Source organism: Alosa pseudoharengus, unplaced genomic scaffold (genome assembly GCF_046254945.1).
Source record: "Alosa pseudoharengus isolate Yale_2024_CS ecotype anadromous, Long Island Sound unplaced genomic scaffold, YU_APseudo_1.1 YU_APseudo_1.1_scf_12, whole genome shotgun sequence".
Lineage (NCBI taxonomy): Eukaryota > Metazoa > Chordata > Actinopteri > Clupeiformes > Clupeidae > Alosa > Alosa pseudoharengus.
This window is the reverse complement of record NW_027468587.1, coordinates 38,944,667-39,439,604: the sequence shown is the minus strand read 5'-3', so window position 1 is coordinate 39,439,604 and position 494,938 is coordinate 38,944,667. Positions and strand designations below refer to the sequence as shown.

At 40.8% G+C, this 494,938-nt stretch overlaps 3 protein-coding genes and 1 long non-coding RNA gene across 5 annotated transcripts; 3 read left to right on the top strand and 1 right to left on the bottom strand.

Moving 5' to 3' along the window:
- Nucleotides 1-20,679: 20,679 nt before the first annotated feature.
- kirrel3l (kirre like nephrin family adhesion molecule 3, like) lies at nt 20,680-71,428 on the top strand. The gene is made up of 15 exons (XM_076281323.1): nt 20,680-20,737; nt 42,129-42,281; nt 42,381-42,530; nt 44,096-44,253; nt 53,958-54,108; nt 54,206-54,311; nt 55,223-55,371; nt 56,627-56,754; nt 58,164-58,290; nt 58,792-58,892; nt 59,972-60,170; nt 60,741-60,848; nt 60,972-61,072; nt 61,271-61,357; nt 70,952-71,428. Exons 1-15 carry the CDS (start codon nt 20,680-20,682, stop codon nt 71,426-71,428), a joined length of 2,253 nt encoding a protein of 750 aa, XP_076137438.1.
- A 5,375-nt stretch (nt 71,429-76,803) lies between these two features.
- Nucleotides 76,804-306,279, bottom strand: st14 (ST14 transmembrane serine protease matriptase). Its single transcript, XM_076281226.1, has 19 exons — nt 306,020-306,279; nt 304,070-304,217; nt 303,561-303,724; nt 282,069-282,139; nt 272,203-272,372; nt 253,758-253,793; nt 242,290-242,518; nt 241,940-242,079; nt 240,261-240,364; nt 239,930-240,039; nt 239,461-239,591; nt 224,586-224,690; nt 209,105-209,212; nt 204,672-204,785; nt 203,926-204,045; nt 88,425-88,590; nt 83,098-83,372; nt 82,205-82,341; nt 76,804-79,099 (listed from the first exon to the last, which is right to left on the bottom strand). The coding sequence occupies exons 1-19, from the start codon at nt 306,041-306,043 to the stop codon at nt 78,938-78,940; spliced, it is 2,514 nt and encodes an 837-aa protein (XP_076137341.1). The 5' UTR covers nt 306,044-306,279; the 3' UTR covers nt 76,804-78,937.
- Nucleotides 306,280-311,490: 5,211 nt separating this feature from the next.
- Nucleotides 311,491-482,390, top strand: aplp1 (amyloid beta (A4) precursor-like protein 1). Of its 2 annotated transcripts, XM_076281227.1 has the most exons (16): nt 311,491-311,699; nt 338,090-338,269; nt 379,229-379,352; nt 393,444-393,556; nt 399,498-399,673; nt 403,867-404,105; nt 406,633-406,760; nt 409,272-409,346; nt 409,666-409,824; nt 409,913-410,041; nt 410,529-410,628; nt 444,846-445,007; nt 450,232-450,299; nt 473,458-473,523; nt 474,360-474,503; nt 479,351-482,390. In XM_076281227.1, the coding sequence occupies exons 1-16, from the start codon at nt 311,646-311,648 to the stop codon at nt 479,447-479,449; spliced, it is 2,016 nt and encodes a 671-aa protein (XP_076137342.1). In that variant the 5' UTR covers nt 311,491-311,645; the 3' UTR covers nt 479,450-482,390. The 2 variants fall into 2 exon arrangements, with proteins under 2 accessions (XP_076137342.1, XP_076137343.1); XM_076281228.1 differs by lacking the exons at nt 450,232-450,299; nt 479,351-482,390 and having other exon boundaries at nt 474,360-474,450.
- Nucleotides 356,845-362,837, top strand: LOC143119606 (uncharacterized). The gene is made up of 2 exons (XR_012986308.1): nt 356,845-357,877; nt 361,568-362,837. It is a non-coding gene; the product is annotated as an uncharacterized LOC143119606 (long non-coding RNA).
- Nucleotides 482,391-494,938: the final 12,548 nt, after the last annotated feature.

The window sequence follows — 494,938 nt, the reverse complement described above, 5'->3', positions numbered from 1 at the left end:
ATAATTTGGAAAAATAATAGTTCGCAGCAACATATGAAAAAAAGAACTATACACTAGTTCATTTTTTGGAACTGTGAACTTAGTTCAAACTTAACTTTGAACTAGTTCACGTAGAAAGTGAACCTTCCCAACACTGGCCATTTTTATCTAATTATATAATGTTTCTATAGTTCAAAATTATATATTACTCTGTTTTTACGTGGTTAAAGCCACCGCACATCCAAATAAGTGCCCTTCATGACCCACAGGCAGTCCGTCTCCATACAGTAGGTTAACATAGCAAAACTGATAGCCCCTATTTGCATCTTTCTAAAACTGCTTTTCCATGTCTCAGCTGCATAAAATATAGTATAAAAACAGATCTGTTTCGACCTCACTCTGACCGTCACTACAGTCTAAAAAAGGAATGATCACCTTCGTTCTGCCTATCACCGAGACCATATGTCAACAAAGTCATGCCCATGACCTCCGGAAGCAGAACGACTCGAGCTTGTAAATAGCGGAGATTGCTCCCGGTTCAGTCTCCTACCTTGATCGCCTCATCTGAGACCTGTGAGACGTGAGTACGTATTTTCACTGCTTTCTTGCTTTGACTGTGTTCGTTAGTCTGCATGTGGCAGTAACCTGTGTTTTTTTCGGGAAACTTTGTTTAACTTTGTTTAACTTGTTGACGCCTTTCCTGAGTTCACCCCATACCGCGCGGTATGTGAGTGTGAGCCTGCTGCCTGCGTTTGCGCACTGCTGCGGGCCACCGTTTCGGTGTTATTTTCCCTTTTGTGTGTGCCAGGTTTCCGGGTTGTTTTTTGTTAACTACTGTGTACCTTATCTGGCTGTTCACAGCTAGTGGGGCTTGGTGTGAGCCTGCTGGGTGCGTTCGCGCACCGGAGTGGGCCACTGTTATTATTTCTGTTTACTGCTCTGGCAGCCGGAACCTGTGTGGGCCTGATCAGCGCATATGTGCTCGGCCGCTTAGGCGCTACTGTTACTGTGTGCTTCTTGATAGTTTTGTTGTTGTGTGCTAGGCTACTTGAAAAGGTAAGTTTAGCTGTTTGTGCCTGCTAGGTGCAGTCTTGCACGAGGTGCGGGCTGCTGTGTGTCTCTTTGCCAGTTGTCCACTAGTGTACGTCGGCGTGTGAGTTCACGCACTGGTGACCGCCTATTATACCCCGTCGCCGCTGTCCGCAGCTAGCTGGGCCAATGTGAGCCTGCTAAGCATGTCCGCACGCTGCTTCAGGCCACCCGTGTACTGGTATTACACCACTGGTGTATCTCTTTTACGGGCTGCTGCTTGCAGACCCGGTGCATTGAACTGCCAAGGTAAGTGCCTTATTGTATTGTATTGTATTGTATTGTATTGTATTGCATTGTGTTTTTCTGTGGTAGGCTATGGCGGCACACTACTGCAGAGTCTGCAGGGCCACGATGGCCCCCAATGACGGGCATAGAGAGTGTCCCGCATTGCCTTGGGGCCGCCCACCTCCTGGATGATGTCGACAGCCCCTGCAGCGCAGCCTGTGACCTTCCTAGGGAGGAACGGCTCCGCCGGGCTGACCAGGCATGTGGACACGGGCGTGAGGGCAGACGGGACAGGCGGCGCTCACCCGACCGACCGTCCCACTCGCATAGGCATGGCCGTAAGCATACGCACAAGCGTAAATGGGACCAGCAACATGAGTCCCCTTCCAGGCATGGTCAGGTGGAGGTCCCTGGACCTGCTAAACGCCCGGCTCCAGCTGCCGTGACCAAGAGTGGTGGCACGGAGTCGCTTCAGATTCTCTCAGCTCTCCAGGCTCTGGCTAGGAGGATGGACTGGCTGGAGGGTCTCCAGGGCACGCCATCCTCTTCTCTGCCCCCTGGCCAGGAAGGTCTCTCCTCATCCAGGCCTGAGAGCCATGGTGCGGATGTTGATCTGGGTGATGTGGATGTGCTGTCACTCCATGCCCCTTGCTCTACGATTGATGATGTAAGCGGGGACGGCCTCCTGGAGGAGCTACATTCAGACATGGTGGAGCCAACTGATGAATCCACGGTGCCGGGGGAGGTCCCTGTCGGCTCCTTGATGTCACGGGTGTTGAGTGCCTCCAAGATCCTGGGTCTTCTGGCCCCTATGCCAGACATGGCTTCCCTTGGGGGCGTCTGGGAAGGCGTCTCGCACAATAGCCCACCACCCTGTATACCCGTGGCAGAGGATTACACGAAGGTGCTGCGGACGGCATGGGGTAAGTCGCTACAGCGCCCCCAATTCAATCCAGGTTGCCGTCAGCTGGCAAAGGCTGCCTATCCGGCCGACTCAGGGCTGGGAGATATGCCACCGGTCGAGCAGTCCATCGCCGCCTGGACTTCCCTGGGGCCTGCCAATGCCTCTCCCAATCCATGCTGCCAGCGTAAGGAGTGTGCCAAGACGGACCGTCTCATCACTCACTGCTTTGACGCATCAGCACGGCCAGCCCGTATGGGCAACGCCCTGGCTATCACTCTGGCGGCTCTGCAAGGGCCCTGGTGGATGCCGCACTGTCAGCCCACTCCCAGCTGACGCGTGATGTGGGGAGTGCTATGGCCTCTGCGGTGCTGTGCCGTAGACAGGTGTGGCTTGCCCAAACCTCTCTCCCTGATGCCATCAGGACAGACATGTTAGGTCTCCCCGTGGTGCCTGGGCATGTGTTCCATCCAGACTCCCAGGGGGTGCTGGACAGAGTGGAACAGGCTGGCGCTTCTAGAGAAACTGGTCAGCGTGTGTGCCACAGGCGGGCTCCGGTTCCCCACAGGGCAGCATCAGGTAAGTATGGCCGGTGGCAGCCCGCCCGAACACCACAGGTAAGTATCAACTATGCTGCCCCACGGGACCGGCGCTTTCGTGCACCAGACCAGAGCTCAGCCCCAACTCCCTGGCCCAGAGGACAGCGAAGACCTCGACGGGGCGCAGGCAGAGGTGCAGGCCGCGGTGGCGGTTCTGCCTAGGGATCCGGGGCTGCCCGTCGATTGCCCTTCCCAGCTGTCCAGGACCTCCTGGGAAGGGATTGTGCCAGACTCTTGGGTTGTGGCTACGGTGACTCACGGTTACCGCCTACAGTTTCGACGGCGGCCCCTTACGTTTTCAGGGGTCAAGATGACGTCTGTGAAAGACCCCCTTTTAAATTCCGTGCTTGTCAAGGAGGTCCAGGAGTTGCTTCTGAAAAGGGCTATCTCAGAAGTACCGCCGCACGCACAGCACACTGGGTTTTATTCCAAATATTTTATTGTGCTCAAAAAAGACAGAGGTTACCGGCCGGTCCTCAACCTCAGGCCCTTGAACCAGTACCTCAAGGTGCTGCCATTCAAAATGGTCCACACTGGAATAGTGATTCGGTCCATCCAGGAAGGGGAGTGGTTTACGTCTCTGGATCTAAAAGACGCGTACTTCCACGTCCCTATCTGCCCAGCACACAGGTCCTTCCTCCGCTTCGCCTTCCAAGGCAGGGTGTTCCAGTTTCAGGTCCTCCCATTTGGCCTTTCACTGGCCAGCAGAATTTTTACTCGCGTGGTGGCAGCCGCACTAGCCCCCCTCCAGGCCCGGGGCCTAAAGATCCTACCGTACCTGGACTACTGGCTAATTTGTGCCCCATCTCAGGTGCAGGTGGTGCACGACACCGAAGCAGTTCTGACCCATATCCAGGCCCTGGGTTTCACGGTCAACTGGAAAAAAAGCAATTTGCAGCCCCGCCAGCAGGCGGATTTCCTTTGTGTCCTCCTCAACTCGGTCAGCATGACGGCGTCTCTTACTCCACGGAGGGCAGACAGCTTGACCGAGGCTCTGACAGGCTTTCGGCTGGGCAGACTGGTCACCGCCCACAAAGTCCAGAGGCTGTTGGGCTTAATAGCCGCGGCAGCTGCGGTACTGCCATTGGGCCTGCTGAAGGCACACCCCCTGCAGTGTTGGTTCAATGCCTTTCAGCTCCACCCGAGAGACAACAGGCATGTGAAGTTGCGGGTGTCTCCTGCTTGCATCCGAGCCCTGCGTCCTTGGAGGGACAGGAGGTTCTTGCTCCAGGGTGTTCCACTGGGGGGCCTTCCTCACAAGAGGCAAGTCATCTCGACAGACGCTTCTCTGACAGGCTGGGGAGCTGTCTGGGAAGGGCTGTCAGCGAGGGGTGTGTGGCCTCCCTCCTGGACGTCAGAGCACATCAACGTCCTCAAGCTGAAGGCCATCCATCTCGCCCTGCAGAGGTTCCTGCCAGGGTTGCGAAGCCAACATGTTCTGGTGAGGACAGACAGCACCTCGGCGGTGTATCATGTCAATCACCAAGGCGGCACGAGGTCCCGGCAGTGCCTCCAGGTGGCGGAGGAGTTGCTGTCATGGGCATGGCCGCGTCTGGCTTCAGTGAGGGCAGTATTCATTCCAAGCGTGGAGAACAGGGCGGCCGACATTCTCTCCAGGACCGGGCCACTCCCGGGGGAATGGAGATTGAACCCAGAGGTGGTCAGCCAGGTCTGGGCTCAGTATGGGACTGCACAAGTGGACCTGTTTGCGTCGGCGGAAACGACTCACTGCCCAGAGGGGTACTCTCTTGTGGGACAGGGAGGCAGTTTGGGCCTGGATGCTCTGTCACAAGACTGGCCGACAGGCTTGTTGTACGCTTTTCCTCCATCCCCTCTTGTACCTCAACTCCTGCAGAGGATCAGGGAGGGCCGACACACAGTTCTGTTGGTTGCTCCACGGTGGCCGGCGAGGCCTTGGTTCCCCGACCTTCTCCGGCTCCTGCAGGGTCAGCCATGGCAGTTACCCTGTGGGGCGGATCTTCTGTCCCAAGCAGACGGGCAGATCTGGCATCCGAACCCAGGTGCCCTGCGCCTGTGGGTTTGGCCCCTGCAGAGTCCGTCATTGAACAGCTACCTGAGTCTGTGCAGGAGACTCTGAACAACGCCAGGGCTCCTTCTACTAGAGCTTGCTATGCACTCAGGTGGAGGATCTTTTCGGATTGGTGTGCCAGCTTGGGTCTTGAGCCAGCGGTTTGCCCTGTGCCACAAGTTTTGCGCTTCTTGCAGTCCTATTTGGATCGAGGCAAGGCGGTCAGTACTGTGAAGGTTTATGCCTCGGCCATTTCAGCCTTTCACCAGGGTGCGGATAACAGACCCTTGGGTAGGCATCCACTGATTGGTCAGTTTTTAAAAGGGGCCCGCCGGTTGCGTCCAGTGCGCACTTTGCGGGCACCGAACTGGGATTTGCCCACTGTTTTAAGGTCACTTACTGAAGGCCCGTATGAGCCCATTTTAGATGCAGATCTGCGATCTTTGTCTCTTAAAACTTGCTTTCTCCTGGCTCTTTGTTTGGCCAAGCGCATCGGGGAGCTGTGCGCCCTCTCCATCAGCGAAGACTGCCTAAGGTGGCAGGCAGGGGGCACTGGGGAACACACTCAACTTTTTGTCTGTTATGGAGCGGCGAAGCAGGGGCTACCGCTTTCCAAACAGCGGCTGTCACATTGGCTGGTTGAGGTTATTTCCCATGCCTACCGGGCTTTCGGGTACAAGGGCTCAGTCCACCAGGAGTATGGTTACGTCTTGGGCTGCCCTTAAGGGGGTACCAGCGAGCGATATCTGTGCAGCGGCTTCATGGGCGACGCCTTGCACTTTTACCAGATTTTATAGGGTGGACGTCACTCGCCCAGCTCCGGTTGGCGACGCTGCCCTCATGTCCGTGACCGAGCGAGGTTTTAATGGTTAGCTTAGAGCTCCTCGCGACTTTTTTGGTATGTGTCATCCCTTTTTTAGACCGTAGTGACGGTCAGAGTGAGGTCGAAACAGATCGTAAGTTACGCATGTAACTATGGATCTGTGAGACCGAGGGATGACCGTCACTATCCTTGTCGCTCGGACCATCCTGAGGCGCTCAAGGTAGGAGACTGAACCGGGAGCAATCTCCGCTATTTACAAGCTCGAGTCGTTCTGCTTCCAGAGGTCATGGGCATGACTTTGTTGACATATGGTCTCGGTGATAGACCTTAGTGACGGTCATCCCTCGGTCTCACAGATCCATAGTTACATGCGTAACTTACGATGTGTGTGCATTGTCTTAGAATAAATGGGGTTTACTGCCTGGTCGGGATGAATGAAACAGCTGTTTCAATCGTCCCACCATAGACAGATAGTGGGAAGTAATTCAACTCCAACTTATATTTTACTGTACACCCTACTCTAGAAACCTGGGTGTCATCTTTGCTTTAACAATCAAATTGCTGCTTTGGTCAAGAACAGCTTTTTACCAGCTCAGTCATCACTAAAATGAAACCCTTTCTGTCATTTAACAACCTGGAGAAAGTAATTCACAATTTTATTATATCAAGGCTGGATTACTGTAACTCAGTCTACCTGGGACTCCCTCAATCACTGACCTCTCGCCTCCAGCTGGTACAGAATGCGGCAGCAAGACTGCTGACTGGATCCAAAAATGATCACCCCCATCCTAGCCTCTCTCCACTGCTGGTTGTCTACCCAACACAGAATAGCTTGGCCCCATCCTACATTGCAGATTTCATTTACTGTATCACCACTCCCTTAGATCCTGCTGTAGCATGGGTCTACCTGCATGTTCCACGTACCAGACTCAGGCAGAGAGACGATAGAGCTTTTGCTGTGGCTACGCCACGCTTATGGAATCAGCTGCCACCTTCCATCATAGACGCTCCCTCCATCATTAGTTAAATCTAGGCTCAAAACTCACCTCTTCTCCCTGGCTTTTCCTGCCCTTTTATGATTGTTATATCTGTGCTCATGAGAGAGGAGAGGGGGGGGGGTTGTACGGCGTGGCACATGAGAAGTCCATGACAGCACTATGCTATAGCAGCATAACTAAGGCATGGTGAGGGGTAGTCGACACCAGCGCAGGTATGGTCAGTGGCCACCATCTCACACGCGACTGGGGTGCCTGTCAGATGAGGATTCAGCAGGGTGGTCCATTCCAAAATCCCCGAGATGGGTGAAGTTCCACACCGCACCATACCTAACTAAGGGAGGTAGTAAAGAGGTATGTTTTAAGTCTAGACTTAAAAATAGGGAGGGTGTCTGCTAATCGAATTGAGGAAGGGAGATTATTCCAGAGGAGGGGTGCGCGATAGCTGAAAGCTCTGCCACCTACTGTCGTTTTTGAGATTCTTGGAATTACAAGAAGGCCAGTATTCTGTGATCGTAACGGTCTGGGCGGGTTATATGGGACTTTAATATATTCTGGTGCCTGGCCATTAATGGCTTTGTACGTTAGAAGTAATATTTTGAAGTCAATGCGACTTTGAACAGGCAGCCAATGTAGAGATGCCAGGATAGGGGAAATATGTTTATATTTTTTAGTTCTAGTGAGTGTGCGAGCAGCTGCATTTTGTATAAGCTGTAAGATCTTTAGACAGGTATTATTGCAGCCAGCATACAGAGCGTTGCAATAATCAATCCTTGAGGTTACAAAAGCATGGATTAATTTTTCAGCGTCTGGTAAGGATAAGGACTTCCTTATCTTTGAAACGTTCCTTAGGTGATAGAATGAAGTTTTTGTGATAGGTCTTGGTCAATTGTAACTCCTAGATTTTTAACACTTGTGGATGAGGATAGTCGAAGATCAGTAAATGTAGCCTGTGATGAGGATAGGATATCCCTCATCTTTTTAGGACCTCCAACCATGACTTATGTTTTATCGGAGTTCAAAAGGAGGAAATTATTTGTCATCCACGTCTTTATATCTCTTATACATGTGTCAAGTTTGGCTAACGGAGTTAATTCGTCAGGTTTTACGGAAAGGTATAGTTGTGTATCGTCTGCATAAGAATTAAATTTAATGCCATGTTTCCTAATTTCAGAGCCTAGGGGAAGCATATAGAGAGAAAATAACAGGGACCCTAGTTTTTTCTAGAAAGTCTGCATTCATTTTTTCAGATAGGCCGCGGCTGTAGTATTCAGCTAAATTGGGTACTGCATATTGTAATGTCATTGTAAAAGTAATTAGATGGTGGTCAGTTAAGGTCGGGTGTTGTGGCAGAACTGTTAACTGTTCTATGCTTATGCCGTATGACAAGACTAGTTGTGTCCTTTGCTCTTATTTTGATGCAGGATGTATCTCCGTGTACTGTATGTTGCTAGGAGACGCATTTATGTTTAGGCTCTTGAAGAACGTTAAGTAAATGCTGAAACGCACGCTTGTTCCCGCCGTCCTTTATTACACAAAACATTACAAAATTGGCGACAAGATTACGACTACTTTTCTGTTACGATGACGGCTAATGTTCCCTTCACAACCTTCTTCTTACCATGCCCGGGTGAGCCTGCAATGCCTTTTTAAAACGTGGAAGAAAATCTTCGAAAACTACCTGTTAGTGATCAATGCGACTGGTTATGAATGGCCGGTTGCAAGGAAGAGGGCAATACTGCTACACTGCCTTGGCTCGGAGGGACAGAGACTGTTTTACTCACTGCCGGATACAGGTATTACTTACGACACTGCTTTGGCTGCATTGGACAAATACTTTACCTGTCTCCATACTACCACAAAGTCTCTATGTGCGCCACTTCAACCACGTTCAGCTGACTCAGACCAAAGTCAGGCTTGTGTCTTATTCAAAAACACACATCCCTGTCCTTGGCTGCATGTCCGCGAATGTGTCCCTACATGGCCGCACAGTTGCATGCACATTTTACATTGTGACCAACGGAACTCCACTGCTTGGGCGAGACCTCATAGCATCACTACAGGTGCGCATCCAGCACAACAGAGTCCTGCCTCCTACTGCTCCTGTGCTGGAATGTGCCACTGCCACACCTACACCTACATCTACACCATCCATCATCAGCTGTGCAAAGAACTTTGTTCATCTGGTGAAAATTGATGGCACCGTCAAACCAGTGCGCCAAAAGCTCCGCCGCCTGCCTCTGTCGGTTCGAGATGCAGTTACACAGGAACTGAACAACCTACTGGCAGCGGGCGTAATTGAGCGCATTGATGCTTCACCCTGGGTGTCACCAATCGTTGTCACACAAAAAAAATCAGGCAAAATACGCCTGTCCACTGATCTGCGTGAACCAAACAAGGCGGTGATCATTGACGCACACCCACTGCCTCACATGGATGATCTGCTGTCCAGCTTAAAGGGTGCCACCATCTTCTCCACAATTGACCTGGCTAGTGCGTACCACCAGATGCCACTACATGAACAGAACCGTGACCTAACAGCCTTTATTACCCATGAAGGCCTGTTTTGCTACTGTCATGTGCCATACGGGCTTGCTTCAGCTCCTGCCGCTTTCCAGAAAAGGATGAGCGTTGTTCTGGATGGCCTGTCGGGGGTGCAGTGCTATCTGGATGACATCATCATTCATGGATGCGGCATGCCTGCTCACGACAAGGCTTTAGCTGCTGTACTGCATCGCCTGAGAACTGCTGGCCTACAACTGAACAATGACAAGTGCCGCTTCCGCCAGCTCAAACTGCCGTTCCTGGGACACATCGTGTCAGCGGATGGACTACACCCTGACCCTGAAAGCATTCAGGCCATCGCTGACCCACCTGCACCTACGCCATAACTCTTCGCTCCTTCCTCGGACTGCTCTCATGGCACTCCAAGTTCCTGCAGAACCATGCCACTGTGGTGGAACCAATGCGAGCATGCCTGAGAGGGCCTGACAGTGCTTTTCAATGGACTGCTGAGGCACAAGCTAGCTTCGACACTGTCAAGAGAATGCTGATCGACAGTCAGGCTCTAGCTCTGTTTGACCCTACACTGCCTACAATCGTGTCTACAGATGCCTCCGACTACAGCCTAGGAGGTGTGCTTTCACAAGTGGGCCCAGACGACGTCGAAAGGACTGTGGCGTATGCGTCCCGAACTCTGTCTGCTGCTGAACGCAAATATGGCACAGTTGAAAAGGAAGCCCTTGCATGCGTGTGGGCTGTCGAGCGATGGCGTACTTACCTCTGGGGACGCCGCTTTACTCTGCGAACCGACCACCAGGCGTTGACGACCCTACTTACCACCAAAGGAGTCGGCCGCGCCGGTCTCCGTGTGTCAAGATGGTCTGCGTGTCTCATGTGCTACAACTACTGTACGACATCATCTACCGCCCAGGTGCCGAAAACGCCGAAAACGCATGTCCCGCCTTCCTCTACCTGCTGCTCCAGAGTGCTCTGCTGCATCCTCCGACTCTGATGACGACACTGATCCTGAGATGGTTGCTCTCCTCTCTGCTGCTCGTACTGCACTGTCCGCCACCGACCTCGACTCTGCCTGCTCTTCATGCCCCGAGATCACTAAACTCCGGCTCCAGATATCGCGTGGATGGCCTGCTTCATCCAAAGGCCTCGACCCTGACCTCCTGCCATACTACAAGCTCCGCACAGAGCTCTGCGTCATGGACGTGTTTGTGTTCCGCGATTCTCGGCTGGTTGTACCCACTACACTACGACCAGACCTGATCTCCATTGCACACGAGTCCCACCAAGGGGTGGTACGGACAAAGCAACGCCTACGTGAACTGTACTGGTGGCCAAAGATTGACACAGATGTACTCACTGCCATCCGCTCCTGTCAATTGTGCCAGCTGAATGACAAAACAGCAAAGCCACATCCAGCTCCGCTACAAACAGTGCCTCTGCCAGACGGCCCATGGCAGAAAGTTGCGATGGACATTGTTGGTCCGTTTGAACTTGCTCCCCTAGCCTGCAGGTATGCAATTACTCTCACTGACTACTATAGCAAGTGGCCATAGGTCTCCTTCACACAGAACATTACCACTGACACTGTTCTCACGTTCCTGTCCACAGTGTTCAGCCGCCATGGCAACCCCCTGAGCATTGTGACCGACAATGGTGTTCAGTTCACCTCTGCTGCATTCACCGCTTTCCTACAAGACAGACAAATTACACACAACCGCTCCTCTCTCTACTACCCTGCTGCCAATGGGCAAATTGAGAGATTCAACCGTGTGCTCAAGCAAACAATCCAGCTGGCCATACAACAGCATAAGCCATGGAAGCCAGCTGTCACTGACTTTTTACATGTCTACCGTGCTACACCCCACGCCACAACTGGGACTTCACCTTTCCAGCTCCTTTGTGGTCGTCCCATGCGCACAAAGCTGTCTGTGCTACCTCCTCCTTCCTCTCCTGTGTCTGCCCCAAAAGACACTGACATCAGTCACAGGGTTAGCCAGCGCCAGGCGAAAATAAAGGCCTACACCGACGCCAAGCGCGGCACTCAGCCCCCTGCTTTTCAAAAAGGGGACAGAGTGCGTGTAAAAAACCCACTACACGTGCCTAAGGGTCACAGGAAGTTCAGCGATCCTCTTACCATCAGTGCAAAAGTTGGTGAGAGCTCATACAAGCTGAGCAATGGTAATAAGTGGAACGCCTCCCACCTTACCAAGTTTCCTGACACCACACCAACTCCAAAGCCTGTGGACGAGGACACTGATTCAGCCAACCATTCCCCAGAACCCAGGCCCATGCGAGAAATTCGCCAGCCTACCTGGCTGAAAGATTATGTCACTTAAATGTGGACTGCCTATTGTTATGCATTTTGTTATTGACCTTACTTACCTTCCAGGTTACCTACTTACCTCCAGTGAATTACCAGTTCAGTTAATTTACTCATTTAATCTTTACTTACCTTTAGGGTTGGGTACCGAAACGCGGTACCAATAGGGCACCGGTTCCGACGTAAACGGTAGTAACCAGACCGAATAAGAACGAACATTTCGGTGCCTGAATTTTTTTTACCGCCCCCTGGTGTTCCGGTGTCAACTTGCGTGATGTCAGTACCGCTACTCAGCACACTTGTTGATCAGAACTGGTAGGTGAGAGGATCAGTGAAGATGCCGAAAGCAAAACGCTCAAAGGTTTGGCTGCATTTCACTTCTAAGGATGCAGACTCTGCTACATGCAACAGATGCCACAAAACATGTGCATGCAAGGGAGGTAATACGTCAAATTTAATGAAACATCTGGCGACACATGGAATTTATTTAAAAGCTGAACAGTGCACCGTCTTTGAAAGCCTACGTGATGCAAGGCCAAGCACTTCAGCAGCCGCAGCCAGTGTCGGTGTTACCGGATATACGGTTTCTGAGATTCTGAGTTTCCAGGGCGGAGTTTAGCGTGAATATTTATGAACGGAGGATGTCGTGCGCGAGTGCCTAGACGCCCATTGCTGAAGCGTGAATGAAATGGAACTGAAAATGTTGTCAAAGAAAGTAGAAGACCACGGCCTTTTAAAACGTTTTTGGATGTTGTCATGTGTTATTAATGGAAAGTATGACTATGTCGTGTTCGAGTTTAGATGCAATTTGGCGTCAATGTTGTTATCTTGTGTCGCAGCCAGTCAAACAAAACTTTGTGTCAGATTCAGTGGGTCGCTTACCATTTAGGATATTGGCGATTTTTACACAGTAGGCCTTGATGGTAGTCTTAGCCTAGCTAGGCTATTATGTTTTTTATCGTTTTGATTGTAGCCTAGGCTCTGTGCATCTGTAGTGACATGTTAGCCCAGGTAGCAACATAGCCTACATCAAATTGACCCACTGTATAGCCTACAACACAAATGTCTGTGCAATAAATAGCATGTTATACACGCCTGTGTGTGTCCTAACTCTGAACAAATGGCATCCTAATTGCTCTCATGCACATGTGATATGTAATTCTGAGACATAATCTATAGGAATTACTACACATAACTACACACAAAAAGTTGTGAAAATAATTTATTGTAGCCTATTAGTTATTTACAGCCAGGGCATATAAACTGTCCTTCAGTGTCAGGCCAGTTTACACATTCAGTGGTAGGCCTGCCAGCCCTGGCAGCAATCACATTTTATCTTCAAGACAAAAAAACATTGAGTTAAGCTTAATACTGATGTCAAGCCAAAGTTGAAAAAATATATATATTACCATACCAAAATACCCACAGAGTATTGTGTGCAAGGATAAGGATATACAAAATAAAGTTTGGGTAATCAGCCTTCAAAGGGCAGAAATGGGGTGCCCTGTCTATCTATTGTAGAGCAGTTTATTCTTTTCCATTTTAATTTTACATAGTAAGAGGGAGTCTGGCCAAGTTAGCCTAATATTCTTAGGGAATAGAACATAACAGCAGATTTGGTCGAAAATGTAAATTAATAGGCATGCATATAGAACAGCATGATATGAGCCTGTCTGGCAATACACGAGTGGAGTGGTGTGTTTCTCTGTTCCTACCTGAACAGTAAACTTTCAAAGCGATAAGACCTGCTCAAAATGCCATTAACTCTATTAAGAGGGCTTTCAAAATGATTTTGGAAATGTTATTTTAAGGTAAAAACTCCTCTGGGGTCCTTTATGCATCACATGACTAATTTGGGGTTAGAAGGGCCAGATTACTACCTGTTAAAATCAGTCCATATGTAGTCATTCACCTCAATCTGATGACTGATGAACTTTACGTTATAGCCCCCCCCCCCCATCATCCTCATTGAGCACATAGGTTCTTGTAAAGTACTACTTAATTTGTAACCATTAGCCATTCATACCCATTCACCACACCATAACCCATTAATCTTGTGTATCTGAAGGACTTCTCTTACAGAAGGCATCATCCATGTAAAGCTAGACAGTGTTTGTAAGGTAATAAAGCATATTGACTTAATGCAGTTATGACCATGATTGTATAATGCAGTTATGAACATTATTATTAATTATTATTATTATTATTATATTTATTATTTATTATTTATTATTTATAATTATTTATTATTATTATATTTATTATTATATTTATATTATTATATTATTATTGCATAATGCAGTTATGAACATGATTGTATAAAACAAGTTTTATTATTTCACAAGACTCCAAGATATCAGATAGATAATGTCAGATCAGAAGATAATGCAGCACAAGTAAATTTGTCAAACTAGGCTAACATGTTTATGTAGGCAGGCAAGCATGCATGACCAAACCTCGAAACTCATTGGACATCACACACAAAAACAGATGATGTACTAACACTTTCAAGACATCTACCATGATGTCCCACTGACATTACAACCTTAAGTGCTAAATAGCCCATTTAAACAGTGCTAAATGAAAGTAATGATAATTTTATAGGCTGTAGGCTAGCCTGTCTAAGCTACACAAGATCAAAACATAGACGCCAAATTGCCTAATCGTACACTTACTCGACCACCAGTGGTCGTCGAAATTGTCACGTTTTTCCACAATATCCCATATCAACATTTAAAAATGTGTTAAAATTGCTGTAGTCTTCTAGCTTCTTTACCAACATTTTCAGTTCCATTTGAGTCACGCTTCATGAATGCTCTCTAGGCGCGCGCACGTCAACCTCCGTTTATAAATATTCACGCTAAACTCCACCCGACTCCACCCATGGAAACTCAGAATCTCAGAAACCGTATATCTGGTAACACCGGCCTCGTCGGACAAATTGAAGAAAGTCCCAGCCCTGCCAGTGTGGTGGTGGACATCACCGATGATGATGATGACAGCAGCAGCCTTTCCTCTTTGGGTAAGTCTAGTAATTTAATGCCAACCGCAAATCATGCATGTCAGTCTAGCAAACATCATTGCCATTCAACAGCGTGAGTGAACGTGTACTATGTCCACTCAGTGTCTGCTGACTTTCTGCTTAATTTGAAACTTATAACAAGTTGTGTATGTATGCAAAATGTTTTAACTAAGTTTCAACACCAGATTTAGCAGGCGCAATTTGCAACTACACAGGGACGCAACAGATAGGTTAGCTAAAGATGGTAGGCTAGCTGTTGCTACATGACCTGTGTTCGAGGTTACACCTGGCTTACACTCGATATACGACGCTATACTGTGTATTAAATATTTCTGCTTAGTGTCAGATATTTCTCTGCTTAAAGTAAAAGTCATAATATGTGAAGACAAAACGTTGAACTTCAGTGTTTTACATAAGTATTAAGCGGCGCAATGTTTAGTTTAATCAGAAACGGTAGGTTGGTAAGGTATAGTGTTTGAGGCTATATCGAGAGGGGGAGGGGGACAATTGTTCGAGGCTACTCCTATACCTGTGTTTGAGGTTATATCGATAGGGGGAGGGGGACAATTGTTGTTCGAGGCTACAGCCTACTCAATCCGAGGCTACTCCTATTTATCGAGAGGGGGAAGTGGGGTATAATTGTTATGAGCTGTTGAGCAGAATAGGCTGTTAGTAGTAACTTGAAGAGTTAGGTCTTTAAACAATTGTGTTATAAACAATTTTGATATATTTTTATTTCTGGGTTTACCACAGTGACTCCTTTCACCCTGGCTAAGAAGGCTGCACTAACCAAAGAAAAGGTAGAGGAAATCCACAGGGCAGTTACCAAATTTGTGGTGATGGGGCTTCATCCATTTTCCACGGTGGAATCGCCATCTTTCAGGTGAAAATGTGGGCTATATCAAAATAGAATTTCCTTGATGCATGTGTAGGCCACACCTCTGTACCATGAAGATATTCTGTGTACAAGACTAATGATATCATGTGTATTTTTTTTATAAAGGGAGATGATCACTGCCCTCAATCATAGATACCAACAACCATCCAGGGATGACATTTCCAACAGGTTTATACCTGCATGGTATTCTGTTATAAAACAGAATGTCATCGAACAGCTGGCGCAGGTCATCAAAATTGCAATTACTTGCGATGGATGGACCAGCGTGGCACAGGACCACTATCTAACAGTGACTGTCCATTACATTTACAAGGGCAGCATCCAGCAGAAAGTGCTGAGCACTGAAGCAGTTTATGAGTCCCAGACAGGGCCAGTGGTGGCAGAGGAAATCAACAGTATTCTTGAGGAGTTCAAGTTGACTGGAAAAGTCATAGCTGCCACAGTAGACAACATGGATGCTGCCCTGAGAAACTTGAAATTTTTAAAAGTTGGGTGCTTTGCCAACACACTCAACCTGGCAGCACAGAAGGTGTACGGCATCCAAGCTGTAACTAGGTGGTGTGCAAAGATTTGCGCAGTGGTGGTGTGGCTGAAGCGCTCCACCATGAGCAAAACTGTTCTGAGAGAAAAGCAGCGACTCCTCAGTAAATAGCATAGATATCATTTTAAATAGATCTTGAAAAGTAATACTTTTAAGTATAAGCTATTGTTTATTGTAATTCAAATGTCTGTGCTTTAGATTTGCCAGAGCATAATGTTACCCTCGACGTGAGGACTGGAATTCTCTATACCTCATGGTGGAGCGGTTTGTGGAGCAGTTCCCTGCAATCCAGGCAGCTTGCCTTGATCAAAGGCTAAGGAGGCCAATGGAGAGGGACAGGTGAGGTGATGGACAAGAGGGTCACTTGCAACAATATCAATTTACCTTTTGTTCTTAACATTATTGTTTATTTTCCACAGACTAGAAAGGCTTACAGAGAGTGATTTTGAGAAGGCAGAGGAATTCATGAAATGCATGAAAGTCTTGTACACCTCAACCCTCTGCGTGTCAAGTGACAAGTCCCCCACATGCAGCCAAATCATCCCAATCCTCACGAAGCTGAAGGCACACTATTCAACCTCCGATGATGACAATGTCTTTATGGCTGCTATAAAAGAGAAGGTCTGGGGAGATCTCGAGAAAAGATATCAGGTACTTTTCATTTGCAGCCAATATTTATGTTCACAAAGAAAGAAGGCAAACTACACCATTTTCCCCATTAGACACTAAACCATGTTTTCATTACAGGATCAAGACATTCAGAACTTCCTTCAGGAGGCCACATTGATGGATCCTCGCTTTAAAGGAAGGCTGGAAGTTGGTGTTGCGGAAGCCTGGGATAGGCTTGAGAAAGCAGTGATTGACAATGCTACGGCAGCTCAGGTATTTTACTGCATGTTTGTCAGAGACAGTGTACTAATTGCTCATCTTTTTTCATATGCACTATGTCCATGCCCATGTTACAGTTTCTGTAATTAAGCATTGCTGTTTTATGGGCAATCTGTTTGTGTCTACAGCTTCCAATAGAGGACCCTCATCAGAGTACGGCAGGTGAGGAGGAGGACCAAGGAGGCATCCGGTAAGTTCAACCATATACTATCTATCTAGTCTAGAATGAATAGTTGTTTTTTTGTGCTATACTAAACTTGTTTGTATTTTCCAGCCAAGAGGAGCTCACAAGATGTCAGCCTTGGAGCAGTTGTTTGAGGATGAAGACAGAGAACTTCTCCATACAAGTCAAACAACAAGCAGTGCCCTCTCCATCACAGAGCAGGTCCAGAAAGAGATGGAGATATACAAAGGCCTGCCAGCTATCCCATCTGGACAAGACCCTGTGGCCTGGTGGGCGAGTAAGAGGGATACCCTCCCTAATTTGTTTGTCCTGTCAGAGGTGTACCTGTGTGTGCAGGCCTCATCAACCCCCTCTGAGAGGGTTTTCTCCTGTGCTGGGCATGCTATAAGCCAGGAGAGATGCCGCATATTGCCAGAGAAGGCCAATATGGTAATATTCCTGCAGAACAATTGTTAAAAAAACTGATGTAAAGTGTCCTCACCAGTCACAAAAGCCTCTTTAAAGGTGCAATACTGTTGTGCAATATCTTGTTCTATATTTGTGTTTTATATTTGTATCTATTTTAATCTCCAGTATTATTATATTGTTTGATACAATATTGTTTTATCAATGTGAATTTTTATTTTATATTGGTTTATTTATTATTACCATATGGTACTTGTATTTATTTTGTTTAAAGATTTAAGTTAATATTGTGTTCAATTTGGCCCTGGAAATAAAAGGGTATTGTTTTTTGACAAAGTGTGTTTGGTTTGTTTTTCTTAAGTACCGGTTTGAGAACCGTTTAGGCACCGGAACCGTTTAAAAAATACCGAGTAGGCACCGGTATCATATAAAACCCAACCGATACCCAACCCTACTTACCTTCCAGGTTACCTCCAGTGAATTACAAGTTCAGTTAAATTACTCAATGCTTCTTTACCCTACTTATGTTTACCTATTTGCAATTGTGTTTACATTCATTTAAGTGATGTTTCAATCTTAATGGGTTAGTTTCATTACCCATGCTGTTATTCCAGAAGTGTTTCATTTCCCCTAATACTTACCAAGAATAAGCTAGTGAAAAATACTACTTGAGTGATACTTGAAATTCTCCAGTAGTCTGAGGTGTGTATGCGTTACTTCTTTTTAAAAAGGGGGAAATGTTGTGTCCTGTGCTCTTATTTTGATGCAGGATGTATCTCCGTGTACTGTATGTTGCTAGGAGACGCATGTATGTTTAGGCTCTTGAAGAATGTTAAGTAAATGCTGAAACGCACGCTTGTTCCCGCCGTCCTTTATTACACAAAACAGTACAGGGTAAAAAATGTAGGACTAGAACTTCAAAAGATTTAAACTTGTGTGTAAGCTTGGGAGATGTGAGAAGACTAGATTGATAAATTGTAGCTACTCCCCCTCCCCTGCCAGTGTGGCGTGGTACATGATAATTAAGATGAGAGGGAGGTGTAGACTCATTTAATGGAAGGTATTCGTCTGGTTTAAGCCAGGTTTCAGTAAGGCACATAACATCTATATTAGAGTTTAGATTCTCTGCCTGAGCCCGAACTTGACCCGGCCCGACCTGACCCTCGGGCCGGGTCGGGCCGATATTTCCAGCCACTATCCTCGGGCCGGGCCGGGCCGGGTCCTTGATCAAGCTTGCTTTTTTTTTCTTTCTAATCATTAGCCTACTTGGGTGGGGAGCTAAAGCTATGCCATAGTCAGACTCAGAAATATTTTATATATATCAAAGTAGGCCTAAGTAACAAGTGTATACAAAGTTATACAAGTTAGGCTCAGAGTTACAAAATGTCAATTGTAATGTCATCTGCGCAACACGTGTCATGCGCAGCTTCTCCACTCGCACACATCACACCGGGCCTGCTGTGCTGTATTGTGTAGCTTAAGTGCAACGTGAAGCTTGAAGATGTAAAGAAAAAAAATGAAAACAGGAGAAATAACTTCGAGGAAGTTTGGAGAAAAGTCGGAGGTATGCATTTGTCAGGTATGCTTTGTTGCGTGCATTAAGTGCGCACGATGTTCACCTATGACAGCAAAAATACAAGATGAACATGAAGCAGGCTTGCCATGGCAGAAATAATGATAGCCAGCCTTCAATGTCCTCTTTTGTCATCTCAATGTCCTCTAAACGGATTTCTGTAGCTCAAACAGCTCGGAATTGTAGTTGAGAACGTCAGTTATAATGGCCCACGTATTTAAAAAAATGTCGGGTTTAAATCGGGCTCGGGCTCATAATTACAGTTAACGTGTCGGGCCGGGTCGGGCTCGGGCACAATGTGCACGGGCTCGGGTAGGGTCGGGCTTGATTTTTTGGGCCCGATCTAAGCTCTAATCTATATGATTGTCTGTAATAATTTCATTAAGGCAGTTTTATTCGACAATGATCGAATATTGAGTAAAGCAAATGTAAGTTGCGTTTGTGGAGGAATTTGCTTAGCCGAAGAAGTTTTCATCGTAATAAGATTGCTACGAATAATTCCCCTTGTGGGTCGAATAAGAGTTGACAGTCTTGGTACAGACACCCTCTCTATTTGGCTATGTATGCCCTGTATATCCTGTATATCTGGGTGGCTTTTAGGATGGCAGAGATCTGTGTAAGACATTATCTCTGCTTCCTGGACCTCTGGTTCGTCAGGAACTAGCCTAGCCTCGGTTAAGTGACGGTCTATGTTCCTTGAAAGGAGATAAGCACCCCTCGAATTGGGATGGATAGGCTACCGTCTCTTTTCAATAGTCCAGGTTTCCCCCAGAATGAGCTAAAGTTATCTATGAAGCCCACATTGTTTTGAATCGCCTTTGACTACTTCAGAGTGGCTGCCTACAGGCATGCACAAACATGTCCTTAAAACAACCCTTCGTTTTCAAAACTTTGCAACTCACCGAGTGGTTAGTGGTGTTCGTTGATGTTCCAAAACAAGTAGCATAGCGAAATACAGTTTCTGTCTGTTTTATTTGGCATTTTGTAAAATCCCATTGATTTCTGTTGGAAGACTCATTGCACATTGATATTACTGCGCCACCGTCTATGCTTCAGGCTCAAATATTGAGCGGAAGTTTATACGCAGTTGTGAGGTGTCGGAAAAAATAGTTCCACCTTAGCAAATAACATGGCTGGAAATCATACATTGCGCCGATATAAATTTCAGTGTCCACCACTCTAGTTCATCCAAAACAAACTAGAAAAGGGACTGCTAAATACCGGAATTATCCTTTAATGAACTACAGAGCTAGTGAGCGCTGCGAATATCCCGCTCCTTGCTCAGGTGGCTGTTCACTCGGCCGCTCCTCCGCTCAAATTCGCTTCAGGTCGCTCCGCTCAATTTCGCTCCCCGCTCCACTTAAAATCCTCCCGCTCCAGTGAAATCACTCCACGCTCGCTTCAATCAAAAAGAGGGAGAAATAATCTACAAGCTGAATTGTCACCTTAAACAGAAAACTTAAATACCAAAGAACTAAGAGCAATGGCAATATATTTCACTCATGTCTGGTCAAAGAAAGCATCCGAGTGGGGCTAAAAAAAGAAAGTGAAAGGATCTAAAGGATATAAGAAGATTAGAATTACTAAAGAAGACACCAAAATTAACAAATATGTGGAGTGCTTCCACAAATCCACAAACTAGCCAGCCTGCTGAGGATGCCCCCCCCACCTCACCACCACTAGCCATGACTAGCCAGACTTTGCAGACACAACTGATGCTGATCGAGAAGTGGAAGAGCCAAGGTACCAGTTCACAATCACAAGTTTGCATATTGGTTCTGTTGCTTTGGACATCAAAGCGCTGATGTGTTAGTGCATGTGCCTTCGAGTGTTCGTGTGCGTGTCATGTGCGTCTAGGCCAGAGTTTCTCAAACTATGGGCCGCGGAGCCGCAGAGTGAAATTATGCCCGGTGCTTCATCTGATAATTTGCTGTGCAAATGATCAAAGAACTGCGGATCGACATAAAAAGAAAACAAACGTTTTTGCAATCAGGAGGAAATACTTTGGTGTCATCAAACATAGAGGCATGCAATTAAGTGGTGGTATGAGCGTTCATTCAATGCATGCGTGTGCGCGTCTGCACGAAAGAAACTGAAACCACTCGATAACGTTGGTAGCAAAGCTCTGCTTCAACCTGTTGGAAGGATATTTAATTATGTAACTAATGACATTTAATAGAATGATGTGGATTCTTGCAACTTCCATAAAAACAGAGCAGAAACTATTTAATACACTATCTAGCATTGAGTATAGTATAGGGCAATTCCATAGAAAATTGTCACATCCATAACGCCAGTGAAATGCCTTGGCATTTGTATGATGTGAAGGATAACATTCATTTTTTGTGCATTTTTTCTCATGTACATTCTTCAGCCAAAAATAGCAAATGCTCAAATTTCATGAAATCATTCACATCATACCATACCATCACATTTTATTGGCGTTATGGATGTTACAAAAAACATAATTTTCCATGGAATTGCCCTATAGTCAAATTTGAATATAACGTAGCCAAAAGCTATTAATTAGTCTTCCTGTTAAATATCTCCAGATCAGTGATTTATGCCTATGCTCCACCATTTACCATATACAAAAGCTGGTATTGTGTTTCCTGAATCCTTTGAATGTCATTGAAAAGCATGTCAATATTTTTCTTTTTGCCAACCAGTATATGATGCTTGCATGAGGGAAACAACCCAAAACAATGGCACCCATATAATTGCTGTTGTTTTGAGAAGTATTTCTCATGCAAGCATCATACTTCAACATACTACAATTATGTTTTACATCAGTAAAGCAGTCCTCTGGTGTGCATAACAATATGTATAACATGTATAATAATATAGCATAACAATAATAATTGTGATAATAATAATCATAATGATAATTTGAAGGTCTGCCATGACCGGGCCTCAGATCAAAGAAGTTTGAGAAAGGTTGGTCTAGGGCCTCCTCCTGGCACATAGCCCCGGGCCTCACAACTCTTTAATACGGCACTGCTCGTGGTGTGAGCTGTATTGGAGCGAAATTAGAGCGGAACAGAGCAACCACTCCAGGTTCTAAATGAAAAAGCGCTTCGCGCTCCAACAAAATTCCATCCAGTCTGGTCCTCGCGCTCCGCTCACTAGCTCTGATACACTACGGCACTCTATTGTATATATCTACGGGACTTAAGTCAGTGTAAACTGTATTTTAAGTGTGCTTTATAAATAAATTGTACTTACTTGCTTTGGATTGTCCAATTAAGTGCAGATATTTTTATCAATGTCTGTCTTATTTCTTAACCTTTTATCTTTTTACTACATACCTGATTGATAAAACAGATGGAGGTGGTCTAGAACATGGCACCATGTCCATTGATATGCAAATGAAGGTGACACATCGACTGAACCAGGGGTTCATTATCCTCTGGTGGCCCCCAGTGGCTACTCACAGCTAACTGAAATTAGGCATAGGCAGTCCTGATGGGCCCCCAAGATCCTGGGTCCTCATGCATATATTCCAGACTTTTCAAGTGGCCTCTCCCCCTTGCGGCCCTGGTAATCAGTCCCACTTTTACCCCCAGTTTGACGCCCCTGGGCCATGCACAACCTATATGAAAATTCAAAATAGACAACATATAGGAAAATTTAATTCCTAGGTAAATCAGTAATTTCCAAAACTAGTACTCATTTGCATATTTAGTGATGTCATACCTATAAATACACATGTATTACAAATACAAATATAATATGTTTGATGGATGACCCATTATATGACAAGGTCACAAGCCATAGACCCACCAGAAAAATAGGATCAAGTAGGCTATTTCCCATCATCATGTTATATCTTGCAATTATGACCAGCAGGTTGTCAGTTATCCTTTCTCCAATCTACCAGCAGCTGTTCTAACAACAACTGAAATGTTTATTACCCCCCAAAGCAGCTCATACTGCAAATGTTTCCCATCACTAATGCATGGTCAACAAGCAACTATGTAATTGTGTCAGCATATGGACCATTATCCATTGCCTCTAAGGGAATCCTTCCAAACACCAGCATTTGAGAACATTATGAAAGTGTTATTCACAAGTGTATATTTAGTAGATATAATGATTTAAAAAAAAAATAGAACACATATGTCAAAGACAAATCATTTCAAATCAAAGACACTGTGCTGTAAGTGTCACTAGATGACTTTTGGTTTGCTCTTCAGTACACCAGATAATTTCATCAGGGCTTTTTGCTTTACAGATTAGTAATATGACAGATTAAATATGGATTAAAAGCGATACTGATGACAGGGATCAAATTACTGCACTACTGGAATTCTGGTCTGACATAAACTGAGCTTTAGTCACTTAAATAATTCATCACCATCTGAGCATGTTTTTCCACTGGCTCATGACCCATTTATAATAATTCCTCTCATCCAATATGCACATTATAGAATCTCTCTCTTTGCAGAGAATTTCAAGCATGAACCACCAAATCAGTGTGCTTTGCTTAATGACACTTTGTTCTTTGAATTGTGTTTAAACATCTTTCTTTTTTAGATATATGCAATGCAATTACAGTAAAAATGGTATTGCAGTGGGCGATGGGTAATGGTATTGCAGTGAGCGTGAATTGGTTACTCGTGCTGAAATATAGGCCCACATGTAGGCATATGAAAGGAGCACTCCAACAATGTTCACTTTGAAGCTTTAATGCTGGCTACTACAAAAAGGGATGGTTGTACTCTTGCTTTCCATCCATGTCTGTTCACTACTCTCTCCTGCTGTTCTACCTCCATGCAACAATATCTCCTGCCTCAATAGGCCTTAAGCATTCTTTCTATTCCATTGTACCAAACAACACAAAGAATAGAGAGTGTAGTTTTGAAAGAATTTTGAATGGACTGGTGCAAAGGCTTGCCTGCATGTCGTGGACCTGCATTACCATAGGCTAGCTTTACTGGCCTTTAACCACAAGAGCTCCAACCACATTGTGCAAGGTTAAGTAAATTATAGAATTATGATGACTCAAAAGGTTTAAACAGGAAAAAACGTGTTAATTACATCTCATTGACATAGCCTCTGTATGCCGTGTGAGATAGAATACCAATGTCATGATGATTAGCCATTCACAATGGGAAATACTGGCTCTGCTTGGGCTGCTGCCAATAATTTGAACTATTTTGCACCTCTCACAGAGATATTTTTTTCTGGAGACAATGAATAGAATGTGAAGAATAGTAGCCTACTTTCAAATGACACCAAAATATTTAGTGAAGTTAAGAAGTGAAGAAATAAACTATTACAAAATGGATAAAATAAGGGAAGAATAGGCTACCCTACTTTCAAATGACACCAAAATAACTAGTGAAGTTAAGAAGTGAAGAAATAAATAATTACAAAATAGATAAAATAAAATAAGAACAGATAGTAAATAAAGCTGTATGATTTAAAAATAAATAGAACATATGAAAATGACTGAAGTTAAAAACTTTAGGTACTGAAGGAAGAAGACATGAATCTATTCGATTCTTCTTCACTGACTTCTCTTTACCTCTTTCTTACCATCTATTCTCCCTCTGCCAGAAAGCTGGGAACTCTTCCACATGTTGCCTGTCTGGGTTGTAGATGGGCAACAAGGGGGTGGAGCAAGCATAAATGGATAAAAGGTTCATTATTCTCTTCGCTCCACAGGACTTTCCTCTTTATGTCAGTAAGAAAAGAGGTTTCTAAAGCAACGAGGTAAGGTCTCTTCATGCCGTGTGAACTGACAGCTTGTTTGGACATTTGTTCCTGAAAGTGGTTAGGTCAGTGTGTGAGAGAGAAGAACTAAAAGAAAAAAGATAGAGAGACAGCAGAGGGACTAGATTCGGATTGGGATTGGTCTAATGGAGTTCCTAATCAAATGCAGTTATCTCTCTACCCTTTTTACCATATTTGACAGTTATTGAGTGAGAAATGGGTGAATGTGCAATTTACCATGTGACGTATGGACAAGCAAGTTATAGAAATTATTGTGGGCACTAGTGCATAGCCTCTCATTGAACTTGGCTCTCAAGTGATATACTGTGTTGCTTGATAACAGGAGATGCTGAGACTCAGTTTGAAACAACTTTTTGGGTGGAGGATAAACAAACAAAAATCAGAATAAACTGTTGAAAACACTGTATAACTGCTGTATAAACAGGCAATATGGCACTCTTGATTGTGAATTTGGTAAAGGATACATGCTGTAGGCCGAATGACAACAGTGTGCATATCCTCAACAACCCCACAATCATGAATGCCATATTGCTGAAGTATTTTGTGAGGCTGACTTTGGGTTGTTTGTAGGGACCTTCTCCACAGTATCACATAATTGTGATAATATTTCAAGCCCTGGCTTAAGGTAGTGATTTACACATAGCCAGCTTGCCCAAAAGCTATTGCTATATGCTATTTCAATGTAAATCCATATTCTGGTCTTACTCAAAACTACTCTGATTAACATTGTTTTGGTCCCGAACGAAAGTTTACACTGGTTATCATCCAAAAATAGACCCTAGGTTGTTCTTAGACCGGAGTTGTCCTTTATCTTACAGTCCTGCAAGACCACTCAGATCCCCAGGCTCTGGCCTCCTAGCTGTTCCAAAGATGAGAATCAAGGTACAAGGGGTTAGGCAGCGCTTAGTAACAGTGCCCCTGGCTTTTGGAACAGTCCGAGTTGAGAATCACAAGCATTTTAGACCTATTTTTCTTTTTACTAGTTCTTTTCACCTGTAGGCTGAGAGAAAGTGGAATAGAACATTATGTCCAATATTCCAATATGTGGTTTAATGTTCTGCATTTCTCATTAGTGGGTCACTTTGATACTAAAAGTATGATTCTATGTAATGACTGTATGATATCTGTACTGTCCCTGTGTATATCTGTGTGTGTATTTAGAAATAAGCGGGAATATTATGATTCAGTGTAGTCCACGTGAGATGGGATGACCAATACCATCTCCCGTCAGCCTGGAAGGATACTTAAACCCTAACTATTTCCTTGTCTAGTTAGAGCAGCTGATGGATCTTTAGATGAAGTCATGATGTCTCTCCCTTGATGCGCATCATTGTAAATAAACTCTGTTCCTGATTTTTCATACTATTGGTCTGACTGGGTCTCTATTAAATCTATGGTATCAAAATTACCATCAAGGCCTACCTTTTTTTTTACCATATTATGTTACCTTTATTTATTTTTGTTTTATGGAGTATTATTTCTACTCTATCTATTCTTTTCTTTTATATATGTATTTCATTGTCCTTTGTGTTATGATCTATATGTTTTACCATAATTATTCCCTTAGCCTTTTAGCCTGATCTATTTATTTCATGGTTATTTTTTTATGTTTCATCATATTTATATCTTGTCTTTAATATTGTATTTATGTATTTAATAATACTTTTTACTCATTTAGTTTACTTGATTATTATGTTTTATACCATAAGTCATGGTCCCTCCATTTGGAAAGCATCTTGTATCTACATTGCATGAAAGGCGCTATGCAAATAAAACATTATTTTAATAATAGCCTGCAAGCACTGGCAAACTGGGTCAGACTGAATTACTATTTGCATGCATTCTACAGCTTCGTATGCAGCTCAGCCAATCATAACCATAAACCAGAACTATCAGTTACAGTATAATAGTATTTTGAAACTGTTTCTCTTTTATGTTGAGTAAAGTGTATCTTGATCCAATTTAAATAGACTAGGTCTAACCAGTCATGATGGCACCACAAATAACAGGCTAAATACTAGTTCATGTTTTGGCTTCCCCAATTTTGAAAGTCAGGTGTCGCTACTGATCTCATCCGTGCCATATTGCACTTTAGGTATGTACATGTAAGCCTATGTTTGTCTGTAACTTATTTTGCCTGCTTTGGCAAAAGTAGGCTATGGGTGGTGTCTGATTAATAAGGTAAGAACATAATGTGTCAAGCTATTTATTTGTGCAACACTTTGCAAAATATAAAACTTGTTTTTCGACTGAACTTGGTAGCTCCACCTATTTCTTTGGTCACGGGCTGCCAGGCCTTTATGCAGCATTCTCTTTTCTCATACAAAACCTTTTCAGACAGCTGCAGTTCAATCCTTGAAGCACAGCTGCAAGGATTCTCACAAGGAACAAAGTCATCTTTTTAACCCATTCTGAGATCTGCATAGTCTTTCCCAGTCTACTGCAGATTTTTAAAATAGAACTGCTTGCAGGTGAATCTGAACATGTTAGGACATTCTTACCACAACAACACAGTAGCCCAATCTCCTGCTTATAGCCTCACCTTAAACCTTCACTTCACATTTAGTCAGAACGTTTAAACTTCAATCAACTTTTATGACTTGACTGCTTTTAGGCTATTTAAACATATGCATTAAATTATATTTATTTATTTGGCAAACATTGTTATCCAAAGCAGTGTGTGTGTGTGAGTGTGAGTGTGTGAGAGAGAGAGAGAGAGAGAGAGAGAGAGAGAGTGGCGCGCGTATTTCCGTCAATGATAGATTATTTCAAGGGCCAGAGGTCCGAGATCAGGCTACAATTAACACGCGTATCCTACCCTGCTCTCCTTGTCACACCACCACACATCTCGTCAACTCAGCACTGAAAGAGCAAGAAGTTCGATTCTCGGCCAAACCGCATAATTCAACGTTCCACGTTCACCGCGCACTTCAGAACAGATTATTCTTAGAGTGAATCAGTCGACGAAGGGAAAAAATACGAACAGTAGACAGAGGAGCGAGGGGGGATTTCATGGCCATTTTCGCATCTGGTGCAGAAATAGTAGGGTTTTCCGCACTGTAACGCATTGCAGGATGGAGGACTGAAGTGGGAACAACCAGGAGGTATTCTCCGAATAGTTGACAAACCCTACAGCCTGAGAGTGAACTGTTCGAGGAATATAGCCTATTAGAAAATTATAATCGATCGCAATGGCCTGAAAAGTTATAATAGACGGACAAGAAAGCATTAATGGTAGCCCGATGCTAAGAGTTCGTGAATGCCATAGACTGATCATTGCCAGCACCCCACTTGCACTTGCCGCTCGGACAGTCTCTGAATTTCAACGGAGCATACATTTCATTGCTGACTAAGCGGAGTGGAAATTATGAGATTCGGTCTAATTATTTGCCTCTTTGGAACAGGTAAGATATATTCTAGTTAGCTAGTTAGGCTATGATGTTAATATCGCAATAAAAAGCGTAATATCATTGACTGCTCTATGGATTGCGGTAGGCATATCAACATCAACATTTGTTGTGGTGTGTATATCTATAAAAGACGATAGCGCATAGGCCTTTTGTGTGTTCGTAACTTAGAGGGATGTGAACAATAACATGTAAAGCTTGTATTTTGAGTTCCCTTGAAGTTTGCTCTACCACAGCCTGCTCACGAGGACACGGGCAGCCTACGACCTCGCGATTGGTCCCGGTACGGACCGGTAGGATATTTCTATTCTGGTCGCGTTTATCCAAGGCTATTGAAAACAATGAAGAGAGATCCATGCAAAAGACGCGCTCCTGTTTCATTAGCTGATATCCCTCCTTTTTTAGTAAGAACTGCCTCCTGACCTAAAATTAAGATCTATCTTAATTCTTAGAGAATAACAACACTGATTACTAATGGTGCATATATATCTTTTTTTTCCTTAGACCTTATTGTGATTAATTGTAGGCCCAGATTGCGTGAATACAATTAAACCCCCTGCAACAATAAATCAAATAAGGATAATGCAGGCTACAAAAATATTATGTGTAGACTGTCGACTCTTCACATTACAATAGGACAGGCCTACTTGGTGTAAGCTTTTTTTTAATCACCTTTTCAGCGCTGTCATGCAGTTTTTTTTTTGTTTTGTTTCACTGGTGTGGACCACCCTGTTCAGGCCGACACAAGTACTGGCGAACATATCATTATTGATAATAAGGGTCTGTGGATATAAAAAAAAATATGGAGTTTTACCATTGAGTTTGACATTAAGAATTGCTCTTTTGGGTGAGACATAAATAGCCTAGTAGGCTAGAGCGAGATGAAGCTGCCTCATAATTATATTATGTTTTATTGATTCAGTTTTTTTTATTTTTTATTAGCTTAATGTAATAAGAGTTTATTATGAATGCTGTAGCAGCTGATGTGCTAGAAAATGGGATAGCCTATACTGCACCTGGTCATTTCACACACAAAATTCTGCCTTGATGCATTTATTTTCTCTGTCATTGGTTATCTAGCATTGTATGTAGGGTAGGATGTGTGCTGCATTCTTATTATATGTATGTATGTATGTATGTATGTATGTATCATGGGCGTAGGTTTAGGGTGGGACGCTAAGGACTAGTCCCAATCAATATTTTAAGATGACAAAATTGTCCCCACCAATATTTTAGCGAACTCCAATGTGCTATTCGGACCTTTCCGACGGCCAGGACGTCAGTAAAATTTGATTGGCTGAAACCGAAAGGGGGTTATCTGACACGCACAACAGCGTGTGTATAGCCTAGGTCTACTTCACTTTGTGGTGACACTGCCAGAAAAGCGAGAGAGTGTGTTATCAGGGATGTCTACCAATACATAGCCTAACCCAAAAAAAGCCAGTGTAAAACATTTTAATATTCCCTTTGCCCTTAAGCATGCAGATTTTGCCCCCTTTCGTGCTTTGTAGATCAGCTGTGCAAAGAAGATAAGGGACATTCGAAGCTTTTTCATTATGCAGAGTCTAAGTAGGCAAAATAACTAGACATACAAACTGGCAACTGGTGACAGGCTTTTAAATGCAGATTTTACTGTGCTGTTAGCTGTTAAGATATTACCCAGGATATTGTCACAGCTAAACCTAGTTTTTGTAATCTTTCAAGCTAAGTTAGGAGTCATGTTGAATAAGGATGTGCCGCACAGACAGTTGCATATAGCATCGAATAGAAGATACCATGTCACTAACTGTTACAGTAATTGGGCTACCAATCTTGCAGTCTCAATAAACAATGGATCCGAGACATTTTCCTGTTCCTATATTCTGTTTATGTAGGTGCATTTCCATACTCATATAAATGAACATTGCAGACACATCTCTTCTATGATCTCATCCCAGAAAGATATTCTTTGACTTGTTAGTTTTTTGAACATTTATTTTATCTAATGACATAGCAAACATAATGAATTCAATCCACATATCTTTGCTCTTGCAAAACGATTTTCCACTAGCCTAAAACTGTGAGACTGAAAGCTAATTGCGTTCACGTTCTTCTTAAAGTGACAGACTCTCAATTATGATTTTGATGATATTAAAGACAAGTAAAGCCTTATCATTTAAATATCAATATGAATTAAAAAAATATGAAATAGAAACATATGACAACCATCACTTTGTGTGTGTGTGTGTGTGTGTGTGTGTGTGTGTGTGGTGTGTGTGTGTGTGTGGAGGGTCGATCGAATTCTATGATTGCCACTGATGTGAATGATCACCCAAACCAAAGCAAATTTTGAAAAATCGCAAAAGTAGTGAAATCGAACATGTTGTAGATTTTTATTCACATAATTACAGTGCATGAAAATGCACTGTTCCGTTATCCAAAGTCTTCTTCTTCTCAACTATGACTCCCGCCAACTGTTTCCTCTGCCCACAACTGTTTCTAAATAAAAGTTTGTTTTGCATTTTATGTTCATGTTTGCATTTTCATGCACTGGTAATTTCCTCGAAATTACATTTTCTAGTTACTAGGTTGTTGCCTTTTCTATCCGGAAGGTGGCAGTTCAGGATAAGAAATGAAGCAGTTCAAGTTTGGGTAGAAAATATTAAACTAAACAGTAGGAAAACGAGACAAAGAAAAGCAGCATAGCCTACAAGTGCAAACGGAAATGTAATGTGTGAAGTTATTGGAATGGAAATAAATGTATCCACCTTCAACATATTTTTGAAGACATTTTGTTTCAAGTGTGCAACAAATGTAGTCAATTTAGTAAGGGAGTTTGTCAGTTAGTTAGTTAGTCGGTCATAGGGTCGGCTAAGAAAATACTAGGCTACGTTAGCAAAGTTAACTTTGACCAGGCTGGCAGCTAGCATTATTATTATCAAGAGGTGTGCTGCTAACTTGTACCTCCATAATTGCTTTGCATTGAGGTGATACTTCAGACTTCTAACTCCTACGAACTCCTATGGTAGGCAACGGAAATTCCTTACTGCAGACATAGTAGATTGATGCTCCTGTCAACAGGATTGGTCTGGGCGTTGTTTTTAAAAGGTAGCCTAGGCTAAATGTTTCAATCAAAGCAGTGCTTTCTCCTCTGCCTCCTTCACTCATATAGTCAGACCGCACTGTGTCAAATGTCACTATGAAATGCGATTAATCAGCGTTAATTTTTTTAATGTGTTAATATTTCTGTAATTAATTAAGCGAAATTAACGCATTATTTTGACAGCCCTAATAGATCATTACTATCCTCATTAAGCATAGGCTAATGGTAATAATAAACATTAGTATCAACATCAAATATACATATGAAAATAATGAGTTTCATATTAACAAAACCATGAACATCAACATACAAACCATACCTCTGTAAGAAAATGAATTCATTAAATATAAGGTAAACAGATCAGTCTTTAAACATGTCTTGAAAGTCCCCAAACTATTGCAAGAATGCTGAACACTAGGCAATTAATTCCACCAATAAGGAATCCGAAAAGAGTCTTGATTGTGACCTCTTAGCATTAAAGGAAAATTCCGGTTAATTTTTGCTTGATCCTTGTTTATCGAGGTCACTGAGTAGGGCTACTGTGGGTATGAAATCAAATGAAAATAATCGGTTCAACCTAGCTCAAGTTACTGCAGCCAACAGCTAGAGCTGTGAGGCAGCTCAGAGTTCATGCCCCCAAAGTGTAGCACTGTAGCTGCCTGGCAGCTGTAGCTGTTGTCTGCAGCAATTCAAGGTAGGTTGAACCGATTGTTTTCGGGGGGTTTTCCATACTGACAGTACTCGGTGACCCCGAGAAACAGAGACCTATGTGAAAAATCGCCAGAATTCTCATTTAATAGATGATCAACATAGCAGACACTCGACAGAGGACCGCAGTGGACAGTTGAGGATGTAGAGCTGGATCATGGAATTCAAGTAGCAGGGAGCAGATCCTAAGTGTCCTATAGGCCAGAGTGAGGGATTTGATTTTAATTCTACTCTGATATAAAATGAATGGCAGCTGGTCGCCTTGCCTCTGTCTCTTGTACCTTATGTGACCAAGGGGACAGTCAGCAGTGTTGGGATCATTACTCAAAAAAGTAATTATTTACTTACTTCTTTAAATTGTATTGAAAATACTTTACATGTTACTCCTTATGGAAAGTAATGTGTTACTTGTTACTTTACTGCAGAGTTGGTTTATATAGCCAGGGTGCAAAATTCAAAGGCTTAGGCTATGTTGTTAATAATTTCAGGTTCGGCATTGTTCACTTACAGTAAAAGTAGCCTACGTCTACTTTCACTCCTAATTTTGGCACCTTTGCTGAATTTACCTTTAGTTTAGTTTTATTTGACTGTTGTGTATGACTTTAAACAGGGTGTGTGAAGCACTGGGCTTCACTCAGCATGATACTCCAGCTTCTCTAATGCTGATGTTTTGACAAGCATATTTTGTTCTTCCATCGCAAATGACTCCTCTACCTTTCCTGCCTGCATCCTTTCTGTTTTTGTTGTTCAAAAGCCGTTTTATACTACGTCCTTGAAGTCTGCGATTGACAACTTGATTGACAACATTGTGATAAGTAGGCTAATAACTTTGCAGAGTTAACTTGAATGCATACATTTTGAACAAAGTTGTGTAGGCTATGGCACACCAGTTGTAGTCTGCATGAACAGTCCACTAGTGTTTTGATTTGCGAAGGGGAGGTGCGGGCTGAAGCCAACCTGCGGAGAGTGATGCAGGGGAGAGAATGCATGCTCTCCCCTACCCACATCTCTACAATGAAATCATTTATCTAGGCTAATCTATATTTAAAATTCAGTTCAGTTATTCAGTAACTGTAATTAATTACTGAAATTTGAATTGTTACCTTACTTCTTTAGCCTACCCAATTAAGTAATTAAATTACAGGAACGCGTTACTTTGTAACGTCTTACCCCCAAAACTGTCAGTTAGTGTAGCAAAAAGCAAGTATGTTGGCTTTCTCTGTAATGACCCACTGCTTAAAACATTTTTGCTTAGCTCAAGAGATATGTTTTCCTTAACCAAATAATCAGTGTTGATATACACCAATGATAACCCAGATAACTTTCAATCATGTAAAGGTTCTCAGCTACATTACCCCCTCTCCCTTACCTCTCTGTTTGCTTGCCCTTACATTCTAAGCTGTGTGATTGTTCTAAGCTGCTTTTAGTTTGAAGGAATTGGGGTAGGGGTGGGGGAGTGGAGTCCATTTTGATTAGGATTTAAAGAAATCCTCCCAGCAGATTACAGAAAGAGTAGTTTTAAGACATGAACACTGCTTTCTCTTATACACTATAAAGGTTGAAGAGATTTACTAGGTCAGATGGATCACAGACTTATAAAAAGGAACTGTAGAATATGTTTATTACAACGAAAGAGAGGAGAATATATGTCTAAGACCCAAGTGTATCCAGGTACATTGATATGAACAAATTTCAGTGATGACAAATTCAAACATCCAGGGACCCTTTCCCAAAAGCAATATGAATTTATAGTCCACAGAATCCAGCTTACAAATCATTACAGGTTTTTTAACCATTTCTTTAAAAAGCATCAATTCTCATAGATCTATTAGGTACTAGGAGTAGTCAGCTTGTAGTCTACAAGAGAAGGAGTAAATAGGAGTAAAATAGCCTTGGACACCACACAAACACACACACACACTAACCAATAGCCTACTGGTTCTTACCTTCAGGCCACTGATACAGATCACTCACCTTCAGGACTAAGAGACCATGTCAAGTTTTGTGCCTGCATCCACCAGACTCATGAATGTTTGAACACTATTATTTAATTGTTATTTTTGTTATTAAACATGGTGTGGTCAAAAATTCCAGGTACTCTCAAGTGTGAGAAAATACTGCAGGTTTATTCACAACGCCAGGGGCAAGTTAATCTACCAGCAACAGCACATTACAGTAGGCCTATCAAACCCAAAGTTCTTTAGGGCAAGGCCCCATATAATACATGTTAACTTACTTACTTACTTAGCCTGACGAGCCAGACCCACATTAAAATGTAGGGTCTGGGCACTCACCGTTCGCAGCGCTCAGTCCGAGGGGCAGGATAATCGGTTGTCTTTCAAATTCCCTCTGCACGCAATAGGACAGCGCTATGAGTCCTATGCGTTTTCCCACCAGCAGAGCTAGTTGGCTAGTTCAAACTTTTGCCAACTTAAAAAAAGCTTAACTCGTGTCACACTGTTCGCCAACAGCAACATCCATCTTCTTTGTTTTCAAGTAGCAGGGGATTCAAGCCAAACCGTTGCAACTCTGCCATCAGTCATTATGTTAAGCCCGCCTGACGACCATGGGCGGATTATGAACCTTCGGGCCCCTGGGCCCATATGTATTAAGGAACCCCCCACTAATAGTCGCCTATGTGGGAGGGGGGGGGTTGGGGGTCCTCTGCCAGAACATTTTTAATTTCTAAATGTGATTTCCTGTATTTTGGTGCATTTTGGGGATGGCCAATACTAAATTCAATCAGATTCATAGCCTACATCCTGATTTGTTGATATTGAGGCAATGATTCCATGCAAAGGCTTGGGCTTCAGGGCCCCCTGACCTCTTGGGCCCCTGGGCCTGGGCCCGGTAGGCCCGTGCAGTAATCCATCCCTGCTGACGACTCTATACACGATTTGATTGGCCTGATAGAAGTTTAATTTTTCGAGCTCACAAGCCAATGGAGAGTTGCTAGACTAGCCCTGGCAGCAAATTTAATTTGCTGCCGCTAGGGTGCGTATAGATTTCTAGGCTATCACTTACTGCTATTGCATTATATTTTGTTAATTATCCAAAATTTCTACCACAGTGGTATGAATGTCATTCCCTATGGAACAATGTCAATGACTGTTGCCTCACGTTTAGATGAGCAAGGCACAAGCAGAAAAAAGTGAGGCTTCTAAAAATGCAAGATGCTCGGAGATAAGAATAGTTCTTTTAGAGGGAGAGCAGCTTCACAGAAGAGAACTTCTGACGGCAAATTTGAGGAAAAGTTGGTAAACCACCCTTCTTACCTAATTTGAGGGTGCTGATTCTGAATATTTTGTTTACCAAGCTCAATTCTGAGTTCTAAGCTGCATAATCAGCATTTAAAATAGCGATTATTTTTGCTTATTTTTCTCTAAATTGGGTTGATTTCAAAAGTAATCACTAAAACCAAATAAAACTGTTCTCTAAATACATGTTTGAGCATTAAAGAAGCCATACTATAGTTTATTAACGTATTTAATGGGAACATGATTACAGTTAACATGTAATAAACTCGGAAATTCTAATCAAAACACAACCATATTTTTATTGCTAACATAGTGAGTCACTTTAAACACTCTGATGTTTAATGCATTTCATCACAATAACAAATTGCACAGATAACCTTCAACTCAGAATATATCCTACAGTACATATGAACTTAGATAGCGGGAATAAGCCTAATGCAGAACTGCATCTACCGTCAGCAACAACTGACAAGTAAAAAACATTTTACTTATAGTAACACTAGATTTGGTATGTGTGCTTGCCTCCATATTAGAGCTTGATAATGTGCTCTTCTAATATGCCATTGAGCAGCATCACTTGTTGGTGGTAGAGCCTCCGATCCTCGACATCTAGAAAACAGAGTGGCTCTGGCATAGTGTTGTCATGATGAAAATTATGACTTCGATACAATACCTGCCATAAATATCTTGATACTCGATACTGAAACGATATCCAAATCCTAAAATATCTGGAAAAGAAAGGACGCAGGCCTCCTCCAAGTGTATTGAGTCATTTGTGTTGAATTTGGTGCACTTTTGGTCAATTCTGGTCAACTTCTGGTCAACTTCTAAACTTCCTACATAATTGTGTGTGATTAAGTCCTTTATTGTTTGTTATAGCTCATTTATATTGTGTGATGTTTTGGCAATAAATTACCTTTAAATAGCCAAAGTAGGCTAGATCAAGGTCAGTGTTCAAATTACTGCATGCAAATCACTTACTGTAATGCTATGCAGAAGAGCCTAATCTTTAGGCCATCTGATGTAGGCTACCCTAGGCCTTCCTGTGTTTATGGGATTTCTTTGACAGTTGCAAAGGGAAAAAAAGTGAAGATAGTCTTCTTTGCTCCCAGTGTAATTTAATAAGTACGTTTCAACCACTATTTGGGTCTTAATCAGATAGGCCTACACCATTATTACATTACATTACATTACATTTGACTGACGCATTTTTAACCAAAGCGACTAACAACATGGTAACAGTTAAGTTTTAAAGCAATTCTCTCAACAATTTTAGGACAATTTAAAAACGAGTACAGTAAGAATAAGTGCATCAGTGAGTGCTGTTTTTAAACAGGTGAGTGTCAGTTCAAGACGGGTGGTAAGTGCTAGGATCAGCAAAACTTGTAAGTGGTGCTATGAGAGGAGATGTTCTCTAAAGAGCTGGGTCTTCAGGAGTTTTTTGAAAATGGAGAGGGGTGACCCTGCCCTTGTAGGAACTGGCAGTGTGTTCCACCAACGAGGAACAACAGATGAGAAAAGTTTGGATTGGCCTGAGTGTATCTGTTGCAATATCTGTGTGCATTCCTACATTAGGTATATTTCTTTGATAGTCAACATCATTTGCTACCACATAACAAATACCAAATAACAATACAAAAGTTTCTTATAAACTTTCCTGCATACTTCTTAAATGTGCTGCAGTCAGATGGGTGTCCTAAAGACATAACTAGATCTTGAGCATCTATTACCAGTGTTGAATGAGCAGTTTTTGCAGTGATCACTACTGGACATTCCACATTGCTAGACAGCACTTGAGTGAGGATAGACTTATTTCCACTTCACAAATAACCATCGCTATCTGCAATAGCTACAGTCCAGGGACATTAATCAGTTCATAGCTGAGGATTTGTCCTAGGTCCACTTCCCTTTCAGCATCATATGCAGTAAAGATGCACTGGAGAATGTTTTTTTTTTTGTTGCACTATAAAGGATATCTTGTCTAAATTTTTTGCAAATAATGCAATCTCCATAGCACTCTTCAGCAACCATCAAACAGGCACATTCTTCCATTTTTTTTGCATGGCTGGAATTTGAATGATAGGAAAGAGCACCAGTGAGATTAGGCAAGCACAGTCGCCTTTACAGTAAAAGAAAAATACAGTGTAAATCCTCTGTAAAGACTGACAACTGTTCATAATAGTTAGTGACAAAGTACTTTCTACAGAAAAATGAGCAGTCACCTACTATTCTATCAATTTATTATTAAAGAATCTATTTTGCTTGTAAACGTCATACTGAATTTTAGCTATTATTTCAATTTATATTTTAATTTTAGCCTATTTTTATTTGCTACTTGAGGGTCATTGGGGTAATTCCTGTCCTGTCCTACAATCTGATACATAAAGAGTATATTAATGCCTTATTTTTGCAATTCCTATGATATCTGATGGCAAAACCAAAAAGTATGTGAATTATGCTAATTATGCTAATTAGCAAGCTTAAAACTCAGAATTGAGCTTGGTAAACAAAATATTTGAATTCAGCACCCTCAAATTGTGTGAAATAGCCCCTTTACCGACTTTTCCTCAAATTTGCCTGAATTTGAATGTTTGTTAGCTATCTGCTCTCCCTCTATTTTGAGGTTGTCTTTTTTTTGTTTTTTTGTTTGTGTTCAACAATGGGTCAGCTAAGGGAGCTAGCTATTTCGCTAAATATACTGTATCATAGCAACAACATGTACAGTACTCACTCAGGGTACATTTGTAAATTCAATCTGACACTCTGAAAGTAGAATAACGCTCTGAAGTTTGAAAAAGATGAGCGTTCTGTGAATTTACAAACGGTTATTTGGGATTACAGACAGTATGGTTTACAATATGGACGCCACTACAGCACTTGTGAAACAGGGTTTATGTGTCATTCAGAACTAAATTCCACTAATGCAAGAGCTTCTTGACAATGATGATGAGGAACACTGTGTGAGCAATTATTTTAACCTACTAAATAACAACAGTTAGCTTGTAATGTCAACTCGAAAGCATTAGCAGTAGCACTAGCCTGCTACAATCTATTCTCTTTCAACCTATGGTGTGACATCACGCTCTGCCACTCCGTCTCTTCAGCTGGAGTGCCCAGAGGAGAGTACGTTCTGGATGCTCGAGAGTGTGATGCTCTGAATAAAAGAACGATAATTCCATCCACTCTCCCAATTTACGAACGGTTAAAAAGATTCAGAGTGTGCTCGGAGCGCTCGGGGTGGCAATTTACGAACGCACCCTCAATTTCCATCTGGAATATTTGTAACACTCACTACTTTGGAATACTTGTGTTTTGGAGATGAAAAAAGCTTGTCAGTGGCATACGTAGGCCTATCAATTCTCAGTGCAGCAAAGATAGACGTTGACTAGACAATGCTATTTTAAAATGTAATTTCCTGGTGGCTGTTGTATCCCAAGATCTTTGGGTTCTGAATGAATATGGTTACATACCTTACATACATTCTGGACTTCTGGTGTAGTTATGGCAAACTATTGGTTCTTTTGGTTTTTATGGTTCTTTTCTTTGCTACAAGTTTGCCTGAATGTGTGCTGTTTGTAGCAAGTTTGCTGCAAGTTCATATTTTTTACATTTCTGGCTACAGGAACATAAGCTACAACAAGTAAAACAGTTGAGTAATAATTGTAATTATAGAAATATCAGAATTAGGCAAATTTGTCACCAGAAGTTCACTAAAAGTTTGCCATTACTGGCACACTGTGATGACAAAACTGGCGATTGCCACTAGGCCTACTGGCAAATTTGTCATCAGAGGTTCACTGGAAGATTGCCTGGCTTTACTGGCTAACTGTGGCAGCAATTCATTGGCCAACATTTTCCAGTGAACTTATTTGTTTGCCACAAATCACCCACAAGTTTGCCGCAACCATTTTGTTTTTGCAAGGGAGTGTGAATGGTATGAGGAACTTTAGTGCCTTTTGTGGCTTCTTCTCCTTGGTGAATGTTCCATTGTGTGTATAGGCTAAAAGCTCTCTTATTTTAATTTCCAGTGCCTCTGTCTCTTTTGCCACTTTCGCTGTTGTGAGTTGGTTGGGCAGATCTTTTCTGTGGGAGGAAGTTTGGCAGCACAGGGGGATCTGGACTGACCTGAGAGGGGAGTTTAGTTCTTTTGTGGTTCTATGAGTTCTGTGAGTGAGAACAACTGCTTTTGAAGACACTGTAGTGTATTGTCTGTTACTGTCTCTTATATCTCCTCTGACTGCTGAGACCTTTCTTTTGTAGCTGTCCCTTTCCTCTTCAGCAGGTCAGCTGAAGCAGTAACTTTCTAGCTGCAAGTCTTTGATCAGCATTATAAAATATGCCATTTCTCTTGTATTGTGCCTCATTCTCTGCGTGTTGCTTTGAAACAAGTTCTCTGAATTGGATTGAATAACTCAATCTCAAAGTGTTATTTTATAATATCTAGCAAGAGTTGTAGACAGAGGCTGGACATGCTTTGATGGACCGAGGTCATTTTCCTAACGAAGAGCATTCTCCTCTGAGGACTCACACATATTGTTTCTTTTATGACTCTTCTGTATGTTGCTTCATGGCCTGTGTTTTAAAAGTAGGGAAGCTTGCTTGAAACTGTCTTATTTTATCTGGATGGATTTGCTATATTTCATATTTAACTATACGCTTTCAGTAGGAATACCCGTGGGACCAGTGTAACAGCAAGAGTAGAGGACACTGATTACCAGGTAGCAAAGCCAAAGCTTGTGTTAGTTTTTTTCTGCATTTTATATTTTGTATAATCTATTGCTTTTGTTAATGTTAAGGTCTTGTTTTAACCCTGCTTGTCTTGTCATGATTGGCCACTGAATTTAGCAAGTGGAGGACATCTAAGTTATACAGAAAAAGACAAGTAAAAACACACATGAGGGTTAATGGCAGTATTTAATATGGTTAAATGCAGATTTAGGTAGAAAATTATTGAGGTGGTGTACATTAACTGAGTGATGTTGATTGAATGAATCTATATAAACTTGGAAAACCCATTTTTCACAAAAGTGAACAAAAATAAGCCAAGGTGGATTGTCTGTGAAAGAGGGTGGCCCTGCTCGAGAGAAAATATCCACCTCTTGGGTCCATAGACAAGCAGCTTTTAAGGGGCTGTTAATCTTGCATTTAGTGGGATTGGTTGGAAAGGAACATGCCTATTAAAAGGACAACACAGGGTGACAATAGCCTTTGACACAGCACCATATGTTACTCTACACCCTCCCCCTTGCTTGCCTGTTTAAAATGCCCCCCTACTTCTGGGGGGATCTGAGAAGCTCTTTTCATCGGAAGTTTCAACCATCATTACTGATACCACTCTGATAGCCTACTTAAATACATTCAAAGTGACGTAGAAAGACAGAGCTGTTTAGGGACATTTTCAGAAATGGTTCTTATGAAACAACCTGTCCCCAAAACCCATAATCTTATACACTGTGACACTACCAGAATATTTCCAAAAATACTTTGTCACTTGGGAAATATTACTGTGTACACACTACACTCTTATTAAGTTGTCCAGTCAAGCAGTACCTAAGAAGACAGGAAATATGAGCACTCACTTCACTATGTGTTTTGCATCCCTGTGCAGCAAATTACATTTTCATATAAATTAAGATTAGATAAATTTACACTATAATGTCCCCTGGATTAAGATCCAGGTTCAACATCAGAATAGATTGGTGTACAAAATGTACAAAATGACCTGATGGCCCAGGGAAAGAAACTGTTTTTAAAAGCCTGTTAGGGGGCAGAGGTTGATATTCTTTGTGCAAAACATGCAAGGTATCATATGATATGGTTAGGGCTGGCCTGAGCATGCTTCTAATAGGGTTTCCTGAAAGGAGTGGGCCACAGGTAGGCCAATACTCTTTTAGCCAATTTTTATTTGATTATATAGTTAAGTTTTATTTTTCACAGATACAATAGGTTGCTGCCGTACAGCTCTACACTCTGAATTACTGATTTAAAAAACAAGGGCATAATCTGGCTACTGGCTCCAAAAGACCTACAAAGAAAATACATTTGCTGCTGTATTTTTTTGCAATTTGCAAATAAATTCTATATGAGGGACCAACCAGAGATTATCGTCTATCATGACACCCAAGTATTTGTATAAAGAGACTTGCTTGATTTCAACATTATGAATTGTTAATGGGGACAGCTGTCAGTATAATATAATTGCTTCTGTATTAACAGTGTTAATGATAACAGTGTTTTTGTCACACCAATCAACTAACCAGTCAAATAGTCATCTGAATATTTTAAAATAATCTTATTGGGCATGCTGATACAGTCTGCTGTGTACAGTGTACATAACAGGTGAACTAATGCAGCCTTGAGGTGTGAACTCTTTCTTAAGTTTTATAGTTTTCTCCTACACTTTTTTACTTATTTAAAAACGATAGCTACTTTCCATAAAATACTGTTGATTTTTTTATACCGGTTACAATGAAGGATGATTAAACTATGTTTCCTTCCATTTGACAACCAAATTGTGGACTGAGATTGTTTTTTTTTTTATTTTGGTAAGAGGGCTCTCAACCACTCATAATAATATTTCTCTTCTCTAAGAGAAAATTAAAAATAACACATTGACGAGTCTCATAACTTACTCACAAAATGGGTACTAACAAAATAAGAACATGATGCAGCAGATCAAGACTCTCTGAATTTCTGAAATACAGTATCTAATTTTTCTCTACCAATAGCAGTGTTGGTTACGGATACCTTACCTGATACCTACCTGAGTGCTGGTCTCCATGCCATGGTATATACACCCAGGTATAGTCAGGTTGATATAGGTGTGATTTAGATGTCATTTCAACCTGTGTCAATGTTAATGGCCATTGAGGGGTACCTGGTTTGCTTCTTCTGATGGTGTGCCTCTGAGTTTGACTCATTTTGAGTTTCTCTACCCCCAGCTACCCATGCTGCATACTTCTCTCAGCAACCACAGGATGAGATTGTGGTTGCTGGCCAGTCTGTGACCCTTCCATGCGTTATAGTTGGATATCAAGGCATGGTACAATGGACCAAAGATGGACTTGCCCTGGGTGGGGAGCGAGATCTGCCTGGTATGATCTAATTATCTCATCCTCATCAAAACAGCATTTTAGAGGTGCAAGCTGGCCCATTTATATTATAATAATGGACTTACACATTTCTTTCTACAGGTTGGACAAGATATTCCCTGATGGGTGACCCACTACTAGGGGAGCACAGTCTGTTAATTCACTCAGCGGACCTGGCTGATGACGCAACCTATGAGTGTCAGGCCACACAGGCAGCAATACGCTCCCATAAGGCAAAACTCACTGTCATAGGTAAGAAAACTTTGATGTTAAAAAGGTAAAAAGTGTTGGTATTTTATCTGAGTTTCACAATGAAAATAATGAGGAAAATCCAATGTTGAGGGGAAACAAGCATTTATTCTGAGAAGAAAAACATATTCTGAAAAAAGAAATATTCTGAACAGAAACCCATGTGCCACAATTATTGGGCTGCCTGTATTTAATTCTTTGTAGAACTCAATAATGTAATAATTTCCCAATAATGCAATAACTTCCTATAATGTAATACAAATGTTCTCTTTAATTCCATCAAAAATATAATAAAACCTGATAATGTAATGATATCCCAATATTGTAGGTAATAACTTGGTCAATGTTTTGGCAGCATGTCACAGTTCTGGCCCATACATTATGTGTCTACCTTTTCTCATGAGGGCAGAGAAGTTGTGTAGGCCTAGCTTGGATGAAAGCCTAGCACAGCTAGTAACATAGCAAGAGGCTAAAAATTATAACATTTAATTAACATTAACCTATTTAATTACATGTGTAGGCTAATAGGCTACTTATAAACAGACACCATAGCTGCATTAATCTTTTACTTCTCTCTTCCCCTTCTTTGCTCTTTTTCCTACCTGATGGCTTGACCTTTTCTTGTCCTGTGTTTATTTGGCAATCCAGAATCAAATCACCTATCCCTCAACACCGTCAACAAATTGTCAAAAGGAAACATTCATTTGGGTGTGCAGATTCGTTTTGTATTATTAAAGTGCATGAAAATGCACTGTTCTGTTATCCGAAGTCTTCTTCTTATTACAGTGAATGGAAATGCACTGTACTGTTATCACTGGACTTCGTATTATTATTACCATGCACGAAAATTAATTATGGTTATGGTTCTGGGATTTGGCAGACACCTTTGTCCAAAGCGACATACAAATACAAAACAATATAATACTTAAATTTAACAGGGAACCATTTAAAATGTTGGTCAGACTACATTAAGGAGAATATCAATAATAAACAACAAATGCCAATCAACAGCCTATTGAAAATAAACAATACAATACAAAACCATAACAAGAAACGCTTAATAAACTGCTGAACAGATATGCCTTTAGACCCCTCTTGAAAGACCCAAAACTATCACAGGAACGGAGAGCACTGGGCGACTCATGCCATCAACAAGGGACCACTAAGGAAAAGAGTCTTGAATTTGACCTAGCGTTTATGGCTGGTCGACACAACATACGCTCATCAGAAGACTGCAGTGGGTGGTTGGGGATATACATCTTGATCATTAAATTAAGATAGCAGGGAGCAGTCAGTGTCCTATAGGCCTAAGTGAGAGATTTACATTTAATTCTGGCCACTATAGGGAGCCAGTGGAGTAACTAGGAGAGGAGTTACATGTGTTCTCTTTGGCTGATTGAAGACCAGACGTGCTGCAATTACTACAACAGAATCCAAACCTCAGACATCCCAACCTTAGAGTCATGCCATGTACATGTACACACACACAGTCCCACATGGTGTACATTAATATCCTACTGAAATATGCAAGGTATTCTGTTGACATAGAACACTTCTGTGTCCTGTAGTGCCACCAGCAGACCCAGTAGTGGAAGGAGCCCCTTTGCTCAGACTGAAGGCCCATACCCCATACAACCTCACCTGCCGTGCCTCAGGGGCCAAACCTGCTGCAGAAATCACATGGTACCGAGATGGAGAGATCCAGCACACCTCTTTTTATTCCAAGGTAAAGAGCTATTCTGCAATTGTATCAAAGTATCACATCACTACGATCACTAGGTTTGTAATGGTAGAAACATCGTCGGGACATATCTATTTCTTCCAGCAAAAGGTTACATTGATTATAGGATCTGTTTCCTATATTGAATGGGCATTTAATGGCCACCTCTAATAAGTCAGTCCCTATTTTATGATATTGCAATTGCAATAATTTAACCAATCCCCACAAATTGTGGGTGACTTGCCGCTTTCTCCAACCACCACAACTTTTCCACTAATCTGGCAAATCACCAGCTTCCTCAGAAATTTCGTCAACCACAGCAGTCCCTAATCCAAAAGTTACAGTCAGATGTCACCACACTCACTTCCTTGTTTACGGATGATTCAGACTGGAAATGCTTCCAACGCGCTTGTGTGGAAAAATAGGCCTTTCCTATTTCCAGCATGCACACATTTTCAGCGCGGCTCGAACCACATCCGACACGTGCGTGTCATGCACGCAGTGTGCACGCTCCAACCTGTTAACATGGGCGCCGAAATGAAAACAGACAGGAAATGCAGCTGACACGCCGTCACCACACATGCAGTGTGAATCAGCCGTTAGTGTTGTGAAGAAGATGCAGACATGGGACACAAACACCTCAGTCTACCAACAAAAATAGCTCCCATGCACTTTTTTTTATTCTGCTGACTTTATGTTTCTGTTTATCCAGAGTGACTTACATGAACACTACATTAGTTAAAAATATTAACAATAATTAACCATAATAGTAATAGTAATAATAACAACAATGCCAATTATAATAATACCAACAATACCAACATATCAACAATGGAAACTAGAAATTCAATTCCTAGGAATTACCAGTGCATGAAAATGCAAAACATATGGTGTAAAATATAGTGTTAAAACAGATGATGTAGAGATAATTACAATGGTTTTGCTTAGGTATGTGTGTTGCTTTGGAAACTGAGGTAGTAGTAGGGGGGCCTATGTGTCTAATTTGGGGGCTTGTGGGATTCGCATGTTAATTTTTGGAGAGTATTATATCTTTGTTCTAGGGGTTCTTAAGAGTAAAAAAAAACATGTCTCCATTTTTTTTGAAGGTTTTGAAAAACCCAAATCAAAGGTCAAATTCAGAAAAGGTCAAATTTGGTGTTTTGTCCATAAACCTCACATTGCTGGTATTATAGCATAGGGTTTGGTGCCAAAAAGCAAAGATATTCTACAAGGTAGTGTACAAAAGTGGGCCACATAAACAATACAACATTATAAAACATTTTAGGCTGATGATTGATCTCTTTAACAAGAAATTGTGCCTAAAATTCTCAAAATTGTCTGCTAAAAAAAGAATACTTCAATATCAATACTATCAATTCATGCCTATTAGTGTGCTTGAGTGTAGGCCTAGCCTGCTATGTCAGTTCTTGCCTACACCCATTCAGAGCACAAAGTGCAGAGATCTCTGTTAAATCAAGTTTAATAGTATTTTACATAGTACCAGCTGAAGTCTGTAAGGCCTTCCGTAGCCTATGTAAGTGTGAAGAAAAAAAAGGGTAAAGGATCAGATAGACAAACAGACAGGTGTGTGTGTGTGTGTGTGTGTGTGTGTGTGTGTGTGTGTGTGTGTAAGAGAGAGAGAGAGAAAGAGAGACACTACCAGTGACAGTTGGCTGTTGATAGCTGGCAGTGATAGAATTTAGAATATCGAATAACCTGAAGCACAAAGTGCTCTGTTCTTCATGGTTGGTGATATTGGTGACCTTCTAGCCTTCTACATTTGAGCAAGCACATTTTCATAGTTCATGGTGGCACAGTCTAGTTAGGTTATATTCTGAGGTGTGTCTTTCTGTTAGTCAGGTGATGGCACACATATTCTAAAAGAAACAGATTTTGGGCTATGTATCCAGTGGCAGATATGTGTGGACTGGTGAATGACCCATCACTAGACATATGCCAAATTTCTTGTTTTTGTCCATGAGAGAGTATGGAGATGGGTATGGAGATTGATCACAAATCAGCCAACGATTACATTGTTACAGTGCAGTTATTTTACAACAGAACAAAACAGTTTGGCAAAGGAACTGCTACAAATCTGAGCATCTGCAGCATGCTAAGATTCACTACTAGAAATCATGTGAAGCAGGCAGGGCCGGAGTGGGGCCACTTTTCAGCCCGGGAGTTTCAGGGCCAAGACCGGCCCATTTTTTTAGTGGTGGTGGAAATTGGATAAATAAGGCAACATTTCAGCTCTTATCCTGTAGTTTTTATTATAGGCTACAAATATTCCACTATTCCACAAGGATAGGTTGATAAGTTAACAAAAACAGGAAGGAAGAAATAAAGCATTTGAAATGTAGGCTATCCCACAATTACACTAAGAGGCATAGTGAACTACTGTATTGTTTACATGTTTTTTTCTGCATGGGTCAACTATCATGTTGTTGTTTGGTGATTTGCTCCTTTACTACACCCACTTCTGAGCAAACAAGGCATATATGTTGATCATGTAGCCTACTGCTGTCATATAGCCTACTGCTCTTTCTTACATAAAATAACTTTAATTCATATGGTTAACTCTATTATCCTTTCTACTTGTCCCTGTAGTCATAGCTAATTTCGGGCTCATCATTTTCAGCGGGGGACTGGCTGATCTGCTGCTCAGAGGCTACTTTTGTTTTTATGCCTAGGCTATACACAGATCAAGCTTGAGTTGTGTTATCAATATTTGCATAATATTTGCAAAGTCTATGAATCGCCATATTGGATGATACAAAAAGGCTCATATTTTAATTCATTTAATGTTACTTGCGAATAGGTTGACAACGCTACAACGTACAGTAGGTTATTAGCCCAATTACGCCGTTATAATCATGGCTATCTCTCTTTACCAGTTGCCACTTATGTCTGTCCTCTTCAAAAAAAATTGGAAGTTTGGCACATTTGGCAGCATTTTCTTCCAATACTTTTCGTCTTTTTTTCCTGGCCTTTTCAGTCCCTCATGGCGTCTTTCTACCATCCATCCTCCCTGACGCTTATCACTACGGTAGGGCCGGCCCGGCTGGTAGGCTATCTGAGAAAACTTTTTAGGAAAGACGGGCTATATGGACCCAACCAATTAACTTTTCTTGGGAGGGGAGAACAACCCATGCAGAGGCTGCGGTGTTAGGCATAGAATGCGAACGTGTGTAGCCAACTTTAAGAGAAGATAGATTAACGTGACAAATGTCAATATTTTTCCCTCGACCGGCCCAAAAGTGAAGCGGCCCACCGGGAATTCTCCCGATTCTCCCGATTACCCACTCCGGGCCTGGAAGCAGGCAGGACTCAGTATCTTCAGAAAAGACATGGTAGACCATCTTCTGAGCCTGCAGCAACACCTGCAACTGCATCAAGTCCATCTAGAGGGACTTTGTACACTTACAGTATTCAGCAGCAGCTGCTGCCAGCATAGATAAGTGCTTCTTCTGTCAGAAGCAGACAAAAGAGCGTCTTCATGAGGTGTCCTCTTTCAATGCAGGCAACCAACCAAGAACTATAACTAATATTTTGAAGTCAATGACTTTTAACAGGTAGCCAGTGTAAAGATGCTAGGATGGGGGGAATATGATCATATTTTTTTGTGTGTGCAGCTGCATTTTGTATAAGCTGTAAGCTCTTTAGACAGGTATTATTACAGCCAGCATAATAGCATTGTATTAGCATTGCAATAGTCTATCCTTAAGATGACAAAAGCATCCATAATTTCTCGGCATCTGGTAAGGATAAGGACTTCCTTATCTTTGAAATGTTCCTTAAATGGTAAAATTAAGTTTTGGTGATCTGTTTTATGTGATTACTTAGTGCTAGGTCCTGGTCAATTATAACTCCTAGGTTTTTAACACTTGTGGATGAAGTCAGTGGAAGATCACTACAGTGATGGCCAAAAGTATTGACCCATTAGCATGGGTGCCAATACTTTTGGCCATCACTGTATATGTAGCCTGTGATGTGGATAGGATATCCCTCATCTTTTTATAACCTAAAACTAGTGATGGGCAAATGAAGCTTTGGTGAACCACTGAACCACAGGAGTGAGTGTAAACCTAGCGACACTAGCTGAAAAGCAAAAAGATGGCCGCCACACATACATTTTTCAACATAAAAGTCCTTAGCAAACCAATATTTTTGGTTACATATACTGGTTTGGGTAAGGACTTTTATGTTGAAAAATCTACATGTGGCAGCCATATTGGATTTTTTAATTAGTGTTGCTAGCTTCACACTGCTGTGGTTTAGTGGTTCACCAAAGCTTCATTTGCCCATCACTACCTAAAACCATGACTTCTGTTTTATCTGAGTTCAAAAGCAGGAAATTATTCGTCATCCATGTCTTTATATCTCTTATACATGTGTCAAGTTTGGCTAACAGGGTTAATTCATCAGGTTTTATGGAGAGGTAAAGATGATATATGTATCATCTGCTAAACAACAGGGGCCCCAGTACTGAGCCTTGAGGCACTCCATATTTTACCATAATCTGGGTAGATGGTTTATTATGGACCTGTACAAATTCTTGACGGATAGGAAGGTATGATCTAAACCAGTGTTTCTCAAACTTTTTCAGATGAAGGACCACTTAACCAATAAAACAGAAACGCACGGACCACCTAGGTTAAAAAAAAAAAAAAAAGATTAGATCTACTTCAACAGTATATTAGCCTACACAATAGGCTACTCACTGAACCACCTTGCTTATTGTGTTCATATGATTTAAACTGACTTATTTTACATACACAGTGTTGCAGAACTGTTTGGATTTATATACAAGTTGGGTCAATATAGCAGACAACTCATCTATATCATATTTTACCAGGTCTGCTTGTGGACCACTTGGGATAGCTTGCGGACCACCAGTGGTCCCCGGACCACACTTTGAGAAACACTGATCTAAACCAAGCGAGTGCTGAGTCTTTGATGCCTATCAAATTTTCAAGCCTAAGTAGTATGTCATAGTCTATGGTGTCAAAGGCAGCGCTGAGGTCCAGGAGGACCAGTATCAGGGCTTGAAAACAAAATTATTTTTCAAACGTTCCGTTCCGAACGGTTCAGGTAGGCCTATGTTTAACGTTTTCGTTCTTGCATGCGTTCCGCCACCAACATATCGGTCCTGAACCGGTTCGGAACGCCAAATATAGTTTGTTCTTAAAGTTCCGGCAGTGTTTGGTGGGCCTATCAAGTCTATTTTTGTGGACTTTACCTTAGAATAGACGTACTCATTATTTCCCCTTGATTTAGCCTATACCGTAGCTATGCCCAAAAATAATAAATCACAGGCGGCATCCAAAAACATTCAGATGGGCTATCCATCCCATAGCCTACAGACTTACTGTAGGCCTAACCTATGCCTATAAATAATTTCTTATCAAAAATATTTCTGGATACGTGCTAAACTCCTTAAGTTTTATCCACATGGAGATCTTCAAAGGCTTGCGCTATAATTCCAACCCTGTTTATAAACGAACCTGTCTGTTGCTGACAAGGCCTATCTCAAATTTCCCGTTTAACTCTTCTACATAGAATAGGCTATAAACATTTCAAATCCCGACTTTAAAACGACAAGGCATGGACAGGCAAAATAGGCTATTACGCATAGGCTACAAACAATTTCCAAATCAGTTTCAGTAGCCTACGCTACGAGCTGGCCTAAGATCCGAAGTGGCAGACGGAAAGGTTACATTACAACAGCAAGACAAAATATACACATTTGGACCAAAGGTCCATTTATTCGTTTTTTTTTTTTTCAAACTGCAGAAATCAAATTATTAGGCTATTATATAGAGAACGAAAAAAAAAAACGTTATTAACTGGTTTTGTGGATTTCAGAATAACGTTTCTGTTCCGGAACAGTTGAAGACCATTTTGTTTTCGTTTCCGCTCCTCGTAAAATTCCGTTCGTTTTCGGTTTTCGTTTTCGTTCCTTGAACCGGTTCGGAGCCCTGACCAGTATCGATACAAGGCTAGATTTTTTGAGGGAGGGCTTAATAACAGATGTCTTAAATGACTGCGGTACATGCCCTGATAGCATTGAATTATTTAAAATCTAGAGCAAAACATTATCCAGGAAGGGGAGAGCAGTCTTAAGAAGGATTTTGATGAGGAAATTGTGAAGGTGAGATCTAATATGTTGTGTATATGTAAATTAATTATATTGTTTGAGGTCTCATCTGTGATTCTGTGATTTTGCCATCTTTCAGTATGTGTATTTGGTGAAACTGATTGGTTATTGATCTTATCTCTAATTGTTTAACATAATAATCATAATACTGACATACAATCATACTGTTGAAAATAAGAAAATGACTGTTTTGTGAACTTTATTCAACATAGCCAGTGATTTAGGAAACATGTATGGTGTTAATTATAGTGAAATATACAATTTCACAAAAAAAGGGTTAAAACAGGTTAAAAAAATGGAGACATCATTTTTCTCCATGTTCAATGACCTCTAATGACAGTCCAACCACTCTCCAAAAATTAACATTTCAATCCCACAGAAACCACATAGGCCCCCTTACTATAGATGTTAAAAAACAATATATAGCATGTGTGTATGGCACTTACATTGACCAGGATAAATGTTTCTAAGGTAGTGAAAAAGCCCTTAAAACAGTCTAGGGTTCTAAGGGTTAATTTCTTAATTCAGAGCCATGTTACTTACAGCCAAGTACTTGGAGTGGATATCAGAAAGAAATATAGTTTGGCCATCAGTATGAGATCAAATATATACATACAATATTTGTAGTATTTATTATTGTTCTTTGAGTTAACATCATTTGAATAAAACTGATTAAGTAAGGTGCATTATCATAATATTTGGCATTGACCTATTTATGGAAAATATGTTGGAGTGGCCAACAAACTGACCTGTGTATCAGTGTTGGCTTTGCACAATTTATTGCCATTATTAAAATAGGCTATCCTAATCTTCAAAACTTTTTGAGTAGTTTTCAAATAGTAGTGCCACCCCAGTAAAAGTCTGGACCCAGCTGCCCCCCCCTATAAAATAATCCTGGCTACGCCCCTGGGTAACATGGTAACTGCCCATGATAGCGCACGTCTGTTTTGTGGTGAAATATTTCCGCCTGGTAAAAGCAGGTGTTTATCCAAATTAAGGTTAAATGCGTCAAGATGAGGAACTTTCAAAGACAACAGAATTGCTATTCAGAACACCAGTTTTGCGTCTTCGTACTTTATCCAAAGCAACCTTAACTTACGTTGAGCTTTCGAATGTCTTACTTTCGCTTTCAAGTTATCCACTAAACTTGCCTGTTTGCTAGATTTGATCAATCTTCCATAGCCTACCACAAGTAGTTAGAGTAGAACCACTGCTTTTCATTATCTCCCTGCTTGTTGACATCTTGTATTGTATTATTTCATGATCGCTTGATTCGTTTTAATGTTGTTATCAGCGAACTTCATTCAACTGCGCTTGTGATTGAAGTATGCCTTTCAGTTGTGGATGCTAGTAAATTGCAGTAGAGGGTGGAGAAAGGTTAGTTACCAGATGAGCTGCTGGTTTGATAAATACTGCGCACAATGAGGAAGCGCAGCGTACGCTATTACTGAACATGCATAAACAGACGCAGCGTAAAGTGCACTAGTGTTAGTAAATCTACCCCTTAATGCAAGGCCGTAGTCATGATGTCAACATTGGGGGGGACCAAATCTGTGGTGGGGTCTGAGGGACCCCCAAACAGAATTTCAATAGATTTCCTACCATGCAAAAATATTATTAAAAATCACAAACAAGTCGTTAGTTAGATCAGCCAATTAGGTTATTCCAAACATTTGACGGACACAGATGCCCCCCCCCCCCCCCCCCCCGTGAGTTTTGTGAAAAGAGAATGGTGGAGAAGAAGCAACTTCACTGGTCCATCCTAAATATCTTATGATAACCTCTATATTACACAGAATGTGGTTCTTTGACTTATTACTTACACCTGAAGCCTTAGACTCATAGGTTTGGAGCCTAATAAGATTTTGTCTTTTAATTTAGATTTTATTATGCTGGCGGCTAATCACACAATTTTAACATAGTTTGAAAGGGACAGGATTCAGGAATAGGCTACTAAGACAGGCCCCTCTTCTGTCTGACTCACCTCATGTTACCCCTGTATGCATTATAGACTGGCTTCTGACAGAAATGACGTTTTGTGCCAACATGTAGAAACACTAGGTCTACTACAGCCTTTAATTGGTGAATGGAGGTGCATATTCCTTTCTTTGGTTATTGTCCGCGATTCACATTAACTGTAGGCTATCACGTATTGTAAACGTCACCACATTTGATCACGTTTTGCCTGCATGGATGCGCGATTGAGTGCACATCTAAATAATATGCAAGATGCAACAATCATTTCTAAGAGGCCTATACATGGTAATTTCTGGCATTACTACTAGCATATGAATGCATTATTTATGTGAAAGAAATGACACAGGCTTGCACAAATTCATCATTTAAAATAAAACGTTTCACTTTCACTATCATTGCGAGAATAGGCTACAATATGGAAAATGTTCCCTTTCAGTCTGATCGGCTCCAAACATGTATGGGATTTCCTTAGCCTGTGCTACACCTTTCCAAGAAGTTTTGTGAAAATTGTACCGGTAGCTTTTGCGATATTGTTGACAGCCCTACCTCACCGCAGTAGGGTGCAGTAAATGGAAGATTTTGATAGCGCACGCCACTAACAACGAAAAACGGAAATCACCAGGACAAACCACTCAGGGGTGTAGGCTACTCTGGAACCATAGGTCACTAATTTGTGCGTTATTTACGTTTGATTACATTTCAGATACGTGTTGGTTTCCTGTAGGCCTAGTATAGCGCTTTATTCTTTCTTTATTTTTCTATGTCCGAATATTGGGGGGGACATTTTGGTCATATTTGAATATTGGGGGGGACACGTCCCCCTCAATATCTATGGTGACTACGGCCCTGCCTTAATGTCTTATACAAGCAGGCTGTATGAAACATTGGCTAATTATCTTCAGAATTCTACAACTAAACAATTAAATCTGATGATGCCTCCACCACCATTAACAACAGTGACATAAAGATTCCAGTCATTCAACTTTTTCCTGTTTTTGAGTTATCATATCCTTTTTGACAGTTTTGTTTTCTATGCAAGCTTGAGTTCTAAAAAAGCGCATTCTTCTTTGTAAATAGATACAGCAGCTACAGGACTTCTTAAAATGAGAAAAAATCCAACCTTTAAACAAATAAATGTTATTCCTTAAAATACAGGGGGCATAAGTACCTATTTTAAATTCGCATAGAGGCAGGCAGATTTTTATTTTTAAAGGCCAGTTATTTAATGGATCCAGGATACTATGCCTCCTGATAAAGTTCCCTTGGCCTTTGAAATTAAAATAGCCCCACCCTTCACCCTAGAGATTGACATGGTTTTATTTCAGTTAGCCTAAAAGCTGGTTTGATTTGCATTGAGAGATGATCTTATGGAAAGTACTCCACCCCATCTCTAGGGATGGTGAAGGGTATGTGATGATGTGGAAGCAAATGCATGGTGGACATTAGATGGGCATTAGCTTGCCAAAATCTGTGGCAGGATAGAATACAGAGTATGTAAGCATTCAGCATGTAGGTCAAAGATATCATCAATGTAACTGTTGTTAACATAATATTTATGTATTTGACATTGTTGTAGACCTTCATGGATGATGGAAAAAGGGAAGTAGCGATTAGTCTACTATCCATCACTCCTGAAGATAAGGATTCTGGACGCACCTACACTTGTCGTGTGTTGAACTCTGCAGCACCAGCTGGACGACAGACTTCGGTCACAATCAGTGTTCAGCGTAAGTTATGTTTTTGACCAAATGGCAAGTGCCTTCACATTGAAACAGCAGTTAGTGCTTTCAAATTCATTCTAGTTTGGACATTTCCTTCTCACAGACCCACCATCAGTGACATTGTCTGTCCAACCACAGACGGTCTTAGAGGGAGCTAAAGTTATATTCATTTGCTCTGGATCAGCTTATCCTGAAATCACTGGATACAGGTAAATACAGTATTTTCAACAGCAATCTGTATGCTAATTATATCTGAACTCAAACTAAAGATAGTGTTGTGACTTGATTGATATCCATGCAACACATGTCTGAACCACCACAATCTTGAAAAACAATCATAAACATAAATACTGACAAACATAAATATTGAACCATCTTATCTTTGGCCACAGAAAATAGTGCATATAATTATACAATCTCTGTAGTTTTAGTGTAGTTTTTGAGTACTTAAATAAACATGAAGTGGTACATTGCTTTCCAAAAGATATTAGGTATTAAGGATAAAGAATTATAATAAATTCATCACCCCAAGCTGTGAGAAATTATTGTACATTTAGTTTACGGGTTTTAATCAACACCTGGATCAAACAGTGTTTAATCAGTACCTGGAACTGGTCTCGGGAACAAATCAGTGTCTGCTAAAAAAACTGAATTAATTAACTGAAACTAAATGAATCATGAGGCTGTGTTATTAGCAACAGTTGTTAGAATAGTAACTGCTCTACGCTATTTAATGCAACGCTGGCAAGGTAGTGGAATATACATATTGTACCAGCATCTGATTAAATAGCCACTTAATTTAGAAAATGGGTAATACTTTACTTGGACAGTCCGCCTTCAGAGACTTAACAGATCATCTGTTAAGATTCAAGTTTGGTATGTAAAATTGTTGAGCAATTACTTTACATCACCTTAACCAAATCCAATCCATAAACTTAAACTTAACCATAAATTGAAGTGTCAACAGATAGTTTGGTGATAATCTGAGCATCTGTAGATAGTCTGTGGGTGGACTATTCAAGTAGAGTGTGACCAGAAAAGGTTTTTCTCTTGACTGTTGTGTCAGATTATGCTGATTCAAGTAAAAATGCAAACAATGGTTATTGTCTAAATAAATTAGATGGTCGAAAGCAGGCATTCCTATTTCTGAGGCAAATGGAGACAGCCTGGAGGTAACAGTGGATCCCTCCTTTTTCACTGATCCTGTCTCCTGTGAAGTCTCTAATTCCGTTGGCAGCACCAATGTCAGCACCCTGGTAGATGTCCACTGTGAGTTAATATTTACTATTGATCTTTTGTACATCCCATGCACGGTAACACTTTATTTTAAGGTTCACATGTTAGCCACTAATACATACCTAATTACTGTAATGCCTGTATTAGTGACTTGTGCTGTAAGGCAACATTAATCATTTGTTAGGCGTGTATTCACAAATTTCTTGTTCATGACGAATTAGGCCTTTATTCTTGATATAATCTTAATAATGACCTAGTAAGCCTTGATCTCTACTTAATGATTAATAGTAAGTACCAAAAGAGAATATGTATAACCCACTAGTATACTGTCTGAATAAATCCGGAATAGTGGGAGAACAGTTGTAGAATAAGCAAGGATATGGCTCAACCTCATTGCTGTATTTCACTGCCAACTACTAGCAATGAAGGGTAAAGAATGTTTGTATTGATCAGGGGTTATAGTCTCTAGACTGTTCCCAACATGTAATTTTTATCAGAGGGAGAGCAGAGAGCAATTCATGACTAGTAAGTACATACTGCATAGGTATTACTGATGATAATAATAATGTGCTTGCTGCTAAGGAACCAGTTTCCACTTTAGAATGGGAGCCAATCTCTCAGTTGATAAGTGCTGTTTGACACAGCAACATGGGCAGGGAAATACAGCAATGAGGTTGAGCCATATACTTGCTTATTCTACAACTGTTCTCCCACTATTTGGGATTCATTCAGACAGTATACTAGTGGGTTATACATATTCTCTTTTGGTACTTACTATTAACCCTTAAAGGAGTACCGTCACACCGGTGTGATGGGAATGTTGAGAAATGAACGTTCTAAAGAATATCTGGGTTCATTGAATTCAACATAGAATTTTAGAACCTTCAATTGTTGCGGAACTTAGAATGTTCAAAAACCTACACCTTTAAGGGTTAATCATTAAGTAGAGATCAAGGCTTACTAGGTCATTATTAAGATTATATCAAGAATAAAGGCCTAATTCGTCATGAACAAGAAATTTGTGAATACACGCCTAACAAATGATTAATGTTGCCTAACACATGCCTTACAAGTCACTAATACAGGCATTAATTAGGTATGTATTAGTGGCTAACATGTGAACCTTAAAATAAAGTGTTACCCAATGCACATGTTAGCCTTTGAGGTACATTTATTAAACCTGTTATGTTTATATTATGTTTATATATAACAAAATATGAGATGGTCAACAAGATTCCTCAAATTCCTAGGTGATTTGACATGGATTGACCCAATGTAAATCTTTCAGTCGGCCCCAGGCTACTCTCTGAGCCAAAGCCCATGATTGTGGACATAGGAATGGAGGCAGCCTTCACCTGCTCATGGACTGGGAATCCACCTCTCACTATTGCCTGGACTAAACGAGGATCCAGCGTGGTATGTTTATGTACTGAAATGTCTTTATATTAATTTTCTGACACACCAGCTGTGATATACCATTATAACCTAATTCAAATTTATATAATAATATGACGTTTCCAAGGCAAACGGAGCTTCATATAAGGAGTGACTCATTACATATTGTGTTTGCACTGCACTATTGTCAACATTTGCCCAGACTTGTTCTTGAATAGGGGGCAGTGCTTTAAAATTCAGTCGAGATGCACCGATATGGAATTTTAGGGCCGATAACGATAACTGATGTTTATTGGTTTGTTGTGGCTCATACCGATACGATAACCGATAATATTACTCTTGAAAAAAAATTGTGAAAAGTGATTTGGGGAAAGCATTTAATAAGCATAATTTTATTGCAGTAATTTTACCTACCACCAAAAGATGGACATAACTCATAATAGTCCTCAATAGTACGGCAGTCAACAACATAACAGTAGCCTAGCCCTACTGTATGTGTGGCTCCTTTAAGTGAACCTGACATCAGTGAATTTTGAGTGAGTGGCTAGAGAGTTTGAATCGTTTTCATTTACGACTAAACGCTCATAAACGGCTCAGCTTGGAATAAGCTACAGTATAGCGACCAAATCAGTGTTTGTGAGGGAAACTTAGGTTTAGTTTCAACTGCGGGTAACTGAATAAAGCTGCAACTACTCAGACTGTATCTTATGTCCGTCTACTCTGTTGCGCACAACCTGCTGCAGCAGAAATGAAAGGAGTTAGCCCCGAAGGTTATAATAACTTATTATGATGACCTGTCTGGAACTAAAGCACGAATGGTTAGCATATTTCTAGGTAATAATACAAAACCCAAGCTAAAGTAATGCAAATATAACACTAAAACACAACTTAGAACTAGGCCTAGTTATGTACTCGTCCCACTAACGAGTTTGTTTATTGTTTCCCCGACCAGCGCGGTAAAGTGCAAACACACCAGCACAAGACGGCTCTAGATAGGGCTGAGCTCCGCTCTGTTAAGGTTAAATGGCGGATCATTCACGAGAGGATTTTGAGATGCACAGATTCTCAAATGAACGCATATCCACAGATTTTGTTACAGTGGTGAAATACATTCACACCGCTGACATTATATTGAGGAAAAAGTATAGCCAACCAAGCTCAAGTAGCTCAGTGTAGCCAGACGGACCTTAGGCCTAAATTAGGACTTTAAAAAATATCGGCGCAAATTATCGGCCAGAGTTCTGTTATCGGACCGAATAATATTTTCATTTTTTCACTTATCGGCTAATAATATATCGGACGCCGATATATCGTGCATCCCTAAAATTCAGTATTGTGGGTTATAATACATTATTTTTTGTATTTGTTAAAGAACTGTAATTAACCTAGTCCTAACACATTTATGTTCTTGTTGGTTACCTTATATACAGGTCCTCAGTAATAGTAACACGTTGCATTTGAAGTCAGTCACTCAGGAAGATGCAGGAACTTACACATGCAAGGCCATTGTTCCTCGTATTGGTGTGGCTGAAACAGACGTCACCCTCACTGTCAATGGTCTGTACTTTCAACTATCCCCTTGTGTTGCTTTCTGCTGTCTGTTTGTAATTGTATCACTTAAAACATAATTGTGTTTGTGGTTCATTGCTGTGAGAAAACAATAGGCTATCACTGATAATATGCACGTTTTGCTGCAAGTGTGATTTTGGTCCTATCATTTACAATATTACATAAAGGCAACAGAAAAATCTTCATATCTAATTGTATTAACATTATTGAAGTGACTTTGACTATGACATCTGCTGTGAAGTGACTCTTGGGTAGACTGCAAATAATCTAATTTCCCCCAAAGTTCTTCTTTTAACTTCATGTAAATGAAAACAACTCAAGAACCGTTCAATGTGTGTGCTTGGTACGCAATATTGATGGTATAGGCTGGGGAATGCTGCACCATCAAAACATTGATATGATTAAAATGTGTTTGGGCTGCCATTGTTGCCAATACAACACGGATAGCTGTTTATGTTTCACAAACTATGCTATGTTCTATGTGCACAGGTCCACCTGTTATCATAGCTGATGCTACACAGCGTGCTGTGAGGCACACCAAGGGCAAGCTGGAGTGTTTGGTGAAAAACAGTCCCCCACCAGAAAGAATTGTAAGTTAGTCTAGTATGCATGTATATACTTTGCCCTGTAGTGAAAACAATTTTCATTTATTTATAGACAATAAGACACTTTGGTAAACCACCTTCAACCTCATTTGGTAGGGAATGTCAACAATGTAAGTATTAAAAAGCTTGATTCAGGGGTGATGAAGTAGCTGCAGCACACTACTTAACATGAAAATGTGTTTTTGTCAGACCTATGTCTTCAGGAAATAAGGAAAGGACACACATTTACTCATCCATTTTCACACTTCTTGGTTGAATAAGTCAAAGAGTAACCTGATATCATGGTTCTGATGTTTCCAAATACCAGATAAGCTCTCCCTATTCAATTATGACTGCCACCATTTTAAGTTAAAAAATTTCCCCTTGACTTAAAGGCTAATCTAAGAATGTGGTAATATTATGATATCAAATAAAACATAGAATATGTCCTACACTGAAAAAATAGATAGCCTATACATGTTGACCCTTCAAATGATAAAGATAAGTGTTTAAAAGTAAAGATAGTGAATTTACCTGAATATAGCCAAGGGCCCATAGGGTAAAGCTCATGGTGCAGTCATGGAATCTCAGTCAAGTTTGTAACAGAACTAGATACAAATATCTAGTTCATAATGATTGTTTGACACACTGTAGACTATTCATGTTCCAGCAACATGTTTTGGTCCAAAACTAGCGAGTTAAACCATAAAAAACCCATACAAAATCTTAAAGAACCATCAACAGCAGCACAGTTGCCACTGATAAAAGATTGCTAGAATACCAACAGGTGCCTTTTGGCAATATAGTTGGCTGTGAAAGCTTTTGTTACATTTTTGCAGGGTGGTCCATCCTGGACCAAAGACCTACATAATGCATAGCCTGGACGGCTATTGGTAAATACACATGTGTTTATCTGTCCTTCATATGGCCATATACTATCAAAATAACTTTTTAGTGATACCAAAACTAGCATAAAAAACACATCAAAGTGGCAAATTGCATACTGTTGTTTTAGTGTTCTCTTGTTTTAAATGTATTAAATGCTATTTACAATAATTCTCAATTAATTAATGTATCTCTTATAGGTATGGACATTTGGAGATTTGAGTCTTGGACCAGGATCTTATGACCGATTCACGGTGCAGACATTAGAGAGGCCAACTGGAGTTCTTTCTACACTGGTCCTGTCAGAGACCCTTGCTACAGATTTTCAAATACACTACAACTGCACAGCTTGGAATCGTTTTGGTATGGGTGCTGCAGTTGTCACACTTGAGGAGCAAGGTAGATGATTCTTTTGAGACCAAATTCAATTTGAGATTATTTTAGCCAGACTCACTCTAGTACTCTGACTCTTGGCTTTAGACCATCAAATGAAGAATTTAGTTGACATGTGTAGAAGATATTGTTCTTCACAGCACCAAACGTTTCACATCACTTGTTTTAAAAAATGTTGTGTTGATATATGCTTTGTGCGGATTGTGTACAACTTGTGATCTTGCTAAAGCATTGAATCCCCTTGAAATGAATCACCATTTTCTGAATTAGAAAGCATATTAACAGATTTGCCATATCAACATTTATGCTTCAAATGCTTAATTACATCTACAAAGAGACAAAGTGATTCAATACTTTAGGAAAGGCCACTCCTCAAAACTAAATATCTTAGGATGGCATCTACAGTACCAGTCAGAGAGGCCACAAAAAGTCTAGCTATCACTCAACCCATGTAAAATCAATGGTTCTCCACTTTATACAGTAATTTGTAATCCAGAAATGTGATTACAGTGATCATTTTAGGGGGGTTGCATATGCTTTCTGCTTTGACAATTAACATCTCCAACTTTCTGACAGATGCCTTCCCCATGGTCATTATGATTGGGGCATTAGTAGGTGGGAGCTGCATCCTTATCATCTGCTCAATCACTCTTCTCTCAATTTGCTGCAAACGCTCCATCACAGGTAATTCAAACTAAGTGTTATAAACATGAATGTTCCCATAATGTATGATTTGCTGATATTTTCCTTGCATAAAAACCTTTTAAATATCATATCTTTGCCCAAATGTATTTAACTATATCTCAGGCCAAATGAGTACACAACTTACCAAAACTGACCTCAGAGTCCAGATAGGACATAACGATGACATCAATGCACGAGTAAATGGAGATTTGAAGGAGCCCACAGTGAGTGTCTATCTTGCTGCATTCTTCATACCAGTGTGCTTTATGCACCACATTCACTTATGGTATTGTGACTAGTATGCTTACAACCTACAGCACTGTTAACCCTTGTGACATTCCTTTCAACCATGCATTATTTTCCAGATATCTTTATTTCCTCTTGCACTGTAGTATTATGTTCATTGTGGTATTACTTCCTAGGCTCCACTCAGCAGTGAATCTCCTGCAACATCTCACACTGAACACAGTGATCTGCTGGATGAGGATGACGAAAGATTTGACTTAAAGGTAACACAAATCAAATCTCTAATTTCGTAAACTTTATACTTTTTGAGATATTAAAAAAAACAAGATTATTTTTCCCCATAGACTTTGTATTGCCCATTCTGACATCATAATAGGCCAATTAAACTGAGTTGCACCCATTTCAACTGCCAACTGCTCAACATCTAGGCCCCCTTTCTTTCTGTCTCTCTGTCGATTCAACAAGGAATATTGATACAAAACCCCAATTCCAACATTTCATCCAACATTCTCCCCATCCATCGACTTCAAACCATTCATCCATCCATTAAACTATCTGTCTATCGATATCCATTAAGCTATCGGTCTATTAACACCCATTAAACTAATTGTCTATCGACAACATCCATTAAACTATCTGCCTATCATCCATTAAGCTATCAATCAACATCCATTAAACTATCTATCAACATCCATTAAACTATCTGCCTATCGACATTCATTAAACCATCTGTCTATCCACAACCACTATATGTCTATCAACATCCATTAAACTATCTATTAACATCCATTAAACAATCTGTATAAACATCCGTCAGCATCCATGTCCACTTAAATTCCTATCTAGCAACCTCCATAGGAACCAACATAATTATCCTAGCAACAACCTAGTAACCATTACCATGTCAACCTAGCAACAGCTATAGCAACCAACATGATTACCCTAGCAAGCAGCATATCAACCACGTTATTTAGCATAGTAACCAACATATTTACCCTAGTAACACCATAGTGATATCTCTGTTCTTGCATTATCACTTTTAACTATATATTATATTTACAGTGCATGAAAATGCACTGTACTATTCTTCCTAAACTTTTTCTTATTATTCATCCCGACCAATTTGTACGTTTAATTCATCTTGAATAATCTGACGTACAAACTTGGTTCAAACACCATTGCGTAGGTTTTCTAAAGGCCGGGACACACCAACCTGACGGCTGACTGTCGGCAGAAAAGCAGTCGGACTGAACAGTCAGCTCCCGTCTCCCCGAGTCGGTCAAAAAAGTGCCGACGACGACGAGCCTACCTTCTGCGCGTGCGCAAGACATAATACATTTCCATAATAGCAGGCGGTGCTAAAAGATTCAGAGCCGAAAAGATTGTCCAGAGATTAATCAAAGGATTCGCCAATGGAACGAAATGGCACTCATTTCGGACATCTCTGATTAAGCAATAAGAAAATATAAATATATATTGTGTACTATTTTATTATCATTGCTTGTGTGTGATGCCAATGAAACACTCTTTCGGACACGGAATAAATCATTTATTTTGCCAGTTAACCCTTAGAACCCTAAGCTGTTTTTAGGGCATTTTCACTACCTTTATTCATAAGGATTTATTCTGGTCATTGTAAGTGCCACACACATATATTATATATTGTTTTTTTCAGGAGAGTTTAGGCTATTCAGATCTGCCATCATTTCATGTATTAATACTAGCATTGATTTTATTTTGATTTTTAAAGAATTAAAATATAAAAAGTGTATTATAAAAATTCTTATATTTCGACATGTATCTCACCACTGCAAGCTCACAGCTCTACATGCATTTCATGTGTGTGTAGGGCAGACTGTCCTGAATCGGGCAATATAATTGCCATGTTGGAGGGATACTCTGGGGCTGAGCAATTTACAGAAATATTTGCTGTGTGATTTACGGAAATAAATGCCATTTTTTATTTAGTGATGAAAAATGACCTTTCTGCGCTCCATATCTGTGACACATCTGACCTGACTTGACCCGAGGTTGCGTGTTAGCCTGCGTGCCTGTGTGTATGCAGTCATAATAATTCTCAACTCTTTACTGCATTGCCATGAACAAAGTAAAGGCAAAAAAGGTGTTTATTTGTTGAACAAATTGGGATGCAATGTGAGCCTTGAATTGGATGCCATGCAGGAATTTGCTAGGATCTCAAAACCAGAATATGAACATGCTTTGCCATAGAGAAACACATGATAGCATTGGATTATAAACATGCTTTGCCACAAGAACAGACACAAACATGGGGTAAGTCCAGCTATATGAAGTTATTATTTTGCTGTCACTTCATCTGTTTTATAACCCAGAAGGATGTACTTGGTATCAAATGATAGCTCTGAGTCTCCTCTTTCATCTGACATGCGTGGCATATCTATGCGATCACGGGTCTGCGAGTAATTCAAACGAGAGTAATGAGTGTGCAGCGTTGGTTTGTGTACATGACGTTATTATTTTGCAGTCACTTCGTCTGGTTTTATAAGCCAGAAGGATCGATAAACATGGTACCAATGGATAGCCCTGTGCCCCCTCTTTCATCTGATATGCTTGCCATATCGATGCGATCACGGGTTCGCGAGTAATTCAAACTAGAGTAATGTGTGTGCAGGTGAATGCAGAGAAGTATAGACTGTAAATATGATGCAATTTGATTTAATTTCATGATTTTTTTAAATTTTCATACTTGATCGTACGGACAAGTGTGTAGTCTCGTTGGAAAGCCCCACTTCTGCTCTGTCGTGCAATAAAGGTTTCATCTCGCTGCGATGAACCGTTCCGGAGCAATGTAACAGAGAAGAAAGGGTGTGTTTTTTGACGCACTTTGCGTCAATCGGGTTCTAAGGGTTAACCGAACTAGCTAGCTAGGTAGCAACTAAGGACTTTGTTTAAACTTGTATGTTGTTGCAAACTAACCTGAAATAACATACGTTCAGCAACTGTGTGGTAGTCTACTAGTTCTAACAAAAATATGTTAGGATAGTTTATCAAAATGGGTTCATAACTTGCTGAATGTAGGGCTAATGGTCATACTAATCCGATATAATGCTTGGTCAAGGGCTAGCACTCCACCAATCAGATTGGTCATTGAGGCCGATTGCCACTGGCCGATTCGACATGTCAAATCGACCAAAATGAACGCCGACTCCGACTGACGACGGCACGGGACACACTGAACCGACTCGAGTCACCAACCTTGCCCGACTGCCAATAATCTGGTTGGTGTGTCTGGGCCTTAAAGGACATTTCCGCAATGTATTTGTCATTTCTAAAAACGTTATACTTTTCGAAATATTTGCCATAAACGTGCGAAAAGGTCCCATTGAAAATGAATGGTGTAACTTTCATGGCTTTAAAATAGTGGCATCATAATGCTGTGTTCTCAACGGCCCCTTTTCTCTCTCCCAGCCCTTGGAACGGGACACAGCTTCTGTGTATCTTACTCTGTTCAACCACATTAAAGGAACACGCCACCCAATGTCAGTAGTAATATATGTTCTTACCTTAACTTTCACGAGTTGAGTCATACCTCTCCCGTGTCGGTACGTGCACTCAAACGCTCTGGTGCGCGGCGCGAATGTGTTAGCATGTTGCTATGCTAGCGGGCTCAGACGTAGCCAGACGTAGAAGTAATCAAAAACATCCACGTTTTCCCGACTTAAATACAGTTACACGAGTAGTTGATTAAAATGTCTACGGTCAAACAACATGAAACGTGGCGATTTTCCAAGCGAATAAACAGGAGAACTACAATGTGTGGCGCAATAGCACTTGGGAGTACTTCGACCTAGCGTAGTAATATTAATTAACACCTAATTGTAGATCCTATCCACCACAGAGTTTAGAATCCATGCTTGATCAGCCTCCCCCTCCCCTCTGAGCGAGAGAGAGGCACACACACCGTGTACCCCGGTCTTTCAGTGTCCCGGGAATCCTTGACGGAAATTTGGACATGTGAAAAATGTTTTTTTTTAAAAATCTGACTAAACCTAGCAGCTTCGCTGCGCGGCGGTCATAATAATAGCCCATCAGTGCATCTCTAGTGTGTGTGTGCCTCTCTCTCGCTCAGAGGGGGGGGGGGAGGCCGATCAAGCATGGATTCTAAACTCTGTGGTGGATAGGATCTACAATTAGGTGTTAATTAATATTACTACGCTAGGTCGAAGTACTCCCAAGTGCTATTGCGCCACACATTGTAGTTCTCCTGTTTATTCGCTTGGAAAATCGCCACGTTTCATGTTGTTTGACCGTAGACATTTTAATCAACTACTCGTGTAACTGTATTTAAGTCGGGAAAACGTGGATGTTTTTGATTACTTCTACGTCTGGCTACGTCTGAGCCCGCTAGCATAGCAACATGCTAACACATTCGGGCCGCGCACCAGAGCGTTTGAGTGCACGTACTGACACGGGAGAGGTATGACTCAACTCGTGAAAGTTAAGGTAAGAACATATATTACTACTGACAATGGGTGGCGTGTTCCTTTAAGGGCTTGTGAAGTAGTATAATATAAGTATATTACACCTTCCATAACATTGCTCACCATCTGTCTGGCTACATCCATCTCTCCATGTATCTATATTTATTCACAAAACTTTATCCCTCCTTGCAACCAGTACGATTTTATCCAGGATTGCTCATCACAAACAAATATGTTTGACTGGTCCAAATGTAGGCTACTTCTGGTAACTAATAGGCCACATCTGGCACATTAGTCCACATCTGGAACAAAGGGCTGAATTCTTTCATTTGCGTGTAAGCCCTTTTTTACGTGAATTTTTACGAGATCTCTAGTTTCTTTTGCGAGATCTCGAGTTTCTTTTGTGAGATATTGACTTTCTTTTGCGAGATCTCGAGTTTTTTTTTGCGAGATCTTTACTTTTTTTTGTGAGATCTTGAGTTTGTTTTGCGAGATTTCGCAAATCCATCAATGCATATGAGAACCACTAGAACTGTTCCGGAGAGCTTTAGCCACTGAAATTAGGTTGCAGTTCCTTATTTTGCCATCTGCGTTGGTCTGAGGTTGCGTTCCACACTGACTGACAAGCCAACCTAGTCAGGGTGCGATTTGTGAAAAAATCTGAGGGGGGATGCGTCATCGCTGCTACACATCACTCCACCATAAGCCTCGATTTCAATAGTCAATTAGAGGCAGTAAAAATATGAAGTTTTGTTTCCTTTTCTTTAACTTGTTTAGCTGGATTCTCCAGTGCAGTGAACAAGCCGCTGCATTCTGCAGTGAGTCAAGACCAGAAGTTAACGTTACCACACACGCACAGTGATATAGTCTTTTGATTTTAGACAGGGCCGGTCCTACGTTATTCTGGGCCGCCAATGCGCTGAGGCTCAAGAATCAGTCAAATTGCAAACAGCCGGCAGCTAATTGTCAGGTGTGATGAAATGCGTTCGTGTCATTTTTGTTCAATAAGTTCCACTTTTCATGTCATGAATGTAACATGCCTATGATAAGGCTTTGAAGTTGTCCAATATGGTCAATCTATTGTCTCAATTGTGTTTCATGTGACACACCGAAGCTACATTCATGCATTGTTTTGCTCCAGTTGAAAATGTTTCTGCGTAATTTGTCAGCTGTGATCAAATGCCTTCAATAGATTTCACTTTTATGTCATAAATATAACATGCCTATGATTAATGTTTGTATGGCCACCCATTTGAACATTTCTGGCTACGCTACTGCTACCGAGAACAGAATCTCTTAATCTCACATCTGACACTTGCATGGGCTAACGTAGCCTACTACTCCCCATGGGGGAGGGGTAACTTTTGACTTTTACATTTTTAAAAAGTAAATCGTTATCAGCCAATATAAGACCAGAAACAACAAGCAACAACGCTTTAAGCTGGTAAGTGAGACACATCAATGAATGCACTTAATGCAGAATCACCACAGAAAGCGTTTATTTGATTATTTATTTATTTATTTTTCTGCCCCCCCCCCCCTCCTGTCCAGGCCCGGTGCGGTTGCTCCCGTTGCAATGAGAATATGTGATTCTCATATGCATTGATGGATTTGCGGGATCTCGCAAAACAAACTCAATACCTCGCAAAACAAACTCAATATCTCGCAAAAGAAACTCGAGATCTCGCAAAAGAAACTCAAGATCTCGCAAAACAAACTCAATATCTCGCAAAATAAAGTCAAGATCTCGCAAAAGAAACTCGAGATCTCGCAAAAGAAACTCGAGATCTCGCAAACCTAGTCAGTGTTTGTCCCAAGTACATACTGTACCTTTTCTCATTTTTTTTTTTTTTACCTTCGTTTTTTTTTTTTCATGTCACCTCCTGGGCTCCGTAGTATTTCTTAGGAAACCTATTTATTTTAATGTTGATAACCACAGTTTTACTCTTTTTTAAAAGTCCTTTATCAATAGTATTCTCTCCTATTGTATTGTATGCTGGTATGGACATTCAAAAATCACACATAGGAACAAATTGGGGAAGATTGTTAAAACCTGTGGAAAAATCATTAGTAAGCAACAGGTAGACCTGTACCAACTATATCTGATCAGATTGGCACAGAAAGCAGACAAAGTTTGCATGGATACAACCCATCCACTTTCAGTGGAGTTCATGCCGCTCCCTTCTGGTCGTAGATATAGATATCCTAATGTCAGAACCAACCGAGCAAAAAACTCATTCATTCCCATGGCAATAACCCAATTAAATAAGATGTGGAGAGGGGTATGACAGGAGGAATATATATATATATATCCGGTTTGCCCTGTCGGGACTTATTTTCCCAATAATGACCGGCGTTCTATACATTATCCCGCTTATTATACGGCTATTTGCCAAAACTAAAAAAATAAACTCCACAATATGTCTCTTTACACTTATTTGTTACCGTTTCGTCGTGGCTTTTGCTGAGAAACAAATAGTTCGCAACACACGCTGAACTTGAATCAAACATTCTTTAGAACACAGCTGATCAACCGTCTGCTTTCACTTTTGAATGAAGTTCCAATGCAAGAAGTGACCGGACTACTTGCGGAGTGATATGAAAAACTTAAATCAGCAGCACAAAACCTGTTGCCATTGACAGCGGTAATTATATGTTTGCAGCGGTAATTACATGAAAATATTTTACCGTAGAACGTTGGGAAATCCCGGTCAAGTCAATTGAGCGTTCTACTACGGTGCGGTGGTAGTGTAGTAGTGTGGTAGTGTAGTGGTTAAGGAGCTGGGCTAGCATGCAGTAGCCTGAAAGTTGTCGGTTCAATTCACGGCTTCCACCGTTGTGCCCTGACATATGTAAGTCACTTTGGTCAAGAAGTGTCTGCTAAATGTAATGTAATGTAATGTAATGTAATGTAATGTACTAGCATTGTGAAGAGCCGTATAATAAGTGCTAGATAAATAGTGCTTTAGATCAGTGTTTCTCAAAGTGTGGTCCGGGGACCACTGGTGGTCCGCAAGCTATCCAAAGTGGTCCGCGAGCAGACGTGGTAAAATATAATATAGATGACTTGTTTACAATATTGAACCAACTTGAATGTAAATCCAAACAGTTCTGTAACACTGTCTATGTAAGACATGCCAGTTTAAATCATATGAATCCTCTGACACAATAAGCAAAGTGCAAAGACAATAAGCAAGGTGGTTCAGTGAGTAGGCCTATTGTGTAGGCTAATATACTGTTGAAGTAGGTCTAATCATTTTTTTTTTAGCTAGGTGGTCCATCCGTTTGTTTTTTATTGGTTAAGTGGTCCTTTGTCTGAAAAAGTTTGAGAAACACTGCTGTAGATGTCTGGTTCAATGTTTGTGTTGTGGATTATGTGTCAACATGCCTGCACTGTAAAACAAATTGCCTCTCGGGGACATTACATTTTTCTAAGTCTAAGTCTAAGACTGCAAGGTCCCAAATTGAAACGAGCGATAGGCTAATGGTCCTGAATTTAAGGATGTTTCAGAATGCCACGTAGCTCGACAACGAGTGGCAGACAGAGCGACATGTCACTTATGCTACCAAAGACTGTTTTTGAGTCACATCGTTGCAAATCTCATATGATGATGCATCTTTCTACAAAATGGTTTGTCTTCTCTATCAGGAATTTATTCAATACACTTAATAATAAACATATAGCCTTAACTCCAAACAGCTGTAAAATTTTCACATGCAGCCAGGCCTAAATTCTGCTTATTAGCATAGTAACCACTATGATTACCCTAGCAACCCATAACAACCACTTCATTTAGCATAGCAACCACCATATATACCCTACCATCACCCTAGCAACCATCTTAATTACCCTAATTACTAAATCTACTCTAAACAGACTCCAGCTGGTCCAAAATGCTGCAGCCAGATTACTGACTGGATCTAAGAAACGTGACCACATTTCACCTGTGTTGGCTAAACTGCACTGGCTTCCTGTGGAACAAAGAATTAATTAAAAAATTCTTCTGTTTGTTTTCAAAGCTTTACATGGTTTAGCAACTCAGTATTTATGTGATCTTTTAATTCCTTACTGTCCTCCTAGACCTCTTCGATCATCTTCCCAGTGTCTTCTTTGTGTTCCTTCTGCCTCTCTTAAATCCAAAGGTGACAGAGCTTTCTCTGTCTATGCTCCCCAGCTTTGGAATAGCCTTCCTGATGTTGTGAAATCCTGCCCCACTATTAGTAGTTTTAAATCCAACCTAAAGACCTACCTCTTCTCCCTAGCTTTTAACACTCCCTGACTCCCTCACCTCTCCCTTTTTTTTATTTGTTTGTATGTATATGTATCATTGTTATTATTATTATTTTTATTATTATTATTATTTTTTTTTTTTAATTATTATTATTATTATTTTATGTAAAGCACTTTGGTGCAATGCTATTGCTTTGAAATGTGCTATATAAATAAATTTGACTTGACTTGACTTGACCCTAGAAATATTGATACAAGGTCTTTCCATACAACTTTCTTACTTCAAACCAGTCATCCATCCCTTAAACTGTCTGTCTATCAACATCCATATTAGACTATCTCTCTATCAACATCCATTAAACTAATATGAACATCCATCAACCTACATGTGTAATACAACTACTACCTAGCAACGTCCTTAGCAACCAACATGATTACCCTAGCAACCAGCATACTAACCGCTTTAATTAGCATAGCAACCACCTTGTCTAGGAACGTTTTCAGACCCTTGCAAGTTTTCCACATTTTGTTATGTTTCAGACTCATCTTAAAATGGATTCAATTAATTTTGTTCCTCATCAATCTACACACAATACTCGTGTATAAAAAATAAAAGACTGAAATATTCCATTTATAAAGTATTCAGACCCTTTGATATGAGGCTTGCAATTGAGCTCTGGTGCATCCTATTTCTATCAATGGTCTATCAAGTTGATTGGAGTCCACCTGTGCCTGGATCTCATTCATAGTGACCACTGGGTCCTTGGTTACCTGTCTGGCCAAGGTCCTTCGTCCCAGATTACTCAGTTTGGCTGAGCGGCCAGATCTGGGAAGACTGTTGGTTGTTCCAAACTTTTCCATTTGAGAATGATGGAGGTTACTTGACCGTATTTACAACCCCCCCCCCCCCATGTTGAAGACACAGTAACGCCCCTGGTAGTGGATACACAATGGGGGTGATAGGAATAGGAAGTGATCAGGAAAACAGAGGCAGACACAAAGAATAAATGCTAAACTAAAGTATTTAAAGAATGTGTTGTTTTATAGTTTATAAATAGTACGGCCTGCAGAGAAGGTCTAAGCAGGCCCTGATGGTCCACCCCCACTGCTGATGATTTGCTTTCACCTTATCATTATTGTCTACTTTTGCTTCTCTCAAAAAACAGGACCCCACAAATGGTTATTACAATGTCCGGGATCATGATGACATCAAAATTCACAGCAGCAACTTCTCGGAGTATTCCTCCACCCTGCAATCTGTGTACCCTTCAATGCCCTCACAACCAACTAGTCTGATGTATGGCCAGCAAGACATCTATGACTACTCTCATCAAGGCACACAGAGACCCTATAGGCAGGTGTCTGTGCAGAAGACACAGAATAATGCAGAGTCTAATGTCTTTATCACTGATCCCCTGTGCAATGGTTCAACTTTCCATCCTGCTACAAATGGGCGAGCTTTCACTAGCTACATGAAGCCCAACATTTCCTATGAAAAAATAGATGTCTATGAACAATCTGACCAAGCCAGTAAAGTTTCTAGCTCTTCACACCTATCATATGCTTCCTCGCATATTTCTTCACAGCAGTCTGACTACAGTAGACCCTCACAACAGCACCAGCGCATGCAAACACATGTGTAAAATTTGTATTAGTGTCTCCCTAAAAATATGATTGTGCTGAAGAAGTTGCAGTTGACTGAAGAATATGTCATCCTTAATTCAAATGGATTACTAGGATACCAGGGGAATATGAAAATATGTACATACTGTAAACAGAACTTTGAAATAAATGAAAATTGACAACAGGTATCAGAATAAGAGAAGAATAAGAAAGTAAGAGAACTTGAAGCGCTTAAAATAGTTCTAGAAAGAATGTTCTTTTTGGCACAAATTGGATGAAAGTGGCCCAAGCCTGTTGTACATGTTATGAACTATCAATGCTTTGTTCTCCAATGCATAAATAAATAACTATTGATAAACTATTGGCTTGAGTTTGAATGTGTTATGTATAGTTTATATCTAAATTAAAGATGATGATGTTAATACTTGAAAAATACCAATACAGCAAGGTGCCCTCATCAGGGTCCAGCAATGTTGTGTACAGTAGGTGGCAGCAGAGACAAAGCTCTTCCTCTTTACAAAATCATCATCCAGAGGTCCTAGGTCCCCACTCATGCATTCTCCTCTTTGACTCATCCCACTATTTTTCAGATCAGGGGACTGAGATGGCCATGGCAGAAACTTGATTTTGAGTTCAGTAAACCATTTTTGTGTTGATCTGGACATGTGTGGTTCATTGACCTGTGGGATGATCCAAATCATGACCATATCTTGGAGAGACTGAGAGATTTGTTTTGAAGATTTTTCTTGGAGTTCATGATACCATGCACCCAACTGAAGTTCCCAGGGCTATTCGTGACATAGACCCACAATATCACAGACCCTCTGCCATATTTAACATTAGGCACAGTTGTTCAGTATAGTCATTGTACACCAACCTTGAGTGTTTGTTGCCAAATATCACAATTTTCATTTCATCTGACAATAGAATGTGATTACAGAAAATGTTCCTGTTGTATGCAGTGACTCCAGCAATGTATATTTGTAATTAAATGACAGGAAATGCTTTTACCTGGCATACCGTAAATAATCTATTAGTACAGATGTCACTTTTGAAGATTATTTGGAGACTTGGTGACTCAAAGATCTTTTTTCTGTAACTCTCAAACAATGACCCTTATGGAATTCTTTGCCTCTCTTACCATTCCTGTCACTGTACATGGGGGCAAGATAAACATGGGTCTTTGTTCAAGCAGATTTGTCACATTTGATTGGAACTTTTCAATTATTGTTTTAACTGTAAATATGGGCATTTTTAACTGAGTACCTACTTTTTTTGTAGTCATTGCCTGACTTACGAAGGTCAACACACTTTCCTTTTATTTGAATTGGGTGTTATAGAGGTATTCTTTTTTCTCAGAATAAAATTATTTCAGCAAAAGATGATTTTGATTTTTTGATGATTTTATACCTGTGTTTTGTCAACTTAACCAGAGGTGCCAATAAATGTGGAGAGCACTGCAAGCAATTGCACTGTAATGAAATAAAAAAAAGAATTTGCACAGCTATGTGAAATTTTACAAAAATGTGTTACCCTTTACAGAGGTGTTACTTAATGGTTAATTATATATTTAGTATAAGCCATCAGATAACAATAATTAAAGGTGCTCTAAGCGATGGCACACGTTTTTTAGGCTAAAACATTTTGTCACTTACTGCAAACAGCACCTAACTGTCCTGAATCACTGTAAAACAACGCGATCTCTGTGGACAGCCCAGGCTCTAAGAACGGCAACAAAAGCAACCTGGGCAAACCTAGCCCATGAAAACATAACAAACTGTTCCAGCAAATCACAGACGAGATGCATGTTTAGGAGAGTTACAATTGCACTGGAGCAGCATGGGAGGGAGGGGGAGGAAGTAGCGAGCTAGCTCTCTGTTTTTTTTGAAAGTCAACAGAAGTGACGTTGCCCAGCATCGCTTAGAGTACCTTTAATTACTTACAAATAGTTTATAAGACACTCAAAACGCATTGTATGCACTGTGTAATTTATGCCGTACACAGTGCATACATACGTGACCAGGGTTGGGTAGTAATGGATTACATGTAATCTGGATTACGTAATCAATTACAAAAATCAAGTAACTATAATCAGCCCAGATTACAATAAAAAAAATTGTGTAATCAGATTACAATTACATTGTTGGGGATTACCTGATTACATTTTATCATGCAAACAATGCAACTTTTTTATGATAGCCTAGCTATCTTTTAATTTGACAAGCTTCGGGCTTGCCGGTTCGATCCCTGACCAGTAGAAAAAATGTGGGCAGGGGAAGTGGTTGAGCACTGCTCTCCCATGCCCACATCCACGGCTGAAGTGCCCTTGAGTAAGGCACCTAACCCCTCACTGATCCCCGAGCGCCGCTGTAGCAGACATCTCACTGCTCCCGGTTGGTGTGTGCTTCACCTCACTGTGTGCTTCACTAATTTACAGATTGGGAGACCAAATTTCCCTCACGGGATCAAAAGAGTATCTATACTTACTTATTAACTTATTTTCTATTGGGGCAGGTCTCTCGGCACACTGCCTGATCTTTTTCTCCTAATCTTAATGCAGCCTCTTGTTTTAGTGTTACCGTTTACTTTGAGAAAGTCACCAGGTCCCCCTGGTTGAAAAACATCCCAAAGGAATAATTTTCTCACCCCCACAATTGAAATGGACATGGTGTCATTCAATCTCAGGCCATGTCCCTGGGTCAAAAAAATCCAGCGAAAGCTAAATTCATTGTCATGCATGATGACTAAGTGATACATTTTGGGATGGGGTGAAAATTTCAACCACCAAAACACCACTGCCAAAGTCGAGAATAGCTATAGAAATGTATTAGTGTGGGGTGTTTTTCAGACAATGGGACCTGGTGACCTCAAAGTAACACTAAAACAAGGGGCTACATTAAGATTTTTGGAGGAAAAGATCAGTTAATTCACACAGGAATGCTTTACTCAGAGCAAAGAGATTTCTTAGATGTAATGAAATAATAAAGGGAAAAAAATAGAATGAGAATTCTATCATCAATTCAGTGGTGGTGTCTTTTACTTACATGTAAGCGACATATTTATTGAAGTAATCTAAAAGTAATCCTAAAGTAATCAGATTACGTTACATGTTTTTGGTAATCCAACTGATTACAAAAATTGCCATGTAATTTGTAGTCAGTAATGGATTACAAGTAATCTGACCCAATCCTGTACGTGACTTACAAACTAGTTGTAATTGACCTACGAATGAATATTAAATAGTTAACTAACCCTTTAATAATACCTTGTAAATGGTTTGTTAAAACACCTTATTATTAAGTGGTACTCAAAAACATGCTAATTACAAATTCATGCAAATTTATTAAGACACTGCGGAACATTCCACACTAACCACATACAGTAACTGTAGTAACCATCATTCATTGTGATGTGTAAGCACCAGGGCTTTTATGTCCCTTGTAGTTAAGCTATAGGAACTAATTCAAGCACCAGAGAGCATTCCTAATTCTCCGCTATCCACCAGCAGAACCTCTTTTTTTCCTGTACCCTCTTCCTTTACTTCCCTTTTCACTTTCCTTTCCATTACATTCTACAACTGAAATCTTAATACCTAATGTATCTTGCTTAGATTAGTATTTATTAGGCTCACATGTATATTTAATAATGTCACAAGTCCAGTAATCTATGCATTTCAAGGTTTTGATTGTGCTTGGTTGTTGTTGATTAATTGCTATAACTTAATACAATAATGCCGTTTTAAAGAGTTTGTGATTGTTAAAACAATCAGGCGTGAACTGTTAATCAATGCTACAGGTAGATTAAAGTCGATATAGGACCACAAATGTCTGCTGATTCTGTTTTTTTTCCACTGTTGTCATTAGCCAATCATTGATTAATACATCACTCCGTGCCATGGATTGTCTACCAACAGTTTACCAACCATAATTCAGTTGAAAGTTGATGTTTTCACTGCATGTCTTGGTGTCGGTTTGTGTTTGTTGTCAGTGCACACCACATTTTTTTTGCCGAATGTACTATAATGTGGCTCTCAGTAGCACATGAATAAACAGCATTTTTCTTTCAGTTTAAAGAAATTATTTAGGTCTCATGTAAAACAATCAAAACTCCAGCAACTTATTCCAATAATGGTTTTAATTTAGGTTACATGAAATGCAGTTTTTTATTATGAATTATTCAACATGATACTGTTATGCAGGTTTGATAAGCAGGCACACAACCAGCATAATTTTATACATATATAAAATATTGCAATGCTACTTGTAACTAGATCAATATACTGCAATATCACTGCTTCAAACAATGACATATCTAAATAAGCCGAGCAGCAATATTTAGAGACATTCATTACACTGAGAAACAGTCAGTACGTTTACATGCACAATTAAGCCAAGCTACAGTTATAGCTCGGCTAGGTGATTTGACTGAACTGCTGTCCGTCTCTGAGTATACTGTACATCAAGGGGAATCACTTTATTGACCAAAGTAAAGTGACTTATTCTGCTATACGATTTGCCCCTTCCTTTTCACAAACCCCAAAACATTCCAAATTAGCTTTGTTAGCATAAATTAGTTAACATTTTTGTATGGACATTCTGGGGGATGTAAATTCATATATGGACACTCTGGGGGATGTAAATCCATGAAAGAAGGTTCAACTTATGAGTATGTACAGTAGGTAGTTAGGTTGCTAACTGAACTAAAAAGACTGAAGACAGTGCCAACTGTAGTGTTAGCCAGAGGAACGCATGCTCAGAGTGCACAGGCCAATTTGAGTCCAATTGATCGTATACATGCATGAGTTATTCAACCGTCTATCGCATTATCTGGGTTTTTAAGTTTGGCTGAAAGAACTTCAATCGGACTAACATGTTTACATGCATGCAAGTCCGGTTTTGGTTGGACTAACACAATAATTCAAGTAAACGTACTGAGTGTTATCAATACCGGACATGTTCATGGTATGCATGAATAATAAGGTACTGCACAGTTCAAAGCAAAGACAAACAAAGACACTAAAGTTGTATTGGTATGTGAGAACAACTTACATTTGGAAACATAACAAAAAAAATGGTAACACTAATATCAGATTAATAACTTCATTGTTCTTGCTAAGGTTGATGGGAATCATTTAACAAAGAAGGGGTGGCAAGGTTGTATACAGACCCTTTGTCATCATTTCCATTCCTGGTTGAACTTTGTTTTACCTTACATGATTCAGTTAGATAAATTGAATTCTGTGTCACACTGTTGATATGAACTTAAAGGATAATTCCGGTAGCACTTTGAGTCCCTTTTCTTATTTTTTTTGGATGAACTAGAGTGGTGGACACCAGAATTTTGACGATGGGTCCTGTCTCGACTTTCTGACTCGTTTTGAATAGCCTTTGACTCTTTCAGAGTGGCTAGCTATGGGCATGCACAATCATGTTCTTAAAACAACCCTTAACGTTGGTTTTCAAAACTGTGCAACTCACCGAGTGGTTAGTGGTGTTCGTTGATTAGTAAAAACAAATATATCGGCGCAATGTATGATTTCAAGCCATGTAATTTGCTATTGTGGAACTATTTTCTCAGATACCTCACAACCGCGTATAAACTTCCGCTCAATATTTGAGTCTGAAGCATAGACAGTAAAAGAAGGTCTCGCGGAAAGACTACAACCAAATGTAAACAGACCCCCTTTCTGTTTCCTGTAGCGCATTAATATCAGCGAGCAATGATTCTTCCAACAGAAATCAATGGGATTTTACAAAATGGCAAATAAAACACGACAGAACCTGTATTTCACTACGCTACTTGTTTTGGAACATCAACAAACATCACTAACCACTCAGTGAGTTGCACAGTTTTGAAACGAAAGTTAAGGGTTGTTTGTGCATGGCTAAAGCCAGCCACTCTGAAACAGTCAAAAGTGATTCAAAACAAGTCAGAAAGTTGAGACAGGACCCATTCTCAAAATTTCGGTGTCCACCACTCTAGTTCATCCAAAACAAACCAGAAAAGGGACTCAAAGGGCTAAATACCGGAATTATCCTTTAAGATATCAGTTGTTCACAATAAACTTTGTACGTCCAAAGGGAATGATAACCTGCATGACCATACTTTACAGCAGACACACGACATAAGCTATCATACAATTTTGTATTGAAGAAATAGTCTACTGGTAACACAAGGTAACTAGCAAGTAACAGAAATGTTGGGTTGAGTTAAGAAATCCGCAATTTGAGGACAGTGGTTGCAACATTACATCATACTACCGAAGCTGAATGTCAATGTGATAGTACCATTGTCTTTTACAAACATTCCATCACCAGAGTTGAACACTTTTTAATGAAAGCCAAATATGGATCATTCTGGACTATTTTGGCGGTCAAAAACGAAGCGCAAAGTTTATTCTTATCACGACGCAAAGCTTATTCCTATCTTACACTCAAATTTTTCACCATGCGCTTCACTTTTATTAAGCCTTGCGCCCAGGGGTGTGGCAGAAGGTGTGGTCTGGCACATGACCCAAAAATCGCTATCTTACACCCTTTAAAAATCATTACGCCACTGACCAAGAAAAACCTGGTCTATAGCGAAAGGCGCATCTAAAGCACAGCTGTGAAGATGCGCTGTCATGAGATGTAAGCAGCCCTTAGCAAGCAGTCCCAAACAACTTCTCTGCAGGATAAATAGCCTTAGGATTTTTATTCAGTCATTCTAACATTATTGGGGTAAGTGTTGCTTTTTTCAGACTATGATTTCGATGGTAACCCCTTGTCAGTCAATAGTGAAAGTAATTAACTGTGTATAACTGTTTTGTCGTTGACTATGAGACGACGAAGTTAATTTCACTTTGCCAATAATAGACGAGTGTAGATGTGTGTAGGCTATACTCGGTCTCGTGTGCAGATTCCTTAAAATGCGCCGCTGACTATCAAAATACTGATGCGCTGTTTAAAGTTGCACTGCTTGCTGTTAAAGGGAATAACAGATGTCATTCTCATTGGTTTAAAGGATGTTACACCCAAAACACACCCATGACTGATTAAGAAACATAAGAACCGCCTTTTTGTGCCAAGCACCCGTCGTTTGATAACAAAACCACCCTGAATGTGGACTGGACACACCCCTAAATGTATTTAAGCTTTTCACCAGTGACCATACGTTTTAGATCGCCAAGATAGAGCCCTCTATGTCAAATCAGAATCAAGAAAATAGTTGCTGCATCGTCTGAGATTTTGCTCAGAGTTTGTCTACATAATGTTTTAAGTTCCAAAGCTAAGACCTGTCTTCATTCTTAAATATTCTATCTTAAATATTTTAATTTTCAATTCCCAATGTCCCATTCAATTCCCAATTCCCATTTTTGCAGCCTTGATTTTTTATCATTTTTACTATAATGACGTTAATGTCTTAAAAAGTATTATGCCTAAACTTACAAAAACAAGTATATACAGTAGTAACCTGAGTGTATTTTTGCTCTTTTTTCCAAATCTATATGGAATGACCCATATATGACCTCCAACCCAAACACCTCTGCACTAGATACCTGTTTTTTCATGGATCCAGTCCCGCAGTTTAGTTACACGAGTATACACACCAGGCTTATTGCGACGGGCACAACCTTCACCCCAACTCACAATGCCTGATTGGAACCACTTTCCAGCCTCTGAGAGACACACCAAGGGGCCACCCGAGTCTCCCTGTAATGAGGGGGGAAAGAGTTAAACATATTATAGAAAAATTCAATCACTGCTTTGTACAGAGGTACGTAAAGTATCCAGTTCAGCTAAGTTACCACTCAAGTAATTTTTTTTATTTGAAGACTACAGAAGACATATAGAAAGTCTTTTTTTCTAAATTTATGGTGATTTTAAGGTTGAGGGTGTTCAATAATCTACGTTCACATAGTGTAGATGCATGCATTTGTCTCTCCAAAGTATGTCGTTTTGCAGTTGGACACATCGCTCAGTGCACATCAATTACTTAATCAGAGTTTATGAAATAATATGTCATTTTTTCAGCCAGCGCTACACTCTGGGGGCATGTTCATGAGCCCCCATGTTCATGCCCCTAAAGAGTAGCTCTTTAAATGCCTGGCTTCTTTAGCTGTTTAAGTTTTTAAGTTTACTGGCAAGGACATGAGTCAAACTTCATGTAGTCCTTACCAGGACTGGAGTTAGCTAAGCTACCAATTACTCTATATTAAATGAAGCTTCATTATACACAGAAAGCAAAACACGGCAAAAGTTGTTTATTTCATCAAAATGCCCTGCATATGCCAGGACATTGTGCATGCACACACACACCTGCAAGTATCACCCCTCTCCTTCACATTTGAGGAGTTTCATTTTGTGTCATGTGTAGGGGTGTCACGATATCATTTTTAAGTTCACAATCACAATCTCAAACTTCAAAATCAAATGTAGAATCGACGATGCAGCCACACCCCCATGTCACATCCAGCATGCATGCCAAGAGGGAAAAAAACAGACAGCTGAGCCGCTCCAAAGTGCTTCACAATTAAGTGTTTAAGCGCAATAAACAAAGGAATGACCTAAGGCAAAAAGAAAAAAGAAAAGGGCTACAAGACAATGACTGTAGGTCATACTTAAAAAAGGAGACACTAATCAAAGGCAAGTGAAAAGAGGTGGGTCTTTAAATGGGACTTAAAAATATTCAGAGACTGGGCTGCACGGATGTGGAGGGCAGTTCCAGAGTCTGGGGGATGCCACTGCAAAGGCTCTGTCCCCCTTGTTTTTTTTGCCCGGACCTGGACACTTCCAACAGCAGTTGGTCAGCTGACCGTAGTGCTCTGGAGGGGATGTGGTGGTGGAGAAGATTACTTAATCAGACAGGCATGTGGGGGCCAGACCATGGAGGGATTTGTAAACACTCAGTAGAAGTTTAAAGTCAATGTGGTAGCGGATGGGGAACCAGTGGAGCGATGCGAGGACTGAGGTGATATGTTCGCGCTTTTTTGTACAGGTGAGGAGTCGGGCAGCTGAGTTCTGAACCAACTGCAGGCGGCGGAGCTGTGGTTGACCAATGCCAGTGTATAGAGCATTGCAGTAGTTTAGTTGAGATGTTATGAAGGCATGGATGACTCTCTCTAGATCACTCTGGTGCAGGTAGGCTTTGGTCTTAGCTAGGGTTCTCAGGTGGAAAAAGCTTTTCCTAACTACTGCAGTGACCTGCTGCTCGAACTTGAAGGCACTGTCAAAATTCACGCCCATATTTCTGACAGAAGGCCTGATGTTAGAGGCGAGAGGGCCCAGGGCATCGGTGGAGAAGGCCGGAGAAGTTTTGCCAAAAACAATTATCTCAGTCTTACTCTCATTGAGGTTGAGGAAGTTTGCACCCATCCATGCCTTGAACCCAGCCAGACAGTCAAGCAATGGATGGATGGTATGGGTGTTCACAACTCCAGAATGGTTCAGTCCATGTGGTTGTGTTAATTGTCTGTGACTGCCATGCCTATTTAAGGGCTGGCTCATTTCTTGTTAGAGACTAAGGGCTGTATTTTGGGCTCCAGCGCATGGCGTAAAGCTCGTTATTCACCCACGCAAAGCTTAATTCGGTATTTTGCACGTTTATTTTTTAAACATTGCGACCAGGGGTGTGGCAATTAACAACCTAGGGAGGGGCCTGGCGCGTTGTCTAAAAATCGCTATCATACACCACCTAAACCTGGTCAGAAGTCAATGGCGAGTTGTTCATATTGTAGCGTCGGCGCAAAAAGACAGTGTTAGCGTTCTCCTGCGAAAAGCATGCTGGGATACGTGAGCGAACAATAGGGGGGTTTATGTCGTTATTCTCCTAAGTTATAAGTGTAAAGTTGGTGTCTTTATCGTAACATGTTTCCCTTTTAGTTATCCCTCATGTGTGTTCCTTTTCGTGTGGGGGGCTGGACCTCCCCTGTTGGTGTAGTGCGTGTGATTTCTTGACCTGCTCTGTGTGCACTGTGTTCTGTGTCTGTGTCCCTGCCCTCGTTCTCAAGCCATTAAAGCTTACATTGAACAACGCTTGGTGTCGTGTGCGATCAAACGTTACACTGGTGACAGAAGTGAACAATGGAAGCCTCCAATGCCGGAACGCGTGGCGGAGCTGCCCCTGCCCCGGGAGTTTTCGTGAGGGCAGGCGACCTGACCCCGGGGTGGGGGCCGTTCGAGCTCCTGCCAGCCCTTATAAGGGCTCCCAAGGCTCGCACCAAGGCTCGCCGGAGGAGGGAGAGAAGAAGAGGCGCAGTCATAAAGGCTTGGCTCCGCGCGGAGGAGGAAGCACCAGGAGACCTCTGCCCAGGCGAAGAGGTCGCCTACTCGAGCTGCGAGGAGAGGAGGAGGACGAGAGCGAGTTCCTGAGAATTCCGTTGAATGCCAAAATACTGATGCATTTATTTGACATATCGCGCTTTGCGCCATTAAGGGGAATGCCAGATGTCATTCTCATTGGTTTAAAATGATGTTACGCCCCAAACACACCCATATGACTGATTAAAAAACCTAGGAACACCTTGTTGCGCCATGCGCTCCACTTTTGATAACGAAACCCCTCCCAATGTGAACTGGACATCCTACTAAATTTGAATAGATTTTTGACGAGTGACGATGCACTTTAGAATGTCATGATAGGGCCCTAAAGGAGGGACCAGGAAGAGATATTTATGCACTGTAAATATTTCAAATAAGAAGTTTAGAAATGTCAGAAGTTCAGATGGTAAAAAGTGCCCCAAAATGAAAAATCATATTGAGGCATTTATATATTTATTATCACTATTATTTATTATCACTATTACAACAAGAACAAACCTGGCAGGCATCCACCCCTCCTCTGAGAAATCCACTGCACATCATTCTTGAGGTGACCTGGCCCTCTGTCACCACATTACACACTGTGTCATTAATTATCTTGACCTCTGCTTTTTGCAGTACTTGGGCAAGGAGTCCTATAAAAAAGTAATACATAAACACAGGATGGTTTTAATTTCACATACTGTATCCTATATGAGTGAACATGAACTCAAATATCAACTTCACATAATGTTTAGGTTTTATAGCATTCTCAAATATATTTCATGGTTTATGGCTATGTGCCTTTCTTACAAGCCACCCAAACTTTTCATTGTATGGTACACAGTCATCTTCTACAGGATTACTTCACCAAATACACAGAATAAATGCACCTGTTATCCATCTGGCTTGTGTGTCGAAAATCTGTTGGCTAATAGCTACTTAGCTGAAATATATCCCTAATACCTCAATCCTGTTGCACACCCACAGTCAGGTCCCTCACACCTTGGACCCCTAGTTAATGTTTTACCAAATAATGCTAAAGGGTCCTATATCCTGAAATTACAAGGAGTCTGGCTTGTTCAAAGAAGTATGACTTTTATGACCAATTTAAAACATCAGAACATTTCATCCAAATCAATCATGACTGCTATCTAAAATGGCTTGTGCCACAAATGTATCTCTCCCAATCATATTAGCATTTGTCTCAGCATAACTGAGATTGTAAAAATGGAGTGAACTGACCCAATCTCTGCCTCTACACCTCTTAAGTGTACAGGATTGATTGTGAACATGAAAAGAATGACATGGATTCCAGAGACAGAGACGTCTTAACAACTGAAAAACCCCACAATAAACACAAACTGCATCCTGCAAATTTGGCTAATTTTAAGAGTCCAAGAGAAACCCACCTCCTTCTCGTAAGGTTCCCCAGCCTGTAACCCAGCAAGGTGTACCTGCTGAGAAAACATGTGATTTGGCAGGCAGACAGATAGGGTGGATCAGGTTAGTGAACTTCAGTGGCTGCTCTAGTTCTAGCAGAGCAATATCATAATCAAATGTCATAGGATTGTAGTCAGGGTGTGGAATGATGGTCTTCACTTTACGCAGTTGCACATCCTTATCAGTGACCTTGAACTGATCCCGAAGACCACTATATGTCAGCCAATCTCCTGCATTATCATTCCTGTCATGAAGCAGAAAGCCATGAGAGAGCAGTGAAAGACTGGGTAGTTCAGAAAATAACAACTCCTGTGTCCTCTTGGTCCCTTACAACCACAAAGTCTTTCAGGAAATTTGATATGCCTAATATTTTTTGTATTTATTTTCTCCCCATACTGTTGATCTCTGATCAATGAAGACACTACATACAGTATAGGTTAGCTACATATTTTAAGAAATCATCATCAGCTTCATGTTGTTTGGTATTGTTCTATAAGTTTAGAGTGACATCCACACTACTCTGTTTTCATCATAATACAGTGTTTTTAGATAGATAGATAGATAGATAGATAGATAGACAGATAGATAGATAGATAGATACTGTATTGATCCCCAAGGGAAAATTCAAGATAATTAAAGAAATTCAAGATACGACAATACGATGCATCTACAATGCCATTTCCAATTGCAAGACAGAAATGTTTTTCGACCACACCACTGCCTTCATACATAAATCACAAAACCATACACCTCTGTCAAGTCCAGCATTCCCATCTTACTGTTGCTAGGTCAGACAAACAACGGCCAGGCAGTGGTCGATTCCCATAGAAAAGCCTTGAAAACCTATAGACTTAGTAGGTATTAAAACTTGTAATTCTGATTCTTAGAAATCATACATAAATACAGTCAACAAGTATGGGTACAGTGCAAAAAATGACCATCACATAAAATCAGAATACTGCTGAAAATTGGGAAATCTTTCCAATATCTGACAACAGTTACTGCCTGGGAGCAATAGACAGTGCTTACGGTTTGTTTAGCGTGCCCATTCCTGGTAACACTTTATAATAACTACACACAATTCATCATTTATTAAGCCTTTGTTACTTATTAGTTAATGGTTTGTTCATCATTAGTAATTCATACATAATTTTCCGGTTCCGGCGCCGACGAGGTAGCTCCGTGTCTTTGTGTTTTTCTTACCGTCTTTTGTTTACTTTTTACTTTTTTTACTTCGAAACTTTTTTTTGTTAGTTTTCTTATCTTTCTTATCTTCTACTGTCTTTATTGTACAGTGGAGTTTAGTTATATGTTTATACTTATACTTATGTTTACCATTTCTGCTGTAAGTGCATGTTGTGTGTGATGTCTGTATGCTACTGAGACCCTTGAATTTCCCCTTGGGGATAAATAAAGTATCTATCTATCTATCTATCTATCTATCTATTTATCATCAGTAAAGCATTTGTTCACACAGGTATTGTTTGTTCATAGGTTTGTAAATAAGCCTATATCTAAAATATGTTTATACATTATTGTTAATACTTAATAAATTAAGCAATAATATGTTTTTGATGAAGTAATATTTCCATTATTTAACAGTTGTTACACATTCACTAATGATTAGTTAGGGTGAGGATACATATTTTATAAACCACTTCCTAATATTATAATTCATGCTCACAAAATATCATTAACTACTGTAACCACTTGTAACTCCTGAGTTAATCATGAATTATAGTATTAGGAAGTGGTTTATAAAATATGTATCCTCACCCTAACTAACCGTTAGGACATGTGTATGTAACAACTGTTAAATAATGGGAATATTACTTCATAAACAAAATATTATTGCATCATTTATTAAGTATTAACAATAATGTATATATATCACTGCGCCGGGATTAGTGTGTGCTTCACCTCACTGTGTGTTCACTGTGTGCTGAGTATGTTTCACTAATTCACGGATTGGGATAAATGCAGAGACCAAATTTCCCTCACGTTATCAAAAGAGTATATATACTTATACTTATACTAAACGTCTGTATATAAATTCATACACAACAAATACTAACAACATGCTAAGCCTAACATGCAAGCCAAAATTTGTGTGTCCAGCTCAGCTTCAACCATTTAATGTAGAAACTTTGTAACGTAGGTCTTGAAAAGGACACTTAGGCATTTTTTGTTTTTGTAAACTTGATACTTTTTGAGATATTAATAAAAAACAAGCTTATTTTTCCCCAAAGACTTTGCATTGGCACTATGACATCATAAAGGGCTAATTAAACTGATTTGCACCTGTATCAACTGCCAGCTGCTTAACTAAGCCTCCTCATAGAGCCAATTAAACTGATTGCACCTGGATCAACTGCTTTTTTCTCAACTAGGTCAACTCTCTCTGTGTCTCTACACAAGGATATAAGGCACATTCCATCCAACTTTCTATCCATTCATCCTCTTCAAACCATTCACTCATCCACCCATTAAACTATCTATCAACATCCATTCAACTTTTTGTCTATCAACATCCATTACACTATCTACATTAAACTTTTAAACTATATACTTTGTCTCAGGCTTTAAGCATACAATCTGACTCTCTTAAGACTACCGATCCTGTTCAACTATGTCCTCTGCCCAAAATAAATGTCCTCACTACAATAATTCACTATTAAATAATTGAACTATTTAAATTACTCAACTATTTAACTGTTCAGCCATCTCAACTGTCAGTTGTCATCAACTTTGACTCCCACCAACTGTTTCCTCTGCCCACAACTGTTTCCAAATAAAAGTTTGTTTAGGCATAAAAAAAAAAAGGTTTGGTTCCTGTTGGTTGTCAGTTGAGGCCATGGGTCGGTAGGGAATTTTTTTTTTTTTTTTTCCAGTGGCAGTAAGGGATAGGTAGAAAATCAATCCCACCAGGATTTCGCGAGGTTTTTTGAGACTGTTGCGACCTAAAATGCCTGGATGGAAGTTGCGGTGATTTTAGCTGTTTCTTGTGGAGAAATTGCGGGAGGAAGTGAAAATTGCAAAAATAGTTTAAATTTAGGGCAATTAAGGTTGTAAGACCAAAATCACACTGATAATCTTGATGCTTATTAAAAAGGATAATCAAAGGTAAACAGTAAGGATTACAGAAAATCAAAGTAGGCCTACTTTATTTGTGAAAATGCTTTGACTGAGGTAATTCACAAAGCATTATAGTAGAACTGTCCAAAAAAGACAGTCACCTAAAGAGATGGCATCATGTCATATGTTTCAATACATTCATATATTTTGTAATTCATATTAAGTTCATATCTTTTTAATAATTCATAGTCTGTGGCCTGCATAATTACTAATATCCAAGTAAGTATCTAGTAATTTCATATTGATTTAAACTATTTGACTACACTTCTGTTTAATGTCATTACATTGGTGGTGTACGTCTAATTGACTGCCTGCCCCTTTAAGGACGTGAGAGTAGCCCAGCGTTTCTCAAACTGTGGGTCGCGACCCACATGCCAGGTGGGGCGCGAACTGAGTTTTTTTATTTATTTTTTTATCTGTAGCCTGGGCCCAGGTAGCACCCGATGCGCAATGGACGCACTGTGTTATTCACAGGGAAGCGCTCGTGTCAAGGCAGCTTAGTTAGTCCCGACCTACATGAGATTTTGAACGTTGTTGTGAGAGTGGTGAATTTCATCAAAACCGGCCCTTAAAAGCTATTATTATTATTCTGCATTCTGTGAAAGGTGCTATACAAATAAAGCTCATTATTATTATTTATTATTATTATTATAGATGACAAAATGCCAATGTAACCTGCGTTGTGTTGAACCTGCGCGATTCAGCCCTGCACACGCCCGGACTCGAACCCGCGAACAGCAGCACCTCGGATCGGGAGGCGAGCGCGCTAACAATTGAGCCAATAGCCCAGGCTACAGGCTCGCATGCCAGCAGCACTCTTGAGGCGTCGGGATGTGAGGTTTACCAACGTTCCACACGCACAGCTAAGCTAGCTGGCATCCGTTACACCAACAAAGGGTCAATTGTCAACAAGATAAAAAGACAATTCACACTATTGTAAAATGCAGTTCAATTGCACTAAAAATGCTACCAAAGATGGCAAAATCAGTAAAGCTTGTACTTCGTTCAACCATGTTGCTTTCACCGCCAGCATGTGGAAGTGGAAGTGGGTCATGGAACATTGCAGGGGATTTTTTTATTTTCTTCTGGAAAAGGGGCACCTGGCCATTATCACAAGATCTGAACACAACAAACCAGGGAAGGAAACATCAGACTGACCACGTCCAATCATTAAGGCCCTGTTTACATGACAATGCTCACGGGTGAAGACATCAACACATTTTTATCAGATGTGCCTTTCGGCGTTTTGAGGCTTAAAAACGCAAAAAAGTGAGACCAAGAGAAATGTTAAAAACGCTCCACTGTCACGTTCCCGTCTAAAGGGTAAAAACGCAAAAGTCTGCTCCAATCTGGTAATGGTTGCTCTCATCACGTACACGTTTACGTCACAGGCATGAGCCAGTACAGGAAAATAACAACAGAGCTCAGAATTTCACCACATATGCTAAGATCTAGGTTCTATAGGAGTTAGGAATGTTAATTTTGGGCACGTTTTCATGATCCTCAAACCCTTCTGACCATTCGCCTTATTCACCCAGCGGCCATTACGAGGCTAAGGGGTACACTTGCCATTACACCTCAGTCCAGCAGATGGTGGTGGAAATGCACTCCGTTTGCAAACTGCAAAAAAAAACTCACTGAAGAAGAACAGGCCAGTGAACCCTTCTTTTTTTCGGTGAGCTTCTAATGTAAAGAAAGTCTTTAATTTTCAAACCAAAACAGAATAGTGTGGATGTAACTTAAATCATGCAAATGGTTAGATACATTAGATAAGCGTTAATCATTGGTGCCTGTCAAATGTAATGGCCCATCAAGCTGTCATTTGAAAGGATAGAGACTGCATTGCAGTGCCTGCAGTTTTAAAAATCTGGGCAATTTTCAGCAAGATTCAGCTGTGTACAGAATACTACTCAATGCTGATGGGACTATGGCATTCAAAGACAGGAGTTTTGAATGTCAGATTTACTTTCAAATTACATACACTTGACAGAGGCCTAAAATGTTGTATACAATGGCCTATTTCAGCAACCTGCCAATGGTGACTGACCTCATCTATTTTACTCATTAATGTGGATTTTAACTCACCTGACCTCAAGCACAACAAGTTGAATTCCAGCCCTTTATCCCAATTTAAAAAGAAAAACAAGCCATTGTTACTTACTGGAAGCAGTGGGCAGCAGACAGTAGCCATGTGTTTGATATAATGGAGGCTCCACACACATGTGCATTTGTCCTGAAGTGCAGGCTAACCTGCCAAGGCCACTCTCCAATATCTGCATCTTGCCCACCCACAATGCGGTTATGTTTGTATGGCCGGACTCCGCAGTCTACAACAAAATATCACAATGAGTGTCCCTAATTACAGGTTTAGTCTGATTTTAAAACAAGTCAAGTCAAGTTTATTTATATAGCGCATGTCATACACAGAGGTCATTCAATGTGCTTTACATAAACAAAAGCAAACAGTAATAGCAAATAAAAACAGAGAAGGGAAATAGTCAAAGAATAGTTGTCGCACAAGGTAAAATAATTTAAAAAATAAAGAATAACTAAAAAGACAAAACTTAAAGACACAAGGTAGAATAATTTAAAGGGACACCAGGCAACGTTTTCGTGTTAATTACTCATCTTCGTAAGTTGGTATATGGTTAAATGACTCATTACAGGGCGATTAAAGACTCTCTCGCCCGGCCCTACTGCCTGTTGGAAGAATATCCCGCTTGCAAGTTCAGTGTATCGTACCCGCCGACCGAAGCAGGATCAGTTTACATCCTGCATCCACAGCACAGAGGCAGGCTAACGAAACGCTAGCCATTGTTGCAAACGTGTGTATAATGGCAGAGCCGGCGAAGAAGCAGCGAAAACCCTTGACGGAAGATGTAAAGAAAAGGAAAAGAGCTTCAGACCGAGCGCGGGGGAGTTTCGTAGAGAAAAAGCATCAGGCTTGCCTGGTGTCCCTTTAAAGGCAGATTCAGAATTTGTAACTCAAAATATTCAAAATATTGCAACATATTCTTGTTTGCAGTAACAGCCAAACATTTTAAAAAATGGGGTCGGTAGGTAGGTCAATATTTTTTTCAAGATTCAAAGTATAAAAAAAGTAACATTTTGGTCATGGTGATTAAGTAGGTATGAATTTCAACAAATTTGCGTATCGTGACGTCACTGACTGTGTCTTCAACCCGTGCCTTCAGGCGCACCATTGCAAACCTCATTCTGATGCAGGTTATATAGACTGCAGGTTATACAGACCAGCCTTTCTCAAACTTCTTTGACCTGAGGCCCGGTCATGGCAGACTTAGGGGTCATAGGGCCCACCTACACATACCTAACCTCTCCCCCCCCCCCATCAAATTATCATTATCATTATCACAATTATTATTATGCCTATATTGTTATACATGCTCTTTCACTTCAATGTTTTTAAAGTGCTGTTCACAAAAACTTTGTGAAAACATGCACATCAGAGGACTGCTTTACTAGGTTACGGGGTTGCTGGCGAGACGCCGCTCCGTCTGGCATCGTGTTTTTGTTTGTTTTTATGTAATGTTCGTAATTTTATGTAATGTCACGTTTATTTTTTGTTTAATAGTTAAATGTTTTCTCCCTTTATTAGGGCCCGAGCACCGAAGGGCGCAAGGCCCTATTGTTTTTGTAAGGATTATTATTATTATTATTATTATTATTATTATTATTATTAGGGCCCGAGCACCGAAGGGCGCAAGGCCCTATTGTTTTTGTAAGGATTATTATTATTATTATTATTATTATTATTATTATTAGGGCCCGAGCACCGAAGGGCGCAAGGCCCTATTGTTTTTGTAAGGATTATTATTATTATTAGGGCCCGAGCACCGAAGGGCGCAAGGCCCTATTGTTTTTGTAAGGATTATTATTATTATTATTTTTCACTATTATTGTTATTCCACTTTTTTGCTTTCCTGTTTTTGAGGTGGTTAACATGGTTGAAAACTCTTGAAATTTGGCACACACGTCAGGTGTCACGCATCGCAGTTAGGTACAAGAGCTTGACCCCGGGCGTGGCCCAGGGACTCGTTAGCGCCCCCTTAGGTGACTGATCCCGAGGTTGGCAAATATTTTGAGGTGGTTAACATAATCGAAAAGTCTTGAAATTTGGCACACACATCTAGTGATACAGTGAATAGACAGGGATAAAAGCTTGGCACTGGGCGTTGCCCAGCAACTCCATAGCGCCCCCTTATGTCACTGTGACTTGTGGTTGGCATATAGTTTTAGATACACACACCAAATTTGGTGGGTGTATGTAACTCCCAAAACCAAACAACTTTTGTATTAACATGTCATTAGCCACGCCCACAGGAAGTGAGGTAATTGTGATTTTGTGCGTTGTGGACATGATCAATTTTAACATACTCCTCCTAGACGGTTGATCCGATTCATGTCAAAGTTGGTATACATGACGCTGAGATGTTCCTGATTATAAATTGTGAAGCCTTTTTTTGATATGTTGTAATTTGACGAAATGGCGAAATTATTAATTTTAATACCCTTCCACATGAACAATAAATGTGTCATAATTCACCATGCATGGCTTGAAATGTTTTAAATTTCACAGGTCATTAAAGACCATGTTAATGATAATATTCACATGCCCATAATGCATGTTTGGCATAGCGCCACCACCTGGCAACAGAAAGAATGACAATTATACTGATTTAGTATGATCAATTTGAACATACTCCTCCTAGACGGTTTGTCAGATTCATTTGAAATTTGGCAAACATTATGCCAAGATGTCGCTGATGTTAAATTGTGAAGGGATTTTTGAATGTTGTAATATATTTGATATGATTTTAATATCTCACCACATAAACAGGAAATATGTCATAAATCACAGTGCATTGAATGAATGGTCTGAAACTTTTCAGGTTAATAGATATCATGATTATGATCATATCCAGACACCCAATGGGCCTGCCTGGCATAGCGCCACCACCTGGCCAAGCAGGAAATGTGCCAGAAATGGACAATGCCTTAAGTGATTGATCTGAAACTTTATAACATATCAGATATCATTATTGTGATCATATTCACATTCGTAATTCACAGGCCTAGCATAGCGCCACCATCTGGCCAAGCAGGAAATGTGCCAGAAATGCTCTATGCCTTGAATAAATGGTCTGAAACTTCTCATGTTAATAGATATTATGATTATGATGATATCCAGACACCCAATGGGCCTGCCTGGCATAGCGCCACCACCTGGTCAAGCAGGAAATGTGCCAGAAATGGACAATGCCTTAAGTGATTGATCTGAAAGTTTACAAAAAAGTTGGATATCATTATTGTGATGATATTCACATGTGTAATTTCCATGCCTAACATAGCGCCACCATCTGGCCATCCAAAAAGTGTATCAGAAATGTTCTTTGCTTAAAATGAATGGTCTTAAATTTCTCAGGTTAATATATATTATGATTATGATGACAACCAATGGGCCTGCCTTGCATTGCGCCCCCACCTGGCCAAGCAAGTACATGTGGCAGAAAATAAAATACAAAAACAAATAGCACACGCATCAAATATGTACATTTCACAAACGCACCACGTCGGTGCTTTGTTGGATTCCGACATGTCACGGGTTGCGGCCCGCAGGTGCTCGGGCCCGCCATTGCCGCTTGCGGCTATATTTATTATTATTATTGTTATTCCACTTTTTTGCTTTCCTGTTTTTGAGGTGGTTAACATGGTCGAAACCTCTTGAAATTTGGCACACACGTCAGGTGTCATGCATCGCAGTTAGGTACAAGAGCTTGACCCCGGGCGTGGCCCAGCGACTCGCTAGCGCCCCCTTAGGTGACTGATCCCGTGGTTGGCAAATATTTTGAGGTGGTTAACATAATCGAAAACGCATGAAATTTAGCACACACATCAAGTGGTACAGTGAATAGACAGGGATAAAAGCTTGGCACCGGGCGTTGCCCAGGAACTCCATAGCGCCCCCTTACGTCACAGTGACTTGTGGTTGGCATATAGTTTTAGATACACACACCAAATTTGGTGGATGTATGTAACTCCCAAAAACAAACAACTTTTGTATTAACATGCCATTAGCCACGCCCACAGGAAGTGAGGTAATTGAGATTTTGTGCGTTGTGGACATGATCAATTTTAACGTACTCCTCCTAGACGGTTGATCCGATTCATGTCAAAGTTGGTATACATGATGCCGAGATGTTCCTGATTATAAATTGTGAAGTTTTTTTCCGATATGTTGTAATTTGACGAAATGGCAAAATTATTAATTTTAATACCCTTCCACATAAACAATAAATGTGTCATAATTCACCATGCATGGCTTGAAATATTTTAAATTTCACAGGTCATTGAAGACCATGTTAATGATAATATTCACATGCCCATAATGCATGTTTGGCATAGCGCCACCAACTGGCAACAGAAAGAATGACAATTATACTAATGTCACATGATAAATTTGAACATACTCCTCCTAGACGGTTTGCCAGATTCATTTGAAATTTGGCAAACATTATGCCAAGATGTCACTGATGTTAAATTGTGAATGGATTTTTGAATGTTGTAATATATTTGATATGATTTTAATATCTCACCACATAAACAGGAAATGTGTCATAAATCACAGTGCATTGAATGAATGGTCTGAAACTTCTCAGGTTAATAGATATCATGATTATGATGATATCCAGACACCCAATGGGCCTGCCTGGCATAGCGCCACCACCTGGCCAAGCAGGAAATGTGCCAGAAATGGAAAATGCCTTAAGTGATTGATCTGAAACTTTATAAAATATCAGATATCATTATTGTGATGATATTCACATTCGTAATTCACAGACCTAGCATAGCGCCACCTTCTGGCCAAGCAGGAAATGTGCCAGAAATGCTCTATGCTTTGAATAAATGGTCTGAAACTTCTCATGTTAATAGATATTATGATTATGATGATATCCAGACACCCAATGGGCCTGCCTGGCATAGCGCCACCACCTGGTCAAGCAGGAAATGTGCCAGAAATGGACAATGCCTTAAGTGATTGATCTGAAAGTTTACACAAATTTTGGATATCATTATTGTGATGATATTCACATGTCTAATTTCCATGTCTAACATAGCGCCACCATCTGGCCAACCAAAAAGTGTATCAGAAATGTTCTTTGCTTAAAATGAATGGTCTGAAATTTCTCAGGTTAATATATATTACGATTATGATGACACCCAATGGGCTTGCCTTGCATTGCGCCCCCACCTGGCCAAGCAAGTACATGTGGCAGAAAATAAAATACAAAACCAACTAGCACACGCATCAAATATGTACATTTCACAAATGAAACACATCAATGCTTTGTTGGATTCCGACATGTCACGGCTTGCGGCCCGCAGGTGCTCGGGCCCGCCATTGCCGCTTGCGGCTATATTTATTATTATTATTGTTATTCCACTTTTTTGCTTTCCTGTTTTTGAGGTGGTTAACATGGTCGAAAATTCTTGAAATTTGGCACACACGTCAGGTGTCACACAACGCAGTTAGGTACAAGAGCTTGACCTCGGGTGTGGCCCAGAGACTCGCTAGCGCCCCCTTAGGTGACTGATCCCGTGGTTGGCATATATTTTCAGGTGGTTAACATGGTCGAAAACGCATGAAATTTAGCACACACATCAAGTGGTACAGTGAATAGACAGGGATAAAAGCTTGGCACCGGGCGTTGCCCAGGAACTCCATAGCGCCCCCTTACGTCACAGTGACTTGTGGTTGGCATATAGTTTTAGATACACACACCAAATTTGGTGGGTGTATGCAACTCCCAAAAACAAACAACTTTTGTATTAACATGCCATTAGCCACGCCCACAGGAAGTGAGGTAATTGAGATTTTGTGTGTTGTGGACATGATCAATTTTAACGTACTCCTCCTAGACGGTTGATCCGATTCATGTCAAAGTTGGTATACATGACGCCGAGATGTTCCTGATTATAAATTGTGAAGCCTTTTTTTGATATGTTGTAATTTGACGAAATGGCGAAATTATTAATTTTAATACCCTTCCACATAAACAATAAATGTGTCATAATTCACCATGCATGGCTTGAAATGTTTTAAATTTCACAGGTCATTGAAGACCATGTTAATGATAATATTCACATGCCCATAATGCATGTTTGGCATAGCGCCACCAACTGGCAACAGAAAGAATGACAATTATACTGATGTCACATGATCAATTTGAACATACTCCTCCTAGACGGTTTGTCAGATTCATTTGAAATTTGGCAAACATTATGCCAAGATGTCGCTGATGTTAAATTGTGAATGGATTTTTGAATGTTGTAATATATTTGATATGATTTTAATATCTCACCACATAAACAGGAAATGTGTCACAAATCACAGTGCATTGAATGAATGGTCTGAAACTTCTCAGACCATTATATCATGATATCATGATTATGATGATATCCAGACACCCAATGGGCCTGCCTGGCATAGCGCCACCACCTGGCCAAGCAGGAAATGTGCCAGAAATGGACAATGCCTTAAGTGATTGATCTGAAACTTTATAAAATATTGGATATCATTATTGTGATGATATTCACATGCGTAATTCACAGCCCTAGCATAGCGCCACCTTCTGGCCAAGCAGGAAATGTGCCAGAAATGCTCTATGCTTTGAATAAATGGTCTGAAACTTTTCAGGTTAATAGATATTATGATTATGATGATATCCAGACACCCAATGGGCCTGCCTGGCATAGCGCCACCACCTGGTCAAGCAGTAAATGTACCAGATATTGGTAATGCCTATATTGGTTGATCTGAAACTTTGCAAAATATTGGATATCATTATTGTGATGATATTCACATGTGTAATTCAAATGCCTAATATAGCGCCACCATCTGGCCAAAAAGTGTATCAGAAATGTTCTTTGCTTAAAATGAATGGTCTGAAATTTCTCAGGTTAATATATATTATGCTGATGATGACACCCAATGGGCCTGCCTTGCATTTTGCCCCCACCTGGCCAAGCAAGTACATGTGACAGAAAATAAAATACAAAAACATATAGAACACGCATCAAATATGTACATTTCACAAACGCAACACGTCGGTGCTTTGTTGGATTCCGACATGTCACGGGTTGCGGCCCGCAGGTGCTCGGGCCCGCCATTGCCGCTTGCGGCTATATTTATTAGGGCCCGAGCACCCGAAGGGCGCAAGGCCCTATTGTTTTTGTAAGGATTATTATTAGGGCCCGAGCACCGAAGGGCGCAAGGCCCTATTGTTTTTGTAAGGATTATTATTATTATTATTATTATTATTATTAGGGCCCGAGCACCGAAGGGCGCAAGGCCCTATTGTTTTTGTAAGGATTATTATTAGGGCCCGAGCACCCGAAGGGCGCAAGGCCCTATTGTTTTTGTAAGGATTATTATTAGGGCCCGAGCACCGAAGGGCGCAAGGCCCTATTGTTTTTGTAAGGATTATTATTATTATTATTATTATTATTATTATTATTATTATTATTAGGGCCCGAGCACCCGAAGGGCGCAAGGCCCTATTGTTTTTGTAAGGATTATTATTATTATTATTATTGTTATTCCACTTTTTTGCTTTCCTGTTTTTGAGGTGGTTAACATGGTCGAAACCTATTGAAATTTGGCACACACGTCAGGTATCATGCATCGCAGTTAGGTACAAGAGCTTGACCCCGGGCGTGGCCCAGGGACTCGCTAGCGCCCCCTTAGGTGACTGATCCCGTGGTTGGCAAATATTTTGAGGTGGTTAACATAGTCGAAAACGCATGAAATTTAGCACACACATCAAGTGGTACAGTGAATAGACAGGGATAAAAGCTTGGCACCGGGCGTTGCCCAGGAACTCCATAGCGCCCCCTTACGTCACAGTGACTTGTGGTTGGCATATAGTTTTAGATACACACACCAAATTTGATGGGTGTGTGTAACTCCCAAAAACAATCAACTTTTGTATTAACATGCCATTAGCCACGCCCACAGGAAGTGAGGTAATTGAGATTTTGTGCGTTGTGGGCATGATCAATTTTAACATACTCCTCCTAGACGGTTGATCCGATTCATGTCAAAGTTGGTATACATGACGCCGAAATGTTCCTGATTATAAATTGTGAAGCCTTTTTTTGATATGTTGTAATTTGACGAAATGGCGAAATTATTAATTTTAATACCATTCCACATGAACAATAAATGTGTCATAATTCACCATGCATGGCTTGAAATGTTTTAAATTTCACAGGTCATTAAAGACCATGTTAATGATAATATTCACATGCCCATAATGCATGTTTGGCATAGCGCCACCACCTGGCAACAGAAAGAATGACAATTATACTGATTTCACATGATCAATTTGAACATACTCCTCCTAGACGGTTTGTCAGATTCATTTGAAATTTGGCAAACATTATGCCAAGATGTCGCTGATGTTAAATTGTGAAGGGATTTTTGAATGTTGTAATATATTTGATATGATTTTAATATCTCACCACATAAACAGGAAATGTGTCATAAATCACAGTGCATTGAATGAATGGTCTGAAACTTTTCAGGTTAATAGATATCATGATTATGATGATATCCAGACACCCAATGGGCCTGCCTGGCATAGCGCCACCACCTGGCCAAGCAAGATATGTGCCAGAAATGAAAAATGCCTTAAGTGATTGATCTGAAACTTTATAAAATATTGGATAGCATTATTGTGATGATATTCACAAGCGTAATTCACAGGCCTAGCATAGCGCCACCATCTGGCCAAGCGGGAAATGTGCCAGAAATGCTCAATGCTTTGAATAAATGGTCTGAAACTTCTCAGGGTAATAGATATTATGATTATGATGATATCCAGACACCCAATGGGCCTGTCTGCCATAGCGCCACCACCTGGTCAAGCAGGAAATGTGCCAGAAATGGACAATGCCTTAAGTGATTGATCTGAAAGTTTATTAAATATTGGACATCATTATTGTGATGATATTCACATGCGTAATTCACAGGCCTAGCATAGCGCCACCATCTGGCCAAGCAGATAGTGTGCCAGAAATGCTCAATGCTTTGAATAAATGGTCTGAAACTTCTCAGGTTAATAGATATTATGATTATGATGATATCCAGACACCCAATGGGCCTGCCTGGCATAGCGCCACCACCTGGTCAAGCAGGATATGTGCCAGAAAATAAAATACGAAAACAAATAGCACACGCATAAAATATATACATTTCACAGATGCACCACGTCGGTGCTTTGTTGGATTCCGACATGTCACGGGTTGCGGCCCGCAGGTGCTCGGGCCCGCCATTGCCGCTTGCGGCTATATTTATTATTGTTATTCCACTTTTTTGCTTTCCTGTTTTTGAGGTGGTTAACATGGTCGAAATCTCTTGAAATTTGCCACACACGTCAGGTGTCACGCATCGCAGTTAGGTACAAGAGCTTGACCCCGGGCGTGGCCCAGGGACTCGCTAGCGCCCCCTTAGGTGACTGATCCCGTTGTTGGCAAATATTTTGAGGTGGTTAACATAATCGAAAACGCATGAAATTTAGCACACACATCAAGTGATACAGTGAATAGACAGGGATAAAAGCTTGGCACCGGGCGTTGCCCAGGAACTCCAGAGCGCCCCCTTATGTCACTGTGACTTGTGGTTGGCATATAGTTTTAGATAAACACACCAAATTTGGAGGGTGTATGTAACTCCCAAAACCAAACAACTTTTGTATTAACATGCCATTAGCCACGCCCACAGGAAGTGAGGTAATTGAGAATTTGTGCATTGTGGACATGATCAATTTTAACGTACTCCTCCTAGACGGTTGATCCGATTCATGTCAAAGTTGGTATACATGAAGCCGAGATGTTACTGATTCTAAATTGTGAAGCCTTTTTTTGATATGTTGTAATTTGACGAAATGGTGAAATGGTTAATTTTAATACCCTTCCACATAAACAATAAATGTGTCATAATTCACCATGCATGGCTTGAAATGTTTTAAATTTCACAGATCATTAAAGACCATGTTAATGATAATATTCACATGCCCATAATGCATGTTTGGCATAGCGCCACCAACTGGCAACAGAAAGAATGGCAATTACACTGATATCACATGATCAATTTGAACATACTCCTCCTAGACGGTTTGTCAGATTCATTTGAAATTTGGCAAACATTATGCCAAGATGCCGCTGATGTTAAATTGTGAATGGATTTTTGAATGTTGTAATATATTTGATATGATTTTAATATCTCACCACATAAACAGGAAATGTGTCATAAATCACAGTGTTTTGAATGAATGGTCTGAAACTTCTCAGGTTAATAGATATCATGATTATGATGATATCCAGACACCCAATGGGCCTGCCTGGCATAGCGCCACCACCTGGCCAAGCAGGAAATGTGCCAGAAATGGAAAATGCATTAAGTGATTGATCTGAAACTTTATAAAATATTGGATATCATTATTGTGATGATATTCACATGTGTAATTCACATGCCTAGCATAGCGCCACCATCTGGCCAAGCAGGAAATGTGCCAAAAAATGTTCTATGCTTTGTATGGTCTGAAACTTCTCAGGTTAATAGATATTATGATTATGATGATATCCAGACACCCAATGGGCCTGCCTGGCATAGCGCCACCACCTGGCCAAGCAGGAAATGTGCCAGAAATGGACGATGCCTAAACTGATTAATCTGAAACTTTACAAAATATTAGATATTATTGTGATGATATTCACATGTGTAATTCACATGCCTAGCATAGCGCCACCATCAGGCCAAGCAGGAAATGTGCCAAAAATGTTCAAGGCTTTGATGGATTGATCTGAAACTGTGCATAATATTGGATATCAGTATTGTAATGACATTCACATGTGGAATTCTCATGCCTAGCATAGCACCACCATCTGGCCAATCAGGAAATGTGCCAAAAATGTCCAATGTTTTGACTGATTGATCTGAAATTCTACACAGAATTAGATATCATGTTGATGATATTCATATGTCTAATTAACATGCCTTGCATAGCGCCACCAATTGTCAAGAGAAGGAATGTGTTTTTTCCACTTCTGTTGGATATCACAATCAAATGCATCAGATTAATCAGATTATGTGAATAGTCCATCCAAACACCCAATATGCATGTAGGCGTAGTGCCACCAGCTGGCAAAAGTCAGAATTGTTTTTGGAATTTATTAACAAAATATTAATTAAATATCATTATTTTGATGATATTCACATGTGTAATTTCCATGCCTGACATAGCGCCACCATCTGGCCAACCAAAAAGTGTTTGAGAAATATTCTTTGCTTGAAATGAATGGTCTGAAATTTATGAGGTTCATTTATATTATGATTATGATGACAGCCAATGGGCCTGCCTTTTATAGCGCCCCCACCTGGCCAAACAAGTAAATGTGCCAGAAAATAACATGCAAAAACAAATAGCAAACGCATCAAATATGTATATTTCACAAACCCACCACGTCGGTGCTTTGTTGGATTCCGAAATGTCATGGGTTGCGGCCCGCAGGTGCTCGGGCCCGCCATTGCCGCTTGCGGCTATATTTAGGGCCCGAGCACCGAAGGGCGCAAGGCCCTATTGTTTTTGTAAGGATTATTATTATTATTATTATTATTATTATTATTATTGTTATTCCACTTTTTTGCTTTCCTGTTTTTGAGGTGGTTAACATGGTCGAAAATGCTTGAAATTTGCCACACATGTCAGGTGGCACGCAACGCTGTTTGGTACAAGAGCTTGCCCCCGGGCGTGGCCCAGGGACTCGCTAGCGCCCCCTTAGGTGACTGATTCCGTGGTTGGTATATATTTTGAGGTGGTTAACATGTTCGAAAACGCATGAAATTTAGCACACACATCAAGTGGTACAGTGAATAGACAGGGATAAAAGCTTGGCACCGGGCGTTGCCCAGGAACTCCATAGCGCCCCCTTACGTCACAGTGACTTGTGGTTGGCATATAGTTTTAGATACACACACCAAATTTGGTGGGTGTATGTAACTCCCAAAAACAGACGACTTTTGTATTAACATGCCATTAGCCACGCCCACAGGAAGTGAGGTATTTGATATTTTGTGCGTTGTGGACATGATCAATTTTAACGTACTCCTCCTAGACGGTTGATCCGATTCATGTCAAAGTTGGTATACATGACGCCGAGATGTTCCTGATTATAAATTGTGAAGTTTTTTTTTGATATGTTGTAATTTGATGAAATGGCGAAATTATTAATTTTAATACCCTTCCACATAAGCAATAAATGTGTCATAATTCACCATGCATGGCTTGAAATGTTTTAAATTTCACAGGTCATTGAAGACCATGTTAATGATAATATTCACATGCCCATAATGCATGTTTGCCATAGCGCCACCAACTGGCAACAGAAAGAATGACAATTATAGTGATGTCACATGATCAATTTGAACATACTCCTCCTAGACGGTTTGTCAGATTCATTTGAAATTTGGCAAACATTATGCCAAGATGTCGCTGATGTTAAATTGTGAATGGATTTTTGAATGTTGTAATATATTTGATATGATTTTAATATCTCACCACATAAACAGGAAATGTGTCATAAATCACAGTGCATTGAATGAATGGTCTGAAACTTCTCAGGTTAATAGATATCATGATTATGATGATATCCAGACACCCAATGGGCCTGCCTGGCATAGCGCCACCACCTGGCCAAGCAGGAAATGTGCCAGAAATAGACAATGCCTTAAGTGATTGATCTGAAACTTTATAAAATATTGGATTTCATTATTGTGATGATATTCACATGCGTAATTCACCGGCCTAGCATAGCGCCACCTTCTGGCCAAGCAGGAAATGTGACAGAAATGCTCTATGCTTTGAATAAATGGTCTGAAACTTCTCAGGTTAATAGATATTATGATTATGATGATATCCAGACACCCAATGGGCCTGCCTGGCATAGCGCCACCACCTGGTCAAGCAGGACATGTGCCAGAAATGGACAATGCCTTAAGTGATTGATCTGAAAGTGTACAAACATTTTGGATATCATTATTGTGATGATATTCACATGTGTAATTTCAATGCCTAACATAGCGCCACCATCTGGCCAACCAAAAAGTGTATCAGAAATGTTCTTTGCTTAAAATGAATGGTCTGAAATTTCTCAGGTTAATATATATTATGATTATGATGACACCCAATGGGCCTGCCTTGCATTACGCCCCCACCTGGCCAAGCGAGTAAATGTGGCAGAAAATAAAATACAAAAGCAAATAGCCCACGCATCAAATATGTACATTTCACACACGCACCACGTCGGTGCTTTGTTGGATTCCGACATGTCACGGGTTGCGGCCCGCAGGTGCTCGGGCCCGCCATTGCCGCTTGCGGCTATATTTATTATTATTATTGTTATTTCACTTTTTTGCTTTCCTGTTTTTGAGGTGGTTAACATGGTCGAAACCTCTTGAAATTTGGCACACACGTCAGGTGTCATGCATCGCAGTTAGGTACAAGAGCTTGACCCCGGGCGTGGCCCAGGGACTCGCTAGCGCCTCCTTAGGTGACTGATCTCGTGGTTGGCAAATATTTTGAGGTGGTTAACATAGTCGAAAACGCATGAAATTTAACACACACATCAAGTGGTACAGTGAATAGACAGGGATAAAAGCTTGGCACCGGGCGTTGCCCAGGAACTCCATAGCGCCCCCTTACGTCACAGTGACTTGTGGTTGGCATATAGTTTTAGATACACACACCAAATTTGGTGGGTGTATGTAACTCCCAAAAACAAACAACTTTTGTATTAACATGCCATTAGCCACGCCCACAGGAAGTGAGGTAAATGAGATTTTGTGCGTTATGGACATGATCAATTTTAACGTACTCCTCCTAGACGGTTGCTCCGATTCATGTCAAAGTTGGTATACATGATGCCGAGATGTTCCTGATTATAAATTGTGAAGTTTTTTTTTGATATGTTGTAATTTGACGAAATGGCGAAATTATTAATTTTAATACCCTTCCACATAAACAATAAATGTGTCATAATTCACCATGCATGGCTTGAAATGTTTTAAATTTCACAGGTCATTGAAGACCATGTTAATGATAATATTCACATGCCCATAATGCATGTTTGGCATAGCGCCACCAACTGGCAACAGAAAGAATGACAATTACACTGACTTCAGATGATCAATTTTAACATACTCCTCCTAGACGGTTTGACAGATTCATTTGAAATTTGGCCAACATTATGCCAAGATGTCGCTGATGTTGAATTGTGAAGGGATTTTTGAATGTTGTAATATATTTGATATGATTTTAATATCTCACCACATAAACAGGAAATGTGTCACAAATCACAGTGCATTGAATGAATGGTCTGAAACTTCTCAGGTTAATAGATATCATGATTATGATGATATCCAGACACCCAATGGGCCTGCCTGGCATAGCGCCACCACCTGGCCAAGCAGGAAATGTGCCAGAAATTGAAAATGCCTTAAGTGATTGATCTGAAACTTTATAAAATATTGGATATCATTATTGTGATGATATTCACATGTGTAATTCACAGGCCTAGCATAGCGCCACCATCTGGCCAAGCAGGAAATGTGCCAGAAATGCTCTATGCTTTGAATAAATGGTCTGAAACTTCTCAGGTTAATAGATATTATGATTATGATGATATCCAGACACCCAATGGGCCTGCTTGGCATAGCGCCACCACCTGGCCAACCAGGAAATGTGCCAGAAATGGACAATGCCTTAACTGATTAATCTGAAACTTTATAAAATATTGGATATTATTGTGATGATATTCATATGTGTAATTCACATGCCTAGCATAGCGCCACCATCTGGCCAAGCAGGAAATGTGCCAGAAATGTTCTATGTTTTGAATGAATGGTCTGAAAATTCTCAGGTTAATAGATATTATGATTATGATGATATCCAGACACCCAATGGGCCTGCCTGGTATAGCGCTACCACCTGGCCAAGCAGGAACATGTGCCAGAAATTGGCAATGCCTTTATTGATTGATCTGAAACTTTACAAAATATTAGATATCATTATTGTGACGATATTTACATGTGTAATTCACATGCCTAGCATAGTGCCACCATCTGGCCAAGCAGGAAATGTGCCAAAAATGTTCAAGGCTTTGATGGATTGATCTGAAAAAAATAGCACACGCATCAAATATGTACATTTCACAAACGGACAACATCGGGGCTTTGTTGGATTCCGAAATGTCACGGGTTGCCGCCCGCAGGTGCTCGGGCCCGCCATTGCCGCTTGCGGCTATATTTATTATTATTATTGTTATTCCACTTTTTTGCTTTCCTGTTTTTGAGGTGGTTAACATGGTCGAAAATTCTTGAAATTTGGCACACACGTCAGGTGTCACGCAACGCAGTTAGGTACAAGAGCTTGACCTCGGGTGTGGCCCAGAGACTCGCTAGCGCCCCCTTAGGTGACTGATCCCGTGGTTGGCATATATTTTGAGGTGGTTAACATGGTCGAAAACGCATGAAATTTAGCACACACATCACGTGGTACAGTGAATAGACAGGGATAAAAGCTTGGCACCGGGCGTTGCCCAGGAACTCCATAGCGCCCCCTTACGTCACTGTGACTTGTGGTTGGCATATAGTTTTAGATACACACACCAAATTTGGTAGGTGTATGTAACTCCCAAAAACAAACAACTTTTGTATTAACATGCCATTAGCCACGCCCACAGGAAGTGAGGTAATTGAGATTTTGTGCGTTGTGGACATGATCAATTTTAACGTACTCCTCCTAGACGGTTGATCCGATTCATGTCAAAGTTGGTGTACATGATGCCGAGATGTTCCTGATTATAAATTGTGAAGTTTTTTTTCGATATGTTGTAATTTGACGAAATGGCAAAATTATTAATTTTAATACCCTTCCACATAAGCAATAAATGTGTCATAATTCACCATGCATGGCTTGAAATGTTTTAAATTTCACAGGTCATTGAAGACCATGTTAATGATAATATTCACATGCCCATTATGCATGTTTGGCATAGCGCCACCAACTGGCAACAGAAAGAATGACAATTATACTGATGTCACATGATCAATTTGAACATACTCCTCCTAGACGGTTTGCCAGATTCATTTGAAATTTGGCAAACATTATGCCAAGATGTCGCTGATGTTAAATCGTGAATGGATTTTTGAATGTTGTAATATATTTGATATGATTTTAATATCTCACCACATAAACAGGAAATGTGTCATAAATCACAGTGCATTGAATGAATGGTCTGAAACTTCTCAGGTTAATAGATATCATGATTATGATGATATCCAGACACCCATGGGCCTCCCTGGCATAGCGCCACCACCTGGCCAAGCAGGAAATGTGCCAGAAATGGAAAATGCCTTAAGTGATTGATCTGAAACTTTATAAAATATTGGATATCATTATTGTGATGATATGCACATGCGTAATTCACAGGCCTAGCATAGCGCCACCCTCTGGCCAAGCAGGAAATGTGCCAGAAATGCTCTATGCTTTGAATAAATGGTCTGAAACTTCTCAGGTTAATAGATATTACGATTATGATGATATCCAGACACCCAATGGGCCTGCCTGGCATAGCGCCACCACCTGGTCAAGCAGGAAATGTGCCAGAAATGGACAATGCCTTAAGTGATTGATCTGAAAGTGTACAAAGATTTTGGATATCATTATTGTGATGATATTCACATGTGTAATTTCAATGCCTAACATAGCACCACCATCTGGCCAACCAAAAAGTGTATCAGAAATGTTCTTTGCTTAAAATGAATGGTCTGAAATTTCTCAGGTTAATATATATTATGATTATGATCACACCCAATGGGCCTGCCTTACATTGCGCCCCCACCTGGCCAAGCGAGTAAATGTGGCAGAAAATAAAATACAAAAGCAAATAGCCCACGCATCAAATATGTACATTTCACAAACGCACCACGTCGGTGCTTTGTTGGATTCCGACATGTCACGGGTTGCGGCCCGCAGGTGCTCGGGCCCGCCATTGCCGCTTGCGGCTATATTTAGGGGTCCGAGCAGCGTAGCTGCAGGAACCCTATTGTTTCTGTACCGTTCATTTTTTGGCCAAAATTCTGTAAAAGTCATACTGCAGCCTAAACCGTAACTCCAAAACTCTTGAAATGTTCAGGTATGGTTACCAGTACCCCCCTCTACCCATAACCCAAAATTTGGGGTACTGCACCCAAAGGTGGCGCTATTGAAAAAAAAAGTTAATTATGCTTATTTCTCCTTACCAGATTCACCTAGACTCAAAATTCTTTCAGAATATTAATCTCTAAACTCAGATGCATCTTTTTGGCCCTGGTCTTATGGTCTACAAATGTTTACTTTTTCCACAATTTCATGGAAAAGCCAAACATTATAAAAAGTTTCACACTCTTCAAAAATAATCGAATCTTCACCAAAATTCTCACAGACAATGTTTAGACCAAGCCTCACAAAAGTTATCGCTCAGAATTTTGATATTTTGTTCCATTTCAGAGATATAGGCCAATAAAGTTAGACCACTTAGGCCTTTTTTCCTAGATCACCTATATTCCTATAAACCGTAAGTCCTAGAAACTTGACATTTTCAAGTATTGTTACCAGTACCCCCCACTACCCATAACCCAAATTTGGGGTACTGCACCCAAAGGTGGCGCTCTTGTCAAAAACGCTTATTTCTCCTTACCAGATTCACCTAGACTCAAAATTATTTCATCATATTAATCTCTACATTCAGATGCATCTTTTTCACCCTGGTCTTATGCTCTAAAAATGTTTACTTTTGCCACAATTTCAGAGAAAAGCCAAACATCATAAAAAGTTTCACAGGCTTCAAAAATAATCAAATCTTCACCAAAATTCTCACAGACAATGTTTAGACAAAGCCTCACAAAAGTTATCAAAAGAATTTGGATACGTTGTTCCATTTCAGAGATATAGGCCAAAAAAGTTCGACCACTCAGCCCATTTCTCCTATATCACCTATATTCCTATATGAGTAATTTTTTTTCTTTTTTCTTGGATAACAACCATACAACCATCATTAGGTGGATACCATTAACAGTGCACATTTTCAGATATGTACTCTTTTTTATAAAGCCCTTAATTCTATTGTCAAATGTATGCTAGGAATTTTCTTGATGTTGTGTGTTTGCCAACACACATTTTCACCATTTGAATGTGACTGTTGAATGTGTATGATTGTCAGTGGCAGAGTGGGATAATGCCTAGTGCTGGTGTTTGTTAGGTTGAGAGTTCGAATCCTGCTAGAGCTTTACGCTCAAGATGCACATGCTATTGGTTATTGAAGATTCACACTATTGAACAGCACCTGAATGACATCAGACAATTAACATTCACACTCATTAGTTGCCAAGAATCAGAATGCCGACACACTCTATGACATATAGGGGAACTTCTTTGTTTACTATTTTTCCTTCATCATTAAGTCTATCATATTTATATTTCATCCATTACTGTTCTTCTCTATAAATGTCTAATTGCCCCAGAATATCCAAAAGTTTTCAGGTGTACTCTTTCAGGAAAGCCCTTCATTTTATTGTCAAATGTATACTTGGAGTTTTTCTTGTGTGTTTACCAACACACATTTTCACCATTTGAATGTGACTGCTGAATGTGTATGATTGTCAGTGGCAGAGTGGGATAATGTCTAGTGCTGGTGTTTGTTAGGTTGAGAGTTCGAATCCTGCTAGAGCTTTAGGCTCAAGATGCACGTGCTATTGGTTATTGAAGATTCACACTATTGAACAGCACCTGAATGACATCAGACAATTAACATTCACACTCATTAGTTGCCAAGAATCAGAATGCCGACACACTCTATGACATATAGGGGAACTTCTTTGTTTACTATTTTTCCTTCATCATTAAGTCTATCATATTTATATTTCATCCATTACTGTTCTTCTCTATAAATGTCTAATTGCCCCAGAATATCCAAAAGTTTTCAGGTGTATTTTTTCAGGAAAGCCCTTCATTTTATTGTCAAATATATACTTGGAGTTTTTCTTGTGTGTTTACCAACACACATTTTCACCATGTGAATGTGACTACCCAATATGTAGGATTGTCAGTGGCTCAGTGGGATAATGCCTAGTGCTGGTGTTTGTTAGGTTGAGGGTTCGAATCCCCGGTAGTGCTTTAGGCTCTAGCTCGAATACTATTGGTTATTGAAGATTCACACCATTGAACAGCACCTGAATGACATCAGGCAATCAACATTCACACTCATCAGTTGCCAAGAATCAGAATGCCGAGACACTCTATGACATTCAGGGGAACTTCTTTGTTTACTATTTTTCCTTCATCAAGTCTATCATATTTATATTTAATCTATTAGTGTTCATCTCTACAAATGTCTAATCGCCCCTCCATGCTTGGAGTTTTTCTTGTGTGTTTACCAATACACATTTTCACCATGTGAATGTGACTGGCCAACATGTAGGATTGACAGTGGCTCAGTGGGATAATGCCTTGTACTGGTGATCCTTAGGTTGAGAGTTCAAATCCCACTTGAAGCATTAGTGAGTTGTGGATGTTAGCATACTACAATAGAATGCTGTTGGGTTGTGGAGGATAACACACTATAACATTACTGCTACTTGTCAATATGGACTTGTAGTGCAAGGCAAGTATTACTGTATAATTATAAGCTGTAGCCTATAATTATTTGTTATTCTTATAATATTTGTCATTTCTTATACATATTTAGTCGGCTCTTCCACTTGACAGAACAACTCTATATCGGTTAAGGATGTCACGCATGAAACAATGCTGCAGAAACACGAAAATATGACTGAGTTAAGTAGGCTATAATTTTCAGTTCCTGTTTATCTATTGCACAATGGGTAATAATTTAAAGGAATCATGTTGCAGTCTTGTAAATAGTGACCCTGCAAGATCCCTAGTCATTGCAAAATCATAGTCTGTGACTTAAAACTCTACTACTTGTCTTTAGATGTGAGAGGGTCTGAGACTGTAGTCTTTCAAAAATCTTTTCCAAATCTTTACAAATCTTTCCAAAGTTTACCCGCTGGGAAACCCTGTAGCTCCGGAGCAGGGGCTCAGACCAGGATAAATTGTTTGCTCGCCCTCAGTTTGCTCTTTTGTTCATCTCAACCCAGCACTCCAGTGTGTCCTGCTCTGTGTGCGTCTTTGAGTTAACGTAAGTCATCACTTTAATCACCCTCACTATGACTTTTGTGATGTTTATCAGTTTGTAGAGTAGCTCTGCCATCATGTGTAAAGTTAAGGTCTTTGTTTGTTGGTTTGGTGTGTTGGAGTCCCATGTGAGAGATGATTAGGTGATGTTGGTTGACTTGGGATGTCAAGTATTGTTTAGTTTCACCTTATATAGCCATATGATTTCAGTTTATTGTTCAAATGTCAATTGGTTTGTTTGTGAGTTGGGATCTGTACTGATTTACCCCATTTCACTGATTACTCCATTTTCTGTTTGTTTCCTCTTTGATGCAGCACACATACAAGTAAAGAACAAAAGAACAGATGAATTGAAACTCAAATAAAGTTAACTTGTGTTGCACCGAAACCTGCCATCTCCGTGTCATCACTCCATACCATTGAGCCTTCTGAGTCACACCATTGAACAGCACCTGAATGACATCAGGCAATTAACATTCACACTCATTACACACTGCTGGTGTTTGTTAGGTTGAGAGTTCGAATCCTGCTAGAGCTTGAAGCTCAAGATGCACATGCTATTGGTTATTGAAGATTGACACCATTGAACAGCACCTGAATGACATCAGGCAATTAACATTCACACTCATTAGTTGCCAAGAATCAGAATGCCGACACACTCTATGACATATAGGGGAACTTCTTTGTTTACTATTTTTCCTTCATCAAGTCTATCATATTTATATTTCATCCATTACTGTTCTTCTCTATAAATGTCTAATTGCCCCAGAATATCCAAAAGTTTTCAGGTGAACTCTTTCAGGAAAGCCCTTCATTTTATTGTCAAATGTATACTTGGAGTTTTACTTGTGTGTTTACCAACACACATTTTCACCATGTGAATGTGACTGCCTAATATGTCGGATTGTTAGTGGCTCAGAGGGATAATGCCTAGTGCTGGTGTTTGTTAGGTTGAGCGTTCGAATCCTGCTAGAGCTTTAGGCTCAAGATGCACATGCTATTGGTTATTGAAGAGTCACACCATTGAACAGCACCTGAATGACATCAGGCAATCAACATTCACACTCATTAGTTGCCAAGAATCAGAATGCCGACACACTCGAAGACATATAGGGGAACTTCTTTGTTTACTATTTTTCCTTCATCATTAAGTCTATCATATTTATATTTCATCCATTACTGTTCTCTACAAATGTCTTATTGTCCCAGAATTTCCAAACGTTTTCAGGTGTTCTCTTTCAGGAAAGCCCTTCATTTTATTGTCAAATGTATACTTGGAGTTTTTCTTGTGTGTTTACCAATACACATTTTCACCATGTGAATGTGACTGGTAAAGATGTAGGATTGACAGTGGCTTAGTGGGATAATGCCTTGTACTGGTCATCCTTATGTTGAGAGTTCAAATCCCACCTGAAGCATTAGTGTTCAAATACAGTTGGGTTGTGGAGGTTAGCATACTAGAATAGAATGTTGTGGAGGTTAGCACACTATAACATTACAGCATTACAGCTACTTGTCAATATGGACTTGTAGTGCAAGGCAAGTATAACTGTATAATTATAGGCTGTTTATCTTATTGACTCCGACACAGAACCCACCACCACAAATGCAATTCAATTCTGTGGGAAACACTGCCTTCCATTATCAAACCCTTCATCTTATCCACAACAAATAAATAGTCCTGTAGAATCAAGTATTGTTAGAATACTGTTGGGTTGTGGAGGTTAGCACACTATAACGTTACAGCACAGGGTAATCCTAATTTTATGGATCAAATTTATTCCAATCTAACTCAAAAGTTTTGAACAACACAAAGGTTTTATCCAGATCAAAACCAAGAATAGATTATGTGATCTAATCCAATTTCAGGATCCTTGTTTCCTTTTGAACAACCCATTTTCAAGATTTGATCCAATCCGATAGCCGAAATCCGGTAACTGAAATCCGATAACCGAAATCCGATCACATTTCTTTTGAACAATTGTGCCCAAACAATCAAAGCATATGTAAAACTAAAAAGCTATGCTACATCATGTTCGTTTTGCTCGGACCCCGTAAATCACCGCTTGCGGTTATATTTATTGGGGGCCAAGCAGCGAAGCTGCGAAGGCACCCATTGTGTTTCTATGATTTCTTATTATTATTATTTAACATCTTTCCTCTGCCATTGAAGTCTATGGCAGCCCATAGAACCGTCTGGTAAAAAGTTGTGAAATTTGGCACACTGATTGGGGACAGTCTCATGATTAATTTCACCAAGTTTCATACCGGCACCTTGAGCGCTCTAGCGCCACCAATAGGCCAAAGTTGGACGTGCGTGAACGCACGTAACTTTTGACCCGTTGACCCGATTATCAAAACTGAGGTATCGTTGGAATCCTTGGACCAAGCCGAGTTCAACGCACTCTATGACGTCAATTTCCGCCATGATGGATTTTCCGCCATTTTGGATTTCATCAAAAACACTAAAAAGTTTTCACAGGTCACAAATTTTGTCCAATCAACACCAAACCTGGCACACATGATCTTCAGACCAAGCCTCACAAAAGATACTCCTTTTCGTCTTCGGAACTAAAACCGTTCGCCCGTAACAGCCAATCAAAATTTGCGGCGAAGCCGCCAAACAGGAAGTGAGCTCATATCTCAGCAACCCTTGCATGTATCAAAGCGGAACTTGGTGCATGGACTTAGGACCCAATCAGGGGGAGGCTCAAGAAATCTGGTGACCTTTGACCTCTAGGGGGCGCTGTAATTTAGAAACATGCCTTTTGGCCTGTAGCTGCAGTTGTGCTTAGAATTAAAACGCACTAGTGGTGTCTGGTAATACTGTTGGAGGTCCTTAGGCCGACCAAAGCCAACTTGTGATGTCATCATAATTGATTCGGCCGCCATATTGGATTTAATCAAAAACACGTAAAAATTTTCGCAGGTCACAAATTTCAATGGATCCTCACCAAAATTGGCAGAGACCATCTTCAGACCATGCCTTATCAGTGTATCGCTTTTCGGAACAATTGACAGTAGCATTCGGCTGTAACAGCCAATCGAAACTTGCGGCGAAGCCGCCAAACAGGAAGTGAGCTCATATCTCAGCAACCCTGCCATGTAGCATAACCAAACTTAATACATAGGTTCAGGACCCCATTAGGAGGACGCTCAAAAACTTTGGTGACCTTTGACCTGTAGGGGTTGCTGCAATTAGCAATATTGCAATTTCATTTGTAGTTGCTGATGTGTTTAATCAATCTTTTATTTTTTGATGTTAAACTGATGACATGTTCCATCCAGTTCATTCTAATGCGTGTGTGCAAGGGCGGGGCGGGGCAGGACGGGCCGGGGTGATTAGGTGGGGGGGCTGGCTGGCGGAGGCGGCAGCAATACTCAGCCCTGTTTCAGCCCTACAAAGTCAGTTATGTTTTGATGTGACACTTGTTGAAAGTGTTGATCGCGGGTGCCAGCTGAGTTCTATCTTGTCGCCGTGGCTACTCCGGCCTATTCTGCTTGGCCCCCTCATTGCTGCTTGCAGCTATATTTGGGGGCCAAGCAGCGAAGCTGCGAAGGCACCCATTGTGTTTCTATGATTTCTTATTGGGGGCCAAGCAGCGAAGCTGCGAAGGCACCCATTGTGTTTCTCTTTGTTCTTATTATTATTATTCCGCCATGGAAGTCTATGGCAGCCCATAGAACCGTCTGGTGAAAAGTTGTGAAATTTGGCACACTGATTGAGGACAGTCTCATGAATAATTTCACCAAGTTTCATACCGGCACCTTGAGCACTCTAGCGCCACCAACAGGCCAAATTTGGACATGCGTTCACGCACGTAACTTTTGACCCGTATGGCCAATTGTCAAAAATGAGATATCGTTGGAATCCTTTGACCAAGCCGAGTTCAACGCACCCTATGACGTCATTTTCCGCCATGATGGATTTTCCGCCATTTTGGATTTAATCAAAAACACTAAAAAGTTTTCACAGGTCACAAATTTTGTCCGATCGTCACCAAACTTGACACACATGATCTTCAGACCAAGCCTCACAAAAGATACTCCTTTTCGTCTTCGGAACTAAAACCGTTCGCACGTAACAGCCAATCAAAAATTACGGCGAAGCCACCAAACAGGAAGTGAGCTCATATCTCAGCAAACCATTAATCTATCATAACCAATCTTTGTACATGGACTCAGGACCCAATCAGGGGGACGCTCAAGAAATCTGGTGACCTTTGACCTCTAGGGGGCGCTGTAATTTAGAAACATGCCTTTTGGCCTGTAGCTGATGTTGTGCTTAGAATTAAAACACACTAGTGGTGTCTGGTAATACTGTTGGAGGTCCTTAGGCCGACCCAAGCCAACTTGTGATGTCATCATAATTGATTCGGCCGCCATATTGGATTTAATCAAAAACACTACAAAGTTTTCACAGGTCACAAATTTTGTCCGATCGTCACCAAACCTGACACACATGATCTTCAGACTAAGCCTAAAAAAAGATACTCCTTTTCGTCTTCGGAACTAAAACAGTTCGCGCGTAACAGCCAATCGAAATTTGCGGCGACGACGCCAAACAGGAAGTGAGCTCATATCTCAGCAACCCATAAATCTATCATAACCAAACTTAGTACATGGACTCAGGACCCAATTAGGGGCACGCTCAAGAAATCTGGTGACCTTTGACCTCTAGGGGGCGCTGTAATTAAGAAACATGCCTTTTGGCCTGTAACTGCAGTTGTGCTTAGAATTAAAAAGCACTAGTGGTAACTGGTAATGCTGTTGGAGGTCCTTAGGCCGACCCAAGCCAACTTGTGATGTCATCGTAATTGATTCGGCCGCCATATTGGATTTAATCAAAAACACGTACAAGTTTTCGCAGGTCACAAATTTCAGGCGGATCCTCACCAAAATTGGCAGAGACCATCTTCAGACCATGCCTTATCAGTGCATTGCTTTCTGGAACAATTGACAGAAGCATTCGCCCGTAACAGCCAATCGAAATTGGTGGTGAAGCCGCCAAACAGGAAGTGAGGTCATATCTCAGCAACCCTGCCATGTATCATAACCAAACTTACTACATGGATTCATGACCCCATTAGGAGGACGCTCAAAAACTTTGGTGACCTTTGACCTGTAGGGGGCGCTGTAATTAAGAAACATGCCTTTTGGCCTGTAGCTGCTGTTGTGTTTGGAATTAAAATGTACTAGTGGTGTCTGGTAATACTGTTGGAGTTCCTTAGGCCGACCCAAGTCAACTTGTGATGTCATCGTAATTGATTCGGCCGCCATATTGGATTTAATCAAAAACACGTACAAGTTTCCGCAGGTCACAAATTTCAGCGGATCCTCACCAAAATGGGCAGAGACCATCTTCAGACCATAACCTATCTATATATTGCTTTCTGAAACAATTGACAAAAGCTTTCGCCCGTAACAGCCAATCGAAATTGGTGGCGAAGCCGCCAAACAGGAACTGAGTTCATATCTCAGCAACCCTGCCATGTATCATAACCAAACTTACTACATGGATTCATGACCCCATTAGGAGGACGCTCAAAAACTTTGGTGACCTTTGACCTGTAGGGGGTGCTGCAATTAGCAATATTGCATTTTGATCTGTAGTTGCTGATGTGTTTTATTGATCTTTTATTTTTTGATGTGAAACTGATGACAACATGTTCCATCCAGTTCATTCTAATGCGTGCGTGTTTGCAAGGGCGGGACGGGGCAGGACGGGCTGGGGTGATTAGGTGGGGGGCTTGCTGGCGGAGGCGTTGCAATACTCAGCCCTGTTTCAGCCCTACAAAATCAGCTATGTTTTGATCTGACACTTGTTGAAAGTGTTGATCACGGGTGTCTGCTGAGTTCTATCTTGTCGCCGTGGCTTCTCCGGCCTATTCTGCTTGGCCCCCTCATTGCTGCTTGCAGCTATATTTATTGGGGGCCAAGCAGCGAAGCTGCGAAGGCACCCATTGTGTTTCTATGATTTCTTATTATTGGGGGCCAAGCAGCGAAGCTGCGAAGGCACCCATTGTGTTTCTATGATTTCTTATTGGGGGCCAAGCAGCGAAGCTGCGATGGCACCCATTGTGTTTCTATTTGTTCTTATTATTAGGGGTCCGAGCAGCGTAGCTGCAGGAACCCTATTGTTTCTGTACCGTTCATTTTTTGGCCAAAATTCTGTAAAAGTCATACTGCAGCCTAAACCGTAACTCCAAAACTCTTGAAATTTTCAGGTATGGTTACCAGTACCCCCCTCTACCCATAACCCAAAATTTGGGGTACTGCACCCAAAGGTGGCGCTATTGAAAAAAAAAGTTAATTATGCTTATTTCTCCTTACCAGATTAACCTAGACTCAAAATTCTTTCAGAATATTAATCTCTAAACTCAGATGCATCTTTTTGGCCCTGGTCTTATGGTCTACAAATGTTTACTTTTTCCACAATTTCATGGAAAAGCCAAACATTATAAAAAGTTTCACACTCTTCAAAAATAATCGAATCTTCACCAAAATTCTCACAGACAATGTTTAGACCAAGCCTCACAAAAGTTATCGCTCAGAATTTTGATATTTTGTTCCATTTCAGAGATATAGGCCAATAAAGTTAGACCACTTAGGCCTTTTTTCCTAGATCACCTATATTCCTATAAACCGTAAGTCCTAGAAACTTGACATTTTCAAGTATTGTTACCAGTACCCCCCACTACCCATAACCCAAATTTGGTGTACTGCACCCAAAGGTGGCGCTCTTGTCAAAAACGCTTATTTCTCCTTACCAGATTCACCTAGACTCAAAATTCTTTCATCATATTAATCTCTACATTCAGATGCATCTTTTTCACCCTGGTCTTATGCTCTAAAAATGTTTACTTTTGCCACAATTTCAGAGAAAAGCCAAACATCATAAAAAGTTTCACAGGCTTCAAAAATTATCAAATCTTCACCAAAATTCTCACAGACAATGTTTAGACAAAGCCTCACAAAAGTTATCAAAATAATTTGGATACGTTGTTCCATTTCAGAGATATAGGCCAATAAAGTTCGACCACTCAGCCCATTTCTCCTATATCACCTATATTCCTATATGAGTAATTTTTTTTTCTTGGATAACAACCATACAACCATCATTAGGTGGATACCATTAACAGTGCACATTTTCAGATATGTACTCTTTTTTATAAAGCCCTTAATTCTATTGTCAAATGTATGCTAGGAATTTTCTTGATGTTGTGTGTTTGCCAACACACATTTTCACCATTTGAATGTGACTGCTCAATGTGTATGATTGTCAGTGGCTGAGTGGGATAATGCCTAGTGCTGGTGTTTGTTAGGTTGAGAGTTCGAATCCTGCTAGAGCTTTAGGCTCAAGATGCACATGCTATTGGTTATTGAAGATTCACACTATTGAACAGCACCTGAATGACATCAGACAATTAACATTCACACTCATTAGTTGCCAAGAATCAGAATGCCGACACACTCTATGACATATGGGGGAACTTCTTTGTTTACTATTTTTCCTTCATCATTAAGTCTATCATATTTATATTTCATCCATTACTGTTCTTCTCTATAAATGTCTAATTGCCCCAGAATATCCAAAAGTTTTCAGGTGTACTCTTTCAGGAAAGCCCTTCATTTTATTGTCAAATGTATACTTGGAGTTTTTCTTGTGTGTTTACCAACACACATTTTCACCATTTGAATGTGACTGCTGAATGTGTATGATTATCAGTGGCAGAGTGGGATAATGCCTAGTGCTGGTGTTTGTTAGGTTGAGAGTTCGAATCCTGCTAGAGCTTTAGGCTCAAGATGCACATGCTATTGGTTATTGAAGATTCACACTATTGAACAGCACCTGAATGACATCAGACAATTAACATTCACACTCATTAGTTGCCAAGAATCAGAATGCCGACACACTCTATGACATATAGGGGAACTTCTTTGTTTACTATTTTTCCTTCATCATTAAGTCTATCATATTTATATTTCATCCATTACTTTTCTTCTCTATAAATGTCTAATTGCCCCAGAATATCCAAAAGTTTTCAGGTGTACTTTTTCAGGAAAGCCCTTCATTTTATTGTCAAATATATACTTGGAGTTTTTCTTGTGTGTTTACCAACACACATTTTCACCATGTGAATGTGACTGCCTATTATGTCGGATTGTTAGTGGCTCAGAGGGATAATGCCTAGTGCTGGTGTTTGTTAGGTTGAGAGTTCAAATCCTGCTAGAGCTTTAGGCTCAAGATGCACATGCTATTGGTTATTGAAGAGTCACACCATTGAACAGCACCTGAATGACATCAGGCAATCAACATTCACACTCATTAGTTGCCAAGAATCAGAATGCTGACACACTCGAAGACATATAGGGGAACTTCTTTTTTACTATTTTTCCTTCATCATTAAGTCTATCATATTTATATTTCATCCATTACTGTTCTTCTCTACAAATGTCTAATTGTCCCAGAATTTCCAAACGTTTTCAGGTGTTCTCTTTCAGGAAAGCCCTTCATTTTATTGTCAAATGTATACTTGGAGTTTTTCTTGTGTGTTTACCAATACACATTTTCACCATTTGAATGTGACTGGCAAAGATGTAGGATTGACAGTGGCTTAGTGGGATAATGCCTTGTACTGGTCATCCTTATGTTGAGAGTTCAAATCCCACCTGAAGCATTAGTGTTAAAATACTGTTGGGTTGTGGAGGTTAGCATACTAGAATAGAATGCTGTTGGGTTGTGGAGGTTAGCACACTATAACATTACAGCATTACAGCTACTTGTCAATATGGACTTGTAGTGCAAGGCAAGTATAACTGTATAATTATACGCTGTTTATCTTATTGACTCCGACACAGAACCCACCACCACAAATACAATTCAATTCTGTGGGAAACACTGCCTTCCATTATCAAACCCTTCATCTTAATAATAATAATAATAATAATAAGCTTTATTTGTATAGCACCTTTCATACACAGAATGCAGCTCAAAGTGCTTTACATTTGAAGCATGTAACAAAATAATAGTCAGTCAGTCATTATCAATCACATTTCTTCATTGCTGGGGCCGTTTATGATCCACTCAGCAACATATCAAAAATATAGAAAATGACATGTCATAAGACTGGCAGCCTTAACCCTCTTACCCCCCACAAGCACGCCATATGGCAACTGTGGCAAGGAAAAACTCCCATATTCCAGGAAGAAACCTTGAGCAGAACCTGACTTAATAGGGGGAGCCCATCTGCTTCTGGCTGGCTGCGCCCTCCAATAGCAGCAGATGTAGAATAATCTGAAAAAGTAGTCTACAGGATAAGACGAGTTAACTAAAAGCTTTCCTGTACAGGTATGTTTTCAGATCTTTTTTAAAAATATTTACTGAACTCGCCTGCTTGATGTACAGAGGCAGGGTGTTCCATAGTTTGGGGGCATAATGGATAAAAGCAGCTTCTCCACTTTGTTTGTGGAGCACTTTGGGTACGATTAAAAGATTAGAATTGGATGATCTAAGTTTCCTTTGTGGTTGATAAGATATTAAAAGCTAAGAGATATATGAAGGTGCTGTGCCATTCAGAGCTTTGTAAGTAATTAACATAACCTTAAAATCAATTCTATAGGAAATAGGGAGCCAGTGCAGTTCAGCCAACACAGGGGTGATGTGTTCTCTCTTCTTAGTCTTAGTTAAAAGTCTAGCCGCAGAGTTCTGTATGAGTGCCAATTTCTTTAGATGTTTTTTGGGAAGACCAGTGAAAAGTGCATTGCAGTAGTCTAACCTGCTAGTGATAAAGGCGTGAATTAGTTTTTCTGCATCTTGTTGAGTTAAAAAGGGCCGCACTTTGGCAATGTTTCTCAAGTTGTTTGTGTTTATCCACAACAAATAAATAGTCCTGTAGAATCAAGTATTGTTAGAATACTGTTGGGTTGTGGAGGTTAGCACACTATAATGTTACAGCACAGGGTAATCCTAATTTTATGCATCAAATTTATTCCAATCCAACTCAAAAATTTTGAACGACACAAAGTGAAGGTTTTATCCAGATCAAAACCAAGAATAGATTATGTGATCTAATCCAATTTCAGGATCCTTGTTTCCCTTTGAACAACCCATTTTCAAGATTTGATCCAATCCGATAGCTGAATCCGATAACCGAAATCCGATCACGTTTCTTTTGAACAATTGTGCCCAAACAATCAAAGCATATGTAAAACTAAAAAGCTATGCTATCATGTTCGTTTTGCTCGGACCCCGTAAATCACCGCTTGCGGTTATATTTATTATTATTATTATTATTCCGCCATTGAAGTCAATGGCAGCCCATAGAACCGTCTGGTGAAAAGTTGTGAAATTTGGCACACTGATTAGGGACAGTCCAATGATTAATGTCAGCAAGTTTCATGATGGCACCTCAAGCACTCTAGCGCCACCAACAGGCCAAAGTTGGACTTGCGTTCACGCACGTAACTTTTGACCCGTATGGCCGATTGTCAAAAATGAGGTATCGTTGGAATCCTTGGACCAAGCCGAGTTCAACGCACCCTATGACGTCATTTTCCGCCATGATGGATTTTCCGCCATTTTGGATTTAATCAAAAACACTAAAAGGTTTTCACAGGTCACAAATTTTGTCCAATCGACACCAAACCTGACACACATGCTCTTCAGACCAAGCCTCACAAAAGATACTCCTTTACGTCTTCGGAACTAAAACCGTTTGCCCGTAACAGCCAATCAAAATTTGCGGCGAAGCCGCCAAACAGGAAGTGAGCTCATATCTCAGCAACCCATTAATCTATCATAACCAAACTTTGTACATGGACTCAGGACCCAATCAGGGGGACGCTCAAGAAATCTGGTGACCTTTGACCTCTAGGGGGCGCTGTAATTTAGAAACATGCCTTTTGGCCTGTAGCTGCTGTTGTGCTTAGAATTAAAACGCACTAGTGGTGTCTGGTAATACTGTTGGAGGTCCTTAGGCCGACCCAAGCCAACTTGTGATGTCATCATAATTGATTCGGCCGCCATATTGGATTTAATCAAAAACACGTACAAGTTCTCGCAGGTCACAAATTTTAGCGGATCCTCACCAAAATTGCCAGAGACCATCTTCAGACAATAACCTATCAATATATTGCTTTCTGGAACAATTGACAAAAGCATTCGCCCGTAACAGCCAATCGAAATTGGTGGCGAAGCCGCCAAACAGGAAGTGAGCTCATATCTCAGCAACCCTTGCATGTATCATAACCAAACTTACTACATGGATGTATGACCTCATTAGGAGGACGCTCAAAAACTTTGGTGACCTTTGACCTGTAGGGGGTGCTGCAATTAGCAATATTGCATTTTGATCTGTAGTTGCTGATGTGTTTTATCGATCTTTTATTTTTTGACGTGAAACTGATGGCAACATGTTCCATCCAGTTCATTCTAATGCGTGCGTGCAAGGGCGGGGCGGGGCGGGGCAGGGGTGATTAGGTGGAGGGGCTGGCTGGCGGAAGCAGCAGCAATACTCAGCCCTGTTTCAGCCCTACAAAGTCAGTTATGTTTTGATGTTACACTAGTTGAAAGCGTTGATCGCGGATGTCTGCTGAGTTGAGTTTATCTTGTCGCCCTGTCTACTCCGGCCTATACTGCTTGGCCCCCTCATTGCTGCTTGCAGCTATATTTGGGGGCCAAGCAGCGAAGCTGCGAAGGCACCCATTGTGTTTCTATTTTTTCTTATTATTATTATTATTATTCCTCTGCCATTGAAGTCAATGGCAGCCCATAGAACCGTCTGGTGAAAAGTTCTGAAATTTGGCACAGTGATTGGAGACAGTCCAATGATTAATTTCACCAAGTTTCATGTCGGCACCTCTAGCGCTCTAGCGCCACCAACAGGCCAAAGTTGGACTTGCGTTCATGCACGTAACTTCTGACACATTGACCCGATTGTCAAAAATGAGGTACTGTTAGAATCCTTGGACCAAGCCGAGTTCAACGCACCCTATGACGTCATTTTCCGCCATGATGGATTTTCCGCCATTTTGGATTTAATCAAAAACACTAAAACGTTTTCACAGGTCACAAATTTTGTCCAATCGACACCAAACCTGACACACATGATCTTCAGACCAAGCCTCACAAAAGATACTCCTTTTCGTCTTCGGAACTAAAACCGTTTGCCCATAACAGCCAATCAAAAATAACGGCGAAGCCGCCAAACAGGAAGTGAGCTCATATCTCAGCAACCCATTAATCTATCATAACCAAACTTTGTACATGGACTCAGGACCCAATCAGGGGGACGCTCAAGAAATCTGGTGACCTTTGACCTCTAGGGGGCGCTGTAATTTAGAAATATGCCTTTTGGCCTGTAGCTGCTGTTGTGCTTAGAATTAAAACGCACTAGTGGTGTCTGGTAATACTGTTGGAGGTCCTTAGGCCGACCCAAGCCAACTTGTGATGTCATCATAATTGATTCGGCCGCCATATTGGATTTAATCAAAAACACGTACAAGTTCTCGCAGGTCACAAATTTTAGCGGATCCTCACCAAAATTGGCAGAGACCATCTTCAGACCATAACCTATCAATATATTGCTTTCTGGAACAATTGACAAAAGCATTCGCCCGTAACAGCCAATCGAAATTGGTGGCGAAGCCGCTAAACAGGAAGTGAGCTCATATCTCAGCAACCCTGCCATGTATCATAACCAAACTTACTACATGGATTCATGACCCCATTAGGAGGACGCTCAAAAACTTTGGTGACCTTTGACCTGTAGGGGGTGCTGCAATTAGCAATATTGCATTTTGATCTGTAGTTGCCAATGTGTTTTATTGATGTTTTACTTTTTGATGTGAAACTGATGACAACATGTTCCATCCAGTTCATTCTAATGCGTGCGTGCATGCAAGGGCGGGGCAGGACGGGGTGGGACGGGCAGGGGTGATTAGGTGAGGGGGGCTGGCTGGCGGAGGCGGTGGCAATACTCAGCCCTGTTTCAGCCCTACAAAATCAGCTATGTTTTGATGTGACACTAGTTGAAAGTGTTGATCGCGGGTGTTTGCTGAGTTCTATCTTGTCGCCGTGGCTACTCCGGCCTATACTGCTTGGCCCCCTCATTGCTGCTTGCAGCTATATTTATTATTATTATTCCGCCATGGAAGTCAATGGCAGCCCATAGAACCGTCTGGTGAAAAGTTGTGAAATTTGGCACACTGATTAGGGACAGTCCCATGATTAATGTCACCAAGTTTCATGATGGCACCTCAACCGCTCTAGCGCCACCAATAGGCCAAAGTTGGACGTGCGTTCACGCACGTAACTTTTGACCCGTATGGCCGATTGTCAAAAACGAGGTATCGTTGGAATCCTTGGACCAAGCCGAGTTCAACGCACCCTATGACGTCATTTTCCGCCATGATGGTTTTTCCGCCATTTTGGATTTCATCAAAAACACTAAAAAGTTTTCACAGGTCACAAATTTTGTCCAATCGACACCAAACCTGACACACATGATCTTCAGACCAAGCCTCACAAAAGATACTCCTTTTCGTCTTCGGAACTAAAACCGTTCGCCCGTAACAGCCAATCAAAATTTGCGGCAAAGCCGCCAAACAGGAAGTGAGCTCATATCTCAGCAACCCATTTATCTATCATAACCAAACTTTGTACATGGACTCAAGACCCAATCAGAGGGACGCTCAAGAAATCTGGTGACCTTTGACCTCTAGGGGGCGCTGTAATTTAGAAACATGCCTTTTGGCCTGTAGCTGCAGTTGTGGTTAGAATTAAAATGCACTAGTGGTGTCTGGTAATACTGTTGGAGGTCCTTAGGCCGACCCAAGCCAACTTGTGATGTCATCGTACTTGATTCGGCCGCCATATTGGATTTAATCAAAAACACGTACAAGTTTTCGCAGGTCACAAATTTCAGCGGATCCTCACCAAAATTGGCAGAGACCATCTTCAGACCATGCCTTATCAGTGCGTTGCTTTCTGGAACAATTGACAGAAGCATTCGGCTGTAACAGCCAATCGAAATTTGCGGCGAAGCCGCCAAACAGGAAGTGAGCTCATATCTCAGCAACCCTTGCATGTATCAAAGCCAAACTGGGTGCATGGACTCAAGACCCAATCAGGGGGACACTCAAGAAATCTGGTGACCTTTGACCTCTAGGGGGCGCTGTAATTAAGAAACATGCCTTTTGGCCTGTAGCTGCTGTTGTGCTTAGAATTAAAATGCACTAGTGGTTTCAGGTAATACTGTTGGACGTCCTTAGGCCAACCCAGGCCAACTTGTGATGTCATCATAATTGATTCGGCCGCCATATTGGATTTAATCAAAAACATCAAAACGTTTTCACAGGTCACAAATTTCATCTGATCTTCACCAAAATTGGCACAGACTATCTTCAGACAATAACCTATCAATATGTTGCTTTCTGGAACAATTGACAAAAGCATTCTTCCGTAACAGCCAATCAAAAATGATGGCGAAGCTGCCAAACAGGAAGTGAGCTCATATCTCAGCAACCCTGCCATGTATCATAACCAAACTTACTACATAGATTCATGACCCCATTAGGAGGACGCACAAAACATTTGGTGACCTTTGACCTGTAGAGGTTGCTGCAATTTGCAATTTTGCATTTTGATCTGTAGTTGCTGATGTGTTTCATCGATCCTTTATTTTTTGATGTGAAACTGATGACAACATGTTCCATCCAGTTCATTCTAATGCGTGCGTGCAAGGGCGGGGAGGGGCAAGACGGGGTGGGATGGGCAGGGGTGATTAGATGGGGGGCTGGCTGGCGGAGGCGGTGGCAATTCTCAGCCCTGTTTCAGCCCTACAAAATCAGTTATGTTTTGATGTGACACTAGTTGAAAGTGTTGATCGCGGATGTCTGCTGAGTTCTATCTTGTCGCCATGGCTACTCCAGCCTATTCTGCTTGGCCCCCTCATTGCTGCTTGCAGCTATATTTGGGGGCCAAGCAGCGAAGCTGCGAAGGCACCCATTGTGTTTCTAGCTTTTCCTATTATTATTATTACACACTCTTTCCTCTGCCATTGAAGTCTATGGCAGCCCATAGAACCGTCTGGTGAAAAGTTGTGAAATTTGGCACACTAATTAGGCAGTGCCCCATGATTAATTTCACCAAGTTTCATGTCCGCACCCCGAGCGCTCTAGCGCCACCAACAGGCCAAAGTTGGACATGCATTCACGCACGTAACTTCTGACCCGTTGGCTCGATTTTGAAAAATTAGTTATTCTTGGAATCCTTGGACTAAGCCGAGTTCAACGCACCCTATGACGTCATTTTCCGCCATGATGGATTTTCCGCCATTTTGGATTTCATCAAAATCACTTAAAACGTATCAGAGGTCACAAATTTTGTCCGATCGACACCAAACTTCACAGATATCATCTACAGACCATGCCTCATTAATGCATTGCTTTTTGTCTTCAGAAATATAACCGTTCGCGCGTAACAGCCAATCGAAATTTGCGGCGAAGCCGCCAAACAGGAAGTGAGCTCATATTTCAGCAACCCATTGATCTATCATAACCAAACTTAGTCCATGGACTCAGGACCCAATCAGGGGGACGCTCAAGAAATCTGGTGACCTTTGACCTCTAGGGGGCGCTGTAATTAAGAAACATGCCTTTTGGCCTGTAGCAGCAGTTGTGCTTAGAATTAAAACACACTAGTGGTGTCTGGTAGTACTGTTGGAGGTTCTTAGGCCGACCCAAGCCAATTTGTGATGTAATCGTAATTGATTCGGCCGCCATATTGGATTTAATCAAAAACACGTACAAGTTTTCGCAGGTCACAAATTTCAGCGTATCCTCACCAAAATTGTCATAGACCATCTTCAGACCATGCCTGATGAGTGCATTGCTTTCTGGAACAATTGACAAAAGCATTGGTCTGTAACAGCCTATCGAAATTCGCGGCAAAGCCGCCAAACAGGAAGTGAGCTTATATCTCAGCAACGTTTTCATGTATCAAAACCAAACTTAGTACATGTACCTCAGACCCCATCGGGAGGACGCTCAAGAAATTTGGTGACCTTTGACCTCCAGGGGGCTCTGTAATTGGCAAAAATGCATTTTGGCCAGTAGTTCCTGATGTGCATTATTCTACAATGGAAGTCAATGGCAGCCCATAGAACAGTCTGGTAAAAAGTTATACAATTTTGCACACTGTTTGGGGACAGTCCAATAATTTATTTCACCAAGTTTCATGACGGCACCTCAAGCACTCTAGCGCCACCAACAGGCCAAAGTTGGCGTGTGTTCACGGACGAAACTTTTGACCTGTTGACCCGAATGTCAAAATGAGGCATCATTGGAATCCTTGGGCCAAGCAGAGTTCAACACACCCTATGACGTCAATTTTTGACCTCTATGTTTAAATCACAGCAAGAGTGATCATATCTCAGTCGATCTTTTATTTTTGATGTGAAACTGATGACAGCAAGTTCCATCCAGTTCATTCTAATGCGTGGGTGCAAGGGTGGGGCAGGGTGGGACGGGCAGGGGCGATTGCGGCGGTGGGTTGGCTGGGTGAGGGGCGACGACACTCAGCCCTGGTTCAGCCCCATAAAATCAGTTATGTTTTGATGTGAAACTTGACCTTGTAACTCAGCCAATCTTGGGTTGTATGGCATGGAACATGCTGTGACTGCTTAAGACTATATGTCTGATGCAACGGCATTGACTTACATGGCAAATCTGGCCTGCTGAACTGCCTGCTTGGCCCCCTCATTGCTGCTTGCAGCTATATTTGGGGGCCAAGCAGCGAAGCTGCGAAGGCACCCATTGTGTTTCTACTGTTTCTTATTATTATTATTCCTCTGGCATTGAAGTCAATGGCAGCCCATAGAACCGTCTGGTGAAAAGTTGTGAAATTTGGCACACTGATTAGGGACAGTCCCTTGATTAATGTCACCAAGTTTCATGATGGCACCTCAAGCACTCTAGCGCCACCAACAGGCCAAATTTGGACGTGCGTTCACACACGTAACTTTTGACCCGTATGGCCGATTGTCAAAAATGAGGTATCGTTGGAATCCTTGGACCAAGCCGAGTTCAACGCACTATATGACATCATTTTCCGCCATGATGGATTTTCCGCCATTTTGGATTTAATCAAAAACACTAAAAAGTTTTCACAGGTCACAAATTTTGTCCGATCGTCACCAAATCTGACACACATGATCTTCAGACCAAGCCTCACAAAAGATACTCCTTTTCGTCTTCGGAACTAAAACCGTTGGCCCGTAACAGCCAATCAAAATTTGCGGCGAAGCCGCCAAACAGGAAGTGAGCTCATATCTCAGCAACCCATTGATCCATCATAACCAAACTTAGTACATGGACTCAGGACCCAATCAGGGGGACACTCAAGAAATCTGGTGACCTTTGACCTCTAGGGGGCGCTGTAATTAAAAAACATGCCTTTTGGCCTGTAGCTGCAGTTGTGCTTAGAATTAAAACGCACTAGTGGTGTCTTGTAATACTGTTGAAGGTCCTTAGGCCGACCCAAGCCAACTTGTGATGTTATCGTAATTGATTCGGCCGCCATATTGGATTTAATCAAAAACACGTACAAGTTTTCACAGGTCACAAATTTCATCGGATCCTCACCAAAATTGGCAGAGACCATCTTCAGACCATGCCTTATCAGTGCATTGCTTTTTGGAACAATTGACAGTAGCATGTGGCTGTAACAGCCAATCGAAACTTGCGGCGAAGCCGCCAAACAGGAAGTGAGCTCATATCTCAGCAACCCTTGCATGTATCAAAGCCAAACTTGGTGCATGGACTCATGACCCAATCAGGGGGAAGCTCATGGAATCTGGTGACCTTTGACCTCTAGGGGGCGCTGTAATTAAGAAATATGCCTTTTGGCCTGTAGCTGCTCTTGTGCTTAGAATTAAAATGTACTAGTGGTGTCTGGTAATACTTTTGGATGTCCTTAGGCAGACCCAGGCCAACTTGTGATGTCATCGTAATTGATTCGGCCGTCATGTCAGATTTAATCACAAACATCAAAAAGTTATCACAGGTCGCAAATTTCATCTGATCTTCACCAACATTGGCACAGACCATCTTCAGACCATAACCTACCAATATATTGCTCTCTGTAACAATTGACAAAAGCATTCGCCCATAACAGCCAATCGAAATTGGTGGCGAAGCCGCCAAACAGGAAGTGAGCTCATATCTCAGCAACCCTGCCATGTATCATAACCAAACTTACTACATATATTCATGACCCCATTAGGAGGACGCTCAAAACATTTGGTGACCTTTGACCTGTAGGGGGTGCTGCAATTAGCAATATTGCATTTTGATGTGTAGTTGCTGATGTGTTTTATAAATCTTTTATTTTTTGATTTGAAACTGATGACAATATGTTCCATCCAGTTCATTCTAATGCGTGCGTGCAAGGGCGGGGCGGGGCGGGGCAGGCTGGGGTGGGACGGGCTGGGAAGATTAGGTGGGGGGCTGGCTGGCGGAGGCGGTGGCAATACTCAGCCCTATTTCAGCCCTACAAAATCAGCTATGTTTTGATGTGACACTTGTTGAAAGTGTTGATCGTGGGTGTCTGATTAGTTCTATCTTGTCGCCGTGGCTACTCCGGCCTATTATGCTTGGCCCCCTCATTGCTGCTTGCAGCTATATTTGGGGGCCAAGCAGCGAAGCTGCGAAGGCACCCATTGTGTTTCTATGATTTCTTATTATTATTTAACATCTTTCCTCTGCCATTGAAGTCTATGGCAGCCCATAGAACCGTCTGGTAAAAAGTTGTGAAATTTGGCACACTGATTGGGGACAGTCTCATGATTAATTTCACCAAGTTTCATACCGGCACCTTGAGCGCTCTAGCGCCACCAATAGGCCAAAGTTGGACGTGCGTTCACGCACGTAACTTTTGACCCGTTGACCCGATTGTCAAAAATGAGGTATCGTTGGAATCCTTGGACCAAGCCGAGTTCAACGCACTCTATGACGTCAATTTCCGCCATGATGGATTTTCCGCCATTTTGGATTTCATCAAAAACACTAAAAAGTTTTCACAGGTCACAAATTTTGTCCAATCAACACCAAACCTGGCACACATGATCTTCAGACGAAGCCTCACAAAAGATACTCCTTTTCGTCTTCGGAACTAAAACCGTTAGCCCGTAACAGCCAATAAAAATTTGCGGCGAAGCCGCCAAACAGGAAGTGAGCTCATATCTCAGCAACCCTTGCATGTATCAAAGCGGAACTTGGTGCATGGACTCAGGACCCAATCAGGGGGACGCTCAAGAAATCTGGTGACCTTTGACCTCTAGGGGGCGCTGTAATTTAGAAACATGCCTTTTGGCCTGTAGCTGCTGTTGTGCTTAGAATTAAAACGCACTAGTGGTGTCTGGTAATACTGTTGGAGGTCCTTAGGCCGACCCAAGCCAACTTGTGATGTCATCATAATTGATTCGGCCGCCATATTGGATTTAATCAAAAACACGTACAAGTTCTCACAGGTCACAAATTTTAGCGGATCCACACCAAAATTGGCAGAGACTATCTTCAGATCATAACCTATCAATATGTTGCTTTCTGGAACAATTGACAAAAGCATTCGCCCGTAACAGCCAATCGAAATTGGTGGCGAAGCCGCCAAACAGGAAGTGAGCTCATATCTCAGCAACCCTGCCATGTCTCATAACCAAACTTACTACATGGATTCATGACCCCATTAGGAGGACGCTCAAAAACTTTGGTGACCTTTGACCTGTAGGGGGTGCTGCAATTAGCAATATTGTATTTTGATCTGTAGTTGCTGATGTGTTTTATTGATCTTTTACTTTTTGATGTGAAACTGATGACAACATGTTCCATCCAGTTCATTCTAATGCGTGCGTGCATGCAAGGGCGGGGCAGAACGGGGTGGGCCGGGCAGGGGTGATTAGGTGAGGGGGGCTGGCTGGCGGAGGCGGTGGCAATACTCAGCCCTGTTTCAGCCCTACAAAATCAGCTATGTTTTGATGTGACACTTGTTGAAAGTGTGGATTGCGGGTGTCTGCTGAGTTCTATCTTGTCGCCGTGGCTACTCCGGCCTATTCTGCTTGGCCCCCTCATTGCTGCTTGCAGCTATATTTGGGGGCCAAGCAGCGAAGCTGCGAAGGCACCCATTGTGTTTCTATCTTTTCTTATTATTATTATACCTTCTTCCGCCATGGAAGTCAATGGCAGCCCATAGAACCGTCTGGTAAAAAGTTGTGAAATTTGGCACACTGATTTAGGACAGCCTCATGATTAATTTCACCAAGTTTCATACCGGCACCTTGAGCGCTCTAGCGCCACCAACAGGCCAAAGTTGGACGTGCGTTCATGCACGTAACTTTTGACCCGTTGACCCGATTGTCAAAAATGATGTATTGTTAGAATCCTTGGACCAAGCCGAGTTCAACGCACCCTATGACGTCATTTTCCGCCATGATGGATTTTCCGCCATTTTGAATTTAATCAAAAACACTAAAACGTTTTCACAGGTCACAAATTTTGTCCGATCGTCACCAAACTTGACACACATGATCTTCAGCCCAAGCCTCACAAAAGATAGTCCTTTTCGTCTTCGGAACTCAAACCGTTCGCCCGTAACAGCCAATCGAAATATGCGGCGAAGCCGCCAAACAGGAAGTGAGCTCATATCTCAGCAACCCATTCATCTATCATAACCAAACTTAGTACATGGACTCAGGACCCCATCAGGGGGAAGCTCAAGAAATCTGGTGACCTTTGACCTCTAGGGGGCGCTGTAATAAAGAAACATGCTTTTTGGCCTGTAGCTGCTGTTGTGCTTAGAATTAAAATGCACTAGTGGTGTCTGGTAATACTGTTTGAGGTCCTTAGGCCAATTCAAGCCAATTTGTGATGTCATCATAATTAATTCGGCCGCCATATTGGATTTAATCAAAAACACGTACAAGTTATCGCAGGGCACAAATTTCAGCGGATCCTTACCAAAATTGGCAGAGACCATCTTCAGACCATGCCTTATCAGTGCATTGCTTTCTGGACCAATTGACAGAAGCATTCGGCTGTAACAGCCAATCGAAATTTGCGGCGAAGCCGCCAAACAGGAAGTGAGCTCATATCTCAGCAACCCATTGATCTATCATAACCAAACTTTGTACATGGACTCAGGACCCCATCAGGTGGACGCTCAAGAAATCTGGTGACCTTTGACCTGTAGGGGGTGCTGCAATTAGCAATTGCCTTTTGATCAGTAGTTGCTGATGTGTTTTATCAATCTTTTATTTTTTGATGTGAAACTGATGACAACATGTTCCATCCAGTTCATTCTAATGTGTCCGTGCAACAGCGGGGCGGGGCGGGACGGGGTGGGACGGGCAGGGGTGATTAGGTGGGGGGGCTGGCTGGCGGAGGCGGCAGCGGCATTACTCAGCCCTGTTTCAGCCCTACAAAGTCAGTTATATTTTGATGTGACACTTGTTGAAAGTGTTGATGGCGGGTATCTGCTGAGTTTAATCTTGTCACCGTGGCTACTCTGGCCTATTCTGCTTGGCCCCCTCATTGCTGCTTGCAGCTATATTTATTATTATTATTATTTAACATCTTTCCTCCGCCATTGGAGTCTATGGCAGCCCATAGAACCGTCTAGTGAAAAGTTGTGAAATTTGGCACACTGATTAAGGACAGTCTCATGAATAATTTCACCAAGTTTCATACCGGCACCTTGAGCGCTCTAGCGCCACCAACAGGCCAAATTTGGACATGCGTTCAAGCACGTAACTTTTGACCCGTATGGCCGATTGTCAAAAATGAGATATCTTTGGAATCCTTGGACCAAGCCGAGTTCAACGCACCCTATGACGTCATTTTCCGCCATGATGGATTTTCCGCCATTTTGGATTTAATCAAAAACACTAAAAAGTTTTCACAGGTCACAAATTTTGTCCGATCGTCACCAAACTTGACACACATGATCTTCAGCCCAAGCCTCACAAAAGATACTCCTTTTCGTCTTCGGAACTCAAACCGTTCGCCCGTAACAGCCAATCGAAATATGCGGCGAAGCCGCCAAACAGGAAGTGAGCTCATATCTCAGCAACCCTTGCATGTATCACAGCCAAACTTGGTGCATGGACTCAGGACCCAATCGGGGGGAGGCTCAAGAAATCTGGTGACCTTTGACCTCTAGGGGGCGCTGTAATTAAGAAACATGTCTTTTGGCCTGTAGCTGCAGTTGTGCTTAGAATTAAAATGCACTAGTGGTGTCTGGTAATACTGTTGGAGGTCCTTAGGCCGACCCAAGCCAACTTGTGATGTCATCATAATTGCTTCGGCCGCCATATTGGATTTAATCAAAAACACGTACAAATTTTCGCAGGTCACAAATTTCAACGGATCCTCACCAAAATTGGCAGAGACCATCTTCAGACCATGCCTTATCAGTGCCACGCATTTCGGAAAGATTGACAGTAGCATTCGGCTTTAACAGCCAATCGAAACTTGCAGCTAAGCCGCCAAACAGGAAGTGAGCTCATATCTCAGCAACCCTGCCATGTATCATAACCAAACTTACTACATGGATTCATGACCCCATTAGGAGGACGCTCAAAAACGTTGGTGACCTTTGACCTGTAGGGGGTGCTGCAATTAGCAATATTGCATTTTGATCTGTAGTTGCTGATGTGTTTTATCGATGTTTTATTTTTTGATGTGAAACTGATGACAACATGTTCCATCCAGTTCATTCTAATGCGTGCGTGCAAGGGCGGGGCGGGGCGGGGCAGGACGGGGTGGGACGGGCAGGGGTGATTAGGTGGGGAGCTGGCTGGCGGAGGCAGCAGTAATACTCAGCCCTGTTTCAGCCCTACAAAGTCAGTTATGTTTTGATGTTACACTAGTTGAAAGCATTGATCGCGGATGTCTGCTGAGTTCTATCTTGTCGCCCTGGCTACTCTGGCCTATTCTGCTTGGCCCCCTCATTGCTGCTTGCAGCTATATTTATTTAACATCTTTCTTCCCGAATGGGAGTCTATGGCAGCCCATAGAACCGTCTGGTAAAAAGTTGTGAAATTTGGCACACTGATTGGGGACAGTCCCATGTTTAATTTCACCAAGTTTCATGTCAGCACCTTGAGCACTCTAGCGCCACCAACAGGCCAAAGTTGGACATGCGTTCACGCACGTAACTTTTGACCCGTATGCCCGATTGTCAAAAATGAGGCATCGTTGGAATCCTTGGACCAAGCCGAGTCCAACGCACCCTATGATGTCATTTTCCGCCATGATGGATTTTCCGCCATTTTGGATTTAATCAAAAACACTAAAAAGTTTTCACAGGTCACAATTCTTGTCCAATCGACACCAAACATGACACACATGATCTTCAGACCAAGCCTCACAAAAGATACTCCTTTTCGTCTTCGGAACTAAAACCGTTCGCCCGTAACAGCCAATCGAAGCATGCGGCGAAGCCGCCAAACAGGAAGTGAGCTCATATCTCAGCAACCCATTGATCTATCATAACCAGACTTAGTACATGGACTCAGGACCCCATCAGGGGGACGCTCAAAAAATGTTGTGACCTTTGACCTCTAGGTGGCGCTGCAATCAGCAAAAATGCATTTTGGCCTGTAGCTGTTGATGTGTTTGGAATTAAAACGTACTAGTGGTGTCTGGTAATACTGTTGGAGGTCCTTAGGCCGACCCAAGCCAACTTGTGATGTCATCATAATTGATTCGGCCGCCATATTGGATTTAATCAAAAACACGTACAAGTTCTCGCAGGTCACAAATTTTAGCGGATCCTCACCAAAATTGGCAGAGACCATCTTCAGACCATAACCTATCAATATATTGCTTTCTGGAACAATTGACGAAAGCATTCGCCCATAACAGCCAATCGAAATTGGTGGCGATGCCGCCAAACAGGAAGTGAGCTCATATCTCAGCAACCCTGCCATGTATCATAACCAAACTTACTACATGGATTCATGACCCCATTAGGAGGACGCTCAAAAACTTTGGTGACCTTTGACCTGTAGGGGGTGCTGCAATTAGCAATATTGCATTTTGATCTGTAGTTGCTGATGTGTTTTATCGATCTTTTATTTTTTGATGTGAAACTGATGACAACATGTTCCATCCAGTTCATTCTAATACGTGCATGCAAGGGCGGGGCGGGGCAGGACGGGCAGGGGTGATTAGGTGGGGGGCTGGCTGGCGGAGGCAGCAGCAATACTCAGCCCTGTTTCAGCCCTTCAAAGTCAGTTATGTTTTGATGTTACACTAGTTGAAAGCGTTGATCGCGGATGTCTGCTGAGTTCTATCTTGTCGCCCTGGCTACTCCAGCCTATTCTGCTTGGCCCCCTCATTGCTGCTTGCAGCTATATTTGGGGGCCAAGCAGCGAAGCTGCGAAGGCACCCATTGTGTTTCTATGATTTCTTATTGGGGGCCAAGCAGCGAAGCTGCGAAGGCACCCATTGTGTTTCTCTTTGTTCTTATTATTATTATTCCGCCATGGAAGTCTATGGCAGCCCATAGAACCGTCTGGTGAAAAGTTGTGAAATTTGGCACACTGATTGAGGACAGTCTCATGAATAATTTCACCAAGTTTCATACCGGCACCTTGAGCACTCTAGCGCCACCAACAGGCCAAATTTGGACATGCGTTCACGCACGTAACTTTTGACCCGTATGGCCAATTGTCAAAAATGAGATATCGTTGGAATCCTTTGACCAAGCCGAGTTCAACGCACCCTATGACGTCATTTTCCGCCATGATGGATTTTCCGCCATTTTGGATTTAATCAAAAACACTAAAAAGTTTTCACAGGTCACAAATTTTGTCCGATCGTCACCAAACTTGACACACATGATCTTCAGACCAAGCCTCACAAAAGATACTCCTTTTCGTCTTCGGAACTAAAACCGTTCGCACGTAACAGCCAATCAAAAATTACGGCGAAGCCACCAAACAGGAAGTGAGCTCATATCTCAGCAAACCATTAATCTATCATAACCAATCTTTGTACATGGACTCAGGACCCAATCAGGGGGACGCTCAAGAAATCTGGTGACCTTTGACCTCTAGGGGGCGCTGTAATTTAGAAACATGCCTTTTGGCCTGTAGCTGATGTTGTGCTTAGAATTAAAACACACTAGTGGTGTCTGGTAATACTGTTGGAGGTCCTTAGGCCGACCCAAGCCAACTTGTGATGTCATCATAATTGATTCGGCCGCCATATTGGATTTAATCAAAAACACTACAAAGTTTTCACAGGTCACAAATTTTGTCCGATCGTCACCAAACCTGACACACATGATCTTCAGACTAAGCCTAAAAAAAGATACTCCTTTTCGTCTTCGGAACTAAAACAGTTCGCGCGTAACAGCCAATCGAAATTTGCGGCGACGACGCCAAACAGGAAGTGAGCTCATATCTCAGCAACCCATAAATCTATCATAACCAAACTTAGTACATGGACTCAGGACCCAATTAGGGGCACGCTCAAGAAATCTGGTGACCTTTAACCTCTAGGGGGCGCTGTAATTAAGAAACATGCCTTTTGGCCTGTAACTGCAGTTGTGCTTAGAATTAAAAAGCACTAGTGGTAACTGGTAATGCTGTTGGAGGTCCTTAGGCCGACCCAAGCCAACTTGTGATGTCATCGTAATTGATTCGGCCGCCATATTGGATTTAATCAAAAACACGTACAAGTTTTCGCAGGTCACAAATTTCAGGCGGATCCTCACCAAAATTGGCAGAGACCATCTTCAGACCATGCCTTATCAGTGCATTGCTTTCTGGAACAATTGACAGAAGCATTCGCCCGTAACAGCCAATCGAAATTGGTGGTGAAGCCGCCAAACAGGAAGTGAGGTCATATCTCAGCAACCCTGCCATGTATCATAACCAAACTTACTACATGGATTCATGACCCCATTAGGAGGACGCTCAAAAACTTTGGTGACCTTTGACCTGTAGGGGGCGCTGTAATTAAGAAACATGCCTTTTGGCCTGTAGCTGCTGTTGTGTTTGGAATTAAAATGTACTAGTGGTGTCTGGTAATACTGTTGGAGTTCCTTAGGCCGACCCAAGTCAACTTGTGATGTCATCGTAATTGATTCGGCCGCCATATTGGATTTAATCAAAAACACGTACAAGTTTCCGCAGGTCACAAATTTCAGCGGATCCTCACCAAAATGGGCAGAGACCATCTTCAGACCATAACCTATCTATATATTGCTTTCTGAAACAATTGACAAAAGCTTTCGCCCGTAACAGCCAATCGAAATTGGTGGCGAAGCCGCCAAACAGGAACTGAGTTCATATCTCAGCAACCCTGCCATGTATCATAACCAAACTTACTACATGGATTCATGACCTCATTAGGAGGACGCTCAAACACTTTGGTGACCTTTGACCTGTAGGGGGTGCTGCAATTAGCAATATTGCATTTTGATCTGTAGTTGCTGATGTGTTTTATTGATCTTTTATTTTTTGATGTGAAACTGATGACAACATGTTCCATCCAGTTCATTCTAATGCGTGCGTGTTTGCAAGGGCGGGACGGGGCAGGACGGGCTGGGGTGATTAGGTGGGGGGCTTGCTGGCGGAGGCGTTGCAATACTCAGCCCTGTTTCAGCCCTACAAAATCAGCTATGTTTTGATCTGACACTTGTTGAAAGTGTTGATCACGGGTGTCTGCTGAGTTCTATCTTGTCGCCGTGGCTTCTCCGGCCTATTCTGCTTGGCCCCCTCATTGCTGCTTGCAGCTATATTTATTGGGGGCCAAGCAGCGAAGCTGCGAAGGCACCCATTGTGTTTCTATGATTTCTTATTATTATTTAACATCTTTCTTCCCGAATGGGAGTCTATGGCAGCCCATAGAACCGTCTGGTAAAAAGTTGTGAAATTTGGCACACTGATTGGGGACAGTCCCATGTTTAATTTCACCAAGTTTCATGTCAGCACCTTGAGCACTCTAGCGCCACCAACAGGCCAAAGTTGGACATGCGTTCACGCACGTAACTTTTGACCCGTATGCCCGATTGTCAAAAATGAGGCATCGTTGGAATCCTTGGACCAAGCCGAGTCCAACGCACCCTATGATGTCATTTTCCGCCATGATGGATTTTCCGCCATTTTGGATTTAATCAAAAACACTAAAAAGTTTTCACAGGTCACAATTCTTGTCCAATCGACACCAAACATGACACACATGATCTTCAGACCAAGCCTCACAAAAGATACTCCTTTTCGTCTTCGGAACTAAAACCGTTCGCCCGTAACAGCCAATCGAAGCATGCGGCGAAGCCGCCAAACAGGAAGTGAGCTCATATCTCAGCAACCCATTGATCTATCATAACCAGACTTAGTACATGGACTCAGGACCCCATCAGGGGGACGCTCAAAAAATGTTGTGACCTTTGACCTCTAGGTGGCGCTGCAATCAGCAAAAATGCATTTTGGCCTGTAGCTGTTGATGTGTTTGGAATTAAAACGTACTAGTGGTGTCTGGTAATACTGTTGGAGGTCCTTAGGCCGACCCAAGCCAACTTGTGATGTCATCATAATTGATTCGGCCGCCATATTGGATTTAATCAAAAACACGTACAAGTTCTCGCAGGTCACAAATTTTAGCGGATCCTCACCAAAATTGGCAGAGACCATCTTCAGACCATAACCTATCAATATATTGCTTTCTGGAACAATTGACGAAAGCATTCGCCCATAACAGCCAATCGAAATTGGTGGCGATGCCGCCAAACAGGAAGTGAGCTCATATCTCAGCAACCCTGCCATGTATCATAACCAAACTTACTACATGGATTCATGACCCCATTAGGAGGACGCTCAAAAACTTTGGTGACCTTTGACCTGTAGGGGGTGCTGCAATTAGCAATATTGCATTTTGATCTGTAGTTGCTGATGTGTTTTATCGATCTTTTATTTTTTGATGTGAAACTGATGACAACATGTTCCATCCAGTTCATTCTAATACGTGCATGCAAGGGCGGGGCGGGGCAGGACGGGCAGGGGTGATTAGGTGGGGGGCTGGCTGGCGGAGGCAGCAGCAATACTCAGCCCTGTTTCAGCCCTTCAAAGTCAGTTATGTTTTGATGTTACACTAGTTGAAAGCGTTGATCGCGGATGTCTGCTGAGTTCTATCTTGTCGCCCTGGCTACTCCAGCCTATTCTGCTTGGCCCCCTCATTGCTGCTTGCAGCTATATTTGGGGGCCAAGCAGCGAAGCTGCGAAGGCACCCATTGTGTTTCTATGTTTTCTTATTGGGGGCCAAGCAGCGAAGCTGCGAAGGCACCCATTGTGTTTCTATGATTTCTTATTATTGGGGGCCAAGCAGCGAAGCTGCGAAGGCACCCATTGTGTTTCTTAGTTTTCTTATTATTATAAATCCTCTGCCATTGAAGTCTATGGCAGCCCATAGAACCGTCTGGTAAAAAGTTGTGAAATTTGGCACACTAATTAGGCAGTGCCCCATGATTAATTTCACCAAGTTTCAAGTCCGCACCCCGAGTGATCTAGCGCCACCAACAGGCCAAAGTTGGACATGCTTTCACGCACGTAACTTCTGACCCGTTGGCTCAATTTTGAAAAATGACCTATCCTTGGAATCCTTGGACTAAGCCGAGTTCAACGCACCCTATGACGTCATTTTCCGCCATGATGGATTTTCCGCCATTTTGGATTTTAGTGAAAGTGAAACTAATTTTTCACAGGTCACAAATTTTGTCCGATCGTCACCAAACTTGACACACATGATCTTCAGCCCAAGCCTCACAAAAGATACTCCTTTTCGTCTTCGGAACTTAAACCGCTCGCCCGTAACAGCCAATCAAAATTTGCGGCGAAGCCGCCAAACAGGAAGTGAGCTCATATCTCAGCAACCCATTGATCTATCATAACCAAACTTGGTGCATGGACTCAGGACCCAATCAGGGGGACGCTCAAGAAATCTGGTGACCTTTGACCTCTAGGGGGCGCTGTAATTTAGAAACATGCCTTTTGGCCTGTAGCTGCTGTTGTGCTTAGAATTAAAACACACTAGTGGTGTCTGGTAATACTGTTGGAGGTCCTTAGGCCGACCCAAGCCAACTTGTGATGTCATCGTAGTTGATTCGGCCGCCATATTGGATTTAATCAAAAACACGTACAAGTTTTCGCAGGTCACAAATTTAATCTGTTCTTCACCAAAATTGGCAGAGACCATCTTCAGACCATGCCTGATGAGTGCATTGCTTTCTGGAACAATTGACAGAAGCATTGACCTGTACCAGCCAATCGAAATTTGCGGCGAAGCCGCCAAACAGGAAGTGATTTCATATCTCAGCAACGCTTTCATGTATCAAAACCAAACTTAGTACATGTACCTCAGACCCCATCGGGAGGACGCTCAAGAAATTTAGTGACATTTGACCTCTAGGGGGCACTGTAATTGACAAAAATGCATTTTGGCCAGTAGTTGCTGATGCGCATTATTTTGCAATGGAAGTCAATGGCAGCCCATAGAACCGTCTGGTAAAAAGTTATACAATTTTGCACACTAATTGGGGACAATCCAATAATTCATTTCACCAAGTTTCATGCCGGCACCTCAAGCGCTCTAGCGCCACCAACAGGCCAAAGTTGGATGTGCGTTCACGCACGTAACTTTTGACCTATATGGCCGATTGTCAAAAATGATGTATCATTGGAATCCTTGGACCAAGCCGAGTTCAACGTACCCTATGACGTCAATTTCCGCTATGATGAATTTTCCGCCATATTGGATTTCATCAAAAAAACTTAAATGTCTTCACAGGTCACAAATTTTGTCCAATTGATACCAACCTTGACAGATATCATCTACAGACCATGCCTCATTAATGCATTGCTTTTTGTCTTCTGAACTATAACCATTCGTGCGTAACAGCCAATCGAATTTTGCGGCGAAGCCGCCAAACAGGAAGTGAGCTCATATCTCAGCAACCCCTTAATCTATCATAACCAAACTTAGTATATGGACTCAGGACCCAATCAGGGGGACGCTCAAGAAATCTGGTCACCTTTGACCTCTAGGGGGCGCTGTAATTAAGAAACATGCCTTTTGGCCTGTAGCTGCTGTTGTGTTTGGAATTAAAATGTACTAGTGGTGTCTGGTAATACTGTTGGAAGTCCTTAGGCCGACCCAGGTCAACTTGTGATGTTATCGTAATTGATTTGGCCACCATGTTAGATTTAATCAAAAACATCAAAAAGTTTCCACAGGTCGCAAATTTCATCTGATCGTCATCAACATTGGCACAGACCATCTTCATAACATACCCTATCAATATATTGCTCTCTGGAACAATTGACAAAAGCATTCGCCCCTACCAGCCAATCGACATTGGTGGCGAAGCCGCCAAACAGGAAGTGAGCTCATATCTCAGCAACCCTATCATGTATCATAACCAAACTTACTACATATATTCATGACCCCATTAGGAGGACGCTCAAAAAATGTGGTGACCTTTGACCTGTAGGGGGTGCTGCAATTAGCAATATTGCATTTTGATGTGTAGTTGTTGATGTGTTTTATCAATCTTTTATTTTTTGATGTGAAACTGATGACAACATGTTCCATCCAGTTAATTCTAATGCGTGCGTGCAGGGGCAGGGCAGGGCAGGACGGGGTGGGACGGGCTGGGGTGATTAGGTGGGGGGGGCTGGCTGGTGGAGGCGGTGGCAATACTCAGCCCTGTTTCAGCCCTGTTCATCCCGGGTGTCTGCTGGGTGTCTGCTGGGTGTCTGCTGAGTTCTATCTTGTCACCGTGGCTACTCCGGCCTAATCTGCTTGGCCCCCTCATTGCTGCTTGCAGCTATATTTGGGGGCCAAGCAGCGAAGCTGCGAAGGCACCCATTGTGTTTCTACTGTTTCTTATTATTATTATTCCTCTGGCATTGAAGTCAATGGCAGCCCATAGAACCGTCTGGTGAAAAGTTGTGAAATTTGGCACACTGATTAGGGACAGTCCCATGATTAATGTCACCAAGTTTCATGATGGCACCTCAAGCACTCTAGCGCCACCAACAGGCCAAAGTTGGACGTGCGTTCACACACGTAACTTTTGACCCGTATGGCCGATTGTCAAAAATGAGGTATCGTTGGAATCCTTGGACCAGGCCGAGTTCAACGCACTATATGACATCATTTTCCGCCATGATGGATTTTCCGCCATTTTGGATTTAATCAAAAACACTAAAAAGTTTTCACAGGTCACAAATTTTGTCCGATCGTCACCAAATCTGACACACATGATCTTCAGACCAAGCCTCACAAAAGATACTCCTTTTCGTCTTCGGAACTAAAACCGTTGGCCCGTAACAGCCAATCAAAATTTGCGGCGAAGCCGCCAAACAGGAAGTGAGCTCATATCTCAGCAACCCTTGCATGTATCAAAGCCAAACTTGGTGCCTGGTCTCAGGACCCAATCAGGGGGACGCTCAAGAAATCTGGTGACCTTTGACCTCTAGGGGGCGCTGTTATTAAGAAACATGCCTTTTGGCCTGTAGCTGCGGTTGTGCTTAGAATTAAAACGCACTAGTGGTGTCTGGTAATACTGTTGGAGGTCCTTAGGCCGACCCATGTCAACTTGTGATGTCATTGTAATTGATTCGGCCGCCATATTGGATTAGATCAAAAACACGTACAAGTTTTCACAGATCACAAATTTCAGCGGATCCTCACCAAAATTGGCAGAGACCATCTTCAGAACATGCCTTATCAGTGCATTGCTTTTTGGAACAATTGACAGTAGCATTCGGCTGTGACAGCCAATCGAAACTTGCGGCGAAGCCGCCAAACAGGAAGTGAGCTCATATCTCAGCAACCCTTGCATGTATCAAAGCCGAACTTGGTGCATGGACTCAGGACACAATCAGGGGGACGCTCAAGAAATCTGGTGACCTTTGACCTCTAGGGGGCGCTGTAATTAAGAAACATGCCTTTTGGCCTGTAGCTGCTGTTGTGTTTAGAATTAAAATGCACTTGTGGTTTCAGGTAATACTGTTGGACGTCCTTAGGCCAACCCAGGCCAACTTGTGATGTCATCATAATTGATTCGGCCGCCATATTGGATTTAATCAAAAACATCAAAAAGTTTTCACAGGTCACAAATTTCATCTGATCTTCACCAAAATTGGCACAGACCATCTTCAGACCATAAACTATCAATATATTGACAAAAGCATTCTTCCGTAACAGCCAATCAAAAATGATGGCGAAGGCGCCAAACAGGAAGTGAGCTCATATCTCAGCAACCCTGCCATGTATCATAACCAAACGTACTACATAGATTCATGACCCCATTAGGAGGACGCACAAAACATTTGGTGACCTTTGACCTGTAGAGGTTGCTGCAATTTGCAATATTGCATTTTGATCTGTAGTTGCTGATGTGTTTCATCGATCCTTTATTTTTTGTTCCATCCAGTTCATTCTAATGCGTGCGTGCAAGGGCGGGGAGGGGCAGGACGGGGTGGGACGGGCAGGGGTGATTAGGTGGGGGGCTGGCTGGCGGAGGCGGTGGCAATTCTCAGCCCTGTTTCAGCCCTACAAAATCAGTTATGTTTTGATGACACTAGTTGAAAGTGTTGATCGCGGATGTCTGCTGAGTTCTATTTTGTCGCCATGGCTACTCCAGCCTATTCTGCTTGGCCCCCTCATTGCTGCTTGCAGCTATATTTGGGGGCCAAGCAGCGAAGCTGCGAAGGCACCCATTGTGTTTCTATTTGTTCTTATTATTATTATTATTATTATTATTCCGCCATTGAAGTCAATGGCAGCCCATAGAACCGTCTGGTGAAAAGTTGTGAAATTTGGCACACTGATTAGGGACAGTCCAATGATTAATGTCAGCAAGTTTCATGATGGCACCTCAAGCACTCTAGCGCCACCAACAGGCCAAAGTTGGACTTGCGTTCACGCACGTAACTTTTGACCCGTATGGCCGATTGTCAAAAATGAGGTATCGTTGGAATCCTTGGACCAAGCCGAGTTCAACGCACCCTATGACGTCATTTTCCGCCATGATGGATTTTCCGCCATTTTGGATTTAATCAAAAACACTAAAAGGTTTTCACAGGTCACAAATTTTGTCCAATCGACACCAAACCTGACACACATGCTCTTCAGACCAAGCCTCACAAAAGATACTCCTTTACGTCTTCGGAACTAAAACCGTTTGCCCATAACAGCCAATCAAAATTTGCGGCGAAGCCGCCAAACAGGAAGTGAGCTCATATCTCAGCAACCCATTAATCTATCATAACCAAACTTTGTACATGGACTCAGGACCCAATCAGGGGGACGCTCAAGAAATCTGGTGACCTTTGACCTCTAGGGGGCGCTGTAATTTAGAAACATGCCTTTTGGCCTGTAGCTGCTGTTGTGCTTAGAATTAAAACGCACTAGTGGTGTCTGGTAATACTGTTGGAGGTCCTTAGGCCGACCCAAGCCAACTTGTGATGTCATCATAATTGATTCAGCCGCCATATTGGATTTAATCAAAAACACGTACAAGTTCTCGCAGGTCACAAATTTTAGCGGATCCTCACCAAAATTGCCAGAGACCATCTTCAGACAATAACCTATCAATATATTGCTTTCTGGAACAATTGACAAAAGCATTCGCCCGTAACAGCCAATCGAAATTGGTGGCAAAGCCGCCAAACAGGAAGTGAGCTCATATCTCAGCAACCCTTGCATGTATCATAACCAAACTTACTACATGGATGTATGACCTCATTAGGAGGACGCTCAAAAACTTTGGTGACCTTTGACCTGTAGGGGGTGCTGCAATTAGTAATATTGCATTTTGATCTGTAGTTGCTGATGTGTTTTATCGATCTTTTATTTTTTGACGTGAAACTGATGGCAACATGTTCCATCCAGTTCATTCTAATGCGTGCGTGCAAGGGCGGGGCGGGGCGGGGCAGGGGTGATTAGGTGGAGGGGCTGGCTGGCGGAAGCAGCAGCAATACTCAGCCCTGTTTCAGCCCTACAAAGTCAGTTATGTTTTGATGTTACACTAGTTGAAAGCGTTGATCGCGGATGTCTGCTGAGTTGAGTTTATCTTGTCGCCCTGTCTACTCCGGCCTATACTGCTTGGCCCCCTCATTGCTGCTTGCAGCTATATTTATTATTATTGGGGGCCAAGCAGCGAAGCTGCGAAGGCACCCATTGTGTTTCTATTTTTTCTTATTATTATTATTATTATTATTATTATTATTCCTCTGCCATTGAAGTCAATGGCAGCCCATAGAACCGTCTGGCAAAAAGTTCTGAAATTTGGCACAGTGATTGGAGACAGTCCATTGATTCATTTCACCAAGTTTCATGTGGGCAGCTCTAGCGCTCTAGCGCCACCAACAGGCCAAAGTTGGACTTGCGTTCATGCACGTAACTTCTGACCCGTTGACCCTATTGTTAAAAATGAGGTATCGTTGGAATCCTTGGACCAAGCCGAGTTCAACGCACCCTATGACGTCATTTTCCGCCATGATGGTTTTTCCGCCATTTTGGATTTTATCAAAAACACTTAAAAGTCTTCACAGGTCACAAATTTTGTCTGATCGACACCAAACCTGACACACTTGATCTTCAGACGAAGCCTCACAAAAGTTATTCCTTTTCGTCTTCGGAACTCAAACCGTTCGCCCATAACAGCCAATCGAAGTTTGCGGCGAAGCCGCCAAACAGGAAGTGACCACATATCTCAGCAACCCATTCACCTATCATAACCAAACTTAGTACATGGACTCAGGACCCAATCAGGGGGACGCTCAAGAAATCTGGTGACCTTTGACCTCTAGGGGGCGCTGTAATTAAGAAACATGCCTTTTGGCCTGTAGCTGCTGTTGTGCTTAGAATTAAAACGCACTAGTGGTGTCTGGTAATACTGTTGGAGGTCCTTAGGCCGACCCATGTAGACTTGTGATGTCATCGTAATTGATTCGGCCGCCATATTGGATTTAATGAAAAACACGTTCAAGTTTTCGCAGGTCACAAATTTCAGCGGATTCTCACCAAAATTGGCAGAGACCATCCTCAGACCATGCCTTATCAGTGCATTCCTTTTTGGAACAATTGACAGTAGCATGCGGCTGTAACAGCCAATCGAAACTTGCGGCGAAGCCGCCAAACAGGAAGTGAGCTAATATCTCAGCAACCCATTAATCTATCATAACCAAACTTAGTATATGGACTCAGGACCCAATCAGGGGGACGCTCAAGGAATTTGGTGACCTTTGACCTCTAGGGGGCGCTGTAATTAAGAAACATGTCTTTTGGCCTGTAGCTGCAGTTGTGCTTAGAATTAAAATGCACTAGTGGTGTCTGGTAATACTGTTGGAGGTCCTTAGGCCGACCCAAGCCAACTTGTGATGTCATCATAATTGCTTCGGCCGCCATATTGGATTTAATCAAAAACACGTACAAATTTTCGCAGGTCACAAATTTCAACGGATCCTCACCAAAATTGGCAGAGACCATCTTCAGACCATGCCTTATCAGTGCCACGCATTTCGGAAAGATTGACAGTAGCATTCGGCTTTAACAGCCAATCGAAACTTGCGGCGAAGCCGCCAAACAGGAAGTGAGCTCATATCTCAGCAACCCTACCATGTATCATAACCAAACTTACTACATATGTTCAGGACCCCATTAGGAGGACGCTCAAAAAATTTGTTGACCTTTGACCTGTAGGGGGTGCTGCAATTAGCAATATTGCATTTTGATCTGTAGTTGCGATGTGTTTTATCGATCTTTTATTTTTGGATGTGAAACTGATGACAACATGTTCCATCCAGTTCATTCTAATGTGTGCGTGGTAGGGCGGGACGGGGTGGGACGGGCAGGGGTGATTAGGTGGGGGGGCTGGCTCGCGGAGGCGATGACAATACTCAACCCTGTTTCAGCCCTACAAAATCAGTTATGTTTGATGTGACACTTGTTGAAAGTGTTGATCACGATGTCTGCTGAGTTCTATCTTGTCGCCGTGGCTACTCCGGCCTATTCTGCTTGGCCCCCTCATTGCTGCTTGCAGCTATATTTATTATTATTATTTAACATCTTTCCTCCGCCATTGGAGTCTATGGCAGCCCATAGAACCGTCTGGTGAAAAGTTGTGAAATTTGGCACACTGATTGAGGATAGTCTCATGAATAATTTCACCAAGTTTCATACCGGCAACTTGAGCGCTCTAGCGCCACCAACAGGCCAAAGTTGGACATGCGTTCACGCACGTAACTTTTGATCCGTATGGCCGATTGTCAAAAATGAGATATCGTTGAAGTCCTTGGACCAAGCCGAGTTCAACGCACCCTATGACGTCATTTTCCGCCATGATGGATTTTCCGCCATTTTGGATTTAATCAAAAACACTAAAACGTTTTCACAGGTCACAAATTTTGTCCAATCGACACCAAACCTGACACACATGATCTTCAGACCAAGCCTCACAAAAGATACTTATTTTCGTCTTCGGAACTAAAACCGTTTGCCCGTAACAGCCAATCAAAATTTGCGGTGAAGCCGCTAAACAGGAAGTGAGCTCATATCTCAGCAACCCATTGATCTGTCATAACCAAACTTAGTACCTGGACTCAGGACCCCATCAGGGGGACGTTCAAAAAATATGGTGACCTTTGACCTCTAGGTGGCGCTGCAATCAGCAAAAATGCATTTTGGCCTGTAGCTGCAGTTGTGCTTAGAATTAAAACGCACTAGTGGTGTCTGGTAATACTGTTGGAGGTCCGTAGGCTGACCCATGCCAACTTGTGATGTCATCGTAATTGATTCGGCCGCCATATTGGATTTAATCAAAAACATTAACAAATTTCCCTAGGTCACAAATTTCATCTGATCCTCAACAAAATGGGCACAGACGATCTTCAGACCATGCCTTGTCAGTGCATTGATTTCTGTAACAATTGACAGAAGCGTTTGCCCGTAGCAGCCAATCGAAATTGGTGGCGAAGCCGCCAAAAAGGAAGTGAGCTCATATCTCAGCCACCGTAGCATCTATCAAAACCAAACTTAGTATAAGGACTTGTGACCCCATCGGGAGGACGTCCAAGAAATTTGGTGACCTTTGACCTCTAGGATCGCTGCAAACAGCAAAAATGCAAGTTGGCTTGTATTTTTTGACGTGCTAGGAATGAAACTTGCTCTGACAGCTTATGGCCATATGTCTGATTGCAGCATCGAGCTAACAGCATTGAGTTGCCGTGGTTACTCCGGCCTACTGCTTGGCCCCCACATTGCTGCTTGCAGCTATATTTGGGGGCCAAGCAGCGAAGCTGCGAAGGCACCCATTGTGTTTCTATGTTTTCTTATTGGGGGCCAAGCAGCGAAGCTGCGAAGGCACCCATTGTGTTTCTATTTGTTCTTATTATTATTATTATTCCGCCATGGAAGTCAATGGCAGCCCATAGAACCGTCTGGTGAAAAGTTGTGAAATTTGGCACACTGATTAGGGACAGTCCAATGATTAATGTCAGCAAGTTTCATGATGGCACCTCAAGCGCTCTAGCGCCACCAACAGGCCAAAGTTAGACTTGCGTTCACGCACGTAACTTTTGACCCGTATGGCCGATTGTCAAAAATGAGGTATCGTTGGAATCCTTGGACCAAGCCGAGTTCAACGCACCCTATGACGTCATTTTCCGCCATGATGGATTTTCCGCTATTTTGGATTTAATCAAAAACACTAAAAGGTTTTCACAGGTCACAAATTTTGTCCAATCGACACCAAACCTGACACACATGCTCTTCAGACCAAGCCTCACAAAAGATACTCCTTTACGTCTTCGGAACTAAAACCGTTTGCCCGTAACAGCCAATCAAAATTTGTGGCGAAGCCGCCAAACAGGAAGTGAGCTCATATCTCAGCAACCCATTAATCTATCATAACCAAACTTTGTACATGGACTCAGGACCCAATCAGGGGGACGCTCAAGAAATCTGGTGACCTTTGACCTCTAGGGGGCGCTGTAATTTAGAAACATGCCTTTTGGCCTGTAGCTGCTGTTGTGCTTAGAATTTAAACGCACTAGTGGTGTCTGGTAATACTGTTGGAGGTCCTTAGGCCGACCCAAGCCAACTTGTGATGTCATCATAATTGATTCGGCCGCCATATTGGATTTAATCAAAAACACGTACAAGTTCTCGCAGGTCACAAATTTTAGCGGATCCTCACCAAAATTGCCAGAGACCATCTTCAGACAATAACCTATCAAAATATTGCTTTCTGGAACAATTGACAAAAGCATTCGCCCGTAACAGCCAATCGAAATTGGTGGCGAAGCCGCCAAACAGGAAGTGAGCTCATATCTCAGCAACCCTTGCATGTATCATAACCAAACTTACTACATGGATGTATGACCTCATTAGGAGGACGCTCAAAAACTTTGGTGACCTTTGACCTGTAGGGGGTGCTGCAATTAGCAATATTGCATTTTGATCTGTAGTTGCTGATGTGTTTTATCGATCTTTTATTTTTTGACGTGAAACTGATGGCAACATGTTCCATCCAGTTCATTCTAATGCGTGCTTGCAAGGGCGGGGCGGGGCGGGGCAGGGGTGATTAGGTGGAGGGGCTGGCTGGCGGAAGCAGCAGCAATACTCAGCCCTGTTTCAGCCCTACAAAGTCAGTTATGTTTTGATGTTACACTAGTTGAAAGCGTTGATCGCGGATGTCTGCTGAGTTGAGTTTATCTTGTCGCCCTGTCTACTCCGGCCTATACTGCTTGGCCCCCTCATTGCTGCTTGCAGCTATATTTATTATTATTACGCTTCCGTCATTGAAGTCAATGGCAGCCCATAGAACCGTCTGGTGAAAAGTTGTGAAATTTGGCACACTGATTAGGGACAGTCCCATGATTAATGTCACCAAGTTTCATGATGCCACCTCAAGCACTCTAGCGCCACCAACAGGCCAAAGTTTGACGTGCGTTCACGCACGTAACTTTTGAGCCGTGTGGCCGATTGTCAAAAATGAGGTATCTTTGGAATCCTTGGACCAAGCCGAGTTCAACGCATCCTATGACGTCATTTTCCGCCATGATGGATTTTCCGCCATTTTGGATTTAATCAAAAACACTAAAAAGTTTTCACAGGTCACAAATTTTGTACGATCGTCACCAAACCTGACACACATGATCTTCAGACCAAGCCTCACAAAAGATACTCCTTTTCATCTTCGGAACTAAAACCGTTCGCCCGTAACAGCCAATCAAAATTGGTGGCGAAGCCGCCAAACAGGAAGTGAGCTCATATCTCAGCAACCCATTGATCTATCATAACCAAACTTAGTACATGGACTCTGGACCCCATCAGGGGGACGCTCAAGAAATCTGGTGACCTTTGACCTCTAGGGGGCGCTGTAATTAAGAAACATGCCTTTTGGCCTGCAGCTGCTGTTGTGCTTAGAATTCAAATGCAATAGTGGTGTCTGGTAATACTGTTGGAGGTCCTTAGGCTGACCCAAGCCAACTTGTGATGTCATCGTAATTGATTCGGCCGCCATATTGGATTTAATCAAAAACACGTACAAGTTATCGCAGGGCACAAATTTCTGCGGATCCTCACCAAAATTGGCAGAGACCATCTTCAGACCATGCCTTATCAGTGCATTGCTTTCTGGAAAAATTGACAGAAGCATTCGGCGGTAACAGCCAATTGAAATTTGCGGCGAAGCCGCCAAACAGGAAGTGAGCTCATATCTCAGCAACCCTGCCATGTATCATAACCAAACTTACTACATAGATTCATGACCCCATTAGGAAGACGCACAAAACATTTGGTGACCTTTGACCTGTAGAGGTTCCTGCAATTTGCAATATTGCATTTTGATCTGTAGTTGCTGATGTGTTTCATCGATCCTTTATTTTTTGATGTGAAACTGATGACAACATGTTCCATCCAGTTCATTCTAATGCGTGCGCATAAGGGCGGGGCGGAACGGGTAGGGAAGGGCAGGGGTGATTAGGTGGGGGAGGGCTGGCTGGCTGGCGGAGGCGGTGGCACTACTCAGCCCTGTTTCAGCCCTGTACAAAATCAGCTATGTTTTAATGTGACATTTGTTGAAAGTGTTGATCGCGGGTGTCTGCTGAGTTCTATCTTGTCGCCGTGGCTACTCCGGCCTATTCTGCTTGGCCCCCTCATTGCTGCTTGCAGCTATATTTAGGGGTCCGAGCAGCGTAGCTGCAGGAACCCTATTGTTTCTGTACCGTTCATTTTTTGGCCAAAATTCTGTAAAAGTCATACTGCAGCCTAAACTGTAACTCCAAAACTCTTGAAATTTTCAGGTATGGTTACCAGTACCCCCCTCTACCCATAACCCAAAATTTGGGGTACTGCACCCAAAGGTGGCGCTATTGAAAAAAAAAGTTAATTATGCTTATTTCTCCTTACCAGATTCACCTAGACTCAAAATTCTTTCAGAATATTAATCTCTAAACTCAGATGCATCTTTTTGGCCCTGGTCTTATGGTCTACAAATGTTTACTTTTTCCACAATTTCATGGAAAAGCCAAACATTATAAAAAGTTTCACACTCTTCAAAAATAATCGAATCTTCACCAAAATTCTCACAGACAATGTTTAGACCAAGCCTCACAAAAGTTATCGCTCAGAATTTTGATATTTTGTTCCATTTCAGAGATATAGGCCAATAAAGTTAGACCACTTAGGCCTTTTTTCCTAGATTACCTATATTCCTATAAACCGTAAGTCCTAGAAACTTGACATTTTCAAGTATTGTTACCAGTACCCCCCACTACCCATAACCCAAATTTGGGGTACTGCACCCAAAGGTGGCGCTCTTGTCAAAAACGCTTATTTCTCCTTACCAGATTCACCTAGACTCAAAATTCTTTCATCATATTAATCTCTACATTCAGATGCATCTTTTTCACCCTGGTCTTATGCTCTAAAAATGTTTACTTTTGCCACAATTTCAGAGAAAAGCCAAACATCATAAAAAGTTTCACAGGCTTCAAAAATTATCAAATCTTCACCAAAATTCTCACAGACAATGTTTAGACAAAGCCTCACAAAAGTTATCAAAAGAATTTGGATACGTTGTTCCATTTCAGAGATATAGGCCAATAAAGTTCGACCACTCAGCCCATTTCTCCTATATCACCTATATTCCTATACGAGTAATTTTTTTTTCTTGGATAACAACCATACAACCATCATTAGGTGGATACCATTAACAGTGCACATTTTCAGATATGTACTCTTTTTTATAAAGCCCTTAATTCTATTGTCAAATGTATGCTAGGAATTTTCTTGATGTTGTGTGTTTGCCAACACACATTTTCACCATTTGAATGTGACTGCTCAATGTGTATGATTGTCTGTGGCTGAGTGGGATAATGCCTACTGCTGGTGTTTGTTAGGTTGAGAGTTCGAATCCTGCTAGAGCTTTAGGCTCAAGATGCACATGCTATTGGTTATTGAAGATTCACACTATTGAACAGCACCTGAATGACATCAGACAATTAACATTCACACTCATTAGTTGCCAAGAATCAGAATGCCGACACACTCTATGACATATAGGGGAACTTCTTTGTTTACTATTTTTCCTTCATCATTAAGTCTATCATATTTATATTTCATCCATTACTGTTCTTCTCTATAAATGTCTAATTGCCCCAGAATATCCAAAAGTTTTCAGGTGTACTCTTTCAGGAAAGCCCTTCATTTTATTGTCAAATGTATACTTGGAGTTTTTCTTGTGTGTTTACCAACACACATTTTCACCATGTGAATGTGACTGCCTAATATGTCGGATTGTTAGTGGCTCAGAGGGATAATGCCTAGTGCTGGTGTTTGTTAGGTTGAGAGTTCGAATCCTGCCAGAGCTTTAGGCTCAAGATGCACATGCTATTGGTTATTGAAGAGTCACACCATTGAACAGCACCTGAATGACATCAGGCAATCAACATTCACACTCATTAGTTGCCAAGAATCAGAATGCCGACACACTCGAAGACATATAGGGGAACTTCTTTGTTTACTATTTTTCCTTCATCATTAAGTCTATCATATTTATATTTCATCCATTACTGTTCTTCTCTACAAATGTCTAATTGTCCCAGAATTTCCAAATGTTTTCAGGTGTTCTCTTTCAGGAAAGCCCTTCATTTTATTGTCAAATGTATACTTGGAGTTTTTCTTGTGTGTTTACCAATACACATTTTCACCATGTGAATGTGACTGGCAAAGATGTAGGATTGACAGTGGCTTAGTGGGATAATGCCTTGTACTGGTCATCCTTATGTTGAGTGTTCAAATCCCACCTGAAGCATTAGTGTTAAAATACTGTTGGGTTGTGGAGGTTAGCATACTAGAATAGAATGCTGTTGGGTTGTGGAGGTTAGCACACTATAACATTACAGCATTACAGCTACTTGTCAATATGGACTTGTAGTGCAAGGCAAGTATAACTGTATAATTATACGCTGTTTACCGACACAGAACCCACCACCACAAATACAATTCAATTCTGTGGGAAACACTGCCTTCCATTATCAAACCCTTCATCTTATCCACAACAAATAAATAGTCCTGTAGAATCAAGTATTGTTAGAATACTGTTGGGTTGTGGAGGTTAGCACACTATAATGTTACAGCACAGGGTAATCCTAATTTTATGCATCAAATTTATTCCAATCCAACTCAAAAGTTTTGAATGACACAAAGTGAAGGTTTTATCCAGATCAAAACCAAGAATAGATTATGTGATCTAATCCAATTTAAGGATCCTTGTTTCCCTTTGAACAACCCATTTTCAAGATTTGATCCAATCCGATAGCTGAAATCCGGTAACTGAAATCCGATAACCGAAATCCGATCACGTTTCTTTTGAACAATTGTGCCCAAACAATCAAAGCATATGTAAAACTAAAAAGCTATGCCATCATGTTCGTTTTGCTCGGACCCCGTAAATCACCGCTTGCGGTTATATTTATTATTATTATTAGGGGTCCGAGCAGCGTAGCTGCAGGAACCCTATTGTTTCTGTACCGTTCATTTTTTGGCCAAAATTCTGTAAAAATCATACTGCAGCCTAAACCGTAACTCCAAAACTCTTGAAATTTTCAGGTATGGTTACCAGTACCCCCCTCTACCCATAACCCAAAATTTGGGGTACTGCACCCAAAGGTGGCGCTATTGAAAAAAAAAGTTAATTATGCTTATTTCTCCTTACCAGATTCACCTAGACTCAAAATTCTTTCAGAATATTAATCTCTAAACTCAGATGCATCTTTTTGGCCCTGGTCTTATGGTCTACAAATGTTTACTTTTTCCACAATTTCATGGAAAAGCCAAACATTATAAAAAGTTTCACACTCTTCAAAAATAATCGAATCTTCACCAAAATTCTCACAGACAATGTTTAGACCAAGCCTCACAAAAGTTATCGCTCAGAATTTTGATATTTTGTTCCATTTCAGAGATATAGGCCAATAAAGTTAGACCACTTAGGCCTTTTTTCCTAGATCACCTATATTCCTATAAACCGTAAGTCCTAGAAACTTGACATTTTCAAGTATTGTTACCAGTACCCCCCACTACCCATAACCCAAATTTGGGGTACTGCACCCAAAGGTGGCGCTCTAGTCAAAAACGCTTATTTCTCCTTACCAGATTCACCTAGACTCAAAATTCTTTAATCATATTAATCTCTACATTCAGATGCATCTTTTTCACCCTGGTCTTATGCTCTAAAAATGTTTACTTTTGCCACAATTTCAGAGAAAAGCCAAACATCATAAAAAGTTTCACAGGCTTCAAAAATTATCAAATCTTCACCAAAATTCTCACAGACAATGTATAGACAAAGCCTCACAAAAGTTATCAAAAGAATTTGGATACGTTGTTCCATTTCAGAGATATAGGCCAATAAAGTTCGACCACTCAGCCCATTTCTCCTATATCACCTATATTCCTATATGAGTAATTTTTTTTTCTTGGATAACAACCATACAACCATCATTAGGTGGATACCATTAACAGTGCACATTTTCAGATATGTACTCTTTTTTATAAAGCCCTTAATTCTATTGTCAAATGTATGCTAGGAATTTTCTTGATGTTGTGTGTTTGCCAACACACATTTTCACCATTTGAATGTGACTGCTCAATGTGTATGATTGTCAGTGGCTGAGTGGGATAATGCCTAGTGCTGGTGTTTGTTAGGTTGAGAGTTCGAATCCTGCTAGAGCTTTAGGCTCAAGATGCACATGCTATTGGTTATTGAAGATTCACACTATTGAACAGCACCTGAATGACATCAGACAATTAACATTCACACTCATTAGTTGCCAAGAATCAGAATGCCGACACACTCTATGACATATAGGGGAACTTCTTTGTTTACTATTTTTCCTTCATCATTAAGTCTATCATATTTATATTTCATCCATTACTGTTCTTCTCTATAAATGTCTAATTGCCCCAGAATATCCAAAAGTTTTCAGGTGTACTCTTTCAGGAAAGCCCTTCATTTTATTGTCAAATGTATACTTGGAGTTTTTCTTGTGTGTTTACTAACACATATTTTCACCATTTGAATGTGACTGCTGAATGTGTATGATTGTCAGTGGCAGAGTGGGATAATGCCTAGTGCTGCTGTTTGTTAGGTTGAGAGTTCGAATCCTGCTAGAGCTTTAGGCTCAAGATGCACATGCTATTGGTTATTGAAGATTCACACTATTGAACAGCACCTGAATGACATCAGACAATTAACATTCACACTCATTAGTTGCCAAGAATCAGAATGCCGACACACTCTATGACATATAGGGGAACTTCTTTGTTTACTATTTTTCCTTCATCATTAAGTCTATCATATTTATATTTCATCCATTACTGTTCTTCTCTATAAATGTCTAATTGCCCCAGAATATCCAAAAGTTTTCAGGTGTACTCTTTCAGGAAAGCCCTTCATTTTATTGTCAAATGTATGCTTGGAGTTTTTCTTGTGTGTTTACTAACACATATTTTCACCATTTGAATGTGACTGCTGAATGTGTATGATTGTCAGTGGCAGAGTGGGATAATGCCTAGTGCTGCTGTTTGTTAGGTTGAGAGTTCGAATCCTGCTAGAGCTTTAGGCTCAAGATGCACATGCTATTGGTTATTGAAGATTCGCACTATTGAACAGCACCTGAATGACATTAGACAATTAACATTCACACTCATTAGTTGCCAAGAATCAGAATGCCGACACACTCTATGACATATAGGGGAACTTCTTTGTTTACTATTTTTCCTTCATCATTAAGTCTATCATATTTATATTTCATCCATTACTGTTCTTCTCTATAAATGTCTATTTGCCCCAGAATATCCAAAAGTTTTCAGGTGTACTCTTTCAGGAAAGCCCTTCATTTTATTGTCAAATGTGTACTTGGAGTTTTTCTTGTGTGTTTACCAACACACATTTTCACCATTTGAATGTGACTGCTGAATGTGTATGATTGTCAGTGGCAGAGTGGGATAATGCCTAGTGCTGGTGTTTGTTAGGTTGAGAGTTCGAATCCTGCTAGAGCTTTAGGCTCAAGATGCACATGCTATTGGTTATTGAAGATTCACACTATTGAACAGCACCTGAATGACATCAGACAATTAACATTCACACTCATTAGTTGCCAAGAATCAGAATGCCGACACACTCTATGACATATAGGGGAACTTCTTTGTTTACTATTTTTCCTTCATCATTAAGTCTATCATATTTATATTTCATCCATTACTGTTCTTCTCTATAAATGTCTATTTGCCCCAGAATATCCAAAAGTTTTCAGGTGTATTTTTTCAGGAAAGCCCTTCATTTTATTGTCAAATATATACTTGGAGTTTTTCTTGTGTGTTTACCAACACACATTTTCACCATGTGAATGTGACTACCCAATATGTAGGATTGTCAGTGGCTCAGTGGGATAATGCCTAGTGCTGGTGTTTGTTAGGTTGAGGGTTCGAATCCCCGGTAGTGCTTTAGGCTCTAGCTCGAATACTATTGGTTATTGAAGATTCACACCATTGAACAGCACCTGAATGACATCAGGCAATCAACATTCACACTCATCAGTTGCCAAGAATCAGAATGCCGAGACACTCTATGACATTCAGGGGAACTTCTTTGTTTACTATTTTTCCTTCATCATTAAGTCTATCATATTTATATTTAATTTATTAGTGTTCATCTCTACAAATGTCTAATCGCCCCTCCATGCTTGGAGTTTTTCTTGTGTGTTTACCAATACACATTTTCACCATGTGAATGTGGCTGGCCAACATGTAGGATTGACAGTGGGTCAGTGGGATAATGCCTTGTACTGGTGATCCTTAGGTTGAGAGTTCAAATCCCACTTGAAGCATTAGTGGGTTGTGGATGTTAACATACTACAATAGAATGCTGTTGGGTTGTGGAGGATAACACACTATAACATTACAGCTACTTGTCAATATGGACTTGTAGTGCAAGGCAAGTGTTACTGTGTAATTATAAGCTGTAGCCTATAATTATTTGTTATTCTTATAATATTTGTCATTTCTTATACATATTTAGTCGGCTCTTCCACTTGACAGAACAACTCTATATCGGTTAAGGATGTCACGCATGAAACAATGCTGCAGAAACACGAAAATACGACTTTGAGTTTAGTAGGCTATAATTTTCAGTTCCTGTTTATCTATTGCACAATGGGTAATATTTTAAAGGAATCATGTTGCAGTCTTGTAAATAGTGACCCTGCAAGATCCCTAGTCATTGCAAAATCATAGTCTGTGACTTAAAACTCTACTACTTGTCTTTAGATGTGAGAGGGTCTGAGACTGTAGTCTTTCAAAAATCTTTTCCAAATCTTTGCAAATCTTTCCAAAGTTTACCCGCTGGGAAACCCTGTAGCTCCGGAGCAGGGGCTCAGACCAGGATAAATTGTTTGCTCGCCCTCAGTTCGCTCTTTTGTTCATCTCAACCTAGCACTCCAGTGTGTCCTGCTCTGTGTGCGTCTTTGAGTTAACGTAAGTCATCACTTTAATCACCCTCACTATGACTTTTGTGATGTTTATCAGTTTGTAGAGTAGCTCTGCCATCATGTGTAAAGTTAAGGTCTTTGTTTGTTGGTTTGGTGTGTTGGAGTCCCATGTGAGAGATGATTAGGTGATGTTGGTTGACTTGGGATGTCAAGTATTGTTTAGTTGTACCTTTATATAGCCATATGATTTCAGTTTATTGTTCAAATATCAATTGGTTTGTTTGTGAGTTGGGATCTGTACTGATTTACCCCATTTCACTGATTACTCCATTTTCTGTTTGTTTCCTCTTTGATGCAGCACACATACAAGTAAAGAACAAAAGAACAGATGAATTGAAACTCAAATAAAGTTAACTTGTGTTGCACCGAAACCTGCCATCTCCGTGTCATCACTCCATACCATTGAGCCTTCTGAGTCACACCATTGAACAGCACCTGAATGACATCAGGCAATTAACATTCACACTCATTAGTTGCCAAGAATCAGAATGCCGACACACTCTATGACATATAGGGGAACTTCTTTGTTTACTATTTTTCCTTCATCATTAAGTCTATCATATTTATATTTCATCCATTACTGTTCTTCTCTATAAATGTCTAATTGCCCCAGAATATCCAAAAGTTTTCAGGTGTACTCTTTCAGGAAAGCCCTTCATTTTATTGTCAAATGTATACTTGGAGTTTTTCTTGTGTGTTTACCAACACACATTTTCACCATGTGAATGTGACTGCCTAATATGTCGGATTGTTAGTGGCTCAGAGGGATAATGCCTAGTGCTGGTGTTTGTTAGGTTGAGAGTTCGAATCCTGCTAGAGCTTTAGGCTCAAGATGCACATGCTATTGGTTATTGAAGATTCACACCACTGAACAGCACCTGAATGACATCAGGCAATCAACATTCACACTCATTAGTTGCCAAGAATCAGAATGCCGACACACTCGAAGACATATAGGGGAACTTCTTTGTTTACTATTTTTCCTTCATCATTAAGTCTATCATATTTATATTTCATCCATTACTGTTCTTCTCTACAAATTTCTAATTGTCCCAGAATTTCCAAACATTTTCAGGTGTTCTCTTTCAGGAAAGCCCTTCATTTTATTGTCAAATGTATACTTGGAGTTTTTCTTGTGTGTTTACCAATACACATTTTCACCATGTGAATGTGACTGGCAAAGATGTAGGATTGACAGTGGCTTAGTGGGATAATGCCTTGTACTGGTCATCCTAAGGTTGAGAGTTCAAATCCCACCTGAAGCATTAGTGTTCAAATACTGTTGGGTTGTGGAGGTTAGCATACTAGAATATAATGTTGTGGAGGTTAGCACACTATAACATTACAGCATTACAGCTACTTGTCAATATGGACTTGTAGTGCAAGTCAAGTATAACTGTATAATTATAGGCTGTTTATCTTATTGACTCCGACACAGAACCCACCACCACAAATGCAATTCAATTCTGTGGGAAACACTGCCTTCCATTATCAAACCCTTCATCTTATCCACAACAAATAAATAGTCCTGTAGAATCAAGTATTGTTAGAATACTGTTGGGTTGTGGAGGTTAGCACACTATAACGTTACAGCACAGGGTAATCCTAATTTTATGGATCAAATTTATTCCAATCTAACTCAAAAGTTTTGAACAACACAAAGGTTTTATCCAGATCAAAACCAAGAATAGATTATGTGATCTAATCCAATTTCAGGATCCTTGTTTCCTTTTGAACAACCCATTTTCAAGATTTGATCCAATCCGATAGCCGAAATCCGGTAACTGAAATCCGATAACCGAAATCCGATCACATTTCTTTTGAACAATTGTGCCCAAACAATCAAAGCATATGTAAAACTAAAAAGCTATGCTACCTCATGTTCGTTTTGCTCGGACCCCGTAAATCACCGCTTGCGGTTATATTTGGGGGCCAAGCAGCGAAGCTGCGAAGGCACCCATTGTGTTTCTATTTGTTCTTATTATTGGGGGCCAAGCAGCGAAGCTGCGAAGGCACCCATTGTGTTTCTATTTGTTCTTATTATTATTATTATTATTATTATTATTCCGCCATTGAAGTCAATGGCAGCCCATAGAACCGTCTGGTGAAAAGTTGTGAAATTTGGCACACTGATTAGGGACAGTCCCATGATTAATGTCACCAAGTTTCATGATGGCACCTAGAGCACTCTAGCGCCACCAACAGGCCAAAGTTGGACGTGCGTTCACGCACATAACTTTTGACCCGTATTGCAGATTGTCAAAAATGAGGTATCGTTGGAATCCTTGGACCAAGCCGAGTTCAACGCACCCTATGACGTCAATTTCCGCCATGATGGATTTTCCGCCATATTGGATTTCATCAAAAACACTTGAAAGTCCTCTCAGGTCACATATTTTGTCCGATCGACACCAAACTTCACAGATATCATTTACAGACCATGCCTCATTAATGCATTGCTTTTTGTCTTCGGAACTAAAACCGTTCGCGCGTAACAGCCAATCGAAGTTTGCGGCGAAGCCGCCAAACAGGAAGTGAGCTCATATCTCAGCAACCCATTCACCTATCATAACCAAACTTAGTACATGGACTCAGGACCCAATCAGGGGGAAGCCCAAGAAATCTGGTGACCTTTGACCTGTAGGGGGCGCTGTAATTAAGAAACATGCCTTTTGGCCTGTAGCTGCAGTTGTGCTTAGAATTAAAACGCACTAGTGGTGTCTGGTAATACTGTTGGAGCTCCTTAGGCTGACCCAAGTCAACTTGTGATGTCATCGTAATTAATTCGGCCGCTATATTGGATTTAATCAAAAACACGTACAAATTTTTGCATGTCACAAATTTCAGCGGATCGATCCTCACCAAAATTGGCAGAGACCATCTTCAGACCATGCCTTATTAGTGCCTTGCTTTTTGGAACAATTGACAGTAGCATTCGGCTATAACAGCCAATCGAAACTTGCGGCAAAGCCGCCAAACAGGAAGTGAGCTCATATCTCAGCAACCCTTGCATGTATCAAAGCCAAACTTGGTGGATGGACTCGGGACCCAATCAGGGGGACGCTCAAGAAATCTGGTGACCTTTGACCTCTAGGGGGCGCTGTAATTAAGAAACCTGCCTTTTGCCCTGTAGCTGCTGTTGTGTTTGGAATTCAAATGTACTAGTGGTGTCTGGTAATACTGTTGGAGGTCCTTAGGCCGACCCAGGCCAACTTGTGATGTCATCGTAATTGATTCGGCCGCCATGTTAGATTTAATCAAAAACATCCAAAAGTTTTCACAGGTCGCAAATTTCATCTGATCTTCACCAACATTGGCACAGACCATCTTCAGACCATAACCTATTAATACATTGCTCTCTGGAACAATTGACAAAAGCATTCGCCCGTAACAGCCAATCGAAATTGGTGGCGAAGCCGCCAAACAGGAAGTGAGCTCATATCTCAGCAACCCTGCCATGTATCATAACCAAACTTACTACATATATTCATGACCCCATTAGGAGGACGCTGAAAAAATTTGGTGACCTTTGACCTGTAGGGGGTGCTGCAATTAGCAATATTGCATTTTGATGTGTAGTTGCTGATGTGTTTTATCAATCTTTTATTTTTTGATGTGAAACTGATGACAACATGTTCCATCCAGTCAATTCTAATGCGTGCGTGCAAGAGCAGGGCAGGGCAGGATGGGGTGGGACGGGCTGGGGTGATTAGGTGGGGGGGGCTGGCTGGCGGAGGCGGTGGCAATACTCAGCCCTGTTTCAGCCCTGTTGATCCCGGGTGTCTGCCTAGTTCTATCTTGTCACCGTGGCTACTCCAGGCTATCCTGCTTGGCCCCCTCATTGCTGCTTGCAGCTATATTTATTATTATTATTATTCCGCCATTGAAGTCAATGGCAGCCCATAGAACCGTCTGGTGAAAAGTTGTGAAATTTGGCACACTGATTAGGGACAGTCCAATGATTAATGTCAGCAAGTTTCATGATGGCACCTCAAGCACTCTAGCGCCACCAACAGGCCAAAGTTGGACTTGCGTTCACACACGTAACTTTTGACCCGTATGGCCGATTGTCAAAAATGAGGTATCGTTGGAATCCTTGGACCAAGCCGAGTTCAACGCACCCTATGACGTCATTTTCCGCCATGATGGATTTTCCGCCATTTTGGATTTAATCAAAAACACTAAAAGGTTTTCACAGGTCACAAATTTTGTCCAATCGACACCAAACCTGACACACATGCTCTTCAGACCAAGCCTCACAAAAGATACTCCTTTTCGTCTTCGGAACTAAAACCGTTCGCCCGTAACAGCCAATCAAAATTTGCGGCGAAGCCGCCAAACAGGAAGTGAGCTCATATCTCAGCAACCCATTAATCTATCATAACCAAACTTTGTACATGGACTCAGGACCCAATCAGGGGGACGCTCAAGAAATCTGGTGACCTTTGACCTCTAGGGGGCGCTGTAATTAAGAAACAAGCCTTTTGGCCAGTAGCTGCAGTTGTGCTTAGAATTAAAACACACTAGTGGTGTCTGGTAATACTGTTGGAGGTCCTTAGGCCGACCCAAGCCAACTTGTGATGTCATCATAATTGATTCGGCCGCCATATTGGATTTAATCAAAAACACGTACAAGTTCTCGCAGGTCACAAATTTTAGCGGATCCTCACCAAAATTGCCAGAGACCATCTTCAGACCATAACCTATCAATATATTGCTTTCTGGAACAATTGACAAAAGCATTCGCCCGTAACAGCCAATCGAAATTGGTGGCGAAGCCGCCAAACAGGAAGTGAGCTCATATCTCAGCAACCCTGCCATGTATCATAACCAAACTTACTACATGGATTTAAGACCTCATTAGGAGGACGCTCAAAAACTTTGGTGACCTTTGACCTGTAGGCGGTGCTGCAATTAGCAATATTGCATTTTGATCTGTAGTTGCTGATGTGTTTTATCGATCTTTTATTTTTTGACGTGAAACTGATGGCAACATGTTCCATCCAGTTCATTCTAATGCGTGCGTGCAAGGGCGGGGCGGGGCGGGGCAGGGGTGATTAGGTGGAGGGGCTGGCTGGCGGAGGCAGCAGCAATACTCAGCCCTGTTTCAGCCCTAGAAAGTCAGTTATGTTTTGATGTTACACTAGTTGAAAGCGTTGATCGCGGATGTCTGCTGAGTTGAGTTTATCTTGTCGCCCTGTCTACTCCGGCCTATACTGCTTGGCCCCCTCATTGCTGCTTGCAGCTATATTTGGGGGCCAAGCAGCGAAGCTGCGAAGGCACCCATTGTGTTTCTACTGTTTCTTATTATTATTATTCCTCTGGCATTGAAGTCAATGGCAGCCCATAGAACCGTCTGGTGAAAAGTTGTGAAATTTGGCACACTGATTAGGGACAGTCCCATGATTAATGTCACCAAGTTTCATGATGGCACCTCAAGCACTCTAGCGCCACCAACAGGCCAAAGTTGGACGTGCGTTCACACACGTAACTTTTGACCCGTATGGCCGATTGTCAAAAATGAGGTATCGTTGGAATCCGTGGACCAAGCCGAGTTCAACGCACTATATGACATCATTTTCCGCCATGATGGATTTTCCGCCATTTTGGATTTAATCAAAAACACTAAAAAGTTTTCACAGGTCACAAATTTTGTCCGATCGTCACCAAATCTGACACACATGATCTTCAGACCAAGCCTCACAAAAGATACTCCTTTTCGTCTTCGGAACTAAAACCGTTGGCCCGTAACAGCCAATCAAAATTTGCGGCGAAGCCGCCAAACAGGAAGTGAGCTCATATCTCAGCAACCCATTGATCCATCATAACCAAACTTAGTACATGGACTCAGGACCCAATCAGGGGGACACTCAAGAAATCTGGTGACCTTTGACCTCTAGGGGGCGCTGTAATTAAGAAACATGCCTTTTGGCCTGTAGCTGCTGTTGTGCTTAGAATTAAAACGCACTAGTGGTGTCTGGTAATACTGTTGGAGGTCCTTAGGCCGACCCATGTCAACTTGTGATGTCATTGTAATTGATTCGGCCGCCATATTGGATTAGATCAAAAACACGTACAAGTTTTCACAGATCACAAATTTCAGCGGATCCTCACCAAAATTGGCAGAGACCATCTTCAGACCATGCCTTATCAGTGCATTGCTTTTTGGAACAATTGACCGATCCCAAGCCCCGCCCCCTTTTACTATGTCACAATGAGGACTTTGGAGGACCTCGGTCAACCTCGGTCAATTTTGAATTTTCTAGTGTCCGTTCTGTATGACAATACGCCAGTTATGCGAAGGCTATAATGCTTCTTTTGTGAGTAGCCTAAGAAACTAAATAACTAAAGAGCTCAAAAAGGTTCAAAGATAAGCCTGAGATACTTGTAGAAGTGACATCCGATATCCTGACCGTGTAAAACGTTAACACACATAGGCCTAACTTTGCATAACTTTGGATAGGCTGCTACTTTTCAGTAGCCTAAAGAAATCTGAGTGTGTACGAAAATGTTCCCTTTATTTGTGTTCATAACTACACACAAAAACATAACTAAATCTGGTTTCCACTGATGAAACGACAACATAAGCCTACGCAAAAAAATATACCTACCTTGCAGGAACTGAACTCGCACATTCATACGATTGGAAGACGCGCAAAAGGCTACACCTTCAATCACGTATCGCCTTACACACATCAAGAACATACTTTCAGCTTTGCTACATTGCCATGTTTAACTTGGGATAGAAGACTGTTGACAGAAATAGGCTAATGAGTTTTCAACAAACGCAATACTAGCCTACTGCGATGCATTATTGATGGCTGAACGAGAGATAGACAATGTCTTCTAAAGATCGAATCATGTGCTGATTCAAAACTATGCCTTGCTATAGGCTATGCAGTCTCGAAATTGCCAATATTAGACCTAGCCTACTACATTGCCCACGTTTAAATTAATTATAGCATAATGATGAAGTCTAGTGCAAGACAAACCACGTCTGCAAACTGCAGATAGCCTATGCGTGGTATGGGTTTGAACTCGGATTGGGTTCTTTTCAATACACTTGTATCATGTTTATTTGAACTCTTCCTTCTAAAGCAGCCATTCAAAAAAATAAGTAGACTCTCGGCCTACCGAAGAGAAGCTTCTCTCCACCTCCCCAACATGAGCTGCTTAACAGGCTACTCTCCCAAGTTGCGTGAACTTGGATCTGCAGCACTTGGTCCCGTCTTACTAATCCTCGAAATATGGTTAGATTTTGTTATGGACACGTCAACACCATATGTTCGCACAGACCTGTTTATTGAATCAGAGTCACATCTGCAGCAAATAAGGTAAACTACCTGCTCGGGATAACGTGCTAATTGTTTATCCAGCATCCCATTAAGATCCACGACACCGGGTTTTTTTGTCCTCAATTTGTGGTGTTCCACCTCGTTGATGACAGCGGACATTGTGAATGTGTCCTTCTGCATACTGAAGGCCTTTCTGACCTCTGTTTTTTGAATATATCAATATTACTTGACGCCCAGAAATCCAGCATACACTGTTGCACTAGGCTAAATGGGGGTGCTGCGTCCCCATGTTGAACACGCGTTCTCGCACACTTTCCTGCAAACTTGTCCGACTTAGCAACAGTAACTATGGGACTGACAATGGGAGGAGGGGCTTGGGATCGGTCAATTGACAGTAGCATTCGGCTGTGACAGCCAATCGAAACTTGCGGCGAAGCCGCCAAACAGGAAGTGAGCTCATATCTCAGCAACCCTTGCATGTATCAAAGCCGAACTTGGTGCATGGACTCAGGACACAATCAGGGGGACGCTCAAGAAATCTGGTGACCTTTGACCTCTAGGGGGCGCTGTAATTAAGAAACATGCCTTTTGGCCTGTAGCTGCTGTTGTGTTTAGAATTAAAATGCACTTGTGGTTTCAGGTAATACTGTTGGACGTCCTTAGGCCAACCCAGGCCAACTTGTGATGTCATCATAATTGATTCGGCCGCCATATTGGATTTAATCAAAAACATCAAAAAGTTTTCACAGGTCACAAATTTCATCTGATCTTCACCAAAATTGGCACAGACCATCTTCAGACCATAAACTATCAATATATTGACAAAAGCATTCTTCCGTAACAGCCAATCAAAAATGATGGCGAAGGCGCCAAACAGGAAGTGAGCTCATATCTCAGCAACCCTGCCATGTATCATAACCAAACGTACTACATAGATTCATGACCCCATTAGGAGGACGCACAAAACATTTGGTGACCTTTGACCTGTAGAGGTTGCTGCAATTTGCAATATTGCATTTTGATCTGTAGTTGCTGATGTGTTTCATCGATCCTTTATTTTTTGTTCCATCCAGTTCATTCTAATGCGTGCGTGCAAGGGCGGGGAGGGGCAGGACGGGGTGGTACGGGCAGGGGTGATTAGATGGGGGGCTGGCTGGCGGAGGCGGTGGCAATTCTCAGCCCTGTTTCAGCCCTACAAAATCAGTTATGTTTTGATGTGACACTAGTTGAAAGTGTTGATCGCGGATGTCTGCTGAGTTCTATTTTGTCGCCATGGCTACTCCAGCCTATTCTGCTTGGCCCCCTCATTGCTGCTTGCAGCTATATTTGGGGGCCAAGCAGCGAAGCTGCGAAGGCACCCATTGTGTTTCTATTTTTTCTTATTATTGGGGGCCAAGCAGCGAAGCTGCGAAGGCACCCATTGTGTTTCTATGATTTCTTATTAGGGGTCCGAGCAGCGTAGCTGCAGGAACCCTATTGTTTCTGTACCGTTCATTTTTTGGCCAAAATTCTGTAAAAGTCATACTGCAGCCTAAACCGTAACTCCAAAACTCTTGAAATTTTCAGGTATGGTTACCAGTACCCCCCTCTACCCATAACCCAAAATTTGGGGTACTGCACCCAAAGGTGGCGCTATTGAAAAAAAAAGTTAATTATGCTTATTTCTCCTTACCAGATTCACCTAGACTCAAAATTCTTTCAGAATATTAATCTCTAAACTCAGATGCATCTTTTTGGCCCTGGTCTTATGGTCTACAAATGTTTACTTTTTCCACAATTTCATGGAAAAGCCAAACATTATAAAAAGTTTCACACTCTTCAAAAATAATCGAATCTTCACCAAAATTCTCACAGACAATGTTTAGACCAAGCCTCACAAAAGTTATCGCTCAGAATTTTGATATTTTGTTCCATTTCAGAGATATAGGCCAATAAAGTTAGACCACTTAGGCCTTTTTTCCTAGATCACCTATATTCCTATAAACCGTAAGTCCTAGAAACTTGACATTTTCAAGTATTGTTACCAGTACCCCCCACTACCCATAACCCAAATTTGGGGTACTGCACCCAAAGGTGGCGCTCTTGTCAAAAACGCTTATTTCTCCTTACCAGATTCACCTAGACTCAAAATTCTTTCATCATATTAATCTCTACATTCAGATGCATCTTTTTCACCCTGGTCTTATGCTCTAAAAATGTTTACTTTTGCCACAATTTCAGAGAAAAGCCAAACATCATAAAAAGTTTCACAGGCTTCAAAAATTATCAAATCTTCACCAAAATTCTCACAGACAATGTTTAGACAAAGCCTCACAAAAGTTATCAAAATAATTTGGATACGTTGTTCCATTTCAGAGATATAGGCCAATAAAGTTCGACCACTCAGCCCATTTCTCCTATATCACCTATATTCCTATATGAGTAATTTTTTTTTCTTGGATAACAACCATACAACCATCATTAGGTGGATACCATTAACAGTGCACATTTTCAGATATGTACTCTTTTTTATAAAGCCCTTAATTCTATTGTCAAATGTATGCTAGGAATTTTCTTGATGTTGTGTGTTTGCCAACACACATTTTCACCATTTGAATGTGACTGCTCAATGTGTATGATTGTCAGTGGCTGAGTGGGATAATGCCTAGTGCTGGTGTTTGTTAGGTTGAGAGTTCGAATCCTGCTAGAGCTTTAGGCTCAAGATGCACATGCTATTGGTTATTGAAGATTCACACTATTGAACAGCACCTGAATGACATCAGACAATTAACATTCACACTCATTAGTTGCCAAGAATCAGAATGCCGACACACTCTATGACATATAGGGGAACTTCTTTGTTTACTATTTTTCCTTCATCATTAAGTCTATCATATTTATATTTCATCCATTACTGTTCTTCTCTATAAATGTCTAATTGCCCCAGAATATCCAAAAGTTTTCAGGTGTACTCTTTCAGGAAAGCCCTTCATTTTATTGTCAAATGTATACTTGGAGTTTTTCTTGTGTGTTTACCAACACACATTTTCACCATTTGAATGTGACTGCTGAATGTGTATGATTGTCAGTGGCAGAGTGGGATAATGCCTAGTGCTGGTGTTTGTTAGGTTGAGAGTTCGAATCCTGCTAGAGCTTTAGGCTCAAGATGCACATGCTATTGGTTATTGAAGATTCACACTATTGAACAGCACCTGAATGACATCAGACAATTAACATTCACACTCATTAGTTGCCAAGAATCAGAATGCCGACACACTCTATGACATATAGGGGAACTTCTTTGTTTACTATTTTTCCTTCATCATTAAGTCTATCATATTTATATTTCATCCATTACTGTTCTTCTCTATAAATGTCTAATTGCCCCAGAATATCCAAAAGTTTTCAGGTGTACTCTTTCAGGAAAGCCCTTCATTTTATTGTCAAATGTATACTTGGAGTTTTTCTTGTGTGTTTACCAACACACATTTTCACCATTTGAATGTGACTGCTGAATGTGTATGATTGTCAGTGGCAGAGTGGGATAATGCCTAGTGCTGGTGTTTGTTAGGTTGAGAGTTCGAATCCTGCTAAAGCTTTAGGCTCAAGATGCACATGCTATTGGTTATTGAAGATTCACACTATTGAACAGAACCTGAATGACATCAGACAATTAACATTCACACTCATTAGTTGCCAAGAATCAGAATGCCGACACACTCTATGACATATAGGGGAACTTCTTTGTTTACTATTTTTCCTTCATCATTAAGTCTATCATATTTATATTTCATCCATTACTGTTCTTCTCTATAAATGTCTAATTGCCCCAGAATATCCAAAAGTTTTCAGGTGTATTTTTTCAGGAAAGCCCTTCATTTTATTGTCAAATATATACTTGGAGTTTTTCTTGTGTGTTTACCAACACACATTTTCACCATGTGAATGTGACTACCCAATATGTAGGATTGTCAGTGGCTCAGTGGGATAATGCCTAGTGCTGGTGTTTGTTAGGTTGAGGTTGAGGGTTCGAATCCCCGGTAGTGTTTTAGGCTCTAGCTCGAATACTATTGGTTATTGAAGATTCACACCATTGAACAGCACCTGAATGACATCAGGCAATCAACATTCACACTCATCAGTTGCCAAGAATCAGAATGCCGAGACACTCTATGACATTCAGGGGAACTTCTTTGTTTACTATTTTTCCTTCATCATTAAGTCTATCATATTTATATTTAATCTATTAGTGTTCATCTCTACAAATGTCTAATCGCCCCTCCATGCTTGGAGTTTTTCTTGTGTGTTTACCAATACACATTTTCACCATGTGAATGTGACTGGCCAACATGTAGGATTGACAGTGGCTCAGTGGGATAATGCCTTGTACTGGTGATCCTTAGGTTGAGAGTTCAAATCCCACTTGAAGCATTAGTGGGTTGTGGATGTTAGCATACTACAATAGAATGCTGTTGGGTTGTGGAGGATAACACACTATAACATTACAGCTACATGTCAATATGGACTTGTAGTGCAAGGCAAGTATTACTGTATAATTATAAGCTGTAGCCTATAATTATTTGTTATTCTTATAATATTTGTCATTTCTTATACATATTTAGTCGGCTCTTCCACTTGACAGAACAACTCAATATCGGTTAAGGATGTCACGCATGAAACAATGCTGCAGAAACATGAAAATACGACTTTGAGTTTAGTAGGCTATAATTTTCAGTTCCTGTTTATCTATTGCACAATGGGTAATAATTTAAAGGAATCATGTTGCAATCTTGTAAATAGTGACCCTGCAAGATCCCTAGTCATTGCAAAATCATAGTCTGTGACTTAAAACTCTACTACTTGTCTTTAGATGTGAGAGGGTCTGAGACTGTAGTCTTTCAAAAATCTTTCCCAAATCTTTGCAAATCTTTCCAAAGTTTACCCGCTGGGAAACCCTGTAGCTCCGGAGCAGGGGCTCAGACCAGGATAAATTGTTTGCTCGCCCTCAGTTCGCTCTTTTGTTCATCTCAACCCAGCACTCCAGTGTGTCCTGCTCTGTGTGCGTCTTTGAGTTAACGTAAGTCATCACTTTAATCACCCTCACTATGACTTTTGTGATGTTTATCAGTTTGTAGAGTAGCTCTGCCATCATGTGTAAAGTTAAGGTCTTTGTTTGTTGGTTTGGTGTGTTGGAGTCCCATGTGAGAGATGATTAGGTGATGTTGGTTGACTTGGGATGTCAAGTATTGTTTAGTTGTACCTTATATAGCCATATGATTTCAGTTTATTGTTCAAATGTCAATTGGTTTGTTTGTGAGTTGGGATCTGTACTGATTTACCCCATTTCACTGATTACTCCATTTTCTGTTTGTTTCCTCTTTGATGCAGCACACATACAAGTAAAGAACAAAAGAACAGATGCATTGAAACTCAAATAAAGTTAACTTGTGTTGCACCGAAACCTGCCATCTCCGTGTCATCACTCCATACCATTGAGCCTTCTGAGTCACACCATTGAACAGCACCTGAATGACATCAGGCAATTAACATTCACACTCATTACACACTGCTGTTGTTTGTTAGGTTGAGAGTTCGAATCCTGCTAGAGCTTGAAGCTCAAGATGCACATGCTATTGGTTATTGGAGATTGACACCATTGAACAGCACCTGAATGACATCAGGCAATTAACATTCACACTCATTAGTTGCCAAGAATCAGAATGCCGACACACTCTATGACATATAGGGGAACTTCTTTGTTTACTATTTTTCCTTCATCATTAAGTCTATCATATTTATATTTCATCCATTACTGTTCTTCTCTATAAATGTCTAATTGCCCCAGAATATCCAAAAGTTTTCAGGTGTACTCTTTCAGGAAAGCCCTTCATTTTATTGTCAAATGTATACTTGGAGTTTTTCTTGTGTGTTTACCAACACACATTTTCACCATGTGAATGTGACTGCCTAATATGTCGGATTGTTAGTGGCTCAGAGGGATAATGCCTAGTGCTGGTGTTTGTTAGGTTGAGAGTTCGAATCCTGCTAGAGCTTTAGGCTCAAGATGCACATGCTATTGGTTATTGAAGAGTCACACCATTGAACAGCACCTGAATGACATCAGGCAATCAACATTCACACTCATTAGTTGCCAAGAATCAGAATGCCGACACACTCTATGACATATAGGGGAACTTCTTTGTTTACTATTTTTCCTTCATCATTAAGTCTATCATATTTATATTTCATCCATTACTGTTCTTCTCTATAAATGTCTAATTGCCCCAGAATATCCAAAAGTTTTCAGGTGTACTCTTTCAGGAAAGCCCTTCATTTTATTGTCAAATGTATACTTGGAGTTTTTCTTGTGTGTTTACCAACACACATTTTCACCATGTGAATGTGACTGCCTAATATGTCGGATTGTTAGTGGCTCAGAGGGATAATGCCTAGTGCTGGTGTTTGTTAGGTTGAGAGTTCGAATCCTGCTAGAGCTTTAGGCTCAAGATGCACATGCTATTGGTTATTGAAGAGTCACACCATTGAACAGCACCTGAATGACATCAGGCAATCAACATTCACACTCATTAGTTGCCAAGAATCAGAATGCCGACACACTCGAAGACATATAGGGGAACTTCTTTGTTTACTATTTTTCCTTCATCATTAAGTCTATCATATTTATATTTCATCCATTACTGTTCTTCTCTACAAATGTCTAATTGTCCCAGAATTTCCAAACGTTTTCAGGTGTTCTCTTTCAGGAAAACCCTTCATTTTATTGTCAAATGTATACTTGGAGTTTTTCTTGTGTGTTTACCAATACACATTTTCACCATGTGAATGTGACTGGCAAAGATGTAGGATTGACAGTGGCTTAGTGGGATAATGCCTTGTACTGGTCATCCTTATGTTGAGTGTTCAAATCCCACCTGAAGCATTAGTGTTAAAATACTGTTGGGTTGTGGAGGTTAGCATACTAGAATAGAATGCTGTTGGGTTGTGGAGGTTAGCACACTATAACATTACAGCATTACAGCTACTTGTCAATATGGACTTGTAGTGCAAGGCAAGTATAACTGTATAATTATACGCTGTTTATCTTATTGACTCCGACACAGAACCCACCACCACAAATACAATTCAATTCTGTGGGAAACACTGCCTTCCATTATCAAACCCTTCATCTTATCCACAACAAATAAATAGTCCTGTAGAATCAAGTATTGTTAGAATACTGTTGGGTTGTGGAGGTTAGCACACTATAATGTTACAGCACAGGGTAATCCTAATTTTATGCATCAAATTTATTCCAATCCAACTCAAAAGTTTTGAACGACACAAAGTGAAGGTTTTATCCAGATCAAAACCAAGAATAGATTATGTGATCTAATCCAATTTCAGGATCCTTGTTTCCCTTTGAACAACCCATTTTCAAGATTTGATCCAATCCGATAGCTGAAATCCGGTAACTGAAATCCGATAACCGAAATCCGATCACGTTTCTTTTGAACAATTGTGCCCAAACAATCAAAGCATATGTAAAACTAAAAAGCTATGCCATCATGTTCGTTTTGCTCGGACCCCGTAAATCACCGCTTGCGGTTATATTTATTATTATTATTATTTAACATCTTTCCTCCGCCATTGGAGTCTATGGCAGCCCATAGAACCGTCTAGTGAAAAGTTGTGAAATTTGGCACACTGATTAAGGACAGTCTCATGAATAATTTCACCAAGTTTCATACCGGCACCTTGAGCGCTCTAGCGCCACCAACAGGCCAAATTTGGACATGCGTTCAAGCACGTAACTTTTGACCCGTATGGCCGATTGTCAAAAATGAGATATCTTTGGAATCCTTGGACCAAGCCGAGTTCAACGCACCCTATGACGTCATTTTCCGCCATGATGGATTTTCCGCCATTTTGGATTTAATCAAAAACACTAAAAAGTTTTCACAGGTCACAAATTTTGTCCGATCGTCACCAAACTTGACACACATGATCTTCAGCCCAAGCCTCACAAAAGATACTCCTTTTCGTCTTCGGAACTCAAACCGTTCGCCCGTAACAGCCAATCGAAATATGCGGCGAAGCCGCCAAACAGGAAGTGAGCTCATATCTCAGCAACCCTTGCATGTATCACAGCCAAACTTGGTGCATGGACTCAGGACCCAATCGGGGGGAGGCTCAAGAAATATGGTGACCTTTGACCTCTAGGGGGCGCTGTAATTAAGAAACATGTCTTTTGGCCTGTAGCTGCAGTTGTGCTTAGAATTAAAATGCACTAGTGGTGTCTGGTAATACTGTTGGAGGTCCTTAGGCCGACCCAAGCCAACTTGTGATGTCATCATAATTGCTTCGGCCGCCATATTGGATTTAATCAAAAACACGTACAAATTTTCGCAGGTCACAAATTTCAACGGATCCTCACCAAAATTGGCAGAGACCATCTTCAGACCATGCCTTATCAGTGCCACGCATTTCGGAAAGATTGACAGTAGCATTCGGCTTTAACAGCCAATCGAAACTTGCAGCTAAGCCGCCAAACAGGAAGTGAGCTCATATCTCAGCAACCCTGCCATGTATCATAACCAAACTTACTACATGGATTCATGACCCCATTAGGAGGACGCTCAAAAACGTTGGTGACCTTTGACCTGTAGGGGGCGCTGTAATTAGCAATATTGCATTTTGATCTGTAGTTGCTGATGTGTTTTATCGATGTTTTATTTTTTGATGTGAAACTGATGACAACATGTTCCATCCAGTTCATTCTAATGCGTGCGTGCAAGGGCGGGGCGGGGCGGGGCAGGACGGGGTGGGACGGGCAGGGGTGATTAGGTGGGGAGCTGGCTGGCGGAGGCAGCAGTAATACTCAGCCCTGTTTCAGCCCTACAAAGTCATTTATGTTTTGATGTTACACTAGTTGAAAGCATTGATCGCGGATGTCTGCTGAGTTCTATCTTGTCGCCCTGGCTACTCTGGCCTATTCTGCTTGGCCCCCTCATTGCTGCTTGCAGCTATATTTGGGGGCCAAGCAGCGAAGCTGCGAAGGCACCCATTGTGTTTCTATGATTTCTTATTATTATTATTATTATTTAACATCTTTCCTCTGCCATTGGAGTCTATGGCAGCCCATAGAACCGACTGGTCAAAAGTTGTGAAATTTGGCACACTGATTGGGGAAAGTCCAATGATTAATTTCACCAAGTTTCATGCCGGCACCTCGAGCGCTGTAGCGCCACCAACAGGCCAAATTTGGACGTGCGTTCACGTACGTAACTTTTCACCCGTAGGCCCGATTGCCAAAAATGAGGTATCGTTGGAATCCTTGGACCAAGCCGAGTTCAACGCACCCTATGACGTCATTTTCCGCCATGATGGATTTTCCGCCATTTTGGATTTTAGTGAAAGTGAAACTAATTCTTCACAGGTCACAAATTTTGTCCGATCATCACCAAACTTGAGACAAATGATCTTCAGACCAAGCCTCACAAAAGATACTCCTTTTCGTCTTCGGAAATCAAACCGTTCGCCCGTAACAGCCAATCGAAATATGCGGCGAAGCCGCCAAACAGGAAGTGAGCTCATATCTCAGCAACCCATTGATCTATCATAACCAAACTTAGTACATGGACTCAGGACCCCATCAGGGGGACGCTCAAAAAATGTGGTGACCTTTGACCTCTAGGTGGCGCTGCAATCAGAAAAAATGCATTTTGGCCTGTAGCTGTTGATGAGTTTGGAATTAAAACGTACTAGTGGTGTCTGGTAATACTGTTGGAGGTCCTTAGGCCGACCCAAGCCAACTTGTGATGTCATCATAATTGATTCGGCCGCCATATTGGATTTAATCAAAAACACGTACAAGTTCTCGCAGGTCACAAATTTTAGCGGATCCTCACCAAAATTGGCAGAGACCATCTTCAGACCATATCCTATCAATATATTGCTTTCTGGAACAATTGACAAAAGCATTCGCCCGTAACAGCCAATCGAAATTGGTGGCGAAGCCGCCAAACAGGAAGTGAGCTCATATCTCAGCAACCCTGTCATGTATCATAACCATACTTAGTATATAGATTCATGACCCCATTAAGAGTAAGCTCAAAATATTTGGTGACCTTTGACCTGTAGGGGGCTCTATAATTAGCAATATTGCATTTTGATCTGTAGTTGCTAATGTGTTTTATCGATCTTTTATTTTTTTATGTGAAACTGATGACATGTTCCATTCAGTTCATTCTAATGCGTGCATGCAACGGCAGGGTGGGGCGGGACGGGTGGGACAGGCACGGGTGATTAGGTGGGGCGGGGGCTGGCTGGCGAAGGTGGAAGCAATACTCAGCCCTGTTTCAGCTCTACAAAGTCAGTTATGTTTTGATGTGACAGTTGTTGAAAGGGTTGATCGCGGGTGTCTGCTGAGTTCTATCTTGTCGCCATGGCTACTCCGGCCTATACTGCTTGGCCCCCTCATTGCTGCTTGCAGCTATATTTATTATTATTATTCCTCTGCCATTGAAGTCAATGGCAGCCCATAGAACCGTCTGGTGAAAAGTTCTGAAATTTGGCACAGTGATTGGAGACAGTCCAATGAATAATTTCACCAAGTTTCATGTCGGCACCTCTAGCGCTCTAGCGCCACCAACAGGCCAAAGTTGGACTTGCGTTCATGCACGTAACTTCTGACCCATTGACCCGATTGTCAAAAATGAGGTACTGTTAGAATCCTTGGACCAAGCAGAGTTCAACGCACCCTATGACGTCATTTTCCGCCATGATGGATTTTCCGCCATTTTGGATTTAATCAAAAACACTAAAAAGTTTTCACAGGTCACAAATTTTGTCCAATCGACACCAAACCTGACACACATGATCTTCAGACCAAGCCTCACAAAAGATACTCCTTTTCGTCTTCGGAACTAAAACCGTTTGCCCATAACAGCCAATCAAAAATAACGGCGAAGCCGCCAAACAGGAAGTGAGCTCATATCTCAGCAACCCATTAATCTATCATAACCAAACTTTGTACATGGACTCAGGACCCAATCAGGGGGACGCTCAAGAAATCTGGTGACCTTTGACCTCTAGGGGGCGCTGTAATTTAGAAATATGCCTTTTGGCCTGTAGCTGATGTTGTGCTTAGAATTAAAACACACTAGTGGTGTCTGGTAATACTGTTGGCGGTCCTTAGGCCGACCCAAGCCATCTTGTGATATCATCGTAATTGATTCGGCCGCCATATTGGATTTAATCAAAAACACGTACAAGTTTTCGCAGGTCACAAATTTCAGCGGATCCTCACCAAAATTGGCAGAGACCATCTTCAGACCATGCCTTATCAGTGTATTTTTTTCTGAAACAATTCATAGAAGCGTTCGCCTGTAACAGCCAATCAAAATTTGCGGCGAAGCCGCCAAACAGTAAGTGAGCTCATATCTCAGCAACCCTGCAATGTACCATGACCAAACTTACTAGATGGATTCATGACCCCATTAGGAGGATGCTCAAAAACTTTGGTGACCTTTGACCTGTAGTGGGTGCTGCAATTAGCAATATTGCATTTTGATCTGTAGTTGCTGATGTGTTTTATTGATCTTTTATTTTTTGATGTGAAACTGATGACAAGATGTTCCATCCAGTTCATTCTAATGCGTGCATGCGTGCAGGGGCGGGACGGGGCAGGACGGGGTGGGACGGGCAGGGTTGATTAGGTGGGGGGGCTGGCTGGCGGTGGCAATGGCAATACTCAGCCCTGTTTCAGCCCTACAAAATCAGCTATGTTTTGATATGACACTTGTTGAAAGTGTTGATCGCGGGTGTCTGCTGAGTTCTATCTTGTCACCGTGGCTACTCCGGCCTATTCTGCTTGGCCCCCTCATTGCTGCTTGCAGCTATATTTGGGGGCCAAGCAGCGAAGCTGCGAAGGCACCCATTGTGTTTCTATGATTTCTTATTATTATTTAACATCTTTCCTCTGCCATTGGAGTCTATGGCAGCCCATAGAACCGTCTGGTGAAAAGTTGTGAAATTTGGCACACTGATTGAGGACAGGCCAATGATTCATTTCACCAAGATTCATGCCGGCACCTTGAGGGCTCTAGCGCCACCAACAGGCCAAAGTTGGACGTGCATTCACGCACGTAACTTTTGACCCATAGGGCCAATTGTCAAAAATGAGGTATCGTTGGAATCCTTGGACCAAGCCGAGTTCAACGCACCCTATGACGTCATTTTCCGCCATGATGGATTTTCCGCCATTTTGGATTTCATCAAAAACACTAAAAAGTTTTCACAGGTCACAAATTTTGTCCGATCCACACCAAACCTGACACACATGATCTTCAGACCAAGCCGCACAAAAGATACTCCTTTTCGTCTTCGGAACTAAAACTGTTTGCCCGTAACAGCCAAACGAAATATGCCGCGAAGCCGCCAAACAGGAAGTGAGCTCATATCTCAGCAACCCTTTCATCTGTCATAACCAAACTTAGTACATGGACTCATAACCCCATCAGTAGGGCACTCAAAAAATCTGGTGACCTTTGACCTCTAGGGGGCGCTGTAATTAAGAAATATGCCTATATGCCTGTAGCTGCTATTGTGCTTAGAATTAAAACGCACTAGTGGTGTCTGACAATACTGTGGATGGTCCTTAGGCCGACCCAAGCCAACTTGTGATGTCATCGTAATTGATTTGGTCGCCATATTGAATTTAATCAAAAACATGAATAAGTATTCGCAAGTCACAAATTTCAGCTGATCCTCACCAAAATTGGCAGAGACCATCTTCAGACCATGCCTTATCAGTGCATTGCTTTCTGGAACAATTGACTGAAGCATTCGGCTGTAACAGCCAATCGAAATATGCGGCGAAGCCGCCAAACAGGAAGTGAGCTCATATCTCAGCAACCCTTGCATGTATCACAGCCAAACTTGGTGCATGGACTCAGGACCCAATCGGGGGGAGGCTCAAGAAATCTGGTGACCTTTGACCTCTAGGGGGCGCTGTAATTAAGAAACATGTCTTTTGGCCTGTAGCTGCAGTTGTGCTTAGAATTAAAATGCACTAGAGGTGTCTGGTAATACTGTTGGAGGTCCTTAGGCCGACCCAAGCCAACTTGTGATGTCATCATAATTGCTTCGGCCGCCATATTGGATTTAATCAAAAACACGTACAAATTTTCGCAGGTCACAAATTTCAACGGATCCTCACCAAAATTGGCAGAGACCATCTTCAGACCATGCCTTATCAGTGCCACGCATTTCGGAAAGATTGACAGTAGCATTCGGCTTTAACAGCCAATCGAAACTTGCAGCTAAGCCGCCAAACAGGAAGTGAGCTCATATCTCAGCAACCCTGCCATGTATCATAACCAAACTTACTACATGGATTCATGACCCCATTAGGAGGACGCTCAAAAACGTTGGTGACCTTTGACCTGTAGGGGGTGCTGCAATTAGCAATATTGCATTTTGATCTGTAGTTGCTGATGTGTTTTATCGATGTTTTATTTTTTGATGTGAAACTGATGACAACATGTTCCATCCAGTTCATTCTAATGCGTGCGTGCAAGGGCGGGGCGGGGCGGGGCAGGACGGGGTGGGACGGGCAGGGGTGATTAGGTGGGGAGCTGGCTGGCGGAGGCAGCAGTAATACTCAGCCCTGTTTCAGCCCTACAAAGTCAGTTATGTTTTGATGTTACACTAGTTGAAAGCATTGATCGCGGATGTCTGCTGAGTTCTATCTTGTCGCCCTGGCTACTCTGGCCTATTCTGCTTGGCCCCCTCATTGCTGCTTGCAGCTATATTTGGGGGCCAAGCAGCGAAGCTGCGAAGGCACCCATTGTGTTTCTATGATTTCTTATTATTATTATTTAACATCTTTCCTCCGCCATTGGAGTCTATGGCAGCCCATAGAACCGTCTGGTGAAAAGTTGTGAAATTTGGCACACTGATTGGGGACAGTCTCATGATTAATTTCACCATGTTTCATACCGGCACCATGAGCGCTCTAGCGCCACCAATAGGCCAAAGTTGGACGTGCGTTCATGCGCGTAACTTTTGACTAGATGACCCGATTGTCAAAAATGATGTATTTTTAGAATCCTTGGACCAAGCCGAGTTCAACGCATCCTATGACGTCATTTTCCGCCATGATGGATTTTCCGCCATTTTGGATTTAATCAAAAACACTAAAAAGTTTTCACAGGTCACAAATTTTGTCCGATCGACACCAAACCTGACACACATGATCTTCAGACCAAGCCTCACAAAAGATACTCCTTTTCGTCTTCGGAACTAAAACCGTTCGCCCGTAACAGCCAATCAAAATTTGCGGCGAAGCCGCCAAACAGGAAGTGAGCTCATATCTCAGCAACCCATTTATCTATCATAACCAAACTTTGTACATGGACTCAAGACCCAATCAGAGGGACGCTCAACAAATCTGGTGACCTTTGACCTCTAGGGGGCGCTGTAATTTAGAAACATGCCTTTTGGCCTGTAGCTGCAGTTGTGGTTAGAATTAAAATGCACTAGCTGTGTCTGGTAATACTGTTGGAGGTCCTTAGGCCGACCCAAGCCAACTTGTGATGTCATCGTACTTGATTCGGCCACCATATTGGATTTAATCAAAAACACGTACAAGTTTTTGCAGGTCACAAATTTCAGCGGATCCTCACCAAAATTGGCAGAGACCATCTTCAGACCATGCCTTATCAGTGCGTTGCTTTCTGGAACAATTGACAGAAGCATTCGGCTGTAACAGCCAATCGAAATTTGCGGCGACGCCGCCAAACAGGAAGTGAGCTCATATCTCAGCAACCCTTGCATGTATCAAAGCCAAACTGGGTGCATGGACTCAAGACCCAATCAGGGGGACACTCAAGAAATCTGGTGACCTTTGACCTCTAGGGGGCGCTGTAATTAAGAAACATGCCTTTTGGCCTGTAGCTGCTGTTGTGCTTAGAATTAAAATGCACTAGTGGTTTCAGGTAATACTTTTGGACGTCCTTAGGCCAACCCAGGCCAACTTGTGATGTCATCATAATTGATTCGGCCGCCATATTGGATTTAATCAAAAACATCAAAAAGTTTTCACAGGTCACAAATTTCATCTGATCTTCACCAAAATTGGCACAGACTATCTTCAGACCATAACCTATCAATATATTGCTTTCTGGAACAATTGACAAAAGCATTCTTCCGTAACAGCCAATCAAAAATGATGGCGAAGCCGCCAAACAGGAAGTGAGCTCATATCTCAGCAACCCTGCCATGTATCATAACCAAACTTACTACATAGATTCATGACCCCATTAGGAGGACGCACAAAACATTTGGTGACCTTTGACCTGTAGAGGTTGCTGCAATTTGCAATTTTGCATTTTGATCTGTAGTTGCTGATGTGTTTCATCGATTCTTTATTTTTTGATGTGAAACTGATGACAACATGTTCCATCCAGTTCATTCTAATGCGTGCGTGCAAGGGCGGGGATGGGCAGGGGTGATTAGATGGGGGGCTGGCTGGCGGAGGCGTTGGCAATTCTCAGCCCTGTTTCAGCCCTACAAAATCAGTTATGTTTTGATGTGACACTAGTTGAAACTGTTGATCGCGGATGTCTGCTGAGTTCTATCTTGTCGCCATGGCTACTCCAGCCTATTCTGCTTGGCCCCCTCATTGCTGCTTGCAGCTATATTTATTATTATTATTCCTCTGCCATTGAAGTCAATGGCAGCCCATAGAACCGTCTGGTGAAAAGTTCTGAAATTTGGCACAGTGATTGGAGACAGTCCAATGATTAATTTCACCAAGTTTCATGTCGGCACCTCTAGCGCTCTAGCGCCACCAACAGGCCAAAGTTGGACTTGCGTTCATGCACGTAACTTCTGACACATTGACCCGATTGTCAAAAATGAGGTACTGTTAGAATCCTTGGACCAAGCCGAGTTCAACGCACCCTATGACGTCATTTTCCGCCATGATGGATTTTCCGCCATTTTGGATTTAATCAAAAACACTAAAACGTTTTCACAGGTCACAAATTTTGTCCAATCGACACCAAACCTGACACACATGATCTTCAGACCAAGCCTCACAAAAGATACTCCTTTTCGTCTTCGGAACTAAAACCGTTTGCCCATAACAGCCAATCAAAAATAACGGCGAAGCCGCCAAACAGGAAGTGAGCTCATATCTCAGCAACCCATTAATCTATCATAACCAAACTTTGTACATGGACTCAGGACCCAATCAGGGGGACGCTCAAGAAATCTGGTGACCTTTGACCTCTACGGGGCGCTGTAATTTAGAAATATGCCTTTTGGCCTGTAGCTGATGTTGTGCTTAGAATTAAAACACACTAGTGGTGTCTGGTAATACTGTTGGCGGTCCTTAGGCCGACCCAAGCCAACTTGTGATATCATCGTAATTGATTCGGCCGCCATATTGGATTTAATCAAAAACACGTACAAGTTTTCGCAGGTCACAAATTTCAGCGGATCGATCCTCACCAAAATTGGCAGAGACCATCTTCAGACCATGCCTTATCAGTGTATTTTTTTCTGAAACAATTCATAGAAGCGTTCGCCTGTAACAGCCAATCGAAATTTGCGGCGAAGCCGCCAAACAGGAAGTGAGCTCATATCTCAGCAACCCTGCAATGTACCATGACCAAACTTACTACATGGATTCATGACCCCATTAGGAGGATGCTCAAAAACTTTGGTGACCTTTGACCTGTAGTGGGTGCTGCAATTAGCAATATTGCATTTTGATCAGTAGTTGCTGATGTGTTTTATTGATCTTTTATTTTTTGATGTGAAACTGATGACAACATGTTCCATCCAGTTCATTCTAATGCGTGCATGCGTGCAGGGGCGGGACGGGGCAGGACGGGGTGGGACGGGCAGGGTTGATTAGGTGGGGGGGCTGGCTGGCGGTGGCAATGGCAATACTCAGGCCTGTTTCAGCCCTACAAAATCAGCTATGTTTTGATATGACACTTGTTGAAAGTGTTGATCGCGGGTGTCTGCTGAGTTCTATCTTGTCACCGTGGCTACTCCGGCCTATTCTGCTTGGCCCCCTCATTGCTGCTTGCAGCTATATTTAGGGCCCGAGCACCGAAGGGCGCAAGGCCCTATTGTTTTTGTAAGGATTATTATTATTATTATTATTATTATTATTATTATTATTATTATTATTATTGTTATTCCACTTTTTTGCTTTCCTGTTTTTGAGGTGGTTAACATGGTCGAAACCTCTTGAAATTTGGCACACACGTCAGGTGTCATGCATCGCAGTTAGGTACAAGAGCTTGACCCCGGGCGTGGCCCAGGGACTCGCTAGCGCCCCCTTAGGTGACTGATCCCGTGGTTGGCAAATATTTTGAGGTGGTTAACATAATCGAAAACGCATGAAATTTAGCACACACATCAAGTGGTACAGTGAATAGACAGGGATAAAAGCTTGGCACCGGGCGTTGCCCAGGAACTCCATAGCGCCCCCTTACGTCACAGTGACTTGTGGTTGGCATATAGTTTTAGATACACACACCAAATTTGGTGGGTGTATGTAACTCCCAAAAACAAACAACTTTTGTATTAACATGCCATTAGCCACGCCCACAGGAAGTGAGGTAATTGAGATTTTGTGCGTTGTGGACATGATCAATTTTAACGTACTCCTCCTAGACGGTTGATCCGATTCATGTCAAAGTTGGTATACATGATGCCGAGATGATCCTGATTATAAATTGTGAAGCTTTTTTTTGATATGTTGTAATTTGACGAAATGGCGAAATTATTAATTTTAATACCCTTCCACATAAACAATAAATGTGTCATAATTCACCATGCATGGCTTGAAATGTTTTACATTTCACAGGTCATTGAAGACCATGTTAATGATAATATTCACATGCCCATAATGCATGTTTGGCATAGCGCCACCAACTGGCAACAGAAAGAATGACAATTATACTGATGTCACGTGATCAATTTGAACATACTCCTCCTAGACGGTTTGTCAGATTCATTTGAAATTTGGCAAACATTATGCCAAGATGTCACTGATGTTAAATTGTGAATGGATTTTTGAATATTGTAATATATTTGATTTGATTTTAATATCTCACCACATAAACAGGAAATGTGTCATAAATCACAGTGCATTAAATGAATGGTCTGAAACTTCTCAGGTTAATAGATATCATGATTATGATGATATCCAGACACCCAATGGGCCTGCCTGGCATAGCGCCACCACCTGGCCAAGCAAGATATGTGCCAGAAATAGACAATACCTTAAGTGATTGATCTGAAACTTTATAAAATATTGGATATCATTATTGTGATGATATTCACATGCGTAAATTCACAGGCCTAGCATAGCGCCACCTTCTGGCCAAGCAGGAAATGTGCCAGAAATGCTCTATGCTTTGAATAAATGGTCTGAAACTTTTCAGGTTAATAGATATTAAGATTATGATGATATCCAGACACCCAATGGGCCGGCCTGGCATAGCGCCACCACCTGGTCAAGCAGTAAATGTGTCAGAAATGGACAATGCCTTAAGTGATTGATCTGAAAGTTTACAAACATTTTGGATATCATTATTGTGATGATATTCACATGTGTAATTTTCATGCCTAACATAGCGCCACCATCTGGCCAACCAAAAAGTGTATCAGAAATGTTCTTTGTTTAAAATGAATGGTCTGAAATTTCTCAGGTTAATATATATTATGATTATGATGACACCCAATGGGCCTGCCTTGCATTACGCCCCCACCTGGCCAAGCGAGTAAATGTGGCAGAAAATAAAATACAAAAACAACTAGCACAAGCATTAAATATGTACATTTCACAAACGCACCACGTCGGTGCTTTGTTGGATTCCGACATGTCACGGGTTGCGGCCCGCAGGTGCTCGGGCCCGCCATTGCCGCTTGCGGCTATATTTATTATTTATTATTGTTATTCTACTTTTTTGCTGTCCTGTTTTTGAGGTAGTTAACATGGTCGAAAACTCTTGAAATTTGGCACACACGTCAGGTGTCACGCAACGCAGTTAGGTACAAGAGCTTGACCTCGGGTGTGGCCCAGAGACTCGCTAGCGCCCCCTTAGGTGACTGATCGATCCCGTGGTTGGCATATATTTTGAGGTGGTTAACATGGTCGAAAACGCATGAAATTTAGCACACACATCACGTGGTACAGTGAATAGACAGGGATAAAAGCTTGGCACCGGGCGTTGCCCAGGAACTCCATAGCGCCCCCTTACGTCACTGTGACTTGTGGTTGGCATATAGTTTTAGATACACACACCAAATTTGGTAGGTGTATGTAACTCCCAAAAACAAACAACTTTTGTATTAACATGCCATTAGCCACGCCCACAGGAAGTGAGGTAATTGAGATTTTGTGCGTTGTGGACATGATCAATTTTAACGTACTCCTCCTAGACGGTTGATCCGATTCATGTCAAAGTTGGTGTACATGATGCCGAGATGTTCCTGATTATAAATTGTGAAGTTTTTTTTCGATATGTTGTAATTTGACGAAATGGCAAAATTATTAATTTTAATACCCTTCCACATAAGCAATAAATGTGTCATAATTCACCATGCATGGCTTGAAATGTTTTAAATTTCACAGGTCATTGAAGACCATGTTAATGATAATATTCACATGCCCATAATGCATGTTTGGCATAGCGCCACCAACTGGCAACAGAAAGAATGACAATTATACTGATGTCACATGATCAATTTGAACATACTCCTCCTAGACGGTTTGCCAGATTCATTTGAAATTTGGCAAACATTATGCCAAGATGTCGCTGATGTTAAATTGTGAATGGATTTTTGAATGTTGTAATATATTTGATATGATTTTAATATCTCACCACATAAACAGGAAATGTGTCATAAATCACAGTGCATTAAATGAATGGTCTGAAACTTCTCAGGTTAATAGATATCATGATTATGATGATATCCAGACACCCAATGGGCCTGCCTGGCATAGCGCCACCACCTGGCCAAGCAGGAAATGTGCCAGAAATAGACAATACCTTAAGTGATTGATCTGAAACTTTATAAAATATTGGATATCATTATTGTGATGATATTCACATGCGTAATTCACAGGCCTAGCATAGCGCCACCTTTTGGCCAAGCAGGAAATGTGCCAGAAATGCTCTATGCTTTGAATAAATGGTCTGAAACTTTTCAGGTTAATAGATATTATGATTATGATGATATCCAGACACCCAATGGGCCTGCCTGGCATAGCGCCACCACCTGCTCAAGCAGTAAATGTGCCAGAAATGGACAATGCTTTAAGTGATTGATCTGAAAGTTTACAAACATTTTGGATATCATTATTGTGATGATATTCACATGTGTAATTTTCATGTCTAACATAGCGCCACCATCTGGCCAACCAAAAAGTGTATCAGAAATGTTCTTTGCTTAAAATGAATGGTCTGAAATTTCTCAGGTTAATATATATTATGATTATGATGACACCCAGTGGGCCTGCCTTGCATTACGCCCCCACCTGGCCAAGCGAGTAAATGTGGCAGAAAATAAAATACAAAAACAAATAGCACACGCATCAAATATGTACATTTCACAAACGCACCACGTCGGTGCTTTGTTGGATTCCGACATGTCACGGGTTGCGGCCCGCAGGTGCTCGGGCCCGCCATCGCCGCTTGCGGCTATATTTAGTATTATTATTGTTATTCCACTTTTTTGCTTTCCTGTTTTTGAGGTGGTTAACATGGTCGAAACCTATTGAAATTTGGCACACACGTCAGGTATCATGCATCGCAGTTAGGTACAAGAGCTTGACCCCGGGCGTGGCCCAGGGACTCGCTAGCGCCCCCTTAGGTGACTGATCCCGTGGTTGGCAAATATTTTGAGGTGGTTAACATAGTCGAAAACGCATGAAATTTAGCACACACATCAAGTGGTACAGTGAATAGACAGGGATAAAAGCTTGGCACCGGGCGTTGCCCAGGAACTCCATAGCGCCCCCTTACGTCACAGTGACTTGTGGTTGGCATATAGTTTTAGATACACACACCAAATTTGATGGGTGTGTGTAACTCCCAAAAACAATCAACTTTTGTATTAACATGCCATTAGCCACGCCCACAGGAAGTGAGGTAATTGAGATTTTGTGCGTTGTTGGCATGATCAATTTTAACATACTCCTCCTAGACGGTTGATCCGATTCATGTCAAAGTTGGTATACATGACGCCGAGATGTTCCTGATTATAAATTGTGAAGCCTTTTTTTGATATGTTGTAATTTGACGAAATGGCGAAATTATTAATTTTAATACCCTTCCACATGAACAATAAATGTGTCATAATTCACCATGCATGGCTTGAAATGTTTTAAATTTCACAGGTCATTAAAGACCATGTTAATGATAATATTCACATGCCCATAATGCATGTTTGGCATAGCGCCACCACCTGGCAACAGAAAGAATGACAATTATACTGATTTCACATGATCAATTTGAACATACTCCTCCTAGACGGTTTGTCAGATTCATTTGAAATTTGGCAAACATTATGCCAAGATGTCGCTGATGTTAAATTGTGAAGGGATTTTTGAATGTTGTAATATATTTGATATGATTTTAATATCTCACCACATAAACAGGAAATGTGTCATAAATCACAGTGCATTGAATGAATGGTCTGAAACTTTTCAGGTTAATAGATATCATGATTATGATGATATCCAGACACCCAATGGGCCTGCCTGGCATAGCGCCACCACCTGGCCAAGCAAGATATGTGCCAGAAATGGAAAATGCCTTAAGTGATTGATCTGAAACTTTATAAAATATTGGATATCATTATTGTGATGATATTCACATGCGTAAATTCACAGGCCTAGCATAGCGCCACCTTCTGGCCAAGCAGGAAATGTGCCAGAAATGCTCTATGCTTTGAATAAATGGTCTGAAACTTTTCAGGTTAATAGATATTAAGATTATGATGATATCCAGACACCCAATGGGCCGGCCTGGCATAGCGCCACCACCTGGTCAAGCAGTAAATGTGTCAGAAATGGACAATGCCTTAAGTGATTGATCTGAAAGTTTACAAACATTTTGGATATCATTATTGTGATGATATTCACATGTGTAATTTTCATGCCTAACATAGCGCCACCATCTGGCCAACCAAAAAGTGTATCAGAAATGTTCTTTGTTTAAAATGAATGGTCTGAAATTTCTCAGGTTAATATATATTATGATTATGATGACACCCAATGGGCCTGCCTTGCATTACGCCCCCACCTGGCCAAGCGAGTAAATGTGGCAGAAAATAAAATACAAAAACAACTAGCACAAGCATTAAATATGTACATTTCACAAACGCACCACGTCGGTGCTTTGTTGGATTCCGACATGTCACGGGTTGCGGCCCGCAGGTGCTCGGGCCCGCCATTGCCGCTTGCGGCTATATTTATTATTTATTATTGTTATTCTACTTTTTTGCTGTCCTGTTTTTGAGGTAGTTAACATGGTCGAAAACTCTTGAAATTTGGCACACACGTCAGGTGTCACGCAACGCAGTTAGGTACAAGAGCTTGACCCCGGGCGTGGCCCAGGGACTCGCTAGCGCCCCCTTAGGTGACTGATCCCGTGGTTGACATATATTTTGAGGTGGTTAACATGGTCGAAAAGTCTTAAAATTTGACACACACATCAGGTGTCACACAAAGCAGCTAGGTAAAAAAGCTTGGCCCCGGGTATGGCCCAGAGACTCGCTAGCGCCCCCTTACGCCCCCCTTAGATGACTGATCCCGTGGTGGGCATATACTTTCAGCTACACACACCAAATTTGGTGGGTGTATGTAACTCCCAAAAACAAACAACTTTTGTATGAACATGCCATTAGCCACGCCCACAGGAAGTGAGGTAATTGAGATTTTGTGCGTTGTGGACATGATCAATTTTAACGTACTCCTCCTAGACGGTTGATCCGATTCATGTCAAAGTTGGTATACATGATGCCGAGATGTTCCTGATTATAAATTGTGAAGCTTTTTTTTGATATGTTGTAATTTGACGAAATGGCGAAATTATTAATTTTAATACCCTTCCACATAAACAATAAATGTGTCATAATTCACCATGCATGGCTTGAAATGTTTTAAATTTCACAGATCATTGAAGACCATGTTAATGATAATATTCACATGCCCATAATGCATGTTTGGCATAGCGCCACCAACTGGCAACAGAAAGAATGACAATTATACTGATGTCACATGATCAATTTGAACATACTCCTCCTAGACGGTTTGTCAGATTCATTTGAAATTTGGCAAACATTATGCCAAGATGTCGCTGATGTTAAATTGTGAATGGATTTTTGAATGTTGTAATATATTTGATATGATTTTAATATCTCACCACATAAACAGGAAATGTGTCATAAATCACAGTGCATTGAATGAATGGTCTGAAACTTCTCAGGTTAATAGATATCATGATTATGATGATATCCAGACACCCAATGGGCCTGCCTGGCATAGCGCCACCACCTGGCCAAGCAGGAAATGTGCCAGAAATGGACAATGCCTTAAGCGATTGATCTGAAACTTTATAAAATATTGGATATCATTATTGTGATGATATTCACGTGCGTAATTCACAGGCCTAGCATAGCGCCACCTTCTGGCCAAGCAGGAAATGTGCCATAAATGCTCTATGCTTTGAATAAATGGTCTGAAACTTTTCAGGTTAATAGATATTATGATTATGATGATATCCAGACACCCAATGGGCCTGCCTGGCATAGCGCCACCACCTGGTCAAGCAGGAAATGTGCCAGAAATGGACAATGTGATTGATCTGAAAGTTTACAAACATTTTGGATATCATTATTGTGATGATATTCACATGTGTAATTTTCATGCCTAACATAGCGCCACCATCTGGCCAACCAAAAAATGTATCAGAAATGTTCTTTGCTTAAAATGAATGGTCTGAAATTTCTCAGGTTAATATATATTATGATTATGATGACACCCAATGGGCCTGCCTTGCATTACGCTCCCACCTGGCCAAGCGAGTAAATGTGGCAGAAAATAAAATACAAAAACAAATAGCACATGCATCAAATATGTACATATCACAAACGCACCACGTCGGTGTTTTGTTGGATTCCGACATGTCACGGGTTGCGGCCCGCAGGTGCTCGGGCCCGCCATTGCCGCTTGCGGCTATATTTTACGTTATTTTTGATAGTTTTCGTGTTATTCTCTTAGTCCTTTTAACTGCTTTCAAGTCGGCTGATGTTGTTAACGTCTGTCCATTGGGAGCTTGCTATGGCTAGCTTTTGCCCTGGGCCTCTTACATCCTTCCCATCCATCTGTGAGCCGGTGCTGCACTTCACTGTCTGGTCGAGGGGATTTCTCGGGACAACAGCTGGAGCTACTCTGAGAAAGATCTGCTGAGGTCGCCGAGCTGTTTCTGACTAGTGAGCTACTATGCCAACTGCCTGGAGTCTGGATTGAGCAGACTAACGTCGTTGAAGAACTCTGCATTACGGACCAACAAACAGTCGCTGTTAAAAGTCCACCGAGTTGCTGATCTACAAGATCGCCCATGACTTCGGACTGTTATGCTTCCAGTGACTTCGGACTGTTATGCTTCCAGACTGCCAGTGAGTGTAAAGAACTTTGTTGGCGTTGCATGCATCGGTTGTGGAGACACAGCTGTGCGAAGTTTCACGCGAGTCATCATTGCCCTTGCCCTTGGACATTTTCAGCCGGTTAGAAATTGGACTAATTTTATTTTTAATTTTTATTTATTTTATTTATTAATTTGTTTGTTGTCTGTCTTGTATGTCTTGGTGTCACGGGTACGCTGGCGACTACGCCGCTCCGTCCGCTATTGTCTTTGTTAGTCTATGTGTCAATGACAATGTCTTAGCCTATATGTGGAGCGCTTTGGGTTGCACTCTGTGCACGTTAAATGCGCTATACAAATAAAACTGACTTGACTTGACAAATGTAAGAAATAATTATTAGTTGCATTGCTTTTGAAATTGTTGCATGATGCTTGCATGACAAAACAACAGCAATTATATGGGTGCTATTGTTTTGGGATGATTCCATTATGCAAGCATCATACACTGGTAGGCAAATGGAGAAGAGATGTTTATTAATGAAATTTAATTTGAATGCCTGAATGTAAGGATTTAACAATTTAAGCACAGCTCAGCTTTAGGAAACTCAAATAGCCTAGATGCATGCTTAGCATTTTTTGATCATTAAGACTCCTTTCACAAACTTTTACTCAGCTGTATATCCTCTGATTTTAATATTTACCTATATCTAGGCAATATTTGTAACATTTATTTTGTATTTGGCCTGTTATGAAATCATGAAGAACGATTTAAACACATTTTGAAACCTAAAGACCAAAGTTGGAGACATGAATGTAGACCTTGCTGCAGATTACATTTTTAATTTAACCGGAATACTCTGGAACGGCTTACTGTACAGGGGACTGCTTTACACCTTTGTGTTCGGTAAGGTCTGCTGTTTATTCTGATATATGGTTTGTCATGTGTTGAACGAAGGGTTTGTGAAGTATTCCACCGAGATGAATGGGTAGGGAGATTGGTGTAGCACCGTATGTAGATGTTATGATTAAATTTAATTATATTATTTACTTTTCTCGCGAACCGTTCATCACAGCAGTTAGCGGCTAACATCGTTTAAAAGCTGAGAAAAAGCTCTTTCATGTGATGTGATACATGTGTGTGTGTGATGAGTAGGGTTTGTGATGATTAGCGATTGCGAGTATTTCAACTCAGAAGAATGGGTGAATTTGGACGCACTTTCTGTCTTGCCATGCGCTGTCATTTTCTCCACTGTGTAAGACTGAATTAGTTTGCGCTGTGATGCTAAGATTATTTTGACAGGCTATAGGCTAAATAAAAATCGCTATTAAATGGACGCAAAGCAGAATATTGAAAGAAGGGGGCACCAAGGCCAACGCAAGGGGCAAAGACATGGCCACCGTGAATGAACATAAAAAAATGCGTTGGTCTCGAGGACTCGGTCTCCCACTATGGTCCGAGACCGAGTCAAGACCGAGTCTTTGAAGGAACAAGTCCGAGTCGAGCCCGAGAAAGCAGAAATCGGTCTCGTTACCGGTCTCGAGTCCGAGACCGGACTCGAGTACTACATCACTGGTTTCTCTCACGCAGACGCGCACACACATGCATTGAATGAATGCTCATACCACCACTTAATTGTATGGCTCCAAGTTTAATGACATCGAATTAGAAAGTATTTCCTCCTGATAGCAGAAACGTTTGTTTTCTCTTTTCTGTCGGTCCGCGGTTTCTTGATCAACTGCGCAGCAAATTATCAGACAAAGCACCGGGCCTAATTTCATTCCACGGCTCCACCAGGAGCCTCCACGTTGCGGACCCATAGTTTGAGAAATGCTGGATAGACCACAAAAAATTTAAAATCTTTGACAAGGTCACTGTTAGACTAGAGGGGAGAAGGGATGGGAAAAGATCTGGACACAGTTCTTCCAGAACTTTGTGTCAAGTTAAAGTGTTGTCGAGATGTTTGTGTGAATGAAAGGAAGCTTATAAGCCACAGTGTAACATGCGTAAACCAATGGTGTAGATTAGAGTAAAAAAAAAGAAATTGGTCGGTCTTAACGCAAGTTTACAACTGGCAAGTCGGTCGGACTAAAAGGGGAAAAAAAATAATATTTGGGTCGGTTCTAAATTGACAGGGTCGGTCGGGTTACGGCAAACAAAAATATTTTTAAGGATGGCCTGTAACACCCACCAACGTAATAACTTCCCACCAACGTAATAACCCACCAATGTAATAAAAATCTGCACAAAATCTGCACATTTTAAACGTAATAATCCTGCCAACGTAATAATTTCCCACCAATGTAGTTGTCAACAATTGTCACCATGTAAACCATCTCATGACCATAAAACATGGACCCCCCCCCCCCCCTTTACCATTTACTTATACCTCTACTTATTATTCATCACCTTTACAAGGAGCCATGCAAAGCTACATGGACACCCCTTTGTGTTCTTTTGTTATTGTTATTACTTGTCTCAAGTAAAGTATGTAAGAAAGTGATTATATCGATAGCTAATGTCATTATAGTGTTATGATCGATCACCCAGAAGATATAATCTTTTCTGAATGGCTGGTAGGGTGGCTATGAAGTGGTAAAAAAGTTAATCAACATTCCATGTCAATGCTGTTTTGAATGGTAACTATATAACAACCACAGTAAACAAAGGTTTAACCTGGAAGCAGGCTCTGCCTCTGCCTTGTCCATTACTTCTTTAAGTAATACACCTCAATTTATTAACATAAGTCAGAAGAGTAGAAACACTGCAGCTTTACTGATTGGCCCCCAGTAATAGAAGGCATGGGTACATTCACAGCTGCTTGGCCCCCAGAAAAAAGGTAATGAAAATAACTAAAGGTAGAATACAATGATATCCTGTGCAGTAATCTGCTTGGCCCACACTAAAGGTGTTGAATGTATGTAAGGTAAAAACACAATGGATGCCTAATCAACTTTGCATAAAGAGTCTGGGACCTGTCCCTATACACAGCCCCTGTCCCTATACTACATTTAAAAACTGTTTACTATACGGTTCTAGGGCTGCTACAAACTGCAATTATGGCATTTATTTAAGTGAAACAATAACAAAATTTAACCACAAGTGGTGATTGTTGGGGTCCAAGCAAAATGGCAAGAAGTGCGCTTTAGTAGAATGAAGGTGGGGGCTGTAGCGCCCCCTATTGACCGAATTGTTCGAAATTTGGTGTGCATCCAGAAGACGTATTATTTATCATGTGTACCAAGTTTGAAAAAGATTGAACCTTTACAAGATACAATATAGGTAATACAATCATTACAGGCCATGTCCCAAAATTGGATTGATGTGTAACTTTCAGACGGAGTGACAAATCAAAAATCGAAAAACACCAATCTATTTAGCTTGGTCTGAAGATGATGTGTACCGAATTTTGTAGGAATTGGATCAACTGTCAAGGAGGAGATAGATTAGTTGGTGGGAAAATGTGAAGGATGGAAATGGGTGTGACTGAGTTTATTGGATGCAGGACATCTAAAGGAACAAATGGAAAGAAGATTTGTCACAAATTCCATACGGTTCTGGAGATATGAGCAAAACTGTAAATTTGCTTATTATAGTGCCCCCTATGGAAAGAAATGGGTAATTTCTGTTTTGTGAGATCATGCATTGATTTGGGACCTATGGTAAAAATGTACTGTCTGTGCCTATTATAGTTATGGCTGCAGACACTAATGTAGTGCTCTCTATGGACAGAATTTTATGAAATTCAGTGTGCCGCCAAAGAATGTTGTGTTGATTATGTGTACAAAGTTTGAATAGGATTCGACCTTTAGAAGATACAATATAGGTAATAGAAACGTTATAGGCCATGTCCTAAAAGTTGATTGATTGACTTTCAAATGGAGCGACGAATCAAAAATCAGAAAAAGCCAATAGGCTTTGTCTGTAGATGACATGTACGGAATTCCGTGGGAATCGGAACAATGGTCTAGGGAGAGATAGAATAGTTTCACTTTTGAGATTTTTGAAAATGCCGCGAAATTTGTCCAATGGACTAGTTGCACGAAAGGCTCTCTATGACCTCCTTTGTTTCCTGTGGTGTTTGAACCTGCTGCTATTCTGAATGTAATTAGTGTCTATATGGACCCGGTTGGGTGTGGCACCAAGTGAATCAGCACGTTATGATAAAGAAGGACGCGTGAACAACTAGTCCATTGTCCATTACATATGGTTCCTGAAATACGAGCAAAAACGTAAATTGCTTATTATAGCGCCCCTATGGACGGAATTCGGTCATTTCTTCTTTCTGAGATCATTACATCTTCTTTGTGACATCATTACATGGTGACATTGCTGACAACTATACACTAAATCATTGATTTATTACATTGGTGGGAAGTTAATGTAATAACTTTTTTAACTTCCCACCAACGTAATAACTTCCTGCAAACGTAATAATTACGTTGGTGGGAAATTTGGTTATTACATTGGCAGTAGGCAAAAGTTATTACGTTGGTGGGAAATTATTACGTTGGTAGGATTATTACGTTTAAAATGTGTAGATTTTGTGCAGATTTTTATTACGTTGGTGGGAAGTTATTATGTTGGTGGGTGTTACAATGGCCTTAGCAGAAGGCATCTGAGAACAGTTTGTATGTAGGAAATTTATATTCACAATACTTAGGCCCACTAAAATATAATAAATATTATTTTATTGCATTTGTACGGAGCCCTCCGGGTGACATGGGGAAAAAAAACATGGGTTAAAAAAAAAAAAAAAAAAAGTAATGGGGAAAAAAAACATGAAGAAAAAAAAAACGATGCACTTTTGCGGGATCTCATTGCGGGATCTCGCAAAGTTTTGCGAGATCCCGCAAAAGTTTTTTTCTACTTTTGGAACTTGCTGGGCTTCCTACTTGACCCCAATAGGCCCACAAACCACTACAGTGCAGAAACAGGTGCCTTGGTGCACGCACCCCGCTTTCACTTTGACTCCCTGCATTGTGACAAAAACTGTCAGTCAGACAGTGAATTTTGGTTTACTAAATTAGCATAATGTGGTAACAATTATCATTTCAATTCTATCTGAAATCTGCTCACTGCAGACGTTACAATGCAGACCCAAGCAGCAGCATAGCCTTGAAAGACGTACACTTTGAATATGATCAGAGCGGCTCTGGTTCTTCACCTAACTTGATGTGATTGGCTGGATGACCGTTCAATCAAATCAACAGTGTCTCTGTGTGTGCGTTATAGATACGGTTCCAACTCTTTACGGGAGCAAACAAAAAGTAAACAAAAAGTGTGGGGGATAGAATCGTGTTCCAGCAAAACTGTGTACGTTATAACACCCACATCCCCCACGCTTGCTACGCGCCTGGTGTGTGCGTGTCTGCACGCAGGTGTCTCCCTCTCCCTCCCGTGTCATAGGCCTATGTAATGTGTCCAGAAATCCCACAAAACGCAACAGTGATAGAGCAATCATAGTATCATGATACGATTGCCACCTGGCGGTAGTGGTTTGTGGGCCTATTGGGGTCAAGTAGGAAGCCCAGCAAGTTCCAAAAGTAGAAAAAAAGTTTTGCGGGATCTCGCAAAACTTTGCGAGATCCCGCAATGAGATCCCGCAAAAGTGCATCGTTTTTTTTTTCTTCTTCATGTTTTTTTTCCCCATTACTTTTTTTTTTTTTTTTTTTTTTTTTTAACCCATGTTTTTTTCCCCATGTCACCCGGAGGGCTCCGTACATTTGCATTAATTGTTTAGAGTAAAAAAAAAATTGGTCGGTCTTAACTCAAGTTTACGGTCGGGTTATGGCAAACAAAAATATTTTTAAGGATGGCCTTAGCAGAAGGCATCTGAGAGCAGTTTGGTCTTAAGTCTAGATTTAAAACTGGCTACAGTTGGGGCCTTTTTGATGCCATCCGAAAGTTGGTTCCAGAGCTGAACTGTTCAGGTATAGGTCCTGCTCCATTTACTGATTTATAAACAAGCAGTAGTGCTTTAAAGTCAATTCTGTGACTTACTGGAAGCCAGTGCAGGGAATTGGAGTAATGTAGTCAGTTATTTTAGTTTTTGTGAGAAGCAAGAAAATTGGTGTCATTAAAGGTTGGTCATTAAAGTCATTAAAGTGACATTATGGGAACAGCTCTTAGCATTGCAAGCCTAACCCAATACAGTATCAATGGGCATGTTAGCTAAGGTTGCATTTTGATCACAAGGGTCCTTATGCTCTATTCCCTACTCTTTACCCACTGCACAGGGTGTAAAATTCACAGGGAACTCAATTGCTAAAACAGTTTCATTTGGAATGCACTGCTAGTCATAAAGATGTTTGAATTCACAAGACATGTCCGTTCAAAAAACAGTGGAGTGTAGTTAGCTTGCTAGTTTGCTAACTTGCCAACGTCGAATAACTTACACAACATTTCAGACATGTTTTGGGATTACAATAAAGGCTTTTTTTAGAATGTACAGTGTCTATTTGTCGCTAACTTGAACAAAATCCAAGCATTAAAACGGCAAAAAAATTATGTTCATCTGCAAATGTGGCCGTCTTGGATACTGAAGTCTGGCGTCATTGAACTTCTGGTTAAGGAGCTGGAAGTGGGAAGCGGGCTGGTGTCTATATAGATTTCGGGGATGTTACAAAGGTACAGACCAGAGCCAAATAAGATGCAGCCGCCAAATTGTTGTCATTTATTAGCTTTGTTGCGATTCGCCTGTTTTACGCCGGCAGTTCCGAGTTATAAGATTTCCATACGAAGGAGGTGACAATGGGATTTTGAAGTTCCTTGTATGTTAATTTTACATACCGAACTTCTGTTATTCAACTATGCCAAGGTAAACTCGGTTTTGCATTATTTCACCCCTTTAATTATATCTTACTTTGTTTTTACTCATTTCTATCTTTTTAAAAAAATATATATTAATATATATATTAAATGTTGCTATTTCTACTGATGATGTAAAGCTTGGTATGAAATGTGATGCCTTGCAATCTATGACCCCTTTAAAAGTACATGTGATTTGTCTCCAGGCCAAAGTGTTTTGAAACAAAATATACAATTTAATTTTTAATTTAAAGATCTCAACAATGCCTGATTCCCCTACATGTAATGGAAGGCCGTTCCAAAGATTCAGTGGCGGCTGATGGTCTTTCAAAGAGGGGAAGCTCATTTTCGGCCTACATCATAAAAAATTTCCATTTATTTATACGTAAATTTTGCCCTACGTTCCTTTTCAAGAAAATGCTCTGTGACCCTGTCGTACCAACTACGCGTCTTTTCCAGTGACTTGACCAGTGTCCTCTCAATGGATAGCAGAGTGGGTGTAGGACTTGGGCCACTTTAAACAGGAGAAGCCCCTTTCTACACCTGCAGATGTAGCTCCAATTGTTGCCACTAATGACAACAGTTTGTAAAGCTGAGGCATTGCACTGTCCAACTCCCCTTTAGAGAACACCAAGTAATCACAGCTTTCCCCTGTTACCCTGCAAGTCCTGATCTGAATACATGTCAGACCTCAGTCTCTCTGAATCAAAGTGATGGCCATAACTTTTCAGGACACTTTGGAAGGCCTCCTCTGGAAACACTTGTCATCAAAATCCTGCCCATGCAACTTAATCTTGCACATGCACTCACATGTTCATTGCTCTTTTCATGCCTTTTATATGCCCTTTTATTATTAGACAGATTGCCAAACCCCACCTTTGACCAAACAACACATCCGTGGGATTGTTTCATCAAGAGGCATGGCCACCCATACAGAAAAATAACATTCACATGCAGCTTGAACATATTCCAGTTTAAGATCTATGTTAAATAAATATATTTCCATCTATGTTAAATAAATACATTGCCATGTATTTACCAATATATTTTAAAATATGACTAAATATTCAATATTGACCACTTTCTTATATTGTCTGCATATCATATAGTCAGCAGACTTATGCAAGATATCCAAATATAGCCTATGTTGGGTTCACTTGCATATACTGTACATTATTGTAGCCTACTATTTATTAAATATATTGTAGCCATCTATAAAAAAAAATCTGGATGCAGCTGCATTATGTTATTATATTTTTCCCTTGATTTTTCTGTATGGACAGCAGTAAATTTCCATTGTCACAGCACTCTCAGTCAGCCAGCTAACTTTGTCATACCAGGAGAGCTGAAAAGACCTGGGGCCGGTTCCCCAAAACGTTCTTATCGCTAAGTAGTTCTTAACCTATTCCTTAACCTCTCTCTTAACGTTATGGCATGATTCCCGACACGTTCGTACGCTAAGTATATCTTCTGTAAGTCACACTTTCGTAAGGTTGGTCTGGACCATTCGTAAGCTCTCTCTTAGCGTTGTTTGAGCTCTCAAGGTGCTAGTCGCCGCCACTGTGCAGCAGTCTTTAATCAGCGCAGCGCAGTACAAGTCAAACTATGGTACAGTATGTTGATGATGTTGTGGCTCAACGATGATTTTATGTTATGGACATTTTAAGACTAATAATAAAATATGTTCGCAATGGATGCAGGCCTATTTATGAAGTTTACTTTATTTGGTATCAGAACTACTATGGTGGTAAGCCTAGGCTAGGCTATTTCGTAATGTCATTAAAGCGTTCAAATTGGCAATCACTTTTGATAATTAAAAACTGGCAAAGAATTTGCCTCTAAATGGCTAAGATCTATAAATGGGTAAGCATGGTGGTGTCCAGTAAGCGACCAACTAGACCTATGGCAGCGATCCAACGTGTCCTTGTATTGAATCAAAAACGGCGCCGGCCGCGGAGCCGTGTAGTCCATGTCGCTCCATAGCTCTTTTTTGTTGCTGTTGCACAAGTTATTCCGAAAGCTGGAAAACAGTGTCACCTTGTGCAAGCTCACCTCGTCCAGCACAATTTCAAGTTCCTCTGACGAGAAGCTTGGTGTCCTTTTTTTACGCTGCTTCCCCACCATACTGTAGGCTATCTAACTCTCTGTTCATTGTAGATAGGTTGCTTTTTATTGAAAACATTAACCAATGGCAATCAATACCGCATTAAACAGAAGTAACTGCAGCTGCTTGCCAATCAATTCTAATTGTAAGGTACCTTACCATTAATATAAAAGTGTATCACATAATTTTTAGAAGTCGTTAAATCCATCAAGAAGCGGCACAAGTGGCACAACGGGATAAGGAGGGTGAATGATTAGCGAGGGATACCCGGTTAGTCTACCCGTCACAACATATCGTGTGAACATATTAGGCCTACTGCCAATTTGATAATTTAGTTAATAGTTTATATTTTACTGATAACTTAAACTATGTTCAAATAAATCTTACTGGAATAATTTGAGGAATGTTTTATTTGCATAGAACGTGTTGTCTTTCTTAACGCCGTCATGCACCTTCGCGTGAAGTAGAAAATCGATTCCTGAGCAATCGATGCCAACTAATTCAGCACCTTCACTTGGGACAGCGCCTTTGTAACGTCGAACGTAAGAGGCAGCGTGTTAAGAAGCTTCCTAAGGGACACTTCGGGGAACACACTTAGGAACATAAACAACTTTGGAAAGATATATCTTTTGAGTCTTCTTAGCAGGCTAAGAGTGAGCGTTATCGGGGAACCGGCCCCTGTTACTTTTCCCTATCTTTTGCACTAAATCAATCGTATGTGCTGATCTGCCCTGCTGTTTAATTTTAAGTTTCTCCATTTAAGGGAGACTTTCAAATGGCTTCGCCAAAATCAGGTGGACAATATTAGAATGGTCTACCATTGTGTGCAGTTTGTTAGCTGGCTAGTTCACCCCTACGACACTAGCCTAGCCTACTGAATTAATGAATGAACGAACGATCTAGCGAAACAATATTAAACTCGAAGGAGGAAATGTGGGGATTAGGTTAAACGGAAAAAAGAAATGTGGTGTATAAGTGTTTGAAATGTACGATAAAAATTGGATTCTTAGCGCGCTAAGAAGACTCAAAAGATATATCTTACCAAAGTTGTTTATGTTCCTAAGTGTGTTCCCCGAAGTGTCCCTTAGGAAGCTTCTTAAAACGCTGCCTCTTACGTTCGACGTTACAAAGGCGCTGTCCCAAGTGAAGGTGCTGAATTAGTTGGCATCGATTGCTCAGGAATCGATTTTCCACTTCACGCGAAGTTGCATGACGGCGTTAAGAAAGACAACACGTTCTATGCAAAAGAAACATTCCTCAAATTATTCTAGTAACTTTTATTTAAACATCGTCAACTCTGTTCGTTTGTTTTTGTGATTGTGTCTTTACGCACCTTTTACGCCTGACGGAAACTGATCAATCTGACCAACAATTAACGTCGATTTGACACTATTTTGCTGTCTGGGTTTGCAAATCATTCATTTAGAAAATTTAAGTTGCGCTATTTGTTATTATAATCACAGCACGGCCTTACTATGTTATCATTAGGCTACCATATCATTAAATTATCGCAATTAATAAGTCATCATAATCATCATAGTCAGCATGGCATGTCACAGCCTACCTGCTCCACCACTGAGTTCTTATCATGTAGCCTCAACTAGGCTCGCACTCTCCACCTGCTCACTGTCCCTTGCTCTGTATGCTTGCTTACATCCTCGTTCAAACTCAACGAACTTCAACATGTTGCTGACATATGCTAGCCTACTTGCAATATTGTATTTTTGAAGCTTCTACATTGGTGTTAATTTTGCACAATTGTCACTACCGGCACCCGCCGCAATTTCATGTAGGCAACTTCGATTAATTTTTGATGCGCTCACAGAATCCTGGCTCTGAGCCAAAATGGGAGGGGTGGGGTCTGATGTGAGCTATTATTGGATCAGTCCAGTTTCAATATTGAAATGTAACCAATGGGCCGCTGATTGTCCTTCCTTTGGGCCGATCGTTGTCCAAAATAATTAAATTATATAGCCTATTCTATCGGCCCAAAAGGTGTGTCGGCCCACCAGGAAAATGCCTGGTATGCCAGATGGCCAGTCCGCCCATGCCCGACGCTCCAGTGCTGATCCTTGGGGATTTTAATCATTGTTCTCTTCAGAAAACCATTAGGGACTTTGACCTATATGTTAAGTGCCCTACCAGACTCAACAAAACGCTGGACTTGTGTTATGGCTCCATCAAAGGAGCATATAAAGCTATTCCCCTTCCTCCACTTGAGGGGGCCGACCATAATTGTATTCAGCTTATCCCATCATACTGCACTGCACTGCAGAGGGGAAAAACGGTCACCAAGTGGGTTAAAGTCAGGACTGATGAATCCATACTGAGTCTGCAGGGCTGCTATGAGTGTACAGACTGGGAAATGTTTAAGCAATCCTGTTCGGACATTGACGTTCTCACAGATGTTGTCAGTTGTTATGTCACCTTTTGTGAAGATAATGTTATTCCTGAAAAAACTGTAAAGGTGTACCCAAATAGTAAACCATGGGTGACAAAAGCACTCAGGGCACTCCTATACAGGAAAAGACAGGCATTTAGAGCGGGGGACCTTCCAGAGCTTGAAAAACTAAAAAAGGAAGTTAAACATGAAATCGCAAGAGCAAAGCGGAGCTATAAAGAGGACCAACTGGGGAACAATAATTTAGGCTCTGCTTGGGATAGCATGAAAACCATAATCGGAACAAAGGAAATAAGAAATTCTAAATTGGTGCTGGATGGGTTCACATGTGATAGAAAGCTGGCACAGACGTTGAATGAGTTTTATCTGAGGTTTGACACACCCACATTTAAGGATGCCATTTTAGAGCAAAAAAACTACCTAATGGATAGTGCCCCAGCATGAGATTTGCATGATTTGCATGCCGTAGTAGATACCTTCAGACACTCAAAGGTTAAGAAGAGCCCCGCACCTGATAACATAGGGGGTCGCCTACTCACTTCGTGTGCTGAACAACGGTCCAATATTTTATTACATATTTAAGCTCTCCCTGAGCCAACAGAGAGTCCCCAAAATTTGGAAAAATTAGACTATTGTTCTAGTGGCCAGTCGCCCTAAGGTTTTAAATGATTTTAGACCAATTGCCTTGACCTCATTGGTGATGAAATGTTTTGAAAAACTAATGAAAAGGGTGCTCCTTATCAAAACAGAGAATCTATTGGACCCACTACAATTTGCCTATAGGGCCAGGCGGGGGGTTGAGGATGCTACAGCCACTCTGCTTAATCTGATACTTACAAAGCACCTTGAAGGTAGCAACACTCATGCCAAAATTGTATTTGTCGATTTTTCATCAGCCTTTAACACTATTCAACCACACATTTTAGTTGATAAGCTGTTAAGTAATTCTGATTTAGATTTCAGTTTAGTGGGTTGGATTTTGGATTTTTTAACGGACAGAACTCAGAGAGTAAGGGTGAATGGGGTACTTTCAGAAGAGATACTGTCCCCTACAGGGTCACCACAGGGTTGTGTCCTGTCCCCTCTTTTATACATTTTACTGTCGCAGCCAGCATACAAACAGACATATTTTAAAATTTGCAGATGACTCAGTTATTGTCAGTCTTTTAAATGGAAAAGAATCTGAGCATGGTCCTGTTTTAAACGATTTTATAGCCTGGTGTGATAGTGCCCACCTTCACTTGAATGTATCCAAAACTAAGGACATGGTCATTGATTTTAGGTGCAACCCTCCCCTACCCAGGTCACTGCTATAAACGGTCAACCTGTAGAGGTAGTGGGCTCATATAAATACCTGGGAAGCATAATTGATGACAGGCTAAATCTTAACATAGAGAATATCTGCAAGAAAGGCCAACAGCGACTCTTCTGCCTCCGTAAAATGGCAAAATTCAGTGTGGATAAAACCATTATGAGAATATTTTATAAATCATACATTGAATCTGTTTTATCTTTTTCTATAATATGCTGGTATGGAAATCTGAATGTAAAAGATAAAGCCTCACGTGCCAAAATAGTGAAGGTCAGTGGCAAAATCATAGGTGCTAAGCAAAGCAGCCTATCAGACCTGTACAGTAGATTTGTCCAAAAAAAGGCAGAATCTGTTTTATCAGCAAATGGTCATCCTCTTCACTCCGAGTTTCAGTTGCTACCTTCTAATGCTAGCTTCAGATTTCCTGCAGTTAAAACCAATAGATATAGACATTTGTTTGTTCCCAGTGCCATTTCTCTATTGAACTCAGATTTTGGAGCTCTGGGCTGACATCATGGTGTTTTTTGGTGCACAGTGTGAGATATGATTTCTTGCTGTATGAAGGAACTCCATGGAGACCAGAAAGTGTTTCCTGTTTTTATTGTATTTTTTTTTTTTTTTTTTTTTTTTTTTTTGCCTGTATACACACTGCACTGCTTATCTGCATGTATGTTTTCTTCACCCATTGGGTGTTCATGTTGTCATGTTGTACTTTTTGTCCCATGTTGTCTATGGATGTCTTGCTGCAAACCAAATCGCCCTTAGGGGACAATAAAAGCTTTAAGTAAAGTAAAGTATAGTTTAAGTTATCAGTCAAATAATTAAATTATCAAATTGTCAGTAATATGTTCACACGATATGTACAGTAGACTAACCGGGTAGGCCTATCCCTCGCTAATCATCCACCCTCCTTATCCCGTTGTGCCACTTGTGCCGCTTCTTGGCATGGGTTTAACATTCTAAAAATTATGTAATACACTTTTATATTAAAGGAGAATTCCGGTGTGATTTTGACCTAAAGTGTTTTGAAACATGATACCGAGTGTGAACGTATGTCTCATAGCCCATCTCGGCTTGTCCCCTGCACTCCGAAATCTGGCGCTAGTTAGCCGATGCTACCAACAAGGCGGTCAATGGTGGTGCCTCGGCATCGGCATAGCCATGCAAATAAATCACTGTTTTACACCATTTACGAGGCTCAATATATCTCCATACTTCATTGGTAGACTTCCAAGGGCCCTGACATTTAAAACGAGACATTGAAAACTTTGAAAAAGCACTGGTAGTTTACTTACAAGACGATTTATACAGACAGTATCTTCTCGAAGTTTAGCGTTTGCAGCCATCTTGAATTTAGTCACGATAAGTCGAGCGACGAGTAAGAATGAACAGGTATGATAAGGGATCAGATTCCAAAAATAATTTCGTGGAAATGCATGGATTCCAGTTGCTGCTACTGGAAGAAACTGTAATCCATGCATTTCCACAGAATGGCTAGGCCTTTTTATTCAGTTATTAATCATCTTCCGTCCTTCTCACTACTTGTGTAGCGCACGCATTCTCCGACCTGTCACCTGTCACTCATCATCGGAAGGGAGGTGTTTGGAATCATGCCCCCGTTACAATCATCAGCCAATCAAGGTGGTCACGCTTGCCCATTTACACAAATTAATGGTCGAATATTACTGATGATCATTGTTATTTAAGAACATGCAGTGTGCGTAGGGCACCAAAAACATCTTGCTCGTAAAAAAGCATCATACCGCATATTGTGGTGGGTCTGTTATTTACTGTAGGCTGCGCAAACCACAGGGCAAGCCTGCATTCGAGGCCTTCTGTTGAAGAATTTTATATAAAGCCTGCGCTAACAGTAATCCTCCTGCCCCTGATAGGCCTACCACAGCTGTGGATATGTGTGGAATGTTCAAGTAATAACACAATCCAATGTGTGTCTCAATTGTCCCCCGCTGACCACCTCACACATTTCTCTAGATTTTGCAACGAATTTACATGACACAATGCCATAAAATATGCCAGTTTTAGGACACAGAATAATGTTTGTAATGATACCAGTTAGGCCTACGTTTAACAGTAACAAGTGTAATGAGCTATTCATTGTCGAAGGTGCATGGTCAAGTGAAATTCTTACTTTGGAAAACAAACATTTGCCGATATCATCGCCGATCATCAGAATATTGCTCTGGACTGCAGGTAACTTGTTAAGCCAGTGGTTCTCAAACTTTTATTTAATTCCCCACTTTGATCAAGGGGCATGACTGATGATAGTGGAGATAACGTGTTATCCCAAGGCCTTTGCCAGTCAGCATCTCCGACGGTAGTCTACCCAATTAAAAATATAAGTTTTCGATGTCCCAAACGGAGAGACATAGGCTACTTTATTGTTTTTAACGATCTCTATGCTACTCACAAAAATGTAGGCATGGGGACATGATGAAGTAGGCTATCCAACTGTCGTGTGTTAAATTATTGTGATTACGAGCCAGTGGTTTTCAAACATGCACATCTAACTAAATGCAACAGGCTCATATCGTCCTCGCATTCGTAAAATGAGGACCAGTGTTTTGTCAAATTGCAAATAGCTATTCGTTTTAACGAATTTTTATGATAGTATGCTTTTTGTATAAGCTTCTATCTTAATCTTGGAATATTGGGACAATTGTTTATTGTACAGAAAAATAAAAATAACATGTTAAGCAGTCAATTCACTACATTGCAGTCAAGAAGTAGGGCAAATTAAGACACTGTTTTTATTTGCGTAGTTGCATTGCCCCCAACACTGACAATAACATAGCAGATTTCGATTTTCGCTACCACCGTGTAGTCAAGCCTTAAGCCATACCCAAGTAGCCTTAATCGAGGTAATGTTTAATTATGCATGATTTATTTTGTTATTGAATTCGTAGGCTGGGATTCCTCTCGGTAACAATTATGTTTGGTAGCCTCCTGCTTTTTCAGAGGGGGCGGCAGTCAGGCTACTGACAGAGCGATGTACAGTGGCAGAGCGACGCACAGTGGCTGAAAGTGGTACTAAAGCTTCACACAGCTTCACGCCTCGTAATGCGCGACTGAAGTGGCCATTTGAAAGCGATGCCCACTGTATTTGACCATTAACTTTTTGACATTTTAGGAGAAGCTGAGCTTCCCTTGCAGTCTTAAAGAAATCGGCTCTAGTGCAAATGTTCTTTGACTGGCTGTTCTTATGTTAAGCCCGCCTAACAACTCTATACACGATTTGATTGGCCTGATAGAAGTTTAATTTTTCCAGCTCACAAGCCAACGGAGAGTTGCTAGACTAGCCCTGGCAGCAAATGTAATTTGCTGCCGCTAGGGCGTGTCTAGATTTCTAGGCTAAGCGTAGAGGGTATGCCGGTACGAACATAATCTTCATAACAAGGAGTCTGAATTCTCCCCTTGGGAAATACTCTGTTTACAGACTCTTCCTTGGATCTGCAGCTAGAACTTTTTAAAGAGGTCTTTCATAGAATTGGGCCTAACCTGTGTTGTTAGTGAATTTTTATTTCACTTCAGCTTAGGGATACACATTGAGGCAAAACAAGAATTTGCATTTGTGCAAAGGTGTCAAGAGAAAAAAGTAGACAGTGAAAGGTTCTCTGACTTACTGCATCCCTCCTCATCAGATCCATCGGCGCAATCCTTGTCGTGGTCACACTCAGCATTTATCTTGTTCACACAGGTGCCGTCTTGACACTTGAAAGTAAAGTCTGTGCAAATCCCTGAGGCTGTAGGAGTAATTTATACTGTCAATATGAGAACCTACAAAAGGATTAAAATAGTTCCCTCAAAAAGACATTATAAAGTAATACAGTAAAACAATAAATTGTTGAGAACAGTGAATTCCAAAGCATGCACGTTCAGAAAAAAGCAGCAAGTGCAACATTGTGTGCAACATCATGCTTATTTTGTATTCAATATTAAAATCAAGATTATTGAGCATGTGTATAACTTGACTTTGGAAACATCCTGCATTAATTGAATTTAAAAAGTCTAACAGTGGATTTCTGAGACTTAATAAAAGCTTAACTCGTGTCACACTGTTCGCCAACAGCAACATTATCTTATTTGTTTTCAAGTAGCAGGGAATTCAAGCCAAACTGTTGCAACTCTGCCATCAATCATTATGTTAAGCCCGTCTAACGACTCTATACACGATTTGATTGGCCTGATAGAAGTTCTCACAAGCCAACGGAGAGTTGCTAGACTAGCCCCGCTAGGGTGCGTCTAGATTTCTAGGCTAGAAACAAACATGTTTTATGGCAGTTTTATGAACTCTCATTTTTCAACAAAGGAAAGGTAAAAATGGGTTTCCATTCTATGTCATCTTTAATTTCAAAAATACTTCACTCACATTCTTTACAGGATGCTTCATCACTACTGTCTTCACAGTCTTTCTTGCCATCACAAACGCCACTCTGCTGAATGCAGGTACCATCACCACATCGTACCTCGCCCTTACCACAGCCTGGAGAAATTAGAAAATTTTTCCCTTTACATTTATTTATATATAATTGCTGCACATTTCCTTAAGCATCTTAAAATAAAATACAGCAGGTAAAGCTGCATCTAATATTGTCTGATATTAAGACAAATGTACCAATTTTTCTCTATGAATACATTAGCTTTGGTACACTCACAATGGAATAAGAGGAACAACAAAAAACAAGGCATGAGGATAAAACAATAAACAAGATTTCAGCGAACTGAAAACATCTCTGCTTATGACAGTGATAGAGGCAAGGCAAGCAAAGTTTATTAAAAGCTCATTCCATGTTAATTCAATAATGTTTTGGGGAATCCCATACACATCCCATACAAAAATGTTATCCATGAGGCACCCTGCATTTTAAAAACAAAATCAGGCCAAAACTGTTTTAGATAGGGTACAGCCAGTTTCCTGAGGAGAGAGGTGTGTGAATTTGTGTGGATCTGTCTTAATTATTCTTCAAATTTTAAAGTCCATGGGCCGTATCATGACAGTCAAAAGCGCATCGTCACTCGTCAAAAGCTTATTCAAATTTAGTAGGATGTCCAGTCCACATTGGGAGGGTTTTCGTTATCAAACGTCGAGCGCATGGCGCAACAAGGTGTTCCTAGGTTTTTTAATCAGTCATGGGTGTGTTTGGGGCGTATAACATCATTTAAACCAATGAGAATGACATCTGTCATTCCCTTTAACAGCGCAAAGCGTGATGTCAAATAAATGCATCGGTATTTTGACATTCAACGGCACATTTGAAGGAGGCTGCTTGCGAGACCGTATGGAATAGTCATTCCACTAAACCATGCTTTACTAAAACCTAGCATAGCCTTCACACATTTGCACTCCTCTATTATTTGAATTCATTGACAAAGTGAAACTAACTTCACCATGGTGTCAATCAACGACAAGACAGTTATATGCAGTTACTTTCACTATTGACTGACAATGGGTTACCATCGAAAACATAGGCTGGAAAAAGCAACACTTACCCTAATATTGCTCAAATGATTATCCAGCAGAGGAGTTGCTTATATCTCGTGACAGTGCGTCTTCAGCTGTGCTCCATACGTGTCTCTCTTTCCCCTAATCACTTTTAACCGTCATTACCAATTTGCAAATGATGCTGAATAACTACAGTACTCATCATGAGATGTACAGTATTTCGTAATATCTTTATTCTAATTATGTTTCCTATTGTAATCGTGCAATTTGTAATGTTTTGCTTGGACGTGGCTGGTGTGCGTTCATGGATGATAGGTGCACCCGCCAATATGACTGTTGTCAATGCGCTCTTAAAATAACATATAAACAACTCGCCATAGACTTCTGACCAGGTGTAGCGATTTTTAGACAATGCGCTAAGCCACTCCCTAAGTTGTTAATTGCCACACCCCTGGGCGCATTGTTTAAAAATTAAACGTGCAAAATAAGGAATTAAACTTCGCGCCGGGTGGAAAACGAGTTTTACGCCATGCGCCAGTGTGCAAACCACCTAGCAGGCTCAGACCTTTCATGCTAGTACATAAGTATAGGATAAAAACAAAACAATTGATCCAAATGCTGCCCCTCAAAGATGACTAGAATTTAATTTGATATTTATTGATGACTATACAGAAGGCTGTTGATTTTTTCCTTACAGTGATACCAAAAAAGTGCTGGGGTTTGAAAAATGGCCCACTCAAATTCCAATCAAAATCTGATTTCACCAAACCCTACAGCGATGTGGAAATATAATTACTTTTCTTTATTATTCTACAATGCCCTTTCTTTATCAATACATAAACTTACTCTAATTTCCCATTCTAAATATGGGTCAAATTCACCAAGTGTGAATAATCATCATATGTGCATAATCTAAGACCATGTTTTTAGTTTCAGTGGAAGCAGCAGTTTTTCTTTTGGGGTGCCAAACAGAACCTACAATGACCTATAATGGTTTCCAAAACATAGACTTTACCTGGGCCCAGGTAAATTAATGGTCACCCAAGTATAATTGGCGATGTATTTTAATTTTTTACATTTGTTTTCATTCAAAAAAGAGATGTTTTTTCCTATTTGTTGCACAATGTAGCGATACTAGGAAGGTATCATGATGCCCTCCTGTAAAAAAAAATTCCCGACGTTTCTAGAATCGCAATAATAGCATTCTGTGTCTGAGTGAAGCGCACTGCTTCCACTCTCACTGGTCCTTACACACACAGAAGGCATGTCAAGCAAGCAGCCTTGAGTGAGCGAAGGATATACGTCTTCAGCTTAAAACAAAAGTCAAGCCAACAGGTACAATGAGGCCTGTCTGTAAAAGATGTTTCAAAAGTCATTCAAAGGGAGGTAACACATAGAACATGCGGTAACACTTTATTTTAATGTGTCGCTGTTACAGTGTACCTACCTAATTAGGTACAGTGGTACAACCTGTGTAACAACATGTACTATCAGGTACTATCATTGTACTTGCATTATGTATTTGTGGGTACCTACATATAGTTGTTACATTGTAATACTGAGTGATTTTACAAAACTTTGACAATTTGCCTAAATTTTCATCAGAGGCAAAGAGCTGACCTGAGACCTGCTGGATGGGGTAAATCTGGTCATGATAGATTTGATATACAAACCATTCTTAGCTCCAGTCAAGGCCTCATTGTCTTCAGTGTACATGTAACAGCTGTGCTGCTACAACCTTGTTACTCTTTGATACAGTGGAATAAACCTATTAAGTGTACCAGTTAATTACTTACATGTATGTTGTGTCATTGGTGTCTTGGAACATGTCTGCCATTACCCTACGTAGCACATGTATCAACTGTGTTGGTACACATGTATTACTCTTTGATACAGTGGCACAAACCCATTAAAATGAAGTGTACCAGTTAAGTACTTACATGTACAGTACATATTGTGTTGTGTCATTGGTGTCTTGGAACATGTCTGCCATTACCCTACATACTGTAGTACATGTATCAACTGTGTTGGTACACATTTATTACTCTTTGATACAGTGGAACAAATCCATTAAAATAAAGTGTACCAGATAAGTATACATCCATATTACATGTATGTCCTCATTCTCAAGTCTTGAAATGTGCTACTACAGGTAGGCATAAACAGACCAACTGTGTTACTTCATGAAATAATAAGTCATGTAATAAGTGTGTACCAACACAGTTGATACATGTGCTACGTAGGGTAATGGCAGACATGTTCCAAGACACCAATGACACAACATACATGATGCATGTAATATGTAATTGTAAGTACTTAACAGTACACTTCATTTTAATGGGTTTATGCCACTGTATCAAAGAGCAATAAGTGTGTACCAACACAGTTGATATATGTACTATGTAGTGAATTAGTAGACCTGTTCTAAGACATCGAAGACACAACATACATGTCATATGTACATGTAAGTAATTTGCCTCTGATAAAAATTTAGGCAAATTGGCAATGTTTTGTAAAAGCACTCAGTATCACAAACAATGTAACAACTATATGTAGGTACCCACAAATACATAATGCAAGTACAATGATAGTACATGTTGTTACACAGGTTGTACCACTGTACCTAATTAGGTTGGTACACTGTAACAGCGACACATTAAAATAAAGTGTTACCGAACATGCTAAGCAAGCATCTCACAGACAGACCCAACCTTTTTAAAGAGTTCAAAGAACGGCAGGTTAACGGATGTGATAGAAAACACCATTACATGATCAGTGCCAGGCTTATTCGCTCAGTTATAGGCTATAGGCCTAGCCAAAGTGAAATAAGTGAGGTTTATTCTGTGATTAAGCAAACCTTCCTTTTTCACTGAATTTTGACGAGGCATAATGACTGTGATCATAGTGTGATGAAATGCAATGTTCACGCTAGTTAACTTGCACACAATCTATTTACTTTTTCGGTGTATCATGTATCATGGCATGTAGCCTGCATTTCTTCAATAATTATTTCCTTGATATAGGATAGGCTACCCAAAATGTGCACAGTAAAGTCCATAGCCTACCACATAAGTGTACTGAGTCCTAATATCAGCTATAGCCTAGTTAGGCTATGTGGTAACAAATACATACACAGGAAAAGAACACAATTAGACAAAACGTGACTTATTTGTGCTGGACTGGGCGGCGGTCATATTTTGTACCGCTCTGCGGTACATCAAGTTATATACCAATGTCAGTTATTCTTCTTATTTCTTTTCATGAGTGTTTATTAGAGTAGCATCTGTTCAAATATCCACTGCCATAAATGAAAGAGGAAAAGTTAACATAAGGAAAAGAAACCCATTAAGAAAACTTACTGCACTGCAACTCATCACTGTTGTCTCCACAGTCATTGACCCTGTCACATACCCAGTATTTCGGCTTGCACATTCCATTGGCACAGGCAAATTGATCCTGTTCACAGTCTGATCAATAAAATGCATTGTTATTATTAGTAGTCTGTTCACAATCACACATGCACGCACAAGTACCAACAGGAAAAACAGCACAGTCTGTATATGCAAGCTACTTGATTGTGAAATTATATGCAGAAAATTATGTGCCAAGAAAACATGTGCAAACAGCCTGCAGCCTATAGCAAAAGGAAATAAAAATGAGTGTGTATTGTAGTATTGTAAGGGTATAATGGGAATGTACATGTACTGTATATAATGTCACCTATATCTAGCCATGAGTGTTCTAGATGTCAGTTTATGGTCTTGGTTTCACTTTGCAACACTGTGCTGTGCTGTGCATACAACAGAGCTATCAGAACTCTGTTGTTAACATCCAGAATAAAGAACTATTCTTTCGCAAGCCAGCCTCAAGTTTTACCTGCTTTAAAGTACATTGGATCAACTCGGTCCACGGTGTCTCCATTTGGAATTAAGGAGACCTTTTTCAATAGCATTCTTCAGAGGAAAACAAGTGTTGCCAGAAGCACCCAGTTTTGTTGCTACACACATTTTTTCATTTCTATAGATATATAATAATATATCTTATTATTTTTATTATTATTATTATTATTTTATGTAAAGCACTTTGGCGCAATGCTATTGCTTTGAAATGTGCTATATAAATAAATTTGACTTGACTTGACTTGACTATAGGTAGTGAAAAATTGCTAAATTTAAAGCCTGAGGGCCCTATCATGACAGTCTAAAGCGCATTGTCACTAGTCAAAAGCTTATTCAAATTTTGTAGGATGTCCAGTCCACATTGGGAGTGTTTACGTTATCAAACGTCGAGCGCATGGCACAAGGTGTTCCTAAGTTTCTTAATCAGTCATGGGTGTGTTTGGGGCATAACATTATTTAAACCAATGAGAATGACATCTGTCACACTCGCCAATATGACTGACAATGCGCTCTTAAAATAACATATAAACAACTCGCCATAGACTTCTGACCAGGTTTCTCTTGGTCAGTAGCGTAATTCGTTTTAGGTGGTGTTCAATAGCGATTTTTAGACAATGCGCTAGGCCACTCCCTAGGTTGTTAATTGCCACACTCCTGGGCGTATTGTTTAAAAAAATAAACATGCAAAATAAGAAAATAAACCTTGCGCCGGGTGGAAAACTAGTTTTACGCCATGCGCCAGGGTGCAGGGTGCCGTGGCCCACTGGTTAGCACTCTGGACTTGTAACCGGAGGGTTGCCGGTTCGAGCCCCGACCAGTGGGCTGCGGCTGAAGTGCCCTTGAGCAAGGCACCTAACCCCTCACTGCTCCCCGAGCGCCGCCGTTGAAGCAGGCAGCTCACTGCGCCGGGATTAGTGTGTGCTTCACCTCACTGTGTGTTCACTGTGTGCTGTTTGTGTTACTAATTCACCGATTGGGTTAAATGCAGAGACTAAATTTCCCTCACGGGATCAAAAAAGTATATATACTTAAACGCTAAGTTGGAAACACTGATACTTCTTCTAATGACATCTTAACATAGCATACACAGTAACCTATGGTAGCAACCTATATAGTCATAGAACCCAGACAGATTTGTTGAGCTCATGCCATGATAAAGTCTCTTAAATGACAACATAATCTTTTAAGTCATCATAATGTAACCCACAGGGAAAATAAATATGCGGATATAAAGTTAAATAGATAAATAGATAAGTTAATAAATATGCTAATACTTAAATATGTAAAACTACATTCAATATTTAAATAGTTGTTGAGAACTTTCAAGAGTTTATTTGTAGGCACTCTAACCCATAGAACATTAAGACTGGCTTACAGCCAATCACAGTTCATACAGGGGTCCCCGGGTTTTTGAGTAGTGCGTGAGTGTTGGAATAATAAGACGCCCTGGGAGTAACGTTAGTCAGGCTGACTACAGGTGAAAGGTCTCAGATGTGATGAGATTATTTTGTAAATAAGCTATTTTTTTTTGGTATGCCAGTTGTCTATTCGGGAACTGTGTGTAACGAGTTTGTTTGTTTTGTAATAGTGTAAATGCAATATCATTCTGCTTTAATCGCCCCTATCTTCAGTTAAGATGTTCAGAACTGCACCAAATTGTATGTGTATGATTGACCTGGCATTCTCTGGGGGTATGCCAAGTTTCGTAGAATTTCATCCATGGGGGGGTCTAAAGAAATTTAGGTTATGTGTACATTTAGTGACTGTACACTCATTGGCCTGTAGATGGCGGTGCACACATATACACATGCACACACACACAGGCACACACATACTATCGGTATTAGAACGGCAGATACATAATTACAAATTCAGTAGGATTAAAAGAAAGCCAAATATTCATCATCATCATCATGGCTGCATTTCCAGTATTGGCGATACGTAGTCGTTTGTCCACTAGATGGCGCATCGTTGCAGTGAGACGTAATTTTGTTGGAAGTTAAAAGTGGGTTGGAAAAACAATGGACGCTTCCTACAAGGACTGTAGTTTACCGCAGAGAACGTCTAATAAGGATAGGACGATGTTCACATGAAATGTAATTCCCAATTCTTCTTGAAGCCGAAATAAATCTGAGAATGTTTATCGGTCATAAATGTTTTACTGCAGGTACGTTAATCTTATAATATCAATAAGGACCTAGGTACAATAATGTTACCGTTAGCGTTGGTTGAGTGATGGAGGCCAATTTGATTGATTGCATTTGTAGAAAACTATAAATGCGGTTATACCAAGCAAATTGATAGCAGCACTGTAATTGTATCTTTCGACTGTCATTTGTTGCACGTGCTACAAAAATCATTCTGTGCAATGGAAGATTTACCAACGTTACACCGGTCTGATACAGTTTTGCCAATACATGCATGAGACTGAGACGCCTGTTTATTTGTTTTTAAGTGCGTGTAGGGTGTGAGAGGGGAATCGATGTGCTTTGATTCCAGCTTGGTAGTTGTAGTCTGTGAGATTAAAAAGCACGTGTGTGTGAAGTATCCAAACAATGAAACCTTAATTTCATTATGGCTGCTTTAGCAACACACCTTAAGCTACTGTGTAGAGGGTCCCATTTAGAAGTGGCTACTTCATTCGCGCTTTCCTTGACTCATGGAGCTGCGTGAATTTTATTACAACTTTTCGCCACGATATGGCAGTTTAAGTCCGCTTGATACTGTAAGGCGTAAGCCATTGGTTTCCAAAGGAGATTTTATTTGTGTCGCCAGCATAGCCTATTGACAATTTATGTTGTAAATAGGCCTACCTTATAGGCCTACCTGTAGCTTAGGGAAGCTAACAGCTTTCTATTAGGATGTAGTTTGTTAGTTGGGTAGTTGACGTGACATGGCTTTTTCACCGTCACAGAAGATAAAAAATCATTTATTTCACATTTTTATCATTTAAAATACTGTAAATGATTAAACATTTTCTTTTTTACATGCATTTTTTGTTTTAATACCCGAGTTATTTTTTATTTTTTTAAGTTTTTTTGTACTTTGGTGTGACACCCCTAAATTTAATTTTTTAATCTAAATTTGTATTTTTAACAGCAGGACTATGTAATATTAAGCAAATGCATGATGCCAATTGCTAATGACAGTTCAGCTAGTATTAGCATGGTTATTAACTGCCACAAAAGCTTAAATGTCCTTTGGTGTGACAGGAAATGTCATTTGGTGTGATACTTTGGCCTGTCACACCATAGGACAAAGATGTCACACGATAGGACAATACCTCCTTAAGAAGCTATTAAAACAAATGAATAAAGTTTGTTAACATACTTTTCATTCTTTTTTGACCAGTTTTGATGATTTTAAATTCAATAATGACTTAAGTTAAAATGTTTATTGCTGTTTTTTTGGAGACTACATAAAATGTTCTGAAGTGTTACTAAAACAACTGTAACATAAAGTACATAAATATAAAACTCTTTTTTTTAGAACAGAAAGAACTGAGAGAGAGATGAGTGCAAAAGAGAGTTCATAATTGAGTATACATTACATTACACTGTTGATCCATTCATCTATATTCTATCATTATTTCTAACAGATATCATGAACAGAAGGCTCTCTGGGAATTGGATACATTCAACATTAAAGGTTGTATCAGCGATGTCAGGCCCAAAAAAGGCCCAAACATAAATTATCACATTCATCTAATCTTTCCTAACAATCCGCTAGCTGTCTGCCCCATAAGCAGGCCGTCAAAAAAATTGCGTCTCTGTAGGCAGCCTAGGCTCCGAGATCTGTACACAAAAACAATTGCTACCAACAAGGGTTGGCAACCCACTCAAAGGCAAAATAGAGTGTTTCAACCAATAACCAACAAGATGCGCGCTTAGGAGAGTTTTAATTGCACGGGAGGGAGGGGGAGGGAGTAGCGAGCTAGCTCTCTGTTTTGTTTGAACATCAACAGAAGTGACGTATCCCCGCTATCGCTGATACAACCTTTAAAGCACTAGGAAGGAAGAAACAAACCGAATTGAGGAAGATTTGGAAGGAATCCAAAAAAGAGGCAGGGCAAAGGAAAAGGCATTACTTGACATTCTTAACACAACACCACAGTCTCCTGACAGTGTACTGGAGGAGCCAGAGGAACCTCCTGCAGGACCTTTGGCCAAACCTCCCTATGAACTTCCAGTGTTGCCACTAACAAATAGAATTTCATTGTAGATGACTGTGTAAAGTATGATTAAAAACTGCTCTTAGAATATATTTTAAATGGAATGGAGTACATGAATGTTATGCAATGTTTTTAAAATGGAATTTCCCTGTTGAGGATTATGGGCCCTATTTTGGCGTTTAGAAACAGATGGTCAGAGGCGCAAAGTTTCTAGACATTATAGCCAGTCTACAGTCACTAATTTAATGGCGTGATTTTGTGATCAAACGATGGGCGCTGGGCACAAAAGGGTTGTTCTTATGTTTCTCAATCTGTAATGGGTGTGTTTTGGGTGTAACATCCATTAAACCAATGAGAATGGTATGTATCATTCCCTTTAACAGCAAGCAGCGCAACTTCAAACAGCGCATCGGTATTTTGATAGTCAGCGGTGCATTTGAAGGTAGCTGCTGGCACGCGAGACCATATGGAACAGGGATTCCACTAAACCTTGCTTTACTAAAACCTTATTTGTGACTAGCAGAGTATAGCCTATATGCATCTACTCGCCTATTATTTGAACTATAGGCAAAGTAAAACTTCACCATAGTCTCGTAGTCAATGACAAAACAGTTCAACACAGTTAAGTACTTTCACTATGGACTGACAAGGGGTTACCATCGAAAACATAGCCTGAAAAAAGCAACACTTAACCCAATAATGTTTGAATGACTGAATAGAAAATCCTAAGGATATTTATCCTGCAGAGGAGTTGCTGATTGCTGATCTTGTGAAAGTATGTCTTCAGCTGTGCTTTATATCCGTTTTTCGCTAGACCAGGTTTTTCTTGGTCAGTGGCGTAATGATTTTTAGATGGTGTAAGATAGCGATTTTTGGATCATGTGCCAGACCACACCTTATGTCGTTAATTGCCACACCCCTGGGTGCAAGGTTTAATAAAAGTGGAGCGCATGGCGAAAAATTCCTCTCTTTATTGAGTGTAAGATAAGGATAAGCCTTGCATCGCGCGTTGCGCCACCTTAGAATCTGTAGTAGTAGCGCAGGGTGCACCATAGGGCCCTTTATCTTCACTGTTACTGTTTAACTAATTAATTTTGCTGTTTGACAATGTCACAGTATTGTTTTGAAATTACATTTTACTGAATTTCTCAAAGATATTATGCATCAATGTTTCCTTATTGATGGATCTATAAGAATCAAAGTTACTTTTGGTGTGCTACGTGTTTTGCACAGTTTATACTGTTGAAAAATAAAAAACAAATGTCCTCCTTTATCAATGTTACAATAAACACTTCATATATTCTGACTCTCTTTATGCAATGACTATCTTTGTCCTTTGGTGTGACGTTTTGTCCTATGGTGTGACAAACATAAAACAACAGAAAAATAATCTTAATTTCAAAATATCTTTTAGAAAAAGTCAGGTTTGGCATTAGGGGAGTTACAATAATATCTCCTCTTTGATAGCTACAATTTCAAACAGTTATGTAGGGTTGGCGAAAAAGTTTTATTGACATTCATAGGAAAAAGTTAATCAAGTTCATCTATTCATGTTGAAAATGATTCTAATTAGTATTTTGATGTAAAATAAATATCACTTTAAGAAATTAATGTTTTAATAATGTGAACAATTCTGTCTGAGGTATTTTTTATGTTATTTAATATAATTTCTTAGTACTTTTTTAAATGTCACACCATAGGACACATTTACAATGCAGTTGAGTGAAAACGTGAAAATAATATGTTAAGTCATTGACAAAATGAGTGACCAGTACTATTTTCTGAAACTGCAGTTGTCATACTCCATAAATATATGTATTTTTTTTTTTAAAAGTGATGTTTTCCAAAAAAAGTACTTTTTCTTGGCCATTTGTCAACTACCCAGTTACAGTTTTGTCATAACTCCCTGATGCATTTTTGCATTTAGAATAGCCAGAGCGTGGATATCTCAATCGGAAAATTAAACAATATTGGGCGCCTATGGACTAGGCTGGGTGAACCCAGCCTGATCTGCCCGCTATTTATTTTTTGATTTCTTAAAAGATTGAGCTTGGTCTGGTGAAAGCCAGACTAGCCATGGACCTTAGTTACACAATGCAAGGTAACATGAATCAGCCTATATTTGCACGAACAATAACGGACAACAGCTCTTCAACTTTGGCCCGTTAAAATGTGTATGAACAGTCTAGCGACGCATTTCATCAAGGCCCATTTGGACATGTCAGTTATTTGCACCACTGGTTAGATGTAAAACAGCATTTTGTTTCAGACTACTGTTACTTAATTTGTGCATTGACAATAACGTTTCAGATTACTGTTACTTAATTTGTGCATTGACAATAAAGTATCACATGAACTAAAGATGACTAAAATCTTATGTAGAAGAAGAAACATTAACAAAAAATCCATCCATCCAAAAATGACCTTTGTTTTTGATAGCTGTTGAAACCGCATGGAACTGACAGAGATGTTTTTGTTTATAAATAAATAAATAAATAAATAAATAAATAAATAAATAAATAAATAACATTATGCTGATACCTTTTGCTTTTCCCAAATACAATGTAGCCTACAGGTGTAAGTGACCTTTCATCAATCCAGTTGCAATGGATGAACTGTGATGAACTGCCCTACTTGTGATTGTTTAGAGATTTTAAAGGTTTTATAACAATGCTACAACTTCTTTGGCTATTCTACAATCTATTCACCTTTTCAGCGCCAGTAGGCTACTTGCTGTGCAGCCGCACACACACACACAGGCATGCCAAACAAGCATACACAAAAGTTTCAAGAGTGGGGGATGGAGTAAAAGATGGAGACAAATTGAAGTGTGATTTATTATCGCGGAACGGATGTACAGGACTGAGCGGCGGTCATATTTTGTACCGCTATGCAGTGCATCTAGTTGTACATTAGCTATACATAATTTATATATTCATTGTTAAACATACAGTTATATTTCACATTTATATATTTATTGTTATTTATATAACTCCCATATCCTTACTTTTGTTAGTAGAAATAAAAGAACAGCCATTGATATTAAAACTGTGGTATTTGTCTTGATGAGGGGATATTTATTAATTGTTCAGAAATGCTCATACTGGGAAATTTGATTTAACTAAGCATTAAAAGTATTGACACAAAAACGAGAGATCCACCTTAACAGAACTCAGGCCTTTACCTTAGATGAAGCTACAGGTAAAGGGTGTTACAATAATACCAGACTTCCTGGTCCCCTGGTGTAGATAATTAGTAAGCTAATCATGACAAGTCACTCGCTTGCACTCGCTTAGTATAGCCTACTGATTTCGCCACTGACGTGAGTGGATCATTGCTCATTCTTCAAATGGTTTGGTTGAGCAGCATTCAGTGAATCTACCATGCTATATCCCAAAGGTGACATTTAAGTGCTTCGACAGAAAGAAAAACGTTATTATCATACTGCATTTCACTCATGTACAATTTGTTATTCAACATACTTTATAATAACACTAATCATTTCACAGAGGGTTTTTTTTTTTGGGGGGGGGGGGGGGTGATGGTGTGTCAGCTCAGCTGAAACTAAATAAATTGTTTAGCATTATAAGAGACTGCTGTTTATTAAGGGGCTATTTATAAGAGACTGCTGTTTATTAAGGGGCTATTTATTATAGGTTTGATTGGTTCCTTGTCAAGATTGTTGATAAAGCCCTGTTAAAACAAGCTTTCATAAGCCTATATAGTCTGACGTGTTTTGGGCTATCTTTTAACGTGGCCACTTGTTCAAATGTATAGACTATTTCTTTACGCAAAGGCTGACTGTCATTAGCTCTGAATGACAGTGCTACTGAAGCACAATTAACCTTATTTTAAATATTTAAATGTATATCCCTTTCACTGCAGCCTGAATTTTTTGGGGAAGATCTTGTTTTCAGTTGGTACTAAAGTTATGTTTGAACTGCCTGATTATGTTTTTTGATACTGACTGATGGAACATTGAGGTCTGGAGGACACTTGTTTGTTTATTAAGACGTTTTTAGAACAAGTGTCGGGAACTTTCCTGGGTCATTCCACGTCAATTGAACCAGGGCCCACGCACTTAGGTCTCAAAAAATTCTGAAAAAATTATCAGGTGTACCTATGTTACCCAGGAGACACACTGTAAAACTAGATGTACCGCATAGCGGTACAAAATATGACCGCCGCTCAGTCCTGTACATCCATTCCGTGAAAATAAATCATATTAATGAATTTGTCTCCATCTTCTACTCCATCCCCCACTCTTGAAACTTTTGTGTATGCTTGTTTGGAATGTGTGTTTGCACACATTCCGCACACAAAGTGGACAGCACAGGACACAGCCCTGCCCTGAATACATCTCAACGTGCGCTCTAAAACATCTGGTTTAAATGGAGATGTAGATCATCACGGGTGCGTTAATAAATCTACATTGCGGCGAGTTGACACAAATTATTCACTTTGACGAATTTATGTACTTTCAGTTACTTTACTTTGAGCCATGCTCTTCCTTACTTGAATCACCTTTGAAAATAGATAGAGATGCACCGATTGCAATTTTCTGGGCCGATACCGATTTCCGATTTTTCATAGAGTTTGACCTGCCGATACCGATTTTAGCCGATTCCGATTTCATTTCTTCTAACCATTTTACAGCACACACACAAATAGTTATTTTCTATCTTTTCTTTGATAGAACATGTTAATATAGACGTGTAATCAACTTATCAATGATGAAATGGCTGTTAAAAAAAATGGAACCGGTGAGCAGACAGATTCTTTTTCAAGTCTAACTTCAGATGCAGTATCAAATTATGGATTAAGTTAAGTTATGGAACACCCATTTTATGCTTCTCACATCCAATATCCAACTAAAGATTTAAGAACAATTTTCATGATACATTTGAACATACTACCATGTAGCATATTTTCATATGCGTTGATGAATTTATGGGAGGGCGAGGGAAAAGTGGTAGCAGCCTAGGCTATCACGCAAACACAGGGGAGAAGTGCTAATAGCGATTAGGTGCTCCACCATATGAAAACAGTGCACGTCTGTTTTGCGGTGAAAAAATTAAATCCAAATTCCGGTTAAATGCATCAATTAGGCTATAGAAACTTTCAGAGACGGCTGATTCAGTATTCAGAGCATCTGTTTTCTTCATTGTAGGCTACTATGTCAAAAGCAACTTTAACGTTTCTTTGCCTTTCTAATAGGCTATCGTTTGTTCACTTTCACGACATCCACTTCTCAATCTGCTAGACTAGGGACATAACCCTAGTCTACGTGCAGTAAATAGTAAGACTATTTTAAGTGGAGTAGAACTACTAGGGCTACTGTATGTCGCTGCTTGTTGACATCTTATTATGTAGCCTAGCCTATGATCGCTAAACTTTGATTATTTTTAATGTCGCAATCGTTTATCTCCGTTCAGCAGGCTTGTGGGTCAGCTGTGGGCACACAATTAGCGGCAGTGACGGGCGGTGATGAGCGATGTTTACGTAGCCTAATGAAGTGACAGCTTAGTAAATTCCATGCAGTAGGCCAATGGTAAAGCACAGCGTTTGCTGCATAGAAAAACTCAGTAGCCTATTAGCGCTTTCTTTGTAGCCCTACATCCAGCCCTGAGTGTTGGCCTGGTTGCTAGCTTCTTCAAACTTTGCAAACTCAGCTGGGTGTTGTTACAATTGCGGCGCACGAGTGTATTTGACCGGCATAAAATCGGCATGTCCCAGACTGACCGGCCGGTCGCCGGTCATGGCCGATCACGTGAAAATCGGCCGATTCCGGTCACCAGCCGATCTATCGGTGCATCTCTAAAAATAGAGGATTGAAGTAGCCTATATGGGTGTTTGGGACTGAACATTGACTCAGATGCTTTTTGAGACTTTGAGCAGAAATGTCCCAGCCCGGTGTTTAGGATGCATCATAGACAGGTTATCTTTCAGGTAGCCTATATATTTTCCATTAAAAAATCATCACGTAGCGAACGTGTTGTGGCTAACTCACTTAGCTCCTATTAGTAGCCTAGGTTATGGTCATAAGCAAATGAGATGACAGTCGAAAGATACAATTAGTGCTGTTATCAATTTGCTTGGTAGCCTATAAACGCATTTATGGCTTTTCTACAAATACATCAATAATCAAATTGGCCTCCATCACTCAACCATGCTAACGGTAACATTATTTTACCTACGTTCTGCTATTGATAGGATTAACGTAGCCTACCTGCAGTAAAAAACAAGCATGTCCAATAAACATTCTCAGATTTATTTCGGCTTCAAGAGGAAATGGGAATTACATGTCATGCAGAAATCATCCTACCCTTAGACATTCTCTGCGGTAAACTACTGTACAGTCTTGTCCTTGTAGGAAGCGTAGTGTCTTTCCAACCCACTTTAGATTAACTTCCAACAAAATTACGTCTCACTGCAACGATGCGCCATCTAGTGGACAAACGACTACGTAACGCCAATACTGGAAATGCAGCCAAATTATTATTATGATGAATATTTGGTTTTCCTTTAATCCTACTGAATTCGTAATTATGTATCGGCCGTTCTAATTGCCGATACTGATGGTATACGTGCCTGTGTGTGTGTGTGCGTGTGTATATGTGTGCACCACCATCTACAGGCCAATGAGTGTACAGTCACTAAATGTACACATAACTTAATTTTTTAGACCCCCCCATGGATGAAATTCTACGAAACTTGGCATACCCCCAGAGAATGTCAGGTTAATCATACACATAGAATTTGGTGCAGTTCTGAACGTCTTTACTGAAGAGAGGGGCGATTAAAGCAGAATGATATTGCATTTTCATTTTTTATCGGGGGGGTGCAAATCACAAATGAGTGATTATGGGCTAGGTTGATGTGGGCCCTTGAGACCAACATACCATAAAAATTTCTTCATCCTCGGTGCCACGGTTCAGGTAGTTATTTAGGAAAAACTGCATTTTTTGGGTTTCGGGGGGCCCAGCGCGGAGGGGGAGTGGCCCCCGGGGGGACCAAACTAAATTTTTCCGTAAAAGTCTAGTGGGGCTACATACCCACCAAATTTCATGTGTCCCGGTGTTTCGGTGCCCCGAGTATCGTTGACCAAAATTTCAGGAAGTAGATGAAGGGAAAAAAAAAAAAAAAACTTTGACAATCCCTATATGACTGCTTCGCTAGCGGCGGTCATAATTACTCTTATGTAAGATCAATACTTTCCAAGATACAGCCAGTTTTACAGGGGGAGGGGGGTGTCGATTTTGGTCGGCCTCTTTTTTTTGTCAAAGTTCACAAGCCCCACAGCGCAAGAACTAAACCATGTAGGAGGCTCAAATTTTGCATGCTGGTACATAAATAGGAATAGTATGTAGCAAAATCGTCACGTTTGGTCTGGATAATCCTGCATGGTCATAGCTGTCCCTCAAAGTTGATACAAATTGTATTGGACTCTGTTTATGCCTTCAGAAGACATATTTGTACTCAACATAGGCTCTTGATTTATTTTCTTTACTGAGATAAGTAGAAACACTCTCACAAAAAACAATGAACAGAAAATAAATTCCTTCAGGGTCTGAACAGCAGACCTTACAAGTCTGAAAAATCATTTTGGTTCTCATTTTCAGAGCACCCAAACACCTTGTGGGAATATGCAAAGATTTTTTTTATATTTTGTTCTTTATTCTCCATGATCCGTTCTTTTTAAAAACATTTGACTTGTCTTATGCAAATCTTTCTTTTTCACTTTCCACCCTGAACATGGGCAAAATGCACCATTGAGATCAATATGTTTTGTATAGAGCTACCACAGGTTACTCTATACAACCACAGGTGGCACTGTGGTAACTCTATATAAAACATATTGATGTCAATGGGGCATTTTGCCCATGTTCAGGGTGGGAAATAAAAAAGAAAGATTTGCATAAGACAAGTGAAATTCACGCATACGATCGATTTGACAGCACTCGCAAGTCTGAAGAAGTTACCCTGCTTTGATGAGAATGTTTTGTGTATTTACATAGGCGTTCATTGGGCTAGCCTACATGGGTTGATACGTGCGGAAAAGTCCTGTTTGCTGTTGAACTTGCGCCTTACCTCTTCTATGTTGATTAACAAAGCCATAAATTATGGCCCATAATGCAGCTTACTTCAATGATTCTGTGAACTGATCTGTAGCTATCCTCTGTCATTCAGAGCTCCGGAAAGTTCCCAGATATTTTGAAACACCTGTTAGCAATCTCTGATGGCAGAATAGCCTATTCAATGGCTACCCGACAACATCTCAGTGCAAATTTCAAAATTGTTTGTCTATTTATTCCCACGGTTCAACACACGAGACGACTGAACGCCCAGGTGTTGTTACTATGTGCACATTAGCCTATAATACTAGAACATAGTTTGGCTGCAATGGCTTTATTATTTTCTGCCAGTTAGTGCATTTTCCCTGTGTATAAGTTATACTACATGCATTATTGTGTTTGACACTGAGGATAGCCTATCTGAGACGATGGTTTGCTTCAAATGAGTTAGCCTACGTTGTGAAATTGAGAATGGCACTCCTTTAGTCTATCTTTGTATTGTGAAATTAAAATTAAATATGGAATATTACAATCAATAATATGTTGAAATGAATTAAAAGGAATCAATTTCTATGAAAAATCTCTGTCTATTGTGTGCGTGTGTCTAGGCCTAGCCTTCTCGTGCGCATATAGGCTACTACGCAAAAGCGCCACTCGCGCCTAGGCTATTTAATTGTATCGCCTTGTTAGGCTATGCGCCAACTTTTTATGAGATAGAGAGACCCCCTTAAAGACAAAAAGATCATTCGGGCCCTGCTTTGGACCCACAATGGCTGCCTTGCACTACTCCACTTGCACTACTCCACTTGTACACTTGCACACCTTGCACACTTGTTGTTCTGTTGTCCTGAAAACACAACACACTTCTGCTGCTCTTACATAACTTGCACCACTATGCCACTTGCTTACTTAGGTCAAACAGAACTACCTCAGCCATTTATTGGCCTGACTTTGCACTATTATATTGACTGTCTATGCACAATTTCAACCCAATTTTGCTGCTCTTATTTCTTCATTGTATGTGCCTTCTTATTTACTTTTTATTGTTTTCTTGAATGTTATGTTTGTCTGTGGACTTAATTGGTAAAATATGTCTTGTCTTCACCGTGGGATAGTGAGAAACGTAATTTCGATCTCTTTGTATGTCTTGGCATGTGAAGAAATTGACAATAAAGCAGACTTTGACTTTGCTGTTCAGACCCTGAAGGGATTTATTTTCTGTTCATTGCTTTTTGTGAGAGTGTTTCTACTTATCTCAGTAAGGAAAATAAATCAAGAGCCTATGTTGAGTACAAATATGTCTTCTGAAGGCCTAAACTCCAATAAAATTTTGATCAACTTTGAGGGACAACTATGACCATGCAGGATCATCCAGACCAAACGTGACGATTTTGCTACATACTATTCCTATTTATGTACCAGAATGCAAAATTTGAGCCTCCTACATGGTTTAGTTATTGTGCTGTGGGCTTGTGAACTTTCACAAAAAAAAGAGGCCGAACAAAACCGACACCCCCCTCCCCCTGTAAAACTGGCTGTATCTTGGAAAGTATTGATTTTACATAAGAGTAATTTTACAGTGTGTCTCCTGGATAACATAGGTACACCTGGTAATTTTTTTCAGAATTTTTTGAGACCTAAGTGCCTGGGCCCTGGTTCAATTGACGTGGAATGACCCTCCTGTATTATGCGCCAAAGGGCATGTAGTAACTTACTTTGAACTAGGCTACCTCAATATTAAGTGATCTTCTCAGTCAATTGTGTTATTTTTTCTCATTAAAATAAAATTCGGAGTAACAGAGACAAAGGTTTTTCCCCATTTTTGTTGGCCTAGCCTATATTTGGCAAACTCAGCTGGCAATATAATTGACAACCATAAATGAATCTCATCATAGGCTACCTTCAGCCAAACATTTGTGACTTTCTTAGACTACAAACTGAATGTTCTGTACTGTAAGCCCAGGCCTATAGCAAAAATGAGGAAAATCATTCAAAAGATCAAAAGTGCTGCCTACAAGACCCGCCCTGTTCAGCTTCTGATTGGCCTGTAACATTTGGCTAGTTAGGATGAGAGCTGCCTTCCTCTCATATCATTGATAGGTGAACTCAGTCGACTCAAACTCGGACATCCGGCATGGTGCCAGAATACATTAAGCCCTGATTTCTTATGTGATATATGTCCTGTCCTGCTGATAGACAGATGCCTACAAAGCCATTTGCTCTCACTAGCTGATGTTATTTCACATTTGATGCTATAACTGTAACAAAAGTAATTATTAACTTCTGAACTGTGAGCATTAGAATTATAAAGCTAAATATTGTATACTGTATATAATATAAATATTGTAGACTTTTCCCAGAAATAACACAAGAGGCCATAGGTAGAACATTTGACATACACAACATTTCTCGCCTAATCACGGTTAGGACATGTTAGCGTACTTTTCTACACAAAACTACACTATCTGACTCAGGGACTCTCAAAAGCAGAGGAAACCTATTCCAAGGGTAAACAATCACCAACGCTCAATACTGTATATTTATTATTACAATACAATAATAAAATCAATACTTCACTTAATATTCTAATTTTTAAACACATTCCATATTCTACCATTAACACAGTATCAGCTAACAAGAAGCTTAAGCCAAACAACAGTAAATGTATGTGCAAGTTGTAAACACTCTTACTTACGGCATGTTCGTTCATCACTCATATCTCCACAATCATTCCAACCATCACATTCCAGACCTTTATCAATGCAGATTCCTGAAGAACAAGCAAACTGTGCAGGGCATGCTGTGGGACATGTAAGAAATAGAAAGACATTAGGCGTAAGGAAGGACAGAGGAACAAGCACATGCTTTTGCTAGTTCATATTATTTCATAATTTCCATGTAGAGAAAGTGATTGTAAATCTGCTAGTGTAAAGTTACAGTGGTCGCCGCTGGAGCAAGGTTGGTGTCGTGAAGCTTTGCGCACACCCATTTCTGCCCAAATAGATGCCTGATAAGTGCCAAAAAGCATTGCAATATATTGAATATGATTGACCCAACACTCTGGCCAATCGCTGCCTCCATTGTCAGCTTGCCATAATTTTTCAGTTGTCTGTCAGCTTACGATAGCTTCATGATAAACAGTGTAACTCATACACATAATTTGTTTTACATTCATTTTGTGAGGTACATTATTTTTTGTAGAGGAGGAAGTTTTGTTGAGGATTATTGTGTATACGAATCATATGATACATATCTTTGGCTATAATGTTTTCCAGACTGATCGCATGAGCACAGGAGGGGGGGTTGCGATCTATGTCAAAGTATCAACTGTTTCAACTGTTTATGCGTCGACTCGACCAGCAAACCTAAGTCCTTGAACTGTCTGCAATAAAATTAAAATTCCCAAACGACGCTGACCTGACAGAAGTAGGATGTTACCGCCCACGATCGGCGTCACCTGAGACTGCTACTGTACCCTCCTTGCAGAAATCCGGCACAAATTCTCTGATAACGAGTTAATTCTGTTGGAAGATTTAAACTGGTTATCTACTTCTTCTAACGCACTCAAGGACATTTGCGACACACTTGACGCAACTGATATCCTCTCCCACTCGTCTAAACCAAAAACACATGGATAAAATCAACCTTGCTTGATGTGATTCTAACAAATGCCCCACATAAATATACAGCTATTGGCATATTATGTAATGATATTAGTGATCATTGTACTATTGCCTGTGTTAGAGACTGCAAGCTTCCTAAAACTAAGCCACGATTTATCTTTAAGAGGAATTATAAACGCTTTAATGAACAAGCCTTCCTGCATTACCATAGTGATTTGAAATTTGTGTGTGAGATGGTGGATGTAGAATTGGCATGGGATTTCTTTAGAAACACCTTCCTGTCCTTAATTGATAAGCATGCACCTCTGAGAAGGTATAGGATTAGCGGTAAAAATAACCCTTGGTTCAATGAAAATATTGCATCTGCCATCACAGAAAGGGATAGAGCATGGACTAAAGCAAAACAAAACAAGGACACCAAGCACTGGACAGTTTATAGGGCACTAAGAAACCAATGCACCAGGTTGATAAAAAATGCAAAAAGTGGTCACTATTTTGAATTAATAAATCAAAACGTAAATGACCCTAGAAAATTCTGGAAGCTGGTCAAATCAACAGCTAGAGAGGTTACACCTCCAACTCTTCCAGAATTCTTAAAAATAAACCAAAAATGAAATCACAGGGAAACAAAACATTGTGGATGCCTATAATATTAATTTTATCAATGCAAGGGTAAATACTCAATCCAGTATATCAGTACATTTTGAGGAGCGTGCACTTTCAACTACACGTGACTGCACAAAAATGCTATTTTTCAACGATTCTTGCCTCCCAAGTTCATAAGGCCCTTTCAACCCTGGACTGTAAAAAGTCCTCTGGACCAGACCAGATAGAACCATTTTTCTTAAAGACGGCAGCAGTTCTGATTGCTGAACCCATTGCCTCAATTTTTAATCTTAGTTTATGTAGTGGGTCTATTCCCAGCTCCTGGAAGTTGGCTCAGGTCCTTCTGTTACTAAAATGAGGTGATCCTTCTGCTTTAGATAATTACCGCCCCATATCCAGATTGTCCGTTATAGCCAAAGTATTCAAATCCCTTGTAAATTAACAGCTAAAAATCTTTTTATCTGATGCTAATATTTTGAGTTCCACACAGTCTGGCTTTAGGCAAGGTCACCGTACTACAACTGCTGTAACAGTTCAACATCACAAATGACATTATTACTGCCTTGGACCACAAAAAATCTTTTCATTGATTTATCCAAGGCATTTGATACTGTTGATCATGATCTCTTATTGCAAAGGCTGTGTACTTTGGGCTTTAGTGACTCTGTATTGGCCTGGATTTCTGACTATTTAACTAGGAGAACACAGTGTGTCTCCTTAAAAGATTGTCACTCTGTATCTCTGGGAGTAAAGACTGGTGTCCCACAAGGGTCAATCTTAGGTCCTATTTTGTTTTCTCTGTATATAAATAATATAGGTATGGGTTTAGACCCGGCCAAGGTACACCTTTATGCAGATGATACAATCCTTTATGCTATTGCTCCCTCAATACAAGAGGCAATGGATACCCTACAGACTGCATTTAATTCACTACAAATGTCTTTAGTCAAGTTAAAACTGGTATTAAATGCCAAAAAAAAACTAAATATATGACTTTCACACGGGCATGGTCAAATTCTGACCGCACAATAGGCCCTACTGTCACTGGATGGCACTCATATAGAAGGGTAACCTCCAGGGTAGGAATTTCACGGCGGCCACGACGGCCATGGCCGTCGTAGCCCCTTGCTTTGGCCGTGACGCCCCTTTGAAAATCAGAGGTTTACAGGCCACGGTGGCCTTGGTGCCCCCTTCTTTCAATATTCTGCTTTGCGTCCTACTAATAGCGATATATATTTAGCCTATGGCCTGTCAAAACAATCTTAGCATTCACAGCGCAAATTACGCAGTGGATAAAGTTAGCGCAAGAAAGAAAGTGCGTCCAAATTCACCCATTCTTCTCAGTTGAACTAAGTAGCCTACTCATCACACAGACATCACAAGTAAAGAGCTTTTTCTCAGCTTTTAAACGATGTCATCCGCTAATTGCTGTGGTGAACAGTTCGCGAGAAAAGTAAATAATATCATTCAATTTAATCATAAATTCTAGCCTTAATGATCACAAAATGCTAAGCATGCATCTAGGCTATTTGACTTTCTTAAAGCTGAGCTGTGCTTAAATTGTTCAATACATGATTTCATAACAGGCCAAATATCAAATAAATGTTAAATATAGCCTAGATATCTGCAAATATTAGATGATCAGATGATTTACAGTTATATGTAATGCATCATGTTTCATGTTTTTGTAATGTTTCATACAGTGATGCAGGTCTACTGCAGTGAATAGGCTAAATACAACTTTGATCATTTTTATAGCCTACTACTGTATAGTTAACGTTGGCCTTAGTGCCCTGACATGTGGCCTTTGTGCCCTCCACCAAATATGCCCAACTGAAGGCCAAGTGGCCTTGCCCCCAGAATGTTGAAATTCCAAGCCTGGTAACCTCCTATAAATACCTTGGCATCTGGCTTGATGACAAGTTATCTTTTGATGTCCATATACAGTGGGGAGAATAAGTATTTGAACCCATGCTAAAGTTGACTAAAAAGAGGAATATAAAATAATCTGTTAGAAATTGATCTTAATGCCTTAATTAAAAAAAAAAAATGATTAGGACTTCCGGTAATGGCGGGGTGCTGAGAGGCTGCGATAGACCAACCCTCCTGATTATAACTCCTTGAAAATTTAGTACTGATTTCGACAGATTTGTGACAATGTCACAAAGGAGGAAGAAGACGACTGCTCAAAAACAGCAAAAGCAAGAAAAAGACACCGAAATACGAGAGCTTTCTGAATCTGAACACGAGGAGGAGGAGGACGGCGAGTTTGAGTCTGAATCTCTTGATGATAACTCCACAAGTAACCCCAGCACTTCGGATGTCATGAATGCAATAAAAGGAATGGAAAAGCGAATTACAGTTAAGATAGATGGGGTAGGCTATTAGAAAGGGTTAAAGAAATAACCGAAAGAGTTGAAGAGGCGGAAGGACGCATTTCGGGGGCAGAGGACGAAGTAAACCAACTTAAAACTCGCATTACCACTTTACAATCCGAAGTGAAGTTGCTGCTAGAGAAAACGGACGAGATGGAGAATCGGAGTCGGAGAAATAATGTGAGGCTGGTGGGCTTGCCGGAGAACGAAGAAGGACGAGATGCGTGTACGTTCATGGAAAGTTGGATTCCGTCAATCCTAGAGATGAATGATAGGCCTACCGCGCTAGCACTGGAGATAGCACAGAATTGGCCCACGGCCTCAGGCAGAGAATGACGCCAATGCTAGGCCAATTCGCCCGAGAACTCTCATTATGAAGTTTATCAACTACAGACAAAAGGAAGAGGTTTTGCGGGCGGCCAAAGCTAAAGGGACAGTACCGTGGTAAAGTTGGTTTTATATTGGACGTTGGATATTCGACACATTCGAAAAATCTATTTAGCACTGACTACGAGGGTCGAATTTGTGTCAAACCAACTTTAATGTGTTTAAACAAGGCCTGCCTATATAACACAAAGCTTCTTTTGTCCAAAAACCCATGTTTTGATTTTATGAATTTTTTAGGCTGATAAAAGATTTCAATCTATTATGCGGCTTCACCTTTTGACTTACCCATACTAAAACACATCTCCTGAACTCGGCTTAGTGCCCTTTCTAGTACACAAAGCTTATTTTTCCCTAAAACCTACTCTTTGATTTTATACAATTTTTAATGTTGAATGTTTCAAATCTATTATTTTTTAATGTAAAAAAAATGCTTTAAATGCTTTAAATCTATTATGCGGCTTGACCTTTTGACCTAACCATGTCAAAAGACATCTGTTGCACTCAGCTAACTGCCCTTCATAGTGCACAACACTTCTTTTTTCCAGAAACTCACTCTTTGATTTTATATTAATTTTTTACTATTCAAAAATGCTATAAATCTATTATGCGGCTTGACCTTTTGACCTACCCATGTCAAAACACATCTGTTGCACTCAGCTAACTGGCCTTCATAGTACACAAAGCTTATTTTTTCCAAAAACTCTTTCTTTGATTTTATATTATTTTTTTACTATTCAAAAATGCTATAAATCTATTATGCGACTTCCCCTTTTGACCTACCCATGTTAAAACACATCTGTTGCACTCAGCTAACTGCCCTTTATAGTACACAAAGCTTATTTTTTCCAAAAACTCACTCTTTGATTTTATATTAATTTTTTACTATTCAAAAATGCTATAAAAAAGAAGCGTTGTGCACTATGAAGGGCAGTTAGCTGAGTGCAACAGATGTGTTTTGACATGGTTAGGTCAAAAGGTCAAGCCGCATAATAGATTTAAAGCATTTAAAGCATTTTTTTTACATTAAAAAATATTTATAAAATCAAAGAATAGATTTTTGGGAAAAAGAAGCTTTGTGTACTATGTAGGGCAGTTAGCCGAGTGCAGCAGATGTGTTTTGACATGGGTAAGTCGAAGGGGGAAGGCACATAATAGATTTATAGCATTTTTGAATAGTAAAAAATGTATATAAAATCAAAGAGTGCGTTTTTGAAAAAAAGAAGCTTTGTGTACTATGTAGGGCAGTTAGCCGAGTGCAGCAGATGTGTTTTGACATGGGTAGGTCAAAAGGTGAAGGCACATAAAAGATTTATAGCATTTTTGAATAGTAAAAAAATAATATAAAATCAAAGAGTGCATTTTTGAAAAAAAGAAGCTTTGTGTACTATGTAGGCCAGTTAGTCGAGTGCAGCAGATGTGTTTTGACATGGGTAGGTCAAAAGGTCAAGCCGCATAATAGATTTATAGCATTTTTGAATAGTAAAAAATGTATATAAAATCAAAGAGTGAGTTTCTGGAAAAAAAGAAGCATTGTGCACTATGAAGGGCAGTTAGCTGAGTGCAACAGATGTGTTTTGACATGGTTAGGTCAAAAGGTCAAGCCGCATAATAGATTTAAAGCATTTAAAGCATTTTTTTTTACATTAAAACATATTTATAAAATCAAAGAATGGATTTTTGGGAAAAAGAAGCTTTGTGTACTATATAGAGCAGTAATCCGAGTTAACCAGATGTGTTTTGACATGGGTAGATCAAAAGGTCAAGCCGCATAATAGATTTATAGCATTTTTGAATAGTAAAAAATTTATATAAAATCAAAGAGTGAGTTTCTGGAAAAAAGAAGCATTGTGCACTATGAAGGGCAGTTAGCTGAGTGCAACAGATGTGTTTTGACATGGTTAGGTCAAAAGGTCAAGCCGCATAATAGATTTAAAGCATTTAAAGCATTTTTTTTACATTAAAACATATTTATAAAATCAAAGAATGGATTTTTGGGGAAAAGAAGCTTTGTGTACTATATAGAGCAGTAATCCGAGTTCACCAGATGTGTTTTGACATGGGTAGGTCAAAAGGGCAAGCCGCATAATAGATTTGAAACATTTAACATTAAAAATTGTATAAAATCAAAGAGAAGGTTTTAGGGAAAAAGAAGCTTTGTGTACTAGAAAGGGCAGTAAGCCGAGTTCAGGAGATGTGTTTTAGTATGGGTAAGTCAAAAGGTGAAGCCGCATAATAGATTGAAATCTTTTATCAGCCTAAAAAATTCATAAAATCAAAACATGGGTTTTTGGACAAAATAAGCTTTGTGTAATATAGGCAGGCCTTGTTTAAACACATTAAAGTTGGTTTGACACAAATTCGACCCTCGTAGTCAGTGCTAAATAGATTTTTCGAATGTGTCGAATATCCAACGTCCAATATAAAACCATCTTTACCACGGTAGGGACAGTAGAATATAAGGAGCAAGCAATCCGATTCTTCCCCGACGTCACTGCGGAAACACACAAGAAACAGAGGGCTTACGATGGAGTGAGACAAAAGCTACGGCAGAGGGGAATCGATAAGCATCGTGTCGTCTTTCCTGCGAGACTGCTCCTCACCTACGAAGGGAAAACCGTGCTGTATGACCCTCCTGCTGAGGTAGAGCACTTCGTGGAAGGACTGGGTAGGCCTAACTGAGGAAGAGAGGTGTTATTTAAAACTGACTTTGCCATATCCTGAATTTTGACCGCAGTTATATGTTTAAAGTAGGCCTATGTTTAAAAAGTTAATTGCAGATGGACTATATCATAATCACTTCAGACAGCTGAAGATTTTTTCTAGTTCTAGTATCAGCAGATTTTTTTCTCTCTTCTTCAGTCTTCAATCTTTTTTCAACAAGGTGTCTGATGGATAGCCTTTTTGTGTTGTGTTAATCCAAAAGAGGGATAATCAGACTGAAGCCTAGTTTGATTAACAGAGTGTACCTACTCTGAACAAAGTTTTGAGTTATTCTCGGATTGAGATAAGCTAAGTTAAAATAGGCTATCTGCATGTTTAAGGCCTGTGAAATTTGAAGTTCACTTTGGTGAAAATATGAGTAGAATGATACAACAAGGAAAAGGGTCGTGTCAAAAGTAGTAAATTGAGAGAACCAATCAGTAGTTAGCTCCTCACAGATGTGTGGATCTAATGTACCCATACAGGGAGCAAACACAGAGGGGGGAGGGGGGATACATAATGGATGGGTTTGTGTGAAGGGATTTAAAAGGTTCAGTGTCAGAGTTTTGGTTTGTGTGGTGCTTATTATGTTATTGTGCGTGTTTTTTGTTTTTAGTTTTAGCTTCTCTTTGGTAGGTTTATCTCATGATATGAAAGAGGTGCAAAAGGTGAGAAATTACAGTAAAAACTGATGTCTGAAACTGAAAAGGTGAAATTCATAACGTGGAATTGTAGGGGGATGGGTAGCCTTAAAAAAGTGAAACAAGTAATGGACAGAATCAAATTACTTCAGGCAAAAATAATATTTTTGCAGGAAACGCACATGACAACAGGGGAAACCATTAGAATACAGAGGAGATGGCAGGGTCAGGTCTTTTCATGTTGTTATGCCTCCAATGCCAGAGGATACTCGTTCACAAAACCATCCCCTTACAAGTTGAAAAAGTAACAAAAGATCCAGTTGGTAGATATATTATAGTTGAGGGCTTTTTGTTTGGAGGTAAAGTTAATTTAATTAATGTGTACGGCCCTAATGATGATAGTCCTGCTTTCTTCAGTGATTTGTTTCTCTCAATATCAGGTTTAAGAGGACAAAATATTATGGCAGGTGATATGAACTGCACACTGGATCCAGTGAAAGATCGCTCAACTGGCTTAGATACTACACATGCTAAATCTAGGAAAATAATAAACAAATTTATGAGAGATTTAAACATGTTGGATATTTGGAGACACCTTAACCCTAGTTCTTTGGTTTACTCATGTTATTCTGGGACACATAAGTCATACTCGCGCATTGACTACTTTTTGGTATCAGCAACACTGCTTGCAAACATTACAGATTGTACATATCATACCGTGGTAATATCTGACCATGCTGCTGTATCATTAACATATAATGATAAAAGGATGACCAACACACCTCCTAAATGGCGATTGCAGGCAGGATGGCTACAAGACCCTTCATTTGTAGAATTTTTGGGTAAACAAATAGACTTTTATTTTGAGATAAATACATCTGAAACATCCGCTTGTATAAGATGGGAGGCGTTCAAAGCCTACATTAGGGGTCAGATTATTGGATTTTGTAGCTCAAAATCCAAACAATCTAGGAAAGACATAAGGCAGTTGGAAAGACAGATCAGTGAATTGGAAAGGACTATATATCAGAATAGGGTAGCAAATAAAGATGAACATGATAAATTACTTCTTTTAAGGGCCCAATATAACGAAAAATCAGCAGTAAGAGCGGCAGCAAAAATCATTAAACTAAAACCAAATTTCTACGAACATGGAGATAAAGCAGGGAAATTACTTGCTTGGCAAATTAAAAAAAGACAAGAGGAACAGGCTATTGTTATAATTGAAACACCATCAGGAAATATTACAGATCCATTAAAGATAAATGAAGCTTTCAGAGACTATTATAATAATCTATATAGCCCAGATATCTCTCCTAACAATGAGTTACGAACACAATTTTTAGATGACCTTGATTTGCCTCGATTTCAGAGGAAGATCTGCTGAATCTTGAAGAGGGGATTAGTGTAGAAGAGATATCATTAGCTATTGATGCAATGTCATCAGGAAAAACGCCAGGTCCAGATGGCCTTCCCATAGACATATATACAGTAAGAAATTTAAAAAAAAATTGATAAGTCCCTTTTTAGATATGGCAGTAGAGGCGTTTGAATCGGGCCTTCTTCCAGCATCAATGAGACGAGCACTAATCACACTGTTACCAAAACCAGGAAAAAGCAATACAAAATGTGAAAACATGCGCCCAATAAGTCTTCTTAATTCAGATACTAAAATATTATGTAAAGTGTTGGCACGAAGATTGGAAGCAGTATTACCTAATTTAATAGGAGAGGACCAAAATGGTTTTATACAAAACAGACAAAGATTTCATAACGTAAGAAGGCTTCTCAACATCCTTCATAACCAGCGGAATGCGCAAGACACTGCTGTCTTGTCACTAGATGCAGAGAAGGCCTTCGACCGTGTAACGTGGCCCTATCTATTTGATCTAATGGTTAAATTTGGCTTTGGGGTGAAATTTTGCAAATGGGTTAGATTACAGATTCTCTGTAATGACCTAGTAGCAGAGGTGCTTACGAACAATACAGTGTCGAAACCCTTTAATATATCAAGGGGATGTCAGCAGGGATCGCCTCTCTCTCCTCTCCTCTTTGTAATTTCCATAGAACCCTTTGCCATTGCAGTTAGAAAAAATATGGTCATTGCTGGAGCTAAAGTTGGTCAGATGGAACACAAAATTGCTTTATTTGCCGATGATGTTCTCCTCTTTCTCAAAAATCTTAGTCATTCTATACCGGCTCTTTTAGAACTTATAAGAATATTTGGGAAGATATCAGGATAAAAAGTAAATCACTCAAAAAGTATGTTAATGCTACTAGATAATAATGATAGAGTACAATACCAGAACAATCCTACAATGTTTAATTTAACTGATACGTTTACATATCTGGGAATACGAATTGTACCTAAACTTGAGAACATAGTTTCTGTAAATTATGAACCATTATTTGAAAAAATATCGAATTCTATTGATAGTTGGACATTACTACCCATATCCTTAATTGGTCACATAAATGTTTTAAAAATGAATATTCTGCCCAAATTACTGTACTTATTTCAGAATATCCCTCTACCACCCCCAAAGCACCTTTTCATGAGACTTAATAAGTTATTCACTAATTTTTTTTGGAACAACAGGCGTCCCAGACTCCGCCTTTCACTTTTGTACTTGCCTTATGACAGAGGGGGGCTCCAGTGCCCTAATGTGCAATGGTACTATTGGGCTGCTCAGCTCAGAACTATAATGTTTTATTTTTCCACAGAAGGTACCCCATCGTGGGTTAATTTGGAATCAGTTGAAGTCACACATGGTCTGACCTTAAAAAGGTACATATATTCAGCTAATCTTAAATATCACAGGAAAAAATGCTCAAACCCAATTGTTCTTAATATGATTAATGTATGGCATGTGGTGAAGAAATATTTTGGAATTCCTAATAATCTGTCTTGTTATAGCCCCATTTGGGGTAATACAGACTTCAAACCAGGAAGATTGGATGCAGGGTTTAAAAGTTGGGCAGATAAAGGGATAAGGTCCATAAAAGACCTGTATTCTTCAAACAAACTTATGTCCTTTGAGGAAATAGTTAATACATTTAATATACCAAAAAAAAAATTCTTTAAATATTTACAAATAAGAAACTTTATTTTTGTAGCCCAAAAGAACTCTTTAGACATACCAGTACTAAACAGCTTAGAGACAGAAATGGTAAAAGACTGCTATGCAAGAGGCTTAATTTCACATATATACAGAATTATAATATCAGGATCACAAGAATCATCAGTTAATAAATTAGAAGCCTGGAAGAAAGACTTAAAAGAAGATCTGTGTTTGGGTGATTGGACAGAGGCATGTAAGGAAGCTCAAACGCAAACAATAATTGTAAGATTGAAATTATTGCAATATAAATGGTTGATGTCGGCAACTTAAGCGCTCTAGCGCCACCAACAGGCCAAAGTTAGATGTGCGTTCACGCACGTAACTTTTGACCCGTATGTCCGATTGTCAAAAATTAGGTATCGTTGGAATCCTTGGACCAAGCCGAGTTCAACGCACCCTATGACGTCAATTTTCGCCATGATGGATTTTCCGCCATACCAAACTTCAAAGATATCATCTACTGACCATGCCTCATTAATGCATTGCTTTTTGTCTTCGAAACTAAAACCGTTCGCGCGTAACAGCCAATCGAAGCCAAACAGGAAGTGAGCTCATATCTCAGTAACCCTTGCATGTATCAAAGCCAAACTTGGTGCATGGACTCAGGACCCAATCAGGGGGACGCTCAAGAAATCTGGTGACCTTTGACCTGTAGGGGGCGCTGTAATTAAGAAACATGCCTTTTGGCCTGTAGCTGCTGTTGTGCTTAGAATTAAAACGCACTAGTGGTGTCTGGTAATACTGTTGGAGGTCCTTAGGCCGACCCAAGCCAACTTGTGATGTCATCGTAATTGATTCGGCCGCCATATTGGATTTAATCAAAAACACGTACAAGTTTTCGCAGGTCACAAATTTCAGCGGATCCTCGCCAAAATTGGCAGAGGCCATCTTCAGACCATGCCTTATCAGTGCATTGCTTTCTGGAACACTTGACAGAAGTATTAGGCTGTAACAGCCAATCGAAATTTGCGGTGAAGCCGCCAAACAGGAAGTGAGCTCATCTCAACAACCCTTGCATGTATGAAAGCCAAACTTGGAGCATGGACTCAGGACCCAATCACGGGGACGCTCAAGAAGTCTGGTGACCTTTGACCTCTAGGGGGCGCTGTAATTAAGAAACATGCCTTTTGGCCTGTAGCTGCTGTTGTGCTTAGAATTAAAACGCACTAGTGGTGTCTGCTAATAATGTTGGAGGTCCTTAGGCCGACCCAAGCCAACTTGTGATGTCATCGTAATTGATTCGGTCGCCATATTGGATTTAATCAAAAACATGTACAAGTTTTCGCAGGTCACAAATTTCAGCTAATCCTCACCAAAATTGGCAGAGACCATCTTCAGACTATGCCTTATCATTGCATTGCTTTCTGGAACAATTGACAGAAGCATTCGGCTGTAACAGCCAATTGAAATTTGCGGTGAAGCCGCCAAACAGGAAGTGAGCTCATATCTCAGCAACCCTGCCATGTATCATAACCAAACTTACTACATAGATTCATGACCCCATTAGGAGGACGCTCAACAAATGTGTTGACCTTTGACCTGTAGGGGGTGCTGCAATTAGCAATATTGCATTTTGATCTGTAGTTGCTGATGTGTTTTATCAATCTTTTATTTTTGGATGTGAAACTGATGACAACATGTTCCATCCAGTTAATTCTAATGCGTGCGTGCAGGGGCGGGGCGGAACGGGGTGGGACGAGCAGGGGTGAATTGGTGGGGGGGATGGCTGGCGGAGGCGGTGGCAATACTCAGCCCTGTTTTAGCCCTACAAAATCAGTTATGTTTGATGTGACACTTGTTGAAAGTGTTGATCGCGAGTGTCTGCTGACTTCTATCTTGTCACCGTGGCTACTCCGGCCTATTCTGCTTGGCCCCCTCATTGCTGCTTGCAGCTATATTTATTATTGTATTTGGGAGTGTGAATACATAATGTCTTTCTGGAAAGGGGTGAGGGATATGATCAATAAAATTACAAGTATCAATCTAACATTATCAGCAAAAACATTTGTTCTGCACTTATACCCTCTAGAAATGCCATTGAGAAGAAAGGAATATGTTTTCCTTGACATGTGTTTGTTGCAAGCGAAGCGTTTAATTGCTTTATTTTGGGGAAAAATCCAAGCACCAAATGTAAATGACTGGCTGAAAGAAAGGGCAACTAACATGGTCATGGAAAAAATAACTTATATAGTGAAAGGTAAAAGCAACAAATTTGAGGAGATATGGTACCCATTCTTGTCCTTTCTGGAAGAGGGTGGAGGTAATGGGATGTCAGATGTGAGTAATACTAATACCGACTGAGAAGCTTTTTATTTTTTATTTTTACTTTTATCTTTATTTTAGGTTTTGTTTTTTCTGTTATATTATTGTTATTTTAATTTGGTGTATGTTTGGATTGTATGGTATTTTTATTGTGCTGTACTTTCTGTGTTTAATGTGTAATTGTATGAAAGTTAAAATCTAATAAAAAATATTTTGAAAAAAAAAAAAAAATGATTAGAAATCCAACCCGAACACCAATTTTAGTGAATGAAGAATGTATCGTAAATAAATAAATGTTCTTCCTTAAAATACAGGGGTAATAAGTATTCAACCCCTATGTTAAATTCCTATAGAGGCAGGCAGATTTTTTTATTTTGTGGATTATCTTATTTTATGGATCCAGGATACTATGCATGCTGATAAAGTTCCCTTGGCCTTTGGAATTAAAATATCCCTACATCACCACATACCCTTCACCATACCTAGAGATTGGCATGGTGTGTTTTTTTTGTTTGTTAAGTCTATTAGCTGGTTTGATGTTCATTGAGTTCAATGCAAATCGAACCAGCTAATAGGCTAACTGAAAAATACACCATGCAAATCTCTACACTACTGCACGACTACATTAAGGAGAATATCAATAATAAACAATGTCAAATTAATCAACAGCCTAATGGAAATTAAAAAATATTATACAAACCATAATGCATAAGAAGCGCTTAAAGAACTAAGTGCATGTTGAACAGGAATATCTTTAGACCCCTCTTAAATGACCCAAAACTATCACAGGAACGGAGAGCACTGGGCAACTCATTCCACCAACATGAAACCACTGAGGAAAAGAGTCTTGAATTAGACCTAGCGTTTATGACTGGTCGACACAACAGACGCTCAACAAAAGACCACAGTGGGCGGTTGGGGATGTACGTCTTGATTATTGAATTAAAATGACTAGGAGCAGATCCAGTCAGTGTCCTATAGGCCAAAGTGAGAGATTTAATTCTGGCTACTATAGGGAGCCAATGGAGAGTAACTTGGAGAGGAGTTACATGTGTCCTCTTTGGCTGATTGAAGACCAGGCGTGCGCCAGCATTCCGAATCAGCTGTAATGATCTTATTATACAAGCGGGTAAGCCAGCTAATAATGAATTACAATAGTCCAGCTTGGAGATGACCATGGTCTGGGAATGAAATGTCTCACCTAAGGAAGTGGTGTAAATAGAGAAAAGCAAGGGTCCTAATACTAATCTCTGAGGCACACCTGTGGTGAGGTCATGAGACTTTGATACCTGTTCCTGCCAAGACATGTTGAAAGAACGCCCTTTAAGGTAAGATTCAAACCAGTCAAGAGCTTTCCCAGAAATTCCCAGTTCAGATAGTATAGAAAGGAGAATGTCATGGTTAACAGTATCAAAGGCTGCAGATAAATCTAGTAGAATTAATACTGATGACTGAGCAGAGGACTTAGCTACTCTCAATGCTTCAGTCACAGACAGAAGAGCAGTTTCAGTAGAATGACTTGAAACCAGACTGCATGAAGCTTGAAGACCGATTTCCTTTATTAAGGCATTAATGCTCTTACTTAAGGGTTTTAACACTGAATTTCATCTACAGGTCTCAGATTTACACATTTGTTAAAGTCCCCACAACAAATTAAAATCCCCTGATTTTCCCTTTGTCCTTAGAACTTCAAATAATTTATTGGGAGAGCATAAAGTCGTGGCTACATTTGTTGGTACCCTTGCAGATAAATGAAAGAATGATTTTCCTTAAAATAAACACAATTTTCTCATGTACAGCTGCAAAGAACTGGACAGATTTATTGGTATTATTACAAAATCCATCGTCACTTACGGTTGCCAGGGTCATAAGCATTGAACTCTGCTTGAAATCCTTTGTCTGTGTAAGATTCATCGGAATGAAAGTAAACTTCCACTTTATCTGATGTGCTTGTGAGTGACAACGTAGACCGCTCTCCACAATATCTGTCAAAAAAGAGAAAAATCACAAAATATTGTTACGCCAGGCCATCATTGAAACTCCTATCTGTTCTCAATTTGTCTTAAGAAAATTGTTATAATCGTTATATTAAAAAATCCTATATTTCCAGTCTTAAACTGTGTTATGCTGTTTTGCTCCTGACATTTACTACATCTACATCTACTGTTTTCACCATTAGTGCACTTTTTTCCAGGGCCAGAAATGTTTCCCCCCACATGTTGCCATGTTTATCTGCTTCATGACCTTGTACCCAGTTACAGTCATCAATCTCCAACTTCTTTCATGGCCTTATTATGATAAAGTGATTATACTGTGCTCTTACTTTATGCCCAAGACCTCCACATAGTCTTTGTGACAGACTCGAATGTCCACTCCTGGCTCTTTCATACGAAACATTGTGAACGTCAAACGCACATTCATACCTTTAGGCACCTGCAAAAAAAAATATCACTGTAGCCAGTCTCTTGAAAGTCAATACATTGCCACCTTTACCATGGAAATATCTGAAGATGATTTCAATTGACATATCATTTTGATAAACATTCATAATGAACAGTGCAAATTAAAGTTTTAGAGAATATTCAAATTGAACTCAAATTGAAGAGTGTGAGAAAATAATCAAATTTAACTTAGAAGGCTGGACGCTAACTTACTGAAATGGTCCATTTGCAGTCTATGTCTGGTGGATAAAAACTGGGAAAGTGAGGTGAGGTGAAGCTACCACTGGTGTTGGTAAAAGTTCCACCACATGTTTTGGCTGAAAAAATGGACCCAATGAAACAAATCAAATACAATTTCACCGTGAAAATACAGCGATAATAAAAACAATTGTTTTCATTAACTACTAACTCATCTTCAGCTGTTTGTTCACAGTGATGGCAGCGAACAGGAAACAGGTATGCCGACTTCTAGTCAAAAACGGAAGTTCGTCACTGTGCTAGTGCACAGAGCCTGTTTTGGGGCTGTCTCCGTCCTTTATCAAGGCTCAGCGTGATTGGGTATGGGTTGGAAATGGACATACAGTAGACAGCTGGTGGTGGCAACCGTTTTGCTGCTTTGGCAACAATTCACAGACATTTCACAGACACTGGCTCCTCTACAAGACAGCCACATCCTAGCCAGGTTGTGAGCATGTCCTTTTCCCCCACCAGTTACGTTTGCTCCCATTTAATTAACTTAGCTCCCATTTAATTAACTTAATTTAGTCAAAAGGAGCACATTACAATAAAACACTCACATGATGTTGGAAACACTAAATATGCCCCTCCTACTACAGGGTTCAGGTCTTATATGTCCTGACCTCCCTCAGGGCAAAGTCTCAGTGCAATATCCTTACTGACACATCTAGTCAGTGCACCAAATAAACACCCAGCTGTCTAGCACACAGTGGCTAGCACTCCCCCCAATGGTCACTGGAAAGTGGGATTGTATCACAAACACATCAGACCAACTGCTCAGCCTCCCTGTGGCAGACAGGTACAACTACACCCTGTTTTTTGCAAAGGTTACAATTACATTACCTGTAGTTAGTTACCATGAGGGGACAAAGATAGCTACTGGATACATGGCTGTGCTGAAGCGGGGAGGGTAGGGTGCACATAGCATAACTGTAACTCGATCCCATGTATTTGTAGTACTATGGACTGGGAGACGGGTGTTCTATCAAAGAGGCTGAAACCCATATAGTTTCACTAAAATAAACAAATTGTAATTGTTTTAGAGGTATACTATGAAGTTTCAGGTATTTTTGGCGACTGTAGAGCTCCACCTAGAGTCGTGATCTATTTATATTTTACTCTGCTGTTGTAAATGGCCTACTTCTCATGGTTTGTTCCACCTGTAAACAATGAAATGCTTTTGTTGTGGAGGCGAAGGATTAACAACAGGCAAAACTATCTCCAAAGAGCTACAGTCCCCTCCATAATTTTTGGAACACATGCTAAAGTTGACTAAAAAGAGGAATAAAAATCATCTTTTGGAAATTGATCCTAATGCCTTAATGAAAAAAATGAGGAAAAATCCAACCTTTAAGGACACCAATTTTCACCAATTTTTGTGAATGAATAATGTATCGTAAATAAATAAATGTAAGTGAACGATTCCCCTATTGCAAGTTCGTTATAAAGGTTATATAAATGTGAAATTCTTAATAGTGTACCTTTAATTGTTTTTGCAAATAAGGGTATATTTTGGTCAGAATCAGCGAGATGTCAGAATTGAAAAATGTGGGTGCAAATTTCGTTCATTTCTACAGTAATTTTATGAGCTAACTCTATCTGCCTTGACTGTGCTCAAAGTAGTCTCAAAATATTTAAGACAAAAAGACACATACTTGTGGTTATGGGAATGACAGATAACTCTCCTTTGAAACCTGGCCACTGCATATTGCTGTCAGTGATGAAGTTGATCAGTAGAATGTTGCTTGAGGAAACCACTTGTAGCTGGTTAGTGGGAGGTCGCTTGCCACACTGCCTGTTAGAACCATGTGAGAACCAAATGAAGACCAGTAAAAACCTGACCACCTTCCTTTCAACCCTTACAAGACAGACATCTGAAACATTTTTGAAAGTCTGGAACAAATATTAGTTACCATTAGTAACCATTAAGTAGCAATAAAACATCTTTAGTAAACATTTCTTCTGATGAAGTACACACTTGATATGTTACAGCAGAATTACTGACTTGGTGATGGCTTGGGAGTCATCTGGGCTGAGTGAGTCATAAATGAATACAAAGTCATTGGTACAGTCATCCTCCACATGGAAAAATGGGAACTTTACAAAAATGGCAGTATCTTTGGGTGCTCGAATCTGCCACTGACAGCGTGCATGGGCTGGGTACTTCTGTGGAAACCCTGGCGACTGGAATTCCTTCACAGAATAGTCGGCTTCAAGGCGGTAGAAGCACTCCTCTGGCAGGGAAAGAGAACCCTGGTGGGTTAGTCTGGTCAAATTTGTAACACACTTCAACCTAAATCACTATTAACACAATATGTAACCAAAATGTAAAGATGCAGAGGATACACAACCTGGGGTTTTGGTGTGACTACAGTGATTAATATATTCATTAAAAGAGGTTATAAAGTCTATATATCTTTTCATGTCGCTATGTTGTATTGGATGGTACAACAGGGTTTCTGCCAGTTCAAAAAAGTAAACTTTAAGACCTACATGGCGTAGGAAAAAGTACAGAAAATCCCAGAATTACTTTCAACATTGAAGTTTTATTGCAGCGTGCCAATAACTAGAAAATTAAGATAGAGCTAGAACACACGGAATCAACTATGAAATAGCTGCGAACAGCAGTGAATGGGGTCCAAGCAGTTTATGAATATTACATTTTTGAGGCACAATGGCAACGGCAGGCCCAAGGAGTTTTGAGAATTGAGATGCTAAACTTGGGTTACTCCTGCAATGCTTGGAAATTGAACCTGCATCTCCCATGTTGTTATCTACACTGCTAACCACTGCACCAGCAAGCCCTACACTAGAGATGCAACGATATGGAATTTTAGGGCTGATAACGATAACCGATATTTATTGGTTTGTTGTGGCCGATACCGATAACCGATAATACTCTTGAAAAAATTTGTGAAAAGTGAATTGGGGACAGCATTTTTTAAGCATAATTTAATTGCAGTAATTTTACCTACCACCAATGATGGACAGAACTCAATGGTACAGCAGTCAACAAAATAGCTGTAGCCTAGGCCTATGTGTGGCTCCTTTAAGTGAACCTGACGTCAGTGAATTGCGACTGAGTGGCCAGCGACAGTGTATGAATCGTTTTCTTATGGAGTAAACGCCTAACGCACATAAACGGTTAAGCTGGGGAAAAGCTATAACAACCAAATCAGTTTGTGAGGGAAACTTATGTTTAGTTTCAACTGCATGTAACTGAATAAAGCTGCAACTCCTCGGACTGTATCTTGTGTCCGTCTATTCTGTTGTGCACAACCTGCATCAGAAATGAAAGGGGTTAGCCCCGAAGGTTTTGATGATGATATACTGATGATGACCTGTCTGGAACTGAAGCAGGAATGATTAGCATATTTCTCTGCAATAATACAAAACCCAAACGAACGAAATACAGTTATTAGGGGTTTGCACGGCGTGTCATCAGATCTGGACGTCGCCATATTGGAGATACTCGCCTCATTAGAAAGCATTAGGCACTGAAGTAAATCCCTAACATTGTCAAGGAAAATGGTTAATTATTGCCGTGTTTAAGGTTGTACCAATAGGTCAGACTGGAAAAAACATCTGGTGTAGGTATCGACTTCCAAAAGTTATTAAAAAACCAGGGAGAAAGGAGAATAATGCCAGAAGTTATCAGAGGAAGGGGGGCGTTTGTGGTTGAACTTGGTACTTCGTCTCCCTCACCCAACTCATATGGATCTGCGCTGCCAATAAACCGTAATTTCTCGAAATATCGCGCCTTTTCTTGTGGTCCAAGTCCTGCCCTATATGCCTTTGCATCTCAGACGCATTTTGATGAGCTTTTCTGTTGTTTAAAAACGGCTACAATCACGTAAGATATCCAAAGTGCATAATACTCCATTGTACTTCATTCACTGAGTACCGCCAATATGGCCGCGCATGCTGGGTTACCATGGTTACCTGACAGAACGTGACGTCCATGCAAACCCCTAAAAGGGCTGTATAAAGTTGTCCAAATCAATAGGTCATAATTAGGCGTTGTTGTTGTAAAGATATTGCAAGTAGATGTTGTTATGTCCAATGCACGAACAAAACCGGGAAACAGACAAATATTATCAAGGCTTTGAATGTTTCTGTGTGTGCACGGGGTGTCTGTAGATCGGTGTTGCAGGTGCCCCTGTGGTCATGCATGCACCCTTGAAAAAAAATCTGATTGGGAGTTATAGATTATGAATTTTGTGGCGCCATCAGCCATCACAGCCAATTAAACTTTACAGCCGCAGCAACTTCAAAGATCACTGGACCAAATGCTTCAGACATGAAAGACATAAGCAGTTTATCAACAAGGCTATCACGATTTTAGAACTGTTACATTCATGACGCTTATGCTAATGTTACAATGTTAGGCTACGCACGGCTGCGTCAGGTTGTAACAAAGGTAGGTCCTAGGCCAGTGGTCTCCAACACGGTGCCCGCGGGACGGCTATGAGGCGCCCCCAGCGCACCTTCTAAAAATAGTCAACAGGTCGCCTGCAGATCACGCTCTAAAAACACGCTCTATTGTGAAGTTTTCAATCGATATTTAAGTCTAGACCAGAACCATTTTAAGAATGTATGTAGCCATACATCTGTAACATTAAATTGATATTGGTGATATCTTAAAAATTGTAGCTGCGTTAAATTTTAGCCTGTCTTTAAACAACAACAGAAGCGGAGCGCATACACGCTGCTCGCACGCATAGACAGTAAAGGGGGGAAAACTAGCTCGTCTGGTGTAGCCAATGGAAGCATATCTTTGCAAAAGTTCTGTGGCCATTCCATGTTCGTCAAATACGGTTCTTGCATGATTGTTCAAGAACTAACTGAAAAACAATTGCTTTAGCTCACAGGCCTTTTCTCCTCCGTAGGCTACTGCCGTATAATAGCGCTGAAAATGTGGCATGCATGACTGAGCAGGACTGTGCATTACCTTTTTTGTCAGATCATGGAGAGATTTCAGGTGTGCAATAACTTTAAAAAGAGTTTTCATATGTTAGGGTGGTGTGGGCGATTACTATTGAAATGTTAAAACTGAATTGTCCACTGAAATCAGAACTTAAACAACCCCTGAATTCATAATGGTGGGTGGGTATAAATTGGGTACAAATTTTAACCCAAATTATTAATTGCACAAAACGATTGTTTTTTTTTGTTAAAAAAAAAATAGATTAGATTCCCCATGCAAACTTTGAAATGAACAAACTGAACAAAAATGTTGGTAGTGTTGCATAGGCCTACACAATATTGATAATTTAAAAGTACAAATCTCCGCCTATATCTCCGCCTATTATTTAGGAGGACTACCCCCGCAAAAAAGGGGTGACGGTATGTTTGTTTCAAATGAGTAGCCCTCCATATGATTTCCATATGATTTCCATATGATTTCGGGTCTTCAGGTAGCCCTCATTCCCAAAAAGGTTGGAGACCCCTGTCCTAGGCTATTTTTTTACAGTCTACTGTATGGTCCTAGGCTAGCCTAGGCCTACATATCGCTGGTAATTTTTTTTTTTTTTGCCTTTTATTTGGACAGGACAGTGGAGAGTGACAGGAAGCAAGCGGGAGAGAGAGAGATGGGGTGGGATCGGGAAATGACCGCAGGTCGGATTTGAATCTGGGTCCCCGTGGGCACTCGGACCCGTATATGGTACGGGCGATGTAGCCTGCTGCGCCACAGCACCCCCAGGTACATTTTTAACAAACTAGAATATGGGCCCTATCATGACATTCTAAAGTGCATCGTCACTCGTCAAAAGTCTATTCAAATTTAGTAGGATGTCCAGTTCACATTGGGAGGGGTTTCGTTCTCAAAAGTGGAGCGCATGGCGTAACAAGGTGTTCCTAGGTCTTTTAATCAGTCATATGGGTGTGTTTGGGGCGTAACATCATTTTAAACCAATGAGAATGACATCTGTCATTCCCTTTAACGGCGCAACGCGCGATATGTCAAATAAATGCATTGGTATTTTGGCATTCAACGGCGCATTTGAAGGAGGCTGCTTGCGAGACCGTATGGAATAGTCATTCTTAAACCATGCTTTACTAAAACCTAGCATAGCCTTCACGCATTTGCACTCGTCTATTATTTGAACTCATTGGCAAAGTGAAACTAACTTCACCAAGGAGTCAGTCAATGACAAGACAGTTATATGCAGTTACTTTCACTATTGACTGACAATGGGTTACCATAGAAAACATAGGCTGGAAAAAGCAACACTTACCCTAATGTTGCTCAAATGACTAAATAAAACAACATTTATCCTGCAGAGGAGTTGCTTATATCGTGACAGTGCGTCTTCAGCTGTGCTCCATTGTCTCTCGCCTCTCCCCTAATCACTTTTAACCGTCATTACCAATTTGCAAATGATGGTGAATAACTACTCATCATGAGATGTACAGTATTTCGTAATATCTTTATTCTAATTATGTTTACCATTGTAATCGTGCAATTTGTAATGCTTTGCATGGACGTGCGCTGGTGTGCGTTCATGAATGATAGAAGGATGGTGCGTGCACCTGCCAATATGACTGTTGACATGCGCTCTTAAAATAGCATATGAACAACTCGCCATTGACTTCTGACCAGGTTTAGGTGGTGTATGATAGCGATTTTTAGACAATGCGCCAGGTCCCTCCCTAGGTTGTTAATTGCCACACCCCTGGGCGCAATGCTTAAAAAATAAAGGTGCAAAATAACGAATTCAACTTCGCGCCGGTGAATAACGAACTTTACGCCATGCGCTGGTGACCGAAAATACAGCCCTATATGTTTTAATTCTTTCATGGAGTAAACATGTATGACTCCTTTCTGGCCAAATTTCACAGCTTTCACGTAACAGCTTTATGTACTGTAGGCTAAATTGAGTTTGAACGGAGAGAATAGAAAAGTGTTGACTGTGCCAATTCTCCCCTACTCTCGCATAGTAAACAAATGGAATGTTGGAACATTGCACTCCCCAACACATACGCGAAAGGTCGGTTTTGCTTCATCTTTTGATGATACGTTTTGAAGTTTTATTTTGAAAACAGAAGATTAGCCTACTTAACATAACTGTGGTTCTCTGAGAAATGCCATAAGATCCAAGACCAAGAAGAGAGAACACATCACCCATGTGTTGGATGAACTGCACTGGCTCCCTGTTTCCTATAGAATTGATTTTAAGGTTATGTTAATTACTTACAAAGCTCTGAATGGCATAGCACCTTCATATCTCTGAGCTTTTAATATCTTATCAACCACAAAGGAAACTTAGATCTTCCAATTCTAATCTTTTAATTGTACCCTAAGTGCTCCAGAGTGGAGAAGCTGCTTTTATCCATTATGCCCCAAAACTATGGAACACCCTGCCACTGTACATCAAGCAGGCAAGTTCAGTAAATATTTTTAAAAAATATCTGAAAACATACCTGTATGAGAAAGCCTTTAGTTAACTCATCTTATCTTGTAGACTACTTTTTCAGATTATTCTACATCTGCTGCCATTGGAGGGCGCAGCCAGCCAGAAGCAGATGGGCTGCCCCTATTAAGTCAGGTTCTGCTCAAGGTTTCTTCCTGGAATATGGGAGTTTTTCCTTGACACAGTTGCCATATGGCGTGCTTGTGGGAGGTAAAGGGTTAAGGCTGCCAGTCTTAAATGTCTGTGTATAAAGTCAAATAATTACGACATATGCTAAGAACATGCTAAAGCTGGCTGCTTGGAAGCCGCATCAACAGGGCCTAAGCATTTGTTAGCAAAGCCTTTATATATCTATGGTAGTATAATATTATATCTGATATGTTGCTGATTGGATCATTAACGACCACAGCAACAAAGGGGAATGACTGACTCTTCTCTATAATTGTGTTACATGTTATTTTCTAGGGCTGTAACGATACACCAACCTCACGATTCGGTTTGTATTTTTTTTTGGGGGGGGGGGGGGGGCTAGACATTTTATTAAATAACATTTTAATAGCCTCCCTTAGAACACCAGAGGATTACAATATAAAATATCTATTATTTTATATCCTGATATCAAAATATTTTTCTGAATGACTGATATTTATGACAGCACACTTTATGCAGATTAGCCTATAGCCTAGGCCTACTATTTTTTATTACAACTCTACCTCTTTAATTCAGCTGTCTGGTTGAAGCCTGGAAATATTGTGAACAAAGTAGCATATAGCTTAGCCTATCATAGTCTACTGATTGGACTGTTCAGTTTCCCCATGTGTGTTTAAGTTTCAAGGTAATACTTGTTCTCCTTGGGACAGGCCCTTTTGGGAAACGTTGGTATTGAGATAATCAGTCAACTTCAGTGCAAGAGTTTTAAACAAATATGTGCAGCATGCTAATGATGCTAAGCGGATTTAATAGTAATTTAGCTAGTCGTCTATGCGTCCTTGCTTTCACGATTGTGAATGTTTTATTTAAGTCGTGCGTGTTCATTGAGCAGGAGAGGGAGGGAGAGTGAGAGGGAGGGAGCGCGAGAGAGAGCGGGGCAAGGAGAGGGTGTTCTATATTGTTTGGTAAAGTTGCACACATAGTCTACAATGAAAGCAAGGAGAGGTATGAAATTATTATTTATTTATTTATTTGTTTTTGGACAACGTAGGCTACCGATAAGTAAAGCGGGAGTTGTGGGTTGCTTTTGCACTGCATGAAACACTAGAAAGGGTGTGTCGCGATTCTGCCTTTTCACACCACGACACAGTATCATGGATATGAATGTCGCGATTTCGGTTTCGAATCATAAATCGTTACAGCCCTATTATTTTCTATATTTCTGATATGTTGCTGATTGGATCATAAACGGCCACAGCAATGAAGAAAAGTGAAAGTGATTGATAATGACTGACTGACTATTATTGTGTTGCTCCAAATGTAAAGCACTTTGAGCTGCATTCTGTGTATGAAAGGTGCTATACAATAAAGCTTATTATTATTATTATCATTATTATCATTATTATTATTATTATTATTATTATTATTATTAAGATGGTCACATTACAACATTACATACTATGTGCATGTGCAGGCCAGACGTCTTAAGCTGACTGCATAACGTGATTATTTCTGAGATTCTGCTACATTTTCAATCAGGAATTGTGCATATGTCATGGTTAAAAACGTCAGAATCTCAGAAATAATCACGTTATGCAGTCAGTTTAAAAACTCTGCAGGCGGGTACATGAAGTCGAATCCCCCAAATGTTTCACAGATTTTTTTTTTTTTTTGCGGTGATGACGGTGACGAGCTCAGACCCGCGGTAGGAGTCATGTGACCGCCGTATTGCGGTAATGCGGTCACCGTCCCAGCCCTAACCCACATACACTCCATTAGACCCACCCCCTCACCCCCCCCCCACACACACAAACATACCATACCTCCCTACCTCACCCCACACCCACCACTACACCCCTCACACACAACCTACATACACACAGGTACCACCCCAACACACACCATTACCCTACACACACAGACACACCTTTACACCCCCCCTTACACACACCATACCCCCCCCCCACACACACAGGTACATCCGTCAACACAGACACCATTACACCCCCCCCACACACACACACACAGACACAAACATACCATACCCCCCCCCCCCCACACACACACACAGGTCCCCCCTCCAATCACACACACACACCATTACCCCACACACACACAAACACACTTTACACCCCCCCCCCACACACACACACACAATACCCCCCCCACGCACACACACACCATCCATATTTCCTCCCACACACCTACACACGACCCCTCCCCCATTCACACATACACAACCTGGCACACAAACACATATATATGAACACACACTCACACACACAAACATGGCATGAGATGCAAGAGTAGGGCATGGAGTAGGAGATGGAGATAATGTACTTGCGAGAAGTGCAGGACTGAGTAGCGGTCATATTTTGTACCACTATGCAGTACATCTAGTTACTTTACTATCTTAACTAGTTTTAATTTAATTTCAATTGTTCATATAGCCTGTTTTAGCATAGAACACCTGTTTTTACATAAAAAAGAACATTTACCATTTAATCGAATTTTACGTTCTAAGTCTTGTTTGGGGGTAAGAAAAAGCTTAGGAAAAAAATCTACCTTGGTGAATTAATCATTCATGCATGAAAGGGTTAATTACTTTCACTATTGACTGACAATGGATTACCATCGAAAAAATAGCCTTGGAAAAAGCAACACTTACCTCAATAATGTTCGAATTACTGAATAAAAAATGTTTATCCTGCAGAGGAGTTGCTTACTGTACATCTCGCGTCTTCAGCTGTGCTTCATATTTGTCTCTCATCTCTCGTCTAATGACTTTTATCCGTCATTACGAATGTGCAAATGATGGTGAATAACTACTCATTGTGAGATGTATTTCGTAATATCTTTGTTGTAATTATGTTTCCCATTGTAATTGTGTAATTTTTAATGTTTTGCATGGATGTGCGCCGGTGTGCGTTTGTGGATGAGAAAAGCATGGTTGGGTCTTGTGCACCCACCCATATCACTGTTGATAATGCGCTCTTAAAATAACATAAACAATCATAAACATAAACATAAACATGCCACAAACTCGCCATGGACTTCTGACCAGGTTTCTCTTGGTCAGTGGCGTAATGCGTTTTAGGTAGTGTATGATAGCGATTTTTAGACAACGCGCCAGACCCCTCCAGGTCGATAGTTGCCACACACCTGCGCGTTGCTTAAAATAAGAGTCATGCAAAATAAGAATTGAAACATTGCGCCAAGAAAATAACTCGTTTTCCGCCATGCACCAGGGCGAAAAATAGGGCCCAGAGTCCCAAATCTTTGGAATGATTTACTTGAGGAAATCAGGTTAGCTGAGTCAGTGTCCCCTTTTAAGTCCCTCCTCAAAACCAATCTTTATAGGAAAGCCTATCTTAGTTTTGCTGAATCTTGATAACCTGTAAAAAATGTATTGATCTTATTCAGGGGCGCCTGCAGGAATTAATGCTATGGTACACACACCCGACCCACAGCCCCCCCCACGCAAAAAAAATAAAAAAATACGCGTGGACAATATTTGTCCGTTTCCCGGTTTTAGCCCCGTGCATTGGTCAGCAAAAAATTTGCCTACATAGCATAACAACACCCACATGCAATAATACAACAACAACGTCTACTATGACCTATTCATTTGGACAACTTGATACAGCCCTATACAGGCTAAAGTTACCTTGTTTTGTTCTTGACGTCTGGCTTTAAACAGCTGTAATGCAGTCTAACGTTCTGACAAGCACACCAATTGCCTACCTTGTTCTTGCCCATCTGGAATAACTCCTCTAGCTTTGCTGCCTCCATAATTTCTGTTTAAACTTGTAATATCCATCATGAGTATTGAATTAGTGAATTAGCTCAACATTGTGAGCTGATAACCATATATTGATAGATAGCCGAGTAAAAGAAAACAACAAGTAGCCTACGTGCCTGCATGGCATGCGTATTGTGTCTCCTGCTCAAACAAAATGTGTGCGCGTTAATTTTGATAAGTGTTCACTAAGTTACGTAATAGAAAATTGTAAATAGCCTGATGGCAGCTAATGGGATACTGTGCATAGTTGGGAAGGTATGGTGGGCCAATTTGGTGTGAATGCATTACACACACACAAGGGAAATTTTCTCTCGTTGTCGAGCCTGATGGTACGCACAGTGCGTACGGACGTACACCTGCAGGCGCGCCTGATCTTATTTCATAATTGTCATACTCTATGGCTTTTGGCATTATACTGTATTGCGTTGTGCATCTAATTGTAATTATTATATATTTTTTGAAAGTATTACTTTTGGTACTTTGTAACTTGGTTTTTAATGTCACATACATAATTTAGCCTTGGATTGTAAGAGTGAACTTAGTAAATATTTGTTGTATATATTCTATGATATTACGAAATACTTCCTCTTTAGCCTGGCGGGGCCATCCTATATCATTGAGATGTATAGACTGGCATCAAATCATTCACCTCGCTTAATCCAAGGGGCGGGCAGAGAATTGTCTTTCAAACTGCCTAGGCATGCAATAGGCCAGCGCTACGACCATATCCGTATCCGGTAGGCAAAACGGCAAACACATCCTTCTTAGAAAGGAATGACTTAAGTGCATTGTGTTGCTCAATGTGCAGAAAAGCACAAGTCCAACTCCTCCAAAGTTGACGGCAACGCCGATTCAAACAACCGCTCTTCGTTCGCCATAGCCACCTTCCTTGTTGTTCACCGTCAATGGACTGTCGTTATCCTGTTAAGCCCGCCTTAAGACTCTCTAACGAAATAGAGCGCTGTGATTGGAGAACATCCACAGTGTTAAGCCAACAGAAATTCCTATGGTTCGATACTAGACGTACAGGCTGAGCAAATTAATTTGCCGCCGCTAGGGTCCGTCTAGATTTCTAGGCTACTTCCTCTTCTTAATAGCCTGAAATTACTGTTAAAGGAACCATATGTAAGAGTGTGGTCAAAACTGGTACTGCAATCACTTTCCAAAACACATGACATGACAAAACACAACATCAACATCAGTTGAGGGCTGCACTTCACTTTTGAAATGACAATGTCCTGGCCGGACTGCTGTTGTCAGTGATATAAGTATTTGAAATGAACATGATTTCTTAATGTCTAGTGACATATCAGGGCCATTTTATGATTAATTGAAATACATTTCTTACATACGGTTCCTTTAAACATTTTATCTAAAGGCATCTTTTCCCCCTTCTATTTCTGTTAGATGCCACTCATCAACTTGGACATCTACATAAAGCAATAGGTCAAAGCATGAGTTGGTGAAGGCTTTTAAAAAAAGCAATGCATTTTGGGGACTTTCACGGATGTCCAACTTTGACCTGTTGGTGGTGCAAGAGTGCTCAAGCACTTTGGCCCTTCACTGGCCTAGAAATCTAGACGCACCCTAGTGGCAAATTTGCTGCCAGGGCTAGTCTAGCAACTCTAGCAACCGTTGGCTTGTGAGCTCAAAAAATTAAACTTCTATCAGGCCAATCAAATCGTGTATGGAGTCGTTAGGCGGGCTTAACATAATGATTGATGGCAGAGTTGCAACGGTTTGGCTTGAATTCCCTGCTACTTGAAAACAAATAAGATAATGTTGCTGTTGGCGAACAGTGTGACACGAGTTAAGCTTTTATTAAGTTGGCAAAAGTTTGAACTAGCCAACTAGCTCCGCTGGTGGGAAACCCATGGGAGCGCTGTCCTATTGCGTGCAGAGGGAATTTGAAAGACAACCGATTATCCCGCCCCTCGGACTGAGCACTGAGAACGGTGAGTGCCCAGACCCTACATTTTAATGTGGGTCTGGCTTGTCAGGCTATGCCTTCACAGCTTCACTACTTGACCTCCAATTATGCTTCAAGCTGCTTCAAGTGGTAATAACAAGTGGTTATTTGAGGAGATATAAAAGAGAGCTACTTACTTGCTCTGGGGTTCCTAGCCATCCTAGGGTCTGTGACTACATAAAGCATAGAGAAAATGACAAAGAGAAATAAATATGTAGGTAATTGAGATGTGGCAAAAAGTTGAAATACAAACAAAGGTACAATTGTATTTCATTGTATTATACAACAAAGGTATCAATTTGTTGACCAATCGCTCAATTTGGTTGACCCATCTTGACTTGACCAATACATAGAGGGGCAAATGTACTGTTAAGTTTTTTTCAGGCCCGGTGGTACTAAAGCTTGAATATCTTTAGGGCTGTCATCAATTTTGCAAATGCAAAAAAATTTAACTTAACGCAAGAAACGCAATGCAAGCAAATGACGTTGGCCCATGGAGAGTGAATGAGAAGTGCCTCCATCAACATATTCAATGGAGCAGTGTGAGTGCACCGAAACATAACATGTGGAGGAGGTGGTTGATCCGAGGGATGGCTTGCGTCCCAATCTTTGTTTCGCGTCCACACTTTGTCTTTGTTTACATTTGCCTGTTTTCATTTAAATTTCAATTCCAGATTTGCACCCCAATCATTTGCATGATTGTATTTCTGTTTCACCGTGCCTTTGTGGCCATGCATCAAATCATCCTAATACAACAAAGGCAAGGTAAAAACAATTTTACATTTTTCTATATCTGCTACTCCCCTTACCTATCTCTCTTCTGCCCCTGTCACATCTCCCACTTCTGTCCCTACACTGTCCCACAACTCTTCAAAGAAGACCTCCTCTCCAAGCGATTATGACAACCTCACACACCTAATATGCACTTACCACACTCTTCCCCTCTTCCCTCATCTCTCTCCACTTGCCTCTCTACTAGGTGTTGTGGTAAAATAAGAGGTGGGTAAACTATGAATTCTGTGATCACGGTGAGGTGGACTGCACCATGCAGTATCGGATTTTTGAAAAAGGCATTCAGAACATGTTTGATGATGGTGGAGGTTATTGTCCAATGTTTATAACAATACCAATGGTATTAAATGGTTCCTAGAGTGTTGAGGATTGTACACATTATGAATGTGGATAATACAGTGTGATTTTTGAATGTTAAAAGTTGCAATTGGTGAATAAACTCTTTTGAGAGGTGGATAATAAACTCTAATAAGAGGTGGATAAACTCCATTTCTGAAATTTCAGAGGTGGATAAACCGAATATATATAACCGAACGACTAATTGAGTAATGCACCACACCGTTACCTTACCTTCTATCCGATATAAGCCATCATCATTCATATGGACACATATCAGAGACAGATTGAAACAAACTAAATGTATTTGGAAAGTTAACTAAAGCCATGAAGCCTAAGAAAGTTAACTAAAGCCAAATAACAGGCCCTGATGATTGCTCTGCAAATAGGCTAAAATAAATAAACAACATGTTACATTTATATAGCGCTTTTCTCAACACTCAAAGTGCTTCACATAGAAAGGGGGACCTCACTAACCACCACCAATGTGTGGCCCCCACCTGGGTGATGCACGGCAGCCATTATGCGCCAGAACGCTCACCACACACCAGCTTGAGGTGGAGAGTGAGGGAGCCAATTACAGTGGGGGATGATTAGGGGTCCGGATTGAATGAGCTAGGTTGGACATTTAGCCACCGGGACATCCCCTACTCTTTGCGATAAGTGCCATGGGATCATTAATGACCACAGTGAGTCAGGACCTCGGTTAAACATCTCATCCGAAGGACGGCATCTCCTACAGTGTCCCCGTCACTGCACTGGGGCATTGGGATCAATCTTTTTGGCCAGAGGAAAGAGTGCCACCTACTGACCACTTCCAGCAGCAACCTAGTTTTCCAAGGAGGTTTCCCAAGTACTAACCAGGCCCACACCTGCTTACTGTAGCTTCAATAATTCAGCTAAGACAAGGTATTTGTCTGGCTGCTGGATGTACCCTATTTCAAGTCAGTTTTATTTGTATAGCGCATTTAACATGCACAGAGTGCAACCCAAAGCGCTCCACATATAAGACATTTTCATTGACACATAGGCTAACAAAAGACATTAGATGCCGGACGGAGCGGCGTAGTCGCCAGCGTACCCGTGACACCAAGACATACATTTAAAAAATAACAAACACAAAAGATGCCGGACGGAGTTAATAAATAAAATTAGTCCAATTTCCAACCGGCTGAAAATGTCCAAGGGCAATGATGACCCGCGTAAAACTGCGCACAGCTGTGTCTCCACAACCATGCAACGCCAACAAAGTTCTTTACAACTGACCAACCCGGTGAACTCACTGGCAGTCTGGAGATAACGTTAACGTTAGGTCTTGTTAGTCTGAAGATCACTGGAAGCATAACAGCCCGAAGTCATGGGCGATCTTGTAGATCAGCAACTCGGTGGACTTTTAACAGCGACAGTTTGTTAGTCCGTGATGCAGAGTTCTACAACGTTAACGTTAGTCTGCTCAATCCAGATTCCAGGCTGTTGGCATGGCAGCTCACAGGTCAGAAACAGCTCGGCGGCCTCGGCAGATCTCTTGCAGAGTAGTCAGCTGCTGTCCCGAGAAATCCCCTCGACCAGACAGTGAAGTGCAGTCCCCGTAACCTAGCAACCTTTTTCAACTGATGTCCCCTATTTAAGTGTGTTTAATTTTTTGTGTGCACACTTTTCCCTACTGGAAAGAATTCAAAACTACTTTCACCCTTGCTTTTACATGCAAATATAAAATAGAAACCACCTGTGAATAACCAAGAATGTTTTAATGCAGATCCTTACTTCCAGGGATTGGACTGCAAATTTAGCCTAGCCTACTGCATCATACTGGTATGATTTAAAAGATCACAGGGTGAAAGTGAGAATTCATAAATTCTTTTAGAGTGAATTTCTAAATATGGAGATATATATTGTATATTGTGAAATAGACTAAAATATCGCAATATTATTTTTTAGCTACAGTATATCGCCTACCCTAGGTGAAGCTAGATATTCAATGTACTACTCAACCTCCTTTCCTCCTTGGAAACTCTCCTCCATGAGCCTACCCCAGACCCTGTATTAGCAGGTCAACTTTGATAAAAACCACCGTACTTCACATTCAGTTTGAACTTAAGTGGCACATGTAACTAGGAAGTGTGTGAGAAAAAAGAAACGGAAAAAAACAGAACACAGAAATAAAACATTTGGCAGACTCTCTAATGCTAATGATAGCCAAATGAAGAGTTTCTGAACCACCAAATCTTTCAACACAATTGTATCGAAAACAAGGTTTATTATGACCGCCGCTAGCAAAGCGGTCATATAGGGATTGTCAAAGTGTTTTTTTTTTTGTCATCTACTTTCCTGAATTTTTGGTCACCGAACCACCGGGGCACATGAAATTTGGTGGGTATGTAGCCCCACTAGACTTTTACGGAAAAAATTCGTTTCGTCCCCGGGGGCCACTCCCCCCCCCGTGCTGGGCCCCCCGAACCGCAAAAAAGCAGTTTTTCCTAAATAACTACCTGATCCGTGGCACTGAGGATGAAGAATCTTTTATGGTATGTTGGTCTCAAGGGCCCACATCAATCTGGCCCATAATCACTCATTTGTGATTTGCACCCCCCCGGTAAAAAATGAAAATGCAATATTATTCTGCTTTAATCGCCCCAATCTTCAGTTAAGATGTTCAGAACTGCACCAAATGTTATGTGTATGATTGACCTGGCATGGGGGGGTCTAAATTCATTTCATTATGGCTGCTTTAGCAACACACCTTAAGCTACTGCTTGACTCAATGGTGAATTTTATAACAACTTTTCGCCACGGTATGGCAGTTTAAGTCCGCTTGATACTGTAAGGCGTAAGCCATTGGTTTCCAAAGGAGATTTTATTTGTGTCGCCAGCATAGCCTATTGACAATTTATGTTGTAAATAGGCAAGGGCGTCAGTTTGTTTTTAGAAGTGGTGGGGACTAGGGGTGGGCGATATATATCGTCTGCAATAATATCGTGATTGTTGTTTTAACGATGTGCAAATTTACATTATCGAGTATTTAAATTACTTATGGGGAAAAAACACTCGAAATCACGCACTGAAGACTCATACATTCCCAGGAGGTAGGCTATGCGGTGCAGCAGAGCAAGTGCCACGTGATCACTAGTGGGTCACAACATTGTCCCACGCAGCTTAATGTTTATTTTGTGTTCAACTTCTGTTCAAGTAGCATTGGGAGCATGAGACAGTCACGTTTTTTCCTACACGGTATTATATGGAGAGAAAACCTTAGCCTTTGAGTATTTTAATAGTCAGTTGTAAACAAATAACTATTCTCATGTAACTCTTTTGTAAATGGATTGAAGTTCGCTCTAAATATCTACGTTTACCGATTATGCTAACCGTTAGCATCTCTATGGGATTTCTCATACATTAGCCATAAGCTAATGCATTAGTTTCTATTCTGTAACTTGGAATGCTAGCCTACGTGATTGCTCTAAAACAAAACATAGAAGGAAATAACTGAGATGTAGGCTACTCTGTTGGTCTGCTCTTAGTTTTACAGTGAATCCTATGTAAAGGTTTGAAAGGAACTTCAGCTTCAGACTTTCTCTTGTGGAAAACTGTTAGGCCTATTCATCTTCTCTAATGTAGCTGGCTAGACCATGTCATTGCCACACACACAAGTGGGGGCAGAATTGGAAATGTGTCATAGAGTGACAATGCATTGGTTGATTTGGTTAAAAAGTCACAGGTTAGGTTATTGGTTATTATTGTAATGATGCTATTCATAAATAATGAGCTGTAAAGTAACTTAGACTTTAACAAAAACATTTTTTTGTTAAACTAATTATCTAATTACTAATTATCGTTATCGTCAAAATCACAAAAAATATCGAGATATTATTTTTTTCCCATATTGCCCACCCCTAGTGGGGACAATAACCATAAGCTTGAGTGTGGTTTGAAAAGTGCGGGGTACCCTTATGTAAGCTATTCATCCATTCAACGCTGCATTACAATATGCTCAACAGTAGTGTTGCGCCGGTTAAGGTTTTTTAACATCCGCACCCACGACCACCCGACCCGTCAGGAGAGTCGATCTGCACCCACTCGACCCTCAAAAATATGCACTGATTAACTACCCGAACCTGACCCGAACCGACAAAAAAAAACAATGTGCCTATAGCCTAGGCTATCCTTTGCAGTTCATATTGAGGTAGAGACAATGCTTTCTTATTAACTAAACACTAAAACAAGAAGAATTTGCACTGTAGGATATGCTTCAACAAAAGGCCTTTTCACACAGAGATCACGCTAAATTTGAGGGAATAGGAGACGTCTTTTTGCCACAACGTGTGTCTGAAAACGAGGGGAAAATTTGCAGGCCTGCTGATCTGTTCACATGATGCGGCATTTTGGGGAGCCAGGAGGCAGGATCAGCTATTAATGTGACGTGCAACAGGGGCGTGTAGAGTGATAGTCGTAGGCCTTATTATGCGTGGGCCTTCAGATGCAGCAGGTGTGTGATTTCCAAAACCATGACGGGAGAACCAACTGCACTTTGGTTAGCTTGCATTTGCTTTGCTGTTGCTTAGAATGTTAGATTCTTGCGATAGATGTCTTCAGACAATAAAAAGTAATTTGGAAGGGAAATTGAAGAGAAGAGTTGCCCCCTGCGTTGGCCGTGATTCCCCTTTGAAAATCAGAGGTTCACAGGCTACTGTGGCCTTGGTCAGTGGCGCCGCCAGCCGTAATCCTGTAGCCTACGCACTGTGCATACAATTTATTCATGAAATCATTCAATATTACAACAATAAAAATAGCTTGTGTGCTGTCTTAATTGAAACATGCTTCACGCACAAATGATAGCCTAGGGCAAAGAGAATGGACATTGTTGTGTATGTTACTTTTTATCAGAGACACATGGAGACGCAGCTTGCATGAAACTAGTAGCTTCGTTTAATAAACAGCACAGAGTGGTGGCAGCAAAACAGGCATAACCAATCAACATAGGATCTCATTCTATAGGCATTACTAATCGCCAACTCTTACAGAACTGACTACTAAGACACCAGTGGGTTACTCAAAACACTACAATTCCTCCCTCCTAGATAGAAACTAATAAACGCAATGACATTTTAAGCTAGGTCTTAACATTACACTTTTGTTTCTTTTTTTTCATCATATAAACTTTAAGCACCTGGAAAACGACTGTAATGAACATTGTTCAATGTTAAGACATTTGCAATTAGATGTAACTAAGTAGTTATTCTTCTATCAGTCTTTGAGGGGGCCTATGGACACGAGTGGGGTAACATCCCTCATCGCTAGGCGTGTCCGCCTGATTTCCCACAGGGGCACTGGTGTCGGTGGAAGATGAAGGAATAGGGACAGGCTGACAGTCCATTGATGGAGAGGGCTCTGGTGGTGTTGTGGGCCTTCCTGTTTCAGCAGCAGTGGACACCATGGACAAATCTTCATCCGGAGTCAGTCCTTCAACGGTGTAGGACAGGGGGCCATGATGTTCTTTTACTGTAGCCAGGACCCATTTGTGGTCTCCTCTGTAGCTCCTTGCCAATACACTCTGTCCAATGCAAAGTGTCACAGTTTCCCTCCACAGGGTCTCTGAGCCTGTTGGAGTTGTCTGTCTTGGACAGTGCGTCTTCTATTTGGCTGGAATAGATCCAATCTGGAACGAAGATGACGCCCCAGGAACAGCATGGCTGGTGTCTGGTTGGTGGTGGCATGTGTAGCATTCCTGTAGGCGAACAGGAAGTTACTCAGTTTATGGTGGAGAGTGATATTGTCATTCTGCATTGCCCTAAGGACTTGTTTCAAAGTCTGAACGAACCTTTCTGCTTGACCATTGGTTGCCGGGTGCCAGGGGGCTGAAGTGATGTGACGGATCCCATTTCTTCTCAAAAATGTCTGGAAGTCTTCACTTGTGAATTGGGGCCCGTTATCACTGACAAGTTGCTCTGAAACTCCAGTTCTGGCAAAGAGATCCCTCAGCACTGTAATTGTTTGACTTGTTGTGGTGGAGTTCATAGTGAAAACTTCTGGCCATTTGGAACATGCATCCACCACCACTAGGAAGTTTGTGCCCATGAAGGGCCCTGCAAAGTCAACATGAATGCGTTGCCATGGAGATGCAGGCCATTCCCACTGGTGAAGTGGGGCATGTGCCGGTTCGTTTTGCACCTGTTGGCAGCCCGGGCATTGCATTGCTACACGCTCAATATCCTGGTCAATTCCGGGCCACCACATAAAGCTCCTTGCTAGCGCCTTCATTTTCACCACTCCCAGATGGCCAGAATGGAGTTCTTCTAAAACCTTTGTTCTGAGGCTACTCGGTATGATAACTCTTACCCCCCACATGACACAGCCAGCATTCAAGGTAAGTTCACTTCTACGCTGATAGAAAGGAGCTAAGGTGGTTTTGTGGGCTGCTGTCCAGCCAGCTTGCGTGGCTGTGTAAACCTGAGACAATGCCTTGTCACGTCTAGTCTCAGCCTGTACCATTTCTGCTGTGACAGGTGGGCTTTCAATTTGGCCGAGGGTGAACATATCTAATGCGTAGCAGTCATCCTGTTTGTTTTTGATATCTTCCAGAGGCAAACGTGACAGTCCGTCCGCGTTCGCGTGGTCCCCAGTCCTCCGGAACTCTATCTTGTACTGGTGTCCCCCGAGAAACAATGCCCAGCGTTGCATACAGGCTGCAGCAGTCACTGGAACGCCTTTTTGAGGACTGAAGATGGACAAGAGTGGCTGATGGTCAGTAATGAGAGTAAATTCTCTGCCAAATAAATATTGATTAAATCTTTTTACGCCCCACACCAGACTCAGTACCTCTTTGTCAATCTGGGCGTAGTGCTTTGGTTAGGGATCAAGATGCGAAAGCTATTGGCCGTTCACTGCAGTCATCCATAATGTGAGACATCACTGCCCCAATGCCGTATGGTGAAGCATCGTAGGCTAGCCTAACTGGTAGAGAAGGGTTGTAGTGGGTCAGGACTGTGTCTGATGTCACAAGGGTCTTTGCTTCTTTGAAGGCATGTTCACAGTCCCTGGTCCACACCCATTTCCGTCCTACCTGGAGCAGCTCGTTCAGGGGATGGAGCACCATTGCCAGGTTGGGCAAGAATCTGTGATAATAGTTCACAAACCCCAGAAAGGATCTCAACTGTGAAACATCTTGAGGTCGAGGGGCCTTTAACACTGCCTGGACCATTTCTTGACACTTATGTAGCCCATTCGCATCAATGGTGTGTCCACAATACGTGACGCTGGACTTGAGGAATTTACATTTGTCTCTCCGTGCCCGGAGTCCATAGTCTTCCAGCCTCTTCAGGACCTGTCTCAGGTTCTCTAGGTGCTCAGTATCAGTGGCCCCCGTGACAATGATGTCATCGAGGTAGCATTGTGTGCCTGGTACTCCTTGTAACACCTGGTCCATGGCCCGTTGCCATATTGCTGGTGCTGAGGCCACTCCGAACACAAGTCTAGCATTAACTAACTAAAAAAAAAGGAAATTCCGCCTATTGGCTTTTTTTGTTAAAACACTCATAAGAGCCTAGAAAATAATCCAAATCTTATTATTATTCATATTTTGACTCATTATGTGATTTTGCTCTTCATTTTGGTTGATTAAATTCAAGATTTATGTGCTAAAAAAAGCTAATTTGAGTTTTCAGAGCAACATGTTATGGCAATACCTGAATGCAGACCTTATTGATCATTACTATTCTACCCTCCTTACTTTCAATTGCGAGTTGAAATGAATGTTAAATTATGACATACATAGGTCTGCAGTACAAATGTTCTTTAAATTGTAGCTGAAACGAGTACAAAGGATCTTTAATCTATTCATTGAATTCATCATCAGAACAGGAGCACAGAGGATGCCATCTCTATGGCACTTCACTCTGCCCTGTCCCACCTTGACAATAGCAACACCTATGTAAGAATGCTGTTCATTGACTTCAGCTCAGCGTTCAACACCATCATCCCCTCCAAACTGATCACCAAACTCAGTGAACTGGGCATCAATACCTCCCTCTGTAACTGGATTCTGGACTACTTGTATTGCATTCATTGTGTCTACACTTGAGATAAATAAGTTTGGTTTTTCTTTTATCACATATACATATATTGGTAGATGTTTTTTCTTTACCTTGACATGTTTCGACGTATACTTCCATCTTCATCAGAAGGTCACACGGTGGAGTAGTGTGACGCATTTTTATCAGCTGATGTTGTTACGGAGGTGTGATCCACCTGTCAGTTTTTTGACAGGTGGACCACACCTCCTGCTGTCAGTCAGCCGCCCCCCAGGACGGCACTCCAGGTATGGGAGAGCATATATGCTCTCTCATCTCTGTTCATTGTCTTTGGGCTCCGCTTTCTTATTTCAATCGCCTCCTTTATCCAGCGGTGGTATCGGTTGTTCTCCTGCTTAATGACTCTGGCATGCAGGAGGTGTGGTCCACCTGTCAAAAAACTGACAGGTGGATCACACCTCCGTAACATCAGCTGATAAAAATTCGTCACACTACTCCACCGTGTGACCTTCTGATGAAGACGGAAGTATACGTCGAAACATGTCAAGGTAAAGAAAAAACATCTACCAATAAATGTGTATGTGATAAAAGAAAAACCAAACTTATGGATTCTGGACTTCCTAACCAACAGACCTCAGTCTGTTAGGTTAGATAATCGCACCTTCTCAGCCATCGAACACCAGTGTACCACAGGGATGTGTGCTGAGCCCTCTCCTCTACTCCCTCTTCACCTACGACTGCACATCTGTACATGGCTCTAACGTCAAGTTTAAAGATGACACTACGGTGATTGGTCTCATCAGCAACAACGATGAGATGGCCTACAGGGAGGAGGTCCAGCACCTAACATCGTGGTGCACTGATAACAACCTGGCTCTCAACACCAAGAAGACCAAAGAGCTCATTGTGGACTTCAGGAAGTCTAAAGCCAGCACACACACACCCATTCTCATCAACAGGACTAAGGTGGAGCATGTCACCAGCTTCAAGTTTCTGGGTGTCCACATCTCTGAGGACCTCTCTTGGACCCTCAACACCTCTACCCTGATCAAAAAGGCTTACCAGCGTCTCTTCTTCTTTCTGAGGTCCATCTGTCTCCTCAGATCCTGGTGAACGTCTACCGCTGCAACATCGAGAGCATCCTCACCAACTGTATCATAGTTTGGTATGGCAACTGCTCTGCCCACGACTGGAAAGCACTGCAGAGGGTGGTGAAAACTGCCCAACACATCACCGGTTCCTCACTCCCCTCCATCGAGGCCGTCCTGGGCAAGCGATGCTTGCGTAAGGCACACATCATCAAAGACTGTTCTCTCCCCAACCACAGACCGTTCACTCCACTCCCCTCCGGGAGGCGTTACAGGTCTCTCCACATCCGAACCAGCAGGTTCAGAGGAAGCTTCTTTCCTGCGGCTGTCACCCTACTGAACTCTAGCTCTGCATCCTGGTGACATCCAACCAACTAAGCCCCCATCACCCCCTGCCCCGCCTGATTCCTCCTTGCCTGTGCCTGTTGAGGTGTCCACGACCATGGCAACCTTGACAGGGACAACAAGGAGGCGGACATCCCGTAGCCCCACAACTGCACTACCCTATCCCACCCATCTATTTATTTACAAATGTACATACTGTAATTACACTTATACTGTACATAGCCATATTCCACTGCTTTTCATCCTGCACATACACTTATTATTAATACTATTGTAATGTTACTGTTTCTGCACTACAATGGTACTTTTACCACACTGCATATAGTTGTACATACTGTACATATCTTTCTATATGGTTCATACTAAATATCCATATTTATTCAGTTTTTCTGTAATATATTCTTTTAATACGCTGCATATATCTATATTGTTCTTACTACTACTATAATGGTACCGCCACTACATTGCACATACCTGTACATGTTGTTCATACATTGTTCATATTACAGTACATAGCCATATTTATTCTGCTCTTAACTGCTAATACACTGCACATATTTATATTTAATTTATGCTACTCTAAACCACCTTCTGCAAAACAACTGTATACTACTGTCTACACTGCACTATATTTCTTGTCCTGTCTATGCACCACCTGCCTATACTGTGTACAGTATATCACATTGCACTTTTCTGCTTTTTTGCACTTCTGGTTAGACGCAAACTGCATTTCGTTGTCTCTGTACTTGTTCTCTGCACAATGACAGTAAAGCTAAATCTAATCTAATTTAATCTAAAAAAGTATCTGCCTCTGCTTTGCCTCTTTACGGATCATGCTATGAATAGCAGCAGCAATGTCTGCATAAGTTGAGACATTGTTATTGACCTTCTGGACCAGAGACATTCCATCAATGATTGTTGCTGTATTATATTCATCTGGAAGATTATCTGATAGTGATGCAAGTTTCTGCAAATGCTTTGCAAGTGCTGCTTTAGAGGTTTTCCTTGGGGTCCCCTCAGGTGTCGCCAAGGTCCAAGAGGGTGACAAAAGACTTCTCTCATGTCCAGTCTTTAACATGATGGTCTTGCCATGTGCCTGTGTTTTCTTTTTTGACTCATGCTCGTAAATGTCTTTAATTTTTGCTTTGTCAATGTATCATGGAATTTGTGCTTAGGTGTATCTGACTCCAGCCTCTATGTCATGATCTTTGCCTGTAGTATGAGCCTGAATCAGATCATCCCTAACCTCTTGTGTTGCTTTGCCTGCTGTAGATATGCAAATGAACTCATGTTCCTCTGAAAATTGATTGATCCAATTTCATTGTTTGTCTCATCTCATCAGAACTGTGTAGAATTGTTAAAACTGTTGTAAATGTATGTACTTGTAGATCTTGGAAAATAGTTATTATTTCTTTTCAATGGAAATTATTATGAACGCCGCGCAGCGAAGCGGCGGTCATATAGGTTTAGTCAGATTTTTTTTTTTTCTTTTTTTTTCTTTTTTCTTTTTCGCATGTCCAAATTTCCGTCAATGATTCCCGGGACATTGAAAGACCGGGGTAGACGAAACTTGGTGGGCATGTAACCCCATATGGATAGCATGGAACCATCATTTTTCGTTTTGATCTGTAGCCCCCCCGCTGGACTGCACCCCCCGAAAGGAGGGTAGGGCAGACACAGTTTTCTGTGAATATCTCGAGAACCGTACGGTTTAGGAGAACCATTTTTTTTTGTATGTTGATCTCAAGGGGCCATGTCAACCCATTCCATAACCACTCATTTCATGTATAGCGCCACCTAGTTAAACACAAAAAAGTAAAAATGAGGTGTTGTAATCGCAGGTATCTGTGACCTAACATAGTCCAAACTGCACGAAATTGGAAGTGTAGGATCATTATGACACCCTCTGAATGCACGCCAAGTTTCGTGGAATTCCGTTCATGGGGGGCCACACAATAAATTAATTTATGTTACTATACACCAACTGGCCTGTAGGTGGCCGGAGACAGTTTTCTGTGAATATCTCGAGAACCTTAGGGCCTAGGAGGTCCACCTTTTTTTGTATGTTGGTCTTAAGGGGGCATGTCAACCCATCCCATTACCACTTATTTCATGTATAGCGCCACCTAGTTAAAAATTAAAAAGCAAAAAATTAGGTGTTTTCATCACAATATCTCTGGCTGACAAGGTCAAAACTGCACGAAATTAAAAGTGTAGGATCATTATGACACCCTCCGAATGCATGCCAAGTTTTGTGTACTTTCGTTCATGGGGGGCCTTACAATAAAATAATGTATGTGTACATTTAGTGACGTACACCAACAAGGATTCCCGGGACACTGAAAGACCGGGGTACACAAAACTTGGTGGGCATGTAACCCCACATGGATAGCATCGAACCGTCGTTTTTCGTTTTGATCTGTAGCCCCCCCGCTGGACTGGACCCCCAGAAAGGAGGGTAGGGCAGACACAGTTCTCTGTGAATATCTTGAGAACTGTAGGGACTAGGATGACCATTTTTTTCCGTATGTTTGCCTCCAGGGGTCATGTTAACCCATTTCATGTGCACACATGTGCACAAACAGATATACACACACACATACATTCACAGTAATCATACGTATGACACATACTCACACAGTAGACATATGTACGCTTGCATGCACAGGTACATACGCAGGCACACACACAAGCACGCACACACACACACACACACACACACACACACACACACATAACATAAACATGTACATGCACACATGCACACAATTCAAGAATTTCTCAGAATTATGAACAGGCAAGATGGAGGTGGGGTTGTATAAAATGAATTTAACATGTGAAATCTATGAACTAATCATGTTTTGGTACTTGTTGTCTAGCAGATACCAGTGAGAATTGAGTGTGGATAATGCAATTTAGTGAGACAGTTAGAATCATATAGGCCTTTCAGCGTGATTTCTTTTTGTGGAAAAAATGTGCTGGACTGGGTGGCGGTCATATTTTGTACCGCTCTGCGGTACATCTAGTTTTAACATCAGATGAAAGACAATTTTAAGTATGATGATAATAATAATAATAATGATAATTGTACATAATGATAACAATGTGTAACGTATGAATATTTTCACCAACCAGTTCATCTAAATCTCATTCCCACATTCTTACTAGTCAAAAGTACAACTGAAATGTATAATGTAGATCATTTTAGCACCTGTGATGCAATTACCATAATTTCCCAACTATTAGCTGCAGCTTATACATTGATTTTGCTAAATTTCTTCAGCTATGAGGTTAATACACGGGGGCAGTTAATATCGTATATGGTTTTGTTTCTTTCAACTTCATAAAACACTGTCCTGTGGCTTATACACAATACGGCTAATACACAGAAAATTACTGTATGTATTTCATGTGCCCTGGACATTATAAAATTATAATATTTATGTTAAGCTGGGTACATGTGGTGATGTGAACAATTTTCATATGGTATTCCTTGAATGTAAAGGTAATATGTGATTGGTAATCATGATGTTTTGATCTCTTGGAATATCTCTTATTAAATACTAATTTACTGAATTTTGGGGTGTTTCCGAATAGTACATTTACAAATAGTAAATAGCATAGCAATGCAGACCTATGTAATCATTTGTATTTCAAGTCTGCTGGGAGGTAGGAAGGTATAAATACATTGATTAATGAGGTAGTGGGCATTTCAATTAGTGCTGCAACACGTTGTGTCTCTGAAAACGTAGATTTGCTCATTATTACACATAAATCTTGAATTTTATCAACCAAAATTAAGGGCAAAATCACATAATGATTCAAAATATGTATGCCAACATCAAACACCACATATGCATCAGTAATAATGAGGTTTGGATTATTTTCTGGGCTCTTATGAGTGGTTTAACAAAAAAAAGCCAATAAGCGGAATTTCCTTTTTTCAAATCAGAGGTCAACTTTGAAGGCCTGTACAGCCACAAAGCTACAAGATCCAACTTGCTATCATACCATTTTATACTCCAGAGATATGTAGCTTTCAGAAAAATATAGTGAGAATTTGCCCCCCCAAGTGGTAGTGACACGCCCCTTTTTGGGCCTGTGGCTCATGGACTATAATAGAGGGAGAGCAGATAGCTAACAAACGTTCAGAAAAAGTCCTGTTGGCAAATTTAAAGGACAAGTTCGGTATTTTACACTTAAAGCCCTGTTTTCAGATAGTTTATGATTAAATAGAACGTTTAGGATTGAAATTTGGATACATGCTGCTGTCCTGAGAATTTTCGGTTTCTGTGGTAGCGCCCCCCCTCCTCCAGAACGCTGCATAGGTGCACTGGAACAATCCTTCCTAAAACGCATTAAACTTTCGTTTACAAAGACGTGAAACTCACCGAGTGGTCAGGGGTGTTCACTGATATGCTCACACAAAAATCGTAGTTTTTGTCCAACTCCATTGACTTGTATTGGATGTGCTGTGAGGTATGGTATTACTGGTATGGGGTTGTTTGTATTTTTTCTGTAGTCTAATGCAGTCGCGGTATCGTAGGCTACTACGCTATCCAAATTATTGTCACGTCCAACCATTGCTAATGCTAAAATGTCTTGGAACTTGCACGATGTGAATGATAGCCTACGTGAATCATTACGTTTTCATCATGAAAGTTCCACAGCCAAAAAAATAGTAAACGAACAAAATCATGTAGCCAAATTATTCATGTAGGCTAGAGTTAGTGTTAGGCTTATGATGTGAACATGACAGGTTATAGACATAACAAATAAGTTCATTTTCCACCTGTTACAAACGTTACGTTACAAAATGTCAACCTTACCCCAAGTTCTTCCAACTCTGTCGTCTGCTGTATTTCTCAGGCGAAAGAGCTTTTTGGGCGATTTCTTTCGACCTCCAGCGAAGTTCAGTAAAATGCAGACCGCAGAGACACAGTGATCAGCTTTCTGCAGATTCTCAACAGGTGTGCTCACATCCAACCCCAGAAATTCCAGCCACAACTTTAGCCTTTCTGGATCGTTGAAAGGAAGTCTGTGACAACTTTTTTTGCTACGAATTTTCCCGCAATTTGGAACTGCACAAAATCGCCTCATTTTTAGCTGTCTGTTGCAAAATACTTCAATACAGCGATCTTCTGCTTCTTCTGTGTATTAAATGAAATGCCAGTGGTTTGCTTGTAATTGGCAAGACGGTGTAAGGTGCATTATCGCCACCAACTGGGCTGGAGTGTCTATTATTCAAGCTCTCAACGGAAGAATGTACGGGTGTGAGGCGTTTGGAAAAATAGCTCCACAGTTTTACAACGCATGGTAAACACCTGTTGGAAAGCATCTTTTGCAGCGATTTTTGTGTGAGCATATCAGTGAACACCCCTGACCACTCGGTGAGTTTCACGTCTTTGTAAACGAAAGTTTAATGCGTTTTGTTCCAGTGCACCTATGCAGAGGTTCTGGAGGAGGGGGGGCGCTACCACAGAAACCGAAAATTCTCAGGACAGCAGCATGTTTCCAAATTTCAATCTTAAACGTTCTATTTAATCATAAACTATCTGAAAACAGGGCTTTAAGTGTAAAATACCGAACTTGTCCTTTAAATTTGCCAACAGGACTTTTTCTGAATGTTTGTTAGCTATCTGCTCTCCCTCTATTATATTAGGCCCACTGCTAGATTTTGACAGGAGCTTGCGATATCGCTTTAAAGTACTTGGGCTCACGCAAGCTGTCAAACACTGTCCACTCGCCTATGTGGTACCCCTCTGGTTTATACATCCAGTGTTTATCATATGTTAGCTAACTGTATCTGGATGTGTTGCAATCAGAGCAAGACGCTAGAGATGGCGCATGACATACAGTGATGCCTCGTATAAAAAAAATAAATTAAAAAAACGCTATTTAAGCACCGAAATGAGGCACCGAAATCCAAGTTGTTATTCGATGCAGTTACTACCGTTTGCGTCGGCAGCGGTGCCATATTAGAACCGTGTTTCGGTGCCCAACCCTATGTGTTAGGCAGCATTATTGTCCTTTAGGCCTACGTGGGTTCAAGCCTCCTGACCCCTTACTAACCGACCCGCACCTTACGCTCCACTGATGCCCACCTTCTATTCACCCCCACTGCGCATCTCTGTTCCATGAGCCTTTAGCGTGGCTGGCCCCAAACTCTGGAACTCCCTCCCACTTGCCTACGTCAAAGCACTTCCCTGTCCACCTTTAAATCCATGTTAAAATCTCACCTCTTCATTCTTGCTTTTCCTTTCTACTCATAACCATGCCTCCTCCATCCCACTCGCTCCTCAATTACTGTTTTATTTTATTTTATTCTACTTTTGTTGGCAATGTCTGTCTCCTGCTGAATGTATAGTGTGTTTTATTAAGTGTACGGTCTACTTGTACTGTCCCTGTATATGTTGCTTTTATGTCTATGTTCTCTTGTATACTGTCTCTGTTTGATGTCTTTATGCTACTCTTATGTCTATGTCCTCTTGTCTTATTGTACAGTGTCCTTGGGTGACTTGAAAGGCGCTTTAAATAAAATGTATTATTATTATTATTATTATTATTGCTGCTCCGTTGTCGAAACTCAAAATCAAAAGCATGACAGAGGAAGAGGACACCACTAGGCTACTTCAGATATTAGTGCCTTTCTGAAGAACGGATGCCAGTTAGCATAGCTGTGTTACAGTACCCCAGTGGTTCCCAAACTTTTTTTCCCACGTACCACCACCTACATCCTGACTTGGCTCGCGTACCACCACCATCCGACACATAAAAACGTAATGCATTCTATTGACGCATTCCAGGCATCATGTTTAATTAGCCACCCTACATAACAAATAACAAAATCAAAATGTGCAACTGGTCTATGAGCTCTCACACTAAAAAACAGGGTGGTTAAAAAAATCATTTTTAACACCTTTTACGGACGGGAGCGGGACCTAATTTTACAGATGCGGGCGGGAGCGGGACAAAAGATTACACATTATTGTGGGAGCGGACAGGAGCTGGACAGAATGTTGCGGGAGCAGGAGGGCGTGGGACTGAAAAATCTGTCCTGCGCAGAACTCTATTTTGTGTTTTACCAAGTCATGCATTGCTGGTATTAGTGTCTGGTGTGATGTGTGTGTGTGGGAGTGTGTGTGTGTGAGTGAATGAATGTGTGGGTCAGTCAGGTCAGGATGGCATCTTCTGGGAGGGCGGCAAGAACAATCATTCATTTGTGTCTACTGGTCTTCTTGTTAATTTGCACGTCAAGTCAATCTTGAGAGGAGAGTGGGCTGAGTGTGCAGACATGTGTATTAGCTGCTGAGAATGTCTCACACACAGTGTTTGTTGACAAGGGGAAGGTCTCCCTACTGGAGTGGGGGAGTGGAGAATAGTGCACAACTAATACAGTTACTAGACTAAAGTCAATCACACCACAAATTGCCTCAAAAAACATTTCTAGGGCGTCATACACTTCACTGATGCACTTCACTGATAGCAGCAGCAATAATTTATGCAAGTTGTGTGCATGTCACCATTCAGCATTGAGGGTACGCGAGCTGGGCAGAAGCACTTCCATAAAGCAATTCAAATTTACACAATTCTTAAAAGCAGCACTAAGGTGCCTTTATTATTTGTAGTAGACGCATAATAAGCTAGATTACTAATTATCTAATGTTTCTCACAACATCATTAATTAAAAAATAAACACCCATGAAGGGGGCGTTATCAATAACAGTGTCAATAGGAAAAGGAAAACGCAAAAGTAATGTAACGAATAAAGAAATAATGTAAGGGATTACATTTTTTTCACAGGAGCAAGTAATGTTTAATTTTTTATTACTTTGTTTGAGTAATGACCCCAACACTTATCACAAAACGTAACATTTTGCTGAATAAATGTATAATTTGTTTATAGTTCACAGATTTCAGAGCAAAAACATCCTTCATAAAAAAAAAAAGACATTAGCCTAATATTTCATAAAATCTACTTTGATCATTATACTTACATGACACTGTGATATCTGTGATAGTCAAATTCTGCTGACTTTGTTTGCCTTGCTGACGGATGTTTGAACGCAGTATTTCCATCATACGCTCCTCTGACACTTCAGGAAGAATCTCCAGCTCTTCAGCGGGAATATCAAACTGGACCCAGTGATAAGCCGTAATACCTTCGCTAAAATAAATACATCATGGGATTATCATAGTGGTGAGCATTATGTCATTATGAATCATTAAGCAAGTATACATTTCAAGTGTCATATTAGAGGTGCACTGAAAAAAGAACATTTTGTTAAAATTGTTTAATTGTAATGTGTAGGGCAGACCAGGCACAACTAGAAATACAATTCCAAGGAATAAGCAGTGCATGAAAATGCAAAAAATGTAAAATGTAAAATTAGCCTGGCTAACGCCAAACCTCATCTCATTGAGATGGGGTCTGGGAACTACATGTACATTTTCTCGTATTTGAAACGTGGTTTGCGAATGCCCAGAGCCGTTTATTGGGCGCTACGAATGTCTATCAAATGCGTCTGTACGTAGCTCATAACCGCTTTGGTGTGTCGTCATTGTCTTGCTGTCCCCCCTCCGTTCTGTGATTGGTTTCTTCGTTGAGGTTAAAACGAAGTCCATGGAATCCAGGCTGCCTAGCAGCGTGAATAAAATTGCGCGCATAAGGCAGCATGGGGAAACCCAGGCTAATGTAAAATATCATATATAGTTAAAACAGATAATGCAAGCACAGAGATAGTTACTATGGTGTTGCATATGGCGTTATTTAGCTGCCTTAATTATGTGAGAGCATAAATAGTGAAAACAAGCGCAGATTCAGGAATCGAGAGCATAAATACATTAACTGAGGGGTGAAAAATCATCAGTCATCACCACTGTACAAATCGTATCGCTCACCGGCTCGGTCTTCTGCTCACTCCCGCTTTGAAACTTTCTACGCTCTCTGTGTATTTTTTCCAACCTGAAACACGTCATGGATTAAAGCTTGATCAGACGATTGATACCCATCAATCGATATGGCGAGTTCAAGTACACCAGATGCTTCTGCTTCACAAAAACAGGTGCTAGTGCTATTGATGTTAAGTTGAATTATATATTATTAAATACATTTAGTCACATTAGCAGTTTCAATTCGCAGTTCAATCGACACACAGGGTGATTGTCTGATGGACCCTTAATCCATGACGTGTTTCCGGTTGGAAAAAAATACACTGAAAGCGTAGAAGTTTCCAAGCGAGAGCGAGCAGAAGACTATGAAAATTCTGTTCGATTTTTGAGACAATGTTCATTAAATCGATTGTAAAATCGATTTTCCATGTCTAAAGACGTTTCCATTTTCAACGCCAAATATAGGCCAATCCACGGACAACTAACAGGCATTAGGACGAACGTAAAGAGGGTGCTTGAGACGCACAAGTCAGCAATATTTCTGATGATTTATTGGCGTAAAGTTTCGTGCACAATGACAAACTCGCATCCAAGAATTCAAGGATATTGTCGCACACAGGCAGAAGGTTGCGGTGCTCAACCTGTTGTTACTCTTCAGGCTACCATTTGGAGTTTACGAGATGGAAACGAAAGGGAAAGATTTAAGATGTTTAAGATGTCCATTTAAATTGTAGCCTGAACTCTTCCATGTTTTACATCCGAAATAGAAGAAATGTGAGGAGACTGCTATTAACTGTAAAGAATGCATCTGCAATGGAAACACGAAACACAATCGCGGGAAACACTGCTAAGGTTGAGCGATGTTAGATCAAAAGCAGCAAATGTGCATCTTGTCTGCTGAAGTCGTTCATTTTTCACACAAGATAAATAGAGTAGTGCAAGTAACAAACTCATTTAAATGTCAGTAATTGTAACTGCGTTACTTGATTTAAAAACATACTTCATTACATGCTTGTTACCACTAAAAGTAGTGGAATTACAGTAACTTGTTACTTTGTAATGCGTTACTCCCAACACTGGTCACCAGTGGTTCACCTCCTATCTCTCTGGAAGGACACAGTACGTACAAATGCTGAGTTGCAAGTCTGAGTGTAGTACTGTGACAAGAGGGGGTCTGTCTCTGTTGTTCATTATCCACCTCCTCCCCAGGGGCGGAGCTACGTGGTGGCCAGGGGGGGCCACGGCCACCACTGGTCAAAGCTTGGCCACCCTGCTGGCCCCCCCAGCTCCGTTCAGTGAAAAGTAAAAAAAAAAGATTGCTGCCGTTTTCAACGGTACTTTGAAAGGAAGTGTAGCCTACGGTTCTAATCAAATCGTGAGTAGGCCTAGTGCAGCAGCAGCAGGGGACAATTCAAGTCATCTGTTAAAAACACTTGACAGTAGACTACTACTTACTTAACCTCAGTGACAACAGGTGAGTTGATGATGACTTGGAACATTAATGTTAATAAAATGTTAAAATGTGACACGAATCATAGCAAAGTGAGCTGCGTTGGGCTGTTCTTGTTAGGTAGGCTCTGACATTGACGTGTGAGGCTGATCAAAAATAAGCGGATGCCCGCGGTAACGCTGTTACAAACATATTTTGATAATATTCGGGTGAAATGCAAGCATATTAGGCACATATCTCCGGATGGCTCCAATAAAAGTAGGCTAATAGTGTCTAGCCTAGGCTACTTTATAAAAACATAATTTGCTGACTGCGTGTGGTTCTTGCCATAGCTGGTCAGGCAGAGCAGGCTGCTGCGTTGCCTGAGTTCTTTGTTAGCCTACATTGCTCCGGTAATTGCAACGAGATGAAACCTTAACTGCGTGACAGAGCAGAAGTGGGGCTTTCCAACGAGACTAAACACTTGTCTGTGCGATCAAGTATGAAAATACAAAAAATCATGAAATTAAATCAAATTGCATCATATTTAGTTCACCTGCGCACCCACACTCTCGTTTGAATTAGGCTACTCGCGAACCCGTGATCGCATAGATATGGCATATCAGAAGAAAGAGGAGGCACAGGGCTATCCATTGGTACCAAGTATATCAATCCTTCTGGGCTTTAAAAACAGACAACGTGACTGAAAAATAACATCATGTACAAAAACCAACGCTGCACAGCCATTACTCTCGTTTGAATTAGGCCCTACTTACGAACCCGTGATCGGATAGATATGCCACGCATGTCAGATGAAAGAGGAGACACAGAGCTATCATTTGATACCAAGTACATCCTTCTGGGTTATAAAACAGACGAAGTGACATCAAAATAATAACTTCATATAGCTCGACTTACTTACCCCACGTTTTTGTGTGTTGTTGTGGTGGCAAAGCATGTTAATAATCCAACGCTATAATGTGTTTCTCTATGGCATAGCATGTTCATAATCCGGTTTTAAGATCCTAGCAAATTCCTACATGGCATCCAATTCAAGACTCACATTGCATCCCAATTTATTCGACAAAGAAACACCTTTTTCCCTTCACTTTGTTCATGGCTCATTGTTCTTGTTTGTGTATGGCACTTACAATGACCAGGATAAATGCTTCTAACTAAAGGTAGTGAAAAAGCCCTTAAAACAGTCTAGGGTTCTAAGGGTTAATGTCTTAATTCAGAGCCATGTTACTTACAGCCAAGTACTTGGAGTGGATAACAGAAAGAAATATAGTTTTGCCATCAGTATAAGATTAAATATCTGCATACCATATTTGTAGTATTTATTATTGTTCTTTGAGTTAACATCATTTGAATATGACTGATTAAGTAAGGTGCATTATCATAATGTACTTTTTATAGCATTGGCCTATTTATGGAAAATGTGTTGGAGTGGACAACAAACTGTTCAGGTTGTCTGTGAATGGACCTGTGTATCAGTGTTGGCTTTACACAATTTATTGCCATTATTAAAACAGGGTATCCTAATCTTCAAAACTTTTGAGTAGTTTTCATATTGTAGTTTTGATTCCCAAGTGCCACCCCAATAAAAAGTCTGGACCCAGCTGGCCCCCCCTATAAAATAATCCTGGCTACGCCCCTGCTCCTCCCATAAGCTCTACTTATCTACAAAATCCACTGCCACTCTTCCGTCAACTGTAATTACTCCCTGCCTCCATGACATAAACTTGTGGATGACACAAAACTACCTGAAGCTGAATAGCAGTAAAACTGAGCTGCTAGTAGTTGGCTCCAAATCAACTCTTGCTAAGATGGAACCTTTCACCCTTTCTGTAGATGACGGCACCATCCCTTGCTCCAACCAGGTCAAGAGTCTTGGTGTCATACTGGACAATACACTCTCATTTAGTGCGCACATAAACAGTATGTCTTGAAGTGCCTTTTTCCATCTAAGGAACATTGCATGGCTTCGCCCAGCGCTCACCCAGCAGAGTGAAGAAGTCCTTGTCAATGTGTATATGACATCCCACCTTGACTACTGTAATTCCATCTAGTCTGGAATCCCTAATAAGCTATTCCACCGGCTCCAGCACATTCAGAATTCTGCAGCGGGGATTATAACATGCTCCAAATCCACTAGCATGTAACAACATGTAACAACATTGCTTATGCAACTGCACTGGCTTCCAGTTGCCTACAGAATACGTTTCAAAGTCCTGCTCCTGGCATACAATGCCCTACACAATTATACCCCCACCTACCTCGCTGACCTCCTGGAAGTTTACACCATTGCCCGCTCACTGAGATCCTTCTCAGCAAGCCTACTGCATGACCCTAGTGTGAACCTCAGCACCCTGGGAGAGAGGGCTTTCAGCTACATCACCCCCAAGCTGTGGAATTCACTGCCATCGGACACTGTGACTCAATTACTGACTTTAAAAACAGACTTAAAACATATCTCTTTAAGATGGCTTATGGACTGACTGACTGACTTTTATTTTTATTTTTATGAGATGACTATAATTTTAATGACTTTTTTTGTTTGTGAAGTGACCTTGGGTGTCATGAAAGGCGCTTTAAATAAAATGTATTATTATTATTATTATTATTATAGTAGATTTTTGTCTGTTTTATTGCCGGAGTACACGAAACTTGGTGGGCATGTAGCCCCACAAGGATGACATGGTACCACTCCCCACCCCCGCTGGACTGGACCCCCCTAAAGGAAGGTAGGGTGGACAGTTTTCTGTGAAGATGTCAAGAACCGAGGCACAGATACACACCAGAGGAGGCTCCTTCATTGAGGAAAGGGAGGAACATCCTCCCTAACATTTCAGAGAAAAATAAAATATATATAAATTGAATTACTAATCTGATAAATTATTGTTAATATTACTATTTTTAGCACTTTGAATGAACAAAATCGTTCCCCTAGGTCAAAATGCCAACAGCACCCCCTATCGCAATTGAAAATTACTGTATGAAGGAGCTTCCTCCTCAAGCCCCTCATTGAAGTCCATTTTAAACGCCTCGGACCCTAGCGGCTCGTGAATCACGTCGTTTCCAATGGCCAAGGGAGGAAGCTCCTCCGTACAGTAATTTTCAATTGCGATAGGGGGTGCTGTTTTTAGCGGCAACGGTGGAAGAACGTTATCTGCAGTCATACAGCTAAGAATCTGTTGAACGGAAAGCTTGTTTTTTGCTTGTGAAATGAACAGTACAATGGAATCAGAGGACAATGTCCATCTTTTATACATTCAAATAGAGTGCGAAGGTTAGGATCAAAGCAGGAAGACCAGTTCCAAAAAAAGATGGTAAGGCTAGTGTTACGGCTACTGAATGCTACATAGTATGACAAATACTCATGGCTAACTGTAACGTTAGCACAGAAAACAATCAGCTATATAGTAGGGGGGCCTATGTGTCTAATTTGGGGGCCTGTGGGATTCGCATGTTAATTTTTGGAGACTATTATATCTTTGTTCTAGGTGTTCTTAAGAGTAAAAAAAAACATGTCTCCATTTTTTTTGAAGGTTTTGAAGGACCCAAATCAAAGGTCAAATTCAGAAAAGGTCAAATATGGTGTTTTGTCCATAAACCTCACATTGCTGGTATTATAGCATAGGGTTTGGTGCCTACAAGGTGTGCAAAAGTGGGCCACATAAACAATACAACATTATAAAACATTTTTAGGCTGATGATCTCTTTAACAAGAAATTGTGCCTAAAATTCTCGAAATTGTCCGCTAAAAAAATAATACTTTCTATATCAATACAATCAATTCATGCCTATTAGTGTTCTTGGGTGTAGGCCTAGCCTGCTCTGTCAGTTCTTGTCTACACCCATTCAGAGCACAAAGTGCAGAGATCTCTGTTAAATCAAGTTTAATAGACTTAATAGACTTTTACATAGTACCAGCTGAAGTCTGTAAGGCCTTCCGTAGCTTATATAAGTGTGATGAAAAGAAAGGGTAAAGGATCAGATAGACAAACAGACAGGTGTGTGTGTGTGTGTGTGTGTGTGTGTGTGTGTGTGTAAGAGAGAGAAAGAGAAAGTGAGACACTACCAGCATGGATGGATTATGAACTTTCAGGCCCCTGGGCCCAGATGTATTAAGGGCCACCCACTAATTGTTGCGGGGGACATTTAAACATTTTTATTTGATGTGATTTCCTATATTCTGGTGCATTTTGGGGATGGCCAATACTTTAATTCAATCAGATTCATAGCCTATATGTTGATATGATGTGTTGATATTGAGGCAATGATTCCATGCAATGGCTTGGGCCCCCTGACTCCTTGTCTCCCCTGGGCTTGGGCCCGGTAGGCCCATGCAGTAATCCATCCCTGACTACCATTGATAGTTGGCTGATGATAGCTGGCAGTGATAGAATTTAGAATATCGAATAACCTGAAGCACATAGTGCTCTGTTCTTCATGGTTGGTGATATTAGTGACCTTCTAGCCTTCTACATTTGAGCAAGAACATTTTCATAGTCCATGGTGGCACAGTCTAGTTAGGTTATATTCTGAGGTGTGTCTTTCTGTTAGTCAGGTGATGGCACACATATTCTAAAAGAAACAGATTTTGGGCTATGTATCCAGTGGCAGATATGTGTGGACTGGTGAATGAACCATCACTAGAGACATATGCCAAATTTCTTGTTTTTGTCCATGAGAGAGTATAGAGATGGGGATCACAGATCAGCCAACAATTACATTGTTACAGTGCAGTTATCTTACAAGAGAACAAAGCAGTTTGGCACAGGAACTGCTACAAATCCATCTGTAACAGTGAGCATCTGCAGCATGCTAAGATTCGCTACTAGAAATCATGTGAAGCAGGCAGGACTCAGTGTCTTCAGAAAAGACGTGGTAGACCATCTTCTGAACCTGCAGCAACAACTGCAACTGCATCAAGTCCATCTAGAGGGACTTTGTACACTTGTTCAGCAGCAGCTGCTGCCAGCATAGATAAGTGCTTCTTCTGTCAGAAGCAGACAAAAGAGCTTCTTCATGAGGTGTCCTCTTTCAATGCAGGCAACCAACCAAGAACTATAAGTAATATTTTGAAGTCAATGACTTTTAACAGGTAGCCAGTGTAAAGATGCTAGGATGGGGAAAATATGTTCATATTTTTTGTGTGTGTGAGCAGCTGCATTTTGAATAAACGGTTAGCTCTTTAGACAGGTATTATTACAGCCAGCATAATAGCATTGCAATAGCATTGCAATAGTCTATCCTTGAGATGACAAAATATTAATTTCTTGGCATCTGGTAAGGAGAAGGACTTCCTTATCTTTGAAATGTTCCTTAAATAATAAAATTAAGTTTTGGTGATCTGTTTTATGTGATTACTTAGTGCTAGGTCCTGGTCAATTATAACTCCCAGGTTTTTAACACTTGTGGATGAGGTCAGTGGAAGATCACTATATGTAGCCTGTGATGTGGATAGGATATCCCTCATCTTTTTGAACCTAAAACCATGACTTCTGTTTTATCTGAGTTCACAAGCAGGAAATTATTCGTCATCCATGTCTTTATAGCTCTTATGCATGTGTCAAGTTTGGCTAACGGGGTTAATTCATTAGGTTTTATGGAGAGGTATAGTTATGTATCATCTGCTAAACAACAAGGGGCCCCAGTACTGAGCCTTGAGGCACTCCATATTTTACCATAATCTGGGTAGATGGTTTATTATGGACCTGTACAAATTGTTGACGGTTAGGAAGGTATGATCTAAACCAAGCGAGTGCTGAGTCTTTGATGACTATCAAATTTTCAAGCCTAAGTAGTATGTCATGGTCTATGCTGTCAAAGGCAGCGCTGAGGTCCAGGAGGACCAGTATAGATACAAGGCTAGGTTTTTTGAGGGAGAGCTTAATAACAGATGTCTTAAACGACTGTGGTACATGCCCTGACAGAATTATTTATAATCTAGAGCAAAACATTATCCAGGAAGGGGAGACCAGTCTTAAGAAGGTGAGTACAAATAGGGTTTAGTTGTAGATTTTGATGAGGACATTGTGGAGGTGAGATCTAATATGTTGTGTATATGTAAATGAATTAAATGTTGTTTGAGGTCTCATCTGTGATTCAGTGATTTTGCTATCTTTCAGCAATGGACTATGTGTATTTGGTGAAACTGATTGGTTATTGATCTTATCTCTAATTGTTTGACATACAATCATAATACTGACATACAATCATACTGTTGAAAATAATAAAATAACTGTTTTGTGAACTTTATTCAACATAGCCAGTGATCAATATTTATGGTGTTAATTATAGTGAAATATACAATTTCACAAAAATAGGGTTAAAACAGGTAAAAAAAAATGGAGACATCATTTTTCTCCACATTCAATGACCTCTAAAGACAGTCCAACCACTCTCCAAAAATTAACATTTCAATCCCACAGAAACCACATAGGCCCCCTGACTACTGCTGGCCTGTCACAAACGTGGACAGTTCATTTGGTGATAAAACATTTTTGGATAGTTTTGCGTTGTTATAATCATCCAAGTTATGCCTTAACTAAACAATTGTTAAATAATGTTCTTGTTGTTAATATGTTCTTGTTACTAACTGTATCTTTGGATGGTAACATTGTTAATGAATGTTTCAGACCATGATGCATTCCTGTAATGATGTCTTCAATAACATTTGCCTTTCGAGTATAAATTCCCACTTAGCTTACAACCTGTCTTTAAATTATAGCGATTTGGCTTTAAAAACAATAGCATGTTACAAAAAACCACATTTAAGGTCTATTTTTAATGGTAAATAGTTACATGGTTTTATAAAACAAGTGTCTATTTTTAGTATTAAAGACTTTTCTGCAAATGTATTACATTGAGCAAAACCTCCATACTTTCCATAATTTTGCACATCTGGAAAACAGTATTTCATAACTAGACACCTTCCCTGACTTCCCAGACCTACATTTACATTTAGTTACATTTACATTTATTAATTAAGCACTATTGTCCAAAGTGACTTATTTAAATTATATTACAAAGTTCATTGTCCCTGGAGGAATTTGGGGTTAAGTGCCTTGCTCAAATGCACAATCATGGTGGAAGCCAAGAATTGAACCCACAACTTTTCTGACTGCTGCATGCTAGCCTAGCTCCTTAGGTCAGACCCCCCTGAGAATGTCAGAACAGCATTTATTGCACAACATTGCCAGTTAAAATGCTACATAATACATACTGCTGCTATAAATGTGTCTGGGTAGGCGGCCTACATACTCTATTATTCACATATGCCACTAACATCAATCAAGCGGACATTCCTTCCTCCGTTATTTTTTTAACCACCGGCCGCCACTGATACACACACATCACTTATGTTTTTCTTGGACAACAGCTGTAGTTGCATTTGGTATGATGTTGGCTTGAGAACGCCAAATCATATCATACAACAATGAGTTAAATTATTTGTGATCTGTAACACATTACAAAAGCACTACAATAATTACAAGACATTGTCTTACAATACCAGGAGAATTTGAGCCCTACCTGAAGGCTGTAATGATTGACTTGGTGAAGAACTTTGCAAGGATTGGGTCTTTCATGTATGTTTTCTCCAACTGAAAATGTAGATCACAAAAGAAATAAGAAACAATGACATACCATACCATTTTTTGCTGGAAGGTCTGTATGCTGCTACAATAATTATCACAACGCTATGGCATCAGATCATACTCCAACCCAACTCATATATTTATCAGGGTTCATAGTTATAAGCTTTAAAGTATATTTGATTAAATTGTGTGTTAAATAATATTTATAAGCCTCTAAAACTGTTACTGGGGAATTTCCCAATACTCTTTCAGTAAATATTGAAATAATAGACTGTTTGAATGAAATGTGTGCAGTGTCAAATGTTTTCAGTAAATTGTCACATGATCAGAGCTGTTAACTTCCTGGTTGCACCTTGAGAAGAGGATGACTGCTTCACAGCTCCCGAATAAAAGGTTTTTAAAGTATATTAAAATAAACATAGGAAAAATATTTTTGTACACATGGTCTTTAAGTTGTCTAGTTATGATATATACAGTTGTAATTATTCAAATGGTGTGTTTGCAGAATGAGTAAACATGTTAACGGTCACAATAGTGACCGGTGGGATACCTACACACACACATACACATACACACACACTCACACACAGATACACTCGCTCACACACACACACACACTCACACACATACACACAGATATACACACTCGCACACATACACACTCACACACATACACACATATACACTAACACTCACACATTTATTCTATGGTCTAATGACATAGAAAACATAATGAATTGCATCCACATAGCCTAAAACCACGTATTTCTTACAGTGACAGGCACTCAATTACACCTACACATCACCAATGTGCACTCAATTAGACCTACAGTACACACCACATTAAAGATAAGTGTAATAGTTTAAAAATCAATATGAAGTATTCAAATGACTAAATATGTTTAGCTACTAGTAATTATGTAGATTATAAAATACTATACATTATTAACTAAATACATTTTATATGAATTTCAAAATATATGAAATAGAAACATGACATAAGCCATCATTTTATGTGTGTGTATGTGTGTGTGGAGAGAGTCAAGCAGAATCTAGGACCTGGGGCACTGGTGTGAATGATCACACTACAGTATATTCAATATTACTGATGACGTCAAGGTGGTGGGGGCCCCCCAAATCAAATACATTTTTTAAAAAGTATCGAAGAAGTATTGAAATCGCAATTCTTGACTTGGTATCGGTATCGAAAATTAATTTTGGTATCGTGACAACACTATTGCACGCGGCATGCACTTTGCTCGCTGCTTTCACACACCCACCTGCAGATACACACTTTTGATCCCGTGAGGGAAATTTGGTCTCTGCATTTATCCCAATCTGTGAATTAGTGAAACACACTCAGCACACAGTGAGGTGAAGCACACACTAATCCCGGCGCAGTGAGCTACCTGCAACAACAGCGGCGCTCGGGGAGCAGTGAGGGGTTAGGTGCCTTGCTCAAGGGCACTTCAGCCGTTCCTACTGGTCGGGGTTCGAACCGGCAACCCTCCGGTTACAAGTCCGAAGCGCTAACCAGTAGGCCACAGCTGCCCCTAACATACATACACGCACACACACACATATATATACACACAGGGTAGGAATTTCACAGATTTTTGGAAATGGCGGAAATTTGTCCAATTGTCTATTCCATACGGTTCCTGAAACACGAGCAAAAACGTAAATTTGCTTATTATAGCGCCCCCTATGGACAGAATTCGGTTATTTCTTCTATCTGAGATCATGCACTGATTTGGGACCTAAGGTGAACATTTGGTGTCTGTACCTATTACAGTTATGGTTGCAGATACAGTTTTGTTGCAGAAACATAATTTCATGATAGGTTTAAAAATCACAACAAAAACAATAGGAGTCCCGCAGCTTCGCTGCTTGGACCCCTAAAAAAGACAAGGGGTGTCTACAGTATGTAGCTTTGCTTGGCTCCTAAAGGTGATGAATAATAAGTAAAGGTATAAGTACATGGGGTGGTCATGTTTTATGGTTTTGAGATGGTTGTTGACAACTATACCCTTACAACTGATACAACAGATGTAATAACTTTAACTTTCCACCAACGTAATAACTTCCTGCAAATGTAATAATTATTACGTTGGTGGTAAATTTAGTTATTACGTTGGCAGTAGGCAACAGTTATTACATTGGTGGGAAATTATTTCGTTGGCAGGATTATTATGTTTAAAATGTGCAGATTTTGTGCAGATTTTTACTACATTGGTGGTTTATTACGTTGGTGGGAAGCCTATGTTTTTGATGGTAACCGATTGTCAGTCAATAGTTAAAGGAACACGCCACCCAATGTCAGTAGTAATATATGTTCTTACCTTAACTTTCACGAGTTGAGTCATACCTCTCCCGTGTCGGTACGTGCACTCAAACGCTCTGGTGCGCGGCTGGACTGTGTTAGCATGTTGCTATGCTAGCGGGATTTGCCGTAACTAGCCGTAGAAGTAAACAAAAACATCCACGTTTTCCCGACTTAAATACAGTTGCACGAGTAGTTGATAGAAATGTCTACGGCCACGCAACATGAAACGTGGCGATTTTCCAAGTGCATAAACAGGAGAACTACAATCAAGCAATTTACAAAAGATTCACTGAACAAAAATGCTGATGTGGTACATGAAAATTTAGCTATAAATGTGGAGAATGCAATGCAATCAAGCATTTTGGACGATATATTGTCACAAGCTGGCAGAATAGGCCGATGTGCGTTTGGAGACTGTTTTGCGAGACAGAGACTGAGTTTGCTGCTCATATTCTGGGGATAGGCTACAACATAGCCAATGTACGACTTTAGCCTTTTAATATATTTGCTGCATTGGATCAGTCTTTCTAGAACAGGCAAGGGCTTTCTAGCCTCACGTCAGCAGCGCTGCATCACCCATAGCCTACATTAAAACAACCAGCGGATGGTGGGCGGGTGCGGTTTTGAAAATTGGTCAAAAAACTTTGGTGCTGATGGATGGCTGATGGATGATAAGTTTTGCTATGCAGTTATGGTTGAAATAATAGCCCATCAGCGCATCTCTAGTGTGTGTGCCTCTCTCTCGCTCAGAGGGGAGGGAGAGGCTGAGGGTCGATCCAGCATGGATTCTAAACTCTGTGGTGGATAGGATCTACAATTAGGTGTTAACAATACTACTACGCTAGGTCGAAGTACTCCCAAGTGCTATTGCGCCACACATTGTCCTTCTCCTGTTTATTCGCTTGGAAAATCGCCACATTTCATGTTGCGTGGCCGTAGACATTTCTATCAACTACTCGTGCAACTGTATTTAAGTCGGGAAAACGTGGATGTTTTTGATTACTTCTACGCTTAGTTACGGCAAAGCCCGCTAGCATAGCAACATGCTAACACAGTCCAGCCGCGCACCAGAGCGTTTGAGTGCACGTACCGACACGGGAGAGGTATGACTCAACTCGTGAAAGTTAAGGTAAGAACTGTTCCTTTAAAGTAACTAATTGTGTAGAACTGTTTTGTCGTTGATGGACACCACGGTGAAGTTAGTTTCACTTTGCCAGTGAGTTCAAATAATAGACAAGTGCAAGTACGTGAAGGCTATACTATACTAGGTTTTATTAAAGCATGGTTTAGTGGAATAACTGTTCCATAGGGTCTCGCGTGCAACCAGATTCCTTCAAATGCGCCACTGACTTTCACAATACCGATACACAGTTTAAAGTTGTGTTCCGTGCTATTAAAGAGAATGACAGATGTCATTCTCATTGGTTTAAATGATGGGTAACACTTTATCTTAAGGTTCACATGTTAGCCACCAATACATACCTAATTAATACCTGTATTAGTGACTGTAAGGCATGTGTTAGGCAACATTAACCATTTACCATCAATAATAAAGGCCTAATTCGTCATGAACAAGAAATTTGTGAATACACACCTAGTGTATTCACAAATGTCTTGTTCATGACGAATTAGGCCTTTATTATTGATATAATCTTAATAATGACCTTGTAAGCCTTGATCTCTACATACTAATTAGTAGTAAATACCAAAATAGAATATGCATAACCTACTTGTATACTGTCTGAATAAATCCCAAATAGTAGGAGAACAGTTGTAGAATAAGCAAGTGTATGGCTCAACCTCATTGCTGCATTTCACTGCCCAGGTTGCTGTGTGAAATAGCACTTAATAACTGGGAGATTGGCTCCCATTCTAAAGTGGAAACTGGTTCCTTGGCAGCAAGCACATTATCATCAGTAATACCTCTGCAGTATGTACTTATTAGTCATGATATGTCAAAATATGGTCCCTGTTCTAAAGTAGAGGCTGGGAGGGTGTTAACAATAGAAAAGAAGATGAGAAAAGTGACAGCACTGACAATGTTTATTTAACAAGTTCTGTAAATATGTTACATTGTACTCTCAATGAGCTCACAAAGCACAAAAAGACTAGCAAAAGCTAGTTTTAACTAGAACTGACAGGATAAAAACACGTCTTTTAAACAAATAAAAAGGGCAAAAGAATTGTCATCCAACACATCTGTGGTGGTCTTCACCACATATCATACCTACCACATATCAAAAACTTGTACACAGCAGGCCTATTTGCCTGAAAACTACAGTAGCAGTAAAGAAATCACTAGGTTTTATTAAAGCGGGTAGCAGGAGGTGTCCACTACAAAACAACAAACTGATCTTGATAAATTAGGTCTCAATCACTCGTCATTCACTCTCATCGGCAGACAACACAACCCACTCGCACGTAATTTACTTCTCCTCTGACTAAACTTACTAGACGTCTTAGAACCCCCTATTCTATTCCCTCCCCTTATCAATCGCTAACCTATCCGAACCCCTAAATATTCCCTCCCGGACACCTCCCCCCAATCAAAACACATCAGAACTTATTGACACATTCTATGACACAGAAGGGAGAGGGAGACACAGACACTCTCGCACGCACACACACACACACACGCGCACACGCCGGGAAAACAGAAGACACAGGGGAACACAGGGGAAAGTCCAACACGGGGCAAATAGCCTCGGCGCTACACTGCCCCCCCCTTTAAGTTCCTCGCCCTCGAGGAAAAATGGCCTCATCAAAGCATCGAGGCGGGCGAAGCCCTCTCCTGGGCCTCAGGCTATACGCAGGCTGATGTTGCTGGAGCCGCTGCGGTGATGTACCCGGAAGCACAGCACCAAGGGGCGACACAGGAATGTCGTCCGGTGCTGCCGGTCTTCGGTGGGCGCGTGATCTCCATCTCCTCTCCCTCCACTCGGATGAGATGGTGCTGGACATGTCCGCGAGCCGGTGAGCTGAGCGTCTACGAGCCCTCTCCTCCCTGTGGTCGTCAGGCGCAGGCGAGAAGGAGCACGCTGCCGCTGGACGGCCCTCACCTGCTTGTCTCCGCTGGGGCCGACACCCGTGGGCCCTCTCCCCCCTGTGGTCTTCAAGCGCAGGCGAAGCGGGGTTTGGCCAGCACAATCCCAAGCCTGGTTGAACCTGGTTGCCTCCAGGTCCACCTGGCGCTGCGTGTTCAGCTCCTCCAGGTGTTCCTGGAACACTCCCAGGGACCAGGGCAACGGGATGACAGACCTCGCCCTCCTCTGAGGTTCCCCACCCATCCCCTGGCGCTGCGTGTCCAGCTCCTCAAGGTTCAGGGCAGTTCACCCCAGGGGAACGACGCGGACTTCCACGGACAAACGGATTACGATCCCCTCGGTACGGAGCCAGCCTATCACGGTGAAGGACCACACACCGCGCTCCAGGTCTTTTACGGATGCGATATGTCACTTCCCCAACTCTCTCTACCACGTACGCAGGCCCGTCCCACGCTGAGTCGAGCTTGGGCGACAGTCCTTTTTTCCGTTTTGGCCCATACACCCAGACCAACTCACCCACAGTAAAGTCACGTCCTGCACTATGGTGGTCATATGCTCTCTTCTGCCGAATTCCAGCTTGAATGGCTTGATGGCGTGCAAAGTCATGAGCTAGCTGGAGTCGGTCCTGCAGTTGGTGTGCATACTCAAGCCCTGCAGGGGCATCTGGAGCATCTGGGGGTAGGCCCATGAGGAGTGAGGGTGGGGTCCGCAGCTCTCTACCAAGCATTAACAGCGCTGGAGTACAACCTGTGGACTCTTGGACTGCAGTGCGGCTTGCCATGAGGACCAGAGGAATCTGCAGGTCCCAATCTCTCTGATCCTGCTGCACACACAAGGCTAGCTGTTCGGCAAGGGTGCGGTTGTACCTCTCGACAAGGCCGTCACTTTGAGGGTGGAGAGCAGTGGTTCGAGTCTTCCGAATGCCCATCCGCTGACAAAAATCTGCAAAGGTGCGGGACTCAAAGTTCCGCCCTTGATCCGTATGAAGTTCTGCAGGCACTCCGAACCGAGCAAACATGCCTCCAAGGAGCACCTCAGCTGTAGTACACGCGTCTTGATTGGACACAGCGTACGCCTCGGGCCACTTGGTGAAATAATCCACAGCCACGATGATGTAACGGTTTCCCCGGGGTGTCAACGGTAAGGGCCCCATCACATCCACAGCTATACGGTCCATCGGATAGCCTACCCTCCTCTGCTGAAGTGGAGCATGGGAACGGCCCACGGGTCCCTTACGGGCAGTGCATGCGTCACACCGGCGGCAGTAGGACTCTACATCCCTCCTGCACGTGCTCCAATAGAACTGTTGCCGCACACGCTTCAGTGTCTTTTTCACCCCAAAGTGACCCACTCCAGGTTGCCCATGCATGGCTGCGAGGACCAATCCGCAGCTAAACATCAGGACAACAGTCTGCCATTTAGGTAAACCTGTTGCAGGCTCCACCCAGCGTCTCTTCAGCACCCCGTCATGTAGGGCCAACCCATCCCGCATGGACCACAGGCCCCTCACTGTGAGTCCATGAGCAGCTACATCTTCCCAGGATGGGCGCTGTCCAGCCTCCACCCAGCTGATCACAACCTGGAGCTCTGGATCTTTACGTTGTTCGGTAGCCCAGGACATGTTGGAGGCCGGTAGTATGGCTCGGCACTGAATGGCTAGCAGTTCATCCTCTAACACGTCAGGCAACGTGCCCTCAGCGCTACCAGGTAGACGACTGCACTGTGGACATGCAGCTGAACAGCTCCTCCTGGACAGCCCATCAGCATTCTGGTGGTTTTCTCCCTTCCGGTGCTGAATCTCAAACTGAAACTCCTGTAGCTGTTCTATCCAACGGGCGACCTGACCCTCTGGCTCACGGAAAGAGAGGAGCCAACGCAGGGAGGCATGGTCAGTCCGGACCACGAAAGGAAGGCCACACAGGTAATGCTTGAAATGATGAACAGCTTCGACAACGGCTAACAGTTCTCTCCGGGTCACACAGTAGTTGCGTTCAGCTCTGTTGAAGGACCGACTGTAATACTCAATGACCCTCTCTCCATCTGCTGTCACCTGGGATAGGACGGCCCTGAGGCCTACATTGCTGGCATCCGTGTCCAGGATGAAAGGGAGCTTCGGGTCTGGCGCCACAAGGATTGGTGCACTACAAAGAGGCAGCTTTAGATTGTCAAAAGCACGTTGTTGCTCAGGCCCCCAATGACATTTCTGTTCCTTCCGAGACAACTGGTGGAGTGGGGCAGCCACAGTGGCAAAGCTTGGAACGAAGCAGCGGTAGTATGAAGCCAGACCCAAGAAAGACCTTAACTGTCGTAGGTTGCAGGGGGCTGGCCAGTCACGAACAGCTTCGGTCTTCCGGTGTTCAGTAGCAACCCCCTCTCCAGTCACGTGGTGTCCAAGGAAGGTGACAGCGCGTTGCATCAGTCTGCATTTCTCTGGGTGTAGCTTCAGGCCGGCTTGGGCTATTCTTGTGATGACTGCATCTAGATGACGCAGCGCAGACTCAAAGTCCTTGCCATGTACGAGCAGGTCATCAAGATACACAAGACACCTTTCTTTGGGAATTCCCTGCAGCACACGCTCCATCAGCCGCTCGAATGTTGCGGGCGCATTACAAAGCCCAAATGGCATGGTGTTAAACTGCCACAACCCTGTCCCCGTAGTGAACGCTGTCTTTAGTCTGGCATCAGCAGCGAGGGGCACCTGCCAGTAACCAGACCGGAGGTCCAACGACGAGAACCACTTCGACCCACCCACCTGATCCAGGGACTCGTCAATCTGGGTGTGAAAAATCGGCCTTGCAACCCACGTCCACACAGGATGGTGGCGACAAGGACACACTGAGGTTGGGCGGTGATGGGGTGAAGACACAGCAAACAGCAAACGTGGATTGTGGTGAAAAGTGCAGATTTATTTACAGTGCTATAAAAAACGTGTTCCGGCACAATGCCAACAAAAAATACTTTTCCGAAAAATAAACAAAAAAAATCAACCAACCGGTTTCTCAATTCAAGCACAATTCGCAGATTCACCAATACTCTGTATCCAACCTCTCAGCAAGCTGATACTCTCCAGACTCCCACCCTGAGGGCAAAAATCCCTCGCTTTAAATACAGCCGTCTATCACATCTAATTGGTAGATACCAATATAACAGGGTAATATTCTCTGTACGATGATCATCCCTTATAAATAGATCGATCACAGACATACATGGAACATAATCCAACCTAGTTTCCATATTATACAATAATAACATTTGAATATATGTATAATTAAATAATAATTACACTACAGTGCAGATAATCACTTTATACTGCAACAATAATTTCCCCCCACTCAAAACAACACTTTCCCTGTCCCAAACAGGGAATAAAATAGCCATTGCCCTGGGGATCGTGTTTCTTGGGGAAACAAAGTGATGTAGGACCAGGAAGTGTAAGTAAGAGCTATCAGTGTATTGTTAATGTTTGTGTGCACAATGTATGGACTAACGGAATGCAATCGGTTATGGAGCAGAATCGACGGGTACCACGTCGTTCGCTATGATGTTTGCAGATGTTGGGTGAGTAACAGAAAGATGTGTAAATAACGATCGCGCATGAATGAATTGCGTCGCGGTTGCCGGCACCGCGTGTAATTACAAACATTTGAAACTAAGTGCGTGTGTGCGTGTAAGCGTGTTTGATCGTGTAGGAGAAGGTAGTCAGTTTAAATGTCGCGGGGAATGTCAGGCGAGTTGGGGAAAAGGAGGGGCTACCTTTTCACACTGGGGTAGTGGATATGAGTCCTTAACAGTCACCTCGTTGAGCCGCCGAAAGTCGATACAAAACCGCCAGCTGCCATCCTTTTTTGGGACCAATACAACCGGAGAAGCCCAGGGGCTGTCAGAGGGCTCGATGACTCCAGCAGCCTTCATTTCCTCCAGACACTGTTCTGCAGCCAGCTGTCGAGAATGGGGCAAGCGACGTGCACGTTGACGGATAGGGGTTGCATCACCAGTGTCAATGCTGTGCTGAATCAACGGGGTCCTACCAACATCACCGGGGGTTGCAGCAAAAACAGCACGATGATGGTCCAGCACAGCCCATAGCATCTGTTTTTGTGACTCATCAAGGCCTACGCTGTTGTCCTCCCACAACTGATGGATGGTGTGTCTCTGTGTCGGTGCATCAGTGACCAGTGCTGGAGGCTCAGGTTCCACTACAGCAGGAAAGGGGCGTAGGGGAATTGGAGTCTCGGACCCAGAGCAGGCTGCTGAAGACGGCACAGGAAGGTCTGGGGTAGTGGGTATGGTCTCAGGTGCTGGCGGGTCAGGATTCTCAGCCGCATGGATAACGCCAACACAGTTAAACAGTGGTCGAAGGGGTGAGGGGCTGAAACAGATGGGCGCAGTGTTTGACTCTCCAAGTCTGAGGCATGCTGCCCCTAGGTCAATGACAGCCGTTGCAGCATGAAGGAAGTAAATTCCAAGGATACAGTGCTCAGGAAGTTCAGCAACCCAGACGCGTATGAAAAAGCATTGTCCAGCCACCTGGATCTCCGCCTCACACTGGCCGACCATAGGCACACGCTCGCCGGTGACGGTAGTTAAAGGGACACTGGGGGGTTGTAGTGCATGGTTCACTAACAAGCTGGGGTGGACTAGAGTGACGGTGGAACCAGTGTCTATTAAAGCTTTAACTGGATGACTATTTACAACAGCAGATACATGACAGCACTCGACTAGGCCACAATCAGATGAAACAACACTGACGGGAGACTCTACACTGCACACAGGACCAGGAGACACTCCCATTACTCCGGTCCCTTCCCGTTTCCCTGCTGTAAAGAGCCAACAGCTGAGTCCAGTGTGGTGCAGTCCCGGCGCAGGTGGCCTCTCTTGCCACAGCGCCAGCAGAGGTAGGCCTACGAGCAGATGGAGGATGGCTACCATCACCTGGACAAACGGCAAAGGCCCTAGGACGGCTAACCCAGCTGTTCGCGGTTCTTGCTGGCTGTTCGTCAAAAATCCCTTCAATGGCATGGGCCTGCTGAAGCGCCTCTTCGAGAGTGGTGGGTTGCTGCAGCCGCAGTTGTTGCCTAAGCCTCTCGGGTGTCAGACCACGAATAAATACATCCAAGGTGAGGGCATCTCTCACTTCCACATTAAAAGATGGATAGCTGCACTGAGCTAAGTGCTGTAGGTCAGCCATGAAAACACCCAGTGTCTCCTTGTCCTGCCGCACACGTTCCTGGAACTGCTGACGGCGTGACACAGTGGGAGTGGTGTCACCAAACCGACGAGACAATGCCCTGTGTAGCACATCTGCCTGGGTCACCTGGCTGCCGCGGACGTCAAGAAAAACCTGCAGCGCATCCCCCTCCAATGCAGCTGCCAACTGCCCCACTCTATCCTCTTCACTCCAGCCATTAGAGTTAGCCATTAGCTCAAACTTTTCACGAAAGGCTTCATAAGAGGTACGGCCATCGTATCTGCCCAACTTCAGGAAACTTCTATTATGCACAGGTTCAGGTGCAACCAGAGGGGTCAGGGGGACAGACGGCCCAGTCTCTGTGGCTGTAGCATGCCCGCCGGTAGAATGACTGACCCCCCAGTGAGGCCCAGTCACTGGGGAGTTAGCACACTGATGGGGTGAAGGTCGAGTGTCTGGCAACTGTGTGGTGTTATCTCTATGTGTATAAAATAGACGGGTTGCCTCGTCGGAGCCTTTTTGCAGAGTGTTTGCCGCAATGCTAGTGTGTTCGGATAGGAAATTGGCATGCATGCTAAGGGGCTCAATATCAAGGAGCTGGTGGGAGTTGCAGGCGTTTGGTATTGGACACATAAAACTGGGTGGTGTGGGAAGTGAAGGAGCAAAAAGGGCTTCTGTAGAAGAGGACTCGACTTTATTTAGAAGGCAATTGGGATGTGAATCAATTAAGCAAACAGTATTGCTGCTACCGGAGTAGCGACTAGTTTCTCCGGCTAGCCAGTTAGCTTCCGACAGCGCAGGGCAGCCACCACTAGCGCCGCTAGCCACTATTGGCGTACTAGCGAACCGGATGTTTTTATTGAATACTTTCCGGTTGATCTCCTCGCCGTTGCCAGTAGCAACAGGAAAACGAACGTGAGTGTCACTGTCAGGGGCACGAACGTTAGAGTCAGGGCTTAATGAACATTCGGTTCGTAGTAATGGCAGAAAGGGGTTATTGTGAGACCATCTAGCAATAGCTCTCTGTCCCTCCGGACCTCGGTGGTCCTGACCATGTCGGGGCACATCCTTATCAGGGTCCCTAGTCTGTCCAAGTAAAGGGAACGACCTTACCAGCCCAGCGATGTCATCCATTTTCGGCAGAGGTAACGATTCCACTTCCAGACACCAGTGTAATGCCGAAAAGAAGTTAGGAGACGGGGAGGCTGAGATACCGTTCCAAACTCCGGTAATTTATTTGTATAGAGGATGTACAGGCTAAGGTACGGGTAGCAGGAGGTGTCCACTACAAAACAACAAACTGATCTTGATAAATTAGGTCTCAATCACTCGTCATTCACTCTCATCGGCAGACAACACAACGCAACACAACCCACTCGCACGTAATTTACTTCTCCTCTGACTAAACTTACTAGACGTCTTTGAACCCCCTATTCTATTCCCTCCCCTTATCAATCGCTAACCTATCCGAACCCCTAAATATTCCCTCCCGGACACCTCCCCCCAATCAAAACACATCAGAACTTATTGACACATTCTATGACACAGAAGGGAGAGGGAGACACAGACACTCTCGCACGCACACACACACACGCGCGCGCACACGCCGGGAAAACAGAAGACACAGGGGAACACAGGGGAAAGTCCAACACGGGGCAAATAGCCTCGGCGCTACACTATGCTTTCCCCAAATCAATTTTTTTTCAAGAGTAATATTATCGGTTATCGTATCGGTCCACATACGATACACACAACAAACCAATAAATACACGGGTTTCCCGTTTACCAACAAAACTAGATGCGCGCGCAGCCGCGAGGCAGAAGACGCTTGGTGGCCGTCCACAACGTTATAAACTTAACCTAAATAGTCGGCTGCTGTAAGCTACAATCGGATTTTTTTGTATACCCCTGTTGTCTCAATGATAATAACATCTCATTTCAGACTATATTTCAAAGTTTGACGTTCATTTGGATTATTAATATAACATCGTATTTTGTCATTTTTGGCGAAGACATGCATTCCGTTAGGGATATTGAACATATTTCTCTAGCCATCGTGATTTCGAATTGGTGCAGTTTTCAGCATAAAAACTGATTTTATTATTTTGCTCTTTTGCATTGCTCTATGCTGTTCTGTGGTGCTTTCTGCCTCTTGGTTGCGCACGCAGGTTTTCGTGACGTTCCATAGAAATCCATGTATATCGGTTATCGTTATCGGCCCTAAAATTCCATATCGGTGCATCTCTACAGAATATGAAAATGTTTGTCAAACAGGGATGTTTATTTTATTTTGACTGGAGGAGAATTGCCCTTATTGATGATGTGGATTTAGCCCTGACCTTCTTACAGAACAGTTTTCTTGACATTCTTAACCCTTAGAACCCGATTGACGCAAAGTGCGTCAAAAAACACACCCTTTCTTCTCTGTTACATTGCTCCGGAACGGTTCGTCGCAGCGAGATGAAACCTTTATTGCACGGCAGAGCAGAAGTGGGGCTTTCCAACGAGACTACACGCTTGTCTGTACGATCAAGTATGAAAATTAAAAAAAATCATGAAATTAAATCAAATTGCATCATATTTACAGTCTATACTTCCCTGCGTTCACCTGCACACACATTACTCTAGTTTGAATTACTCGCGAACCCGTGATCGCATCGATATGGCAAGCATATCAGATGAAAGAGGAGAAACAGGGCTATCCATTGGTACCATGTTTATCGACCCTTCTGGCTTATAAAACCAGACGAAGTGAATGCAAAATAATAACGTCATGTACACAAACCAACGCTGCACACTCATTACTCTCGTTTGAATTACTCGCGGACCCGTGATCGCATAGATATACCACGCATGTCAGATGAAAGAGGAGACACGGAGCTATCATTTGATACCACGTACATCCTTCTGGGTTATAAAACAGACGAAGTGACAGCAAAATAATAACTTCATATAGCCTGACTTACCCCACGTTTTTGTCTGTTCTTGTGGCAAAGCATGTTTATAATCCAATGCTATCATGTGTTTCTCTATGGCAAAGCATGTTCATATTCCGGTTTTGAGATCCTAGCAAATTCCTGCATGGCATCCAATTCAAGGCTCACATTGCATCCCGATTTGTTCAACAAATAAACACCTTTTTTGCCTTTACTTTGTTCATGGCAATGCAGTAAAGAGTTATAGAATTATTATGACTGCATACACACAGGCACGCAGGCTAACACGCAACCTCGGGTCAAGTCAGGTCAGATCAGTTCGTGTCACAGATATGGAGCGCAGAAAGGTAATTTTTCATCACTAAATAAAAAATGGCATTTATTTCTGTAAATCACACAGCAAATATTTCTGTAAATTGCTCAGCCCCAGAGTATCCCTCCAACATGGCAATTATATTGCCCAATTCAGGACAGTCTGCCCTACACACACATGAAATGCATGTAGAGCTGTGAGCTTGCTGTGGTGAGATACATGTCGAAATATAAGAATTTTTATAATACACTTTTTATATTTTAATTCTTCAAAAATCTAAATAAAATCAATGCTAGTATAAATACATGAAATGATGACAGATCTGAATAGCCTAGACTCTCCTGAAAAAAACAATATATAATATATGTGTGTGGCACTTACAATGACCAGAATAAATCCTTATGAATAAAGGTAGTGAAAATGCCCTAAAAACAGCTTAGGGTTCTAAGGGTTAACAGACATGCACCTATTCGTAAATTTAGAATTAAGGGGCGGGACAACCCCTGGTTTACTTCTGAGATTTCTCATTTGCTCCATGAGAGAAATGTAGCCTGGGCTAAAGCAAGGTGGTCAGACATTGACACTGACTGGCTTGTTTTCAGGCAGTTGCAAAACAGATTCACCTCACTCTTCAGAAAAGCTAAAGCTGAATTTTACCTATCTGAAACCACAGAGAATCTAAATGACCCAAGGAAATTCTGGAAAACTATTAAGTCATTATCTGCATCTACTAAACCAACAGGTTTTCCATTGTCTTTGGTTAAGAATGGTGTGACTATATCTGACAAAGTAGATATGTTAAATTGTTTTAATGAGCATTTCACTTCATCTGGGTTCTTGTTTGATTCTGTTGCCCCTATAGTGTTGGAGCCTGTAAATGATACCTTTACTACTACCGACAACACTTTCAGTCTTAGCTCCTTCTCTGTTGCTGGTGTTCATAAAGCCCTGAAACAATTAAATCCTTGAAAACCTGCGGGCCCTGATCAGTTAGAACCTTTCTTCTTGAAATTAGCTGCAGATATCCTAGATGAACCTTTGACTCAACTTTTTCATCTTTCACTGGTCACAAACAAAATTCCCAAGGTATGGAAGTCTGCTTATGTTTTACCACTTTTACAAGGAGGTGACCCAACCTTGCCTAATAATTACAGACCCATTTCCAAACTTTCAGCATTGGCCAAAGTGTTGGAATCCTTGGTTAGTAAACAAGTGAAAGAGTACTTAAATGCTCAGTCAAATTTATCTAAGCATCAATCTGGTTTCAGGAAAAAACACAACACTACCACAGCTGCTACAAAAGTAGTTAATGACATAGTCAAAGCACTTGATAAGAAACACTGTGTCTCTCTATTCATTGATCTTTTCAAAGCATTTGACACTGTTGACCAAGGCTTTGAACCGGTTTACGGAACGAAAATGAAAACCAGAAACTTTTGATGTTTTGCTAGGTACAGAAACGAAACAAGAAACTTAACTCATTGAGTGCCAAAAAAGTAATATTATGTTTTTACTTCCCATGCGTTGAGAGCCAAAAACGTAATATTACGTTTTTAACTTTTTTTTTAAATTACGAAACTAGACACTCTAACACGCCTTATATGTGATTTTGGGAACTCTGTGATGAAAAAGAAATATATGACAATCGAAAACTCATGAAAACGCACAATCTGGACATTTTATCTGGACATTTTATCATAACTCGGTTGCCGCTTTGGGTCGAATCAGTGACGCATGCACGTCAGTTCAAAACCAGGCCATTTTCGTGGGTCTATTACTAGGTGGCAGTCTCGCCAGGTCTCGCTGATCACTTCCCGGAATGTTTACACAAGTAAGTAACAGGCAACACTTCATATTTCATGAAAGACGTTATATCTCCATTTCTAGAAAAAAAACAGCGATGAGTTTGCTCTCCCACTCACTTGATATAATAATCCTAGCCTGATTTAGCTAAGATTATTTTTTTTAAGGCTATTGACAGTATATTCTGATTTACAAGATAACAAAAGCAGATACCCATAAATCCCTCTGTAACCCCCCCCCCCCCCCCATCTGGAACCTGGATTTATCCAATGCTCAGATTAAGTTTTTTTAAAATGTATGTTAGTGCATACTTAATTAGATAATGCCTAATTTGCATATATTTCTACACGCCTCTGTTCCTGAGAAATCCCAAGCTAAACAGTGGCTAGTTTTCATCAAAATCGCTGTTTTTTTTCTAGAAATGGAGATATAACGTCTTTCATGAAATATGGCCTGGTTTTGACCTGACGTGCATGCGTCACTGATTCAACCCAAAGCGGCAACCAGATTGTCCAGATTGTGCGTTTTCATGAGTTTCACGATCGTCATATATTTCATTTTCATTCATCACAGAGTTCCCAAAATCACATATAAGGTGTATTAGAGTGTCTAGTTTCGTAATTAAAAAAAAAAAGCTAAAAACGTAATATTACGTTTTTGGCACTCAATGAGTTAAAGGATAATTCCGGTATTTAGCACTTTGAGTCCCATTTTCTGGTTTGTTTTGGATGAACTACTGTAGTAAATGATATAGCTACTGTTGTTGACAGTAAGAAACATTGTGCAGCTTCGTTTATTGACTTGTCAAAGGCTTTTGACACTGTTAATCACAGGTTACTTCTTGAAAAACTAACTTTGGTCTAGATGAAGTTTCCTTTAAATAGTTTCAAAACTACCTCTCTAATAGAACACAGTGGGTAGATGTGACAGGATCAACCTCAGAGCCATTGAGACTAAATAATGGTGTTCCACAGGGCTCAAATTTGGGACCATTGTTGTTTACATTGTATATTAATGACATCTATGCTTCAATAGAAAAATGTAAAGTGCATTTCTGCAGATGACACCTGATGAAATCCTTTATGCCTATGCACCATCTGTAGAGCAAGCAGTGTAATATCTTCAATGTGCATTTGATTGTGCGCAGAAATCCTTGAAAGATCTTAAACTGTTTCTAAATGAAGCAAAAACAAAATATATGATCTTTACTAGATTGAGAAAGTGTGACCTTGATGCCTATAACATTTGTTCCCTAAATGGGACACAAATTGAGCAAGTTTCTCAATACAAATATCTGGGCATTTGGCTAGATAACAAACTATCATTTAGAACACATGTGCTTGATCTCACAAAAAAAGGTCTAAATTAGGTTCACTTTACAGGATTAGGTCTTGCTTCTCTTTAGAAAGCAGAATGACCATTATTTAAGCAACTATAATGTCAGTCCTAGACTATGGTGACATTGTGTATACAGTATGCATGCAGCCCCTTCCACTCTGAAATCACTTGATGCAGTTTACCACAGTTCACTACGTTTTATAACTGGAGATGGGTTTAAAACTCATCACTGTAAATTATACCAAAATGTAGGATGGTCTTCCCTCTATGATAGGAGGGAAAGGCACTGCCTCCTTTTTGCTTATAAGGCATTACTGGGAAAGTTACCTTTTTACCTAACTTCTCTTCAGAACATAAAATCAATCTGCCACAATACACGCTCACAGGGTTTTATATCTCTTCAAACTCCTCAAATTAAATCTGAATTTGGTAAATTAGCTTTTACATTTTTTGCATCTAATAAATGGAACAAATTGCAAGAGTATATGAAATTAGATAGGTTTGTGTCACTAGACCAATTCAAGGGCAGGCCTGTCGCTAGAAGGCAAGCAAACCAAGCAATTGCTTGGGGCCCCGAGCTGGCCAGGGGCCCCAAGACAACGACTGGTTAAGAATAAAATGCAACGACAAACTGTGAGCGCCCCTTTGATAGTCAATGCAGTAAAGTGCAACGACACTGTTACCGGCAAAACCGGGATCCCCCTCAAGGGGACCCCTCTCAGTAGTCGCTGACAGCAGCCAGCCAGCCTGCTGCTGCGAAAATATAAAACCTCGGCAGTCATAATGAAGCGGAGTTATGCGTCCGAAAGCCAGAAGAGAAAGGAAGACGATGACAAGAAAAAACAAGATAGTGGTAAGTACACTGGATAAAATAGCTCTACTTGTCTTGTACAAATGGTGTAATGTCGCAGCAGGAAGGCTAGCCTAGCAAAAAATGTTTATGTTAACTACCTGCCTGAAGGCCCATGCTGCTTGTAACAAACTAGAACAGTTAGCGCAACTTTTTTTTCCGAACGGACGGAATATGGTTACATACTGTAATATGTTTATTAACGGGATAAGGAATACGCAGATCTGTTCCAGAATCACTGTTTATCGTATTTAATGACATAACATTGCTATAGCTTTGTAATAGGTTTTGATGAAAGTGGCATAGCTTCTCTGCTATACTAACTATTCGACCGTGATAATCTATTTACCAAATGGGGGTTAGGAAAACCACACTATAAATTCCGTGCATCAAAGCAGACTGGAACTTTCATGTCTAGTAGTATTCATGCACGCCAGCTTTTTACTGTCTTTAAAGCACCGGGTGCGTACGTCTGTCTAATTCTCAAACAGCAGAATGCTTAAATGCTATGTTAAGCTACAAGTAGGCCTAGGTCAATGTATAACATTAGCTTGGGATGTTTTTACAGTAAGCATTGGTAGTTGTGAAAGCAGCTGCATCCCTTCTAAATATCAAAATATGGAAATGCTAACATATCTTTTCTTTCTCCCTCAAGGTGCTTTGCTTAAATTTCTCAGCCCTCAGGCTCTTCCTAAGGATACCTCCACTGATGAAGATGGCCTGAAAGGTTAATCTTATGTGTGTGTACTTGTATTTATGTTGGATTTTTAAATTTCTATACAACCTGCACTCTTTATAGTTTGAACAATGCATCCTTTTTCTGCATAAGATGGCAGTGTTTTATTTTCTCACTTTGTGAGAACTGAATAATGTGAGTGTGTGTGTGTGTGTTTAAGTATGTTGGATTTAGTGTGCACATTTAGTGTGCACTTTTTTACATTTATATTGGATTTTATGGTACGGTGGTGTTTTTGCAAATGTTCTAATGCACAGTATATATATGCAACTGCAGTATTTGCACTGTCAAAATGTTGTATTTATATAAACTGTGGGTGAACTTAAACTTTATGGCTATGCGGTGGTTCCTGTAGGCTTTGCATGCGGGGGGGGGGGGGGGGGGGCCTCCATGTCCATTTTGCTTGGGGCCCCCAAATTCTTCTTCTAACGCGTTTAATGCAGCTTCAACCGTTTAACGTAGAAACTTCATTCAAACTATGTTACGTAGGTCTTACTTAGGACATGGGTGCTTTGTATTTTTCAGCTTTGTAACTTTTATACTTTTTAAACTATTAATTAAAAACTGTTCAAAATTTCCCCATAGACTTAACATGGGCTGATGACATCACAATAGAGCCGTTAAGCAATTAGAATCCTGTGGCAGGTGTTCAGGCCACCTGCATCAACTGCCATTCTCAGGCTTTAAGCATACAAACTGGCCCTATTAAGACTACACATCCTGTTCAACTGCTTCCTCTGCCAAAAACTGTTTCAAAATAAAAGTCCTCACTACAATATTTCACTGTTAAACAATTTAACCCTTTAAACTACAAAGCCATTGTAACTGTTACTTGTCATCAACTATGACTCCTACCCACTGTAGCTAGTTAGCTAAGTTAGCTAAGTCACATGGTTAGCATAGTTAGCATGCTAGCATGTTAACATGCTAGTTAGCATTTTTAGCAAAACTGCTACAAATGATTAGCTAAGTTAACTAAGTCACATGGTTAGCATAGTTAGCATGCTAACATGTTAACATGCTAGTTAGCATTTTTAGCAAAACTGCTAAAAATGATTAGCTAAGTTAGCTAAGTCACATGGTTAGCATAGTTAGCATGTTAGCATGCTAGTTAGCATTTTTAGTAAAACTGCTAAAAATGATCAGCTAAGTTAGCTAAGTCACATGGTTAGCATAATTAGCATGCTAGCATGTTAGCATGCTAGTTAGCATTTTTAGCAAAACTGTTAAAAATGATTAGCTAAGTTAGCTAAGTCACATGGTTAGCATAGTTAGCATGCTAGTATGTTAGCATGCTAGTTAACATTTTTAGTAAAACTGCTAAAAATGATCAGCTAAGTTCACTAAGTCACATGGTTAGCATAGTTAGCATGCTAGCATGTTAGCATGCTAGTTAGCATTTTTAACATAACTGCTAAAAATGATTAGCTAAGTTAGCTAAGTCACATAGTTAGCATAGTTAGCATGTTAGCATAGTTAGCATAACTGCTAAAAATGATTAGCGAAGTTAGCTAAGTCACATGGTTAACATAATTAGCATATTAGCATGCTAATTAGCATAGTTATCATAACTAATAAAAATTATTAGCTAGGTTAGCTAAGTCATATGGTTAGCATAGTTAACATTTTAACATTGTTAGCATGCTAGTTAGCATAGTAACTTGGTTAACATTATTATCTTTGTTAACATAGTTAGCATAACTGCTAGCAAAAATTGGAGCCATTCCAACTGTTAGTTATCGTCAACTATCTGCCTAAATAATTTAACCATTTCAATTATCAACCTATTTAACTGTTCAGTCATTCCAACTATATTAAACCTTATCTACCAAGCAAATAATTTAACCATATGAACTCATCATATTTTTGCATTTTCATGCACTGTATTTCCTTCAGGAAATGCTTTTCTAGTTATTATTATTATTATTATTATTTGATTTTTGTTATTATTATTATTATTATTTGCCTTTTGTATCTTTTATTGTTCTTGTTTTGTTATTTTGATTATTGTTTTTGTATGTTTTGTATCTCAGGTCTGTGTATCTCAGGTCTCTGTAAAAGCTGTGGGCGGTGGTAGTGTAGTGGTTAAGGAGCTGGGCTAGCGTGCAGTAGCCTGAAAGATGTAGGTTCAGTTCCCGGCTTCCACTGTTGTGTCCTTGAGCAAGGCACTTAACCCCAAGTTGCTCCGGGGACAATGTGATCCCTTGTAATATAGCTGACATATGTAAGTCACTTTGGTCAAGAAGTGTCTGCTAAATGTAATGTAATGTAATAATGTAAAAAGAGCTTGATGCTTAGTCAATTTCTCCCTGAATAAAAAACGGTTGATGATGATGATGATGATGAACTAGAGTGGTGGACACCGAAATTTTGATGATTGGTCCTGTCTCGACTTTTCTGACTCGTTTTAAATCGCCTTTACTGCTTCAGAGTGGGTGCATATGGGCAGGCACAAACATGTCCTTAAAACAACCCTTAACGTTCGTTTTCAAAACTGTGCAACTCACCGAGTGGTTGCATTGTGGTGTGTATTGTAGTGGTTGTATTCTCCATGATCCCTTCTTTTTAAAAACACCAATTTCACTTGTCTTATGCAAATCTTTCTTTTTTATTTTCCACCCTGATCATGGGCAAAATGCCCCATTGACATCAATATGTTTTATATAGAGTTACCACAGTGCCAACTGTGGTTGTATAGAGTAACCTGTGGTAGCTCTATACAAAACATGGTTCAACTTTCAAAGTGCAAGGTGAGTGTATTCAATTGTCAGTTTAGGCAAACCACTGCGTTGTGCTTACCACTGCCGCTTCGTCATTTCTAGTGTGATCCCTGCCTTATTGTCATATATTTCATACCAATGTAACAGCATTCTAGGCATATGAATTTACTCACAGTTTCTTCCAAGGTGTTAGCCGTAATTTCAAATTCTCTACTGGTGGGATCTTCTAGAGTATCCATATATGGAATTCCAGACAACTGCATATGACCACTGAAGACCCTCGCCACTGGTTTCCGCTTCTGGCTTAAGGTGGCATTTTCCTCAGAATCATGTTTACCTGATCACATGCATGTATGTCAATTAATGATTAATAAGTAGGGCAGAAGGTCAGCAACCTGTCAAACCTGAACTATACCTCAAAAGTACCCTTAGTGGAGCCTTTATGTCAAGTTATACACTTATGCACTTTACTTTATACACTATTGTTTTTTAACTATTAACTGTTCTTTTATGCTTTTGTTCATGTAAAGCACAATGAATTACCTGTGTGTGAAATACGCTAAACAAACTTGACCTGAATTGGCAATGACAGCTTTATCCTACATACTGTAAGCAATAACAAACTGTAAGACTGTAAAACAATGACAACAGCAGAACAAAAAGCAACACCAAATTTGCTTACCAATGAAAATCCATAGTAACACCCCTACAACAGCCGCAATAACCAGCAGTGTAAGGATGACACCCAACACCACAGCTACCTTCCTCTTGGGTGTCACCTTCTCTTGATTGGTCAGAAAAGTGACATGCTCATGTTGTCCTTTAAACCCCTAGAGTTGAAGAAAAAATATAGACAGTATATGTTTGTCATGAACTTAATAATTGGCATAAGTGCCACACTCATTGTGTAACTCTTCAGGGCTTTATATCCATTTTTGGCATCACATCTCCTCCCAGGGATTTGGTCGTATGGACAGTTTCTCAATGCCAACACGTTTGCCATGATCCTGTGTAGTGGTCTTGTATTCAGATTTCCACATAAATAATGTATGAGTTATCCTACAATGATATATCCTCCTGTAACATGCATCATGAATGTAGGAAGACTTGCAAAGGTATATCAATTAACAGTGTCATGTTCACACATTCGAGTTGCTTCGCGCAATCACAGCCTTCTTAGACCACCTCATTATCAGCTAATATATGGGAAGCATGCATGCTGTTTACAGATGATCCTTTATACTTCATGCAAGTAGAACCTCTGTTTGATAAAGAGTGTCCATGAAGATGATTAAAATGCTGCCCAAGATTCGGTAAGCAAATTGCCCAGAACTGTCTTGTTACACTGTCTAAATGACAGCCAGTAGACTGACAAGGCAAACATCAGGGCATGTCAGCTTTTTCTGCAAGTCGTTCTATTTGTGACATCAATGGAACCCTGCGAAATTATTATTTGATTGGTCGCATGCGAAATTTCGCATCAAACGAGAATGTTCCGGAAGTGTTTTTTCATGCCATCCTCGGTGTGTACAGACTAATTAGAATACATGTGTTAGGCTATAGCCTGCGTAATTTCGTGCGAATATTTCGTCCGAAAAAGCGGACTTGGTACACACGTGCATTATGTCTGTGATTTGCAGGTGTGCCATTCTACGTGTTAGGGCGGCTACATCATTAACCACGATGGTACGAACCAGAGCCCTAGAGAGAGATCTATCTATAAGGCTCTGGTACGAACTACAAAAGTTTGTAATCTACCTTGGTTCAAAGTTCAAACCAAAGATTCTAGAGCTCTCCGCAGTAAGTTTTCAACTATAGTTCAAACCATACTACCCAAACTATGTTGGTCCGACAGTTTTGGGTAACCGTCATTACTATGTTGGTTAGTTAACCAATGCATCGTACACGTTAGTTCAAAGCTAACCTCTGTAGATGTAGGCCTACGGGAAGCACAGCCCTGATTACAAACGCTTAATTAACCTTTAAGGGCTGAGCTACACCAGGTACGTAACTGAAGCGTTCCGTTCGCGTTGCGTCTGCTGCAACAATTAGCTTCCATTATAATCAATGGAAGTAGCTACACCAGACGTGACAGTGGGGCTTACGTTCGAAAAAAATAGACCATTCATCTAAAATGGATTTTACGCGTCGCGAACGGAACGCTTCAGTTACGCGCCTGGTGTAGCTCAGACGTAACGCGTGTTGAAAACTTGTGGGCCTAGTGCGTAAAGCTTCACTTCATTATAGCTCACGTTGGCTACTTATTGCGCTTGCGCCGTTTTCTTACAGAAAAATTATACAGCCTACAGAAAACGAGGTAGACTCAGTAAAACATTATAGTCTAGGTCAACATAGGGCTAGTGACCAGACACATTGCCTACGGACAGTTCTTTAATCCTAGTCTACTGGACAATGCTATTCCCAAACATTTTAGCCCAGTGCCGCATTAAATCGGCCCGAGCCCTCTTGAAAGGTTATAGTCAAAACGACAACCTACAACGACGGAATGACATACTTTGTTGGTAACCTATTTCATTGTAGGCTAGGCTACGTAATATTTCTCTCCCAATAACAATAACCTAAAGTAAAGGCCGTTTTTACATAACCATTTTGGTTAGTTTTCGTAGCCTACCTGATTATATTGTGCAGAGCTCATTTTCCTTGTAACGTTAGCTGAATCCAAGGTGTGTGCCCAAGACCTGGAAAAGTAGGCTAGATGACTTAGTTGATACTCTATTCATCAACAAACAACCGTTCAACCAACAAACTGGGTAGCGTGCACAAGTTTAGCCTATTTTAACTTAAGTAAACCGAATGGGCATCTGAACAATCTTCCTGTTTCAGTTCCACGCCCAAAGCGAGGCGGCTGAGTCTGGTCCTTAGGCAAGGTGGGACAAACACAAACAGGTATAGCAAGATTCTTCACTTTGGTGTAGTCTAGTAGGCTACAAACCTAATCCATTGGATTTAGGCATACGGTTTACTGGGGTTAAAATGCAATAATTTGACTCAAAAACATGTTACTAGGCCCTATCTTTTTAATGTTTAATTGAAACATTAATCTGGCCAATTTAACCAAGGAACTTTATAGGCTAGGCTAGTTGAGAAATATTGTAAGCTATAGGCTATCATGATTAGATTGAGGATAATCAATTCTAGTTAGTGAGTTTGATCCAACCGATCCAAACATGCATCATGAAACTACATCAGAAGTAGACTAAACTGATTTAGGGAGACTAGCATGTCTTGATGTGGGTGGGGTTGATTTGCACAATTTTGGGCTGTTTGGCATAGGCTGTTAGTTGTCAACAGTCACGCCCCTCCTATAAGAGAGCTTATTATACAGTAAGTTACCCATTCATTTCTCCAATCGACCTTGGGAAAAATCTGTAGGCCAGTGGTGGGGTCAGTGCCAGGGTTGGCAGTGTGCAATTTTTATATCTTTCATTGTTTTTTCAAATAACCTAGTCTATACAGTACTGTATGCCTAGCCAAAACTAACCCACATGAATGATGATAGCCTGCATGGAAAGAATCAACAAGTCTCTACAGTGAATAAGTTTCTAACATTAATCACAAGTAGGCTACCTTGCTGTAAAACTAGTAATACCACTTCCCAGTGTGTTGACTGGACTTTACATCTTTACATTACTGTATGTTAGTCTCTGTTGGTTTGTCTTTTATGATGACATTAAAATCCCTACATCTTCAGTAGCTGTGCTAGAAAACATGGCCTATACTCTCAGTGGTGGAGCCAGAAATGTTTCCTAGGGGTGGCCAGCAGTGACAAAAAGTGGGTATGCACAATATGTGGCGCATAGGGGCACAGCACCATGGGGGCGCCAAAACGATGGTAAAAAAATAAAAATGAATAGAAAATATTTTTTATATTTTCTATATGTAGCTGCTGTTGTGTGTTTCTCAATCATTTCTGCATTTCCTCAATGTTAACATTTTAGAGGACTAACAGGCTAGTAGGCACCTTATCTCATAAGATTCCATCATAGAATTTTGACATAGAAGAGGGAGCGGGGGCACCGCGAGCGCTGAGCGAACAGGTAGGCTACCAGTAGGTAGTTGTGGTCTATGGAAAAAGATGGATAATGCAAAAAAGCTGTCGGGCTAAAAATAGAAAAAGAAAGAGGGAAAAGTGTGTCAAAAAACACACACTTTCTTCTCTGTTACATTCCTCTGGAACTGTTCATCGCAGCAAGATGAAAGCTTTATGTTTTGAACTCTGCCTTGGATTATTTTTGTCCTGGATTTTGCATTTGCCTTTTTGCCTGCCTGTTGAGTTTGAAGACTGCAATTTGTGTTCCATGAGGAATTGATACCTGTGTCTTTCTCATTAAAAGAAAACTTAATCACTGATCTGAGCTGCCTGCGATTGGGCACTTCTGACTGACATGGTGGGTTCCAGGTGCCCCGATCAAGTGCTATGGACTAAGGCAGCAGAGGAGGCTTTTGAAGACCTCAGACAAGCTTTGGGTAATTTTGTTTGTTTGCCAAAACTAATTGCAACATTTGACAAACAAATTGTCCAAGGCATGGAGGAAGATAATACATGTCTATAACTGGTATTATATCTCATCTAGAGGGTATATGCTTTTAGAAAATATATAGTTTAGGGTGTTTAATCTGTTTTCCCTGGACAGTATAGGCCAAAATGTATCCACTTTACACTAGATTCGCCTTTACAGAATAAAGGGCAATGTATTGTGCATCAGGGTTGTGCACAATTCGAATTGCAATTCTGCTTCCTGTTTGCTACCTCAATTGAATTGCAAGTGAAATTCAAGAATTAAATTGGAATTTAAGAGCCAGTTTCAATTAAATTCTGGAATTTTGCACAAGCCTGTTGTGCATGGCATGGAGGAAGATGGGAAATGTCTTTAATGGTGTTATATCTCCTCTAGAGGGTATATGCTTTCAGAAAATATATAGTTTAGGGTGTTGAATTTGTTTTCCCCGGACAGTATAGGCCAAAATGTATCCACTTTACACTAGATTTGCCTATACAGAATAGAGGGCAATGTATTGTGCATGGCATGGAGGAAGATGGGAAATGTCTTAAATGATGTTATATCTCCTCCAGAGGGTATATGCTTTCAGAAAATATATAGTTTAGGGTGTTGAATTTGTTTTCCCCGGACAGTATAGGCCAAAATGTATCCACTTTACACTAGATTCAATGTATTGTGCATGATATGATGCATGATCACTGATCAAATTGCTATTTTCTGACAGGATAAGCACAACCATGCAGGTTCTCTGAATCTCAAGCTCTTAAGCCTAGCATCTTAATGCTGTATTCACAGCACGGTGAATGACAAACGGTGACAAAATGCTGTTGTTTATGAGTTCATAGGTTATTTATCAAGGATATCACGTTTTATATGTTATTATGATCACTCGCATTACCATGGGGTTACTGTGTAGGTAATGCTACGGTTAACTTAACATGCCCACCATTACACTGGAGAGAAGTTAGAAAACGTTTTAACTTTTTTTTATTCTCCCGAGACCCTAGCTACTTATAGTCTAGGTCAATTTTTAAAAGAAATTAACCCTGAAGGCAAATCATGTTAATTTTTGGCATACAACATTATTTTTTGAAAATAATACAACATTATTTTTTGAAGGGTGCTGAATTCAAATTTTCTGTATGCCAGGCTCAGAAATGTCCCATAATGCCTCAAAATGGAGAAATCCAATATGGCCACCGCCGCCAGGTCAAAATCGAATTAATCACTTATCTTTTGGACTGTACAAGGTAAAAACCTGAATGTAATGTGCTTTTATAGGTTTTCACATATAGGGAATTCAATGCCATGCTCAGATTTAAGATCAAGACAAGAGAAAATGCTTGAAATTAAAGTACATGGTTAAAATAATTCATGAATAATTCATGAAAAAAGAGGACCATGAAACAGGTTGATGGTGTTCTGAAGAATTTACTTGAAACATGTTTAGAAGCAAGGTTGATTACCATATTTTAACTATCTATTATTTATCTTATTTTAACTATTTATTTAGTATTTTAAGAAAATGCTTAAAACTCTTAAGCTAAAGGCTTAGCTAAAGCTAAAAACTAGATTTGCCTACTAATGAAATATTGTACCTCAGCCTATTGTTTTGATGTCCAGTGTGCTATGATGACATGTTTGCCCACTTTGTTCAAACTTTGTAACGTAGGTCTTGAAAAGGACACTTGAGGAATGTATATTTCACTTTTGTAAACTTTATACTTTTTGAGATATTAACTCATTGAATGCCAAGCTGTTTTCGGGAGCTTTGTCCTAGAGTGCCAGCAATCTAGACCATTGTTGATGATTTTTGTACAGCCACAGCATATTCTGTGTTATAGCTATGAACACGTAGAATAGCTAGATTAAAAGGTGAGACTTTAAGCTCTCGGTGGGTGCAAACCGTGTATTTCTACACGCCTCTGTTCCTGAGAAATCTCAAGCTAAACAGTGGCTAGTTTTCATCAAAATCGCTGTTTTTTTCTAGAAATGGAGATATAACGTCTTTCATGAAATATGAAGTGTTGCCTGTTACTTACTTGTGTAAACATTCCGGAAAGTGATCAGCGAGACCTGGCGAGACTGCCACCTAGTGATAGACCCACGAAAATGGCCTGGTTTTGACCTGACGTGCATGCGTCACTGATTCGACCCAAAGCGGCAACCGAGTTATGATAAAGTGTCCAGATAAAATGTCCAGACTCATGTGCGTTTTCATGAGTTTCACTATCGTCATATATTTCATTTCCATTCATCACAGAGTTCCCAAAATCACATATAAGGTGTATTAGAGTGTCTAATATTACGTTTTTGGCACTCAACGCATGGGAAGGAAAAGGCACTCAATGAGTTGATACAAAAACAGCTTATTTTTCCCCATAGACTTTGCATTGGCACTATGACATCACAATTGACTAATTAACTTGATTTGCACCTGTATCAACTTCCAGCTGCTCAACTAGGCCAACTCTCTCTGCGTATCTCCATTCTACATATAAGGATAAGGATATAAGGCACATTCCATCCAACTTTCTATCCATTCATCCTCTTCAAACCATTATCCACCCATTAAACTATCCCATCAACATATATTAAACAATCTGCCTATCAACATCCATTCAACTTTCTGTCTATCAACATCCATTACACTATCTACATTTAACTTTTAAACTATATACTCTGTCTCAGGCTTTAAGCATACAATCTGGCTCTCTTAAGATTACAGATCCTGTTCAACTATTTTCTTCTGCCCACAGCTGTTTCAAAATAGATGTCCTCACTACAATAATTCACTATTAAATAATGTAATTATTTAAACTCCTCAACTATTGTTTTGCATTTTATGTTAATATACAGTATGTTTATATTTTCATGCACTGGTAATTTCCTCGAAATTACATTTTCTAGTTGAATCTGTAGTCACTCTCTCTCTCTCTCACTCTCTCACACGCACACACACACAGGCACGTTAGGCAAAATCAGCTCCGTAAGACACAATGACAGATCTACTCCACTGATTATACAAAAATACAACCTTAATTAATCCTTCAGGGAATATTCCCAAAAGGTTCCCTGACAATTGCACAAAACTATACCTTTATGGAACGTCAGTTAAAGGATTAAAAAAAATGTATCCTTAATATAACCATCAGGGAACGTTCCCAAAAGGTTCCCTGACAGTTGCACCAAAACAGCTGTGAAGGAACATTCTGGGAACACAATATATTTAGAGGACGTTCCCAGAACGTATTTTAAAGGTTTATTTTGTGTGACCTTCAGTTCCCGGAACGTTACATGTTTGCTAGGTAGACTTATATGTCCAGGCTGTTTGACGGAATCATTCACTTTTTTCAAACACATTTTCCTTGGAATGCAAATCCCTTAGGCTACTTGTCATTTAATTCTTCCTTATTCTTTCACGTAGCGTGGGCTCCACGCAACACTTCGAATCGGCACCCTATCTGCAGTTCATTTTAAGCGCGCCCTTAGCTCCCTCTAATGTCCGATAGGAGTTTCTCGTCTATCAGTGTGAACATCCGTTCAGGAGTCCATTATGTGGATCCATTGTCACCGACATGCAGGCGGCTACTCTGAGTAGCCTACGCCTCAGCCGTAGCTAGAAGGACCAAATTAGAGACTCGCATCACAATCACGCGCAGCATTTTGAGGATTAACTGATTCAACCTTCAAGACAACAACGCAAAATCTTAAACGAGCAAAGAGATCCGAAAAATGTCACCCATACTGCTGATGTTATTGTTCCATCGTATCACAGCAAATAACGAGGTAGGTTATGAAGACTGTTTTCACCGACTCTATCGCCTATTGCGAACAGGCTATTCAGTGTTAATTTTGTCATTACAATTACACCGTCACACATTGTAAACAAATTTAATTTGCGGCCTATGGGCTATTCTGTCATCCAAACGGCCATGTTATAGGCTTATTTAGATTATTATTATAATTCAGAAAGAATGTAGACACAAGCTGATAGGAGTGGCACAACCAAATGCTTAATTGACTCAATGATCTGACTGATGTCAGAGATTAATTTAATTAGGCTAGGATAGCCTACTGTATGGGAAATGGCTTTGAAGTGAGGGCAGCATTTTGAGATTCTAAATTCCTTTAAACAAGAAATGCGCAGGCATCCATTTAATGCAGTGAATTTAGACACAGACTCAGTCGTCTGGCATCAGGAAACCTCTACTGCAATACTTTATTGTCTTGGCTGTAGCATTTTCTATTACATTTTCATTTGGTTTGTTGATGACTACATATGTGATGGCAGGTATATGTAGTAGTAGACCTATTTGGGAAATGTCTGGGAAATTAAAGTTGTATGTTTCTGCTGACAAACATGTAAACACCTCTGGACTATGTGAATATGATGGTATGATAATGAAAACACAGTAGGCTTTCTAGAAGCACTTCTCTGTTTCAGTCCGTTATCCTATTGTAACCTGATAATTCGTGGGTTTGCAGAGTTCACACTCTCCAGTCTCTCAGACGTGGGCAAGACGAAGACAGGTTACACTTCGGTTATATAACTTCTTTTATTCACACAACCAACTTAGACAGACAACCAGCCTAACGTGCGCTCACTTCTCTCCAGCTACACTCTACATTCCAAAACGTCCGGTGGGGAAACCATTCACCCCCGGAACCAAAACACCCAACTCTCAAATGTATGGGGAACTAAAATCCTAATACGTTAATCATTCACCATTACATTAACAGAGGAATGGAATAAGACTGAATGAAATAGATAGATAGATAGATAGATACTTGACATTAAACAAAATAATAATATAATAAAATCATTGTTTACAGTCGTCCCCTGCTAGGAAATGAAATGTCCCCATTTCAAAACATTACAGTATTAACAACACTCAATCAGAACATACAGAACACTGTAAATAACATTCCAGTAAATGAGTGCAAATATGGGTAATAGTAACATAAAGTACATGTATTCAAAGGCAATGAGTCATTGAAACATTAAGATGGCAATTACCTATTATGTTACAAATTGGCCATACTTAGATGGTGGACGTATTATACGACCCCTGCAGTTGCTGACTTGTGGAGGTAATGGGATAGATGGGAGAGCTGAATCAACGGCTCTAGAATCAACATCAACAGAAGGGGTTTGGAGAGGGCCAGGGGATGCTACCGACCTAGAGACAGTATCAGGATAGACATTAACTTGCAAACTACTATCAACATCAGAACTGATAGATGGCCTCTGAGACCTTGATGGCAAGCCTGGAGGAGTAGGGGGTCGATACGGGAGAGCCCCCGATAAGGCTGTGAGGGTAGGCCGGTCAGAGACAGGTACTGTACCCATCCCAACAGTGTCTGAGCTACCTGAGCCGCTACCTGAGCCATTAAGTGACTCCTCTGATAACTTCCCCTTATACGCCTTTAATCTGTTGTGATGAATGACCCATTTCCTAGAATCCTTTTCTTAGGATCAGTGATTTCATATGTGACACCAACACTGTCCCCTTTATCTATTCGTCTCAGTATGAGAAGCGGCCCTTTCCATCTGGGTGCCAACTTGTTCATACGCTGTTCTGGGTCATCTAGAACAGTGTTTCTCAAACTTTTTCAGACCAAGGACCACTTTATCATAAAAAAAAAAATCGCGGACCACCTAGCCCGCGGGACAGTCAAAAACCTAAAAAAAAACCTTCTTAAACAGCCTATATTATGAACTCATTTGTAATAATTACGTTACTACCAAAATTACCACCAAAGACCTTGAACATGATGTATGTGATCTGAATTTCTGTTAAGGTTCAGATTAAACATGTACAGACCTATTGCCTTTGGTTGTGATGTGATGAATAAAACGTCAATCGGTGGGCAGATGAAGAGGATTTATTTGAAAAAACAAATGCTCACAGTGAACATAAATGCTCACTGTCATAGCAATAGTAGAGTTGAACTCATTGTGAACTAGTTGAACTCATTGAGAACTCATTGTGAACTAGTTCAAAATGAAAGGAGTTAGCTATGAAGGTGAATAGCCTTTTCATTTTTAATCTGAATGAAACTTTGCACTGCTAATAAAAGAACACATTGCAAATAAGCATAATAGCTTTACAAATGGCAATCAACGCACTCATCGTTGTCTAATTTTTAATGGGATGAATGGTGCTGCTTATGAAGCATCATTGACTCAATGTCTGGCTCCAAACTGGAGAGTTTCAATCTCATACTGGGGGCTACATTGATCCTGTTGCGCTGCTTTGTTTTTAAACCAACCAGTGTGGAAAATCCAACTTCACAGTTGTAGGTGGTTGAAAACGGCATTAACAGTTTTAAAGCAGACTCAGCCAGCTCAGGATGTTCAGGTTGGAGATGGACCCAGAAGTCTGCCAAGCATTTTTCTCTAAATGCCATCCTGAGTGCCCCATCTGATGCAATGTCCACAAGACTGTCAACCTCCCTTGCTGATAGTTTGGAACTGACACGCTCAATGTGAGATTTGTCTCCAAATGGATTTCTGATCCACTCAAAGTCCCCATCTAATTCTGGAAAGTATCTTCCCAAGTCTGTGTGAAGGCCTTGCAGATGTTCTTTGAAGGCTGCAACGGTGTTGCCATCCAGGACCTGTTCGGCTGCGAGGAGAAAATCCGCTAGAGTTGGGAAACAGTCAAATTCCTGGCGATCAAGACGGACACACCACAACTCCATTTTGATGCGTGCAGCTTTAATTTTGTCCTGCACAGTAAAGATCGTGACTGCTTTTCCCTGCAGTGCTAAATTCAGATTATTGAGAGTGCTGAACACATCGGCAAGGTAGGCTAATTTTGCGAGCCATTGAAAATCATGCATTCTGTCATGAAGTTCATTTTGATGCAGAAATAACCGGACCTCATCGCGCAGTTCAAAGAGACGGGTGAGAACTTTCCCACGCGATAACCAGCGAACTTCAGTGTGAAAAAGAAGTTTTGTGTGCTCGCTCCCCATTTCTTCACACAGAACTTTAAAAAGACGTGTGTTCAGTGCTTTGCTTTTAATTGAATTAACTATTTTAACGGACTCGTCCAATACTGTTTTAAGACAGGGTGGCATTTTTTTCACTGCCAGTTGCTCTCTATGGATGCAGCAGTGCGTTGATGCGGCAGAAGGAGCAACAGCGCGTACACGCGCAACCAGGCCCTTGTGTTTTGCTGTCATCGCCGCTGCACCGTCAGTGCAAACGCCAACACATCTCTTCCAATCAATGTTATTCTGCACAATGAAGGTATTTAGCGACTCAAAAATCGCTTCTCCTGTGGTGTTGGTTGGTAGGGACTGGCAGAAAAGAAAATCATCCACCACAGCACCAGCATGTATATATCTCACAAAACAGAGAAGAATAGCCTCATTACCAATGTCCGTGGACTCGTCCAGCTGCAGAGAAAACAGATGACTCTGGCGTAGACGCGTCACCAGCTGATCTTGGACATTTTCAGCCATGGATGTTATTCGGCGCTGGACTGTGTCATTGGACAGAGGTACTTTGTTAAGTTCATCACTTGCTTTCTCCCCCAGTATGATGTTGGCCATAACCTTCGCAGCTGGTTTAACTAAAGTCTCACCTATTGAATGAGGTTTGCCAGCTTTCGCGATAAGTAGGGAGACCTTGTATGAGGCTTCGGTAGCCTTCGCATTTTCCCCAGGCACAAAAAACTGCGTGGCTTCCTTTCTCATGTGTCGCTCAAGCTCTTCACATTTTCTCTCAAAAAATGCCACAGGTTTGCAGATGTAATCTTTGTGTTTTGTCTCTAAATGCCGCTTGAGTTTAGCAGGTTTCATTGCTTCATTGGCCAATATGTCATAGCACAGAACACAATGCGGCTTTGGATCTTCAGCATCTCCAGTCCAGAAAAATCCAAATTTTATGTAGTCACTATGGTATTTACGTTTAACTTTTGCACACGATGTTCCACTATGTTGTGCTAGGTCCTGCTGCAAGCTAGGCCTACCCTGGGACTCGATGTTCACCTCGTCACTTACGTTGGATGTTTCTTCAGCTTTTCTTTTAACTGACCCCGTCTTCAGCCACCGATCCATTTGTCTTATTGTTAGTAGGCTAGGCCTATACCATTTTAAGTCACTCGTAACGTTAAAGTTCTAGTTCTATGTTTCTTTCTTTGATAGACTATTTTGTGGAGCCTAACTAGTTAACCTAAGATACACAGGGCAACTTTTTGGGCAATGTTGGCGGGAAATCGGGCAACATAATTTCTATTAGGACGATTTGGATACTTAGTTTTTAAAGTAAAACAAGTACTCAACACTATTGTTTGGAAGTCAGGTGGGGTTGATTTTCAAACACACAATATACAATATAACACAATATAAAATCTTTTTTTTTATGACATCCTCCCGCGGACCACACTTTGAGAATCACTGATCTAGAAGTACATAGTCTCCTGCTTTGTGAGGGTGGAACACCACATTTTTGTCATACTGCAACTTCTAATGAAGTTTAGCAGCAGCAGACTTCTGAGCTGCTTCCCTAAGAGCAAGAGAAAGATGTGTGGTCAGATCACTGACATAGGCAGCAGGTGTACCTGGAGTTGCAGATGTTGCCGTAGGACCACAATTTAACAAAATGTCTAATGGTAAGTGTGGCTCTCTCCCATGGGCCAAGAAAAAGGGTGAGAATCCAGTACTGGAATGGACAGTGGTATTATATGCCAGTTCCACCTGTGGTAAATACTGAACCCATTCAACTCCACTCTGAGACAAGTATTTCGACAATTGGTCCTTGAGCGTCCTATTGAATCGCTCCACCATGCATCGATGCACCATGCATCGATTGAGCATGGTATGGGGAAGTACGCGTTTTCACAATTCCAAGCAGGGAACAAAGCTCTTTTATCACATCCGATTCAAATTGTCTGCCCTGATCTGTGTGTATTGATTCAGGAATACCATGATGCCTAACGTACTCCTCAAAAATACACTGTGCTACCGTGGGGGCACGTTGATCTATAACGAGTAAAATAGTCTTCAATGACCAACACATACCGATGTCCCTGTGATGTTATAGGGAGCTCAGTTATATCTGCGGCAACTTTCTGAAACGGCCTGTCAGAGCAAATGGGCTGCAAGGGCGCTTTCTCTAGCCTAGAAATCTAGACGCACCCTAGCGGCGGCAAATTAATTTGCTCAGCTTGTACGTCTAGTATCGAACCATAGGAATTTCTATTGGCTTAACACCGTGGATGACGGCCAATCACAGCGCTCTATTTTGTTAGAGAGTCTTAAGGCGGGCTTAACAGGATAACGACATCCTGCGACGGTGAACAACAAGGAAGGTGGCTATGGCAAACGAAGAGCGTTTGTTTGAATCGGCGTTGGCGTCAACTTTGGAGGAGTTGGACTTGTGCTTTTCTTTGAAAGTAGATCAACACAATGCACTTAAGTCATTCCTTTCGAAGAAGGATGTATTTGCCGTTTTGCCGACCGGATACGGATATGGTCGTAGCGCTGGCCTATTGCATGCCTAGGCAGTTTGAAAGACAATTCTCTGCCCGCCCCTTGGATTAAGCGAGGTGAATGATTCGATGCCAGACTATACATGTCAATGATATAGGATGGCCCGCCAGGCTACGCTTTCTCATAAGGAGTTGGGGAACCCCGTTTTTGGCATGGCAGACATTCACTACAAAACCTATAAATGTCTCGTGACATGTATGGCCAGAAACAGATTTTTTTAGCTTTTTGCAGAGTGCGTTCTGAACCTAAATGTCTACTGAACTCATTGCCATGAAGAGCTTTCAAGGCCGTTGGTACAAGCTGTTCCGGTAAAACAACCTGATAACCCTGACCAGCATGAGGATGGGGTTTGAACGCACAACAAAGTATGCCATTCCGAATACTGAGCTTGGGGAATTCATGCCAGAGTTTACTCACTACTGGAGTGGAGTCTTTTAAAACTCCTATAGGCGGTCTCCTTTTGCCCTTCTCTTTCCAAAATAACACAGTCAGCAGTGAATTATCAGCGAGCTGCTGTTTCCGTAACTCATCCACATCAATGGACAAGGAAAGGCAAGTATTCGGAACCCCCAGAGCGTCGCTACCCCTTTCACCAGTAGATGTCGCTGATTCCCCGGTAATGGTGGAGGTTAAGACACACTGAATAGTTTTAGTTTCAGTCTCAATGCTAGGCAGTCTGGACAGGGCGTCCGCATTCGCATGCTGTCTGCCTTCTCTATGAATGATTGAGTGGTCATAAACATCTAGTTCAAGAATCCAACGACCTCGCCTACCAGTTGGATCACTATCAACCTGGGTTTTCTGAAGACTAAGTAAATGCTTATGGTCAGTGATTATCTTGAATGGGGACCCCGAGAGAAAATGTTTGAAGTGTCTTACAGACCACACTATGGCCAACAGTTCCCGGTCGTACGTGGCCCATTTTTGCTGAGCAGAGGTAAGTGTGTGACTCGCATACGCAATGACATGTTCTCTGTTGTTTTGCTTTTGAGCTAGCACTGAACCTATGCAAGTCTGAGAAGCATCTGTGTAAAGCAAAAATGGCTAAGAGAAATTGGGGTGAGCCACAATCGGAGGATTAGTTAGTGCATGCTTTAATGACCGAAAAGCATCCTCACAGTCATGAGTCCAATTGAATAATGATCCCTTCTGGGTAAGAGCATGCAGAGGTGATGCAAGGCCCGAAAAGTTTCTCACAAAACGCCGATAATACGAACATAAGCCAACAAAGGCTCTCACCTCAGTGGTGGTTTTTGGCGTGGACCATTCACAAACCTTTTCAAGGTTCTTTGCATCCGGCTGAAGGCCCTGACTGGATACAACGTGACCTAGGAAAGTGACCTGGCATGTGCAAAATGTGCAAAATGGCATTTGTTTGGCTTCAACTTAAGGCTGGCTGAGCGGAACCGCCCAAAGACCTCCTCTAGACTTTTATGATGCTCTGGAAAAGTCTGATTGAAGACTAGGATGTCGTTAAGATAAATTAAACATTCCTTCCAATGAAGGCCACGAAGCACCAGCTCCATCAACCTTTGAAAAGTAGGAGGAGCGTTAGTTAGCCCCATTGGCATAACTTTAAATTGGTAAAGGGCACTTCCAGTAGTAGAAGCTGATTTCTCTCTGTCTTGTGGATTGAGTCCATGGTGCTGAACCAACAGGACCCTGATAAGCTGTCTAATGCATCTGCTGGACGTGGCAATGGGTAGGAATCTTTTACAGTCACAGCATTTAGTTTTCTAAAGTCGATGCAGAACCTATAACTGCCATCTCTTTTCTTCACAAGAACAATTGGAGAGGACCATGGGCTTACAACTATGTCCTCCTCCAGCAGGTTTTGGACCTGCTTGTCAATTTCAGCCCTCATATTAGGGGATGTTCGATAGGCCCGCTGTCTGATCGGCTCTGCATTGCCTGTCCTGATAGTATGCTGAACTTTATCTGTTCTGCCATAATCTCTCTCATGAGCACTGAAGATGTCTGCATATTTGAGGATTAAACCCTCTAATTGCTGCTGCTGCTGACTATCGAGTGCAGTTTGACTGAGGTCAACTTTAGGGAATGCCCGAGGTTGTGTCTGCATTTGGGCTACGGTAGCTTCAACTAATGAAAACTCTTCCCCAGACTGATTGACAACTGAGTGAAATTCTCCAATGTGTGTGTGACCCGACACATGACAATCATAATTAGTAGGGTTCATGACGCGAATGCAAGCTACACCACTTTTCACAGAGGTCAATGTGCGTGCTACCAACAGACTGGGCATGTTACTGTATATGTGTCAGGTTCTAAGATACCAGTGTAATTTGGACTGTATTTCGGCTCACAAATTCGACTGAAACTAAGACATTCATTTGACTTTGAGCAGGAATTGTCACAGGTGATAAAGTCACAGCACTGCATTTTAAAGGAGCTGTCTGTGTGCAACACAGCAATGGAACAGTCCAGTTCCAAAGTTTTAAATGCTTTGCTGCCAAGTCAATCACTGCATGATGTTTCTGCAAAAAGTCCCACCCCAGGATTAAAGACTGGGTAGCATTGCATACTACCTGGACATTATGATGAAAACATTCCTCACCTAGCCTGATGGTGACAGAGAGCGTACCCAGTGTATCTAAATAATCTCCCGTTACTGACTTTGCAAGGACATACGATTTCTGAACTGGCCTTCTCTGTAAAGCAGGAATTGACATTTTCAGGGCTTCACTAATTAAAGAAATCTCAGAGCCTGTATCTAGAAACACTTTCACAGCAGCGTCCTCAAGAACTGCAAACACATAAGATGTTTGTGTGATGTTTGTAATGTCTGATTGAATAGTCTGTGGGGCCACACTGTCCTTACCAGCAGATACCTGGCCCATAGTACCTGCTAGCGTGCATTTCCCTGATGAATGATGTCCCCGTCATCGAAGCTCACATGCTGTTCACGCTCTCTGGACGATGGGCGCGTGGTGCGAGGCGAAAACCTGCTGGGTGATCTGCTGTCAGCTCTCCTCGGCCTGGCCTGGATCGATGGACGGCGGGAGTCATACTGACCCGGGTAGCTGGATGTCGGGCTGGGACTACGCCAGTAGTCAGAACTGGGGCGGTGGTAGTAGTCACTGCTGCTTGAAGATCGTCGTGGAGAAGATGGAGGGATAGGTGAGTACCTACTGTCCCGACGTCCTGGTGAGGTGCTGTAGTGGGTGTAGTCACCTCGTGGCAGGGATGAACGATAAGGTCTGGGGCGCTCTGGAGATGATGTTGGAGAACCCCAATCCGCCTCTCTCTCCCTTGTAGTTCTGGTCCAGTCAGGAGAATACTGCCTGTCTCCATGAGTCACCCTATGGGGAGGACTGTACGGCAGATAACTCTTCCACAGCTCTCACAAGCTCAGGCGACGCACTGGACTGACATGCTGTACGTTTTGCTGACACCATAGCCGATATTGCCTCAGCTGGGGAGGTGGCAACTGAAGTGGTGACTGGTTGAGAGCTAGATGGGGCTGAAAGCCTCAATGCCTCCTGAGCCCGCTCCCACTTACAGGCAATGTCCAATGCTTCCTCTAGGGTCGTTGCCCCATGTTCATGACATTTTGTTTGAAGAACTGGATCCAAACCAGTGACAAACCGCCTGAAACATTCCATGGTAATGGCAGGCCGACCATAATTTGGAAAAGCTTCTAGCACCAGTCGTGTGATTTCAGCTGCATATACTTCCAATGGCTCTTTGGCCAAACGTGGTCTGTCATTGATGAAGGTTTGAAAGTGTAGCAAAAATTGTTTCCTCCCAAAAACGTCATTAAGCTTGACAATACATTCATCATAATTCCCCTTCACCACTTCTGGCAGAGATAACCAATATACTAGTGCATCCCCACTTAGCCTTGTGGGAAGAATGGTGGCTAGATTTTTGTCGTTGGTCATCCGTGCATGCTTTCACGGCGAGTTCTAGTCGAGCTTTCCAGAGCGAAAAACTTTCTTTAATTTTCCCATCTCCGTGGAAACATGGCGGGAGCTCGACTCTATAATTCTCCTAGTATTCTTAGCATCATCTGCTTTACTAGGTCCAGGCAAAGGAACATCCCACTCGTCTTGTGACATTTTCGAATCGGGCAAAGTAGAAAAAAAATATATGGCCGGGAAGGCTATACTGTCCAACGTAGAAAGAACAGTCAAACGTGCAACAGCTCGTCTAAAAATGTTCTTTTTGTTGTTGTTGCAAGTTAAAGTCCACTCACCAAGTAGGCTAGCTATAGCCCTACAACTTCGTGAAGAACAGCAACGACTGCTATCGTAGTTTGCCTTGGTTGTAGAAGGCGCCAAGAGGATGAATTGCGGCAAGAGAAAAACACCGCTGCCACCAGTATGTAACCTGATAATTCGTGGGTTTGCAGAGTTCACACTCTCCAGTCTCTCAGACGTGGGCACAGGGCCGGAGTGGGGCCACTTTTCAGCCCGGGAGTTTCAGGCCCAAGACCGGCCCACTTTTTTAGTGGTGGTGGAAATTGGATAAATAAGGCAACATTTCAGCTCTTACTATCCTGTAGTTTTTATTATAGGCTAATATTCCACTATTCCACAAGGATAGGTTGATAAGTTAACAAAAACAGGAAGGAAGAAATAAAGCATTTGATATGTATCCCACATTTCCACTAAGAGGCATATTGAACTACTGTATTGTTTGCATGTTTTTTTCTGCATGGGTCAGCTATCATGTTGTTGTTTGGTGATTTGCTCCTTTACTACACCCACTTCTGAGCAAACAAGCCATATAGGTAGATCATGTAGCCTACTGCTGTCATAGCCTACTGTTCTTTCTTCCATAAAATAACTTTAATTCATATGGTTAACTCTATTATCCTTTCTACTTGTCCCTATAGTCATAGTTAATTTCGGGCTCATCATTTTCAGCGGGGGACTGGCTGATCTGCTGCTCAGGCTACTTTTGTTTTTAGGCCTATAGGCTACTGCATACACAGATCAAGCTTGAGTTTTGTTATCAATATTTGCATAATATTTGCAAAGTCTATGAATAGCCATATTGGATGATACCAATTCATTATTAATTTAATATGTTACTTGCGAATAGGTTGACAACGCTACAACGTCCAGTAGGTTATTAGCCCAATTACGTCGTTATAATCATGGCTAGCTCTCTTTACCAGTTGCCACCTATGTCTGTCCTCTTCAAAAAAAATTGGAAGCATGGCACATTTGGCAGCATTTCCCTCCAATACTTTTCGTCTTTTTTACCTGGCCTTTTCAGTCCCTCATGGCATCTTTCTACCATCCATCCTCCCTGACGCTTATCACTACGGTAGGGCCGGCCCGGCTGGTATCTGAGAAAACTTTTTAGGAAAGACTGGCTATATGGACCCAACCAATTAACTCTTCTTGGGAGGGGAGAACAACCCATGCAGAGGCTGCGGTGTTAGGCATAGAATGCGAACGTGTGTAGCCAACTTTAAGAGAAGATAGATTAACGTGACAAATGCCAATATTTTTCCCTCGACCGGCCCAAAAGTGAAGCGGCCCACCGGGAATTCTCCCGATTCTCCCGATTACCCACTCCGGGCCTGCGTGGGCAAGACGAAGACAGGTTACACTTCGGTTATATAACTTTTTTTATTCACACAACCAACTTAGACAGGCAACCAGCCTAACGCGCGCTCACTTCTAATCCAGCTACACTCTACATTCCAAAACGTCCGGTGGGGAAACCATTCATATAACCATATAAACTATCCACCTATTTAACTGTTCAGTCATTCCAACTATATTAAACCTCATCTACCTAGCAACCAATATAGTTTGTTTTTACTCTGTATGATATTTTACCTCATATTTTTGCATTTTCATGCACTGTATTTCCTTCAGGAAATGCTTTTCTAGTTACAGTGCATGAAAATGCACTGTACTGTTCTTCCTAGGCAACTTCTTCTTCTACTTCTTCTTCTTCTTATTATTCCGCTTACCAATTTTTCTATACGCAATTTCTCTTGAACAGTTTAACTTAGAAACTTCATTCAAACTTTGTAACGTAGGTCTTCAAACAGATCGGGTTGCTATGTCTTTTCAACTTTGAAACTTTTATACTTTTTAAACTATTAAAGAAAAACTTTTAAAAAATCCCCATAGACTTAACATTGCCGATTATGACATCATAATACGGCCATTAAGCAATTAGAATCCTATGGCAGGTGTTCAGGCCACCTGCAGCCTCAGGCTTTAAGCATACAATATGGGTCAATTAAGACTACACATCCTATTCAACTGTTTCCTCTGCCCAAAACTGTTTCAAAATAAAAATCCTCACTACAATAATCCACTGTTAAACAATGTAACCCATTAAACTACTGAACTTTTTACATTCAACTTTTAAACGGTCTACTTTTAAACTATCTATCTATTAAACTAGCTGTCTATCAACAACTTTTAAACTATCTACATTCAACTTTTAAACTTTTAAACTATATACATTCACTAGCTGTCTATCAACAACTTTTAACTTGTCATCAACTATGTCAACACTTTTCATCAACTATGACTCCTACCCACTGTAGCTAGTTAGCATGGTTAACAAAGTTAGCATGTTAACATTGTTAGCATTTTTAACAAAACTACTAAAAATGATTAGCTAGGTTAGCTAAGTCACATGGTTAGCATGCTAGCATGTTAGCATGTTAGTTAGCATTTTTAGCATAACTGCTAAAAATGATTAGCTAAGTTAGCTAAGTAACATGGTTAACATAGTTAGCATGCTAACATGTTAATTTACATTTTTAGCAAAACTACTAAAAATGATTAGCTAGGTTAGCTAAGTAACATGGTTAGCATAGTTAACATGCTAGTTAGCATAGTTAGCATAACTGCTAAAAATGATTAGCTAAGTTAGCTAAGTAACATGGTTAACATAGTTAGCATGCTAACATTGTTAGCATAGTTAGCATATTTAGCAAAACTGCTAGAAAATGTTAGTTAAGTTAGCTAAGTAGCATGGTTAACATAGTTAGCATGCTAGCATTCTAGTAAGCATTTTAGCAAAACTGCTAAAAATGATTAACTAAGTTAGCTAAGTAACATGGTTAACATAGTTAGCATGCTAACATGTTAGCATAGTTAGCATAACTGCTAAAATGATTAGCTAAGTTAGCTAAGTAACATGGTTAACATAGTTAGCATGTTAGCATTGCTAGCATAGTTAGCATGTTTAGCAAAACTGCTAGAAAATGTTAGTTAAGTTAGCTAAGTAACATGGTTAGCAGGTTAGCATTGCTAGCACTGCTATAAAACATTAGCTAAATAGCATGGTTAGCAGAATTAAAAATCTTAGCATAACTGCTAGCAAACATTAGAGCCATTCCAACTTTCAGTTATCGTCAAATATCTACCTATACACAGCCATTAAACTATTTGAATATCAACATTCATTAAACTGCTAGAAAACGTTAGCTAAGTAGCATGGTTAGTAGGTTAGCATTGCTAGCACTGCTATAAAACATTAGCTAAGTAACATGGTTAGCATAGTTAAAAATCTTAGCATAACTGCTAGCAAACATTAGAGCCATTCCAACTTTCAGTTATCGTCAAATATCTACCTATACACAGCCATTAAACTATTTGAATATCAACATTCATTCAACTTCCAGTCTGTCAACAACTTTTAAACGGTCTACTTTTAAACTATCATTAAACTATCTATTAAACTAGCTGTCTATCAACAACTTTTAAACTATCTTCTGTCTATCAACAACTTTTAAACTATCTACATTCAGCTTTTAAACAGTCTACTTTTAAACTATCAACTTTTATTAAGCTATGCAACCACCATGTCTATCCTAGCATCACCGTAGTAACCATCTCTGTATTATCTGTTTTAACTATACATGATATTTTACATCACAACTTTAGCATTTTCATGCACTGGTAATTCCTTGGAATTGCATTTCTAGTTATTATTATTCTGCTTACCACTTTTTCCATACGCAATTTTTCTTGAACAGTTTAACTTAGAAACTTCATTCAAACTTTGTAACGTAGGTCTTCAAACGGATCAGGTTGCTATGTCTTTTCAACTTTGTAACTTTTATACTTTTTAAACTATTAAAGAAAAACTTTTTAAAAATCCCCATAGACTTAACATTGCCGATTGTGACATCATAATACGGCCATTAAGCAATTAGAATCCTATGTCAGGTGTTCAGGCCACCTGCAGCCTCAGGCTTTAAGCATACAAGGATACAAGGATACAAGGAAGTTTATTGTCACATGCATACAGTTACTGGAAGTAAGAAATGCAGTGAATTTATGTCTGGTGTCAGCCTATTTGTGCATTAATGGGGGGGGGGTAAAAAGTGCAGTAGAAGAGGGGTTTAGTAGATTTAGTGGCAAGAGCTGCATAAAAAAGGTGGGGGAGGATTGGGATTGGGTGGGGGGCACCAACCAAGAAGCAGATGGGCTCCCCCTATTAAGTCAGGTTCTGCTCAAGGTTTCTTCCTGGAATATGGGAGTTTTTCCTTGCCACAGTTGCCATATGGCGTGCTTGTGGGGGGTAAGAGGGTTAAGGCTGCCAGTCTTATGACATGTCATTTTCTATATTTTTGATATGTTGCTGAGTGGATCATAAACGGCCCCAGCAATGAAGAAATGTGATTGATAATGACTGACTGACTATTATTTTGTTACATGCTTCAAATGTAAAGCACTTTGAGCTGCATTCTGTGTATGAAAGGTGCTATACAAATAAAGCTTATTATTATTATGACCGCCGCTAGCGAAGCTAGCGAAGCGGTCATATAGGGATTGTCCAAGTTTTTTTTTTTTTTTTTTTTTTTTTTTTTTTTCCCGTCATCTACTTCCTGAAATTTTGGTCAACGATACCCGGGGCACCGAAACACCAGGGCACATGAAATTTGGTGGGTATGTAGCCCCACTAGACTTTTACGGAAAAATTTCGTTTGGTCCCCGGGGGCCACTCCCCCTCCGCGCTGGGCCCCCAGAAACCCAAAAAATGCAGTTTTTCCTCAATAACTACCTGAACCGTGGCACCGAGGATGAAGAAATTTTTATGGTATGTTGGTCTCAAGGGCCCACATCAACTTAGCCCATAATCACTCATTTGTGATTTGCACCCCACCGGTAAAAAATGAAAATGCAATATCATTCTGCTTTAATCGCCCCTCTCTTCAGTAAAGACGTTCAGAACTGCACCAAATTTTATGTGTATGATTAACCTGACATTCTCTGGGGGTATGCCAAGTTTCGTAGAATTTCATCCATGGGGGGGTCTAAAAAATTAAGTTATGTGTACATTTAGTGACTCTACACTCATTGGCCTGTAGATGGTGGTGCACACATATACACATGCACACACACACACAGGCACCCACATACTATCGGTATTAGAACGGCCGATACATAATTACAAATTCAGTAGGATTAAAAGAAAGCCAAAATAAATATTCATCATCATCATCATGGCTGCATTTCCAGTATTGGCGATAAGTAGTCGTTTGTCCACTAGATGGCGCATCGTTGCAGTGAGACGTAATTTTGTTGGAAGTTAATCTTAAATGGGTTGGAAAGACACTATGCTTCCTACAAGGACAAGACTGTAGGCTACAGTAGTTTACCGCAGAGAACGTCTAAGGGTAGGATGATTTCTGCATGACATGTAATTCCCATTTCCTCTTGAAGCCGAAATAAATCTGAGAATGTTTATCGGACATGCTTGTTTTTTACTACAGGTAGGCTACGTTAATCCTATCAATAGCAGAACGTAGGTAAAATAATGTTACCGTTAGCATGGTTGAGTGATGGAGGCCAATTTGATTATTGATGTATTTGTAGAAAACCATAAATGCGTTTATAAGCTACCAAGCAAATCGATAACAGCACTAATTGTATCTTTCGACTGTCATCTCATTTGCTTATGACCATAACCTAGGCTACTAACAGGAGCTAAGTGAGTTAGCCACAACACGTTCGCTACGTGATGGTTTTTTAATGGGAAATATATAGGCTACCTGAAAGATAACCTGTCTATGATCCCGTGATGATCGATCTACAATCTCCATTTAAACCAGATGTTTTAGAGTGCACGTTGAGATGTATTCAGGGCAGGGCTGTACCTACACATATTTGTTGCACGTGCTACAAAAATCATTCTTTGCGATGAATGATTTAGTACCAACGTTACAAGGGTCAGATACAGTTTTGCCTATGGCTATTCCGTGAGACTGAGGCGCTTTTTGTTTGTTCGAAGTGCGTGTTTAGGGTGTGAGAGGGGAGTCGATGTGCTTTGATTCCAGCTTGGTAGTTGTAGTCTATGCGATTAAAAAACACGTGTGTGTGAAGTATCCAAACAATGATAACGCTTTCATTATGGCTGCTTTAGCCACAGACCTTGAGCTACTGTACAGTGGGTTGGGTTCCGTTTAGAAGTGTCCACTTCATTCGCCCTTTCCGTGATTCACAGCTACGTGAAATGTATTACTACTGATATGCAAAACTATTAACTTTTTCGCCAAGAGGTGGCAGCTTGATACTGTAAGGTGTAAGCCATTGGTTCCAACGGAGATTTTATTTGGGTCGCCAGCATAGCCTAGCGACAATTTGTGTTGTGTAATAGGCCTAGCATAGGGCCTACCTTATATAGCTTATAGTTTGTTAACAGTCACGGTTTTGTCATAACTCCCTCTATGCATTTTTGCATTTAGAATAGCTCTAAAACCGGGGGGGCGAACACGTCGCAGGGGGGGCGCCAGTGCGTGGATATCTCAATCGCAAAATTAAACAATATTTCTATCGGGCGCCTACCATGGACTAGGCTGGGTGAAAATCAAAAGATTGCGTCAAAAGATTGAGCTTAACCATTGACCTCATGGTTGCAAAATGCAAGGGAACATGAATCAGCATATTATTTGCACAAACAATAACGGAGAGTAGCTCTTCAACTTTGCCCGTTAAAATGTGTATGAACAGTCTCGCAACGCATTTCATGAAGGCCCTTTGGACATGTCAGTTATTTGCACCACTGGGAAAAACGGCATTTTGTTTTAGACTACTGGTATTTCATTTGTGCATTGACAATAAAGCTGAATATCATTTGAACTAGATGACTAAACTTATGCATATGTAGAAGAAGAAACATTCACAAAAATCCATGACATGACCTCTCTTCTTGATAGCTGTTGAAAACTGCATGGAACTGACAGGGATTGTTTTGTTTAATAATAAATAAATAAATACATTATGCTGCTACCTTCTGCTTTTCCCAAATACAATGTAGCCTACAGGTGTACCTTTCATCAGTCCAGTTGCAATGGATGGACTGTGATGAACTGCCCTACTTGTGATTGTTTAGAGATTTTAAAGGTTTTATAACAATGTTACAGATTTTTTGGCCCAGAAACAAATCTATTCACCTTTGCAGCGCCAGTAGGCTACTTTGTGTGCGGAATGTGTGCAAACACACATTTCAAACAAGCATACACAAAAGTTTCAAGAGTGAGGAATGGAGTAGAAGATGGAGACAAATTCATTAATATGATTTATTTTCGCGGAATGGATGTGCAGGACTGAGCGGCGGTCATATTTTGTACCGCTACGCGGTACATCTAGTTATTATTATTATTAACAAGGAGCACCCAAGAGCAACAGGGGCAAGGAAAAACTCCCTTACCAAGGAAGAAACCTTGGGCAGATCCACGGCTCAAGGGGCTAACCCAACTGCCAGGGGTCTTGGTGTGTGTGTTAGGGGGGTGACAGGGGAGATGGGATAGTGTGCTGTGTATGTGGGGAGAGGGCAGTGTGCAATATGTGTGTTGGAGAAGCTTCCTCATGAGACAATGTGCTGTGTATTGGGGGGGGGGGGGGCAGTGTGCTGTAAGTATGTTGGGGATGTGTGTTGGAGAAGCTTCCTGATGAAATAATGTGAAAGGGGGGGGGGGGGGGGGCAGGGACTTACTATTGCAAGCAGAGTACTGTATGTATGATGTATGTGAGTGATGACAGTGAAGATGTGTGTGTGGGCGGGAGGGGAGTGGAGCAGTGACTGTGTGTGTGTGTAGTGTGTGTGTGGGCAGTGTGCTGTAAGTATGTTGGGGATGTGTGTTGGAGAAGCTTCCTGATGAAATAATGTGCTGTGTATGTAGGGGGGGGGGCAGGGACTTACTATTATAAGCAGAGTACTGTATGTATGATGTATGTGAGTGATGACAGTGAAGATGTGTGTGTGGGCGGGAGGGGAGTGGAGCAGTGACTGTGTGTGTGTGTGTGTAGTGTGTGTGTGGGTAGGTGTGGGTAGGTGGGCAGTGTGCTGTAAGTATGTAGAGGATGTGTGTTGGAGAAGATCCTGAAGACAATGTGCTGTGTATGTGTGTGGGGGGGGGGGGGGCAGTGTGCAGCAAGTATGTAGAGGAGGCTTACTGTAGCAAGCAGTGTGCTGTATGTATGTGAAGTGATGACAGTGATGATGTAAGTGTGTGTGTTGGGGATGGGGGGGGTGGGGGGGGCAGAAAGGCTAGGCAATCAAGGACATGGGTAGATGGAGGAGAAATCAAAAATGATAAATAAAAAGTTCTGTGGAGATGTGCAAAAGTTGGAGAAAGTCAGATATGTGTGTGTTTGTGTGTTTTGACGTGTGATGAAATAAGAAAATAAATAAAAGGTCTGTAGCATAGGGAGAGGGATGTAAAAGTGCTAAAAGTCTTGTAGGTGTGTGTGTGTGTGGGGGGGGGGGGGTGGTTCATGAGTGCTGAGGAGTGAAGGAGTGAGGAGTGCAAAGTCAGTATAGTGTGAGTTCAGAGTTGGGAAATGTTTGAGAGTGCTGAGGAGTGAATGTGTGCAAAGTCAGTATAGTGTGAGTTCAGAGTTCGGATGGCCTGGGGATAAAAACTTCTCCTAAGTCTCTCAGTTCTGGCTTTGTGACTACATAGGCGTCTTCTTGATTTCAGCGGTAGGAATAATCCATTGTTAGGATGAGAAGAGTCCTTCAGAATCTTTTGGGCTCTTAGGAGTACTCTTCTGGAATAGATATCTTGTAGAGCTACAATCTCTAACTGTGGAGTTCCCATACCAGGTGATGATGCTACCAGTTAGAACACTCTCAACCGCTGAAGTGTAGAAGGCCTTCATGATGGATGTAGAAACTTTGAATTTCCTTAGCTGACGAAGGAAGTAGAGTCGTTGTCTGGACTTCTTCAGAACATATTGAGTGTTAACAGTCCATGTTAAGTCTTCAGTAATGTGGACACCAAGGTATTTAAAACTTGTGACTCTCTCTACAGGTTGCCCGCTGATCATTAGTGGGGTGTAACTGTAGTTCTGCTGCTGCCTTCTGTAATCCACTACCATTTCCTTGGTTTTATTGATATTCAGTGTCAAGCTGTTAGATTGACACCACTGTGCCACCTCATCAACCTGATCCAAGTAGAGCTGTTCATTGCTGTTACTAATCAGGCCCAAGATCACTGTGTCATCTGCAAACTTGATGATGGAGGTATGACTACTGTTGGCTTTGCAGTCATGTGTGTAGATGTTGTACAGCAGTGGACTCAACACAGCCTTGGGGAGCACCAGTGCTGATGGTTAATGAGTCAGATGTCAGACCCCCCACTCTAACCACTTGTGAACGGTTGGTGAGGAAGTCAAATATCCAGTGTCACAGGGTGGTGTTCAGTCCTAAGGCCTTCATCTTTGTGACCAAGGTGAGAGGTACTATCGTGTTGAATGCTGAACTAAAGTCAATGAACAGCATCCTCACATAATTCCCATTCCCCTCCTCCAGGTGAGTTAAGGTGGTGTGCATGAGGTTTGAGATGGCATCCTCTGTAGACCTGTTGGCTCTGTAAGCAAATTGGAGGGGGTCGAAGGAGGCAGGGAGGGATGAGCAGATAATGTTTTTCACAAGCTTCTCAAAACACTTCATAACTGTAGACGTCAGGGCTACTGGGCGGTAGTCATTCAGACATGATGGACTTTTGTTTTTCGGTACTGGAACAATAACAGACTGCTTGAGGCAAGTAGGAACTGTCTCTTGAGCCAATGATGTGTTAAAGATATAAGTGAACACAGGAGCTAACTGAGCAGCGCAGGATTTCAAAACCCTGTTAGAAATTCCATCCGGTCCAGTAGCTTTTCTACAATTAACCCTCCTAAAGGCATTGCTCACATCGACCTCAGAGACACAGAAAGGTGCATCCTCATTTGCTTCACATGCTGCAGCTAGTCCAATATAGTCTGTGTTTTTCATGTCAAAGCGAGCATAAAAAGCATTAAGTTCATCAGGGAGGGCTTTACTCACATTCATCATAGGAGGGGACTTTCTTTCAAAGCCAGTGATGGTTCGGAGTCCTTTCCACACTCGTGCTGGATCACCCTCCAAGAAATCAACTTCAACTCTGTCTCTATAGCGCCGCTTAGCATCTTTAATAGCTCTATGTAAACTATAAGATGCTGCTTTGTAATCCGTCATATCCCCTGAAATAAGCCCAGCATTATAAGTCATGGTGCGTGTCTTTAATGCCGTTCTCACTTCTCTATCCACCCATGGCTTCTGGTTAGGGAAGCTTCGGATCTTTACAGTTGGGATGATGGAATCAGTTACTATATTGATGTAACTCAATGATACTTCCGTAAACTCATTGATGTCAGCAGAGTTCGTCTTGAACATCTCCCAGTCAACGTTGCTAAGGGCGTCCTGTAGCCTGGCTTCCGACTAGTCAGTCCAGCGCTTGACCTCCTTCGTCACTGGGGGGTCCGTCCGACTTCTCTGTTTGTACATAGGCAGTAGGAAAACAGCGGCATGATCTGATTTTCCGAAAGCTGGTAGAGACTTTGTAACTGTTCTTGAACTGTGTGTAGCAGTGATCCAGTGTGTTGTCACCACGTGTAGGGAAGTGAATGTGTTGAATAAATTCAGGCATGGACCGGTTCAGATGTACTTGATTGAAATCACCGGCCACAATAAGCGCAGCTTCAGGGTGCGTGTGTTGTTGTCTATTTAACACTTCTTGCAATTCTGAAACCGCAGCATCTGTGTTGGCTTGTGGAGGAATGTAGACAGCGTTGAATATTACCGAAGTAAACTCACGGGGCAGGTAGAAGGGTCGACAGACGATCGCTAGATGTTCTAGATGAGGCGAGCAGGACTTTGAGAGAACGGTGATCACACCACTTGCTGTTCACTTGCAATCTGGGTCAATTAAGACTACACATCCTATTCAACTGTTTCCTCTGCCCAAAACTATTTCAAAATAAAAGTCCTCACTACAACAATCCACTGTTAAACAATTGAACCCATTAAACTACTGAACTTTTTACAATCAACTTTTAAACTGTCTACTTTTAAACTATCATTAAACTATCTATTAAACTAGCTGTCTTTCAACAACTTTTAATTTGTCATCAACTATGTCAACACTTGTCATCAACTATGACTCCTACCCACTGTAGCTAGTTAGCATTGTTAGCATAGCAACAATGCTAGAAAACATTAGCTAAGTTAAAGCTACATTGTGTACTTTTTTTAGTTAATTCTTAGCAAACACCCATTTGTTCTTTCAAAAATATGTGCTCATTCATGTGTAATTATTTCCACCTACTAATCAAAGTATTCTCGTAAGTGTAGAATCTGCTATTCCAAATACATACGCGCGAGTGGCTGAATCCATGTTGCGCCTCCATCTTCGAAATACATTCGCCAACGAGAGACATTCCTGGAAATTCAGCTCCGCCTTTCGCGCTTGTAGGCAACACTCATTGCATGATTAGTCTACTCGCGACTTCCGGCAGATTTGAAAGTCTGTTGAAGATGGAGGATTACACCTATTCTCGAGGACATGAAAAGGAGTCGCCAAGGAAGCAAAAAAGAGAATTAAAACGCCAACGCGACCGGAAAAACAACAGACCAAAGTCAATATTGGAGTGGCTTTTCTAAGATGGAAAGAGCTCGTGAGGAGCAAGGATTTTAAAAGGGCCGCCGCCGAAGTTGCCTGCTTTCTCCTCGACAGGTAATTCGGCCTATTCGTGTAAACATACACAGTCTATGGTGTAAATTCTTTTCATATAGTTCATATTCCTTTTATAGTTGCATGGTTGTCCATAACGCTAGAATGACATCTGGGATACTTTTCCTCGCGTCGATGAAAAAGGATTGTCTATTCTACGTTGTAATATAAATCTGCTATGACGGATCACAGGCAAAGGGCACTGTAAATTGTAGTTATTTTTTATTGCTTTTGCTTTTGCTTTGTAGCCTAAATGTATCCTAATCTGATAATGCTAGGGTAGCCAATTCCAAGGGTGACGTTCACATCCTGAGGCCTGTCCTGTAGTCTTATTAATTGTAGACGTAGCCTACTAATTACTAAATTGTCTGAAAGTTTTTCACCATATGAGTGTAGCCTACACCTCAGAATGGGGGAAGGGTAGACTAGTCTAGTCCATTACACTTGTGAATGGAGCAAGGTAGACAGCCAGCCCATTGAGACTGATCATTGAGGGTCTAAGTCATTATCATGCAGAACAATAAAATACGGACAGAACTGCTTCTTTGCTGCATCTACCAAAATACATCTTTCCTCACGGTCATAAAATGAATGTACTTTGTGGTTAAAGTGAGACATTCTAACATGTACTGCTCTTTTTTGTCCAGCTATGAGAGAGAACTGAGAGCAGTCACATCAACACCAATGAAGGGAAAGTCCTCTAGTATTAACTACTCCAGAAGTGTCCAGCATTTCTAGTGGGACAGACAGGTCAGTCACTGCATGAAAACAATTGTTGATTCTATGTGATTGTTGTTCGAAAATAACTGAAAGTATATCTTGGTGTTTACCATTTTATGTACTGTTATATGTTGTGAAACGCTCTGCTTATTCATTTCAGATGAGCATCTTGGCGCAATTGCAGAAGCCCCTAAAATTAAGAACCTTGAACAGAGGTAACCCATCAATGCTCATAATGTCTATACCCTAACCCTACATGACATTCTCTATTGTATATTTTCATGATCTAAGCATTTGTATATATTTTTTACAAAGCCGACATGACATGAGCATCGTGGAGGAGGATGTGGATGAAATTCAATGGTCTTGTTATGTGATGCACGTGCATGCCTTCATTGTAACCTCGCCTGTAACTCAGTCTAGGCAAAATAGCACTATACAGATTAGTAACAATATGTTGAACTATATAAAATGGCGTGTATGTCTAACGACACTGCATGTCTTCCACAGGATCAGCTTTCCAGGAGACTGCAAATTTAGAATGATGGCCCATGTTGCTTCAAAGGCACCATACAAAAAGGGTTCATGTGTAAATACCATAATTTGTTAATTTCTGTAAATAAATATATTGCAAATAACATTGTTGACCATGGTACTGTCATTTGGTGTTTCAAAATGGTAAATTACCACAACTCCTTTTTTAATTATAAGTTTGTGGATGTAATGTATAAGAGGTACAGCATGAACAGTCTCTTATCAATTCTAAAAGTTTTTATTTTCATGAAAGCAAAATATAGCGATGTACCGGTGTAAAATAAATTAAATACAGTTTTAAAAGGAACAGGCAGTACAAGAACACTAATACAAAACTATTTACAATAACACAACATTACAACATTATAGGAAGGTGATATAAATTCCAGAGATGTCCCTGAGGGTCAGGGAATTTATCCCTTATCCTACACACACAGCTTGGGATCACTCTTCTATTACCCTGTCCTAGAGACCCATGCTGCCAGAAAATGAAATGTCTGTAGGTAGCATATCTGAACTCTATTGTCATCACCTGGCTCTCTTACATGGCCTAATGCTGTGATGTCTGTGATGTACTGCCTGTGAACCTGGAGAAAACCTTCATCTAGGCAGTGCTGTGTGTAGTGAGGCAGAAGGCTCACACAGGTGGCAGGGTTTTGTCCACAGCATTTTCTCTCCTGATCGGTTGGCATGTCTCTGCAGTGTGTACAAGTACACCAAGGCATCCCTGGCACAGGTGGGGGGACGACATGTCTGCACTGATGCATCAAACACCAGACCTGGCTGCCTCACTAGCAACTGTGTGGTGAGGTTCCTGTGCTCTTGCAGGCTCATTCCATCCACAAGAAATAAGACGCAAGAAATAAGATCAGATAGGCTTGTTTAGCTAGCAAATTTAGATTGTTAGCAGAGTAGTAGTAATAGTACTCTGTGTCATTTTTCAAGTGTTCACACAAAATGATGAATACTGTGTATGGACAATGAAAAGGTGAAAATGTTGTGCAACATTTTCTATAGACCATAACGTAATTATGTGTCGTGATTTCACTGGCAGACAACTCGCATCATGCAGTTGACTGGCAACAGCTAGAAATTGCTACATATAAACAATCAGGGTTCCTACGCAGTATGGAAAACCTGGAAAAGTATGGAATTTGATTTTAGTAATTTCCAGGAAAATGACCCAGCTAAATGGACGAATATTAAGTGTCATTTTTTAATTCACTTCAGTTGTCCATACCTTTGTTTTTTACTGAGTTATCCCAAACCAGATGTGGCCGCAATGTCGAGAATATGGTCAGAAAAATCTACCGAGAAGTTTGGAAATTTGAGTATGGAAAAAGTATGGAATTTTGAAATGGAAAATGTGTAGGAACCCTGAACAATGGAGATACAAACAGGCAGGAAAGCTACACCAAGCGCGTAACTGAAGCTTTCCGTTCACAACGCGTAAAATCAATTTTAGAAGAATGGTCTATTTTTTTTCTGGTGTAGTGGCAGCAGACGCAACGCAAACGAACGTGCCTGGTGCAGCTTCCGAGCTAATTTCGGTGTCATTGACATTGATACTGTTCAGAGAAATATATTAAAAACACAAACCTCCGTTGCTTCTCTCCTTTGTCTTTGAAGTTCTTCCACTCTCTCCTCGTCATCTTTGGAGTCTTACTTTTTCTTTGCCTAGGAGGTCTCACCGATCCTCTGCCACCGGCTCTTGGCTTTTCTTTACCTTTCCCTCTTCCTTTACCTTTCCCTTGCACCTCCGTTGCATCGACTGATCTCTGACTCTGCTCACTGATAAAAATAGTAGGCTACGCTGTAAACATTGCCTTTACACTATTAATCTCGCACATACAGAATAACGATAGCACTGATAATGTACTAACATTAGCATGTATTCGTTTGGGAACCTGATAGCTGATGCTAGCAATGAAATAGTAGCCTACCAAAATAAAGAAAACGTAAAACTATTAGGCTATTCACTTTACATAGAGGTCATACCCAACATGTTTACTGGCTATTTAACTAAATGCAATGTGTAATTGTTTTCTAAAGTAACCTCATCACTGGAAGGAACACTGGACGAAGTCATAGTACTGGAAGCCATGTTAACCTTGGCATGAAACGGCCACCGTAGGAGTTAAAATGCGCTCGGAATGGGAGGGGCTAGAAAGTAATATTCAGTTGGTTGTTATATAGAATTTCACCGCTAGATGGGAGAAGTTCTTACACAAGGTAGCTTTAACTAAGTAGCATGGTTAGCATAGTTAGCATTGCTAACATAGTTAGCATTTTTAGCAAAACTGTTAGAAAACATTAGCTAAGTTAGCTAAGTAGCATTTAACATAGTTAGCATTGATTAGCATGTTAGCAAAACTGCTAGAAAACATTAGCTAAGTTAGCTAAGTAACATGGTTAACATTGTTACCATAGTTAAAATTGTTAGCATAACTGCTAGCAAACATTAGAGCCATTCCAACTTTTAGTTATCGTCAAATATCTACCTATACACAGCCATTAAACTGTTTGAATATCAACATTCATTAAACTTTCCGTCTGTCAACAACTTTTAAACTATTTACATTCAACTTTTAAACAGTCTACTGTTAAACTATCATTAAACTATCTATCTATTAAACTAACTTTCTATCAACAACTTTTAAACTATTTACATTCAACTTTTAAACGGTCTACTTTTAAACTACCATTAAACCATCTATCTATTAAACTAGCTGTCTATCAACAACTTTTAAACTATCTACATTCAACGGTCTACTTTTAAACTATCAACTTTTATTAAGCTATGCAACCACAATGTCTATCCTAGCATCATCGTAGTAACCATCTTTGTATTATCAATTTTAACTATACATGATATTTTACATCACAACTTTTGGATTTTCATGCACTGGTAATTCCTTGGAATTGCATTTCTAGTTATTATTATTATTAATAATAATAATTTCATCAATTAATCCATTCAAAATATAATCTATACATATTTATATTTAATTCCTTTCCTTGTAGCCTACATGTCTTTGGGACATCCTCTCTAAGTCACACAGACACACACACATATACACACACACACACACACACACACACACAGAGAGAAAGAGAAAGAGAGAAGCTGAAGTACTCAGTCACAGTTAAAATCATAGTATGGTTGTAGTCACTAGACATGTAATTTTACTCTGTGGGTGAGATGTTGGGTTTGGTAGTTCAATATCAGTGTTAGGATAGGTGGTCATGTACTCTAAGCGCAGGAGTTTTGCATTACAGACAAAGCATTACCCTCTTCTTTATAAGTCCAAGATTACAGGTTGAAGCACATGGTGAGACGTTGTGGGCTACAGGACTGTTCCATATTTTTATTTGTTTAAATGCTTGTCATTCACGTCTATCTCTCTTTTTTTGTGCCCCATCATTCCAGGTACAGATCACAAATGATGTGGTGGGCCCAGGTCAGCCACTGATGGAGCCACAGATTGCCATGTTCTGTGGACGGCCACTCTTACACATGAACCAGGCAAATGGCCAGTGGGAACCTGACCCTCAGGGTCGTCAAGAATGCTTCACTGACTATAGTCAGATCCTGTCCTACTGCCAGGAGGTATATACTATTTTTAGCATATATCTGCTCATCTTCCATAGTTTCTCATTTCCTTCTAAAGTTCCTCATTTTCTTCTCTAAATGTCTGTCCTCTCAGTCGTTAAACCTTCTGCAAAAAGAACATCAAGTATGAATCGCATTAGCATTAGAATTACATCTAATACATTAAGGGTTTTCCCATCTTCAGTGGTTTTCAGGTTTTATTGTGAAGCATTTTACACAAGAAATTATCATCTTATTCCTCCACAGCAAGAAGGGATTGTTAACTGAAATCCAATCAGGTCACATGAAATAGAAGTTTTGCACAGATGTACAGTGCCTATAAATAGTATTCACCCTCTTGGATATTTTCCCCTTTTTATTGCTTTTATAAATGGAATCTTCGTCCATTTAATTTGCCCCCTTTTACAATAATGTACTCTCTTTAATGTCAAAGTGAAAGCAGGTTTCTACAAAGTAGGCCTAATATTAACTAGAAATCCAATTCAAAGGAATCACCAGTGTATTCAAATGTAAAAAAAATGTGAAATATTGGGTGCTATGCTAAATAAAGCAATTTATATGCTTGTCGTGGTTTGTAGGGTGTTGCTATGGTAATTAAGATGGTTGCTAGGGTATTCATAGTGGGTACTATGCTAAAGTGGTTGCTTTGCTGGTTGCTAGGGTAATCATGTTGGTTGCTAAGCTGGTTGCTTGGTTGACATTATGGTAGTGGTTGCTAGGTTGTTGCTAGTGTAATTGAGATGGTTGCTAGGGTACACATGGTGGTTGCTATGCTAAATAAAGTGGTTGGTATGCTGGTTACTAGTGTAATGATGTTGGTTATTATGTCGGTTTTCTTGGATGACATTTTAGTAGTCATTGCTAGATTGTTGCTAGGGTACTTTAGATGGTTGCTAGGGTAGATATGGTGGTTGTTGTGCTAAATAAAGCAGTTACTATGTTGGCTCCTAGGGTAATGAACTTGGTTGCTATGGCGGTTGCTAGGTTGACATAGGGTTGCTGGGTTAATTCAGATGGTTGTTAGGTTTTTGCTAGGGTAATCATAGTGTATTATAAATGTAGGTTAAAGGAATTATCCGGAGTAAAATGCACTTTAGATCGATTTCCGGATGATTGGGGGTACATACGTTGAGTTGACATCAAAATTATGTCATTCGGATGTGTTTTGAGAAAGTTCGATTGTACCGTTTTCAGTCACAACTCATAGCCTGGAAGTGAGCGGGGCATTTAATTGCGCCGCTACAAAACGCTATTTCTATACCTCTTCTACAGTTCCAAACAACAACAATCAAGCCAGTACCTTTCCGGGAATGTTGCCATCTTTGCCGCCACCTTGAGCGGAAAGTCCGTAGGAGTCTTATTGCTGTGTAACACGCTCTGGAAATTCACAATTTCGTCGCCGTTTTAAAAAAAAAAACATAGTCCAGTCCATACAACTTCATTTCAATTTCGAAAGAAATACTGGACTATGTTTTTTTTTTTTTTTTAAACGGCGACGAAATTGTGAATTTCCAGAGCGTGTTACAACACACTCAGCAATAAGACTCCTACGGACTTTCCCCTCAAAGTGGCGGCAAAGATGGCAACATTTCTGTAAAGGTACTGGCTTGATGAAATTCATTCTGGACTCTCTATTCGACCACATAAAGACCTCGGGATACTTCAGTTTGGCTTTAGGGACCCTCTACTCACTACCACGTAAGTGTTATGTTGTTTGGAACTGTAGAAGAGGTACAAAAATAGCGTTTTGTAGCGGCGCAATTCCACTTCCATGCTACGAGTTGTGACTGAAAACGGTACAATCGAACTTTCTCAAAACACATCCGAATGACATAATTTTGATGTCAACTCAACGTATGTACCCCCAATCATCCGGAAATCGATCTAAAGTGCATTTTACTCCGGATAATTCCTTTAAGTAAGGGATAACGGCCGCCGAGGTGTCCTGTTATACGGAATTAATGGACGAGGGCGAGGGGCAAAGAACTCCCTGACGCGCAGCCTCCGCCTGAGTCCATTAATTCCGTATAACTGGACACATCTCGAAGGCCGTTATCCCGCTTATCACCCGGTTGCCACTGTAAAGCAAAGGAAACACGCGGTTCCGTTTAAAAAGAAGCTCACTAGTTCATCTTGTTCTACAACTTTCGTTGGCCCTATAACAGCGATAGCATGGACAGTTAGCTTGTTTACAGTTGATTCCATTGTTGCAAAGCCTGCCTCCAGGCTCAACCGTCGTCCAACTATCGTTGTTATAGTTAACATTCATAAGCATTGATATGGAACGGCAATTAAACTTTTTTTACCAGATCTACTTCATAGTTATTCAGAATTAAAAGCCACCCTGCCAGCCAATCAGAAAAGAGTATTTCTTCTCTCCAGGTGATAAGCCTTTATATTTTATGCTGCTCTATGAACTCATGGGTCATGACTGATCACAGCCATAGGCGCTGATTTATGTTTCCGTCGGTGGGTGCTCAAACAATTAAATGCCCGATACCAACGCCCATGTGTATTGTGGCCATACGGTTTTTGAGAAGTAGCCTAATGTACAGTGGGCAGTGCTTCGACTTGGCCAGCTTTCCTCGCGGTCCGTGCACGGGATCACGCGGCATCACACGACTTTAATTTGTATTTTTCCAGTGACGCTGCAACGACGCTGCAACAACCGGCAGAGGTCTCAAGTGAGCAGGGTGTCTCGTAAAAAGAAATGGAGCTGGAAACCCCTACAGACTTCACTACAGACTTTAGCAGACTGGTTTAGAAATAATTTAATAGCCAGAAATATGCCTGCCCTGCCCTAATAAAGAAATATTTGGTTAACTGCGAGTGAATCCCGTTTGCAGCCGTAGAAGAAACGCAGGACAAATTAAACATTCTGGTTTTCTCCGAGTGCAACGATGATAGACAGACATCATTTGGACAAAATATAGAGCATATTAACCTCCGTTGCTCAGCCAAATGCCTTCCTGTTACGTCCTGTTATCATGGAGTTACAGGCGATAAACGATTTTTGATGGTCACAAGTTTACTTCATTAGCGTTTTTTTTTTTTTTGATTATTAAAGAGTGTTTTTCATTTAAAAGCTTGACTTCATGCTTATTCAGAAGAGCATTTAGTGCTCTCCCCAATCCCAGACGTTCACATTGCATGTTTGTTTGTAATGGATGCAACCGCGAGATACGCTTGTCATAGGCGCCGATACCGTGGGTGCTCCGTCTCTCGGGCACCCACTGAAAACATTGAGCACCCACGTGTGCCAGCTTACAGTCCCGGCTAAATTTACATTAATTTAAAATCAAACATGGCAGTTTATGTTAAATTCAGCATCTCTCATAATGTGATTGGATATGTTGCTGTCAATTCCCTACTCCATATACTAACCACCAATGAGAGCGTCTCTCGTATGAAAATTCCTGACACTTCCCACCTGAAGAATTAACGCAAGGCTTTGTCGGGTCTTCAGCCCCGAATGTTAAAAATCTATATAGCCCTGAATATCATTTTAAAAGTAGTCTGACAAAGCTTATTGTTTTGTGACACAGCTAAACACTGGTACCTCATAGAACGTCTATAACATAGCCTAGGTGGTCGCAACTCACAAAAGTAAAGCAGATAGAAATAACTCACGCAAATCTAGCCTACAACACGCAGACAGCTTCATGCGCAGGGGAGAGAGCGCACGCGCACAGGTGCTTTATGATTGTTGGCTTCTGATGGTATCTTGCTAATTCACTGAACTGCATTAGGTGACACAAATGGTATTGCCTTTGTCTTATAACTCCTTGTCTGAGCGACTACCAGGACTATGGTTTTTAAAAGTCAGATGTTCCCTGACAAAGACATTCGAAAATTAAGAATGTTTATTGACTTGAAAAATACACAAATTTTTGCAAACTCCCTTCATTCAACCCTTGAAGACATCGCGGTCTAGTGCGCTTTGTAGATCGTTTCTCGTACCATTTAATTTCTCAGAATTTAGGTCTACTAGGCCTACAATAACGTCATCACCAAATACATCTTTTATTTTTAGTTTAACCACAAAGAGTAGCATAGGCCTACTGTGCACAGTGCACTGACGACTGTAGCAGCCCAAGGTAACCAGTTGTTGTAGATGAGAGGCAACCCCATTGTTTCAGATAGCCTAGGACAACATGTTACCTGGGTGTTGTCTATTAAATTATGGTAGCCTACAATAGTTAATTGATTCGCATAACATATTAGTTGGCTCAAAGAGTAGGGAATCAGGATGGAGAGAGTCACGCGTGTGTTGCTTTTGCGGGATCGAATCCAGTTTAATGCTAGTTTTCAAAACATATATTTTTTTACATGTCTTTTGTCCGAGTGGCTGTAATGTAGCCGAGCGCTCATGGCATATGAAAAGCGACTTCAAACCGCCTAAAACAACTTGTTTGTGAATGTCTGACAACTGCTGCAGCGCATGCACGCGCAAGGAAACCAGTAGGTGGAGAAACCAGAAGGCACACAACACCGGAACGATTTTAAGGCTATTTCGCATAGGCTACCCAATGGTGCTATTTCACACGCTTTATAGCGACCCCCACTCACCGGGGTTAGGTGGAAGGTGTTAATAGACGATTGGCGTAGCCTACAGTGGACTAGGGCTGTCAAAATTGCTCAAAAATGACGTTCGAATATCCCCTCTAAAATAAACACATGTATTCGAATATATTGGAATATATAGGCTACATTATTTGCGCAGAGAATTCATATGATTTAAACTGGCATGGCTTACATAGGCAGTGTTGCAGAAATGTTTGGATTTACATACAAGTTGGTTCAATATTGCAAACAACTCATCTATATTATATTTTACCACGTCTGCTCGCGGACCACTTGGGCTAGCTTGCGGACCACCAGTGGTCCCCGGACCACACTTTGAGAAACACTGGTCTAGAGGACTCCTAACTCACTAAGACCTACTTACTGTAGGCTGCGCAAACCACAGGCCTTTTTTTTGGGCAAGCCTGCATTCGAGGCAGGCCTTCTGTTGAAGAATTTTATATAAATCCTGCGCTAACAGTAATCCTCCTACCCCCGCTACCACAGCTGTGGATAGTGTGGCATGCTCACGCTTTATGTCTCCTTCTTGCAAACTAGGCCTATAGCCCAACCATTTACGTCTTCAAAAAATAACAACTTGCCAGATATGCCTTCATCATATCTTTGGGCTTCATTCAGCATTTTGTTCTTCCACTGGAAATGACTCTTATACATTTGCTGCCTGCTGCATCCTGTTTGTATTGTTTAGAAAATGTTTGACGTCTTGAGTTAATGCATTAAACATTGTTTGCTGGTAACCAGCCACAAATAGCCTACAGATTCTTGTGTGCGTACATTCTCTATTCTCTCCAAAATGTGCCCGTTCTATAGGCTGGCCAAGTGCGTAATTCTGCGGCATAAAGCAGATGTATTTGTTTATTGTACAGAAAAATAAAAATAACCTGTCAAGCAGTCAATTGACTACATTGCATTCAATAAGTAGGGCAAATTACGAAACCAAAACGTTGGTCATAGTTGTCTAAGCCTCTGCTGTGAGGCCAAACCCATGAACAAAGACGCATTGATATCTGCAATAGAGTTTTTTTTTGGCGAAACAAGCTCACAGCCGAACGAGTCATAGCACTGAAGGGAGAGCAGGGCCCGAATTATCTTTTTGTCTTTAAGGGGGGTCTCTCTATCTCATAAAAAGTTGGCACACCCCGCGCATAGCCTAACAAGGCGATACAATTAAATAGCCTTGGCGCGAGTGGCGCTTTTGCACAGTAGCCTATATGCGCTCGATAGGCCTAGACACACGCACACAATAGACAGAGATTTTTCATAGAAATTGATTCCTTTTAATTCATTTCAACATATTATTGATTGTAATATTCCATATTTAATTTCACAATACAAAGATAGACTAAAGGATTTACTCTGAGTGCCATTCTCAATTTCACAACGTAGGCTAACTCATTTGAAGGAAACCACCGTCTCAGATAGGCTATCCTCAGTGTCAAACACAATAATAACTTATACACAGGGAAAATGCACTAACTGGCAGAAAATAATAAAGCCATTGCAGCCAAACTATGTTCTAGTATTATAGGCTAATGTGCACATAGTAACACCTGGGCGTTCAGTCGTCTCGTGTGTTGAACCTTGGGAATAAATAGATGAACAATTTTGGAATTTGCACTGAGATGTTGTCGGGTAGCCATTGAATAGGCTATTCTGCCATCAGAGATTGCTAACAGGCAGTGACTGACTGGGATTAAAAAACGGCCCTGGCATTTTCACCAACCAGCGGCCCACACGGGGACGCGCACGCGCGTGCATGTGCCCGCAACACACATAACACGTTTCACTAGTTCACATTCCTGAATTTACATAAAATCATAATACATAAAAGCATAATAGAAAAGCATGTTTGGCGAGGTCTCTGGCCATGGTCCTGAAGGGCTTCGCGGAATCGTGCCGGAGTCGACTGCGCAGGCAGGAGTCGGGCAGGATTCCGCCATACACCCCCTTATTCTTTAACTATGGAAGACGGGAGGCGTAAGGGGAGGTGGTGGGTTGCGAGCGGAGTAACACCGATGCTGCAACTTCGGCAGGTAGACTGCGAATAAATAACCTGACTGATTGAAGAAGGAGGCGTGGCAAATTCCGTCACGCTCCTCCCGAACTTCCGTTTGTAAAACGCCATTTCACTAGTTCACATTCCTGAATTTGCATAAAGACATAAAAGCATAATACATAAAATCATAATAGAAAAGCATGTTTGGCGAGGTCTCTGGCCATGGTCCTGAAGGGCTTCGCGGAATCGTGCCGGAGTTGAATGCGCAGGCAGGAGTCGGGCAGGATTCCGCCATACACCCCAAAAATTGCATTTGAAGATGAAGGACCCTATGGCAAGAACCACGCTGAGCAAATTCAATGGGAGTGCGCGAGGTGCGCTTCCTCAGATCAGAGATTTGATCTGATATATGAGTGATAGGCGTCGGAGGACCACAGGCCGAGAGTTTTGAGGGCTTGATCGGACAGACCGTTATTTGCAGCAGTGGTGGCTGCACCAATCCTAAAGAATAAGTTGAGTAACGGTCTGCTGGGATTCCGACTTGCGTTAGAACAGCTTTGAGCTGCATTTGAAAACAGAAGCAAGTGACGGAGCGTCCGTCGTCTGTATCAAATGGGGGATCTAATGGGGATGCGATAGAGGAACGACTTGAATTAAGACAGCCAGGGGCGCCTGTCGTCTATGGCAGATGGAGGTCTAATGATGATGCAAATGCCAATCTATGAGTTGACATGCAAAACAGCAAACTTGTTTGGCAAGATCCCTAACCAGGGTGAAGGAGTGCTTAGCGGATTGGTCAGACCACCAGCCGCGGTGGTGGCTGTACCAATCCTGAAGTAATGGGAAGCTTGAGAGCTAACTTTACAGGCATGCACTTGCACACATAACATGCACTTAACATGACATGCAGGGCAATGAGCTAGCAGTTGCAGAGCTCGGGGTCAGTGCAGGGGAGTACAGCTTGCAGTTGCAGAGCTCGTGGGTCAGTGTAGGGGAGTACAGCTTGCAGTTGCAGAGCTCGGGGTCAGTGCAGGGGAGTACAGCTTGCAGTAGCAGAGCTCAGGATCAGTGCAGGGAGTACAGCTTGCAGTAGCAGAGCTCGGGACCAGTGCAGTGGGAATAGAGGACTGATGTAGTTGCTGATGCTCATGGCATGTGATTCGAAGATTTGTGAGTGATTCATAAAGTTAACATTCCAAATTACGATCTACAATTCTGCTGTTTGGCAAGATCCCTAGCCAGGGTCATGGAGTGCTTTGCAGGGATCTTGCAGGAGTGTACTGTGCTGGCAGGAATCAAGCAGGATCCATGTCATGTGATCACCCCAAAAAATGCAACCCAATTGAAAAGACCCTGGCTAGGACCATGTAGGTTACAGATAAGGTGATATGAAAGGTATCTAAGGCGCCTAGAGTATTCTACTACTCGGGTAGACCGTTATTTGCCTGAATGAAACCCAAACGGTCTGTGCCAATACCAATATGCGTTGGTAGATATCCGAGTTGCCCTTAAAACCAATGAGGGTTACATGTGCAAAAAATTTCAAATATATGCTATAAGAGGATCTTAGACATTACATAGCATACACATGGTCTGAATATAAGGATAGTTACTGAAAGGTGATAAATGGGTGTTACAGGTTTCTGCTTTGCTGTATTAAGTTTGTAGAGAACACTGAGCTACCTAGCATTATGGTAGCCAATCTAGAGAGTAAATATGAACCTGTAGCAAACACTTTAATAGAGGCAGTTTGCATTCAAGAGCATAAGAAGAAATTTAGAGAATGAGAGCAAGCGGCTAGGCTGGAGTAGGTTAGGCATTGACACGTAGATTAGTACAAGTGAAGAGCCTGAAGAGCCATCTTGAAGCTAAAACTGATTAATGGATGTTAAGAAACCCATGCTTGGCAGAGTCTATGGCTCGGCCAAATTGCTCTGGGGGGATCGTGCAGGAGTCACTGTGCAGGCAGGAGTCAGCAGGATCCGTGTATACAGCCCAAAGATGAGGGCAACTAAGGCACCTTAAAAAATGAAGCAAAAGGGTTTGTAAAGAGCAAAACATGAAGAGCGGAAAGAGAAGATTGACCTGGGTGTGATCTGGAAAACATTGTTAGAAGGATGCGGTGACCAGTGTTTCCCACAGAATTGAATTCCAATTGTGGTGGTTGGTTTGCAGAATTAACTTGAATGGAACAGTTTATCAAATTAGCACAGCGTAGTTATGATGCTAACCAGATTTAAGCACAATTTAATACAACCTGGAAAATCATTGTGTGGTGGTCAATGTTGATATTGTGGTAGGCCGCTACAAATAAGTCAATGTATGGGAAACACTGGGTGACCCCGGGTGGTGGCACCAATCCAGGGAAAGAGGGGTGAGGGAGAACCAGGGACGCAGTCCCTGGCTGGGGAAGAGACACAGGCACGAACGCGGTTCACGCCGGTGGGAGATGATGGGGAAAGGGAAAAGGTAGCGACGCGGTCGCTACAGGGGAGGGGGAGGAGGTTGCACAGCACCCTGGGTCTGCAAAGAGAAGAGGCTTGATTAGCTGGAATAGAGAAAAGAGACCGCAGTAGTGGAAGGCAAGGTAGAGGGCTGCACGCGGGCACCCATAACTTGCTGGGTTGACAAAGCATGTTGCATGGACAAAGGGAGAGATGCCGGAGGAACGGAGCTCCACACTACGGCGCAGGTGCTTGGCTAGCAGGAGGGAAAGAGAAAAGGATTGAGCTCAACACTCTGACTGAGGACAAGTTTCAGGAGAAAATCAGGAAAGTGTTGGCCTTGATTTGAAATTGTTTAAGAATGTATATTTTAGCCAACACCTATCAAGCAATTCAAATGAGCAAATTACATTTAGCCACAAAGTACAATGGAGACGATAGTAGTCTAGTAGTTGTAGGCTGTTGCTTACAACATGCTTTGATGATACAGGCCTAACACCCCAGGATAGTGCATATAATTACATAGAGTTGTGATAATTGAGTTTGAGTAATCCAGGGATAGCAATACCGCCAATTTAGCAATATGAGGTGCTATGGAAACCAGGAAGTAATTAAAATTGTAGCTAACAGCAAGAAAAGTGGTGAGCAGCACATTATTAGAGAGGATTCCAAGGACCAGCAGAGCTACACGCTGGTGTAGGTGCTTCCATGGTCAGCTAGGAGTGTAACAGAGCAAAGCTACACGCTGGTGTACCTGTGCTCCCATGGTCAGCTAGGGAAGGCTTTAATATGCTGGCACTCTCAACACAGGCGAAAAACTCCAAAACACTTTAAAGGAGAAAAAAATTCCTTCCTTGCCCTCTTAGCAATGAGCGACAGAGCAACAGCTCCTGTGTATCAGCTGCCTTACGGCCAAAGCCGGCATTGAGGTGGGGGTAAAAGCGGCAAAACAGACCTTAACTCCGCATCACACACACTGGGACTCCATATTTGTGCATGGATCAGAATGATACCAGATTGTTGCGGCACAGAATCTGGCCGAATGACAGTTCAGCTTGGTGTTCATTAAAGGTTAGCATCATGAACAGCGCAATGCGTTCAATACTAATGCATATTAAACTGTTCTTATCACAAATCAAATTCCGAGATAAGACTCTTTAAACAGGCAAAGTGGTAGCAGTCAGCAACATGTAGATGCGTTAGCTGTAGAACGCAGCTGAGTTTGTTAGCTGTTTGTTATGTAGGTCTACTACTTATCTTTAATGAGATAGAAACTCGTCACAGCAATTGAGACTTTAAAGTTATTATTGAAATCATGTAGCAGGAATTAGCCTACAAGCTAAGCTAGAACCCACTGCATAGCCCACGGTGACACACACTGACTAGCAGGAGTAGGCTAGTCAGTAGCCTACTAAAATCAAAACAGTAGGCTAGGTAATTTTAGCTAATGTTATACAATTACCCTTGGCAAACGGCAGCAGTTTGTAGCTTAGTACCAACTTCATGTGTAGGCCTAGGCTAACCATTAGCCATCTGCAATGAGGGAAGCTAGTTGCTTGCTAAAACAAACAAAGTGGCAAGAGATGTAACGTGTTAGAAGTTACAAGCTGGGACCCATGCAAATCACGGAATACAGGCACATTGGCTACTGAAGCAAATTTGAGTGACAAACAACTTAGGAGACAACACGTTGGTTAACACAATTCCAAGCAAACTTTACCAAAGAACCACGAAGGACTGGAAGCCTGATTTATCAGAAATGTCACGTCTATATAAGCCGCTTGCAATGTTCAAGTGTGATTCACGGGATATTTAGCCTAAACTGACTTCAGTTCACCCTATGCCTCTAGACAAGAACTCCGTGAGCCTGTAACTATTAACACAGCCAATGTGACCGAAAAGTTGTTAGCTAAAAACAAGTAAGGCATAGCTAAACAAGTGCCTTCATCTAGTAGGCTATAGCCTACATGTTTGTGACACGTATCTCAACATTCAGCAGGAACGAGTGGGCTTTACAACAGTTCTAATACAAAGCAACAAGATAAGAACTACCTCCCTGCAGTAGTTTCCCATGCAACCTAGACCATGAAAGTCTGTAACAGATAGTGGGCAGCAAGTTCTGTTTGAGACAAGCGAGCAAACCGGTAGTCACTGCGAGCGGAGTAACACCGATGCTGCAACTTCGGCAGGTAGACTGCGAATAAATAACCTGACTGATTGAAGAAGGAGGCGTGGCAAATTCCGTCACGCTCCTCCCGAACTTGTAAAACGCCATTTGTAGCCCCATAGACCTCTGAAGTTCGCCTACAAAAAAGATCCAAAACGGCCATCTTTGCCCATATAAGGAGATCCGGTTGTTAATTGAAGCTAACTACCTATGGCAAATTGCATTGCAAGTTATCTCTGGAGTAGCAAACATCTAAGTGTGCCGCCTTCACTTGCCGGAGATCACAGTATCCACTCGAAGGCAGAGGACAAAAGTGTGTTCAGGAAAACGTCTGCATTTCAGACTTTTTCATCCCCACGAGACTTTAACAGGTGCGATTATTCAAAATCCCCATGTTATTTTCCCATAGGAAAAATCGCCAGATACCGGATGTCAAAGATGGCAGCTTTTTTGTAGGCGAACTTCAGAGGTCTATTGGTGATGAACTCTAACTTTAATATGCATAAAGACTGAACCAAGAACATCGATATATCAATGCACAACTAGGCTACAAAAGAATAGCCTAGGCTACATGGATTTCTATGCAACGACACGAAAACATGCGTGCGCAGGAGGCAGAAAGCACCATAGAACAGCATAGAGCAGTGCTCTCCATGAAAAGAACAAAATGCGTTTTTGTGCTGAAAACTGCACCAATTCGAAATCACGATGGTTAGAGAATGTTCAATATGTTCAATATCCCTAAAGGAATATGTCTTCGCCAAAAATGACAAAATACGATGTTAATGCAAATGAACGGCAAACTCTGAAATATAGCCTGAAATGAGATTCAAAAGAGATGAGAGTTATTATCATTGAGACAACAGGGGACCAGGGGTATATAAAAAATTCCGATTGTAGCTTACAGCAGCCGACTATTTAAGTCAAGTTTATAACATTGTGGCACCAAGCGTCTTCTGCCCCATGGCTGCACGCGAATGTAGGCCTAGTTTTGTTGGTAGGCTAAACGGGAAACATCAGAGCAGCCGCTCCACAAACGTGTCTTAATTAACGTCATGCAGTTAACAAGGTGCGAATTCATAGGAGCTTGCTCTTCTCCGCAACCCTGTCTATCACGTCATCAGCATCCAAGTTCATTATAGGACCTCTTTCTCTGTCGCCATCAGCATAAAAGCCTGCAAATTATCCTGTGACAATCGTGTCCTTAGGAAATTCTTGATGAATTTAAGAGTGGAAAAACTCCGTTTGCATACCACTTGAGTACATGACAGTGTTAGTAGGAATTCATTTGCTAACCATATATAGGGCCTAGTATAGGCACAGGTAAAGAGGTTTAACTGCTGGAGAAGGAAATAGCAACAGATTGCACAATTCTTGCAGGTAGCACATTTCTTGCTCACCAGGTTTATTTCTGTATCTTGTATCTCCGCGGCATCATCAAAGTCCGACGCTTTGACTGTAAACTCGTTTAGAGGAGACTTTTTTACGACGAACATAGAAGATCGGCGCAAGTTCAACAGCAAACAGGACTTTTTCGCACGTATCAACCCATGTAGGCTAGCCCAATGAACGCCTATGTAAATACACAAAACATTCTCATCAAAGCAGGGTTACTTGCAAACTTGTTAAGTTGCAAAATACTTATTGCTAATACTAATTGCTTTATACTCAATACTTGACCAATGGCTATTGCATCTGTCTATTGAAAGTGAGAATGTGGCATGTGATCTACTGTGTAGGCTTCATAAAATAAAATAAACAGATTGCTAATGGCCTACAAGCTGATCTGGGGTGCGTTTCCCGTACAACTACGGAGGTTAGCTTTTTACTAACAGGATGCATTGTTCAACTAACCAACATTCCCAAAACTGTCGTAGCCTACTTACATAGAGCTGCACAGTCCCGCCCACAGCCAATGCCGGATGTAAAATTCAATGCAATTTCTCCATTGACAATTGCGGTGTAAGACATAAAAACTTAACTGCACGTGGTAGACTTAAAACCAGCTACGGTTGTACTAAGCGATTGTATATGCTCCTATAGACACCAAGAGTTCGTGGGGCACTAACCTTGTTTTGAGATAAATGCCTTTTATTCGCGATCTCTTGGATAAGTACTTCATTACCCACAATCCTGAACAATCCCACAATCCCACAGTGATGCCTCTGATTGGTGGAAAGGCCGTTATGGTCATAGTTTGAAACTTTCTCAGCGGAAAAATATTGACAAACATGGCGGAGTTTTTTACTGCCTATGGCGAAAATCTTAATGTGATTAAAAACTTTCTTGACGAATATTGGTACTTGTATCAACAAGGATTGGGGTTTATACATCACACGAACTTAGTCAGGGCCAATACACTATCAAATAGACCACTGTAAATGTTAGTTTAAACACTCAAACTTTTCAGGTAGGCTAGCACTAGCCGACAGGCTAACCTTTAGCATTTCCGACATTGTATGTCATTACATAATGCAGCTAACATTAGCCTACATGCTGCAACACAGGTATGAAATATATTATGTTTTAGTGAGTGTCCAAAGGGGTGAAAGCCACTTTAAATCGGGTCACATTATTGACTGTTGTGTGTCCGAGAGTCAGTTTGTGGGTTTTGTAAGGGTCAGCAGCATGAGGGACAAGACCTACAAAGTTGTGGTGAGTTAAGCAGGGAGGTTGGTAACTTTAATGCTGCTAGCAGTGCTAGTTAACATTAGCTAGGCCACTGTAGCCTTCATACTGTATGATTCAAATCAATCATTAACCTAGGAATACTTCGTGCATTTAATGAACATTTTGTGTAATAATTCACGGCAAATTAATAAACTGAATATGGTGGTCCAAGAGCAGACCATGCACCAGTCCATGCATCAGCCCGACTGAGCAGTGATGACAGCATAGGATGAGTCAGATAACGTTATGAAGCACTGCCGTTAACGTTAACCGCTTTCACACACGATATAAAATACACGATGATAAATATAAAATTCAATATCAAAACACTATTATTTACACGATTACTCCTAAAATAACTGCACATTCACTATATAAAAATCACTGTTTGGAGGAAAGGGTTCGCCTGCTGTCGCCGGTTTTGAAATGATTTCGCGCGGTTCGTGCATTGCTTATATTATTCAGTGAGGAGCGGTGGTTTATGGGATGAGTAGTTCCTTCGCTCGGAAATGAAAATATGTACACAGTCTTGTACCTTTGACTTTTTTTGGATTTTCTCTTAGTTTTTTCACTCGAAATGATATGTTGTATGCTTATGAGTTATGCCTTAGCTGGTTAGCCTAAGACATGCTGTAAAACTCTTTAGATACGGATTTTTCCAAACGTCAATGGGACAAATGAATGGGAATCTTACATCCGGCACCTAACCGCGTTTTCGCTGTGGGCGGGACTGTGCAGCTCTATTGATGTATCTCAGAATAAAGGAATGTCCACAACATTAGTGATGTTTTTTTTGTGTGTATGAATGTATTTTACTTAACTCATTGAATGTAGCTGGATACTCATGAACGCATATAATAGCCACAATAGGAGTAATTTTAGCAACACCGTATTTTGTGTGGCCCATAACGACCCAGTGGATCATGAAAATGTGCCAAAATTCACATTCCTTGCTTGTTGTTGGTACATTAATCCCATTCAGATTGCCACTTATCTGAGATGTAAGAGTTCAGTATAGGTTTAAGGTCTGGGGCAGGGATTTGACATTCTGTGACTTCTTCATTGAGGGCTTGCTTAGCAGTAGGGATGTAACGGTATGAAAATTTAACCTCACGGTTATAGTGACCAAAATTATCACGGTTTTCGGTATTATCACGGTATTTCTAAAAGTGTGTTCAATATGTTCAGAAAGCACTGATAGGCCTACACAAGCTGAAATAGTTTCAAAAAGTGTCCTGTTCACTTTTTTCTTCATGTTTGGCTATGTGCTTATAGCTTAACTTACCCTACCATAACTTGGAGTTTGCTATTTCTGTTATTTGGATGCAATGAGTGAGACTGAAGTAAGCGTTCAAAATAAAACTTTAGGCTACTGTATTCTCCTGATAACGTGAGTGGAATGGATTTAATGTGGACACGAACATAAAAAGACGCAGAGTGGCTACATGATACAGTGCACATTTTGTGGTGAAAAAGTTCCGCCTTTTAAAATCAGGTGTAGCCTAATCCGAATCGTAGTTAAAACCATCAATTAGACAACAGAATCAGTAGGGTACCAGTTTTGTTTCATTGTACCAGGCCTACTGTATGTCAAAAGCAGGCTCGGATGAAGCTGGGAAGGATTAAACACACGGTTTCCACACCGCGGTAATCAACCATGATAATCATGATGTTTGAAATGAAAACGGTAATTATTATCGTCAACATTTTTATCGCGGTTTACCATTATACCGGTAATCGTTACATCCCTACTTAGCAGCACTGTCCGCTTTCTCATTTCCCCTCAGACCAACATGGCCTGGGACCCAGCAAAAAACTACACTCAAGTTCTGGTTCTTTAGACGTTCTAGTTGATCAAGCTCAGCTTTGGTTGTACTTTTTGCGTGACATTAAGACAGCCTACTGGAAAGATTTTTAATTGCAATTTAATTGAATGCAATTTACTTTTACGATTAAATAAAATTAATTTATCCCTCACACATAGTTTTCTATTTATTTACAAATGTACATAGGCCTACTGTAATTACATTTATACATAGTTATTCTACTGATCTTTATACTATTCATCCTGCACATAGACTTATTCTTACTACTCTTATAATGTTGTTTCTGCACTACAATGACACTGTTTCCACACTGCACATATCTGTTATATATTTGTCATATTGAATATCCATATTTATTCTGTTTTATTATATTCTGTTAATACATTGCATATATCTATATTATTATTTCTACTATTATAATGTTACTGCTACATCTACATACATTATTCTACTTATTGTATGAGATAACTGCTAATACACTGCACATATTGATATTTAATTCATATTACTCTAAACCACGTTCTGTAAATCAACTGTATACTACTGTCAGTCGTTCTAAATGGATGGTTGCTATGGCCAAAGGCCAGTTATCTCTTCCGTTGTCAAGCGGGCATATCCTAACTTTATCTTATTTTAAACATCTCTATTTTACTTAGCCTACTTCCATACAGTGAGTCCCATTAAGAAGTGGCCACTTCATTCGCGCTTACCGTCATTCACGCAGCAACATTATTAAGTTAATCTGTCACCATATGCCTATGCCAACGTTTGCAAAGAGGAGAATCTTTTAATTTGATTCACAATGAAACGTTACATTTAATGTACATGTAATCAATGAGTAGGCTAGTTTTGGTTGTTGTTGGTGGTGTTACTGCATCCCTTAGTTATGCCTACAATGCAGAATTGTTCCCTCGTGATTGTTAGACGCATTTCAAAACATTGCGACGTGAAATGCCACCACAAAACATTGTTTGTGAATCGGTCTTATTAGGAGTCCTCGCTTAAGCTGTCACAGACTCAGGCGCTACTTTTAGGGCTAAAAGGCTTCCTGAATTACTCTTAGTAAAAAAAACAGGAGTCCTAAAGTTACGAGTGACGAAGTTACGAGTACAAGCATCTAATATCAAATGACCATGGCATTACGCTAAGCAACATAAATCTCATAACGTTACAACATAGCAACATCTCCTCCCTATGACCTAGCTAGCTAGCTTCTAGCCACACAAGAAATGAATGATCTTAAAATCTCCGCTTAGCATTCTAATAACAGAAGGGGCACATTTATGTGGACCACTACAACATGACTCATTATGTCTGTAACGTTAACTGTATAAAACACTTACTTTCATAAAGGAAGCACACCATCCAGCACATACACATGGAAACCGATATTTTAGGTACTTGGCCACAAACTAAAAACGTGTCTCTCTGAAGCTCTGTTCTAGAATCTTTGCTCTGAAGTCTGTCCCCGTTGCTAAGCAACATCAAATAAACGAAATGACAGTCAAGTCAAGTCAAGTCAGATTTATTTGTATAGCGCATTTAACATGCACAGAGTGCAACCCAAAGCGCTTCACATATAAGACATTGTCATTGACACAGACTAACAAAGACAATAGATGCCGGACGGAGCGGCGTAGTCGCCAGCGTACCCATGACACCAAGACATACATTTAAGAAATAACAAACACAAAAGATGCCGGACGGTCTTCCAGTATGAAATGTGTACGTGTGATTACGAATGGATTCATTCATTCATTCATTCAACCTTTATTTATTCTCGGAGGGTCATTGAGGGAAGCCCTCATTTTCAATGAAGCCGAGATTACATAAACACTACAGATAACAAAAAGACAAAAGATGCCGGACGGAGCGGCGTAGTCGCCAGCGTTCCCGCGACATCAAGACAAACAAACAGATTTACAAAATAACAATTGACGCACAAGACAAAATATGCCTGATGGAGCGGCGTAATCGCCAGCGTACCCGAGACACCTAACGGTAGACATACAAGACAGACAACAAACAAAAATGAACAAGTAATACAATAAATAAATAAGAAATTAAAATAAAGAAAAGTCCGTGTTAAGTCCAACTCTAGCTGTGTAATCGCTGGGGTAGAACTTCGGTAGATGAGATGGCTTGTTGACACGACAGAGCCAGTTGGCCTACGCTCTGGTGAGACGCGCTCATCAGACCATCGCTGTTGACAGGCACCAGGAAGATGAATTGAGGAGTTGAACCTGAGTGAAGGGACACAGGGATACAGGATACCATCCTCTGATGTCGGCTTGATGACAGTGCGGCCGGACGATGTAGCGTTTCCTGCGTAATATCCCCGTTGCCCGGCATAGGTCGAGCACATTTTCGCTGATACCCAGCTAACACAGTTACGTCGCCGTTACGTGGCGGTTACGTAACTTTATTACCAAACATACGTTGCCGCCACGTAAGTTCTAACGTTGCCGACACGTGCGGGTGAAAGACGCGATTACGTTGCCGCAACATATCTTGGCAACGTTTCTCGCACGTAACCTCCACGTAACCGCCACGTCGCGGCAACCAAAAGACATACTGGCGACATTGTAGCAACCTTCCTGAGAAAGGTTGCCATAATGTCGCCAGCACGTTAGGGCGGATCTGCATGTGCAGTCCTCATTTGCCCATAGAATCCACAAAATCTAGTCACATTCATATACCTGCATTCTGGCTGGTGGCTGTTGCTAATGTTGACCCCAAGCCTATTCAAGACAGCTGCACTAACAAGTATCAATTCATGACTGCCACGCACAAAATCTAGTTGAGATAGCCTAGACAAGCCACATTCATATTTTACCTGCATTTTGACTGTCTGTTGCTAATGTTGAGCCTATTCAAAAGAAAAGACAACTGTACACTAACAAATGATATTTTATTTAAAATAATGTGGAAATTCAATTTTGCGATGGTCTTCCACCTGCTGTTCCATCCGACCCTGTGAAGAACAAATAAAAGAGAACAGGTGAGTGCATTTATATTAATTTTACATTCAGTCAACAGTCATTTTACATTTAGTCAAAACTTAAATAGGATATGCTAATAGCTGGTTACGCTAGACTTTTTTGCTGCTGCTGGGTCATTCCTTCGCCCCTTGCACTTGTAGCCTAGATCAAGTGTGAGGATGCCGGCGCCGACGGTAGGCTACCAAGTCGCGGGAATAACGGAGCAGTGCACTGGAGATGCGGATGGTGTTTCTGTATTAATATTATTATTATAACTGTGCGTTCAGATAGCCTACCCGGCCGTAAGTATTGATACTGCTCCTTTGTTAAGTTTAGTTCATACTGTTATCAGTCTGTGCTCGTTAGAAGCATTGAGGATTGTAAATGCGTTGATATAACGCGAGTGTGAGAGTGAAATGGTCGCGGTATGATCCGGTATATGGTATGCACATTTAATGTACGACGTCTGACAGTTACTTTATAAACATGGAGATAATCTTGTGTTGATTCACCAGCATATTGCAGCTAAACTGTAGGCCTACAGTTTACATTGCTGCTATAGCTGTAATGTTAGTGAACCATGATTTCATGCGTTTTTGGCTATAAGCTTAATTGTTTTGGAGTTTTGTAGCTTGTTGCACTAAGATGTCTCGCCTAGAATTGGGCTATGTCTACACAAAACCATCGGGTGTATTTCCTCTTACCGCTTTTAACGATAGGCCTACCGGTAAGGAAAAAACGGCTAAAAGTACTGTAGTGCATATGCCAGACCAGTCGATGGCGCCGCGGGCCGTGCAGAGGCTTCACATTTAGGCCTAATTCGCGTAGAAGACAAAACATTGTTGAAACAGTTTGTTAAGCTGTCGCATGAAATAAGGAGACTACATGCAATTCGGTTTTCAATTCAGCTGTTAAAGTACTAAAGTTAATTTTCAAGGTATGTGACTTATGTGGAATTTCAAATGCTTAGGCCTACGTATTGCATTAGGTCTGAGCACTATTGGAGAAAACATTAGCATGCGTCAGTCAGTCATAGGTTGTAGTAAGCTTAGCTAATGTTTAACTAAGTTAAGCTAATGGTGTGCTTCAGTAACTTGGCCACAAAAGGCTGATACATTGTGCACATAAATCATGACACACAAACCTCTTGCAACATTAGCTAGCCTCCTAGCCTTAGCCATCATAGCTGCCAAAAATGTAACAATTTCGTAGGCAACCACAACTCCACAAATCAACTCAAGCGACTGAGTGAGCAGGCAGTCCGAGATAACTGGTTAACTTCCCGCAAAGCCGGAAACATTGCAGACTCACAGACCATGGGACTCAGATTGGAGCGGCTGAGTAGCAATCCGGGTTAGTCGGATCAGCCGGCCGGTTAGGCTACGTTGAGTACGAGTCAGTCGAATCAGCCGGCTACGTTGTCATGAGTGGATCTGCGAGAGCGAGTAGCTCCTCCTCGAGGTGAAAAGCAATTCCACAACAAAAGCCATTTCTTTCACTTCTGAAATAACATTCAATGTTCTGCATGTAGCCTAGACATAATTAGATTTAGTGAATAGATGTAGCATATTAAAATGCAATTAGGTCGTGCAGACAGTCCTAACTGCACGCTCATGGAGCTGCTTGAGTAGCCTATCTACCCGGGTCAGTCGAGTCAGCCGGGCGGGCCGGTTAGGTTGTTATGAGTGCGAGTCAGCCGAATCAGCCGGCTACGTTGTCATGAGTGGATCTTTAGAGTAACTCCTCGTCAAGGTGAAAAACAAATCCACAACAAAAGCCATGATTTCACGTCTGAAATAACATATGTTCTGCACGCATAGCCTACTTTAAAATGCAATTAGGTCGCGAAGACAGTCCGAAACATTGCAAGCTCTGTATGGAGAGTAGGCTAGTCGGATCAGCCAAGTGGGCCGGTTACGTTGTTATGAGTGCGAGTCAGCCGAATCAGCCGGCTACGTTGTCATGAGTGGATCTTTAGAGGAGCGAGTAACTCCTCGTCAAGGTTAAAATAAAATCCACAACAAAAGCCATGCTTTCACTTCTGAAATAACATATATTCTGCACGCATAGCCTACTTTAAAATGCAATTAGGTCGCGAAGACAGTCCGAAACATTGCAAGCTCTGTATGGAGAGTAGGCTAGTCGGATCAGCCAAGCGGGCCGGTTACGTTGTTGTTATGAGTGCGAGTCAGCCGAATCAGCCGGCTACGTTGTCATGAGTGGATCTTTAGAGGAGCGAGTAACTCCTCGTCAAGGTTAAAAGAAAATCCACAACAAAAGCCATGCTTTCACTTCTGAAATAACATATATTCTGCACGTATAGCCTTCTTTAAAATGCAATTAGGTCGCGAAGACAGTCCGAAACATTGCAAGCTCTGTATGGAGTTGCTTGAGTAGGCTAGCCTACCTGGGTCATTTGGATCAGTCGGGCGGACCGGTTACATTATGTTGTTATGAGTGCGAGTCAGTCTAATCAGCCGGCTACATTGTCATGAGTGGATCTGTAGACGAGCAAGTAGCCTAGTTTCTACTCGTGTCAAGGTGATAATAATAATAGGCCTAATGAGAATAGTAGTAGTAGTAGTAGTAGTGTAGTAGTAATAATAATAATATTAACAATAATAATAATTTATTCACTGCAGGGCATTTCTACGTTCCTGTTTCTATGTCTACATTGAAAGTCAATTGCAAAGGCTAGGTTAAGACAATAAATAAACAGTCTGGCTCAAACTGCTTTCTTTACCGTGAGTGGGTGGAGGTTTTGATGCTATTATATTAGGCTATTTTATATTATATTATATTATATTATATTATATTATATTAGGCTACCTAACATGATATATATATATATATATATATATATATATATATATATATATATATATATATATATATAGCTATGATTAATAGGCTAATAATATTAGTTGCCTAGTAATACCTATTAGAATAGATTCCTAGTAGCCTACTATTAGTATAGTAGTGGTAATAAACATTGTAGCAGAGTAGCATTAGACCTAGGCAAATTTTCTATTGTTAACAAAACAACAACAAATAATTAATTATTATATAGGCTACCCTCTCTGTCAATAAGATCAAAGTTTCTGAACATGAGCACCAAAAAGATGAACAATGTGTGGATGCACTTTGACCAGGAGAGCAAAACTCTTAGGCTAAATGCAAGTACTGCAAAAACCTGGTTTCAAATCATGGAGGATCCACATCCAACATGAGAAGGCACTTAACGAAATGAAGCACCCCACTGCACTGTTTGAACGTAGGACTGAATTTCTTTGTGATTTAGCAATACTGACTCAAGTGACTCAAGTGACTCGTTCAACCCGGATCAGTTTAGTGAGTGACTCAGAATAACCTGGATCCTTAAAAGGAATCGAGTTTGACAGGCCTAGTTTTAAGACCTCAGCTATCAGGAGCTCCACCTCTTCCAGCTCTGGCTTCCATTTCATGATCGCTTCTGTAATAAGATTGAATTTGTGATCAAATTTCAGGCAAACGCTTACAGATATTAGACACTTTATTTTTCTGAAAGCATACGAGTCCATGAACCACAGGACAGGCCCAAAAATGGGCGTGTTACCAACACTCAGGGAGAGATGAAGTGCACAGCTAACTGTCTGTATCATAGAAAGAAAACTGATAAACTCACCTGCACAACAGGCCATAAAAGTAAATAAAACACTCAGTAAATAACGTTAGTACATGCCATTTCCCTCGCCACTGACTGTATCGCCATGGCAACACCAAACGGTCTCACAAAACGCTAAGTTAATGTAACGTTATTTAACCGTAAAATAATCCACGAAATGTCAAAAGATAGGGAATAATCTTAAACACATTTCCCTTTCTAACATAAAAACATCAGAAAACAATAAAAACACTTACAGAACTAAGCTGTATTTGGGTAATGGTGATGGTTTTATACAGTTAGCAGCTAGCATGTTCTGTAATATCTTCATTGAACTCAGTAACTTATTACAGATAGCCTACACTTTAGGAAATAAAGTGAAACTCACCAAAACAGTCTTCAATACTATTGAAAGCACCACGAAATTGTCGCTTAGATGTGATAGAACAGACTCGGTTTGGTGATAGAAAAGACGTGAAAGGTGTTTAATAGTTCGGTGCTGTATGTTGTCCCATGATGAATGATTTTGCGTCTTTTCGTTTTTTTCCGTTAGGTGAACTTGCTCGCGTCTAACTCATACTAGCTCGTGGCTAGGAAGGCGTCTTAAAGGGGCAGCAACATTAATTTAAAAGTGGTGATCAAATAAAGTTGAAGGCTTTTGGTAACAAGTGTATTTATTAAGAAATGTCGTATATATTTATTACTATATATTAATTTGTATGTTAATTTAGTCTGTTTATTATTCTATTTTGAACCATTCAGTTGTGACCAAGCATGGAGATTACTTGGTCACACTTATCTGTGAGCTACAGGCATAAAAACAAGACCAATTTGTCAAACCCAGCTAGTTAGACACAATTGTTCTTTTATAGCTGCCCTCGCACACTTTTTCATTTCGCTGGATATTTTATTCAACTGTTTCTCAGCATAATGTATGTATGTGAACAGAAAGTAAGACACTTACCTTTTTTTTTCCTTTTCCAGGAACCGAACTGAAGATGCTGGGATCCACCATTTTAAAGACGACTTGAGGCAAAAGGACATCTTGACAACCCTCAGCTGCAACAGCAGAACCAGCCCCTCTGCGGCTTAAGGACAACGTCAGCTTGATAGAAAACTGGGGGCAGTTACCTTTGGGGTCTAGTGTTTCCCTGTCCCTTATATGCCTTGTGAATCACTGTTTTAAATCGGAGATGCTGACCACAGTCTTTGTTTGTTGTTTCCGATAGTATTTTGAAATAGCCTCTTATATAGTTCTGTTAATTGGGCAAAATGTCCTGCGTGAGAGTGTTCCTAGTCTACCTGTTCAAGTGGAAGCATTTGATGGGTTTACTTTCTTTCTATGTAGTGCTACTCTGTGTGCTACTTTGTGTGTTTTGTTGGAAGGTCTGTGGAAAATTGTGTTTATAAGGCTTAGCTTGACCTAGGACCTTGGACCATGGCGAGTTTTAGGGTGTGCAAGTGAGTTTATGCTGTGTAGCCATCTTTTTTTGGTGGTCTTGGTCCTTTGTAAAATAGAAACTTTTTTTTATTTTGCCCTCTGTGTGGGGTTGTTGAGGTGCCAGTAGCTGTCCTCTGAAATGGAAAACAAAAACAAACAAAAAACCCTCACAACAGCATTGGTGTTTTGCAGAACTTGCATAGAATTTGTGACATGATTGACATAAAGGTTTTTAGCATGTATTCAACATTAGTCGGAGTACTAAAACGGAGTACTAAAATTCAAGATCAATGACTGTTTTGAGGTGACTGAAACAAAGTACAATCAAGATTCCTGTTAGGGAAAAATAATCTTCATGGCCATTCTTCATGACATTGCAGTATGTTGTCATTTGTGCTCTCATCAGAGTATTATCATTGCAATTTTTCATACAGACACAATATTTTTTACTGTAATTTCTCTGTGTTTGATTACAAAATGAGTATTGTGGAGTTTTGGGGAGAAAAGACTGTTATTGTGGCCAGTAATTGGATAACAAGAGGGAGATCTAGACAGCATTAACATTAGGATTGGATTCTGATTAGCAGTCACTGTTTTAGCTACTCTCCACCTCAGCCGCTCCAAGGCCTTCATGCTCTGTACTGGTTGACTAATGCCTACCCTGCAATGTGGTTTGTTAGTACATCACTTCAATCTTTGAAACGCATGAATTTGACTTCAAATGTTGTTTTAATAGAAATAATTGTCGTGATTTATTTATGTGGTCCTTGTATATGCATTTAAAATAAATGCTTCATCAATTCAGTATTTGAATATATGTCATTGCTATTTTTTCAACTGGGTCAGAGTTTGTGGAACTGAGAATTGTTATGTAGTTCTGGATTAATCCTAGTTGAGCACAAATAGTTTCTGTGGGAATTGAGTCATCCCTAGGTAGTGAATAAACAATACAAACCAGTGGTTAATTTTTCCAGCTCGAAAATAGTTTGACTTAGATGAAAAAATCTGTTATTTTATAGCATGTTAGCCTATGGGTTTTGCTTTGCTGTCTGAAGGTGAGCCCTTTATTGTCACTATAAAATGGAAATACAAATTCTAAACTAGAAATTGTCATACATATCCAGCATAGCATTCAAACCTAATCTTTGTGCTGGACATGGAAACAACCTTTAATACTCATATGGTGTAATTCTGAACTTTGACGTATCACGGTAAGTAAATGACCACAACACTATGTCGCCGCAACATTACTTGCGTTACCAAGTGGCAAAGTTAGCAAAATTACCAAGCCACTACGTTGCGGCAACGTAATTTGTTTACTTAATGGCAACTTCCTGTAGGCAACGTTGTGGCAACGTAATTTGTTTACTTAATGGCAACTTCCTGTAGGCAACGTTGTGGCAACGTCACTTACACTACCAAGAGGCAACGTTATCAAAATTACCAAGCCACTACGTTGTGGCAACGTCATTTGTTTACTTAATGGCAACTTCCTGTAGGCAACGTTGTGGCAACGTAATTTGTTTACTTAATGGCAACTTCCTGTAGGCAACGTTGTGGCAACGTCACTTACACTACCAAGAGGCAACGTTATCAAAATTACCAAGCCACTACGTTGTGGCAACGTCATTTGTTTACTTAATGGCAACTTCCTGTAGGCAACGTGGTGGCAATGTTGCCACAACGTTGCCAGAAAGTAATGTCGCCATGACCAAATGGCAACTTATAGGCAACGTTGCCATTTGGTCGTGTGTTAGCTGGGTAGCCGCGTTGAAAGATGACAACTGCAAAAGTTGTAGGGCAGTGTATCGTAGGGCCAACATGTGTGTGGTTTGCAATTAGAATAAACAAGAAATAACATTTCCAATAATTTCCCATGATAAATTACATAATATTTGCACCTTCCTTCCTTGTGAAGCTCACATAATTCTAATGATGTCACCGTATGTATGTGAAATGTAATACAACGTTGCCACCTAGCGTTCGATGTATTTAACATTAACGTGACATGTCCGGCTTGTACTGTCGTCAAATCCATGCTTTGAGGAATACAATCTTTTTTATCATAGTTCCCTCTTCAATTAGCGATTACCAGCTCGTTTTTGTAACAGAGATAGCTGTTTATTGTCCCTAGGTTTACAGAAACACCTATTCATATTAATATGTAGCCTATGGAGTGCTGCCGACCACTGTTCATTACGGCCCAGAATGCCTTGCATGTCTTTATAACAAAACAACACAGTAAAACCTAAATGCCCGTAAACATATGCATTTGCATACTTGTAAAATTTTTACAGTGCATGAAAATGCACTGTACTGTTCTTCCTAGGCTTCTTCTTATTCTTCTTCTAACGTGTTTAATGCAGCTTCAACCGTTTAACGTAGAAACTTCATTCAAACTATGTTACGTAGGTCTTACTTATGACATGTGGGCTTTGTATTTTTCATCTTTGTAACTTTTATACTTTTTAAACTATTAATTAAAAACTACTCAAAATTTCCCCATAGACTTAACATGGGCTGATGACATCACAATGGACTAATTAACTTGATTTGCACCTGGTATCATCTTCCAGCTGCTCATCTAGGCCCCATCAAAGAATCAGTTCAACTGATTGCACCTGTATCAACTGTTTTCTACTGAACTAGACCAACTCTCTCTGTCTCTCCATTCTACAAGGATATAAGACACATTTCATCCAACTTTCTATCCATTCATCCTCTTCAAACCATTCACTCATCCACCCATTAAACTATCCATCAACATCCATTAAACAATCTGCCTATCAACATCCATTCAACTTTCTGTCTATCAACATCCATTACACTATCTACATTTAACTTTTAAACTATATACTCTGTCTCAGGCTTTAAGCATACAATATGGCTCTATTAAGACTGCCGTTAAGCAATTAGAATCCTATGGCAGGTGTTCGGGCCAGCTGCATCAACTGCCAGTCTCAGGCTTTAAGCATACAAACTGGCCCTATTAAGACTACACATCCTGTCCAACTGCTTCCTCTGCCAAAAACTGTTTCAAAATAAAAGTCCTCACTACAATATTTCACTGTTAAACAATTTAACCCTTTAAACTACTGAACTTTTTAACTGTTCAGCCATTGTAACTGTTACTTGTCATCAACTATGACTCCTACCCACTGTAGCTAGTTAGCATGGTTAGCATAGTTAGCATGTTAGCATGCTAGTTAGCATTTTTAGCAAAACTGCTAAAAATGATTAGCTAAGTTAGCTAAGTCACATGGTTAGCATAGTTAGCATGCTAACATGTTAGCATGCTAGTTATCATTTTTTATAAAACTGCTAAAAATGATTAGCTAAGTTAGCTAAGTCACATGGTTAGCATGCTAGCATGCTAGTTAGCATTTTTTTATAAAACTGCTAAAAATGATTAGCTAAGTTAGCTAAGTCACATGGTTAGCATAGTTAGCATGCTAACATGTTAGCATGTTAGTTAGCATTTTTATAAAACTGCTAAAAATGATTAGCTAAGTTAGTTAAGTCACATGGTTAGCATAGTTAGCATGCTAACATGTTAGCATGCTAGTTAGCATTTTTTATAAAACTGCTAAAAATGATTAGCTAAGTTAGCTAAGTCACATGGTTAACATAGTTAGCATGCTAGCATGTTAACATGCTAGTTAGCATTTTTTACAAAACTGCTAAAAATGATTAGCTAAGTTAGCTAAGTCACATGGTTAGCATAGTTAGCATGCTAGCATGTTAGCATGCTAGTTAGCATTACTATTAAAAATGATTAGCGAAGTTAGCTAAGTCACCTGGTTAACATAATTAGCATGTTAGCATGCTAATTAGCATAGTTATCATAACTAATACAAATTATTAGCTAGGTTAGCTAAGTCATATGGTTAGCATAGTTAACATTTTAATATTGTTAGCATGCTAGTTAGCGTAGTTACTTGGTTAGCATTATTATCTTTAACATAGTTAGCATAACTACTAGCAAACATTGGAGCCATTCCAATTGTTAGTTATCATCAACTATCTGCCTAAATAATTTAACCATTTCAATTATCAACCTATTTAACTGTTCAGTCATTCCAACTATAGTAAACCTTATCTACCAAGCAAATAATTTAACCATATGAACTCATCATATTTTTGCATTTTCATGCACTGTATGTCCTTCAGGAAATGCTTTTCTAGTTAGAGTGCATGAAAATGCACTCTACTGTTCTTCCTAGGCTTCTTCTTCTTATTCTTCTTCTTCTTCTAACGCAGTTAATGCAGCTTAAACCGTTTAACGTAGAAACTTCATTCAAACTGCGTTGCGTAGGTCTTACTTATGACATGTGGGCTTTGTATTTTTCATCTTTGTAACTTTTATACTTTTTAAACTATTAATTAAAAACTGCTCAAAATTTCCCCATAGACTTAACATGGGCTGATGACATCACAATGGACTAATTAACTTGATTTGCACCTGGTATCATCTTCCAGCTGCTCATCTAGGCCCCATCAAAGAATCAGTTCAACTGATTGCACCTGTATCAACTGCTTTCTACTGAACTAGACCAACTCTCTCTGTCTCTCCATTCTACAAGGATATAAGACACATTTCCTCCAACTTTCTATCCATTCATCCTCTTCAAACCATTCACTCATCCACCCATTAAACTATCCATCAACATCCATTAAACAATCTGCCTATCAACATCCATTCAACTTTCTGTCTATCAACATCCATTACACTATCTACATTTAACTTTTAAACTATATACTCTGTCTCAGGCTTTAAGCATACAATATGGCTCTATTAAGACTGCCGTTAAGCAATTAGAATCCTATGGCAGGTGTTCGGGCCAGCTGCATCAACTGCCAGTCTCAGGCTTTAAGCATACAAACTGGCCCTATTAAGACTACACATCCTGTCCAACTGCTTCCTCTGCCAAAAACTGTTTCAAAATAAAAGTCCTCACTACAATATTTCACTGTTAAACAATTTAACCCTTTAAACTACTGAACTTTTTAACTGTTCAGCCATTGTAACTGTTACTTGTCATCAACTATGACTCCTACCCACTGTAGCTAGTTAGCATGGTTAGCATAGTTAGCATGTTAGCATGCTAGTTAGCATTTTTAGCAAAACTGCTAAAAATGATTAGCTAAGTTAGCTAAGTCACATGGTTAGCATAGTTAGCATGCTAACATGTTAGCATGTTAGTTAGCATTTTTTACAAAACTGCTAAAAATGATTAGCTAAGTTAGCTAAGTCACATGGTTAGCATAGTTAGCATGCTAACATGTTAGCATGCTAGTTAGCATTTTTTACAAAACTGCTAAAAATGATTAGCTAAGTTAGCTAAGTCACATGGTTAGCATAGTTAGCATGCTAATATGTTAGCATGCTAATTAGCATTTTTAGCAAAACTGCTAATGGGTCATTCTACGAAACCGGTGCCTTTTGCGTCCGGTCCATTTCATGAGCTCTCAACAATGTAAAAATGTGTCAAAATGTATTTCAAAGGATCAAACCTGTTCATTTAAGTGTTATGAATTACATAATGCATATTTCAATGTCATTGTAAATATAAATCCTACACTTTTTAGTCATCTTTACCAAGGACATGGCCAATTTCCCCATGTCCGAAAGTCACATATGGAATTCGCACCTAATATATTAATTAGAACATTTCATTTTTTAACCAAATTTTCATTAATGTCATGATTAAAAATATGCTCTTGATACTATACTATATGTTTTTTTAAAATAAAAGTATGATTTCCTATACAAAAATCATGATTTATGCCCGTCCCGTAGTTTTACATACCACCCCATAACGCTTACATGTTCTGGCTATTACAAAGACACTGTTTCTTTAAGTGACCTCACAGACAGCAGATGACATCACTCAAACCCTTGCAGGAGCCAAGGTCTCAAGCAGGCAAGTTCCCACACAATTTGATATGATTTATTTGCTCTTTTTGGTAGTTAGATAGGGTCCGTTAAGCTTAACCTTACCACCCCATAACGTATAATAGATAGGGAAACTGTTAAATTAGGATTTTTTTTTCAACTGTAATGTAAAGTGAAGGAAATTTTAAACTGAATGATATATTTGCTATCTTAGCTAGTCAATAACAGTGCTAGCTGCAGTCATTCTGAGGTGAAATTTACCACCCCGTAACATACCACCCCATAACACTTTGTATCGTTATGGGGTGGTAAGGGGAATGTAGAGGGGGTGATAAGGGGAATGCAGAGTGGTTGCCATTGCCATTTAGATTACACAATTCATAAAAATTATATTTATATATAGTTTTACATACTGTGATGACTGGGGGAAACCTCTGTTCTTTCTGCAGTGAGCCCTTAGCAATAAGTCCATAGCAACCAGCTAATCTGTTGAATGCTGGTTCATCAGTATGCATTGGTCACTGTTAATATTTTATGACTATATTGTATGCCAATGTTAGCCTACTGGAGACTATTGTGGTGAGAAATAATTATTAAACAGCTTAACTAGTTGTGATGGACTTGTTGGGAAGGGCTAACTACAAGCAGAAAGGAGGTTTCTGTGGTCATCACAGCAAATGAATGCATTTCAAAATGTAGACTACTTAGCTTTTTTGTGTATCTAGTGACAACCCAGTCATGAACTCTCTCTCTCTCTCTCTGTCTCTCTCAACTTGGCACACACACCTAGTCAGTGTAAATAATTATGATAATTTTCATAATTTGCAGACAATTATGGCTCCAATGAGCAATGCTGAACGACAGCGACTGTTCCGTGCTCGCCGCAATGCCGATCCAGAGAGGAGGCAGCAGTATCTAGAGATGGAGCGGCAAGGAGACGAGATGTCGAAAGAGGGAAGAAGTTGTTGATCAAAGACCTGAGTGAGAGGGACCAACGACAGTTAAGGAAAAAGTGGAAGGAACAAAATGAGGCCCCGTCCATTTATTAGGGAAGTGCGGTGTAAGTTTAAATGTTACTAACGAAGGTATTATAGCAATATTATAAATCTGGCGACGGAATAGCCTAGAACTTGGGTAGGCCTAGCGTTTAGTAGCCTATGCACTTGCGGTGATAGCCAAAACTAATGTGAATCGCGGACTATCCTACAACCAAAGAAAGTAAAGGAGATTATTTGTACCTGCGTTAGCCAAATAAAGGACGGGACTGCACCCTTCACAAACCGTAAAAATGAAGTTTATTAGTTTTACAGTTGACTACAGTTGACAGTTCACTATCAGTCCACACAAACAATTCTGGTTTCCTTGCACTAGCCATTTTCGTCGTAGCCTATTATGTCTGTTTGTATAGCCTACAGCACGCAAGCTTTGGTCAATTTCTGTAACAGAAACAATGCCACCTCTAGGCCTGGGATATAAAGTAACGTGTTGAGTCGTGTTGAGATGGATCCGTTTGGACGCAAATATTCTTGATACGGTTCCAGGGAAGACGGAGGAAAAAAAGATTGGTTTGGTACGTGTGGACTAGCCCTGGAAAGCAGGCAAAGGCTAGCCTGGAAAATCCAGACCCTGATAATCATGTAATGGCCCAACTCGAGGGGTGGCACCAAGCATGCATTTGAAAATCTCACTGCACGCAATTGGATAACACCAGACCAATGTTTACTCTGAATGATTACGGACTTCGACGCAATTGGATAACACTACGATCAATGTTTCCAACGTTGCAACGCTGTCGACATCAGTTTAGCTCGCCTCTGGCCCGCCTATGTCAGATACGATTTGATTGGTTCTACGGGATGCAAGGGGAAAAAGTAACGTGCATCATTGCTCATTGCCAGAGTGCCTCGCAGAGACAATTCCATTGTGCTCTTGCGAGAACTCTGGATTTCCAGGGTAGGCGAAGGCTAGAATGAAGGCTTTTGACACCCCTCCTGAGAGTACTTTATCTTTTTCAATGTACTCAATTTTATGATCATATATCAAAATGAATGTACTCAATCTTCTGAAATCTATCCATGTTGAATGCACCCAGTATTACATGACATAACATGCATTTTGAACTTCATATCAATAAATATGTTTATATATACTTTGGATCTTGACTTATTACGACATTAACAGTCCACACATATGTCCAGAACTAATCAAATTATTGTTAAATTATGGAAACAAACAAAATTAACCACCCCGTAACAGGATTTACCACCCTGTAACATGACTTACCACCCCATAACATGTGTGTTTTTTTAAAAAAATACTAGAGAGTGAGTGAAATAGCCCATAAATAAATGTTTGATCATAGTGTGATGAAGTGGGCCTATTTACACATGTAGCTTTAATTTGACAATAGGGAGTAAAATAGCCAATATTGTTCAAAACACCAACCAATGGGCATGCGGAATTCACAGTTTGAAGATTAGAATCTAAATTCTGCAAATCTCCAATTAAAAAAGAAACCTATAACTTTTAATATCAAATTAAGGACATTTTTATGACAGGAAAACATGAAATGTTCTGAATTCAATGTATTCATTATGTCTAAAATGGAGCGCATCTTGTCCGTTACGGGGTGGTAAAAAAAAAGACACCTGGGCTACAATAAAAAGGAAAATATTAATAGGGATTTATGCCTGAGGTGGGAAAATATTTTTTTATGCAGGTCATATATGTCTTATATCATGTGGATGTCTTAAAATATGGTTTGTCCTACATGATTTTTAAAAAAAATGTCAAAGTGAAAAGGCACCGGTTTCGTAGAATGACCCTAATGCATTTTCATGCACTATATTTCCTTCAGGAAATGCTTTTCTGTTATTATTATTACAGTGCATGAAAATGCACTGTACTGTTCTTCCTAGGCTTCTTCTTATTACAGTGCATGAAAATGCACTGTACTGTTATTCCAAGGCATTTTATTATTATTATTATTATTATTATTATTCTTCTTCTAACGCACTTAATGCAGCTTCAACCGTTTAACGTAGAAACTTCATTCAAACTATGTTACGTAGGTCTTAATTAGGACATGTGAGCTTTGTATTTTTCAACTTTGTAACTTTTATACTTTTTAAACTATTAATTAAAAACTAATCAAAATTTCCCCATTGACTTAACATTATGATTATGACATCACAATACAGCCGTTAAGCAATTAGAATCCTATGGCAGGTGTTCGGGCCACCTGGATCAACTGCCAGTTTCAGGCTTTAAGCATACAAACTGGCCCTATTAAGACTACACATCCTGTTCAACTGCTTCCTCTGCCAAAAACTGTTTCAAAATAAAAGTCCTCACTACAATATTTCACTGTTAAACAATTTAACCCTTTAAACTACTGAACTTTTTAACTGTTCAGCCATTGTAACTGTTACTTGTCATCAACTATGACTCCTACCCACTGTAGCTAGTTAGCATGGTTAGCATAGTTAGCATGCTAGCATGTTAGCATGCTAGCATGTTAGCATGCTAGCATGTTAGCATGCTAGTTAGCATTTTTTACAAAACTGCTAAAAATGATTAGCTAAGTTAGCTAAGTCATATGGTTAGCATAGTTAGCATGCTAGCATGTTAGCATGCTAGTTAGCATTTTTTACAAAACTGCTAAAAATGATTAGCTAAGTTAGCTAAGTCACATGGTTAGCATAGTTAGCATGCTAACATGTTAGCATGTTAGTTAGCATTTTTTACAAAACTGCTAAAAATGATTAGCTAAGTTAGCTAAGTCACATGGTTAGCATAGTTAGCATGCTAGCATAGTTAGCATGCTAACATGTTAGCATGCTAGTTAGCATAGTTAGCAAAACTGCTAAAAATGATTAGCTAGATTAACTAAGTCACATGGTTAACATAGTTAGCATGTTAGCATTGCTAACTACTAAAAATGCATTAGCTAAGTTAACTAAGTTAAGTATTGTCCACCTATTTAACCGTTCAATCATTCCAACTTTATTAAACCTTATCTTCCAAGCAAATCATTTAACCATATAAACTATCCACCTATTTAACTGTTCAGTCACTCCAACTATATTAAACCTCATCTACCTAGCAACCAATATAGTTTGTTTTTACTCTGTATGATATTTTACATCATATTTTTTGCATTTTCATGCACTGTATTTCCTTCAGGAAATGCTTTTCTAGTTATTATTCTTCTTCTAACGCACTTAATGCAGCTTCAACCATTTAACGTAGAAACTTCATTCAAACTATGTTACATAGGTCTTACTTAGGACATGTGGGCTTTGTATTTTTCATCTTTGTAACTTATATACTTTTTAAACTATTAATTAAAAACGAATCAAAATTTCCCCATTGACTTAACATTGGGCCTTTATGACATCACAGCAATTAGAATCTTCTGCCAGATGGCCAGGCCAGGTGGCCAACTGTCAGTTTCTCAGGTTTTAAGCATACAGTCTCATTCTAAAAGACTACACACCCTATTCAACTGCTTCCTCTGCCAAAAACTTTTTCAAAATAAAAGTCCTCACTACAATATTTCACTGTTAAACAATTTAACCCTTTAAACTACTGAACTTTTTAACTGTTCAGCCATTGTAACTGTTACTTGTCATCAACTATGACTCCTACCCACTGTAGCTAGTTAGCATGGTTAGCATAGTTAGCATATTAGCATGCTAACATGTTAGCATGCTAATTAACATTTTTAGCAAAACTGCTAAAAATGATTAGCTAAGTTAGCTAAGTAACATGGTTAACATAGTTAGCATGCTAGCATGTTAGCATGCTAACATGCTAGTTAGCATTTTTAGCAAAACTGCTAAAAATGATTAGCTAAGTTAGCTAAGTCACATGGTTAGCATAGTTAGAATGCTAGCATGTTAGCATGCTAGTTAGCATTTTTTACAAAACTGCTAAAAATGATTAGCTAAGTTAGCTATGTCACATGGTTAGCATAGTTAGCATGCTAGCATGTTAGCATGCTAGTTAGCATTTTTTAGCAAAACTGCTAAAAATGATCAGCTAAGTTAGCTAAGTAACATGGTTAGCATAGTTAGCATGCTAATACGTTAGCATGCTAGTTAACATTTTTAGCAAAACTGTTAAAAATGATTAGCTAAGTTAGCTAAGTAACATGGTTAGCATAGTTAGCATGCTAGCATGTTAACATGCTAGTTAGCATTTTTAGCAAAACTGCTAAAAATGATTAGCTAAGTTAGCTAAGTCACATGGTTAGCATAGTTAGCATGCTAGTTAGCATTTTTAGCAAAACTGCTAAAAATGATTAGCTAAGTTAGCTAAGTCACATGGTTAGCATAGTTAGCATGCTAACATGTTAGCATGCTAGTTAGCATTTTTAGCAAAACTATTAAAAATGATTAGCTAAGTTAAGTAAGTTAACTAAGTTAAGTAAAAATGATTAGCTAAGTAACATGGTTAACATAGTTAGCATGTTTTAGCATAACTACTAAAAATGAAAACATTAGCTAAGTTAACTAAGTTAAGTATTATCCACCTATTTAACCGTTCTATCATTCCAACTATATTAAACCTTATCTACTAAGCAAATCATTTAACCATATAAACTATCCACCTATTTAACTGTTCAGTCACTCCAACTATATTAAACCTCATCTACCTAGCAACCAATATAGTTTGTTTTTACTCTGTATGATATTTTACATCATATTTTTTGCATTTTCATGCACTGTATTTCCTTCAGGAAATGCTTTTCTAGTTCTTCTTCTAACGCAGCTAATGCAGCTTCAACCGTTTAACGTAGAAACTTCATTCAAACTATGTTACGTAGGTCTTACTTAGGACATGTGAGCTTTGTATTTTTCAACTTTGTAACTTTTATACTTTTTAAACTATTAATTAAAAACTAATCAAAATTTCCCCATTGACTTAACATTATGATTATGACATCACAATACGGCCGTTAAGCAATTAGAATCCTATGGCAGGTGTTCGGGCCAGCTGCATCAACTGCCAGTCTCAGGCTTTAAGCATACAAACTGGCCCTATTAAGACTACACATCCTGTTCAACTGCTTCCTCTGCCAAAAACTGTTTCAAAATAAAAGTCCTCACTACAATATTTCAGTGTTAAACAATTTAACCCTTTAAACTACTGAACTTTTGAACTGTTCAGCCATTGTAACTGTTACTTGTCATCAACTATGACTCCTACCCACTGTAGCTAGTTAGCTAAGTTAGCTAAGTAACTTGGTTAGCATAGTTAGCATGCTAGCATGTTAGCATGCTAGTTAGCATTTTTAGCAAAACTGCTAAAAATGATTAGCTAAGTTAGCTAAGTCACATGGTTAGCATAGTTAGCATGCTAGCATGTTAGCATGCTAGTTAGCATTTTTAGCAAAACTGCTAAAATGATTAGCTAAGTTAGCTAAGTCACATGGTTAGCATAGTTAGCATGCTAGCATGTTAGTTAGCATTTTTAGCAAAACTGCTAAAAATGATTAGCTAAGTTAGCTAAGTCACATGGTTAGCATAGTTAGCATGCTAACATGTTAGTTAGCATAGTTAGCAGAACTATTAAAAATGATTAGCTAAGTTAGCTAAGTCACGTGGTTAGCATAATTAACATGTTAGTTAGCATAGTTAGCATAACTAATAAACATGATTAGCTAGGTTAGCTAAGTCATATGGTTAGCATAGTTAACATTTTAACATTGTTAGCATGCTAGTTAGCATAGTTACTTGGTTAGCATTATTATCTTTGTTAACATAGTTAGCATAACTACTAGCAAACATTGGAGCCATTCCAACTGTTAGTTATCGTCAACTATCTGCCTAAAAATTTAACCATTTCTATTATCAACCTATTTAACTGTTCAGTCATTCCAACTATAGTAAACCTTATCTACCAAGCAAATAATTTAACCATATGAACTCATCATATTTTTGCATTGTATTTCCTTCAGGAAATGCTTTTCTAGTTAATAATACTCTCCCATCATGATATTTAACAATAATGAAAAATTTAATTTGAATACCGTCAATGTGAAAACAACTCTATTATGTAAACTATATAGAGCTACTGTTCTCCTTGCTATTTCAGTTCGTAAGTCCATACTATCCCATGGCAGAGCAAGGATTTCATGATTGGGCAAGGTTGCCCTGAGACATTGTGGCTGTCCAGAGATATTGTGCATACTTGGAAGGCATTGTGATAGACTTGCAACTGCAAAGGCAAAAGGTGATAGTTACCAAATACCTTTGGGTGGTATGCCGAATACTGGAAACTTTTGGAATATTTCTTTTCTTTTAGCTTATGCACCCTCACATTGGAGTCCCGAGTTCATAAACAAAATTTGGTATCGATATGTGACAGCGTTCCTGAGATATGGACGACTTCCTGTTTCGGAGCTTCGCCGCCGATTTCGTTTGGCTGTGACGGGCAAACGCTTTTGAAAATCAAAAATCCTTTCTGTAACTTTTGTGAAGCTTGGTCCAAGGATCATGTACGTCAAGTTTCGTGAAGTTCGGACCAAATTTGTGACCTGTGAAACTTTAGTTTCGCTTTCTATTCAATCCAATATGGCGGAATAATGACAAGGGTCAGTGACATCCTTTTCAATTTCCACACTACACCGGTTCCGGCCGGACATTCTAGAGTTGGACCGGTGGCGATATCTCAAAAGGTCTAGGAGCAGGAGCTGACGAAAAATTGGGGTTACAGGAATAAGAAAACTTAAGAAGAACAATAAGTGTGCTGCTTTCAGCAAGCACACTTAATTAAATATAGCTGCAAGCAGCAATGCGGGGGCCTAGCAGAGCGCTATAGCAGGAATGGCGTTGCCATGGCATGAGCAAGCACTCATAGCAAGAGGCCAAATTACACCTATGTCCTTGTGCGTTCTCACAATCAGCTACCATGTCCCTCTACCAAGTTTGGACTTCATACACCAAAGTGTTGCTGAGATGTGAGCTCAATTTCTTTATTACAGCACCCCTAGAGGCCAAATGAGACCACTTTCCTTGCATGTCCTCACAATCAGCTAATATGTCCCTGTACCAAGTTTGGACTTTGTACACCAAAGCGTTGCTGAGATACAAGCTCACTTCCTGTATTACAGCGCCCCCTATAGAGGCCACATGATGCCAATTTCCTAGTGCGTCCTCACAATCAGATACCAAGTCCCTGTACCAAGTTTGGACTTCATACATTAAAGCATAGCCGAGATGTTAGCCCACTTCCTGTTTGGTGGCTTCATCGCCATATTTGATTGGCTGTCACGGGCAAACAAAAATGAAATTAAAAGATCTGACAAGTATCGTTTGTGCGGCTCGGTCTGAAGATCATCTCCGACAAGTTCTGTGAAAATCAGATGAAATTTGTAACCGCTGAAACTTTTCGTAGAGTTTGGACTAAATCCATAATGGCGGAGGTCCAATATGGCGGAAAGTGATAGGATAGGGGTCGATGAACTCTGTATGGTCAAAGGATTCAGACACTACCTCAATTGTGAAAATCAGACAAAAGAGTCAAGGATCACGCGCATGAACACATGTCCAGCATTGAACTGGTGGTGGCGCTAGAGTGTTCAATGTATATGCATATAAATTGCTGTGAGTGATTGAGACAGTGTCCTGACTAATGGTATCGAGTTTTGTTATGTTAACTCAAAGTGCCACAGAGATGTTAGTCCACTTCCTGTTTGGCGCTTCATCACCATATTTGATTGGCTGTCACGGGCAAACAAAAATGAAATTGAAAAATCTGACAAGTATTGTTTGTGCGGCTCGAGCAGAAGATCATCTCCGCAAAGTTCCATGAAAATCGGATTAAATTTCTGACCGCTGAAACTTTTCGTAGAGTTTGGACTAAATCCAATATGGCGGAGGTCCAATATGGCGGAAAGTGACGTAATAGGGGTCATTGAACTTAGGTCGGTCCAGGGATTCCAACGGTGCCTGATATGTGAAAATCGGACGCACCGTTCAATGGTCACATACGTGAATGCAATCCAGGTTCGACCCATTGGTGGCGCTAGAGTGTTGGGCATAGAGTTCTGTAAATTGGTGAGAGTGATCATGGGACAGTGCTGAATCAGTGTGCCAAATTTTATAACTTTAGACCCAGCGGTTCAATTTTCGGCCAGATTTTGACCTGTTGGTGGCGCTAGATGGCTGGGTTTAGAGGTCCGTAAATGAGTGTGAGTGGTCAGTGGAGTGTCCTGAAACTTTCTGCCAAAAAATCTGAACTTTTTAGCCAGGCGTTCTATGGGCTGCCATAGACTCCAATGGCAGAAGTGTAATAATAGGAAAAGCTAGTAACTCAATGGGTGCCTTCGCAGCTTCGCTGCTTGGCCCCCAATTACTATGTTGGAATTTATAAGCAAAATATTCATACAAGTTACTGGTTTGAGGTAATGGATGTGTACTTTCTGGTAAAATCAGTGTATTATCAACCATTTTACAATGTTTTAAAGCCATCTGTGATTCTTAAATGTAAATATAGCTGCAAGCAGCAATGCGGGGGCCTAGCAGAGCGCTATAGCAGAAATGGCGTTGCCACGGCATGAGCAAGCACTTACAGCAAGAGGCCAAATTACACCAATGTCTTTGTGCGGTCTCACAATCAGCTACCATGTCCCTCTACCAAGTTTGGACTTCATACACCAAAGTGTTGCTGAGATGTGAGCTCACTTTCATTATTACAGCACCCCTAGAGGCCAAATGAGACCACTTTCCTTCATGTCCTCACAATCAGCTAATATGTCCCTGTACCAAGTTTGGACTTCATACACCGAAGTGTTGCTGAGATACGAGCTCACTTCCTGTATTACAGCGCCCCCTATAGAGGCCAAATGATTCCAATTTCCTAGTGCATCATCATAATCAGGTAACAGGTCCTTATACTAAGTTTGGAGTTTGTACACCAAAGCGTTGCTGAGATACAAGCTCACTTCCTGTATTACAGCGCCCCCTATAGAGGCCACATGATGCCAATTTCCTAGTGCGTCCTCACTATCAGATACCAAGTCCCTGTACCAAGTTTGGACTTCATACATTAAAGCATAGCCGAGATGTTAGCCCACTTCCTGTTTGGTGGCTTCATCGCCATATTTGATTGGCTGTCACGGGCAAACAAAAATGAAATTAAAAAATCTGACAAGTATCGTTTGTGCGGCTCGGTCTGAAGATCATCTCCGACAAGTTCTGTGAAAATCGGATGAAATTTGTAACCGCTGAAACTTTTCGTAGAGTTTGGACTAAATCCAATATGGCGGAGGTCCAATATTGCGGAAAGTGATAGGTTAGGGGTCGATGAACTCTGTATGGTCCACGGATTCAGACACTACCTCAATTGTGAAAATCAGACAAAAGAGTCAAGGATCACGCGCATGAACGCATGTCCAGCATTGAACTGGTGGTGGCGCTAGTGTGTTCAATGTATATGCACGAAAATTGGTGTGAGTGATTGGGACAGTGTCCTGACTAATGGTCTCGAGTTTTGTTATATTAACTCAAAGCGTCACCTAGATGTTTGTCCACTTCCTGTTTGGCGGCTTCGTCACAATATTTGATTGGCTGTCACGGGCAAATAAAAATGAAATTGAAAAATCTGACCAGTATCGTTTGTGCGGCCCGGGCAGAAGATCATCTCTAACAAGTTTCGTGAAAATCTGAGGAAATTTGTAACCGCTGAAACTTTTCGTAGAGTTTGGACTAAATCCAATATGGCGGAGGTCCAGTATGGCGGTAAGTGACGTAGTAGGGGTCATTCAACTCAAGTCATTCCAGGGATTCCAACGGTGCTTGATTTGTGAAAATCGAACACACCGTTCAATTGTTACATGCGTGAATGTGAGTCCAGATTCGACCCATTGGTGGCGCTAGAGTGTTCGGCATAGGGTTCTGTAAATTGGTGAGAGTGATCATGGGACGGTCCTGAATCAGGGCGCTAAATTTCATAATAATAATGACTTGCAAATACCTTTCAACCCAGCTTTTCAACTTTCGGCCAAACTTTGACCTGTTGGTGGCGCTAGATGGCTGGGTTTAGAGATCTGTAAATTAGCGTTAGTGGTCAGTGGAGTGTCCCGAAACTTTCTGGCAAAAAATCTGCACTTTTTAGCCAGGCGTTCTATGGGCTGCCATAGACTCCAATGGCAGAAGTGTAATAATAATAATAATAATAATAATAATAGGAAAAACTACTAACTCAATGGGTGCCTTCGCAGCTTCGCTGCTAGGCCCCCAATTAAAATGCCTGTGTTCTGTAAATGTGTTTGCATGTGATTTTTGCTTTCTCTAACCAGATGTATCCCAACTTGCATATTACTGATGTGGAAGAGTCCTCTAATCCAGTCACAATTCCATTCTGGTGCCAGAAAGGCTTGGGTCACTGCCAGACTCGTTCCATCATTCCTTATCACTGTCGAGGTATGTTTAAAGCTAGATCTGTTCATTCAATATTTTTCTGAATACATTACTAACCTATCAAGGCTATGTCACAGTGGTAAGAATAGTGTCAAATAGTGACCACATTTTTAAGTCACCTGGCATATTAGTTTAAAGCAACAGGGAGGGGTTTTGGTTAAAAGCTATAAGCCTAACCTCTCAAAAGCATGCATATAAACTAGTAATACCAACAAAAGCACAGTTATGACTTTTTATCTCTTAATTATGACTTATTGTTAGGGAAAGTTACGCTTTTTTTTCGCCAATCTGCAAAAAAATGTATTACCAATAGCTTTTTTTACTATGTGTTCCTATAGGTGTCTAGTAACACTTCCCAATTTATCCACGGCCAAATCCTCTGGGAAACACCTGGAGAGCCCATGTAGTTTGGGGTGCCCAGGGACTCGGCGAAAATTATGAAAACATTTTTTTTTACCAATGTTAGCTTTTTAGATGTCTAACTAGGAGTTTGTAGGGGTGCTGAATCTATTAGTTTTGAGTAAAAATGAATCCAAGTCCATAAAAATCCATAACAAGTGGTTTTATTGAACAATTACAAAACAAAACTTCCTTAATCGGTTTAAAATTTAAAAACCTCATCCAATTCCCCTGCCCTCCCTCACTCCTGTTATCTTCTGGCTGGGTGATGTTCTGGCAAGAGTTACTATGACAGTTTCAACTAGCAGAAATACACTTGACTCTTTGCTTTTAACAGCAGCAGGTAGTCCGGGATCTGTTGTAGGGACTGGTGCATAACCATGCTGTCCTTGTTTCTATCCATACTCAAGGGCATCCAGTGATGGACTTTAGCAGTAGCCAATCTCTGGTCTGGAGATATGCCCGCAGAGAGTGCTGTGCTGCAACTCCTGTAATTGGAGGCAGTGTCTCAGGCTTGACACTAGAAAACTGAGTACACCCCTCACATTTTTGTATAATATTTTATTATATCTTTTCATGGGACAACACTGAAGAGATGACACTTTGCTACAATGTAAAGTAGTCAGTGTACAGCTTGTATAACAGTGTAAATTTACTGTCCCCTCAAAATAACACAACAACCAGCCATTAATGTCTAAACCGCTTGTGAGTACACCCCTGAAGTAAAAGTGAAAATGTCCAAATTGGGCCCAATTTTCCCTCCCCGGTGTCATGTGACTCGTTAGTGTTACAAGGTTTCAGGTGTGAATAGGCAGCAGGTGTGTTAAATGTCGTGTTATCGCTCTCACACTCTCATACTGGTCACTGGAAATTCAACATGGCACCTCATGGCAAAGAACTCTCTGAGGTTCTGAAAAAAAGAATTGTTGCTCTACATAAATATGGCTAGGCTATAAGAAGATTGCCAACACACTGAAACTGAGCTGCAGCACGGTGGTCAAGACCATACAGCGGTTTAACAGGACAGGAACAGGACAGAAGAGGCCTCGCCATGGCCGACCAAAGAAGTTGAGTGCACATGCTCAGCGTCATATCCAGATGTTGTCTTTGAAAAATAGATGTATGAGTACTGCCAGCATTGCTGCAGAGGTTGAAGGGGTGGGGGTCAGCCTGTCAGTGCTCAGATCATAGGGAGGGAAAGTGGAAAACCAGCGCCCCAAGTGGTTGCGTTCCTATCGAAGAGCAGCTCCAATGTTAAGTCCCATAGACCTATTTTTAAAAAAATATTGTGAAGCCAAATCAGCGATGTTATCCACCAAAAATATTTTTCAGTGTCTATACAGTAATAATCTTCTAACTGTGAAAATGTCAGACCCTATTTTGCCTTATTTAAAAAATCGAAATTGCTCCTTTTGTTTCATAAACGAACTACAAAAGAAGTCACGTGACTTTACCCTTCGACGTTACTCATGGTAGCATGGTTTGTTTATTAGCCTGGTTAGCATTGACACTTACACTTACACACTTACTGCCAGCTCTTCATGTCAGTAGAAGCACAACACCAGTTATCCAGACATAAAGGTTATCACCACGCGGTTTACATCACGTTCCGTTATTACAAAAATATGTTAAGCCAGTTAAGCAAATTGCCGTATTGATCAGTTAGAGATTAAGCGCCCAAACCTGTGACGTGACATGCAGCTGTAGTTCGTTATCACCGTGTTACGACAAAAACTCAAAACAATTCAACTGATCCTTAAAAATAAGGTATGACCACTTGAAGCAATAGGTGACCCCAGTGCCTAACATATGGAAGGCATTAAATTAAGATCACAATGTTGATCCCGAGATATATTTAAAAAAAACAAAAATCCCATCCACTCCGCTAAACTCTAGGAATGCAACCACTAGATGGCGATGAGATTACTTTCCCTCCCTATACACCGCACACTGCATCAAATTGGTCTGCATGGCTGTCGTCCCAGAAGGAAGCCTCTTCTAAAGATGATGAACAAGAAAGCCCGCAAACAGTTTGCTGAAGACAAGCAGACTAAGGACATGGATAACTGGAACCATGTGGTCTGATGAGACCAAGATAAACTTATTTGGTTCGTGTGTGGCGGGAACCAGGTGAGGAGTACAAAGACAAGTGTGTCTTGCCTACAGTCAAGCATGGTGGTGGGAGTGTCATGGTCTGGGGCTGCATGAGTGCTGCACTGGGGAGCTACAGTTCATTGAAGGAACCATGAATGCCAACATGTACTGTGACATACACATATCACATAGTGAAGCAGAGCATTTGGAAACTGGGCCACAGGGCAGTATTCCAAAATGATAACTACCCCAAACACACTTCCAAGACGACCACTGCCTTGCTAAAGAAGCTGAGGGTAAAGGTGATGGACTGGCCAAGCATGTCTTCAGGCCTACAGTAAACCCTATTGAGCATCTGTGGGGCATCCTCAAATGGAAGGTAGAGGAGCGCAAGGTCTCTAACATCCACCAGCTCCATAATGAGTGGAAGAGGATTCCAGTGGCAACCTGTGAAGCTCTGGTGAATTACATGGCTAAGAGGGTTAAGGCACTGCTGGAAAAGAATGGTGGCCACACAAAATATTAACACTTTGGGCACAATTTGGACATTTTCACTTAGGGGTGTACTCACTTTTGTTGCCAGCGGTTTAGACATTAATTGCTGTGTGTTGAGTTATTTTGAGGGGACAGCAAATGTAGACTGTTAAACAAGCTGTACACTCACTACTTTACATTGTAGCAAAGTGTAATTTTTTCAGTGTTGTCCCATGAAAAGATATAAAATATTTACAAAAATATTAACTCAGTTTGTCCTCATGAGTTTTACGTTTTGTTGATCACCGTCCACCCTCTGCATTGGACTCTCTCTCTCTCACACACACACTCACACACACTTTGCGTGTACTGTAACACACTGCTACTATAATAGATGTGTGTGTGGTTGTGAATGGGTTTGTGAGAGAGTCAATGTGCATAAATGTGTCTGTGTGAGAGAGAGAGAAAAAAGAGTGTCCAACGTGGAGGGTAGACTGTAAAACTCATGAGGACAACATAACTAGTATCAAGCCTTAGAAACTACCTCCGACTACAGGAGCTGCAGAACAGCACTCTCTGCGGGCATATCTCCAGACCAGAGATTGGCTACTGCTACAAAATCCATCACTAGATGTCCTTGAGTGTGGATAGAAACAAGGAGAACATGATTATGCACCAGTCACACCAGATCCCATTGTACCAGACTACCTTCTGAAGTTTGTCAACTGCAACTGTGCAGGCGTCTGTGACACTCTCTGTAAAAAGCAAGGAGTCAAGTGTATTTCTGCTTGTTGGAACTGTCATCTTAACTCTTGCCAGAACATCAACCAGCCAGATGATAACAGGAGTGAGGGAGTGCAGGGGAGTTGAGGGATGAGGTTTGTTAAATTTTAAACTTTTTGTTTTGTAATTGTTCAATAAAACCACTTGTTATGTTTTTTTTACGGACTTGGAGTCATTTTTACTCAAAACTAATGGCTGGGATAGATTCAGCACCCCTACAAACCCCTAGTTAGACATCTCAAAAGCTAATATTGGTTAAAAAAAATGGGTAACACTTTATAATAACTACACACAATTCATCATTTATTAAGGCTTTGTTACTTATTAGTTAATGGTTTGTTCATCATTAGTAATTTCTAATTTATCATCAGTAAAGCATTTGTTCACACAGTTATAAATAGTTTGTTCATAGTAAATAAGCCTATATCTTAAATATGTTTATACATTATTGTTAATACTTAATAAATGATGCAATAATATGTTTTCGATGAAGTAATATTTCCATTATTTAACAGTTGTTACATACACATGCACTAATGATTAGTTAGGGTGAGGATACATATTTTATAAACCACTTCCTAATACTATAATTAATAATTAACTCAGGAGTTACAAGTGGTTAGTTAATGATATTTTGTGAGCTCATCTAAAGTTAGGACGTTTTATGCCTTGCAACACATTAACAAATGAGTTATAAAGTTTACACTTGCATTTATTCATTTAGCCGACACTTTCACCCAAAGCGACTTACACATGTCAATGAAATTAAAGGGCAAGGCCACATTGGTGGACGCCGGGGTTTGAACCCCCAACTTTATGGGTTACTGCATCTTAACCCAGCTCCCTATCCACTACACTACCTCTGCCCAGTGGTATTACAACAGTCAATTCAAAAATATAATATAGATATGCGTGTTTACTATGAACAAACCATTTTTAACTGTGTGTAAACATGATTTACAGATGAGAATTAATGTAGGAATAATGCTTTACAAATGAAGAATACAGCATTTAATAATAGTTTACAGATGTTTAATAACAGTGTGTAGTAGAAGAAAACAGAAACTCTTGCATAGTTGTAGGGGTTTTATCTGGGCCAAGGTAGTGTAGTGGATAAGGGGCTGGACTAGCATGCAGTAGCCTGAAAAGTTGGGGGTTCGTTTCCCGGCTTTCACTGTTATGTCAATGGCCTTTAATTTATTTGACATGTGTACGTTGCTTGTCTGCTAAATGAATGAATGTGAATGTAATCTTTACAACTTATTTGAAAATGTGTTGCAAGGCATAGAAAGTCCTCACTTTAGATAAGCTCACAAAATATCATTAACTAACCACTTGTAACCCCTGAGTTAATCATGAATTATAGTATTAGGAAGTGGTTTATAAAATATTTATCCTCACCTTAACTAATCATTAGTGCATGTGTATATTGCATCATTTATTAATTATTAACAATAATTCATAAACATATTTTGGTAACACTTTATTTTAAGGTTCACATATTAGCCACCAATACATACCTAATTAATACCTGTATTAGTGACTTGTAAGGCATGTGTTAGGCAACATTAACCATTTGTTAGGTGTGTATTCACAAATTTCTTGTTCATGATGAATTAGGCCTTTATTATTGATATAATCTTAATAATGACCTTGTAAGCCTTGATCTCTACATACTAATTAGTAGTAAGTACCAAAATAGAATATGCATAACCTACTTGTATGCTGTCTGAATAAATCCCAAATAGTAGGAGAACAGTTGTAGAATAAGCAAGTGTATGGCTCAACCTCATTGCTGCATTTCACTGCCCAGGTTGCTGTGTGAAATAGCACTTAATAACTGGGAGATTGGCTCCCATTCTAAAGTGGAAACTGGTTCCTTGGTAGCAAGCACATTATCATCAGTAATACCTCTGCAGAATGTACTTATTAGTCATGATATGTCAAAATATGGTCCCTGTTCTAAAGTAGAGGCTGGGAGGGTGTTAACAATAGAAAAGAAGATGAGAAAAGTGACAGCACTGACAATGTTTATTTAACAAGTTCTGTAAACATGTTACATTGATATTTGATAATTGAAGATAATTGGTTTTCCCATCCATTAAGTAGAACCAACGTTATCGTCATTTTAAAAACATGTCATTCTTTAACGCGACTGGAATGTTTCAAAGTCATTGTGAAAATATAATAGCGGGGGGTGGGGGGACTCACAAAACATTGTTTTATCATTATTTTTGACCATTAAACCAACCAGGAAGCAAACTAAAATGACCATGGGATGTTTGTATGGAAGTCAGGGATGGGTAGATCCAGAACAGAGCCATCTATCCATTGACCATAATCCACCCATTGACTTGCATCATAGAAAGTATTGTTAACATGACTTTGAGGAGGGATATTTCTCTGACTATAATAGTAGTAAAAATGTAGTAAAAATTTCAACAGTATTTATTTCAGAATAAGTGTGTGTATGATTTCAATTAGTAAAAAAAGTTTAATGTTTGTGTATATAGTTAGCCTGACTCCACCTGTCCACGTACTTCCACTCATTTACATTTCCCTACAGTACTCCGTCTGGAATAGCTCTCGTTCACTTCGTTTACTTTGGCAACTTGTCTCCGAACCAACCAGCGAACAGAGGGCGTTCCTGAGAGCGATTACGTTTAAGTTAAAGACACTATTCAATTTAATTTAAATTCTCCTAGGTTTTTTTTCAAAGGTCAACTTTGAGCACAAGATTTTTTATATACACACATTTCTTCATCAGGGCAACAAGTCACCAGATTGTCATTGCTCTACCTATAATACATTTGTGTAGAAAAAATCAAACTACTTTAAAGTCATTTTTCTCAGTTTGACACTCTGGTCAGTTACTGCCTTTTTGCTTTGTAGGGCAGTATACTACCAACTTTTACAAAGTGGTGTAGAGGGTAAAACCTTTGATTTAATTAAATCAATGTACTCAAATCCAAAAATTAGTATAAAAATTGGAGAAAAACAGACTGATTTCTTCACTCAAAAAAGAGGAGTGAGGCAGGGCTGTAGTCTGAGTCCAAAATCATTCAATATTTACATCAATGAGTTAGCAATGCAGTTGGAACAGTCTACAGCCCCTGGACTCGGACTCCAAGAAATGAAGGTCAAATCCCTGCTTTTTGCCGATGACTTGGTTCTTATGTTGCCCTCACAACAGCTCCCCGATCAGCTGGAGCAGTACTGCCAGTCCTGGGCCCTTGCAGTAAATCCAACAAAGACCAAAGTTATGATCTTCCAAAAAACAGCCCAGATGTCAGGAACACAGATGCAGGTTCAGCCTAGGCAGCACCACCCTAGAGCAGAGGTTCTTAAACTGGGGGTCGCCAAAAATATTGGAGGGATCGCGAAATGATTTGCAGCCTGGATTAAATAAATTTTTCTAGGTATTTAATGCCTTTGGTGTTGACATAGCCTACCTATGAGAAAATACATTTTCTGCCTTTGCTTCCAATGCCCATCTCACAACATTTCAAAACCAAACTCCGCTGGTTACAGAGAAGGGTGTTGCAAGACTTGGCCCATGTTTTTGGGGGGGTCGCCAGAAAAAAAATTGTAAGCCCTAGAGCACACAATGCAGTACACGTACCTTGGTCTAGTAATTACTACATCAGCTGAGAAAAATGTATACAGGCACTAAACTCACCCACATTAGCTGAACACATAACACATTACAGGAAGTTTCAGCATGGCAGTGAACGCACTTAAACATTTTTTTTAGAAAAGTTAAATGTATAATTAAAGAAATAAATGTATAATATATATGGCCTGATGAAAGTGGACAGCTAAGAGACCTACTGACTAGGCCAGTGGTTCTCAACCTTTTTTCAGTGATGTACCCCCTGTGAAATATTTTTTTCAGCCAAGTACCCCCTAACCAGCGCAAAACATTTTTTTAAAAAGACTTAAAACAGAGCACTGTGCCATCAGTGTCTAATTTATTAAACTTTGGAACTGATAAACACATACAAAATTCAAACATTTGGAAAAAAAGGTTTTTAAAGTATTTTTGCATGGATTCTACTTTTTAAATATATGTATATTTTAAAATCTCTTAAACTACCCCCTGGAGTGCCTTCACGTACCCCCAGGGGTATGCATACCCCCATTTGAGAACCACTGGACTAGGTTATCGAAGTTGTGTGGAAGATCTGCTCCAAGAAAATCCTCGTAAAAGACGGATAGACAGCCAATCTGAACACTTGTGCACCAACCAGCGGAATATTCCACATTGCCAGCCTTCGATGGGCCTAGCAAAAAAGCTACTTAAGCTATATCGCGGCGGTCATCTCAGTCTGTAACCTCATACGCTGTGCATCCCACGTTATTAGGTTACCGGCATGCCGACTACGAAAGTGAAAGTAATTGGGCTGCAATCGCACAGTCCAGGCTAAGAAGTAGGCTAAACAACTTTTACAAATAACGAATCCTGATTACCTCTCTGCTGCTGTCTGGGGCTTTTGCTAAATGCAAATCATGAAATACAAGCCTTACAGTGAAAGACATATCTTCTGATATAACGATAACGAAAGAAATTGTTTCATTTAACACAGTGGAGAAGGACGCATTTGGCGCTGTGTTTGTAACACGTCATCCTTAATAAAACCAAAATATTCCCATATATACAGACGTGCTTTTCCTTTTAGTCACCAATTCCTCTTCACCCAAGTGTAGGCCAGAATGACAGCATCGGTTTGGTAAAATATGCTGACATTCAGAATGTGAATACACCATAGACTGTATGGAATGCGCACGGCACAGAAAATGTATCGAAATGTATCGAAAATTAAGTAATCTTTGCGGTATGTCCATCGCAAGCACAATCCTACCTATTGCACTATATGGAAGCGAGGTTTGGGGTCCACTCAGTATGCAAGACTACACAAAGAGGGACAACTAATAAACATCAAGCTCAGTCCAGCTCTGCTTCCTAAACATCAATTAGAGTAAACAAAATAATGTATCAAGCAAAAGAAGATTATAGAGCATTGGACAAACCAAATTACAAACTAGAGGTCTGCGCTGGACTGAAAATTGCTCCCGCAATATTCTATCCCGCTCCCGCATTAATGTGTCATTTTTAGTCCCGCTCCCGCCCGCATGTGTAACATGATGTCCTGCTAGAGCCCGCATGATAGCCTATTCAGTTTTTCTTTCTGTCTCACAAAAGGAGCACACACACCTGAGAAAGACTCCAGATGTCAGTTTCTTGGTTCTGAATGTAGGCTAACAACTGAAGTAGGCCTAATCTGGTGCCCTCTTCCTCTGTCATGCTTTTGATTTTTGAGTTTTGACAATGAGCAGCAGGAACAAATTGAACCCACGTAAACGACAATATAGGCTATAGGCCTGCTATCCGTCAGTTATGCTTATGTAACCTGCGCGATTCAGCCCTGCACACGCCCGGATTCGAACCCGCGAACAGCAGCACCTCGGATCGGGAGGCGAGCGCGCTAACAATTGAGCCAATAGCCCAGGCTACTGGCTCGCATGCCAGCAGCACTCTTGAGGCGTCGGGGAGTGAGGTTTACCTATGTTCCACAAGCACAGCTAAGCTAGCTGGCATCCGTTACACTCGCCCCCCTAAACCTCACTCCCGATCCGGGTCACAGCACCAATGTAACCTGCGTTGTGTTGAACCTGCGCGATTCAGCCCTGCACACGCCCTGACTCGAACCCGCTAACAGCAGCACCTCGGATCGGGAGACGAGCGCGCTAACAATTGAGCCAGACGATCGGGTTAAAAATTTTCTGCCTGGCCCTCCCCCCTGGTCAAATTTTTTTTTCCAGGGGCCTCCCCCCGGCTCAAAAAAATTCTCCTAGGCCCTCCCCCCTACGTGAATAAAAAAAAAATGGTCGAAAAATGACGTTTACAAGGTTAAAACGGCCAGCAAATGTCATAAGCACACATACACACACACGGGGCTACAAACCAGTGTTGCGCGGGTTTGGTCACAAGCTTTGTGATCAACCCGACCACAACTCGGACCGTCAATATTAATTAGGACAAAATTATACCCGACCCGCGATCCGACCCGCTTATTTACAAAATGTGTGCTTTTGGTTATAGCCTGCATGCAGTAGTCCATTTCTGTAAAACAAACTAATTTATTTGCGAAACTTTATGCAGTAGAACTACACGCAGGCATGCAGGACATAATGTTTGCGCAGGAGAGAGAATGAGAATAAGAGCGCAAGCACGCACGCAACCACCAAGGAACACTAGGATAAGATTTGGCCATGGACATAGCCTACTTCTTTCGAAAATAGAAATGGGGAGGCAGGTAGGCAAGAGAGATACATTGCTGGTCAAAACGTTAGCGTAAGAACTGGTTTAAAATGCTGAATGAAGCACAAAGCTTTACTAAAGCACATCCACTGTTTAAAGTTACAAACACAACGAACTAAGGTAACTTTTATGCATGCGCGAACCTATACATACCGGTAGATATGGCTGTGTAGTCTGTGCCATAAGATTTATTCCTGCAGGCTGCCCGTTTCGGCTGTCATACTTTTAAATGGCTTCGCAAGAAGTAGGGCTACATAGACCAACTTGTACTACTGTCATCTTCTTTAAGAACTTTTCCCAATATTTCCCATAGCCTATATCGCTTTTCCTGAAGGGGTGTCTTTATTATTTTAACTCGCGGCTTCAGCTTCTTTACTGTTGACTTACTGTATTGATGCTTTACTGTATTGATGCTAGCCTTCTCGTGATATTTTAAGTAGGCCTATTTGTAGAAAATATATATTTAATTAATTTTAACTGACCCGCCCGCAAATGACCCGAATATCATTAAAATATTTGGTTTATGACTCATAACCGCGGGTGACCTGCAAGCTTACGAGGGGAGTTGTGGGAGATTCAGGTAGGGTTGCGACTTTTTGGACTTGCCCACTCTGTCAAAGAGACTTGAATCATGTTTTGGCCTACAAACCTTTTAAAATATAGAAAACGGATCATTGATCAGGGGAAAAAAATATCATGGATCAGGAAAAAATAATTTTCCTCGGCCCTCCCCCCAGGCCAAAAAAATTCTCCTGGGCCTTCCCCTAAGGCTTAAAAAATTCTCTTAGGCCCCCCCCCCCCCCCCCCCGGTAAATATCGTACAGTCCCTTAGGGCTTTGAGGATTTACACGGGCAACTAGCACGCTAGCGCAGTCTGCCTCCGTTACATATACACTCGCATGCCTATACACACACGCACCAGGGTTTCCGTTGTCCGGTAATTACCGGACATTGGCCGGGAAAAAAATGAAATGTCCGACAAAATTAAATCTCTCCGTTCAAATTGTCCAATTGAAATTGGCTAATAATCCCGTCCCCTAACGCAATCTGAATGTGAGAATAAGCCTTAATATGTAGGCTAAGCCTATATTATACGTCCTCTGGCTATGTTTTTAAATGAACAGGCTCTACCGTTTGAAAGTAAGCTATTAAACAACACGCATATAGCCTATGCTGCATTTCAAATAGGAAGCGCACGCTTAAAACGTCCATGTTAAACAATGAACATGAGTGAGACGATTCAAACATGGCCAGGCCCGGGCAGACTAGCCTTAAAAGTTTTTTCAGAGGCCAGACGCGATGGATGATGATAAATTGGTAACGTCCGAAGCCTCAGATGTCCGGTCAACTCCACCACCACCACCAGATAAAAAGCAGAAGTGTCGGGCGTATCTGTCGGAATCAGTGACATTGGAAGTGGAGTTGCGGGGGGTGCGGCCGCTCCGAGACACTGTCATTCTCCGTGTACACTGGACATGCAAAGTGTTCTTTACCCAAAGCATACAGTAGGCCTACGTTCTCTGTCTATGATCTGCAGGGCCTCCTCAACGAGGCGATTACTGGTCCGCGGTAGCCTGGTAAACCAGACCCTGGAATCTTTCAGATTAAGGGTCTGGCCACGAGTAATGAAAATGGCCCAATTCGAGGGGCGGCACCAAGCATGCATTTGAAACTCTCACTGCACGCAGTTGGATAACGCTACGACCAATCACAACAATTCACGGTGTGACATATCCAGTTCTTGCAAAGGAACGATTTGAGGGCAATTTTCTGCTCCTCTTTTAGTTGAAAAGCCAAATCTAAATCCGTTATTGTAGCGGCCAAAGCCGTTTCAAACAACTGGTGTTCATCGGTAGCTATCTTGCAATGTTTTCTAGATGATTCCGGACGTCGCAGCACCGTCGTCATCAGTGCAGCTCGCCTTTGTCCCGCCTACACCGATTTGATTGGTCCCTCTCGCTCGAGAGGTAGAAGAAATTTGGATCATTGCTCGTGGCCAGAGTATCTTGCGGGCACAATTCAAATTGTGCTCTTGCGAGAACTCTGGATTTCCAGGGTAGGTCCGCAGATCATTTCTGGCACAATTAAACGGTATCATTTAACCGCGGCCGAAAGAAAAAGAAACTAAACATTTCCCAGAATAGGAAACATTTCTTAATTTTTTGTTTTCAAATAAAAAGGCATAGCATTAGGGGGTAGTGGTGTGAGCGCTCATTCTTGTGTGTGCGCATAAGTTAAACAGTCATCACTGGAGATAACGTAGCAGCAACAAACAACGTAGCCTTTTTAAAACAACGAACGAAGCGGACTCTTGCTGTCCATGAAAATATACTGGCTAGATCTTTAAGTTAGGCTAATGAACATGTTGCATTCTATACAGCCTGATTATGTCATTCTTTAAGCTAGCCTGTCTCCAGTTTCCCTCAATTTGACTAATTAAGAAGGGATAATAGGATATTTGACCGGCATATCATCAAAATGTCCGGAAAACGAAACCTCTGCCGGTCACTTTGACCGGCACCATTTTTTTCTAGCGGAAACTCTGACACACACACACACACACTTATTCTGTGTTCACATGTTTACATTGCTGTATGTCTATTTATCTATCTATTATTTTTGTGATTCTACTGTGTTATCTCTATTACTGGCTTTGGCAACACTGTACCCAAACAGTTATGCTAATAAAGCTTCTTTGAATTTCAAATACAATGTACAGTTATATATATGCATTATATATACACCTTCAAAACACTCACCCATAACATCTCACACAACGTAACCAGTCTCAGAGCCAGTACCAGTTATTAAGTTATTGACTGAAACTTCAGTTTGGACCGAGGGGTTAGGATTTGAGAATTACCTTCAGCCAGTTCAGCCAAAAAATTTACTACCCCAATATTTAAAAATGGCATTCCATTGGTGCTCACTTCCAGTCATATTACTGTGGACACAAAAGTATAGGCAAGGCAAGGCAAGACAAGACAGTTTTATTAGCATTTCATATACAGGACAACTCACATAAAGATAAGTTAAAAGTAAGGATAGCTGGCCCCAGCTGTGGCGCAACTGGCTGGGGCACCTGCACTGTATGCCGGCGACCCGGGTTCGATTCCCGCCCCGTGGTCCTTTACGGATCCCACCCCGACTCTCTCTCCCACTCGCTTCCTTTCATTCTCTACTGTCCTGTCACATTAAAATATACACACAAAAATATACTTAAAAAAAAAGTAAGCATAGCTTAAAGTCAATAAGAATTAAATACATTTCACTTGTGAGTGTACACACAGGCATCCTTGAAAATTCTGTGCAACAAAGAACTTCATCCTTCGTAGAATTTGAAGAATTGAAGAATGCTTGACATTGGAACAATGCTTCCTTCCTTGACTTTGAGAAACAGCCAGCATATTACATTGCTGTTCTTCAAGTTGCTGCCATCTTCTGAGGATAAAATCTGCACAGTCTATTCTAATATGCCCCCTCACTTAGCTAGTTCAATACAGACAGTAATTTTGTCTTTTTTGACCCTAATGATGGTACATAAAGACTGTATAAGACAGGTTGAAAAATGTCCCTTTAATGTATTTTAACATGTGACTGTGTTTGCAGAAAACGTGTTTGTAAAGAATGTGGTGACTACTGCTTTCTCCATCTTGGGGAATTGAGAATTATATGTGCATTAACACATGTGCGTCATGTCAGGGTAGTTTATAGTCCACATGATTTGTGTCAGATTTTAGCTGCATTCTACAGCTAATGTGAACACTCACTTCCAAAAGATTGCATTAGACAGACAAAAAAAAAACAGTCTGCAGTCTGAACACGCCCAGAAAAGAAGTGATATGTTGGTTGTGCTACAAAAGATAAAAAGGGATACAATCAACTTCTCTTTTCTTGAAAGAACGTCAAGGGAAATCATAGTCATTGGTGTTATTGTTTAGGGGGGAAAAGTATTGCTCCTGTTCGCTCTCTCTCTGACTTAACACCTGTTACCTCCTTTCACTACCCTTTCTCCACAACAGGGGGTGAATATGTGAGTGAGGCACTACTTGTTCCTGACCGCTGCCGCTTTCTGCACCAAGAGCAGATAGACTTGTGCAAGAGCTACATGCACTGGCACAATGTTGCTAAGGAGGTGAGCTGTATGCATAGTACACAGTGCTAAAGTCATAAATATTCTTTATGACTGTATTTAAAACATTTTCCACAGAATATTCATATTTATTCTAAATGTTTTGATTATTAGTGGGCTTGATCAATAGAGGACCTCCTGCCTTGCCCTTTTGATTTACAGCAGGTCCTCCAGAAATTCCAGCAGCACACTGCAGTTGGAAGCAATGGCTTGTAGCGAGGCTGTTTTCAAGGTCCATCTGGTTGGGCACAGAGGTCTAAAAAAGGAAGTTTTGGAACTCTTGGAACCAGGCCAGTCGCTTTGGTGTATTTCTGAAAAGCGTGACCATATATATGTATAAGGTCCAAAAAGTTGAGATATGCAGGAATGTTTCTGGTGACATCATGCACAACCAAACTCCTTGCTCAATCCCTGACAGGAAAGATATCGGAGAGAAGATAGAATAGCCAGCAAAGAGATTCTGGCATCACCTATCTGCCTTTGTTTACCAACAGAGAGTCCTTAACACCTGCACTAACTGCCATAATGCTCACAGCAATGCAATGTAAATTGGACTTTTCATGTGATCGAAATCGTTCAAGTGATTCTTTAGCCCAGCTCGAAAAGAAGAATAAGACACTCGTGTGTTTAGCTGTAGTGCAGACATTATATTACAAAATACTTTGTTTTTTGTGGTCATAGGCTATCCAGGGGAATTTCCAACTAGCCTAGTCCTTCCCTTCCGTCGTCCATCTTCACTGCTGTAGTTTTTTTTTATCTTCATTATTGTTGTTATCTGACGGGGCACTAGTGGATATCGCTGCACTTGCATCATTTGACATTTTTGCTTTTCTAACCAGTTTTCATCCGAGAGACATTCTGGGGTCCGTTTCTCAAAAGTTAGCTGCTTGGCTAAACCACCATGGTACACAGTCCTGGCGTCATGGGGGGGCTTTGGGGGGCCGGGCCCTTCCTGGAAGTCATCTGTGCTCGCCCTGGACGAGTTTGGCTGCACCAACCAACCCCACTTCCCCAATCCCATGGATTGATTTTGAACACTAATTAAATGTAGGCCTATTATAAGTTTGTCAATATAGCAAGTAGCAAATAAAACTTGTAAAAATCTGTATTATTCCGTAGCTTATCAATCAAGAACATTAGGTAAGCCCAGCTATCACATTTATGGAGAGGAGGTTTTAGTGGCGCAGTCTACTTCACTTCTGCACCTGTCATCCAATGACAAATATGGCTTATCGGCTCGCAGGTAGGCTATGTCTCCTATCGTTAGGGTTGGGTATCGTTTGGGTTTTATCCGATATTGAACTCCACCCTGTGTCACTGGATATTTGACTTCCTCACCAACCGTTCACAAGTGGTTAGAGTGGGGGGTCTGACATCTGACTCATTAACCATCAGCACTGGTGCTCCCCAAGGCTGTGTTTTGAGTCCACTGCTGTACAACATCTACACACATGACTGCAAAGCCAACAGTAGTCTTGGCTACTCCATCATCAAGTTTGCAGATGAATTTCCAGAATTTCCTCAAGCCAGTACCTTTCCGGAAATGTTGTCATCTTTGCTGCCATCTTTAGGGGAAAGTTCACAATTTCTTCGCCGTTTAAAAAAAAAAAAAAAAACATAGTCCAGTCCATACAACTTCATTTCAATTTCAAAAGAAATACTGGACAATGTTTTTTTTTATTTTTAAACGGCGACGAAATTGTGAATTTCCAGAGCACACTTGGCAATTGACTCCTACAGACTTTCCCCTAAATATGGCAGCAAAGATGACAACATTTCCGGAAAGGTACTGGCTTGATGAAATTCATTCTGGACTCTCTATCCGACCACATAAAGACCTCGGGATACTTCGGTTTGGCTTTAGGGACCCTCTACTCACTACCACGTAAGTGTAATGTTGTTTGGAACTGTAGAAGAGGTATAAAAATAGCGTTTTGTAGCGGCGAAATAATATGCCCTTCTCACTTCCACGCTAACGAGTTTTGACTAAAAACGGTAACATCGAACTTTCTTAAAACACATCCGAATGACATGATTTGGATGTCAACTCAACGTATGTACTCCCAATCATCCGTAAATTGATCTAAAGTGCATTTTACTCTGGATAATTCCTTTAACATGGACTGTTAACACTCAATATGTTCTGAAGAAGTCCAGACAACGACTCTACTTCCTTCGTCAGCTAAGGAAATTCAAAGTTTCTACATCAAAAAAAAAAACAGTCTGCAGTCTGAACACGCCCAGAAAAGAAGTGATATGTTGGTTGTGCTACATCCTCCTTTCACTACCCTTTCTCCACAACAGGGGGTGACATCCATCATGAAGGCCTTCTACACTTCAGCGGTTGAGAGTGTTCTAACTGGTAGCATCATCACCTGGTATGGGAACTCCACAGTTAGAGATTGTAGTACTCTGCAGAGAGTAGTGCGCTCAGCTGAACGTACTATAAGAACTCAACTCCCTGCTCTACAAGATATCTATTCCAGAAGAGTACTCCTAAGAGCCCAAAAGATTCTGAAGGACTCTTCTCATCCTAACAATGGATTATTCCTACCGCTGAAATCAAGAAGACGCCTATGTAGTCACAAAGCCAGAACTGAGAGACTCAGGAGAAGTTTTTAACCCCAGGCCGAACTCTGAACTCACACTATACTGACTTTGCACTCATTCACTCCTCAGCACTCATGCCCCCCCCCCCCCCCCCACACACACACACACACACCTACAAGACTTTTAGCACTTTTACATCCCAACATTTCAAGAGTTTTCTGCATTTGTGGCAACGGAAGCAGAAATCGCATGTAACCCTGTAACTTCCTTCTATGCTCTCCGGTCCTCAGACACAGTTATGGAGAAAAGAAACCTGAAAGAAAACAACGGTGGGAAAGTTAGAGTGTTAAACACACAAACAAACAATGAGAACCAAAGTAAAACAGAAAGGCCACATGCAAAGCCACCATGCACATTCTGCCAAGACAGTACACATCAGATTTACAATTGCACTAAATTCGCAGCTAAAGACCTGGAAGAGCGTAAGAAATTTGTGCAGGAAAGAAAGCTTTGCCATGGTTGTCTACGACCAGGGCATAATTCTAAAGACTGTCGCCATCGACACACATGCAACAGTTGCAAAGGCAGGCATCCCACTAGTCTACACGACCACAATTTTGTGAAGCATACAAGGCCTACTCCATCAGTTCATCCACATAAAGTGTCTAATGATGCAAGCGCCACAGCTCTAAATGTAGCTTCAGGTCAGACTACTAATACTTGTATGATTGTGCCAGTATGGGTGTCTACAAAGAACAATCCAAACAATGAAAAATTAGTATACGCACTACTTGACACTCAAAGTGACACCACATTTATTGATCAAGCAGTGAGTGATGCTCTTCAAGCTGACTCCTATCCTGTTAGATTGAAGCTGACCACCATGTTAGATAAAGGCACAGTTTTGCAAAGTAGTAGAGTAACAGGCCTTCAAGTGAGAAGCTACAGTTCAGCTACAGTAATCACATTGATCTCCCACCTGCCTACACAAGAAAATGCATACCAGTAAATCGGACTCACATACCCACCTGTGAGACCGCCAAGAGTTGGAGACACCTTGTGGGTATCGCTAAAGAAATTCCACCTCTTCAGGACTGCGAGATTGGTCTGCTGATAGGCTATAACTGTTCAATGGCTATGGCTCCCAGAAAGATAATTGTGGGTGATGATGAGGAACCTTACGGCATACAGACAGATCTCGGATGGAGTATAGTGGGATATTCACCAGCACGCCTTGATATGTCCCAAACAAGCAGTCTATGTCACCGAGTAGCTGTTAAAGAGCTCCCCCCGATCACTCCAGCAGATGTCATTCGTATCTTAGAAAGTGACTTTAAAGACACCAGTGAAGACAGTAAGAAAGTGTCACAAGATGACATCCTGTTCCTAAACAAAATGAAAGACAACATAAAGAAAAACAGTTATGGTCATTACGAAATGCCCCTGCCATTCAAAGGAAGACCCGCACTACCCGACAATACACAGCTAGCCATTATCAGACTCGACCACTTAAAACGAAGGCTATCCAGAGATCAGACATTCCACAAACATTACACCGACTTCATGAAGGAAATTATAGACAGGGGAGATACTGAGGAAACTATAGAAGATGGCATTAAGGGAGAGACCTGGTACTTACCTCATCACGGAGTATATCACTCAAAAAAGCCAGGAAAGCTGCGCGTGGTCTTTGACTGTTCAGCAAAATATCAGGGTACATGCCTAAATGATCACCTACTCCAAGGGCCAGATTTGATCGATCAACAATCTGAATGGCATTCTCATCAGATTTCGTCAACACCCCATAGCACTGATGTGCGATGTGGAAAAAATGTTCCACCAGTTTCATGTCAATGAGCCTGACAGAAACTACCTACGCTTCCTTTGGTGGAGGGAGGGTGACCTAGACAGAAAACCAGACGTGTTCCACATGAAAGTCCATCTCTTTGGTGCCACGTCGTCACCTGCATGCGCAAACTACGGATTGAAACACCTAGCTCAAGAGTACAGTGATGAATACCCTCTTGGGGCCCAGTTCATAATGAAGTACTTTTATGTTGATGATGGCGTTGCCAGTGTTCTCAACACAGAGGATGCAATAAGACTAGCCACAGAGGCGAGAATGCTTTGTGCAAAGGGCGGCCTTCGGTTGCATAAATTCATGTCCAATGATAGAACCGTAATGGAAAGCATCCCTGCATCAGAACAAGCAGAGGTCAAGGATGTTGAGTACACCTTTGATGATGTCCCATTAGAAAGAACACTAGGCATCCAGTGGCATAGAGAATCTGACTGCTTCAAGTTCAGAATCCAACTCCAAGATCAACCTGCCACAAGACGTAACATATTATCCACAGTCGCTTCGGTGTACGACCCCCTTGGGTTCATTGCACCTGTGCTACTAGGTGGAAAAAGAATCCTGCAGGAAATGTGTAAACAGGGCACTGGCTGGGATGAGCCCTGTGCTCAAGCCACGGTGGGAGCGCTGGAAAGAGGATCTCGCTAATCTAAAGGAACTAAGTACACCCCGCTGCTATGAACCTGCTAGTTTTGGAGAAGTCATCAAGGCAGAATTACACCATTTCTCCGACGCATGTACTGTGGGCTATGGCCAGTGCTCATACGCAAGACTCTGCAATCAAAGGGGAAACATCCACTGTGCTCTGGTGATGGCAAAATCAAGAGTGGCCCCCACGAGAGGATTGACTGTTAGAGAGATGGCAAAAACGCCATTTGGCACTCATCAAAATATCCATGAACAACGCAACAACGACTACTCTCAACTCTCGACCAGTAGTTCATTTCCTCCCGTATTGACTGTTGCAATTCACTCTTCTCCTTACTCAACAAATCTGTGTGAGACTAACTAACTTAATGAAACTAACTTAATGAAACTAACTTCACCATGGTGTCAGTCAATGACAAGACAGTTATATGCAGTTACTTTCACTATTGACTAACCACTCGGTGAGTTGCACAGTTTTGAAAACGAACGTTAAGGGTTGTTTTAGGACATGTTTGAGCATGCCTGTTGGCAGCCACTCTGAGTAGTCAAAGGCGATTCAAAGTGAGTCAGAAAAGTCGAGACAGGACCAATCGTCAAAATTTCGGTGTCCACCACTCTAGTTCATCCAAAACAAACCAGAAAAGGGACTCAAAGTGCTAAATACCGGAATTTTCCTTTAAGCCTTCTCCCCTCTGAACGGTAAAGTGACATGCCCACTTCGCAGGAAAAAACAACTATTTTCTGGTTCAAGAGTAAAGAGTTATGTTTAAGCATAGATACCACTCTAGAGTCCCACTTGCTGCTTGAGTCATGCAGCATGTTGTAACCTGTCTGATTTCTGCTTTAGCAGATATGGCTAAATATTTCATGGTCTTTTTCTTTTCTCAGACATGCACAGAAGATAGTTTGGAGCTTCATAGTTATGGGATGCTGATACCATGCGGCAATAATTTCAGGGGGGTGGAATTTGTTTGCTGCCCAGGCAGAGCAGGAATCAATGGACAAGAGCGAGGAAATGTGGATGGTGTGTTTAAACGCATGAGCCTGACCCAAACCAGCCATAGGTGAGTGATCTTTATGTCTTGTTTGAAACCTTGTCACTGACATTTTGAGGTGATGATGTTTATTAATAACTAGATGTACCACATATCACTTACAAGAGAAGAAATGCAGAACAAATTAACAATGCTTGACAACAGCCGCAAAGTTAGGATTGAGAATAAACATAGAAAAGACTTATGAATTATAATTATAAGTTATGAAAATCAGTAGCAAGAGCAATGCCAAAATCAGATTACAAGATAAAGGGGTGGAGCAAGATGTAAAAGTACGGTGCAGAGACATGGAAAACAACAATGATGCTAGACAGAAAAATGTAAAGTTTCATTAGTGGATGCCTAAGGGAAATACTGGAATTATTGTGGTCAAACAAAATCAATAATGAAGAGCTATGGGAGTGCACAAACCAACTGCCACCAAAGATGGAGATGTAAAAAGGAAATGGAACTGGATCGGACACATTATACGCAAGGATCCAGCAAACATCTCACCAGGCAAGCACTGAGGTGAAACCCCCAGGAGGATGAAATGGAAAAAAGGAGGGATGCAAATTGTCAGCTGCCTATGCTCCACATAGTAGTTTAAAAGCATAAGTCAAGTAAGTCAGATGTACCGCATAGTGGTACAAAATATGGTCGACACCCAGTCTTGCACATTCTCTCCGCAAAAATAAATCATGCTTGTCAATTCGTCTCAATCTCCTACTTCATCCCCTACTCTTGCAACTCATGTAAGTGAGTGTGTGTGTATGTGTGTGTGTATTTGCTTCTGTGTGTATGTATGTTAGTTAGTGAGTGTGTGTGTGCACATCAGAGGAGGCTCCTTCATTGAGGAAAGGGAGGAACACCCTCCCTAAAATTTCAGAGAAAAATAAAAAATATATAAAGTGAATTACTAATCTGATAAATTACTGTTAATATTACTATTTTTAACACTTTGAATGAACAAAATCGTTCCCCTAGGTCAAAATGCCAACAGCACCCCCTATCGCAATTGAAAATTACTGTATGGAGGAGCTTCCTCCTCAAGCCCCTCATTGAAGTGCATTATAAACGCCTCGGACCCCAGCGGTTCGTGAATCACGTCGTTTTCAATGGCCAAGGGAGGAAGCTCCTCCGTACAGTAATTTTCAATTGCGATAGGGGGTGCTGTTTTTAGCGGCAACGGTTCAAGAAGGTTATCTGCAGTCAAACTACGAATCTTATGTTGAACGGAAAGCTTGTTTTTTGCTCGTGAAATAAACAGTACAATGGAATCAGAGGACAATCTCAAATCTTTTATACATTCAAATACACTGATAATGTTTATCAAAGCAGGAAGACAAAAGGAAGCAAACATTCATATTCCAAAACAAGATGGTAAGTGTAGGCTACTGAATGCTAGTCAGACAAATAGGCTACTCATGGCTAACTGGTAACGTTAGCACAGAAAACAATCAGCCATAGCCTACTGCTGGCCTGTCACATACGTGGACAGTTCACTTGGTGATAAAACAGTTTTGGATATTTATGCGTTGTTATAATCATCCAAGTTATGCCTTAACTAAACAATTGTTAAATAAGGTTCTTGTTGTTATGTTCTTGTTTTCACCGTTCTAAATGTATGTTTGGATGGTAACATTGTTAATGAATGTTTCAGACCATGATGCATTCCTTTAATGACGTCTTCAATAACATTTGCCTTTCGAGTATGCTTTCATAAATTCCCACTTAGCTACTACAACCTGTCTTTAAATTATAGCGATTTGGCTTTAAAAACAATAGCATGTTACAAATAACCACATTTAAGGTCTATTTTTAATGGTAAATAGTTACATGGTTTTATAAAACAAGTGTCTATTTTTATTATTATAGACTTTTCTGCCAATGTATTACACTGAGCAAAACCTCCAGACTTTCCGTAATTTTGCACATCTGGAAAACAGTATTTCATAACTAGACCTACATATCTTCCCTGACTTCCCAGACCTAAATTTACATGTCAATGTCAGAACAGCATTTATTGCACAACATTGCCAGTTAAAATGCTACATAGTACATACTGCTGCTATAAATGTGTCTGGGTAGGCGGCCTACATACTCTATTGTTCACATATGCCACCAAACACCATCTCAACCTCACATTTGCCACTAACGCTAATCAAGCAGACATTCCTTCCTCCGTTATTTTTTTAACCACCAGCCGCCACTGGTGCACATGTTCATGTGTGTGTGTGTGTGTGTGCTACTTTGTGAGTTTATGATTCTGTGTGTGTTCGCTTATGTGGGGGCGTGCTGTGCTGTACTGTATTGTACTGTGCTTTTTCTAGTTTGCAATGTTTTGCCTCTCAGATCATTGGAAATTAACTGTCCCCCTTGGATGAAGTGGGAGATTATGTGAAGTTAAAGGAACCGTATGTAAGATTGTGGCCAAAACTGGTACTGCAATCACTTTCAAATTACTGTAGAGCGGTGTATCCCCTCCCCCTCCCCCCTGACTGGCAGAGCTGGCAACCCGGATGCCGAAACACTACTGACTTTGTAATTAGTAGATAGGTGGAGGATGGCGCATCAGGCCAAAACACAACATGACAACATCAACATCAGTTGAGGGCTGCAACTTCACTTTTTAAATGACAATATCCTGGCCGGACTACTGTTGTCAGTGATATAAGTATTTGAAATTAACATGATTTCTTAATGTCTAGTGACATATCAGGGCCATTTTATGATTAATTGAAATACATTTCTTACATATGGTTCCTTTAAAAAAGGTTCAGTTGCCACTATGATTCTAGGGAAAAGTCCCATCACACATACTAGTCATGAGGTCAAGCAGCCATACTCTTATCCCAAGTGATACATCATTAGATGTGTGCATTGGCATATGTACATCATTCAACTGAACTATGTCCTCACAGTTTAAAGTTTCTCACACACTGCTCAATATGTGTGTGTGTGTACATATTATATATATCTACAAATACACGTATAGTGGGCCCTATCATGACAGTCAAAAGCGCATCGTCACTCGTCAAAAGCTTATTCAAATTTAGTAGGATGCCCAGTCCACATTGGGAGGGTTTTCGTTATCAAACGTCGAGCGCATGGCACAACAAGGTGTTCCTTTGGGTTTTTTAACCAGTTATGGGTGTGTTTGGGGCGTAACATCATTTAAACCAATGAGAATGACACCTGTCATTCCCTTTAACGGCGCAAAGCGTGATGTCAAATAAATGCATCTGTATTTTGACATTCAACGGCGCATTTGAAGGAGGCTGCTTGCGAGACCGTATGGAATAGTCAGTCATTCCACTAAACCATGCTTTCACCATTGCACTCCACTATTATTTAAACTTATTGGCAAAGTGAAACTTCACCATGGTGTCAGTCAACGACAAGACAGTTAAATGCAGTTACTTAAACTATTGACTGACAATGGGTTACCATCGAAAACATAGGCTGAAAAAAGCAACACTTACCCTAATATTGCTGAAATGACTGAATAAAAAAACATTTATCCTGCAGAGGAGTTGCTTATATCTCGTGACAGTACGTCTTCAGCTGTGCTCCATACGCATCTCTCGCCTCTCCCCTAATCACTTTTAACCGTCATTACCAATTTGCAAATGATGGTGAATAACTACTCATCATGAGATGTACAGTATTTCGTAATATCTTTATTCTAATATGTTTCCCATTGTAATCGTGCAATTTGTAATGTTTTGCATGGACGTGCGCTGGTGTGCGTTCATGGATGATAGAAGGATGGTGCGTTGTGCACCCGCCAATATGACTGTTGACAACGCGCTCTTAAAATAACATATAAACAACTTGCCATAGGCTTCTGACCAGCTGTACAATAGCGATTTGTAGACAATGCGCTAAGCCACTCCCTAAGTTGTTAATTGCCACACCCCTGGGCGCATTGTTTAAAAAATAAACGCGCAAAATAAGGAATTAAACTTTGCGCCGGGTGCAAAATACAGCCCATAGTGATTTAATGATGTGCCCCTATGGTGGTTATGTAGCTCATGGAAGGCTTGTAAGTTGAACCAGTTAGCACTACCACCATACTGTAGGTAGCGCCTTGTTCGAGTTGGTAGAAAAAGGGATATTTTATATGTATTTCAAATGTTCATGTCCCATTCATGACATCGAATTGATTTGTAATTAAGCCTGTATTCCTTTATATATTTTTCACTTACCATCATTCTCAGCCCAACAACCCTGAGTCCAATGACAAACATTCATGAAAATGAAGAGAATGAAGAGTCTGATGATAGTCAGAAAGAACTATGGAAGAAAGAGGAAGGGGCAGATACTGCTGTTTCCAAAGAGGCTATTGAAGATGAATACTCTGGTCCCAGTCAGACCTCTGATTACCTTGACAACTTTTACCATAAGAAGGTGACTCAAGTCAGTGTCACACCACTTCCCCAGACACAAGAAAATGTGTGTAAGTATTTCAGTCCAACTGACACTCGCATTATAATTAGTCCAACATTCCATGTATTTGCTAGTCCATCTCACTTAAGTATATAATACCGTAATATTTATTTGTGCAAAGATGTTGATATCATAAACCATATAGGCTGTCAGATACCATACAGTCTGTCAGGTTGGGTTGAACCGCTAATAAGTAACCAAGGCTGTATAGTTAAAGTGCTAGACAATTACTCTGCCCTGGAATAATAAGCATCTGAAAGACAACAGTATGTCATTTTAATATTAGAAGAAATCCATGGGTTGAGCTATGGCTCACTGAGTTCATTCATTTATTGCGGCTCTACTAATGATTTAGATTGTGTGAATCATTCATGAGTTGGAGTGAAATCACAGTGTCTTCACAGACATCTTTAACACTTCCCTGAAGCAAGCCATCGTCCCATCTTGTTTCAAAGCTGCCACCATCATACCTGTGCCGAAGAAAACTGCTCCATCCTGCTTCAATGACTACCGCCCTGTGGCACTGACACCCATCATCATGAAGTGCTTTGAGCGGCTTGTCATGTCACATATCAAATCCATTCTCCCCCCCACCCTGGACCCCTTCCAGTTTGCATACCGAGCCAAACGGTCTACAGAGGATGCAATCTGCTCTGCCCTCCACCCAGCCCTCACCCACCTGGAAAAAAGAGACTCATATGTGAGATTGCTGTTTATAGACTTCAGTTCTGCATTCAACACCATAATACCACAACAACTCATCTGCAAACTTGACAAACTGGGACTCAGTACCTACCTCTGCAACTGGCTACTGGACTTCCTCTGTCAGAGGCCTCAAGTAGTACGTGTTGGCAACAATACCTCAAGCAGCATCACACTGAGCACAGGGGCCCCCCAAGGCTGCGTGCTCAGTCCGCTGCTCTTCACCCTGCTGACGCATGACTGCACTGCAACCTACAGCAACAATCACATAGTGAAATTTGCTGACGACACAACTCTGGTGGGTCTCATCACCAAGGGCGACGAGACTCAATACAGGTTGGAGGTCGACCATCTGACCACGTGGTGCAGGGACAACAACCTCCTGCTGAACGTCAGCAAGACCAAAGAGATTGTTGTTGACTTCCGGAGAGGTCACACCCAACACCTGCCACTGACCATCGACGGTGCTGTGGTGGAGAGAGCGAGCAGCACCAAATTCCTGGGGGTGCACATCAGTGAAGACCTCTCCTGGACCACCAACACAGCATCACTGGCGAAGAGAGCTCAGCGCCGCCTGTACTTCCTGCGGAAACTCAGGCGAGCAAGTGCTCCACCAGCCATCATGACCACATTCTACCGAGGCACCATTGAGAGCATCCTCTCCAGCTGTATCACTGTGTGGGGCGGAAGCTGCACTGAATACAACAGGAAAGCCCTGCAGCGCATAGTGAACACAGCTGGAAGGATTATTGGTGCTTCACTCCCCTCCCTGAAGGACATTTACACCACCCACCTCACCCGCAAGGCGACCAAAATTGTGAGTGATGCAAGTCACCCCGCTCACAATCTGTTTGATCTACTGCCCTCTGGGAAGAGGTACAGAAGCCTGCGCTCCCGCACTACCAGACTCACCAACAGCTTCATACACCAAGCTGTTAGGATGCTGAACTCTCTCCCTCCTCTCCCCCCTCCACCCTCAGCTACATAACATCCTGGACATTGGACCCACAATGGCCGCCTGCACCACTCCACTTGCACACTTGTACACTTTGCAACTTGTTGTTGTTGTCCTGGAAACACAACACTTCTGCTGCTCTTACATAACTTGCACCACTATGCCACTTTATTTCTTACTTAGGTCAAACAGAACTACCTCAGCCTCTTATTGGCCTGACTTTGCACTAGTATTTTATTTTATTGACTGTCTATGCACAATTTCAACCAAATTTTGCTGCTCTTATTTTTTCATTATATGTGCCCTCTTATTTACTTATTTACTTACTTTTTTGTTTACTTGAATGTTATGTTTGTCTGTGGACTTAAAATTGGTAAAATATGTCTTGTCTCCACCGTGGGATAGTGAGAAACGTAATTTCGATCTCTTTGTATGTCTGGAACATGTGAAGAAATTGACAATAAAGCTGACTTTGACTTTGACTTTGACTTTGACTTTGAAATCACCACATTGCATTACAGTATAAAGCGTTTATCAAGGTACCTACAGCGCTTTTCTGTAGGTTGACAAAATGTAGTTACCGTCTGTTTTCAATTATTGAAGTGTGTTTAAGTGTTTGAGTTTGTGTGGTGAGATGTATCTTGCCAATTGCCAAATATTTAGTATGTTGTAATGTGCCACCTTTATGATTAGTAAATGTGTTTAGTTTACTTGATGGCGTTTACATCTCTGTTTTATGTGTTGTATTTATGCCAGCTCTGCAAATGTTGCATAAAATATTTCTTGAAAATACAGATGTTAACCACAGTCAGAATAAAACAGAGAGTAAAAATGACCAAAGTAAGTGGGGTATTTATTTTTTGCCCTACTACTTATTTAGCACCCACTCTGCAATCAGCGGATGGAGTAGATGTTTACTTTGAGATGCCTGGAGATGACAGTGAGCATGCCAATTTTCTCTCTGCCAAAATGGCTCTGGAGGAGCGTCGTATGAAGAGTATAAATGAGGTGATTCAACAGCTAGACTTGTAATTACTGCATGCATCTTATATTAAGTTGTTTCATAACCCTCACAGTTAAAGGTAAAGTCCTTAATTTTTAATATTGAGGTGCACAGCCAATAGTGTAGTGTTTTCTCTGACAGTTTCAATTCAGTATTTTCTATACACAGCAATACATTAAAAATAAGTTGTAAAGCAATAACAAGTGTCCCTTCACATTACAATATAATCAATAAATGCTAATGATCAACATATAGTGGAGATTGTATGTTGATTTGGTAGTTTGATTGGCAACGTTAGCCTAAGTATTTAACCATGTGTGTTCAGATCATAGGCATATGATGACTAGTGTCAATGGGCTATATCTTGGCAATCTAAAAGGCATGGTCACTGGCGACAAATTTTGGGGTTTGTCCAGTCCACATTGGGGATGGTTTTGTTATCAAACATAATCAAACATCAGGCAAATGGCACAAAAAGGCGGTTCTTATGTATCTTAATCAGTCATGGGTGTGTTTTGGGCATAACATCCTTTAAGCCAATGAAAATTACATCTGTCATTCCCTTTAACAGCAACTTCAAACAGCGCATCCGTATTTTGATAGTCAGCGGCAGGGTAGGAATTACACGGCGGCCATGGCCGTCGTTGCCCCTTGCGTTGGCCGTGATGCCCCTTTGAAAATCAGAGGTTTACAGGCCACTGTGCCTTGGTGCCCCCTTCTTTCAATATTCTGCTTTTCGTCCGACTAATAGCGATTTTTATTTAGCCTATGGCCTGTCAAAATAATCTTAGCATTCACAGCGCAAGGCCAAGATTGTCTTAAGCACCGTTTTATTTTATTTCGGTATTGTCTTACCTCAACAATAGGCAACAGCTCCTTGAAAACAATCAGATATAACTCTATAAAATCTATAAAGTCTATAAAAATGTATTTTCATGTTGTATTTGGCTGCTTTGTTTGGCTGAAATGTAGACTATTCTTTTTTCATTTCAATACAGTATATGATACAAACCTCAGTTTAGATAATCATATTCACACATTTGTTTTTGCCTAATTGACATGACCATGATAATTTATAATATAAAATTAATGTGCACCTTAAGCAAATGATAAAAAATCTTTCAGAATGCTTTCCATTGTTCAACTGCATCGAACTGCATCGAATCGCACTGAATCGTTTTTTATGAACATGTATCTTTTCTTGTATCGAATCGTGCCCATGTATCTAGATGTGAATCGTATCGTCTTTTACATGAGAGATTCACACCCCTATCAGATAGGCTAACTGCCAAGTGACCTTACCGTGCTCCCAAACGTCTCCTGCAGCACTGTGCCTGCGTGCACCTTCTGAGAGTTAACTGAATGTATGACGTCACGGATTGGTGGTAAATTTCTAATTTCACAAACTATTAATGAGACATTTTAGCGAATATTCACGTTGGAACTAGCGGAAGTATTACAAATTTTAAAAAGTAAAAAACGGGTCTTGTCAAAAGGGCACTTGGACATCAAAGGGGCAAAAGGGCAGGTGCTAGAGCCCCTGTAGCCCCCCTTCTCTGCACGTGCCTGAAGTTGGGGGTTCGATTCCTGGCTTTAACTGTTGTGTCAATGGCCTTCAATTTAAGTCGCTTGTCTGCTAAATGAATGAGTGTGAATGTAATCTTTACAACTCATTTGAAAATGTGTTGCAAGGCAGAGAAAGTCCTCACTTTAGATAAGCTCACAAAATATCATTAACTAATTAGAGTTAATCATCATTTAAAGTATTAGGAAGTGGTTTATAAAATATGTATCCTCACCCTAACTAATCATTAGTGCATGTGTATGTGTTAAATAATGGAAATATTACTTCATCAACAAAATATTATTGCATAATTTATTAAGTATTAACAATAATTTATAAACAACATATTTTAGATATAGGCTTATAATGAACAGACCATTTATAACTGTGTGTACAAATACTTTATTTATGAGAATCAACATAGGTGCAATGCTTTACTAATGATGAACAAAACATTTTGTAATAGCTAGCAACTGGTTTATAATGGGAAAATGATTTCATTTATAAGTGGTTGTTTAATTATTTATTAAGTATAAATCATGTACTTACAAACATATTTTTTGGATAGGCTTATTTACTATGAACAAACCATTTATAACTGTGTGAACAAATGCTTTACTGATAAATTATGTATGAACAAGAAATGACTAATGATGAACAAACCATTAACTAATAAGTAACAAAGGCTTAATAAATTATGAATTGTGTGTAGTTATTATAAAGTGTTACCGACAATACTTAAATCATATTGCATAGGTTGTGCTTAAAAAAGGATATAAGATAGTCAGTATTGCACTTTTCTAAGGGTTAATTTAAAATCCCACTTTTATTTGTTCAGTGTGACCAAAGTGCTTAATTTAGATTGCCCTTTATCTGGAAATGACAACAAAATATAATGATGTAATGATTTTCCAAATAAATGATGTCATTCATGTTTGACTATCTTTGACAGATAATGAAGGAGTGGGCAGATGCAGATAGCCAATCCAAACACTTGCCTAAGTCTGAACGTCAAGCTTTGAATGAGGTACAGAACACCAGTAGAGCGCAGTACCTGGTAACTTTTCAGCTCAGTAATAGTATCAGTAACGCTGGTGCGTTGGGTCCGTTTTACCACCTCCAACATAGGGCTTTCTGTTCACAGAAAGAAATGTGTCATCCACTATCCCTTACATAGTACATTGTGACATTATACATATCTGTCAATATCCACAACCAATCAATTGTATTTAATGACAGTGAAAAAAAATACTGCTGAGCTCTAACTTTCACCACTACATCTTTTGTAGCTGAAAACCTTTTTCTTCCTCCTTCATTACTTCAGTCTTGCTCTATTTCTCTGTCAGCACTTCCAGTCTGTCCTGCAGACTTTAGAGGAACAGGTGGCCGGTGAGCGCCAGAGGCTTGTTGAGACCCATTTGGTTCGTGTTGTAGCCAGTCTCAATAACATTCGGCGTTTGGCCCTCGAGAACTACGTCGCCGCAGTGCAAAGTGAAAACCCACAGGTGAGAGTGTGGGTCTCTGGGGAAATGAGGCTTTTTTCATGACCTAAGTTAAATACAAATTCACATTTATTATACTTAAACTTTTTAGCCAGAGAGTGTGCTACAAGCTTTGAAACACTACATGGCAGCAGAACAAAAAGATCGGAAACATACACTGAGGCACTACCAGCATATTGAAGTTGTTGATCCACAGAGAGCAGAACAGATGAAGTTTCAGGTGAGAATCCATTTATTTTATCTATCTGTTTTTGTACACTGGAAAAGACCAAAAATCTAACCAAGTGTTATTAATCTCATAAGATCAAAAAATCTAGTTGGTATTGTTTTCAGTCTAAAGACACTTAACGCTTTCTTGTAAGATCATTAGACATAGCCTAATTTAAGAAGAGTTTGGCTTATTCTATGACGTTTCATCCTGAAAACAAGCAAATTTGTCCTAAAAACAAGCACATTTGGCTGCCAGTGCGTTGAGCAAATTTGTCTTGATAAGACTCCTTAAAATAAGTCAGTCTTCTTACATTAAGTCAAAATCTATCTATCAAGATACCTAGCACTCTCTTGAAAGATAAGTCTCTAAAACTATATCAAATAGATGTTTTGATCTTAATATAAAATTAATAACACTTGGTTAGATTTTATTTTTGCAGTGTATTCACAAAGTCAATTCAGGTGTCATCATTAATGTTAAACCATATTCTTGTTAGGTCTACACCCACTTGCATGTAATTGAGGAGCGAGTTAACCAAAGCCTGGCTCTGCTTTACAAAGTTCCTGCTTTGGCCGAGGAGCTTCATCAAGAAATTGGTAAGCCACTAAATGTTATTACTTACATAAAATTGCCTAAATAAGACAAAAAAATATGGGTAACTGGAATGGTGCTCAGCCCAGAGATTGCATACCTCTTAGTTGGGTCATCTATAGCAGTTCTGTGACCATGGAGAGTGAAGGTTCGTTTCTCACTAGATTTGTCATCTATAAAGGTTAAAGAAAAAAATTAGCCGGGGTGCCCCTCACAAAAATGTGTGGAAATTTTGTGAGAGCTCTGCCGACAGCCAAACTGGAAATTAACTTTTTAATGGTATTGCCTAGCCTGGGTTTTCCCATGCTGCCTTACGCGCGCAATTTTATTCACGCTGCTAGGCAGCCTGGATTCTATGGACTTCGTTTTCACCTCAATGAAGGAACCAATCACTGAACGGAGAGAAGGCAGCAATACGATGACGACACCGAAGCCGTTATGTGCTATGTACAGACGCATTTGATAGACATTCGGAGCACCCAATAAACGGCTCTGGGCATTCGTAAACCATGTTTCAAATACGAGAAAATTAATGTCTACTGTAGTTCCCAGACCCCATCTCAATGAGATGTGGTCTGACGTTAGCCAGGCTAGGTATTGCCCACAGTGCTGCATAATACATTGTATCTGAGACACTCTATGTCAAGAAATTCATAAATCAAGTAGATTTATTGATTTGACCTATTTTTGACCTTCAAATTTAAGATGGCCACCAACTTTTGGCTATTTTTGGCTACAGCGACCCTTGGCTGCCCGAAAAGGGTTTCGACTTACTTTTGAACCACATGAGCTACAAATACAAACTTGATGTCTTTTTCAGCTTAATTGATCATGGGAAACACATAGGAATGTTTATATTTATGACCCCATATACTGTATCTAGTCCTCCAATTCCAATATGGCCGCTGTCCAAAAAAGCAGTTTTGACGCCAATTTATCTACAAACACCAAATTTGGCACAGATGCAGCTGAGGGCATACTGAAATAATTTAGCCAGGGGGCCCGAGCCAGTGATCCCTGAGACCAAGATGGCTGCCAAATCCAATATGGCGGCCACCTGAAAAGGGGTTGTGGCTAGATGGGATACAGCTAAGAATGGACGTTACGTAACAGATAGTGAAATCTCGCCGCTCAGGACAGGAAGTAGGAAGCGATCATGGATATTCCAAAGGAAACAAGAAAAATAGCTATTTTGCAAACATTAACATCACTTTTATGTTATAAATTCATGTTAGAAATACTATTACAAAATAAATAGTTTAGTTATGATCACGGGTGTCCCAAAGAAGTATAATATATATGGACACGTAAGTTTAACTTTACCCTGCGTTACGAGAACTTATAATTAAAGACGATCTAAAGACGTCTCAGCCATGGATATCCGTGTCATAAATGAAAACTATTTTTATGGATCGTTGTGAAAGAGTTGCTTCAATTGCACAACGAACACTGTCATTTCCCTTTGGGGATGGACCATAACTTGTTGTGATGGAGCTGCTAACGATTGGACTGAGATCGTAACTTTTGAAACCTGGCATGCAATATCTACTTCTGCACGGAGACTCAACATGTAGGCTTACATGTAGGCTTACATATATGTGCAATGTATTGGCAGTACCATTATGAATCATATAGATATATGCAGTGAACAGAATATATAATAAAAACTGAATAAATATAGTATGAACCATATGGACAGATATGTACAGTACAGTGTGGTAACAGTACCATTGTAGTGCAGAAACAGAAACATAATCAGAGAGACTTGCTTCTACAGCTACATAAGATAAGAGTTAGAGAGTCACAATATGTCCAATATGATTTCATTTAATTTTAGGAGGGTGGGGTTTGTGATTTTCACATACAAACAAAGCATTCTGGTGCATTCTGACAAAATAATAAAGACAAAATAGAACATTTCCTGTGTTGGTAACTTTACTCATAAATCTATCTACAGAAATACAATAAAATATCAATATAATATAATACATTTTATGTGTGGTTGTTTAAGACACACTGAAGGCATGATGCCACCATAGGTTTGCAGAGAACTATATACAATATGCACACTAAAGGTTTGCAGAGAACTATATACAATATGTACACTGAAGGCATGATGCCACCATAGGTTGGCAGAGAACTATATACAATATGCACACTTGAAAGGGGTGGGGTGGTGGTGTGGGGGGGTTGTGCGGGCCGCTGAAAACCAGTGTCCATCCTCACAGGAAGGGGTGGGGTGGTGGTGTGGGCAAAGCTGAAAACCAGTGTCCATCCTCACAGGAAGGGGTGGGGTGGTGGTGTGGGGTTGTGAGGGCCGCTGAAAACCAGTGTCCATCCTCACAGAAAAGAGTTACAGTTAATCTGCAGCCTTAGGCACTGGTTAGCAGAAGGTGTCCACTACAAACCAAAAAACCCCACTTCTAAAAAAACACAAACACACTCGCGCACTCCCCGGGAAAACAGGAGATTCTGTCAATCTGAATTTTACGTTTTTAAGTTGCTTACATAATAACATTGGCCTTTATATGACACATTATATGACACAGGAGGGAGAGGGAGACGCGCGCACACACACAAACTCGCGCATACAATGCTAAGCTAACAGCTAGACTATCGATTTAAAAATGGACATTTTTTTTAGCTGAACTCACCGTCCTGACCAAAACTGCGGTCTTTAGTTAAGACTGTAAACTTAGTCATGGTTTCTTCCTCGTAATCACTGAGGTACTTCTCAAAACTCCTGTACGACGAGAAGAAAGCTGCCATCGTTATAGTAACAACAGAGCCCGTCCGTAAATGGGCTCTGGTATCGTCGAGATTTTGCGATATTTCACTGTCTGTTACGTAACTTCCGTTGTTAGCTGTATCCCATCTAGCCACAACCCTGAAAAGGGATTTGGCTGCATTTTTTGAACCAGATGAGACACAAATGTAAAGTTGATAAATATTTCATCTTTTCTGACTATGGGAAACACAACAAATATTTATATTTATGATTGGGTATATGTGGACCCTCAATGTCCCCAAATCCAATCTGCCTACTGTCCGAAAAAGGGTTTTGACTGCAACTTATGAACCAAATAAGCTACAGATGAAAACTTAATGTCTATTTATTTTATTTTTTTACCATGACAAACACAGGGGAATGCTTACATTTTTGATTGCCTATGTTTAGACCCCCAGTTAGAAAGCAACTACCTGATTCATACTTTCCAAATATTCCCACCAATTTTCTAATTGTAGGGAAGGCATATATGAGGGACAGTCAGAATTCCAGCATAGAATACTAGTTTATTAGTAGTCATTAAAAACTTTAACTAAGGCTGATTCATTAGTGTGGTGAGCTCTGAAGCCAGACTGATATAATTATTGGATTTGGTTCATATATAAGAAGGCACCAATTTGTTTGGACACTATTTTTTCTAGTATTTTTGACATGAAAGGGAGATTAAATATAGGCCTATAGTTGGCCAGGTTGTTAGGGTCAAGGCTAGGTTTTTTGAGGGAGGGCTTAATAACAGATAACTGAAACAACTGTGGTACATGCCCTGATAGCAATTCATTATTTATAATCTGGAGCAAAACATTATTCAGGAAAAGGAGAGCAGTCTTAAGAAGATGGGTAGGAATAGGGTCTAGTAGACTAGTTGTAGATTTTGATAAGGAAATTGTGGAAGTAAGGTCTAATATGTCGATAGGTGTAAATGAGATTAAATGTTGTTCGAGGTCTTATCTGCGATTCTTAAGTCAGAGAAGGAAGGTGCCGCACACTCCGAGTAAATGAAAAAAAAAACTTTTAATAGGCGATAACGTTTCGGCCTACAAGGCCTTCATCAGATCACATGTATAGTGCATTCAAACAAAACAGACTTATCGTAAACCTGCTAATTACCAACCATTTCGTTTGAAAATTCTAAAAAAACAATGTTTTTTTAATACTTCAAAATAACATTCTAAATTAACCTTACATTCAGTAGCCATAGGTGTGTAGATTTGAACAAAATCTAGTTTGGTTCTTACCGGGGCTTTTACTGCCTGAAATATCCAATTTTGTTTACCACGCTCGGAGTTTAGTGCTGGGCTGGTGGGTGCTTATTCCCAACCTTTCTCACAGCACATCAACGGTTAGCCCGAGAATTCTCGTCGGCAATTCAAAATTCCACTGGAGCTCCAAGCGGATTTGTACACGCAGCCTTACAACACTGTTTACAGCTCTTTGAGTCACGATAAAATGTAATTTTTGGTACATAGCTAATTTAGATAAACGTATGGTGTGGGTGCTTGCGTTTCTTTAGGAATCCGCCGTCTTGGTTTGTATAGAAATGAATATTAAGTGACACATACACGTAAGAGGTCATACGACATACATGACGGTTGGTAATATGTCACGTTCCTATATGTAGCTTAGGCTTAGACTCATTGATTGTCAAGTCAAGTCATGTCATATTTATTTATATAGCACACTTAAACGCAATGTTATTGACCCAAGGTGCTCATAAAAAAAATAAACAGTAATAAAAACAAAAAATAAAGACATAAATGACAAAAAATAAAAATAAATAAATGAAAATACAAAATAATAATAATAATAATAATAATAACTAGAAAAGCATTTCCTGAAGGAAATACAGTGCATGAAAATGCAAAAAATATGATGTAAAATATCATACAGAGTAAAAACAAACTATATTGGTTGCTAGGTAGACGAGGTTTAATATAGTTGGAATGACTGAACAGTTAAATATGTGGATAGTTTATATAGTTAAATGATTTGCTTGGTAGATAAGGTGTAATATAGTTGGAATGATTGAGCGGTTAAATAGATGGATAATTTAAATGGTTAAATTATTTAGGTAGATAATTGACGATAACTGACAGTTGGAATGGCTCTAATGTTTGCTAGCAGTTATGCTAACTATATTATCAAAGATAATGTTAACAGAGAATGTCTAATAAGGGGAGAACTGCCACTCTCGGAAAACTTCCGGTTTCTGAACTGGTTGCAGTTCCTTCTGTGGTTCCACATGAGGGCGCTCGTCCACGAGTGCAGAATGCATGGAGGTCTATGGAGCTGTACCCCTCAAAATCCACTTTTCTCTGGATATAATTTTTTTCCAAGTAATTTGAATATTGTTTTTGAAAGGGGAGGCAAAGAAAATACACTTGGTTGAGTATTATATTTTTTAAAGTCACTTAATTGTTCTAAAAAGCCTTTCAAACGTGTCAATGACATCATTCATTAGCACAATGCTAGCGTGTTATGGGCAACAACGACCCAACCTGTAAGAAATCAAAAGGACATAAGTACTGGTTCATTCAACTTTTGACCTATAACCCATGTTGAAGTTATACAAACTACAATCAAATCTGAGATTTGTCAACGACAATCAGGCGAAAGAGGCAAATTTAGCCGTCTAGCTCCATTGACTCCCATTCATTCTGCACTCATGGCGTTCGCCCCCAGTGGAAATCTAGTGGAACTGCAACCAAAATTCGGTACAATGGGACTTAATACGGAGTGGCAAGGCTCTCCGTAGACGGGCTCTGATGTTAACCAAGTTACTTAACTTAGTTAACTTAGCTAATGTTTTCATATTTAGTAGTTATGCTAACTAACATGCTAACTATGTTACTTAGCTAACTTAGCTAATAATTTTTAGCAGTTTTGTTAAAAATGCTAACTAGCATGCTAACTATGTTAACCATGTTACTTAGCTAACTTAACTAATCATTTTAACAGTTTTGCTAAAAATGCTAACTAACATGCTAACACGCTAGCATGCTAACTATGCTAACCACATAACTTAGCTAATCATTTTAACAGTTTTGTTAAAAATGCTAACTAGCATGCTAACATGCTAGCATGTTAACTATGCTAACCATGTTACTTAGCTAACTTAGCTAATCATTTTTAACAGTTTTGCTAAAAATGCTAACTAGCATGCTAACATGCTAGCACGCTAACTATGCTAACCATGCTAACTAGCTACAGTGGGTAGGAGTCATAGTTGATGACAAGTAACAGTTACAATGGCTGAACCGTTAAAAAGTTCAGTAGTTTAAAGGGTTAAATTGTTTAACAGTGAAATATTGTAGTGAGGACTTTTATTTTGAAACAGTTTTTGGCAGAGGAAGCAGTTGAACAGGATGTGTAGTCTTAATAGGGCCAGTTTGTATGCTTAAAGCCTGAGACTGGCAGTTGATGCAGGTGGCCCGAACACCTGCCATAGGATTCAAATGGTTAAATTATTTGCTAGGTAGATGAGGTTTAATATAGTTGGAATGACTGAACTAGGTAGATGAGGTTTAATATAGGAATGACTGAACTAGGTAGATGAGGTTTAATATAGTTGGACTGACTGAACAGTCAAATAGCTGGATAGTTTAAAAGGTTAGCCTGAGAAACTGATAGGGTGCAGGTGGCCTGGCCACCTGGCCTAGGATTCTAATTGCTTAACGGCAGTCTTAATAGAGCCATATTGTATGCTTAAAGCCTGAGACAGAGAATATAGTTTAAAAGTTAAATGTAGATAGTGTAATGGATGTTGATAGACAGAAAGTTGAATGGATGTTGATAGGCAGATTGTTTAATGGATGTTGATGGATAGTTTAATGGGTGGATGAGTGAATGGTTTGAAGAGGATGAATGGATAGAAAGTTGGATGAAATGTGTCTTATATCCTTGTAGAATGTAGAGACACAGAGAGAGTTGGTCTAGTTCAGTAGAAAGCAGTTGATACAGGTGCAATCAGTTGAACTGATTCTTTGATGGGACCTAGATGAGCAGCTGGAAGAAGATACAGGTGCAAATCAAGTTAATTAGTCCATTGTGATGTCATCAGCCCATGTTAAGTCTATGGGGACATTTTGAGTAGTTTTTAATTAATAGTTTAAAAAGTATAAAAGTTACAAAGATGAAAAATACAAAGCCCACATGTCATAAGTAAGACCTACGCAACGCAGTTTGAATGAAGTTTCTACGTTAAACGGTTGAAGCTGCATTAACTGCGTTAGAAGAAGAAAAATAATAACTAGAAAAGCATTTCCTGAAGGAAATACAGTGCATGAAAATGCAAAAATATGATGAGTTCATATGCTTAAATTATTTGCTTGGTAGATAAGGTTTACTATAGTTGGAATGACTGAACAGTTAAATAGGTTGATAATTGAAATGGTTAAATTATTTAGGCAGATAGTTGACGATAACTAACAGTTGGAATGGCTCCAATGTTTGCTAGCAGTTATGCTAACTATGTTAACAAAGATAATAATGCTAACCAAGTAACTATGCTAACTAGCATGTTAACAATGTTAAAATGTTACCTATGCTAACCATATGACTTAGTTAACCTAGCTAATAATTTTTATTAGTTATGATAACTGTTAATTAGCATGCTAACATGCTAATTATGTTAACCATGTTACTTAGCTAACTTAGCTAATCATTTTAGCAGTTTTGTAAAAAATGCTAACTAGCATGCTAACATGCTAGCATGCTAACTATGCTAACCATGTGACTTAGCTAACTTAGCTAATCATTTTTAGCAGTTTTGTAAAAAATGCTAACTAGCATGCTAACATGTTAGCATGCTAACTATGCTAACCATGTGACTTAGCTAACTTAGCTAATCATTTTAGTAGTTTTTGTAAAAAATGCTAACTAGCATGCTAACATGCTAGCATGCTAATTATGCTAACCATGCTAACTAGCTACAGTGGGTAGGAGTCATAGTTGATGACAAGTAACAGTTACAATGGCTGAACAGTTGAAAAGTTCAGTAGTTTAAAGGGTTAAATTGTTTAACAGTGAAATATTGTAGTGAGGACTTTTATTTTGAAACAGGTTTTGGCAGAGGAAGCAGTTGAACAGGATGTGTAGTCTTAATAGGGCCAGTTTGTATGCTTAAAGCCTGAGACTGGCAGTTGATGCAGCTGGCCCGAACACCTGCCATAGGATTCTAATTGCTTAACGGCAGTCTTAATAGAGCCATATTGTATGCTTAAAGCATGAGACAGAGTATATAGTTTAAAAGTTAAATGTAGATAGTGTAATGGATGTTGATAGACAGAAAGTTGAATGGATGTTGATAGGCAGATTGTTTAATGGATGTTGATGGATAGTTTAATGGGTGGATGAGTGAATGGTTTGAAGAGGATGAATGGATAGAAAGTTGGAGGAAATGTGTCTTATATCCTTGTAGAATGGAGAGACAGAGAGAGTTGGTCTAGTTCAGTAGAAAGCAGTTGATACAGGTGCAATCAGTTGAACTGATTCTTTGATGGGGCCTAGATGAGCAGCTGGAAGATGATACCAGGTGCAAATCAAGTTAATTAGTCCATTGTGATGTCATCAGCCCATGTTAAGTCTATGGGGAAATTTTGAGCAGTTTTTAATTAATAGTTTAAAAAGTATAAAAGTTACAAAGATGAAAAATACAAAGCCCACATGTCATAAGTAAGACCTACGCAACGCAGTTTGAATGAAGTTTCTACGTTAAACGGTTGAAGCTGCATTAACTGCGTTAGAAGAAGAAGAAGAAGAAGAAGAAGAAGAAGCCTAGGAAGAACAGTAGAGTGCATTTTCATGCACTCTAACTAGAAAAGCATTTCCTGAAGGAAATACAGTGCATGAAAATGCAAAAAATATGATGTAAAATATCATACAGAGTAAAAACAAACTATATTGGTTGCTAGGTAGATGAGGTTTAATATAGTTGGAGTGACTGAACAGTTAAATAGGTGGATAGTTTATATGGTTAAATGATTTGCTTGGTAGATAAGGTTTAATATAGTTGGAATGATTGAACGGTTAAATAGGTGGATAATACTTAACTTAGTTAACTTAGCTAATGTTTTCATTTTTAGTAGTTATGCTAACTAGCATGTTAGCAATGCTAACATGCTAACTATGTTAACCATGTGACTTAGCTAACTTAGCTAATCATTTTTAGCAGTTTTGCTAAAAATGCTAACTAGCATGCTAACATGCTAACTATGCTAACCAAGTTACTTTGCTAACTTAGCTAACTAGCTACAGTGGGTAGGAGTCATAGTTGATGACAAGTAACAGTTACAATGCTGCCGCACTAAGGCAGAAGGTCGTAACTTCGAATTTGGCGAAAATGAGTTTTTGTCATTATTAGGACAATAAACATAAGTTTTATCATGTAGACAAACATCAAGTTTCAATTCGGTTGTTTTTTGGGAGAAATAAGATTATGTTTTTGCCGTAACTTCAAAAAGCCTAGGGGAAACTGTGGCAGAAGCCCGTAACATCAGATACGGTGTTATGCCTTCCTTTCACTCTGCTACTGAACACTCGATTGAAGTTACGGTGCGAAGGGACGGCTGCATTCTGACCGACCATCTACGTGAAGTTGTATTGCGGCTAGCGTTGTGTCTAGGCTATGCATTATTCAATTAAATCACCTCAGACACACACTAACTTCAATAAAGTGTATACAGTAGCCTACATGTTTTGCAGTGCTTGCTTTTTGTTAGATTGATGGCTTTGAAACGTAGCCTCCCCTAAATGCCAAGGACAAGGAATTATTATGCTGGTGCATTAAAGATAGGGCCTAGGCTAATCTTGATAACCTAGCCTAACTTAAAAGCCTAAACTCAACAACATATTAAGTAACAAGCGGTGCATTAGAGCATGGCTTGTAGCCTAGGATATCTTAATTCACATCACAGCCCGTAATACAAGGCTACATGTCAACTGGAAAAAAAAGTTAGCTCTCGCCAGCAAATGATAGTCATTGACTGAAAACTACGCGAGTTTGTTGGAGCCGCAACGACACACCTTACACACACACACACACACACACACACACATCAGCAGCAGAGATGTAGTAATTTAGAGCCTACCTTTAGTTGAACCCTGGTTAAAATCCATACCAAACAACCGACGAGAAAGCAAATTCATAAAATCGAGTTTTTTAAACTTGCTGCCGGCTAGTCAAAACTCCCAAGTTGTTACAGGCTGTCAATTTTATCAATGCAATCCTAAAGTTTAGTGTAGCTGCAGGTTAGTTGGGAAATTAAAGCTAGTCGCAAAGCAGGCAGCTTTAAATTGCAGTAATATAAAATGACCAAATAAAGGCAACCGATCACATCCTAATCTACCTAATTTGTGTGGGAGAACTTTGTTGTATCATCTGCATTTGGTTAAGTTTCCATTGTATCCAGGAAAATGTATAGGCCTAGGCTACAGTGTTTAATCATAATTTTGAAAAGACCTACACACATCATCAAAATGTTTTCCTGATTTCATTATAATAATGCAAATACTGCAAGTAAAATCACAAGAAATATGAATTCCTATGTTTTCACTGAAACTTTTCAGCAGACATTAAGATGCTACAATGGGATGATTCTGAAATATTTTTGCTGTTCTAGGCTGGTTATAAAAATAAACTAGCCAATGAGTCTAAATTAGTGCCTCATATCCAAACAGAAAAATATGCTTTATATATATTAAAACATCAAAACACTCATTCTTAATTCTGACATCTGTCAGAAGTGACTGTCAGTGTGGTAGGCTACTATGAGTATGAAAAACAGAAAAAAATGAAAAAATCTATCATTTTCATATGATGTTGATAAATGTGAAGCCATTTTATCATAGTGAGTCCAATAGGGTTAATATTGCTTACATTTTAAGTAAAAGTTATCATTGTTATCATAACATTGTGCTATAAAATAGAAGTTAAGGTATTTTGCCTTAGTATGACCGATTGTCATTTTGTGGGCAATACTAAGGCAGAATACAGTAACTTCCAAAAAAGGGTCAAAGGTCAAATTTGAGTTCAAATTTTTGTGTAGATAGATTAATACAGGTAAACACTAAAAAATGTGAAAATTACAATATTATACCTATTACTCAATTGTCAGGACATTAAGATAACTTTAAAGTCATTTTTCTCAGTTTCACACTCTGGTGAGTTAAGGTCTTTTGCCTTAGTAGGGCAGAATGGCTGAACAGTTAAAAAGTTCAGTAGTTTAAAGGGTTAAATTGTTTAACAGTGAAATATTGTAGTGAGGACTTTTATTTTGAAACAGTTTTTGGCAGAGGAAGCAGTTGAACAGGATGTGTAGTCTTAATAGGGCCAGTTTGTATGCTTAAAGCCTGAGACTGGCAGTTGATGCTGGTGGCCTGGCCACCTGGCCTAGGATTCTAATTGCTTAACGGCAGTCTTAATAGAGCCATATTTATTGTATGCTTAAAGCCTCAGACAGAGTATATAGTTTAAAAGTTAAATGTAGATAGTGTAATGGATGTTGATAGACAGAAAGTTGAATGGATGTTGATAGGCAGATTGTTTAATGGATGTTGATGGATAGTTCAATGGGTGGATGAGTGAATGGTTTGAAGAGGATGAATGGATAGAAAGTTGGATGAAATGTGTCTTATATCCTTGTAGAATGTAGAGACACAGAGATAGTTGGTCTAGTTCAGTAGAAAGCAGTTGATACAGGTGCAATCAGTTGAACTGATTCTTTGATGGGGCCTAGATGAGCAGCTGGAAGAATATACAGGTGCAAATCAAGTTAATTAGTCCATTGTGATGTCATCAGCCCATGTTAAGTCTATGGGGAAATTTTGAGTAGTTTTTAATTAATAGTTTAAAAAGTATAAAAGTTACAAAGATGAAAAATACAAAGCCCACATGTCCTAAGTAAGACCTACGCAACGCAGTTTGAATGAAGTTTCTACGTTAAACGGTTGAAGCTGCATTAACTGCGTTAGAAGAAGAAAAATAATAAGAATAAGAAGAAGCCTAGGAAGAACAGTAGAGTGCATTTTCATGCACTCTAATAAGAAGAAGAAGAAGAAGAAGAAGAAGAAGAAGCCTAGGAAGAACAGTATAGTGCATTTTCATGCACTGTAATAAGAAGAAGAAGAAGCCTAGGAAGAACAGTAGAGTGCATTTTCATGCACTCTAATAATAATAATAATAAACAGATTATGATTGTAGATAAAAACTAGACTGCATTTCCGGCGGGAACTGCGAAAGTGTGCTTGCCCTGGTCCGGTCACCAACGTGAGCAGACAGTGGCATACGCTATGCTGAACCTGGCTTGATCCAAGCATTCTAACCATTGCCTTTCAGTGTTGGAGCAGTGGCAATACCTCTAAAGCTCTAGGAGAGAGCTATTCAACTATTGGCTTGCGGGGTGAATGTGGTTCGTTGGATTTTACCTGTGGCCTGCCTTCGAATTTAGCTTCTATGACTAAGATCAAATCAATAAAATAAAACAACAGTAGTGATTGGCTGCAAAAATAAATAATGTCACGCGTCTTGCACCTCTCAAACTGGGCTATCAGGTAACCTAGAGAAGAATTGAAATTATGAAATATGACCAAGGCATTAAAATGCTGCTTGTTTGTCAGGATACTTTTTCACTGATTTATTTTAGAAATATGAGCTATGAGTGTGAATGTTATATATTCCATCCCCTAATTCTGTTTTACTGGTTTATTTCACAAATAATCTATATGGATTTGCTCTATAAAGACCTTATGTCTGTTTGGGATTGTTTTGAGAGCCTATTGATGTATCTCAGAATAAAGGAATGTCCACAACATTAGTGATGGGGGTTTTTTTTGTGTGTGAATGTATTTTACTTAACTCATTGAATGTAGCTGGATACTCATGAACGCAGGTCTCTAATAGCCACAATAGGAGTAATTTTAGCAACACCGTATTTTGTGTGGCCCATAACGACCCAGTGGATCATGAAAATGTGCCAAAATTCACATTGCTTGCTTGTTGTTGGTACATTAATCCCATTCAGATTGCCACTTATCTGAGATGTAAGAGTTCAGTATAGGTTTAAGGTCTGGGGCAGGGATTTGACATTCTGTGACTTCTTCATTGAGGGCTTGCTTAGCAGCACCGTCCGCTTTCTCATTTCCCCTCAGACCAACATGGCCTGGGACCCAGCAAAAAACTACACTTAAGTTCTGGTTCTAGTTGATCAAGCTCAGCTTTGGTTGTACTTTTTGCGTGACATTAAAGCCTACTGGAAAGATTTTTAATTGCAATTTAATTGAATGCAATTTACTTTTACGATTAAATAAAATTGATTTATCCCGCTCACCCATAGTTTTCTATTTATTTACAAATGTACATAGGCCTACTGTAATTACATTTATACATAGTTATTCTACTGATCTTACTATTCATCCTGCACATAGACTTATTCTTACTACTCTTATAATGTTGTTTCTGCACTACAATGACATTGTTTCCACACTGCACATAGCTGTATGTTATGTACATATCTGTTATATATTTGTCATATTAAATATCCATACTTATTCTGTTTTATTATATTCTGTTAATACACTGCATATATCTATATTATTATTTCTACTATTATAATGTTACTACTACATACATTATTCTACTTATTGTATGAGATAACTGCTAATACACTGCACATATTTATATTTAATTCATATTACTCTAAACCACCTTCTGTAAATCAACTGTATACTACTGTCTACATTGCACTATATTTCTTGACCTGTCTCTGTATATTTCATCACCTTTCTATACTTTGCATCACATTGCATGCATACTTGGTTGCTATGAAGGCCAGTCATTCTAAATGGATGGTTGCTATGGCCAAAGGCCAGTTATCTCTGCCGTTGTCAAGCGGGCATATCCTAACTTTATCTTATTTTAAACATCTCTATTTTACTTAGCCTACTTCCATACAGTGAGTCCCATTAAGAAGTGGCCACTTCATTCGTGCTTACCGTGATTCATACAGCAGCATTATTAAACTAGAGAATGTAATTCCAGGGAATTACAAGTGCATGAAAATTACGCTAGGACAGACATGGTGGTTGCACAGCTTAATAAAAGTTGATAGTTTAAAAGTAGACAGTTTAAAAGTTGAATGTAGATTGGGAATTGTAGCCCTGACGTCTACAGTGATGAAGTGTTTTGAGAAGCTTGTGAAAAACATTATCTGCTCATCCCTCCCTGCCTCCTTCGACCCCCTCCAATTTGCTTACAGAGCCAACAGGTCTACAGAGGATGCCATCTCAAACCTCATGCACACCACCTTAACTCACCTGGAGGAGGGGAATGGGAATTATGTGAGGATGCTGTTCATTGACTTTAGTTCAGCATTCAACACGATAGTACCTCTCACCTTGGTCACAAAGATGAAGGCCTTAGGACTGAACACCACCCTGTGTCACTGGATATTTGACTTCCTCACCAACCGTTCACAAGTGGTTAGAGTGGGGGGTCTGACATCTGACTCATTAACCATCAGCACTGGTGCTCCCCAAGGCTGTGTTTTGAGTCCACTGCTGTACAACATCTACACACATGACTGCAAAGCCAACAGTAGTCATACCTCCATCATCAAGTTTGCAGATGACACAGTGATCTTGGGCCTGATTAGTAACAACAATGAACAGCTCTACTTGGATCAGGTTGATGAGGTGGCACAGTGGTGTCAATCTAACAGCTTGACACTGAATATCAATAAAACTAAGGAAATGGTAGTGGATTACAGAAGGAAGCAGCAGAACTACAGTTATACCCCACTAATGATCAGCGAGCAACCTGTAGAGAGAGTCTGAGAAAGTGGGCGTGGACGATGCCATCACTTATCTTCTACACAGGACACATTCCCACCTGGACAAGGGGAAAAGTGCTGTGAGAATCATGTTCTTTGATTTCTTAAGTGCTTTTAACACCATCCAGCCCCTCAGATTGGGAGACAAGCTCTTGCAGATGGGTGTGGACGCTCACCTGGTAACCTGGATTACAGATTACCTGACCGAGCGACCACAGTTCGTCAGACTGAAGAACTGTCTCTCTGACACTGTGATCTGCAGCACCGGAGCGCCACAGGGAACTGTGCTCTCTCCAGTCCTGTTCACCCTGTACACATCTGACTTCTGCTACAACACCGAGTCATGCCACATGCAGAAGTTTTCTGATGATACTGCAATTGTGGGGTGTATCAGGAACGGGCAGGAGGAGGAGTACAGGAGCCTGGTGGAGGACTTTGTGCAATGGTGCAAACTCAATCATCTTCAACTTAACAGTTCAAAGACCAAGGAGATGGTGGTGGATTTCCGCAGGTCTAAGCCCACTCTGCTACCAGTCCACATTGATGGGGTCAATGTGGAGGTGGTTAGCACCTACAAGTATCTGGGTCTCCACCTGGACAATAAACTGGACTGGTCAGCCAACACTGATGCACTCTACAAGAAAGGGCAGAGCAGGCTGTACTTCCTGAGGAGGCTGCGGTCCTTCAATGTGTGCAGTAAGCTCCTCAGGATGTTCTACCAGTCTGTTGTTGCCAGCGTCCTCTTCTATGCAGTAGTATGCTGGGGAGGAAGCACAAGGAAGAAGGATGTGGGGCGAATTGACAGGCTGGTAAGGAAAGCTGGCTCTGTAGTGGGAGCTGAACTGGAGTGCATCACTTCACTATCTGACAAAAGGACCCTGAACAAACTGATCGATCAACATCTTGGACAATGAGTGTCACCCACTCCACAGCACTATTGTTAAGCAGAAGAGCCTGATCAGCTGGAGACTTCGCTCACTGCCTTGCACAACTGATAGACTGAGAAAGTCATTTGTCCCCAGGGCAATTGAACTGTTCAATGCCTCACTTAAGGGAAGAGGAGAGATAGACTTTTCTGCATAGTCTGCCTGCCTCTTCACCCCCTCCATGTTTGGTACTGTCTGTCCACTAGCCACTTATACCACTGTCTTTATGCCTCACTGTTTGCGTGCTATATTAGCACATTAGCACATATGCATAACCCCCCCCCCCCCCCCTCCATGCCACAGCAAACTGTGGCCACACTTATACATTTTCTTAATAGTTAAATATATAGATATATAGACTTTACTTTATTTCTGCATTGTTGCACTGTTGACTTACTCATTTGCACTGTCACCATGACCACTATCAGCATTGCACTACCACCATGACACTCATTCACACAGAGCACCTTACCATACCTTACTATGCACAGAGAATCACAGGCTTAGTCCCTGCCTCAGTCATTGCAAGCGCCTCTGATTTATTAATCACCACTGTGGATACTGTTTTTAGAATTGATTTAGATTAAGTGTTAGTATAATTTGTATTTTTGTAAGTTGTATTTTAGTATATTTTTATATATTGTATTAAGTGTTAGTATAATTTGTATTTTAGTATATTTAGCATATTCTTTATCTTCTACTGTCCTTATTGCTTAGTTGTGTTGTTTTTTTTTTTTTTTTTTTTTTTTTTATATTATATACTTTAATTACTCTTTCTGCTGTTAAAGAATGTGTTTGTGTTGTATGTATGCTGCTGAGACCTTGAATTTCACCTGGGGATCAATAAAGTATCTATCTATCTATCTATCTATCTACAAGTTTTAAATACCTTGGTGTCCACATTACTGAAGACTTAACATGGACTGTTAACACTCAGCATGTTCTGAAGAAGTCCAGACAACGACTCTACTTCCTTCGTCAGCTAAGGAAATTCAAAGTTTCTACATCCATCATGAAGGCCTTCTACACTTCAGCGGTTGAGAGTGTTCTAACTGGTAGCATCATCACCTGGTATGGGAACTCCACAGTTAGAGATTGTAGTACTCTGCAGAGAGTAGTGCGCTCAGCTGAACGTACTATAAGAACTCAACTCCCTGCTCTACAAGAAATCTATTCCAGAAGAGTACTCCTAAGAGCGCAAAAGATTCTGAAGGACTCTTCTCATCCTAACAATGGATTATTCCTACCGCTGAAATCAAGAAGACGCCTATGTAGTCACAAAGCCAGAACTGAGAGACTCAGGAGAAGTTTTTATCCCCAGGCCATCCGAACTCTGAACTCATACTATACTGACTTTGCACACATTCACTCCTCAGCACTCTTAAACATTTCCCAACTCTGAACTCACACTATACTGACTTTGCACTCATCCACTCCTCAGCACTCATGACCCCCCCCCCACACACACACACCTACATGACTTTTAGCACTTTTACATCCCTCTCCCTATGCTGCAGACCTTTTATTTATTTTCTTATTCATCACACGTCAAAACACACACACACACACATATCTGACTTTCTCCAACTTTTGCACATCTCTATAGAACTTTTTATTTATTATTTTTGATTTCTCCTCCATCTATCTACCCATGTCCTTGATTGCCTAGCCTTTCTGTCCCCCCCACCCCCCACCCCCATCCCCAACACACACACACAAAAAAAAACACACACTCTTACATCATCACTGTCATCACCTCACATACATACAGCACACTGCTTGCTACAGTAAGCCTCCTCTACATACTTGCTGCACACTGCCCCCCGCTCCCTACATACACAGCACATTGTCTTCAGGATCTTCTCCAACACACATCCTCTACTTACTTACAGCATACTGCCCCCACCTACCCACACACACACTATACACACACACACACACACAGTCACTGCTTCACTCCCCTCCCGCCCACACACACATCTTCACTGTCATCACTCACATACATCATACTTGCAGTACACTGCCCCCCCCCTCTCCCCTTCATACACAGCACATTATTTCATCAGGAAGCTTCTCCAACACACATCCCCAACATACTTACAGCACACTGCCCCCGCCCCCCAATACACAGCACATTGTCTCATGAGGAAGCTTCTCCAACACACATATTGCACACTGCCCTCTCCCCACATACACAGCACACTATCCCATCTCCCTTGTCATCCCCCCCAACACACACACCAAGACCCTTGGCAGTTGGGTTAGCCCCTTGAGCCGTGGATATGCCCAAGGTTTCTTCCTTGGTAAGGGAGTTTTTCCTTGCCCCTGTTGCTCTTGGGTGCTCCTTGTTGGTGCCCCCCCCCCCCCCCCCCATCGCATTCCTCCCCCACCTTTCTTATGCAGCCCTTGCCACTTAATCTACTAAACCCCTCTTCTACTGCACTTTTTACCCCCCCCCCCAATAAATGCACAAATAGGCTGACACCATACTTAATTTCACTGCATTTCTTACTTCCAGTAACTATATGCATGTGACAATAAACTTCCTTGTATCCTTGTATCCTTGTATACACAGACAGCCCAGCCCAGCCCATTAGAGCTCTGCCAGGTGGCTTAGAACTCTTCCAGGTGCAAACTTAAGCAATTAGAGCTGTGATGTCACAATCGAAATTTGAATTCTGAACATTCCGCCATTCATTTCAATGGGCCCAAAAAACGCAGAAAAACGGGAATACCGCGAAAACGACAATGGCCAGCGACACGAAATTAACAAGCAAGTTACACCGGTTCGGGCCTGAATTTTTGGAGTTCGAACTGCGTCGATAGCTCAAACGGTCTAGGAGCAGTAGTTCGTCCAAAAAGTGGGTGAATAGGAATAACTAGAATTGCGGTTCCGAGGAACTGCAAGAGTGGGTTTGATCTGGGGCACGGAACTCGGCCTCATCCAAGGATTCCAACGGTACCTCATTTATGAAAATCGGGCACACGGATCAAAAGTTATCTGCATCAACGCAACATCCAATAAGCTAAAACGCATAAATAACGTGGTTGCTATGCTGGTTGCTAGGGCAATCATGCTGGTTGCTCAGGTGGTCGCTAGGTTAGAAGGCCAGTGCCTCCTGAGAGGCCTGAAGGGTCAGTTCTGAGGTTGTTGACTGCTGAAACCGAAAAATGGACTGCATTTTCTTAAAAGACAATGTGACTGAAGTGCGGGCAAAGTTTGCACAGAAATGTACGATTTTTCCCACCCTCATCGACCTTGTCATAAAACTTGTTTAAATGATCACACGACGCCTCCTTGCTGCTTTGTCGTCTACATCAGCCTTTCTCAAACTTCTTTGACCTGAGGCCCAGTCAAGGCATACTTTGGGGTCATAGGGCCCACCTACATGAACCCACCCCCTCCTCCCACCCCCCATCAAATTGTAATATCATCACAATTATTATTTTTTTTATACTATATTGCTATACATGCACTTCAAAACAGTCAATGTTTAAAGTGCTAAGATTGTTCACAAAAGTTTGTGAAAGCATGCACATCAGAGTACTACTTTACTAATGTAAAATATAATTAGGCCTACACTAGTTTCATTGTTTTTGCATTGTTGCATGATTGATATGCTATTTAATTACATTTCATTTGAATGCCTGAATGTAAGAATTCAGGAAACACAATACCAGCTTTTAACATTTATGTTGTTTACTAGTTTATGTAAATCACATAACACATGAACTGTTTACATACTACTGATAGCCCATTACTGTACACAATAGATTAGTATCTTCAAATAGTCAAGGTTGTTGACTGCTGAAACCGAAAAATGGACTGCATTTTCTTAAAAGACAATGTGACTGAAGTGCGGGCAAAGTTTGCACAGAAATGTACGATTTTTCCCACCCTCATCGACCTTGTCATAAAACTTGTTTAAATGATCACACGACGCCTCCTTGCTGCTTTGTCGTCTACATCAGCCTTTCTCAAACTTCTTTGACCTGAGGCCCAGTCAAGGCATACTTTGGGGTCATAGGGCCCACCTACATGAACCCACCCCCTCCTCCCACCCCCCATCAAATTGTAATATCATCACAATTATTATTATTTTTATACTATATTGTTATACATGCACTTCAAAACAGTCAATGTTTAAAGTGCTAAGATTGTTCACAAAAGTTTGTGAAAGCATGCACATCAGAGTACTGCTTTACTAATGTAAAATATAATTAGGCCTACACTAGTTTCATTGTTTTTGCATTGTTGCATGATTGATATGCTATTTAATTACATTTCATTTGAATGCCTGAATGTAAGAATTCAGGAAACACAATACCAGCTTTTAACATTTATGTTGTTTACTAGTTTATGTAAATCACATAACACATGAACTGTTTACATACTACTGATAGCCCATTACTGTACACAATAATACTGTGCCCATTCATTAACATTAAACATCAGGCGTCTTGTTTACACATTTAAACCATATTTGTACTTCGAAATTCGCTTCCAAATTGTAGTAACTACATCTACGAAGTCTAAGGAAGATATCTATAAACATACTACATGGTTAAGATACATTTTGACAGAACTACAGACTTCGTGAAAGTAGCCTAGTAGCCCTACATAAAAGGCTCCATTAACTTCATTGCAAAATCGCGGTTGGTCTGTTTACACACTAAAACCATATTTACACTTCGAAATTCGCTTCCAAATTGTAGTAACTACATCTACGAAGTCTAAGGAAGATAATCATGTAGTCTGTTCATAGATAAGATACATTTTGACAGAACTACAGACTTCGTGAAAGTAGCCTAGTAGCCCTACATAAAAGGTTCCATTAACTTCATTGCAAAATCGCGGTTGGTCTGTTTACACACTAAAACCATATTTACACTTCGAAATTCGCTTCCAAATTGTAGTAACTACATCTACGAAGTCTAAGGAAGATAACCTTGTAGTCTGTTCAACGATATGATACATTTTGACAGAACTACAGACCTCGTAAAAGTAGTACCTAAAATTAGTGTGATAAATGGCCATCACGTAGCCTAAAGCATATAGCACTAGCATATGACAACAGCAAATAGCTAACGTTTACGTTAGCCTAACTTACTTATCGTTGACGTTGACCCGACACGTTTATAAGTTAGACCATAGACTGATAAGGACGTCCATCAAAATTCCGTGTGTATCCTGTGTATCTTTCGTGCTGCTATCCTGTTGCCTTTTCCCTGTTGTTCCGGCAACAAGGTTTTTACGCGATATTTGCCACATCCCAGAGAGTTGTTGTTTGGTGGGTCAGGTGACGAGCCGTCGAATCACAGCACAGCACCCAGAATGCATTGCAACACACCGTCTAGAAGGGACTCAGCGTTAGGTCGGCTTTAAATAGCATACAGAACCTATAGTAATATAACGTTGTCTGTAAGCTCCACAGATCGTGGCAAGACAATTGAATTGATTGTGGACTTCTTGCTGGGCAACGATGAGTAACTTGATTAGTAATGCAGCGTGGATATGCATGATATCTGTATGAAAGTGTGTTTCTCAATGTAATAATCTATACAACTGTACACATGACTAAGTTCAAATGGAGCTAGCTGGGTATAGGACTGGGCTGAATGGATTGGTGAAATACTTTATTTATTTATTTTTTTAATGACCTATATGAACATGGTTTGGCTTTAAAAAAAAGAGGAGACAGCGCTTCGCGCTGTCTCATCTTTTTTTACATTACCTTTACACTTAGTGCTGGCAAGGCATTGAACTGGGCTTCATTCAAGGATTCCAACGGTACCTCATTCATGAAAATCGGACATACTGGTCAAAAGTTACATGCACACACCTTCATATACACAGACAGCCCAGCCCAGCCCATCAGAGCTCTGCCAGGTGGCTTAGAACTCTTCCAGGTGCAAGCTTAAGCAATTAGAGCTGTGATGTCACAATCGAAATTTGAATTCTGAACATTCCGCCATTCATTTCAATGGGCCCAAAAAACGCAGAAAAACGGGAATACCGCGAAAACGACAAGGGCCAGCGACACGAAATTAACAAGCAAGTTACACCGGTTCGGGCCTGAATTTTTGGAGTTCGAACCGCGTCGATAGCTCAAACGGTCTAGGAGCAGTAGTTCGGCCAAAAAGTGGGCTTATAGGAAGATATAATAACTAGAATTGCGGTTCCGAGGAACTGCAAGAGTGGGTTTGATCTGGGGCACGGAACTCGGCCTCATCCAAGGATTCCAACGGTACCTCATTTATGAAAATCGGGCACACGGATCAAAAGTTATCTGCATCAACGCAACATCCAATAAGCTAAAACGCATAAATAACGTGGTTGCTATGCTGGTTGCTAGGGCAATCATGCTGGTTGCTCAGGTGGTCGCTAGGTTAGAAGGCCAGTGCCTCCTGAGAGGCCTGAAGGGTCAGTTCTGAGGTTGTTGACTGCTGAAACCGAAAAATGGACTGCATTTTCTTAAAAGACAATGTGACTGAAGTGCGGGCAAAGTTTGCACAGAAATGTACGATTTTTCCCACCCTCATCGACCTTGTCATAAAACTTGTTTAAATGATCACACGACGCCTCCTTGCTGCTTTGTCGTCTACATCAGCCTTTCTCAAACTTCTTTGACCTGAGGCCCAGTCAAGGCATACTTTGGGGTCATAGGGCCCACCTACATGAACCCACCCCCTCCTCCCACCCCCCATCAAATTGTAATATCATCACAATTATTATTTTTTTTATACTATATTGCTATACATGCACTTCAAAACAGTCAATGTTTAAAGTGCTAAGATTGTTCACAAAAGTTTGTGAAAGCATGCACATCAGAGTACTGCTTTACTAATGTAAAATATAATTAGGCCTACACTAGTTTCATTGTTTTTGCATTGTTGCATGATTGATATGCTATTTAATTACATTTCATTTGAATGCCTGAATGTAAGAATTCAGGAAACACAATACCAGCTTTTAACATTTCAGTTGTTTACTAGTTTATGTAAATCACATAACACATGAACTGTTTACATACTACTGATAGCCCATTACTGTACACAATAGAGCAGTATCTTCAAATAGTCAAGGTTGTTGACTGCTGAAACCGAAAAATGGACTGCATTTTCTTAAAAGACAATGTGACTGAAGTGCGGGCAAAGTTTGCACAGAAATGTACGATTTTTCCCACCCTCATCGACCTTGTCATAAAACTTGTTTAAATGATCACACGACGCCTCCTTGCTGCTTTGTCGTCTACATCAGCCTTTCTCAAACTTCTTTGACCTGAGGCCCAGTCAAGGCATACTATGGGGTCAAAGGGCCCACCTACATGAACCCACCCCCTTCTCCCACCCCCCATCAAATTGTAATATCATCACAATTATTATTTTTTTTATACTATATTGCTATACATGCACTTCAAAACAGTCAATGTTTAAAGTGCTAAGATTGTTCACAAAAGTTTGTGAAAGCATGCACATCAGAGTACTGCTTTACTAATGTAAAATATAATTAGGCCTACACTAGTTTCATTGTTTTTGCATTGTTGCATGATTGATATGCTATTTAATTACATTTCATTTGAATGCCTGAATGTAAGAATTCAGGAAACACAATACCAGCTTTTAACATTTCAGTTGTTTACTAGTTTATGTAAATCACATAACACATGAACTGTTTACATACTACTGATAGCCCATTACTGTACACAATAATACTGTGACCATTCATTAACATTAAACATCAGGCGTCTTGTTTACACATTTAAACCATATTTGCACTTCGAAATTCGCTTACAAATTGTAGTAACTACATCTACGAAGTCTAAGGAAGATATCTATGAACATACTACATGGTTAAGATACATTTTGACAGAACTACAGACTTCGTGAAAGTAGCCTAGTAGCCCTACATAAAAGGCTCCATTAACTTCATTGCAAAATCGCGGTTGGTCTGTTTACACACTAAAACCATATTTACACTTCGAAATTCGCTTCCAAATTGTAGTAACTACATCTACGAAGTCTAAGGAAGATAAAACTGTAGTCTGTTCAACGATAAGATACATTTTGACAGAACTACAGACCTCGTAAAAGTAGTACCTAAAATTAGTGTGATAAATGGCCATCACGTAGCCTAAAGCATATAGCACTAGCATGACAACAGCAAATAGCTAACGTTTACGTTAGCCTGACTTACTTATCGTTGACGTTGACCCGTTGACGTTCTTTTTAATAAACTGCCTGTAGAGTTCTGAATGCTTCGCTTTACATGTAGATACCCTCATTATGCTACGGTGTAAGTGTGTTGCTATTTGGAGCCTTGGTAGCTATTTATTTTTACTACGTTTAGTTCAAGTGCTCTGGTTCAAGCATCGTTGTGTTTGGTGGGTCAGGTGACGAGCCGTCGGATCACAGCACAGCACCCAGAATGCATTGCAACACACCGTCATGAAGGGACTCATCGTTAGGTCGGCTTTAAATAGCATACAGAACCTCTAGTATTATAACGTTGTCTGTAAGCTCCACAGATCGTGGCAAGACAATTGATTGTGGACTTCTTGCCGGGCAATGATGAGTAACTGAACTTGAATAGTAAAGATGCGTGGATGTGCGTAATATCTGTATGAAAGTGTGTTTCTCAATGTAATAATCTATACAACTGTACACATGACAAAGTTTGAATGGAGCTAGCTGGGCATAGGACTGGGCTGAATTAATTGGGAAAATACTTTATTTATTAATTTTTTTTAATGACCTATATGAACATGGTTTGGCTTTAAAAGACCTATATGAACATGGTTTGGCTTTAAAAAAAAGATGAGACAGTGCTTTGCGCGGTCTCATCTTTTTTTACATTACCTTTACACTTAGTGCTGGCAAGGCATTGAACTGGGCTTCATTCGAGGATTCCAACGGTACCTCATTCATGAAAATCGGACATACTGGTCAAAAGTTACATGCACACACCTTCATTATACACAGACAGCCCAGCCCAGCCCATTAGACATTGCCAGGTGGCTTAGAACTCTTCCAGGTGTAAGCTTAAGCCTTTGCAGACCGCGCCGAACATTCCATTTTTTCATACTCGATGGCCTTATGGCACAAAAAGGCTTATTGTGTGATTATGCTACATGACAGAGATATAATTTACCCACCATTATAATCAGGAGAAATAGCCCTTTCAAATGGTATAAAATATAATTAATAATTTTGAGGAGAACACACATATTATTTAAAAAATATCTTTAAAATTCAACCCCAAAAAACACAAAACTATCAGTTTGTCAAGATTAATCTCATTTTCCCCCCAATAACTGTTGTAGATAGAGAAAAACTTAGAGTGTATGGGAGATTCACAATTTTGTCCTCTACTCAGTGATGAAAACAGAATCAATGTATCACCTTTTGTTCAAAAGTTATGATAAATTTATTAGACCTTTGCCGACGGCACGAAACATTCCGTTTTTTCATACTTGATGCCCTTGTGAGACAAAAAGGCTTATTGTGTGGCCATGCTACATGGCAGAGTTAAGATATACCCACCATTGTAATCAGGAGAACTAGCCCTTTAAAATGGCACATATCATAGTTAATAAATTGACAGTAACACACATTGTTTTTAAACAATACCTTCAAAATTCAACATCAAAAAACACGAAAATATCAATTTGTCAAGATGAATCTTACTTTTCGCCTAATGTCTATTGTAGATATAGTGTGTGAAAGATAGACAGTGTTGTGTTCTCCTCAGTGAAAGAAACAGAATCAATTTATCACCTTTGGTTCAGAAGTTATGATTAATTTACTCATAACTGCAAGTCGCAGTAACAAGTAGAATTTGTAAAGAGTAAATAAATCATTTTATTTAGATAAGTCTTTAACAATTTCATTAAATAATCAGGAACAACAACTTCAGGTAAATAACAAACATATGTTTACAAACTACAAGACAACAGTATAACAAAGATCAACAAAATACTTTAACATGATGAACAAAGCATCAATTCATATTATAGCATAACAAAGCATCAATTTACATTCACACATATAAACAATTAAAACATTAGAAGAAATTCAATACATTTAACAACCATACAGCATTTAATTCGATACAATATATAATTATCGATATCATTTGCCCTACACATAAGGTGATACACTAACGCCGCATTCACACCAGATCCGTGGTGTGTGTGTTGTCACAGCTGTGGCGTGTGTGTGTGTGTCCATCTAAGCCTAGCAGACGATGAGGTGTAAATGCTACTGGAGTTGGTGTCCCTGTCTGTGTTAGAAGGATAGGCAAAGTGTATGCTTTCTACCTGACATGGGACTTGACCAAGCTCAAAATAAAGAAATTGTCAGATAAGAAAATTAGAAATTGAATTACAAATCTAAGCAAACTTCCTGAATTTCCCCTTGGGCAACACTCTTATCACAACCAGAAATGTGCATACGCCCAGTTGGGCGAACACACACACACACACACACACACACACACACACACACACACACACACACACACACACACACACACACACACACACACACACACAACATGCTTAACCAGCTGAGGATGACGGGAGATTACTCTCCTCCTCTAGCAAATCATTGTCTTCCTCTTCATCCAGAAACTACCCATCCCATGTCCATGCCATTGTGGTCCTTGGGGTCATGTTTGCCATCAGCAGTCGGCTGCTTTCACCTCAGTTGCACGTACTTCTCTCCCTCCATCTAAAATAACAAAAAATCACAGGTCTGATAGTGAATAGGTTGTTTAGTTTTATTTTACATTACTTCCACATAATCTTAATCACCACCAACCATGACTCTTTTCACTAAAAGTATTTTTGTCACTGGAGGACTCCAATATTGCTTGGAGAGGTAACATTAGTCTCAGAGCTCACTATAAGTGTTATTGCCTTGGTTAAACCATACATAGCATACCAGCTTACAAGCAAACATTGATTCATGAACATGAGTCAGGAGATATGACAGAAAACATCTAAACAGCGTATGCATACACATACACACGCCAATGAATAAAATCCTTACACCATCGGTGATCAACACAGTCTTCACGTCGGTAACATAACATTACGTTGTCATTCATGTCAGATGTTTCTATCTAAGTAAGCTAAGCAACTTGGCTACAAACCCAAAAATAATTCTGTGGAAATGCATGAATTACAGTTTCTTCCAGTAGCAGCAACTGGAATCCATGCATTTCCACGGAATTATTTTTGGAATCTGATCCCTTATCATACCTGTTCATTCTTACTCGTCGCTCGACTTATCGTGACTAAATTCAAGATGGCTGCAAATGCTAAACTTCGAGAAGATACTGTCTGTATAAATCGTCTTGTAAGTAAACTACCAGTGCTTTTTCAAAGTTCTCAATGTTTCGTTTTAAATGTCAGGGCCCTTGGAAGTCTACCAATGAAGTGTGGAGACACATTGAGCCTCGTAAATGGTGTAAAACAGTGATTTATTTGCATGGCTATGCCGATGCCGAGGCACCACCATTGACCGCCTTGTTGGTAGCATCGGCTAACTAGCGCCAGATTTCGGAGTGCAGGGGACAAGCCGAGATGGGCTATGAGACATACGTTCACACTCGGTATCATGTTTCAAAACACTTTAGGTCAAAATCACACCGGAATTCTCCTTTAATATGGCCCCTGGTGTCTAACCCAATGCATAGCCCATTTACACAAAATAATGGTCGAATATTACTGATGATATTTCATTGTTATTTAAGACCATGCAGTGCGCGTAGGGCACCAAAAACATCTTGCTCGTAAAAAAATCATCATACCGCATATTGTGGCGGGTCTGTTATTTAGCCTACTTACTGTAGGCTGCGCAAATCACAGGCCTTTATTTTGGGCAAGCCAAGCCTGAATTCGAGGCAGGCCTTTATCTAATAAGGCTTCTGTTGAAGAATTTTATATAAAGCCATGCACTGACAGTAATCCTCCTGCCCCCGCTACCACAGCTGTGTGAGCGCGTCCCTGGATAGTGTGGCATGCTCACGCGTTATGTCTCCTTCTTGCACACTTGACCAATAGCGCAACCATTTACGTCTTCATAAAATAACAACTTGCCAGATATGCCTTCATAGCTTTGGGCTTCATTCAGCATTTTGTTCTTCTACTGGAAATTACTCTGGCAGTAATAGGGCTACATTTGCTGCCTGCTGCATCCTTTCTGTTTTTATTGTTTAGAAAGCGTTTGAGGTCTTGAGTTAATGCATTAAACATTGTTTGCTGGTAACCCGCCACAAATAGCCTACAGATACTTGCGTGCGTACATTCTCTATTCTCTCCAAAATGTGCCCGTTCTATCTGCTGGCCTTTTTGATAATTGAGCCAGTAGAGAAATAACTGTTCAGAATTAATCTGTAGCCTAGGGTAGGCTTCTGCAGAAAACAATGTTGTTGGCGATTTAATACTATCTAGCAACGTTTTTTAACAGGCTACGCAATAGAGGCTTAGACAACTATGACCCACGTTTTGGTTTCATAAATTAATTTGCCCTACTTCTTGACTGCAATGTAGTCAATTGACTGCTTGACAGGTTATTTTTATTTTTCTGTACAATAAACAAATACATCTGCTTTATGCCGCAGAATTACGCATTTGGCCAGCCTATAGAACGGGCACATTTTGGAGAGAATAGAGAATGTACGCACGCAAGAATCTGTAGGCTATTTGTGGCGGGTTACCAGCAAATACTGTTTAATGCATTAACTCAAGACGTCAAACGTTTTCTAAACAATAAAAACAGAAAGGATGCAGCAGGCAGCAAATGTAGAAGAGTCATTTCCAGTGGAAAAACTAAATTCTGAATGAAGCCCAAAGATATGAAGGCATATCTGGAAAGTTATTTTATGAAGACTTAAATGGTTGCGCTATAGGCCTAGTGAAGTTTGCAAGAAGGAGACAACATGTGAGCATGCCACACTATCCACAGCTGTGGTAGCGGGGGGTAGGAGGATTACTGTTAGCGCAGGCTTTATATAAAATTCTTCAACAGAAGGCCTGCCTCGAATGCAGGCTTGCCCAAAATAAAGGCCTGTGGTTTGCGCAGCCTACAGTAAGTAGGTCTTAGTGAGTTAGGTGTCCTCTCGACTTCTTTTAAGCTGTCCCAGAGGTGGAAAGTTGCGTTTGTTGGGGGCAGGGTTGGATTAACAATTCATAGACCCCTGGGCACAAATGTCTGATGCCCCTAGTCCACTGTAGGCTACGCCAATCCTCTATTAACACCTTCCACCTAACCCCGGTGAGTGGGGGTCGCTATAATGCGTGTGAAATAGCACCATTGAGTAGCCTATGCAAAATAGCCTTAAAATCGTTCCGGTGCCACTCTCTTGACAGGACAACAGGCTGGTTGAAACAATAGCAAAGTATGCATATGTTGCATACTTTTTGTGCACTTTCAGTCACCTACACTACGCCTAAATCACGCATAATCCGTCGATTGACTCCGGAACAGTTTACGTAACTCAGAAGGTTAATTGCGATAACCCAAACTAAAAGGAAAAACACTTTGCTTTGTTTTTATTTCCAGAAATTATATTCCGTGTTGACATCACGCTGTTAAAAAAACGAGATATAGCCTATCCATCCAGAAGCGTGCATTGGCCGACAGTACCTACACTGGTGTAAAAGGTGTGTATGGTATCATATTTTTTGTAAAGGTCTGCCAGGGATATTCTTAGGCCTATGAATGGTGTGCCTTCTCACAAAAGCATAGTCACTGGGCTCAGCTAGATGTAGCTTTCTCCTTCACCAACCTGTGAGCTTATGAGGCAGTCACGTCGTCAGTGGCACTCTCAGGTCCTTCTCATCTGCTGATACAGCAACATGAGTATTCCACTATAGCATTGCTACTCATTGCCTTACTCCTTTCCTTTTCAGAATGTTCTTTCTATCCATAATCATAAGTCTTTCTTCAGTGAATTAGCACGATACCATCAGAAGCCAACAATCATAAAACACCTGTGCGCGCTCTCTCTCACCTGCGCATGAAGCTGTCTGGGTGTTGTAGGCTAGATTTGCGTGAGTTCTTTTTATCTGCTTTACTTTTGCGAGTTGCGACCACCTAGGCTATGTTATAGACGTCCTATGAGGTACCAGTGTTTAGCTGTGTCACAAAACAATAAGCTTTGTCAGACTACTTTTAAAATGATATTCAGGGACGGACGGAGACACACACAGACACACACACACACACACACACACACACACACACACACACACACACACACACACACACACACACACACACACACACACACACACACACACACACACACACACACACACACACACACACACACACACACACACACACACACACACACACACACACACACACACACACACACACACACACACACACACACACACACACACACACACACACACACACACACACACACACACACACACACACACACACACACACACACACACACACACACACACACACACACACACACACACACACACACACACACACACACACACACACACACACACACACACACACACACACACACACACACACACACACACACACACACACACACACACACACACACACTTCGGGGCTGAAGACCCGACAAGGCCTTGCGTTAATTCAGGTGGGAAGTGTCAGGAATTTTCATACGAGAGACGCTCTCATTGGTGGTTAGTATATGGAATAGGGGATTGACAGCAACATAGCATATCACATTATGAGAGATGCTGAATTTAGCATCAACTGCGATGTTTGATTTTAAATTAATGTAAATTTAGCCGGGGCTGTAAGCTGGCACACATGGGTGCTCGATATTTTCCGTGGGTGCTCGAGCGACGGAGCACCCACGGTATCGGCGCCTATGAGCCAGAGCATAGGGGAGAACCGGGACGAATGAAACACCTTTTAATTAAACGTAATTTACAAAGGAATTACAAACACTGGAAGTTAATATGTTGGTCACTAGCAACATACATCTGTCCTTTGTCAAATACAGTTGCATGTATAGCTCTGAACAAAACCGTTCAAGAGTTATTTAAGGAGAAGTCAAATGTGTGTTTTGTTTCATTCGTCCCTCCTGGCTGGGACAAATTAAACAGCATGGGGGACGAATTAAACATCCTACAGCTTAAATTATGTAAACTTCCCACAACTTTAATATTTGACAACATATAATGAATGGTACTTCAAGTATGTGTTATTTTAGATAGATTGCTGCTGGGCTATATGTCTTGGTCTTTTAACAACTCATTGCCGTCATGGTGATATCTTGCGGTTGCATCCATTACAAACAAACATGCAATGTGAACGTCTGGGATTGGGGAGAGCACTAAATGCTCTACTGAATAAGCATGAAGTCAAACCTTTAAATGAAAAACACTCTTTAATAATCAAAAAAATAAACCGCTAATGAAGTAAACTTGTGACCATCAAAAATCGTTTATCACATGTAACTCCGTGATAACTGGACGCAACAGGAAGGCATTTGGCTGAGCAACGGAGGTTAATATGCTCTATATTTTGTCCAAATGATGTCTGTCTATCATCGTTGCATATTTCTGGCTATTAAATTATTTCTAAACCAGTCTATTAAAGTCTGTAGTGAAGTCTGTGTAGGGTTTTCCAGGCTCCATTTCTTTTTACAAGACACCCTGCTCACAAGAGCCATCTGCCGGTTGTTTGGGTTGTTGCAGCGTCACTGGAGAAATACAAATTAAAGTTGTGTGATCCCGCGTGATGTCACATGCGAACCTCGAGGGAAGCTGGCCAATTTGAAGTAATGCCCACTGTACAAAGGAGAGTTGGTAACGTTTAGTCCTATGGGTGGGAACTCTGAAGGTAGAAGCACAAACTGTCTATAGAGGGGGGGATGGTCATCACAGTCCAAAATGGCCAGAGCCTTCCTAAGGACATGACTGTCAAGCATATCAGATGAAAGAGGAGACACAGGGCTATCCATTTGTACCATGTATATCGATCCTTCTGGCTTATAAAAACAGACAAAGTGACAACAAAATAATAACTTCATATAGCTGCACTTACCCTACGTTTTTGTCTGTTTTTGTGGCAAAGCATAATCCAAGGCTATCGTGTGTTTCTCTATGGCAAAGCATGTTCATAATCCGGTTTTGACATCCTAGCAAATTCCTGCATGCATCCAATTCAAGGCAAACATTGCATCCCAATTTGTTCAACAAAGAAACACCTTTTTGCCTTTACTTTGTTCATGGCAATGCAGTAAAAAGTTGAGAACTATTATGAGTGCAGTGAAGTCTGTGTAGGGTTTTCCAGGCTCCATTTCTTTTTACGAGACACCCTGCTCACAAGAGCCATCTGCCGGTTGTTTGGGTTGTTGCAGCGTCGTTGCAGCGTCACTGGAGAAATACAAATTAAAGTCGCGTGATCCCGCGCGGACCTCGAGGGAAGCTGGCCAATTTGAAGTAATGCCCACTAGGCAACAAATGAAGATATTTTTTTGTTTTGTGGAGCGGCACTGGTAGGCTATCAAAAGCAGATTTCGATTTTCTTTACCACTGTGTAGCCAAGCCTTATGCCATACCCAAGTAGCCTAAATCGAGGTAATTTTTAATTATGCATGATTTATTTTGTTATGTTATAAATTTGACTTGACTTCATTCTTTCTTATATGATTACACTTTGAAATGTGAAAAAGTGATAGCATTCCACTTTTATAAGGAAATGAATCAGCATTGAGAATAACAAAAGGATTTTCCACCACAGTCTTGAAAAGAATACAGGTTCCAGACAAGCATACATATAAATGGACTTCCTGTGGTCAATAAACATAAAAACACAACATCCACATTTGGTTCAAAATTTGTAGCCAAAATCCTTATATTGAATTTGGGAGGTCCTGATATACCCAATCAAGAAGAAATTTGATAAGTGGACCTTTCAGGTTTATATCTGAGCACTCTTGTTTTAAACTGTCTACTTTTAAGCTCAACTTTCATTAAACTACAGTATGCAACCACCATATCTATCCTACCAACACCTTAGTAGCCATCTCTGCATTATCATGATATTTTACACAAGGCTTTAAACGGTTTACGGAACGAAAACGAAAACCAGAAACCTTTGATGTTTTGCTAGGAAAATAATGGTAACCGGTTAATACCATTATTACCAGAAGATTTCTGTGTAATATGACTTGGTGAGGTTCACTTCAGGTTGTTCACTCTTCGGGAGAAATGTAATAGAGCTTGCCGCCAGCAAGTAGCCTAATTAAAATCGTATGCCCAGGCTGTAGCTGTCTCTCAAGCTCAATCATAAGAGAAATATTGTACCAAGTATCTCAAATGTTTGGTTTTAAATACGAATTCTATCTATTTAGATCGACTACGAATTTCCAATGCATTGAGCATTGACAGTACCTGGCGATAGAGAGATAGAGAGATAGAGAGATAGAGAGATAGAGAGATAGAGAGATAGAGAGATAGAGAGATAGAGAGATACTTTATTGATCCCTAGGGGAAAGTTTGTTAAGTCTTTGTTTAGCTAATAGAATTTTGTTCAGATGGGAAAACACTGCGAGAAGCCTATGTGGCAGCATTTTTCATTTCAAAAGACTAACAATATAATATAAGCCCAGATTTTACATAACAATTTTTGCATTTTCATGCACTAGTAATTCCTTGGAATTGCATTTCTAGTTTATATTTTGTTGTCATTTCCAGATAAAGGCCAATATAATGATTTAATGATTTTTTCAAATAAATGATGTCATTCATGTTTGACTATCTTTGACAAATAATGAAGGAGTGGGCAGAGGCAGATAATCAATCCAAACAACCAATCCAACATTTAGGCGTTTTGCAAGTTCGATTAATTCATTCAATCTTTTCTTGGAGGTTCATTGAGGGAGGTCCTCATTTTCAGTGAAAACTGAGATTACACAGTAACAAGAGATATAGTATAATAATTGTGGAAAATAAAACAAAATAAAACAAATAAGATAACCTACATAACATTATAAAGGAGGAAGGGAAAATAAAAAATATTGAAAATATTAATAATAAAATAGATCTGATTCAAAATGTAATAGGTCTGTCTGTGGCCCATACATTGGCAGCAATTTACACATTTCCAGTAGTTTTGGCATAATTTTGATAACAAGCAAATCAGCCAACCAACCATCAAACAAACAGGGGGGACAAAAAACGATACTTTCTTGGCAGTTGTAATAATACTAAAACATTGTGTCTGAAGGCAGAGGCTATTTATACAGGACTGACCAGCTGTCGACTAGCAAGGTAAAATATTCCATACTCCACATTCACTCACCACTCCATATTTGTGGAGTAACCAATAAGCCTGGAGGTGGAGGTTGGAAGCAACATATGATATGTGTGATTATTAACTGAGTCAAGGCAAATAGACCCTGCAAGATCATTTCCACCTTTTGAGCAAGCAATAGCCAACAGTCAACACTAAGCTAATTTTTTTAGATACTTATATATGGCACATTTGTAGTTTTGACATCACATCCGTGTCATTTCTCTATTATTGTACTGTATTTTAGCTTTTTTTATGTTTTAATGTTGGTATGCCGTTTATCAGAAAAACAAATTTAATCATGCTTAAATAATGTTTGTGTGTGTGTGTGTGTGTGTGTGTGTGTGTGTGTGTGTGTGTCCACTCAGAGAAACTAATAAAGAGTGAACAGGAAGACATCACCCAGCTTATGACTGTTTCCTTCTCTGGAACCCGTACCACAGAGGAGGTGCTAACAGCTGAGACTGAAGAAGAGAATGATAAAGAGGAGGAACATGCATTTCAGAGCCGCCCATATCCCACAAAATTTGGTATGCTCCTCATGATTTTGGTATGATCATGACTTTCAACAAATAATGCTTAAATTGCTGAGATTAGATGAAATGTCATTTAAATAGCATCTAATCATTTGTGTTTAAAGAAAAACGTGTATGTGCATAATCATTCATTCTGATGCCATTTTTATTGGTCAGTCCTGTTATATTAGGCTACAACTTGTGTAGAACTAACTGCCAGTCACACCTCAAACAACTGCATTCAAAAGTATAACTTATAGTAGTGGAGCATAGAAATAAAATGGACAGATACATCATAAAGACATCTAACCACAAACCTGACCCATCCCCTCTTAAAGCACTGAATAGAAAAAAAATAAGCGTTGAGCAACATACAATCGAATAATTAATGTGTGAGCTATATGAGTTAATGCATAGGCATACATGTGGCAAACAGTAATAAACCTCTTATTCTGTCATTTTTGTGTCAGGCTGCACTGAAAACATTACCTTCTTGGCAGAGGTAATAAGGGCTCCTGTCCGGGTTATAACAAAGGAAGGACCCAATCACAGACCAGCTTGAGAGTTTTCTTTTAATTAATAAATCAGGCAACAGACCCAAAATGCAATAAACTGTGCTCAGAATTTAAAAAATGTCACTGTGACCAGAATAAAAAAAATAAATAAAAAAAAAAGTTCTGAGTCAGACAAAAGAAAGACCGCATTCACAGGAACAGAGGCAGTGAATATTCCACAAAAAAACTCAAAAACACAGTGATAAAGAAAAATCCAACACAAGGCAGGTCATTTGCAGGTGTTTACAAAATAACGTATTTCCAAGACATTTACAGATATTAGATGGTAGAGAGCAAATATACTGGCCCTATACTGTAGAAGAGTAACCAGCAAGGGATGTCCAAGAAGTCTCAGAATTACAAAAATAAAATATAGCCGCAAGCGGTGACATTTCAGGATCCAACAAAGCACCGAATGGTGCATTTGTAAAATGTACATATTTGATGTGTGATTTGTTTGATTTGTTATTTTCTGGCACATTTACTTGCTTGGCCAGGTGGGGGCGCAATGCAAGGCAGGCCCATTGTGTGTCATCATAATCATAATATAAATTAACCTGAGAGATTTTTAGATTATTAATTTTAAGCAAAGAACATTTGACACACTTTTTGGTTGGCCAGATGGTGGCGCTATGTTAGGCATGAAAATTACACATATGAATATCACCACAATAATGATATCCAATGTTTTGTAAAGTTTCAGATCAACCAATAAAAGCATTACCAATTTCTGGTACATTTCCTGTTTAGCCAGATGGTGGCGCTATGCTAGGCATGTGAATTATATGTGTGAATATCACCACAATAATGATATCCAATATTTTATAAAGTTTCAGATCAATCACTTAAGGCATTGTCCATTTCTGGCACATTTCCTGGTTGGCCAGGTGATGGCGCTATGCCAGGCAGGCCCATTGGGTGTCCGGGTATCATCTTGGGGAGATGCACACACCTACCAAATTGAATGCGTCTAGCTGAAAGTATGTGCCAACCACTGCCTCAATCACCTAAGGGGGCGCTACTGAGTCCCTGGGCCACGCCCGGGGCCAAGCTCTTGTACCTAACGGCTTTGCGTGACACCTGATGTGTGTGCCAAATTTCAAGACTTTTTACCCATCTTAACCACCTCAAAAAAGGAAAACGCTCTGAGACAAAGTTAATATAATAATAAATATAGCCGCAAGCGGCAATGGCGGGCCCGAGCACCTGCGGGCCGCAACCCGTGACATGTCGGAATCCAACAAAGCACCGACGTAGTGCGTTTGTGAAATGTACATTTTTGATGCGTGGGCTATTTGCTTTTGTATTTTATTTTCTGCCACATTTACTCGCTTGGCCAGGTGGGGGCGTAATGCAAGGCAGGCCCATTGGGTGTCATCATAATCATAATATATATTAACCTGAGAAATTTCAGACCATTCATTTTAAGCAAAGAACATTTCTGATACACTTTTTGGTTGGCCAGATGGTGGCGCTATGTTAGGCATGAATATTACACATGTGAATATCATCACAAGAATGATATCCAAAATGTTTGTAAACTTTCAGATCAATCACTTAAGGCATTGTCCATTTCTGGCACATTTCCTGCTTGACCAGGTGGTGGCGCTATGCCAGGCAGGCCCATTGGGTGTCTGGATATCATCATAATCATAATATCTATTAACATGAGAAGTTTCAGACCATTTATTCAAAGCATAGAGCATTTCTAGCACATTTCCTGCTTGGCCAGATGGTGGCGCTATGCTAGGCCTGTGAATTACGAATGTGAATATCATCACAATAATGATATCTGATATTTTATAAAGTTTCAGATCAATCACTTAAGGCTTTGTCCATTTCTGCCACATTTCCTGCTTGGCCAGGTGGTGGCGCTATGCCAGGCAGGCCCATTGGGTGTCTGGATATCATCATAATCATGATATCTATTAACCTGAGAAGTTTCAGACCATTGATTCAATGCACTGTGATTTTTGACACATTTCCTGTTTATGTGGTGAGATATTAAAATCATATCAAATATATAACTTATCAAAAATCCCTTCACAATTTAACATCAGCGACATCTTGGCATCATATTTGCCAAATTTCACATGAATCTGACAAATTGTCTAGGAGGAGTATGTTAAAATTGACCATGTGACCTCAGTATAATTGCCATTTTTTCTGTTGCCAGGTGGTGGCGCTATGCCAAACATGAATTATGGGCATGTAAATATTATCATTAACATGGTCTTCAATGACCTGTGAAATTTAAAACATTTCAAGCCATGCATGGTGAATTATGACACATTTATTGCTTATGTGGAAGGGTATTAAAATTAATCATTTCGCCATTTCGTCAAATTACAACATATCAAAAAAAGGCTTCACAATTTATAATCAGGAACATCTCGGCGTCATGTATACCAACTTTGACATGAATCGGATCAACCGTCTAGGAGGAGTACGTTAAAATTGATCATGTCCACAACGCACAAAATGTCAATTACCTCACTTCCTGTGGGCGTGGCTAATGGCATGTTAATACAAAAGTTGTTTGTTTTTGGGAGTTACATACACCCACCAAATTTGGTGTGTGTATCTAAAACTATATGCCAACCACAAGTCACAGTGACATAAGGGGGCGCTATGGAGTTCCTGGGCAACGCCCGGTGCCAAGCTTTTATCCCTGTCTATTCACTGTATCACTTGATGTGTGTGCCAAATTTCATGCGTTTTCACCCATGGGAAGCACCTCCTTTGGCATCATGATTCATCACATATTTCATCACATATTAGTCTGCACAAAATCCCAAATACCTCACTTCCTGTTGGGCGTGGCTAATGGCATGTTAATACAAAAGTTGTTGTGTGTGTGTGTGTGTGTGTGTGTGTATCTAAAACTATATGCCAACCACAAGTCACAGTGACATAAGGGGGCGCTATGGAGTTCCTGGGCAACGCCCGGTGCCAAGCTTTTATCCCTGTCTATTCACTGCATCACTTGATGTGTGTGCCAAATTTCATGCATCTTCACCCATGGGAAGCACCTCTTTTGGCATCATGATTCATCACATATTAGTCTGTACAAAATCCCAAATACCTCACTTCCTGTTGGGCGTGGCTAATGCATTGTACATACGAAAGTCGTTCATCTTGGGGAGATACAGACACCTACCAAATTTGCTGTGTGTAGCTGAAAGTATATGCCCACCACGGGATCAGTCACCTAAGGGGGCGTAAGGGGGCGCTAGCAAGTATCTGGTATGGACCCGGGGCCAAGCTTTTTTACCTAGCTGCTTTGTGGGACACCTGATGTGTGTGCCAAATTTCAAGACTTTGATTATGTTAACCACCTCAAAATATTTGCCAACCACGGGATCAGTCACCGGGGCGGTAGCGAGTCCCTGGGCCACGCCCGTGGTCAAGCTCTTGTACCTAACTGCAATGCGTGACACCTGACGTGTGTGCCAAATTTCAAGAGTTTTCGACCATGTTAACCACCTCAAAAAACAGGAAAGCAAAAAAGTGGAATAACAAATAATACTGAATAATAATAATCCTTACAAAAACAATAGGGCCTTGCGCCCTTCGGTGCTCGGGCCCTAATAATAATCCTTTCAAAAAAATAGGGCTTCGCACCTCTCGGGGCGCAAGGCGGTTCCGGCCTCGCGCACCGTCGGTGCTCGGGCCCTAATAATAATAATAATAATAATAATAATAATAATAATAATAATCCTTACAAAAACAATAGGGCCTTGCGCCCTTCGGTGCTTGGGCCCTAAATATAGCCACAATCGGCAATGGCGGGACCGAGCACCTGCAGTCCGCGTCCTTTGCATCCAACAATGCACTCACAGGTGCATGAGTCAAATGCACAAATCTGATATGCGTGTGCTATTTGTTTTTGCAAGTTTTATACATTGGAAACACTTACTCAATTCCTGTTGGGTGTGACAATTTACACCGAAGATATTCACTAGGTGGCGCTACACCACAAATATGTAGGGTACAATGATGTGCTTCCAAGTAACCAATTGATTACATACATTTTGTGTTATGCAGTGCAACAATTGACAAGTTCTCCTAAAAACTCCTTTCAGCCTACTCACTTGGTAGGGTTATATTATATTCGTCTTAGGGAGGTCCATATCCATACCAATCAACCATTTATGCGCCAGGGTTTCAAAAAAACACTGGATTTTTACATCAAAATTTCGAGGCCATGGCTTGAAAGTGGTCAGAGATAAAGTAGTACTGTAAATGTGAAAATAATTGAGGATACCCTTGTTAGCACTGCAAAAAAAGACTTACAAATTTCAGCTTATTCAGCAAAATTCAAATGAAAGTCAATAATAGTTATTTTTGCAGACTAATTTACGAGCTGCAATGGTAGACCAGATCCATTTCAAATTGTGTGTGTGTGTCTCTGTGGCATTCCCACTAATCTAATGCCACTGTGTTTGTGTGTTTGTCGGTGTGTGTGCGTATACAGTACCCTCCAGAATTATTGGCACCTCTGCTAAAGTTGACTAAAAACTGGTATAAAAAATAATGTCAGTGATTTGTAATCTCACAATGAAAAAAATTAGGAAAAATACAACCTTGAAGGGATAATTGTTGCCTTTTGGAGTATTTGAAAAGGTTCTTCTTATTGTTTGCCAATGAATAAAAAACAGTGTCTCTACTATATGCCATTGCAGTTTCTGGAACTGAAGAGTATGACTACCCTTTATCTGAGAGGGGAGCCTCAGATGAAGATGATGAGAAGGTGAGAGGGTATTCAATTAACACATTTTGCCCTGGCATTATTTTGCCAAAATTGTTTTTGAATTAACACATTTTGCCCTGGCTATTTCTCCAACCAACTGAATCGTTCCCTGAAGGAAACCCTGTTTCAATATTATTTCTAGATCTAAATTTTCACCACGGACTTAAAAGAACAAAAGTATTCAGTTAAAAACACGGCTCCTTGAAAGTTCTTTTAACTTCTTAATTACACCGTGTTGCAAATGATTATGCAAATTGGATTTAAGTGTCATAAACATTTATTTTTTTGTTTTTCAATTAAACTCATGGATGGTATTGTGTCTAAGGGCTCTTTGGATCATTGAAATCAATTAGTTTGCCAGGTGAGCCTAATCAAAGAAAAACTACTTAAGAAGGATGTTCCACATTATTAAGCATGCCACAGGTTAAAAAAAAAAGTTATTGTATTTTATTTAAACGCCTTTCTCTGCTAATGGACAACAACATACTGGCATTGCGTGACACACAGCACAGGCAGGCATACATCACTGTCAAGAACATTATGGCTACACTACAGAAAAAAATGCAACAAAATGTCGCAAACCACAGATTGATACCAACGCAAACAAAGTAACCGTCTGCTATCTGACGCTACACTAGTAAGGTAACAAAGTAGCTGTAGCCTTGCACCGAAATCGACGGTGAACACCTGAAATATAAAACTGTTGAACACCAACATTAATAAAACGTAATAATTATTGACGCTTCTGACACGGGTGTCAAAACAGGCTAAAGACCCTATCGCACAGCATATTAGACAGAGCACATTGACTCATAACATATGCATAACATAGGCCTACACAACGCAATATTCATTGGCTAGCCTACATTAAATTGATCCACAAATCACAAATATAGCCTACAACAAATGCTGACATCATAAACGCACAGTGTAGCCTTTAACCTACATTTTCAAAAAGAGGAGAAAGAACGCTCTGAGGAGGCCACTGAAACAGGCACGCAAAGACACAGATGAATAAGTTAATCTACCTCGCTGAAGAGAGCTCTTGTTTGTGGATGGAGCTTACTCCATATCCATGCCACCTTTCACCGTGGTGCACCGAGACTCCCCGATAACACTATGCATCATTTTAAGCTGAAGATTGAGGCGGCCCGTGTTCAGCTCCTTGGGAAACTCACGGTAATATTCAGCTACTTAATATGGCATATTGTCGTACCATAAAGCTAGCGTCATAGGATATCTCCCTCAGGTTTGTTTTGTTAATTTGTTTAGATCTCCCAGGTCTAATGTAACATTTTTTTAGTGCATAATAGAATAATAGACAGGGGGACAGAGAGCTTCTTTTTTTCTGATCGTAAGTGGTATGACAGATAAATACGCGTGCTTTCCTGCAGGCACGGCTATGCATGCTAACATGCCATTGCAAAGCGGCAAACAGGTGCCTCTGGAGTCCCGCGAACCTCAAGTTGTAGAATCCTCAAGAAGTTTTCATAAACTTATTATTCGGCCACCCCTAAACAATGCTCACAAGCAGAAACGGTTGCAGTGGGCTCAGGAATACATGAAGACTAATTTTCAAACAGTTTTGTTCACGGATGAGTGCCGTGCAACCCTAGATTGTCCAGATGGATTGAGTAATGGATGGTTGGTGAACGGCCACCATGTCCCAACAAGGCTGAGACGTCAGCAAGGAGGTGGCGGAGTCATGTTTTAGGCCGGAATCATGGGGAGAGAGCTAGTGGGCTGGAATCATGGGGAGTGAGCTGGTAGGCCCCTGTAGGGTCCCTGACGGTGTGAATATGACCTCTGCAAAGTATGTAGAGTTTCTGACTGACCACTTTCTTCCGTGGTACAAAAAGTAGAACCGTGCCTTCCGTAGCAAATTCATCTTTATGCATGACAATGCACCAGCCCATGCTGCAAAGAAAACCTCTGGGTCTATGGCTTGCGCTTTGCTGCTATGGGCATAAAAGGAGAGAAACTCATGGTGTGGCCCCATCTTCCCCTGACCTCAACCCTATTGAGAACCTTTGGAGCATCAAGCAAAAGATCTATGAGGGTGGGAGGCAGTTCACATCTAAGCAGCAGCTCTGGGAGGCTATTCTGAGATCCTGCAAAGACATTAAAGCAGAAACTCTCCAAGACCTCACAAGTTCAATGGATGCAAGAATTGACCCTTCGCTAAGTCTCCCCCCCCCCCCCCCCTTAGTTACTATTGCTAGTCCAACTACCTTGGCCAGAGTTAACTAGAACTTCAATGATAGGTAGATTCTAGCTGTAAGTCTGTCTGTAAAAGTTACATCCCAAGAGGCTCTTTTGGAGAGCCACAGACCTGATTTCATTTAGAATCTGTCAAAAGACTCCAGTATGACACGGGAACACATGTATAGAAAATCATATCTTTGTTATAGCTTTGTTGGGTGACAAACTTAGATGGGAAGTGAGTGTGATGATAGGGGAGAGCTGGGAGGATAGAATTTAATCTAATTTAACATATTTACAGAAAGCATAATCAAGATTGAAAGCCATTATTCTGTGTATAGGTGTTGCCTTAATCCCATACATGTCATTTGGCCGTCCTTTTCAACTCACATCACTAAAATCCCATAAAACCGGACAAAAATCAGCTGCTCCCAATGTCGGAGTGTGTCTGCCTGCACGGAGCTACTGAACTGCCATTGGCTCATCTGCGTTCGATGGACGGGGCTTGCGATCGATCAATTGTGAAGGTGATCTCAATGAAGGGGTCCTATGTTAACATGTAACTTGGCCTGTTAAGATGTTTTTGTTTGAAATAACATTTTATTTCATTTATATGAGCTCCTAATACTGCAAATTAAACAAATTACCATTTTTAGTTCTTTACAACCTATAAAATGTTTTGAAACTCTGCTGTGGATAATAATTTGGAACAGTGCATTTTAAGTTTATTATCATTGGGAGGTTTGTTCAATAAAATTTGAATTATACTGTAACGGTTGAGGACTTGAAAATTATACTGACATACATTTGCATCAACTATTTAGGAAAATCGGAGAAAAATGTAATTTGCATTATAATTTGGAACGCAGTGTAATGCAACTGCATTGTCAGGCATGCAAACTGGTCAGGGGTGAAAAAGGTGAGAAGAGCACGCGAAGTGACAATAGTGCATAGCTTCCACGGAGTATGAAATGGCCCAAAACCAGAGATTTACAAAGAAGACAAACTATAAAAATCACTAAAAAAAATTGTTGTGGCCAAAGATATAATATGTATGATAAAAATAAGTGAATATAAAAAAAGTGTCTTCTCCCATTTCTCGTGTGAGGGGCCCGTTGCACTGTTTGGCAGCATGCTTCAGCATGGCCCTCCTCTCCTCCCAAGCAATCTACATGAGTTTTCTTTCTTTCTTTTTTCTCTGTGCCTGAAGTTCAGACATTTCTGAAGATTTCAGGCCTATTGGACATGAAGACATAGTAGGCATAGTATTAGAATAAAGACGATAAGTTTGAATATTTGTTGAACCAAACCAGGTGAAACTTGCTTGAGACACACACTATTTCAGACTAACATTATATAAAATAGGGTAGACTAGACTAATTTGTAAAATCGATTTGAAATGTTTTAACTTCCTATGGAATGGGCATTTTTGTGTCTAGACCAGGTCTTGTGAAGTGCAAAAGTAGATCAAAATAAAATGAAAAATTAGTCATTTAGACCATTATTTGCTAAGGTATGCTCATGCGTTTTGTAAAATGCCCAATGGAAACTCCCCATAGGACTTTTGGTTACCCAAAATGCATACTGACAATAAAAGCCTTACTGTGTGGTTTCTGGACTATTTGGATTGTTTGTCAGAGGTTCTGATGGAATGACTACACTATGGAATAATTACAGAAATGTCTTTGCATTTTCTTTGTTGGTTCAATGGGTGTGGATAAGATGAATCATACATCTGCACAACAAATATTGGATAAAACAATGGATACAAATATGGATTCCTGTGACTATTTCAATACCCAATTTGCTGCATCTATCTTATTGATAAGGATACACACTGCAGCTAGAAGGTAGGGAAGCACCGGAGGGGGAGGAGGGCAATTTGATACAATTTAATTGAGACATAGTAAGATTAATCTGATAATGTAAAGCACTACAGATTGTACATGAAAAAGGTTGTCATATATGGATTCCCAAGTGTCCAAGCTTTCAAATGGTGTATAACATAACTATGCTACATCAATATGGTGCAATTGATTTATAATGTTGGGGGAGAGGGGGGTGGGTGTGTTGTGGAGGGCACACTGTTTCATAACAAGTGTTATCCTGCAGCCTAGGTTACTTACAGATTTGGCATTGTGCTAGTTAGTTTGTTTAACCAACCAATAAAGTTGTGTTGTGTGAATAGTGTTCACACTACATGTTAAACTGTAGCCTACCCTATAGGCACAGGCTAGGCCTACTTCAGATCAGGTCACTGAACGTTTCTTAAAGACATGTCAATCAACACTGATTTTGTCTCTGAGCAAGATCAGTACAGCAAAGATCAGTATAGCAAAGGCTAATGTGAATATTTAAAGAGTTAAACGTTTTGCACAGCCCAGTTTAGGAGACATTTAACTCTTTAGGTTATTCACATTAGCCTTTGCTATACTGATACGGTCTGTGTATTTGCTTCACCTTTTGGCGATCTAGACCAAGTACAGCACGTAACCTATTCATCAAATTAACTCGTTGTGTCTATATTTCTGTCTCATATCGCTAACTTTAACAACATTAAAACAAAACCGCCAATGCTACGTTGCTACACTAATCTCAACGTATTTTGCTAACAGAAGTTGAAAGTTTCAATTAGCCCACCTGTGACATCTCTAGGCACCTCTCCTCGCCGTGCTCACATTCCAGCTGACATTTCAGACGCATCTAGGCCTATCTGCGCTCACAAAAGGAGGCTATACCTGCGCGATCTGTTTACGTTGCCTCTGCAGCAACAAGCTTCGACTGATGTTTAGTAAACGCACATAGCCTAACATTCGTTGCTGAAATTTTTAATGGCGCTCTGGCAACACCAAGATGTGTTTGCGTCTGCACAATAGTAAACTCAGCTCACGTTGAACCCCCCCCCCCCCCCCCCCCTAAATATTTTCTCATCGGTTCTGCACAAACCACGTAAGTCAGTCATTTTGGATTCAAAACGGCGAATTTCGCCGAAAGATGAGGAGTTTGCATGCCTGATTGTGAGCGACCGGGCGGTCAACCCACGTGTTGGATTGTGAGTTAAAGGAATTATCCGGAGTAAAATGCACTTTAGATCAATTTACGGATGATTGGGAGTACATACGTTGAGTTGACATCCAAATCATGTCATTTGGATGTGTTTTGAGAAAGTTCGATGTTACCGTTTTTAGTCAAAACTCGTGACGTGGGCATGTCATTTCGCCGCTACAAAACGCTATTTTTATACCTCTTCTACAGTTCCAAACATTACACTTACGTGGTAGTGAGTAGAGGGTCCCTAAAGCCAAACCGAAGTATCCCGAGGTCTTCATGTGGTCGGATAGAGAGTCCAGAATGTTTTTCCATCAAGCCAGTACATTTCCGGAAATGTTGCCATCTTTGCTGCCATCTTCAGGGGAAAGTCCGTAGGAGTCGATTGCTGAGGGTGGAGTAACACGCTCTGTAAATTCACAATTTCGTCGCCGTTTTTAAAAATAAATAAATAAATAAATAAAAAAAAATAAAAAAAACATAGTCCAGTCCATACAACTTCATTTCAATTTCGAAAGAAATACTGGAGTATGTTTAAAAAAAAAAAAAAAAAAAAAGCGACGAAATTGTGAATCGGTAACATCGAACTTTCTCAAAAAACATCCGAATGTGCATTTTACTCCGCATAATTCCTTTAAGTGGAAATGGAGAAAAAGGCACTTGCAGGAGAGGTGGCTGTAGCTTCTGTTAATTCCAATTATTTATTTTTCACCATATTCAAAAATAGCAACACTAATAAACAAAATACTTTCCCCTACCAAAAACAAACCAAAAATAGCACAAACAATGCACAGTCCAAAGTATCAGCATACTTCACTTACTCTGCCTCACAACAGGAGAGTCCTTCACCTACTACGCACACTTTGGGAACTGAGCTACCCCATTAAATAGCCCCAGCTATTACTGTCAAATGGGGATAATTGAGGCACACCATTGAGCTAGGGAAGTACTCAGAATAGGGCTCACTAATAGGCTACATAACAAATCAACATAACAAGGATATAGAAAACAACAGAAAAGTATATAATGAACAAAACATATGTCTGTTATAAATACGTACCTAACCACAAGGCATAAAGAAACAAAACAACCAAAAGAATATCCTAAACACCCCTGTAGCATAATGCCCTGCTCCCTACCCCTGCAGAATGTTTAAAATAACCTGTCCCGGCACGGAGTGCGCTTCCGCAATGGGACAGTGACAGAGGTCGGAGCGTCAGGAAGTGTTGTGAGTAGATGTATGCGTTAACCAGATTATGGGCACTATACAGACGACATAACATGGCAAATGGAAGACAAGCTAGTGGGTACCACACTATGTAATTGTTATTGACAAGAATAAAGTTGGTAATGACGTTGTAATGAGTGAATGAATGAATGAGCGAAATTGCGGCAAACCAAACAATTGGTTTACAGCGTGAACGAACGCCAAACCGGCGGCAAACACCCGACACCAAAAATAAAACCCCCTGTACATCTCTTGTATAACACAAAGCCCACCGAACATGCAACAACACTTAACACCACACATAAAACATTTTACACTCAAAGAGGGACGCAGTGGGGGAGTGTGTGCGTGTGTGTGCGAACAAATGAGTCCCTTTCTCGGTAACACTCCATAATAAGGTGCCATAATAAATAGCAAACTAGTAATTACCTAACCCTTTGTTAATTGTTACTAAAATATCTATTTGGCACAAGTTAATATTTTTTTCATCATTAAATATTAGTTGTTTGCATAAAATCTGTATGTTAATGTTAACAAATCTATTAACTAATATTGTATTAATATATGTTAATAGTAAACTAAATATATTTTTGGCACTAATTAACAGTTATTTCTTACATCATTTAAATGTTAAATGTTTATTTATTATTATTTACAAACTATATGCTAATATAAAAGTTAATGACATATCATTATTTATGTAGCTTTTATGATTAGCTTTGTTGAGAATTTATGGAATTTATGGTTTATGGCTTTATGGTCTTGTGGGGTGCATACGGCACCCTACTGCCACTGGTTGGTTGTGTGAGAGTTTGCGCTCCTCTTCCACTTCATCCTTATTGGATACCTTTGTGGTTGGCTGTCCTGTATTTGGGGACTCTCTGTCTAGTCTTTGAAAGTAGTGTACTCTCTGCCTTTGGAAGTACTATTTGGTTGCTGCTTGGATTTAGTAAAATTCAGGGGAGGGGTATAACAGAGTTAGAAATGTAGTTTAGTGTTTGTATGTGATTTTCGCCGTAATTAAGCAGCTTTATTTAGAGGGGATGCATCCCCTCTATTGAAATCCGGAGACTTATTATTTTTCTTTTTACCTTTTTGTGCGCGCTATTCAGCCCAAACCGCTTAACGTACAAATTTGGTTCAAACACTGTTCCGTAGATCTTCCAAGGCTTTACAGTCCTATCCGTTTTTCATTTGAGAAGTTTATACTTTGAGATATTAGTTAAAAGTGCATTTTCCCCCCATAGACTTGAATGGGGGCTGTGATGTCATAAGAGCCAGCTGCGCTCGTTAACTAGTTCTCAGAGCAGTTCCCAGGCTAATCAGAACACTGGCAAAGGTGTCACCTGTGAGGAATTCAACTGTCTCAGCCTCTAATGGTGCATTCAGAGCACCTCGGAATGACAAGGACCGCCCCCATGGCTACTTTGTTTTTCCGACAGCAAGTGTTCAAGTGCTTTGCCATCGAATGTGTGACAAACACGGATGCCACAACAAAGGGTAAAACATACCAGTGGTGGACATTACTTGAGTACATTTACTCAATTACTGTACTTAAGTCGCTTTTTCATGTATCTGTACTTTACTTGAGTATTTCCATTTTGTTAAACTTTTTACTTTTACTCCAGTACATTTCAAGGCCAAATATCCTACTTTTCACTCCACTACATTTTGTGACAGCTGAAGTACAGCTGAAGTTCCTTTTGGAAAAAAGACTGTAAAATGGTGTTGTCTAACCTATGTTATTGTTATATCCACCATTTACTGTACTTTGTTGACCCCTTTTCACAATATTGATGTTACCATAACTAGCCTCTTGACGCCATCGAGCAAATGATAGACAATCTGACACTATCAAACACAAAAGGGAACATCTTGATTTAGTCCGAAAGTGTAAAGCATTCAACAAAGAAAAATGTGGTTACTTTGAAGTATCTAAGATACGATATCACATTAGTTTGTTTTTAGTTCTTTCTACAATTATTAGCGGATTTTGTCCTTGTATTAGTCATAATACATTTCAGGACTTTTTACTTTCGATACTTAAGTACATTTGAAGGCAAGTACTTTTGTACTTCCACTCAAGTGGAAATGTAAAAGGAGGACTTTTACTTTTACTGGAGTAACATTTGACCATGTGTATCTCTACTTTCACTCAAGTACAGGATTTGTGTACTTCGTCCACCACTGAAACATACACTCACTAATCCTAAACAAACAACTGTATTTGCTTAAAATATAGTGTAAGATGCTCGTGAAAGAAAGATATGCAGCTTTTCAAGTGATAAAAAGGGCAAATTCCCAAGTTCACATTGAAACTGTTGGACATGAAAGGCCACATGGACTACAAACGAACTACAACGTGACGACAAAAGTGATGACGAGCCCCTAACTGGGCAACTCTGTTAGCAAAATCTAGCCCCAGTTTCCGACCTCTGACTCACACATTAAGTGACATGAATGACGCGGAATGATGATGTTTTCACTCGGAGAAAGGTTTTTCCGAAGCCCATGAACGCTAGGTAAGCATACAATCTAGCGAGAGGGAGTTAAGTTATTTAGAGACGAATGACCTCGTCGCAGGAAGTGCATCATAACAAAGGGACGCCAGACCCTCTTGTAACAGCTGTACTCGGTGATACTGCAGACTCGTAAAAGTAGTTAGAAAATAAGGCAGAAAAATGACAAGTTTCCTCATGCTGCTTCCTTATGTTGGAATGTGCAAAAAATTACAAACAATCAAGGATGCCTTCTTGTATGTGATTTCTGCAACAGTGATACTGCAAACGTGTTGATAGCCTATTGTTGATTTATATGCTGTAGCCTAAAGCATGTCACACAGTAGCCTAGCCTACAGAAAACACTTAATTGATGTGATATAATGATAACTTGTATGATTACAATGGTTTATTAAACATCATAGTCATTTATTTAGTCAGTCATCATGTTCATGTTAATGAATAGGAAGGACACCTAAACGATAGCCATAAACCAAAATTTCGCGCAGTATCTGCCGTGAGTCCCTATGCGTGAATCACGAGCTCCTTCCAGCTGACTGGCAGATCTCGTGAAAATAAATGTGAATTACGAATAATAATAAAAAGCTTCTACCTATTTTTTCCATGAACTGTAAAAGAAAACACGTTTTTTCCAGCTGTATTCTCCATAAAGAGTAAAGTAAATTATGTACTTATTTCCGGAATTGACGTCACTTCCTGGACTCGTCTGAGGCTGGTCTAATGGGTCTGAGGCATAGGTCTGAGGTCTCTCAATGACTTAACCCCTACTGAATCTAGCTCTACCTGAACTACACATCCTGTTAAAGTGTTTCCTGTGTGTCAAAATAAAAGTCCCAGCCATATCTCATGCATTCAGCATTATATCTCCAGAACGGCTTGACGTACATGCTTCAAATTTGGTACGAGTGTTTTTATGGACTCAAAGATGAAGTGAGTTGAAGTTGGAGGTTGAAGGTCAAAAACACCTTGAGTATGATATCTCAAGAATGCCATGTCACACAACATTCAAATTTGGTTATTCCAAAAGCACCTTTGCAGGCATCACAATTACCCTACCAACCAGCTAGCAGCAAGCTCAACAGCCCCACCAACACCCTAACCAGCAGACTGCATCCCCTCGTGTAATTCCTCGGAATTGCATTCCTAGTTGACATTGGTGTTTTGGAGGCCCCTTTGGAGAAACGCTATACTGCAGTTCTGCTGCGTTTTGTCATTGGATTCTTGCCATAGCCGATCAGAAGCGGTATGCTTTGCATTGGGTAGGTTGACTGTATAAAGCACTCCCCACTTTTGTAACTGAAATGTTGTTTAAGTTGAAAACTTTGATATACCACCTGTATTATGTTACTTTACATGTATTTTTAAGATTTGGGTGCAATTCTAGCGACTTAGAGAACGTTTATTAATTTTTTCTCATTATGACCACGAGTTCATACACACTGAGTCTAACGTGACTAGCTGTAAACTCCGCTAGCAACTTTCCATGCATTCAGTGTAGTTAAGCAGTTTAGCTTAGTGTGCATGGAAAGTGCAATTCAGTCTAGCAGGAAATGAATGTACATTTAGTTTAGCATTATGTTTATGCATTACCTCCGTATGGTCTACGTCTGTGAGTGTTTAGTGAGTCTCAGAATATTAATAAACTGTCGTTCTGTGCACCTGAACATTCCATGTCTCCCTTGCTAGTAGGGCTGACAGTGATGGTATAGGAATGATGCATGAAATATAGCCCATTCAGCTACTTGTTGTTTTGTTTTAACTTTTCCTAAAAGAATAAATGTGATGAGCCAGTTTTGGTCTCAGTCCCTTCACCGCCTGACTATAGTTATATATTACTAATATATTAATAAACCTTAACCAACTTTATTATAAGGGTCCCCCATACTGATAGTAATATATTACTAATATATTAATTAAGCTTAACCAACTTTATTATAAGGGACCCCACGCTTATAGCTATATACCACTAATATATTAATTAAGCTTAGCCAACTTTATTGCAAGCGGTTCCGGCGCTGACAACAGTGACAACATGTCAAGGTAGCTCCATGTTTTTTTCTTGAATTTCCCCTTGGGGGTCAATAAAGTATCTATCTATTGTAAGGGTCTTATGGAGAGTGGTTCATATTGGGATAGGCAGAAGCACAGTTTAATAACAATTAGTTAAATAATAATGTCATTAACTTTTCTATTAACATATACAGTAGTTTGCAAATAAACATTAAACATTTAAATGATGCAAGATATAACTTAATTAGTAATCACATATTAATGCAATATTAGTTAATAGATTTGCTAAAGCATTAATATACAGTTTTTATGCAAACAACTAATATTTAATTAATTATGAAAAAACTATTAACTTGTACCAAAAAGATATGTTAGTAACAATTAACAAAGGGTTAGGTAATTACTAGTTTGCTATTTATTATGGCACCTTATTATGGAGTGTTACCTCTTTCTCTTGTGTCTGCGCTTGCAGGGCAACGCGAATGAGGTAGTGAGAATGATAAAGTTCAGTTTCTCACATTGCATCAACACAAAATGTAATGTGGCAGTGTCACAACTATAACTGTTCACACATTTTTCATCCCAGTGTGTGTAACAAGCAGACTATGCATACTGTGCACCCACCTTCTTAGGTGCATATTGATAAGGCACCCCTAAAATAACTGAAATACTGCACCATTGACTTTGGACCAGTTTTATGTCAATCAGTTGTGTAACTGTTTTCCGCTGCCTCAGGATGGTTATGTGCTAACAATGCACCTGAACCCACTGCATTTTCAGACCAACTCACCCATAGGCGTAGCCTGGCGGGGCCATCCTATATCATTGACATGTATAGTCTGGCATCGAATCATTCACCTCGCTTAATCCAAGGGGCGGGCAGAGAATTGTCTTTCAAACTGCCTAGGCATGCAATAGGCCAGCGCTACGACCATATCCGTATCCGGTCGGCAAAACGGCAAATACATCCTTCTTCGAAAGGAATGACTTAAGTGCATTGTGTTGATCTACTTTCAAAGAAAAGCACAAGTCCAACTCCTCCAAAGTTGACGCCAACGCCGATTCAAACAACCGCTCTTCGTTTGCCATAGCCACCTTCCTTGTTGTTCACCGTCGCAGGATGTCGTTATCCTGTTAAGCCCGCCTTAAGACTCTCTAACGAAATAGAGCGCTGTGATTGGCCGTCATCCACGGTGTTAAGCCAATAGAAATTCCTATGGTTCGATACTAGACGTACAAGCTGAGCAAATTAATTTGCCGCCGCTAGGGTGCGTCTAGATTTCTAGGCTACCATAGGCGCACAGATGGGTGCAACAGTGTATTTGGTATTTAAGCAATGTGGGTGGTGGATGAGAAATGCATTGGTCAATGCATTGGGAGAATTGCGCACTAAATGTGTGTTTAAAATCAAAGACAATCAAGCTTTGTATTGTAAGCCAAGGGCTTAGGTTTGGTCTCAGCTTTGGTCGGGAGTGGGACACATCCCCCAACTCCTGTTGTCATGATACCAACATTATTGTTTCAATACCAGTACCAAGTGAAGAATTTTGATTTTGATACTTTTGCGATTTTTTAAAATGTGATTTTGATTTGGGGGCCCCCACCACCTTGACACCATCAGTAATATTGAATATTATGTGATCATTCACAATTTCATTGACCCTCCACACACACACACACACACACACACACAGACAGAAAGTGATGGTGGTCATAAGTTTCTATTTCATATTTTTATATATTGTTAATGATTTATAGTATGATCTGCATAATTACTAATAGCTAAACATATTTAGTGATTTGAATACATTATATTGATATTTAAATATACACTTTTCTTTTTGTCACTTTAAGAAGAACGTGAATGCAATTAGCTTTCAGTCTCATGGTTTTAGGCTAGTGGAAAATAGTTTCCATTGTAAGGATATGTGGATTAAATTCATCATGTTTGCTACAAGATACGGAGCCCTAGAGGGGTCATCGCAAAATGTTTTGCATGTTGAGAGAATGTGCGCTCGTTTTGTGCTCTCGTTTAACTAAATTGTGCACTCGTTTTACTAAATCGTACGCTCGTTTTACTAAATTGTGCGCTTTGTTTACTAAATCGTGTGCACAATTTACTATACTGTGCTCTCGTTTTACTATAGTGTGAGCTCATTTTACTAAATTGAGCTCTCATTTTAAGCATAGTAAAACGAGGGCACAATTTATTAAACGAGTGCACTATTTACTAAAACGAGCGCCCGATTTACTAAAACGAGGGAACGATTTATTAAAACGAGCGCACAATTTGTGAACATGGTTATAGAACATTGTGTGCACGATCTACTTAAACGTGGCCACAATTTGTAAAACGTGCACTCAATATTGTCTTGACACATGTAAACATGAGCACGTTATAGTATATTCGAGATATCGATCTACTAAAACGCACCCACGAATAATTAAAACGTGGGCTCGAAGAAATTAAACTGTGTGCACAAAAACGTAGTGTGGCGTCAAGGGGTATCCCCGGGATTGACGACGGGAGGTGTGTCGCTTGTAGTGACGTATGGGGAATCTCATTGATTGCAGTGCACCTGGATATAGCCCTGTTAGCAGGGCTTAATTTGAGCCGGAACACGCCGGAACATGTTCCGGCACCTCCGACGTTGGATCCGGAACCTTTTTTTATTGGATCCGTCAACTCTTACGTCAATATAAAAAATAAATCGCCTAAACGAAAAATAAATAAATTACTGTTTGTGTAGTGTTCAATGTTAATATCTTTCTTATTAGTCTTTAGAAATAGGGGAAAGACCAAACAGGATACAACAAGCTAATCGAGGATTAGAAAGTGCTTTATCCACAATATTGGCCACAGTTTTGCATCGATAGCCCGCGGAATGTCATCAGGGCTTTCGGGGAATACCACCTCTACCATCTCCTCCCCATTTGCCTTGTCGGCCCGCCGCTTGCCCGGTTCAACCCCTTTCCTTACGTGAGGTCATGGATTTCTAAAGGACATAGGTGTAGAGAAAGAAGCAGGGTAATGGAGGCCGGGGGTCTGGATGCTGTATGGGCCATTTTGGACAAGTAGGCCTAGGCTACAGTAGGAAGAAATTGCGCTTCCACGCTGTATCTAGTTGATCGATCATTGATTAGGCCTACTGGGTGTGGGTGGTCATGATTGCAATATATAGCATACTTTAGCGCCGAGGCTATTAGCCCCTTGTTGGACTGTTTTGTTGGTTCCCCTGTATCTCCTGTTTTCCCGGTCTGTGTGCGCGCTTGTGTGTGCGCGCGAGTGTTTGTGTCTCCCGCTCCCTCTCTGTGTCATATTATGTGTCAGTTCCGATGTGTTTTGATTGGGGGGAGGTGTCCGGGGGGGAATAGGGGTTCAGATAGGTATTCAGATGTGTCAATCAGAAATTATTAATCATTCCACGCTGTATCTAGTTGATTATTGATTACTGGGTTTTCTCATTGCAATATATAGCATACTATAGCCCATATGTTTTTATTTCGGCCTATGCGTAGAATGTTTAGTCTAGTTTTTTCCGATAATTTGATAATGGATAATTGCTGTTTTTTTATTTTAATTTTTTACATTTTACACCCATGAAGTGCAGTGTTGCAAGTTCTGAAGTTAATAAACATTGCCCTGGTGTACACACCGCGTTGTTTAGTTTTTTTTAGTCAGAGCTATGTACGCAGGTTTTTTTGTTGTTGGTCCGTAACCTCAAATCCCCGTTTTGAGTCGCCGGATCCACCCCCCCTATGCGCTCCGGCACCTCCCACTTTACAAATTAAGCACTGCTACTTTCCAATTTGCATACGTTCAGTTGTTGGCTATCTATAACTAAAGTTGACTGAAATATTGTAAAACAATTTAGTTCTTTTAAAATGTATGGGAAGAGTGAAATCACCTATTAGTTTAGATGGGTCCTCGCATGTTTCTGCTGAAAAACTGCTAACCTAGCTGCACATTATTATGAACTCATTTTAAAGATGCGGTTATTTTTAATGCCAGTCGCCCGCATTAAAAAAAACGGCATATGCGATTATATTTCACAACTTTACGAAGTACTGTGACTGGGAAAGGCCGGCAAGCAAGCCACAGACAGATCAGGGGATTCACGTCCCTGTTAGGTAGGCCTAGGCTAGGCCAGCAACAGAGATGGATGTTGGAGAGATTCATGTTGACATCAAACCATGGAACGAACGCAAGTTTACCCGACTGCCTTTCCCGCTGTTCGCCATTCTCGTGACGTTTCTTCCGTTTTTCATGCCCTGAATGGTAATTCGGTTTCATGTTCATCTTCTTAATGTAAAGCACTGTCGCTATAACTGTATACTTGTCTGTCACTATAGCTTGACTCCAGGAGAGACAGGGAAGGGGGCCTTCATTAACTTGCGGGGCCCTACGCAACTTGCGTAGTGTGCGTATAGGGAGAACCGGCCCTGCCTACGGTTATCACCACATTACCAATATGAACTGTCGCAGACAGCTGTAGGCCTAGTCCATGCCAAGGTAACACGAAGTTGCCACCACAGCACAGCGAGCGGTGAGAAAATGTCGGGAATTACTAAATGTGAGCACGAAATACATATTTCGAGAGCTCAATTTAGGCCTACAACGGGGTCACGTTTTATTAATTCGAGGGCTCAATTAAAGGAAAACGTGCTCACGTTTTATTATTTCGAGCGCTCAATTAAAGGAAAACGTGCTCACAAATTATCACGACCAGAAAAAATATCACTTCAAAGTGAGCTCTCCCGGGCTCCGTAACAAGAAACAGGAACAGGAAAATGTCTCGGATCCATTGTTTACTGCGACTGCAATATTGGTAGCCCAATTAACAGTCAGTGACATGGTGACTTCTATTCTGTGCTATATGCGACTGTCAGTGCTGCACACCCCTATTCAACATGAGGGAGAGCAGCTTCACAGAAGAGAACTTCTGACGGCAAATTTGAGGAAAAGTTGGTAAACCACCCTTCTTACCTAATTTGAGGGTGCTGATTCTGAATATTTTGTTTACCAAGCTCAATTCTGAGTTCTAAGCCGCATAATCAGCATTTTAACATAAAATAGCGATTATTTTTGCTTATTTTTCCCTAAATTGGGCTGATTTCAAAAGTAATCACTAAAACCAAATAAAAGTGTTCTCTAAATACATGTTTGAGCATTAAAGAAGCCATACTATAGTTTATTAATGTATTTAATGGGAACATGATTACAGTTAACATGTAATAAACTCGGAAATTCTAATCAAAACACAACCATATTTTTATTGCTAACATAGTGAGTCACTCGTGGTGTTTAATGCATTTCATCACAATAACAAATTGCACAGATAACCTTCAACTCAGAATATATCCTACAGTACATATGAACTTAGATAGCGGGAATAAGCCCAATGCAGAACTGCATCTACCGTCAGCAACAACCGTCAAGTAAAAAACATTTTACTTCTAGTAACACTGGATTTGGTATGTGTGCTTGCCTCTATACTAGAGCTTGATAATGTGCTCTTCTAATATGCCATTGAGCAGCATCACTTGTTGGTGGTAGAGCCTCCGATCCTCAACATCTAGAAAACAGAGTGGCTCTGGCATAGTGTTGTCATGATACCAAAATTATGACTTCGATACAATACCTGCCATAAATATCTTGATACTCGATACTGAAGCGATATCGAAATCCTAAAATATCTGGAAAAGAAAGGACGCAGGCCTCCTCCAAGTGTATCGAGTCATTTATGTTGAATTTGGTGCACTTTTGGTCAGTTCTGGGTTTCAAACTTCTAAACTTCCTACATATTTATTATTTCTGTAGTCAGATAAAATAGTAGTTTGTGTGTGATTAAGTCCTTTATTGTTTGTTATAGCTCATTTATATTGTGCGATGTTTTGGCAATAAATTACCTTTAAATAGCCAAAGTAGGCTAGATCAAGGTCAGTGTTCAAATTACTGCATGCAAATCACTTAATGCTATTCAGAAGAGCCTAATCTTTAGGCCATCTGATGTAGGCTACCCTAGGCCTTCCTGTTTTTATGGGATTTCTTTGACAGTTGCAAAGGGAAAAAAGTGAAGATAGTCTTCTTTGCTCCAGTGTAATTTAATAAGTACGTTTCAACCACTCTTTGGGTCTTAATCAGATAGGCTTACACCATTATTACATTACATTTGGCTGACGCATTTTTAACCAAAGCGACTAACATGGTAACAGTTAAGTTTTAAAGCAATTCTCTCAACAATTTTAGGACAATTTAAAAACGGTAGAGTACAGTAAGAATAAGTGCATCAGTGAGTGCTGTTTTTAAACAGTTGAGTGTCAGTTCAAGACGGATGGTAAGTGCTAGGATCAGCAAGACTTGTTGTAAGTGGTGCTATGAGAGGATATGTTCTCTAAAGAGCTGGGTCTTCAGGAGTTTTTTGAAAATGGAGAGGGATGACCCTGCCCTTGTAGGAACTGGCAGTGTGTTCCACCAACGAGGAACAACAGATGAGAAAAGTTTGGATTGGGCTGAGCGTATCTGTTGCAATATCTGTGTGCATTCCTACATTAGGTCTATTTCTTTGATAGTCAACATCATTTGCTACCACATAACAAATACCAAATAACAATACAAAAGTTTCTTACAAACTTTCCTGCATACTTATTTTATGTGCTGCAGTCAGATGGGTGCCCTAAAGACATAACTAAATCTTGAGCATCTATTACCAGTGTTGAATGAGCAGTTTTTGCAGTGATCACTATACTGGACATTCCACATTGCTAGACAGCACTTAAGTGAGGATGACTTATTTCCACTTCACAAATAACCATTGCTATCTGCAATAGCTACAGTACAGGGACATTAATCAGTTATTAATGTATAGCTGAGGATTTGTCCTATAGGTCCACTTCCCTTTCAGAATCATATGCAGTAATGATGCACTGGAGAATGTTTCTTTTTGTTGCACTATAAAGGATATCTTGTCTAAATTTTATTTTTATTTGCAAATAATGCAATCTCCATAGTACTCTTCAGCAACCCTCAAACATGCACACTCTTCCATTTTTTTGCATGGCTGGGATTTGAATGATAGAAAAGAGCACCAGTGAGATGTTTTAACTAGGCAAGCACAGTCACCTTTACAGTAAAAAAAAATACAGTGTAAATCCTCTGTAAAGACTGACAACTGTTCATAATAGTTAGTGACAAAGTACTTTCTACAGAAAAATGAGCAGTCACCTACTATTCTATCAATTTATTATCAAGGAATCTATTTTGCTTCTAAACGTCATACTGAATTTTAGCTATTATTTCAATTTATATTTAAATTTTAGCTTATTTTCATTTGCTACTTGAGGGTCATAGGGGTAATTCCTGTCCTGTCCGACAACATATTTGATACATAAAGAGTATATTAATGCCTTATTTTTTGCAATTCCTATGATATCTGATGGAAAAACAAAAAAGTATGTGAATTATGCTAATTAGCAAGCTTAAAACTCAAAATTGAGCTTGGTAAACAAAATATTTGAATTCAGCACCCTCAAATTGTGTGAAATAGCCCCTTTACCGACTTTTCCTCAAATTTGCCAACAGGACTTTTTCTGAACGTTTGTTAGCTATCTGCTCTCCCTCTACTAACCTTGGTTGAAAGATTACAGAAGCTAGGTTTAGCTGTGACGATATCCTGGGTAATATCCTAACAGTTAATGCTATTTTCCACAGTAAAATCCGCATTTAAAAAGCCTGGGCACCAATTGCCAGTTTGTATGGCTAGTTACTCTGCCTACTTAGACTATGCATGATTAAAAAGCTTTGAATGTTCCGTTTCTTCTTTTTTGGCATAGTGTAACGGTGGCGAGCCCCAGGTACTGCAATTCAGGCGCCAGACAGGCCTAAAATTCTGCCACTTAACTGGGGTCAACACCGCCAGCAATAAATCATAGAAATAAAGTACAGTTCACTTTCCCACAGTCTTTGTTTTTAGAAGTTTAACACAAAAATGTCCATCAAAACACAAGACATGTCAGCGGACAGCCCCTTTTAAATAGTTTACACATCTGCCACATGATAACCCTACAGTATTTGGAACTCAGCGTAACCGTAATCTACATACCATGAACGTATACAAATCAGACAAAACAAACAAACAAAATATGTCCGTGTATGAGTGTGTGTATGCGTGTATGTGTTTGTTGAATGCGTAGTTGGCGATTGGAGATTGACGTGTGTTGGTCGAGCAAGAGGCTAAGAGAGTGAGAGAAAGTACCTGGCGAGCGAGTTGGTTTGATTGTGCGTTTCCTCGTGCGCTCCGTTAGAAAAGGTGATCCTGTCCAGGTCCACAGGGATATGCAATATGCCCGAGACGATAGGTTCCTTTTTCGATTTCTCCCGTGATGGAATTAGGCTAACCTTGATCCGAGGGTCGTTTAGATGATGCAGGTATCCAAAACAAACATAGTCCCACGAATCCACGAATGAAGACGAGGCAGACGATTCACGGATTCTAACGACAAGTAAATACTAACTCGACTTGAAACCGCTTATTTACGTTAAGCACTTATTTATCCAGGCTCGCGTAGGCTACATTCCACAACTCTGTTCAGGTGTCGGCGCCATTCACACTCTCCATTGACACTTCCGACTACGGCTACTAAATAGGCCTACTACAGATACGCCCCCAATTAAGGTGACGTCACGGTTCATTCATGAAATTGGGCCTCAAAAATAGCGTTCTGCAGAGCAGAGCAGTTCGCTACAATAGCTGATCTACAAAGCACAAAAAGGGCAAAATGTGCATGCTGAAGGGTAACGGGAATATTAAAATGTTTTGCACTGGCCTTTTTTGGGTTATATATTGGTAAACATCCCTGATAACTTAGTCTATACGGACACACTCGCTCGCTTTTCAGCCAATGTCACCACAAAGTGAAGTAGGCCTAGGCTATGCTTTGACACTGTTGTGCGTGTCAGATAAACCCCCTTCGGTTTCAGCCAATCAAATGACAGTGTTTCGTTTACTGTCGTCTTGGCCGTCGGAATAGTCCAAATAGCGTAAAGGACTTCGCTAAAATATTGGTGGGGACAATTTTGTCATCTCAAAATATTGACTAGTCCATAGCGTCCCACCCTCAGTGTTGGGAGGGTTACTGTAACGATTTGATAGCGAACCACACAGTTGTCCAATCAAAAGGTTTATTCACTGGGAACGAGAGCCGGGACACAGATAGACCCAGAACACAATGCAAACAGGGCAGGTCAAGCACGCACACACACTACACATACAGGGGAGGACGCAGCCTCCCACACAAAAAGGATCACACTCGAGGGAGAACTAAAAGGGAAACATGTTACAATAAAGACGCTAACATTACACACGAAACTAAGGAGAATAACGACATAAACCCCCCAAATGTTCGCTCTCGTATCCCAGGATCCCCTGCGCGGGAGAACGCGAACACTGTCTTTTTGCGCCGACGTTACACAGCTCCCCCAACAAGCCATTGCCGTCCTCGGCAATGCCCACGAGGTAGCCACATGCTAACGTCGGCGCGCGTCGCCCGCCACTCAGTTCAGTGCGACAGTACCGCCAACTCACGTGGGGTGCACGCCGCAGGAGCTCACTCAACGGGCGCCACGCTGCTAGCAATCCAGTACGGGCGTGCTAGCAGCCACGTGGCCGACCCGCTCGTCACCAGCTCCCTCTCAGCAGCCGCCCTCAGGCTGCACTTTCCGCGGCGTGACACCGCGGCACTCCTCCTCTCCAGACGGGGCCCTAGGTGGCCTTACAACCGTCGACACTGTACCAAGCACCGGGGTTCGAGGGGGGCCAGATGAAGCTGCGCCAACGCCACTCCGCTCCGTCGAGTCGCCGACCAGGACAGACAGGCACCGACTCCACAGCAACCGGACCGCGCTGAGCTCTCCCGCTGCAGCTACCGTCTTCGGCGTCCCTCCTCGTGTTGCCATCTCGCAGAGCCGTACTGCTCTGTTCCCAGCCCGTTCCACTCCTTCGCGGCCTCGGCGAAGGCACGACCCCCGAGATGGTCGTGTTATCGAACTCCACACACAAACTTTTTCAAAAGGCGCCGGCCAACAGGCCAACTAGAACGGGCGCCCACACAGCACGGTGCCTCTCACACGCACCCAAAAGTTTTTTTTTTAAAGTTCAGACGGCATTTCCGTCAAACCTGCCCCACCGTCGTGAGTTCGCTGCCCTCAGCGGCTCCGCCAACCGTCCATCGTCTAGGAACCTCTTCCTCGCCGCACTCCCTCGGCTCTGCACACGCGTCGCGGCTCGCCGTGGAGTTAGCGCCCAGGCCAGCGTCATCTTCTCCGCGACCACTTCATCTGGCCAGATCTCCTCCCATGGCAGCAGGCAGGTCTCGGCGATAGCTCCTCTCCTCCGGCGGCGGCAACGATAGAAGGCCTCAAGCTCTTTAGTAGCCCTTACAAGGGCTCTCTCTGGATCCTCTTGCGTGGGCCTCCACCCAGCGGTGAAGTCTCCCGCTCCCAGCTTCTCTCGCTGAGCGGAGGCCATGTTCGAAAGTCGCTTCTGACACCAATGTAACGATTTGATAGCGAACCACACAGTTGTCCAATCAAAAGGTTTATTCACTGGGAACGAGAGCCGGGACACAGATAGACCCAGAACACAATGCAAACAGGGCAGGTCAAGCACGCACACACACTACACATACAGGGGAGGACGCAGCCTCCCACACAAAAAGGATCACACACGAGGGAGAACTAAAAGGGAAACATGTTACAATAAAGACGCTAACATTACACACAAAACTAAGGAGAATAACGACATAAACCCCCCAAATGTTCGCTCTCGTATCCCAGGATCCCCTGCGCGGGAGAACGCGAACACTGTCTTTTTGCGCCGACGTTACATTACTTTCAAAACGTATTCCGTTACAGAATACAGAATACATGCCCAAAAATGTAATTTGTAACGTATTCCGTTACGTTACTCAATCTGAGTAATGTATTCTGAATACTTACTTCCGCATTGAATTGCATTTTATAAGTGTAGGAATGCGGCCATCAAATCCTGCTTAGGCCTACTAAACAGGCCTATTCTGGTGTGTTCGTCTGTTCCAAATGGCTGAAGTGTTAGGCCCACATAGCTACCTGATACAACTTTAAAATAGCAAGGTGACCACTAAAACTACAGCAGGCGACTAGGCTAATTAAAACAAACAAAATAAATAGGCTACTTTAAGGGCATAGCCAGAAATTATAATTAAGATGTGCCGGTGGCATCAACCCAGTACAAGTGAGGGGCGCATATGACAGGTGGAACGCAAATGACCTGTAAATGTAAACACTATAGGCTACTGTATATCAGGGCTCTCAAAATGAACGTGATCGCGTAATGACAATCAAAAACCGCACGTTAATATGCTAGGCTTACTCGCAAGAATAATTCTTCAGAGGCTGCACCATATAATTCTTTTTAAAACGTAAATGTAGATCGATCTAATTAGAAAAAAAATAATCCATAAATCTATTTTAAGTTAGAATAAAAAACTTACAATGCAGTTCCTATTTTAGAGATTGGTTTTATTGTAGGCCTAGGTCTAAATCAACACGTGAACTAGGCTTTGTTTATTGATTAGCAAACTGTGTAACCGATTGGCCGAAGTAGCTTGAGCTGTTAATACTTGGGAAAATATCCTTTGAACAGACATCAGGAACCACGATCAGTGAGGAACAGGAGTTACCTCCACTTACTTTAGGCTACTCCTAATTTGCTGTGCAAACAGTCATTTCAGGGTCTCCGATGACGCGTCCATAATGCGTGCTGACTGCGTTTTGATGCTAGTGCAAGACGGCGGGGCTTGGATTTAAACATGTAAACAATTTCATCATAGATTGCTTTCAGGAGCTTCTGGGAAATGGAGTTGCCTTAATTTATTTAGAGAGTGAATAAACTTATGAAACAGAGAAGTATCGTCATGTAATCCATTGATTTCAACAATGTAACTGTATTCTAAATACCAACTATTTAACTTGTAACTGTATCGGAATACAATTACTCATAATTTGTATTCTGAATACGTAACGCCGGTACATGTATTCCGTTACTCCCCAACTGCCCACCCTTAACCTACGCCCATGTTGTAAGCTATCACTAATGCAAACAATGTCTTGTAGATAAACACTTCTGTTGAAGTGAAGCAAGTGTTGTACAAATCTTCTGGGATCCAGAGGGATGAGCTGGTAAGTTTTATCCAGTTATTCTTGTTTCAACAGTCGCTGATATAGTCTACATTGGCATCTAAAATTGTTTAAATGTTATGCAATTAACAACAGAATGTTGTTATTACTGTGTATTTTTAATTGCTGGGGCATTATCTTAACATATGTTCCATGTTACCATGCTGTTAGTCGCTTTGGCTAAAAAAGCGTCAGCCAAATGTAATGTAATGTAATGTAATGTTCCCATTTTAGCCTGCTAACTCATTCAACTCAAAAAGGTTGCAAGAACAGGAATTGTGTGATGAAAAGTTAACCTTTTCAGCGGTAACCTATTCCACTTTTATGCCTACTGTACAGGGAACACCTGTGCTTACCTGAGCCATATACAGCGCAAAAGTTCCAAACATTGGTGTCAGCGAGTGCGACTATATCTGTTTTAACAACTATAAGTGACTGTCAGTGTTTATCATTAGGTGTATATTAGGAGTTTTAGACATCATAGTGCTTTAATAAAAGAATAGCTCTCCAGGCCTAGTTTTGTGATGATATCTCTTGGCGATAATGGGACTGCATGTGCACTGTGGCATGATAAAGCAAGCGGTGAAGGTGTGATCAAAAACATTAAGTGGGCAGAGCCAGACTGACATGATTAAGTCATGATTTACTGTTAGGTCAGTATTAGCTATCAATGACAAGCAAACTGGAAAACTATTCTTTTGAAAATGAAGACTATCACACTCAGATGAGTTGCATTTTTATTTCATATTAATGAAGAACATTGAATAACAGGAAATTAATTAGTTGACCAATGTTTTATTCTCTGAAATGACCATTTTCTATCCCTATTTCCACCCCAGCAACCTGATGCACTGGAGACATTTAACCGTGGAGCTATGGTGGGACTGCTGGTGATTGCTGTAGCCATTGCTATGGTCATGGTTATCAGCCTTTTGCTAGTGCGCCGAAAGCCCTATGGTACAATCAGCCATGGTATTATAGAGGTGAGAATGTCACTGATATCATGACTCCACTAGCATTATTAGTGTTAGTCCACTGTTTTCCCTCAAACAATTCCACTCAAGTTTAAGTGTGGTAAGATGAAGTCCTATATTTAGATTGTATTTGGGTCTAAATTTTGACTACCGTAAAACTTCAAATAATCGCCGAGTCCCTAAGAGACGCCTGTCTCTTTTAAACGCCTGACGTGGCTACAGGTTTGGGTTAAAGGCCGGTCTCCAGTAGAGGCCTGGTCTGTTTTTTAGTTTCGGGTTGTATTTAATCTTCTAAAACCCGTCAGATCGTCTGTTTAAAGATTCGCAATGACACGAAACCGTTGCAGAAAGGAGGTTACAGCAGTGTGAATTAGATGTTGCACGTCGTTGCAAGCCATCGCAAAGCATTCACCATGTCTGGTCACAGTTGCAAGGTTTTAGAATGTTGCATCAAGTTGCTGCTCATCTCGTCGCGATTCTTGGGTGTGATTTGGGCTTAGGTATGGCGCAGACTGCGCACATTATGATTAGATGGCATTAAAAGACTGCGCTGGGGAAAAGCTAGAGTTCCAAATTGTATAACTTTTTCAATATGACCTATGCGTTTATGTCCGACTTCGTCATCGTTCAATTCATCCCTTGTGTTTAAAATATGCGGATAGGCCGAAGCTTGTTTCTATGCTGGCAACAAAACCTGAACGGTTCGCGAACGTTATTCTTTATTCTAAATGCCATGTCGATAAAGAGAAAGAAGTCAGAAAAGGAATTTACCAGACTAGGCTATATCAGAGCCCGTCTACGGACATTCTCTGGCTATATACTGAAATAGGTTAATGATGTAAAGTCAAGTGCGCTTCTATGGGACTGGGCCCACTTCCCCGATAACGACGGAGACACGTTCTTAAGAGGGTTTTCTACGATTCATCTTACGATCGTTCGTTTGGTTTTTCCGACTGTTTCCCGAACATGCTCGTAGCGTGAACGCGCGTGCACTGCTCTTAAGATGCTCTTAAGGGGAGCTGTCCACGTTAATAGTTCTGAAATATCCTCTGATTTGACGGTGATGTCAGGTGACTGCACGTCACAGCTATAGGCCTACCATTTAAACTTCGGATCTACACATTAATTCACATCAATACGAAAATAGAAACACTTTGACATCTGCATGTAAGCATCCCAAGTAGGTTATATACCACACAGAGACATAAATAATTGTAATTATTTTAAGATTAGATTGTTGCACCATGCAATATTTTTTTGCGGTGCCACTTAAGAACACGTTTGAAGATAAGAAAGAAGTCGAGTAAGAAAGAGAGGAAATGTGTAGGCTTAGATTTTGATGCAGTAGGCTACAGACTAAACCACATGTTGCTTTCTCTGCTTTTTACCTCATAGGCCTAATAAAATATTCACTTAGCAAAGATAATGTCAAACTATTCTGGCAACGTCTCGTTTCATAACTTGATTGCATTTTTGTCCGCTTTTCATCACATTATTATGACCATTAAATGTAGGCTATTTTGCACGCTAAAATCTGATTCATCACAGGTAAACACAATAAAGAATGGGAACTGTTGGTGACCTCAGTGAGAAGTACTGGTAAGACGCTCTTAGCCGGTAACGAGTACTCTGGAGCACTCGTAGATCTACGAGTGTTTTCACGATGCTCTTAAGCTACGATGGTTTCGGGAAACAGTCGGCAAATCTTAAGACGTTCGTAAGAGGGACTTTACGACGCACTTAGGCTTAAGATGCTTTCGGGGAAGTGGGCCCTGGTGTGTGCGCGCACAGTTTTTATTGATGAGTCGGAGTGGCAAGTGCTGCGCATAGTTACAGTGGAATGTGGCTGCCCAGGGCATTATAAAACTTCTCACTCTTAGACCTACTCATACACGGCGCTGAAATGGCGCATTTAGCTCTCTAAATTCGAATCATATGCTGGGGGAGAAATCGTCGGACATTCATGATTATTTTGTTATTTAGCACCCCTGGTCAAAATTATGCTCCCGCGCGCCTGGAAGTAGGCTATGATTTGAATGTAGACTGTTGTCAAATTTGGCAAATACAAAACAGGAGAAACAATATGGTTCATGCTCTCTCATGCTGTTTCATTCGTGCCGAAAAGGAGGGAGAATGAAACATTAAGCACGTTCCACTTTTGCATAAATAATTCCTGAACGGTTTTGGTCAGGGCTGATAATGCAACTGTATTTGACAAAGGACCAATATTTGCTAGTGACAAAATATGAGCTTTCAGTGTAATACGATCTCTTTGTAAATTATGTTTAATTAAAACGTGTTTCATCTGTTCTGGCTATCCCCGCTATTTGGATCTTACTGTATCTCACTCAATGAACAACATCTCAACACTAAATAAATTATGATCCGTAATTGTCATCAGATAGCCTAGTCATATAGGTAGACATTCAGTGTGTTTGAAATAATTAATTTGATAATATTTTCCATCTTTGCAGAGGAAAAGTTTTGTGTAAAGGGAATTAAAGGCCTGTCTCATATAGACGTCTGTCTCTAATACTAGCCGGTGCAGTTTGGCGATTTGGGAAAATAAAAGCCCAGGGGCCGGTTCCCCGATAACGCTCACTCTTAGCGCGCTAAGAAGACTCAAAAGATATATCTTACCAAAGTTGTTTATGTTCCTAAGTGTGTTCCCCGAAGTGTCCCTTAGGAAGCTTCTTAACACGCTGCCACTTACGTTCGACGTTACAAAGGCGCTGTCCCAAGTGAAGGTGCTGAATTAGTTGGCATCGATTGCTCAGGAATCGATTTTCTACTTCACGTGAAGGTGCATGACGGCATTAAGAAACACAACACGTTCTATGCAAATGAAACATTCCTCAAATTATTCCAGTAACATTTATTTTAACATAGTTTAAGTTATCAGTAAAATATAAACTATTAACTAAATTATCAAATTGTCAGTAATATGTTCACACGATATGTTGTGACGGGTAGACTAACCGGGTAGGCCTATCCCTTGCTAATCATCCACCCTCCTTATCCCGTTGTGCCACTTGTGCCGCTTCTTGACATGGATTTAACAACTTCTTAAAATTATGTAATACACTTTTATATTAAGGTACCTTACAATTATAATTGATTGGCAAGCAGCTGCAGTTACTTCTGTTTAATGCGGTATTGATAGATAGATAGATAGATAGATAGATAGATAGATAGATAGATACTTTATTGATCCCCAGGGGAAATTCAAGGTTCAAATTAAAAAAATTATTGCCATTGGTTAATGTTTTCAATAAAAAGCAACCTATCTACAATGAACAGAGAGAGAGTTAGATACAGTATGGTGGGGAAGCAACGTAAAAAAAGGGCACCGAGCTTCTTGTCAGAGGAACTTGAAGTTTTGCTGGACGAGGTGAGCTTGCACAAGGTGACACTGTTTTCCAGCTTTCGGAATAACTTGTGCAACAGCAACAAAAAAGAGCTATGGAGCGACATGGACTACACGCCGTTTTGATTTAATGCATGGACACGTTAGATCGCTGCCATAGGCCTAGTTGGTCGCTTACTGGACACCACCATGCTTACCCATTTATAGATCTTAGCCATTTAGAGGCAAATTCTTTGCCAGCTTTTAATTATCAAAAGTGATTGCCAATTTGAAAGCTTTAATGACATTACTAAATAGCCTAGGCTAATTACCACCATATTAGTTCTGATACCAAATACAGTAAACTTCATAAATAGGCCTGCATCCATTGCGAACATATTTTATTATTAGTCTTAAAATGTCCATAACATAAAATCATCGTTGAGCCACAACATTGTCAACATACTGTACCATAGTTTGACTTGTACTGCGCTGCGCTGATTTCTAAAGACTGCTGCACAGTGGCGGCGACTAGCGTCTTGAGAGCTCAAACAACGCTAAGAGAGAGCTTACGAATGGTCCAGACCAACCTTACGAACGTGTGACTTACAGAAGATATACTTAGCGTACGAACGTATCGGGAATCGTGCCATAACGTTAAGAGAGAGGTTAAGGAATAGGTTAAGAACTACTTAGCGATAAGAACGTTTTGGGGAACCGGTCCCAGGCTATTATTTGGAGCTTTACATATATGTATATTTACATAAATGAATAAAATTGGTCTACTACTGAGAAGCCAAAAACAGTCAAAAAATATGGCCCAACTTGAAAGATGTTGAGTGTGATGTTGAGTGGAAAGGTACATGTTAAGATTCCATGCGTACATCAAATTAATTACAAGGACAATTAAACAAGTCATACCATTGTAAGAAGCTGTATCCTTAATTCTTTTGTTTTATATATTTTTTAGAAGTTTTTATATATCTGTAGATCACTTAATAAACAAAGTCACTTGCTGGGAAACCCCTAAACATATGCTACCGGTCTGTTTTTAAATTTCTCCGGTTTTATTGTTGCGTTGTATTCCATTCCTAAAGTCCTCGGTTCTTCCCGGATTAGGCCCTGCCCTACTCCAGGGCCGATGTGAGGCCGTCTGGGCCACAGCCCCGGTCCGGCCTCAATCAAGGAAATAGAAAAAGATAGAGGCTTTACCCCAGACTCCGGGGTTTTACCCCATAGTAAGGGTAAATAGTTTGGCTATTTCCCTCAAGGGGCCACTTCATCCAAATTAGGATTTAGGAGTTATTCACTGCTTAATATAATATATATAATTGTACTATTTTAGTGTTATAAGTAGTACACGCCACTGCTCTATATCTTAGTTTTGTCTTGTCACTTTCATAGAGCTTGGGCTGATTATGATTTTGGGCTGATTTTGGACTGAATAGCTGCTGTTGCTAATAGATTCTGCATTTCTTATTGGAATTCTTAATTTTGTCTCTCCATGCAGGTTGACCCCATGCTCACCCCAGAGGAAAGGCAACTTGACAAGATGCAAAACCAAGGCTATGAAAATCCCACCTACAAATTCTTTGAACAAATGAACTGATTACTCAGTTACTCAGTACATTGTCGTCCCCCCACCCCCGCCCGATATAAATCATTGGTCATTGGTCAGTTCCAGTGACGATTTAAACATCACATGATTATTTTGTTTTTTTAAATCTTCCATTTAACTGTTTGCTTAATTTATATTGTACTATATGGAAATTCATATATATCGACTGATATATTGATATATTAACTGATATTTGCAAAGATTCAGTTAAAGCAATGATATTCCTGAGTAAAATATTTAAAAGTATGCACCTACTAAGCTGAGGGCAAATACTATGGGCAAAAACAGTTGGCAAGTTGAACATCTGCCTTTTCAAAATTGCAATACAGGTGCTTTGTTGAAATGTTTATGTATGATATTTAGCAGCATTAGTGTATAGTGTAACAACTCATTACAACTACAACTACCACTACTGATACTACTACTACTACTACTACTAATAATAATAATAATAATAATAATAATAAATTGCAGTTATGCAAATGAGCAAATACTGCTCTAAACATTAACCAAGATGGCGCACACAGAGTTCAGTAGATAGTATTTGTACCATTTATTATTTGCAGATAAATATAATATTGTTTGGCTTTTTATGCTTCGATTTTCTTTTTTAATAAGTTGGCGAGAAATAGACACTGTACATTGTAAAAAGCCACTACTGTAACCCCAAAACGTGTCTGAAATTATCCAACTGTGAGCCAACTAACAAAGCAAGTTAGCAAGCTAACTACCCTCCACTGCCAGCTAACAGCGGTGACTGGATGTTGACCCGTCAATCTCACTTCAATGCATCCATCCCTCCGAACATCGGGAAAACCCACTGGCAAGCGTTGGAAGCGTGTAAACGCACTGTCAGTCCTTTGAACTGTTAACACTCAAGGCAGGGCAAGAATTGTAATTCAAAATGCATCAGCACATGATGTTGTGATCATAAATGTGTGACTTTCAGCACAGTCTGTACCTTTGTGACATTCAACAAGGTCTGTAAGCAACTGACAGGGTATGAATGAAACTATTTGATAAAGCAGCAGAAGGTTTTAAAAAGTTATCGTAAGCATTACCTTTTTCATTAGAATTGTGTGTCTGCTGATCTGAAAAGTAAAGCATACCCCTCATGATTCAAAGGACCTACAGGGAGGTTTAGCTGACATAGGTGTGGTGGTATACCATCCTACTGTGGAGTGTTTCTTGCACAAACAATAGCTACCTGGGGGGATCAGAGGAAACTTTAACAGTGACCTAAACACGTAATCAAGTAAATGTATGCATTGAATATCAGAAGTATGTAAAGCAACGACAAGCCACTGACATTTGTTTAAGTGCAGTGAACAAATTATGTTGTTTAGCCACAATCACTTAAAGTACAGTATGTGTGAAGAGAAAAGGAGCAGCATTTCCCCTTTCCAGATGTCTGTCATGCAGGTAGATCTGTGCTGCTTTGAAATTGGAATATACTATGGTTTGGTTAAATACTCTGTTATATGTTCTTAGGAATGCCGTTTTATTTTATTTTATTTGAATACCTATATTCAGACTTTTTGATTGTAGCCTGTTATACTTGCATATTAATATGCCAATCCCTGGGCTTGGTTTGAAATGGACCTCAGGCCTACCTCCTTTGATGGTCATTGGCTGCTCTTGCCTTGTGGTGATCAGTGTCGGTAATGGATTGTGCCCAGTAAGTTTAGGCTACCCTCATGTTGCCAGATATGATCTACCTGCTCTCCAGCCCAATTTCAGATACCATATGCAACACAGTACTAATCAGGCAGCGATTCATGTTTTGGAAACCTTACTGATGTGTGAAAGCACGAGTCCCAGACAAACATTTATATGCATTTGAGAATTATTAAGAAAGGCTGTGTTTAAATGTCTAAAACGTCATTTCTAAACCTTTAGTCCATCATAAAATTGCCATTAAGAAATTATTAGTAAATAATGATTAATAGATAAATAATGATTAGCATAATTTGATGTAATTTAAATGAAAAAAGATGCAAAATGTAGTACTCACAAATCATTTATTAATGTGTCCTTCATTGAACACAAGTGGGTAAGGGGCTGTCAAGCAAGCTTGACTCTGCACCAGTGACACTGATTGCTGTGCCTGTACAAAGCTAAGGGGGAATCTAGGCAATATTGTGTTTTAAAATTATTTGTGAATGTATGAAGAAATTATGTAAAACATAAATCCTTCTGCAGACCCTAATCTAAAGTGGAAATAGTTCATCACACGAGTATGTCTCCAGTGCTATGTGTAGATCTGACCTTTTTACAATATGTCAATGTTTCGTTGATAATTGGTTTACAATGTAGTTATTTAGTTTAGTTTAGGGCATCTTCAACACCACACCACTTATCATAAAAATAAGTTATAAAACAAGTGTAAACAACAAGTGAATGTTTTATATTTTTGACTGTTCAAAGCAGCCAACTTGCTGTGATGACACACTCTTGGCATTCTCTTAATAAGCTTAAGTTAGACACCTGGAATGGTCCTGAAGGAGTTTCCCTCCGTGCACTTGTTTTGTTTCGCTCATTTTCATCAAAAAGCATTCCGGGTGACTATCTCATGACATTGGTTAGGATGATGCCAATAGTATGCAAAGCTGTCATAAAGGCTAACGGAGGCTACTTTGAAGAATCTAACATAAAAAAATTAAATATGTTTCATATTTAGGTAGCCTCTGTTTACCTTCCTGACTGCTTATTCATTTGCTTTATTTATTTACTGCTTATATATTTGTTTTGCTTTTAATTATTTTTTTTATTTTGACGTGTATTTAACCTAAGCCTAGGGGTTGTTCATTTTATTCATATAATGTAGGCCTACTGTACTATTTTTAAATAATTTGTTTTAACTTGTAAATTACTTTGGGTCAACTTCTCTTGTTAAATGTGCTATATGAATAAATTTAACTGAATTGACTAATTTCTGCCTATATCTATCAATAGTCCTTTAAGCACCAGAGTTAAAAAAAAAAACATGGATTTTAGAATCTGAACTTGGTGCAACTTGCACTGCAAGTTAGCTTTGGTTAGCTCTCATGTAGCAAAAAGTTCGCCGTCTTAACGTACCAAAGATCATAAAACCCACTCGAAATCCCCATGTTATTTTCCCATAGGAAAAATAGCAAGTATCCAACTCTCCTTATATGGGCAAAGATGGCAGCTTTTTTGGTAGACAACAATGTGTCTGTTGTTGCACATATAGCTGCAAAATAAGCTTGCCAACAGTAGGGATCATGCTATGTTGGCAAGCTAAAAATTACTTGTCTTCCTGATCCTGGGGTATTTCACAAAGGCAGAATTAAGAAATCCAAGATGAGTGATAAAGCGAGGCTTGACATAGCATTGTCTGGTCATTCTAGCTCAACTCCTTTCACTAATGCCAACCCAGGATGAGTAGGAGCAACTATGAAAAGCAAGGTAAGTAATTCAAGATACGTTTCTCCCCCAAAGAACTCATGGTGGAATAAAGAAGACACGGAAAATAGCGTCATTCACATAAAGTGAATAACTGCTTTGGATATAGACTAAAAATTAAGTAAAGTTTTCCTTTTTTGAATGGGGAATCATGGCTATTTCTGTAAAACAGCGGGAGTAGGTGTGGTAGACCAACTGAATGCAAATTTACGTATGCACCCACGTGTGAGTGCTTCCTTGTCACTGCAAAGATACACATAGTATGACCAGAGACTTTCTAATGAGGACACACAGCACTCCAAAAATCCTCCATAGAAATGCATGGGGTTAGTTTACAGTTGTCTACACATATCACACCCCTTCTGCGGCAAAACGTTGACATGTGAATACATTGAGCCAATCATGTGCTGTGTTGTGAATACATTTAGCCAATAATGTGGTGTGTTGTGAAGACATCGTGCCAATCATGTGTTGTAATCTCGCTGCTGGAGCAAGATTGGTGTTGTGAAGCCTTGTGCACATTTCTGCCGAGATAGATGCCCAATGAGTGCCCAAAAAGTGTTGCAATATGGCCGCCGAGTGGAGGGACTTGCCTAAAAGGACTTTGGTATGACTATATACTGTACCTTTATATAGTCTTTATAACCGAATTAGTTGAAAACACCTTCAAAAGTTGCCCCTAGGCTAGGTGCAGAGAATAAATCCCCATAGTAACTTCCCTGCTAAAAAAAAACAGCCTGACCAGCTAAAGGTGGTTTGCTGGTTGACCAGCTTGATGACCAGCTTGTTTGACCACTATCTATGATGGTTGACCAGCTAGACCAGCAAATCTCTTGCGAAAACATACCTTCAGCTGGTTTACCCAGTTTACAATGGTGATTCAACTGGTTTTGCTTGTCTTACCACCTGAAGCTGGTCATTTTAGTTGGTGTTGGTGGTCTACATTGCTGGTTTAACTGGCAATGCCAGCTTATGTTGGTCATTCTTTTTTTTCTTTATTATCATTATTTCAGTTCAACATATTGTTCATTTCAAGAAGACATTCTTACATTGAACATATTGACAACACTAACAAACACTGACATAATAAAAAGGGAGAAACTAAAAATAAAATAAAACATAAAATTATAATAAAGAAGACAAATATACAAAAATCACACACAAAGGGGAAAGGAAGAGAGTGACTGTCTACAGAACCAGTAACGCTTTAGAATAACATGTGCTTATTAGGTATTAACTAGTGTTGTCAATCGATTAAAAAAATGTATCTAATTAATTACATACTCTGTGATTAATTAATCTAAATTAATCGCATATATATTTTTTGCTGTGAAAGTATTTTACATATTTAAATTCAAATGAATCATTGAATAATCAGAATTAGTGACATTAAAGTTCAAAAACTCTTTTATTATTATTTTCACTGTTCAAATAATTGCCATAATAATCTATGATTTGACCTAATATGCTGAGGAAATAAATTCAAAAGTGCTTCGGGAAGAAGTTTTTTTTCACATACAAGGCATTTCAGGCCACAGATATAACCTAGGGGACACAATGAAAATAAATTAACACTCCCCTCAATGTCAACACTTATTTCTTTGCATTGATGTGCGACTATAGAGTTGATGAACTGCTTTGATGATATGCAAATTCCTTGCTGCAGACATTGCAGAGGACTTTATTTTCAACACTTTATTTTTTATGAACACCATCAGGCAGTTTTTTAAAGAGTAAATGTTCCAATCAATGATCCAGGCAGCACGTTTTCTTCTCTCTCCTTCATTTTACAGTCTAATTTTTACTGACTAGAACGGCTCGGGGTCAAAGGTCATACGGAATCGATTAATCTGCACTAATTTTTTTAATCAGTTATTTTTTCTCAAATTAATTAATCGAAATTAATCAGTTATTTATTGTTATATACTGTTGTTATCCTTTAACTATCTGTTAACATGCAGCTTGTAAGCAGCCGGGGGCAGCCGTGGCCTACTGGTTAGCACTTTGGACTTGGAGGGTTTGCCAGTTCGAAGCCCGACCAGTAGGCACAGCTAAAGTGCCCTTGAGCAAGGCACCTAACCCCTCACTGCTCCCCGAGCGCCGCTGTTGTTGCAGGCAGCTCACTGCGCCGGGATTAGTGTGTGCTTCACCTCACTGTGTGTTCACTGAGTGTGTTTCACTAATTCACGGATTGGGATAAATGCAGAGACCAAATTTCTCTCACGGGATCAAAAGAGTATATATACTTATACTTATAAGCAGGGCTTGTGGAGCTATAGGCTACATGGTCCTCGCTTTAGATTGGGAGGCTGCAAAATTTACTACAAATAGGAAAGGTCTTATAAGCGTATTAGTTATCCACCTCTTTGTCTTATACACCATTAACAAGCTGCTTGTTAACACTTACAACTGTTAACAAATATGCTTGTAAGTAGCTTAAAAGGCTGCTTATTAACACTTACAAGATGCATGTTAACAGTTAGTTAATGTTATTAAAGGATAACAACAGTTAACTAACTGTTAGTAATGAATTGTTAACTGCTTATAATGCACTGTTAATACCTAATAAGCACATGTTATTCTAAAGCGCTACCAAATAAGTAAATAAAATATAAGGGCAATTCCATGCAAAGGTCATCCTTAACATAGAAAAAAAAAGTTGTGCATACGCAAATAGAACTGTTGTTAAAATGTTCATTTAGGTCTATATTTTATTGTTTGTAACTGATCTGATTGAATTTGATGGAGAATTACACTCTTTTTACATCATAAATATGGTGTGCAACCATACAGAAACAACATTTTTCACATGGTAATATTATACATATTTAAAAAGTGGATAAATGGACCCAAGGTTCAAACAAATTGTGTCATTTGACAAATTCCAGATTGACAAGGGAATGGTAGAGTAATGTCTATGCTCAGCTTGCCTTTAAGAGCACAACTCCTTACATTTGTAAGGCTTTTGTTTTTAAGTCAGCAAGTTCCATGGCCATGTCACATCCATAACGTTTTATAGGAAAAGTTTATGCTACACAGATACAGTGTTGATGCGACAATGTCCATAGTGTCTGTGCAAAGCTGATTTATATCAATGTAAAGTGTGATGACCAAATTGTGCCCCTTTCTTACTTTTAAAACCTTTAATGGTGCGTTATGGATGTGACGTTATGGATGTTAATGTGAATTTACAAGACTGGAGACTTTGTTATACCTCAAAGCCGATAAAACGTCTGTTCTAGTGGCATGTCAGTTTCAACGCTTTTCACCTTAGTGTTTAGACCTACAATTGACATTTCAAAGATTATTAAGGTTGATCAAAACCACAAGGAGGCCTTGCCTAACTATTAGCAAAACAAACATAATACGGGTTTGCCGTCTTTCCATTTGATCAAAATCAGCCTTCTAGCGACGAGAGTGAGAAAAGCAACACTGACAGACTGTGTCTTAATTAGATTAGACTCGAGTGTAATACCAAATAACCCAGTAACAGAACATGGTGAGACCGATTGTCCCAGGAAGCCTGAAATAGTGTTAAAGATAGAAGTCCAGTAGTAGTCCAGCTTTGAGCAAGACCAGAACATGTGGGTATGTGATGCCGGATGGCATTTACATTGATCACATAGTGGATCTATATCTGAGAACCTTTTGGATAATCTAAGTTTAGTCCAATGTATGCGATGTACTGTACAATCTTAAATTGTAATAGTCCATGCCTTGCACAAATTGATGAGTTATGTACTCTGCTTAAGGCGGCCTCCCAAGATGCTTCGGTGATAAGCTCCCCAGCTCCCCCTCTCACTGCGATTTTACATCAGATGTGAGAGTGCCATCAGTTTGCTATATACAGTATGGCTGATATAATTCCCTTAAATGATGGAGGTTGATCAAATATATGATCATAGGGGGTGCACTGGGGTTGATTTGGAAATGCTGAGGAGATATTTTTACGGTGGCAAACGACGTGCAAATTATGACAACAGATGGAAATCAACAAAACACATGCAAATAGATAAAACACAACCAACTTAAGAAAACATCTTCATCTTCATTTGACAACACGTGCACATCATTTAGAAAACGTGCTGCAAATTCAGACAACATTTACATTTCAAAAACGTGCTACGAAATTCACAACACAACGGAAGTGTTTCCGGGGGACACTTAAAGTGATGAACACCTCTGAACAGGTGGCAAACGGATGTGACGACGACAGCTCCTGTTTAAAGAAATCTGGCTTGAAATGTAAGTATTTGGGTTTAACTTAGATAGATAGATAGATACTTTATTGATCCCCAGGGGAAATTAAGTGATGAACACCTCTCCTTTAATGTCTGTACGTTTGTAGTTCGCCACCTATTCAGGTGTTCATCACTTTTAAGTGCCCCCTGGAAACACTTCCGTTGTGTATTTTATGTAGCACGTTTCTGATTTGTGTGTTGTGAATTGGCAGCTCCTTTCTGAAATGTAAATGTTTTCTGAATTTGCAGCACATTTTCTAAATGATGTGCACGTGTTGTCAAATGAAGATGAAAATGTTTTTTTAAGTTGTTTGTGTTTTGTCTATTTGCACGTGTTTTGTTGATTTGCATCTGTTGTCATAAATTGCACATTGTTTGTACCTGTCGGCCACCGTAGATATTCCTAGTGAAGTCGCGAATTTGAAGAAAGCGAAAAAAGTGGCTTTTTGGGATATTGAAGTTATTGCACAAATGTTGACAGTGTTTCCGCTAGATTTTTTTGTAACAGTGGCGGCAAGCCTACCTCGGATAAGCATTGCTGTTTATTGTTAAACTGCAATTTTAGCAGCCAGCGGAGGGCATTTAGCCTACTATGCTTCCGGACAATATTTTGCGTCTCCCCTAATTCTGAAGCAGTGGCACCGCTAAATGAAGAGGAAACACTGAGAAGAAAGTTAAAGGAAAAATCCGGTATTTAGCACTTTGAGTCCCTTTCTGGTTTGTTTTGGACGAACTAGAGAGGTGGACACCGAAATTTTGACGATTGGTCCGGTCTCGACTTTTCTGACTCGTTTTGAATCGCCTTTGAGTAGTCAGAGTGGCTGCCTACAGGCATGCTCAAACATTTCCTAAAACACCCCTTAACGTTCGTTTTCAAAACTGTGCAACTCACCGAGTGATGGTGTTCGTTGAAGTTCCAAAACAAGTAGCATAGCGAAATACAGTTTCTGTCGTGTTTTATTTGGCATTTTGTAAAATCCCATTGATTTCTGTTGGAAGACTCATTGCACGTTGATATTACTGCGCCACCGTCTATGCTTCAGGCTCAAATATTGAGCGGAAGTTTATACGCGGTTGTGAGGTGTCTGAAAAAATAGTTGTTCCACAATAGCAAATAAGACGGCTGGAAACAGGGGCGGACCTGGACACTTTGAGGCCCAAGGCAAAATATCCCGAGGCCCCTCCGAGCCCCCCCCCCACACACACACACCACAACCATAAAACTAAAACACACTTTTTTCTGTAATAATGGGACACTGAGGCATACTCAAATACAACAAATATTTATTGCCATAGATGACAATCAAAAAACACCTTTGAAAGTATTACAATTATGAATGGTCTGTGTGTGTGTGTGAGAGAGAGAGAGAGAGAGAGAGATGAGAGAGAGTAGGCTAGGGGTTTGGGGTCTCTGTGTGTGAATATACTCTTTGTAGGTATGTATGAGAGTCTGTCTGTAGGCTATGTGTAGAAAAGGGGGAGAGAGAGAGAGAGTGAGTGTGTGCGTACGAACTGAGGTGTTCGATCTTCCAAAAAGCCGACATCCAAAACAATAAACAGCGCCTGCACTGACCGAATAAACTAGCCATTTTCTGTTTATTTTTTCTCCATTTTTCATGGTCATGTAATAATGTTCAACCGTGTAGCCTAGTGCTAGGTATTGTGTTAGGGCTACTCACGTACTGGTTTCGTTTGCACCCAAAACTTCTGCTACTGAAATGGTGTCCGTAGCAGCACCAACAGCACCAGTGCGGACCTCGGCAGTGACGGTGATCCCTCACGTCTGTTTCACTTAGATCATCATAATCATCATCATCAGTAGAAGAATATGTTTAAGCAATATAGCACGAGTGAGAGTGGGGTTGGTCATGGATATTCCCACGGGTGTTGTTCGGCCGTAGCCGCACAGGCAACAACAGCCATGGGAATATCCATGACCAATCCCACGATCACGAGTGCTATATTGCTTTTATACAACAATTCTACCACAAACTAAATAATATGAAAACACCCCATTATTGTTTAAACATGTTAATTTCGACATCGTTCTTATGCAAAAAAACGGAAACATAGCCTACATTGCAGAACCACTCAACTTTATTAATTTATGGTGAATAAATGTTACACTACTGTGCACAGCCCCATATGTTTTTCTGACACGATGCTAGCACGTTAGCAGCGGTTAGCTAACTATGCTAACGTTAGTTATCTACAAGTCTCCTCCAAGTGACAATCATATTATAGGGCCTACACAATGCTGGCAATGCTGAAAACAATTAGCATCCTTGTTTATCTTACTTACATTGAGTTAACAGAGTGGCTTAATCCACAGATGTGGTGAAGCACTGTTTCGTTATGGTTTGCTAAAGAGTAACACATTGCTTAAAATAGTGGAGAGCTGGGATGAGAACATTGTGTCAAATCTTCGCATTGTATCGCGGAGTGATTTATTATTAGCTGTGCAAAGTCTGAGTTGAAATGTCCAGAGATATTCCAACTCATGGAACGTCTCTCGGCCAATCAGAAACAAATAAATAGTTCCATAGAACAGACATCCCAAGTCTCCCGGAAGTTCCAGGAGTCTCCCGCATATTGATAGCGGCTCCCTGACGCCCGCAAATTAGATAAAATCTCCCGGAATCTAGAGCGCGCATGCGAGAGGGAGACCTAAAATCGCGTGTGCATCTGAGTGTAGCGCGCACACGACAGGGGAGAGAGAGAGAGGGGTAGTGGTGCGTGTGTCTGAGCGCATCCAAGACAGAGAGCATCCTGATCAGTTCAGTGTATCTAGGAACAGGAGAGTCACGACAGTCAGTGCCCCCAAAAAAGGAATATGTAAGACCCATTTTAAAGTGTACCCTTGTTTATAAGAGTAAAAAATAATGATAGGCCTAATCTTGCATGCTGCACTGTTTGTAACAGTGTTAGCATTGCCCATGGTGGGTTAAATGATTGCAAAAACATGTTGAGGTGAGTTTAACTAGTGTCAATTCATGTGCATATTATTCAGGCCTATACTAGATGGCTTAGTTGCCAAGGCTACATGAAAAGACCAAACTGCAAGATCTAGCCTACATATTTTATTTTCACAATTAGGCTACTATCTATAGGCCTTCCTTATTTGGTGTACTGACTAGACATTATTGAACAAAAATATTAATCTCTATTTCAGTATCTAAGTAGGCTAAAGTTGTTTTTAGTATTGTTATTTATTTATTTATTTTTATTTTATTTATCTTTTATATATATATATATTTTTTTTTTTGGGGGGGGGGGGCTTCGTGATACCTCCCTGAAATGACTTTTTGCAGGTTGGGATGTCTGCATAGAACCTAATTGTTGTATAAAGTACAAGAGCTATCCAAATTACTTTCTTCCGTGGAAGAATTCTTCGACTGGAAGAAGTTGGTTAATTTAGGCAATTTCTTTCTAAATTCTTCCTCCTCGCTTTTTCTTTTATCACTTCCACTCTGGAAACGTTTCATGGCTGCCATGAATCGCTCAACTCCACACCTCACCAAGACCTCGTTCATAGCTAGTTGCTGCATGGTGACAGGAAGCGGACCTACAGTCATTTGATTTTATGATGAGTTTATGAGCAATCATGAGGCAAAATATTTTTTCAATCTTTATTATGGATTAGAATATATTGTTTGGATGCGGTGATCATTTATTTAAAAAAAAAAAAGAAATACGATACGGGGATGACGAGGCCCCCTGGTGGCCGAGGCCCCAGGCAATTGCCTGACCATGCCTAATGGCAGCTCCGCCCCTGGCTGGAAATCATACGTTGCGCCGATAAATTTGATTTTAATAATCAACGAATACCACTAACCACTCGGTGAGTTGCACAGTTTTGAAAACGAACCATCATCAGTAATTTATTGTTCATACATAATTTATCATCAGTAAAGCATTTGTTCACACAGTTATAAATGGTTTGTTCATAGTGTAGGATTCTCTGGTTGTTGCGTTGTGTTTTAGTTCTAATGGTTGTATTGAAGATGGTCAATAAAGCTTGACGGCGGGATCAGGATCGGCGATTAGATGATGATTTATTGTAGATGGTACAATAATGAATAACAGAACATAGGCTAACGGCTCCCACACACAGCTGCGTGGATCGCGTTGCTGGAGACGCATCCCATTCACTTTAAATGGGCTCACGTGATCCGTTGCCGAACTGAATTGTGGGTCCGTCGCGTCGCGTTTCTCCCGCTGCTCGCGTTGAGGAGTTCAGCTACTGCTGCACCGACAGACGGCACCGGCCAATCAAGCCAATCTACGGACGGCACCAACCAATCACATGACGGTTTTACTTCAAGTCATTTGCATAGTTACCGTCGGGAACACCCACTGGAATGCGTTGACGGAACACAGCTGTGTGTGGGAGCCGTAAGTCTCGAACAGTAAAACTGTGCAGAGTCTAACAGTTGTGGTTGTTGTTAGAAGCGGCGGCTGAGCCTTCTGACCGAAGATGCTCCTTGGTCGCTTCCTCGATCCGTCTCAGAGTCAAAACCTAAGACAAAGCCTGTTATACTAAAACATAGAAACGAAAATCATGCCAACGTGGCAGGTGCCAACCAGTGTACAAAACCCGGCTCTGGCCGGATGGATACCAGCCCTGAATGGCCCATGTTATGTCTGATGTTCCTCGGATGTTCCCAAGGCACAGGCCTAAGACACGGTTATGTTATGTACAATAGTATGGACCTCTCCCCGTTGTATACTACACACAGAAGTAACATATGAACACATCAGAATACCCCAGAAATCTACAATAGTAAATAAGCCTATATCTAAAATATGTTTATACATTATTGTTAATACTTTTTTTGATGAAGTAATATTTCCAATATTCAACAGTTGTTACATACACATGCACTAATGATTAGTTAGGGTGAGGATACATATTTTATAAACCACTTCTTAATACTATAATTAATGATTAACTCAGGAGTTACAAGTGGTTAGTTAATGATATTTTGTGAGCTCATTTAAAGTGAGGACATTTTATGCCTTGCAACACATTTACAAATGAGTTATAAAGTTTACATTTGCATTTATTCATTTAGCAGACACTTTCACCCAAAGCGACTTACACATGTCAATGAAATGAAATGGTAAGGCCACATTGGTGGACACCGGGGTTTGAACCCCGAACTTTATGGGTTACTGCATGCTAACCCGGCTCCTTATCCACTACACTACCTCTGCCCAGTGGTATTACAACAGTCAATTCAATAATATAATATAGATATGCGTGTTTACTATGAACAAACCATTTTTTACTGTGTGTAAACATGATTTACAGATGAGAATTAATGTAGGAATAATGCTTTACAAACAAAGAATACAGTTTTTGATAATAGTTTACAGATGTTTAATAAATGCTTAACAGTGTGTAGTAGAAGACAACAGAAACTCTTGCATAGTCGTAGGTGTTTCTTTCTGGGCCAAGGTAGTGTAGTGGATAAGGAGCGGGAGGGAAAGTGAAAACCAGCGCCCCAAGTGGTTGCGTTCCTATCGAAGAGCAGCTCCAATGTTAAGTCCCATAGACCTATTTAAAAAAAAATATTGTGAAGCCAAATCAGCGATGTTATCCACCAAAAATATTTTTCAGTGTCTATACAGTAATAATCTTCTAACTGTGAAAATGTCAGACCCTATTTTGCCTTATTTAAAAAAATCGAAATTGCTCCTTTTGTTTCATAAACGAACTACAAAAGAAGTCACGTGACTTTACCCTTCGACGTTACTCACGGTAGCATGGTTTGTTTATTAGCCTGGTTAGCATTGACACTTACACTTACACACTTACTGCCAGCTCTTCATGTGAGTAGAAGCACAACACCAGTTATCCAGACATAAAGGTTATCACCACGCGGTTTACATCACGTTCCGTTATTACAAAAATATGTTAAGCCAGTTAAGCAAATTGCCATATTGATCAGTTAGAGATTAAGCGCCCAAACCTGTGACGTGACATGCAGCTGTAGTTCGTTATCACCGTGTTACGACAAAAACTCAAAACAATTCAACTGATCCTAAAAATAAGGTATGACCACTTGAAGCAATAGAGGTGACCCCAGTGCCTAACATATGGAAGGCATTAAATTAAGATCCCAATGTTGATCCCGAGATATATTTAAAAAAAAAAAAGAAGAAATCCCATCCACTCCGCTAAACTCTAGGAACGCAACCACTAGATGGCGATGAGATTACTTTCCCTCCCTATACACCGCACACTGCATCAAATTGGTCTGCATGGCTGTCGTCCCAGAAGGAAGCCTCTTCTAAAGATGATGAACAAGAAAGCCCGCAAACAGTTTGCTGAAGACAAGCAGACTAAGGACATGGATAACTGGAACCATGTGGTCTGATGAGACCAAGATAAACTTATTTGGTTCAGATGGTTTCAAGCGTGTGTGGCGGGAACCAGGTGAGGAGTACAAAGACAAGTGTGTCTTGCCTACAGTCAAGCATGGTGGTGGGAGGGTCATGGTCTGGGGCTGCATGAGTGCTGCACTGGGGAGCTACAGTTCATTGAAGGAACCATGAATGCCAACATGTACTGTGACATACACATATCACATAGTGAAGTAGAGCATTTGGAAACTGGGCCACAGGGCAGTATTCCAAAATGATAACGACCCCAAACACACTTCCAAGACGACCACTGCCTTGCTAAAGAAGCTGAGGGTAAAGGTGATGGACTGGCCAAGCATGTCTTCAGGCCTAAACCCTATTGAGCATCTGTGGGGCATCCTCAAATGGAAGGTAGAGGAGCGCAAGGTCTCTAACATCCACCAGCTCCATAATGAGTGGAAGAGGATTCCAGTGGCAACCTGTGAAGCTCTGGTGAATTACATGGCCAAGAGGGTTAAGGCACTGCTGGAAAATAATGGTGGCCACACAAAATATTAACACTTTGGGCACAATTTGGACATTTTCACTTAGGGGTGTACTCACTTTTGTTGCCAGCGGTTTAGACATTAATGGCTGTGTGTTGAGTTATTTTGAGGGGACAGCAAATGTAGACTGTTAAACAAGCTGTACACTCACTACTTTACATTGTAGCAAAGTGTAATTTTTTCAGTGTTGTCCCATGAAAAGATATAAAATATTTACAAAAATATTAACTCAGTTTGTCCTCATGAGTTTTACATTTTGTTGATCACCGTCCACCCTCTGCATTGGACTCTCTCTCTCTCACACACACACTCACACACACTTTGCGTGTACTGTAATACACTGGTACTATAATAGATGTGTGTGTGGTTGTGAATGGGTTTGTGAGAGAGTCAATGTGCATAAATGTGTCTGTGAGAGAGAGAGAGAAAAAAGAGTGTCCAACGTGGAGGGTAGACTGTAAAACTCATGAGGACAACATAACTAGTATCAAGCCTTAGAAACTACCTCCGACTACAGGAGCTGCAGAACAGCACTCTCTGCGGGCATATCTCCAGACCAGAGATTGGCTACTGCTACAAAATCCATCACTAGATGTCCTTGAGTGTGGATAGAAACAAGGAGAACATGATTATGCACCAGTCACACCAGATCCCATTGTACCAGACTACCTTCTGAAGTTTGTCAACTGCAACTGTGCAGGCGTCTGTAACACTTTCAGGTGCTGCTGTAAAAAGCAAGGGGTCAAGTGTATTTCTGCTTGTTGGAACTGTCATCTTAACTCTTGCCAGAACATCAACCAGCCAGAACGGACTTGGAGTCATTTTTACTCAAAACTAATGGCTGGGATAGATTCAGCACCCCTACAAACCCCTAGTTAGACATCTCAAAAGCTAATATT

What these genes read in the sequence shown, in the direction of transcription:
- aplp1 (XM_076281227.1), top strand. Translation starts at nt 311,646, where the DNA reads ATGTCACCCATACTGCTGATGTTATTGTTCCATCGTATCACAGCAAAT. An exon ending in CCAGACACAAGAAAATGTGT is followed by an intron (nt 404,106 to 406,632) that starts GTAAGTATTTCA and finishes CTACTTATTTAG; the next exon opens with CACCCACTCTGCAATCAGCG. An exon ending in AACGTCAAGCTTTGAATGAG is followed by an intron (nt 409,347 to 409,665) that starts GTACAGAACACC and finishes TTTCTCTGTCAG; the next exon opens with CACTTCCAGTCTGTCCTGCA.
- st14 (XM_076281226.1), bottom strand. Translation starts at nt 306,043, where the DNA reads ATGAGCTCTGCACAATATAATCAG. An exon ending in GTTACTATGGATTTTCATTG is followed by an intron (nt 303,725 to 304,069) that starts GTAAGCAAATTT and finishes GCATGTGATCAG; the next exon opens with GTAAACATGATTCTGAGGAA. An exon ending in TGAAGCATCCTGTAAAGAAT is followed by an intron (nt 204,046 to 204,671) that starts GTGAGTGAAGTA and finishes TTACTCCTACAG; the next exon opens with CCTCAGGGATTTGCACAGAC.
- kirrel3l (XM_076281323.1), top strand. Translation starts at nt 20,680, where the DNA reads ATGACTAGCCAGACTTTGCAGACACAACTGATGCTGATCGAGAAGTGG. An exon ending in GTCCCCCACCAGAAAGAATT is followed by an intron (nt 58,893 to 59,971) that starts GTAAGTTAGTCT and finishes TATCTCTTATAG; the next exon opens with GTATGGACATTTGGAGATTT. An exon ending in GAGATTTGAAGGAGCCCACA is followed by an intron (nt 61,073 to 61,270) that starts GTGAGTGTCTAT and finishes ATTACTTCCTAG; the next exon opens with GCTCCACTCAGCAGTGAATC.